The following is a 550,698-nucleotide window of genomic DNA, read 5'->3' on the forward strand; positions in this document are numbered from 1 at the left end:
AAGCTCAAAGGGCCCTAATCCAGCTTCTGATTCATATGTTCATTTTCCCACATTTCATCAATTTCAAAATGTTCAACGTCATTGTGAAATGAGGCTGACTGACATCATTATCCTGCTGTGTGTTTGTCATCACCAACAAGCTTTCTTCCTAGTTGTTACAATTGCTCTTGCTCCTTACAATTGTCTTTCTCTCCCAGATGATCTCTTCCTTATTTGCAACTGTCACTTCATATCTATTTTAAACAGCAACGCCCCCCCCAGTGCCACCTTTATTTATTTATTTTTTATTTTAGAGTCCCCAATTCAGTTTTTCCAATTAAGGAGCAATTTAGTGTGGCCAATCCACTAACCCTGTACATCTTTTGGGTTGTGGGGGCGAAACCCACGCAAACACGGGGAGAATGTGCAAACTACACACGGACAGTGACCCAAAGCCGGGGTCGAACCTGGGACCTCAGGGCCGTAAGGCAGCAGTGCTAACCACTGTGCCACCGTGCTGTCCTCACCTTTTATTTCTTATTCGGTTTCTCAAGCTGCACATGATCCACTCTTTTACTTTCAACTATAAAACATAAAGCTGCTTTACAAATTTCTTTCAGTTGTACCATAATATCGAACGGCAGTAGTTTCACCAAATACATGCATAGGGTTTCACTAAGAATTGGATGGAAGTCTTTGTCTTGCATATTTAAGTGTGGTACTCTGCCATTGGTAATTTAATTGCACATTGATCTTGGCTTTCAATTGTTTTTATCATTTTGTGCAACTTTATAAAGTACTTCATCGCCAAATGTCAGCCAAACTAGTTTACACTTTCCCAAAGTCAAATGATCCGACAATTGGCATCAACATCATGTAGGAGCCAGGAATGATATAGGGGGATACACCTGGAAATATTGCTATTTTTTTGTCAAAGTGTGATTAAGTTACAGAAAGAGGCCATTCTCATGCCCATGCTGATTCTCTATTAAGCAATCTAGTCAGCCCCATTCTCCCACAGTCCTTCAACTTTATTTCCCTCAAAGGCCTTCCAATTTATTTTTGAATTGCTCATTATTTCCACTTCCAAAACCTTCAGAAGTAGCATGTTCCAAGTCAGTACCACCCCCTACATTGAAAAAAAGTCTTTCCTCACATCCTCACAGTATCTCTTGCCCAAGACGTTGGGTAGAATTTTCCCATTTTATGTTCAGAGTATCAGGCTCTGAGTGAAATCCAGCGTGTAGCTCCCCAGCTGCACAGCCGAGCTTCTAGTCTAGATTTTGAGCGACTCTGGAAAATGATCCAGGGAGCGGTGCCTCATAGTGTCAGTGAGTCTACAGAGAGTGGGGGGGGGGGTGCACAGAAAATAACCCTCCAACACGGGCATGGTCCTCCCTCGCCCCCCCCCCCCAAGCATTGGGGGCTCTCCCACCCCCACGCGATCAATAGCATCAGAGGTTTCCCCCCACCCCCACCACCATCAGCATTGGTGACTTCCCTCTAACCAACTACAACAAGCATCAGGAATTCCTCCCAACCCCCCAAACAAACATAACACAAACCCTGACCACAATGGGATTTCCCAGAGGGTCTGCTCCTGGGAATGCCCCCAACAACAGGTTATCACTGCCAAGTTGGCACTACAAGGTGGCACTGCCAGTGATGTCACGTTGGCGAGGTTTGAATGTTGAGTGAGGGAGGAACATGTGGTGGAGGAACTTGCCATAATCTGTTCACAAATAGAAATCTCAAAATGCTGACTGACTGCATTGAAGTTTAACAGTACTTCTGATTTGGAACATTTTGATGCTGATGGGTTTGGAAGAAATGTAACTTTGTGTGGGGAGTTTTAGTGGGGGTGGGGGGGGCATTGAGTGCTGGAGGTGAGGAACAGGGCAAGTGACAACATCTCTGCTCACCCACCCAAGTTTGTCAATTTGAGGCTCAAATGATTTTACATGAACCTAACCAGTTGTCCGCCATAAATGGGGCAAAAGAGACTCCTGACCTGATGCTGAGTGGCGAACACTGCTGACCCAGAAGTCACCCACTTACATTCAGGTAAATTGTGCTGGTGGAGTCGATCTTGGGAAGCCCAGGGCAACAAAGGCCTGGGTTTTCCATATGGGGCCAGGAGGGGTTAGGGCAGCATGGTGGCACAGTGGTTAGCACTGCTGCATCACAGCATCAGAGACCCGGGTTCGATTCCAGCCTTTGACGTCTGTCTGGAGTTTGCATGCTCTTCTCCATGTGCTCCAGTTTCCTCCCACAGTCCAAAGATGTGCAGGTTAGGTGGATTGGCCACATCAAAGTACAGGGATAGGCAGGGTGCTCTTTCAAAGGACTGGTGTAGACTTGATGGGCCGAATGGCCCCCATCTGCACTGTAGGTATTCTATAGAGAGCCTCTTGTTCCTGCGGGTCAGATTTCATAGACTGGGCAGGCACATCATTCCCTCAGTGGTTAAAATGTGGTTCTGCGCCTAATGCCTTCTGTAGTAATCCACGGGAGGCAGGAGTTCCGTCACCACACCAATATTTATTTACAATAACAATATTACAGGAGCAGCTACAAACAGTGCTGCTAGCAGTCCAGTCAACTTAAGACTGGCTCACAAAGCCTACACAGGTGATTATATGGGCCCCCACAATGAGCTATCATTGAGGGAGCTCATACTCCAATTGGCCAACCAATAAAGCCAATTGGAGTTCATTACACCCCTCCCCCCCAAAGTCCGAGGAATTCCTGCCAGCTGGCATTCCTCTGAGCTTCTTCCTGCTCCTCATGTCTGGGTCTGTCACCTCTGTGTTGTCCGCCGGGTCATTCTCCGAAGTGGGCAGGGTGTACCTTATAGGTGCCCGTCTTTTCCTTGACGACCTCCTTGGAAGTTGTTCTTCCTCCTCCTCGGGGAGAGGTGTCGCGGCGGCCTCGTCGAGTGTGTCCATCTCCGACTCTGATGACTGGATGACGGGGTCTGGTGAAATTGCTCGGGGCTGGGGTGTGGGTATCCTTTCCGTCTGGGCTATGCCAGCTTGAGGCGGTCCTGCTTCGCCTGCCTCCAGGTGTGGTTCCGCTGCCCTTACTTGCTCTAGGTGTTTCTTCAGCACCTTACCTCCTATTGAAACCTCATAGGATATGGGCCCTGTTTGGGACTCTACCGTGCCTTTGACCCACGTTGGTCCATTCACATAATTCTTGACCTAAACCGGTGCCCCTACCTGGAAATGTCTCTGCTGCCGACTATTATCATGCCCCCTGCGTTGGGTCTCCTGTTGTTTCTCCACTTTCCCCATTAAATTTGGGAAAAGGAGACTCAACCTCGTTCGCAGCCGCCTTCCCATTAAGAGTTCAGCTGGCGGTATGCCCGTTGTGGAATGCGGTGTGGTCCTGTAATCAAACAGCCAGCGGGAGAGCTTTGTGTCCATTGACGCTGCCGGCTGCTTCTTGAGTCCCGATTTAAGTGTCTGGACCGCTGTCTCTGCCAGGCCGTTGGTCGCTGGATGGTAAGGGGCCGTTTTGATGTGACGGACTCTGTTTTCCTTCAGGAATTTTCCAAATTCCCCACTTGTGAATGCCGTTCCGTTGTCCGACACCAATACCTCCGGAAGTCCATGTGTTGCAAACGAGGCCCTGAGCTTTTCAATTGTCGATGCTGTGCTTGCCGTGTTTACCCAGTGGACGTCCACTATCACCAAAAACATTGAGCCCATGAAAGGGCCGGTGTGGTCAATATGCAGGCGGGTCCACGGTCTGCCTGGCCATTCCCACGGGTGCAATGGTGCTGCTGATGGCACTTTTTGCCCCTGTTGGCACTCCTGGCACCGATGTACCAAGGCTGCTATGTCTGTGTCCAAACCTGGCCACCAAACGTAGCTTCGAGCTAGCATCTTCGTTTTAGACACCCCTGGGTGTCCGTGATGTAACTCAGTTAAGATTGCCTGACGGCCCTGAGCTGGGACGATTACCCGGGCTCCCCATAATAGGATACCGTCTTCTAAGGTTATTTGGTCCCTTCTGCTCCAGTATGGGTGCATCTGGGGCTCCACTGGTCTTTCCAGTTCCCCTGTTAGCAGTAAATGCTTCATCTTAGCTAAAACTGGGTCTTTTTGCATCCACAACCGAATATGTTGTGCGTCTACTGGTAGGGTGTCCAAAAAATTTAGAGTCATTACTGTCTCCTCTACTTTTGGTATTTGCGGCGGAGTGTCCGGGAGGGGAAGTCTGCTCAAAGCATCTGCATGTGCTACTCGCGTTCCCGGTCTGTGCTCCAGAACGTATCTATATGCCGCCAGTAGCAACGCCCAGCGTTGGATTCTAGCTGATGCAATCGGGGGTATTGACTTGTCTTTTTCAGGGGCAGCACGGTGGCCTAGTGGTTAGCACAACCACCTCACGGCGCTGAGGTCCCAGGTTCGATCCCAGCTCTGGGTCACTGTCCGTGTGGAGTTTGCACATTCTCCCCGTGTCTGCGTGGGTTTCGCCCCCACAACCCAAAAATGTGCAGAGTAGGTGGATTGGCCACGCTAAATTGCCCCTTAATTGGAAAAAATAATTGGGTAATCTAAATTTATTTTTAAAAAATCTTTGATTTTTCTAAATGCTGCCACTCCCATTAGTGATACCGCCGCACCCGTGTCTATTTCATTATTGTCGGCCGCGCGTTCACCCGTGGGGTAATCCTAATGGGTTCTGCTTTCTTTGTTGTAATATTATATAATTGTTCCCCTTCGGAGGAGGATGGGGCATCTAGGTTGTGTACTTCCCTGCGTCCCCACCTGCTATTCCTCTTTTGCCACCTCCTTCTAGGGTTTCTGTCGTTGTTACCCTACTCTGTCTGGTGCCAGAAACGGTCCTTCTCTGTTGGGGTAGCCTCAGCCGGTACTTCCCCCTGTCTCCAGTTAGTCCTGGCAGACTTGGGGGCAGTTCTGGGGTTTTCCTTTTTCCCTCTATTCCTCAGGTTTTTCCTGAGAGCGGCTATCTGGTAGCAGGACCCGTTGTGGTAGTCCCTCTCACAGGTATCTACCTCCATTGGCGTGCCCTGTAGTTCCTGCGCCCCACTTGCTGCCTTTTCTAGGGACAGTGCGAGCTGTAACGCCTGCCTGCAGTCTAGCTCCGTTTCCGCCAACAGGCGTTTCTGTATTGTGAGGTCGTTTATACCACACACTAACCGGTCCCGAAGCATTTCATTTAGCGTCGGGCCGAACTCACATTTTTCCGCCAGCCTTCTCAGGCGGGTCAAGAAATTCGTGACTGACTCCCTGTCTTCCCGCTTCGCAGTGTAGAATCTGTACCTATGCAAAATGAGGGGTGGTTTTGGGTCGTAGTGCTCTTTCACCAATTCCGTTACTTCTTGGAAAGTTTTCGTGTCCGGCGCATCGGGATAAGTCAGACTACGTATAATGGTGAAAGCGGAGGGTCCGCACGCCAACAGCAGGATAAGCCATCTCCTTTCGTCCGTCAGTATATCATTTGCCTGGAAGAAGTAACACATTCTCTCCACATACTGGGACCAGTCCTCAATAGCCAGGTCGAATGCCTCTAACCTCCCAAAAAACGGCATTTTTAAAATGGCAAGGCTTACCCTCTGAGTGCGGCAGCTGGTCTCCGCAAAATTCGTAGTTTACCTCGTCACCACTGTAGTAATCCATGGGAGGCAGGAGATCCGTCACCGCACCAATATTTATTTACAATAACGATATTACAGGAGCAGCTACAAACAGTGCTGCTAGCAGTCCAGTCAACTTAAGACTGGCTCACAAAGCCTACACAGGTGATTATATGGGCCCCCTCAATGAGCTATCATTGAGGGAGCTCATACTCCAATTGGCCAACCAATAAAGCCAATTGAAATTCATTACACCTTCACAGAAACGTGATTTACATGAGCCACTCAGTTCCCACTTCGGACAGCTGATGAAGATTGCTCATTATTTGTGCATTATGGGAGGGATGTTATCAAATGTCTTGAAATGCCTGTCTTGGTTGAAGCTGCTGTTAAGTGGGATGTTATAACCGCCACTAGATCTATGGGGACGACCTGATTAGTCTTCTCGTGAGCCTCATGGAGTACTAGCCCCTAGTTAAGTCAAGACATTTAAAGCTGACCTAGGTAGGAGCCGGCTAGGACTGGGACAGTTACTTTACTTTTGGTAATAAGCCATTGACTCTCTTTTCCAGACTCCTCTGTGATCAGCCAGCAAACACACTGCCCTACCCGAGAGAGACACCAATCCAGAGGATGGACCTTCCACTTTGAACAACCTGATAACGAAGAATGTATGCAATTGAATTTCATTGCCATGCCACGACTACCCCCATCAGAATTATCATCCAGATGAATGTCCACCTGTTAGAGATGGAGTAGGACATGGGGGCAACAGTTTCAGTAATTGGGGGCGGACTTTTGAGAAAATCAGGACTGGAGGTCAACAGTTGAATTTGCGGGACCCTGAAGTGAGGCTAGTGACCTACACAGGGGAACCCCTAGCCATTCCTTTTCCAGGCTCAACATGAGCCACGCCTATCACCAGCTAGAACTGGATGCCGCTTCCAGGCATGACAATGACCCCAGTAACTTACGGTCAGCAGTCCGTTAGGCTGCCAACAGAAATAGTGAAGGGCCCCGGAACAAGGTTGCTGTGCTGTGACTGACTACAGCACCTCCGGCGGATTGGCAACAGATCTTCCAGATGGGCACCGGAGGACTTTACGAAGTATTAGGGAAATACCCTGAAGTCTTCCAGGATGGCCTGGCAAAATTAAGGGAGCATTGGCCAAAATATATGTGGACACCGAGGCCCAGCCTAAGTACTTCCTGGCTCGCCTGGTCCCCTATACACTGCTGGCGAAGGTCGAGGATAAACCCAGCTGACTGGAAAGCCTCGGGATAATCCGACTGGTAAGGTTTGCTGATTGGGCAACACCGGTAGTCCAGATACTAAACTGTAACAAAATCATACACCTGTGCGGTGATTATAAGTTGACCATCGACAAGGTCTCCCTGTTTGGACGGGTACCCAATGCTGCGCATAAAAGACCTATACGTGAAGTTAGCTGGGAGTCATTCCTTTTCTAGGCTTGACATGAGCCACGCCTATCAGCAGCTGGAGCTGGATGCCGATTCCAGGCGTTACATAACCATTAATACCCATAGAGGCCGCTACAAATACACTGTATTTGACTGCCATTTGGAGTGTCATCGGCTTGTGCAATTTGTCAGCACATAATGGAGAACAACCTGAGAGGGCTACCACATGTGCGGTCTACTTGGATGACGCCCTGGTCACTGGAGCCATGAAAAGGGAGCATCTGAGCAACCTAGATGAAGCCCTCCTCCAATTTTCCAAAATGGGCGTCCACCTCAAAAGAGGGATAAGCGCCAAGGAAGTTACATGCTGGGATAGGCCACACAACCAATGCACGAAATATGGTCACAACATTGTGAAACCAATCTAACAAAGGGTTGGTGCCATTAATTCAACACCAACTGTGTAGAATTGGAAGAAAACCCGTTAGAAGCATAAATCTGCAAACTTACCTAAGAACAAAGCAAAATGGAAAGCAGTGATGTCAGTACCATGTGACCATCACTGCCGTTTCCCTGCCCGTTCAAAAGTCTCAAGGGTCTTCACAGAGGCCAAAATGGGAGTTATGGAAGAAAACAGCCTCTGGTATTGACCAGCATTGGGCCTGCATGCTAAACAGCAGAAGCACCAGGTTTGTTTATTTGTTGATACTGTAAAGCTGGTCAAGACAGGGGACAGAAGATATACCGGTAGTCTTTGAGACTATCCTAAAAGTGTTGGACATGTATTTTCGTCTGAAATGGAATCTCATGACTGAGTAAGCACCATTACAGCAAAGATCAGGGCAATCAGTCGAAATATTTCTTCCCAACATTTATCATCTAGCCAGTTCTCAGGGCTATGATGCATTGAATGATGATCTTATTTGTGACCCCATTGTTGTCAGAGTCTGTGATGAAAGGCTGTACGGTATTTTACAGGCGAAAGACATCCTCATTCTAGATCAGCGATACAGTATTCTATTCAGTATTCCACAGTGTTGTGTGGCAAGAGCGGGCTGGTGAGAACCTTTGTTTTCCAGATATTTAGGCAGAGGTCCAATCTCTCATATGCCTCAGTGTATGCATCAAGAATGGTTTATAGTTCGGCCTCTGAGTGTGTGCACAAACACGGGCTTCATCTGCGTACTGCAACTCAATGGCAGAGGTTGGGTGATCTTGGTTCTGGCCTGGAGGGATCGGAGGTTGAACAGCTTCCTCCTTGTCTTGTAGGCTAGATCCACTCTGGCAGGGAGCTTCAGAGTGATGGGGTGGAATGTTACAGCGAGGAAGGTGGAGAAGAGCATTGGTGCGTTGACGCAGCTCTGCTTTACCCCAGTTTGCACTCATATTGGGTCTGTGGTGCATCTATTGATGAGGATCACAGCTTGTATATCATCATGGAGCAGGCGGAGAATTTCTGTGGGCAGCCAAATTTGAGGGGGATGTTCCGCAATCCCACAGGGTTCACAGAGTCGAAGGCATTTGCGAGTCGAAGAAGCCTTTCTGCAGGGATTGGTGCTGTTCCCTGCACTTTTCCTGGATTTGTTGTGCCCTGAAGATCATGTCCCTTGTGCCTCTTGACGGGCAGAAGCTACATTGAGACTCAGAGGGGAACTCTTCAGCTACTGGGAGGAGGTGGTTGAGGAGGATTCTCTCATAGCAGACAGTAGGGAAATCCCTCTGTAATTTCCACAGAGGGAAATCCTTTCTTGAAGCTGGTCACAATTATTGCGTCTCTGAGATCTCCCGGTATTTCTCTTCCTTCCAGGCAAGGATGCCTCCCCACCATATTTTAGTACTTGAGCCGTGATTCCATCTGCATCGGGGGCCTTGTTGCTTTTCAGCTGTCGGATGGCTTATTTAATCTCACAGCTGGCAGGGGTTGTTCTGAGATGATGGCTCGTCATGTGCTGTGGGATGGCATCAAGGGCACATGCGTCGAGGGCTGCATTTTGGTAGAGGAAGTCCTTAAAGTGCTCCCTTCAGTCGGCATTGACTACCTCACTGTCCTTGATAAGTGCCGCACTGTTTTGTGCTCTCAGTGGGCAGTTCTCTGCATACGTGTACCATAGATGGTTTTAATTTAAGCCGCACACGTCAAGCTTGTCAGCTGGTGCTGCCTGGGCTCTTTCCACCCACCATCTTCTTTAGGTCACGGGTTATTTGGTGCGCCTTGGACTTCAGTTGCTTATTGACTCTCGCTCAAGTTTTGGTGGCGCTGCCAGTTCAGGAATGCTTTGCATTTGTGGTCTGGAAGATCCTGTTTCTCTTGATCATTCTCGTTGTACCAGTCTTGGTTGTTTCCTGGTTGAGAGACCGAGCCTCTCCTCACAGGTGTTGACTATGGTGGATTTTAGGGTGGACCAGGCAATGGGGCACTTTGCGACCCTGGCAATATCAGCAATATCAGCAGGTTAGCTGTGAGGGGCCGTATGAGTAACTCTTTCTTCTCAGAGTCTTTGAGTCCAGCGACATTGAGTCTCCTGCGGCAGAGTTTTTTCTGCCTCTGCCGCGTTGGGGCCAGGTTGATGGAGATGGTAGAGCGGCTCAGTCAGTGGTCAATCCAGCAGCCATCGGCACCCATCAGGGCGTGGAAAATGGAGATATCTTTGTTGTTCCTCACTTGGATGATGACCTATTAGGTGCCATTTCTTGGAGCGGCGGTATTGCCATGAGGTCTTGTGCTTCACCCACTGGATTACAGGGTATTCCTTATGACCAGCCTGGCTCACTGTGATTCTGACTGCATGGGCACCGTTCCCAGCCTGGCTCACTGTGATACTGACTGCATGGACACCGTTCCCAGGCTGGCTCACTGTGATACTGACTGCATGGACACCGTTCCCAGCCTGGCTCCCTGTGATACTGACTGCATGGAAACCGTTCCCAGGCTGGCTCACTGTGATACTGACTGCATGGACGCCGTTCCCAGGCTGGCTCACTGTGATACTGACTGCATGGAAACCGTTCCCAGGCTGGCTCACTGTGTTACTGACTGCATGGACACCGTTCCCAGGCTGGCTCACTGTAATACTGACTGCATGGACACCGTTCCCAGGCTGGCTCACTGTGATTCTGACTGCATGGACACCGTTCCCAGCCTGGCTCACTGTGATACTGACTGCATGGACACCATCCCCAGGCTGGCTCACTGTGATGCTGACTGCATGGAAACCGTTCCCAGGCTGGCTCACTGTGATACTGACTGCATGGACACCGTTCCCAGGCTGGCTCACTGTGATACTGACTGCATGGACACCGTTCCCAGGCTGACTCAGTGTGATACTGACTGCATGGACACCGTTCCCAGCCTGGCTCACTTTGATACTGACTGCAGTGACACCGTTCCCAGGCTTGCTCACTGTGATACTGACTGCATGGACACTGTTCCCAGGCTGGCTCACTGTGATACTGACTGCATGGACACCGTTCCCAGGCTGGCTCAGTGTGATACTGACTGCATGGACACTGTTCCCAGGCTTGCTCACTGTGATACTGACTGCATGGACACTGTTCCCAGGCTGGCTCACTGTGATACTGACTGCATGGACACTGTTCCCAGGCTGGCTCACTGTGATACTGACTGCATGGACACCGTTCCCAGGCTGGCTCACTGTGATACTGACTGCATGGACACCGTTCCCAGGCTGGCTCACTGTGATACTGACTGCATGGACACCCTTCCCAGCCTGGCTCTCTGTGATACTGACTGCATGGACACCGTTCCCAGGCTGGCTCAATGTGATACTGACTGCATGGACACCGTTCCCAGGCTGGCTCACTGTGATACTGACTGCATGGACACCGTTCCCAGGCTGGTTCACTGTGATACTGACTGCATGGACACCGTTCCCAGCCTGGCTCTCTGTGATACTGACTGCATGGACACCGTTCCCAGGCTGGCTCAATGTGATAGTGACTGCATGGACACCGTTCCCAGGCTGGCTCACTGTGATTCTGACTGCATGGGCACCGTTCCCAGGCTGGCTCACTGTGATACTGACTGCATGGACAGTGTTCCCAGGCTGGCTCACTGTGATGCTGACTGCATGGACACCGTTCCCAGCCTGGCTCTCTGTGATACTGACTGCATGGACACCATTCCCAGGCTGGCTCACTGTGATACTGACTGCATGGACACCGTTCCCAGCCTGGCTCTTTGTGATACTGACTGCATGGACACCATTCCCAGGCTGGCTCACTGTGAAACTGACTGCATGGACACCGTTCCCAGGCTGGCTCACTGTGATACTGACTGCATGGACACCGTTCCCAGGCTGGCTCACTGTCATACTGACAGCAGGGATACCGTTCCCAGCCTGGTTCACTGTGATACTGACTGCATGGACACCGTTCCCAGGCTGGCTCACTGTCATACTGACTGCAGTGACACCGTTCCCAGCCTGGTTCACTGTGATTCTGACTGCATGGACACCGTTCCCAGTCTGGCTCACTGTGATACTGACTGCATGGACACCGTTCCCAGGCTGGCTCACTGTGATACTGACTGCATGGACACCGTTCCCAGGCTGGCTCACTGTGAATCTGACTGCATGGACACCATTCCCAGGCTGGCTCACTGTGATACTGACTGCATGGTCACCGTTCCCAGCCTGGCTCACTGTGATACTGACTGCATGGACACTGTTCCCAGGCTGGCTCACTGTGATGCTGACTGCATGGACAGTGTTCCCAGGCTGGCTCACTGTGACACTGACTGCATGGACACTGTTCCCAGGCTGGCTCACTGTGATACTGACTGCATGGACACCGTTCCCAACCTGGCTCACTGTGATACTGACTGCATGGACACTGTTCCCAGGCTGGCTCACTGTGATGCTGACTGCATGGACGCCATTCCCAGGCTGGCTCACTGTGACACTGACTGCATGGACACCGTTCCCAGGCTGGCTCACTGTGATACTGACTGCATGGACACCATTCCCAGGCTGGCTCACTGTGATACTGACTGCATGGACACAGTTCCCAGCCTGGCTCACTGTGATTCTGACTGCATGGACACCGTTCCCAGGCTGGCTCACTGTGATACTGACTGCATGGACACTGTTCTCAGGCTGGCTCACTGTGATACTGACTGCATGGACACTGTTCCCAGGCTGGCTCACTGTAATACTGACTGCATGGACACTGTTCCCAGGCTGGCTCACTGTGATACTGACTGCATGGACATTGTTCCCAGCCTGGCTCACTGTGAAACTGACTGCATGGACACCATTCCCAGGCTGGCTCACTGTGATACTGACTCCATGGACACCGTTCCCAGGCTGGCTCACTGTGATGCTGACTGCATGGACGCCGTTCCCAGGCTGGCTCACTGTGATACTGACTGCATGGACACCGTTCCCAGGCTGGTTCACTGTGATACTGACTGCATGGACACCGTTCCCAGGCTGGCTCACTGTGATACTGACTGCATGGACACCGTTCCCAGGCTGGCTCACTGTGATTCTGACTGCATGGACACCGTTCCCAGGCTGGCTCACTGTGATTCTGACTGCATGGACACAGTTCCCAGCCTGGCTCACTGTGATACTGACTGCATGGACACCGTTCCCAGGCTGGCTCACTGTGATACTGACTGCATGGACACCGTTCCCAGGCTGGTTCACTGTGATACTGACTGCATGGACACCGTTCCCAGGCTGGCTCACTGTGATACTGACTGCATGGACACCGTTCCCAGGCTGGCTCACTGTGATTCTGACTGCATGGACACAGTTCCCAGCCTGGCTCACTGTGATACTGACTGCATAGATACCGTTCCCAGGCTGGCTCACTGTGATACTGACTGCATGGACACTGTTCCCAGGCTGGCTCACTGTGATACTGACTGCATGGACACCGTTCCCAGGCTGGCTCACTGTGATACTGACTGCATGGACACCATTCCCAGGCTGGCTCTCTGTAACACTGACTGCATGGACACCGTTTCCAGGCTGGCTCACTGTGATACTGACTGCATGGACACCGTTCCCAGGCTGGCTCACTGTGATACTGACTGCATGGACACCGTTCCCAGGCTGGCTCACTGTGATACTGACTGCATGGACACTGTTCCCAGGCTGGCTCACTGTGATACTGACTGCATGGACACCGTTCCCAGCCTGGCTCACTGTGATACTGACTGCATAGACACCATTCCCAGGCTGGCTCACTGTGATACTGACTGCATGGACACTGTTCCCAGGCTGGCTCACTGTGATACTGACTGCATGGACACCGTTCCCAGGCTGGCTCACTGTGATACTGACTGCAGTGACACCGTTCCCAGCCTGGTTCACTGTGATTCTGACTGCATGGACACCGTTCCCAGTCTGGCTCACTGTGATACTGACTGCATGGACACTGTTCCCAGGCTGGCTCACTGTGATGCTGACTGCATGGACGCCGTTCCCAGGCTGGCTCACTGTGATACTGACTGCATGGACACCATTCCCAGGCTGGCTCTCTGTGATACTGACTGCATGGACACCATCCCCAGGCTGGCTCACTGTGATGCTGACTGCATGGACACCATTCCCAGGCTGGCTCACTGTGATTCTGACTGCATGGACACAGTTCCCAGCCTGGCTCACTGTGATACTGACTGCATGGACACCGTTTCCAGGATGGCTCACTGTGATACTGACTGCAGGGATACCGTTCCCAGGCTGGCTCACTGTGATACTGACTGCATGGACACCATTCCCAGGCTGGCTCTCTGTAACACTGACTGCATGGACACCGTTTCCAGGATGGCTCACTGTGATACTGACTGCATGGACACCATTCCCAGGCTGGCTCACTGTGATTCTGACTGCATGGACACCATTCCCAGGCTGGCTCACTTTGATACTGATTTCAGGGACACATTCCCACTATGACCCCAACCTTTTCAATTGCTTGTCAGTTTTACTCAAGAGCTTGTTCTCATGCCCACATATCCGTCTTCAGCATGGACACCATTCCCAGGCTGGCTCACTGTGATACTGACTGCATGGGCACCGTTCCCAGCCTGGCTCACTGTGATACTGACTGCATGGACACTGTTCCCAGGGTGGCTCACTGTGATACTGACTGCATGGACGCTGTTCCCAGGCTGGCTCACTGTGATACTGACTGCATGGACACCGTTCCCAGCCTGGCTCACTTTGATACTGATTTCAGGGACACATTCCCACTATGACCCCAACCTTTTCAATTGCTTGTCAGTTTTACTCAAGAGCTTGCTCTCATGCCCACATATCCGTCTTCAGCATGCTGCAATGTTCCAGTTTGCCTAACGCAAACTGGAAGAACAACACCTCATTGAGTTCAACAACTTTAGACAGAAACTTCCCCATCCATTGTCTCCCTGCATCCCTTTTTGGAGTTGCCTGTTGTTTTTCAGCTCCCTGGCCTGCCCCACTCCACCTTTCCCCACTTGGTCACCTGTCCCTGGTTGTCCAGTTGCTCCAGTAACACATTCTGCTATTTCACCTTTTGCCAATATTAGCATTATTCATACCTTAATGGCACATCAACACTGTTCATCACTCCATGCACTGATCCCCCGAATCTTCTCTTCTGTCCCACTTCCTCTGCCCTCTTTCCAACTATGTATTCTGTACATTTTTACCTTGTTTCATTTCTGTAGAAGGATCATTTAGATCTGAAGCGTCAATTCTGTTTCTCTCCACAGTTGCTGCCAGACCTGCTGAGTTTATCCAGCATTTTCTGTTTTCCTAGTTCGGCCGAATGCAGAGCGACAAATTGGGCTGTAATCCATCACAATACTGAGACTTCAGACTGCTCTGTTAGTTGGGTAGGCCTAAGGGCGGCAGCCCCATCCACTCAGACGGCCATCAAAATGGGCAAAAAGGCAGGAACCCCAACAGCAGCCATCATGTGGTGATTTCGCTGTGGCGAAAAGAAGCAGCCCAGATGCCAAGGTTGGCCTGCAGGGGGTGCAGAGTGTTTCCAGTGCAGGATGGTTTAAGTGCTTCTGTTAGTCGAACAACCTTAATAGAGGAAAAAGACAGATAAATATTTGTGAAATGCAAGCCATCCAAGATATTGGAAATAACAACAGACACAAAATGACAAAGTTCCTAGGAGGAGTAAATGGTATTTCCTTCAGTGCAGAAGTCAAGGCCAAACATTCAGAACTCCTATAGCTTCAGAATCCTGGACAAAAGTTTTGGCTGAATTTCATTCTGGAGATTCAATCCATTACTAAAAATGGTATTGTCTATCTTATTGTCCTCACAGTCCTCCCATTGACCATGGTGGAGCAGCCTCACGCAGAGGAAAGCATGGCAGTACTGCCCACAGAGAATAAAAATCGTTTCCGAGATGTTGTCGGGAAGTGGGCAATAATGCAGGGGACAATGTTTGACATTTTCCTAAAATGTATGCTTGCCAACTGTTGGTGTGAGCTGTAGCTTTGAACCACATTGGCCAGTGTGGAAAGCTGGAACAGCCTCCTGATATGGAAGCTGGCTGTGAAATAAACAGGGCTTTTCCTGATGAATAAGCAGTAATGGACTGTAGCGGCAGGGTGTTTGGGGTGGGGTGAGATAAAGTGTGATATCTCGACATGATTCAAACCCCCATTAACCTACCTTACACCCCCTTGTGATATTGTGAGCAAGGGCCAGTGCATAAGTCCAACCACAACAAAATCCTTCAATGGTGGATCGACTGACAACTGAAGGCAGATGAAAGGTTACAGCAGGGCCTTGTCCACAATTATGCAGACTTATCTAACCATTGAAACCAGACAATGGGCTGGATTCTCCATTTGGAAAACTATGGGTGGGATTCTCCATTGGCTGACGCTGAAATCGGGAAACACGATTGGGTGGGGAATCGGTTCCGACGGTGAAATCGCGGCGGGTGCCGATTTGACGCCAAATCGCAATTCTCCGTCACCTTTACAGCAGAGTCAATGCAGGGTTAAGGCAGGAGCCTGGTTAGGGTGCTCTTTTGGAGGGTCGGTTTTGTGAGGGCCACGAAGAATCCAGCACGAGTTTTCAGGATACAAAGAAATAACATTTATTTACAATAACATATATATACAACAGCAGCAGCAACTTCCCTTGCTGCTCACTCCTCTCTCTCTCTGGTTCCAAACTAGCCAGCTCTATTTATGCAGGGAGTCTGCTAATGATTTTTCTGCCCCCCTCATTGGGGAAGCTCATCCTCCCACAGGATTGTGGGATTGTCATTAGTCCCCAGCCAATGGTAAGCAGGCAGGTTATAACAGTCGGTGAATGTCAAACATCTGCATTATATATGATTCTCTCACTGCATATTTCTGACTGCAATCAAATTAGCTAAATGAAAACTTAAAAGCTTCTCAATATTGCAAGGCCCTAGTTGCTAAAAGGCATGCTTATGCCTTTTATTTATACTTCACAATATATATGAATGATTTGGATGAGGGAACACAGTGTAATATCTCCAAATCTGCAGATGCCACCAAGTTGGTTGGGATGATGAGCTGTGAGGAGGATGCAGAGAACCTTCAGTGTGATTTGGACAAGTCGAGTAAGTGGGCAACTGAATGGCAGATGCAGTATAATTTGGAGACATGCAAGGTTACCCACTTTGGTGGCGAAAACCGGGAGGCAGACCATTATCTCAATCTCCTAAATTAGGAGAGGGGAATGCCAATGAGAGCTGGATGTCCTCGTGCATCAGTCACCGAAAGTAAGCATGCTGGTGCAGCAGGCGGTAAAGCAGGCAAATGGTATGCTGACCTTTATTGTGAGAGGATTCGAGTACAGGAACAGGGATGTCTTGCTGCAATTTTGATAATAATCATAACCTTTATTGTCACAAGTAGGCTTACATTAACACTGCAATGAAGTTACTGTGAAAAGCCCCTAGTCGCCACATTCCGGTGCCTGTTCGGATACGCAGAGGGAGAATTCAGAATGTCCAAGTCACCTAACAGCATGTCTTTCGGGACTTGTGGGAGGAAACTGGAGCACCCGGAGGAAACTCACGCAGAGACAGGGAGAACGTGCAGACTCCACACAGACATGACCTAAGCCCGAATTGAACCCGAGACCCTGGAGGTGTGAAGCAACAGTGCTACCCACTATGCTACCATGCCACCCTGGTTTACAGGGCCTTGCTGAGGCCACACCTGGAATAGTGTGTGCAGTTTTGGTCTCCTTTTCTGAGGAAGGATGTTCTTGCTCTAAAGGGAGTGCAGTGAAGGTTTACCAGGCTGATTCCTGGGATGACGGGAAATTACGTATCAGGAGAAATTGAATCAATTTGGATTGTATTCAGTGGAGTTCAGAAGAACGAGGGGGTATCTCATAGAAACCTATAAAACTCTAAGAAGACTAGACAGCGTAGATGCAGGGAGGATGTTCCCAATGGTGGGTGCGTCCAGAAACAGGGGTCACAGTCTGAGAATACGGGTCGACCATTTGGGACAGGGATGAGGAGAAATTTCTTTGACTACAGAGTGGTTGGCCTGTGGAATTTGTTACCACAGGAAACAGTTGCGACCAAAACATTCTAAGAAGCGGTTAGATATAGCGGTTAGGGCAATGGGAATCAAAGGCGATGGGGGGAAAGCGGGATCAGGCTATTGAATTGGATGATCAGCCATGATCATAATGAATGGCAGAGGAGGTTCGAAGGGCCAAATGGCCTCCTCCTGCTCCTATTTTCTATATTTCTTTGTAGTCCTCTCTGAGCACAATAAAAATCAGCTGGAACGGGTGCAGAGGAGATTTACCAGGATGTTGCCTGGTATGGAGGGAAAATCTTATGAGGAAAGGCTGATGGACTTGAGGTTGTTTTCGTTAGAGAGAAGAAGGTTAAGAGGTGACTTAATAGAGGCATACAAAATGATCAGAGGGTTAGATAGGGTGGACAGCGAGAGGCTTCTCCCGCGGATGGAGGTGGCTAGCACGAGGGGACATAGCCTTAAATTGAGGGGTAATAGATATAGGACAGAGGTCAGAGGTGGGTTTTTTACGCAAAGAGTGGTGAGGCCGTGGAATGCCCTACCTGCAACAGTAGTGAACTCGCCAACATTGAGGGCATTTAAAAATTTATTGGATAAGCATATGGATGATAAGGGCATAGTGTAGGTTAGATGGCCTTTAGTTTTTTTTTTCTCCATGTCGGTGCAACATCGAGGGCCGAAGGGCCTGTACTGCGCTGTATCGTTCTATGTTCTATGTTCTATGTTCTATGTTCTATCTAACTTAACCAAACCCCACACATGCAAACACCTTCGTCCAGCATGAATCCAAATATTGTCATGTGAGAGTACCTTTAAGAAATGGGTGTTTATAAATGGGTGTGTATATAAATATCTGTAGTGAGAGTACCTTTAAGAAATAGGTGGAGCTGGGCTGTCCATCAGCTTTTTACTTTTGTTTTCGTCTGTTTGCTGCAGGGTGTGTTTTAGTTTAGTTTTCAGAGCTGGATAGCTGTAGCCACAGCCAGAAGGTGTATTAGAGTCTCCCTCTGTAATCTAAAGAATGTGAATCGATCCTTTGGTGATTTAAAACTAATAATTGCTCGCATTAGTGACTTTAATCTGATGTGCTTCTGTTTAAAGGTTTTTTAAAAAGTCTTCTGGATGTTAAAAGGACAGCTTACGGATTACTTAGTGTTGTATTCTTTGGGGGTTATATTTGAATTAATGGTGGCTAAGATTGTTTTTAAAAGATTAACTTGAGTTAATAGAATAAACATTGTTTTGCTTTAAGAAATACTTTTATAATTTCTGCTGTACCACACCTGTAGAGTGGGCCGTGTGCTCCCCATACCACAATCTATTAAAAGTTGTGGGTCAGGTGAACTCCATGATACACTTTGGGGTTCTCTAAACCCTGGCCCATAACACTATAGGTTTTACCCTTACAGGCACAGAAACATTAAATTAAACCCACTTAAAACTAAACCTTATTTCTAATGTTGGCTGATTTTGAGGGTATGTCCGTTGGAAGTGTCCAGTTTTACAATGAAAAAATCGGTGAGGCCCCAGCACCGACCCTCCAACCGGTGAGGTGCTAGCATCCACGCCACGTTAAACCCTGGAGAATTGCCGGGTCCATGGCCGTGCAAGTGCACAGCGACAACCTGCAGCGGTCGCGCCATACAACATGGCACTGGCCACCCGCGTACCCGACCTGCCAGATAGTGCCCCGTTGGAAACCCCCTCACCACCCCCGGGCCACCCCCACCAGTCCCCGCAGCGCTGGCTGAAACCCCCCCCCCCCCCCCCCCCCCCCACCCCCACCGGCCAATGGCACGGCTCCCCCCGCCATGACTGTGGGGGGAGCTGGACACATTCTGTAGCCGCCATCCTGGGTTCCCAAAAACTGAGAGCACACGCCAACGGAACTCAGTCTTTTGGGGGCGGGACTTCAGGTAAAGTCCTGAGGCAGTGCCAACAACGTGCGGCGTACTCCTCGATGATGCCGTTCTGGAGGGACGGAGCATCTAAAAATAGACGCTACCCCCGATTCAGTTGTTAAAAGGGATTCTCCGCCCAATCACCGATTACGAAATCGGCATCGGCATACGGAGAATCCCACAATAAGTGTTGACGCCAATGCAGAATTCGTAGACTTTCACGACAGAAAAACTGCACCAGATCTGGACCGATTCCGCTATTATTGAGGGGCTAGCACTGGTACCGCGTGGAACACAATCGATTCCAATGAAAAACAGTGCCGGATTCGCCAGGTCCATGATTGATACTCAAGAAGCTGACAAGCCGCAGCCGCACATACACGTTACACTCCTCACACACACTTATCCCAGCCACCAAGGTGGCACTGGTTGTGTTGGAGCATGCCCATGGGTCGGCTTGGGCCAGAGGGCACATTGGTGAGTGACCTGGGTGAAACGCCTATACGACCCATGGCACTAAGTTCAAAGTGGGCTGTTAGCACTGTACACAACTGCATGGCTGCCATGCCGGCTGGGGGAACAATGTTCCTTGTCCGTCCACCCCAACCCCACAGCCCACCTCCTGGCTAGCCCCGCTACTCCCCCCGGCCCTGGCAGAAACCGCCCAGCCAGCGGCAAAACTGTCAGCACACTTTGGCGATGTGGATACTTTCCATACCCCCTCTCTCTCCCTTAGCAGCTGCCATGCCAGTTTCACGAGTTTTAAAAGCACAAGTGAACTGCATCCTCGGGAACTTGGCCCATCAGGGGCGGAGAATCCCGGAAAACACCGGGTCGGGTCCAATAATGATATGCAAATGGTGTCTACTGTACGTGTGTTCCGGAATGCATTGATGCCACTGTCGAGGTGCTGGAGCATAGCAATTTGGTGTTAAATTGGCGCCTGCCACGATTTTGGCGTCAGAACCGATTCTCTGTCCAATCACATTTTGCCATTTTGCCGTCAGCCAATGGAGATCCCGCCCCCTTTGTTTTCTTAAAAGTAGACAAAACTATCCTGCATTTAATCCATTTTGCTTGAGGTGTAAGTGTCCAATTATTTCTTGTGTGGGGTATGTAGCATTACGATGTTCGGAGTTGTGAAAGGATTAATGTATCAGGCTGTAAAAACTGCACCACCTACATAATAATCTTATTGTCACAAGTAGGCTTACGTTAACACTGCAATGAAGTTACTGTGAAAATCCCCTTGTCGCCACACTCCAGCGCCTGTTCAAATACACAGAGGGAGAATTCAGAATGTCCAATTCAGCTAACAAGTACATCGTACATAGCCTGTGGGAGGGAACCGGAGCACCCAGAGGAAACCTACGCAGACGTAGGGAGAACTTGCAGACTCGGCACAGACAGTGAATCGAACCTGGGACCCTGGCGCGGTGAAGCAATAGTGCTAACCACCACTGTGGCTTTCGTGCTGCCTGTGCCACTGTGGTACATGATGATACAAGAGTAATGTGACCAAGAATTGAGAGGAAAATGCTCATGGCTTAGCCGGCGTAACACCTAGTCTTGTATATCTGTAAATAGTTATGTTCATCCAATAAACCAGTTATTTTTCAGAAATACTTATGTCTCAGCAATTGTTTCATAGCCAGTTACAACCAATATACAACAGAGTAGTCTTCAGAAAACTGTGTGCCTAAGCTCTGGCCTAAACGGTTTATGTGGGCTTTACTTGCAGCTTGCCATAACAGTCAAAGTGAACACTGTACATGTTGAGTTAAATTTTGTATTCTCTTTGAAGTGTTGAGAAGAACACAAATTCTAAATAATGATGGAATCCTGTTCCACGCAAATTTTAAACTGTATTTTATGGAAACCATTGAAACTAATTCATATGTTTCCAACTACTGTTATCTCGAATGCGGTTCTCATTCTGACTGGGATTAAGGCTTGGTTCAGCCCTGCTGCAGGTACAGATTAGGTATTGGGATAGGTATTGGAGTGGGCACACAAACATGGCAAGCCTTATCTAGTAATCATAGAATCCCTACGGTGCAGACGGAGGCTTATTGGCCCATCACGTTTGCACCGACCCTCCGAAAGAGCACCCTACCGAGACCCACTCCCCCGCCCTATCCACGTAACCCAACCTAACCTTTTGGAAATGATGAGGCACTTTAGCACGGCCAATCCACCTGCCCTGCACATCTTTGAAAACTTTGCACAGTCACACATGGTCAGAATAGAACTCAGGTCCCTGGCGCTATGAGGCAGCAATACTAACCACTGTACCACCGTGCCACCCTTATCTGCAATTAACAGTTGGTAATAAAGGGGTAATTTTCCTCACTACCCATAGCCCCAAGCTACACTTTCCCTTAATTTTTGCGAGCTGCCTGAGTGCACAAGGCAAATGTAAGACCCACAGTATCTTAACGCAACCATTCACATTAGATTTCCATCAAGGCAAACTTCAAAGAGAATTTAGAGTGGCACACGAGTTGTGTTGCACCTCAGAGAATACCATGTGAATTTTTTCAATAATTGGTTTCAGGAGAATAATAGAAAGAAGTTATTTTAATAACAAGCTTCCTTTTATCTGTGTAAAGGAAGGATTTTTCTTGGCAATATAAAGGAATATATTAATAAACCTATTGGCAAACTGTGTATTCAATTTTGAAAATGATCCCCCGATGGGATTATAGAGTAATAATGAGATTTAGGAAAGGATGTGACTAATAATGATTTTTTTCAAGACGTTAAGCCTCTACATCTGTGATTACCCATTGGTACTATATTTACAATTAATTATCAGTTTTAACTGGCTTTTTATTTCATGAGAATGAATTCTGAAGTGTTTTTCTTTTATCCAGCTTCATGTATCACTTACATTTCCCACAGATTCTTCTGCCTAAGTGTATTACCCTGCTAAGTTCTAAAAAGCTTTATTTCAAGGTTTGTTCTTTCAATGCTTAATCCGTATTTACACAGAAGTTGGTAATTCAGATACAATCAAAATAAACAGATCTAACTCTCATTAACCTACATTATTTTAAAGGTGCAGGTAAGTTCTGAAGTAAAGAAAGCGTCAATTTTCACTCATAGATCTGTATCCATCGGGAATTGTTTTTGATTTGATGTTTAAAGATATGCCATTGTGTTAAGGACTCCAAAGCTTGAATTAACACAAGCTTTTCTGCTTAGATTTCTAGGCTCTGCTGTGATAATAACTAGCTATTGCCAGCGAATTCTGTGTGGGGCGAATTGTACAACTTTTTTATTTTATTCTCCACTGAAGACCCTTGGCTCTTACTGGGAAATTGTGCTAAACATCCCAGCAGAATTATCATAACTTGCCAAAAACAAATTCTCTTCATGCAAGCTTACTCAGTGGTTGTCAGCAAGCCATTCAACTATACGGAGCATCACAGCTAAACTCTTTCCTCCACTAATGCTCATGCACATGTACTTTCCACCAGAGGGTACTAGGTAGTGGTGGGCACTTTGAACCGCAGTTGATTATTTACCTCTCTCCCTTCTCATGAGGTGCATCAGCTAGTTAGAATTCAGTTAACTCCGTGTAAACCAGAAATTGAGCTGACATTTTCTTAATCCGTTTATTGCAAGTAGAAGAGATAAACAAACTAAAGCAATGCAGTTAATATGAAGGCTTTGTGAAAAGATAAACAAAGTGCTGAGCAGAGCCTGATAGCACTTCGGAGCAAAACAAAATAAACCAAGACATTTCATTTGTGCACGACAAGGCAAACATTAGCAGCGAAAATCTGGAACTTTCTCCCCAGCCCCCAAAATGCCGTTAGTTCAATTGGAAATTTCAAAACAGAGATTGCCGGATTTTTCAAACACGGTTATTATGGGTTAAGGAATCAATGCTGGTAAATGGAGTTGAGATGTGACACAAGTTGGAGGGGCTGGGTGGCTTTCTTCTCTTCCTCTGTTCCTCGTGTAAAGCACATGTAGCTGAAGCATTTAGTTGAAACATTCGGAGAGCTACATTTGAACACTCTCTCTGTCCTTTCCAATTCAGAGTGGAGGATATCAAGCTTTATCCCGTGATAAGTGGTCCTTGTACATTAAATGCACTGCAGCCTGCCACTGCATGGGATACACATTGGCCTTGTGTGATAATGAATCGTCAACCTAATTGACATCCCTCCTGAATTTTATTTGCATGGAAATCAATGTCAATGAGTTCAAAAGCAGAAAGCATGTACCAGACTTTCATTCCTCATGTTAATGAGCACAGAAATCTCATTCCATCACTGGTGATACATGTCTGATGACCTTTAATATAGTTTGCTGTGTCTCCGTTTTGCAGATACCATTACAATCAAAGCCATTCCCTTGATGAATTGCTAAATCTGCAAATTCGAAGTGATCTCACCCATCCCGACATCAACACAATGTTGAAATTATGACATAGAGCTGGAATTTATTTAATTCTTTCAGGTGTTAAATACTATGGAGCTCCTCAATATCCTTTGGTCTTTCCTTCAATGCACTTCTGCACTACGGTTGTTTTGAAAAAAATCTGGATTTCTACATTTTAAAAACAATTGAACTCTCTTGAGTTTCACATCTCAGAATTGTACCAGTAGTCCCCATATCTCTGTATTCTTAACAGGAACAATATGTGCATTGCGGGGATATTTCCCATTTGGAGAACTGTTACCCTTGATTAGATTGTTCCGGACTCTTGAGTTTGGGCAGAACACGATTGTTAAATTTGGCAAGCATTGTTCAGCAACTGCTTTCATAGATCACACTCTCTGAAACCAGCTTTTCACACAAATGGCAATGTTTCTTGATGTTCAGTCCAGAATATAGAAGATGTGTAATAGGGCATATTTCCGTTCAGCTAAGAAGGATTTGTAGAGCAATTGTTCACATAAGCTGTTCCAAAGCAACAATTGAGTTGAAAACTACTAATATAATGATAGCCATGATGTGGAGATGCCGGCGTTGGACTGGGGTGAGCACAGTAAGAAGTCTTACAACACCAGGTTAAAGTCCAACAGGTTTGTTTCAAACACGAGCTTTCGGAGCACGGCTCCTTCTTCACCTGAAGAAGGAGCCGTGCTCCGAAAGCTCGTGTTTGAAACAAACCTGTTGGACTTTAACCTGGTGTTGTAAGACTTCTTACTGTAATATAATGAACTCAGAGCACTTTGAGTTATGAGCTCCACTTATTTCCACTATTCTATCAAAAATATTCTTGGGAGGTGAGCATTGCAGCAAAACCAGCATTTATTGCTCATCCCTAAGTTTCCTTGAAAGGGTGGTGGTGAGCCATTGCCTTGAGGCACTGCAGCCTATTTAGTGTAGGTACACCCTACACTATTAACTAGTGATCCTGGCACAGTGACAGTGAAGAGAGGATTGCATATTTCCAAGTGAGGATAGTGTGCGACTTGGAGGGAAATTTACAGGTGGTGGTTGTCCCGTGTGTCTATTACTCTTTTCTTTCTTGGTGTGTAGAAGTGGCAGATTTAAAGGAAGCTTGATGAGTTTCTGCATTGCATCTTGTCGATGGTACATACTGCTGCCACTTTGCACCGGTCATGGGATGAGTGAATGTTTAAAGTGGTAGATGGGATACTGATCGAGCAGGGTTTTGACCAACTTTAAAGCAGGGTTCATACAGGTACTGCTTGCAGCCGCAACTTATTAATTAGATAATTGGCTTCAACCAGTTTTCAGAGATTAGAGTCAGACAAAAGGGGCAATCTTACAGTGCTGACTTCATTTGCACTAGAGTGCTGACTTCAGCCTGAATTAGTGTTAAAGTGGGAGTTTTGTGTCTGAGGGAGTTCGGTGAGGAGGGAAGGAGGTGCTCCTTTAATTTTCTAACTATCCTCAATGAGTGAGAGGAGCGGGAGTTTACAAAGAGTGTAGCTGACTGGTGAGTAAGTCCTGGTGGGTATTTTTCAAACTAGATTGAATTGTAAGTCATTGTTTTAACAAGGATAGGGACTTAGTTGATTAATTTTTTAAAATGTAATTCTCCCATGTTTTAAATGTAAAGGGCTTAGTTACAGCAGGAGAGCTCAAAGCTGTGGTTTTCCCCTCTTGCTCTATGTGGGAGGCCAGGAATATTTCCAGTCCCCTGGACCAGCACGTGTGCTGGAATCGTGTCCAACTGCCACTCCTGGAAGCTGATGTTTCAGAGGTGGAACGACAGCTGGAGACTCTGTGGAGCATCCCCAAGTCTAAGAGCGTCATGGATAGCACATTCAGAGAATTGGTCACACTGCAGCTGAAGGGAGTTAAGGAAGGAAAGTAGGGAATGGGTCACCATCAGGCAGTCCAAGAGAAACAGGTAGTTCGGGAGTCCTCTGGGGTACCGCTTGCAAATCGGTGTTCCATTTTGGAGGCTGGTGCCTCCGGGGAGTGTGGACAGAGCCAAGCTTCTGGTACCACAGCAGCCTGTCTGCACAGGAGTGGAGAAAGAGAAGGAGAACAATAGTAATAGGGGATTCTATAGTCAGGGAAACAGATAGGGACTACTGTGGCCATCAACATGACTCCAAGATGGTGTGTTAACTCCCTGGCGCCAGGTTCTGGGATGTCACTCAATGGCTGCAGGGCCTCCTGAAGCTGGAAAGTGATAAGGCAGATGCCATGTTACATGTTGGTGCCAATGACATAGGTAAAAAGAGGGATGGGGTCTTGCATTAAGAATTCAGGGATTTAAACAGGAGACGAAAAAGCAGGACCTCTCGGGTTGTAATATCTGGATTACTGCCAGTACCACGCGCCAGCGAGTACAGAAATAGAATAGCGGAAATAGAATTGGTGCAACTCGGAAGGTTTTAGATTCCTGCACCACTGGGACAGTTTAAGGGGAAGGTGGGACGTGTACAAGTGGGGCGGTCTACTCTGGACCAGAGAGGGACTAACATCCTTGCTGGCGGGTTTGATAGTTCTGTTGGGACAAGAGGAGTAAATCAGCAGAGGCATCAGTGGAGTACAAAAATTGCAGGATGGAGCTTAAGAAAGCAATTAGGGGGGGATTTGGGAGTTGGCACAGGGCAGGCATCAGACAGTTTGGGGATCTCTTCCTGGATGGGAAGTTCGCGACTCTGGAGGAGCTGGTGGGGAAGTGGAACCTCCCCCCTGGGAACGCTTTTCGGTATATGCAGGTCAGGGCATTTGTTAAGAGGCAGGTGGTGGAGTTTCCGCGGCTGCCGCCAAGGGAGGTGCAAGATAGGGTGCTTTCGGGGACGTGGGTCGGTGAAGGAAAGATCTCGGCGATTTACCAGCTGATGCAGGAGGAGGAGGCCTCAGTAGAAGAGCTCAAAGCCAAGTGGGAGGAAGAGCTAGGGGAAGAGATTGAAGATGGAACGTGGTCGGACGCCCTGGAGAGGGTGAATTCCTCTTCCTCTCGCGCACGGCTCAGCCTAATTCAGCTGAAGGTGCTGCATAGGGCTCACATGACAGGGGCAAGGATGAGCCGGTTCTTCGGAGGGGAAGACAGGTGCGGGAGGTGTTCGGGAGGCCCGGCAAACCACACCCATATGTTCTGGGCTTGTCCGGCCTTGGAGAGGTTTTGGAAGGGGTTACGGGGACTTTGTCGGGTCTAGGGTCAAGCCGGGCTGGAGGCTCGTGATCTTTGGGGTAGCTTTGGAGCCGGGAGTGCAGGAGGCGAGAGAGCCCGGCATTCTGGCCTTTGCGTCTCTAGTAGCCCGGTGCAGGATTCTGTTACAGTGGAGGGATACGCGGCCCCCGAGTTCGGAGGCCTGGATCAACGACATGGCTGGGTTCATCAAGTTGGAGAGGATGAAGTTTGCCCTGAGTGGGTCATAGATCATAGAATTTACAGTGCAGAAGGAGGCCATTCAGCCCATCGCGTCTGTACCGGCTATTGGAAAGAGCACCCTACGCAAGGTCAACAACTCCACCCTATCCCCATAACGTAGTAACCCCACCCAACACTAAGGGCAATTTTGGACACTAAGGGCAATTTATCATGGCCAATCCACCTAACCTGCACATCTTTGGACTGTGGGAGGAAACCGGAGCACCCGGAGGAAACCCACGCCCACACGGGGAGAATGTGCAGACTCTGCACAGACAGTGACCCAAGTCGGAATCGAACCTGGGACCCTGGAGCTGTGAAGCGATTGTGCTATCCACAATGCTACCGTGCTGTACCAAAGTCGGTACAGGGGTTCTTTCGGCAGTGGCAGCCCTTTCTCGACTTCCTGGCGAAGGGGTAGAGAGTGGTCGGTCTCAGCAGCAACTTGTGGAGGGGGGACGGGGGGGGGGGGGGTTTGGGGATGGTTAGGGGGTTTGTTTTTGCGGCAGTGGGTTTGCTATGTTGTTATTTTATTCTTTCTTGTATTGCTGTTGGTTTTTTGGTATTATTTATTTTGGGGGGTGAGTTCTTTTCTTGTGTTGGTGTGGATACATGCCTTGTTTGTTTTACATTGTGGGGAGAACATTTGTTATTGAAAAACTTGAATAAAAATTATTTTTTTTAAAAAGAAAGCAATTAGGAGAGCAAAGAGGTGATCTGGCTGATAAAAGAATGGAAAATCCCAAAATATTCTATAAGTATATCAATGGGAATAAGATAACTATGGAAAGAGCAGGGCCCATTAGGGACCAAGGGGGCAATCTATGTTTGGAGCCAGAGGGTATTGGTTGGGTGTTGAAGGAATACTTCTCACCTGTCTTCACCCAAGAGAATGAGAAGGTAGATATGGAACTCGGGGAGAGAGATTGTGAGGTTCTTGATCAAATTGTCAAAAGGAGGGAATGACAAGGTATTGGAGGTATTGGCAGGTTTAAAAGTGGGTAAATATACAGGTCCAGATGAGTGGTGTCCCAGGATGCTGTGGGATGTGAGGGAGAAGATTGTAGGAGCTCTGACCCAAATTTTTAATTCCTCTCTGGTCATGAGGCAGGTGCCAGAGGACTGGAGAACAGCTAATATTGTTCCACTGTTTACGAAAGGTTGTAGAGATAAGCCACGGAACTACAGACCAGTGAGTCTCACGTCAGTGGTAGGGAAACTATTGGATAAAATTCTGAAGGAGAGAAGTTTTGATCAAGAATAATCAGCATGGCTTTGTCAGAGGGAGGTCACGACTAACAAATTTTATTGAATTTTTTGAGCATGTGACCAGGTATGTAGATGAGGGTAGTGCAGTTGATGTGGGTTACATGGATTTTAGCAATGCCTTTGAAAAGGTCTCGCATGGGAAAATTGTACAGAAGGCAAATGCACATGGGATACAGGATGACTTGATAAGGTGGATTCAAAATTGGCTTAGCGTAGGAGACAGAGGGTGATGACAGATGGCTACTTTAGTGACTGGAAGCTAGTGTCCAGATGCGTACACAGGGATCTGTGCTGGGTCCCCTGTTATGATAATGTGGGAGGTAGGATCAGTATGTTTGCAGATGACACAAAGCTTGGCTGAACAAAGAACAAAGAGAACAAAGAAAATTACAGCACAGGAACAGGCCCTTCGGCCCTCCCAGCCTGCACAATCCAGATCCTTTATCTAAACCTGTCTCCTATTTTCCAAGGTTTCCCTCTGTTCCCGCCCATTCATATACCTGTCTAGATGCTTGTTAAATGATGCTATCGTGCCCGCCTCTACCACCTCCGCTGGTAAAGCGTTCCAGGCACCCACCACTCTCTGCGTAAAAAACTTTCCACGCACATCTCCCTTAAACTTTCCCCCTCTCACCTTGAAATCGTGATCCCTTGTAACTGACACCCCCACTCTTGGGAAAAGCTTGTTGCTATCCACCCTGTCCATACCTCTCATAATTTTGTAGACCTCAATCAGGTCCCCCCTCAACCTCCGTCTTTCCAACGAAAACAATCCTAATCTACTCAACCTTTCTTAATAGCTAGCACCTTCCATACCAGGCAACATCCTGGTGAACCTCCTCTGCACCCTCTCTAAAGCATCCACATCCTTCTGGTAATGTGGCGACCAGAACTGCACGCAGTATTCCAAATGTGGCCGAACCAAAGTCCTATACAACTGTAACATGACCTGCCAACTCTTGTACTCAATACCCCGTCCGATGAAGGCGAGCATGCTGTATGCCTTCTTGACCACTCTATCAACCTGTGTTGCCACCTTCAGGGTACAATGGACCTGAACTCCCAGATCTCTCTGCACATCAATTTTCCCCAAGACCCTTCCATTGACCATATAGTCCGCTCTTGAATTTGATCCTCCAAAATGCATCACCTCGCATTTGCCTGGATTGAACTCCATCTGCCATTTCTCTGCCCAACTCTCCAATCTATCTATATTTTGCTGTATTCTCTGACAGCCCTCCTCGCTATCTGCAACTCCACCAATCTTAGTATCATCTGCAAACTTGCTAATCAGGCCACCTATACCTTCCTCCAGGTCATTTATGTAGATCACAAACATCAGTGGTCCGAGCACGGATACCTGTGGAACACCACTAGTCACCCTTCTCCATTTTGAGACACTCCCTTCCACCACTACTCTCTGTCTCCTGTTGCCCAGCCAGTTCTTTATCCATCTAGCTGGTACACCCTGAACCCCATACGACTTCACTTTTTCCATCAACCTGCCATGGGAAACCTTATCAAACGCCTTACTAAAGTCCATGTATACGACAGCTACAGCCCTTCCCTCATCAATTAACTTTGTCACTTCCTCTGGGTGGTTAACAGTGAGATTGAGTGTCTTGGGTTAGAGGAAGATATAGAGGGGAAAGTCAAATGGACAGAAAAGTGGCAGATGGAATTTAACCCTGAAAATTATGAGGTGATAGATAGAAGGAGTAATTTGACAAGGAAGTATTCAATGAATGGCCTGATACTGGGAAATTCCGAGGAACAAAGGGACCTTGGTGTGTTCGACAATAGATCTCTGAAGGCAGAAGGACAGGTTAATAGGGTGGTGAAAAAGACATATGGAACACTTGCCTTTATCAATCAAGGCATAAATTATAATAACAATATTGGTGTCACAGGGAGGCTTACGTTAACACTGCAATGAAGTTACAGTGAAAATCCCCTAGTCGCCACATTCCGGCGCATGTTCAGGTACACTGAGGGTGATTTTAGAATGTCCAAATCACCTGACAGACATCTTTCAGGACTTGTGGGAGAAAACCGCAGCACCCGGAGAAACCCACGCAGACACGGGAAGAACGTGTAGACTCCACACAGATGGTGACCTGGGTCCCTGGCGGCGTGAAGCAACAGTGCTAACCACTGTGCTACCACAGAGGGATCATATTAGAGTTGTATTGAACTTTGATGAGGTCACAGCTGGAGTACTTTGTACAATTCTGGTCTCCACATAATAGGAAGGATGTGCTTAAACTGAAGTGGATGCAGAGTGTAGACATCTGAGATGGCCACTTACGACACGAAACATGGACGTTCGCAAAGCCTGAAGGGAAATCTGGGCAATGTAAGATTCAGGCAGGCTCAGAGCCTGAATGTATACTTATGAGCAAAAAATCCAGACAGCATCGAAACCCCCAACCGATTAGCATTTTGATGGTCCATCTCCGTAAGACAAAGGACTGATACTCGAGCAACTGATACAATCCCAGACATTTTGGTGCCACTCCCTTTACTCAGGAAGCCTAAACAACAGGGTCAATGACCGCTTAGGTCACGCTGTAGCCATCTAAGATGGACACTGGGCTACAAAATGGAGAACCGCAAGGAACACAGGGAAAAACAGTCATAGTGAGGACACACAGCTTGCAAAAGACTGTTTTGCATTTTGCACGTACAGAAACAAGTTTCCAAAGAGTTGCAGAGTTTCAGCCAAAGGTGCAAATGGGAAACAGATCTGCATATTAATGAGGTGATCCCGCCTCAGGCTCAGGTACAATAGAAACATTTAAGTATCAATGGATACTTTTCCATAGACGCCCAGACAGAATGGCGCCAAAGCAACCAAAACAAAGAGCCGTAGGGACCGCCCCAAACATCGAGAAACGACCCCAGGATAGGAGAATTCGAATGATATCGATTGGGAAAGACCAAATCAATACCTAGAAGGTGAAAGAGCCCGCCCCAAGGGGCACGGACTTCTAGGACCTATAAAGAGAAGGTCAAGCACATGACTCGGTCTGTTGCTTCCATACTCCGGCCCAGATCTGTTGTCTCCGACCCAGATCTGTTGCTTCCAGACTCCGGCCCAGACCTGTTCCATTGCATCCTGACTCCAGTTTCATCACCGGCCGTTGAGCATCAGCCATCGAACTGTAAGTGCCAACACAACGATCGCTACGTGATCCAGACCTTGCTAGCCCTTGACAACTTTGCCGAATCAGAAAGTTACTGACCAAGAACGGGATGAAGGCCTTGCTCCCTGACCTTGCCTGTTACTGTCTAGATAAGTATTTAGTTGTTTAGTATTAGAAGTAAGTTAGTCTCTTTAGCGTATGCATGCGTATTTATTATATTTGTTATAACAAACACCAATCGTTTGGACTTAGTAATTGGTGTACGGATTTATTACTTTGAACCTGACATTGATATACTTGTGACGGTGTCTCAATACGACACCTGGCGACTCCGAGCATAATTACACATACAGAGCCATAGTAGTGTTAAGCACACGGCCTTTAAACGGAGGCGTGTTAATCACACTCCAGTAAAACGAGCAACAACGCCCAGCCATCAAGGCACCTGCCCCTTTATTGGCTCAAATCGATTACAGTGATCGAGAACTACCCAATTAATGGGGTTCAAACCTAAGGACCGCCCAAAAGAGCGCGAAACTGCCCAAGGATAAAGAGAGACACTGCCATGTGTTTGATCTCTCTTGGACCTGGCGTTCCGGCAACGTCCACCTCCAAGTGCAGCACCACCAGAAGCAAGTTTAAGTTCAACGCTCGCTACCAGACGGATGAGCTCAGCTGAGCAGCAGTTACTGCTACAGACCCGATAGATCCAGATCCGAAAAAAGGCCACTGTTCCTCTGACCTAAGCCGGGTGCCTGAAGTTAAGTACAAGTTGTCATAGTTGTTAGGTGTAGTTAAACTAGTAGTGTTTATGTTGCCTGTTAATCTTGTGTGTAAATAAAGTACCATTGATCTTGATCTAACCAACTGGTTGTTTGGCCTTTTGATCAATACCCGGTTGAACTTCTGGTGGTATCATTTGATACCTGGTGACTCTGAGCAATATAATATCGAGATCTAAAGAAAGAAGGGCAATCTTATTGATTGCCATATTTATAGCAGGTAAAAAAGGCAGCAAGAGGTTACTCACAAGGATGTTGCCTGGGATGGAACATTTAACTTATGAAGAGAGGTTGAATAGGCTTGAGTTCTTTTGACTGGAGCAGGGAAGACTGAGGGGCTACCTGATCACGGTTTACAAGATTATGAGAGGCATGGACATGGTGGATAAGGACTAGTTGTTCCCTTAGTTCAAAGGCCAGTTACGAGGGGACACAAGTTCAAGGTGAGGGGCAGGAAGTTTAGAGGGTTTTGAGGAAAAGCCTTTTTACCCAGAGGATGGTGACGGTCTGTAATGCACTGCCTGGCAGGATAGTAGAGGCAGGTTGCCTCACATCCTTTCAAAAGTATCTGGATGAGCACTTGGCACATCATAACATTCAAGACTAAGGGGCAAAGGGCTGGAAAATGGATTAGGTAGGCAGGTTAGGGACCTTTCATGCATCAGTGAAGACTCAATGAGCTGAAGGGCCTTTTCTGCACTATATTATTCTGTAATTCTGGCTGCTTTGTCACGGAATCTGTCAAGCTTCCTGAGTGTAGTGGGCGCTGCAATCATCCAGGCAAGTGAAGATGTTTCCATTCCACTCCTGAATTATGTCTTATAGGTTGTGAACAGGCTTTACGGAGTCAGGACGTGAGTTACACACTGCAAATTTCCTAGCCTCTGTCCTGCTCTTGTAGCCACAGTATTTATTTGGATGATCTAGTTAAGATTCTGCTCTATGGTAACACCCAGGATGTTGGTGGTGGGGATTTAGTGATGGTAATTCTTGTTAAAGAATGGTGGGGATTCTGCTATGGTAATGCCGTTGAATGTTGAGGGATGATTAGATTCACTCCTGGTGAAGGTGGTCACTTGAATGGTGCAAATTTTACTTTCCACCTTTCAGCCCAAGCTCAATATTATTAAATATATTGGGCTGGTTTCTCCCAAAATGGGGCGATGTCCCCACGTTTCACTCCAAAGATTCCTGAAGAAAGTTTGAGCTGATTCAATGCCCTGCAGGTGGCTAGCAGGGAACCAGGGTGATTCACACAGCTTTAGCTGCGGATACGGGCCCCCGCACTTCCGGTTTCAAGTCTGCGTATGCGCACGGCGGCAGCCTCCAGCGGCCGCGCCAAGTGCCATGGCGGATTCGGACTGCGGAGGCAGCTGCAAGATGTAGGCCCCCCCAATCGCCCGCTTGCCCGAAGATCCGACCGGCCCGATCTGTCCCCTGGCCGCCCATAAGGCCCCCCCCCCCCGGTGTCCGATTCCCCCGCCCCCCACCAGCGCGGCCACGGACCGAGTCCGCAGCCGCCACGTGAGCTTACCGAATGGCAATAGGTGGTTAGAACCACGCCGTCAGGAACTCGGCCAGTTGGGAACGGAGGATCGCTGGGCGAGCCTCTGGCAATGGTCTCCCAGCCATGCGGAGTACTCCGCGAAATCGCCGATTCTCGGGTCTCAGAGAATAGCTGGAATGGCACCGGGCCCGATTTCAGTGCGAAAGTTGATTCCCCGCGCCAAACGTTATTTCGGCGCGGGGCTGCGGAGAATCCAGCCCATTATGTGTGTTGACTTGGAATTTAAAAAGACACATGTGGTTGGCATGTCATCCAGGAAGAGATTTTTACCAGCAGGGGGAGCACTAATACCAAATGGAGAACATCGACAAAGGGGCAACTGGAAACACAAAAAGCATTTGAAAACAAGAATTCTATTTCCAGCACTCAAAGTCCCATTATAATATACTGCAGAGACCTTATACATACCCAAGTAAAATAATCCCCCCTGTAATGTACTATCTACATGAGAATAAAACATAATCTCATGATACTGTGCAGTATTCTCAACATAATATGTAATATGTAGACTATGTCCACACCCACCTAATGCAGCAACACTGTAATGTATAGTATACAAACCATATACACTGTATGAGTCACAGTCCTGTTGTAGTGTGTAGTACGGCTGAGGTTATTCATTAAGGACCCGCCTTCTCAACCTAGCCCTTTGCCTGAGGTGTGATGGTTCTCAGGTTAAATCACCACCGGTCAGCTCTCAGTAAAAAGCAAATTACTGCAGATGCTGGAATCTGAAACAAAAGAGAAAATGCTGGAAAATCTCAGCAGATCTGGCAGCATCTGTAGGGAGAGAAAAGAGCTAACGTTTCGAGTCCGATGACTCTTTGTCAAAGCTCGGACTCGAAACGTTAGCTCTTTTCTCTCTCTACAGATGACCTGCTGAGATTTTCCAGCATTTTCTCTTTCGTACCAGTCAACTCTCCCTCTCAAAGCAGTCTATGGTCATCTGAGACTATGGTGACTTTTCTTAAGTGTGCAATAAATTCATTTTTCATACAGTCATTTCTCACAGGAGCACAGCCCCTCAGTTCAAAAGACAAGACAATCAGCTTCAGCCAGGGCTGTTGAGTGGATGACCTTTTTCATAGAATTTACAGTACAGAAGGAGGCCATTTGGCCCATCGAGTCTGCACCGGTCCTTGGAAAGAGCACCTTACCATAGCCCCTACCTCCACCCTATCCCCGTAACCCCACCTAACCATTTTTTGGACACTAAGGGCCATTTAGCATAGCCAATACACCTAACTTGCACATCTTTGGACTGTGGGAGAAAACTGGAGCACCCAGAGTAAACCCACGCAGACACAGGGAGAACGTGCAGACTCGGCACAGACAGCGACCCAGCGGGGAACCGAACCTGGGACCCTGGCGCTGTGAAGCCACAGTGCTATCCACTTGTGCTACCGTGCTGCCCCTTTCTTGGAGGTAGCGACTGTGGGAGGAAACCGGAGCACCCAGAGTAAACCCACGCAGACACGGGGAGAACGTGCAGACTCCGCACAGGCAGTGAACTAAGATGGGAATCAAACCTGGGAACCTGGAGCTGTGAAACAACTGTGCTAACCACTGTGCTACCGGACATGGCTTCCCCCTGAGCTCCTCACTATCACAGACACTAGTACTCAGCCAATTCAAATCACTGCTCATGTTGAGCGCACTGGTTATAGCAAAGGCACAACAATATCTCAGGTGCAGTATTGAAGGTTTGTGTTATAGTACTAGCTATAACCATGGCCAAACTGTTCCCGTACAATTACAACTACAGCGACTGGTATCGACTCAACAATGTAGACAATTTCCCACAGAAATCAGGACAATCGAACCAATTACTCCTCGATCAGTTTTGTGTCTCAATGATGGGAGTCGTTGATTACAGTGCTATCAAGGAGCATCTATTCTGCAGTAACTTGCTCATTGATGCTCCATTTGCATTCTGCCAGGGCCACTTGGCTGCAGAACTCATTGTGGCCTTGGTACAAACATGGACAAAAGAGCTGAACACAAGAGGCGAGGCGAGCGTTACTGCCCTTGATATCAAGGCAGCATTTAACTGAATAAGGCATCGATCACTTCGAGAAAAAGTGGTCAATGGGAATCGAGAGAAAAGGTCTCCACTTGCTGAAATCATCCCAGCACAAAGGAACAAGGTTAGAAACATTAAAAATAAGTGGTTAGCATTGCTGCCTCACAGCGCCTCGGTCCCAGGTTCGATCCCAGCTCTGGGTCACTGTCTGTGTGGAGTTTGCACATTCTCCCTGTGTTTGCGTGGGTTTCGCCCCCACAACCCAAAGATGTGCAGGGTAGGTGGATTGGTCACGCTAAAATTCCCCCTTCATTGGAAAAAATGAATTGGGTAATATAAATTTAGAAAAAAAAGAAACGCAGGAAATAGAAGTAAGAGGAGGCCATTCGGCCCTTCGAGCCTACTCCGCCATTCATTATGATCATGCATGATCATCCAAGTCAATAGCCTAATCCCGCTTTTCCCCCATATCTTTTGATTCCCTTTGCCCTCAGTGCTATATCTAACTGCTTCCTGAAAACATACAGGGCTAGATTCTTCGGCCTCATTGCACTCTCGCTCGAACAAAACGAGGTCGGTGAATAGTGGTAGAGGCCAAAACAAGAACCGCGCCGGGCGCCAAACAATTTGCAAATGGCCTGCTCCCGGAGGCGAAATCGGGGTCCTGCCATAGCGTGCCGAAAAATGAATTATCACCACTTAAGCCCTATGTTCATACAATTAACGGGAGGGACCCCATATCCAACGGCCTCCCGAGATTCATTGGCCTACCCAGCAAGTGGTCACGCTGGCACTGATTAGTACTCCTTAAGCTGGACGAAAGGCTTCTGTGCGGAGCCGAGGAGGTGAATGTTGCTCCAAAAACACTCAAGAAACTAGACAACATCCAAGACAAAGCAGCCCATTTAACCCGAACCCCATGCACCATCTTAATCATAGAATTATCATAGAATTTACAGTACAGAAGGAGGCCATTCGGCCCATCGAGTCTGCACCGGCTCTTGGAAAGAGCACCTGACCCAAGGTCAACACCTCCACCCTATCCCCATAACCCAGTAACCCCACCCAACATAAAGGGCAATTTTGGACACTTACGGGCAATTTATCATGGCCAATCCACCTAACCTGCACATCTTTTGGACTGTCGGAGGAAACCGGAGCACCCGGAGGAAATCCACGCACACACGGGGAGGAAGTGCAGACTCCGCACAGACAGTGACCCAAGCCGGAATTGAACCTGGGACCCTGGAGCTGTGAAGCAATTGGGCTATCCACAATGCTACCATGCTGCCTCCACCCCCGGTACATAGTGGCAGCAGTGTGTACAAGATGAACTGGATCAACTGACCGAGACTCCGTTGACAGGAATTTCCGAATCCGTACTCTCAATCACCTAGTCGGAAGAATGCAGCAGACACATGATAACACCACAACTTGCAAGTTACCACCAAATCCTGACCTGAAACTATTTTGCTGCTTCTTCACTGTAATTGGGTCAAATTCCTGGAGTTTGTTTCTAATGGCACTGTGTGTACAACCCACATCAGAATGGACTGCAGCATTCAGGAAGGTAACACCCCTTCACCTCCTCAAGGGCAGTTAGTGATCAGGTGGTTAATGCTGGCCCAGCCACTGGCACTCACAATACATTTTAAAAATCAAACCCTACTGAGCCTGTGGAAAAGCAGGAATAGAACAAAGAATGTGTAAAAGTTATGGGAGGAGCCCATAGATGAGAAAATGTGGAAAATTGGAAAAACAGAGAAAAAGAGGAGAAGCACTGGAAATTCAGGATATCTGGGAGTAAACAAAACTTTTGATCAAACTACAATAGTTCAATCAATCCATAGGAGATAAAAGGCAGGCCAACACCATGGGTCAAAAATAATAACCTTTCGCCAGATGGCTTGAGTTGTTGCAGTACAGTAAGCTGTAATGCATAATAACATAGGAAGGTGAGCCTTTCTGAATGTACCTTGTCAAAATCAGGACACTATTCGTCCAAACGGTTGCTAATCAATTCATGATATTCTTATGTAGTATATAAACAGTTTTATGACCTTTTCTCTGTGGCTGTAAAACCATTTGCTACATATACTTCTAATATTTACTGTACATTTGCTAATGTAATTGTAAGTAAATAAGTTACCACAGATTGCAAAACCAGATCTATGTTTGATATCTAGCTCTCTAAAGTGACATAGCTAATGCTGTATTGAATCCGTTAAATTCAGTGATTTACCACATGGGCGGAACAATAATTATTAGCCATTTGGGTGGACTATGAATAAGTTACAGCTTTTGTTTCGCAGGAATAAAACTGATTAGAGAAACTGGTTCTTGAACCAACAGCATTTCAAAGTAATTTGGACAATGCTCTCTCCATTCGGTGTGATGACTGCTCATGTTATTGGTAATAGATCAAGTTGGCACCATTAGCAATACTCTCCTGATCAGTGTATCCAGTGACCACTGAAAATGTTCCAGTGACTAATGTTAGCTTGAGAATCAACAAGTAAGAAATAGCTTGTTTGGCTGTTACCATAATCTGAGATTATGGTTCTTGCAACTGAAATTTTGTCACACTAACAGCAGGAAACCCAAATTATCTTTCAACTCTATTTCAGAGTTTTCAAACTGGATTTACTGGATTGGCAGCAAGCAGCTGTATGACTGGTGGGTTACACCACCACAGCCATCTTGCATACCTCCTCTGAGGTGTGATGTAACATGTACCTTCTCCCTGACTGCTTTAGATATGGGGGGTGCGATCCATCAGCCTAGTCATGCTCGACTCGGGATGTGACAAGGCCGGTAAATCTTGCTAGAGGCCTCGCGCGAGATTTACGATGCTCATTACACCTCAGGAGACATCGTGATCTGAATCCTACCACAGTGGGCGGGATCCAGATTTGCATATTCAAGTGAGCAGTTAGGCTCACTTGAATATATCTGCGCTTGAGTTACCCATGACGAGGTATCTATTGTCTGCAACTCAGAGACTCCAAGTGTGCACCATTTAGCACTGGTTACCACAAATGTGAACCAGGTGCACTGGCACTTGGGGGTATTCCAGGTGATCGAGAGCCCCTGGCCGGTCAGGCTCTGGGCAAGGTGGTACTCGGGTGCCACCCTGACAATGCTGGGGAGCCCGGGTGATGCTGGCAGGGACATTTCCAGGGTGCCAGGCTGGCAGTGCCAAGGTGCCCAGATCACATTTTGCCCAGACCAGAGATCAGACCAGGGAGTTGCCTGCTCTTATGATGTGGGGTCCAGGGGGCTTGAGGACCCTCTAATTGGTGAGTTTGGGCATTGGGAGGATCTGTCACCACCATCTCCTCATGCACTGGCAAGCTCAGCTCATTGGTGGAGGAAATGAGCTAAGTGCAACCTCGGCAGGGCGTTCCTCGCTGAAGCCTGGAAAAGAAGCAGAGTTCCGTTTAATGGCGGGATCATTCTCGGCGCTGGTTCTTTGGTTCTTTTCCATTAAATCGTGCCCAGGATCGTTGTTTCAGATGCAGGTACTGCTCAGTGACCACCCTGTTTTCGGCATGATGAGATTCACTCAGTAAAGATCTGCCCAATTTGTCATCTCAGTGGGCAGCATGGTGGCACAGTGATCAGCACTACTTCCTCACAGTGCCAGGGCCCTGGGTTTGCTTCCGACCTCGGGTGACTGTCTGTGTCGAGTTTGCACATTCCCCTGCATGGGTTTTCTCCCACTGTCCAAAGATGTGCAGGTTAGATAGATTGGCTGGCCATGCTAAATGGTCCCTTCGTGTCCAAAGGTTAGGTGGGTTTACGGGAATAGGGTGAGGGATTGGGACTAGGTAGGATGCTCTTTCAGAGGGCCGATGCAGACTCAATGGGTTGAATGGCCTCCCTCTGCACTGTATAGATTTTATTCTATGAATATATTTGAATATTTGACTTACATGAGGTATGAGCCACACCAACTAGTTTTCCTGAATGCTGTTTGGTTTTGAAGTGGTAGATGTGTACCTATGAGTGTTTGATGGTGGCGGCTATTAGAACAGAACCTGATCTGCCTGCAACAATCTGACTTCTCAATCTATCCATAACTGAATAAAATCAAACATTGCAAACTTTTCATCCCCTAAACTCTTGCTATTTTAGGTGAGACAGACAGTAACTGGAGAGCAAATGTGTGGATGGCAGCTCCAGTGGACGTGATTGTGTAATAAATCACCTTTAACAAGTGTGCTGCTGCTCAGCAGACATATTGGAGATTTCAGCTCCAAGTTTAGAGCCATTGAACAAACTTGAGTGCTTGGCGGTAGCTTTTTTTAGAGATTCTTTTTGTTCCTTCCTACGTTTAGCACTGATGAATGTTGGAATTAGACCAGGATTGGAGCCGGACTTGTATCAAGAATTATTTTCAGTTTGGAAATAGTTCCATTCGGTTCAGAAATTAATTGCTTTATTAATAAAAAATGTTTACATCCAAAATCAAACCTTGCATGTTTGGTTCTACAAGTAAGTAGATTTTCTGCAACTATGTGATAATAAATATTTTTTATTGCTTTAATATGTTAATCATTATAAATAATATTAATTTACTTATTAATAAATCTATTATATAGTTTATAGCTACCTATTATTAGGTATAAAAATTATCATAGGTATATTATTAATACATAATAATAGTGGGTATTATTTACCTAATAAATATTTAGGTTTGCTGACAACACTGAGACTGATAGAATAGTAAATAGTGCAGATCGGGTTATGAAATTGCAAAGTGACATTGACATATAAGTAAGTGAACAACAATGACAGCTGGATTTTAATGCAGGTAAACGTGAGGTTAACAATTTTGGACCATAAAGGGATTGATGTGTGTACTTTCAAATGATGAACAGCTAGGAACAGTGGCAATCTAAAGAGATTTAGGGGTCCACTGTATTATATGTTCAAGTAACACTGTGGGTTGGTGAAATGTCACGTGATACGCAGTGACATTAGCGGAGTGACTCGCAGATTTTTGGGCAGTTCACCATCTTACGCTGTGGAAGCCACATCTCTTAATAAACCCTGCACTATGTTTTTACAAATTCAACTGATGACTTCTTTTTCTCTTTGCAGCAACAACAAAAATATAGCAGAAGGGAAAATTGCCGACGAGGATTCAGGCATGAAAAAGCTATCAACGAAAATTTGGAGATCTGAAGAAAACCATTGTCGACATTCGGCTGAAAATCGTAGAGAGTTTTTGGCAAGTTTAAAAAAAGGAACGTTCAGATCGTAGGCAAGCATCATCAGCAAGTCAATTGGTCGATCTCGACAGCCGCGAGCGCAAAATAGTTTCAAAAATTAATCAGGACACAACTGAGTTACTGGAAAATATCTTTCTTTTAGAAAAAAAAAATCAAAATTTCAGACGTACCTACTGCTTGTAGTTGGGAGAAGCTGCGGAAACCGTGGCACTGTAAATGGGCTGAGGGAATGAGAACTGAGAGGTTGCGACTCTGCAACGTACTGCTCAGGAACAGATAGTGGCAGGCAAGGGAAGAACTAGTTTGCGTGTCGGTTCGGAGATTGCTTGCTTTCTGGAAATTAACAGAAGGGAGAAAGGCTGAAGAAGCCCAGATCAGGGAACCAAGACCAAAAAATGGTAGGAAAAAGTAGCCGTTCGAGGAAGATTATGAGATATGGAATTGTTATTGTTTGTTTGTTTATTGTCACGTGCATTGAGGTGCTATGAAAAGTATTTTTCTGCGACCTGCTCAAACAGATCATTTAGATCATGAAAATAAAATAAAATAAAAAGAAAATACGTAATAGGGGGACACAAGGTACACAATGTAAATACATGGACACCGGCATCGGGCGGAGCATACAGGAGTGTAGTATTAATCATGTCAGTCCATAAGAGGGTCGTTTAAGAGTCTGGTAACAGCGGGGAAGAAGCTGTTTTTGAATCTGTTCGTGCGTGCTCTCAGACTTTTGAATCTCCTGCCCGATGGAAGAAGTTGGAAGACTGAGTAAGCCAGGTGGGAGGGGTGTTTGATTATGCTGCCTGCTTTCCCCAGGCAGCGGGAGGTGTAGATAGAGTCAATGGATGGGAGGCAGGAAGCAGCACGGTAGCACAGTGGTTAGAACTGTGGCTTCACAGCTCCAGGGCCCCTGGTGTGACAGATGTACCGTTGGAATTTTGACAGTATACTCTTGAGTTCTGCCTTGCTGAAGTCCCCGACCATGATGAACAAGGCCTCCGGGTCTTCTGTTTCGTTGTTGTTTATAACTGTGTACAGTTGGAACCTTTCCTCGTTCTTACGAGGAAATGTTCCAATTATATCTTGTAGCAAATCAGACATCGGTTAACTTGCATGCACAGCTCAGCTGGGTGAAAAGCATTAATGTTATTGCAAAATCTAGTCCACCCAGCTAAACCAGGAGAAAAGACCTACAAAGAATTTTTGACAATCTTGGAAGACCATTTCTCTCCCCAGCCGCCGCTGATAGCTGAACGATTCAATTTCCACTGTTGTACACAAGAGGAAGGGGAAAGCATTCCACAATTTGTAGCAATGCTGTGTAAATTATCTGAGTACTATGAATTCAACATCGAGGGCCGAACGGCCCATACTGCGCTGTAATGTTCTATGTTCTAATTCGGACAAACACTTGATGATACACTTCGAGACAGACTGGTTCGTGGTCTCAGAAATGAAGCCATCCAAAGAAAACTGTTGACTAGGGGTGCATTAACCCTGAAAACTGCTGCAGAAATTGTTACTTCCATGGAACTTGCAGCAAAAGAGGCTTCACTGATTGGAGTCCAAGCAAAAGTATATAAGGTGGAGACTGTTAAAAGCAGGTCTGCTAAAAATCTACCGTGTCATCGCTATACTTGGGTAAGCCATTCAGCAACAGAATGTTGGAGCAAGGAGATTAAATGCAAGAATTGTGGTAAAGTAGGCAACATATCCAAGGCATGTTGGTCATGCCAACCTTCAGCAGCACAAAAGAAGTGTACCAAAAAAACGCAGCCAAGCCTGCTGGTCGAGTTAACCAGTTAAATAGCTAAACTAAATACTCAATGTGTCAAATCTGTTTAAAGAATTCAAACTTGATGTCTTGTCAGTTAAAGGAGATCAGCAATGGTTTTGGGTTTGTCCAAAACCCAAAGGAAACACTATCAATATGGAAGTAGATATGGATGCTGCAGTATCACTTATACCTGAGACAATATCCAGTCAGGAGCTAAAGCATCTACCTTTACTACCATCAGATGATGTTCTGAGTATGGTGATATGTCTGTGCATAGCTCTGTATATAGTTAGCCATGCAACCTCTAACAAGCTGGTGGGGATAGTGATCTATCACGTGATTCAAGACACCCATCAGTTGGTAGTAGGACGTACAAGAAAATAGTTGCACTTAGAGCAGCTCCAGGAGGACTCACTGAATTCATTTAGTAGCCGTCGTCTGTATTATAGTTTGTTAGTTATTTTTCCACGTGTTTGTTAATAAATCTTTATAATTAAACAACTATATGCTCTGTGTACATCATTACAATGGTTATATCACACAACACAACACTGTGGACATACACTGAAGCGGCTGTGCCACTGAAGAGATGCGTAAAGGTAAATGTCGAAGTTATTGGAGAGTTGCCTCTCCACATTGTCCATGCATTGTTTGTTAGATCAGTGTTCTTCAAAGTCGGGGGCGCGACCCGTGGGTGGATCGTGGGCGGGTGTTGGGAGGGTTACGGAGCCGTTGTCCGCGGCGCTCCCGAACGCGCAAATCCCCGCGCAGCAGCTGGCTTTTCATAACGCCGGCTGCAAGCGGCCGCGAACATGTTTAAAAAAAATTTGGCCGCATTGCGCATGCACGCGATCATCATGCGTGCATGCACAATGCGGTCAAATTTTTAAAACATGTTCGCGGAATGCGCATGCACGCGCGATGATTGGCGCGCATGCACATTCCGCGAACATGTTAAAAAATTTGGCCGCATTGCGCATGCACGCACGATGATCAGCGTGTATGCGCAGTGCGGCCGCTATTTTTAAAAATGATTGCAGCATTTTGTTTTACAAGTTCTGCAGTGGTTTTTATTCATTTATTCATTTATTTTATTCATTTAATTTTAATTTTTTTCATTTTAATTTTTTTTACAAATGCGGGGGGGATTTATCCATTTTTTTCATTTATTTTACTCATTTTTTTTTAGAAGTTCGGGACGGGGGGGGGGGTGTTATTTGATAAAATTTTACAGGAAAAAATTCAGAACTTTGGACAGATGGAGACTATACTTTCCGACACCGGAAGGCTTCACCTTCATCCAACAGGTTCCATTGAAGGAGCGTGTACGAGGGCCAAAGAGACCCAAAACCATTTCCTCTATTTCTGTCAGCAGCAAACAAGGTAAGAGAAAATAGTGGGTCACGCAGGTTGGCCGGCGTGGGTCGCCAAGGACGGCCGGCGTGGGTCACGAAGGTCGGCTGGGTTGGGTCCCGAAGGTTGGCCGGTTGGTAAAAATGGGTCCCCGGAAAAAAAGTTTGAAGAACACTGTATTAGATCATGATTGAAGAAGGAAAGTTCTGCTGGGCCATTGTGAACTAATCCGTTGATTGTATGAACAATCTACAACTTCTGAATAAATAGGCTGAGGTATAGGGCAGTGGTTAGCATTGCAGCCTACGACCAGTGGCAGTGAGGACGCCTACAGCGCTGAGGACCTGGGTTCGAATCCCGGCCCTGGGTCACTGTCTGTGTGGAGTTTGTATATTCTCCCCGTGTCTGCGTGGGTTTCACCCCCACAATCCAAAAGATATGCCGGGTAGGTGGATTGGCCACGCTAAATTGCCCCTTAATTAGAAAAAATAATTGAATGGTCTAAATTTTAAAACAATATGCTAAGGTATTTGAAGAGTCACCTGGATCCATAACTGGAGTGGAAGTGAAACTCAAGTTCAAGGCAGACAGTGTGCCTCAGTGTCTTAAAGTGCGTACCAAATCCTATGTCATCTGGCCAAAACTGGAAGAAGAAGTTGAGAGGTACAGGAGTCATTAAGCCTGTCACAATTTAGCAAAATAGGAACTTCTCAAGCATATCTACAGATGAATGTGGCTGTAGAGTCATAACAGTTACTTACCACAGTGACACAAAGGGGTCATTTTCGGAGACTTCCATTTCGGATAACTTCAGCACCTGCTCTTTAGATCCATGATTAAATGGATCCATGATCAAATTCTGAGTGGGCTATGTGGTGCACAATGTTACCTAGATGATATTCTTATTACAGGTTCAAATAATAAATATGTAAGGAATTTGGAAACTACTCTTGCATGTTTGCAAAATCACAATCTTAGAGTCAAGAAAGAAAAGTGTGATTTTTAAAAAAGTCTTCTGTCAACAATCTGGGTCATATCATTGATAACGCCGGTTTACATAAAGAACCAAAGAAGGTGGCTGAGATGCTGGAAGCTCCACATTCACAAAATGTGCTGCAGTTAAGATCATTTTAGGGATTGATCAATTATTATGGCAAATTTGTTCCTAACTTAGCAATGAAGCTGAAGCCATTACACACTTTGCTTTGTGACAAACAAACTTGGCAATGTACCAAAGAATGTGAAAATGCTTATTAAAATGTCAAAGAAATTCTGAAGAAGTCAGAGTTATTGGCCCATTACAATCCAAAGCTGAGGTTATACATTGTTTGCGATGCTACACCCTATGGGGTTGGCGTGGTTGTCTCACACAAAATGCCCTCCGGAGAGGAACAACGAATAGCATTTGCCTCTAGAACATTACGTAGCGCTGAGTCAAACTATGCTCAACTAGTAAAAAAAAGCTTTGAGCATCATTTTCAGAGTAAGAAGATTCCACCATTACGGTTATGGATGTCACTTTACACTTTTGACTAACCATCGACCCTTAACTAGAATCTTCGGGGCATATAAGGGTATTCCTTCCTCAGCAGCTAGTCGATTGCAAAGATGGTCTTTGATCTTGTTGACACACGATTACAAAATCCAGTATCGTAAGTCAGAACAGCACCCAAACACGGATGCTTTATCTAGACTGTCGCTACAAGTCAAAGAAGATCAGGAAGTCAAACAAGAACCTGGTGAAAATTTTGTAAATATCTTTTATCGCTCTCATGTTGAAAATGTACCAGCAACTTTATCTCAAGTACAAAGGTAAACAAGAACCGATCTGGTGATGGGGAAGTGATCCAAAAAGGTACTTTAACAAATGTGCACTGAAAGAATCCATACCTCAGACCCTCCATTGCTAGATGTCCTGAGTTGATAGTTTAGAGTGGAGTTCTGCTGTCGGGTATTTGAGCGATCATTCCTCCGTGTATTTGAAACAGAATCCTTGAACAGCTTCAGGAAGGACATCCTGTTGTGGTAAGGATGAAGAGGTTGGCACGCAGCTACTTCTAGTGGCTGCAATTAGATATCCCAATTGAGGAGAAGATGGGGCTATCCTGCACCACATTAAGGAATACTCCACTCTTGCAACTTTTGCATCCATGGGAACGGCCTACACAGCCATGGCAGAGAATTCGTATTGATTATGCTGGCCAAATTGAAGGGCATATGTTCCTAGTCATGGTTGACACAAACTCAAAATATCCAGAAGTCACAATCATGAAGTCCACAACAACCAAACAGACAATTGAGAGACTAAATGAGGTATTTACACAGTTTGGTAGGCCAGTGAAACTTGCGAGTTATAATGGGACTCAATTGACATCAACAGATTTCAGAGGTTACTTGAAGGGGACAGGTATTCGCCATATCAAATCTGCTCCGTATCAACCAACAACCAATGGGTTGATCAAGTGCTTTGTTCAATCGCTCAAACATGCAGTAGGGCATTGAGAGGTCAAGGTTCTTTATGCATTAACAACATTCTAATGTCATATAGAAATTCAGTGCATTCAACAACGCAAAGATCACCAGTGATGCTTTTATTCAGGAGGAAATTGAGAATGCAATTCAATCTGTTGACTCCATCTACAACTTTGAAAATTGTCAAATAGAAATGGTTAGACGAAACCAAAACTCAAAGAGTAGAGTCTTTAACCGTGGGGAGCATGTTTTAGCTAGAAATTATACCATGGGTTGGAAATGTACTCCAGACAGCAATCCAACCAAGGCAGGTCCAATATCTTACACAAACAGACGATGAACAAGTTTGCAGTCGGCACACTGACCAGTTATTAACGACATAAAGTGAAAATACAGAGTCTTTACCAGAGATATTCACATCGGAGAGTATGGATACAACAGAACTGAGACCTACGACACAGAAATGACTGAATATGTCACTGCAGAACCATCAGTACCAACAGACACATTGAGTTAGTTTTACGAGGAGTATCACTAACAAGTGAACAGAAAGAAACCCCCATGATCTCCAGGAGCCAAATTCCTGATCGACAGATTTACCTAAACAAGACAGATGTCCTCCAAAAATATTGTCTTTGTTTTGTAAATATGCATAAATATCACATTGATAGGGCAGCACGGTGGTGCAGTGGCTAGCATTGCTGCCTCATGGCGCCAATGTCCCAGGTTCAACTCCGGCTCGGGGTCACTGTCCGTGTGGAGTTTGCACATTCTCCCCTTGTTTGCATGGGTTTCGCCCCCACAACCCAAAGATGTGCAGGGTAGGTGGATTGGCCACACTAAATTGCCCCTTATTTGGTAAAAATTGAATTGGGTACTCTTAAATTTATTTTTAAAAAGGAAAAATAGTAATAGTATCATAATGATGCATTATAAAGAATATCGTGTTGGGCCAGCTGTTTAAGTGTTTGAAAGAAAAATTGTTGACCCTAAAGGAGTAAAAGGGGAGGGGTGTTATGTATTGAAGTAACCCTATTTGCTGGTGAGATGTCACGTGATATGCAGTGATGTCAGCGGAGCATTTCGTGGGCTTTTGGTGAGCTCACCACTTACCCTGTGTGGTGAATGTATAACATATAAATCCACACTGTATATCACTGTGTCCCAGTGGGCTCCATCTGTGAGCCGTTGCGCGGCTCTGCCCACAGGGGGAGATTAGGAGCATGTACAGGGCTCCGCCCCCAGCTGGAAGTATAAAGTGCTGCGGTCTTGCGAGCCTGCCTTCGGTTCAGCTAGTCGCAGGCAGGCTCAGTTGTAAGTCGATTAAAGCCACAGTTTACTTCAACTCGTGTGTCTGAGTGAATTGATGGTCGCATCAATTTAATTGACTTAAAAAAAAATTACAATGGAATCAGCCCTCAAACCTGATCGACTGGAACTCGATCCACAGGCTGCAGAAGCGAAGGAAATATTTTTGCATTGGCTTCGGTGCTTCAAGGCCTACCTGGCTGCGTCGACTACCTCCTCTGTTACAGAAGAACAGAAACTCAGTCTTCTCCACGCACGGGTGAGCCATCGTATTTCAACTCAACTTGATGTTACTGACTCTTACACCGAGGCTCTCGCGATACTCGACTGCCTGTACGTGCGGCCCGAGAATGAAGTTTACGCGCGGCACATCTTTACAACCCGCCGCCAGCGCCCCGCGGAGTTGCTAGAAGACTACCTGTGCGACCTTAAAGCTCTAGCACGCGACTGTAACTTCCAGGCCGTGACAGCCTCCCAGCACATGGAGCTCGCCGTCCGAGATGTGTATGTTGCAGGGGTCCGATCCAATTATGTGTGCCAGCGTCTCCTCAAGAAAGGGGCCCAGCACCTGGAGGACACGGTGACACTAGCGACCTCGTCAGAGGTCACTTTCCAAAGTTTAAACTCGTTCCCGGCCAATCACGTGACCCCATCGTGGACCCCCGACCAGAGACTGCCTCAGGCCTGCGCCGCGCGGCCACCCGCCCACCACGGAGGGCTATCGTGCCACTTTTGCGGCCAGCCCCAACACTCCCAGCAGCACTGCCCGGCCCGCAACACGACCTGCAGCGGCTGCGGGCGGAAAGGGCACTTTGCGAAGGTCTGCCTGGCTGAAACTAAAACTCCAACTAGAATGCTAACCAGAAGACTCGCCCCTCCAACTCACAGGCCCACAGACCCCGCTTTGTGGCAGCGTGTCTGCCGACTCCGCCTCCGCACGACATGTGCAACTTATGGGGGCCGCCATCTTGGCAATCCTCCCCCACACGACCGGCCACGTCCGATTCATGGGGGCCGCCATCTTGGGTGCCATCTTCCTCGCCGCCCGCCACGTGCGATCAACCATCTTGGCCATCACCCGATATGCCACTCGAAGACTACGACCTCCACGGACAGTCATCACGGGGCCGCTCCAGCACCACTGACCACGCCGCCGACTACCCGCAGCTCAGTTCAGTCACTTTGGACCAGTCACGGCCAAAGCACCTCAAAAGCTCCATGATGTCCGTCCAAATTAATGGATACAAGACACCGTGCCTCTTCGACTCCAGGAGCACTGAGAGCTTCGTTCACCCAGACCTGGTAAGGGGCTGCTCGCTCCCGATATTTCCGACACAGCAAACTATCTCCCTCGCCTCGGGGTCGCACTCCGTTCAGATACAAGGGCGCACTATTGCAACACTAACGATACAGGGCGCCAACTACACCAACTTCCAACTGTATGTACTCCCAGACCTCTGCGCCCCCCTCCTCCTAGGACTGGATTTCCAGTGCAACCTCAGGAGCCTAGCTTCGGCGGACCCCTTCCCCCTCTCACTATATGCAGTTTAGCAACACTAAAAATCGACCCCCCTCCACTCTTCGCGAATCTCACCGCCAACTGCAAACTCGCAGCAGGGGGTATAGCCTGCAGGGCAGGGTATTTATTAGAGCCAAAGTCCAGCGGCTCTTACGTGAGGGAGTCATAGAGGCCAGTAATAGCCCCTGGAGAGCTTAGGTGGTAGTCGTCAAGACCAGGGAAAAGTTCTGGATGGTGGTTGATTACAGCCAGACCATTAACCGGTTCACGCATCTCGATGCTTACCCCCTTCCCCGGATTGCAGACATGGTAAATCAGATCCCCCAGTACCTCATCTTCTCCACGGTGGATCTGAAGTCTGCATAACCACCAGCTTCCAATCCGCCCGGAGGACCGCCTTGTAGATGGTGTACAGGCTTTGAGAGGGGGGTCAGGAGGTGAGTTACTCACCGTAGGATTTCTAGCCTTTGAGCTGCCCTGGTAGCCACAGTATTAATCTGGCTAGTCCAGGTCAGCATCTGATCAATGTTAACCCTCAGGATGTTGGTTGTGGGGGATTCAGCGATGGTAATGCCTTTGAATGTCAAGCGGCTGTGGTGGGATCCTCTCTTTTAGGAGATGGCTATTGCCTAGCACTTGAGTGGCGCGAATGTATCAAGAAGATGCACTGCAGCAACTCATCAAGACTCCTTTAACAGCACCATGCAAACCCACAATCTCTACCACCTAAAAGGAGAAGTGCAGCCGATGCATGGGAATACCACCACCTGCAAGTTCCCCTCCAAATCACACACTATCCTGACTTGGAACTATGCTGTTGTTCTTTCACGGAGGCTGGGTCAAAATCCTGGAACTCCCTCCCTCCCTCCCTAAAAGCACTATGGATGTTCCTGGAACTCATGAACTGCAACAGTTCAAGACAAAATCACCATCACCTTCTCAAGGGCAATGAATGATATGCAATATAAATGCTGGCTGAGCCAGCGAAGCCCACATCCCATGAACGAACAAATTAAAAATGCTAATAGAATGTTAGCCTAGAGGGTTGTAATATAAAGATCAAAACGTGTTGTTCCAACCAAACAAAGCTCTGGTTAAACCACGGGCAAGATCTTTCCACCACTTATGCCGATGGAATCTTCCATTCCCGCCGATGGCGTAGCCCCACAGAAGGTTTCCCAGCAGCATAGGTTGGATTCAATGGGAAATCCCATTGACAGTGGTGGGACCAAAAGATCCAGCCAATAGTGGGCCGCCTCCCACTGTCAAGAACCAGACCGCAGAGAGGCCAGGGAATCTCACAACATTACTATATTTCTGGGCAATGCACCTTATAAAGGACATATTGGCCTTGGAAGAAGTGCAGCTTTAATTCACCAAGGTGTTACCAGGGCTCAAGAGGTTAAAATACACAGTGTGATTACATAAACTAGGCTTGTTTTCCCTGGAACATGGAAGATTAAGGGATGATTTGATTGAGGTTCCTGGACTGTGGAAGGGAATTGGTAAGTTACATAGATAAACTTTTCTGCTGGTTGGGAAGAGTAGGATAAGGAGACAGGGATGATTTAATGGAACAAAAAACAGGGTCCTGTTTTGGGCATGTGTAGTGGGATGTTTCTCAGCGCCTGCAATGCTGAGAATGGCACTGCTATTTAACTGGACTTTGCCGGTTTTTTGGCCTTGGCAAGAAAAGCACCACCAAGGCCGTACCTACCTCACTTCCTCCATTGACAAGCTCAACTCGTCAGTGCAGGAAGACAACTTGTGGATCAGGGCACCATTTCTAAATGCTGCCCAATCTTTCAAACATCCTCAGCCACCCCACCACAGTCTCCGGATAACACCCCGCACCCCTTCCCGCCCCCCCCTGCCCCCATTGCACCAAACTTACCTAAGGGCAAGGCACCCCTGGGCCCAATCCCTGGCATGGCCAACTTGGCATCTGGACAGTGCCAAGGTGGCACTTCTAGAGTACACGAGTAGCAGTGCCAAGATGCCAGGGTACCAGGGGAGTGCCAGAGCTGACCAGCCAGGGGTCTCTAATGGCCTGGAGACCCCCTCCCCCAAGGTGCTATTATGTCTGGTCTATGTTTGTGGAAGCCAGTGCTAAATGGCGCCCTGGTGAGGTCTCCCAGGGGAGGCATCAGTTCCCGAGAATTGGATGATTACGGCGCAGACATATTTAAATGAGCCTATTGGCTCACTTAAATACATCAGAAGATCATAGAATCCCTACAGTGCAGAAGGAGGTCATTCGCCCATCGGGTCTGCACTGACCCTTCGAAATACCATCCTTCTTAAGCAATTAAGCCCAATCCCCCACCCTATCCCTGTAACCCCGGTCATCCTTGGGATATTTAAAGAATTTAACATGGTCAATCCACCTAACCCGCACATTTTTGGACTGTGGGGGGAAACTGGAGCATCCAAAGGAAACCCACAAAGATATAGTGAAAATGTGCAAACTCCACACAGTCACCCGAGTTCAGAATCAAACCCGGGTCCCTGGCGCTGTGAGACAACAGTGCTAAACGCTGTGCCACCGCCCTCCCCAGCGAAGGTGAGATCCAGATCGCACAGTATCACAAGATCTCATTAAATCTTGCGAGGTGTTGAGTGCAGGAGGCGAAAGAGGCCGGTGTCCTGGCCTTTGCGTCCCTAGTAGCCCGTCGAAGGATTCTGTTACAATGGAAGGATGCAAGGCCCCCAAGCGTGGAGACCTGGATCAGTGACATGGCGGGATTTATAAAATTGGAAAAGGTCAAATTTGCCCTGAAAGGATCAATACAAGGGTTCTATAAACGATGGCAGCCTTTTCTGGACTTCCTGGCTCAGAGATAGGTAACTTGGTCAATAGCAGCAGCAACCCGGGGGGACGGGGGGGGGGGGGGGGGGGGGGGGGGGGGTGCATTATTGTAGTGTTTATTCTGTAACTTTATAGTGTGTTAATTTGCGTTGTTGTTAAAATGCTGGGTTGTTCATGGGGATGGGGCGAATGTATATGATTGTTAATATTATTGTTATTTTCGGTATTTTACTAAGGTGCGTCAATGTTGTATAAAATTAAAAATTTTCATAAAAAATTATTTTTTAAAAAAAAAATCTTGCGAGGTGTTTCAAGCGTCGCAAATTTTGCAGGACAGCTCTTGCAAGATTTAACGGTCTTGGTGCGTCACCAAGCTGGGTGTGATGACGCCATTAATTCATGCCCACAATCTTAAATTCAGTTAGGTAATTCAGGAGAGAAGTTTGGAAATATTTCTTCATGCAAAGTATTGTAGAGCGTAACTTAACCATCGAAGAATAATATATCTAAGATCGAGAGGATTTTTTGGATGAGATAAGGGTATAAAAGAATATGGGGCGAAGTAAATGGACTTGGAATACAGATCGGCCATGATCTGGATAAAAGCAAATTACTGCGGATGCTGGAATCTGAAACGAAAGGGAAAATGCTGGAAAATCTCAGCAAGTCTGGCAGCATCTGTAGGGAGAGAAAAGAGCTAACATTTCGAGTCCAATGACTCTTTGTCAAAGCTCAACGTTTCGAGTCCGATGACTCTTTGTCAAAGCTTTAACAAAGAGTCATCGGACTCGAAACGTTAGCTCTTTTCTCTCCCTACAGATGCTGCCAGACTTGCTGAAATTTTCCAGCATTTTCCCTTGCGGCCATGATCTGATTGATTAATGGACAGAAACGAGGGCTTGTGTCTTCTCCGCCTGTCCTATGCACCAATTTCTGCAAGAGGGTTGATAAATTTAAGAGAAGAATTAGTAAGCATATTCGGCACAAAAGAAGAACATATTGGGCTCAGAGAGTGAACAAAAACAAAATTGAGAAGAAATTGTTAGAAAGAAGCCAAATTGAAATATTTCACCATAAAAGTGGTGAAAGATTAATGGAAGTTTCCATGAACAGAGAGAAAAAGAAGAAATGTAAAAAGTTAAGAGCAGGTGCAAAGAGCTATAAAGGATTGGAGACAGACAGTTATAGATTTCGAGAGAGAAAGAAACTAAACAATCAATGACGTGATCACAGCATTTCCTAAAAGTTTCCTAGGAGCCTGTTTAGGGCTCATATCTCCCTGGGCCTGAAGGAATTTCCAGCATAGTTTATAGGCCAATTGAAATCTGAAACTGACATAAACGCTGATAGGAAGATCTGCAGCATCAATCCACGAGGCAATAATGATAAGTTCTGAATGAGCCAAAAGCATCACGATGATGCTTTGCATATGTGCTGCATCAGAAATTAATGAGACAACAAATCTCCCCCCATTAAAGTGTAACCATTATAGAACACAAAGAACAGTTTCTTCATCTTTGATACCAATATTTTTGGAAACAAAATTAGTTGAGTATTCTCCTGTGTTAACTTACTGAAGCTTGCTTTACTCAAGGATGAATTCCATTAGATCAGGGGTGGGCAAACTTTTCCGTGCAAGGGCCACATTCAGAAATTCAGAATTCACAAAGGGCCGCATAGTATATTAAGTAAAATAATTACTTCACCCGGTTATGATTCTGGGCGTCTCATATAGAACATAGAACAGTACAGCACAGAACACGCCCTTTGGCCCTCGACGTTGTGCCGAGCAATGATCACCCTACTCAAGTCAACGTATCCACCCTATACCAGTAAGTAACCCAACAGCCCCCCTCCATTAACCTTAAAAAAAAAAAAAAATTTTTTTTAAATAAAAAATTTTTAAAAAAAAATTTTTTTTTTTTTTTTTTTTTTAATGACTTGGTGGGCCGCAGAAATACCTTTGGCGGGCCGCATGCGGCCCGCGGGCCGTAGTTTGCCCACCCCTACATTAGATTGTAACCTGACAGAGGTGTGTAACAGTGAGACTTCCTGGTATCTCAGTAGTGACGAAGGACTGACCTCAGTGATCATTGGTGTCAGCACACAGTGTACATTTCCAGAATAGAGATGACGTCTTAATATACTTCCCTAGATTCTCAGAATGCTAGTGACATTATCAGGTTTCTATCCACACATTCCTGAGGGTGAAATGGTTTCTAAAATGTAGTTTCAAGCTGATCTTGTAAAACTTATTCAGACCAAAGACAAGAGATGGCACAATTGGCAATAGAAGTGGCTACACAGTACATCTCAGTATAAATCATAAACTGAATTAAAGTCAGCTTCCTGTGTTGCGCAGTTACAAATTTTCACTGGTGTAAATGCTCCTTTTTCCTTTGCTGAAAGTGTTTATCAGTGAGTTTAATATTAAACATGAGCACAGCCCAGTCCCCTGGGGGCCATATTCACGGCGTTGAACTTGCCGGAGTTGCAGACGGGAGCGGGACAGATATTTTGGCTTTCGTCTCGCTGATCGCTCGCAGGCAGGTCCTGCTGGGTGGAGTTCAGTTGCTCCATCCTGGACTTAATGGAGTTCTTGTACTTGGAAAGTTTGTAGCCATCTGACATGGCTACTTCCAACTAAGCACAGAGCAACTCGCAAAGACTGATGGGGAAAATGGACAAGCCAAGAGTCAGGCACGTTCTGAGCCTGAAATGCATATCTGTCAGCAAAGTCCAGACGGTATCGAAACCCCGTCCCATTAGCATGTTAATCAGGCCGATTAGGTGATGGCCCATCTCCCCCAACACAAAGGACTGGTACTCCAGCAACTAGGACAGTCCCAGACATTTTGACGCCACTCCCTGTCCAAGGCAAACACAAACAACAGGGTCAATGGCCGCTTGAGACATGCCCAGTTAACCAGATCCCCGCCCACTTATTGGCTAAGGAATCGAATGGAGTGATCAGGGATCACCCAATTAGTAAAGCCCAAATCGAAGGACCGCCCAAAAGAGTGTGAAAGCCCCCAAGTATAAAGGTAGAGTTCGCCATATGCTCGCTCTCTTTTGGCCTTTGTACCCCGGTTACGGCCATTGCCAACGGCAGCAACACCAGAAGCAAGTTCAAGTTCAACGCCCACTACTAGACGGACGAGCCCAGCTGAGCAGCAGTTACCACTTCGAACCCAAGAGAACCAGAATTGAACAGCGGCCACTGTTTCCTGACCTAAACCGGGTGCCCAAAGTTAAGTACAGGTTGTCTTAGTAATAGGTGTAGTTAACTAGTAGTGTTCATGTTGCATGATTGATTGTGTGTAAATAAAGTACCCCTGACCTAACTAACTAACTGGTATTTGTCTCTTTGATCGATAGCCGGTTGAAACTTGTGGTGGTATCATTCGATACCTGGCGACTCTAAGCATTCGGACATAGACAATATAGAAAGAAGGCAAATTCACTGATTGCCCTAATTGGAACAGAGCCAGAGTAAAGAACATACTAAAGAGAAATCGGCAACAAGGTGAAATTTGCTCTGAGGGGACAAGTGAGGGGCTGCACAAGAGATGGGGTTTGTTTCTCTTACATTTGAAGGAGCTGGTTACCATCAATTGCTAGCGGGGGAGGGGACTGGGCGAGGTGGGTTAGGGTTTGGGGAGGAGGTTTGGGTTTTTTGTTGGTTGTACTTTGTAATGTTATGTGTCTTTAATGTTAAAGTTTTAAAAAATTGAAAAAGCATACTTGAAAAAAAAAACAGATCAGGGGCGCGATTCTCCGCTCCCATGCCGGGTGGGAGAATCGCGGGAGGGCCGCTCTGGCACCCCCTGCGATTCTCCCACCCCCCCAAAATGCGACACGCCACTCGGAGAATCGGGGGCTGCCGTTTTTCACGGCGACCCGCGATTCTCCGACCCGGATGGGCCGAGCGGCCTGCCGTTCCCGACCGGTTCACGCCGGCGGCAACTACACTTGGTTGCTGCCGGCGTGAACATGGCGCCAAAAGCTGTTTTGTGGCTTGTGGGGGGCGGAGAGAGGAGTGAGCACCACGACCGTGCTCGGGAGGGGACTGGCCCGCGATCGGTGCCCACCGATCGTCGAGCTGGCGTCTCAAAAGGATGCACTCTTTCCCCTCCGCCGCCCCGCAAGATCAAACCACCACGTATTGCGGGGCAGCGGAGGGGAAGATGGCAACCGCGTATGCGCGGGTTGGAGCCGGCCAACCTGCACATGCGCGGCTGACGTCATTAGGTGTGCCGGCCGCGTCATTCTCGGCGCGCCGGGCCTTGACGCCAGCGACAAGGCCCCATGGCCGAGATTTACAGCACGGCCCTCCTAGCCCCCCGCGGGGGGTGAATAGGGGGCTAGGAGGGTCGTTTCCGGGTTTCACGATGGCGTCGGGCCTTGCGGAGAATTCCGCCCCAGATTTCTGCTCCACCTGATTATGAACAGGGTTTTCTGATAGTACAGTGTTGTTTTTATTTTAGTATCTTATGTAAGTCACCTTTTGATTTTCTGACTGCATATATCTATCTGTACTAAAATTTAGCAATTGCTTTCACTGACGAATCAACCATGGTGATGGAGGTAATGGGCATGGCAGTGCCTGACCCTGTTCACACTTGGGGTCGTGGCAGGTTTTCTCTGTGTATCATATGACCCAAATGTGTAAACCTACTTTATAAACTAGTTTATGATTTGGCTGCACATGGTGCAAAGAAAGCCTTCCCTTCGTCCCACTCTCCCATCCCCCAGCTGTCCATTTTCCAGAAAGACTCACTGGAAATATCAAAAGTACGACCCGTCTCTATCTAACACAGTGCTGAGGCAATTGAATCATTTGGAATTCAAATTTTCTTGGCAACATGTTGTGGTACGAGCCATCAGACCAGAGAGATCTTTGGTCCAGTCCCCACACTCCAGAACAGCACTATGCTGGGTACAGGCACTCCATTAGACTGTTAGGGAAGTGATCGAATATGGTACCAATAGTGGTTGTATTAAATATGTAGACAGACAGGAAGTACAATAAACATGGTGAGGAAGAGCTACAATTATCAGGTGCTGCCTTCCATACTTTTTTAAAAATAAATGTTTGTTATTGGGTTTTTGAATTAGGGGCGTGATTCTCCCGTGCAGCGCCGTCCCGGAGCATCGATGTTTACGCCATTTTCCTGTGCGATGCCGTTCCGATGTCGTCCCACCATTCTCCAACCGGCGGGAAGGGCTTCATCAGGGTCTCCGTCACGCACGTCGGAGAATCCGCCGAGAGGGCAATCGAGGCGCTTCACACAGGCCCCCGCTATTCTCCGGCCCGGATGGGTCACGCCGTCGCCATTCACCCCTGCAAAATAAATTTGTCAGCCAGTTGTGCTGGCTGACGAAGCGGAAGAGGGAGGTAAGTAGGCGGGCCCATCCCGGCAACCAGGAAGTAGCGTCCTCAGCTGGTGATTGAGGGGGGAGGGAGTGGAGTGGGGATGGGGATCAAAGTACAGGTGGTGTGTGACCAGGGTATGAGGATTATGCACGTGTGCGCCCAGTATCCGGGAAGCGTGCATGACGCCTTTATATTGGCAGAGTCGTTCATCCCCGCAAATTTTGAGGGTGACCAAGGACGCCCATACGGAGGCCACAGAGCAACGCGGAGCGCCGGTACAATGAGGTGCACGCAGCAACCAGGGGTGTCGTGGAGAGGTGCTTCGGCCACCTCAAAATGAGGTTCAGGTGCCTGGACCGATCAGGGGCATCCTGCAATATGACCCCGATGGGGTTGGACGGATCGTCATCGCATTCTGCATGCTGCACAACATCGCCCAACAGAGGGGCGATGTGATGGAGGAGGAGGACGCACGTGAGGCCGAAGAGGCCGGCGACGCTAATCATGAGGAGGAGGAGGAGGAGGAGTTGGTGGTGGAAGAGGAGGGGTGGAGGAGGAGGGGGAGGGTGGGAGGGCGGCGGGGCACAGACACCATCGGGGCGCGGGATACGGCCAAGAGGCCGCACGATGGAACCGATTGGGGCAGCTGGCACACGATGCGCTTATCACCGCACGGTTCATTCACTAGGGGGAGGGCATCATTCTTCAGGACACTGGCACCGTTGACCGCACGCGCTGGCACCACCCAGCACCCCTCTCAGACATGTCCCGCACCAACGCCCAACCCTACCAGACGCGGCACCACCATCACGCCGCACTACACCTGTGGCACCTCGTCACTGTCGGTAGACTGCTACCTCCGTAAGCGGGTGTGAACACTGCCATGCTGGATGATGACAACCCGCTCTGCGATGAGCTGTGAGCTACAAATCGCTACTGACCGTCTGACTCATGCCCATATCTGAACACCACCACCTCGGTGTCCTCTCTATGCGTCAGGGACACTCCATCACATGTCCATGTGGGGCAACGGGTGTTGTCGCACTGAGGACAAGGCGTGTTTGGTGTTGGGGGTGGGGTACACTCCCGGCCTCACCCTTGTGATGATCCTCGGCCAGAACCGTCAGTGGGCACCCCCGCTTCCCCCCCGTCCCCCCCCACACCACCACCCTCACTTCCCACCCCTAGCCCCCCCACACCACCACCCCCGCTTCCCACCCCTAACCCTCCCACACCACCACCCCCGCTTCCCACCCCTAACCCCCCCCACACCACCACCCCCGCTTCCCACCCCTAACCCCCCCCCCGAACACCCCCCTCCAGGCACCGGAAATAGGACAGACGCATGGAGGTTTGGAGTAGCAACTTTTATAGTGAATCTTGCTGTGGCTACAGGGACAAGCACCGGGACCTCCTCCTCCCTCGGGGAGCCAATTGGCCCCAGGGCCTCTCTAAGGGATGGCGGTGCATGGGGAGGCACTCCCCGTTGCACCACCGACACCTGGTGCTGCCAGTCCCGGAGGCCCGCTGTGGAATTGACCAGTGTCTGTACGTTGCCGGCTATAGAGCTGAGGGAGTGCGACATCCCTGTCAGGGACAGCGCAACCTCCCGCTGGGTTTGGGTGAAGCCGTCCATCACATGGACAAGGCCGCCGATGCTCTCAGCGATGGCCTGATGAGACTGGGCCAGAGGCCGGAGCACGGCGGTAATGTCCATGTATCTCTGGAGCATGGCTACCTGTGAGACGGCAGTCCTGCCATGGGCCACGGATGACCCGTGCGCACCAAGTCCCACGCCCCGTAGAACCTGACCCATGGCCAAAGCCGTTTCCCCCATTGCCTCCATCGCGGACACCACCTGTGTGGTGTCAGCCTGGGTTGCAGCCATGACCAGCAACACTCCCTGCTCCTGGACGCGGATGGACTCCTCCAGCTGCGTCTGCAGTTGCCGGAAGACAGCTGTCATCCCGTCGTCTGGTCCTTGGGGTGCCAATTGCATTGGGTCTGTGGGTGGGCCTGGAATGGCCAGGAAAGCGGGAGCCATCTGGGCAGCAGCTGGGTGCTGGGCCTGGCCTTCCCTCCGACTGTCCAGGCCCTCGGCTTCTCCTACCTCCACCTGCTGTACCGGTTCAACTGTGTGGTGCGCACCAGCATGTGTACCAGGGCCTCGCCACTAACTTGCCCAACCGAGGTGAGTGTATCTGCGATGTTGGGGAGTGTGGGTGACAGCAGTGCCGCGTCCGCTAGGTCTTCATCTGTCCCCAGCTCTGTCTCCTGTGTGGAACCGTGGCCTGCTGGATTTCGACCACGGCCAATGCGAGGTTCCGTGCCCCCGTGCCTCGAATCCCGCGACGTCCCCTATGCGTCACTCTCAGGATTAGCTGTCCCCTCCCCCATCCTTCACACTTTCAAAGGAGTCATAATTGTCCATCCTGACGTCTCTGTCTGTCCTCTGTGCGTCAGGCCTCGGTGTGCCGGCCTCAGAGGATGGCCCTCCTGCCCATTGTCCTTCCCGTCTGGCCGGATTGACACTGCGGTCGGAAGAGGTTGGTGCTGCACGTCGGTGTGGTGAATGGGCAGTCCCACGGCGGTGCTCGTGTGGCCCTGGATAACACATTAAGGCAGGTCTCGTTAGTCTTGCGTCATCGTTTGTTAGGGGCTGAGTGGGTGGGTAGTTAGGGTGTGGACTGTGGGGTGGTGCAGTGTCAGGCGGTGGGGTAGTGAGGGTGTGGACTGTGGGGTGGTGCAGTGTCAGGCAGTGGGGTGGTCAGGGTGTGGACTGTGGGGTGGTGCAGTGTCAGGCGGTGGGGTGGGGACTGTGGGGTGGTGCAGTGTCAGGCGGTGGGGTGGTGAGGGTGTGGACTGTGTGGTGGTGCAGTGTCAGGCGGTGGGGTAGTGAGGGTGTGGACTGTGGGGTGGTGCCGTGTCAGGCGGTGGGGTAGTGAGGGTGTGGACTGTGGGGTGGTGCAGTGTCAGGCGGTGGGGTAGTGAGGGTGTGGACTGTGGTGTGGTGCAGTGTCAGGCGGTGGGGTAGTGAGGGTGTGGTCTGTGGGGTGGTGCAGTGTCAGGCGGTGGGGTGGTGAGGGTGTGGACTGTGGTGTGGTGCAGTGTCAGGCGGTGGGGTAGTGAGGGTGTGGTCTGTGGGGTGGTGCAGTGTCAGGCGGTGGGTGTGAGGGTGTGGACTGTGGGGTGGTACAGTGTCAGGCGGTGGGGTGTGAGGGCGTGGACTGTGGGGTGGTGCAGTGTCAGGCGGTGGGGTAGTGAGGGTGTGGAATGTGGGGTGGTGCAGTGTCAGGCGGTGGGGTAGTGAGGGTGTGGAATGTGGGGTGGTGCAGTGTCAGGCGGTGGGGTAGTGAGGGTGTGGAATGTGGGGTGGTGCAGTGTCAGGCGGTGGGGTGGTGAGGGTGTGGGCTGTGGGGTGGTGCAGTGTCAGGCGGTGGGGTGTGAGGGTATGGACTGTGGGGTGGTGCAGTGTCAGGTGGGGGGGTGTGGGGGCAGAGATGGGATGACAGACTGTGTGCATACAGTGGATTCTCACTTGGACCTTCGAGTTCGACCTGGCACGGCGCAACCTCCCGGCTGGTGGCTCCCCCGGCAAGATCCAGTGCCCTCTGCTCGTGGAGGATCAGGGTTGCAGCTGGGGAGATCCACCTCCGGTTCTTGCACGCTCCCGGAAATTGTGCACTATCTTTCCCTTGTGGGGGGGAGGGAAGGAGATGGAGCACAGGGTTAGACGCACATTGGCAGGATACACGTATGAACGCGACATTGTCACACGGAGGGGACACTCCGACCCATGCCATGGCACCTGCCCACTGGGGAGGGGGGGGGATCCACATGATACCCGGTGCAAAGTCAGTCAGACCCCACCCCCCCAGCCCCCTCCCCCGCAGCCCCCCTTGTCCCTCCCTGCCCCTCCCCCCCCCGGTCCCCTCAGCCCCCTGCTCCCCGCCTCCCCCTAGCGTGAGCAAGGGGGGGGGGGGAGCCTTGCCCGGGGCGGGTCTCAGGGAACTTACCCTCGCTGCCCTCGTGAGGTCGTGCAGTTTCTCCCTGCACTGTTCTCCTGCGGGGGATGTGCCCCACAGCGCTGACTGCGGCCCCCGCCTCTCGCCATCGACGCCTCACGGTGCTGCTTGGCTGCCGTTGTCCTCGTCGGGGGTAGAGGATGGCCCTGCGCTCCTCCACTGCATCCAACAGTGACTCCAGGTCACTGTCCCTGAAGCTGGGTGTGGTGCGACTGGGGTCCCCCATGTCGTCCCCGTGTTCCCCGCGCACTTCCTTATACGTGGCGCGGCGTCATCATGGCACCACCCGATGATGCCGCCGCTCCAGCGCTCTGCACACCACGTTCCTCACGCCGCTGCTGCTGGCCCCCTCTCAGCCAGTGAATTGGCCGCGGCGTAGAGATTCACAACGGCGTGGGCACTTGCTCAGCGTAGAATCGCCCCGAGGTATATTTACCGTTATGTACACAGAATAAGATGTCTATATATATATTGAAGAGAAGGGCACACACAAACATACAAATAAATAAATAATAAAAAAGAAATAAAAAATAAAATAAAGTAACTGGTAAGGTATTATGCACCCGCTCAACAGCAGAAACTCTGTCCAATTGTCAATATTATTTACAACACATAAGTAGGCATCTGTTTGTGGGGGGAGGGGGTGGAGATTGGGGAGGTAGATATACATTTGGGTGCTGGAGAAACAATTACAGAGGACAATATTCGAACGGGTCTGGTGTTGGTGTCGTCACTTGCTTCTTCCGGACAGATTTTGCTGCCATTGTCGTCTTGCGCTCATCTCCGCTTCAGCCGTTTGTCCCATCTTTCGCCTGTATTCTCCTTGCTCTCTGTTCCTGCAGACGCCAAGTTTATTATCATTTCCTGTGTCCTCCTTCTGGCTATAATTTCCCTGCCCCCCCCACCTCCCTGGTACTCCTCTATTGTTCCCTGTCTCTTCCCTCTTCCATCCCCCCCCCCCCCCCCCCCGGTCTGTCTCTCCCTCTCATGCCTTGGCTACTTGCCCCTGATTCTTGGCTACCTGGCTATTCTTCTGTTTGTTCATTGGCCACAAACTGGTCCCGGAACAATTGGGTGAATGGCTCCCACGTTCTGTGGAAGCCGTCGACTGACCCTCAGATGGCAAATTTTATTTTCTCCATTTGGAGAGATTCCGAGAGGTTGGACAGCCAGTCTGCAGCTTTGGGTGGTGCTGCTGACCGCCAGCCAAACAGGATTCTACAGTGGGCGATCAGGGAGGCAAAGGCAAGGGCGTCCGCCCTCCTCCCCAGGAATAGTTCTGGCTGGTCTGAAACCCCGAAGACCGCCACTTTCGGGCATGGCTCCAACCTCACCCCACCATTTTGCACATTGCCTCGAAGAAGGCTGTCCAGTACCCCTCAAGTCTGGGGCAAGACCAGAACACGTAGGCGTGGTTCACCGGGCCTCCTTGGCACCGTTCACATCTATCCTCCTCCTCCGGGAAGAACCTACTCATCCGGGTTCTTTTTATGTGGGATCTATGTACCACTTTTAGTTGCTTCAGGCTGAGCCTTGCACACATGGAGGTGGAGTTGACCGTATGCAGTGCTTTGCTCCAGAGTCCCCACCCTATTTCAGTCTGGCCCAGGGGGAAAATGCTCCTGTCTGTCGAGTTCTTTTTGTTGCGGCGAACCTTCCGTTCTGCCGCTTTGTGCGCCGATTAGCTCATCTGAACGGGCTCGCCCATTGCTCCATCTGTTTTTGGCACCCCTTCTCCCTCTGCTTTGGCTCCCTTCTGGCATTTTTTCCCCCTTTCTTTCCCCTTTTCCCTCCCTTTTTCTTTTCCCCTCCCTTATCTCTTCTAACACTTCTTTTTTTTAATGAAAACTCTTTTCAAGGAAGAGTTTTTTTTTTTAAAAAGTGAATAAATTTCTTTCTCTTTAAAAGTTTTCTTTTCAAAAGTTTTTTTAAAAAAAAGGGAGTTTCCTTTTTATTCCCTCACTCACCCATGGTCGAGCGAGAGAGAGAGGCTTCTGGTCAGGCCGGGAGTCTCTCTTTGTTACGCCACCTGCCTCGCGGTGTTCGTCGCCATTGGGGGAGTCGGTCCTTGCTGCTGGCTCGGTCGCCGCTTTGGTCCGGGCTGCCGCTTGTCTTACCCCGCGCTCTTCTGCCGTGCGTCGTGTGGGGGGGGGGGGGGGGGGGGGGGGGGGGGGGGGGGGGGGGGTCGCTGGCGGACCGGATCGCTCCGTGCTTGGATACAAGTTCTTGGCGAGGAGCGGGGCGTAACTTTGTTCCCCCCCCAGGAGCTCCTCCAGCCGCGACCGCTCTCTTCCCCCGCCAGAAGCCAAATCCTGCCTTCCATACCTTATAATCTTGCAATCATTTAAGTAGAACAGCAGGATAGTCAATTGTTCAAGTTGTTGGTTGTATTTGGTTTCTAACCTCATTTGTGTAGTCATTGTTGACTATTATGCACATACCATATATCAGGGCAACTAGTCGTATATCCAATCTCACTATGTAACGGAAATATGCTAAAGCAGGTTTCATCTCACCAACGGATGTGCTAAGTGCTTTAGAACTAGCTCTGCTCCTCACCAAGATATTCCACTGCAGTTACAACACTGCTATTGGCCAGGCAATGTGGAAAATTGTCCAGGTATGCCCTGTCCACAAAAAGGAGAACAAATCCAATCCATCCAATTATTGTCCCATCAGTCTCCTCTCAATCATCAGCAAATCGTTGGATGGTGTCAGCGACAGTGCTGTCAAGTGGTACTTACTTAGCAATAACCGCTAACCGATGCTGAGTTTGTGTTCTGCCATGGCCACCTGACTCCAGGCCTCATCACAGTCTTGGTCCAATCATGGATGAGAGAGCTAGATTCAGGAGGTAAGTTGAGAATGACTGCTCTTGACATCAAAGCAGCATTGGACCAAGTGTAGCATCAAGGAGCCCTAACCAAATTGAAGTCATTGAGAATCAAGAGGAAAACTCTCCACTGGTTGAATTTCTAATTGACACAAAGGAAGATGGTTGTTGTTGAAGGCCAATCACCTCAGCTCTGGGGCTTAGCTGCAGGAATTCCTAAGAGCAGTCGAGGCTGATACGAACATCACCATTTCAAAGTTCCTCTTCGAGTCCCATATCATCCTGACTTAGTATCATAATGCTGATATTTCACTGTCACTCGGTCGAAAATCTGAAAGGTCTTTCCTAACAGCACTGTGAACATATTTACACTAGATGGGCTGCAGCAGTTTAAGAAGGTGGCTCACTTTCACCATCTTCAGTACAATTACGGATAAACACTAAATACTGGCTTTTCTAGTGACAGTCACATTTAATGAACAAATGAAAACCTTTATCATATGGTCAACGAGACCACAGGTTCTTGCACTTCCTCGGAAACTGTTGCATGTACCTCCTAACCTCTGAAGTGACATTTTTCTGGGGCTAGGTCTTGAAGATTACTATCTACAGTTATATTGAACTGTGCTGACGTATGTGAATGTTGGTGAAAGCAATTCAGTGTATTGTGAGAGGCTGGCATATCTGAACTGCTAGAACCTATTCTAACAGTCTTACCATAATGGAAGGGGAGAATATATGTTAAAATGCTGAGTTTAAGGGACATCTTCAAAGAAAGAGCTTCCATCACGAGACACTGATGTTGTGTCTAATGTTGCTGTGATATATGTATACCTGTGTCACTACATGAGTACAGAGATGGGGCATAACTAGAGCAGCTTATACTAACCATAAGCTTAGACTTTGACTTACCAGCAATTCTTGGAAAGTGTGCACTTTTGTGTGTTTGAGTGAGTGAGTGTGTATGGGTGTGTATATGAGTGACTGAAATTCAGGAGCGAACAGGACATGCTCAGTTGTGTTGGCTGCCTGCCTTTGGTCAGTAGATTACCAGTAACAATGAACAGAATGAAATAAAGCACAAGTACGTGCGCATGAAGAATGATGCATGAAGTATGGACGGTAGCCAATCTCTGTGTAAAGAAAATGCAATGACAGGAAATTAATAAAAGACGTTTTTTAAAAGAAGGCTTTCTTAAGTGTAGAAAAATTAAACTAAATAAGTGATGACCCCATCAATATAATGATCATCTTGCAATTTGGAGCTTGTGACCGTAATGGAATAGAGAAACGCAGCCCCATGGGCTTGGATGGGGAGGAGGAGAGCCTCCATAAAGTCGAATATCATTCATTTTAATTTTAGAAAATCAGATCACAGGCCTTGAGAAAAAGAATATCATTGCTGCGACTGTGTAGATAATTCCTGATTTTATCATTTCAATCTCAAAAAGCAGAGATTTTTAGTCCTCATATAAACACAACTTTGAAAATTCATGACTGACTATATTAATAGATAACTTGATGGGGAAAAGAGAAAATAATTTGTTCTTTCAGGTTTGAACAAGCAACATGCTCCTTGACTTATGGCAAGTAACTTCAGAAGAAGCTGTTACAATTATAATAGGCCCAAATCATGTAAGGAGGGACTGAACTGAGCTTCATTTCACTTCACAGGCATCTACTCAGGTCCATGAATCTGCAGACAGTAACAACATTGTATTTAGTGTTAAGGCAGTTATAGCCTGAGCTGTCTGCAGTATTTAACTTCCATCAAGCCATTTTATACCAGCAGTTGCGAGAACGAGCTTGGGCCTCTGTTTCACTTGACTCGGCAGGCTTGTTGTCTTATCTGTTCATTTATTTGCAACCCAAGATATTTCATTTCAGAATGAGGCCCCCTAATCCCCAGGAATCTCTTGTCCATCCTATCTCCGAGGCAGCTACTGGCTGTAGCTGTAAGACAAGCATTTGCATTAGTTAAGCTCGTAGGGAGTTGACACTATTTTAGGGAACAGGGCCTGATACCAGAGAACTGAAGTCTCAAACTCAAATAGCTCAGCAACAGGAGAACTGCAGACTGGATGACAGAAATATGTTAATTAGTTTTCAACACGTAAATCACTGGCGACATAAGAGGACCTGGTGTGTTTGTCTGGAGAGGGTCCCTTGACCATTCGTTGACTAAACACAAAGATCATGAGCAGATTGCAATTAGAGGGCTAGATTTTGACTTTGTTGGTAGTGGAAAACGCTGGTAAATTAGCAGTGTTTTTACACCATTGCTGATTTTTATTTCCATTAACTTCAATAGAAGTGAACAGTGAAATGGGAACTTGAGTGTATTCTATAAATGCAATTATAAAAGGGGAAAATTAACGTACATCGAAGCCTACATTCAGCGAATTTATAAGTTTTCAAAAGGGCAATTATCCCACCAGGAAATATAATTTTGACACTTTGAAACATCTTCTAGCATTTTGAAGACCACTGGAATTTTTCCATTGAGATTTTGGATTAGACCAAAGCAACACTTCCTCAACCCCAAATTAGTTATTTTGAAACATTTGAATAGATCCTATTTTCATTTTCATTAGTTTACATGATTTCTAATTTTGTATCTAATATCTATTACTGCAGACCACTCCATGGTCCAAGCTTTTATCTATTTATGACAATTTTTCCAGGGCTGATGTTTATTTGTTGTTATTTGCTGCTGTGGTCGTCTGGTGTCAGGCAGGGACCACTTCAAGTTGCCTAGTGATTTGTTCCAACAAATAAATGTCAGGATTATCATGGGGCTATTATTAAGGCTGTCCCCACCCACCACCTGCCACACCCAACCCCAGAAGCCTGAAAATGACAGTGAGTCATTTGTTGCCTGTTCGTGCCGGTGTTCTGACCACCATTACCTCAAGATGGGCAGATGGAGTGTCCACCTGTTTCAGATAGGACTCTCTTTGTAAGATGTAAAGAGGAGTCCTTTAACATAGGTAGGACTCTGATTGCAGTCCTCAAGTACAAATGCTGTATCAATTTGCATCAGACATTAGACAGCCTAAATGATTCTCAAAGTGATTCGAAATGATTAAAGTTTCTTATGGATTTTTACTTTGGTGAGGTCAGGGGGGACAGAGTCTTAAGAAATCTATTGTCTCTGAATGTGTGCAGTTGGCATCTTTCATGCCAGTTCCCAGCTGTCTTTTAATCATCAGGTTAGCTTTAAAAAGAATTATCCATGGATGCAAGCTAGAGATTTAAATTGTTGTATCAATCCTTCCATTTAGAATAGCGAGGTAAATCAGTATATACTTCTCAGGTGATATGCTCTCTGCAAAAGATAAATAATGTGTGTTTTGTTTGCATTTCGAAGATGGGGTGTGCAGTCTGCCATCAAGCTCTCTTTTTCTTTGTGAGTTTATGGTCCAGCTTACACAGGCTGGTGAAACTTTAATGCAGCAATATTTCCGTGAAGGAGTTGTGGGAAGTTTCTGCAGGAGAGGGAAATCCAGATTTATACATTTTGGGGGGGAAGTTTTCCTTAGCTGAATTTTGCACTGAATTTTGGCTGCACTTTGAAAAAAGCCGATGGGAGTCTGGTACAGATTTTTTCCCCCTGGAGAAGTAGCTGTGCGAAGTATGAATAGACAGAAAGTAACCAGCCTCAAAACTACAAACTGTAAAATGGGTGAAAATTGTGCTCTGAAATAACATAAACTGTTGTCTTACACGACATGTAGTCCTTCAGGCATAACATGGAAATCTCTCAATCCCATCCCCAGCCTCTTTGGACTGGATATGAGAGTCTGGCCAACTTAACTTGACCTTTCTGGAATCTGAGCTGCTTAATGTGAAATACACTCGGCACACACAGGAACAAATCAGCTTCTAAGTATGACACAATAGCTGAAGTGGACCATATAGAGTTGAAGGTGAACAAGGACTCGTGCCTACAGAAATCTATAAAGTCCATTTATTCATGAACAATTTTGAGCCATTAGGCTTAAAAGAAAGACAATCTTGTACATTCAACTACACACGTTCACATGGCATTTATAGAATGTTATAGTGGTATAGTAATTCTATCTGCTTAATTATAAATAGTGGTGGAGAAGAGATCAGGGTTACATCAGATAATAGAGAAAGCAAATGGGATACACATTAGTTGTCCTATCTTATATATGGGTGCTATTGGATTGAACTGCTCGGAGCAGGTGGTGCTGTGCCCTATCATCCCTTGTATCTTTAATTTATCTTTCTCTGCAGGATTGTGTTGACTGCCACAAAAGAATGAATGATCTTGCATTTCCATAGCCCGGGATGTCCCAAGCTATTTTACAGCCAGTGACACACATTTTCTTTATTCTTTCACAGGATATAAGTCTGACTGCCCATCCCTATTTAATCTTGAGAAAGTGATGCTGAGCCAATTTTGTCATCGCCAAAGCCTTTCCATCATCTGGAAAGCATTGTTCAGGAGTGAGATGGAATACTTTCCACTTTCTTGGCTGACTGCAGCCCCAACGACATTTAGGAAGCTCAACATCATCTAGGATCAAGTAGCTTTGACTGGCACCCCCTTCAGTACCTTAAACATCCATTACCTCCTCCAGCGAAGCACAGTGACTGAAGAATGTGCCATCTACAAGATGCACTGCAGAAACTAGGACATCTTCAACTAAGACATCTTCAACTCCTTAACCTGTGCCATCCATCACTTGGAAAGACAAGGACATAGACACAAAGGATCATCTGCAGCTCAAGCTTTTAACCTAGCAACAATGAAAAAATGGTGATATATTTTCATGATGTGGAGATGCCGGCTTTGGACTGGGGTGAGCACAGTAAGAAGTCTTACAACACCTGGTGTTGTAAGACTTCTTACTGATATATTTTCAGCCAATGATGGTGTGTAACTTGCAGAGGTACAAGGAGGTGATGATTTTCCCATGTCTCTGCTCCCTGTGTATATCTAGGTGAATAGGGAAGTGAGTCACTGACCTGTTCTTGTAACCATAGTATTCATGTTGCCAGCCCAGTTAAGTTTATGGTCAATGATGACCCTTACAAGATGTTAATGTGAGAGATTCAGTGATGACAATGCCATTCGATGTCTTTCTTTTTTGTAAGAAGTCTTACAACACCAAGTTAAAGTCCAACAGGTTTGTTTCAGGTGACTGGAGAGATATGATCCAGAAACATTTATATAGACAGTCAGCGATGCCGGACAATGCTTGGAATGCGAGAATTTGCAGGTAATCAAACATTACAGATCCAGAGAGAGGGATAATTGCAGGTTAAAGAGGTGTGAATTGTCTCAAGCCAGAACAGTTGGTGGAATTTTGCAAGTCCAGGCCAGATGGTGGGGAGTGGATGTAATGCGACATGAATCCAAGATCCCGGTTGAGGCCGCACTCATGCGTGCGGAACTTAGCTATAAGTTTTTGCTTGGCAATTCTGCGTTAGATAGAGGCCATATTCTCAACTTGCACTCAGGACACAGCAGACCAGCTGCGTAACACCGCCAAACAGATGAGACAACGGTACTATGCCACCTATATGCACAGCAAGAACAGGAAGCTTGAGAAACTCGGCATCACCACCAGCAGCAACCAAGCCTCCCCCAGTACCACAGTCGAAAATAATACAGGGAAATCTATTGTCAACTTGTCAGACTACAATTTCTGCACCACCACCAAAATGGGCCCCATCAGTCTCGCGGCAGACACGGAGGAATTCATCAGGCGAATGAGGCACCGGGAATTCTTCCACAGACCCCAAGAGGCCGACAGCGAACCCAAGGAGACGACCAATGAACCGGAACAGCAGACCGCGAGATCTGCGGTGCAGCAAACGAAAAGGAAAGAGTCGAATTGGACCCCTCCGGAAGGCCACTGCCCTAGACTGGACATGTATACTCAAGCCGTCAGAAGTCGTGTCAATGCCAGATTCATCAGTCGCATTCACAAGGCAGCCCCGAACGTCACCCAACCACAACACAACGCCATCCGCGCTCTCAAGACCAACCGCAACATTGTCATCAAACCAGCAGACAAAGGAGGGGCCACCTTCATACTGAATAGAACGGACTACTGCAAAGAAGTATACCGACAACTCGACAACCAGGAACACTACAGACAGTTACCCGCAGATCCAACCAAGGAACAGATCCGCCAACTCAACAGACTGATCAAGACCTTGGATCCAGACCTTCAGAGCACCCTACGTGCTCTCATCCCACGTAATCCCCGCATTGGAGATCTCTATTGCCTCCCAAAAATACACAAGACCAACACACCAGGCCGTCCTATCGTTTCAGGCAATGGGACCCTGTGTGAGAACCTCTCTGGCCACATCGAGGGCATCCTGAAACCCATCGTACAAGGTACACCCAGCTTCTGTCGCGACACGACGGACTTCCTACAGAAACTCAGCACCCATGGACCAGTTGAACCAGGAACATTCCTCGTCACAATGGATGTCTCGGCACTCTACACCAGCATCCCCCATGACGACGGCATTGCTGCAACAGCCTCAGTCCTCAACACCGACAACTGCCAATCTCCAGACGCCGTTCTGCAACTCATCCGCAGTTCTTCAAGGCAGCCTTCAGGACATGCGACAACGCAGAATTGCCGAGCAAAAACTTATAGCTAAGTTCCGCACACATGAGTGCGGCCTCAACCGGGATCTTGGATTCATGTCGCATTACATCCACTCCCCACCATCTGGCCTGGACTTGCAAAATTCCACCAACTGTTCTGGCTTGAGACAATTCACACCTCTTTAACCTGTGATTATCCCTCTCTCTGGATCTGTAATGATTTGATTACCTGCAAACTCTCGCATTCCAAGCATTGTCCAGCATCTCTGACTTTGTCTATATAAATGTTTCTGGAACATATCTCTCCAGTCACCTGAAGAAGGAGCTGCGCTCTGAAAGCTCATGTTTGAAACAAACCTGTTGGACTTTAACCTGGTGTTGTAAGACTTCTTACTGTGCTCACCCCAGTCCAACGCCGGCATCTCCACATCATTTCTTTTTTGTGACCCCCTTGACTGTTACTTGTGTGATTCGAATGGTTATGCTCATTACCTTCCAATATGCACATAAAAACATACATGTTTTGTGCTGGTAAAGTCATAAAAATAGAGTACAAAATTAATGCTGACTCTTCAAAATTAGGCTGATAATAAAAGTGCATCGAGCAAAAGCTTGCATAAGCTATCTGATGTTAACAATTTTGCAACATCCGCTTTTACTCCACGTTCACAGTCATGAAAACATTTAAGATGCTGTCTGTTTATCAGCATTTGGTGATACACACGAGCCAAACTTTGAAAACTTATAAATGCCCCTCGCCTGATGGAACTGAACTGAGAAGATGAGAAATTTATGAACCATAAGCCTGGCATCTGTTCAAATTGCCATCTGGTTTTTTATTTTGATATCTTGCACCATGGCGATAATTTTAGCACAACCACCCCCCCCCCCCCCCCCCCCCCCCCCGCAATCCACAAGCTGAACGGGAAGTTAAAATGTTAATTTTAAATGTGAACTCAAGTCACCCTGAGCCAAACTCTTCCAGTTTTAATGGAGGAGAAACAAGACCAATTCATCACCCTCAGTGGGAGGCTACATTCACTTCTAGGCTGCACAATAATAACTCCTCCCCAAAACCAGAGAATGTACCTTCGTAAATATCATGGGCCAAATACTTCTGAGTAACAGAATAGCCATTGCATTGTAAAATATGATACTTACATCTTCCCAGCATTTTAAAACAGTGGACATCCTTATCCCATTTAGTGATGCCTTCTGCAGCTTTTACAAAGGAAGCTAGCTGTTGCTAAATACCATTTTCTGATTCATCTCATCGCTCTAATGGGGCGTGATTGTCTGGCCTCATTGCGCTCTCACTCGAGCGGATGGAGGCCAGTGAATAACGGGAAAGGCCAAAAATGAGAACAGCGCCAGGTGCTGAACAGTTTGCGATGCAACCGGCCCCGTCCTGTATGCGAAACCAGACCTCGCCATTGCGTGGCAAGAAATCAGTTATCACTGCTTAAGCCCAATTTTCTTACAATTAACGGGGGCCACCCATAACCAAAGGCCTCCCGTGATTCATCGGCCTCCCCAGCAGGTGGTCACGCTGGTACCTATTAGTACTCCTTTTTTAAAAACATGAATTTGGCGGAAGGCCTTCTGTGGGGAGCCGAGGAAGTGAGTATCCATGTTTGCTCATGGGGATGGTGGGGACCCTCCGCAGGGGTTGGCCACCATGGGAGAGTGGGAGGAAGGCAATGGGGGGCGCAACAAGGGAGTACCGCATGCGGCAACACCGTGCCAACCCCTGGACCATGTGTATCCGTTTGGGGGGCACCCCTTATACCTGCCCATCTGCCCTCTGACTACCCATGACTCCCACCGACTGCCGAGGCCTCTGACAGTGCGACTGAAGGCTATTGCTAATGGAGAATTGGCAATGGCGGCTACGTGAGCCCAACCCAAGTGGATTCCTCTGGGTAAGTGGGCCATGTAGCATGTGGGAATCATTGCCTAGCATCCCAATCACACCTTGATGCATGCACACTCCGGACACTCTGCCTGAGGGCAATAACACCTCACGTTTGACAGATCCTCCAGTTGGGGACCAGTGGTTCCTCACCCCTGCGGCTTTCACCAACCTCCGCGTTGGTGACCGCTCTGCCTTTGGCCATTCCACTCATCCCCAGGGCCCCCTCCTTGAAGGAGGTGAGGACTCTTAAGCCCTGCACACCTCTGTCAGTCTGGGCCCTCTCCCGACAGTTATGCAAGACCATATCCTGAGGAGACACAAAGAGGGCATCGTTAACCGCATGCGTGGTTCACAGTGGTAGGGGTGGTGTGAAGGAAGGGTTGGGGGGGTTGAAAGGAGAGGGGGTGAAGGGAGGGTTGGGGGCTGCACGGAGCGTTGGGGGTTTGGGTGCTCATATGTGGACAGAAAAGTGTCAGGAGGGGCTCTGGTGTCTACTTACTCATGTTTCTGGTGTAGACCATTGATCTTTGTTAGGCACTGGAGGCTAGTCCTCCTGTTCACACTCCCGGAGTTTACAGCCTCGCCACCTCATCCCAGACAGCACCGGCTGCCCTGTGGCTCACCCTCTGGGACCCTCAGGGGAACAGGACACCTCTCCTTTCCTCCACCACGCCTCGGAGCCTCCCCAGGTCTTCATCGCCGAATTGTGGGGCTGGTTTTCTCCGTGCCATTGCAGCAAGCTGAAGGAGTTGGCTGAGAAACTGCTGTTTAAATGCTGCTCGCCCTTGTTAGCGGAGGGGCCGGCGAGCGCGGTCCCGGCGAATTAGTTGGCGAGCACTCATTTCCAGCGAGAAGCCCGTGGGGCCTCGTCAAGTGGAACCATTAATGTTGAATAGCGTTACCGGCCTCACTGGCCGAGCACAGGGAAGCTCGCGACAGTTCCCATTTTGGCACCACACTTAGAAATCTTTCCGGAGAATCGCCCCCATGGTTTCCAATTTCAGGGGTGTCCTGGGCTTTCAGGATATTGTTCCTTAACCTTGGTTTCTCAAAAATAGATAAATCCAGGTCGTACACTCTTGCCAGCACAATGTAATGTAACGGTAATAACACGCAAATAAAAAAAGTCACTTGAATGCACTTATGCCACAATTTAAAAAAAATATGCCCTCAATGGATTTTAGGACCGTTTGTGCATCTGCTGTCCTTCAATGGCAGCTACCAGCTGAATAAACTCGGGCAGTTGTTTGAAATGGAGAAATTGATCGTACGTTTTGAACAGTTTTAATATGTTGGAATGTTGCAGAGCTGCTTTTATGATCTTTGATAAGATTATTTCAAGGTGGTCCGGTGCACAGTTCATTGGTGCACTCCAAGCTGACTAGTCGAGCTTTGGTCAGAAGTGGCCAGAACAAAGGCATTTTTGAATTGTCTGCTATCTTCAACATCAGAGATTCAAATATCTGAAGGACAGTTTGGCTTTGACTTCATAAACAGTTCAGAGCAGAGTCTCCTGGGACGTCCGGCGAGCGGACCTCTCCACTGTACAAAACGGGGCTATGTGCGGCCTTGACTAGAATTTCCTTTTCAGGCCCCTTATATGACGTGAATCGCGCTGAATAACCATGTGTTTCTCGGCACTGCAAGCGCCGGGTAACTCGCAGCTAAATGCGCCCCTTTTGGGCGAATCGCGCCCAGAGTTAATGATAATATTAATCTTTATTAGTATCACAAGTAGGCTTATATTGACACTGCAATTAAGTTACTGTGAAAATCCCCTCGTCGCCACAATCCGGCGCCTGTTCAGGTACACACAGGGAGAATTAAGAATGTCCAATTCGCCTAACAGCATGTCTTTCGGGACTTGTGGGAGGAAACCTGAGCACCCGGAGGAAACCCATCCAGACACAGGGAGAACGTGCAGACTCTGCACAGACAGTGACCCAAGCCAGGAATCGACTCCGGGTCCCTAGCACTGTGAAGCAACAGTGCTAACCATCGTGTTAACCGTGCCACCCTCATGCTAATGGCTTGAATTGACTTAAAGCTGATTAATTTAATGACTAATTGAAACTTGGGTTTGTCAGGGTTGATTTGCAAAGTACTTAAATTGTGCTAAAGGTGATTTCTTCCAAATAATACTTGGATTTATACAGTGCCTGAGTCTACCAAAATGTTTCAAGTGGCTTCACACCATCAATATCATCTGAAGTAGAATGACTGTTGTTATACAGACATGCACAGCAGGAATTATGAAACCTGCAATGTCCTATAATTACTAATGAGGTGCATAATCAGGTTTTATGGTGTATTTATTGAATTTGGGACTTGGATGCACATGAAACACCATTCCCTCACCTGAACGTCAGACAGTGGATGATATGGTCAAATCAAGTCAAGCCCAGAATATTGATGTATAATCTCAGAGTTTGGACAAACCACAAAAAGCAAAATACTGAAATAAAAATAGAAAAAGCTGAAACACACAAGGATCATCCATGGAGACAGGAAAGTATTTGCATCAATGGGCAAATTAGGGGAAGATAGGCAGGATATCAGATACATGGTTTGATGAGCATTGTAGAGAGAGAAGATTCTTCGGCAATTTGGCGTTGAGTATGGTTTTATTTCCTCACTGAGTGCCAGGAAACCTGACAATGGGCTGTGCCATGGCCGGGATTTTACTGCCAGCCACAGTCATGCCAACGAGGTCGAAAGCAGGTGATGGATGTGAAGAAGAGGATGCTCACCCAGTTAGTGGAAATGTCTAGGTATGTTTCATTTATAATGAAAGAGATTGACAAAATCTGTAGAAAGCAACTTGGTCACTGTGGTAGCATGGCTGCTTTAAGGAGCGTGTCCTTGTGGTCCATGTAGGTGGCTCAGGGAGCTACCTATCGTACGGGAGCACGCAAATCCCAACCAATGAGGAAAAAGCGTGAGGCCTGGGAATGGGGTTCTGGTCAGAGTGAACCCAGGAACCAGAGACTCTGTGCCTGTATGTAAGTTCCCCTTGTTAGTTGCCAATGAACACTTTATTCTTCCTTACTGGACTGGAATTCTCCGGCCGTTGGGATCTCCTTTTCCCGCTTGCAGATACCAGCTCCGTGAGGTAGCTTCAAAAGGAAATCGCGTTGACAAGTGGTGGGAAGAGAAAATCTGTCCACCAGCGAACAGCGCATCACCGAGAAACACACGGCTGGGGGTCCGGATAATCCGGTCCCTGATGTCTACCTGCTATTGCCTCGAGCCACCAAAGTCACCCTTTTACTTTAAATGGTCTTTGTTTTATATGGAAAGTATATTTATAATTGTTCATTTTAATCCAGCTTCATACTTTCAGAATTCTGTGGCCCAATCTTCATGTCATTCAACTGTTCAGCTAGCCTGGCACTGGAGCTACTTTCCTGGCCACTAGTCCTGTTGTGTAACACGTGTACAAGTTGTACATTTATTTGGCATGGCTGGTGCATACCAAAAATGGTTAATTGTAATGGATAATTGCCTTTCGGATTATTCCTAATATTATTCGGTTCATCATAACAATTTGAATTCCTTTCTTGTCTGAGGTTTTACTTCTCATTTATCATTGCACACCCTGTCAAAACAACAACAGTTGGGAGCAGAATTCTGGATGAAGGTGTCTCATGTTTCACGAATTAAATTGATGTCTTTTGAAATACCTTGGGAGCTGCACTTGAAATCATCTGATCTGCTGATAAAAGATAGGAATTCTGTCCTGTTTGGAATGCTTGTGGTATGCTCTCTTCTGGACTTCTGTAAAGTTAGCCTCAACAGACTCACATTCCAGCCATTTAACCAGTTGTACGGTCAATAATCGCTCCTGTGGGTGTTGCTTACTGGGTGAAATACCTGGCATACATCAGAACTGCGGGTCAGATTTAGGTAGACAGTAGAGTGATCCTGCTCGGTATGGACAATTTATTTCTAATTTAAAGGGATGATTTCAAAACTGGAAATGCCAGGGGAGCTGTGGTTGTCCTTTTTCAAACGGAGATGTGTCAGGATTTTGCTGGAGCGTGTGAGTGATTGTTTCCAATGGCAGAATTGTCGGTAATCGGAGGACAGAGAATTGAAGCAATTGACAATAGAACCGGAGGCAAAACAAAAATGTATTTTACACAGCAAGTTTTTATGATCTGGAATGCACTGCCTGAAAAGGTGTTGGAAGCAGAATCAGTAACAACTTTAAAAAGGGAATTGGCTCAGTACCTAAAGGTGATACAGTGGCAGGTTTATGAGGAAAGGGTAAGGAAGTAGGACTATTTCAAAAATTGGGTAGCTCTTTCAGAGAGATGGTATGTAGGCTTGATGAGCCAACTGCCCACTGTGGTATTATCATAAGTATCAGCATCACAAGGGTTAATGTAGTACCATGAATAACCATTAGAAGGAGCTGCAGATACTACTATATAAGTGATGCTAGACCTTATGGGAGGAGTAAGCAGGAGACATCTGATGAAGATCATAAGAGAAGTTAGTGTGAGAAGTTAGATTATAGTTTATACCAGTCAGTGAGATTAGCAGTAGATGAGTGTAGTTAGATGTTATTGATCAATTCTGTATTCTAAAAGGAATAAGTGTCGAAACCCAATTTAATAATGTAAATAAAATCACAACTTTAAGTAAAAACTATACTGTGGTCGTTGTGGAACACTACACCAACAAATCTAAATAAGCAACACAAAGAACACCACATGGTACCAGGGATTTATTCCTTGAAATAAACAGTAATTAGATTAGTGTAGAATAGCTTTGGAGATTGAAGAAAGCAATCGTGAAGCTACATCTCAGAAAAAATCTACAGTAAAGACTGATCAGAAGATGGAAATTCTCAAGACGCCTGACCACTTCAAGACACACGGTAAACTATGCTAGGTCTGGGCTTTCTTTAAGCGGCAGTTCAAAGTCTTTATTTCAGCTTCTGCACTAGAAAATGCATCAGACCAACGTAAGATAGCTCTCGTAGTAAATTTGGCTGGGCCGCAAGCATTGGAGTTATTAAATTCATTTGAATTCAGTGCAGATGAGGACAAAAGTAAATACAACATTGTGCTCCAAAAATTTGACACAGTGTAAGAAACATGAATGAGACCTATGAGTGCTACATGTTTTGGAAAAGGCTGCAGCTTAGGAGAGAGTCAATGGATTCCTTTGTCACAGCTCTCAAGCTTCAAGTGCAGTCCTTTAATTTTGCCTCAGCTTCCGAGTCTATGCTGCGGGACAAAGTTGTGTTCAGAATAAACCATGAACGGCTGTGTGAGAAAATGTTGCGAAAACCGCTGTTGATGATTGAAGACGCTATAAATATGAGTAAGGCCAGTGAGCAGACATCAAGCGAACATGCCGAATTTGTGGCGAACGAAAAGAGCGCGAAATTGATAAATGAGGCTGACGCCATTAATGCTGTGTCGCAGCAAAGAAATATGCATAAAACGGCCAGTGGCCATCTTGATTGTGACATCACAAGTGCGATGATGTGCACACGCTGTGGACACGGCCACAGTAAAAAAACATTGTCTGGCAAGAGTGAAACATTGTTCCAATTGTGGGAGACTGAATCACTTCGCAGCACAGTGTCATTTAGCACCAACTTTCCAGTAACGAAATTTAAACAGCATTATAGTAATGGCAGAAGGATCCAAAATGTGCAAATCGTTGAGAAAAAATCCCAAATCATAGAGGATAGGGAGGATTGATCACCATATTCAGGTTCAGATACCTTCATGATAGAAACCATTACCAAAATTGATTTATTGGATCAAGAACAAAGACCAGTAAACACACTCTCAAAGATAATAAAAGGAGTGGACTGTATCCCTTGAAAGAAATGGTGAATTGATCCCATTTAAAATTGACAGAGGAACACACGCAAATATTAACACGTTCCGATCTTTAAGGCAAGCAATCAGAAAGCTTCTGTTAAAAGCTCTGTTATGGGCAGCACGGTAGCACAGTAGTTAGCACTGATGCTTCACAGCGCCAGGGTCCCAGATTCGATTCCCCGCTTGGGTCACTGTCTGTGCGGAGTCTGCACGCTCTCCCTGTGCTTGCGTGGGCTTCCTCCGGGTGCTCTGGTTTCCTCCCACAAGTCCCGACAGACGTGCTGTTCGGTGAATTGGACATTCCGAATTCTCCCTCGGTGTACCCGAACTTGGGCCGGAATATGGCGACCAGGGGATTTTCACAGTTACTTTATTGCAATGTTAATGTAAGCCGACTTGTGACAATGATAAAGATTATAGATTAAAGTAAACTGCCTGTAGGATCATAGATTACAATGGTAACACAATACCTACAAAGGGGTGATGCTGTCTCGTCGTGAAGAATGGGAAAATAAAGTTACCCGTCGACTTTGTGGTGGTGGAGAGTCAGAATTCTTCATTGATTGGTGTTGCTGCTTGTGAAAGATTACAGCTAGTTGAAAGGATTCACTCAACCGTTACTTCAGGTGGCACAGACGAAGAGTCCAGTGAAGACCTAGGTGATGTGAATGACCAGTCCAAAGCTAATAATGATGATGGAACATCAGGAAACAAAGCTTCGACTGATGCTGAAACATCAGAACCCGAGTTAGTCCGAATAGTGGAATTGCAAGCCCGTTTAATTTCTGGGATACTACCAGAATATGATCGCAAACTACAGACCATAAAAGTCAAAACTGAAAAGGTCTTGATGCTCCAGGAGGAAAAAAAATACCTCAGAGTAGGATGGTCTGCTGGATGCAAATCACCCTTTCAAAACATAGGAGATGATCTGACTACAATTGATGGTGTCCTGCGAAGAGGAGACAGGATAGTGATACCTGCCAGTTTACGTCTAAGGATTCTGCAGCAGAGTCACGAGGGTCATCAAGGCATCGAAAGTGTCGTAGACGAGCCAGGCAATTGGTGTATTGGCCAGAAATAAACAGAGAGATTGATCAGTACTTGCAAGCATGCCCAGTTTGTCAGATGCATCAGCCTGCCCAGAGCAAAGAAGCCATGCAACAGATGGAGATTGTGACCAGTCCAGGGAACAAGGTGGGCATGGATCTACTTAATTTCCAGGGTCATGACTACTTGATAGTCATAGACTATTACTCCAACTTTCCAGAGGTGATGTTGTTAAAAGATTTGACTGCCAGATCAGTGATGAATGCAGCAAAATTGATTTTTGCACTCCATGGTATTCCGTTTAACGTTATCTCTGAAAATGGTCTGTGTTTCGCGAGTTGGGAGTGGACACAGTTTGCAGAGCATTATAATTCCCACCATGTGATGTCTTACCCACATTATCCACAGTCTAACGGGAAAACAGAGAGAGGATAGGGATAATGAAGAGATTATTCCGCAAGGCGAGTGAAGATGGTCAAGACGTGTCATTAGCGTTGTTAGCATACTGAGCATCACCATTATCCATGGGTCTCTCACCTGCACAATTGTTGATGGGGATAAGACTACGAACCGCTTTGCCACAAATCATCAGTCCAGAAACTGATAACAAGAAGATATATGAAAGAATCACGAAGATGATAAAGAAGCAACAAGAGGTCTACATTAGCCATCCAAGCCTCTAGCTGAGATTCACAAAGAGGACATTGTGAGGATTCAAAGTCCAGAAGGTTGTTGGCCAAATCTTGCCAAAGTTCTAAAACAGGGAGCACCTAGGTCCTACTTAGTATAAACAGAACATGATCGCTCTTCAGGAGAAAGAGATGAACATTACTTTGTGTCAAGCACAAGGTTCATGCTCAACGTGAAAATGTTATTCCATGTGACAACATATTCAAGGACATTGTCTTACCAGATCCAAGTTTAGCACTAACACAGTTACAGGGGACTGAGCAATCCAATGCCTTGAACATTCCAGTGAGCCATTCTAACAGAAGAAGGCGACCTCCAGAGAGACTGAACTTGTGATTGTAAATTTAGCCTATACTCATCTAATATAATAATAATAACCTTTTATTGTCAGTATAAAGTATGAAGTTACTGTGAAAAGCCCCTAGTCGCCACATTCCGGCGCCTGTTCGGGTAAGCCGGTGAATGGGAATTGAACCCGCGCTGCTGGCCTTGTTCTGTATTACAAACCAGCTGGCTAGCCCACTGAGCTAAACCAGCCCTTAAGTGATGTAACTGCCATTACAACAAATACTGTATTGTATGATAATAAGATAGTGATAGTTACTAGTTATTTAGACAGCAATAAAGCTACAAGGTCAGAGTTAAAATAAAATATCACAGCCACGGTAAATGTATTTCCTTTCACAAAGAAAGGGGATGTGGTATAATCATTACTATTGAGCATTACAAGGTTTAATGTAGTACCATAAATAGCCATTGGAGAGATCTTCAGATACTACTATATAAGCAGTGATGCTGGACCTTAGGGGAGGAGTGTATGCAGGAGACAGCTAGTGATGGTCATAAGAGCAGTTAATATGAGATGGTTAGATTATAGTTTATACCAGTTAGTGAGATTAGTAGTAGATGAGTATAGCTGGATGTTATTGATCAATTCTGTATTCGAAAATGACTAAGTGTCGAAACCCAGTTTAGTAGTGTAAATAAAATCATAGCTTTGTTTAAGAAAAAGCTATACTGTGGTCTTTCTGGAACACTACGTCAACCATCCTAAATATGCAACACAAAGAACACCGCACCCTCCTTCTGTGCTATATCATTATACGACTCTATAATTCCAAACATCTGTCATACAGTGGTTACTGGAAACCATTTCAATATTTCAGCTTGCTCTTACGATGCCCGTCAGAAGTGGTATGGAATCTCAAGATGGCGTATACTTCCAACGTAACATAACAGTGATGAGCAAATGAAGCAAAGGTATATTCTGCTCATCGTTGACTTACTCCTTTGCAAACCTATTGTTCTGATCACCAAATGCTGTGCTATCAACATCAGTTGAGGATAACACATCCATCCAATTGTGGATACATTGAATGGGATCTGGTATTGGAAGAAAATGCCACAGATGAAATTATTTATTTAGTTCATATCGACACTTGCATTTTTCTGTTGCAGGGCACCCTGCTGGCTATGTGATAGAAAATGCAGCTCCAAAGACTGGCATTAAAAGTACTCAATCTTTCATGAGAACAGGAAGCATAGAAGAAACAAATAATAAAGTAAAATGATAAGAGTTGACTAATAACAGCAAGAATCTAAATCACAGATTGAGATGGTGGATATAGAATAATGGATTTTTTTGGTGACATTATAGGCTGGAATCTAACTAAAATCTTCTGATGATTGTCAGCTGTGCTTCAGCTGATAGCATTCTCGCCTTTGAGTCGCAAAGCTTTGGGGCGCGATTCTCCGCATCCCAAGTTGGGTGGGAGAATCGCGGGAGGGCTGGGTGAATCAGGCCACGCCGCCCTGGCACCCCCCGCAATTCTCCCACCCCCCCAAAAATGGCGTGTGGCGTTTTTCAACAGGCCGCTCAGAGAATCGCCGCTCGCCGTTTCTCACGGCGACCACCGATTCTCCGGCCCGGATGGGCCGAGGGGTGGTGGTCCCACAAGTGGAGCTCCTCGGTGTAGAAAACGGGGCTATGTGCGGCCTCCGCCTCGTGTTCTCCGCTGAGGCCCTTTATTAAATGCGAGTGGCGTTGCACAGCCATGTGCTTCTTGGTGCCGCGAGCTCTGGGAAACACATAGCTAAACGCGCTCGCAATGGGACTTTGTTCCTACCTAGTTGAATCGCGCCCCGTGACTACATTCCAAAAGTAATTCTTTCTTTTCATGATTTAATTGCAGAATAACAAATAGTTGGGAGTAACAGGCTGGAATTTAACTCAGAAACTCAGAGGATACTATGAAGTATGTGAGCTTTCACCCAATTTTGCTCTTTTATTGTCATAACAGTAGCTATTGCTGCAATTTGAAAAGTATTGTGACTTTTTCATCGAAATATTGTCCATCCAGGATTGCAAGGCATGGGAAATCTACTCAGTTTAGAATTATATGAAATTCCTCAAGACGTCAACATTATAGATGAAACATTTATCATCATTGATTTATTCTTTATATTCTTTCATTTTGCTAAGATTTAACACATTCTTTGCAACTCTCGTTGACACCTGTTAGTCGTACTTTTGCTCTTTAAACAGCCGGCTCTACAGTAATCATCAAAGTTACTGGCACCATTAAATTAGCAGAAGATGTGTTTCTATGGAGCAGCTGAACTGGTTGCCACACTTTTTCTTTGCCCGCCAGATTCAGAATATACTGCACCTACATACCTTTCTATTATGTAACTCTGCGACTGTCATCGCCAAAGTGAGAACTGAATGCTGGCCAAGTCTGGGGCGCTAGCTTTACCTTTGGTTCTGGTGTGCCAGTGCTATCCTGCTAAAACTATGTGAATCACTTTGTGAAAAAGAATTTTTTGCTGAAAATTGTTTCCTTCGAGGATTTATTTGAAATGAATTTGAATGCAAAGGAATAAACCTCATCTAAAGTTGACAACTGATCGAGAAAATTTCACAGATTGAGAGGTCTTAAGCAGCGGAATCATCATGTGATGGAAAAACGGCAGCATGCAATCCTGCCTTAATCATTGCGCAATTTTCTTTTTAGCTGAAGCTTCAAAACAAACATCACCGAGCCAGAATATGCACCATGCATAAAGTATTTCACAGGGGTCATTGACAGTCAGCCTCGCACTGCACGCCTCACCTCCAGCTGTTATTTTTAACCAGTTGAAACCTCAGTAAGCAGTAATGTGCGTCGGCAGATCAATTAAAAAAAAAACTGTAAGTGTTAAATGAGCTCACTAAAATAGATCTGAAGATCAGAGGAACAGGGATCTGAGGAGCCTGTGGTTTAGAATATGCTGACGGGAATAATCAAGATGAAGTATTTTGGAGCTCAAATACTGTACTCTTTGCAATTGAACCTCACTGATCCGAAATTCATCAGTGTTGCACAATGGCTTTCATTTATGAATGTGCTTTACTTGTGAGATTTTTGTAATTCTGTGCAATTGAACCTCACTGATCCGAAATTCATCAGTGTTGCACAATGGCTTTCATTTGTGAATGTGCTTTACTTGTGAGATTTTTGTAATTCTGTGAGTATTGTTTGCTAGATTGAGTGTCCGCTATATATGATTGTGCTACCTTACATATCCTCCACAAGAAACAGAACAATAACATAAGCTGTAAGGAATGCTCTTGTTGCAGAGGACGTTGAGAGGTCTGTGGTATTCTTTGTGTTGCTTATTTCAGGATGGTTGGCATAGTGTTCACAAAGACCACAAAATAGTTTTAACTTAAACAAAGCTACAAATTTATTGACACTACTAACTTGGATTCAACAGGTACTTCCTAAAGAATACACAGTTGATCAATAACATCTAAACTACACTCATCTGCAGCTAAGCTCACTACAGATTTAAACTATGATCTGCACTCACTTACACTATCTGCTCTTCTGACCTTCACTACTAACTCCTGCATACATTCCTCCAGACTCCCCCATAAGGCTTAGCATCACTGCCTTATATAGTTATAACTGTAGCTCCCTCTAGTGGCTACTCTTGACACTTCATTAACCCTTGCAATTCTGACAGTTATGATTATACCACAAGGTCTTCCTTTAAGTGGCTGAAATATCCAATCAAATGTATTTTCTCAGCAAGAGGGAGGCCATCATCACACTACAAGTACCTGCTGGACCCATGCCAGCCAAAAATGACAGTGAGCAAAAAAACTGAGTAACTTTGCTGGTTCTGCATTGTAGTCTCACCAGGGAAACAGAGTTCTCTACATCTTTATAAATGCCTGTTGTTTTAGGATCATTGAGTTTGAAGGTTGCACATTAGAGTGGTGCTATAGATTTGAGCATTAAATCACACTCAACTGGCCTAATTTTACGGCCACGTCACACGTGAGCAAGAGCGCAATGCGGCTGTTAGATTGCAGGAGAGGCCAAAATCAGGAACTGCACCGGGCGCTGATCAATTTGTGATCTAACCGGCCGGCTCCTGTTGGTGAAATCAGGATCCTGGCCTGGGGCAGCGAGAAAACAATAATCACCACTTAAGGCCAATCCCATACAATTAATGGGGATGTATGTTTTTACTTTCAAAAAACTTCACCCAGAAGGGATTTCAGATTAGGGGCAGATTAAAATTTCAATGCATCATTTTGAGTACGATTGGCAGGGTGTTCTCGACGGCTGTGTTGGCAAGATTGCGGCCTATATTTAACCACACTTAATGCCTGAAATTAGCCCCCATGAGCATCTCACCATTAATGGCTGTCTCGCCGTCTCATTCAACAGATCCGCTCCTCAGCGTTTTGCTGCGAACAAGGAGGAGCTGCTTTCAAATGTTCCCTCTCCAGTCAACACACAAGCATGGCAGCCCGGAGAGCTGCTCCTCACTTTGGGGAATTCCGGGCTTCTCGACGCTGTGGATGTGAGACATGACATCCTGTTCCCTCGAGGGGTTGTCGGACCAGCAGCAGTGTCACCAATACCACCTGGGGGAAAGTGGCATCGGCTATCAGTGCAGGCAGTATGACCACGAGGACCGCCGTCCAATGCAGGAAGAAGACCAATGACCTTCACCAAGCTGCTATGGTAAGCTACCACCTCTCTCCTGGAATCAGTTCTGCCTGCCACCCCTCAAATTCCCAACCCTGCCCGCCACAAATCACTGGCTGACACACCGCACCCTTCCCACATCCGATATTCAGGCTTGCTCCTCAGAACCCCATGGCACCCACCAGCACAACCCATTCATGTCCAGTTGTGGTGCCCACACATACCACCTGCCATAGACCGCCCTGATCCATCAAAGCCCTCTCTTTGTGCCCACAGGAGAAACTATCCCATGATAAGCGGGCAGGGCCAAGATGGGGAGGGGGGGGGGGGGGCGACGACACGAGTATCAGAGATCTGAGTCATCACTCCCTATGAGGAACGGGCCCTGGAAATTGTGCGGTTGACCAAGGAGAGAGCAGTCACTGACAGCGAGGCTGGCCTACACGACAGAGGTGAGGATTTTGCTGCCCTTTAACCTAGATAATTTGTCTCAAGTGAGTAGTTCATGTCAGACCAAATGATCCTTCCCTCTCACTGACCACATATCCATTGTCCATCAGGATCTCGATTTGATGGGGCTGGGCCATTGAAGTCATCCCCACCCACCACCCAACAGGCCAGACTGGAGAAAAGCTCTGAGGAGACCACCATCAAGCTATAATCCCCATCTTCCACCAGAGCAGAGGCACACACCTCGGTGGGCGACATTAGGCTTTTGGGGCACTATCTGGTGAGCACACAGTTGCTGATGCACATTAGCTGGAGGCAGGGACATCCAAGGGAGTCAGCCATCAGAGGTCTGCTGGGTCCCATGACTCAGCTGTCAGATGCCGAGCCTCTGGACAAGGTTATCCCAGACTTGACACAGCAGTGAGATGTAGGAGGGGATGTTAGCGACATTCCAGCGAGTGTATAGCCATTTGGAGGGGTCCCAAAGGCTACGGGGTTCATGAGATGATGCTGACAATATTTGGCACTGAGGCCAACACTGCTAGGCTGGCGACTGCAGTAGAAGGCCTGGAGCACAAGGTCAGTGTCTTGAGTGGTGGTGTCCAAGGCTTGGCTCAGTCTGTCATGACCACAGCTGAGGACCTCGACATCATGTCTCAGTCGATGAGGGACATGATCCAGATGCAGGTGGACATTTCTGAGGCAATGCAGAGCATGTCCCAATCACTGAGTACCATCGCTGAGGGCATCGACACCATGGTGCAGATAATGGAGAGTCGCCACAGCTGGCAGAGCCAGGTGACACAGAGGCCTCTGGAGCTCACTTCAGCTGCCCCTCCATCCCATGGAGACCCCTAGGGCTCTACGAGCATCGTCAGGTAGGAGGATGTGCTGGAGGCCAACCCAGAGCCTGCACCAAGGAGATGATGGTGGTCTCCAGTTTTTCAAAATCCATGCTCCTGACACCCGAATATCGGATGTGGGGAGAGTATGGTGTGTCAGCCAGTGATTTGTGGCGGGCAGTATTGGGAATTTGAGGGGTGGCAGGCAGAACTGATTCCAGGAGAGAGGTGGTAGCTTACCCTAGCAGCTCGGTGAAGGTCATTGAGGGGCATCTCAAGGGCAGTGGACAGTACAGGGTGGCACGGCGATGCCAGTGACACAGGTAAGTCGGCCGGGACCCTCCAGCTCCAGGCCCTCCAGAGGATACCCGCCAAGGACATCAAAGACCACAGGGCGCAAAAAGCAGCAGGCTGCCTTCACCTCTGAAGTGCACCCTGGGGCACACCTAGATGTAGCAGTAGACCATGTAATATCAAGAAGATTGACGATCACTGAGTCAGCACTGTGAGGATGGGTCATAATCTGTAGCTAGGGGGAATGGAAATGTACACTGTTCACTATTAAAACATGGCATGCATGATACATGTGAAGTGTCTGTTACATTTTCACAGCGGGCCTGCCTGCATCCCCACCCCCTGTTGCCCACCACTCTCCCCACCCCCGAGCACAGTGGTCCAAGAACAAACATCACCGATGCAGACGCTGTTCAGGTGATGGGTGTGAGTGCGCTGTTAGCAGAAAGAGAGGACTTTGGCATTAACCGAGGAGCACCAGAGCTTATCTCATAGTGAGTTATCATCACTCTCCTGCCTTGTATATTGACCCACTGACAATGCCGACACAGGCCCATCACCCTGGGCTGATGTTATACGGACCCTTGGAGGATGGAACAGGATAGTCAGTGTGGGAGGGGCGGGATTGGGGTGTTGTGGAATGCACGAGGAAGAAGGAAGGAAATGGGAGGAAGGAGCAAATTGGGTTAAGGAGGCAAATGGCGGGAACGAGGGGAATGGGGAGGGGAGGGTATGAGCTGATAGACAAAGCCCTGTCCTATGAAAACCGGGCGAGGATGAAGACCTCCTTGGTCCTCCGGGCACGCCGGTCCCTTGCTGCCGCTGTGCTCCCTCCGGCTCCTCTTGAGGCTCCTCCCTGGACTCGTCTACTATCCCCTCCTGGGGATCCAGGATCCTGCACCTTTTTCTTATACAAGGCCGCATGCCCATCCTCCTCCTCCAGCCTGTCATCCCGCTGCTGTGCCAGGTTGTGAAGGGCACAGCAGACCACCACAAAGCGGGAGACCCTCTGGGGGGGGGGGGGGTGGGTACTGCAGTGCACCACCAGAGAGGGTCCAGACATCGGAACCACACTTTGAGCAGTCCAATGCATCGCTCAATGACAGCGCGGTTGGCAACACGGGTCTCGTTATATCAGGTCGTCGCCTCAATATCCGGCCTCCGCACTGGCATCATCAGCCAGGACTTCAGTGGGTACCCTTTATCCGCCAAGAGCCAACTTGTCACCTGGGGTGGCCCTCAAAGATGCCGGGGATCTCTGGGTGTCCCAGAATGTAGCTGTCATGCACGCTCCCTGAGAAATGTGCACACACGCGCATGATTTAGAGGTGGTGGTCGCACATGAGTTGAACATTCAGGGAGTGAAACATCTTCCTGTTAAGAAAAGGCACTCGCTGATGCCCCAGTGCATGCAGAGTGACTTGGGTGCCATCGGTTACCCCTGGACCTGGTGCATCCCAATGATGACGAAGAATCCTGCTGCCCGGGCACCTTGGCGGGCTTAGTCCAGCTCAAAGTTAATATAGTCAGCCGCCCAGCATACAGGGCATCTGTGACCCCATGGAAGCACTTCTTTGCTGCCACTTGAGAAAAGCTGCACAAGTATCTGCTTGAGCCCTGGAATGAACCTGTTGCATAAAAGTTCAGGGCTACGGTGATCTTCACAGCCATGGCCTCCTCCTCCACGGGGTGCAAAGACCGGGAGGACAAGGCACAAGTGCTGCACTGTCTCTTTGTTGAGACGGAGTTTCTCGTGGTACCTCCTGTCAGAATTTCATCAAAAGATGAAATACATCTTGGGTCATCGCTGACCTCCCTCTCTGGGTTCATCCTCGGCCTAATGGCAGGCCGGGTCTTCAAGGTGTACGGCGGTCCCCAATGCATGGGGTGCTGCCTCCAGCCTGTGTCTGGCCAACTGGACTGCCACCAGAACCTCAAGGGTATCCTCTACAGCACCAACACCACCATCCATCTTGTAAGAAATTTGAGAAGGAGATAGACTGACAATCAGTTAGGGCTTCTAACCTGGGACCCTCAAAGCCCCCAAGCCTCCCCCACCCTTATGGGTCGTGCCTTCTCTCAGAGCGCCAATTTAGCCGGAGAGCCACAGCAGGCGCCCCGAGATCCAGACTCCTGCCAGGAACATTAGGGAGGCCATGGTCAGCTACCCTCCCCTGATCCACAGACTCATCCTTTGGTTGTGACGATATCCCCAGTGCTGAAGCCCAGCTATTGTGTGTTTCATTGTTTGATTATGGTGCTGACGCTTCTAGAGTTCAGGCAAACTTCAAACTTTGGTTGAAATGCGATGCAATAATCATCATCTGAGACGTAGCCCTTGTACCCACGAGAAACCACTTGAGAATATTTTGTTTACTGTTATGGGCCAGGGTTTAGAGAACCCCAAAGTGTAACATGGAGTTCACCTGACCCACAACGTTTAATAGATGATGGTATTGAGAGCACACAGGCCACTCTACAGGTGTGGTACAGCAGAAATGGAAAAGTATTTTTTAAAACAAAACAATGTTTATTCTATGAACTCAAGTTAACCTTTTTAAAACGAACAGTGAACATCTTAGCAACCATTAATTCAAATACAATCCCCAAAGAGTACAACACTAAGTAATCTGTATGCTGGCCTTTTAACACCCAGAAGACTTAACAAACCGTTAAACAGAAGCACATCAGGGTTTACATTCAATACTGAAAACATTTATAATTCTGAATTCACCAAATGATTAAGAGATAGTCCTTCATGGAAGAGAGCTCGACAGTACTGCTGCTTTGTCTGGCTTCAGCTGCAACACACTGAAAAACGAAACCAAAAAGACACAGACACACCCAAGCTTTTCTCAAAATGAAACTAAAAAGCAGAACCAGAGCTCAGCTCCACCCACACTCTGACATCACTGCAGTAACATGAGCAGACAAACATTTCTTAAAGCGACATTCTCATGACATTACTCAGTGGTCAACTAACATCAACATATCACACGAACCATTAAACAACAAGAAAACATCACTGTTCCATTTGGTACCAGTACAAAGTTAGATCAGCTGATTTTTACCGAAAAACCAAACACACGGTATCACTCCTCGCAGGTTCTTCAACTGAAACGGAGATCAGCCTGTGAATGTGTTATCATGTCCAGACCTCTGTTGTAGAAATTAGCTGTCCATGAAGGTGTGGCTTGTTCTATGTATCAGTGCCATCCTGGAGGTGCAGCTGTTCAGGCCCTCCCACACGGCTCAATCACACCTGAACCAAATCCTGGTATCCACACATTCCACTGGTGCTCAAGGTGCAGTTGAACATCCTTGACTTCCATGGTGTTTAACCCGCGGTGACGTGCTCATTACATGCAGCACTCACCACACCAGCAACAAATACACCAGCAATCCGCAAAAGCATTTATTTGATGGCGTCACCTGGACATTGCAGCAGCGCTCCAGAGCCTGGCCCAGTCACAACGGGTCATGGCTGCGGATGACCTGAGCCAGCAAAGATGGAAGTGACACAGTCCCAGAGGGAGGTGGCCCAGTTCCTGTGCTCCATAGCCGTGAGCATTGAGGCCCCAGTCAAGACGAGAGATGGCCTGGGTATCGGGCACTGGCGCGCATGATGTGCATCTCATTGCCACAAACCTGCTGCACATTCATGGAGTGATACCCCTTTCGGTTTGTGAAGGCCACCCCCACATTTCCTGGTAATCATTGGGGACATGTGTCCCATCGATCACCTACTGGAGGTGAGGCATCCCGGCGATGGGGTATGGGGGGGGGACAACTGCTCCCGGTGGCAGTAAGGTGACGGTTTCCCTGAACTTTATCGCCACATGGTCTTTCTCAACGTCGAATGGGGACCTGTCTGGAACCTCGCTGAACTCAGTGCACAAGTGCATCCCTGCTGTCATGGAGCCACTATATGCCCGGTCTGCACAATGTATCAAATTCAACATGGACCTCTGTGCCTGGCACTGCAGGGGCCTCTGGCCCCGATACCTGTCCCTGCCCGCAGGGGTACCAGTGGCTGGCACTACCCATGTCAGCGTCACACTTTGCATCCCCCAACCAGCGCTCTCCGGCAGGAGCTAATGTGGACATCACCCTGGGGTGGGCTGTGTGATGTCCCACTGGCAGCATGGCGCCCAGTTGTGGGTGGGCTAGTGGACTGGTAGCAGGAGGTGGAGGGGAGAGTTGGGGACACCCATAAGCCGGTGTTGCTCTGCACAACCACGGGCCACGGTGAGCAGTCAGTGGGGTGCGTAGCAAGATAGCTGTTTGCAGGATGATGTCATGGCAGTCCGTGCCTGGACACCCTGTCCCAGGGGGGACTACTGCCCCAACCCCAGGGCCTATCCCCTAGTCATCTCCCACTACTGGCCCAACCCCAGGGCCCATCGCCTAGTCATCTCCCATTATTGCCCCTACCCCAGGGCCCATCCCCTAGTGATCTCCCACTACTGCCCCTACCCCAGGGCCCATTCCCTAGTCACCCCCCACTACTGCCTTGGCAGATGTGCCCCTGCAGTCAGCCCTGCCAGAGGCAAGACCAGCAGTCCACGGCTGCACCTTGGGAACATGTCCTACCTCCGCATTCTCCATCAGCAGCCACGGCGCCTGTTTCCTGATTTTCACTGAATACCACAAGTGAACCTCACCGATGGTAATTCCTCCTGGCTTGACGGAGTATCACAGGAGTAATGGAGAATATTGGGGAGGGCCCCTTTAATAATATGCCAATGGCGTTTAGTGTACATGCAGCATAGAAATCATTCATGTCGCTGTTGAAGCACTGGAGTGTGGTATTCCATTGGGTGCCCAATGGCGGCTGCGTTTTTGGCTGATGCGCGATTCTTTGCCCGATCGAGTTTGCGATTCTGGCATTTCTGGATGGAGAATCCCATCCAATATGTCCCAATCTTGGACACTGTGCCAGAAGCCATTTAATGATCTAACGGTTCAGGAAAAGTGACTGTGTATGCTTATTCAACTAATCCCTGTGATTTAAGGCCCCTCCATTTTCACTGTCTTGCCAATCATACTCCATTATATTGCTCCTCCCACCCACCCAACATTCAGTACACCCAGCCTTCACTTACAAGCACTTCATCATGTCTCAATTTATCTATCCACTTCACAGTGTATACCTCACCATTCACCTAAGGAAGGAGCTGTGCTCCGAAAGCTCGTGTTTGAAACAAACCTGTTGGACTTTAACCTGGTGTTGTAAGACTTCTTACAATTCTTTGGGTGGAAGAGCAGTATGGTGGCGTAGTGGGTTAGCCCTGCTGTCTCACAGCACCGAGGTCCCAGGTTCAATCCTGGCTCTGGGTAACTGTCCGAGTGGAGTTTGCACATTCTCCCTGTGTTTGCTTGGGTTTCATCCCCACAACCCAAAGATGTGCAGGGTAGGTGTATTGGCCATACTAAATTACCCCATAATTGGAAAAAAATAATTGCGCACTTTAAATTTTTAAAACAATTATTTGGGTGAAAATCTCAGCATGTTTGTTTATTGGCCAGTAGTAGGGGAAGAGAGCACAAAACTGAAAGGAGAGGGACAGGACTGGGGATGGCCGGCGGGGGGGGGGGGGGGGGGGGGAGCGGAGGGCTGCCACAAAATAGTCCAGGTCACAGATATAAAGGGAGAGACTGTGAAGATATATGACACATCAGTATCTCAGTAAGAGATGGCGAGACAAGTAACTTGCAGATAGCGGGTGATAGAATTACAAATATCGTTGTTGTATACAGTGAATTGCAGTGGATAAGTTGACCCAGTGAATAAGAAAATCCTATTTTCTGCCCCCAAAATCATGGGTGGGATTTTCTGACCCCGTCCACGCCCAGCTGGATCAGTGGACTGTTGAACCTTCTGTGGTGGCCCACATTTTGCATTTACCTGGTTTATGACTCAACCCCAATTTTTAGCCAGGCCATCTGATACTTTCATTAGTAGACTTATTTTCACCCCACTAATTCACTTACCGGGAATACTTAGAATTGGGTGTCAGGGAGCAAGCAGTTGATTCACACTGTGTTGCAAAGATGCACCGGAGTCTAAGGGGCTTTTCACAGTAACTTAATTGAAGCCTACTCGTGACAATAAGCGATTTTCATTTCATTTCATTTCAAGTAATGCTCAAACTTTGTGTTGGATGACAATGGTATTTCAAAATGGCGAGCACCCACACCCACGCTAGTGGTTCACTTTTATACTCAGTGGATACGTTGACCCTTTCTTTTGGAGGGAATTTCAAGGCTTCAAACGGCAACTTATGCATCAACACTTATAGTGTATGCTGACTTCATCTCAACAACGGCCAAACTATGAGAAGCATTGGTATGGTGATTGTCAAGATTATGGTTTTGCCAAGTTTAATTCATATCACTCTCTTTTGCCTTCCAGGGTGTTCCCACAGACAACAATTGTCACAGGTTATCCATATGGATGACTCCTCAGAGCACTTCATTCTTTCCAAGGCTGCATCTTCACAGGATGCACAGCCATTTATCAGTGCAGATACTCACACTTCAGCAGGCTGTGTTGGACAGTTGGATTTCCACCTGATGAGTCACAGCTCACAAAATAACAGAAGCAGATGCAAAGAATCCGCATCGAGCGTGAGGGGAGAGCGGCATTGAGGGGGTGGAGCAATCGTTTCCAAACAATGCTCAATTGGACACAGATTTCAAACCACGGGCCTATCACCTGATAACAGTGCATCAGTGAGTTGGCCAAGCACTGACAAGTGTGCCACTAACATCATCATCTACAGAGGAGAGGATAGAGGATGTTAACTCAATCACCAATGGGTCGATGGAGCATGATATTCTGAGAATATCTACCGTGAGTATAGTGGCCACCTCCATGGAACTTCAGGCAAGGCTCTCAAACGCCATGTAGGCTTTGGATGTCAATGTGTATCCCACCTTATCTGTGGCTTTACAGTGCTTCACTGAACTTTAACCAAGCTGGTCTACAGATTGACGTGATGTGCTGCTGACTTTGGAGATGGCTGATGACGAAAGGGAATATGGAAGTAGGAACTCCACTCAAATAGATCCTGCTTTTCACCCATTGCTCTCCTCCCCCAAATCCCAACCATTATCTGATACGGTGCCTTACACCACTATCATTCTGGACACAGCCACCAGTGAGTACTGAAGAGTGCCTCCTCTCCCATCTAGATGTGCTGTAACTGGGCATCGGGTGGCTCCTACACTGTGGGGGAGTTTCTCAAACATGTCATGAGTCAAATTTGAAGCGGGGTATCTCCTGTTTCCTATACAAACAGCCCTTAAGTATGCTTCCTGGAATGAAAAGATAATGTTGAAGTCCTGCAGTAAATATGAATCATGACAGATCCCAGGAAATCTGACTGCCACCCACAAGGCTATCGTGGGCAGCACGGTAGCATTGTGGTTAGCACAATTGCTTCACAGCTCCAGGGTCCCAGGTTCGATTCCGGCTTGAGTCACTGTCTGTGCGGAGTCTGCACATCCCCCCCGTGTGTGCGTGGGTTTCCTCCGGGTGTTCCGGTTTCCACCCACAGTCCAAAGATTTGCAGGTTAGGTGGATTGGCCATGATAAATTGCCCTTAGTGTCCAAAATTGCCCTTAGTGTTGGGTGGGGTTACTGGGTTATGGGGATAGGGTGGAGGTGTTGACCTTGGGTAGGGTGCTCTTTCCAAGAGCCGGTGCAGACTCGATGGGCCGAGTGGCCTCCTTCTGCACTGTAAATTCTATGAAAAAATAGAAGCTCTTCCAGGGGTCGCATACCAACTGCACATTGATGGAATAATATCCCTTGTGGTTTATAAAAAATGATTGCTTTGGTAACGTTCAATTTTCCATGGGTGTGCAATCAATTGTATCCTTCAACTGTGGAAGTCGGCTAGAGAGGCAAATATGAGTGCCTGTTAATTCTGGCTGTTGTCATCACAGGAGGAGGTTACATAGCTGCTAGCCCTGACCACTGATTTACCTGTCTTGCAGATTCTCTACTTTGGCAGCACCCTGGAAGAGACCGGGGGGAAACAATTGAGGGTCATGGTGGCCTTCACAGCAACTGGGAAGCATGGTCACCCGATTCAGCACCTCGCAGGTTTTCTAGATGTCTGACATCACCTGACATGACAACCTCAGCTTGTAGAATCACTGTTCTTTCAAGGGGTAAAGGAAACAGAACCTTTGATTGTACACACTATTCTGCTCCCCCCTATTGTGTACCTGCTGATCACACAGATTGTTCTTACCATGATGGGTGATCATCTTCCTTTCTAATGTATAATCAAAAACATCAAATATACTTCTCATTCTATCGATTTCTGTGTGAAAGCCTCCTCTATTGGTTATATAATGACAAAAACACTCCGGTAAACATTTGTAAGAAGGAACTGATAAAGCAGCTCTATGAACTGAGAATTTATTAAGTTCAGGTCACCTGCAGTTGATTGACCTCTGTGAAACTCACATGCAACTGGCCTCCTTTGGTCAGTTTCCCAAGCCCAAGGGAATATGCTGGAAGCGTTAAATCGGAAGGAAAGTTCAATTCTTGTGAAAAAGCATTAATTTTCACTCATGATAGCATTGCTCAAAGTGACAACTACACATTACTTGTGGAGACAATAGCCCAGAATGTCGCCACAACAGAGAAGCTTTCTATCATTGTGAAATCCCCAAAGTAGCTGAAAATTCAAAGTCTTTCCCCCAAGCACAGCATATTCCATTTTTGTGGGGACAGGACTGACTTTGGAATGGCGCGCGCACTTGCATGGTTTATGGAGGCAGCTGGCCATTTAAATCAGAATCTGTTTCCAGGGGATTTTGGTAGACCAAAGTGTGTAGATTGGACCAAGTGAGGGGAGGACTGAACTCCGAGGATCTGTTTGGATAGCCAGACCCTTTGGATCTGGTCCTGGGACACCTTTTGGGAGGTAAGGCACTCTATTGGGAGGGTAAGGCACTCTTTAAGATTATTAAAAGTGAACATGATTATGCACTTTTTACACATAAAATCATTGGTATTGTCAAGCTGTCAAGGAACTGTTAAATAACTGTCCAGTTCTCAAAGAGTTGTCAAACTCTCAAAGAACTGTCAAAGCAGTTAAGGAGCTGTCAAAGGATTCAAAGTGAGTTGGCATTGGGGGTGTAAGGGCAAGGGGTTGATGGAGGCATGGTTTGGCAGGACTTGGCACTAAGTTGACATAGGGGTTATAAAGGGTCATGGGGACGTGGGGAGCATGGAGAGTATGAGGGGAAATGTATGTTGGGTAGAGGGACATGGGTTGGCATGGGGGTATGAGGAGAAATTCGGTGTGTGGGTAGAGGGGCATCACTTGGTATGGGATGGGTCATATGGAGTGTTTGGGGGTATGGGGTGATTTTTTTGTTTTACTCATTATTTATTTATTTCAACTCGGAGCACAGGGGCAGACCTGCCTCAGCACCTGGCAGCCTCTGCACTCGTTCCAGCTGTGGCGGGCCTGACTTCCCATCCAGCCGCCCCAAATCTGACCTGCGAGCATCCATTTTTAAGGTCACGTTCGCAGAGTCAGGAATCAATCTGCCTTTGTGTACCTGACTGGGAAATGAAAATCTGGGTCAAAGTCCTTTATTTACACTGAGGACACAATACACTGTACTGAAAGAGATTAATTAAGAACAAACCTAGCAGCTCAGGACTATGCACCTATGAAATGCTGTGAGCCATCAGCAAGAGCAGAGTTTTATTTTGCCACAATCTGTCACCTCATGGCCTGGCAAACTCGACTGTCATTTCCATTGCCATTAGACCAGCACACCGGCTCTGATTCAATGAGAGATACAGAAGATCAGTTTGCAGAAGCAGCACCATACATAACTAAAAATAAGTTTTCAGCCTGTTGAGGCTGCAGCACAGGACACCACCAATGCTAAACAGAAGAAACAATACGCGACAGAGTTAAAACAGTACCACTACCAATGGATAAGATCAAAGTTATGCCAGATCTTGCCAGATGTAAATCCTGTTGTGAATGGTGAGGGCAATTAGGGATGGTCAATAAATCTTGGCCTTACCATAGTCACTCACATCCTGTGAAAGACTAAACAATAAAAGCGCTCATAAACCACACATTTACTGCAGAAACACCATCCAGCAACCCTGGAGTTTGTGTACCAATGTTTTCTTCTATGTTCCAGTGTGTGGGAAAGGGACTAGTTGCCTTGGTTTGAACAGATCGTTGTATCTGCTTCTTCCAAGGACAATATGGCAGCTACAGGGATATAAAGTTTTCCAAAATGTCTCAGGGCTACCCGCTGGTTGCTGCAGGATACCAACACATTGTGAGGAGATCTCAAGCTGCACTGTATAATACTGTAGCCATACCAAAAGAACAGAAGAGAAAAAAAGGACTGGAAACGATTTCTTAGCCTGTTGTTGCACCCAAGGATCATCAGACTCCTGATTCTGCACAGATGCAAAATAGATTATATCAATCCCCAAATCCAAGCTTCCACATGCCAGTTAAAAGAACCTGCGCAAATGGATTATTTTCAGTGCTCGGCTGACGCTGTGGATTTACAACACTGACAAGATAAGTCTCCTCTTTTGCTCAGCCAGTTATGATGTCTGAAACAATGGTTAGTCAGCAATGCCACTTTTGCTTTGAACAGTGCACACCATTCTGGTCCACTGTAAAAGCACTGGTTCTCAATGAAATTATTTTAGACTGGCTCAATTCAGGCTCTTATGCATGGGAGTGCATAGCTCAAAATTGCAGAGAATTTGGCACTTCCATCACCATCATTCAAGTTGGAAAAGTAGATACCTCTTTTAAAAAGAGATACTGGGGTAGATATTGAATGATATAATGAACAGCCAATTTACAATTTCATTGTTATGCCCAGGTGGGAAGTTACATACTTACCCCTTCATCTGCATGAAAATATTGGACAATTGTGTATGCCTTTAATCAAGCAATTTGACATTGCGTTAAAATTAATTTACAGTTCTTCAGTCTCTTCTGCATATATCTGTGGGAAAATATAGCAAGACATTGTATTTTTACAACAGAAGTGCAGCAGTTTCAGTTCCTTACCGTTTGTGTGAATTTCTCATTACTTCCGGATTTGTCATTATTAAGGCTTGACGAATGAAACATACAATTTGAGGTTTACCTAGATTGTGCGAGGGACCTGATCAGTGCCTGTTAAACTGTTGCCATCCTTTAGCTTACATCACATTTTTGTGGATAGAGGTCTTCTTCTGATCATTGGACCTTTATATAAACTCATCAATAAAGGAATCACTCAGTAGGCAAGGCAACATCTTTGAAGAGAGAAACAGTCCACATTTCATGGAAAGTCATGACCTAAAACACATACCTCTGTTTTTCTCTCCGCAAATGCTGCTGAGTTGCTGAGTGCTTTCAGCATTATTCAAGATTTTCAGAATGCACAGTATTTTCCTTTGTTTCATTTGTGAAATTATTTGGCTTCAGCTAGGGACTGAGGGTCTGATACATTGTTGGAGGTCCTCTCGCTTCTCGCTTGAATTACTTTGAAGTAGTCAACAATGAAAATAACAGAAAGCACTTAACTCTGTTTGATGTAGTCCAGGAGCTGTCAATGAAAGCTTGATGTTTGTAAATATTGTGGTTAGTTTCACAGCTGATCATTTCAAAGTCACTCAAGCATGAAGGGAGATGAATGGAACAATGCTAACAGCTGAGGGGTGTGGAAGCTGTCAAGGGGCTTTTCACAGTAACTTCATTGAAGTCTACTCGTGACAATAAGCGATTTTCATTTTCATTTCATTTTCAATTACAGCCTAGGGAAATCAATATCAAAGAGAAATTAATGAATGGTTTGCAGATCAAAGATCTGAGGGGGGGGGGGGGTTAAGCCCAGTTTTCTCTTTCCAGGAATTGATAGGTGCTGCTTCCTGTGCCTGAGCCAGCAGGTGCATTGCCCAGGTAAGTATTAAAGCAATGATTTTCTTTCAGTGCCTTTGCCAGGACTGCTTTCTGGCCTCCAGGCATGGGCCTCTCTTCTGGGGTTGTCTCTGGGGTGGTCTCTTTATTTAGAGGGTCTGTGGGGAGTCTCTTTATTTAGGGTTTTCCTGGGGGTCTCTTTATTTAGGGGGTCTCTGGGAGGTTTCTTTATTTAGGAAGTCTCTAGGAAGGTCTTGTTAATTTGGGGGTCTCAGGGGGGATGGGTAGGGGACGTCAGGTCACCCCCGCACTGAGGGGGGCAGGGGTGACCCAGGAAATCCCGGGGGGAGCTGAATTGCGTTGAAGGAATAAGCATACAAAGTGGCAAAGATTAGTGGGAGACTAGGGGACTGGGAAATCCTCAGGGGGCAACAGAAAGCTACTAAAAAAGCTATAAAGAAGAGTAAGATAGATTATGAGAGTAAACATGCTCAGAATATAAAAACTGACAGTAAAAGTTTCGACAAATATATAAAACAAAAAAGAGTGGCTAAGGTAAATATTGGTCCTTTAGAGGATGAGAAGGGAGTTTTAATAATGGGAGATGAGGAAATGGCTGAGGAACTGAACAGGTTTTTTGGGTCAGTCTTCACAGTGGAAGACACAAATAACATGCCAGTGACTGATAGAAATGAGGCTATGACAGGTGAGGACCTTGAGAGGATTGTTATCACTAAGGAGGTAGTGATGGGCAAGCTAATGGGGCTAAAGGTGGACAAGTCTCCTGGCCCTGATGGAATGCATCCCAGAGTTCTAAAAGAGATGGCTAGGGAAATTGCAAATGCACTAGTGAAAATTTACCAAATTTCACTAGACTCTGGGGTGGTTCCGGTGGATTGGAAATGAGCAAACGTGACACTACTGTTTAAAAAAGGAGGTAGGCAGAGAGCGGCCAGTGAGCTTAACTTCAGTAGTAGGGAAGATGCAGGAATCTATCATCAAGGAAGAAATAGCGAGGCATCTGGATAGAAATTGTCCCATTGGGCAGACACAGCATGGGTTCATAAAGGGCAGATCGTGCCTAACTAATTTAGTGGAATTTTTTGAGGACATTACCAGTGCAGTAGATAATGGGGAGCCAATGGACGTGGTATATCTGAATTTCCAGAAAGCCTTTGACAAGGTGCCACACAAAGGATTGCTGCATAAAATAAAGATGCATGGTATTAAGGGTAAAGTAGTAGCATGGATAGAGGATTGGTTAATTAATAGAAAGCAAAGAGTGGGGATTAATAGGTGTTTCTCTGGTTGGCAATCAGTAGCTAGTGGTGTCCCTCAGGGATCCATGTTGAGCCCACAATTGTTCACAATTTACATAGATGATTTGGAGTTGGGGACCAAGGGCAATGTGTCCAAGTTTGCAGATGACACTAAGATAAGTGGTAAAGCAAAAAAAGTGCAGAGGATACTGGAAGTCTGCAGAGGGATTTGGATAGGTTAAGTGGATGGGCTAGGGTCTGGCAGATGGAATACAATGTTGACAAATGTGAGGTTATCCATTTTGGTAGGAATAACAGCAAACGGGATTATTATTTAAATGATAAAATATTAAAGCATGCTGCTGTGCAGAGAGACCTGGGTGTGCTAGTGCATGAGTCGCAAAAAGTTGGTTTACAGATGCAACAGGTGATTAAGAAGGCAAATGAATTTTGTCCTTCATTGCTAGAGGGATGGGGTTTAAGACTAGGGAGGTTATGCTGCAATTGTATAAGGTGTTAGTGAGGCCACATCTGGAATATTGTGTTCAGTTTTGGTCTCCTTACTTGAGAAAGGACATACTGGCACTGGAGGGTGTGCAGAGGAGATTCACCAGGTTAATCCCAGAGCTGAAGGGGTTGGATTACGAGGAGCGGTTGAGTAGACTGGGACTGTACTCATTGGAATTTAGAAGGATGCGGGGGGGGGGGGGGGATCTTATAGAAACATATAAAATTATGAAGGGAATAGATAGGATAGATGCGGGCAGGTTGTTTCCACTGGCGGGTGAAAGCAGAACTAGGGGGCATAGCCTCAAAATAAGGGGAAGTAGATTTAGGACTGAGTTTAGGAGGAACTTCTTCACCCAAAGGGTTGTGAATCTATGGAATTCCTTGCCCAGTGAAGCAGTTGAGGCTCCTTCATTAACTGTTTTTAAGGTAAAGATAGATAGTTTTTTGAAGAATGAAGGGATTAAGGGTTATGGTGTTCAGGCCGGAAAGTGGAGCTGAGTCCACAAAAGATCAGCCATGATCTCATTGAATCATGGAGCAGGCTCGAGGGGCCAGATGGCCTACTCCTGCTCCTAGTTCTCATGTTCTTATGTTCTTATGAAGGATGAATTGTGGGCAGCACGGTGGCCTAGTGGTTAGCATAACCGCCTCACGGCGCTGAGGTCCCAGGTTCGATCCCGGCTCTGGGTCACTGTCCGTGTGGAGTTTGCACATTCTCCCCGTGTCTGCGTGGGTTTCGCCCCCACAACCCAAAAATGTGCAGAGTAGGTGGATTGGCCACGTTAAATTGTCCCTTAATTGGAAAAAATAATTGGGTAATCTAAATTTAAAAAAAAATAAAAAATAAATGAAGGATGAATTGTGTGGCGGGAGGGCGGACAACCCCAGGACCTTGCTATCATAGTGGCAGTCCGATTGTGGGATTCCCTGCAATCTTAAGGTTTGGGAATCACTTCCTGATTTGTGCTCCCAGAGTGAGCGCAAATCAGGTACCATTCAGCTCCAGTGGGAGAACTTAGTCTCCCAAACAGAGTATCCTGGCCCAATGTCTCTTCATTGAACATCTTCTGATTTGCTGCATATAAGATATTTGCTTTAAAAATAAGTCACTTATTTGAATAATAACAACATGAATTGCTGTCTTTGCTGTAGAACCATTGTCATATTCAATAAGATCCTTCCTCTGCAAAATGTGGAAAGTTGGCAAAAAAAGTTAGCAAAATAGCTTGTTTTGAAATGGCTCCCAAATGCATCATCTGAATGCCTAGCCAAAAACATGCTGATTTTGGTGCTTGTGGTTAGGTATTCAGTAGGAATCACTTTAGAAAGAAATGGATACAGCCTCCAGTTTTAAGTTTCGTCAGTTAAACCCACACGCCAATGAAGGAGATACGAATAGAACTGACAAAAGAGTAAAGCAAATGGGACCAATGAAACATGTTTGAGGTTGTGGTAAATAGCAGGTTGTGCACTGCTGTTTGACCTCTGGAATCTGGAATTGAATATAACCCAGACCGATGGAGTCAAAGTCTTTTCACTCTGACAGCTGTAAGGGTTTGCTTGAATTGAGTTTGTTCAACCTGAACCTAGTTTTGGCCAATATTAGTTTGTCATTATATGAATATGGATAGTGAAATTATGAGTTGACAGATAAAGAAGATTAAATTGAGATTCCAGAGTACACCATGTATTCCTTCACTCCCAGTATTGCCTGTCACCTTGGATAACACGTTTGTTTAATGAATTAACATTCAGCCATTGTTTAAAGGGTGTTAAATGTTCTCTGAAGACCCAATGTAGCAATAGTTTTCAGTTGATGCCTCAATCACGCTACCTTCGTGAATTCAAATTCTCTTGCCTTGACAAGATTGAACTGAGAATGTTTATTTCCTCTTCACAAAGGATGCTTTCTCTGAGATAACATTTTATTTCTGTAACAGCTTGAATCAGTTATCTTCCTTTAATCAAGCTCTGATTGTTTGCAAAGGCAGGGAGAGAGGCCAGAGTTGGTTAAAGATGGTAAAAAAAAATCTTGCTCTCCACCAGCTTTGAAAAAGTCTTTACAGTTTATCTTTTCCCTTAATTCTTTGCAGCTGTGCCGGGTTTTTAAACTGTATGGAGCCAACACTGGAAGTACTGTAAATGCAGATTCAGGGTAACACTGAATCATTTTTTCATTGCTTTACTTTCTGCAGTTAATCCTTTTCACTGGCAGGAATCCTATGAGTGGCCCATGACAACAGATGTTAGTAACTGATATAGCCAGTAATTGTGGCCAGTTAATGACTCGGGATAATAGCAGGATAAGGGCCTGGCCTAGCTGACTGGCTCATACCAGCTGCTGCATCACTTTTTTTTTATATGATGAATGAACAGAAGAATAAAAGTTTGTAAGGACCAAGAATAAAGCATTCACTGATCGACACCTATGGCATCAATTTTTGTTAAAAATATACACATAAAGGCACTCTTAGTTTCAGCATAAACTTTTCAATTTTCAAATTCAATCACAGTTATCACCTTTTATATATTTAGTTAAACAGGGTGAGGAAGAAAACATAGAAGGAAATGATGGTATTGGAAAGATCTGGGACACCGTTTCAAATCAAATTGACACAGTAAGACAAATATACAGACCTAGACTGGTGAAAGCCATATTTTTGGACTTTACCAGTAAAGATAAGTTGGAGAGCTACTTAATGGAAGGGACGCCTTGGACGCTGTGATGGAAGGTCTGTATTTTTCTTTTTTTTAAATTAATTGGTAGGCCATTTCAGAGTCAACCACATTGTATGGAACTGGAGTCACATGTAGGTCAGACCACATAAAGATGGCAGATTTCCTTCCCTAAAGGACATGAGCGAACCAAAACAGGTTATTAGACTTTTAATTCCAGATTTGTTTCCTGAATTAAAATTTCACCGTCTGCTGGGGTGGGATTTGAACTCAGGTCTCCAGAGCACTACCCTGGGTTTCTGGATTACTCGTACAAGTGACAATACCATTATGCCTTTTCTAGGAACAAGAGCTAGGGTCGATCAAATGAACTTCCTTAACAATTTGCAACTTCTGATTCCATTGTTTTTTTTCATGTTTTGCTCCCTTACCTAAGGTAGAAAGTTCTGAGGGATTCATTCATGACAGATACATAGTTAATTAGGGATTATTTCCAATTCAATTGATGAGCTTTCATGCCAGCCATTGTCAAAAGTTCTGGAAGTCTAACTGATCTATATCGTCCAGACTTTAGTCACTTGATTTATTTGTAATGTCCTCACATAAGTCAAACAGGTTTGCCAAGCAGGGCTTTGCACTCTGGTACCCATACTGAAGGTTATTTATTAAGCTGTTACTATGGAAGTACTGCTTCAACCTATTGCTTGTATAGTTTTCATTATTTACCTTGGATGATGGCATGTAGGAATTGGGAAGAGCTGGAAAAGCAGCCTAGGGCCTGGCAGTATGATCAGAAATGAGTTCCGAAAGGAACACGCCATATAAAAGGTTCCTTTACAAAAATAAAGTCAATTGGTTTCAAGGGAAAGGTATGGACATACATTAGTAATTGGCTGGAGAGAAAGAAACTAAGAGTAACGTGGTCATGATGGGGGAGATGTTGGGGGCGATTGTCAGCCCGTGATTGCTGTCAGACAGAAGACAGACACGGGCGGAAAATCCGGAGAAAAGTGGGAAACACAGATCGCGTTTCCTGATTTTCCCCTCCACGCGCCGACAACATCGCTAGGTTCACTCTCATTATAGATGGCATTTAAATGGATTTAAATAAATTGTAATATTATTAACCCCGCCACATGCTCTCCCATCACTAATCATTCAAACTTCGCTGGCGTGATGTCTCGCCGGCAAGGTTTAAAACAGCTTTTTAAACACAAGGTTCACTCGACTGGAACATTGTTGGCATTGCCAACCTGGCAATGCCAACCTTTGCCAAGGAGCAGTGCCGTGGTGGGCCTTCGTGGGAGCCCGGTGGGGAGTGGGTTTTCCATTAATGCATGGTGGGAAGGGAGAGCGGATTGTAAGGGGGTAACCTTCAGGTACTGAGGGGGGGAGCGACTGGCTCTGAGGGGTCGCAATGAATGCCACCGATACTTCCGGAGCCCCTGACGATTGTTGTGGAGGGTGCGCTACCTCCTGGTCGGGGCTTTGGACCATTCAGTTTCAGTTCTGATCAGAGCCCCCTTTAAAGATGCTACCCCAATCGCTGTGGGATTGGGTACCAGCTCTATCAGGCGTCGCCCCGCCAGAGTTATGGCGTAAACCTCACCCACTCATTTTTTTTCTTCAAAGATACTCAGGATCGGGATAGCAAAGTGCTTTGTGCGGCTGGAGATTTACGCACCGGTTTTTAGTCTGAGTTGTCACTTTGCCAAACTCTGGTAAGATTCCGCCTATTGAGTTAAGTAATCCAGGTGTTCATGCTGGGATCCTTTCTCATTTGTAAATGTAGTATCACAGTCTCCGTATAAGATAGTTATATTTGCAGATGATGAGGCAAGTGAGGCAGTAAAAATGTTATGAAGTAGATTGACAGGAGTAGCATATGAACTGATCAATGGAAGATGAAATTCAATTAAAAAAATTGCAAGATGCAACATGAATCCACTCCATCGAGAGAGAACATGCCCAAGGAAGAAGTTGAAAGACACCTGGGAGTGTGTCTAAACATTGTGGCAATTAAGCATGTGAATAGGATGTTGAGTTATTTTGTCAAATCAGTTAAAATTAGTGAAATCCAGGCTGAAATTATACACTGGCTTGGTCAGTTCGGGATGGCTCAACATGTATGGATCATCCAGATCTGAGAATCAATGCAGCAAGCATCTGCAGTGTTTGAAAGAAAATCAACATTGATAAGTCAAGGTTCTTCATCTTCGAAAGTATACAATTCAGGGACTGTTAGAAGCATATTTATCATATTATGTGAATAGAGTGAGACTAAAATTTTTCAGATATGCCAGGACAGCAAGATTCTGAACAGCAAAATGCAACTTCAGGATAATCATCTATAAGAGTAGTTAACAGCTGCTAGACATTATCAAAAAGGTAGTTGAGGCAAGAACACTAGGGGTGGGATTCTCCGTCGGCCAATGGCGAAATCAGGAAACAAAAATGGGCAGAAAATCGGCCAAGTCGCGGCTGGCACTGATTTGACACCAAATCACAATTTTCCGTTGTCTCGACAGCGGTGACGGAGGAATGGCTCGAGTGGCAGGGGTGAACCCCCATGGTGGCCGCGGTCTGCAAGGCCGCCATCCTGCTATGCACCCGACTGACACCCACCTCATCCCTTGTTTTACAGCATGACACTGGCCGGAAGGGTGCCCCCACCCTGCATCTGAGCTCCCACCCCGCACCTCACCCTCTGCCACACCCCCACCACCAAACCAGCTGCTACCCGCTGGTGGGGCATCACGCAGTCCACTCAATGGCAACGCCCACTGTGCTCCTATGGGGGCACCAGGTGGGGCCACGGAGCATACCGCTGGAAAGGACAATGTCAGCCAAAGGTACCCGTGGCATCAGTGACGGGTGCCAGGGCCAGAGGTCTCCACGGTGCTGGGCATCGATGGGGCCAGGGGTGCGGAGATGGGGGGGGGGGGAGGGGTGGCATTCCCCCGGGGGGGAAGAGCCCGCAATGCCAACCAGGACTCTATGCAACCCGTTTGTACCCCCTAGTTGGGCACGGGGGTACAAACCAAGTTAACATGTTGGCCTTTCACCCCCTGCAGACAATGGATATTGCAATTCAACCAGCAATGGTGGCCTTCCTGCTGGTCGCCGCAGCCTCAGAGGATGCTGTGTTGCTGTAGGAGCTGGCGCTGCTCAGTGAGGAGGAGGAAGCTGCAACAGCACAGCGTGCTGCAGCGGAGCGGGCAGCAGAGGAGCTTGCCCCAGAGGAACAGGAGGCAGACGCCCAGGATGGTGAGCCAGCTGCCCAACAGGCTGAGTTGGAGGAGCTGCAAAGGAGGTGCCGCATCAGGCCTCATTTGTACCGGCAGCGCCTGAGATTTGAGGACATGCCTGACTGGGCATGACGTTGAAGACTCCAGTTGAGCAGGGAGACAGTGCGACATATCTGTCAGATCATGGAACAGCTGCCACCGCGGCGAGCCCGCAAGATGCCCGGGCAGCGGGTTTCGCCGCCATCATCGACATGCTCCGGGTCCAGGGGGCGAGCGACAGGATGCATGTCCCCTTACGAGCACCTGCAGATGACAGGCAGCTCTACACAAACCGAGAGGGGCTCTACTCGATGGGCGTGCAGTTGATATGTGAACATCGGATGCTCATCATGCACATCTGCGCCCGATACCCGACGTCTTTATCCTGGCACACTCAATGATTCCTGACATGTTCGAGACGCTCCCCCCCCCCCGGCTGGGGGGTTGTCCCCTGTGTGCCATGGGCTAGCCACTCCGCTTGTGGCTGGTGATGCCTATCCGGAGGCCATAGACCAATGCGGACCCGTTACAACAATGTCTATGCAGCGACCGGGGTGTGATCGAGCGGTGCTTCGGCCTCCTGAAGGTGCGGTTCAGGTGCCTGGTCCACTCTGGAGGGGCCCTCCAGTATGATGCTGAGAGGATTGCCTGCATCGTGGTGGCCTGTTGCATCCTCCACAACATCACACAGCAGGTGGGTGATGTGCTGGAGGAGAAGGATAAAGGTCAGGCCTCTTCCGACGAGCAGGATGTGGGGGACGGCAAGATGGGCAGGACATGGGGGTCAAGGCAGGCACAGGAGGCTGTACGACGTGTGCGCCAGGGCCAATGTGCATGGGACACACTGATTGCCTCCAGGTTCACCGACTAGGTGGGGGGGAAACTGGCCAGTGGCTTGGACACTGCATCCCACCCTCACACCCCACCCACCCACCCACAATATCCGCCCATTCCGCCCCCACCCCCTCATCCCCTCTCTGGCCATCACAAATCAGCCCACCTCTCACGCCCATCCGAAAGAGCACCAGAGCAGGTTGTATCAGTGTTAACAGGTTAATGGGCAAAACTATTTACAGATTTGTGCCTTAGCTCCTATAACTAAACTGTGCCCTGCACCCATGCCAACTTAACTGGGTCCAACCTTCTACCCCCGAGAGGGAGTGCGGTGAGGCAATGGCCAGATGTTTTGGGTGGGCTGAACTCCCCACGCTCCCCCACAATTGTCCCCACCACCGTCAACCCAGGGATTCGATGGGACCGTTTGATGGAATGGCCAGCTCATATGTAGGAATCACCAGGTGGATCATGGGAAGTGCTATCGTGGGCAGGAGCCAAACGTTGTCACACTATGCGGAGCACCAGAGCTCATCGCAGAGCGGATTGTCATCATCCTCCATCCCATTGGCCAGACCCAGTGTTACTGCCAACCAAGGGCACGCACCCTATAGAGCACCGGGGTGGCCTGGGTGGGGGGGTGGGGGGAGGGGGGATGCAGTGTCCATGCCCCTGGCCAGTCTATCCCCCTCACCAGTTGGTGAATCCACGTTGTACGCCCTCCCGTGCCTGCCTGGGCCCCATGTCATGCCTATCCTCGCCACCCCCGCATCCCCCTTGTTGGAGGAGGCATGGCCTTCATCCTCTTCCTCCAGCGCGTCGCCCTCTGTTGGACGATGTTGTGAAGGATGCAGCAGGCTGCGATAATGCAGGTGAACCTCTCAGAATCGTATTGGAGATCCCCTCCAGAATGGTTCAGGCACCTGAACCGCAACTTCAGAATGCCGAAGCACCGCTCGATCACACCCCTGGTTGCGGCATGGGCGTCGTTGTAGCAGGACTCTGCATCGGTTAACCCCTGTCTCCCAAGGATCCAACCCCCCAACAAGGGGGGCATCTCGAACATGTTAGGATTCATCGAGAGTTCCAGGATGAAGGCGTCATGCACACTGCCTGGGTATGAAGGCGCAGATGTGCATGATTCACATCTGATGGTCACAAATCAGTTGCATGTTCTTAGAGTGGAATCACTTTCAGTTTGTGTTGAGCGAGAGGCCTGTCATCTGCGGGTGCTGATAGGGCACACTGAAATGGATGCATTGTGCCGACTGGGCATACAGGGTTCAATGACGGCACGGATGCACCTGTGCACCGCGCTCTGTGAGATCCCAGACAGGTCCCCACTCGGTGTCTGGAAGTACTACATGGCATAAAAGTTCAGGGTGTCTGTTACCTGACGGTCACCATGAGCGGGTATTCTCCCCTGTACCCCGACGGTGCAAGGTGCGCCATGATCTGGCAGAGAAGTCGCACTGTATCCCAGCTCAGCCGAAGTATGGAACATGCTCGATCCGGTAGGTCCTCGAATGACAGGCGCTGCCAGTACATGCTAGGCCTCATGTGGTGTCTCCTTGGCATCCCCTCGTCCTGTTGGACAGCCAAATCTCCATCCTGGGTGGCTGCCTCCTGTTCCCCCTGGGGCAGGCTCCGCTGCTGCACGTTCCGCTGCATGCTCTGCGACTGCAGCACCTCCTCCTCAAGTGGCACCAGCCCATACATAGAACATAGAACATTGCCGCGCAGTACATGCCCTTCGGCCCTCAATGTTGCGCCGACCTGTGAAACCACTCTAAAGCCCATCTACACTATTCCCTTATCATCCATATGTCTATCCAATGAGCATTTGAATGCCCTTTATGTTGGCGAGTCCACTACTGTTGCAGGCAGGGCATTCCATGCCCTTACTAATCTCTGAGTAAAGAATCTACCTGTGACATCCGTCCTGTATCTATCTCCTCTCAATTTAAAGCTATGTCCCCTCGTGCTAGACATTACCATCCGAGGAAAAAGGCTCTCACTGTCCACCCTATCTAATCCTCTGATCATCTTGTATGCCTCAATTAAGTCACCTCTTAACCTTCTTCTCTGTAACGAAAACAGCCTGAAGTCCCTCAGCCTTCCCTCATAAGATCTTCCCTCCATACCAGGCAACATCCTGGTAAATCTCCTCTGTACCCTTTCCAATGCTTCCACATCCTTCCTATAATGCGGCAACCAGAATTGCACGCAATACTCCAAATGCGGCTGCACCAGAGTTTTGTACAGCTGCAACATGACCTCATGGCTCCGAAACTCAATCCCTCTACCAATAAAAGCTAACACACCATATGCCTTCTTAACAACCCTCTCAACCTGGGTGGCAACTTTCAGGGATCTATGTACATGGACACCGAGATCTCTCTGCTCATCCACACTACCAAGAATCTTACCATTAGCCCAGTACTCTGTCTTCCTGTTATTCCTTCCAAAATGAATCACCTCACCCTTTTCTTCATTAAACTCCATTTGCCACCTCTCATCCCAGCTCTGCAGCTTATCTATGTCCCTCTGTAACTTGTAACATCCTTCCGCACTGTCCACAACTCCACCAACTTTAGTGTCATCTGCAAATTTACTCACCCATCCTTCTACGCCCTCCTCCAGGTCATTTATAAAAATGACAAACAGCAGTGGCCCCAAAACAGATCCTTGTGGTCCACCACTAGTAACTGGACTCCAGTCTGAACATTTTCCATCAACCACCACCCTTTGTCTTCTTCCAGCTAGCCAATTTCTGATCCAAACTGCTAAATCACCCTCAATCCCGTGCCTCCATATTTTCTGCAATAGCCTACCGTGGGGAACCTTATCAAACGCTTTACTGAAATCCATATACACCACATCAACTGCTTTACCCTCATCCACCTGTTTGGTCACCTTCTCAAAGAACTCAATAAGGTTTGTGAGGCACGACCTACCCTTCACAAAACCGTGTTGACTATCCCTAATCAAATTATTCCTTTCCAGATGATTATACATCCTATCTCTTATAAACCTTTCCAAGACTTTGCCCACAACAGAAGTAAGGCTCACTGGTCTATAGTTACCGGGGTTGTCTCTACTCCCCTTCTTGAACAACGGGACAACATTTGCTATCCTCCAGTCTTCTGGCACTATTCCTGAAGACATTGACGACATAAAGATCAAAGCCAAAGGCTCAGCAATCTCCTCAATAGCTTCCCAGCCGCAAGGAATCCCCAGGACTGTGGCTGGAAACAGAAGGCCACCATTGCTGGTTGAATTCCAATATTCATTACCTGCAGGAGGTGATAGGTCGACATATTAGCATGGTGCGTACCCCCATGTCCAACCAGGACCAACTTGCTACATGGTGCCCTCTGTTGGCGCACTGGACCATGCCCCCTTATGTTTCCCCCAACCCCATCCCCGCACCCCTGGCCTCAGGGTACCCGGCACCATAGTGGCCTTTGGCACTCGCATCCATCCCTAATGCCAGACATACCGTCAGCTGATGCTGTCCATGCCAGTGGTATGCTCTGCGGCCAATGCTTGGCGCTCCTGTAGTGGCTACTGTTGGCATTGTACTTGAGTGGGCTGCGTGATGCCCCACTGGTGGGTTCCGATCGGTTGGGTGGTGGGGCTTGTGGCGGAGGATGGAGTGCAGGTGTGGGATCTGGGGTGCGGAGGTCAGAGCTGTGGGCACCCATACAGCTGGTGTCACTCTGCAGAACCAGGGGTCAAGGTGGGTGAACAGTGGGGTGCGCAGCAGGATGGCTGCCTTTCAGGCCGCAGCAATGGCAGCCCATGCCTGTACACCACCCCAATTCTTTTGGGTGTCATCCCAGCCTCATAGCCTATTCCCCTGTCACCCCCACATCCTGGTCCCGGCAGGGCCCCCCCCACCCCAGCCAGTCAGGTGAGTGTCCGGCCCAGCAACCCACAGTCGCACCTCTCCATGCCCTCCCTCCTCTATCTCCCTCATCAGCCACAACACCATTTTTAAAAGCACAAGTAAACTGTGCCTTCGGGAACTCGGCCCATCGGAGGCAGAGAATCGCAAAGACCCCGGAGAATACTGGGTCAGGCCCGCTAATGATACACAAACGCTGTTTATGTACATGTGTTCAGGAATGCATTGACGCCACTGTCAAGGCGACGGAGAATTGCGATTCGACGTCAGAACCAATTCGCCACTCAATCGCGTTTCCCAATATCAGCATCGGCCGATGGAGAATCACGCCGTTGGCTCTTCATTATCATTTGGAAATACTGTAGAATAGGTCGGACTTTAGAGATTAAATAATGGTGAGGCTACCAGCACACACCATTATTCATGTGGAAATTGAAGGCAGCACTGTGGCTCAGTGGGTTAGCCCTGTTGCCTCACGGTGCCGAGGTCCCAGGTTCGATCCCGGCTCTGGGTCACTGTCCGTGTGGAGTTTGCACATTCTCCCCATGTTTGCGTGGGTTTTGCACCCACAACCCAAAGATGTGCAGAGTAGGTGAATTGGCCATGGTAAATTGCCCCTTAATTGGAAATAATTAATTGAGTATGCTAAATTTTTTTTTTTTTAATTAGAAATTCATGTGGAAATTGGACAGCAACTTCCAGAGACCACACGTGTGCAATTGGATTGGATTGGATTGGATTGGATTTGTTTATTGTCACGTATACCGAGGTACAGTGAAATGTATTTTTCTACAAGCAGCTCAAAATACTTTTCACAGTACCTCGGTACACGTGACAATAAACAAATCCAATCCAATCCAATTAAACACAAATTAAACACAAAAGTTCAGAAGTTTTAGATGGATGAATGACAGGGACTTTGGGCTGAATTTAATACTCTGCCCCAGGAGAGTTTGGTGGCAGGGAGTGTTCAATCAGGTGGGAAGATGACAGTTGGGAACCCCGCCGTCTTCCTGACTCCACCCCAGTTAATTCCATGGTGGAAGGCCCGTGTTGAGTCTTTGCACCTGATCACCAACTAAGTGGGCAAGTAATGATGGTGTGGCGTGTCATGCAGGGAGCATGACAAACTAAACCATGCTTACTTCCCCAGGGAAGTGGGGTTCCCTTGTTGAATGGCATTCAGTGCCTCATCAAGGGAACCTGCATCAAGAGGTGGTGGCGAAGTGGTTTTGTCACTGGACTAGTAATCCAGAGACCCAGGATAATGATCTGGGAACCAAGTTCAAATCCTACCACGGCAGATTGAGAAATTTGAATTCAATACAAAAATCTGCAAAAATGATGACTGTGAAACCATTGTCAATTGTTGCAAAACTCCACCTTGTTCACTAATGCCGTTTACGGAAGGGAATCTGCAGTCTGCAGTCACACTACCTGGTGTGGTCTACATGGACTCCAGATCCACAGCAATGTGGTTGACTCTTAAATGCCCTCTGAAATGGCCCAGCAAACCACTCAGTGCGAGGGCCATTAGGGATGGGCAATAAGTGTTGGCCCAGCTGGCGATGCGCAGATCCCCTGAACAAATTTTAAAAAAGGAAGAGGGAGGCCCATTGGCAGCCACTCTCCTTGCTGCTCAATTCCCTTACCCTGCCATCCCGCATCCTGCCATCACTCACCTGTGACGTGGGATTCAGCAATGGTGCAAGGCCTTTCGTGGATGTCTTACTGCCAGCAGCCACCGTCTCCCAGGTGGCACTGACATTTAATAGAGATGGCTTGAAGCTCTCAGAAGGTGGCACTTCCAACGGTCCGATTAAGTGTTTCAGTTAGGCCTTCCCTGAAAGAGGAACCCTGGTTTCTCAGCTGATGATTGAGACCCCCGTTGCCTCCATTAAATACCACTCTTCCAGGGAGAAAGCCCACAGAAAGTCTATGGGCAAGTGCAAATGTACTGAATGGCTGACACTATTTGTTTACCATTGATTGCAGATTCCAGCCTAGTAAATAGACTGTGGGAAAAATGTACTGAATTTATACTTTTCAAGTGTCTACCCAATTTCACTGCATCCTGCCACCACTAGCTCTAATTTGCGCAAATTCTATTATTGTTCTTTCTTCTCCAGCTTCTGCTGTTTCCCCTCGATTCCCCTCTATTGGTTGAGCGTGTGCTGACAATGCATCCCCGATAATTCCTTTTGATTCAATTGTCCTGTTATTGGTTCTCTAGCAGCCTATCTGCTTTGCTAATAATACCCCATGACATTGCCACCTGTTATAATTGAAAGTATTTTAGCAAACTGCTTCACTTACAGTGGTTTTGTTCCAGCTACCATAGACAGACCTTTATTTTTGACCTGTTGGTCATCTGTTTGTAAAATGAGCTTAGGTATCTATACCAATCGCCCACACTCTGGTCTGGCGTTTGCACCCCTGTGTGTCGCCCCTGCACATCCCAGATGTAATCGGACGCCATTTGAATACATTTTAATATCATTAGCGGGCTTATATCTGTATTGTCTCCCCACATTTGGATCACCCCCCTCGCCATTGCGACGTCAGAGTGGCAAGACTTACAACAGGTCTGGAGCAAAGTGAACCAGGCCAAGAGAATCCGCTAGAGGCGCACAGGTAAGTGTAGCCCCCATGGGGAGAGGGCCGTGGCTGGGCAGGACCCTGACACTGCCCCTGGGCAGTGCTGGAGAGGGTTTTCTCTGGGGGCAACCATGGGCGGAGGAGGGGATCCCTGCATCCATGGGGGAGGGGGGGTTCCATTGTGTATGGGGGGGGTCTCCATATCCATGAGGGGGATCTTTGATTGCACATTTGTTACGTTAGATCGGGGCGTCCTTTAAAAAAGGGTCAGATCTCTGGATGGTCAGTATTGCCAGTGGTGACAGCGTGGGACCTGTCCCCAGCAAATTTCTTCTCAAAGTGTTTGAAAGTATGGCGAGGAAAGCCAGCAGTGCAGCCGATTGACTGCACAGCACTTTTCTCCCTGAGCGAACTTTGGAGAATAAAATGGAAAATTCCCTGTTAAGAGATGTTTCAGTTCACAAATCAATGCTGTTTATCCCCATGGTACAGAAGGACTCTGTAATATTGCACTGAAACATTTACAACAGAAACTTTGTTCTCAACATTTGTACCAAGCCCACTTTTATATTGTACATATTTTTCTTCCAGAAATTTGCAGTATAAGCTATGTCAAACCCATTGCCCAATTGATTTTATGTATCTATGGCCAGGATTTTCCAGCCCCGTCATGGTGGAACCCGCCACCGGAGATTTGGCAGCCCCGCTAACATTCCATTCACTTTCGATGGGACTAAATGATCCCAGCAGCGGGAGAGGCTGGGAAATCCCACCCAATATGTTTCCACAAGTTCTATTTGAGGCTGATTGAGGTTTTATCAGCTATGTGGAGTCTTTTGAAGATTTTTAAAGCATTTTCTCCAATTTTGATAGGTTGGCATGTTTGTTTATAAAGACACACCTGGTATATCAGGGCATTTGACAAATATTTTCTTCCCTGTAGTTTCTCCCCTTCATTTCTGAAGGCATTGACTAATCTTAAGACGTGATATCACAGACACACATACACCATGCATCTAGTCATCCTTCTTTTCGCCCGTCAAAATATTGTTGATTGGGTTTCTGTCCTCCTACTAAGGGAAGGTCAGACTGCACCTACTACCTGGACCTCATTGTACAACCCATTTCCCTCAACAAGAATATAGAACATAAAAAAAAGGAGCAAGAGCAGACCCCCTTGAGCCTACTCTACCATTTGATAAGATCATAGCTGATCATCTATCATAACTCCACTTTTCTGCCCAATCCCCAGATCCGTTGATTGCCTTTGTGCCTAAACATTTCTGGATATCAATTGTGAACATACTCAATGTCTGTGCACCCAAACCCCTTCCACAGATTCACAATCATCTGAGTGAGAGATTTTTCCTCATCTTCGTTCAAAATGACTGACCCCTTACCTTGAGTGTATGGGCGGGATTCTCCAGGCTCTCAGCCACGTATTTCTCAGAGGTGGGAAGCAGCGTGCTGTTTTCTGGCAGTGACATTCTCTGATCCAACCCCTGTCATTGGGAATTCCCAATGGTGCAATGGCCTATTCTGGCCACTTCAGCATCTAACCTGTCAAGACCTCTTAAGAATTGTATATGTCTCAATTCTCTGCCGCAGCTGCCGGTAGCAGGAGGAAGCACTTAACTGCCTTTGATGTGGTGAGGAGCTATCAATTGCAGCAAAAGTGTTTATCAACATTGTGGTTCACATCAAAGCAGGGTAATGGAGATGCATTCAAGTGTGAAGGGAAAGATCAATGAGCAATCCACCAGGCAGCTGTCTCTGAAGTCATTAAACTGTCAATCACTGGCTAATGCAATATATGTGTGCAATTGAATGGAAGATTTGCATTTCAAAGGCTGTCAAGGGTTTTAAGCACTTTGAAGTGCACTGGGCTTTTGAGGAAGCCACTGACACTTGTAACAGCTGCTGCTTTAAACACTTGTTTCTGAGACGGCAGAAGTTCGGAAAGGGTAAGTGAAAATGCAATGATTTTTTACTCTATTGCCTGGACAGATCTTCAACTTTCAGGCAGGGGCCTCTGATGAGGGGGGAGTTTGATGGGGAGGGTCTGATGAGGGTGTCTCTGTTGAGGGTCTGATGGGGTGTCTGATGGGGGGTCTGATAGGGGGGGTTTGATGGGTGGTCTGATGGTGTGCTTTTGGGGGGGGGGGGGGCGGTAACCCATTAATCCCTTGCTGGTGGTGGTGGATGCCCCTACTTTTCAGAGGAGGGGCAGGGCAGGATTTGCATTGTGGGGGATGGAAAGAGGCCAATTGCCGGATCTCGGCATCGGCCCGATACAGGGATTTTGATTAGACAGAATCCGGCGAGCTCCCCTCGATGCATAAATTTGCATGAAAAAGCAGAAGGAATCGCTCCTGGCTGCTGCTCCTCGTGCCAGTGAAGATCAGGAGCGAATCTCTGGCAAGAGCATTTAGTCTCCAGAAAGGAGCATCCAGCTCCACGCTTCATTTTTCTAAACCCCAGAAAGTATAGAACCATCCAACTAAATCTCTCCTCCTAAAACAACTCTATCATCCTGTGAATAAAATCCAATGAATCTTCATTGCATTCCCTCTAAATCAAGTATATCGTTCCTTAGGTACAGAGACCAAAACTGTGCACAAAGCTCCAAGTGTAGTCTCATCAAAACCCTAATTACAGCAAGATTTTCTTACTCCTGCACCCCACATCCTTCCTCTGACAGTTAACATACCGTCTAACTGGGCAGCACGGTAGCATTGTGGATAGCACAATCGCTTCACAGCTCCAGGGTCCCAGGTTCGATTCCGGCTTGGGTCACTGTCTGTGCGGAGTCTGCACATCCTCCCCGTGTGTGCGTGGGTTTCCTCCGGGTGCTCCGGTTTCCTCCCACAGTCCAAAGATGTGCAGGTTAGGTGGATTGGCCAGGCTAAATTGCCCTTAATATTGGGTGGGGTTACTGGGTTATGGGGTTAGGGTGGAGGTGTTAACCTTGGGTAGGGTGCTCTTTCCAGGAGCCGGTACAGACTCGATGGGCTGAATGGCCTCCTTCTGCACTGTAAATTCTATGTCTACCTTTCCAATTGTTGTGCCAATTTAAAAGCAATATAGTTTTAAAATCTAACTGTGCGTGAAATGTAACTAAATCTATTTGGGATGGAGATGTCGAATGGCCAGGCTGGGCCACTTACAATTTACCTGGTTGCAAAAGGAAGGATTTGTAGATATATGTGTACATCAAAACCATTTTGTGATATGACTTGCTGTGCCTTTGTGTTAACTTTCTGTAATTAATGTACAAGGGCAGACAAATCTTTCAGCATATGAAAATTTAAGAGTCTCTCATTTTAAAAATAAGTGTCTCTTTATGCAGACAAGGCGAGCCTGTCACAGATGTAGGAAGAAAATGGTAGTCGTGGAACTGCAGAACAACTACTGCTGCACTAGAAGGTGACAGGGCTGAATATAAGAGGGCAAATGATGCTGAACTTTATTGTTAGGCCTTGGGGTTAAACCATTATTCATTCATGGGATGTGGGTATCGCTTTTATTGCCCATTGCCAAATACCCTTTCAGAAGTGATGGTGAGCTGGTGTTTCGCATGAAGTTTATTTTGGGGATTTCCACTTATATCCTATGGTGGAGTCAGAACAGATACAGGAGGGAGGGGAGATGGAAAGTACCCTCCTCCAGAGTCTAAACTCTCACAAAATCATCAAGAGAAACTTGCTTGAGGAAGCATGGAAGGAACTTGCAGATCCTCTGTAAACTGACCGAACAACCTTTCAAATATAAATGCCAAGCAAAGTACACCCATATCTTCTTACCCGGAAATTCATATCACAAAATGGTTTTGATGTACACATATATCTACAAATCCTTCCTTTTGCTACCAAGTAAATTGTAAGTGGCCCAGCCTGGCCATTCGACATCTCCATCCCAAATAGATTTAGTTATGTTTTATGCCCAGTTAGATTTTAAAACTACATTGCTTTTATATTGACACAATAGTTTTAAGATTGCTGACAACACCTCTCATGACTCTAGCACTATCAACTCCAGGCAGAACTGAAACTCAAGCAAATTCCTAATTAGAATATGTACAGCCCCAATCACTTGTGAAACTGACATGTCCTTTTGTTAAGGATGGACTGTAAATAAAACAAGACTACCAAATAGCAGCTAACGCTTCCTGGGCCATAGAGCCATCCAAGATCATTGTTCAAGTCATGAAAGGCATTCATAGGATAATTTGAATTTAATGGGTCACACTATTATGATGACCTTGAATGTCTCAAAACCTCTCAACATGTGAAAGACTAATAAACAGGATGTCTTCCACAGATGTGCCATAGAGAGCATCCTATCCGGCTGCATCACAGCTTGGTATGGCAACTACTCGGTCCAAGATCGCAAGAAACTGCAGTGTGGTGAACTCAGCCCAACGCATCACACAAACTTGCCACCCTCACATTGATTCTGTGTACACTTCCCACTGCCTCAGGAAGGCAGACTGCATTATCAGAGACCCCTCCCACTCAGGCATTGCCTTCTTCCAGGCCCTTCCATCAGGCAGAATATAGAGAAGTCTGAAGACCCGCACATTCAGACATAGGAATAGCTGCTTCCCCAGAGCTACAAGACTCCTCAATGACTCCCTCTTAGACTGATCTGTTACCTGTAAGAACACTATTCACGACGCCCTATGCTGCTCTTGCTCATGTATTTGCTTTGTTTGGCCTCATGTTCCGCACTGTAACCAATCACTGTTTGTCAATGTACCATTTGTCAATGTACTCTGTTGGTTATTCTTTTTGTCTATTATGTATGTACTGTATATTTTCCCTTGGCCACAGAAAAATACTTTTCACTGTACTTCGGTACATGTGACAATAAATCAAATCAAATCAATTAAAGAAAAACAGCCCTCGACCCTTTTTTGGAAGAAGGCCGCTGAGAAACATCCCGCTTCAGGGGTTTTAAAAGTTAGGGTCGCGATCCGCGATGGATTGTGGGTGGGTGTCGGGAGTGTCGCGGAATGATCAGGAGGGCTGTTCTTGTAGTGGTCCCAATCGCGGGAGGAGCACCTGTCTTTTACTTTGCGGTCGTTGGGTGGGCTGCTTCCCTCATGGCTGAAACTCTGACTGAGGTGATGTTGGTGGAGTTTGAAAAAATATTGGAAATAATTGGTTGTTTGCCAAATATTTGGAGGTGCTTCAGAAGGAGATGATGGCATCGCTCAAAGAGTGAGTGCAAGAGGCAATTGCCCTGATAAAGGGAGCAGTGACGAAGGCATCGACCGAGGGAGCAAGGAGAGAATTTAAAGGGGGTGGAGGAGGCTCTGTCACAGCGACCTGTTCACCTCGATGTGTGAGGAGCTGCAGAGGGTAGCAGAGGTTAACAAAGGGCTCAGAGCCAAGTTGGAGGACTTGGAGAACAGGTCAAGGAGGCAAAATTTGAGGATCATGGGTCTGCCTGAGGAGGTCCGAGGATGGCCAAGTACTTTGTGAAGACGTTTGTTGAGTTGTCAGGGGAGGCCGAAGCCTAAAATGAATAAGCTGCCAAGAGCAGTAGAGTCTGCTTCCACAGCTACCACGTGAAGGAGAAGGTTTTGAGCTGGGTGAAGCAGATTCAAGATGTGAATTGAGATGGCGTTGGTATATGCATATACCAAGATCTGATGTTCGAGTTGGCAAGAAGGCAGGCAGCCTTTGGACGGGCGAAGGCGGCACTGTATAGCAGCGGAGTGAGATTCAGAGTGAGTGATCTACCCAGTGAAGCTGAGAGTGATTCACAATTCGAAGGACTTTTATTTTGAGATGTTGGAGGTGGTGGAGACTCCCCATAAGGCTGAAGGACTGGGACTGAGATGAGAGTTGGGATTTGGACTTGTTTAATGGGGATGGGGAATGTTTTCTTATTAAGTGTTTCCTACTTGCATTGGGATTTTGTTTCTGTCTCTTAAATGGGGGGGGGGGGGGGGGGGAAGGATTATTTACATATGTTCTGGCTTTTCCTTTGGATGTGGTTCCTTTTTGTTTCTTGGTCTGAGGGCGATGGATTTGGACACATGGGCTGGGTTACTGAGGAGGGAGAGAGGAGGAGCAGGGGTCAATGTGCTAGCAAACAAAGATTGGCTAATGAACGGGCGTGTGGTGGGTGGAGGGGCCCCAGTTGTTGGAACCTGGTCAAACAAGCTTCGATGGGCCTGGGAGATGTGAATGGTCAGGGGAGGGGATCGATACTGGGTGAGGTGTATGCAAGAGGAAGTGGATGGGGAGATTCTGGGAGGGGGTCGTGGTAATAAAAAGATGGGGCGGGCCCAGCCGGGATTGCCGAAGCCTGGGGTGATGGTGATGGCGGATAAGAGGGACAGGGGGGAGTGAGGGAACTTCGGTCAGCATAGTGAGGTGGAACGTCAGGGGGTTAGGGGGACCGGTGAAGAGAGCGAGAGTTTTCGCGCATTTGAAGAGTTTAAAAGCCGATGTGGTGATGCTGCAAGAGACCCATCAGAGGGTGAAGGACCAGATGAGGCTTAGGAAGGATTGGGTCAACCAGGTGTTTCATTCACGGTTTGAGAGTAGGGCTCAGGGGGTGCCGATTTTAGTGGGTAAGTGGGAGAGGTTCCAGATGGAGACAGTGGTAGTGAACGAGGTATGTGATTGTAATGGGTGCATTGGAGGGGATGTTGGAGGCGTTGGTAAGTGTATATGCCCCCAATTGGGACAATGTGTGGTTTGTAAAGAGAACGTTGGCTACCATTCTGAATCTGGATACCCATGAGTTGATAGTGGGGGGCATTGGAACACAGTGCTGGAGCCGAGGGTGGTCAGGTCCCAGTTTACCCTGTCGGGGGGTGGGGGTAGGGGGACGCGTTGGCCTGGTTTGTGAGGGAGATGGAGGATTGGACCCATGGAACATTTTACACCCGAGGGACAGGAGTATTTGCTTTTCTCCACAGTGCACAAGATGTTCTCAAGGAAGACTGTTTTGTGGTGGGGAAGGCACTGTTGGCCAGATTTAAAAGGGTCAAGCTTTCGGGAATAATGATCTCGGGTCACGTTCCGCATTGGATGGATGCAGTAGTGGAGAAGGGGGCAGCCCAGAAACCTGGTGGAGGATGGATCCGGGGTTATTGGTGGATCAGAGCTTCTGTGACAAGATAGGAAAGGTGATTGAGGAGTGTGGGGGGTTCAATTTCACTGGGGATATCTCTCATCAGTGGCTTGGGAGGCTCTGAAGGTGGCGGTGAGGTGGAAGGTGATCTCATTTAAGGTCAAGGTCGATAGGGAGGAGAAGCAGGAACGCCAGTGGTTGCTGGAAGTAATTTTGGATGTGGATGGAAGGTTCATGGGAGACCCAGACTCGGGCTTCTGGCAAAGAGGAGGGAGTTGAGAAGGGCAAGGGGGTCTGTCTATGAGGTTGGGGGGAAAGCAAGGCTTATGTTGGCACGTCATCTCTGTAGGGAGGCCATGGCGTGGGAGATGGTTCGGGACAAGGCGGGGTAGTTGATGGTGGCTCCGGAACTAATTACCAGGGTGTCTGAGAAGTTTTAGAGGGACTTGTAGAAGTCAGAGTCACGAGAGGATAAGAGGGAGATGAGGGAGTTCTTGGGCGCGTAAAAGTGCCCGAGGTTGGATGATGTGGAGAGGGCGAGGCTGGAGGGGCCGATGGGGGTGGAGGAGGTGAAGGTTGCAATAAGGAGGATGCAGGCAGGGAAAGCAGCGAGGCCAGGTGGGTTCACCCAGACAAAGGACGAGATCAGCCTGCCCACCCCATAAAAAAGCCTTGGGCAAAAAGACCGGCAGTCATTGAAACAACAACAATAATCGGGGTAAAATGTTCATCTTTACTGCCTGTACCCGGCCTGCCAATGACAGAGGGAGATTATCCCACCTCAACAAGTCAGCCTTCACCCTCCCCACCAAGCTAGTGAAATTGAGCTTCCAGAGACCTGCGCAATCCCAGCCACCAGCATCCCCAGATACCCATCGTTTGCAGCAAGACCCCACTGCCATCGTGCCCATGAACATATCCACCATCAACGGGGGCAGCCTATCCTTAAATATTTTATAAAATTTGGCCGGGAACCCACCTGGCCTCGCTGCTTTCCCTGCCTGCATCCTCCTTATTGCAACCTTCACCTCCTCCACCCCCATCGGCCCCTCCAGCCTCGCCCTCTCCACATCATCCAACCTCGGGCACTTTTACGCGCCCAAGAACTCCCTCATCTCCCTCTTATCCTCTCGTGACTCTGACTTATACAAGTCCCTCTAAAACTTCTCAGACACCCTGGTAATTAGTTCCGGAACCACCGTCATGCAGACACAGGGAGAATGTGCAAACTCCACCCAGACAATCACCTGAGGCCAGAATCGAACTCCGGACAGAACTGAGACTCAAGCAAAGGTTGGCACGGCTGACCATTGTGCCACTGTGCCGCCCTTTGCTTGAGTTTCAGTTCTGCCTGGAGTCGATAGTGCTAGAGCCATGTGATGTGTTGTCCGTTATGGGAGCAAATAAAATGAACAAGAAATGATGGATGTTGTGGGTTTGGAAGTTGTGTTCATGCATGATATACTGCTAGAGGAAATGTAATTGGAGGCAGCAGCTGAAACAAGATAGAAGCAGGGATCAGAGTAAAGGCCTATAGTGTTGTGACAAAAACGGAAGAAGGAATTCTACATAAAACACAAGAAAGAAGGGTTAAGGGAGCAAGTACCTTGCATTGGTTGCCCTGGAAAAGTAAACATCTTGCAATTGAATCCCGGGTGTCAAGGAGATGGTACTCATAAACACATCCATCTCTGTCTGCAAGGTAGAACCACATTTTACGTGGATTCTGGCCCTCTAACCCCAACTACCCAACCTTCCTGCTCTCTATCTCCATGCGGAGACAGTTATACCCCTTGAAATTTTCCAATCATCCTTTGGTGAAGCTGCGATTCTTGGAAAATACCAACCAGTTTTATTTTCTTGCTTAAAATATCTCTAATCCTTCCAGGAGATTATATTTTCTGTTTTAAAAGGCAGAATTACAGTATCACATTGACAAAATGCTTGAACATTACCAATTTAAAATGTCAACGACCAACATTTTCTCAGTAACATACCTCCATATCTCCAAGAAAATACATTTAGCACATTCCATTGTTTATACATCTACTCCGAAAAATCAGGCTTTACCTGAAATGGACATATTGCTAAAATTTTGGTGTTCACCGCTTCTGCAAAGTGCAGTTTTATGTGTCAGTAATAAAAGTGATCACATCTTGGGGCCCCTTGCAGTTTAATTTGTAACCTCCATACGGATGACTTCACATTCAATATATTCTCTCATTAACAATGCAACAAAACCAAGATTCTCTTCTAAAATGTTTGCTTTTGTTAATTCTCTCGGTCAACATTTATGGTTATCATGCTTTTCTTTTGTCAAATCTCTGGGTTACTATAAACTGGCGATGATGCGATTTGTGATTACCTCACTCAAGTGTGAACAATCAGACGCAGAAACCATGTTGAACTCAAAGAGATGAATCAACCCACTGTGAGCCTATTTAACTCAGGAACATTCCTCCAACACCGCTGACATGATGCTTCCACTTGGTTCTAAGCCTCCATTCAAATAGTTTGATTTAGACAATGGACCCACTTCCAGTCTCACATGTCCCATATTGTGTGCGGCTGAAGGCTGTGGTTTTAACATCTTGTTTCTTCATTTGTTATGGACATTTGTTGGTACAGCTGACCCCCTGCAGGACAATTTGCCTGTGTTCCAGCAATAGACAGCTGCACCACAAATTACTCCCCAGCCTTGCTCCAGGGATTAACAAAGCCCCCTGCACAGCGTATGTGAGGACAGAGGCACACTCTCAGTGGAAAATGCTACAGTCAAACAACTTTACTGCTCTCTATTGTATCGCCTTTCAACAATGGCAATGGAAGCTCCATGACGACTACAATTCAGCACGCCTTAAACTTCCAACTCAAATCATTGCACGACAATGCTGATATTGACTGAATAACATTCTGAACAGGAAGAGGCTTAAGCACAAAGAAAAAATCATATTTGAAACGCAAAACTTCATCCAGGAACTGAGCACCGCTAAAATATAATTCTTATATTTCAAGAAGCTTCAAGACATTAGATTTCAAAGATGTTTTAGATATTAAAACGGACCTGCCCGTATGCTTTACAATTTATGTCTTTGTCTCCTGCATATCTATTCTGAAACGTTAGTCTGATATGGCACAGTGAATTAAAGCTCGAGAATGTTCTATAGTTCAAGTATCCAGTATCTGTTCATCTGAAAAATGGAACACAGCCAAAAACCGCACGTTCTAAAAATGTTATTGACCTTTAGCACGGGAGGTCTGTGACCCAAGCTGACACGATCAGAGCCGATCCAACCTTGCCGACCGCACCCGATCTTTAATGTGGGAAGCCTCTGACCTGAGCGGACATGACCTGAGGTGACACGCACCCGAGTTGACACGCACCTTGTCGACTAGACCCGACATTTAGCACAAGAAGCCTCTGGCCTGAGCAGACACAAACCTCACTGACCACACCCGGCTTTAGTGTGGGACGTTTAGTTGCTTATTTTTACTGTTTAACTCTCCTACAAGCAGAATCACATCAAACATAGAGCATACAGTGCAGAAGGAGGCCATTTGACCCATCGAGTCTGCACCGACCCACTTAAGCCCTCACTTCCACCCTATCCCTGTAAACCAATAACCCCTCCGAACCTTTTTTGGTCACTAAGGGCAGTTTATCATGGCCAATCCACCTAACCCGCACGTCTTTGTACTGTGGAGGAAACCGGAGCACCCGGAGGAAACCCATGCAGATGGGGAGAACGTGCAGACTCTGCACAGACAGTGGCCCAGCGGGAAATCAAACCTGGGATCCTGGCGCTGTGAATCCACAGTGCTAGCCACTTGTGCCAGCGTTCCGCCCTAGATGGATTCTCCCAAAATGGGACTATGTCTCCATGCTGCCAAATTTCCAATAAAAAATATCAGATTATTCACTCACCTTCAGGGGGCTAGCAGGGACTCGGAGTAATTCACACAGCTTGGGCTGCGATGCGGGGCGCCGCACTTCCGGTTTCGAGTCCGCTGTCCGCATCCATCACAGATGGCACCATGGGTGGGAACTACTTTACAGGTACCCTGGGCTGGATTCTCTACAGCCTTGCGCCGAAATCACAGTTGGCACGGGGGGGGGGGGGGAGAATCCATTTTCACACCGAAATCGGGCCCGGCGCCGGTTCAGCAATTCTCCGAGACCCGAGAATCGGAGTGTTCACGAGTACTCTGCGCGGCTGGGGGCCCATTGACAGAGGCCCGCCCAGTGATACTCCGCTCCCAAATGCTGAGTTCCCGTCAGCGTGGTTCTAACCACCTATCGCCATTCGGGAAGATCGGGTGCCGGCTGCGGACTCAGTCAGCGACTGCGCTGGTGAGGGGTAGGGGGATCGGGCACCGGGGGGGGGGGGGGGGCTTTTGGGCAGCCGGGAGACAGATCGGGCCGGCCGAATCTTTTGGTGCGCGACCGATCGGATGGGCCTACATTCTGCAGCTGCCTCCGCGGTCCGGGTCCGTCATGGTGTCTCGGCGCAGCCGTTGGAGGCTGCCGCTGTGAGCATGCGCGGACTCAAAACCTTAAGTGCAGGGGCCCGTATCGCAGCGAAATTACTCCGGGTCCCTGCTAGCCCCCTGAGGGTGAGTGACGTAGCCGATATTTTTTATTGGAAACTTGGGAATGAAACGCTAGCGTTTTTACGCCGGCATGGAGATATAGTCCCATTTTGGCAGAATCCAGCCCCCTATATTTATTATTCAGTTGTACAACTTACTATTCTGTCCATTTTATTTACTTTAGAGTACAGCTAGCCTAAGCTTCCGTCATTGTGATTAAATCAGCCTAGGTCTTTATGCGGTATCCAAAAACTGGAATAATCTGAAATCAAAAATGCGACGAGCCCCAACGGTTTCACATAATGGATACTCAACCTGTACTTCATTATTAACTCCTTAGTTGCCAAAGAATATTTACACTATATTACAAATTTGACGCTTATTGAGGTAGAACACTGGAATTTCCTTTTAGTATCGGGACCCCAACATCAGTATTTCAGAGCTCTGGTCCTGACACTGCTAAAGGAGGAAACAGTCAGGTGTTAGAATTTTCCCAGAGGTTGTCCCTAATTGGCTAGAGGGTGGGCTTGGCAACCAGTTAGAACCAACAGACATGGGAAGGAGGTGGGAGCCTGCAAGTGAAGACTCTAAGGAATGACAGCAGCCATTATTGTGGCTGCAGTGGCACAGTGGTTACCACTGCTGCCTCACAGCTCCAGGGACCTGGATTCAATTCCCACTTCGGGTGACTGTGTGGAGTCTGCACCCTCTTCCCGTGTTTTCTCCGGATGTTCCGGTTTCCTCCCACAGTCCAAAGATGTGCAGGTTGGGTGAATTAGCCATGCTAAATTGCCCCTTAGTGTCCAAAAGCTTAGGTAGGGTTACTGGGTTATGGGGATAGGGTGGAGGCATGGACTTAAGTAGGGAGCTGTTTCTAAGGGCTGGTGCAAACTTGATGAGCTGAATGGCCTCCTTCTGCACTGTAAATTTTATGATTCTATCATTCAGTATTGAAATGCTGTGAGAGGGTGGAACAAAGAGGAGGAAAGCTGGGGCCCAGACACCGATGCAAGGTAGCTCCAAGATTCAGTGATGCCATCCTTGAGGTGATGTTGGAGAAGATGTGCGAGGAGCAAGGTTTCTTGTTCCCAGAGAGCGGCAGGATGAGGTCACTCAGGCCTGGCTGGAATTGGCAGAGCAGGTGTGCAAGCATAGTGTTCTGAGGTGGACCTGGGTGCGGTGTCATAAGAGGTTCAATGACCTTCTTCATTCTGGCAAGGGCGAGTGCAACACAACACACAGATGTCAGGCCAGGTCAGCAGCCACCAGCGCACTCCAACTGAGCAACCTGAAAATGTGAGAAATGTGTACCCAGGATAATTACTCATCCATGAGCAAGGCTGGAGTAAATCACTTGTGCTCCCGTGGAGCTGGCTAGCACATTCAATTACAGCAGTGTATTTAAAAGAGCTTCTGGAATTAGTGAGAGATTCCAGCACTGTATTATCTTCCTCTCTCTTTTATCTTTGCAAGATAAGAGGGCACAGAATGCCAGGGAGAGGGCTCACACAGCGATCGGAGTGTCCACCTTTCCATCCTTACTAGAATGGAGGAGTTGGCCCTTAACATCACAAAGGTGTTGCTGCATGAGCAAGTGGGAAATAAAGAAATGGGTATCCTTGTTGGAGAGGTTAAAAATATATTGAAATCTGTAGCTGAAGGGATGGACTGCATTCCCCCCCCCCCCCCCCCCCCCCCAATATGACAGCATGCTAAAGCCTCAGCTGTGAGCCTCGGGTCTCCCACAGGGTCGTTGTGGAAGTGCTGAATTAACATCACTGAGGTCCTTAGAGGAGATACAAGTTATAGAGCCAGCACTGTCACATTATTAAAGCAAGCCAGTACTGACTAGCAGTGGGTCCTTGAGCACGATTAGAAAATGTGACACTGGATGAAGATTCATGATTAATAGGAGGATAAAAGAGAAACAGGCAGCTAAAACCTCTTCTTTAGATATGATTCAAATAAAATCAGTAACCACAAATGAATAACCTTGGATAGCGTGGCCACTATCATTCAGTGTTCAGAAGTCTCTCTCCAAAATAGCAGCATTCACAATCAGACACAAAGGTGGCATGGATACTCAGGGAACACATGCAATTCAGCAAATGGTAGAAGTTTGATGAAATCAAAACTTTTATATATATATATATATCGGTGTACAAGATGTTCATAAAATTAAAATAAGCTCCTCAACAGTTCCATTGATAAATGCACGGCCTGTTGAATTGCTTCTTACTGACAGGGAAACTCCAAGGTTATAACAGAGCTTGTGTAGAAAATAGAGCAGGAATGTTAGAATTGCATCATTAATTTCAGTGCAACAGCTGGGTTCATAACTCTAGTGAAACAATGACATTCCCTGATCCCTCTAAAATAACACTGTTATTGGCGTTTATGATAAATCATCAATATAAATCAATGGCCACTTTAATTTAAGAAAAATGTTTTCTTTAATGATATACAATCTACACTTTTACTTGTTAATCTGCAAAGCTCTAGGAACTAAACAACAAAAACACACAAAGGCAATATAAGTGGGATGTGCAACAAAGGCAGAGCCAAGTTTACTAAATTCATGTGTAAAGTTCATAACGGCAGTGTATCCTTAGCCTAGTGTTGGTGGAAGGCCCTTGGGGAAGAAGCTTGGTTGATCTTGCTTTGTAATCTATGAAATATTCAGCTTGAAAACCCCTCAGTAAATTTCTGAATGAGTCTTTGTGACTGGGATTTAACAGAAGATCCTCAGCATGTGTTCTGTGGTCTTGCACTGTATGTACCGCCAACAGGACATGCCTTGTACAATTATACTTGGAATATATTGTTAGCATTTTTTACGATTATTATAAAAACAGATGGAGAAAATGAAGGGGTGGGGAGGTGGGTGCAGCAGACCTGAGCGATAAGACTCAGCGCCATGAAACCTGACAGGCATCTGGACCTCAGCTTTGGCCATCACAAGGAAATTGTCGGTCAGTCACTATTGTCCAGCACAACACGGCAGATTCAAGAGTGATCCGGGCAGCAGTCAGGCTGGCAGGCCTCCAGGCTGTTCCCTCATTCAAGGAAATTATGAGCCACAGGAAGCTGACAGAAAGAAATGAGATTAGTGTCATTCCATGTTCTGTTGGATTGTGTACGGTGCTTATTTACATTTTAATTGATTACAGGTATGGGAATAGAGAACATAAAGGACAGATGATTGATGCACCATCAATCGGACACGAGGCGAGAGGTAGTTCCAAACAACAGGCTTTAATACACTAGATATGTGCCCGGCAGTAGACCTACAGAGAAAGGCCGACTGCCAGCCGGTACGGGTTCTTACACCCCGCCTCGTAGGCGGAGATACCTACCTCTCAGCCAATCGGTGGGGAGTCACATGACTAGCCTCAGCCAATTGGCAGAGAGGCACATGACTTGCCTGGGCCAATGGGCAGCGAGTCTTCTGCACCAATGGCAGCTTGGTTCTAGGGTACCGTAATCTCTCTAGTCATACTACCACATTCACCCCTTGTTGAGAATGAAGTGGGGGGGGGAAGGAGAGACGGAAGGGGGGGGGGTGCCCCGCGGGTGGGTAAGACTGGTAGTGTGACTAGAGATGTTTTAAGTTGTACCGAGGTATCAATGGCTGCCCACTGGCCCGCGACTAATGTGCAAGAAAACTACTATTTACAGTGTACAAGGGAACAAAAAAATGAAGAACAGGCAAGGAACATATGCAAGAACACAAGAGTCCATAAAGTCCATCAGTACATCAAATCGACTCGATCAGTCTGATGGGTGCCTTCGATGTCCTGCTGGACTGTCGCAGCGGTGCCGGTGACGTTGGAGCGGTGGTCGTCCGTGACTCCGGGAGCAGCGGTCGTGGTCCTGTGTCCGTACCCCTGGTCGGAGTTAGCGGTGGCCAGGCCGGGGGAGGGGGTTCCTGTGCGCCGGGTTGCGGGGGCGCCAGGGGCGGTTGGGACTGGAGGGGGGTGCTGGTGCTGGGGGGTGCGGCCGCACTCCGGCGGGTGCTAGGTCCCGAAGGGAGACCGTGTCCTGTCGTCCGTCAGGATACTCCACGTACGCATACTGCGGGTTCGCGTGGAGTAGCTGGACTCTTTCAACCAAAGGGTCGGAATTGTGCACCCGCACGGGCTTCTGGAGCAGGATGGGCAGGGGGTGGCCAGCCAGGTTGGGAGCAGGGTCCCTGAGGAAGACTTCCTGGGAAAAACAAGAAGACGTTCGTGAAGTGTTTGATTCGTGGCGGTACAGAAGAGTGACCGAATAGAGTGGAGGGCGTCTGGGAGGACCTCTTGCCAGGGGGAGACCGGGAGACACCTGGACCACAGGGCCAGCAGGACGGTCTTCCAGACCGTACCGTTCTCCCTCTCGACCTGCCCGTTACCCCGGGGGGTTGTAACTGGTCGTCCTGCTAGAGGTGATGCCCCTGCTGAGCAGGAATTGACGCAGCTCGTCACTCATAAAGAAGGACCCCCGATCGCTATGGATGTAAGCGGGGTAACCGAACAGGGAGAAGATGGTATGCAGGGCTTTAATAATGGTTGTCGTGGTCATGTCAGGGCAGGGGATGGCGAAGGGGAAGCGGGAGTACTCGTCAATCACGTTTAGGAAATACGTGTTGCGGTTGTTGGAGGGGAGAGGACCTTTGAAGTCCATGCTGAGACGTTCAAAGGAGCGGGAAGCCTTAATAAGGTGCGCTTGTTCGGGGCGGTAAAAGTGCGGCTTGCACTCCGCGCAGATGTGGCATTCCCTGGTCACAGTCCTGACCTCCTCGATGGAGTAGGGAAAGTTGCGGGTCTTTATGAAATGGAAAAAGCGGGTGACCCCCAGATGGCAGAGATCCGCGTGGAGGGAGCGGAGGTGGTCCACCTGTGCGTTGCCGCAGGTGCCGCGGGACAGGGCATCGGGAGGCTCGTTAAGCTTCCCAGGACGATACAATTATCGTTGTCGAGATATGGGAAGGTTGCCCATAATCCGTATTGGTCAACCATTCGGTCCATCTCCCTTTGGAAGACCGAGATCCCATTTGTGACACCGAATGGAACACTTAAAAAGTGGTAGAGTCGCCCATCCGCTTCGAACGCAGTGTACATTCAGTCACTCGCGCGGATGGGGAGCTGGTAGTAGGCGGACTTAAGGTCCACAGTGTAAAAGACTTTGTACTGGGCAATCCTGTTAACCAGGTCGGAGATACGTGGGAGAGGATACGCGTCCAGCTGAGTAAACCAGTTGATGGTCTGACTGTAGTCTATGACCATCCGATTTTTCTCCCCAGTCCTAACCACCAGCACTTGTGCTCGCCAGGGGCTGTTGCTAGCCTCTATGACCCCTTCCTTCAGAAGCCTTTGGACCTCGAACCTGATGAAGGTCCGGTCCTGGGCACTGTACCGTCTGCTCCTGGTGGCGACGGGTTTGCAATCCGGGGTGAGGTTTGCAAACAGGGAAGGGGGGTCGACCTTGAGGGACGCGAGGCTGCAGACAGTAAGGGGGGGAATAGGGCCGCCGAATTTGGCAGTTAAACTCTGGAGGTTGCACTGAAAGTCCAATCCCAGGAGTGCTGCTGCGCAGAGGCGGGGGAAGGACGAGGAACTTATAGTTTTTAAACACCCTCCCCTGGACCGTGAGGTCCGCCACGCAGCAACCGGTGATCTGGACCGAGTGCGAATCGTAGGCCAGAGCGACTTTGTGTTTCACTGGATGGACGGGGAGCGCGCAGCGTCTTACCGTGTCGGGGTGAATGAAACTCTCTGTGCTCCCGGAGTCCAGTAGGCAGCTTATCTCATGACTGTTGAGGAGGATCTTCGTGGTCGCCGTGGAAAGTGGGCGAGGCCGGGACTGATCCAACGTCACCGCGGCAAGTCGTGGCAGGAACTCGGAGCCGTCATCCAGCCGTCACTTGCGGGGTCCTCTGTGCCGATCCAAGATGGCGGCGCCCGTCGGCCGCACGTGGTGGGGGGTGAACAAGGTGGCGGCGCCCGGGGGTCGCATGTGGAGTCGGGGGCCCAAAATGGCGGCGTCCGGGGATCACTCGTGGCGGTGGGAGACGGGGGCAGCAAAGTCCGCGGCCCACACGGGGCCCTAGAGGAGTGCGGGGGGGGGGACCCTCGGTCGCTGTTCGGGACAGCAGCGACCGACTTTGATTGGCAGACGGCCGCAAAGTGGCCCTTCTTGCCGCAGCTTTTACAGGTTGCGGTGCGGGCCGGGCAGCGCGGGCGGGGGTGCTTGGCCTGGCCGCAAAAGTAGCAGCGGGGCCCCGTAGATCTATCGGGGCACCCCGCGGCGCAGGTCTGGGGGGTCCGAGTCTGCAGAGGTGAGGGGGGGTCGCGTTCAACACTGCCCAGGGGGCCGCCGCGCGGCCGGGGGCATACGCACGGGCGTTGAGGTCAGCGACCTCTAAGGAGGATGCGATGTTCATGCCTCAGCGAGGCTTAAAGTGTCTTTTTCCAGGAATCTCTGGCGTATCTGGGATGATTGCATACCCGCAACGAAAGCATCTCTGATCAAAAGTACGGTATGTTCAGCCGCAGAGACTTGCGGGCAGGCACAATTTCTCCCCAGGACAATGAGGGCCTGGTAGAATTCGTTGAGGGACTCACCGGGGTATTGCTGCCTCGTAGCCAGGAGGTGCCGCTCGTAGACCTGGTTCACTGGCCTGATGAAATTTCCCTTCAGCAGGTCCATGGCGGCATCATAGTCGAGTTCATCCTCTATAAGAGAGTTGACGGCGGTGCCCACGCACGAGTGGAGGATGTGGAGTTTCTGTTCCCTCGTCGGGCGGTTTTTTGCTGTGTTGAGGTAGCTGTTAAAACACGCCAGCCAGTGTTTAAACGTTGCTGACGCATTTGTGGCATGCGGGCTGATTCGGAGGCATTCTTGCTTGATCCGTAGCTCCATTTCAAAATTCTACTGTATTAAATTGATGCACCATCAATCGGACACAAGGCGAGAGGTAGTTCCAAACAACAGGCTTTAATACACTAGATGTGTGCCCGGCAGTAGATATACAGAGAAAGGTCGACCGCCAGCCGGTACGGGTTCTTACACCCCGCCTTGTAGGCGGAGCTACCTATCTCTCAGCCAATCAGTGGGGAGTCACATGACTAGCCTCAGCCAATTGACAGAGAGGCACATGACTTGCCTGGGCCAATGGGCAGCGAGTCTTCTACACCAATGGCAGCTTGGTTCTAGGGTACCGTAATCTCCCGAGTCATACTACCACAACGATAGTATTAAATGATTGCGGATCAAGGTTCCTGGCTGGTAACATTCAAGCATACCATGATTCCTTTTTTGGTGGAATAAGAGGTATAATTGTTCTTTTCAATTGCATGTGGACACACTTCAAGAATCAATTGTACTTATCCACACTTGCTTGGTGGCACAGACATAGAATGATGAATCCAACACCCTCTGGACCAAGGCCATGCTGGATTTTATGTCGGACTGTTCAGGCCAAAGGCAATTCGGATCCAGCTGGGTTGGGTGAGGTCAAGGGTCGCCTGCTGCCTAGGAGAGAGAAGTGCACAAAGTGGCTCAGCCAATAACTAGTCTGGTGCCACACTACGCCAAAGCAGCGCCTGGCCAAAATTGGACAGATAAGTTTTTAAAATTTTTATTCAATTAAAATTGATGCATAAAACTTTATAAAATTATCTGGGGTGGGATTCTATGTCCAGTGACGCCGGCAACGCGAAACGCGATTGGGCGGAGCATCACGCGAGAGCCGGAAGTTGTGGCCAGTGTCAGGTGCCCGATGGAAAGCCATGCTCCAGTGCTTCGACAGCAGCATCAATGCATTCTACTCCACATGTACAATAAACGCCGTAGGCATATCATTATCAGGCCCGTCTCGGTATTCTCCGGGGCCTCTGTGACGCTCCACCCTGCCAGGAGGAGTTACCGATGGCCAGGATCACTTGTGGATTTAAAAATCGGGAAACAGGTGATGTGGCTCCTGGGGGAAAGAGGAGGTGGCTCCTGGGGGAAAGAGGAGGTGGCTCCTGGGGGAAAGAGGAGGTGGCTCCTGGGGGAAAGAGGAGGTGGCTCCTGGGGGAAAGAGGAGGTGGCTCCTGGGGGAAAGAGGAGGTGGCTCCTGGGGGAAAGAGGAGGTGGCTCCTGGGGGAAAGAGGAGGTGGCTCCTGGGGGAAAGAGGAGGTGGCTCCTGGGGGAAAGAGGAGGTAGGACATGTTCCTAGAAGCATGACTGTGGGCTGCCGGACCTGCTGCTGGTAGGGCTGACTTGGGGGGGATGGAGGGGAGGGGACTTTAACCAGAGGATGGGCCATGGGTCGTGTGTCAGGGTGACTCCCCTCCACCCACACTGGGACCGCGCTGTCCAGGCACGGACCGCCATTTCCGCGGCCTGCAATAGAGGAATTTTGGTGCACACACCAGTTACTTTCCACTGAGGCACATGGTTGTGCAGAATGACACCGGTTGTATAGATACCCCCCACATCTCCCCACAACTGAGTGCCACCCTGCCGGTGGGGTGTCACGCGGCCCACAATGGCCCCAACAGGAGGGCTCTAGACGGGGGCCGCAGAGCATACCACTGGCATAGGTAGGGCCAGCCACTGGTATACCTGCCAGCAGAGACGGCTGCCGGGGCCAAAAGGCCCCACGATACCGGGCTCTAATGGGGCCAGGGGTGCTGTGCAGAGGGCAGAGTGCCAGGGGAACGATCGGTGTGGGCTTGGGGATAGGGGGAGGGAGGGGGAGAGGGGGGCATGTGGGGGCAAGGGCTGCAGTGCATGCCAGGCCACTACGTAGCCCATTGGATCCTATTGGGCACAGGGTATGCACCATGCTAACATGGCTGCCTTTCATCCCCTTCAGACAATGGGCTTCGGAATCCAAACAGGAATGGTGGCCTTCATCCTAGCGCCGCAGCCCTGTGGGATGCACTGAGGCTGAACAAGAAGGAGCTGCTTGGGGAGGACCCTACAGCAGCAGACCCTGCCCCAGAGGTGTCATGTTCTTGTGCATTGGGCGGTAGGAATGATGCACCACAGAACATCTAGTTCTTGACTAGTTAAAATTTATTATAAAACAAATGGGTGGTAAAGATAAATGGAATAAATATATTACAAACTACTAACAGTAGCTAATTATCCTAGAGCTACTGCAAACTACGTCTATCCACCAACACAACTTATTCCCAACTCCCCAAGGCACAGAGTCACATGGTAGGCTTACACTGCCACCTGCTGGTCGGAGGTCATGTACATTATTATTTCAAGATTGCATATGCATATCATCACGAGAGTACCAGGAGCCTGCCCGTAAGGATGGAAAACCGGTTTCCCAACAGGCTCAGAAGAGTGTGGGAAGAAGGCGCCGAGTCATTCGGGCTTGCGTGTAACAGAAGCGCCTGACATTCGGGGACCTATTGGACCGGGCATGTTGCCGAAGACTCTAGCTGAGCAAGAGGACAGTACGATGTATCTGCTGGATCATGGCACACCTGGAACCACAGAGGAAAGACAACCTCTCCCGGAGGATCAAGGTGACAATCGCCCTGAACATTGCAGCCATGGGGTACTTCCAGGCACCAAGCGGGACCTGTCTGGGATCTCGCAGGTGCCCAGGTGCATTTGGGCTGTCACAGAGGCCTTGGGTGGAATTCTCTGTTTCTGAGACTAAGTGTTGACGCTGAAGCAGGATTTCCACAACAACAAAACTGGTGCCGAACCTGGACCGAGTCAGCGACTGTGGAGGGGCTAGCACCGGCATCACTCGGAACACAATTGATTCTAATGAAGAACAGGGCGGGATTTGCCGGGTCCATGATTGACACTTGGAAGGCTGACAAGCTGTAGTTTCATATACACATTACAATCTCCACACACACTAATCCCAGACAACAAGATGGTACCGGCTGTGCTGGAGCACGCCCATAGAGCTGATGGATCAGCTGGGGCCAGAGGGCACCTGGGGAGGTAGCCTGGAGGACACCTGTATGACCAGAGGCCCAAAGTTCACAGTGAGCTGTTAGCGGCGTATGCAGCTGCTTGGCTGCCTTGCCAGCTGCGGCAATGATGTCACATGCCCGTGCAAACCGATCCCACAACCCACCTCCTGACCAACCCCTCTACTACCCCCAGCACTGACAGAACCCCCACAGGCCAGCAGCACAACTGTGAGCAAATATGACGATGTTGGACACCTCCCTCAGCAGCCGCCACGCCCGTTTGACAATTAAAAAAAACACAAGTGAAGCGCGCCTTCGGGAAGCCGGCCCATCGAAAGTGGTGAATCGCGGAGGCCCCAGAAAATTCCAGATCAGGCCCGCTAATAACACGCAAAGGGTGCTTCCTGTACGTGCGTTCTGGACCACATTGACGGCGCTGTCGAGGTGGCGGAGAATCGCGATTTGTTGTCAAATCGCCACTTCCCACGATTTTGGCGCTGGATCCTATTCTCCGCCCAATCGCGTTTCGTGATTTTGCCGTCAGCCAACGGCAAAATCCGCCCCCTTTATGTCTGGTTGGTAAATATATCAAATTCAATGTGGACCAAGCCCGCCGGGATGTCTGGGCAGCGGGGTTTGCCGTCATCACCAGGTTTCCCAGGTCCAGGGGGTTATCAACGGGATGAATGTCTCTCTGCGAGCTCCAGCTCATGACGGTCTGGCCTCACAAACTGAAAAGGGTTCCACTCGATTAATGTGCAGCTGGTGTCTGCACATCATGTACGTTTGCGCCCAATACCCAGGCAATGTGCACAATGCCTTCGTCCTGGCACACTCAATGGGTTCTGCACCTTTGAGGTGCACCCCAGATGAGGGGTTGGCTCCTGGGTGATGGGGGTTATCCGCTGCGATCATGGCTGATGACACCTATCCAGAGGCCACAGACCGGCATGGAGATCTGCTACAATTATGCCCATGCCGCGACCAGGAGCATGATCGAGCGGTGCACTGGCATCCTGAAGATGCAGTTCAGGTGCCTTGGCTGGTCTAGAGGGGCCCTCAAGTAAAGCGCTTGGAGAGTCTCCCACATCATGGTACGTGCCGTGTCCTCCGCGCAGCGGAGAAGGGGGGCGTGTTGGAGGAGGGGAATGAACGGCAGGCTTTGTCCGATGAGGAGGATGCAGAGCCAGGATGGGCACTGCATGGGGCCCGGGCAGGCACAAGAGGCCGCTCAACATGTGCGCCAGGACACGGGACACTCTAACCGCCTTCAGGTTCACTGACCATGGGGCCTGGCGGATGGCACAAAGGTCCCATTCCCCCCCCCCACCCACCCCCGGTGAACCACCCCCTCCCACCCCCTCCCACCCCCTCCCATGACCTTTCGCCCCACACCACCCTTGCCCCCGCAATCACCTCTGTGATTCCTACCTGCAGGTGTGGGTCATGGATTGGCAGCAACAACAGGCCTGGCACATGGGATGGAGGATGATACCGACCTCCTCTGTGATGTGCTCTGGTGCTCTGCATTGTTTGCAGATGTCTGACTCCTTCCCACGGTAGCTTATTCCACCATCTGTTTGTATGATGCCTGCATGCGAGCTGACCATTCCATCACACGGTCCCGCCAAACCCTTGGGGTGGCAGGGGTGGTGGCAAGGAATGTTTGGCGAGAGGGAGGGGGAGGGGCTGAATACCCAGCCCATGACCACCTCCACCATCCGCCCATATCCTCCCCCCCACACCCCTACTGCAACCAGCCCAATCCATGCTCACACTCTTCTGAAAGAGAACCGAGGCAGGTTGGAACTTTTGTGCACAGGTGTTAATTTTGTAAATAACATGTGAACATTGCTATAAAGGTTTGTGCCCTAGCTTCTAACACTATCCTAAGTGCTGCCAACTTGACTGGTGTCTTCCTATCTTGTCTTCGGGGTCCTAACGCTATGTCGAGCTGGATCCCGAGGTGGTACATCAGGAGTGGAGGCAGCCTGCTGCGAATCCCACACTGTGACATTGGTGCTCTGGAGTGACCGGACCTGGATGCACCCGACAGTTGCTCAGGTGTCCCAGGTGGTGGTGCCATCCTGTTCTGTCTACTGCCTATCGGGTGCACCTGGGACATAAGGGGGGAGGAAGAGGGGGGAGGAGTCTGAGGTGCTGCGGTGTTCCAGCACCTTCCCTGCGGGGTCACCAGTATGGGCCCCATCACCTCCTCGTCCCTCAGGATACCCTATAGCTCTTGGGCTACGCCGAGAGACTGGGTGCGACCAGTGTGAACTCGTGGGACTCCCCTGCCACCTGGCACTACCAGTCCTGGAGGCCCGCTCTCATCTCGACCAGGATCTCCATGCTTGCGGCCATGGAGCACAGAGCACTGGGCCATCTCCCTCTGAGACTGTGCCATGTCCCACTGTCACTGGCTCAGGTCAGCCAGTGCCTGGGCAATGCCGACAACACCCGCAGCCATTACCCATTGTGACTGGGCCAAGCTCTGGAGCACTGCTGCAATGTTCAGGTGGCTCTGGTACATAGCTGCCTGTGACAGGGCAGCCCTATTCAGCGCTTCGGCAAGCACAGAGTGCCCCAGGCCCTAACACCCTGACCCATGGCCAATGCCTTCACACCCACGGCCTCCACTGCAGATGCCAACCTGCGGTGTTGGCCTGGGTGACACACATGAACAGTACCGCCTCCTGCTCCTGCAGATAGTTGGACTGCTCCAGCTGCACCTGCAGGTGGTGGATGGTCACTGGCACCCACTCATGTAGTCCCTGGCGCTGTGTCTGCATCTCTAACATTGATGGGACCGCCCTTTCCATAACCATTAGATCTGCCTGGACAGCAGCTAGCCCCTGGGGCAGGACTGCCATCCGACCGTCCACCCCCTCGGGGGTTCCTACCTCCACCTAATGTACTGCTGCATTAGTGTGGTGCACACTAGGTAGTGCCCCAGGAGCCTAGTGCCCAGCCGATGTGAGTGTCTCTGGTATATTGGAGGGTGTCGGTGACGGCAATAACAGGAAGGCAGTGTCGTCCCTGGACATGTGCTCTGGGGTGTTGCTGGGTTGTAGTGTGGACGCAGGGCACCAGCAGGTCCTGCCTCGCACCAGGTGGCTGGGGGTGAGGGAACCCAGATGGGCCCACCTTGTTTCCAGGTGATCGTGCAAGACAAAAGAATGGATGCATGGTTAGATCGCAGATAGGCATGGTATGGGCTGGTGGGGTAATTCACGTGCCATCGTGACATTACAATTTGTTGGGGTGTTATGGGCCAGAGTTTAGAGAACCCTAAAGTGTATCATGGAGTTCACCTGACCCACAACTGTTAATAGATTGTGTTATGGGGAGCACACGGCCCACTCTACAGGTGTGGTACAGCAGAACAAAGCAAAAAAATGTTTATTCTATGAACTCAAGTTAACCTTTTTAAAACGTACAATGAACATCTTTGCAACCATTAATTCAAATACAACCCCCAAAGGATACAGCACTAAGTAATGCGTACGCTGTCCTTTTAACATCCAGAAAACTTACAAAAAACATAACCTGTAACAGAAGCACATCAGGTTAAAGTCACTACTAAGAGCAGTTATTAGTTTTAAATCACCAAAGGATTGATTTACATTCTTTAGATTACAGAGAGAGACTCTAATACACCTTCTGGCTGTGGCTGCAGCTATCCAGCTCGGAAAACGAAACTAAAACACACCCTGCAGCAAACAGCCCAAAACAAAAATAAAAAGCTGACAGACAGCCCAGCTCCACCCACTCTCTGACATCACTGCAGTAATACACACCCATTTCTGAAAGGTATTCTCACTACAGATATTTATAAACATGCCCATTTATAAACACCCATTTCTTAAAGGTACTCTCACATGACAGGGGGCTCATTTGGATCTCCAATGTTGACCACTGCCTCGGCGACTGCCAGTTCTCCCACCCCACTAACCAGGTTCATCGTCTCTACTCTGCGACGGTGAGGGATTGCTGGTATGGCAGGCCTCCTCCGGTCTTCTCCTGCTCCCTGTGGTTGTGGGCTGCCTTCTCCTGAGCTTACAGATAATGCACAGTGTGAGACACTCGCATGCGGGTAGCACAGGGAGCCCGCGGCCAGTGGCCTGTGTGTGCAGGGCACCTGGCAATGGTGAGCGGTATTGATGTTGGCATGTGGTGCAGGGTGGGGTTTGTGTGGACTGCCTGCGGATGGCGTTCAATCGCCCTCTGGGGGGGGTGCGGGGCTACTGGTGTGTGGGATGGGGGTTGGGCCAGGGACACGGTGATGGTGGTGACTCACCCAGGCCACCCTGAGGAGGTCGTGCAGCTTCTTCCTGCGCAGCTGTCCGGTCCAGGAGGTAGGGCCCACAACGCTCACAGACTCTGCAACCTGCGTCCAAGCCCAGCCAACATCACCGGCTGGCAGCCTCCTTCCCACCCTGGGGAAATGGGTGCCCCGCTTCACCCCCATGGTATCCAGCAGTGTCTTCATTTCTGCATCAGCGAACCTCGGTGCCACTCTTCAGGTGGCATCTTCTTGCCTGGAATGGGGGTGTGTGGGGAACAAAGTGCTTATATGCACTGCAACTTGTCAAGCTCTTGAATGCCAATCCCAACCCTGTGATTAATAGGCCAGCGAGCGTTGGAATTGAACAAGTTCCATGTGGTGGTAGAGCCAGACCATTAGCGTGTCCTGAATGACTCTGGGTCCGGCCCCGCCATCCGGATCATGGAACACCTGCAATTGAGTCCTGACATCAGCACTTAGTCTCTGAAATGGAGAATCACGCCCTATTTCTTTGCTAATACTAATTTCCTTCAGCTCCTCACCGAAACTTGCGATTCTCAGAACTTCCATTACATTATTCATGTCTTCCTTTGGGAAGCCAAAGAAAAAGTACAAATTTGTTACTCAGCCATTTGTTCACCATAAGGTATTCCCCCAATTCTGACTGTAAGGGGCCTACATTAGTTTTTATCAATCTTTTTCTCTTTGCCTATCTCTCGAAACATTTATGGTCGGTTTTTATGTTACCCGCTAGCTTTCTTTCAAATTGTATTTTCCCCTTCTTAATCAACCCCTTGGTCACCCTTGGCTGAATTTTAAACTGTTCCCAATCCTCAGGTCTACTGCTTTTTCATGCTAATTTGTATGCCTCTTCTTTGAATCTAATGCCACCTCTAATTTCCCTGTAAACCATGCTTTGACCACAGTTCCCTTTGTACTCTTGCACCAAATAGGAATAAACAACTTCTGGGGTTCACCTATTCGTTCATTGAATGCCTGCCTTTGTCTGTCCAGTGTCCGTCCTTTCAGTAATGTTTTTCAGTCCATCATAGGCAGCTCATGCCTCATGTGTGAGTGGCCTGGCATTTCCATGCGTCCAGAAAGCCACCAGGCAAACCTGACAGGTTTTGTTTGTGGCCTTGCAGGGGGAAGGCTTTCTCTTTCAAAGACGGTTAGTCCTTGATCGAGGGATCTGGCATCGGGCAATGGGGGTGACTGTTGAAAGCCACCTACCCTGCCCTTGCCACTGACCCACCTAGTACTGCCCCCCCAACCCCGATCCATCGACATGACCCCCATTTTGCCTTCACTCATCCGTGGCCTGGGTCTCATTGTAATCCTGAGCCTTTCCCTGGGTGCAGTCTCTGATTGGCTTGCAGCTCTCTGCAAATGGGATCGTTGCCCCAGAGTCCTGTGTGGAGTTTGCACATTCTCCCTGCTTCTGTGTGGGTTACTTCTGGGTGCTCCGGTTTGCTCCCACAGTCCAAAGATGTGCAGGTTAGGTGGATAGGCCATGCTAATCGTCCCTCAGTGTCCAAAGATGTGCAGGTTAGGTTACAGGGTTACGAGGTTAGGGCGGGGGAAGGCGAGTGGGAGAGTGGCCCTAGGTAGAGCGCTCTTCCAGAGAGTCGGTGCAGGTTCGATGGGCCAAATGGCCTCCTTCTGCATTGTAGGAATTCTATGGTCAGCCTTCCTCCTCAGAAGTAATATAGGCTACCCATGGCTTCTCCAACCAGTGGTTCGAACCCATGTCAAATACACCGCCCAGCCATGCCATTCCAAAACCCATCATTCTTTCTGTGATGCATTTCTTCCAGCAATGAATTTGAAATTGGTCTGTGACAAGTGTTAGCTAATCGTACCCTTTCCCCCCACTATCCACTCTACACCTCACTTTGGTTGTCATGGTTATCTCGTCACTATATTCACTGGTTTGTTTTTGAAAACAGTTCCTTTGTTGCATAAAAGCCAGTGTCAGATTAAGGAATGCTATACTCATCACAAGAGGGGACGGACAGCTTACTTTGGTCCTGTTTCGATAGTTTCACCTCAGGGTTTCAAGTTTCAAAGGCAATTAGAGACGAGCAGTGTTCAGAAGGTCCGCTCTAGAAAGTGGTGAAAAAACTCTATTGGCCAAGGGTTTTCAGGATGAGTAATTTATTTATATTTATCTATTTTAAAATATTTTATTCAGGCATTTTCATGAAAACAAACCGAAGCAGAAGCAAAATTGTACAACATTCTAAATAACCAATACCCACTCCCCCCCCCCCCCCCCACCCCTGCTCCCTATTTTCACTCCCATCCTGCTTTCCTTATTTTAACCATTTATCCTCTTTCCTTTTGCTGACCCATTAATCCTCCTTAAAGAAGTCAAGGAACTGCTTCTATCCCCGAGCGAACACATCAACTGACCCCGTCAAGATAAACTTGACCTTTTCCAGCCTCAGATATTCTGCCAGGTCACTCACCCACACCCCCGCTTTCAGCGGCTCCGGCTCCAAGTCCCAGCCAAGTAAGCTTTGTCTCCGGGCTATCAGGGAGGCAAAGGCCAAAATGTCAGCCTCTCTCGCCCCCTGGACTCTTCCAACATGCCAAATATCCAGCTACTTCTGGACTCAGGGTCACCTTTACCCTAACACCTCGGACATTACACCCGCCAACCCCTGCCAGAACCCCTTTCGCTTCAGACATGCCCAAAACATGTGGACGTGATTTGTGGGGAGGATGAGTAATTTATGACATGAAGGAATTGATCCAATGTTAACCAGTAAAATTGATGTTTCTGGGCTTTAAGGAAAATAGTAATATTTAGTTTTGTAAGTTTACACCAAAGTACTTTTCATGAAGTAATTAAGAATCTTTAATAATGAAGCTATTGATTTTAAATAGGTTCCCCCGCCTCATGTGCCAAACTTTGAGCAGCATTTCACACGACAGACAGAATAAATTTGCTACTGCACGAGGTGACTATACAGGTGATACAAGAGCATCCTCCCAATTGAAGGAGATGACAGCCAGGCTCAGCTGATTGCACAGTATATACCTGTCCCATCTATAACGTTCTGTACTCTTGGGAACTACATGTTCGTAAGGGTGTCGAGACTATAGAGAGGGTGCAGAGGAGGTTTACTGGAACAGCATCAAGCATGAGGAACTTCAGCTACATAGAGAAATTGTGATCATAGTGCAGAAAAGAATAAGATGAGAATATAAAGCTCTTCAAAATCATGAAGGGTTTTGCTAGAGTGATAAAGGAGAAACCGTTTCAACCGCAGTCGAGTTGGTAACGAGAAGCGACTAATTTAAGGTCATTGACAAAAAAGAATCAGAGGCAACATGAGGGATACCTTTTTTATACAGTGAGTTATGGGACGCAATTTACCAGCCTCGTCACTCACGACTTGGTGCCTCGCACAAGATTCATGATGCTTGACATGTCTCACGAGATTAATCTGAACCTCGTGAGGCGTCGTGATCTGGATTTTGCCCTTGCCAGTCTGGGCCCTCTCCCCATGATTATGGGAAAGCATTTCCTGAGGAGTCTCAGAGAGGGCATTGTTAGCCACAGACGTGGTTCACAGTAGTGGGAGTGTGAAGGGAAGGTTGGGGCGGGTTGAAGGGAGAGGGGGGGTGGAGGAAGCGTTGGGGTCACATGGAAAGTTGGGGGATGGATGCTCCCGTGGAGTCGGACAGGTCACGGGTGGTGGTGGTGGTGGGGAGCATTGGTGTCTAACCATTCGTGCTGCCCGGTGAAGGTCATTGACCTTATTTCTGCATGGGAGGCCAATCCTCCTGGTCACACTCTGGATGCTCACAGCTGCTACCACCTCATCCAAGGCAGAACTGGCTGCCCTATGACTGACCCTCCGGGACCCCCCCCCCCCCCCCCCCCCTGGCTGCCCTATGGCTGACCCTCCGGGACCCCCCCCCAGGGGAACAGAATATCCCTCCTGGCCTCCACAGAATCTAGCAGCCTCACTAGGTCAGTGTCCCCGAATCTTGGGGCTGGTCTCCTGGGCGCCATTGTTACGAGCTGGCTGGGGTTGGCTGAGCAAGTGCTGCTTAAGTGCTTCTTGACCTTGTTTGAAGGAGGCTGGGGAGCGTGGTGTCGGCAATTCGTCCGGTGTGCCTTCATTTATGACGAAAAGCCTGTGAGGCCTCATTAAGTTGATCAATTAACGTTGACTAGCGTTGCCAGCCTCGCTGGGTCGAATGCCGGGAAGCTTGCGGCAATTCCCGCTCGCTACGACACTTAGAAATCTTTCTGAAGAATCATGCCCTTCGATGGAAACAGGTCCAATAAGATCTCTCATTAGGGAACTGAATAAATATTTGAAGGGGATAAATTTGCAGTCCATAAGGAAAGGCAGGTCATTGGCATTATATGTATGTCACAGGAATGGTGGGCTGAATGGCCTGTATGTCACAGGAATGGTGGGCTGAATGGCCTGTATGTCACAGGAATGGTGGGCTGAATGGCCTGTATATCACAGGAATAGTGGGCTGAATGGCCTATAGGTCACAGGAATGGTGGGCTGAATGGCCTGCTTCTGTGTTGTATCATTCTGTGACTCTGTGAACCTTAGCCATGGAAAACATTCTATTGTGTGACAAACTTTAATAACAATAATAATTATCACATTTTCCAAATCTCTGTCACTCTTTGATACATCAATGGAGAGCCGATTGACCACATTGGCATATGTCATTGTTGGTGGCTTTACAACTTTAGATAGTATAATTGTAGTGTGGCCTTCACACCCACAACATCCCTGGCTCCAAGAGCTGGCAAATCTATGTGGCAGTTCCCTTTGTGAAGCAATTAAGTCCTTTTTTTTTGCACCAAGAGGATTGTTTGGTAATTAAATCTAGGTGCTAGTGTGGATATGCACATAATCCAAATGCACCTGTCCATCTTGCCCTCTTGTGAGTTGCTCTCTCAAAATCTAGGGCTGCCGCTGGGACCCATAGAGGAATTCTCACCTTTGATGGCCTCAAATGAAATAGCAGATAAAATCAAGAATGCTTACATGAAGTGAAATTGGAGTTAAAAGCCTAAACAATATCAAAAAGATGTATATGATGCAAGATAAGCAAAAAATCTTAGCCAGCAACTTTGCCAGCAAAACAAATTATTGACACCCGCTCCATACACCCAAATACTGCTGATGATAAAACTAGATCCACGATCCAATGTGGAATTGGATTTAAATAAATACAAAATGAAATTTGTGCTGGTTATAATCGCAGCTTTTAAAATATATATTTATTTTTTTGGCTTCAAGCTGCAATCACTGCAAACATAAAGGGGTAGAAGAACAAAGCTGGCTCGTGATGCACAGTGAAGGCCAGCAATGTGGGCTCAATTCACGCACAGGCTGACATTTTAGGAGGTAATAATAATAATAATCGCTTATTGTCACAAGTAGGCTTCAATTAAGTTACTGTGAAAAGCTCCTAGTCGCCACATTCCGGCGCCTGTTTGGGGAAGCTGGTACAGGAATTGAACCCGCGATGCTACTGTGTCTGCATTACAAGCCAGCTATTTAGCGCAGTGTGCTAAACCAGCCCCACTGGTCGAACATACAGGGGAAATATACCATAAATGGCAAAACTCTTAGGAATATAGAAAGTCAGAGAGATCTAGGCTGCGGGTCCACAGGTCTTTGAAGGCGGCAACACAAGTGGACAAGGTCGTCAAGAAAGCATACGGAATGCTTGCCTTCATTAGATGGGGCATCGAGTATAAAAATTGGCAAGTCATGCTACAGTTGTATAAAACCTTGGTAAGGCCGCAGTTGGAATGTTGTGCACAATTCTGGTCGCCACACTACCAGAAGGATTGGAGGCTTTGGAGAGGGTGCAGAGGAGGTTTACCAGGATTTTGCCTGGTCTGGAGGGTGTTAGCTATGTGGAGAGGCTGAATAGACTCGGACTATTTTCATTTGAAAGACGGAGGTTGAGGGGTGACCTGATAGAGGTCTACAAGATTATGAGGGGCATGGATAAAGTGGATGAGCAGGCACTCTTTCCCAGGGTGGAGGGGTCAGTCACCAGGGGACATAGGTTTAAGATCCGTGGGGAAAAGTTCAGAGGAGATGTGCGAGGCAGATTTTTCACGCAGAGGTTGGTGAGTGCCTGGAACGCATTGTCAAGGGAGGTTGTGGAAGCAGATATATTAATGGCATTCAAAAGGCATCTTGACAAACACATGGATAGGATGGATATAGAGTGATACGGCATAAGGAAGTGCTGAGGGTTATGGCAAAGGTTGGGATCATGACCGGTACAGGCTTGGAAGGCCGAAGGGCCTGTTCCTGTGCTGTATTGTTCTTTGTTCTTTGTTATTCATGAAGACCCACCTTCTGAACCTTGCCCCTCACCTGAGGTGTGGTGTTCATCAGGCTAAATCATCACCAGTCAGCTCTGCCCCTCAAAGGGGAAAGCAGCCTATGGTCATCTGGGACTATGGTGACTTTACTTTACCTAATAAAAGTAAACAAAGCACGGAATTTATTCCTAGCGGGATAGAATAGAAAACTAGAGAAGTTTTGCTGAACTTGCGTTGGCCACAACTGATTAATTTTTGTAACATCCCGCGAGGGCAAGATCCAGATCGTGCCGGGTTCGACGAGTTGGGTGAGTCGCAAATGGCCTGGCCCCCAGCGTGGACCTAAATTTGGGGTTCTCGTGTGATTCACTTGCCGCGCACAGATATTTGCCAGGTACAACAGGGCCGCTGAATCGCACCCTGCATAAGTATGGATATGTTTGGTGGGATGTTTCCCGTGGGCTTTTTGAATGAGATCTAGACTAGTATTCACCCATACTTCGGCATTTCTTTTGGGCCTTGGAGAGTTTCTCACCAGCCAAGCCCACACTTCGAAATGTTTTCTGCAGCAGAGAGCTGGACCTGCGGGCTAGGTGGGCATCTGAGAGAGCGGGGTGCCATTTGGAAAGGGTGTCCTGGTACCTCACACCCCTCACCCACAAGAAATGCCAGCCACCTGTAGACATGGGTGTTACCCCCTCCTTAACCTGCTATGAGGTCACTAAGTGCAACCCCCTTTTTAGGCCCCCCCCCCCCACCCTCCATCTCAGAGCCCCCTTTCAGGACCCAATTTCATCCCCCCAAGATTAATGAGGCACCTTCATACACCCCCTTCACCACCGCCCCCCCCCCCGCCTTTCATATACCCTCAACCCCCTTTCATGGGTATGGCCCCCCTCAGGCCTCAAACCTTGACAGTGCCAACCTGGTGCATAGAACCCAGGCAATGTCAGCCAGGCTTCAGGGAAGTGCCTGTGGCCAGTTTGGCACTGCCAGGGTGCCCAGTTGCCACTGTCAGTGTGCCCAAGTGTCAGGAGGGATGCCAGGGTACTACACTGCCCTGCTCCCGACCACGGGTGGCTCCAATGGCCTGAGACTCCCCAAGTGATCATCACGGCTGGTCTCCGCTTGTGGCCTTGCCAGTACAGCCGGTGATCCCTGGACTACCGGGTGGATGCAACATTAGCATATTTAAATTAGCCTAATGTGGGATTTAAATATCATTATCTGGATCACGCCCAGTGCTGGCATGATCCAAAACTCGCTGGGAGTAGTGAGTCGGGTGACTCGCGATCGATCTGGCACCTGATGCAAAGCCCAAGTTGGACCTCTCCCGGGATTCACCCATTGTGTCCATCTCTGCACCGGGCACAACACAGTGGCTGAATCACGTCTACAGTTTCCAATTCCAGTGAACGTGAAAGACCCATCCCCTGTTGGTTTCACACTGTCCTGAGACATTTCAAATCTTCCTGAGATGAAACATCAAGGTGCAATTACCTGTTCTAAAGCTGTGACTGAAGCTGACATGAACAAATAGAATCACTCTGGAATATATAGCTATATATTTATGAGATCTACAACAAACCAAGATTTTTTGGGAATAAAATATGGAAAATGGCTCCTTACATCTACACCCAGGAAGACAACTGAACAAAATGGCCGCAATATGGATTTGCCACACCAAGATCAGCTAAGGAACAGCTAACTATATGCACCTCTGTTTTATTTTCAGGAAATGTAAAAATCCAAGAAGTGTATTCACTTGCTCTGTCATCTGTTTGTACGTGTGTGTGTTCAGGTGGATATGTGTGACAAGTGAATGGTGGTTGCGATTTGCCTGATATTTTTTAGCTTAGGAAAATAGTTTCAAGATGTGGTGATATGCATCACTGTAAATACACAAGGGGCTAATGTAAATATACGTAAACTAGATAGACACCAGAGGGAGCAGCAGAGACATGACACACAGACACTCAACCAATAGGTCAGTAAGATAGGACACGACCAATGGATATTCACGATACACACAGACACTACCACAGGGGGGCATTACACCAACCTATATATAAAGGACACAGCACACGTGATCTTCATTTTTCCAATGTAGACACTCAGTGAGTACAGACACAGGGTTGATTGAACATCATACCCACCACGTAGATTGTAGCAGACTGGTTCGTCAGTCTGAGTAGCTATAGAAGGATTAACAGGAGAGTCGAATCCAAGGAGGAGAATTGTTTATAGTTCAATAAGCGTGTTGAAGATATCTCCACGTCTGAACCTTCCTTTGTCAGAGTGCACATCAAGGAAGCAGCTTATGCTAAGTCAAGAGCATAGCAAAACATGGTACATAGGAGTGACCTGTTTAAATCCATATAGGTACAACTCAGCAAACATTGACAACCAGCAACAACACCCAGGCAAGATGATCGAGATTCCGGTTCCACAGCAGCTCAGGTGCCACGGCAATCTCAGTGAAAACTGGCGGGCATTCAGGCAAAGGTTTGAGATCTTCCTGGTAGCAGCTGCCCTACAAGATGTGGCTGATGCTGAAAAGACAGAGTCTCTGCTCACCATCACGGTGCCACAGCAGAAGAAATCTTCAAAGCATTCAAGTTCTCCAAGGGGCAAAACAGGAGCGACTCCCAGGCAGTCCTGGAGAAATTCGAACAATACTGCGAGGAAAACACAAACAAACCAACAGAAAATGGTAAGAGAGGCTCCAATACTCACCACAAGGCCAAGGTCCCAGAGCACAGAACAACAATTTTAATCAACGACCATCTTGGTAAAGGTGTTGCAATGCGCAGTTGAGAAAAAGGCCCCAAGTACAGGAACAGTGATCTGAGCATGCCCAATCGCTTCCTATGACCTACGTCACACACTTCGTGACGTCAGGGACCCCAGACCACGCCCACTTAAAGGAGAAATGTCCCAGAACAAGAAAAAAACAATTTTAAGCCGTAAAATCAGATTCTTTCATCTGGAACGACAGCACAATGCCTGAAATTCGACCAGTAGCTGTAAGTAACCTCCGCAGAACCCTGCTACAAGCTGTTAGCACCACTCAAAGAGATGATACAGTCCTTAAAGACTACAACTCCGCCTTTGATTTCTTCTTTGGACATCACGAGCACAATGCCAACTCCGACACAAAAAGTGATGATATGGTCCCAGAAGACTACGACTCAGACAAAGGTTTCATAATTGGAGATGGTGACCCCAGTACCAAATCCGAACCGCAACGAGATGTGTTCTACAGTGAAGAATCTGACACAGACGTGGATGTGTTGTTCGGATTTGAGAATCTTCAGTCCAGCATATATGACATCCCGACTCGTGAGTGCAGGATTATGCTGCGGCCTGACACCAAGAGACAGAGAGCGGTACAAGCCCACAGATAAGCCAAAACTGATTCAGGTGATACAGACCAGACTCCAGACGGGAAGCATCGACAAACCAAAGCTGATTCAAGTAAGCCGGACATGACTGCAGACGGGGAGCTCCGCGAATTCAGTGACGGCACGCTCAAGAAAATAGCAGATGCCACAAAGCTCGCTGACACGAGTAACTGTGTGAAGGACTCATATAATCGACAGAGCGTGGTCCTTGAGCGCAGCAAACACGGCAACAAAACCAACTGACACAACAACACAACCTATGGAAACCATATCAAAGACAACAACACAACGCGTACCAAAGGCAACATCGTCGACAGCAAGCACAACAAAGACTACATCAATGGAACTATGACTGGTACGACATGGTACAACTCTGCCCATGAGGGACACTGTTACTGCTCAGTACAATCACATACCATGGCAGGACGATGCATCTTCCCAATTCACTTTTGCTTCATTACCAACAGGCAACCTGGCTTTCAGGACAGATGCCATCCAACATCGCTATCACAAGCATCAGAAGAAAAAGAGTCTCCAAATCAGACAACAAAGTGATTTGACCACTTCTTGGTTCCTCACGGACAGGGACAAGGACGGCGTTTACAATGCAATGCCACTATCAACATCACCTCCTCACCAACCCAACAAGAAAGACATTTAACCATAATAATTAATGAATTTTGGACTCATGAATATGATTTGGACTTATTGTTTAATGATCACTGTTATCATAGCTTGTGCAGAGCATCATTTATCTACCCGTTTTTGTTTAATTTTCTTTTAACAGTGTACAGAAAATATGTAACACGAAAAAGGGGGATGTGGTTATATGCATCACTGTAAATACACAAGGGGTTAATGTAAATACATGTAGACTAGATAGACACCAGAGGGAGCACCAGAGACATGACACACAGACATTCAACCAATAGGTCAGTAAGATAGGACACAACCAATGGGCATTCACGATACACACAGAGGTGACACTACCACAGGGGGGCATTATACCAACCCATATATAAAGGACACAGCACACATGATCTTCCTCTTTCCAGTGGAGACACTCAGTGAGTACAGACACAGGGTTGATTGAACATCACACCCATGTGGATTGTAGCAGACTGGTTTGTCAGTCTGAGTAGCTACAGAAGGATTAACAGTCGAGTCGAATCCAAGGAGGAGAATTGTTAATAGTTCAATAAACGTGTTGAAGCTATCTCCACGTCTGAACCTTCCTTTGTCAGAGTGCACATCAAGGAAGCAGCTCATGCTAAGTCAAGAGCATAACAAAACTCAAGAAATGAATCTCATTCTTTGTTTTACCTTTGAAAACCTGTCAGACCCTTGGGGCGGAATTCTCTGTTAATGGGGCTATGACCCCACGCCCGCGAGAAAATGGGCGTGAATCCCTCTGGACTTTCTCCAGGAAACTCCAGAGTGATTCTCCATTTTGAAGGGGGCTTGCAGGGTCCCGGAGTGCTCCACGCAGGTCCGGCTGCTGATACGGGGCTCTGCACTTCTGGCCGCGGGTCTGTGCATGCGTGCAGTGGCTCCACACAACATGGCGGACCTACACAGCAACTGGCACCAACATCATAAGCACCCCCCCCCCCCCAGATCGCGTGCACCCGCTGATCGGTGGCCCCCGATCGCGATCGTGGTCGTCCTGGAGGTCCTCCCAGGTGACGGATCCCTCCGCCCCCCACCAGAGTGGCCGCGTACTATGTCCGCAGCCGCCACTCCAAATGTCCGCCAGGTGGAACTTTGAGGGAACCACACAGGCAGGAACTCAGCCAGTTGCCGGCTGAGAATCACTGTGGTGGCCTCTTTCAATGCCCCCCCCAGCGCCGCGTTGACCGCATGCACACGACTGATTCTTCCGCATGAAGGCGACGGACTCGATCGCGGGTCTGAAGCCCCATTCTCCGCCCCCGCACTGAGCGCGATTTTGGCGCGGAGCCTCGGAGAATTACAGAATTGGCGAAGCGCATTCTCTCTAAAATCACCAAAACCCTATTATGGCCAAACCTGGAATGCAGGAATAGGGGTGTAATTTTACCCCTCATTACATGGCCATAAATATACCCTCCATCATGTTGGCCGCTGTGATAAATAGGATAGATTTTAAGCCCTTCTCATAACTCAAAACTGGGCATCCATGAGACACTGTGGGCCATCAGCGGCAACAGAACTGTACTCAACTACAATCTGTAGCCACATGGCCTGGCATATCCCCAACTTTACCATTACCACCAAGCGAGGGGATCAACCCTGGTTCAATGAAAAGTGCAGGAGACCATGCCAGACATACCTAAAACTGGTGAAGCCGCAACACAGGACTCCTTGCATGCCAAACAGTGAAAGCAGCATGTGATCAAACATTATCAGGAGGAGGAGGCTCCACAAATCTCCAAATCCTCCATGATTGGGGAGCCAAACACATCAGTGCAACCTGGGCCAGCCATATAAATCTGCGGCCACAAGAGCTTGTTTGAGGCTTGGAATTATGTGCAGAGTAACTCACCTCCTGACTAAAATACATCACCATTCCTTCAATATTTCTTGGTCAAAATTCTGGAACTCCCTCTCTAACAGCACCGTGGCTATACCTACTCCACATGGACTGCAGCAGTTCAAGAAGGCAGCCCACCAACACATTCCCAAGAGCAATTAGGGATGGGCAATCATATGGATAATGAATGCTCCATAGTAACAGCTTCTGTTACAATACAGCACAACTCCTGTGTACACGCTTGCAAGTGTGTTTGCTGTGTGTTTTTGTGTTTGTATATATCTACTGTACTTTATCTTGATGTGTTTATTTATCCTTGTGACAACTTAAACATTTTTTTCCTGAAGTATACAAGAGAGTGCTATCAAACATCTCAGATTAGGAAGAGTGTGGCAGTCAGTTGACTGGGCTCGGCCAGGCGTTCCACATCTTTTCACTTTCCATGTTCTTAGATTGTCTTCATTTCTTGTATGAGACATCAGATGAAAGAATCCACTAATGAGACCCTCTTGACTTCAAAATACTTTAAAGTTAAAGTGGTCACCAAGGACAAGTGCTCATTTCCCTCTAATTTAATTATTTTTCTCAAACAGGCAGCCAAAAGGCAATCCAGGGGCCTGAGCTGCTTTGAACTCGGAGGAGAAAGGATAGATCAGAAGATGACAGCAGGGATTTGTTTAAGATAAATGGATAAAGGTTGCTTCCGATGTCAACCTCTGGGCAGCCTGGGTCTTGTCCTTCACTATCATGAGTTAGATTTGTGCTCTCTTGACATTCTTTCTCCCTGCATAAACAAAGTCCAGGTCATCTCAATACAGATCTTGCAGATCCTCAGACGTCAACACATTAGAAATTTAAAACAAATGCACTTTAATAGCAAAGGTTTAAATCTTAGTGATGTGTATTTTTTCCCTTTACATTGAATTTAATCCTGAGTTTATGTGTTATCTGATGCGGCACTGGGCCCACAAACTAAAATGTCCTGGTTCATTCCTTGCCCCATGTAGTTATATAAATGGGGGCACTGAAATATTCCTTTTTACATTTTTTTTAGCTTCGCCATAAAGCCTTTAGTTCCTCTCCTCTGGAATTGTCTCTGTAAACCACTTCAGCACGTATTATCTATCTTCAGAACTGTACTCTCTCACATGTACCTTCAGTCTCCATTCTAATTTCTTCTCACCTTTTCCAATTTCTTAAATGTTCTGAGGTGTTACTTGTTACAAGAGGAGTACCACATATATGTAAGTTGTTAGAGTGCAAGAGTTAGGTACATTTTAATTAACTTCAATGTTCTCAGAAAGATGAGTCACAGATTCCATTCCTCATGTCGAGCGGATCTGCGATGCTCTTCATGTTAGCTAGCCTGCTAACACGCACTATATAGGGGAATAAGCAAATGTGCTTTTGTGCCCTTACCATTGCCTGAAGTAGCATGTGTTGCCTCCAAGGAAGGATAAGTAAAAATGTATTTAAAATTATAAATTAAGGACTGCTGAACTGCAAAGATAAATAATATTTACTGAATGATATAAGAATGGAAGTAAATTGCAACTGTGCGATTCCATCAAGCAGCTCTAATTCAGAATAACTAAAAGCCTTCTGTTTACTCCCAAACACTTTGGCATTCCTTGAAATATAAAGCTTTGCAGCATTTCTCGCCAATAAATAAGCCGAGTTCCAGTCTTCAGCAGACGATTTCAGCCACTAGTGTTTAAAATACATTCTGTGCCAGTGAGTGGTCTGCTTCAGAAGCTACATTTGTTAACAGTTTCAGGATCATTTCATAAAATATTATGATGGCATCAGAAATGAATAGATTTTCACATTTCTCCGGGATCGCTCAGTTGGTATTTTATAGTTGACAACATGGAAGACTTCATCACACCAACACTGTCATCATAGAAGTTTCAACCTCAGTAAAATCATAAAATTAAAAAATGTACGAGTGTTCAAAACCATTTAAATTCTTCTTTCCGGACTTTCTGTGACGGCCAAGATCTGATCGGTCCTTTCTACCGGATTAATAGGGAATTTTGATGGATAAAGTATGAGGAGAGTGGACGGTGATCAGTTTTCAGCAGATTACGATATCTACAGGGCATCAAACCCAGTTAAAGTCGGTGATAGCCCCGGCCCAAGTGTTGGAGGAGACCCGTGGTGCAGCACAAACTGGGAAGATGGCGGAGGGGGAAGGGCCGTTGTCAACGGTGAAACTGCCGATGGATCAACTGATGAGCTTCATTAAAGAGGAATTTCAGCAGCAATATAAGGAGATGCAGGGGGAACTGGTCAAATGTGATTAAGGAGGGAGTGGCACCTCTTCGTGAGACATTGGATAGGGTGGAGCAGTGCCTGGAAGCACAGGAAGTGATGATCCAAGAGGTGGAAAAGGTGGTGTGCGATTGGAGCGGCCGGATTGTGTTGCTGGAGGCGGAGATGCCAATCCTGGTGGATATCTGAAAGGTGCTGCGTGCGAGGATGGATGATGAAGCGAATCAGTCTCGGCGGCAGAATCTTGGCATTTTGGGCCTGCCAGAAGACGTGGCGGGAACAAGTGCCACGGGCTATGTCGCAAAGATGTTCATAAAGTTGGTGGAAGAGAAGGTGTTTGATAAGGCCCCGGAGGTGGACCAGGCCCACAGTCCTTGAAACAGTAGCTGAGGGTGGGGGAGCTGCTGTGGGTGGTGATTGTGCATATGCACAAGTTCTAAGACAAAGAAAAGATATTGAGATTGCCAGGACGAGTTGGGACTGCAGCTGGGAAGGAAATTGTGTTCAGATGTATGAGGACAATGGAATTGACCTGGCCAAGAGACAGGCAGGATTCAATAAGGCAAAGGCAGCGTTGTATCAGAGGTTTGGTTTGGAGTGCTGTACCCGGCCAAACATCGGGTAACCTTTGAGGGCTGCAAGTACTATTTTGTGACACCGGAGGAAGCAAATGATTTCGTCCATAAGCATAGGCTGAGGGAGGGCTGAGTGAGGGATTTTGTGTACCACTTGTATTTCTAATTGTTTGAGAAATGGTATTCTGCACGTTCACTGTGCACTTTTATATTTTGTGTACCTCATTGTGGCTTTGGGGCCTTTTTGCATGCTTTGTACTTGGCTGTACCTTTATACCATTTGTACCCTCTTTGGGCTTTCTGTGATTATGGTTGTGTTTATGCGGGTTCGTGGGGGTAATTGATTACTTATTGTATGGGGGTGGTTTGGGATGTGTGTTTTATTGTTGTTAATGGTGGGTGTGGGTTGTGGGGGAAGGGTCAGGGGGTGGGTTGGAGAGGCAGGGGTGTAGGTTGGATGGGGGCATGGGTAGGTTGGAAGGTATGGGGGGAACTTTTGTTTGGGCCTCCAGTTGGGAGTCTTCACACTAGCAGGGGATGCTAGTGAACAGAAGTAGTGTGGAGGTGGGGGCTGCGATAGTTAGCCATAAGGGGAGGGCAGGGGAGGGGGGCGGTGGGGAAGGAAAGGAGGGTTGGAGAGAGGGAGTTTGGAGGGGGGGTTAGCAACACGGTTGGTATGGTGGATGAGTGTGGGTGAGGATAGAGGAGGTCACCATCTTGGGGATCTGATTTGGGTCAGGAAGGCGGGTCCCAGTAGAGAGGAGAGGCAGAAATCCCCAGTTAGGAATGTCACATGGAATGTACGTGGGTTAAATGGGCCAGTCAAGCTGTCCCAGGTGTTTGCATGCTTAAAGAGTTTGAAGGTGGGGGTGGTTCTCTGCAAGACATGCAATTCTGGGTGAAAGATCTGCGGTTAAGGATAGCTGGGTGGGGCAAACAAAGTCGAGGAGGAGCGCGATTGTGTTTAATAGAAAATGGTATTTGTAGTGGCCAGGGAGCTGCGGGACCCGGGTGGGGGAGGTTTGTGATAGTGAGTGGGGTATTAGCGGGGACCTTGTGTGGGCCAAGGGGAAGGTGGTGTGGGAGCCGGAGAAAATTAATGAAGTGTTTGATACCTTTTATCGGGAGTGGTACGGGACTGAGTCTGGTGGGTAGGAAGTAGACATGGGTCAGTTCCAGAATGGGTTGGTGTTCCCGGAGCTGGAGGAGGGGAAACGCTCGCACTGGAGGAGTGTTGGGGTTGCATGAGGTAGTGGAGTGTATTGGGATGATTCAGTCAGGTAAGACGCTGGGGTTGGATGGCTGTCCCGTGCTCCTCACCTTCTGAGTATGTTTAATGAGGCAGTGGAGAAGGGGAAACGGCCGGCTATGTTGGCACAGGCGTCTATTTCACTGATCCCAAAAAAGAACAAAGATCTGATGGAGTGCAGTCTTACAGGCCCATCTCGTTGTTGAACATGGATGTTAAAGTTTTGGCCAAGAGGGCGGCACAATGGCTAGCACTGCTGACTCACGACGCCAAGAACTCGGGTTCAATCCCAGCCCTGGATCACTGTCCTTGTGGAGTTTGCACATTCTCCCCAATTCTGTGTGGATCTCACCCCCACAACCCAAAAAGATGTGCAGGGTAGGTGGATTGCCACACTAAATTACCCCTTAATTGGAAAAAAAACAATTAGGCACTTTAAATTTTAAAAAAGTGTCAGCCAAGTTGTTGGCAAGGAGGCTGGAGGACTGTGTGCCGGAGGTAGTGTCAGAGGATCAGACGGGATTCATGAAGAGGTGGCAGCTTTCAAGTAATATTAGGAGGCTACTGTTGAAGGGGTGAGTCCAGGCGATGATTATATTGATGGACGCAGAAAAGGCCTTTGACCTGTCGGACTGGGTCCAGTTAGAGAACGATTTGTGTAAGGGGGCAAGTTTGCGGGCCCTGGTAATGGCCCCATTGCAGTTTCCCCGGGGGAAGTATCCGGTGGTAGAATCTTCACTTAAGATTTGGAAGCAGATGAGGAGGCACTTAAAATTGGGGCATATGTCGATATCGACACCGCTATGTGGGAATCACGGGTTTGTACTGGGTCGGTTGGATGGTATGTATGGGAAGTTCTGAGAGGAAGGGATAGTGAAGATGAGGGACTTGTTTGGGGAGGAAGTGCGGCAGAAGTTTGAGTTGCCAAGGGGGAGCAAGTTTTGGTATTGGCAAGTGTGGGAATTTGCACGGAAGGAGCTGCCCTCATTCCCTCAGTTGCCGGAATATACATTGTTAGAGAGGTTGCTGCTCCCAGATGTGTGTGTGTGGGGGGGTGGGGGGGGGGGGGGGGGGGAGGATTGGGGATGTCTATAGAAGGTTTTGAGGAAAGTGGGCAGCTTTGGTAAAAGGGTTCAAGCGGAAGTGGGAGGAGGAGTTGGGGATGGAGGTGGGGTGAGGAATTTGGAGCGAAATAATGGGCCAAGTTAACCCAACCTCCTCCTGTGCAAGGTTAGCATCATACAATTTAAGATGGTGTACTGGGTTACAGGACTGGGACCGGGATGAGTGATTCTTCCTGGGGATTGAAGATGTGTGTGAGGTGTGGGAGGGGGACGGCTAATCATGTACAAAGCTCGCCTCTGGGGGATTGGAGAAGGGGTTCTACATGCAGCGGATGCTGTTTCTGTCCATGTTTGAGGAACTATTTGTCGCTGGGGGAGGGGTGGGAGTAAAAAGAAGAAAGATTTAACAAACTGAATGTATTATGCTTATTTTTGCACTACGAGTGTATTGGAATAAAATATATTTAATATATAATATATATTCTCCTTTCCCTTATTATTAAATCCTGTGTACAATTATCTGATACAGTCTTGCAACATAGGACCAAATAGGAGCAGGAGTAGGCCATTCAGCCCTTTGAGCCTTCTCTGCCAATCAGTAAGATCATGGGTGATTTGGTTGTGGTCTCAACTCCACTTTGCCACCTGCCCGCATAACACTTGACTCCCTTGTCCATCAAAAATCTGTCTATTTCTGCCTTGAATAAAATCAATGACCCAGCCTCTACTGCTTCCTGGGGAAGAGAATTCCACAAAATACTTTAAGGGAAAGAAATTGTCCGCATCTCCGTCTTTAACGATAGACCTTTTATTTTTACATTGCATCTCCCAGTTCTAGTCTCTCACACAAGTGGAAAAATGTTCACAATATCTGACCAATCAAATTCCCTCAGGTTATGTTTCAATAAGATCACCACTCACTCATCTAAATTTGGGTATAGGCTTAACCTGTTTAGCCTTTCTTCATTGGATAAGCCCCTTATCTCAGGAATGAGTCAAGTGAATCTTCTCTCAACAGCTTCAAATGCAATTATATATATTTTTTTCAAATCAGGAGACCAAAACTACACACAATATTTCAGATATGGGCCGGGATTGCCCCCTACCCGGCGGGGCGGGGGGTCCCAGCGTGATGGAGTGGCGTGAACCACTCCGGCGTCGGGCTGCCCCAAAGGTGGAAGTCTCCACACCTTTAGGGCCAAGCTCTAACACTGAGGGGCTAGGCCTGTGCCGGAGCGGTTGGCGCTCTGCCGGCTGGCGTGGAAGGCCTTTAGCGCCACGCCAACCGGTGCCGAAGGGACTCCGCCGGCCGGCGGAAGTCCGTGCATGCTCCGGAGCATCAGCGGCTGCTGACGTCATCCCCGTACATGCGCAGGGGAGGGGGTCACTTCCACCTCTGCCACGGTGAAAACTATGGCGAAGGCGGAAGGAAAAGAGTGTCCCCATGGCACAGGCCCGCCCGCCGATCGGTGGGCCTCGACCGCGGGCCAGGCCACTGTGGGAGCACCCCCCAGGGCCAGATCGTCCGGAGCCCGCCCATGCCGCCTGCTCACACCAGTAAGGTAGGTGGTTTGATCCACGCCAGCGGGAGAGGCCTGACAACGGCAGGCCGGAGAATCTCCGGGGCGGGCCTGCCGACAGGCGCGGCGCGATTCCCACCCCCGCCGAACCTCTGGTGGCGGAGACTTCGGGACACGGTGGGGGCAGGATTACCCATGATCTCACCGAGTTCTTGTACAGCTGCAGTTAAACATGCCCACTTTTATATTCCATTTCTCATGCAATAAATACCAATATTTCATTTGCCTTCCTAATAACTTGCTGTACCTGCAAATTAATCTTTTACCATTAACATACCAAGTGACCAAGATTCTTCTGTACCACTGAGTTCTACAATCTCTCTGCTTTTCTATTCATCCTGCTAAAGTGGACAAGTTCACATTTCCCACGCTATGCTCCATCTGCCAATTTTGTGCCCACTCCTTTAACCTGTTTAAATCCCTTTACAGGCTGCCTACTTCCTTTTGACAACTTACTTTCTGAATTAACTTGGTGTCATCAGCAAATTTAGCTACCACGCATTCAGTCCCCTCATCCAAATCATAGATGTAGATTGTAAATAGCTGATCACTGCGGTACTCCACTTCTTGTCAGCTCTAAAAAATCCCATTGATCTCTACTTTCTGCTTCCTGTTACCGAACCAATCATTTATCCATGCTAATATGTAACCCCTACACCATGCAATTTTATCTTGTGCAATAATCTTTGATGAGGCACCTTATCAAATGCCTTCGGGAAATCTAAGTGTATCACATCTACAGGTTCCCCTTCATCTCCTTGTCTGTTACATCTTCAAAAAATCCTAATAGATTTGTTGAACATGATTTCCCTTTCACAAACCCATGTTGACCCTGCCTGATCAAATTATAATTTCCTAAGAATCCTGCTATCACTTCCTTAATAATGTATTCTACCGATTTCCCTATGACAGATATTAAGCTCACTGGCCTGTAGTTTCTCACTTTCTGCCTCCCTCCTTTCTTGAATAAAGCTGTTACATGAGCTATTTTCCAATCACTGAGACCTTTCCAGCATATGTGATGATTATAATCAATGAATCCATTATCTTTAAGACTCCAGGATGCAGGCCAGCTGATCCTGGAGAATTGTCAGTCTTTAGCTCTAATAGTTTTTCCAGAACCCTTTCCCTGTTGATGGTGATTGTTTTAAGTTCCTCTGTCCCATTAATCTCTTGATTTCCAAGTATATTTGGGACGTTTTCGAAGACTTTGATAGTGAAAGCAGGGACAAAATACATGTTCAAAGTCTCTGCCATTTCCTTTTTTTCCATTATCAAATCACCAGACCCGTTCTCTATATGACCAACATGAGCTTTAGCTACTCTTTTCTCATTTAAATACTTGTGGAAACTCTTGCTATTTTGCTTTCATAGTACTCGTTAACTTTCTTGCATACTTTTCTTTCTCCCGCTCAATTTCTTTTACTCATTCTTTGCTGCTCTTAAATGTTGAGCAACCTTCTGACCTACCACTATTCTTTGCAGATTAGTGCAGTACTTCTTTTAATCAGCCTTGGATGATACATCCTTTTCAAAGAGTCTTTTTTACTGCGATAAATCTTTGCTCAGAGTTATTAAATATCTCCTTAAAAGTTTGGCACTGCACCTCTAATGTCCAACTTTTTAAATTAGTTTCCTAATTCACTTTAGCAAGATCTGCTTTCATCTCCACATAATTACCTATATTCCAATTTAAAACATTACTCACACTTCTCCCTTTCAAACTGAATGTGAAATTCTAACATCTTATGATGCTGTTAGCTGGAGGTTCCTTTACTATGAGTTTATTGATTAATTCAGTTACATTGCTCATCACCAGGTCCAGAATAGCCAGTTGGCTCCAGAACGTATATCTCAAGAAAATGTCCAATATACTCTCTATGAACTCATGTCTCAGGCTACCTTTGCCAATCTGATTTTCCAATCAAAGTGTAGATTAAAGTCACCCATGTTTATTGTGATATTTTTCTTACTTAGCCCATTTATTTTTTTCTGTATACCCTGTCCTACAGTGTAATTACTGTTAGGGGTTCTATATAATACTCCCAAAAGTGACTTCTTACATTTCCTATCACTACTCAAACTTATTCTTGCTGAGGGCAGCACGGTAGTGCAGTGGTTAGCACTGCTGCCTCCCGGCTCTGAGGGCCCGGGTTTGATCCCAGCTCTGGGTCACAATCCGTGTGGAATTTGCACATTCTCTCCATGTTTGCGTGGGTTTCACCCCCACAACCCAAAGATGTGCAGGGTAGGTGGATTGGCCATGCTAAATTTACCCTTAATTGGAAAAAAATCAATTGGGTACTCTAAATTTATTTTAAAAAAACTTATTCTTGCTCTTTTGAGCCAAGGTCATCTCTCACTACTGTACTAATGACATCCTTAATTAACAGAGATACCCACCACATTTTCCCAGTTTCCCATCATGTCGAGATGTCAAATACCCATCAATATTTAGGTCTCAGACATGATCATCCTGCAACCATGTCTGTAATGACTATTAGGTCAAGTGCTAATAATGTATCAGTTTTGTTACGAATACTACATGCATTCAGATACAGAGCCTTGAACACAATATTTTCTTTACCAATTTTACACTCACTGATCTTTTCTGTTGGTGCATTGTTTTTTATGTACTCTTTGGGAGGGATTCTCCATCCCGCCGCCCTCGTTTTCTGGCACAGCATGCCCCTGCCGGCAGCGGGATTCTCCGTTCCCACAGCCGGCTAATGGGGTTTCCCATTGTAGCCACCCTCACGCTGTTGTGAAACCCATAGGCGTAGGAGCGCTGCCGGTGAAGTGGAGGAACACGCCGACGGACAATCCCGCAGTGTGTCTTTCTACAACACTTTGGTTATCATTGCCAAAATGCTACCTTACTCTATTATTTTGTTGTTTCTCTTTTATTTATTACATCTCCTCTTGCATGATCCCCCCCCCCCCCCCCCCCCCCCCCCCCCCCCACCTAAATTGTTTAAAATCCTCTCTACCACCCTATTTATGTGCCTTGCCAGAACACTGGACCCAGCACAGTTCACCTAGGTGAATACCATTCCAACAGTACAGCTCCCACTTTCCCCAGTGCCTGCATCAGTTAAAAATTAGCATTGTACATTCATGGTTAAATGAATATAATAATAAACTGAAAGTTGAAATGACTCATACAAGAGGCACAAGAAAGGTTACAACATGAGTAAAACTGAATCCCCTGAAGAGGCTAAATTCGTTTTGAAAATTATGAACCACTTTCAGGGAGATCAAAGAATTTCTTTGCATTGGACATCAATTATATATTACAGAGCAAATTTTGCAAAACAGAGTCACACATGCAGCCAGTGCATATTGGAAAATCATGGACTTGCTGATCACGATTGTATCTCTACTCATTTTGCATCTTTATTAATATAAACAACATAGTCAGAAAAACCTGTATCTGTTAGAGGATAGCATACTCTGTATAAAACTGAAAAACAACACACCATCCAATCCCTCAAGTTTAACAGAATGATTTTGGCTAAATATCAGATACACACAAATGCAAAGAAAGATCATTTGGTTCATTTATTTTTATGTTTTTTTAAAACGTTTAAAAAAATTTAGAGTACCCAATTACTTTTTTCCAATTAAGGGGCAATTTAGCGCGGCCAATCCACCTAGCCTGCACATCTTTGGGTTGTGGGGGTGAAACCCACACAGACATGGGGAGAATGTGCAAACTCCACAAGGTCAGTGACCCAGGGCCGGGATTTGAACCCGGGTCCTCAGTGTCGCAGTCCCAGTGCTAACCACTGCGCCAGATGCCGCCCTTATTTTAATGTTTAAATAAAGTGAAAAGAAATATACAACTGATTGTTTGGGCTCTGTATATGAGCAGACTACTCTCTATTTAACTGGTAGCTTTACCAAAAACCTATTTTGATCATATTTCTGCTAAATTAATTTGTCTTAATCAAAGTTTTAATTTGTGTATAATTTTGAAAGAATCATGAACACTAAAGTTTGAGGCAAAGATCATTGTGACTGCCCTAATTTATCAGGAATAAAAATACAAAATTTGATATATTTTAATAAATCCATTGGTATGACTAGGCAACAGTTCTGTACAAAACATGTTTCTTACGTCATGGATGCCTGTATTTTCATTTAAAAAGAGTTTTCATTAAAAAAATTATGTGTTTTTTATAAAAAGGCTTTTTATAAAATATGTTTGTGGGAAGTTTGTGCTCATCTTGATGTTAGTGTCAGTGGATAGAATATTTTCCATTCGTACATTCCTGCCAACATCAAAAACCTCAGGCCAGGTAGAATATTTTTAGTTCACTTGCAAAGAACCAAGGCTATAAAGTCAGAGACAGTTTGAGAAATGGTAAGATGCTCAAGTTGGGCTGCAACTTGCTAGATTTATTTGGCGAGCTTAAGTGAGTAAAAGATACACATTTCTTTTATGTGTGCAGTCAATTAACCGTTCCGGGCAGCTATGAAGAGAATGGTGCAGGAGGTAAAAGAAAGAATCCTCAGGACATGCAGTGAGACTGAAACAAAATTAAAATGCCCAACTACAGACTGGGATTAATTGGAGTAGTTTGTACATAGTATCAAACTACAGATCATCACAAACATTTGTTCGAATTACAGGTATTCAGTTTCTTTCAGTCCCTAGGACCACTGGCAGGAACATTCTGTGGGTTCTTGGATGGAGTAATTGACCCAGGTAGAGTTGCTGCTACAGTAAAGCTGCACCGTGCGTTTTTGTAACCCAATTTCTCTGCAGCATTTACAGAATCTGGCATGTGTGTTAATGCTGTAATTGTAAATGCTGGCCGAGGGGCATTTTCCATCGCATGAGACTATATTTACCTGGAAAACAGAAGAAAACAAATTGCCTATTTTGTGCAGTACAGACAAATGATTTATGATAATTTCTCCCCTCTCTTCCAATTTTCTCCATTTTATGAAAATGCCTATTTGTACTGAAGTATGGATCTAAATGGATCACCATCCTGACACCTCATTAAGTGTACATTCTTCTTGTATGACTCTTCATGGTACATTTAGTGTAGTCAGACTATTCAGTGATGGATAGCTAGCAAGAGCTTACTCACCCCCCCCCCCCCCCAAACCCAAAACCTAACTTCCTCTAGCCCAGGAACATCAAAGTCAATTCCAGTCCCTCTTTAAATCCTAGTAGAGGCCTACTAATACAAACCCATAATTGATTCTAAAGTGTGATTTGCATGGTCTCAGTTCCATAATTAGGCACTACCGTTACCGACTGAGCCACGAGGATATTACAGTTAAAGAAGCACTGCCATCAGGGCAAAGCATCCTGCAAGATATTTGTTCAGGTTTGTAATCAGTAATATACACAGCAATATCATTGTAGCGTGGTCATTTCATTACACACCTTTGGATCAAATGAGAAATGTTAAAATCTGGCATTAGTTCCAATCATAATAAGCTGTTAAACATTTTGATTTGAGTTTCACTATGTTAACAAATGACAGCAATCTTCAATAAATTATAGAAAACTTTTTTGCAAACTAAAAACTCATCAAACAGGGAGAAATGTACCCCAGTGGGTGTTTATTTCTTTTTTAAAATTTTTAGAGTACCCAATTGATTTTTTCCAATTAAGGGGTAATTTAACGTGGCCAATCCACCTACCCTGCACATCTTTGGGTTGTGGGGGCGAAACCCATGCAAACACAGGGAGAAAGTGCAAACTCCACACGGACAGTGACCCAGAGCCGGGATCGATCCTGGGACCTCGGAGCCGTGAGGCAGCAGTGCTAACCACTACGCCACCATGCTGCCCCCGTAGATGTTTATTTCGAATTTAAGTTTTCATTGATAAGGTGGAATGCTCTGTGGCTTACAGGAAATGAGATTTGTATAACAGGCTAGGTTCAACAAAGTTCCAACTATAATTTTAGAAATCAACAGGCAAACATACAATTAAAAGTTTAATGAATCCAAACACATTGGGTCATTGATCACTGATTACTGGTTAGTGATATCTGTGCGATTACCCCTATTTTACTCTTTGCATTGGAATTTCTCTGAAGAATTTCATGTGATTTGAAAATATGTCTTTAAAGGTTTTGGAAGAGTTTAATGTCTTTGAATAGGCAATATAATGAATACGCTAAATTAAGTTGTCAAAAACAGATTGTGTGTTCTGTCATTTCTGCATTTGGGAAACATGGCTCTTCTGACTAGTTTCCACTATGGCATGAAGACAGTAGCCACATTCTCCCATTTAAAATTTCTCCATAATCCATTATTATTTGAAAAATAATGCTGTTTTGGACATCAGGGGAGAGTTTTCCCATATGTTTTCAAAGTGTCCGACTCAGACTGAAAATCGGCATGTAGCTCTCCAGCTGCTCAAGCCAGTTTTCATTCCAGAGCTTTGAGTAAAGGAATTGAATGGGCGGCGTTTACATGTCACTCTGGCGAGACATCGTCTGATGGAGCTGGTCTTGACAATGGGGTGCCATCTTTAAAGGGCACCCTATTCAGTGCACAAATTGCACAGCTTCCGCAGCGAAGTAAACGTCAGGACCCCACCCCAAACAAGCATCAGGGGCTCTGATCCCACTACAGCAGAAGCGACAGGGTTCACACATTCCCACCTCGTCACCACCCGCTTTGCAGATATTCCCCATACCCACCTCTCACCACTCCCCCCTCACCACCCCTTTGCAGGCACTGGGAGACAGGCTCATCCCCCTCCCCTCTTCTCCCCCCTTTACCCCGCACCACCACCACAGTCTCAGGGGCACTCTCCTCCTCACAGACATCAGCCCTCCCCAACACACATAAGGGGAACCTCTCCCATCGGATTGCCCAGAGGACCCCTCTTTGGCACTGGCAACCTGTGTCAGGGGGTATTGCCAGGATACCTCCTGGGCATGTCCCTCTACCCCTAGGCAATATTTACCTTTGTGTCCACAGGGGATGCTTGCGCCTGAATCCCACTTTTCAAAACCTGTTGTAAACCTCACGTTGGCGAGGTATGAATGAATATTCAATAAGGACGAGCATGTGGTGGGCGGTCTCACTAATTATATTAAAATGCATGCAAAACCATTAAAGTTAGGTTCTCACATTTGTGGGTGTGAAGGTCGCGACGTCACTGGCAAGGGGTGTGAAAAATCAGAAAACGCGATCTCTCCGGAGAGAATCTTGTTTCCTGATTCTGCCGAGTTTTCCGCCAGAATAGAATAGAATAGAACATTACAGCGCAGTACAAGCCCTTCGGCCCTCGATGTTGCGTCGACCTGTGAAACCAATCTAAAGCCATCTACACTATTCCATTATCATCCATATGTTTATCCAATGACCATTTAAATACCCTTAATGTTGGCAAGTCCACTACTGTTGCAGGCAGGGCATTCCACGCCCCTACTACTCTCTGAGTAAAGAACCTACCTCTGACATCTGTCCTATATCTATCTCCCTTCAATTTAAAGCTATGTCCCCTCATGCTAGCCATCAACATCAGAGGAAAAAGGCTCTCACTGTCCACCCTATCTAATCCTCTGATCATCTTGTATGCCTCTATTAAGTCATCTCTTAATCATCTTCTCTCCAACGAAAACAGCCTCAAGTCCCTCAGCCTTTCCTCATAAGATCTTCCCTCCATACCATGCAACATCCTGGTAAATCTCCTCTGCACCCTTTCCAAGGCTTCCACATCCTTCCTATAATTCGGCGACCAGAACTGCATGCAATACTCCAAATGCTGCCGGACCAGAGATTTGTACAGCTGCAACATGACCTCATGGCTCCGAAACTCAATCCCTCGACCAATAAAAGCGAACACACCTTCCATCTTCTTAACAACCCTATCGACCTGGGTGGCGACTTTCAGGGATCTAAGTACATGGACACCGAGATCTCTCCGCTCACCCACACTACCAAGAATATTACCATTAGCCCAGTACTCTGTATTCCTGTTACTCCTTCCAAAATGAATCACCACACACTTTTCTGCATTAAACTCCATTTGCCACTTCTCAGCCCAGCTCTGCAGCTTATCTATGTCCCTCTGTAACCTGCAACATCCTTCCGCACTGTCCACAGTTCCACCGACTTTAGTGTCATCTGCAAATTTACTCACCCATCTTTCTACGCCCTCCTCCAGGTCATTTATAAAAATAACAAACAGCAGTGGCCCCAAAACAGATCCTTATGGTACACCACTAGTAACTGAACTCCAGGCTGAACATTTCCCATCAACCACCACTCTCTGTCTTCTTACAGCTAGCCAATTTCTGATCCAAACTGCTAAATCACCCTCAATCCCATGCCTCCATATTTTCTGCAATAGCCTATCGTGGGGAACCTAATCAAACGCTTTACTGAAATCCATATACATCACATCAACTGCTTTAACCTCATCCACCTGTTTGGTCACCTTCTCAAAGAACTCATTAAGGTATGTGAGGCACAACCTACCCTTCACAAAACCATGTTGACTATCCCTAATCAAATTATTCCTTTCCAGATGATTATTAATCCTAGCTCTTATAATCCTTTCCAAGACTTTGCCCACAACAGAAGTAAGGCTTACTGGTCTATAGTTACCGGGGTTGTCTCTACTCCCCTTCTTGAGCAAGGGGACAACATTTGCTATCCTTCAGTCTCTGGCACTATTCCTGTCGACAATGATGACATAAGGATCAAAGCCAAAGGCTCTGCAAACTCCTCCCTAGCTTCCCAGAGAATCCTAGGATAAATCCCATCCAGTCCAGGGAACTTATCTATTTTCACACTTTCCAGAATTGCTAATACCTCCTCCTTATGAACCTCAAACCCGCCTGGTAGCCTGTATCTCAGTGTTGCCGATCATGCAGACCAATAACCTGGGCTCAAAATCGCCCCCTCAGGGGATACTATTAAATATTTTCTGTAATTTTAGGTACAGTAATCGGCATTATCGGTGGGCGACAGTTGGCCAGGCCATTACTTAGTGATCCGTTCTTGGGTTAGCACTTCAAGTTCAAAATGGAATTGTTTCATTCAATCAGAAATAGTTTAACACTTATATACACATAGGAATGCCTTCTAAAGATGTAACCTATGGCAATGTGTAATTTCTAGCTTTAGTACATCATTCAGCATCAACAAACTGAGTCAAATTGAAATTATTGGTTAGGAATTGTCTTTTCCATACTGTTACGAATGTGAGACTTTACATGACAGTAATGTTTTAAAATGTCTCCTTTAACTGAAGGAAATATGATTTTCTAAATGGGGGGTGGTGTTCATTCTAAACCTTTGTCCGGAGACAGGCCCATGTGATCGGATTATTATGGTTTGTCAATCGGATTTCCGATTTAAGCCACCCCACGCCGCCGGGAAATCCATGGGCAGGGATGCACTACCAGCTGGAAAGGAGAACCCCAACGGCCGGAGAATTATGGCCCTTAAACAGATAGAGGGATAGCTGATTTTTGAAAGCAGGGACACAGAAATATGGAGAAAGAGAGACGGGCACACACAGAAGGGCATCTGCTGCTGTGACATGCAGGAAATGACTGTTTTGCATTCGTAACCAAGCAGGATGCTGGTGAGAGATTATTCTCTGTTTAAAGAGAAGGTGATAGAACAGGTGGGACGTCTGGAGATTTATCAAATAAGAAGTCACTGAGGTGGGACTTGCTGGTGGAAGCTGATTGTGAAATGATCAGACTCAGTGGAATTATTTTTCTTAAATTCTGGAAGATCGAACATGGTGGGACAGGGAGAAGTGGGCCTCCTAAAAAAACTGGGGTTAACTTGGGACCTATTCTTGTTGCATATTTGTCAGAAGCGTGGTGTAAAGTAAAAATGTTTTATATGCATATTTTGGTTGCATTCATTAGTTTATGTGAAATTATATTTTCTTTAATTCGGTGTATTAATTGCCTGTTAAGTAGTGTTTAGTCCTTTTTGATTTTTGTTGGTGTGTTTGTAAATGTCTTAAAACGTGAAATCACATCAGTCTTTCATCAGTCATTGGAAAAATCATGGGCGAAATTCTCCGCCCCCCACGACGGGTGGGAGAATAGCGGGAGGGCCTTCCCAACATTTTTGCCGCCCTCCCGCTATTCTCCCACCCCCCCCCGCCGAAGTCCCGCCCCGAATCGCTGCCGCCGTTTTTTTACGGCCGGCAGCGATTCTCAGCTGTTAGATGGGCCGAAGTCCCAGCCCTTTCCGCCGTTTTTACGAACGGCAAACACACCTGGTCTTGCCGTTCGTAAAAACGGCGTCACAAACTCGCTATTAATAACCATGGCACCGATTGGCACGGCAGTACCACGGCCGTGCCAAGGGTGCCATGGGCCCGCGATCGGTGGGCACCGATCGCGGGCAGCGGGCCCGATGCCCGCGCACTACTTGTCCTTCCGCCGCCCCGCAGTATCCATTCGCGGGGCGGCTGAGGGGCAACCCGGCCCGCGCATGCGCGGGTTTTGCGCAAAAACGCGATGACGTCACCCGCGCATGCGCGGGTTGGAGTCTTCCAAACTGCGCATGCGCGGCTGACGTCATATGACGCGTCAGCCGGCGCTAACTCCAGCAAGCAGGCTTAACGATTTTCGTTAAGCCCGTCTTGCCGGAGCCTACGGCGTCGGGCTGCTAGCCCCGACCGGGGACCAGAATCGGTCCCCGGTCGGGAAGGGGCGCGCTGCCGTAAAACCCGCCCGGGTTTTACGGCAGCTTTACGATTTCTCCCGTTTTGGGAGAATCTCGCCCCATCTCTTTTTAAAAGATCTATGGGGATGGCAACATTTACACCATCTTATCTTTTTTTTGATGACAGAAAAAGTTCAGAACTTCATCTGCATTTTTAGGAAACTACTTTTAGCTGGGTTCAATGATTGCTTTGCATTTTCTTCCTCCTTAATTACTGAGGTAAAGAATGCAAGATTTTTTTTGTCAAGTGTTCTGCCCTTAGTAGTTTTTAAAATGTGTATTTGTAACATGATGTTCATTATGTAGCATAATGTAAATTGTTAGTTGAGAAGAAACATAGCTAACAATGCAAGACATGTAAAAAAAATCATAGTTCTGAAAAAATATCTCCTTGGAGAATTAATTGAAAAGTCCATTGGAAAAGTGGTATAACCATGGCAAACTAAAGAAATTATGGGTGGTATTCGATTCAATTAACACGCTTATGATATTGCTAAATAAAGACTAGGAAGTAATCCTTATGTTTGGGGAACTTTGGCAAAGACATGCTCCATAGTACCAACCAGCATTCACCTACCTGCTTGAACTGTTAGTTAATTTATTACCTTGCTCTGAATGGTAAACAATTGTTGAGCTGCTTGATTCAAGATTACAAAGTGTAATTTTCACAAAAAGAATTTTCCATGCTTCGTTTTTCAGAACATCTATGCATATATCTGGGACTTAATGCTTTGAAACTGTGCAGATCATCCACAACTTTAATGGAATCCTACAACACATCTTACATTTTAAATTGTACAGTGAGGTTAACAAAAAAACTGTATTGGGGAGAATTTTGCTCATGTACAGGAAGCATGTTTTCTTTCATTTAATTTGTTACTTACAGGCCTATTACTTCTGCAATCATTCTTTCGTATGGTCATTCTCACCACCACCTTCTGACATGACTTCACGTCTTCTTTACCTGCACAAAATCATTAATACAGAAATATTTCACAATGCATTTTAAAACCATCCACTTTGAGGTAAATAGATTTTACTTTTTACAATATTTTATACTTTAAAATTTTTTTCTTTCTGTTAAAGTTTAAAATTGAAAGGATTCTGGAAATTTCATATTTCTTTATTTCAAGCAATTTAGTGGAGCATTTTAGGTGACCATGCTATTTATTTACAAAATGAATTATGTAATTAGAGTTTGACAACACTAGAATGATTTTACATGGAGGAGGTGGCCTTGCTGCTGGTTTAAAAGTTAAGATGAATCTGCCTTCATTTTGCCAGGAAGCCCCAAGCCAATTTTACAACCTTTGGGCGATGAATTAGTTCAAAGGAGACTTCCACTTGAATGTCCAAGAGCTGCTGGCAGCTCTCTAGTCCCAGCGATGACATCCAAAGCAATGGCCGATACTGGGACCACATCCAACCCCCAACAACGATGGAGCCAGATTCAAAGGTGAGTGGGGAGATTCATGGGCTGGCCCCTAAAGTGGAGTGGGCTCAAAGTCTGGCTTTTGGAGTGCTTTGTGGGATCGTCCTCCACTGGAAAAGGATGAGGCTTGAGAAGTACTTTGGGTGGAGGTTAAGACGCCCTCCATTGTGCACAGAGTGCCTTAACAGGAAGGCTCCCTAAAGCTCGCAAAACAATCCAGGTACTAAGTGGCCTGTACAGCCCCCAATCTAGTCAAATACCAGCAGCAATAGGTGAAGGCCCTTCAGGACCTCAATTGGCCTTAGGTTTAGGTTTTGCAATGCTTCTGCCACTGCTGGTAAAATATTGAGGCACGATATTGCGCCTGGGGCAGTGTGGATATCGAGGTACAACGGGCGGGATTCTCTCAGCCCATGCCTGGTCGGAGAATTGGCGGGCCGGGCGCGAATCGCGCTCCGCCACTCTGCCGCCGGTCCGCCGATTCTCCGGTGAGTGTAATCGGCGCCATTGACGCTGGCGTGGTCGGCGTGGTCGCTCTATGGGCCCCACCGGCGATTCTCCACCCGGGATGGGCCGAGTGGCCGCCCAAAAAACCTGAGTCCCGCCGGCGGCGTTCACATCTGGTCTTACCCGGCGGGACCTTGGCATCCATCCTGCGGGGGTTGGCATGGGGTGTGGGGTGGTGGGGGGGGGTCCGATCCCGGGGGGAGCCTCCACCATGGCCTGGCCCAAGATCGGGGCCTACCGATCGGCGGGCCGGCCTCTCGGGCTGGGGGCCTCTTTTGGTCCGTGCCGACCCCTGTAGCCCTCCGCCATGTTGCGTCAGGGCCGGCGCGGAGTTGGGAGCTGCCGCGCATGCACACATTCGCACCGTTCGCAGTGCGCATGCGTAGAACTGTGGTGCCCATTTGACGTCGGGAGCGGCGTGGGTCGCTCCACTGCCGTGCTGGCCTCCTGTCGGGCTCAGGATCGCTGCTCCTGGGGGCCTGTCGACGCCGTCATAAAACGTGACGGCATTTACGACGGCGTCAACATCAGGATCGGAGAATCCTGCTAGAACATTTCTGTAGGAACTGATGTTAGAGCCCATTCTACACTTAATTATCCAGATTTGGGATTAAGAAGAAATATCTCTAATTTTGCAAATGACATTTAACCAAGAAGTATAGTGAATTATAAAAAAGACGAGATCATTGCAAAATAACATGGAATGACTGGGTGTGTGAATAGCTATACCAGCTCAATATAAAATAAGAGATAGTAAATGATGATGTAAGCATGATGGATAGACAAAGGGTCAAGGAGGTAGAAAAGAATTTAAGGACCGGGAATGTATATAATTAAAACCTAGCTCACAGGTGCAAGGAGGGACCTGAAAGGTTAATGGGATGCTAGACTTAGCCAAGGGAGGTATAGGCTGTATTGAAAGGAAGAAATACCATAGTTATACAGAGTACTATACAGACTTAATTAATAATATTGTATTTGGTTCAGGCATCTCAGTTTAGGAAAGATTTGTCAGTTTGTGAGTCAGTGTGATTATGCTTCACCAGGATGATATCCATTAGAAAGTATTTTGATAAAATTGTGAGTGGAAGTGTCCAGGCCCCCCCCATGGCACGTTCCCCCGCGGCGGAGATGGCTTGCCATGGGCCCCTGGCGGGACCTTCTGCCAAAGATCCCACTGGCGGGAAGGGTTGGAGAATTCTGCCCTGTATTTCCTAGAAGTTCGGAGTTTGTTTGATAAATTAATTAAATAATGAAGGAATTTGATAAGTATGAGGATCTAGAACACGGGCCCAAATCTTCTGGCCATTTGCTGGCTGAGGGAATCTCTGGTCCTGGCCGTGGGTTTCCCGTGGGATGGTTTCAATTGGAAATCTCATTGTCAAGCGACAGGAGTAGAGAATCCTGCCACGAGCGAACGGCATGGCCAAATTCTCTGTACTCGCAAGCACAGTAGCGGGGCGAAATCGCAACGAATAATCCAGGCCATGATCTTTAAAATAGAACTACACTGGGTAAAAGTAAACCTTGGAAATAATTTCATCACAGAAAGGTTATGAGGATGTAGAATGTGCTGTTTTAGAAGGTCATCATTGCAGAATCAATTTACATTTTTAAAAGGGGGCCATCTTCTTGGTATGTGAGGGTATTAAAGAACATGAAGAAAGATTTGGAATTAGTAGAGAGGAGGTGAAGAGCTACCATGTCTAACAATTGCGTGGCAAACAAAATAAAACGGTCAGTCTCTCCGGCTTCACAGCTTTGCAAATTAGGTTTTGTTTCTTTTCGTTTCTTGTCTTTTTACATTGTGATTCATATAATTCTGAACATATATTAACGTGTGATTCCCATGCTCTAATGTGATTCACATATTCAGTTGTGTATACCTGATTATTATTTTAGTTAGGTAGATTTCTAACATGCATAGAATTGTGTTTTCAGGTTCAAAGATGTCAAACTCAGAGTTTGCAACTATCTGATTTTCAAGATAGTGTGAAACCTCTTTTGTCGTATGGATATGTCCATTTATGTCAGTCTGGAAGAGCCTGTCTTGTTCAAATTAGGCAATCTGCCTCTGTCAGAGAGTTATATGTAAGTTAAAGAGGCACTCGGGAAGAATAACTGAACTACCGATTAGGGTTATATCCGGATTCATGAACCAGATCCAGTTCCTATTGAAGTTCAGCACGGCAGACAGAGCTTCTCTCTTCCAGTGTATGATCACTAACTACTGTAAATCTGCAGTCTACTATTGCTACTGTTCACTTATCCATTTACTGGTTCATTTGGCCATTTACAGCCATGACTAGTGGACTGTATATTCTATCACCTACTAAAATCTGAAAGATTACATGAGGGTACGGGATGCAAACTGTAAGTCAAAATACCATGAGAAGAATTTTCATTTCTCTCTCTTGGCTCTTTAAAAGTTACCTAATTACCTGGGTGGGTAAAGGCACACTCTGGTTCATGGGGAGTGGCAATTTAGGTGTGTGACCAATTTGAGATATTGAACTCCCTTCAAAAGAATGTGGAGTAAAAACGTCAAATGTAACAGAGTCAGTTTGATTATTGTCAAAAATGTGATAATGAGTGCTGTTACTGATGTAATATAGTGGACAAGTCCAAGTAAATGCATAGATAACAAGACCATGATGAGTGTCAGAATGAACACAGGTCAGTTTGTTTGGATATGATGGTGAATAATGGATTGGATTCGGGTTTAGATTATCAGAGGCAGCTGCAGCTGACTATCTGCCTCCAAATTAAGATGAGCTAACTAGAAAAATAGATGGATATTTATTTGCAAATCAATAATATGGTTAATAATTGAAAGTGTAGATAATGAGAGCAGAGACAAGCTGCAGTCAATTTTTAGTGTTACTCATTGGAATGTGTGCCCTATGATAGTTAATTGCACTTTGAAAAGGAATGCAATTATTGCTTGTAAGGATCTTGCCGTTGCTGTCCTCTGCTATTATCCGAACAACAATTACTTATTGGAACTTCATCAATGGCAAAAGAAATGGAACATTTTATTTTTGTCACCATTGAGCTTTGTTAAATTCTTACAATAAGTTTCAGAATATTTAGAGACAACATGCTGTAGATATTGAGATAATTATCAAACTGAGATAGAAAGCTGCATGCAGAAAGATACTTAATATTTTCACTTGTACATGCAAGTGCCTGAAAAACATGGGCGCGATTCTCCGCAAATGCGGAGAGTCGTAAAGGCTGCCGTGAAACTGGCCGTGTATCACGGCAGCCTCCGCGCCCCCTCGCGGGACCCGATTCTCCCCCCCGGGCGGAGCTAGCAGCGCGGCCCCGTGAAGCACGGCATCGCAGGCTTAGCGACCATCGCTAAGCCCGTGCGCCAAGCGTCACGGCGGCTGACGCGCACGATGACGTCATCACGCATATGCGTCAAACCCGCGCATGCGCACCCCGCAGACTGATCCTGCACGGCGGCGGAGGAACAAAGAGTGCGCGGGTATCGGAACTGCTGCCCGCGATCGGTGCCCACTGATCGCAGGCCCATGCCACCCTTGGCATGGCCGTGGTGCGGCCGTGCCAATCGGTGCCATGGTTGTCTGGGACGGCACTTTGCGGCCGTTTTCACGAACGGTGAGAGCAGGTGTGTTTGCGTTCGTGAAAACGGCCGTAAAGGCCTGGGAACTCGGCCCATCGGCCTGGGGAGAATCGCTGTTCGCCGTAAAAAATGGCGAGCAGCGATTCGTGTCGTGGGGCGGCCGTGGGGGGGGGGGGGGGGGGGGGGGTGGGGGGGGAGAATAGCGGGAGGCCGGGAAAAATGTCGGGAAGGCCCTCCTGCTATTCTCTGACCCGTCGTGGGCAGCGGAGAATCGCGCCCATAGTGACTGTCAAAACTGCAAATGATTTCAGAATGGTGGCATTACATGTCAATCATGAGGTTTGTTGCCATGCAATGTACCTTTAAATGAATGGATAAAAGGTTGCTGTAAAAATGGTTACCTCTCAAGTTTCCTCTTCTCTAAATATTTGCATTCCAAAACTTACTTGGAAAAAATATTCCTCAAAAGATATGAGTGCAACTTATAGAAAGAAGAATGATTTGATTTACATCTAAAGTTAGATTGAAGTTTTGATTGAGAACGCAAAGGCATATAATTTTACGTGTCTGTATCTTTTTTGGGTTTGTAAGACTGGGCTGTCATTCACAAATTAAGTAGCTTTTCATCTTGCCAACTGGTTGTAAGGCCAGCATTGAGGATCAGTCACCAGTTTGAAATGAAAATTGGCTCTCCAATGAGTGGGCTTCCCCCAAATACCATTATACACCACAGGTGGAATTCTCCGGTCTGGCAGCCGCGTTGTCCTGCGTGGCGCAACTCCGCCGGCAGCGGGATTCCCCGTTCCCACAGCCAGCCAATAGGGTTTCCCACTGTGGCCGCCCCACTATGTCGGGAAACTCGTGGGTGTGGGTGCACTGCCAGTGGACTGGAGGTTTCCGCTGAAGGAGAATTCTGCTGCACATGTGGCATGTTGAAACTCTTCCTTATAGTATGCTGCTGTCAATGGGCCGTCACCTATGTCTATTTAAATGATGGTGTAACCTTGTTGTGCCCTATCATAATAAAATAAACTGTTATTGAATTCACTGGCAACAGATTGTAAGCATTTGGTTACAAACACTGATACTGAAACAATTGTGCATTAAAATGGGAACACTGAGACTTATAACTTACTTATTTCTAGAATGCCAACACTTTGTGTGTGCTGTTGATTTTTCTACAGTAAAAATCACCAAGCAATTTTAACTTGTCGCTGACCAGTGTTTGATTCAGATCTGAAGTCCCAGTTAAATTTGTACTCACAGCTTTTACAGCAACCATCCATGTATGCAATAACTGATCCTCCAGTCTGAAGAAGAAAAGCTTCAGTTACTACCAGTATTAACAAAAGCTGAACTGTGCATTTCAAAATTAAATCCAAGATTATGTGCTGGGAGATAGAATTTAATCAAAACTGAAACATCTTTTTAAACAATTCATTCATAGGATGTCGGTATCGCTGGCTGAGCCAGCATTTGGTAACCATCCCTCGTTGCCCTTGAGAAGGTGCTGGGTGAACTACCTCCTTGATCCACCACAGTCCATGAGGTGTAGGTACACCCACAGTATGTGAGGAAAGGATTTTGACTCAGCGACAGTAAAGGAATGGTGTTATATTTCCAATTCAGGATGGCAAGCAGCTTGGAGCATAACTTCCAGGTGGCGTTGCTCCCATGCGTCTGCTTCCTTTTTCCTTTGAGCATTTGTGGGTTGTGAAGATGCTGTCGAAGCAGGCTTGGTGAGTTCTTGCAGTGCACTGTTGCCACTGTGTATCAGTGGTGGACAGAGTACTTGTTTGTGGAAGGGGTGCTAACCAAGCAGGTTGGATGGTGTCCAGCTTTTTGAGTGTTGTTAGAGCTGCACTTATCCAGGCAAGTGAAAGGTATTCCATCACACTCCTGACTTGTGCCTTATAGATGGTGGACAGGCTTTGGGGAGCCACGAGGTGAGTTACTCACTGCAGAATTCCCAGCCTCTGACCTGCTCTTGTAGCCACCATATATATCTGCTTGGTTCAGCTACATTTTTGCTCAATGATAGTGGGGGATTCAGTGATGGTGATGCCGTTAAATTTCAAGGAGAGATGGGTGGATTATCTCTTCTTGGAGACAGTCATTGCCTGACACTTGTGTGCCACAAATGTTACTTGCCACTTGTCAGTCTAAGACTGGATAATGTCCACTTCTTGTTGCAATTGGACAAGGACTTCTCCAGTATGAGGAGTCATGAATGGTGCTGAACATTGTGCAGTCATCAGCGAGCATCTCTACTTCTGTCCTTAAGATCGAAGGAAGGTCATTGATGAAGAGCTGAAAATGATAGGACCAAGGACACTACCCTGAAGAACTCCTGCAGTGATGTCCTGCAACTGAGATGATTGACCTCAAACAACCACAACCATCTTCCTTTGTGCTAGGTATTATACGGTATGAGAAGTTTGAATAAGTGCATTAAAAATCTACTTAAAGTGGTTTGATGACAATAATGGCAGCATTATTATAATTATACAAGAACAATTCAAAGTTCTTGACATTAGTTACTAAACTGAATGTCCAAGCTTTTATCTTTGTGCGCCACATAGATGTCAGGTTGACACAGTGGTTAGCACTGCTGCCCCACAGCGCCAGGGACCCGAGTTCAATTCCGGCCTTGGGTGATTGGGTGTCTGCGTGGGTTTCCTCCAGGTGTCCTGGTTTCAATCCAAATATGTGCAGGTTAAGTGGATTGGCCACGATCAATGTGCAGGGCTACAGGGATAGGGCGGAAGACTGGGCCTAGGTCGAGTGCTGAACGGCCTCCTTCTGCACCGCACTGCTCCCAGCGTGGATCTGGGCATGTCAGGTAAATTGCGCAAAAATCGAGCTTTGCACTGGGCGTGAACCAGTTAGCAATTGACCGAGCCCATTCCAGGTGACGAGTTCCAGATCTCATCCAAAACTGGCGAGCATATTTGCATTCATTTGAATCTCATTAGCGAGATTGAAGTCGAATGCAGCAGCCTCCTGGGAATTACCTGACTCCCCAGCAGCAGTCATGCGGGCATCATTTAGTTCTCCTTTATAAAAACGTGAAGCTGGCTGTGGTAGTCACCACTGTTGTATATATCACATATGAGATATAATACGGTAAGGCTTCAGGGATAGATCCCTGCCTGCTGGCTCTGCCCAGCAGGCGGTGTATAAATGTATGTGCTCACCGAGCTGCAGCCATCTCTGCTTAATAAAGCCTCGATTACACTCTACTCTCGTCTCATCGTAATTCATAGTGCATCAATTTATTAAGCAGAGATTTTACAACGATGGACCTCCGCATCAAGCCTGCAGCTGCACCCTCAAGCAGACAATGCCAAGTCGGCCTTTGCACATTGGCCAGCTTGTTTTGAAGCCTACATCGGATCTACGACAGAACCACCCTCAGAGACACAGAAGCTCCAGATCCTGTATACGCAGCTGAGCTCCGATATCTTTCCCCTCATCCGGGACGCACGTACCTATGCTGAGGCCATGGCACTACTGAAAGAGAACTACACCCAGCAGACCAACAAACTCTATGCCAGGCACCTCCTGTCCACGCGGCATCAACTCCCCCATGAGTCTGTGGACGATTTATGGTGTGCCCTGCATGCCCTGGCGAGGGACTGCGATTGCCAGGCCGTTTCGGCCGTTGAACATTCCGAACTCCTAATTAGGGACGCTTTCGTTACGGGCATAGGGTCGGCATATATCCTCCAGCGCCTCGACCTCGCGGCGACCAAGAAACTCGCAATTTCACTAACGGTCGCCTCCCGTAATGTACAAGCGTACACCCCCGACCGCACGGTGCCCCCCTCCTGGACATCGTGGACCCCACCAGCGACCGCCCCCAGCCAACTCCAAGCCTGCGCCGTGTGGCAGCCAGCCAACCCCGGGGGACCCAAGAGCTACTTCTGCGGACAGACAAAGCACCCCTGGCAGCGCTGCCCGGCACGGAGCGCACTCTGCAAGGCCTACAGGAAGAAAAGACATTTCGTTGCTATGTGCCAGGCCCGCTCTATCGCCGCTGTAACCAGGCCCATTGGCACCGTCATTTTCGCCCCCGCAACCCAAGTGCAGCCCGTGGGTGCTGCCATCTTCCTCGCCTCAGACCATGTGCGGCCCATGGGCGCCGCCATCTTGCTTGCCTCAGGACACGTGTGGCCCGTGGGAGCCACCATCTTTCCCCCATCAGGCCTCGAGCGGCCCGTGGGCGCCGCCATCTTTAACACCGCCCGCCACGTGTGTCCCGTGGGCTCTGGCATCTTCCCCGCCTCAGTACCCCTGCTCATCAGGCACCTCATCGGGCTGCTCATCGCCTGCATCCGCCGCCGACCAACCAGGTACAGCTCACCTCCATCACGATCACGATCGACCAGTCCCGGCTGCACAACCTCACAACCGCGTCGACGACGATAAAGGTCGATGGGCACAAGACATCATGCCTTCTTGACTCCGGGAGCACAGAGAGCTTCATCCACCCCAATACGGTGGATCGGGGGGGTACTGCACCGCCACCCTCCCCATCCAGGGCATAGAGTTCAGCGACTTCCGGCTCTACGTCCTCCCCAACCTCTGCGCTGCCTTGCTACTCGGCCTGGACTTCCAGTGCAACCTCTAAAGCCTAACCCTGAAATTCGGTGGGCCCCAACCACCCCTTACTTTATGCGGTCTCACGACTCTTAAGATCGACCCAGCTTCTCTGTTTGCAAACCTCACCCCGGATTGCAAACCTGCTGCCACCAGGAGCAGACAGTACAGTGCACAGGACAGGGCCTTCATCAGGTCTGAGGTCCAGCGGCTGCTGCGGGAAGGCATCACCGAGGCCAGCAACAGCCCCTGGAGAGCCCAAGTGAAGTGGTAGTTGTGAAAACTGGGGAGAAAAACAGGATGGTCGTTGACTACAGTCAGACCATCAATCGGTACACGCAGCTCGACACGTACCCCCTCCCATGCATTTCTGATATGGCTAATCATATTGCACAGTACCGGGTCTTCTCGACAGTAGACCTGAAATCTGCCTACCACCAGCTCCCCATTCGCAAGGCGGACCACCCGTACATCGCGTTTGAAGCGGACGGTCGCCTTTACCGCTTCATTTGGGTTCTCGGTCTTGCAACGGGAGATGGACTGAATGGTTGACCGGTACGGACTGGGGGCCACCTTCCCGTACCTGGTTAACGTCACCATCTGCGGCCACGACCAGCAGGACCACAACACTAACATTTCCAGATTCCTCCACATCGCCAAACGCCTCAACCAGACATACAACAACGTGAAGTGCACGTTCAGCACCAACCGCTTAGCCATCCTCGGCTATATGGTGCAAAATGGAGTTCTAGGGCCCGACCCCGATCGCATGCGCCCCCTCATGGAACTCCCCCTCCCCCACTGCCCCAAGGCCCTGAAGTGATGCCTGGGGTTCTTCTCATACTACGCCCAGTGGGTACTAAACTATGTGGACAAGGCCCGCCCACTCATTCACTCCACCGTTTTCCCCGGCGGCCGAGGCTCACCAGGCCTTCAACCGTATCAAGGCCGACATCGCCAAGGACGTGATGCATGCGGTCGACAAGTCGCTCCCCTTCCAAGTCGAGAGTGATGCATCAGACGTCGCTCTGGTCACCACCCTCAACCAGGCAGGCAGGCCCGTGGCATTCTTTTCCCGCACCCTTCATGCCTCCAAAATTCGGCACTCCTCCGTCAAGAAGGAGGCCCAAGCTATCGTAGAAGCTGTGCGACATTGGAGGCATTACCTGGCCGGCAGGAGATTCACTCTCCTCACTGACCAATGGTCGGTTGCCTTCATGTTCAATAACACACAGCGGGGCAAGATCAAAAATGATAAAATCTTGAGGTGGAGAATTGAGCTCTCCACCTACAATTACGAGATTTTGTATCGCCCCGGAAAGCTCAACGAGCCCCCCGATGCCCTATCCCGAGGTACATGTGCCAGCGCACAAGTGAACCGACTCTGGACCCTACATGACTCTCTCTGTCACCCAGGGGTCACGCGGTTCTTTCACTTCATAAAGGCCCGTAATCTGCCCTACTCCATTGAGGAGGTCAGGGCTATCACCAGAGATTGCCAGGTCTGTGTGGAGTGTAAACCGCACTTCTACCGGCCAGACCGCGTGCATCTAGTGAAGGCCTCCTGCCCCTTTGAATGCCTCAGCATAGAGTTCAAAGGGCCCCTGCCCTCCACCGACCGAAACACGTACTTCCTTAACGTGGTTGACGAATACTCCAGATTCCCCTTCGCCATCCCATATCCCGATATGACGTCTGCCACCGTCATCAAAGCAGTCAACACCATCTTCGCCCTGTTCGGTTTCCCCGCCTACATCCACGGCGACTGGGGATCCTCATTTATGAGCGATAAGCTGCGTCAGTACCTTCTCAGCAAGGGCATTGCCTCGAGCAGGACGACCAGCTACAACCCCTGGGGAAACGGAAAGGTGGGGCGGGAGAATGGGACGGTCTGGAAGGCTGTCCAGCTGGCCCTACGGTCCAAGAATCTCCCAGTCTCCCACTGGCAGGAGGTCCTCCCCGACGCTCTCCACTCCATCCGATCGCTACTTTTCACTGCGACTAATGCAACCCCCGCCCCATGAACGTCTCCTTGCCTTCCCCAGGCAGTCCACCTCCGGGGTTTCGCTCCCAATGTGGCTGGCAGCTCCAGGTCCCGTTCTTCTCCACAAGCATGTGCGGCTCCACAAGGCAGACCCATTGGTCGAGAGGGTACTGCTACTCCATGCAAACCCGCAGTACGCCTACGTGGCGTACCCCGACGGCCACCAAGACACAGTCTCCCTCAGGGACCTGGCACCAGCTGGGTCCCCACCCCCCTCCTGCCCCAGCACCACCCTTCCTCCCCCCAGCGCACCTCACCACAGCTCCCACTCCAAGACGATCCGTCCTCCCCTTGGTCCCACCCGGGGATGAAGATGAGTTCTACACGCTCCCGGAGTCACTGGCGACCGAGCCGACGCCTACATCGCCACCGGGACTGCGGTGCTCACAACGGAGGATCAAGGTACCCGATCGGCTGAATTTGCGAACTTTCCCCAAAATGTTAACCTATGTATGTAAATAGTCTTCCACCACCCCCGCTGGACTCGTTTTTAACAGGGAGTGAATGTGGTAGTCACCACTGTTGTATATATCACATATGAGGTGTATTATGGTAAGGCTCCTGCACTACAGGTACGGGGGTAGATCCCTGCCTGCTGGCTCCGCCCAGAAGGCGGAGTATAAATGTGTGTGCTCACCGAGCTGCAGCCATTTCGGCAGCAGCTGCGGGAGGCTACACATCTCTGCTTAATAAAGCCTCGATTACACTCTACTCTCGTCTCGTCATAATTGATAGTGCATCACCGGCGCAATGGTTGCTGAGGGGAAGTGAGGAGGTGAGGAGCCATTTCCATTTTCCGGCATGTAGCTCAAGAGCCCTCAGCTGGGTTGGTCTTGGTCAGATGGCTGAAGTTTTCCAGGTCAGGGGTCTCCCCGAGCCAGGGTTTGAGGGGCTTTGCGTCTGTGTTATCTTTAAATATTCTGGTGATCCATAACAGATGCAACCACCGCTTCAGCCTGTCTGTCCTATTAAACACTTTTGGGACAGAGCCTTGCTGTGGCTTTAATATGTAAGTCAATCTCACTCCCTTTGTCTCTGACCAGCCTCTAGTTTCACAGTTGAAGGCTATTGCAAATGACAAATTAGCCTTGTCAGTTGTGACAGTACTTGTTAATGTGATATATGGATTGTTAAGTAGTTTGTTTTTATCTATTTTGTATGAACGCATTGTTGACCGTTTGATAAACAAAAATATTCTCAACTCTCAAGGGCCGGTACATGTGCCATGTCTCAGAGGATGATTAGTGCATAGCATTTCAAGGAAACCTTGAAGCCCGAATATTGTGCCTGAACTCTCGGAGCATCAGTTCCATCAGGGCAGCTGCGAGCAATCAAACTCTAAAGAGCTGGACTTCAGCATTGGGGATATCCTCACTACGAAAGGGTAAGTGTGTGGACCAGGGGAGGGGACCTGAGAACGGTCTACCTAATGTTCCCAAGCAGAGATTTGGGGAATGGGGTCTAGGGGCTCCTGATGTGGCCGAGGGTGGAAGGGCAGGGCAAGGTTTGCCAGTACAAGTGGCTCACTGGATGGGACTCTGAGAGAAGATGGGATAGTCATTGTAAGGGTGGTGGAAGATAATGCTGGGGGCTCTGTTGTTTGTAGTAGACATAAACGATTTGGAGGAAAATGTAGCTGGTCTGATTAGTAAGTTCACGGATGACACCAAAGATGGTGGAGTGACAGATAGTGTTGAGGATTCTCAGAGAATTCGGAAAAACATAGATAGGTTGGAGATTTGTGTAGAGAAATGGCAAATGGAGTTTAATCTGGGCAAGTATGAGGTAATGCATTTTGGTAGGTCTAACATTGAGGGGAAATATATAATAAATGGCTAAATTCTTCGGAATCTAGAAAGTCAGATAGATCTGGGTCTACAGGTCCACAGATCTTTGAAAGTGGCAACACAAGTGGACAAGGTAGTCAAGAAAGCATATGGAATGCTTGCCTTCATTGGACGGGGCATCGAGTATAAAAATGGGCAAGTCATGCTACAGTTGTATAGAACCTTGGTAAGGCCGCACTTGGAATATTGCGCACAATTCTGGTCACCACACTATCAGAAGGATGTGGAAGCTTTGGAAAGGGTGCAGAGATTTACCAGGATGTAGTCTGGTTTGGAGGGTGTAGCTATGAGGAGGGGCTGAATAGACTCGGACTGTTTTCATTAGAATGAAGGAGGTTGAGGGGTGACCTGGTAGAGGTCTACAAGATTATAAGAGGAATGGATAGAGTAGTTGGGCAGGCACTCTTCCCCATGGTGGAGGTGTCAGTCACCTAGGGGCATAGGTTTAAGGTCCTTGCGGACAAAGTTTAGAGGAGATGTGCAAGGCAGGTTTTTTTACACAAAGGATGGTGAGTCCCTAGAATGCGTTGCCAGGGGAAGTTGTGGAAGCAGATACATTAACGGCATTCAAAAGGCATCTCGACAAGTACATGTATAGGATGGGTATGAAGGGATACCGGCACTACGAAATGCTGAGGGTTGTCGCCAAGAGTGGTATCATGACCAGTACAGGCTTGGAGGGCTGAAAGGCCTGTTCCTGTGCTCTATTGTTCTTTTTTTTTTCGATTTGAGGGTCCTGGGATTGTCAGCCTCGCTCCTTCTCCAATTCCTTACGGGTCAAAAGATTGATGGTGATGTTGGTCCCGCAGTGGCTTCCCTCGCAGACTGAGGAGGAACCCAGAGGGTGAGGCCAGTGACGGCGCCATTGGTCTTTCAATGAGATGACAGGCAGCATGTGCCACAGAAGACTCCATCTTAGAAGTGAAACAGTGCGGCACCTGTGCCACATCCTTGCAGACTTGGCACCTCGTGAAGGAGAATGACATCCGCTCCTGGTGGCTGTGAAGGTTACCGCAGCCCTCAGCTTTTATGCTACAAGTTCATTCCAGGGCTCGAGAGGGCACCTGTGCGGCATTTCACAAACTAAAGCCCACAGGTGCATCCAAGAGGTAATGTTTGCCCTGTATGCCTGGGCATCAGACTTTATCACTTTCAATCAGGACCAGGCCCACCAAATTGCCAAGGCAGCAAGATTCTCTGCCATTGCCAGGATGCTGCAGATCCAGGGGCAATAGATAGCATGCATGTCGCCCTGCATGGACTGAGGCATTCGGGAGTGCAATTTATTTATCGGAAGAAGTTCCACTCCCTGAATGTTCACATTGCCTCTGTATCATACATGTGTGTGCCTGCTACCCAGGAAGCATGCATGGCAACTACAGCCTGGGACACTTGGAGATCCCCAGCGTTTTCAAGGACCACCCCAGGATGATGGGTTGGCTCTTGGGGGACAAGGGGTACCCGCTGACGTCCTGACTGATGATGCTGATGTAGAGGCCTGAGACCGAGGCAGACAACCGTTATAATGAGGCCCATGCTGCCACTCGTGCCGTCATTGAGCAATGAATCGGACTGCTGAAAATGCAGTTTTGATGCTTTGACCACTCTGGTGGTGACCCCTCAGAGGGTCTCCAGCTCTGTGGTGGTCTGCTGTGCCCTTCACAACCAGGCACAGCAGCAGGGTGACATGCTGGAGGAGGAGAAGGGTCATGCGGCCTTGTCTAAGGAGGCGGCAGACCAGAAGGGGTTGGAGGAAAACCCAGGCAGGGGCCAGAGCAGGGCCCCAAGGATGAAAGACAGTGGCGGCAAGGGTCCAATATGCCCAGAGGATGAGGGAAGCCCTCATACTCACCAGATTCCAATAGGATGAGGCTGTGCCCGTCAGCTCAAACCACCCCCCATTTCCCTCCTTCCCCCCAATCGCCCCCCCCAATTCCCCCCTTCCACCCAATCCCCTCTCCTCCCCCACTTCCATCCTTCCCCCACAATCTCCCCTCAAATCCCCCAATATCCCCCCATTCCCGCCCCCATCATACTGCCCCCTCCCAGACCACTCTGTTCCACCCTCCAAGGGTCTATGTAACATCACTCCAGGGTGATGGACGTGGGTCAGCACTGTCAGCAGGTCAATATACAGGACAGGCGAGTGACGATAACTCGCTTTGAGGAAAGCTCTGGTGCTTCTCAGTTTCTGTAAAGTATTTCTGCTGACAGCGTGCTCACACCAATCCTCTGAATGGGGTCTGCATCGCGTTGTTTGATCTTGGGCCACTGTTTCCAGGGGGCGAGGGTTGTGAGGAGCAGTGGGCAATAGGGGCTGGGGGTGCAGGCAAGCCCGCTGTGTAGATTAAAGTGACATAAGGTGTAATAGTGAATATTGGACATTTCCATTCCCTCTAGCGACAGTTACTGACGCCCTAGTGCCAACTCAGTCCTCCTCAATCTTCTTGATCTTTCGTGTCCCCAAGATGCACATCAGAGTTGGAGTCAACGCGATGACTTCCATGTCCTGTGGCCCTTGATGCCCTTGGTGGACGTCCTCTGGAGAGCCTGGAGCCGGAGGACTCCGGCCAACTTCTTGGTGTCACAGGTGTCACCATGCCACCCGCTGTCCTTGAGATGCACTGGTGTCAGGAAGGGGGGTTCAGAAGAATTGGAATCTGAGTCATCTGGTACTGCCAGACCTGGTGGCTCCCCATTCTCTGAACAATGATTTTGATGCCCTCAGTGATGATCCTCAGTGACTGGGGCATGTTCTGGAGTACCTCAGTAATGTCCACCTGTTCACAGGAACTGGGGCATGATGTCATCACAGACTGAGCCACGCCTTGGACACCACCACCAGGCTTTCCAGGAAGTTTAGAGCAGACGTAATAGAGATATTCAAAATTCTGAGACATTTTCATAGAGCAATTCGGGATAAACTATTTCCTTGGGCAAGTGACTCAGTAACCAAAGGCCATACATTTAAGATCATTGTCAAAATAACTCATGGGGAAATGAGAAAACTTCACAAAGAGGGCCATTATGATCTGGGAACTCACCACTTAAAAGTGTTGCGGAATTAGATTCCATAAGAGCTTTTAAAATTAATTCAACAGTAATTAACAAGTAATTTTGAGGAGTATGGGGAAAATTTTGGCGTGTGGGACAAAAATTGGGCAACTCCTTCAAAGAGCCAGCACAAGTGTAATGGCCCAAATGGTCTCCTTCTATGTTGCAAAATTTTATGGTTCTATTCTATGGTTTTGGATTTATTCACGAATGAAACCACAATGCTAGAAATAGCACACCCCAAATCTTGGGTCCATTAAATTGGGCCCTGGTTTTTCTTGGTTTCTGTAAGTGATGCATTATTTTATGGCCACTGCTATATGAAGCCCACCATTGTCAGCTTGGCTAATATCCAGCTGTGTAGGAATTATAGATAGCAAACTCACTTGTGAATGTGTCTATTGGTCATCTAACAAGTAGTGTCAACAGGCCATTTCAACAAAATAATTCTTCAAAATAACATGCAGTCATGATGGTGCTTTAGTGGCATCCTGTGCCTTGAAGTAGGAAGTAGCAGGCTCAGACCCATAATTCCATCACATTATTATCAGCAAATCTCTGTTAGGTCATACTAAATCAAACAAAAATATACAAGTATCTACCTTTAACCGTCATTTCACCCTGAGTGATGTCCAGAAATTCTGATATGACATGAACAAATGATGAGCAGATGCACAATAATGTATCTTCACTTGCAATGTAGCAACTTTATGTAAAGGCATAAATTCTTCCAATTTGAAATTATCCTAAAATGATTTTATTTGGATATGTAATTAATTGTGATCTCATCTCAATGGTGTGTTGATTAGTGTAAAATGACCTGCCGTATTAAATCCCTATTAGAGCATGTTGATATGAGGCAAACCTACCTTTAAGCATTCAGTTTCATTGAAAGGAGGACAGCTAATATTCAAGGTGATCAAGACAGGTCCTGAGACTGTGTCTGTGCAATCATGCCTGACACAATTGGACAACCAAGATGTTCCTGGCTATTAGAAGAAGAAAAAAAACTTAAATGAGATAAAATACTGGCTAGAATGCTCCGGCCATTGAATTCGCTTTTCCTACTGGCAGCGCAACCCTGCCCACGGGTTTCCTGGTGGTGTGGGTTACCTTCAATGGCAAATCTCATTGACAAGCGGTGGGAAGAGAGAATCCCGCCACCAGCAAATGGAATGCTGCCGAAAAACAAATGGCTGGGGGACCGGAGAATCCTGCCCATTTATTTTATAAAGGTTGTATATAACATCATAAATTTTCTCGTCACTGCTAAAATTCATTTCCTGAAGTTAAAAGAAAGGAAGAGAAAATATCAGGTTGTAAATTAGGACAAGAACATAAGAACATAAGAACTAGGAGCAGGAGTAGGCCATCTGGCCCCTCGAGCCTGCTCTGCCATTCAACGAGATCATGGCTGATCTTTTTTGATCAGCCATGATCTCATTGATCATGGGCAGCACGGTAGCACAAGTGGATAGCACTGTGGCTTCACAGCGCCAGGGTCCCAGGTTTGATTCCCCACTAGGTCACTGGATTACAGGTGCAACAGGTGATTAAGAAGGCAAATGGAGTTTTGTCCTTCATTGCTAGAGGGATGGAGTTTAAGACGAGGGCCACTGTCTGTGCGGAGTCTGCACGTTCTCCCCTTGTCTGCGTGGGTTTCCTCCGGGTGCTCAGGTTTCTTCCCACAGTCCAAAGACGTGCAGGCTAGGTGGATTGGCCATGATAAATTGCCCTTAGTGACCAAAAAGGTTAGATGGGGTTATTGTGTTATGGGGTAGGATGGAAGTGAGGGCTTAAATGGGTCGGTGCAGACTCGATGGGCTGAATGGCCTCCTTCTGCACTGTATGTTCTATGTTCTATGTTTTTTTTTACTCAGCTCCACTTTTCGGCCCGAACACCATAACCCTTAATCCCTTTATTCTTCAAAAAACTATCTATCTTTATCTTAAAAACATTTAATGAAGGAGCCTCAACTGCTTCATTGGGCAAGGAATTCCATAGATTCACAACCCTTTGGGTGAAGAAGTTCCTCCTAAACTCAGTCCTAAATCTACTTCCCCTTATTTTGAGGCTGTGCCTTTCACCCGCCAGTGGAAACAACATGCCCGCATCTATCCTATCTATTCCCTTCATAATTGTATACATTTCTATAAGATCCCCCCCGCATCCTTCTAAATTCCAACGAGTACAGTCCCAGTCCACTCAACCTCTCATCGTAATCCAACTCCTTTTGTTCTGGGATTAACCGAGTGAATCTCCTCTGCACACCTTCCAGGGCCAGTCCGTCCTTTCTCAGGTAAGGACCTGTAAACCAACTTTTTGCAACTCATGCACTAGCACACCCAGGTCTCTCTGCACAGCGGCATGTTTTAATATTTTATCATTTAAATAATAATCCCTTTTGCTATTATTCCTACCAAAATGGATAACCTCACATTTGTCAAAATTGTATTCCATCTGCCAGACCCTTGCCCATACACTTAACCTATCCAAATCCCTCTGCAGACTTCCAGTATCCTCTGCACTTTTTGCTTTGCCACTAAAGTGGTAAGTATCTTAGTATTGTCTGCAAACTTGGACACATTGCACTTGGTCCCCAACTCCAAATCATCGATGTAAATTGTGAACAATTGTGGGCCTAACACTGAACCCTGAGGGACACCACTAGCTACTGATTGCCAACCAGAGAAACACCCATTAATCCCCACTCTTTGCTTTCTATTAATTAATCAATCCTCTATCCATGTTACTACTTTATCCTTAATGCCATGCATCTTTATCTTATGCAGCAATCTTTTGTGTGGCACCTTGTCAAAAGCTTTCTGGAAATCCGGATATACCATATCCATTGGCTCCCCGTTATCTACCACACTGGTAATGCCCTCAAACTATTCCACTAAATTAGTTAAGCACGACCTGCCCTTTATGAACCCATGCTGCTTCTGCCCAATGGGACAATTTCCATCCAGATGCCTCGCTATTTCTTCCTTGATGATTGATTACAGCATCTTCTCTACTACCGAAGTTAAGATAACTGGCCTATAATTTCCTGCTCTCTGCCTACCTGATAAATATGAGAAATGTAGCTTCCCAAATACATATCTGGATTTGTCTGATTAAATTTTCTCATAAAGTATATTTTTTGTAATGGCACATCTTCATATGGAGAATACCTTCTCAAGACCTACTGCACTCTCGAACTGTAAGGCATTAGTTCTGCTGCATGAGAAAGGTTGAGGCAAAGGCTGGTATTATTCTGGCCTGGCTCACTGCCAGGACCGTCTGGTCCCCCCGCAAATCAATAGACCTTTGACTTGGACGCCAAATCTCCCGTGGCGGTCCCCACTACAACAGGGCTGGAAAATCCCAGCCAAAGTATTGTCAATGTAAAAGATAGTTCTTCCAATTGCCATCATAAAATTTCTATGAACTGTCCCATACTACAATGACAGGTGCCACAAGAATTGAACAATCTCTGGACATTGCACATATTCCATGGATTCTAGAAAGTGTATTTTAAGCTCAGAAATTTATCAAGTTTACACATAACATGTCAGTTGAGGAACAGTACTAATATGAAATTAAAACATTTAAAGTTTTTTGCCAGAACAGAGTCTTCTCGCAGCTCAGTAGGTAAATGTTTGGCAGCACGGTAGCATGGTGGTTAGCATAAATGCTTCACAGCTCCAGGGTCCCAGGTTCGGTTCCTGGCTGGGTCACTGTCTGTGCGGAGTCTGCACGTCCTCCCCATGTGTGCGTGGGTTTCCTCCGGGTGCTCCGGTTTCCTCCCACAATCCAAAGATGTGCGGGTTAGGTGGATTGGCCATGCTAAATTGCCCGTAGTGTCCTAAAAAAAGTAAGGTTAAGGGGGGGGTGGGGTTGTTGGGTTACGGGTATAGGGTGGATACGTGGGTTTGAGTAGGGTGATCATTGCTCGGCACAACATCGAGGGCCGAAGGGCCTGTTCTGTGCTGTATTGTTCTATGTTCTATGTTCTATGTTTACTGAGCAAAAGGTCTCACATTCAGTCCCTTGTCTAATGAGCTATTTGGCCTTAGTTTGTCAGAAGTTGGAGTACTGGAATTAACTTCAGCATTACGAGATAAGCGGGAGAATCAACTTCTCTAGAAGGTATTAATTCTTAGTACAGTTCCATGACCACTCTCTGGCACCTAAATGGGTATGAGCACTATTGATTTTGGGCCTTATCCGTTGAATTGGTGTCTGATAGTACAAGCTCAATTCTGTCCTCACCTGATCGTCACACAGATGCACTTCCCGCAGGGGTTGCAGGGTAATAATCAGGAGTGGAAATGCAAGCAGATTTTTTCTTTCCTTACCTGGAGATATTGAGGAAAATTGCAATGATCCTACCATCAGTCCTCTTTAAATTAGCTATAGTAGTATGGACTGGGACAGAACTTGAGAACTTCTAAGAAAATTACCAAGTTGTTCCTAAGCTGCAAATGTGTTATTTCTTATTCAAGAATCAAATTGCAAGTTGTGTAACAGTGTGGAATAGCAATGCATGAGAAAATGCAATGTGTCCAATGTGTATCATGATGTCTAAATTAACATTTAACTGCACACATGATGTATTTTCCAATCCCAGACTTGGTTTTGCTAGTAGACACTTCACATTTTACAGATGTACATGCATCGAACAGTTTAGTTATATAGTAAGAAATCCGGTTCCTGGCCCACATATCAGACTGGCATCAATGTAAACACCTAAAGTAATAGAACTTCAGACCTAATCTCTTCCATAAACATAAAGAGAAATGGAACGGGTGCTGGAAACCTGGTAACAAAAACAGAAAGATGTGAAAATACTCAGCAATCCAGCCAACAGCTGTGGGGGCACAAAAGTTGGATGTTTCCTCAGTCTTTCCTCAGTATTGACAGTCTTGGGGAAAGATCTTGGGTGGGATTCTACATTCCTGCGGCTAAGTGCCAGCTCAAACGGAGAATCCGCGGGAGGTTTACATGAAAAGAATCGGCTCAAACCCCTCACCAATTCCAGTACCGGTGAGGGGCTAGCACCGGCGCTGACCAAAACTCCCACCTCCCGCGCCGTAAACGACCGAAGTATGGGCAGGTCCCAGGCCGCACATGCGCACGGCTGACAACCTGCAACGGTCGCGCCATACAATATGGCACCGGCCGTGCGCAGACCCGACCCGCCATCCGCGAGCCCACAGCCCACCCCCTGGCCACTGTCATGATATGCAAACATGCAACCAATGAACACTCAGAATAGGACACAACCAATGGGCAGTCAGGACACTCAAAGGTGGGATCACCTCAAGGGGACATGACATAAACACTATAAAAGGGATGAGGCACTCACACCCTATCTCTTTCCACAGCCAGACATCTAGAGAGTTAGATAGGGTTGATCAGCAGCATTGCACCCCAGCTCGTGGCTTAAAGCAAGCTGGTACAGTTAAACTGAGTTACTACAGTTAGATTAGCAAAGAGTCAAACTCATTTGTGAACTGTGTTAATAGTTCAATAAATACGGTGAACTCAGTTCAGAGTCTGGAGCATCCTTTAGTTAAGACTGCATCAAGTAGCAGCCTGTGTTATCCTAAACAGCATAACACAACAGCCACCCACCACCAGTCTCACCAACCATTGCAAAAGCCCCACCAGCCACCGGCACAGATCCTGGCCGGGTTTGGTGGCGCTGGACACCATCCACAGCCACCACGCCGGGTTCGCGTTTTGTGTGAGGACACGTGTCCCGCGCCGTCGGGAACATGGCCCATCGGGGACGGAGCATTGCAAGTGGACCGTCCGATGAGGTGGCAATGGCACTGCAACTGCACACGGTGCCGTCTTGACGACGCCATTTCAGAGAGGGCAGAGAATCGCAAACCACCGTCAAACCCCGATTCTGGCATCGGAATCGATTCTCCGCCCAATTGCCGGTTAAGATATCGGCCTCGGGCAATGGAGAATCCCGCCCCAGATATCTGAAATTTTGACTTCTGTGTTCACTTAAATCTTATTTTATCTTTCTTATTTACCTTGTGCATGGTTGCAGTTTCATTCTTCAAGTTAGCCAGACAGGATACATTCTTGCAATGTCCACAACACGTTGTCAGGTCAGGAGGAGGGATATAAACCTGGTTCTGTTGAATAAGTTGATGGCAAATGTTAGTATGTTTCTTATGCACTGTGCTGATAAGTCACATTAATTAAATTTACTTATCTTTAAGCTGTATAAATGTTGAGAAATTATATCATTTTACTGAACTATCTTCATTTTTGTTTTTCCTTGTAGATTTACAAAGATAGCAACACTATAACTGGTTTACAGAAGTGGCAGTATAAAATATTTATTTTCCTCCTTTCTCTGCCAAGGGTTCTTTCTTTACTTTTGTTTTCTTAAAGACATTGGGATGAATTTTCCACCTCCCCAGCCGCGTGTTCCTCGACTGCCCGCCGTTGGCGGCAGCGGGATTGTCCATTCCCATCGCCAGCCAATGGGATTTCCAATTATGGCCACCCCATGCCGCTGGAAACCCAGTGGATTTGAGCTGCCAGCAGAACGAAGAATCCCACCAGCGGCAAATTCACCTCATTGTTTCCAGGCTTAACGTAGTTCAACAAATAGCTGGGAAGCTCTACTACCTTGCCAACCGGGAGCAAGAGTCTGAATATATACTATTGAGCATATCATTTCACATATGATGCTTGATTCGAACTTAATATAACACACACAGAGCTATAGTTTCAGCAGGATTCCTAGAAATCAGGGGCGTATTCTCCCGCACCCGGCGGGGCGGGGGTCCAGGCGGGACAGAGTGGCGTGAAGCACTCTGGCATCGGCCAGCCCCAAAGGTGTGGAATCCTCCACACCTTCAGGGGCTAGGCCGGCCCTGGAGTGGTTTGCCAGCGTGGAAGGCCTTTGGCGCTGTGCCGAAGGACTCCGCCGGCCGGCGCGGGTTCGCGCATGCGCGGGAGCATCAGCGGCTGCCCCCACAGCACAGGCCCGCCCGCAGATCGGTGGGCCCCAATCACAGGCCAGGCAAGCCCCCCCTAGGACCCCGGAGCCCGCCAGGTCCCGCCGGTAAGTGACCTAGTCTAATTTACAGAGGTGGGACTGGCAAAGAAACAAGAAACAAGGCAAAATTCATTCTTTTTGTCATGGCAACTTTTTTTGTCTGAATTCAGATAAGCAGCTCCCAAATATGCGGAAGACGGTTTAGGTTTCAAACACTGATGCACATCCATCAGTTGATAACTTCGAAGAATAATTCACCAAAATGTTACCATCATTTATTTATAGCACTGAGTGAAATTTATCACTCCTATTGAAAATTGCTGAATCAGATGTTGGAATGAATACCTATTTATGTTAAATTTTTATGAAAACCTGGGGCGAGATTCTCCGACCCACTGCTGGGTCGGAGAACTGCCGGGGGCCGGCGTCAATCCCGCCCCCGCCGTGTCCCGAAGTCTCCGGCACCAGAGATTTGACGGTGGTGGGAATCGTGCCGCGCCTCTCGGCGCCCCCCCTCCCGCCCAGCGATACTCCGGCCCGCGAAGGGCCAAAGTCCTGCCGCTGTCATGCCTCTCCCGCCAGCGTGGATCAAACCACCTACCTTACCGGCGGGACCAGGCGGCGCGGGCAGGCTCCAGGGTCCTGGGTGGGGCACAGGGCGATCTGGCCCCGGCGGATGCCCTCACAGTGGCCTGGCCCGCGATCGGGGCCCACCAATCGGCGGGCGGGCCTGTGCCGTGGGGGCACTCTTTTCCTTCCGCCTTCGCCATAGTCTTCACCATGGCAGAGGCGGAAGTGACCCCCTCCCCTGCGCATGCACGGGGATGACGTCAGCAGCCACTGACGCTCCGGCGCATGCGCGGACTGCCGCCGGCCGGCGAAGTCCCTTCGGCCCCGGCTGGCGTGGCGCCAAAGGCCTTCCACGTCAGCCGGTGGGACGGGAACCACTTTGGCTCGGGCCTAGCCCCTCAATGTTAGGGCTTGGCCCCTAAAGGTGCGGAGACTTCTGCACCTTTGGGGCGTCCCGACGCCGGAGTGGTTCACGTCACTCCATCACGCTGGGACCCCCCGCCCCGCCGGGTAGGGGAGAATCCCGGCCCTTGTCACTGATTTTATTTTCTTACTAGATTTTCTGGTTACCCCTGTAACCACATCATCAAGAAATGAAGCAAAGATAAATAGTGTTGTAACATTGCTACTTCATGAATTTTCACCATTTCACACTGGGCTGAGCAGTTGACCACTCTGACAAGTAGTAGATAGAAGCCAGTTTTGTTGTCCAGATTGTATGTACATTGTCTAGTGTAGCACATCCCATCTGTTTTATGCTCCACAATGGTCTGTCCAGGGTGCAATATACCTCTTTCCCCATCGATGCAGACTTGGTCAATTTCTGTGATAAACAAAACAAAAATAATGCCATATTTTCACCTGGCTGCCTTCTAGTTGGAGAACATGCACCAAATAACAATAGTCAAAACATAAAGTGATGGTTTTTCTTGTGGTCGAACACGTAAATGCAATTAATAAAGAAATCATTGTCTGATTTCATTTTCAGATGAAATGTACAAATGGCAGTTATTTGAAACCTTCAACTAAGAGTTCCTTTTTCAAATTTACATGGTTCATTCTTTGGACTTGCATAGGTTGGAAGTAGCAAAGGATGGAAGAATGTACAAAATGCCGTCCAATCTGTTCATTTTCTCCTGCTTACAATATAAATGCATCCAATCACGGAAGTAACGATGTTCCTGAGAAATCATAGCGTTATAATAATGCACTTCATTCTTTAATAGCCAATTCAAAGCTATGGAAGGGGGAGGACGTTCTGGCTGTTCTCACCAGTGGAATCACCCAATCCCACCAACAGAGAACCCCTGGGTTTCCCAGCAGCTGGGTAGGGGGGTGGATTCAATGGGAAATCCCATTATCAGCAGTGGGACCAGAAGACCCCACTGCAGATGAACGGCGTGTGTGGGGGGGCAGAAAATCACCCCCCAAAATGTGGACTCCAAAAACCTCTATTGTGTGTATTCTAAAACCCTCTATCGTGCCCACTCTGAAACCCTCTACCGCAAAAATGAGCTGATCTATTTGGTACTTCTAGCAATACTCAGAAGCTGCTATTCATGGAAAGAAGTTTAGTTAACCTCATTTGCTGTTATACATTTTGGTGATAAGATCAAGAATAGAAAGGATAAATGATGGGAACATAACTAATAGACTAAATTGAAAAATAATTGCTTTTTTCCATGTGTATCTTTTATGTGCTTTTCATAACCATTTCAGAACAACCTCGAGACAGTTGGCAGCAATGGAATATATATTTATTGAGAATTTTGCAATATCTCCTTAATGTCTGCCATTTCTTGGGGTGGATTCTCCCGCAACACAGAGGCTCTTGATCTGGAGGAGAATCGAGTGTCAGGCTCGGATTCCCCGCCAGTGACGGCAGTGAGCTACACGCCCCATTTTGGCACAAGGATGCAAATGGTTCATTTGCACCCATTTGCATCCAATTAATGGTCTGGAAGCCCAATTCTCCATGCCCCAGTGATGCTCCAGGCCTCTAAGCAGGGATTCACGCTGGCAATTATTGCAGCTGGTATTTACAAGCCTGACCCTGATGCTGTAGACCCCACTGTGGGTCAAGGGGATAAGTGTGTAATGTAGGTGCCCGGCAAAGTCCATGGAAGGGCCAGATCTCCCTTACAATGAAAATCCACCCTCCCAATTACCCCCCAAGTCAGACCTCCCCCATCAGACTGCAGCACCACCCCCCCCCCTCCCCCAGCCCCCATCAGGTCCCCCCTGTTGTGTTCTCTGTTTAAAGTTGTCCACTTCTGGTAGCATGTTGTGCTATCTATTTTGCTTTACCCGAATGGTTTGGATCTGCAGTGTTGAATAAAGAACACAAAGCTTTCTTCACAAATAAAACTATAAATGTATTACACTATTAACTAAGATTCGTTCAAATTTCTAAAATAGAAGGTTTCTATATTAAACTATGCTATTTCTAACTAATGTAACTATCAAGTACACAACTGCTCCCTATCATGCCCCACTATCTTCTCCCAGAAGTCATATGATACATATTTATCTGTTCTATGGTTCCCTCTCCTGCTAAGAAGCATTATCATTAACTTGTTAACTCTTTACATCCAAGTCAATATACATATCATTACACCTCCATCAGAGATTCCTGATCAAGCCCGCCATCGGTGACCCCTGACAGAAAGCTGAAGAGCAGTCCAGGCAGTAGACTGAACAATCACTGCATTCTCATTTACCCTTTTCTAACAATTGATGCCTCAGACAGAAGTGTTCAAAGCTGCAGTCATTACGAGTGTCAGAGGCTTCTTCAAAAGCCCAGTACTCTTCAATGGGCTTCAAATCCCTTGACAGCCTTTGAAATGTAGATCTTCCATTCAATTTTGCACAACAATACCTTTCATTAGCCAGTGATTGAGAGTTTAATTACTTCACAGACAGCTGCTTGGTGGATAGTTCATTGATCTTCCCCTTCATGCTTGAATGCATCTCCATTACCCTCCAATACTCTTGCTACACTTGACAGCCCCTCACCACATCAACGGCAGCTAAGTGCTTCCTGCAGAGAAAAAGAAGTCAAAGCACTTTGCTGCTTTTGATATTATCATTTCTTCTGTCTCAGCCTGTAAGTGACCCGCTACTCTCTTCCTTTTTATATACTAACGGAAGTACAAGTAAATTGTTGTTTCAATGAATACTGTGCTGGTGTAGAGTTCTAAAGTAAGGTTACCATAGTCTTTGTGATAGTTATGGTCACAGGTACATTTATATTTTGCTATTCAACTGCAAAAGTGTGTTAGTGCTTTCCAACAGGACAAAGACATCTGGGGTGAGATTCTCCGACCCCCCGCCGGGTCAGAGAATCGCCGGGGGGGGGGGGGGGGGGGGTGCAGCATGAATCCTGCCCCCACCGGCTGCCGAATTCTCCGGCTCCAGAGATTTTGCGGGGGCTGGAAACACCTGCAGCGCCCCCCCCCCCCCCCCCCCCCCCCCCCCCCCCCCACCCAGTGATTCTCCGACCCGTGATGGGCCGAAGTCCCGCTTGTTCTATGCAGGTACCGCTGGCGTAAATTGGACTAGGTCCCTTATCGGCGGGACCTGGCGGCACGGGTGGGCTCCGAGGGGGGCGCGGGGCGATCTGGCCCTGGGGGTGGCCCCACGTAGGCCTGGCCCGCAATCGGGGCCCACCGGCGGGCCTGTGCCGTGGGCGCACCCTTTTCCTACATGCCGGCCGTGTAGGCCTCCGCAATGGCCGGCGCAAAGGTGAACCCCCCCTGCGTATGTGCCGGGTTGACGTCAGCAGCCGCTGATGCTCCTGCGCATACGCGGGCCTGCGCCGGCCGGCGGAGTCCCTTCGGCCCCGGCTGGCACAGCACCAAAAGCCTTCCACGCCGGCCGGCGGGGGGCAAACCACTCCGGCGCCGGCCTAGCCCCTGAAGGTGCGGAGGATTCCGCCCTTTTAGGGCGGCCCGAGGCCGGAGTGGTTCACATCACTCCGTCCCGCCGGGATCCCCCACCCCGTCGGGTACGAGAGAATCCCGCCCCTGAACGCAAAGATAATTATGTGAACAGATGATTTTGGAAAGAAATCTAAAAGTCTGTGACTTAGAAACTATCCTGTGATGATTGAACTGGAAGAGCTTTACCATCATCGAATCCCCCCATCCAGGAGATCGCTGCTGACCAGGCACTTAAAACGGGCCAGCCTCATAAAACATGAGGATGGCAACTGGTGAATATCAGAGTCTGGGTATTCTTCAGCAACTAAAGTCCTGATTTTACAAAGCCTTTCCACCAGCCACAAGATACTGTCAAAATTGTGATGTAATAATCTCTTCTTGTCTGGTTGAATGCAGCTCCAACAACACTGAAGCAACTCAAGACCAGCCATTCAACCCATCCTGTTTAACTGGCACCCCAGCATGCTTTTTTGGCATCTCATCCAACACAAGAAATATTCACCACTTCAGTACTCTGCTATAATCTTTGTCAAGACCAGTAACCTTTTTAAAAAAAAAAATCTGAAATCCCAATTATTTACTGAAAGGACGAAGCCAACGATTCCACAGTTTAAAACAAAATAATATTTACAAGAGTCAGAATCATGTACATGTAATGTATTTTCCCTCCCATAGCCCATAATCAGTAATTTTTGTATGGAAAGAGGTGTGCCTCACCTACCCTTGGAGTGCGTATTTCAATTAAACAATTCAGTAACGTGCTTCCATGAGTTTCAAATAAAGAAGGTCATTCATTCTTACACAATTACCCCGAATCAACACAATGTCACACACTTGGTCTTGTACATGCAGACACAAAAGTTGAATACAGGTTAAGATGGTGCACTTTTACAGTTAAATCAGTCTCAGACTTCAAATTGCAGTCTCCCATGTGGCAGGCTTATAGTTTCTTAAGAGCATTTGATGATTTAAAATTGAAGGAAGGGGCTTGTAAAATGAAGTGTATACAGAAGATTGTAAGGTTTCTTCTGGTGGGTTGAGTGACAGATAAACTTTGAAATTGGAAGAGTGTGGTGGCTCAAGGCAATACCAGGAAGACTTCCAGCCTAACTGAACAAGGGTTTATTGGTAACAAGTAAAGGTAAACTGTACACAGGCGCAGAGCCACTTAAACATGTCTTCACTCTCTGGCGCCAGCGGCCACTCTGCTTGGGACCCATTGTTTTTCTCCATTGGTTAGGGTCATGCGCTCCCACGCAATAGGCCCCGAGCCGGTCACATGGACTGCGAGGGCTTGCGCCTTGAAGGGGCCAGGGTACCACAAAGATGTTAGGTACTTTGGTTGTCGATGAATTGCAGCTAGTTTCAAAGTGTTGCTCTCAGGCAGGCTAATGACTGATGGTTTTTAAAATAATTTTTTTAAATAATTTTTATTGTCACAAGTTGGCATACATTAGCACTGCAATGAAGTTACTATGAAAAGCCCCTAGTTGCCACATTCCAGCGCCTGTTCGGTACATGAAGGGAGAATTCAGAATGTCCAAATTACCTAACAGCACGTCTTTTGGGACTTATGGGAGGAAACCAGAGCAACCGGAGGAAACCCACGCAGACACAGGGAGAATCGAACTTGGGACCCTGGCGCTGTGAAGCCACAATGCTAGCCACTGTGCTACCCTGCCGCCCACACAGCAAAGACAAAAACTGCACAGCCTTATCAGTAGTTATTGTCTGGCTACAGTCTACCCAGGTCTCTTCTATATCTTGGGGTAATAAAGGATGTTAGTATTGGAAGCCAGTTTTGATCACATGGTCAACAACCATTGTCCACGCAGAATGGATTGAAGCTAAAAGGCTACAATACAATAGGTGATCAATGGTGATCTTTCATATTTAACTGGTGGATAATTGGTCTAGTCAGCTTTCTTTTGTTGAGCTACAAATCTAAAAACATAGTCCATGAGTCCATTGACTCTGTGTTTTGAGTAAACATGGAACAATAACAGGAGTGAAATTCCACAGATACCATTTCAGGTGGAGCCAACAACACACCCCCCACTCACACAATGGTTATTTAATTTGAAACTTTCCAGAAGCTTGATTGTTTGTGTTGAATGGACAAAACCATCTTGACAGCCATCTTAACAGTGCATCAGTGTCCATTTTAAATAAATAAAATATAGTTTCAGAATATTTTATACAAGTAGTCTCCATATTTAAAGTTATGATTATGACATGCCTTTACTGGACATGACAAAAGCAAACACTAAATACTATCTTGGGTAACGACCCAGATTCAAAATGAGCTAAACATGAATTAAAAGACAAATAATTGCGGTCAATTATAAACTATAAATTACACAGTAACTGGCAGATTCCACTTACTCAGCAGTCTACTCAGCATATATATCATCAATCCCAGATACAAAGTCCTTCAATACTCAAATAATTTCAGCTCATCAACTTCTAGGATCTAGCTTAATACCCAGCTGACAGCAGCACACAATTGAGCCATGTGTCACAGGCACAGTCTTTAGCATACGTCTGCAGAATTTCCCCAACTCCATGCATACAGCAATCTGGATGGCCTAGCTCCTTCAATGTTGCCTTAAGGTAACAGGAACAGCTGCAGCAACTGTGCATTTTTCTATTCTCAGCTTCTGGCTCTTGCCTCTGTCTTCCTTAGTTTGCCTAATTGCACTAGAATCTTCATCTACTGAGCTCTGATGGCTCTGTGTCTTTTATATGGTTCCAGTCTCCCTATAAACTGAGATTGGAAACCAAAACTTAATTAGGAACTGGTACGGTTGGTCTTCTTTCTTGATTTCCCATTTTCAGTTTCCCTTGTCAAACAGGAGTGGTCTCAAATAATAGCAGCTTTGAAACCATGGATTCTATCACAACTTACGCACTGAATATGCAGTGTGTACCATTTGCAATTTGCACTGCCACATCACGCCAAGTCTTTTTTGACAGCACTTCCGCAAACCCGCAATTTCTACCACTTAGAGGGACAAGGGCAATAATGCATGGGAACACCATCACCTGCAAGTCTCCCTCCTAGTTGCATACTATCCTGACTTATAACGTTGTTCCTTTATCATCACTGGGTTAAAGTCCTGTAACTCTCTATGCACAGTGGGATGGGTGTTGGGGGCAGGGTTTTGGGACAATGGTTCAAGTAGGTGGCTCGCCACTACCTTCATAATGCAATAAAGAACAAACAATAAATGCTAGCCTTGCCAGCAAGGCCAACATCTCACGAATTAATAGATAAAGAAAAAAAAAGTAACAAGTACTTTGAGCGTTGAGTATGGCTGTAGTAGATATTCAAGATAGAATGATGGAGACCACAAGAATTTTTCTTAGAAGAACAATGATCTTGGAATCAACTGATTATGCTATATGAAGTTAATGGAATATGACAGATATAGAGGCAAAAGAGGGCAGTAATTTCTACAGTTGAGAACTCGAAGGGCAGGTGTAACGGTATTGACACATAATTGCTGTTAATTCAAGTTTTTGTCTCAAATGTTTTGGTCTTCAGCAGAATTAAAAGCTAAATGGTACTTCAACCAAAGTCATTCTGAGACTCTGCTATTGAAAGAACTTTAGCTCAACCAATTGAATTGTTTCAAATGATATAAGATGATGTACAAGGTAAATTAGGCATAATAACAAAACACTAAATACTATAAATCTACTTTTCCCATATTTATCTATTCTGTCCCATGGTCCAGTATAATGTTGTTTTGAACACTCACAAACCTTATGATTGTTAGTTACTGGCAATATTGTGCCCACTATTAATGGATTCTCAGGGATATCCCAAACTGCTTTACAGCTAGTTAAGTATTGAAATTTGTTGTAATGCCGGACTCTGATTTACACACAGCAAGCCCCCACAAACTGCAAAGTGATAATGACCAAATAATTTATTTTTGTGATATTGATTGAAGGAAAACATTGGTCAGGACACCAGGAAATTGCCCAATCTTGTTCAAAATAGTGCTGTGAGATCTTTTATGCCCACCTTAAAAAGCAGCCAGGGCGTTGGTTTGACACCTCATTGGAAATTCAGCTTCTCCAGTAAGGCAGAACTCACTCAGCACCATTCTGGAATATCCACCTACATTTTGTGCTTAAGTGGCTGGAATGGGGCTTGAACCTGCAACCTTGTGACTCAGAGGCAAGACTAGGTGTGCGCTATCCAGTTCTACTTTTGTCTGTTATAGAAAGTTTCTTCATTTGTAAAAGTATCATAACAAGAAAGATCTTCCACTGGCTTAACCCACTTTTGAATGCTTCATAGTACAAAGAATAAAGAACAAAGAAAAGTACAGCACAGGAACAGGCTCGTCGGCCCTCCAAGCCCATGCCGACCATGCTGCCTGACTAAGCTACAATCTTCTACACTTCCTGGGTCCGAATCCCTCTATTCCCATCCTATTCATGTATTTATCAAGATGCCCCTTAAATGTCACTATCGTCCCTGCTTTCACCACCTCCTCCGGCAGCGAGTTCCAGGCACCCACTACCCTCTGTAAAAAACTTGCCTCGTACATCTACTCTAGACCTTGCCCCTCGCACCTTAAACCTATGCCCCCTAGTAATTGACCCCTCTACCCTGGGGAAAAGCCTCTGACGATCCACCCTGCCTATGCCCCTCATAATTTTGTAGACCTCTATCAGGTCGCCCCTCAACCTCTGCCGTTCCAGTGAGAACAAACCGAGTTTATTCAACCGCTCCTCATAGCTAATTCCCTCCATACCAGGCAACATCCTGGTAAATCTCTTCTGCACCCTCTCTAAATCCTCCACATCCTTCTGGTAGTGTGGTGACCAGAATTGAACACTATATTCCAAGTGTGGCCTAACTAAAGTTCTATACAGTTCTGACTTGCCAATTCTTATACTCAGTGCCCTGGCCAATGAAGGCAAGCATGCTGTATGCCTTCTTGACTAACTTCTCCACCTGTGTTGCCCCTTTCAGTGACCTGTGGACCTGTACACCTAGATCTCTCTGACCTTCAATACTCTTTAGAGTTCTACCATTCACTGTATATTCCCTACCTGAATTAGACCTGCCAAAATGCAACACCTCACATTTGCCCGGATTAATAGTACATAATACAGTTGGCATAAAATGACATTTTTTAAACTCACAAATAATTCTCAACAGTTCAGTACACATTATTCTCTTGCAATTTGACCACAAAGAAATTTGCAAAATGATAGATGTGCACTTACCACATTTATAGTCTGGGCATCCACATGGATTGGTCGTGATATTTCCAGGCTGCTGTTCTATAACTAAAAGCTCTTCCTAAAAGTGTCAAATTATTGAATAGTTATAAGTCTGAAGATAAAAAAAAGTACATAACATCAAAAGATAGGCAGTACGTTACTCACCAGTTTACACTGAGGTTTAGGGATTGTGTCACAAGCACATTCTAAAACAAAAGCAATTAAAATTTGGTTATTTCAGTCATGGAATATGGAAATTTGTTGGAATGTTTCCAAATCTAAACATTTATCATCGTACCACAAGAATGAAATGGGCAACACATATCTGGACTCCATGCCTCAACTACTATCATTTCAGAAGGGCACTGAAACCTTGGACACCGATTGATTTCACAAACTAAAAGAAACAGAACAGAGATTTTTAGAAACAAAAAAAGAGCCTTGATGATTATGAATTGAACTTTAACTATAGATCTTACAATATAGCTATTCAAACTATAATCTTGGAGATGTGGCTTATATAGTTCAAGACTGATACCTGTGAAATGTGAAACACAACCAGGAAGTTCAAACTTCCCCATCTTGAGTGAGGTCTGCTAACTAGGTTTGTAAGGTATTTGAAATTCAACAGATCACTTAATCCATTTTAACATCTGCTTCATCTCTATAGTTGAGCTTGAGGGGGAGATTGTTTGGAATATCGTAGGCAGCACCAACACCAAATTTAGAATATATCAGAAGATGAAGCTCCCCTCTAGCAGCATGGATTTGTCACAGCCAACATTCCTCTGATTTGCTGAGAGTCCAATATCATATCTTGTTCAGCACAGCAATTGTCTCACTCCATTTGTGTGACTACTCCCCTCCACTACCATCTCACCACTGAATCCTTCATTTATGCCTTTGTCACCTCCAGATTTATCTATTCCAATGCTCCTCTTAATCAGCCCCTAAATCTCCAGCCCCTGTAATTTCAGATCATTCAACATTTTGCTGCTGACTAATTATGCCACTCCAAATCCTTCTCACCCACAACACTGTGTTGGCTCACAGTTTCACAATGTTCCCAATTTAAAATTCTCATCCATGTGCCTAAATCCTCATACGCCCTTCTCCTTTGAGTGCCACAGTAGCACAGTGGTTAGCACAGTTGCTTCACAACTCCAGGGTCCCAGGTTTGATTCCCAGCTCGGATCACTGTCTGTGTAGAGCCTGCACATTCTCCCTGTGTCTGCTGGGTTTCCTCCGGGTGCTCCGGTTTCCTCCCACAAGTCCCGAAAGACATGGGGCGCGATTCTCCCAGAGAGGGAGAAATCGTAAGGCTGGCGTCAAATCCGGGCGGGTTTGACGCCAGCCTCCCCCTCCCCGACCGGGAACCGATTCTGGTCCCCAGTCGGGGCTAGCATGCCGCCGCCGTAAACTCCGGCATCGCGGGCTTAACGAATTTCGTTAAGCCCGCTTGCCAGAGTTTGCGCCGGCTGACGCATCGCATGACGTCAGCCGCGCATGCGCGGATTGGAAGACTCCAACCCGCGCATGCGCGGATGACGTCATCGCGCATTTGCGCGAAACCCGCGCATGCGCGGGCCGGGATGCCCCTCAGCCGCCCCGCGAAGTGATACAGCGGGGCGGCGGAAGGACAAAGAGTGCGCGGGTATCGGACCCACTGCCCGCGATCGGTGCCCACCGATCGCGGGCCCATGGCCGTGCCAATCGGTGCCATGGTTTTAAAAATCGGCACTTTATGGCCGTTTTTACGAACGGCCAGACCAGGTGTGTTTGCCGTTCGTAAAAACAGCCGTAAAGGGCTTGGAACTCGGCCCATCGGCCAGCTGAGAATCGCTGCTGGCCGTAAAAAAACGGCGGCAGCAATTCGTATCGGGAGTCGGGCGTGGGGGGGGGGGGGGAGAATAGCGGGAGGGCGTCAGACTAGCGTGGCCGTAAAATTTTACGAACCCCACTATTCTCCGCACCGTCGTGAGTGCGGAGAATTGCGCCCATGCTGTTCGGTAATTTGGACATTCTGAATTCTCCCTCTGTGTACCTGAACATGCGCCGAATGTGGTGACTAGGGCTTTTTACAGTAATTTAATTGCAATAATAATGTAAGCCTACTTGTGACTATAAAGATTATTAAATACCTTTGTTAACCCTGTAACTTCTGCAGCCTTCAGGCCAACTTGATTGCTCTATTCCTTTGATTATCACCTTGTGACCACCTTGCTTCCCCTAACAATTGCTTCCTTTGAACCTTTTCTTCAACCCCATCACTTCGGCCAAACTTTTTTGTAAGATGGTGCAAACAACGTGAAATAGGCAGATCTTGTAATTAAACATAAGTGAGATGAGAGTGACCTCATCAGAGTTAGTGGGCCATACTGTTTGTACCCAGCCCTTTTAATCTGAAAAGGAGAATCAACAAGTATATGAGGGGCCTAAAATATTGGTACCTTTTATCACAGTCCAGTACCAGCTTTATTTGAAAAAAAACAAAGACAATTACCTAGTGCCCAATCTATGGTGGGGGACACTGAAGTCATTTGACTTGCAAGTGTAAGAAGCCTCTGACCACCCTAAAGTCTAATGTGAAAAGAGTTACTAATCAGGATTTTGTGATATTTTAGCTGCTATTTTGAAGAGCATTTGCAAGGCTCTGAAACCAGCTGATATTATCACTGCCGTGTGGCTCTCGTGTCTGCAGCAGAACTATCTTTTCTTCAAGGATTCTGGATTCTGGGTCCATGCAGATGACTGTATCCCAAAGTACATGTGGGGTCACATGGGGCACACCTCAGGTCAGTCCATCTGTCCAGAAAGAGGAGGTTTAATCTCTAAAATTATCCCAATGCTCCTGCTGAGCTAATATCCTAACAATATAAAAATATGCTTTCTCACACTGCTTTCATTCCAAAGGAACTTGATTTTGTTCTAGTTTTTAAAAATTGTATTCATATGATGTGTGTGATGATATGCATAAGCAATCATGTGTATAATGATTGTAAACGACCTCTGCCCAGCACGTAGCAGTTTAAAACTACCACGTGACTGTACCTCGAGAAGTTGGGCAATAGTAGTGTTCGTGGATAGTCATACCTGCAGTCGCTCTAGGATAATTTATCAGCATTAGTAGTTAGTAATATATTTCTCATAGTTATCTTTACCACGCAATAATTTTATAATAAAATACTTTAACTAATCAAGAACTAGATATTCTACTCTTCATCATTCCTACCGGCCAAGCACCAGAACGTAACAATGTGGTCGCTGGGACAGCATTTATTACCCTAATTGCCCTTGAACTGAGTGACTTGCTCGGCCATTTCTGAGGACAGTTAAGAGTCAACCACATTGCTGTGGGTCTGGAATCACAGGTAAAGATGATAGATTTCCTTCCCTAAAGGACATTAGTGAACCAGATGGGTTTGCACGACAATCGTGAATGGTTTCATGGTCATCTACATGGTCATCTTGGATTTTTAGTTCCAGATTTCTATTGAAATCAAAGTTCACCACCTGCCGTGATGGGATTTGAACCCGGTTCCCCAGATAATTACCCTGGGTCTCTGGAATACTAGTCCAGTGACAATATCACCATGCCGCTATCTTCCCCTACCTCTCTCTCTTTCTTTGTAAACTATAACTGTTGCATGCTTTTTGAATGGTAAAATATTATTCTCACCGCATTGGTAGGCTGGACAACACATCTCAGTGGTATTGTTGTCTATAGTAAGGAGTTCACCTTTTTGGCAGTTGGGAATTTTGTCAGCGCAAGCACCACACACTAAGTGTAGGAAAATATAAAGTGTTAACATCATATTGAATATGAAGCTTCAACATTACTTCTAAGAATCAGTTAAAAGTTTCAGTTTGGACAATGGAGAATAAAATATAGGTTTGAAATCAACTTAAGTATTCGGATTTTTGAGGGAAGACTTCCAGGGCCCTAGAATAATTCCTTGAATGTCAATGCCATGCTGTGGCTTAGGTGCCTTGTACCTCAAAGACCCTGCTGCTGTCAGATCACCATGGGAAATAAGTTGTATCTTTCTATTTCATGCCACAGCATGAAGACAAACCTCGGCCGGGATTCTCCCCTACCCGGTGGGGTGGGGGGTCCCGGCGTGATGGAGTGGCGTGAACCATTCCGGCGTCGGGCCGCCCCAAAGGTGCGGACGTTTCTGTACCTTTAGGGGCCAAGCCCTAACATTGAGGGGCTAGGCCTGCGTCGAGTGGTTGGCGCTCCACTGGCTGGCGTGGAAGGCCTTTGGTGCCACGCCAGCCGGGGCCGAAGGGACTTCATCGGCCGGTGGAAATCCGCGCATGCGCCGGACGTCAGCAGCTGCTGATGTCATCCCCGCGCATGCGCTGGGGAGGTAGTCACTTCCGCCTCCGCCATGGTGAAGACCATGGCGAAGGCGGAAGGAAAAGAGTGCCCCCACGGCACAGGCCCGCCCGCCGTTCGGTGGGCACCGATCGTGGGCCAGGCCACCGTGGGGGCACCCCCGGGGCCAGATCGCCCCGCGCCCCCCCCCCCCAGGACCCCGGAGCCCGCCCGCTCCGCCTGCTCCCATCGGTAAGGTAGGTGGTTTGATCCACGCCGGCAGGAGAGGGATGACAGCGGCGGGACTTCGGCACATCGCGGGCCGGAGAATCGCCGGGGGGGGGGGCGGGCACGCCGACCGGCGCGGAGCGATTCCTGCCCCCGTCGAATCTCCGGTGCCAGAGAATGCGGGACACGGCGGGGGCGGGATTGACGCCGGCCCCGGCAATTCTCCGACCCGGCGGGGGGTTGGAGAATCCCGCCCCCTCGTAACCAGACACTGGCAATTAATTTAGCATTTTTGGAAATACCTTCATAGCGACAAGCATTATTTTTACCAGGCAGTTTTACCAGTATTTTAATGGCCCAGATTTAATGGTGGTAATGATTGTAATGGTAGAAAAACTTCAAACATTTGTCTTCTTTACAAAAACTGACAGCAAACTCTGCAGTCCACATATTCTGCAGAATAACATAGAAATCCAGAATTTGCTGACAGTGATTCTACGCTTCTCTGGAGGGTGTGTATTGGAAACTGGAAACAATAGGAAATCTTCAACCTGACAAGGATTCCCACTCATATGCTATTAGTCTTGCTGGAAAAACCTTTGAAAAGTTTTTTTCTTAAATAGCACACTAAGTTCATATTTACTGCTAAGCACCCTAACTAGTCCGATAAAAACTAATTTTGATAAACTGTACATCTGGGGATCCTTTTGATTAAATTGCTTCACTGTTGACTGCAAAAACATTATTTTCTCCCTCTTTGCATAAGCTCCAACAAAATTTCAAATAGCACAAAAATGTCAACATTGGTTGGAATTCTCTGGCCGCTACGAATTTCTGTTCCCGCAGGCAGCCGCCCCACCCATGGGTTTCCCGGCGGCATGGGATGGCTGCAATGGGAAATCCCATTGACAAGCGGCGAGGGTAAAGAATCTCGCTGCCAGTGAACGGCACACTGCCAAAAAACACATGGCTGGGGAACCAAAGAATCCAGCCCATTATCTGGACAGCTCTGGGTACATCTATGAAAGAAAATCAATTAAAAGTTAACTAGCAACAGAAATAAGCAGGTAAAAGTAAATATTTTACTCATCACAATATAGATTTATTCTGTCGGCTGTCTTCAAATATGTTAAAATCCGAGTTTGGTTTCTGACAAAATGAAACTTATTTAAGGTAATTGTGAATCAGAACCCGAAAAGACTTGAAACGGTTTGGGAAAATTATTGTTAAATTGTTTAATTTTGAATCAAATCTGAACATTGTGCAACTTACTACAGATGTATGCCAAGCAGCAACTGCCATCTGCATGGGTAGCAATCAAAGTTTGGTCCTCTTGACAAGTTGGAATATCAGACTCACACTTTTTTGGATCACATTCTGCAGAATATGAAGTTTGTCAGACAAAGCACTTAATAAATTGCATGGATTACGTTTTATTATACATGCACACATTTAAAAATTCAAACATATTTTTTCTTTTATTTATAGCATCTCATGCATCGCCCTAACCCAAACACTTCATCTTGGGGTTGCAGGCCTTTCTCGACAATGCACTTCCATATGCTGCGTGGAGATGCTCTGGTGTGACTTGTCTACTTGGTCGTTCTCATCATCCTTGTGTGCAGCCACCTGGCAGTCTATTCTGCAACCCCGATGATGGCAGAGTTGAATTCGTGGAACTGTATGTGCATCATTGCCACAGAGAATTTTATGATATGAATTGCGAACGATAAAAAGTAATTTGGAATATTTGTTTGTCATTTTTCATTTTTACCTTACGAGATGGGTTTTCTGATCATTAATATTTGACAGTAATAGGGTAGATATTCTTATGTTGCTGCATAATGACATTGGAAATTAGTTTTAAAATTTGTTTAAAATGTAACAACAAGATTGTGGTTGTTGGTGGCTACTTAGTTCAGTCCCAGAACATCACTGTGGTATTGCCTCAGGGTCGTATCCTAGGCCCAACCACCTTCAGCTGCGACACGAATGACTTACAATCCATCATAAGGTTAGAAATGAAGGGCCATAACCTCCGAGCTCTACAGCATCGGATTTGGGGGTGTAGAAGCCAGGTATTTTAAATACACTTAATATAGGTAAAAAGCTGCTTAAAGCATAAATATTAATTCTCAGATTTAAAATGAAAGAAACATATAATTTCCAAACTCAGTCATGAGTTTGCAAAACACAGAAGTCTGATAAGAACATTACATTTTTCCAAGGACAAGGGTTGAATCCATGGCAACGAGGAATAAGAATGAAGCATTGCATGATTCTCACGCCATTTGAGATTAGGGTAAATTACATTCCATGATTATGCGAGCTGAAACATTTTAGACTGTGTTGCCTTGTTATTAATAGATGGACAGCTTGCTATCAAATCAAATGTGTTTGAGCCTAACCCAAACCAATTAGGATTATATTGGGGTGTGATCGGATCGCTTAAGACAGATATGAAATAGTATATCCATGGACGATTTGGCCACCATTTTGTAGAGAGATAGAGAGACAGAGAGACAAAGGAGTAGAGAAAAGTAGAGTAGAGGAAGAGTAGAGAAAGAGTAGAGAAAAGCGGGAGACAGAAAGAGAAAGCCAGAAAGTAAAGGAAGAGAATTAGAAAAGAGTTCTGTATTCATATTTCATTTTCAGACTTTGAGTTTAGACTTTGACTTTTAAAGTTGTGTTCGGGCTATTGTCTCAGAAGATAAATCCTGTGATTCTTTGAAGAAAATCAAATTGTCTACAAACTACCTTTTAAATGATTTTCAAGTTGTAACCAATGAACTCCAAATAAAACAATTCTTATTTGCACCTGACAAGTTTTTAACTTGAATTTCTACTGAGTTTATGCAATGTACAAGAACAACCGGTAACCCTGAATTGAAGCTCTACTTCACAATCCTAAATTCCTTCGGGGTACCCAAAGGTGTGCTGGGGATCCTTCTCGGATGTTTCCAATCAAGCATTTCTGTGGCAATTGTCCTGTCGCGGTAACTTCCCTTGGACAATTGTGTTGCATTGGGAACCATAGGGGCTGGTTTAGCTCACAAGGCTAAATCGCTGGCTTTTAAAGCAGACCAAGCAGGCCAGCAGCACGGTTCGATTCCCGTACCAGCCTCCCCGGACAGGCGCCGGAATGTGGCGACTAGGGGCATTTCACAGTAACTTCATTGAAGCCTACTCGTGACAATAAGCGATTTTCATTTCATTTCATTTCATCTGACAAAGTATTTAAATGGGTTACTTCTGCATCATCACCCTTGGCTAGGGCATGGTCAATTCCAGCTCTCACCGCCCCCGCCTCCCCCCCCCCCTCCCCCACCCGTCCCCCCCAAATTGACCTGGAATCACAACGCATTTGAATTAACCAATAATTCTTAGAAAAATACCCAAAGTCTTTGGCACCTTGCCTGCCCAATGATTACAGTTACCAGATTCGTAAATTTAAACACAATGAGCAAAATTCTCCGTTTGCGAGTCTTAGGGCACGATTCTCCGGAAAGATTTCTCAGTGTTGTAGCGAGCGGGAATTGCCGTGAGCTTCCCGGCGCTCAGCCCAGCAAGGCCGGCAACGCTATTCAACATCAATTGCTCCACTTAACGAGGCCTCACGGGGTTCTCACCACAAATTAAGGCTCGGCAGTTGATTCGCTGGCACAGTGTTCACCAACCTCCCGCTAACAAGGTCGAGCAGCACTTAACCAGCACTTGCTCAGCCAACCCCAGCTACCTTGCAACAATGGTGCCAAGGAGGCCAGCCCCAAGATTCTGGGATGCTGACCTGGGGAGGCTGCTAGATACTTGGAGGCCAGGAGTGATGGCATGTTTCCCCGAGGGTAAAGTGATTCTCTTCTTTAAACTACAACCATTCTACTCAAGATAGTACTTCAAGCAGTATTTTTGTATTAACTTATGTACTTACCACAGACGTAATCAGGACAGCAGAAGTCTGATTTGTAATAGGTAATAAGCCTTTCTCCATATGCACACTGAGGAGCAAAACTCTCACAGACTGTTTGATTGCAAGCTGAAAGCAGATTGGAATGATAGTTAATGTTAATGTTAATTTAATCCCTGGGAACTACAATTCAGTCAGTCTTACGTCTGTGGTGAGCAAAATACTAGAAAGGATTCTGAGAGATAGGGGCCGGGATTCTCCAACAATGCGGCTAAGTGTTGACGCCGGCGTATACACCGGACTGTTTCAAGCTGGCTTCAACGGGCCACTTGGCCCAGCGATTCCCGTGGGCCACATGGGGCTAGCTTGGGGCCGGAGTGCTCCGCGCTGCTCCAGCTGCCACATGCGGACCTGCCCTGCTGACCACGGGTCCATGCATGCGCGTGACGGCCAGCCGTGGGTCCGCGCGTGCGCGCGGCAGTCACTTCTGCACCGGCAACATGGCCGAGGCTCACAGTGGGCCAGTACGCACGCCCACCGATCGATGGCCCCCGATCGCGGGCCTGGCCATCGTGGTGGCCCCCCTGGAGACTGACCCCCCCGCCCTCCCCAACTCCTCACCACGACGGCCACTGCAGCTGCAACACCATTTGAACCATACGTGAACTACGCCAGCGGGAACTCGGCCGGTCAACTGCGGCGAATTGGCGTGGGGGCCTCTTTCAACGGCCCCCGACCGGAGCTGCATTGAACGCGCGCGCATGGCTGGTGCCGATTCTCCGGTCGGTGGTGAATCACGTCCCGCCGTCAGACCCGATCGCGGGTCTGAGGCCCCATTCTCCGCCTTTATGATTTATGATTATTCAGAAAAACATAGTCAGCATTGATTTGTGAGGGGCAGGTCATGCCTCACAAGCCTCATTGAATTCTTTGAGGATTGTGGTAGTCACCACTGATGTATATATTGTATATATACGAAGTTGATATAGCTGCTTTAAGGTAAGGCCCCTGTACTACAGGTACGGGGGTAGATCCCTGCCTGCTGGCTCCACCCAGTAGGTGGAGTAAAAATATGTGTGCTCCCCGTACAGCAGCCATTTCGTCAGCTGCTGTAGGAGGCCAAACATCTCTGTGTAATAAAGCCTCGATTACACCCTACTCTCGTCTTTGCGTAATTGATAGTGCATCAATTTATTACACTGAGTTTTTCAGAGATGGACCTCCTCTGTGGAGGAGCAGAGAGATCTTGGGGTCTTTGTTCATAGTTCTTTGAAAGTTGCCACTCAAGTGGATAGAGCTGTGAAGAAGGCCTATGGTGTGCTAGCGTTCATTAGCAGAGGGATTGAATTTAAGAGCCGTGAGGTGATGATGCAGCTGTACAAAACCTTGGTCAGGCCACATTTGGAGTACTGTGTGCAGTTCTGGTCACCTCATTTTAGGAAGGATGTGGAAGCTTTGGAAAAGGTGCAAAGGAGATTTACCAGGATGTTGCCTGGAATGGAGAGTAGGTCATACGAGGAAAGGTTGAGGGTGCTAGGCCTTTTCTCATTAGAACGGAGAAGGATGAGGGGCGACTTGATAGAGGTTTATAAGATGATCAGGGGAATAGATAGAGTAGACAGTCAGAGACTTTTTCCCCGGGTGGAACACACCATTACAAGGGGACATAAATTTAAGATAAATGGTGGAAGATATAGAGGGGATGTCAGAGGTAGGTTCTTTACCCAGAGAGTAGTGGGGGCATGGAATGCACTGCCTGTGGTAGTAGTTGAGTCGGAAAATTTATGGACCTTTAAGCGGCTATTGGATAGGTACTTGGATTAGGGTAGAATAAGGGAGTGTAGGTTAACTTCTTAAGGGCAGCACGGTAGCATTGTGGATAGCACAATTGCTTCACAGCTCCAGGGTCCCAAGTTCGATTTCGACTTGGGTCACTGTCTGTGTGGAGTCTGCACATCCTCCCCGTGACTGCGTGGGTTTCCTCCGGGTACTCCGGTTTCCTCCCACAGTCCAAAGATGTGCAGGTTGGGTGGATTGGCCATGAAAAATTGTCCAAAATTCTATGATTAACCTAGGACAAAAGTTCGGCGCAACATCGTGGGCCGAAGGGCCTGTTCTGTGCTGTATTTCTCTATATCTATATCAAGCCGGATCGCCTGCAGCTGCATCCTCAAGCAGACAACGCCAAAAAGGACTTTGAACATTGGCTAGCCTGTTTAGAAGCGTACATCGGGTCTGTGCCAGACACAATTCCAGAAGCACAGAAGCTCCAGATCCTTTACACGCGGCTGAGCTCCAATGTCTTTCCACTCGTCCAGGACACACCGACCTACGCAGAGGCCGTGGTGCGATTGAAGGAAAACTACGTTCAGCGGACTAACAAAATCTACGGCAGGCACCTCCTCTCCACGCAGCACCAACTTCCCGGTGAGTCAGTGGAAGATTTCTGGCGCACCCTGCTCGCCCTAGTTAGAGATTGTGACTGTCAGGCCGTTCCGGCCACAGAACACTCAAATTTGCTAATGAGAGACGCATTTGTTACGGGCATAGGGTCTGACTACATCCGCCAACGCCTCTTAGAGGGGGCCACGCTCGACCTCGCAGCAACCAAAAAACTAGCGCTCTCATTTACGGTCGCATCACGCAACATTCAGACCTATTCCCCCGACCGCGCGGCCGACCCCCCTGTGCATCGTGGACTCCGCAGACGGCTGCCCCATCGTGGACCCCATCAGCGACCGCTCTCAGCCAACCCCATGCCTGTGCCGCGCAGCAGCCAACCCTGGTGGGTGCAAATACTACTTCTGTGGGCAGTCAAAACACCCCTGACAGCGCTGCCCAGCGTGGAGTGCCCTCTGCAAGGCCTGTGACAAGAAGGGACATTTCGCTGCAGTGTGCCAGGCCTGCTCAATCACGGCTATTGACCCGGCACCCCCCATGTGCGGCCAGTGGGTGCCGCCACTTTCCCCTCCTCAGACCACATGCGGCCAGTGGACGCCGCCATTTTGCTCGACTCGCAACACATGCGGCCTGTGGGTGCCGCCATCTTGTTCCCCCCACGACCAGCGGGCACCGCCATCTTGCCTTCCTCATGACACGTGCAGCCCCAGGGCACCGCCATGTTGCCTCCCCCTCGTCACGTGCGGCTCGTGGGCGCAGCCATCTTACCCGACTCAGGATCCCTGCCTGTCGGGCACCTCATCCGGCCGCTCATCGCCTGCAACCGCCGCCGACCAGCCGTGTCTCGCCTCGGTCACGATTGACCAGTCTCGACCACGCAACCTCACGACTGCTTCAACTAAAGTGAAGGTTAACGGACACGAGATCGCCTGCTTGCTGGACTCCGAGAGCACTGGGAGTTTCATTCACCACGATATGGTAAGGCGCTGCTCCCTCGCGGTACACCCCGCTAACCAGAAAACCTCCCTCGGCCTCCGGATCCCACTCCATGGCGGGCCGAGGGTACTGCATCACCACTCTCTCTGTCCAGGGTGTGGAGTTCAGCGGCTTCCGCCTCTACGTCCTCCCCAACCTCTGCACTGCCTTGCTACTCGGCCTGGACTTCCAGTGGAACCTCCAGAGCCTAACCCCGAAATTTGGTGGGCCCCTACCACCCCTTACTGTGTGCGGCCTCGCGACCCTTAAGGTCGACCCACCTTCCCTTTTTGCAAACCTAACCCCGGATTGCAAACCCGTCGCCACCCGGAGCAGATGGTACAGCGCGCAGGACAGGACCTTCATCAGGTCTGAAATCCAGTGGCTGCTCCAGGAAGGCATCATCAAAGCCAGCAACAGCCCCTGGAGAGCCCAAGTGGTAGTGGTCAAAACTGGGGAGAAAAACAGGATGGTTGTTGACTACAGTCAGGCCATCAATCGGTACAAGCAGCTCGACACGTACCCCCTCCCACGCATATCTGATATGGTCAATCAGATTGCACAGTACCGGGTCTTCTCGACAGTAGGCCTGAAATCTGCCTACCACCAGCGCCCCATCCGCAAGGCGGACCGCCCATACACTGTGTTCGAAGCAGACGGCCGCCTTTACCACTTTCTTAGGGTTCCCTTTGGCGTCACCAACGGGGTCTCGGTCTTCCAATGGGAGATGGACCAAATGGTTGACTGGTACGGACTGCGGGCCACTTTCCCGTACCTGGACAATGTCACCATCTGCAGCCACAATCAGCAGGACCATGAAGCCAACTTTGCCAAATTTCTCCACACCGCCACTCTCCTCAACCTCACGTATAACAAGGAGAAGTGCGTGTTCAATACAAACTGCTTAGCCATCCTCGGCTTTGTGGTTCAGAACGGAGTTCTGGGGCCCGACCCCGATCGCATGGGCCCCCTCATGGAACTCCCCCTCCCCCATTGCCCCAAGGCCCTCAAACAATGCCTGGGGATCTTTTTGTATTACGCCCAGTGGGTCCCAAACTATGTGGACAAGCCCACTCTTTCAATCCACTGTTTTTCCTCTGACAGCCGAGGCTCATCCGGCCTTTAACCGTATCAAGGCCGACATCGCCAAGGCCGCGATGCATGCGGTCGACGAGACGTTACCATTCCAAGCCTGGACTTCCAGTGGAACCTCCAAGTGGAGAGCGATGCATCAGATGTCGCTCTGGCCACCACCCTCAACCAGGCAGGCAGGCCCGTGGCATTCTTTTCCCGCACCCTCCATGCCTCTGAAATTCGGCACTCCTCCGTCGAAAAAGGGGCCCAAGCCATCGTTGAAGCTGTGCGGCATCGGAGGCAATACCTGGCCGGCAGGAGATTTACTCTCCTCTCTGACCAACGGTCGGTTGCCTTCATATTTAATAACACACAGCGGGGAAAGATCAAAAACGATAAAATCTTGAAGTGGAGGATCGCGCTCTCCACCTACAACTATGAGATTTTGCATCGCCCCGGTAAGCTCAACAAGCCCCCCCGATGCCCTACCCCGAGGTACATGTGCCAGCGCACAAGTGGACCGACTCCGGACCCTGCACGACAACCTCTGTCACCCAGGGGGTCACACGTTTTTACCATTTCATCAAGGCCCGCAACCTGCCCTACACCATTGAGGAAGTCAGGGCGATCACCAGAGACTGCCAGGTCTGCTCGGAGTGTAAACCGCACTTTTACCGGCCAGACCGTGCGCGCCTCCCACCCCTTTGAACACCTCAGCGTGGACTTCAAAAGGCCCCTCCTCTCCATCGACTGCAACACGTACTTTCTCAGTGTGGTTGATGAATATTCCCGATTCCCCTTTGCCGTCCCATGCCCTGACATGACGCCTGCCACCGTCATCAAAGCCCTCAGCACCATCTTCGATCTGTTCGGTTTCCCACCTATGTCCACAGCGACCGGGGATCCTCATTCATGAGCGATGAGCTGTGCCAGTTCCTGCTCAACAGGGGCATTGCCTTGAGCAGGACAACCAGCTGCAACCCCAGGGGAAACGGGCAGGTGGAGAGGGAGAATGAGATGGTCTGGAGGGCAGTCCAGCTGGCCCTACGGTCAGAAATCTCACGACCTCCCGCTGGCAGGAGGTCCTCTTCGACGCACTTCACTCTATTCGGTCGCTTCTGTGCACTGCGACTAATTAAACCCCCCATGAACATCTCTTTGCCTTCTTTAGGAAGTCCACCTCCGGGGTTTCGCTCCCGACATGGCTGGCAGCTCCAGGACCCATTCTCCTCCGTAGACATGTTCGACTCCACAAGGCGGACCCATTGGCTGAGAGGGTACAGCTACTTCACGCCAACCCGCAGTACACTTACATAGCATATTCTGACAGCCGCCAAGACACTCCCTTAGGGGCCTGGCACCAGCTGGTTCCCCACACAACCCCCCCCCCCCCTCCGACCTGGCGTCACCCTCCCTTCCCTCGGCTCACCCCACCACAGCCCCCGCTCCGGGACAATCCGTCCTCCCCTTGCCCAGTTGTAGATTGTGTCGAGGGCTGTTGCAGATTACAAGGGCAGCACAGTAGCACAGTGGTTAGATGAAGAGGATTTCGACACGCTCCCGGAGTCACCGAAGACCAAGCCGCCGCTGGAGTTGCCACCAGCACTACGGCGCTCTCGATGACATATCAAGGCACCGGACTGCCTGAATTTGTAATATTATCTGTACTTTTAAAACACAACTTTCTGTATATAGTTCTCCACACCCCTGCCGGACTCATCTTTTAACAGGAGGTGAATGTGGTAGTCACCACTGATGTATATATTGTATATATAGGATGTTGATATAGATGCTTTATGGTAAGGCCCCCGTACTACACATACGGGGGTAGATCCCTGCCTGCTGGCTCCGCCCAGTAGGGGGAGTATAAATATGTGTGCTCCCCGTACAGCAGCCATTTCGTCAGCTGCTGTAGGAGGCCACACATCACAGTGTAATAAAGCCTCGATTACATCCTACTTTCGTCTTTGCATAATTGATAGTGCATCAAGGATGTAACGAGACACATTCATGAAGGTTGGGCAGTGGATGTGGTGTATATGGATTTCAGTAAGGCATTTGATAAGGTTCCCCATGGTACGCTCATTCAGAAAGTTAGGAGGCACGGGATACAGGAAAATTTGTTTGTCTGGATACAGAGTTGGCTGGCCGAAAGAAGACAGCGAGTGGCAGTGGATGGAAAGTATTCCACCTGGAGGTCGTGACCAGTGGTGTCCAGCAGGGATCTGCTCTGGGACCTCTGCACTTCGTGGTTTTTATAAATGATTTGGATGAGGAAGTGGAAGGGTGTGGTAGCATATTTGCTGATGACACGGAGGCTGGTAGGAGTTGTAGATAGTGCCGAGGGCTGTTGCAGATTACAAGGGCAGCACGGTAGCACAGTGATTAGCACAGTTTCTTCACAGCTTCAGACTCCCAGGTTTGATTCCCAGCTTGGGTCTGTGCAGAGTCTGCACGTTCTCTTTGTGTCTGCGTGGGTTTCCTCTGGGTACTCCGGTTTCCTCCCACAGTCCAAAGATTTGCAGGTTAGGTGAATTGACCATGCTAAATTGTCCCTAGTGTCCAGAAACGTTAGGTGGGGTTACGGGGATAAAGTGGTGGCATGGTTTTGAAAAGGTGCTCTTTCCAAGGACCGATGCAGACTCGACGGGCCAAATGGCCTTCTGCACTGTAAATTCTATGATTCGATGACACTGACAGGATGCAGAGCTGGGCTGAGAAGTGGCAGATGGAGTTCAACCTAGATAAATGTGAAGTGATTCATTTTGGAAGGTCGAATTTGAATGCTGAATACAGGGTTAAAGGCAGGATTCTTGGAAGTGTGGAGGAACAGAGGGATCTTGGGGTCCACATACATAGATCCCTCAAAGTTGCAACCAAGGTTGATAGGGTTGTTAAGAAGGTTTATGGTGTGTTGGCTTTCATTAACAGAGGTATTGAGTTTAAGAGCCACAAGGTTTTTCTACAGCTTTACAAAACCCTGGTTAGACCACACTTGGAATGTTGTGTCCAGTTCTGGTCACCTCAGTATAGGAAGGATGTGGATGCTTTGGAGAGGGTGCAGAGGGAATTTACCAGGATGCTGCCTGGACTGGAGGGCATGTTTTATGAAAAAAGGTGGAGGGAGCTAGAGCTTTTCTCACTGGAGCGAAGAAGGAAGAAAGGTGACTTGATAGAGGTGTACAAGGTGATGAGAGGCATGGATAGAGTGGATAGCCAGAGGCTTTTCCCCAGGATGGAAATGGCTATCATAAGGAGACTTAATTTTAAGATGATTGGAGAAAGGTGTAGGGGAGATGTCAGAGGTCGGTTCTTTACACAGAGAGTGGTGGGTGCATGGAATGCACTGCCAGTGGAGGTGGTGGAGTCAGAGTCATTAGGGACATTTAAGCAACTCTTAGACAGGCACATGGACAGCAGTAAATTGAAGGGGTGCAGGTTAAGTTAATCTCAGATTAGGATAAAAGGTCGGCATGTCATGTGCCGAAGGGCCTGTACTGTGCTGTACTGTTCTATGTTCTATGTTCTATAGAGATGGAGGGTCAGATGATGCATGATGTGGGAGTTGTTGGACCCCATTGTAGTTTCTAGTGAGCACATCTGAAGTAAGTGTTGGTTGCTTGAGGAACTCTGGCTGAGAGTTGATGAGCTGGATTCTGAGCTTCAGACGCTGCGACACATCAGGGAGGGGGAGATTTACCTGGATTCTGTGTCCCAGAAGGCAGTCACAGACCTTAGACTAACTAACTTGAATTCGACAAGTGGTCAGGGACAAGAGGCTGTGGCTGCGAGTGAGGCAGGTAGTTGGATTCAGGAGATAAGGTTGCAGGAGCCTCAGCTCTTGTCCCTGTCCAATAGGTTTGAGATTCTTGCTCCCTGTGTGGACAGGAATGGGGACTGCAGGGAGGATGAGCAAACTGACCAGCACTGTGATGCAGGGAGCCATTCAAGTGGGGCGAGAGATATAGATTTAGTCGTAATGGGGGATGTATAGTTAGGTGCTTTGACACTGTTCTCTGTCACCAGGATCAAGTTAACAAATTGTATATTATTCCAAATCAGGAGTTCCCAGTGTTCCCCAATACCAGATGGACTAAGCTTTTGACCAGGGAACCGATCATTACAATTTCAGATTTGTTTTCATTGGGTGGATCAGGCAGAAAATGGTGTGACTGGAGCAGCCTCTGAAACAAAAAGGGGATCAAGCCGTAGAGTGAAACAAAAAGGAAGGGACAAGTGGTTAGTAAGTTTGCAGATGACACCAAGATTGGTGGCATAATGGATAGTGAAGAAGATTATATAAGATTGCAACAGGATCTTGATCAATTGGGCTGATGAATGGCAGATGGAGTTTAATTTGGATAAATGTGAAGTGATGCATTTTGGTAGATCAAATCAGGGCAGGACCTACTCAGTTAATGGTAGGGAGTTGGAGAGAGTTAAATAACAAAGAGATCTAGGAATACAGATTCATAGCTCCTTGAAGGTGGAGTCGCAGGTGGACAGGGTGGTGAAGAAGGCATTCAGCATGCTAGGTTTTATTGGTCAGAATATTGAATAAAGGAGTTGGGACGTCTTGTTGAAGTTGTACAAGACATTACTAAGACCACACATGGAATACTGTGTTCAGTTCTGGACACCCTATAATAGGAAGGATATTGTTAAACTAGAAAGAGTGCAGAAGAGTTTATGAGGATGCTACCAGGACTTGATGGTCTGAGCTATAAGGAGAGTCTGGATAGGCTGGGACTTTTTCCCCTGGAGCATAGGAGGCTTTGGGGTGATTTTATAGAGGTCTTTAAAATAATAAAGGGCATAGATAAGTCAACATCTTTTCCCAAAGATAGAGGAGTCTCCAAAGGGGCCATAGGTTTAAGGTGAGAGGGCAGAGATACATAAGAGACCAGAGGGGAAATTTCTTCACACAGAGGGTGGTGAGAATCTGGAATGAGTTGCCAGAGGCAGTGGTAGAGACAATTTTGTCCTTTAAAAATGTTAGACAGTTACATGGGCAGGGTAGGTATAGAGGGATATGGGCCAAATGCAGGCAAGTAGGACTAGCTTAGTGATAGAACTGGGCGACGTGGACAAGCTGGGCCAAAGGGCCTGTTTCCATGCTGTAAACATCTATGACTCTATGACCAGGAGGGGCTGGTGGATGAGCCCAAGGAGGAGCCAGTAAATGGAAGACAGCAGCGGAAAGGGTCTGACATTCCAGGAGGACCAGGGACGCCTTCATCTTCTCCAGATTCTCCTAGGACAACGCTGTGTCCATCAGCTCAACACCCCCTACCTACCCACCTCCCCTTCCCACCTTCAACCCCACCCCACCCTTCCCCCTCCTCCAGTCTGAGTGCTCCCTCTCTGACCACCCTGTTACTCTTTCCAAGGGTCTATGTAACATCACTCAAAGGTGATGGGCGTGTGTTAGCACTGTCAGCAGGTCACTGTACAAGGCAGGACAAGATAACCACTCGCTGAGAGGAAAGTTCGGGTGCTCCTCATGATCTTATTAAGCCTGACCCCAGTCTTCCTGCTGACAGTAGAATCTATTTGGCTGAATCACGCCCATCATTCTTGTGACATGGATGCGTATTCATCTGTAGACAGAATTAAAACTTACCACATATTTTGGTGGGGCAGCAGTTCTTATCACTAGCTAGACGAACTACTATTTCTCCAGAACGATGACAGATTGGTTCAGGGACAGCAGAGCAGTTGTGGTCCACAGTAATAATGGTGCCATTCTCCAGACACTTGTTCATACAGCATCCATCCAGTGAGGCATTCCATGTCTCACCAGCAGCATGGGGTAATCCCCAAGTATCAGTGCAAGCTGAAAAATACAAAACATATGGAATTATCTTACTTTAGCAACAAGTCCATGCAATAAAATATGTTGAGGGTTAGCGAACAAAACAACAACTGTTAATGTCTGAGCCCATGCTTGGCGCTGCAAATATATATTTTATGTGTATATCTGTGTGTATTCATGTACATAATATATTTTAATAAAAAATTAATAGAAACATTCAGTGTCTTGTTCTTCATGACTAGAAATAGAGTAGATAATTTGATATACCACATTTCTCCTCAGGTACACACAAAGTGGAATCGAAACGATGAAGGATGGTTCCTTCTGGACAAACACATCCCTCACTCAGAATGGAGCATGATGCATCCTCAGATGGAAAAAAAGCCCTGTTCTGACACGTCTTTGCTTCACAGGTCAGTACACAAGCTTGGTATATTGTGTTAGCAGGACATGTAAAGGCTGAAAAAGCAGAGAAAAACACTCATTGTTTAATTCATTTAGGTTAAGGAGGATCTACATATTTTAAAAATTGAATGACGTACAGGTCAAATAAATAACAAGTTACTATGAAGATTGAGATTAACCATAAATGTCAAAATGTGATTTTTAATTTTGATTGATCTCTAATTTTCTTGAGTATTGCTGAAAAAAATACATCTGTTTCTGAGACAAAATGTTGATGCCAATGGAGAATTTGTGGACTTTTACGACAGAAAAACCGGTGCCACACCTGGACTGATTCCACTACCGCTGAGGGGCTAGCACAAATCGATTCCAAAGAAAAACGGTGTGTGATTCACTGGGTCCATGATCGACACTCAGGAGACTGACAAGCTGCAGCTGCACACATTGCACTCCCTACACACACTTATCCCAGCCAAAAAGATGGCACTGATAGCGCTGGAGCCGCCCATACAGCTGATGGGTCGGCTGGGGCCAGAAGGGACCCAGGGGGGTGCGCTGGGGAGACAGCTATAGGTTCAAAGTGGGCTGTTAGCAGTGTACGCAGCTGCATAGCTGACCTGCTGGCTGCAGCAATCGTGCTCCATGCTCGTCCACCCCGACCCCACAGCCCACCTCCTGGCCAACCCCACCACTCCACCCAGCCCTGGCAGAAGCCCCCTGGCCAGCGGCACAACTGTCAGCAAACTACGGCGATGTTGAACACCTTCCATACCTCCTCTCTCTCCCTCAGCAGCCGCCACGCCGATTTCACAATTTGTTAAAGCATAAGTGAAACATGCCGTCGGGAACTCGGCCCATCAGGGGCGGAGAATCACCGAGGCCCTGGAGAGTACTGGGCCTGGCTCGTTAATGATATGCAAATGGTGTTTACTGTACATGCGGAGTGAAATACATTGATTCTGTTTTCGAGGTGATGGAGAATTGCAATTTGGTGTCAAATCGGCGCCTGCTGCGATTTTGGCACCAGAAGCTATTCTCTGCCCAATCGTATTTCCCGATTTCGCCGTCAGCAAACGGAGAATCCCAGCGGCTGTCTTTTACTCTTTTAAAAGATTTTAATCTAGCACTCATCAAGACCAGAGCAAGAATGCCAAATTTCAATAAGAACAGCACTTTATATTCCATGAGAAAGGTGGACAAGTCGGTTCTGATTGGTCAAGGTGTTGCCATGACAAATTCACCCGAAAGCCTGTTCCCCCATGCTTTTGTTTCTTCAAAAATGTGCAATGTCTGGACATATTCATTTTGCCTGGAGGGGACAGGTCCCTGCATATGAATATATGCAGCTTCTTGCAAGGGAAAGTGAGCCACATTGCAAACCTGACTGATAATCTTCAGCACACCTGGGATTGTTATTCTGCCTGGACTGCTTAACTCCAGAATTCACGATAACCTTGGTCCAAATATGGAGATAAGAGCTGAATTCCAAAAGTGAAGCTCATTAAGGCAGCATTTGATAGACTGTGGCATCAAGGAGCCCAAGCAAATTTGAGTCAAAGTGAATCAGGACTCATACCAGCATAAAAGAAGATCATTATGTTGTTGGAGACCAATCATGTCAGCAGCTGGACATTACTGCAAGCATTCCTCAATTTAGAGTCTTAAGCCGAACCACCTCCAGCTGCTTCATCAATGACCTTTGCTCCATCATAAAGTCAGAAGTGTGCATATTCATTGAATATTGGAACAGAACACTGAACATTTGCGACTCCTCAGATACTGAGACAGTCTGTGCCTTCATGAAGCAGGCAATATTCAGATTTGGGCTAATAACTGGCATACCATTTAAGTGCCAGGCAATGACCATCTCCTACAATAGGGAATCTAATTACCTTGTCTTGACATTCAACTGCATTACCATCACTGAATCTACCACCACCAATGTCTTGGAGTCACCACTGACAAGAAAGTTATTGACTTATAAAGATATGCAGGTTAGGTGGATTGGCCAAGCTAAATTACCCATTCATGTCCAAAGATGTGTCGGTTAGGTTACGGGGAAAGGGTGTGAGAGTGAGCCTGGGTAGAGTGCTCTTTAGGGTGGGTCAGTGCAGATGCAATGCGCAAATGGCCTCCTTCTGCATTGTGGGAATACTATGATTCTATGATCTACAAGGCATAAGTCAGGAATGTGCTGATATACTGTCCACTTGCCTGGATGAGTGCACTCAACACTCAAAAAGTCAGACGCCATCTGGGACAAAGTAGCCTGCTTCATCTACACCCCATCCACAAACTTAAACATTCACTTCCTCCATTGCTGGTGCACTGTGATTGCCTTGTGTAGCATGTACATGATAAGTTCTGGTAACTTGCCAGGCTTCTACAACAGCACTTTCCAAATCTTCAAGCTCTCCCTCCCAGAAGGACAAGGGCATGGAAACATCATCACTTGTAATTCCTCCTTCAAGTCACATTTTATCCTTCATCGTTACTGGGTAAAGATCCTGGAACTCCCTAGCTAACAGCATTGTGGATGTATGTATCTATTAAATCTGCAGCAGTTCAAGAAGGAAGCTTATCACCACCTGCTCAAGGGAATTGAGGATGGGTTAGAAATTCAAGACTTGCCAGTAAATTCCACATCGCAAATAAAATAATACCCTATCTCCCTGTCCATAATTTTCTTTATTTCTTTCTCTACCCTTTACTTTGATTGGTCAGGGAGATAGACAATTGATTAAGTCACAAGGTTCCAAGTGAGACATTGACACCACGGACAGGTTATCAATTACTTTTTGCATTGACTTGAGGAGTAAATAAAATGTTTCTAAAGTGTGGAAATAAATAATTCAAGTAATGTCAAGCACCATGTGAAGGAAGCAAAATTGCAACAATTTAGAACCCGTTGTTTAAGCTTTAATCTGCATCGATGTATGTGGCCGTGATCATGCAGGAAACGTATATTAGTTTATCTAAAATGTGCAACTTACAACAGTAGTCTGGTTTCCTCCACTCGAGACAAATGTTAAACTTGTTACAGAGAGCCACATATGCAGCCAGAGCAGAACAATGGTTGTTCACAAATAATGAGTCACGGATCCAGAGCTCACAAAACATTTCTGGAGAAACCTATCAGAGAATAAAAATCCTTCACAATGATTATCTGTAAGGTAAATAATGATCAGCAGTGAAGGTCAAGACAACAGATTACATTGAGATATCCTTAATCAGGATCACAAGACCAAGTTTCTTACATGAATTCACTGTCGATATTTTGCTATTCTCATAACATGTAACTTATTTTTTTTAAGCCAAGTACTAACAATTAAAAATGCAAAATTGTCAGCGGAAGAAATTGGTATATGTATCAGGATTGGTATAATAAAGATGTCTCAAAGTATTGTAATAGCACAGGTCAAGGGCAAACCAGTAGGCAAGAGGTTAAACATATACCAAGGGAAAACCAGCAAGCAATGGGTTAAAGTTACCCACTTTGGAAATGATTTAATCACCTCATAGAGCATTTGAATATGAAAAGGGAAACACAGGAGGCCCCAGTAAGTTGAAGGGATCCATTGTCCAACACATTTGCACCTCTTCTAGAAGCTAAATATGTTAAGCACAAATCCATGAGATTGTAAGGAAACATTGTATTCTTTAATCGTTTTCCCATTACGGGGACCAGAAAATATGCATGCTGATCACTTTGTATTGTTCCGAATGATTCAGTGACGTCAATACCTGCTTGCGATTCTGAAGAACTTTAAATATATATGCATGTAATTCTGAGGACAGGCAGAGCTGACTTTGCGAGCTATAGGCTAGCAGCAGAACTTGCCTCCCCTGTGTATACACAGTTTTTTCCGAATTAAACAAAGTTTTACCAACACCACGCGGTCGAGAACAGACTTTGAGGTTTTTCTTCCCTCCAACAAAAATGTTAAATGCGTGAATGTGAATTATTAATAAAGATAGTAGTGACACAGGATCAAGAGGTGTGTAACATCATGAGGGGGATAATTATAGATTTCAAGTGGGCATAGAGATTCAACAGACAAATATGTCACATGAAAGTTAAGGCAGAGAAGTGGGAAGTGATGCATTTTGGGAGGAAGAATGGGGAATGTTATGTTATTACAATGATATAATCCTGGGGGGTTTATTTACTGTATGAGACACAATGCACTAATTGTTCATCGGGGATTTGGTAAATACATTGTGGATTAATTTATTAAGAGAGAATAAATGAGAATAGTTATACATAGGTATAAAGCTTGAGGACATCAGAACTGTATGTGTGATTTTCTCAAAGCAAAGCTGAAACGAAGACTGGATCACATGATACATTTCCCTTCCAGTGATGTCACAGTGCTAGCGCTTTAAGGCATATTACAACAACCCCCTTGTTTTGAAACATACTTTTATCCTTCCAAAGAAGTACAACCATTTATGATACATGCTATGATATAAAGTTAGATAGCATGACATAAGTGTATAGAACTGATGAATCCATGAGTCTCCTAAGTGCAAAGGTAATCTGCTGGAACACCCAGATCTTGTGATGATAACCTTGTCTGGGTGTTTCTTTAATAGCTCACAGTAATCTGAGGCATTATCATTCTTGGATGTTGTTCTGGTTGCATTTGGGATCTTGCCCTCAATGCAATAGGACTGTACGGTGGCTGCAGAGCTGGAATAAATCAGATTTGCCCTCAGTCCCGCCTCACCATTATGCCTTTCTGTGTAATCACTTCACAAGGCCTTGGTTCTGAACAAATCCTCGTCACCGCGGCTGATTGCCATGTACATCTGTGGGATGCTGGATGTGAACTTGTTCCAACTGTAAACCTGGCATGTTTGTAGCTGCATTTTTAGAATGCACATTGGTCATCTTCTATTCTAGTTTTTAGAATATCTCTCTACTTTCTGAGACTGTAGGATGGGTAAGAGTTGGTAAATCAGTATGCACTGGTCTACCAAACATGAGTGCTGCCAGTGATAGAATAGTTATACTTGAAGTCATCACTCTCAGATGTAACACTGTAATGTATAGGCATTTCCTGGTCTGTCTACATTTGAGAATTAAAGATTTCACCATGCAAATCATTCATTCAGTTAGGCTGTTAGATTCAGGGTGGAGAATAAGCAGTGTAATCAGTATTCCACATCTGGCACATATCCTAAAATGGTTTACTAATAAATTGCAGACCGTTATGCAGAATGATTTCTCTACATAGACCAAATAGCTGAAGATACCACCTAGAGTGTGTGTGACAGCTGTGCTTGATGGATTGTGCAATTGTTGAATAATGGAGTACTTGTTAAAGTAGTCAACGATGTCAATGAAGTCAGTGACATGGACATGAGAGATGTCAGATGTGATTTTGGGCAAAGGAAGTTGAGTACTAGTTGTGTCTCCAAAGCTTTTCTCTGCATTCAGCATGGTGTGCTTTCAATACTTTGTTGCAGTCTGACCAAACGTTAAGAGTCTTCGCAAGCCATGCACAATCTAATGCTGTTCACCATGTCATACCTATACTTAATCATGCAGCCACCTGTCTTGCCATCTCTGATCATTATTATTATTATTATGGTATTAGAGACAGAGGGTACCAATTGCCCATAAAGAATTTAGTAAACATTCTGTGTGTTAATTTATTACAGGTTTGTCCAAGGCTGGCCTACAGGCTGGATGTGGCCCTGAGGGATTTTGATGCGGGCCACTAGGTTGTTCTAGTGTAGGTAACCGTTGAACTCCAAAATTTCTGTGACAGAATTTTTAAAAATTCTCATAGTCTGATGACCAGTGGCTGCCTATCAGCACAGGGTGAAACCAATCTGTGATCAGATGAGCGTCGTATCATCATTTGCTGGGTAAATTTTTAATTTCTCGGTTTCTGGCTGGGGAGCTCAGAGCAGAAAGGTAAGATCAGCGAGGAGTGGGTGGATTGGAGCTGGTGGTTTGAAAGCTGGGTGCAGGTTGAAGGTGCTGGCAGGCTGTGGGGGGGACGCAAACTGGAAGTCTGGAGGGAAGAACTGGAGCTGGCAGGTTAGGGAAGGACCTTGGCTCAGACATCAGACTTGGAACTGGATATGGCCCTGGCCTTGGACATGGCAGGCTCGGGGACATGGGGAGTGGGGGAGTGCCTGGTGCGTGTTGGAGCTGGAGGGTATGGGTAGATTATGGGAACTCGCAGGCCTGGGTGGTGCCTTGTGGGAGCCTGGTGCTGGTGGTTCGGAGGTGCTGTTGGGTGCTTGGAGCTGGAGAGTGGCTAGTAGGTGCTAAGAGCTGAAGGGTGATCTTGGGTGCTTGGAGTTAATGGGGAGCTTTGAATGCTCAGAGTTTAGGTGGGAGCTAATGGGTGTTCAGGGCTGAGGGGGGGCTGATGGGGGCGGCTAGTTGGTGCTCAGAGATGGCGGGTTGGGGTAATCGGTTGGTTTGGTGCTCGGAGTTGGGGCTGCTGGGTATGTGGGGGTGGGCACGAGAGACTAAGTGAATGGGTGGTGGGAAGTGAGGAGGCTGAGTAAGTGGATGGATGGGAGTTAAGGAGGCTGAGTGAGGGTGTGGGAGTGAGTGCAAGAAACAAATTAAGTATATGGAGGTGAGTCTGAGTCTGCCTTATAGCCATTCTTAGGTTTCTCACTCTCTCTCAAGACCACATACCAATGCATACACATGCAATTATCCATGTTTACCCACCCAGATACTTTGGCCCATTCACAGTTATGTAATTTCTGTGAATTACTCTTTTTTATTGCTCTGCTTTTGCTCAGCAATTCTTTCTTTCCTTAAAACCTCAACTGTTTTTGAAATTCAGTTTATTGTTATGCCAGACAAAATTTGCTCATCAGCCCCCTGAGTGACAAAAATATGGAAGTGTGCCCTCTTCAGCAAAAAAGTTGGACAAGCCTGGTGTATTAAGACTAGCACATGAGATCAGTTATATGTTGGTACAACGCTTAAAGTAATCAGAGCTGTGTTGTGTGGGCTCTGGATGGCATAGCACCTTTCCTTTCTAGTGATGTCATGCCATAATCCTTTCGAGGCGTATTACAACACGGAGGTACACTATAACTGAATTGGAAAACTTTAAAAGAGGTGCAGAGACCTAAGGGATCCCATACCCACATTTTTGGAGGTGGAAGGATTAGTTTTCAAGGCCATTTTTTAAAATATGGGAATCCTGGCTTTACAATTAGAGACATATTGCAGAATCGTACCATATTTTTTCAAAGTGTCAGGTTTAGTAGCTCTCCGGCTGCACAGCCCAACTTTTACTCAATTTCTTGAGCCTCTATGGGTAAAATAAATCAGTGGGTGGGATTCATGCCATCAATATGGTGGAACGGGACCTGGTAGAGCCGGCAAAGCCGGTTCCACAGAGATCGGGGTACCCTCTTTAAAGGGTGCCCTGATCAGAATTGAAGTTCAACTCTCCACCCCCCACCCCACCACACCATAGAGATATCACTTGCATTCCCCTTACACACAATTATTGGGGCCTCCTCCCATTGTGAAAGTATTGCTGGCATTACCCTCCCACACCGTGTGCTCCCCCACCGTGCCTGCGAGTTCCCCCCTCACTGCCCACTACCCCGTGCCTGCATGTCCCCCTCAATAGCCCCTTCCCACCACACATAATGGAAACACCACCCCCCCCACCCCACACACACACACAAACACATACACAATTTGGCTCCCCAGAGAGTCCGTCTCTGGTAAAAGCCCCCAGTACTTCCCCTTGGGGCATTAGTAAGATTAATGTTGAATGCAGCAGCCTCTCGTCCTCCCCCCCCCCCCCCCCCCCCGCCTAGCGGGAAGTCGCCCAGGCAGGATTCACTACTGGCCCTTAAAAAGGGGGGACAAGGCTCCATGGACACTGATGAGGAGTAAAGAGGTGAGTACACCTCTCCCTTTAACTGCGGGGAGCACAATTGCACAGCAGCTGCTATACAGATGCCATTTGTGTGGGGGTCCTCAAGGAATCTGAAGGTTGGGGGGCTAGGCTGGAGGGGACCAGGTCGTGGGGGGTCTCCCATGGGATTGGGTAAACAAAGTGCAGCTGCAGCCTGTCTGTCCTAAAATCCTCTCAAAACCAAAACCATTTGGCAGGTTGTTTCTTGGAGAAGAATTTCACTCCCCTTGCAGTTTCGATATGATCTTTGGTTTCACTGTTGCAGTACTCCTGCTTTTATCCCCTTGTACTTGGTTGTTTACATTGAATTTCACACCCCTTGACTTTTACAACGCTCTTGATTGACAGCTGAAGGCTATCTCAAAGGAGGGTTTGGCTTTGAAGAAAAATTATCCATACTTGAAACATTAGCTCCATTCTCTCTCCACAGATGCTGTCAGACCTGCTGAGATTTTGGGGTGGCACAGTGGCGCAGTGGTTAGCACTGCCTCACAGTGCCGAGGTCCTGGGTTCAATCTTGGCCCTAGGTAACTGTCCATGTGGAGTTTGCACATTCATCCCGTTTCTGCATACGTCTCACCTCCACAATCTAAAGATGTCCAGGTTTGGTGGATTGGCCATGCTAAATTGCCCTTAATTGGAAAAATAAATAAATAGAGTGCTTAAAAGACCTGCTGAGATTTTCCAGCATTTTCATTTTTTTTGTGTGAGGGATTAGCTTTGTTTGTTTTTACTGCACTTCATGGTCCATTAATTCTGAAGTGCTTCCCCTTTTGAGTAGGTGCCCTGTCTGACTGCATTTTGTCTGCAATAGATTTATTCTACTCTGAAGTGCTTCCTACAAAGCGCAAGTGCTCTGTCTGAGTGTTTTTTCATTGTCGTTTTTTTCTACACTGAATTGCTTCCTAGAAGGAGTAGGTTTGCTGCCTGAGTGCTTTTTGTTTTCACGGTGTGTTTGTTTAAAGTCTGAAGTGCTACTGAAAAAGAGCAGGTGCTTTGATGACAGCACTTTTTTTAGATGGGAAATTTTTCAACTTTTGAAAGCCGAAGAGCATGCCCGCACAGAGGTACTTTTCCAGCATAGAAACGGCAGACACCACTCAGACATTAAAGTGCAAAGATTCCTCAATGAGTACCTTCTTGCAGCCTCTGTTAAATTCTCTGGATAGAATGATAACCACGCTAGGGGTCTCGGAGGCGCTCGTAGCCCCCAAGTGGTGAGGGACATGGCTGTATAGTGCCAGGTTGGCACTTCCAAAGATCAGGGCCTGAAATGGGGGACTAGAGGGGGACCTGGTGGGGGCTAAGGGATGAATGGGTGGGCCCAAAAGGTCGGGCCCTTTGATGAACTGATATTGAGGTTTCAGACACTTGGGGGGTGGGCTAATTGCAGCTGTTTGCAGGCAGTCTTTGCTGATGAGAATGGGGGCTCTTATGACAAGGGGGGATGGTATATTTGCCACCAAGAAACTGGGAGACGGCTGTAGTAACCCTTCTGAGATCAGGGCGCCCTGAAGATTCGACCTGGCCAGTGCCTTTGGGTCCCACACATCATAGTTTTGGCACAAATCACTCCTAGCTCCAAAGAAATTTCAATGGACTGCGATCTGGATCGTGATGACCCACCTGACAGGAACTGCATCCCATTTCCGAATGGAAATTTAGAAATCGTTTGGGAGAACTGCGCCCAAAGTTTCTAATTGGTAATAAAACTGTTAATCAAATAAAACTCCTAGTTATGCAAACAACCCCTACCCAGCTGAGTTAATGAATCATTCTTGTAGCTCAGCCAAGAATTTCTAATGAAGGCTATCCGTATCTGTTAAAGAAGAAGAGCAGTGAATAATGTAGACTAGATTGAAGGAAATTAATGCAGATTTCTGAATCAGAAGGAAGGGCCCATTTGTCGTGATTTCTTCAGAGGAAAATGAACAAGTATTTCATTTTCTGCAGATGTACAGGAAGCTGCCTGGGGAAATCTAATTGCAGATGGGAATATTGTAAAAGTGAACAAGTGCTGAGAAGAAAAAGAGCCTTGAGAAAGCAGAGATATGGGGCAGAATTCTCCGACCCCCCGCAGGGTCAGGGAGTCGCCCGGGGCTGATGTAAATCCCACCCCCGCCGTGGCCGGAATTCTCCACCACCCGGGAATCGGCGGGGGCGGGAATTGCGCCCTGCATATCGCCGGGCCCCCCGCGCCGGTCGGCGATTCTCCGGCCCGCGATGGGCCGAAGTCCCGCCGCTCTCAGGCCTCACCCGCCGACGTGGTTTAAACCATCTCTGGTGCCAGTGGGCGCAGGTGGCGCGAGCGGGTCCTGGGGGGGGCACGGGGCTATCTGACCCCGGGGGGTGCCCCCACGGTGGCCTGGCCCGCGATCGGGGCCAACCGATCGGTGGCCGGGCCTGTGCCGTAAGGGCACTCTTTTTCTTCCGCCGCCACCACGGCCTCTACCATGGCGGAGGCGGAAGATACCCCCTCCCCCGCGCATGCGCCGGCATGACGTCAGCGGCCGCTGACGCTCCCGCGCATGCGCGGCCTCACGCCGACCGGCAAAGGCCTTTCGGTCAGCCCCAACGCCGGTCGGCGTGTCGCCAAAGGCCGTTCGCGCCGGCCAGCGGAGCGGGAGCCACTCCGGCGCAGGCCTAGCCCCCAAAGGTGCTGAGAATTCCGCACCTTTCGGGAGGCCCGATGCCGGAGTGGTTCTCGCCACTCCGGTACGCCGGGACCCCTCGCCCCGCCGGGTAGGGGAGAATCCCGGCCATGGAACGGGAACAAATGCTTTGTGGTGGGATGACAATGTGGATGGTGGAAATAATAGAGAATGATCTGCCAGATGTAAATGTGTGAACAGGACGGAAGGACAAGAGGAATCCTATCATTCTTAAAAGGTGGTGGAGAAGAATTGAGGATTGACACTCTGGAAATTATGTAGTGTTTGGGCTGTGCGACAGCTGTAAGTTTAGACTACATACTTGTGCATGACAGAGGGCAAAGGTTTCACTCTGGAGCATTCTGAAGCATTCGGAGCAGTTGCTTGTCGAACAGTTGACCTCTAGACGACGGCTCATCTTTATACCAGTCTCCGTGCTGGCCAATGCCCAGTCTTGAATGAAGGTCACTGGGTCATCATCTTTTTTAAGAACTGTGCCATTTTTCAAAGTTAGGTCATTTATTCGATTTCCATCACAATAGCCTGCAAATATAAGTATAATGTACACAGAAACTCAACAAGGTAATGAATAATACTTTGTGTTATCAAGCAGCAATTAGGGTATATTATACCCAGGGTATAGTGGGAGCCTTTGGGCGCGTTTCTCCACAAATGCGGCGAATCGTAAAGGCTGCTGTGAAACTGGCCGTGTTTCACGGCAGCCTCCACGCCCCCTCCCGGGACCCGATTCTCCCCCCGGGCGGGGCTAGCAGCGGGGCCCCGTGAAGCACGGCATCGCGGACTTAGCGACCGTCGCTAAGTCAGCGCGCCAAGCGTCACGCTGGCTGATGCACACGATGACGTCAGCCGCGCATGCGCGGGTTGGACAGCTCCAACCCACGCATGCGCGGGGCCGTCATCTCCCTCGGCTGCCCCGTGGACAGATCCTGCGGGGCGGCGGAGGGAGAAAGAGTGCGTCCGTTACAGACGCACTGCCCGCGATCGGTGGGCACCGATCGCGGGCCCATGCCCCCTTGGCACGGCCGTGGTACTGCCGTGCCAATCAAGGCCCTGGATGCCCATAACGGGCATGTTGCGGCCGTTTTTACGACGGCAGCAAGCAGGTGTGTTTGCTGCCGTGTAAACGGTCGTAAAGGCCTGGGCACTCGGCCCATCGGCCTGGGGAGAATCGCTGTTCGCCGTAAAAAACGACGAGCAGCGATTCATGTCATGGGGTGGCCGTGGGGGTGGGGGGGGGGGGGGGAAGAATAGCGGGAGGGCGTGAAAAATGTCGGGGACGCCCTCCCGCTATTCTCCGACCCGGCGTGGGCAGCGGAGAATCACGCCCAAATTCCTCATATCTAAAGAAAAATATCGATGTTAAGTTGCAATTAAATTTAATAAACCTGCTGAAATTTCATGTGATACCAAAAGCAGATATAAACTATTTATTTCAAGATATTACTTTTAATTTAATACCTACCATCTGTATGTCTACATAATTTGAACGTTTACATTTAGAGCACCCATTACATGATGATTCATGGATATGTTACATTTCATGGAATTATATCTTGTATATACATATAGGGGCAGAAATCGTGCCGGGGTGAAATGGGAAATGATCATGTGAAATCACTGATTCACTGAACACAAACACATCAAAAAAGTATTCAATTCAATAGGCACCATGCTTGACGCAGTAAGCAAAAAGAAAATTGAACAAACTAATTACTTAATTTGAATTTAGAATCTACTCACTCTGAATTGGCAAAAAAACAGCAAATTCCAATCTCAACATTTGTGATGGTCATTTGAGCTGCCATCTTGAATTTTCACCAATTGACAATTTACTGCCAAGGGTTATATTTATCACTTAAGACATGGAAAATGCACCATGCAGAAGCACCAGCAAAAAAAGCTATCCAATGACCATTTCATGTACCCTTTCTCATATGCCACTTTATTTATTTTAAAAAACTTACTTCTGAGTAGTGTGTAATTCAACACAAGCCTTTTAAAGTTAGGACCCACACTGGGCAGAATTTAATACTCTAGGAGGATGATGGATGACAGAGGGTCATTGAATAGGTGGGACAGCCTTCCTAAATCTCCCAATTAAGTCCATGATGGGAACGATCGGGGGGCTGTTTGGAGAAGCCATTAGGTATAACCTGGTGGGCCTGGCTGCAGTCTGAGGTTGAGGTGCCTTCTGCCTGATAGCAGCAAAGGTGGCTCCCACAAGAAGAACAACACTGCCCTGCTCTTTAAACTGACCTTCCTCTCCTCCCTTCGCTGGGGCCTACCAATTAACTCTGGCGATGCTGCACATTTAGAAACATAGAAAATAGGAGCAAGAAGAGGCCATTCAGCCTTTCGAGCCTGCTCCACCATTCATTATGATCATGGCTTATCATCCAATCCAATAGCCTGATCCTGTCTTCACCCCATATCCTTTGATTCCCTTTGCCCCAAGTGCTATATCTAACTGCTTCTTGAAAACAATAATGTTTTGGGCTCAATTGCTTTCTGGGTAGCAAGTTCCAGAGGTTGAGCACTCTCTGGGTGAAGAAATTTCTCCTCATCTCTGTGCTAAACGGTTTACCCAGTAACCCCTGGTCTGGACACCCCCACAATCGGGAACATCCTTCCTGCATCTACCCTGTCCAGTCCTGTTAAAATCTTACAGGTTTCTATGAGATTCTTCTGAACTCCAGTAAATACAATCCTAACCGACTCAATCTCTCCTCATACGTCAGTCCTGCCATCCCAAGAATCAGTCTGGTAAACCTGCGCTACACTCGCTTTAAAGCAAGAACATCCTTCCTCAGATAAGGAGACCAAAACTGCACACAATATTCCTGCTGTGGCCTTACCAAAGCCCTGTATAATTGCAGCAAGATATTCCTGCTCCTGTACTCGAATCCTCTCGTATGAATGCCAGCATACCATTTGGCTTCTTTACTGCCTGTTGTACCTGCATGCTTATCTTCAGCGACTGGTGTACAAGGCCACCCAGGTCTTGTTGTACATTCCCCTCCCCTATTTATGGCCTGTCAGATAATAATCTGCCTTCCTGTTTTTGCTACCAAAGTGAATAACCTCACATTTATCCAACTCATACTGCATCTGCCATTCATTTGCCCACTCGCTCAACTTCTCCAAAATATACTGAAGGATGTCTGCATCCGCTTCACACCCTCACACCCAACTTTGTGTCATCTGCAAATTTGGAGAAATTACATTTAGTTCCCTCATCTAAATCATAAATATATGTTGTAAATACCGATCCCTGCAATACCCAAAAGTCACTGCCTGCCATTTTGAAAAAGACCCATTTATTCCGACCTTTTGCATCCTGTCTGACAACCAGTTTTCTGTCCATCTCAATACACGACCTCTAATCCCATGTGCTTTAATTTGAAATGCTAATCTCTTATGTGGAACTTTGTCAAAAGCCTTTTGAATGTCCAAATGGACCACATCTCCTGGCTACCCCTCATCAACTCTACTAGGTATATCCTCAAGGAATTCCAGTAGATTTGTAAAGCATGATTTCCCTTTCATAAATCCATGCTGACTCTGTCTGGTCCTTCCACTATTTTCCATGTGCACTGCTATAAAATCTTTACAACTTTCCCTATTACAGACGTCAGGCTTACTGGTTTATAATTCCCTGTTTTCTCTCTACCTCCCTTTAAATAGTGGGGTTACATTAGCTACCCTCCAATCTGCAGAAACCGCCAGAGTCTATAGAATCTTAGAAGGTGACCACCACTGCATCCACTATTTCTGGAGCCACTTCCTTAAGTACTCTGGGATGTAGATTAATAGGCCCTTGGAATTTATCGGCCTTTAATTCCATCAGTTTCCCCAATACCATTTTTTTACTAATATTGATCTCCTTCAGTTTCTCCCTCTCACTAAACTCTGTGATCCCCAATATATCTGGTATGTTATTTCTGTCTTTGTGAAGACAGAACCAAAGTATATATTTAATTGGTCAGCCATTTCTTTGTTCCACATCATAAATTCCTCTCTTTCTGGCTGTAAGGGACCAACATTTGCCTTCACCAATCTTTTTATTACCTGGTTCCAGGGCCTCTAGCAATATTCCTCCTCCTGGACCTTCTGCAGTATCCCAATGGTCACCCCTCCTGCAGGTAGGAGCCTGATTGGCTTTAAAGTACATTGGAATTCCAGGGAATGGGCACAACGGCTCACCAGCTGGTGGATGGGACCACCATGGTCACCATTAAATCCAATCTGCTATTCCCAGAGCTTTCTAGCCACAGCCACCTGTCGCTAACTACTGCTCCCATCAGCTGGCCAAGACCTGACTGGGTTCAGCTATCAATCCAGGATAACTCATTCAAATAAAAGCCCTGACTATTAAGATCAACCAGGTCTTCAGGTCCCAACGTCCCAGGATGCGCCATTTTTCTCAGGGCTCACACATCACATCTAAACACCGCGTTAAATTGGGCCCATTATATGACTGCTTGGAACATAATTCCTTTACTCTTTTCTTGTTTTTATGTGAAACATCTTTCAACTGAATTTAAGCACAGCACAAGGAAACCAATGTTTACATACCACACAGCCCCGTAGTAGCTAGTTTTTTATTTGGCGTGCCTGTGTCGATGACCATAATTCCTGTGCTGTGAAACCATTGTATGTTTATACCAGCTGGAGTCAGGATTGTGTACATGCTCCCAGTATCTATGATTTCAAAATCAAATCTTCGGAATGGAGTGTAGCCAAACCTTGAATTAATGTTCAGCTAAAGGAATATAAATAGAAATATTTCTTATGTACAATTCTATGACAACTAAAAATAATAATTGTGTAATTAAACATCTGTAATATGAAAGTTTGCTTTAAAATGTATTTGAAAAGATTGGAAATCACACATATTGTACTGTGGGACTGATCTCGCATCTATTACAAAAGACGTGATCATGTGCCCTCCCCTGTGACGGGTTCAGTGGTGGTGTCATTTAATCAAGAGGAAGGCTGATGGATAGGGTTCAGAAAACCTTCCCACCTCCACCCCACTGAGGATCCGTTTTCAGAACCTGCCTGCATTTTCCCACGGCAGACTGGCACTCCGCTGAGTCTGAAGGCTCGCACCGGCAGTTTGGAGCTGCATTTGTGCCTCTTCTTTCTGGCCCAATGAATGAACAACAAATATCAAAAGGCCACATCTTCGGCCATATGCCTTTGGAGGAATTTCTCCTCCACACTGATGTCTTCCATAATTTTAACTTTTCAGCATTGCTTCCAACATTGCCTCCATTTCGATGCATCCTCATGCCTCAGCAGTGCCCACTTCTTCCAGTGGAGTTGCCGCTGTGGGCCCTCTTGTTGTGCTTCCCACCTTGGGAATCCACCTACTGTCCTAACTGGATGGCATACGGTGAGCTGGACAATTAGGAGCCCACCTCACTTCAAGTTGCACCAGTTGGCACATTGGCATCGGAAGCATGGGCTCGAGGCCCACATATGGTCCTGATGTAGGGTCCAGGATGCCCACAAGAACATTCAAGCCATTGTCTTTCCTTTCAAAGCCAAACATTGCTGGCTGAGAAAACATGTCACCGAGCCATACCCCTCTTATTTTGGTGCTATGTGGGCAGCTGTTTGGAAGTGTGCAGAGGTTTTGAGGAATCAGGAGCTTGGCATGACTTTTCTATCCTCTATATAGAAAAATGTCTGACGTCCACTCAGCACCTCATTCATATAGAGCCTCTGGTGTCTGATATTTAAATGTGGTGCAGGAACAGAGAAATCTGGGCATTAAAAGTCTGACAGAACAATTTGCTAAAACTGTTTTTCTGAAAACATTTGAGATCCTTGGTTTTATAAACAGAAGCCGAGGAAACCAAAGCAAGGGATTTGTGCTGAAACCTCAGATTTAGATTTAGACATTGGTTAAGCCTCAGCTAGAGTAGTCCAAATCTCAGCTTCAAACTTAAGGAATAATGGGCAGAATTCTCCATTTCAGAAACTAAGGGCCATATTCTTCGATTCTGAGGCTAAGTGCGGAGGCTCCGTGGTGTTTTACCTGGAAATAATCGGCGGCATCCCCTCACTGGGGCTGCGACTAGTGAGAGGCCAGCGAATCTAATCTGTGCAGGGGGTAAAGGCAGGCATGTTAGCATGGCAGTTACCCTCGTGCCTAACCAGATCCAGAGGGCTACACGGTGGCATCGGCCTGAATTGCAGCCCCTGCCCCGACATGCTGCCGCCCCCCCCCCCCAAATTCCCACCGCCACCCCTGTCCGTTCACCCTGACGCTTTGCCCTCCGTGCCACACCCCTGGCCTCCTTGGTGTCTGGCACCGGGTGGAGGGGGCCTTTAACTCAGACTCCTGTCCCTGCTGGCAGGGTTACCGGTGGCTGGAGCAACCCATGCCAGTAGTGCCCCTTGCGGCCCCTGTCCTGTGGTTTCCTGTGGGGTCTACTGTAGGCATTTTCCTTGGGTTAGCTAGGTGATGCCCTGCCGGCAGGTGGCACCCAGCTGAATGCAGGAGGAGTCAGTCGGTGCCGCACTGCGCAACCACGTACCATGGTGGGCGGTCATTGAGGTGCAGTGCTGGATGCTGCCTTGCCGGCTGCGGCAATGGTGGTTTGTGCCTGGACACTCCATTCTCAGGGGGAAACCCCTACTCCATGGCCCATCTCTGTGTTGATACACCCATCTGTCATTGGTATACGCCCCAAAGCCAGCGACAGGACCAGCAGCACGTGGCTACGCCTTTGGAAACACGTCCTACCTCCTCTCTCACCCTCATCAGCCATGCCGCCTGTTTTCCAATTTTAAATACCACAAGTGAACCACACCCTTGGCGGAACATCGTGGGAAGCCCAGAGAATGCCGGGTTGGGCACGATAATGATATGCCAACGACCTTTACTGTACAATCTGCATGCCCACACCGGTGTGCGTTGTAGAACGCATTCACACCAGAGCATGAGGCGCGATTCTCCGCTCCCCAGGCCGGGTGGGAGAATGGCGGGAGGGCCGCTCTGGCTATCCCACCCCCCCCATGACTCGCGATTCTCCGGCCCGGATGGGCCGAGCGGCCTGCCGTTCCTTACCTGTTCACGCCGGCGTCAACCACACCTGGTCGCTGCCGGCATGAACATAGTGCGACAGGTAAGTTTGGGGGGCGGAGAGGGGATCGAGCACCACGGCCGTGCTCGGGAGGGGACTGGCCCGCGATCGGTGCCCACCGATCGTCGGGCCGGCATCTCCAAGAGATGCACTCTTTCCCCTCCGACGCCCTGCAAGATCAAGCCGCCATGTCTTGCGGGGCAGCGGAGGGGAAGATGGCAACTGCGCATGCGCGGGCTGGCGCCGGCCAACCAGCGCATGTGCGGCTGACATCATTTGGCGCCGTCGGCCGCGTCATTATCGGCGCGCCGCCTTGACGCCAGTGTCACGGCCCGGCGGCCGAGTTTCACAAAACGCCGCTCCTAGCCCTGGGGGGGAATTGGGGGCGATGAGCGGCCTCCGACGCCGTCGTGAAACACTCTGGGTTTCACGACAGCGTCATCCGTTGTGGAGAATTCTGCGCATGGTGTTCCGTTCGGCACCTGGCACTGGCTGCGGTTTTCAGCTTACACAATTTTCATCCGATTGCGATTTGCGATTCCGGCGTCGCTGGACGGAGAATCCCGCTCAATGTCTTTGCAGAGGAGATTTTCCAGAAAATTTATATCCGATTAGGTAAACTGGGACTGTTCTCCTTAAAGCAGAGAAGGCTGAGCGGAGATTTAATTGAGTACAAAATTGTGAGGTTTTAATTGAATAGATAGGGAGAAACTATTTCTACTGGCAAGAAGGTCAGTAACCAGAGGTCACAGATAATTGGCCAAAAGAAATCCCTGGGGAATTGGGGACATTTTATGTAGTTAGCTATGATCTGGAATGCACTGCCTGGAAGGGTGTTGGAAGCAGTTTTAATAATAATTTTCAGAAGGAAATTGGATTATGTACTTGAAATGGAGACATTTGGAGGGCAATGGGGAAAGAGCACGGGCACAGAACTACTTGGATAGTTCTATCAAAGTGCCGGCAGAGGCACAATTAGTAAATTGGCCTCTTACAGTGGCGAAAAGTCATCCAGACTTGAAACAGTAGCTCTGTTCTCTCTCCACAGATGCTGTCAGATCCGCTGAGATAGCACAACATTTTTTGTTTTTGTTTTCCTTCTGTGCTGTATGTTTCTAACATCCCAACAGTCCATGGCACAGTATTTTGAGACTCCAAGTGACCAGGCCACATTCAGCAATAGCAGTTTCCTGACCATTTTCTTCTCAAAATAAAAGTGCACTTTATGAGTGAGGAAGCTCCAGGAAAGAGGTTGACTTGTGCACTTTCAACAAAAACAAAACATTTTCAAATAAATTAATATGAGTTTCCCCCTTAAAATAAGCCAAACCTCCAATCTGCAAAACAGAAAATAATACTCTTAGTTTTATTCTATTTACAGTTGCATCAATTTCATTTTGTTCATATCCAAGGCTTAATTAACAAAGTATTATGAAATAGTACACGGCAATTTGAATGTTTCACAATGAATGACAATACACCCTTCATTGTAAGGTGATATGCACGTTTATATTTTACTTTTGACCATCTGTTTGATCACAAAAATCTCATACACATGTAATTAATGTTGAATTTGTCAAAACGTTTGTCATTCAATTGAGTATTACTGTTTTGGGTCATGTAAAATTCATAAATAATACCTGGATGTTTATTGCGCTCATTCCTTCACAGAGAAGCATTTCTACTGCTTCAGTTAAGTTCCACCATATTTAGATCGATATTTTTATATACTGGAACTAAGATATCCTCTGATCAGGAGGGCCCACTGAACTGCAGTATTGCATGTGATTAGGAGCTTGATTATTTGTATTACCTAGAAGCATTATGCAGTAATTCTGAGAGTCATTAAAAACACGTAGCTAATTATAAATGACAGAATCAACCTACCCTTCTTAGCCGTTGGTCGATAATGACATTGTTTGATCCATGAGTTATGTTAAGCTTTGTCAGACATAGAAAGCTGGAGTTCACTTGCGACTGGATCATTGTGGTCTGATTAGAAAGAAACATGTTGATTAAACTCTGTTTCAAAAACTAAATACTCCCGCCAGCGGAGATTCGTGGCTGTGTTCCGCTGGTGCTATGAATGTCGCCGAGGTGATATTCTCATATCTGTACTGTGCAAAATTATGCTTAACGGCAAACATGCCCATTTCCCTGCATTTACTGGTCTGGGGCCACCATTTTTAATGAACACCCCTGTGGTGTTCTTTGTGGTTCAGATCCTGGTTGGCGTAGTATTCACAAAGATCACAACTAGCTTTTATATTAAGCAAAGCTAAAGATTTATTGACACTACTTAATTGAATTCAACCTCTTACTTCTATATAATAAACAATTTACATGAAATATATAATCTACACTCATCTACCACTAATCTATACACTAATACAATAACTATGATCTGCTCTCACTCGCACTAGCTCTCCTACAGTCTTTCTCCTAGCCTTCTCCTCAACACACTCCCAGAAGGTTGAGCATTGATGCTTTATGTAGTTCTGCATCTATCTCCCTCTAGTGGTCGATTCGGACATAACATTAACACTTACAGTTCTGTACATTTCTCGTAATGCCACAAGCCCGACTCCAGCAACCAGAGACAGCACCCCCCTCGCTCCACCCCAACCCCACAATGCAATTGTTGACCCTCCCTGCTGACAAGGGGAGCACCCCCAACCCTCATCAAGGAAGGGCATCCTTCCCTCACCACTAGAATAACGGACCACAATCTCCCACATACATACCATGCATACATGAGGGTGACATGACCCGTGGGTCATGAATCTCAGAAAATAATAGGTATCCCAGATTTTTGTCCAACGATTCATAAAACTTTGTAAAAACAATCAATTTTTCAAATGCTAAGGTTTGGACGAAGCTCTAAATATAAAGTAAAGTACCTGTGTATCAGCCCATATTGTATGCTTAAATTCCACAGGGACAGCTTCAAACCATGAACTTCTGACTCAGAGGCAAGATTGCCACCGTTAATAAATGGACATGAAGACTGGCCCTGTTGATTTTCTGGTAATGATGAAGTCATTGATCTTGCTCAGTAGCCTGCCCCAGAGTGCCGAAAGCATGGCAATGCTGCTTTGCTGGTTTAGCACAGGGCTAAAGAGCTGGCTTTTAAAGCAGACCAAGGCAGGCCAACAGCACGGTTCAATTCCAGTACCAGCCTCCCCGAACAGGCGTTCGAATGTGGCGACTGGGGGCTTTTCAAAGTAACTTCATTTGAAGCCTTCTTGTGACAATAAGCGATTTTCATTTAATTTCACTTCATTAAAGCAACAATGAACAAGCTCTCATTAGTTCTCAGTGGAGCTCAAGCAATGAGCAAATATCAGGAAACTGACACTCTCAAAGATTAAAAGCTAATGTAAACCTGTTTCAAAATGCAAACTTAACATAAATGTTCCTTCCATATAGAGCAACTAAGTAGCATTGCCTAAGGTTTCTGATTTGTATCATGCTTGTTAGCATTTATTTTGCAACCCTCTGAAGCTGAATTGCTACATGTACTACATCGGCAGGCCACTAAATGGAGCAGCACCCAGCACTGAACTGAGCAATCATAAACAGTACTGCAGCAGACCGAAGGAACCCATGTACGCTGTTTGCAGCAGTTTTCTCCAGTTAATTAAGCATTTCAGATGGAGGAAGTTATTGAACAGACTATAGAACCATTATTAGGAGTGTGGCACAGAAGGGGGTTAGTGTTGAATGATTCGGGAATAAAAACTTGAAGAAATCTACTGAGATGAACTAGTCATACTTTTGAACATACTGAGAACCTGTGACAAGTAGACCTGTAATAAAGTCAATCCTTCCAACATTTTTATTCATAGAAAGTGCTAAAAAAAATAAGTTTCCCAGTGCAGTAAGAGGCAGGGTAGAAGAGGAATATTTTGCTTTTTTTGTCAGCTGAGTAACTGATACATATATAAATTAATGGGCACAATTCTCCCAAAAAGTTCCAAGTCTGCGGCTGGATTCTACTCCTTGTGTTGTAGTCACATGACTACAGCTGTTTACAAACGGGGACTGGGCGCCATGGCTACTGAGGGGAGAGAGAGGACTAAGCAAAGTTTTACAAAGTCTTCAAAATTGTAGCGCTTACTGGGGGCTGGCTACCAGGTCTGGGGAGCGGAGCGGGGAGCAACCTGGTGACAGATCCATGGATTTGGGGTGTCCCCCTCGGGATATGGATGACCTGACCCAGGCCACTATTGCAGCAGCATTTGTTTTAAACACACCGATTTGGTACAAGTTACATGCCCCTATTGTTCACTCTCCTGACTGCTCACTCAGTCCTGTAAATGTTTAAAGAGCCTCTGGTCATCTGGGAACCCACCCAGATCACCCCTCTGGAAACCCTCAGAATCCCAGCCATCGACTTTTTGGCAGCTGGGAAGTAAAAAAGGAAGCATGGCTTCTTTGCATCCAACTCTGAAGCCGTCAACAGAAGACCCTGGGAGTGCGCTGCCCTGATCTGCTCTCAACTGGCCTGAGTTGGAAGATTGGGAAAGACAGGATCGAGAAGATTTGAAGGTAAAAAAGTAGGGGAAGAGTGGTGATCCGACTCTGAGTGCCACTGGATGTCCAAGAAATTTTGGCAGAGACCAAAGGGGTGTGCACAGGGGTTCAGGTTGAATTTTACGATCAAAACCAGATCTGAAACTAGTGTGGGTGCAGCGGGATTGCTACCATTAAGGCACCAGTTTGCATGGTTAACTAGAGCTGAGCAGGAAGAATTCAGCTCTTAGTCACAGTTCGGCTGCATAATGTATGCACAGCCTCTGATTTATATAAAGGTGGAAAATTCACAGAACTGTAGACATGGAATGCTCGTCTATGAGAAGTTTAAAAGGTAAGGTGCCATATTGATCTTGACAGCCAAAGGGTGGCTGATTTTGGACCTTCATAAAAGAGATAACATAGCTCTGTCACAAATTCCTAGAGACAGCGGCCTAAAGCACATTTATTTATTCATCTGAAGTACCTTTACTTATTGCTGAGAAAAGGGACATGCTGTCGAAGCTTTTCGTTGTGCACTCATTAAGTCATGTTTTGCAAGAATACCAAATCTCATAGGGAACAACAATTTCTACTGAATGAGATAAGGGTGCAAGTGCATTCTGATTTGGAGATGCGTTGTCATGGACAATGCACTGGGGAACTGTTAACTGCCAAGCTTTTGTTTGAAGTCAAATCAGGTAGGTTGACTCTGATTGGTCAAGACATTGCCCTGTGGCCGCGCCTTCCACCAAGGGGGGTCCAGGACAGGGTAATTTCCAGGGCTGAGGTAGGAGCGGGGAGAGTCTCAGATATTTGTAAGGAGCTTATGGGAGCGGAGGACACAGGGACCGAGGAACTGAAACTTAAGTGGGAGGAGGAGCTTGGTGGGGAGTTGGAGGGAGGCGTATGGGCAGAAGCTCTGAGGAGGGTAAATGGAAGCGCAACATGTACCAGACTCGGTCTGATTCAGTTCAAGGTGGTTCACCGGGCCCACATGACGGTGGCCCGGATGAGCAAATTCTTTGGGCTGGAGGACAAGTGTGCTAGATGTGGGGGAGGACCAGCGAACCATGTCCACATGTTCTGGGCGTGTCCAAAACTCAGGGGATACTGGCAGGGATTTGCGGACGTCATATCCTGGGTACTGAAAACAAGGGTGGCGATGAGTACAGAGGTGGCGATTTTTGGGGTGTCGGAAGACCCGGGAGTACAGGAGGGGATAGAGGCCGACGTTGTGGCCTTTGCTTCCCTGATATCCCAGCAACGAATACTGTTGGCCTGGAGGGACTCAAAGCCCCCAAAGACCGAGGTATGGCTGTCGGACATGGCAAGCTTTCTCGGCTTGGAAAAAATCAAGTTCGCCTTACGAGGATCACTATCGGGGTTCGCCCGGAGGTGGCAACCATTCGACTCCTTCGCGGGGAACTAATTGTCAGCGGGGGGGGGGGGGGGGGTAGATTAGTGTAGAGTAGGGGGGAAGAATAGGCTGGTCTATCTGCGAGAGTGGTACTGTTATTTGCACTATGTTTTTTGTAATTGGTATCTGCACACTAATGTATTGTTACTGTTTATAATGCCAAAAATACCTCAATAAAATTGTCTGTTAAAAAAAAAAGACATTGCCCTGTGGAATAAACCAGGGAATATCTGTCCTCCCGCAATGAGTGAGTGGACATGCTCATTTTATTCTCAAAGGACAGGGCCCTCTGTGTGAATATATGTAGCTCCTAGCACACCACCACCTGGAAATTCCCCTCCAAGCCACTCACCATCCTAACTTGGAAATAAGTCGCCGTTCCTTCACTATCGCTGGGACAAAATCTTGGAACTCCCCCATTAACAGCATTGTGGGTGCACCCACACCACAGGATTTGCAACAGTTCATAACGACAGCTGAGCAGCACTTTCACAAGGGCAGTTAGGGGTGGACAATAAATGCTAGTCTCGCAAATAATGCACACACCCATAAATAATTAAACAAGTGATTTTAAGCTTTTTCGAAGCTCTAGAATATAAATATGTTGTCCATAGGCAGGATTGATATTATTGTAAGCATCCTTCCTGTTTATTCCCTGTTTATTCCCTTCTTTCCCCTTTATTTTATTTTGCCATTACATTTTTGATCCACGGATGATTATTGGAAATGTCCCTTTAAGGCAAGAAGCCTATAACTTTAATACAAACTGAAGAATTCAACAGGGTGTGCTGGTTTAGATTGATGATTGCAGACTGGCTGGTATCAGTATGGACTCAGTTTGATTAATTTGATTGGTGGCCAGTAAATGTGCCCAGATGGCTGTACTCTGCTAGGTATCAGGTGATGTTGGATATTGTTCCACTGGAAGGTTTTTCAGAGTCTCGAGGTCCAAGTTTGGTTTCAGTTTTGATTCTGGCAGCCTGGTGAAGAGATCTAACTAACTCTCTCCAAAAGGATCCAGCTAATTTTCTCCAGAAGGCAACTGAGGGGGCTGACTCTTTCTCCAACAAGTCTGGGTGCCGCTCTCTTGTGACTGCAGAGGCCTTAAGTCAAACCATGAGTTAGAAGCAAGTTGTGATGTGAAATAAAGTGTCTCTACAGAAAGATATGTGAACCTCAAGCTGAAAGCCCAGTCTGGTGAGAAATAAAATGTCTTTACAGAAAGCCTGCTGCCTGTGAGTACTGCATTTTCTAAAGATGTGGAGATTCTAAATTTTCTAAATTACAGGGACCCTGAATGAATGACTCTACCGGCCGAAAACCAGAGAGTTAAAAAAAAATAATTTAGAGTATCGAATTATTATTTTTTTCCAATTAAGGGGCAATTTAATGTGGCCAATCCACCTAACCTGCATATCTTTGGGTTGTGGGGGTGAAACCCATGCAGACTTGGAGAGAATGTGAAAACTCCACATGGACAGTGACCTAGGGCTGGGATCAAACCAGGGTCCTTTGCGCTGTAGGCAGCAGTGCTAATCACTGCTCCACCATGCCGCACAAAATCAGTAAGCTTTCTGTGAAGAAAGTGTGCAAACGAGCCACCATCTGAAGCAAAGAGTCTTATCTTTTGGCCTTCATCTTTATTATGTTTTGTATCCCTTTAACATAGACATAGAACAGTACAGCACAGAACAGGCCCTTCGGCCCTCAATGTTGTGCCGAGCCATGATCACCCTACTCAAACCCACATATCCACCCTATACCCGTAACCCAACAACCCCCCCCTTAACCTTACTTTTATTAGGAAACTACGGGCAATTTAGCATGGCCAATCCACCTAACCCGCACATCTTTGGACTGTGGGAGGAAACCGGAGCACACAGGGGGAGGACGTGCAGACTCCACACAGACAGCGACCCAGCCGGGAATCGAACCTGGGACCCTGGAGCTGTGAAGCATTTATGCTAACCACCATGCTACCCTGCTGCCTTTCTACCCCTCTGTGTTTGTCTGCCTTATGTGTATGGATAGAGGGTTAAAGTGGGTAGTAGGTATTAGTGTTTTGCTATCCAGTTTATTTACTGCCTATTTCCTGATAGTCTTCGTAATAAATAAACAGTAATAGTTTTTATATTTACAAACCTGATGACTGTAATTATTGGGCAGCCAAGGGCCAATGACTTTTGATATTTTTGTAAGAATTATTGGTTAATTCAACTTGTGTTGTGACTCCAGAGCATGTGGGGCTGGAATTGATCATGCACATGTCCAAGATGCTGTAACATGATATCTTGCATGTGTGGTGAAAATGTCTAGTTTTTTTTTTGAAAAATATTTTTATTCTCCATTTCCCATTTACCCCCCACCAACAAACAGTAAACGGTAACAAATACAATGTCAATCCCCCTACCAACAACAACAATTCCATCCTCCCACCACCACCCAAATAACGACCCACCTGACAATATAAGCATCAAATAAAACTAAACCTCCCAAGGAGGAAAAAAGAAAAAGGAATCAGGAATCGCCCCTGGTCACTGTTGACACATATAGCCCACCCACCCCCCTAATATTCAATGCCATCCAATCCCCGAAAGAGTACCGTGAATGGCACCCATGAATTATAGACACCAACCCCCCACCCCTCTCCCAGACTCCTCCCCTCCACCTCCTCTTGTAAACTCCTCCCTTCAACCTTGGTTCCTTCCATCAACTTTTCACCGGCTAGACTAACTGAAACCTGTTCTACCAGGCTCCGATGGTCGCAGCCCCTCCCCCACCTCACTCCCATTCACTGGCCAGCTTAAACCGGCCAGCATGGAGGCCCCCACCCGGTCCCTTTCCCCCTTGCCCAATCCCAGGAAAACCAAGAAATTCCCTGTAGCACACAACCCCAGCATACACACCCAAGCCCCAAAGAATCATCATTGCAAATGAAAGTCCCAACTCTTCCCTCGTCCAAATATACAGCGTCGACTCATTTAGTACATACACCAACACACAGTTAAAAAATAAAGTTACATGAGGCTACATCGGTACACGACCCGCTCTCAGTCCCAATTCTCAATTCTGCCACAGTCCTTCTGCCTTCCCAAACTCCTCCGCCGCTTCCGCCGCCCCAAATTAAAAGTCCTTGGATTTGTAGGTCACCCTCAACTTAGCTGGATATACTATGCCGCACCGCACCTTGGTGATGTACAGTGCCTTCTTCCCCCGGCTGAAGGCAGCCCGCCTCCTCGCCAGCTCCACCGTAAAGTCCTGGTATATGCGTATCCCAGCTCCAGCCCACTGCACCACCCGCTTCTGTTTTGCCCAGCACAGAACCTTCTTCTTCACGCTGTACCTACGGAAACACACATTTACTACATTTGCCGGCTCACTCGCCTTTGGTATCGGCCTCCACGACCGATGAGCCCAATCCAGTTCGTATCGAGAGGGATCGTCCCCCTCCCTCAATAGCTCCACCAACATCGTGGCGAAATACTCCGTCGGCCTCGGGCCTTCCACCCCTTTGGGCAGACCCACGATCCTCAGATTCTGATGCCTGGATCTGTTTTCCAGGTCTTCCATTTTGGCTCACAGACCCTTGTTGGTCTCTGTCACCTTCCGCAACTCCTCCATCGAGGTGAGTTGATCACTGTGCTGTTATAATACCTCTTCCACTTCCTTCAGTGTCTCACCTTGCTCCCGCACCTCCGCCGCTGTGCTTGATACCGCTGACTTCACCGGGGTAATCGCCTCCTCCACCAGCACTTTCAATACCGCCCCCATCTCCTTCTTCATCGCTTCCATGTGCTTTGTGAACTATTTTTCAAGTTCCACAACCATCACTTTGGTCATTTCTTCTGCTGTGAGTGATGCGGCCTCCCTTGGTGCTCTAGCTTCCGCTTTCCTTACAGTTCCTGCGCTGACTTTTCCACTCACCGGCGGACTTTCATTAACCCCCTTTTCCACGGCTGTTTTTTTCCCAAGCTTCGACCCATTTCTCCTCCCTGTGCCTTCTTTCAGCTTTTTCAGCCTCCGTTGCCCCTGGGAACGGGCGTTAAAACCCCAAAATTTCTATTCCTGAGCGGGAGCCCTGCAGTGTGCGGCTGACTGTTGAAAATGTCTAGTTGCATGATGAAATTTTGAACATATAACTTTTAATTTGGGGATTGACATTTTTGAAAGTTAAGATGAATGGAACCCCCTGATGATTAGCACAAACAGGACTAAAGTGATTGCAATCAAAGGGTGGCCTCTCTTTATTCAGTAAGTGTGTGGAAGTAAGGAAGCACTGAAGACTGGGTGAGCCCTTTCTGAGTTTCTTGGTTGAGACAAATTGTCTACATTTGGCTTCATAAGGGGTTAAATTTTGCAGGTAGTTTACCAGAACAAAGGGAATGTTTGGAAATGGGAGATATGAGTTTTAATCTCTAGCTAGGGCATCCCAGGTGCACCATGTTACCATGGGGATAGACTGCAGGAAGATTTTGTTTTTTGGTGGTGTATTACCTATGCGTTTTTCACAGAAACAGGCAATCGGAGCCTGGAAGCATCTTTTAGAAGCATACATAAAAGTCTGCCAGAAACTTGACGGCTAGACTGGGGTAATAAAATCTTTTTTTCACCCATTAAAAGTCTTAAAGCCGCAACGTCTGGTGCTTCGACATCTTAAGAAAGGACCTTTTTAAGAAAGTGTTATTCAATCGGGTGCAGGCCCTACAACTAAATAAAATGCAACTGAATAGTTGTGGTCGTGCAATCTTCAAATTACACAAACTGTTTGTGACCAAACAATTGGTTTTTAAGGCAGAATTTATGGCGGACAAAAGTCCTAAAATAGACCTCGTTCCTTCAAAAGGTAGAGAACAACTTCCCCCAACTTCAAGGGGAGGTCGCGCTGTACCAGATGTCTCTGTTGATGATATATTGGGAGACCTTAGATCTTCTATTTATAGACATTTTGGATTGTCTAAAGTAGCTACAAAAATTGAATCAAAATATAACATCCCTGAAGGACAGTTGTCTCTTGATGACATCAAAAAAGTTTTGGGAAAAACCACATGATTGGCCAAAACGAAACGTATGAAATGATTTTTTGCAGTAATGGCACAGCTCCATAAGCAGCAAGAAACAATCACAAACACAAAACACAATTGCGAACTTAAAATTGCCAAAGAAAAGCTAGTGGCAGTCATTGACCAATTGCAAGCTGCAAAATCTAAGCTCGAGAAATCTGATCAAACTGAAACACTATTGGCAGACTCACAATGCAGAACTCAGCTATTACTATTACAAATTGATGAACTCCAAAAGAGAAATACTGACGCAGAATCCAAACTTTAACAGTTAATATCAGAAAATGATGGTCTTAAAAGTCAAAATTGCCAGTTACTTGAGGAAAAATGTATTTTGGAAAGTGACATGGACACCATGAAATGGCATAAAAATTACTGATAGACAAATTCACGGCTCAAAATCTGTCTTTAAAACTTCAGCTCAACTCTCCAAAGCGGACTTCCAGTTGCGGCTATGACCAGCTAAGTCGCACATTTGGCAGCTCCTGCGACAAAGGTGTTTAAGGGCCGATTGGAGGGCCCCGACGGTACTGTAAAGACGAATCCCGGTGGGGGAAGGCTCCCTGAGGAGAGTGAGACCAACTTTATGGTCGGTACTCGGAGTGGGGCGACAAAAAAAGCAGCAGCAGCTCCCCGAAAAAAGCGGGGGAAGAGGACCAAAATGGCGGCCGGTGGCGCGCTAGAAGATTGGAGAAAATGGGCGGAGGAGCAGCAGGCCGCTCTCCTCCGGTGTTTTACGGAGCTGAAAGTGGAACTCTTAGAGTCCATGAACGCGACGACCACAAGGCTGATGGGGGCCCAGGCGACCCAAGAGGCGTCGATAAGAGAGCTGCAGCAGGAGATGGCGGTGAGGGAGGAGGAAGCCACGGTCCTCGTGGGAAAGGTGGAGGTGCACGAGGCACTCCACCTGAAATGGCAGAGCCGCTTTGAGGAGCTGGACACTCGAATGAGGCGGAAGAACTTGAGGATCCTGGGCCTAGCAGAAGGCCTGGAGAGGCCTGATCTCCCGAAATATGTAGCGGAGATGCTGAGCTCCCTGATGGGAGAGGGGGCCGGTCCATCGCCCCTGGAGCTGGAAGAAGCATATCGGGTCATGGCTAGGCGGCCTAGGGCGAACGAGCCCCCGAGGGCGGTGCTGGTGCGATTCCAGCGTTTCTGTGATCGGGAGAAAGTGCTGAGGTGGGCCAAGAGGGAGAAAAGCAGCAAATGGGAGAATTCGACGGTGCGGATATATCAGGACTGGAGTGCGGAGGTGGCAAAGCGGCGGGCCCGGTTTAACCGGACGAAGGCGGTGCTGCACGCAAAGAGGATCAAGTTCGGAATGCTGCAGCCAGCGCGTTTGTGGGTCACCTACAAGGACCAGCACCATTACTTTGAGACCCCAGAGGAGGCATGGACTTTTGTTCGGGAGGAAAAGCTGGACCTGAACTAGAACTTGGGAACGCCGGCGGTCGAGGCCGCCCGAGTACCCTTGACTGATCAAGTGGCCCATGTGTTTCTTAGGCCAGGTCGGAACTTGGTTAAAGTTGATGGATCGTTTGGTTTCTTTGAAACTTGTGTTATGGGGGGTTTCTTTTTTCCTTTTTGTGTGTCACTTCCCGTTGCCAACTTCCCTTAAGTATTGTTGTTGTAGGGGGGGCTTTTTTTTTTTACTGCTTTTTGATCTGTTCTTTAAGGGTTATGGTTACTGTTCTGTTCGATGGAGGGTGATGGTTAAATACGTTATTATTGGGTAGTTATTTAGTTATGCAGGCATAGTTATGTATTTATGTATTTATTTGAGATTTGTTATTTATATTGTTATATTGTTAAGTTGGGGAGGCGGGACGGGGGGGGTGCAAGTTGGTTATGCGTGTTTTCTTTTTCTCTTTTTTCTTCCTCTCGTTTTAAGGGGGCTTTTTTATGGGCTTGGATGGGGACGGGGGTGGAATTGAAGGTGGCGGGGTAGGGTGTGGCCGGGCGAAAGCGCGGGCTTTCCCCTGTTTCCCGCGCGCGGGACGGAGGAAGGGGGAGGAGAGAAGAGTGGGGTGTGGCCAGCAATGGCGGCTTTTCCCGCGCTGAAGCAGGGTCAGAGAGGGATGGCAAGGGGGGGGGAGGCCCCTCCCCCCCCACATCGGGAGGAGTCGGAGTGTGGCAGGGGCAGCCGGGTCAGCGAAAACCAGCTGACTCTCGGGAGTACGATGGTGGATACACCGCGGCTAGGAGGGGTCCTAGCCAGGGGGGGGGGGGGGGGGAGGGGAAGGGGGGTTAGGGGGGGATACCGGGTTGCTGCTGGAAAGGCCGAGGACGGGAAGGGAAGAACGGGAGGAGAGAGGGGGAGGGGCCATCGCCATGGGGAACGGGTCAGAAGGGGAGGGTCGACCCGGGGCGAACAGGGGACAGGACATGGCTAACAGACAGGGGAAAGGGACGGGTCGCTCCGCGACCCGGTTGATTACTTGGAACGTGAGGGGGCTGAATGGGCCGGTCAAGAGATCAAGGGTTTTTTCACACCTAAAGGGACTGCAGGCGGATGTGGCAATGTTGCAGGAGACTCACTTGAGAGTAGTAGACCAGGTACGCCTGAGAAGGGGGTGGGTGGGACAGGTGTTCCACTCAGGCTTGGACGCAAAGAACCGGGGGGTGGCGATTTTGGTGGGAAAGAGGGTGTCGTTCGTGGCGACGCAGGTGGTAGCAGATAAGGAGGGTAGGTACGTGATGGTGAAGGGTAGGCTGCAGGGAGAGAATGTGGTGCTGGTGAATGTGTATGCCCCGAATTGGGATGACGCGGGTTTTATGAGGCGCCTGTTCGGCCTCATTCCGGGTCTGGAGGCAGGGGGCCTGATCATGGGGGGGGACTTCAATACAGTGCTCGACCCTGGGCTGGACAGATCGAGTTCCAGGACGAATAGGAGGCCGGCAGCGGCAGAGGTGCTAAGGGGGTTCATGGAGCAGATGGGGGGGGTAGACCCTTGGAGATTTGGCAGGCCAAGGGCGAGGGAGTATTCTTTTTTCTCCCACGTCCACAGGGTGTACTCCAGAATAGACTTTTTTGTACTGAGCAGGGGGCTGATTTCGAGAGTGCAGGACACGGAGTACTCGGCCATTGCGATTTCGGACCATGCACCACACTGGGTAGAGGTAGAACTGGGGGAAGCACGGGACCAGCGCCCGTTGTGGCGCCTGGATGTGGGGCTGCTGGCGGACGATGAGGTGTGCGGAAGGGTCCGGAAGGGCATTGAGAGATATCTGGGCACGAACGACACGGGCGAGGTGAAGGTGGGGGTAGTCTGGGAGGCCCTGAAAGCAGTGATCAGAGGAGAGCTGATCTCCATAAGGGCACACAGAGAAAGGAAGGAGAGGCAGGAGAGGGAGAGACTGGTGGGGGAACTTATAGAAGTGGACAGGAGATATGCGGAGACACCAGAGGAGGGGCTGTTGAGGGAGCGGCGCAGTTTACAGGCCCAGTTTGACCTACTGACCACTAGGAAGGCGGAGACGCAATGGAGAAGGGCGCAGGGCGCGGTCTATGAGTACGGGGAAAAGGCGAGCAGGATGCTGGCACACCAGCTGCGCAAGCGAGATGCAGCCAGAGAGATTGGGGGAGTGAGAGAGAAGGGAGGGAACGTAGTGCAGAATGGGCAAGAGGTGAACGGGGTCTTCAGGGATTTCTACAGGGAATTGTACCGGTCTGAACCGCCCAGGAGGAGGGGGGGAATGGAGAACTTCCTCGATAGATTGAGGTTCCCAAAGGTCCAGGAGGAACGGGTGGAGGGGCTGGGGGCGCCGATAGAGCTGCAGGAGCTAGTTAAAGGGATAGGCCAGATGCAGGTGGGGAAGGCGCCGGGGCCGGATGGGTTCCCGGTGGAATTTTATAAGAAGTATGTGGACTTGGTGGGTCCAGTGCTGGTGCGAGCCTTCAATGAGGCGCGAGAGGGGGGGGTTCTGCCCCCGACAATGTCACAGGCCCTGATCTCCTTGATCCTGAAGCGGGACAAAGACCCTGTACAGTGCGGGTCCTACAGGCCTATCTCCCTCTTGAATGTAGATGCCAAACTGTTGGCAAAGGTCCTGGCAACCAGAATAGAGGATTGTGTGCCAGGGGTAATCCATGAGGACCAGACGGGGTTCGTAAAGGGACGACAACTTAACACAAATGTCCGGAGACTGTTGAATGTGATTATGATGCCAGCAGTGGAGGGGGAGGCTGAGATAGTGGTAGCACTGGATGCGGAGAAGGCATTCGATAGGGTGGAGTGGGAATACCTGTGGGAGACGCTGGAACGGTTTGGGTTTGGGGAGGGATTTATCAAGTGGGTGAAGCTGCTGTATTCGGCCCCGATGGCGAGTGTGGTTACCAACGGGAGGAGGTCAGAGTATTTTGGGCTCCATCGAGGTACCAGGCAGGGATGCCCCCTATCCCCCTTACTATTTGCATTAGCGATCGAACCGTTGGCGATGGCACTGAGGGGTTCAGGGGGGTGGAGAGGACTGACAAGGGGAGGGGAGGAACATCGGGTATCACTCTATGCGGATGATTTGTTGTTGTATGTGGCAGACCCGGAAGGGGGAATGCCGGAGGTAATGGAAATACTAGCGGAGTTTGGGGACTTTTCGGGATATAAATTAAATGTGGGTAAAAGTGAGCTCTTTGTGATACACCCGGGAGATCAGGGGGAGGGAATTGGGCGGCTCCCCTTTAAGAGAGCAGTAAAGAGCTTCAGGTACTTGGGGGTGCAGGTGGCAAGGAACTGGGGGACCCTCCACAAGCTGAACTTTTCAAGGCTGGTGGAGCAGATGGAGGAGGAGTTCAAGAGGTGGGACATGGTACCGCTGTCGCTAGCAGGGAGGGTGCAGTCAGTCAAAATGACGGTCCTCCCGAGGTTCTTGTTTCTGTTCCAGTGCTTGCCCATCTTTCTCCCCAGGGCCTTCTTCAAGAAGGTAACTAGCAGCATTATGGGCTATGTGTGGGCACATGGCACCCCTAGAGTGAGAAGGATTTTCTTGGAACGGAGTAGGGACAGTGGAGGATTAGCGCTACCCAATCTTTCCGGATACTACTGGGCGGCGAACGCATCGATGGTGCGCAAGTGGGTGATGGAGGGGGAGGGGGCAGCTTGGAAACGTATGGAAAGGGCGTCCTGCGGCAATACAAGCCTGGGGGCGCTAGTAACGGCACCATGGCCGCTCCCCCCCACAAGGTATACCACGAGTCCGGTAGTGGCGGCCACCCTTAAAATCTGGGGGCAGTGGAGGCGACACAGGGGGGAAGTGGGGGGTCTGATGGCGGCGCCACTGAGAGGGAACCACAGATTTGTCCCGGGGAACACTGGCGGGGGATTCCAGAGCTGGTACAGGGCGGGCATCAGGCAACTGAGGGACATGTTCATAGAGGGGAGGTTTGCGAGCCTGGGAGAGCTGGAGGAGAAATTTGAGCTCCCCCCGGGGAACACGTTTAGATACCTGCAGGTGAAGGCATTTGCCAGACGACAGGTGGAAGGATTTCCCTTGCTTCCCGATAGAGGGGTGAGTGATAGGGTGCTGTCAGGAGTCTGGGTCGGAGAAGGGAAGGTCTCGGACATCTACAAAATAATGCAGGAGGTGGAGGAGGTATCGATAGAGGAGCTGAAAGACAAGTGGGAAGCGGAGCTGGGAGAGCAGATAGAAGATGGGACATGGGCGGATGCCTTAGAGAGGGTCAATTCGTCGTCGTCGTGCGCAAGGTTGGGCCTCATCCAATTTAAGGTGCTGCACAGAGCCCATATGACGGGGACTAGGATGAGTCGGTTCTTCGGGGGTGAGGACAGGTGTGTTAGGTGTTCGGGAAGCCCTGCGAACCATGTACATATGTTCTGGATGTGCCCAGCACTGGAAGAGTTCTGGGAGGGGGGTGGCGGGGACGGTATCGAGAGTGGTGGGAACCAGGGTCAAACCAGGGTGGGGGCTAGCGATTTTTGGGGTTGGGGTGGAGCCAGGAGTACAGGAGGCAGGGGAGGCCGGAATATTGGCCTTTGCGTCCTTGGTAGCTCGGAGAAGGATCTTGATTCAGTGGAGGGACACAAGGCCACCAAGTGTTAACACCTGGTTAAACGACATGGCAAGCTTCATCCAATTGGAAAGAATCAAATTCGCCCTGAGAGGGTCGGTACAGGGGTTCTTCCGGCGGGTGGCAGCCCTTCCTTGACTTTCTGGATCAGAGATAGGAACTGGAGGCCGAAACAGCAGCAACCCGGGGAGAAAGGGGGGGGGGGGGGGGAAGGGAGGGGGGGGGGGATAGCAACGAAGGGAGCACGTCAGCGGGGGGTCGCGGGCAATGACTGCCCGAGGCCATCAGTAGAAAGGGAAAAACGGTTTGGTTGCTAGACTGGTAGCGCGGGGGGGGGGGGGGGGGGGAGGGTGGGGGGGTGCGCGCGGGGGAGGGCGTGGGGAGGATTTTCCAGGGGGGATTTGTTGTGTTATAATTTAAAATGTAGTAGGGGTAAATGTTTGTATCGAAAAATTTCAATAAAAATTATTTAAAAAAAAAAAAACTCTCCAAAGCAAACAATTCTACCAACGGCAAGAGTTGAAATGATTTTAACTAAGGTCCGAGCAGCACCAGTGGTATCTAAATCAGATCCTGATTTATTGCAAGCTGCTACTGACATGAAAACAATGAACACTCTGATCGGAATTCCACAAGGGGAGTCTGGCCAAATTGACTATCTGTCTGTTCCGGGTTCAAGGGCCCTTTCCCCAAGAACAAACCGTTCTCTCACTCTGAGACCGACCAAGACATGCTGCTGTACCCGATCCAAAAGCCTCTCATGGCAGCTTTAATAAACTCTGAGATTGTTAAACAAGAAAAGCCTCTTCAGTTGAACAACGAGTCTAGTGGCAAACAAAGCGTAATACAACTTAACCCATTAAGCATCCAACAGCTTGGAGTTGAAGTGATAAAGACAACAGCATGGGTTTTAAACCATTTAAAAGACCTCAAAAACTATGGTGAAATGTTTGAAACAGTTTGGAAGGAATTTTCTGGAATGGAACTCCAGCCAAAAGAGGAAACTGTGAGATGAGTGAATTAGGATCATTTAAAACCCATTTTGTCACGAGTTTAAGGACAGAACTGTCTGCAGCTTTAAACCTGATCCTACCTAGACCTCAGTCCCAGTCCGAAACAGCAACTGCTAAAACTAGCACATCAATCGTTGCTTCTCCTCCTCCGGTAACAGAAATCCAACCCCTGTACTCACTCCGAAAAGGAATTCCGGAAAATATATGGAATTCCTTTATTGTGTTGAAGACGGCCATTTTGCGAATTTCAGATGTCATGATTAAAAAATGGACTCCTGCGGTGAAGACCCGACTCCTGGCTACAGGTATACACCTCAAGTCACGTATCACCAAAAAGGCAAAAGCTATGCAACACAATAGTTTGTTGCCAAGAACTGTTAACTTGAGAAAGAAGAACTGTCATTATTTTGAATGATGCTTATTAATTATTGAAAAAAAATTTACAAATCTTGTTAGGTTTTTTTTAACAAATTAACAGCCGGCGAAACCATCTACAGAAAACCAAGTTCATTCAGCACAAGATTGATTCAGTCAAATATTCAGTAACTTATTGTGTTTGATATTTTAAAATAAATGTTTAAAATTAGCTTGGAAGTTAAAACTTCAGACAATGTGGAAGCTGTTTTTTAATAACTCTGATTCTTTTCAAAAGAAATTGAAACCTCTCAAAGACAGAGGCTTGGAAAGCAAATCCATGTTTCAGAACACAATGTTCCCAAGTCAGTTGATAAGGGTGAATTTGGCATCAATCCAGTCCATTTGGGTGATAGAAAATGTTGATAGAGATGCAAATGGCATCATTCCAAGTTATCCACCCGCTAAACGCCCCTTCCATTTCTGCAGGGAAATTAACCATTCCAACAGGCTTTTGTGTATAATCCAGAAGATGTCAAAGACTTGGCAATACACATCCAATACAAAGATTTAAAAAACTTGACCAACCCTTTGATTACACTCTTTGGGATTGGCTTTCCAGATGGTTGGGTGGCACAGGAATTAACATCATTCAGGGACTTTTCCTATTTTGCATATTTGGACTTATCATTTACGTACTGATGTTGCTGATCAGATACGTTGGCTAATGCATGCCTACCTATAGTGCCCCACCAATCCACATGGTTCTTTTGCTGGCAAGGGCTTTATTGAGAACATTTGATTTGTAATCACAAGAAGATTTCAGTCTCTCAATTATAGTTAATAGACACGATAAAAAAATTTTATTTCGCATCCGAGAAGTGTAACTTAAATTTCTACTGAGTTTTGAAGTGTATACGAGACTTAAACTGCACAGTAGATTCCTACAAAATTGTAGACCATAAGCAAATGGCTTTCAGAAACAAGGATGTTTTGTGATTTTAGAGTCACTGAGCATGAGAGAAGTGGGGACCCAGCCTAAGCTGAGTCCAGCACCGCCACAGTCGGGGAAGAAACAATCTGCAAGGAGCGGGGGGGGGGGGGGGGGGGGGGGGGGGGGGGCTTTGGCAGGACCTGGTGATTCGGGGATGGCGAGCCTGGCCAAAGGGGGGAAACTATTTGGCAGGCTGAGTCCACGGATGGCCAGTGCCATGTTGCACGGTGCGGGCTCTGCAGCCGCCACTTCTTTTGAATTAACACTTCTTTTTCTGGCAGCTGTTTACTGATGTTTGGCTCTGCTGCAATGTAACACTGACTCATTCCCAAATGTATGCAGGAACTTCGGTCTTACAGTCAGCACAAAGAAAACTGAAATGCTATCTTGGGTCCAAGGTTTCAGTCCATGACCAGAACCTGTCAGTAGGGGACTAGTTCACTTTGGGATCAGGGGCAGAGGTGAGTGTAGGGCCATCATTAAGCAGAAGGTTCTGGGGAAACTAAAAGGTCTGAAGGTGGATAAATCACCTGGACCAAATATACTACACCCCAGTGTTCTAAAGGAGATTGCTGAGGAGATTGTGGAGGCATTGGTGGTGATCTTTCAGGAATCACTGGAGGCAGGGAGGGTGCCAGAGGACTGGAAAATGCTAATGTGCCACCCTGTTTAAAAAGGGAGGGAGGCAGAAGATGGGAAATTATAGGCCGGTTAGCCTGACTTTGGTCATTAGTAAGATTTCAGAGTTCAATATCAAAGATGAGATTGTGGAGTACTTGGAAGTGCATGATAAAATAGGACTGAGTCAGCATGGTTTCGTCAAGGGGAGGTCATGTCTGACAAATCTGTTAAAGTTCTTTGAGGAGGTAACAATTAAGTTAGGTAAAGGAGAACCAGTGGAGGTGATTTATATAGATTTCCACAAGGCATTGACAAGGTGTCACACAGGAGGCAGTTCAATAAATTAAGAGGCCATGGTGTTAAGGGTAAGATACTGGCATGAGTTGAGGATTGACTGAGAGTGGGAATAAAAAGGTGTTTTTCAGGATGGCAGCCGATGACTGGAGGTGTGCCTCAAGGGTCGGTACTGGGACCACAACCTTTTACAATATACATTAACAATCTGGAAGAAGGAGCTGAGGGCACTGTTGCTAAGTTTGCAGATGTTACAAATATGTGCAGAGGGACAGGTAGTATTGAGGAAGCAGGGGGGCTGCAGCAGGACTTGGACAGGCTAGGAGAGTGGGCAAAGAGGTGACAGATTGAATACAATGTGGAAAATTGTGAGGTTATGCACTTTGGAAGGAGGAATGGAGGCATAGACTATTTTCTAAATGGGGAAATGCTAAGGAAATCAGAAGCACAAAGGGACTGAGGAGTCCTTGTTCAAGATTCTCTTAAGGTTAACGTGCAGGTTCAGTCAACAGTTAGGAAGGCAAATGCAATGTTAGGATTCATGTCAAGAAGGCTAGAATAAAAGAGCAGAGATATACTTTGAGGCTGTATAAGGCTCTGGTCAGACCCCATGTGGAGTATTGTGAGCAGTTATGCGCCTCGTATCTAAGGGAGGATGTGATGGCCTTGAAAAAGGGTCCAGAGGAGGTTCACAAGAATGATCCCTGGGATGAAGAGCTGTCATATGAGGAGCGGTTGAGGACTCTGGATCTGTACTCGTTGGAGTTTAGAAGGATATGGGATGATCTTATTGAAACTAACAATAAGGCCTGGGTAGAGTGGACATGGAGAGGATGTTTTTACTTGTTGGAAAGACAAGAACCAGAGGGCACAATCTCAGAGTAAAGGGACGATCCTTTAAAATAGAGATGAGGAGGAATTTCTTCAGTCAGAGGGTGGTAAAACTGTGGAACACTTTGCCGCAGAAGGCTGTGGAGCCCAAATCACGGAGTGTCTTTATGACAGATATAGATAGGTTCTTAATTAATAAGGGGATCAGGGTTATGGGCGAAGGCAGGAGAATAGGAATGAGAAAAAAATTAGCTATGATTCAATGGCCGGACAGACCCGATGGAGCGAGTGGCCTAATTCTGCTCCTATGTCTTATTATCTTAAAACCCATTTAAATATGCTCAGCCATTGAAGGCTGGAGTCTCCTGGCCTCCAGCATTCACCGCCCCGCAGGCATAGCGTGACGTTAGCAGGAATCAGTACTGGTTTCCAAAAATGGAAACCAGAAGTGGTGGCCACGCCGGGGGAACTTGTAGCCCAGTGGAGCTGCCCTGCATGGTCGGGGACAGGGCAGAGCAGTCCCAGCACCCTGGCAGTGCCAACCTGGTACTGACAGGTTGGCACTGCTGTGGCATTGGGGGAATATCAGGGTACCAAGGGGCGGAACCTTCATCTTTTTAACAACAGAATGCAATTGGCTGCTTTTGATGTGATGAGGAGTTGTCAATCATAGCAAATGTGTTATAAAGATTATGGTTAGCACCAAAGTAGGGTAATAGAGATGCATTCAAGCATGAAGGGAAAGATCAATAAACAGTCCACCAACAGGTTGTCTCTGGAGCTATAAAACTGTCATCATTGGCGAATGCAATGTATTGCTGTGTGAAATTGAATGGAGGATCTGCATGTCAAAGGCTTTCTAGGGACTTTAAACTCTTTGAAGTGTACTTGGCCTTCGAGGAAGCCTCTGACACTTGTAGCAGACAGCAGATATTCGGATAGAGTAAGGGAAAATGCAATGAGTTTTCACTCTACCGCCTGCACTGCTCTTCAGCTCTCAGGCAAGGATCTCTGAAGGGGAGGCCTGTTGGGGGTCTTTTGTGGGGGTCTCTGCTGGGGGTGGGGTGTTGGGGATCTGATGGAGAGTTTGATGGGTGGGTGTGATGGTATATCCGATGGGGGGGCTTGTGGGGGTTCTGATGGGCGGATTAATGGGGTGGTTCGGTGGGGGCAGTGAGGCGGGGGGAGCCAGATTTGTGCTGTGGGGAGGAGGAAACCTTCTGATGAACTTTGTAGGGTACCTCCCTCATGCACTGACCCCCTTGACCCAATACAGGATCCACCGCATCAGGGCCATGCTTGAAAATGCTTGAACCAATTCACACTGCATGAAACCCAGCTGAGAGAGCTGGTGCATCATGGGAGGCTGGAGAATCAGGCTTACAGCCCGTTAATCAGATGCAAATGAGTGCAAATGACCCATTTGCATGGTGCCGCCAATGTGGGGCATGTCGCTCGCTGCTGCTATCACCAGGAGACCAGAGCACTGCAATGGGATTGGTGCCCAGTGCCAATCCTGTTTTTCGGCTGATGCTCCATTTACTGCCAGATCAGGAAACCCACTACAGGCGCAGGCAATGAAGAATCCACCCCTTTGTCATTTTTTGGGAGAATAGTCCCTTTATCTCAGCAGCAGACTCTCTCGGGATGTGACACATGCAACAATTGCCAGAGCAATGGAACCTTGCAGCCTTGAACCTTAGTCTGGGGATGATGAGGAGTACGGCTGCCTACCAAACAAAAAGTTGAATAGCATCAGTCCTGCCCACTCTGCTCTACACATGTCAGTATTGGACTGTGTACCAGCATCATGACACAAAGCTCATACATTTCCACTTGAGTTGCCTTCAGAAGCTTGAGATGGTCAGATGACAGGACCAAATACCAGACTCGGCGGTGCTCACTCAAACTGGGATGCAAGTATCTATATCATACTGAGCCAGTCACAACTGAGTTGGGCTGGTCATGTAGCCAGAATGTCTGACACTCTCTTACTCAAGCAAATCTTCTCTGGGTAGCTTGAGTCAGGGGTGCACTCTGCTGGTGGTTAAGGATGCTCTGAAGGCTTCACTGAGGACTTTTGTATTTTGATATTGGTTTTGAGTCATAGAATCACAGTGCAGAAGGAGGCGATTCGGCCCATCAAGTCTGCACCAGTCCTTGCTCTGATAGAGCACCCTACCTCGGCCCAATCCCCCGCACCCTATCCCCATAATCCCATCTAACCTTTGGGAAATATTAGCATGGGCAATTCACCTAGCCTGGAAATATTTAGACTGTGGGAGGAAACCCACGCAGACATGGGGAAAAAAAGCAAACTCCTCACAGTTACCCGATGTCGGAATTGAACCCATGTCCCTGGCGCTGTGAGGCAGCAGTGCTAACCACTGTGCCACCATGCCACCCACAGTCCTGGGAGAAGCTCACCCAGAATTGTTGCATCTTGTGCAGCCAAATAAGAAATGGTGTGGCCTCCTTCGAAGTATTAACTTGTCTTTGTGGGGGAAGCAGTCACTCAGCACATTTTTCAGTTTCTTTAATCTCTCTTCCTCAGGCCCCCCAAAGTGAGGAGGATTCTTTTCAGAGTACAGCCCGAACAAGGCAGGGAGTCTTTTAAAATGGGGAGTCTATTGCATGCATTTATAGCTGACCAGAAAGCTCTTCCACTTTTATCACCTGCCACAGGTGCATTGGGAGAATTTCAGATTGATCATCAGCCTGTTGGGCCATTTCTTCCAAGGTGATCAAGTAATGGGACGGGACTTTAACCCTGCGCTTCTGACTCAAAGAACAAAGAACATTTGAGCACAGGAAACAGGCCCTTCGACCCACCATGCCTGCACCGATCCAGATTTCTTATTTAGATCATTACTTATTGCCCAAACAATCTGTATCACGCCATTCCCCACTCGTTCACGTGTCCATCAAGATAAATCTTCAAAATTGCTATCATGCCTGCCTCCACCACCTCCTCTGGCAATGCGTTTCAGCCACCCACCACCCTCTACGTGAAAAACTTTATCCGCACATCTCCCCTAAACTTTCCTCCTCTCACCTTGAACCTGTGTCTCCTTGTAATTAAGTCTTCCACTCTGGGAAACAGCTTCTGACTATTCACCCTGTCTATACCTCTCCTATTGATGTAGACCTCAATCAGGTCTCCCTTCAGCTTCCGTCTTTCCAATGAAAACAATCCTAGTTTATTCAACCTCTCCTCATAGCTGTCACACTCCAGACCAGGCAACATGCTGGTAAACCTGCTTTGTTTGCACTCTCTCCTTCTGGTAGTGTGATGACCAGAACTGCAAGCAATGTTCCAAATGTAGCCTAATTAAAGTTTTATATAGGTTTAACATGACCTGCCAACTCTTGTGCTCAATGCCCCGGCCGATGAAGTCAAGCATGCCGTATTCCTTTTTGACCACCTTATCCGCCCACATTGTCACTTTCATTGAACTATGGACCTGAATGCCCAGATTCCTCTGTTTGTCAATGCCCCTGAAGGTTCTGCCATTTACTGTATAATTCACATCTGAATTTGATCTTCCAGTATGCATCACCTTGCATTTGTTTGGATTGAACTCCATCTGCCATTTCTCTGCCCAACTCTCCAATCAATCTGTATTCTGCTGTATTCTCTGACAGTCCCCTTCACAATCTGCTACTCCACCTGTCTTAGTGTCATCTGCAAACTTGCTAATCTGACCATCTACATTTTCCTCCAGATCATTTATATACTGTATATACTCGTGTATCATGCGATCACGCGTATCATGCGACCCCTACATTTTAGACCCCAAAACATGATTTTATGCTATACCTCATGTATCATGTGAGTCACTTTTTTGAGATACCAAATGAGGTACCAAATTACGCCGTTAACACCCGCCGTAAACAACCAGCTGTTTTGCGGTTTCTAATCACGATAATAAGCAGTTAACTAACGCGTAACACATAACGGTCGAATACATTCTACCATTAGCCACTATGGAGAAAAGATCTGCCAAGAAATATACTGCCAAATTGAAGCAGCAAGTCATTGCCGAAGCGGAACACAGCAACAACGTCAAAGCTGCAAAGCTGTTTGGTGTCGGAGAAAGCTGTGTCCGCAACTGGAGAAAACAGAAAGAGAAATTGATGGAAAGTCCTTCCTATAAATGCGCTAATCGCGGGCCGAAATGTTATTGGCCGCAATTAGAAGATAACGTCTCAAAGTGGGTGTCCGAAAATCGGGAAAATGGTTATATTCTAACTCGATCTAAAATTAGACTTTATGCTTTACGAGAAGCAAGAAACATGGGCATTCGTGAGTTTACTGCAAGTCCTGGATGGTGTACGCGGTTCATGAAAAGACATGACTTTGTGTTAAGAAGAAAAACAAAAATTGCACAGAGACTCCCAAAAGAATTAGAAGAAAAAGTGACTAGTTTTCAAACATTTGTAATCAAACATCGCAAAGCTAACAGCTATCAGTTATCGTGCATTGGAAACATGGATGAAACATCCGTGAATTTTGATATGCCATCAAACTCAACCGTTAATAAAGTCAGTGAGAAAAGTATTTTTATCAAAACTACAGGGCATGAAAAGACACATTTTACGGTTGTACTAACGTGTATGGCAGATGGGACGAAACTTCCTCCAATGGTTATCTTTAAACGGAAATTAATGCCCAAAGTAAAATTTCCAAATGGATTTGCGTCAAATTTTACTTTGGGCATTAATAGAGGCTACTGTGTTTGTGTGTAAAAGAAGCATGGGCTGAGATAGATGCAGATTTGATTGTTAAAGCATTTTAAAAATGTGGAATAGCAAATGCTTTGGATGGAAGTGAAGATGATGCTATATTCGAAGATGCAGGAGAAGAGGATGAAAATATTGAAGACGTGGAAGATGATCAGTATGACGACTGCCTCGATGAAGAAGAATTCCAAGCTTTATTTGATGATGACACTGATAGCAATGAAAGCAATTTGACGGATTTTAGTTAACCTGCAAAAGTTTGTTTTAATAGTTTTTTTATTAAAGTTTTATTAAAGTTTGTTAATTAACCTACATATGTATTCCTGTTTTATATTTCATTATGTCCATAATAATGTCCATTTGACTTTCCGTTAATGGATACGGTCTGCTTAACAGCCTAACAGCCTAATCTTGACCAGTAGTTCACACCCAAAATTTTGTATCTCGCGTATCATGCGACCCCCCCAAATTCAGGTCAAAATTTAGGTCTTCAAAGGTTGCATGTTACGCGAGTATATACGGTATATTACAAACAACAGTGGTCCCAGCACTGATCCCTGTGGAACACCACTAGTTATCGATCTCCATTCTGAAAAACTCCCTTTTACTGTTACTCCCTGTCTCCTGTTGCCTAGCCAGTTCTTTATCTATCTAGCTAGCACACCCTGAATCCCAGGCGACTTTATTTTTTGTACCAGTCTGCCATGAGGGACCTTGTCAAACGCCTTACTAAAGTCCATGTAGATGACATCCACAGCCTTTCCCTCCTCTATTAATGTTGTCACCTCTTCAAAAACCTTTCTTAAGTTGGTGAAACATGACCTTCCCCGCACAAAATCATGTTACCTAGCGCGAACAAGTTAATTCACTTCCAAATGTGAATAAATCCTGTCCCTCAGTATCTTCTCCAATAGCTTCCCCACCACTGACATCCAGCTCAACGGCCTATAATAACCTGGATTATCCCTGCAGGCTCAGATGTAGGGAGGCTACTCAATGTGCCACAAGACATCCACCAGCACAATTTTCATAGATACCCCTTTCCTTAGCTTGGAGATCGGCTCACTGTGCAATTGAGTATAATAAGCAGAATCTTGAAGCTGGAGGCCCAATCAAAGGCCTGAAAGAAAGGAGCAGCAGGCTGCAATGGAAGGTAAGTGAGGGAAAGGGCACTTCAAGATGGAGGCACCATCTTTCCCTCCAATGTATTTAAATCTGAAATTAAGAAATGGATCTTACAGCCAGGCCACCTAGGGCTCGAGTGGGGGAGGGAGAACAGAGCGGGTGCACACCTATCTGGACAGCATGTTGCTTCTCTTGTACCTAGGCAGGCAGGCAGGCAGAAAGTCACACTCAAGCACTTATACAGCCTGCTGCTGCCTGCAGGAAAGTTCCATCGGTCCCCTATAATTGGTCCCAATGGATACTTAACAAACTGTGTGGGCAGGTAGCTTTGCTATAACTTTCCCCCAATTCTGCTTCTAGAAAAGTGGTCCAAAAGCAGGGGTGGAGTCGGTGACAGGTAGAGCTATTCACCTTCCCTCCGAAACCCGGTTGGGGCTCAAAGTTCAACCCACTGTAGCCATCTGGGATGGCCACTTATAAAGGAAACATGGATACTTGCAAAGACTCGAGGGAAATATGGCCAATACAGGATTCAGGCAAACTCAGAACCTGAATGTATATTTGCTGACAGAGAACCAGACAGTATCGAAACCCCTAGCCGATTCACATTCTAATGACCCATTTCCCCAGGACAAAGGACTGGTACTCGGGTATCAGATACAATTCCAGACACATCGGCACCATTCCCTTCACCCAGGAAGCCCAAACAGCCAAGGTCAATGACTGCTCGGGACACACCCAGCCATCAAGGCACCCGCCCCTTTATTGGCTCAAATCGAAGGCAGTAATCGAAGCCTGCCGAATTATTGGGACCAAAGCTAAGGACCACCCAAAAGAGCGCGAAACCCCAAAGGATAAAGAGAGACACTCCCATATGTTCGATCACTTTGGGCCCTGGCACACCGGCACTCTTTGGCCCGGCCTATACCTGAAGCCAACTGCAGCACCACGACCAGAAGCAAGTTCAAGATCAACGATCGCTACCAGACGGATGAGCCCAGCAGAAGCGAAGTTACTTCTCCAGACCCATCCACTCCATATCCAAACAAAAGCCTTGTTGCTCTGCCAAAGCCGGGTGCCTGAAAGTTAAGTACAGGTTGATGTTGTGTTAGGTATAATTTAGCTTGTCGCGTTTATGTTGCATGTGTGAGTTAATCTTGTGTGTAAATAAACTATTATTGAACTTGAACTAACTGACTGGTTGTTGGGTCTTTGATCAATGTCCAGTTGAACCTTGTGCTGGTATCATCTGATACTTGGCGACTCTGAAAAGCAACACCACTCAATATTAAAAAGGGCAACATTATTGGCGTCTCCGGTGCAGAATTGCCAACAGTTATTAGTGACACTAGTGGGATAGTATTCCACTCACCAAAATCGGCAACACCACAATTTACCAGCAGGAGCAACGGGCGGAATTCTCCGCTCCCGCGAAAAATCAGGAAGGCCATCGTGAACTCGGCGGAGTTTCACGACGGCCTCAGAGACCGCTCCTCTCACTTTATTCACCCCCACCCAGGGGGCTAGGAGTGGCGCTCCGTAACTCTCGGCCGCCGGGCCTTGACGCTTGCGTCAAGGCAGCGCGCCGAGAATGACGCGACGGCGGTGCCTAAGTGACGTCAGCCGCGCATGCGCAGGTTGGCCGGCTCCAACCCGCGCATGCGCGGCTGACGTCACGACGGCTGATGGCTCAAACCCGTGCATGCGCGGTTGCCGTCTTCCCCTCCGCTGCCCGCAAGACGTGGCGGCTTGATCTTGCGGGGTGGCGGAGGGGAAAGAGTGCGTCGCTTTGAGACGCCGGCCCGACGATCGGTGGGCACCGATCGCGGGCCAGTCCCCTCCCGAGCACGGTGGTGGTGCTCACTCCCCTCTCCGCCCCCCACAATCTTCAAACGAGCATTTGGCGCCCATGTTCATGACGGCAGCGACCAGGTGTGGTTGCCGCCGTCGTGAACTGGTCGTGAACGGCAGGCCACTCGGACCATCCGGCCGTAGAATCGCCGGTCGCCGTGATAAACGGCGAGCGACGATTCTTCCGAGCGGGGGGGTGGGAGAATCGCGGGGGGCGTGTCGTGAGTCGCCCGGCCCTCTCACGATTCTCCCACCCGGCGTGGGGAGCGGAGAATCGCGCCCAACATTTATAGAATGACTCTCAATTGACACACAACGATAAGGGCTTGGGATTTTATAAAGCATTTCATTTCCCTTCTCTTTTAAGTCTTTGGTGAAAATTGAGAATTGAAGTGAAACTGTAGTAATTCACTGTTTATAAAATGATCCTATTTAACTTGAATTATAAAACGTATCATATACCCAGCCGAATTCAAGGAGGGAGGAAATAGTGGCAAAAGGTTTAGACAAAATATGAACCATATACAATAAAGTAGGAAAAAGTGTGGATGTATATAACTTAATTAAAAACTTCACATATTTTTCTCACAACAAAGTATCAAACATCCTGTCTTTTTCCACAAATATTATTAATAAATGCACTATAATAATCAGGACCTCCTTCCAACGGCTTTGTTATATTATAGCTATGTAGCAAAGACATTTAATAACATGCAATTAAGGCCTAATTTGTGCAGTATACCAGGTGTTCCTGATAAGTAAACACATAATTAATGAAACGATGAGTGGATTAGTTTGGTTTGGGTCTGGTTAGGTACATGTGAGGACATGATGAAGCTTGACCCTAATTTTAAAAAAAACACCTGCTCAAGTCCAGTTAAGAAAAAAGTTTGAGCACCCTAAATTAAAGATTTTGGCTGTAATTTGTTCCCCTTCTTTAGCGATGCTCGCCTGTTCAGGGATTTGTAGGCCACCGTGCAAGAATTTGTGTTGAATATGAAGTCACTTTGACTTCACCCAGCAAACTGAGTAAAGTAATATAATTGCAAATGCACCCCAAATCCATTTCTGCTCATCTTGTTTCCAAGAGGTTGGCTCATGTATCCTCAGCAATCTCTCCAGTGAAACTAGTGATGTGAAGTCAAATTTAAAATGTTCTTTATTTTGTATCTCTTTCATGCAACTTTTTTATATGCTGTATGTTCACAATGAATCTATTCATAGGTGCCGGGTGGAGGGAGCCAGCCCCCCGTCTGGTTGATGATCAGAGTGGGTATCCGGGGTACAGGTTCTGGGGCTCGGTGAGGAGGGCCCGCTGTGCCGGGAGTATTGGGCACGGTGTTCCGGGGGGGGGATATCAGTGGGGGAATGGAGGGTCCAATGTGGGAGCCACCGTTGTTTGTCAGTCTAACACCCTCTCCCAATTCTTTGCAGCTATTGAATGCTGTGGCAGGGATGTTGGATGTAGAGCTTGCCTAGTTGTGCTAGTGCTATGCGATGCGGCCCGACGCAGGAGAAGGCGCCAGCAGCATCGTCTGCAGATGCTCGAGGCAGCGACCCGTAGACCGGACCCCACCCTACACCCTGAGGATCCGGCCGCCCATCAGGCCAGGGAGGGACCCAGAGGGGGACTCCCTCGATGGTCCAAGGTGTACAGGCGTCACTGGTCCTTTGAACAAATAGCGCACAGCACATGTCGCAAGAGGCTCCAACTCAACAAGGAGACTGTGCAGCACCTGTGCTATATCCTCACTGACTTGGCACCACGTGGAGGAGGATGCCAACTGCTCCAGGTGGCTGCCATGGTCACTGCAGCCTTGAACATTAACGCCACAGGATAATTCCAGGGCTCGAACGGGGACCTGTGTGGTATCTCACAGGCCACAGCCCACTGATGCATCCGGCAGGTTACAAATGCCCTGTATGCCCGGCGGACGTCTACATCACCTTTGACATGGACTAAGCCCAGCAAGGTGCCTAGGCTAGCAGGATTCTCCACTTCGCCAGGATGCCGCAGGTCCAAAGGATCATAGATGCCACACATGTTGCCCTGCACTCACCGGGCCATCTGGGGTGCCCTGTGTTAACAGAAAGGGGTTCCATTCCCTCAACATATAACTCATCTGTGACCACCAGATAAAGATCATGCATGTGTGTACATGCTTCCCGGGGAGTGTGCACAATAGCTACATCCTGGGGCAGTCGGTCATTGCCGCTCTCTTCGACAAGCACCCCAGGATGGGCGGCTGGCTCTTGGAGGATAAGGGGTACCTGCTGCAGACCTGGCTCATGACGCCAGTACGGAGGCTGGTAACTGAAGCGGAGACCCGCTACAACGAGGCCCATGCAGCCACATGCTGTTTACCCACCTACCACTCCAATTTCCCACCCTCCCAGGGTATGTGCCACATTCTCCAGGGTGCTGGGACTGTGTCGGCACAGTCAACAAGTCGATGTCGAGGGAAGTAGGGTGATGATAATCCACAGAGAGCTGGGTGCTGGGGCTCCTCAATCTATGTCATTGTCTGACCCCTGCCTGTCTGTACACAGTCATGCATTGCGGAAGAAAGTGACAGAGGCTTCCGACTGGTTGTGCACAAGGATGTTTATTGTTCAATACAGATCCCTACTCTCGTGTGGGTGTCGCCCACCACCACCCCACCACGCACACACCACACACACATCCCTGTCCCCCTGTGGCCTCAGTGATCCTCGATGTACTTGGCCCTCTTAGCTCTACCACTACATCCAGGTGTCTCTCCAGGATGCATCTGAGGTGGAGGCAGCCAGCTGCTTAGCTCGTACCGTGTCCTTCGATGCGCCTGGCAGGCATCCTCTGGGAGCGCTGAGTCTGGAGGGTCTCGGCTCACCTGTCGGTGGCACATGCGCAGCCGTCCCCCCCTGTCCCATGTGCTGCCCCAAGACGCAACCTCATCAGAGGGGTGGAACTCGGGGAAGCTGGTGGCTACTATCGCTGTCCCATGGGACAGGTCCAGGTTGGCAGTCAGCGCCTCTTCCTCCCGCCCGGTGCCCACAACGACCTACACCGGGCAGCAAGAGTGAGTAGACACCAACGTCGCCCCCCCCCCACCCCATCAAAGGTGCATCCACCCCCAATCCCTCAGGTGACCCCCAACCCTCCCTCCACAACCTTCCCCCTTCAGCCCTCCCTCCACCCCAACCCTCGCCCCATATCCCACTCCCCACAGCTGTAAACCACGCGTGTGGCTAACGATGCCCTCTCTGTGTCTCCTCAGAATAAGCTCTCTCATAATCGGCAGGAGATGGCCCAGACTGGTGGTGGGGTGTCGAACTTGTCAATCCGCACCTCCTTTGAGGAGAAGACCCTGGAGGTGACGGGTGTGGTCGAGGACAGATAGGTCACCTACGCGGAAGCTGGCGGATGCCGCAGAAGTGAAGAACCACCGGGCTCCATCCGGAGGACCTGTCAAATATGAGTACTGATTGCCTTACTGACTGACCCATCCCTCCCACTGACCGCATGTCCATTCTCCTGCAGGTCCTCCAGCGGACGGTGCCGGCCCATGTTGGGCCACACCCTCTCCTGACTCCAAGAAGAACACCTCGGAGAGCTCCAAGGATGCAATCGTTATAGTTGCGGCACAGCTATCATCCCCATCCTCCACCAGCATAGATACACACACCTTGGTGGGAAATGTTAGTGGTCAGGCGTCTGGGGCACAATCTGGTCAACACCACACTGCTGATGATGCACATCTGGTGGATGCAGGAACACCCAGGTGAGACAGCAGTCATAGGTCTGCTGGATCCCTGGACCCAGCTTGGTCCCAGCTTGATGTTGAACCTCTGGAACAGGATTACCCGGAGCTGATGGAGACAATCGGGAGCAGCCTGGACATTCAGAGGGAGATATCAGCATCACGCCAACAGATCTATAACAGCTTGGATCCTACAGGCGCAGGTGATGCACTGCAATGAGTGGCACCGAGGCAACACTGCGAGGGTGATGACTGCAGTGGAGAGCCTTGTGCACGACATCGGCACCATCAGTGAAGGTGTCCAAGGCATTGCGCAGTTGATGACAACCATGGCTGAGGGTCTTGGCAGCATGTCTGCCTTGCTGGGGGATGTCACCCACTACCAGGCCAAACTTGATGAGGTTCTGCGGGACATGTCCCGCTCTCAGATGGGCATGGCCGAGACACTGCAGAGCATGTCCCAGTCACTGAGGAGCATCGCTGAGGGCGTCGACGCAATGGTGCAGACCATGGGAAGCCACCAGGGCTGGCAGAGCCAGATGATGCAGGGGCAGCTTGGGCTCGAACCAATGGGTGAAATACAAAGAGATGGAAAAATGAAGACCTCTACCCCCCTTGCAGCTCTTGTTATGTCCTTTCTCTGCATTTTATCCAGGTCCTGACATAACTATCTTAGAGGTAACAATTTCTGACACCATTTCTAGACCTTATGAATGTTGTGTTTTGGCATTGTTGTTCCATCAATCCTTGAGCATGAGTCTTCAGGAAAATGTCAAAAAACCCAGGGACTTGCTTCCAGCTCTTCATCATAAACAAATCCCTGTGAATGCACTCTCCTTTTAATAATGCACTCATGCTTTATGTTTTGCTGTGAAAATCTATTAGAAATCACACCCTGCCCATACTGTCCACCAGATCTCATGCTGATGAAGGCAGGTGGGAAGCTGGTTGCATTCTTGTGGAGATCTTCAACCTCCACATGAAATGGGTACAAATTCAGTGGAACGTGGTTGAAGCTGCTGTACAGAGGCTGGAACAGATTTCTGGTCTGGTTCCCATGTAAAAGCCAACCGCAAGCTGCAGACACCAATCGGGCAATCTGTTACAGCTCCTGGAGAAGGACAGGAAATCAGTTCCCGTACCAGCCTCCTGGACAGGCGCCGGAATGTGGCAACTAGGGGCTTTTCACAGTAACTTCATTGAAGCCTATTCGTGACAATAAGCGATTTTCATTTTTCATGTTGAACTTGTGGGGCTTGTCGAAGTAGGGGTGGAAATCACAGGGTTAGCTTGCAAGGGCTTGCTGTACCGCCCTGCATTTCCTTGGTCCCATAAAATTAAACATTTCTTTGGCAATTTCTTCAGTGGCCTCTACTAGACGCTTTAATGGCCTCTATTTAGACTACCTTACTCATGCTACAGTTCACCCATTTGTCTATGAAAATTGCAACTGGGTTCCTGCAACTCAAGCAAAACCAGAATTTGTATATGTAAACAGTTTCTAACCAGAAATTCGCAGAGTCATCATGACCATCTGAATATTAGATCAGGCAGGCTTTTGGCTTCAATGGGTGGTAGAGGTGCCAATTTTTTTGACCCAAAATCTACAGCTGGAACTTGAAAATTGCTCTCTTGTCTACAGATTGAAAACTATCAATTTCTGATTTGATTCCTGTATTCATATTTTTGCCTACAGATGTTATACAGCTTGCACTACATCATAGAGGTAAAACTATATAAGATTTGAAATGGTACTTCCATCAATCCAAACCCAATGCTAGAAGGGAAGAGGTTAACATTTTTTAAAAAATCTACAGGTTTGTTTCTCTCAAAATTTTGAGAAGAAATCTCTTCAGGAGACATCACCATTAATCACAAATCGACTATCTATATTGACATATCTGAATTATTTGTTCCTTTAATCATCCCTGTTCATTTGCCATACATTAGGGCAGCATGGTAGCATTGTGGTTAGCACAATTGCTTCACAGCTCCAGGGTCCCAGGTTCGATTCCGGCTTGGGTCACTGTCTGTGCGGAGTCTGCACATCCTCCCCGTGTGTGCGTGGGTTTCCTCCAGGTGCTCCGGTTTCCTCCCACAGTCCAAAGATGTGCAGGTCAGGTGGATTGGCCATGCTAAATTGCCCTTCGTGTCCAAAATTGCCCTTAGTGTTGGGTTGGGTTATGAGGATAGGGTGGAGGTGTTGACCTTGGGTAGGGTGCGCTTTCCAGGAGCCGGTGCACACTCGATGGGCCGAATGGCCTCCTTCTGCACTGTAAATTCTATGATTACCGATAGTGTAATATGTACTTCTAAAGAGGAAACTAATTTTATGTAAATAAAATTAGATGATAAATACATGGAAGAAAATTAATCCTAAAAATATTTCCTTGCAGAAAATAGCTATGCACAAAATGACACTTTTACCCTTGGTCTGTTTTGATTTTTGTTCTAAACTGATAGAGGAGTAGGATTCCTCCAGGCTGGTGAGAGGGAAAATCAACTTTCCCATTTCAGATTATGCCCTAGAAGCTCCTTGATAAAAAATGGAGAAATTAGCTGAGTGGAGGATCAGGCTTGGCTATTATGCCTTTCGTAATCAAATAAGCTGGCATATCAGTCTGGGTGTGGACAGACAAAAAATGACCACTTGAGCTCAGCATTTCATGGCTTCCAGTGCTTTTGGGCAGAACAGCAGCAAGTCAGCACAAGCAGAAGATTGGAGCAACTTGCCAAAGAGTATTTGAATTGCAGCGTCTCCAATGGTTATGGAGATATATACAACCTTAAAACACGAAGCAGAGCCCAACTGAATCGGCTGCAAACTCCTTCCTACAAAGGCAAATGGGTTGCATTCATGTTATTTATCTTCTAAGAAATACCAGTGTTGCAACACTGCACTAAACTATTAAAATTAGATGCCAAGAAATTCCATTCATTGAAGTTGGCTCCCAAAGCACACTTGATTAAAAGTAAGGTAATTGTGTTGAAAGATGAGGGTTATTTAAGAATTAGAAAGCTGTAGAAATTCAGGCAACCTTGTATTTTATTCAAGTAACACGGATTCTCAGGGGTTTACATTATCTTGAACACTTACCATCTGGCTGCTGAGACATTCGCTGATCCCAATAATAATGGTTTCATTTGCCAGTGAAGCCATAACGTATGAAGCAGCTCCAGAAATGCCAAAGTCACTTCCATCAAAAGTAATTATGTGTAGATTAGCGAGAATGGAACACCTACCTATAAAAATTAAATAGCTTATACTGTTATTAAAAACTAGTTCTCAACTTCAGTAAATGGAGTTTCAAAGCAGGATGGTTACTGTTAAGGGAAGGAACAAGTCTGAGGAATCCCTTTCACATCATACTCAAATCATACAATGATGTTTTCACAATGGTTAAATCAGTACAAGTGTACTTCGGGGCTGGTTTAGCACAGGGCTAAATCGCTGGCTTTTAAAGCAGACCAAGGCAGGCCAGCAGCACGGTTCAATTCTCGTACCAGCCTCCCCGAACAGGTGCTGGAATGTGGCGACTAGGGGCTTTTCACAGTAACTTCATTTGAAGCCTACTTGTGACAATAAGCGATTTTCATTTCATTTCATTTTCATTTCATTTCACTTATAGAACATTAGCCAAACCTTTTCAAAGTTCCATTTTAGTAGCATATATTGATTAGGAAAGATTCTGCAGTTAATATTTTATAAAATGTAAAATCATGCAACACAAATGCAAACATTTTCCAACTTAGACAACAGCATATTCACACACAAGCCTTTTCTTCATTATGTGATGTGTGGTTAACTGCTCTCTTACACAGAATTATATAAAAGGTCTTTAAGTAGTCTCTGCTCTTCTTCACATGTAAGACAGATTTATACTCTATTTTTAGGTGGCAACGAGATGCTAGTGCAATAACAATAGGGTTGCCAGCATTGCTATTCCTTTCCTATTGCAGATCTACCTGCCACCATTTTGCACGGACATTGGTCCTTTGACTGAGGATTTGTACAGAGCCTTAAAATTGCTGAGTTTTGGGAGCCAGTCCTGTATGAAGGATGGGAGTAAACTAGTGTTTGATTTTTGAAAAGGGTTGTGAGATTTGTGAGCCAACTTCATACAGATGGCTCTGTGGATGGAGCACAGAGAGAAGCAGTAAATTGTGGATGAGATGGTCATGTGCAAGAAAATTACTCTTAGTGTGAAAACAGAAAAGTGAATGCCTTTCCAGTTGTTACCAGGGTAAAATAAGAATGCTGCCTGTGCCTCTTTAGAAATAGTGTTGCTGCACTGTACCACTGTGATTGTAGTGGAAGGTGTGTGGAATGGAGGAGGGGGGAAATTTAGAACGCAAAAGAGGCAGGAGCAGGTGAGCAAAATTGTTCTGTGGTAATATATCATTCCAAGAAGTGAACAGGACACATCATTCTCACCTTTGCAGTTTGAGTAAGATTGCTGAACTTCACTGCAGAATTTCTAACGCAGACATCCAAAATTGAAAAATTGACAGAAATAACCAATGAGTTAGAAGACACCTGTGTGCCGAAAGATGGACTTCACTTTAATTGGGCATAAGACTCACTCGTCACCCTGTCCTCCAATCAGCCAGCTGTCAATCAGTGATGTAGAATTGTGGGATGCCAACCTATGAATATTGGGTCAGACCATCAAAACAGTTTGGGTGCACGGGATTACCTGGTGGTTAGAATCATCCCTACAGCGGGCAGCATAGTGGCACAAGGGTTAGTACTGGGACTACGGCGCTGAGGACCCGGGTTTGAATCCCGGCTCTGGGTCACTGTCCACGTGGAGTTTGCACATTCTCCCGTGTCTGCGTGGGTTTCACCCCCACAACTCAAAGATGTGCTGGCTAGGTGGATTGGCCACACTAAATTGCCCCAACTGGGTACTCTAAATTTATTTTAAAAAAGGAATCATCCCGACAATGCAGAAGGAGGCCATTCTGTCCATTGAGTCTGCACCAACCCTCTGAAAGGGCACCCTACCCAGGCCCAATCACCCACCCTACCTCTATAATCCCACCTAGGGGGAATTTAGCACAGCCAATCCACCTAACCTGCACATCTTTGGACTGTGGGAGAAAACAAGAGCACCCAAAGGAAACCCAAGCAGACATGGGATGAATGTGAAAACTCCACCCAGTCACCCAAGGTCGGAATTGAACCTAGGTCTCTGGTGCTGTGAGGCAGCAGTGCTAACCATTGTGCCACTGAAACGCCTTATCCCGATCGATCCACCCACTTTATGTACACGACACAAAGAGATTTTCCCTAGTGGCTTACAGGTAGGCCTCAATGCTCTGAGTCCCTTGCCAATGACCAGATATGCCAGCAGTAAGAAACTATGACATGAAATTGGAAAAGTTAAGCTTTAGTGTCAGCCTACAATGTTCAATTTCATAATTTCATTACAATTCTGGATTTTTTGAGGGTATGATGCAGAAAATTAGAAGGAAAATATAGTTATTCAATTGGCTTCTCCTCGGAGTTCATAACACAACGTTAAAAAAAGGCAGTGATTTTTCCATACTGAATGCTTTTTTGCCCTAATGTGCACAGTTTAATTGTTTCTACATTATACGGCATGATCGAACGGCCTCAGTGACGCGACAAGGGCGTTAAATCTCAGGAGAAGCCTCTCGTGGGATTTGCGATGCTCGGAACGCCTCGAGAGACCTAATGAAATTTTGCGAGATGTCGCAATCTGAATCTCACCCTCACTGACAGGAGGGGGTGTCCCGGACCTCTGGGTATTCACCCCCGCTGAGCAGAGGGTGATGGCATTATCCGGGGAGGTACAGGAGAGGGCTATCTCCGAGGCAGAGTTTGGCATGTGATAACCAAGTGAGCATCGAATGCAAAATGATGTCCCTGTATCAAGTAAGTAACTCCTCTCCCCAGACCACTCCTTTCCAAGATCTCACCATGTGTCTTGCCTTTTGACTGGCAGGATCACCAGCACACCATGTGGGCCAGTCTGGGGTACCTCATACCCAGCCATAACCCAGCATACCCTGGAGGACCATTCCAGGGATGACACCAATTTCTCAGCACTGCATTCATCTGCACCCTCCACCATCACAGAGGCTATCACTTCAGCGGAGTATTTTAGTATTGAGGTTCCTGGGTGACCTGCTGGTGCATACACACTTGTTGCAGCATATCAGGTGGAGGTAGGGACTCCTGATGGAGTGGGCACTCAGAGGGTATCCCTATCCCAGGAACCAGCTGTATTCTTGCACTTCTGAAAATGATGATCCCATCACTGGTGGAGATGCAGGCGCAGAGCCAGCATTTACAGAAGGGGTGTCAGCAACTCTCCAGCGTTGCAGGTGCAGTTGGAGGAGTCCAACTGCCTTCAGGTGCAGGGGCTTGTGCTGACAATGCATGATACCCAGGCCAAAACTGAACGGGTGGCGTCTGCGGTGGAAGCATTGGGTCAAAACGTCGTAGCCATGGATCAAGATATCCAAGGTTTGGGGCACACTATGCAGTCAACGGTTGAGGCTCAGGACAGGGGAGCCTTATCACAGACAGTCCTATCACAGGCAACCATGCCAGAAAGGGCCATGTCTAAGGGTGTCAAGAGCATTGGCTAGGTACTGACTGACCCAGGCCTGTCACAGAAGGACATGACCAAGGCGTAGAGGGACATGACTCACTCGCTGAGGGACGTTGCCCAGTCTCTGCTCCATGGTTGAGGGCATCGAGACCGTGGTTGAGATGGGTGCCGGCTTCCAGGACTGACAATGCCAGATGACAGTGGAGCCTCCCAAGCACACTCCGGCTTCACCGCCATCCCATGGATAGCCCAGGGTCCATACAGCATACCAAGGGAGGAGGAAGTAATGAGGCCTGTGTCAGTGCCTCCTGCAGGGAGGTGCTGGAACACCTCAGTGCTTTTGAATCCCCCCGACCTGAGACTGGCGCATCAGATGGGCAGTGGGCAGAACAGGGTGGCACCTTGCCACCTGTGCCATCTGAATGTTAGTCAGGCCCATCCAGGTTCAGGCCCTCCAGAGGGCAGCCGCCAAAGGCATCTCTGGTCAGAGGGCGGGATACACAACAGGCCACCTTCACATCTGACATGCTGTATGGGATCATACCTAGAAGGAGCCGTATTCTATGTAAAATAAAGAAGTTAGACACCAGTTAAGTTGACACAGGTGCAGCACATAGGTTAGAGGTAGGGGTCAGAGCACAATATGTATATAGTCACTATTAAATGACTTTCTGCTAAATTTTCTATTTGCCTCAATCCTTTGTCTGAAGTGTGTGATGGATGGGCTTGGCTGGGTGTAGAAGGTGTGCCTGGTGGGGTGGTGTGGGAGATTGGTGGTGTGGGCGTTGGAGGATGGCACGGGGCAGGGCCCCCAGGACAATTGAACATTCCAACTGGGGTCATCCACAGAGGCATCAGACCAGGGCCAGAAGTGTGATGCCACCTTGTAGGACAGCTTACCCATAATTACTCACTTCTCCATAATGGCCCCCCACTACCCCCACAGACCACAATATATGGGCCCATGAGATGGAATGATGAGCACACATGCAGGTATCACCTGGGCGGACACTGGAAGGTGATCCTGAAGGCAGGAGTCAGATTTTGTCAAACGATGAGGAGCCGGCACCAGATCTCATCTCCCAGCGAATTATCAACATCCTCCATCCTGTGGACAAGATCTGCCTGTCCAGGGCCAACACCCTGTAGTGATGCCGGTAGAGCACTTGGAGTGGGGATCGGGAGTTGGGGTGGTGGGATAGAGTTAAGGGAGGAGGGACAGGGGTGGATGTGAGCAGCTATGGGGAAGGGGGCACTACTTAAAGGTGATGGGGAGGGGGTAAGAGTATGGAGAGGTGGGACAGGGTGGTGAAGCTGCCAGTGGCCAGGCCTATTATTTGGCAAATCTGGAGGTGATAAGGTTTGCCGCCCTGGAGCACACATGGGGTTGCCTGCCGTGCCAGCCCCTGCTCCATGAGCAGTTCTTCCTGGCCATCCTCCTCGTCAGATGAGGCCAGGTGTCCTCCTCCTCCAGGATCTCTCCCCTCTGCTGCGTGATGTTCTGCAGGACTCAGCAGGCCAGCACAATGTTACACACCGTCCTGGGGCTATATTGGAGTGCCCCATTGGATCGGTCCAGGCATCTGAAGCGCATGTCAAAAGATGCTTGTGGGAATGGTTTATATACCGCCGAACTGTAACCACACTGTAGGGAGGGGTATATAAGAAGAAATAATGGGACCTTGTAAGAAAAGTATGGTGATAATAAAAGGTGAGTTCAACATATATATAGATTGGACAAATCTGATTGGAAAAGGGAACCTGGATGATGAGTTCATAGTATTTTTGAATCAGATTCTTAGAGCAACACATTCTGGAGCCAACCAAATGCAGGCTATACTAGATTTGCTAATGTGCATTCAGACAGCATTCATTAATAACCTCATGATGAAGGCATCCCTAGGTAGAATTGATCATAAATTTCACAATCAGTTTGAGGGAGAGAAGAGTGGATCTATGTCAAGTATTTTGAAACTTAAATAAGGGAAATTATGACAGCATGAAGACAGAGCTAGCTAAAGTGAACTTGGAAATTAGATTAAGGTAAGATGCAATGAGAAACATCAAAAGGAGATATTTCAGAATGCTCAAAAAAAGAAACGTTCCAGTGAGAAAGAAAGACTCTAAAGAAAGGATACACCACCCCTTGCTAACTAAGAAAGTTAATCGCGTCTCGTTCTTTTGGCTAAGATGAGCGTGGGATCAGGTGTAATGCTTGGATCTGGTAAGTCTCTCTTATGGGGACCATGAATTGGATTCAATTTGAATAGTTTTTTGGAGCAGGCAAAGAGCTGGATTAGGGGTTTGCCCCTGCCCACAGTCTAAACTTTGGCTTTGTAACTCTGATAAAGTAATAAGGTTGGATCAAACTGCAAGAAAATGCCTATAATTCTGCAACAGTGAGTGGCAGGTCAGAAGATTGTATAGAATATAAAGAAAAGGGTATGATTAGGGTTAGGGTTAGTAAAATAGCAATAACAAGGAAAAAAATTAGTGTATGAGTTAAAGCTATCCAGAAATATAAAATCAAATAGTAAGAGCTTCTGCAGGTATTTAAAAAGGAAAAGAGTATGTAAAGTGAGGGCTGGTCCTTTGGGGAGAGAGTCTGGGGAATTATTTTTTTATATATGTATAAATTTAGAGTACCCAATTCATTTTTTCCAATTAAGAGGCAATTTAGTATGGTCAGAAAAATTGGAATATAGTGAATGTGACTCCTCTGTTCAAGAAAGCAGAAAAATACAGGCCAGTTAGTTTAACATCTGTCACAGGGAAAATGCTGGAATCTATTAAGGTCACTTCAAAAATCAAGTCACCATGGTTTTGTGAAAGAGGAATCATGTTTGACTAATTTACTGCAGTGCTTTAATGAAGTAATAATCAATATGGTTAAAAACCAGTGGATGTGCTGTGCTTTTAGACTTCCAGAAGGCATTTGATAAGGTGTTCCATCAAAGGTTACTGAACAAAATAAGAAGCTATGATGATGCATAAAATACTGGCATGGATTGAGAATTGGTTTGCTAACAAGAAACAGAGAATAGGCATAAATGGGTCATTCGTGGATTGGCAAGCTATGACGTGTGGAGTGCCACAGGGATCAGCGCTGGGGCCTCAACAATTTACAATTTGTTTCAACGACTTGGATGAAGGGACTGAATGTATGGATGCTAAATTTGCTAATGACACAAAGATTAGTAGAAAGTTAAGTTGAGAAGAGGAGGTAAGGAACCTGCCATGGGATATAGATATTTGTCTGTAGATTACTGAGTGTACCACCAAAATAAGTTTGAATACTTTTATATAAAACATTAACCATTTTAAGATTAAAGCATTTGAACAAAGCCAGATGTATGTCTTACATGGGCATTCCCACTGTGGACAGCATTTGTCACCATTCACCTGTACAGCAAATCCGAGGAGCTCACAGCTAGGTGGAGTCACAATATAGGGACAGTGATGTGATCTATTGATTTGGGTAATTTGCCCTTCCACACATATTTGTTTGATGCATTCATCTAGGTCCTGAGGAAATGGAATCTGTGAAACATTTCAAGAAAAGCAAGATAAATTTACATTAGTAGTAAAACTGAATCTATATATTTTATCATCTATAATGCTAGTGTAAAACCAATGATTTATAGCAACATAAAAGTTCCATTAGAAAAAACAATGGCATTTACTTACAACTAAGCAACAAATATAACTAATGATCAACAGTAACATAACATCAACATGGATTTATATAATGCTTTTAACATGGAACAACATCCTAAGGCACTTTTCTGTTAATATTCATTTACCAGGATGTGGGTGTCCTCAGTTAGGCCAGCATTTATTGCCCATCCCTAATTGCCCTTGAGAAGATGCCTTTTTGGACCGCTGCAGACCCTGTAGTCTAGGTAAACACATGGTGCTGTTCAGATTTTGACCCAGCAACAGTGAAGGGATGATGACATATTTCCAAGTTGAGATAGTGAATGACTTGGAGGTGAGCTTCCAGGTGGTGGTATTCCTATGTCTTCTGCCCTTGTCCTTCTAGATGGCAGTAGTTGCGGCTTTGGAAGGTACTGCCTAAGAAGCCTTAGTGAGTTGCTGCAGTGCATCTTGTAAATGGTACACACTGATGCTACTGTTCATTTGTGGTGGAATTAATGTTTGTGGAAGAGGTGCCAATCAAATAGGCTGCTTTGTCCTGGATGATGTCGAGCTTCTTGAGTGTTTTTGGAGCCGCACTGATCCAAGCAAGTGGGGAATATTCCATCACACTCCTGACTTCGCATGAGAGTTAGCACACAAAACTTTACATTGAGACATTGAGGCTAAAAGGCAGATGACTAAATACTTCATCAAAAAGGTAGGTTTCAGGAAGCATCCTAAGGAGGAGGAGCAGAAAGAGCACGCGTGAGTGAGAGAAAGAGAGATGAAGCCACGGAGGAATTCAAACAGAAGGATGGGTATTTTCCATTTTTGCACATTTAGTAGATCAGGAGCCAGTTTGGGTTGAGAAGCACAGGAATGATGGGTAAATGTGTGAGAGTTAGTATAGAGACAGTAGAGTTTTGGATCAGCTGAAGTTTACATATGGTGGAGAATGGGAAGTCAGCCAGACAGCACAGGTATATTTGAGATGGGAGGTAACAATAACCTTCATGCATGTTTTAGCAACAGTTAGGCTGAGACAGTCCATACTATGAGGCTCGAAGTATTGGTAACAAAGAGGATATAAAGGTGGATGCTCAGATCAGGTAGCCAGGATTACAAATAGTCTGGTATGAGCCTCATACTGGTGGGGAATGGGATGGGATTGATGTCCACGGAATCCACTTTTTGCTGGGGGTATATTGCTGGGGGTATGATGGCAATATTTTAGTGGAAAAAAAATCTGCACATCCAGAACTGGATTTCAAACAAGCAACATAACAAATCAGAGGAAGTTATAAGTTCAGGGCAACAGCAGGGGGAGCTTTGGGGGAAGTTCAGTTTGTCAAGTTATGGGAAGGAAGGGCTCATACAGAGGCAACGGAATTTGATGGTCTCAATCTTGGTGACAAAGACATACATGATTTCAACAGCAACTTTCATTTTTATAACATTAAAATATTGTAAAAGTTCCCAAAGTGCTTCACAGAGGTGATGCCAGACAAAACTTGACACAAAAACACATAGGGGGGGGAATCTAACCAAAAAGAAATTCCATTCTGGGTGGCTATTGAGAGGTCATTCCTGAAGGAAATAGCATCGGGTTAAACCCTGTTATCTAACAGCACTCTGGTTTGGGGTTTATTTGTAGCCCTCAGCAGGGAACGCCCCGCAAAGATCGCACTCAGCCACATTTCCTGCACTGAGGAACTCTGCCGAACGGAGCTCCTCAGTGCAGGAAGTGCTCGGGGTGCCGTTTCCGATCTCTTGATCCCCTGACACGGCACCCAGACCACCCCCCTGCCCTCCTCAATGCCCCAACTCATCTGTTGGGAGGTCCCCGAGTCGCCCTCACCTCATCTCATCCAACAAGCGCAACCCCGGGCCTGATCGCTGGCATAGGCAAAATGCCACCTGGCCACCTTGGCACTGCCAACCTGGCATCCTGAAATGCCAGCTGGGTACATTGGTGGCGTCAGCAGTGCCTGGGTGGCACCCTGCCCCGATACCAACCACTCAGGCTCCTCCGATTGCATGGGAAACCCCCCTCCCCCCCAAGTGTCGTTCCACCTGGTCTCCATTTGTGAGCACCAATGTTGAACAGTGCCCAGCTGAGGTCTCCTCTGTGAGGCCCGTAGATCTCGGGAGCCAGTTCAATTTGGTGAAGAGATAGTTAAGTGAGTTTTTAAACCTGATTCTGGTGGGACGCGGTCAGTATATCATGCCCTATATACAAGGACAGAACGTCAAACGCTTGGTTAAGGAGGTAAGTTTTAGGACGTAAAAGAGGAAAGCGAATGAAAGGAAGAAAGACATTTTCTAAGGTTGGAATTGGAAAAAGACCCATAGTTCATAGAGATAGGGAGGGATGAGACCATGGAAGGATTTGAACATAATATTAACATTTTTAAAACGAGGTATTGTCAAAGTGGGAACAAATATAGATTACAGGGCTAATGAGAGAAGAGGAGTTCGTATGAATTGGGATGTGATCTGTAAAGGTTTGAATGACGTCAAGTTTACAGAGATTAGATGAGCTCAGTTTTTTTGAGTATGGGAAGGAGAATGAAAAGGAAATGCATTAGAATAGTCAAATCTGGAGGTAATAAAGGCATAGAAATAGATTTCAGCAGTAGGTGGCAAGGTGGGAGTCAAAACTAGCAATATTATGAAAGTGGACATAGGTAATCTTTAGTAATGGAGAGGATATGTTGGAGATCAAAATGGAGGGGCAGATAGGAAGACCGTTGGTAGCAGAGAAGTGAAACCAGGGATTATATTTGCATTGCAGGATGATCTTGAAACTACCCTCAAACTAAGTGCAATAAGACAAGGGTTTTCTTTGTGTTGCCGATACAGCATACGTATTGGAAGTATCTTACAGTTAATTAGTTATTTGGTGAATATTAACTATTTTCTGATCTTATACTTACCACACATTGACTGGTTGGTGGGATGGTCAAAGCTGTTGTATAAGCAGTTGCTGAGAATACTGTTGGGCCTTCTACAGATTCTGAAGTATGAAGAGGAATAATTGTAGATGAGGTGACATTGAACAAAGTATGTAAGGTGTATGGAAATGATTCCAAAGTCGTGGTAACTGATGGTTGTCTTGTTGGAGGCACTATTTTGACTGGGACTTCTTTCCTTTCAGTGGAAACAGTTTCATTCAAACTCACAGATACTTGTTTTGTGGTGCTTGTGAACTGCTGAGGTGGCACTATTTTTCCCGTAACACTTTCAGTTCCAATAGAAGTTGTTGTAGGAATAACAGGAGGCGTTGTAGTTAGCCTGGTAACTCCTTCTGATGTTGTGGTAAATAATCCTATAACAGATGTTTCATTCACTGGAGCTGTTGGTGTTTCTGTTGTTAGTGGTGTTGTAGACAGAATAACTGTAGGTCCAGTTGCACCTAATTCAACCAATGTTGGTGTTACCTTTTGAGTGGTGCTGTGTATGGAAGTAGTTGTGGTTGATGTTGCTGAGCGTGATGTAATAGATGTGGTTGCATTTCTTGCATATGGAATGGTTGTCATTTTGGATGTGAGCTCTGAAACAATTGTTGTTTGGGGTGTTACTGAGGTAATATTTGTTACAAGCAATGCAGGTAAAACTGTAGTTGTCCCAAGTTGAGTTATTTTAGATGCAGTGGTTGTTTTGGGTGCTGAAACAGAAATGGGGGACACTTTTATGGAAGTTGGAATTGATGTGGTCGGTGATCTACTTGTTTCAACAGATGGCGTTTCCAATGATGTTGTGCTCTGAGCAGCTGTGGAAGTACTGTATGTAGATTTGTGAGCAGTAGTTGGTGGCAAAGAAGTTGATTTACTTGTTACATATGGTTCTGTTGTTGAACTGGAGGTCATTACTGTACTGCGTGGACTTGGAACAGTTTTGAATATTTTTACAGTTGAACTTGTTTCTGATGCTTTTGTAGATAATGATGGATAAGAGTGGACAGAAAATGATGTTATTGTTTTAGTTGGAAATGGATATATTGCAGATGTTGATGTTTTGACAGGTGTTCCTGCGTACATTGTAGCAGATGATGTTAAAGAAACTTCAGCAGCTGATGTCAAGATAGCTTCTTTTGAGGCTGTATATAATGTAGTTAAAGCTGGATAGGTCATAGATGGAATTGTTGTTGATGGTGTTCTTGAGCTCAGCGGGTAAGTTGTAGTCCTTACCGTTGAAATGGGTTGAGTGGTAGTTGCTGTGGTTGTTTCAATTCTTTCTGTTCTTGGAACTAATATTGCAGAAGAGGTTGTTGCAAGTTTTACAGTTGATGGATGTAGTGTTGCCTCTGTTGGCGCTGATGTTCTAAAGACCTCTGTTGAAAGTGCTGGCATTGGTGATTTGGTCTTTTCAGTTGCCAAGGATACTGTTCCAGCAGAGAAGGCAGACACTGTAGAGACTGGATAACTAGAACTTGTTGTTTTTGTGGTTGTCCTGGTGAAGGTAGGAAGTTTAGTTGATTCTATTTCTTTTGAAGTAGGATATGCCGCGGTTACTTTTGAAATTGGAATTACCGATGTTCTTTGTGTCGTTGACTTGGTTTCTACTGATGGATGTGCTACAGTTGTGGAAGTGGAAGTCTTCCCTGGTAGTGGTTCTGTTTTAGACGAAATTGTCTTACTTGTAGTTGGCCATTTTGACACCCGTTCGGGTCCCGTTGACAATGCTATTCCTGTAGTAGTTGTTGAAGGCATTGTTGTGGTGGTGGTAGGCTTTGTTCCAACTGAAGTGGACAGGAATCTAGATTCTGTTGGTAATTTAATTGTACTTGTGGTTTCTGCTAATGTTAGCCATTCAGGCAAACTTGTTGCTGAGGTGGTTACTCCTCTTGCTGAAGAGACTACTAACACAGAAGCAGGTGATGTACTGCTTTTTGTGAAATATGATACCAAAGCTTGTTCTGTGGTAGGTTTTGTTGCTGATGTTATCTTTTGTACAAAAGTTGTTGTTCTTGTCAATGATGGAAGTGGAGATGTGCTTGTCGTCACCACGATTGGAATTGTTGACAGATGAGTCACTAAAGGGGTTTCTATTGTTGGAATAGAACCTGTAGTATTTGCACTTGCTGTTGCTATCGGAGAACTTCTGTACTGGCTTAAGGTAGGTGTTGTGCTAGAAGTCAGTGATTTGGCTGAAGCATTAAAGGCTGTGGAGGCGGATATCCCAGATGATGCCAGTGAGCTTGTGGGCTGAGGCACTGCTTGCCGAGTGCCTAAAAAAAATAAACATGGATTACTTCCTGACTACTACTACTTCAACAATATGGAAACAATGAAACTTGGATACATTTAGTATATCTTAGTTTGGGTTTTGCAGTAAATCCTCTAACAACCAACAGGGTGGCACGGTGGCACAGTGGTTAGTCCTGTTGCCTTAGAGCTCCAGGGACCCGGGTTCAATTCCAGCCTGTGGTGACTGTGTGGAGTTTGCACTTTCTCCCCGCGTGCGTGGGTTTTCTTCGGGGTGCTCTGGTTTCCTCCCACAGTCCAAAGATGTACGGGTGAGGTGGTTTGGCCATGCTAAATTGCCCCTTAGTGTATAAAAGGTTAGGTGGGGTAAATGGGTTACAGGGATAGCGTGGAGCGTGGGCTTGGGTAGGGTTCTCTTTCCAAGGGCCAGTGCAGACTCAATGAGCCACCTTCTGTACTGTAAATTCTATGATTCTATGAAATTGGTCCTTGCTATCAAATTGGTTCTTGTTCTGATTACAGATTGACCACCCTTTTTCCTCCTGGTTTAGATGAAGTTTCATTTTGATGTAACATGATCGTTTTTTATGAGATGGGATTAAATTTCAAAAGCACAATTATAGAACAGAATAATCTCTTGCTAACACAATTGTGACAATAGCAATTAATCAAATTTGGAGATCCGAGAGTGAGCAGGAAATTTCCATCCCATTGGATTTGGCCAGATTCTAACCCAAGACTCAGGGAGGATGGAAAGCATTATGTAAGCCACTGGAGACCCTAATCCACATTCAACTTCACCTTATTGTATTGTATCGTTTGGTGGAATGCTTGAACTTGCAATGAAATTTTACAATATTTTTTTCTCTTGGAAAGAAGTTTTTGCATATATTACATTCAATACGTAAATAGGTAAATGACCAGAAATACAAAAAACATTTTTGTTTTCATCTAAAGGTGAACTAAGCCAGAAACCTAATAAAACATTGCTTCCCTAATATAACTCTGTTATTCAAAAATAGCTATACGGAGCTTTATTGATAAATGAGTAAACCTTTGTATTTATTTTTTTTGGCTAAATTACACTTTTAAAATTTCTTCTGCATACCTGAAATTTGCTAGATGAAAAATTGGATATTGCTTCTAATGTGCAAATAAAATATTACATCAATGCATCTCTTTGCATGGATTTACACTACAACTTTAGCATCCACTTAAAACCATTGGACTTTGCACTGAGAATAAATTTGTGCAGACTACTCTTTCGGTTCTGATTCCTGTTTCAGGATCCACGTATGCTAACAAATTCACTCTAAAATGCAAATTCATTGTATTAATAGTTCAATATGTTTCCAACCAACAAATTGGACAGATATTTTAAGTTGCGATTCACATAAGATAAACAATAAGATAAACCAAGTTCACAAGTGATAGATATTTTGTTCTCTGTATTCTATTTTGGTGTCAAACATTGACAAACCAAAATCTTTAGGTATAGATGTTTGTCATTCTATAATACACTAATGTGCAGCCAATTTTCTATCCTTTTCTCCCTCCTCCAATTCTTCTGCAGAAATGCATGTATTTTGGGAGCCAGGAGTCCTTCTGTACCTCACCCACATGACTATTCTCCACCTGTACTGCACTCTAATGTTCTAGATAGTATGTGCCTGCAAGCTACTTGTTATGCAGGAATACCAAGCCATATTTATTATTGTCCTTGCCTGAAATGCACACTTCCTAGTAGCTGTTGCTAGATATTGATTAGGTGGGAGTGCTAGCTAGCTGAATTTCTCGATGGTTCCCACAAAGTCCCATGGCTAACTGTAGCACATCTTGCTGCAGCCTACTAGCATCAGCTGTTTCACTGGAAATCAGGAGTTGAACCTCATACTTTCAGCCTGCATAACCATATATTTTGATAAAGGTAATTACCGTATTAGATTTTTTTTCTTCAGTATGTAAATAAGGTATTAATATAGTATCTACTTTTACAGTTATTTTTACCGCTTTTATGAACAGTGCTGTTCATTTAATAGTATTGTCTGAAACATTAATGAATATGCTAATAACTATACGTAGCACTCAAATATATTTAGCTTTGTATCCGTATGCTGGTACCTTTATAACATTTTGTAAATTTTGTGCTCATGAAGAGTTGATCATTTGAACAGTTCTTGCTGGGGAATGTGGTGCTCCGCCATTTCATGCCCGGAATGTCAGCATCAATTACTTGAATCTCAAGAGCAGCTTGGTTGACAATGAAATAAACCGTTGTTGCTACTAAACCCAAACGAACATGCCTCAGCTCCACAACATCAGTGTCATATGTTTACATTTTCTGTGTAAGCTTTCTGATTTTGAGAAAAAGTAAGAGACTTTTGTGCAAAGAGCCTATCTTTTGGGAAGCTGTTTTAGGTTGGCCAAACTCACTTCACATAGGACGATTACACCTGCAGGCAGGTGATTTCCATTTGATCTGTCAAGGCTTGATTTTCACTCCAAGTTGCAACCTAACTTATAAACCGATATAAAATCTGAGAATGCATAATGGAAAGTAAGGATTTGTTGGGAGAACATGCAATTCAGATGAAGATCTTCAGGATTGTGCCTGAAAATGTACACTTGTCTGTTTTCACTGACTGACCATCTTGTTTTATTTCAGCATACTCTTTTACTTTGTTTCAGCTTTCCAACAGCTACATTACTTTGCATTTTGTCAGATTTTGTTTTGGCACATTTCGACTCTTGTTTCCTATAGGAAAACATGAAAATAAAATAGCCACTTACAGTCCTCTGGATAAACACATCTTTGTGTATCTTCATCAAACACCATATTGAGTGGACAACGAGGTACACAGCCTTCCACACTTAATGAAAATAGAGTATTTGATTATTTTAGAACCAGTTAAGCAACACATTTGCATTATCCATATATACCCAAATCCAAATGATTTAGAAATATTGAGCAGAACAATGATACTCAAAGGACACCATTTTTCTATTCTTCCAACCAAAAACATTTGTTAATCAATATTCTGTGTTCTCTCCTTTAACCAACTTCTTAACAAAAACTGTACACTTTATAATGTGGCAGGCTCACATTTTGAAATTTAGGCCTGGATTTTCAAAATACTGGAGAGCCTCTCCATGGTTGCTGAAATGGCGGAAGAGACCAAAATCTGGATACCTTGCTCCTTACCATGCAACCTCCTAACCATGGAACGTATCATTTTTGTAGGTGCGGGAAAGGAGCGGGTTGCATTTCATGCAAGTGCGTTTTGCGGAGGCAACTGGCCACGCTTCCACTCTTGTCTGATTTTGGTGACCTAGTGTTGGCCTGATAAGAACAGGTCTAAACTTTGTGGAGTTCTTCAGAGATGTAGGGTACCCGTTTGGATATGGTTCAGGACACCTTTGAGGGCAATCACATACCCTTTGAGGGAAGTCAGGTGTCCTCTGGGAGGGATCTGGTGCACTTTGTGAGCAGTCAGGTGCTCTTTGGGATTGGTAAATATGGGCTTGAATATGCAGACAAAAATAGATATACTCATTGGAACTGTCAAGAGGAGTTATAAAAAGTTGGGTCAAAATCAACTGGCAAGAGGAATTGTCAAGAGTGACAAAAGTCACTGTCAAAAGCAACTGGGAGGAGGAACTGCCAAATGTAAAAGCATCTGTCCAGCTGTCAAGGAATGTAAAGCTCCTGCCCCTTAAATCTTTTTAAAACTCTTTGCAGTATTTTTAAAAAATCACTTGCTATCACTCTGTCTTTTGATATAAATCTGAGGGTTATTATTACTGGATTTGTGCTACAATACTGATTTTCACAACCTTTCATTATCATAGTGGAGTACCTTACATTTCACAGTGAGATTGACAGCTTCAATTGGTTTTAAACTCTTTGTAGTGGGACTATGAATTCTAATACTTTTTTATTTAAGGAGTTACACACCTGTATGAATGAAATGTTTATTCTGTAATTGAAAGACTGTAAATGAAGTGAATATATTTTATGAATGAATGCCTTCTTTAAAAAGAATAAAGTCTGCAACAGATACAGAAATTCATATTATTTGATATAAGCATGGTGTCTGAGGTCTGCCCCTGATGTATATCATGGCAGCATGGTAGGTATAATGGCAAAGGGTGGTGGAAGGGATGGGTTAGCATGAGTTGGAACTAATTGGCATATAGGTTAGAAAGGGCCTTCATAGAATCCCTACAGTGACAAAGGAGGCCATTTGGCCCATCAAGTCTGCACCGACCCTCCGGAAGAGCAATCTACCCAGGTCCACACTCCCGTCCACCCCACCTGATACCCGTATCCTAATCTGCACATCCCTGGATACTAAGGGAAATTTGGCATGGCCTAGCCACCTAACCTGCAAATCTTTGGACTGTGGGAGGAAACCGGAGCGCCTGGTGGAAACTTATGCAGACACGGGGAGAGCAAGTGAACTCCACACTTGTCACCCAAGGCTGGAATCGAACATGGGACCCAGGTGATGTGAGGCAGCAGTGCTCAAGACTGTGACACTGTGCCGGAGGTGAATGGAGGGCATAGGTTAGCATGGAGTGTGTGAGGGATAATAGGAGTGGGCGAAGGGGCACAGATTAGCATGGGAAGATAGCATACAGGGTATGAGCAGCTATGTGGTGGGTAGATGGCATGGACAGCATTGGTTGGCATGGAGGCGGTATGGGGAGTTGAGGCGGTATGGGGAGTTTGCAGGGGGTAAGGGGATGTGAGGGACTAAGGTTGGAGGGCTGTTTGTTTTGCTTGAATACTTTTTAAAAAATCCTTAATGAAGTTCTAATACATCAAGGCAGGCCCACCTCCGCACCTGACAGCCCCTGAATCAGTTCTCGGGGTCACCTGGCCTGACTCACAGAGTTCCTCGACACCAGAATAGATCTAACAACTCAAATGTGGACTTCCATGCAGCTCTCTCGGCTAGCAGCAGCATGTATATGGTATTCAACCACAATGTGCTAAATCTAACTCTGCAGTTACCATCAAACCAGAGGACCAACACAAAAGCAAAATGTTTCAGTTGCGAGAAATCCAAAAGAAAAATGAAAATACTCGAAATTCTCAGCAGGTTTCACAGGTTTTGTGGAGTTCTGATGAAAGGTCATGACTTGAAATATTAATTCTGTTTCTCTTTCCACAGATGCTGCCACACCTGTTGAGTATTTCCAGCATTTTCTGTTTTTATTTAAGCCGGGGGATCAACCCTGGTTCAATGAGGAATGTTGGAGGGCATGCATGCCAGGAGCAGCATAAGGTATACTTAAAAATGAGGAACCAACCTGGTGAAACCACGACACAGGACTACATGTACACTAAACAGCAGAAGCAGCCATGCTATAGACAGCGCTAAACAATTCTATAAAGATTAGATCAAAGCTCTGCTTTGCAGCCTCGTCCAGTCCTGAATTGATGCACAATTAAACAATTAATAGGAGAAGAAGCCCCACAAATATTATCATTTTACATGAAATAAAACCAAAGTTTAAAAAAAAATTTAGAGTACCCAATTCATTTTTTCCAATTAAGGGGCAATTTAGCATGGTCAATCCTTGGCATATCTTTTGGGTTGTGGGGACAAAATCCACGCAAACATGGGGAGAATGTGCAAACTCCACACAGACAGTGACCCAGAGCTGGGGTCGAACCTGCGACCTCGGCGCCGTGAGGCAGCAATGCTAACCACTGCACCATGGTGTTGCCCCAAATAAAAACAAAGTTGCTGGAAATATTCAGCAGCTGTGGCAGCAATTGTGAAGAAAAAAAAAGCTACCGTTTCGAGTCCAATATGACACTTCTTCAGTTTTTTCTGTTTTTATTTCCGATATCCAGCATCCACAGTATTTTGCTTTAATTCCATCCAACATGCTGTGCGAGCCCAAAACACCAGTGCAAAGGACAGGGTTGAAGCATTTGCAGCCATCCTCAGCCAGAAGTGCCAATCAATGATCCATATCAGCTTCCTCCTGAGGTCCTCAGCATCACAACTTCAGCCTATTCAATTCATTTATGGGATACTGAGAAATAGCTAAACAAACTGGTTATGGCTCCTGACGACATCACAGCTGTAGTCTCATGGTATAAAGTCTCATAACATTTGGTCAAACATGGGCAAGGAGACCTCCTGCTACCACATATCACCACCATCACGTCACCACCCCATCCCCCACACCCATTCCTCATCCCAGCTAATGGATCAGTACTCCTCCATGTTGAACACCACTTGGAGGGAACACTGAAGGTGGAAAGGGCACAATATGTACTCTGGATGGGACTTCAATGTCCTTCACCAAGAGTGGCTCAGTAGCACCACTATTGACCAAACTGGCCCAGTCCTGAAGGACATAGGGAAAATCAAGAGGGAAAAACATACTTGACTCATCCTCACTAATCTGCCTGCCACAGATTCATCAGTCCATGATAGAATTGGAGGAGGGACCACTGCACAGTCCTTGTGGTACAAAGTCCCATCTTCGCATTGAGGATACCCTCCATCATGCTGAATGACACTACCATTGTGCTAAATGGGATAGATTTCAAACAAATCCAACAACTCAAGATTGGGCATTCATGAGGCTCTTTGGGCTATTAGCAGCAGCAGACTTATACCCAGCCACAATATGTAACTTCATGGCCTGGCATATCCCCCACTCTACCATTAACATCAAGCCAAGGGATCAACCCTGGTTCAATGAAGAGTGCAGCTGGGCATGCTAGAAGCAGCATCAGGCACACCGAAAAAAAGAGTTGTCAATCTGGTGAAGCCACAAGCAGCGTACGTGGCATGAGAAAGACAGAATTACGCTGTCCTGTAACAACAGATGAGATTGAAACTCTGCAGTCCTGTCGCATCTGGTCATAAATGTGGTGGACAATTAAAACAACTTACTGGAGGAGGATGCTCCACTAATATCCCCATGCTCAATAATGGGAGAAGCCATCATACTAGTGCAAAAGATAAGGCTGAAGCATTTGCAAGAATATTCAGGCAGCAAATGGTATGTTGGCTTTCATTTTGTGAGAGGTTTTGAACATAAGAGTGGAGATGGTTGTTGCAATTATACAGGGCCTTGGTGAGGCCACACCTGTCGTTTAAGGTACACTGGTCTAACACGGGCTACAACTGGATGCAGCTTAGAACAGAAAGATACTCCAGCCCTTGAAGTTAGTTCAATCAGGTATATTGAACTAATAGCACAGTTAGCACAGTTCTCTGTGAGTTCGACTCTCTGCTAACTTAAGTTTAGTTACTCTGTCTGACTGAACGAGACTAGCTCTTAGCCATGTGGTGGAGGTTTGAGATTGTAACAACACCCTTGACTGACTCTCTAGATGTTCATCAGTGGAAAGAGGCAGAGTGTCTCATGTATTTTATGGTCAGATCCCACCCCTGAGTGTCCTGCCTGCTTATTGGCCATGTCCTGTTCTCTGTGTCCATTAGCTGCTTGTCTGTATATCATTATGTGTGTGTCTGCATATTATGACAACACCTACAATATTGTGCGCAGTTTTGGTGTCCTTTACTGAGGAAGGATGTTCTTGCTCACGAGGATGTGCAGCCAATTCAACAGTGAAAGCGGCATGAAGGCACAGTGGTTATCAGTGCTGCCTCGCAACACCGAGGACCAGAGTTCGATTCTGACCTTTGGTGACTGTGTGGAGTTTGTATGTTCTCCATGGGTCTATATGGGTTTCCTCCAGGTGCTCTGGATTCCTCCTGCAATCCAAAGATGTAGATGTTGGGTGGGTTGGCCATGCTAACTGGCCAATCCACCTAATCCAAATGGTCCCTTAGTGTCCAAAGGTTATATGGGGTTACAGGGATGGGACGGAGGTGTGGGCCTAGGTAAAATGTTCTTTCAGAGGGTCGATGCATGCTTGATGGGCCGAATGGCCTTCTTCTACACTGTAAGGATTTTATGACAGCGGTGTAATTTACCAAGCAACTTTGAGCTAAAAGGAAAGAAAATTCACTAAATTTCATGCTCCTGATCAGCATCCAGTAACACCTGACGGAAAGTGCACATGTGAATATCGGGTGAAGACAGAAAGAGTCCAGCAGTGCTTCTCTTTGTGATCGACCAACCAACCAACACTGGCTATATAGGCTCACATATGAGAAATGCAAACATATCAGCAACCATTGAATTGTCCTGGGTGCTGCTGACACTTGGGGAACTGAATGCCTACACAAGTCAACACTCTCAGGGGAGGAGAGGAGAAAACTAGACGGTGATTTATATTAAGACTATAATCCCCAGTTTGAAAATTCTGCTTGTTGAAAAATATTTATCTATTAATTCCAACTTACTTTATTTGGAATAAAAATTGGGAATAAGTTTTGCAGATGTGTAACAAGAAGCGCACATTGGGATACTAAAAGCTGAAATAGTCACTCAGTTGTCAAAAGCTTACATTACTCAGTGAGAGCCCAAAATAGCCAAAGAAATAGTGATATGAGGATGACATGTTGTGAATGTGCACAGATGTACTGGACCATGGGTCTGACTCTCCAAAAAAGAACTGATACTTAAATTCTTAGACATAGCACATGCATACATGGCATGCCAAAGGATTTGTGTATCAATTTTTGATACTTTAAAGAATAGACCTCACATGGAGATTAATGTTGATGGATATTTTTGAAAGAAAAGGGGAAAAAAATGTGAATTTGATTTTGTGTTTACTGAGCAATATGATGGTGGTATAAAGAATGTTGTGAATTCCAGTGAATTCATAGAGTTGTATAATTGCTCAGACATTTTTCCAAACAATTAGACTGAAAATACACGATTTGAGACTGAAATAGTTTTAAATCTGCAGAGATATTGATGGGTAATGGCATAGAACATAATTCTGTAGCATTTCAGATTAGTGAAATCATAATTAGGTACAAAAAATATTTTTCACCTGTGAGCTGAAAGTTTAATCGTTTTACTGAATGTTTACAACCAAGATTTGAACACTTACCTACACAGTAAATGTTTGCATGTTCCACAGTTAACATGCAATTTGCATTCCTCATTTGTAGCTATATGCTGAATCTGTTCAAAGTTTCAAAACTACAAAAGCAAATTTTTACTCTTTTGACATTATCATCTTTTTGTAAAAGTCTGTCCATTAATAAGCCATATTTTGAGGATAACCAGCAGCCTCGAAGCTGCCACCAGGAGCCGTACCTGCATTAAGCTCAACAGAATGAGGTATATAGTTAAATTATTCTCAGTTGTAAATGAATATTCTCAAAACTGCCATATGAATTGGGTGTGCCTCAATGTGGAGTGGTGGGGTTGGGGGTGGAATTGAAGGATGAAAATCCAGAGTGTAAATCTCCCAGTGGCTGGTCATAAAGCAGCAGCATTGACACGTCCACCAGCTTTGCAGGCTGAAAATAGTACATGACAGATGAAAATTCAAAAAGGGAAGGAAGGTAAATCTCCTAGCCAGTAACTCTGATGTATTATCAGCTGTTTCAGTTTGACAATCTACTTTACATTGTATATATTGTACATTATATATGCATTCTGCCTGCAAGGTTTTGCTTTATGCATCAGGAATTTCAGTCACATTTTTTATAATCAATGTTAGTATTAAAAATGGAGAAGATATAAACACTTGACCGTCATATAGTTGATAAACCAACATGGTCATACCAAATATATTCTTGAAAGAAAATTAGTCTATCATTGTTTTCTCAGGAAGTAATATTTCTAATTTCCATCATAAAATTAAGGAAAAAAAGCACAAAAACATTTTATGATGATTAAAATGAACTAATAATTGTTTGTTTTACACCTTCATGACCATTCATGATTTAAAATTTGCAGGTTTGTCCCAAAAGAATGAACATTTGTGGATATTTTCTAAAACAGCCAGTGGAATTTTATCCATGCGTGTGTAATATCACATGGTGCAACGTCACCCCATTTTAAAAACAAAATTAAATACTTTGTGCATTAATGCTCCAATGACATTGCATGTGAATATAAATTATTTAGCGGCCCATGCGCCACGCACTCCTGGTTGTACTGCTGTTTTACTGCATTTCCACATAATATGGTTTTGCATTCTAAAGATGAAAAAATGCTGATCAATAATAACAGAATTAATTTACTCAGTGAAGCTAGAAAACATGAATGCGACAGGAATTTTATTTCACATGTGTTTTTGTGTGGATTGCAAATCTGTTGTGACCAAGAGGTGAGCATTTCAAACTAATCTTGCATCTGTAAAGCAGGGTTTTGTTCAATATGAAAAGGCCTGCACTGTTGGATATTTGATCTCTCTGGTTCTACATTCTCATTCTTGTGTGAATAATCGTTTTTCTTTTAAATCTGCAACATGCAGTTGCGACAAACGGATATGTCTTTTCAGGCCGAGAATATGTTTGCAATTGACTCCATTTTCAGATCTGAGTAGTCAGGTCCATGCTATTGTGCTAAACTCACATGACTAACATTTTTCAAATTTATTTTCATTTTCTATGCACTAATCTTCAGGCTAATCCTTGGACAATGCTCTCGTGGTGCATCAAACCAGATACAAGATGGTGTGAATTGCCCCTTGATAGTTCCTCTCTCACCAGTGGGAAATTTCTCGCTTCGATTTGCCGTGATGGAAGTGATTTTCTCAGGGTACTACTGCGCAGTGGCTATTGAGCACACTATAAGTCCATGGCACAACACACTATTAGAGCCTTTGCCAAAGTACACTTCGTTCTGTATCATAAGATACATATTTTTTCAGGGAAATAAAAAAATCTTCTTCCACTCTCTAAAGAGCTTTATTATTCTTGCTGAAATATTTCAAATCCACTCATCGGCAGCCTAGAGGGTTGCAGAGGTTTATATTCCTTTAACATACTTTATTTGTGCGTGTGTACCTTGGTAGAGTTTGACAAATCTTGCCTGTGGGATCTCTGCAGGTCCTGGTGCAAGGGCTGGTGCAAGTCTCATATTGCCACTCACAGGTAGAATGAGCTGGAGACAATATCTTTGCATCTGTGTGATACACAAGTAAATTTGTTATTTATTCAGGAGCCATAATGATGTACAAATTTTATATGTGAAATACCCCAGAAGTACAATCTGAAATAACATCCGGTCTGCTTTTGTTACTCAGCACACATGAAGGTTAATTCTCAAAATCCCTGCACATGTTTATTTTTAAAAAGTACAAAGAAACAAAGACAGTGATTTGTAATGTACAGGACTCTTCCCAGCAGCAGAAAAGACTTCAGTCAGACTGTCTGGAGCCTTTCAAATGACCTTTACATTCATAAAATAGACATTTTGACACCTTTCTATTTTACCCCTCGCCTCACATTCTTAAATTAATTTGTTGCATTATGCTTCATATTGCTCCATTCTACCTGTTGCCTCGTGTTTATGTTAATTTTGTTAGCTCTATTTCTGGCTCAACCTGTGCCCACCCTTGTTTCAATGTTAGCCTCCTCTCTCATTGGTGACAAAGCCGTGAACCATTTTGGTTCTTCCCTTCCCTTCAACTCAAAAAACTCCTTTCACTATGAAGAAGTTGGCCGGGATTCTCCCCTACCCGGCGGGGCGGGGGGTCCCGGCGTTGTGGAGTGTCGAGAACCACTCCGGCATCGGGCCTCCCCAAAGGTGCAGTAGGGGCTAGGCCCGCACCGGAGTGGTTTCCGCTGCGACGGCCGGCGCGAACGGCCTTTGGCGCCCCGCCAACCGGGGCCAAAAGGCCTTCGCCGGCCGGCGGAAGTCCGCGCATGCGCCGGTGCGTCAGCGGCCGCTGACGCCATCCCAGACGCCATCCCTGCACGGGGGTGGGGGCACCCCTGGGGCCAGATCGCCCCAGGACCCCGGCGCCTGTTCGTGGCGCCAGTCCCGCCGGCACCAGACGTGCTTTGATTTCCCGCCGGCGGGAAAGGGTTGTCAGCGGCGGGATTTCGGCCCATTGCGGGCCGGAGAATCGCCGCGGGGGGCCTGCCGACCCCCAGGGGGTTGGAGAATTCCGCCTGTTAGATGGAAGGGACAGATAGTTGTTTCTACTTGTGATGTCCAAAAATAGGGATCCTAAGTATATGACAGCCACTAATAAATCTTACAAAAGAAAATTAGGGGAAACTCCTTTGCCCAGAGTAGCTTGAATGTGGAGCTTGCTACAAGATGGAATAGTGGAGGTGAAGAGGATAGATGTAATTAAGGGGAAGGAAGATAAGTATGTGAGTTAAAAAGGGCTGGAAATATATACCGATAAGGTTAGATGAAGTAGAGTGGGAGTTTGCTCTTGTGGATCATAAACAACGGCATGGACCCATTGAACCAAGTGTTTCTGTGTTGTAAATTCTATATACGCAGTCTGAACATCTTGTATTGAAGAGTTCATAAGATATAGGAACAGAATTAGACCATTCGGCCCATTGAGTCTGCTCCACCATCCAATAACTAACGATATGATAATATGATCTGGTGTAAAACTGATTAGAATCTTGTGAACTCAACTGCATATCACGTCTTTGGCATGTGTCCTTGCGTGCGCTTCCCTAATCCTTTCAAGGACAGACTTGGGAATATCTAAGACAAGTCTACATATAGTCGTTATTTTGCTTTATTTCAAAACAGAATTGCAAATAGAAAGCAACAATCAAAGGAAATTCCAGTTAGTTAGTTCTATTGCTTCCCTCTTTAGAAAGATGGGTGGGGATAATAAACCATGTGACCTTCCCTGTCCTGGCTTAATGACTTGCTTTTGGAATTGCCTTTCTTTTAGACTGCTTTCAACTGCAGAAAGTGATCTCTTGGATTTTTAGAATGTGACTGTTCTGTTCTGCCAGTACTCTGTTTGAAGCCTCCATTGTCCACCTGTACAAGTGAGAAGGAACTTGTCAAACTTGGGACAATGCCTTTGGAATGTAACAGAGAAATTTGGCTGCCATGAGAAATTCACCGCAATGGCAGCAGGGTAGCATGGTGGTTAGCATAAATGCTTCACAGCTCCAGGGTCCCAGGTTCGATTCCCGGCTGGGTCACTGTCTGTGTGGAGTCTGCACGTCCTCCCCCTGTGTGCGTGGGTTTCCTCCGGGTGCTCCGGTTTCCTCCCACAGTCCAAAGATGTGCGGGTTAGGTGGATTGGCCATGCTAAATTGCCCGTAGTGTCCTAATAAAAAAAAGTAAGGTTAAGGGGGGGGTTGTTGGGTTACGGGTATAGGGTGGATACGTGGGTTTGAGTAGGGCGATCATGGCTCGGCACAACATTGAGGGCCGAAGGGCCTGTTCTGTGCTGTACTGTTCTATGTTCTATGTTCTAATGGTTCGACAGTTCTGTGACAGCATGGTCGTGTGTGAATCCTGGATGAGGCGAGTCACCTGACCTATTCCAAGCCAGTAATGGAGTTAGGTGGAGCACCAACCCCCTTCTGCCATATTCTTTGTTGCCTTCCATAATGGTGTTCCTTGCATCAAATCAGATATCACATGGATGGGAGTCTGCCCCATCTGCGATGACTTCAGGCAAAGACCAAAGTCTCCAAGCATATATTTCATGATTTCCTGTCTGTGCCAATGACTGTGCACTAGCTGTTGGTTGATAGCTGGACATGCAATATAGTATGGACTTGCTCTCCAATGCATGTGACAATTTCAACCTTATGATCAGCACGAATATGCATAAGGAAAGCCTTATCTTGAGCACAGTGACCAGACCAGTTAACATTCTCTCGAGCTATCTATATTGATAGTGAGACACATGTAAGAACTGCCAAAGCAACTTCAGCAGACTTTGAACATCAATCTGGGAATGAAAAGAAGTGAGTCTTTCCACCAAACTGAAAGTCCACAGAGCCTGCCCTCTCCCCTCTATGAATGTGAGACTTGGACTTCAGCATCATGCCGAGAAGCTGAACTACAAACCCTTGACCTGCTTTCAAAAGCTTCAGAAGATCCAATGGCAGGACAAAATACCAGACGTTGAGGTGTTCACCTGAGCTGGTATGTCAAGCATCCACACCATACTGAGTTGGGCTGGAATGTCTGACACTCGCTTACCTAAGCAAATCTTCCTTGGAAAGTTTGAGTCTGGTCTGTGCTGTCATGGAAGTCATAGGAAATGCAACAAGGACCAAGGAAATAAATTAGAGAGAAAGTTCTGGTGTATATCTAATAATAATAATCTTTTTATTGTCCCAAGTAGGTTTACATCAACACTGCAATGAAGTTATTGTGAAAAACCCCTAGTCGCCACATTCTGGCGCCTGTTCGGTTACACAGATCATGCATGGTTAAACCTGGAATCTGGAACTTTCTGACTGATTTTCTCTGATTTTTTCTGCTCTTCCTGAAGCTTTGTTACACTGAAACCTTGCTAATAAACTTGACCTTTCAATACATAAAGGGTATGAAGTTGTGGTACTTTCTTATTTGTTACCCATTAAATACATAAAAAAAGATTGCATTTTAAGTCTTGCTGAAAAACCTCTGCAGGTCTTAAAATGTTACTTTTATTAGTGTAAAAACTCATTCCTTCATTATTGTTGATGGTTTTATTTATTTTCTTTCCTTTTTTATCTTTCTTTCTCAATCCCAACTTTCTTTCCCTCTCTTTGGGTTGGACTCTCCATTTGGGAGACTATGAGCGGGATTCTCCATTGCCCATTCGGTGATCGGGCGGAGAATCCCCGTTTTTGACATAATCAGGGTCGGCGCTGTTTTTCAGATGCTCTGCCCACTCCAAATCGGCATCATTGATGCGCGCACCGCATGCCGTTGCTACGGCGTCTGCGTGTCGTTTTGAGGCCCTCCCCCAATACTCCACCCCCAATGGGCCGAGTTCCCGACCGTGCGGCTCACATGTGGTCTGAGTTTTCGTACACCTGGCGAGGCGGCTGCGGACTGTGTCTAGTGCCGCCACAGTTGAGAGGCTGCCATGCTGCTGGCAGGAGGGGCTTCAGAGAGGGCTGGCAGGACTGGTGGAGGGTGTCCAGTGGATGGCGAGGGGGTCCAGGGTGACACTATTTGGCAGATCGGGTCCACACGCGGCCAGCACCATGTTGTACAGCGCGACCGCTGCAGGTCATCGCCGTGCGCATGCGCAGCCACGGACCCGCAATTCTCCGACCATTTATGTCGGGAATGCCAGGGGTTTTATGTGGCGTGGCTGCTAGCCCCCCACCGGGTGGAGCATTGGTGCGGGGGCAGCGCCGACTTTTTCATTTAAAACTAGACACTTCCTCATAATCAGAGAATCCAGCCCTTTGTTCTCCAGTCGGAGCTAAATTGCTTCTGATTTGCGCTGGTGCTGGGAGTGGTATTCAGAAGCAGCGATTTCCTCCTCCTTGCCAGTCAAATTTATGTATGGCGGAGAGCACAAGGGATTCTGTTCTGAATCCTACTGTCAGGCATTTTGAGCAGGCAGCCGGGTGACTCATCCCCCCACATCGCAAATCCTGCCCTCCCAGCAGACATCTCGAGCATCCTTACCCCCCTCCCCCACCCTCGCACTGACAAGGCTTTAATCCTCCTCAGTATCTTTGATCTGCAAGACTTTTATTCACTTTCAAAGAAAAATAGCTTTTAGTAGGCTGTAATTGACAGGCTAACAGCTTCCAGAGAGCCAGATATCTGGATTGTTTATTATCATTTCCCATCATGCTTCAATGCATCTCAGGTGCCCTGCTGTGAACTTAATCACAATGTTTAAAACAGCTAGCTATGACTGACAGCTCCTGGTCAAATCAAAATCAGTTAAGTGCTTTCTGCTGAGAAATAGAAGAAGTTACAGCAGTTAACTCCTCGATGTTTGTAAGCCTTGATGCTGCCACCAGTGGGGGACCAGACCATCGGAATGGGATCGACGCCTAGCACCAATTCCATTTTTTGCCCCACATGAGGTTCTTTACCACATTGGGAACTCAGCTACTGGCGGAAGGCGCAGAGAATTCTCCCCCTTTGTTTCACTTCCTGTGCAAGATTTAACTTTGAATTATATATTCTAATTTACACTCCCTATTTTAGACTTTAAAAACTCTCATTGAGACAGCAATCTGGTTGCAGAGATATGTTGTTGCTTGCCCTGCTCACAGATGCCATGAATCCTGTAGAAAGGGCGCCGCACTGTACAACATCTCCCATTACCATAAGTTGCCACTAAAATGCTCACAAACGTTCTGTGAGCAGCTGTACACTTAATGAACAGCAAGATGCGCTGACCAGAAAATTCGGGTCATAGAATGATACAGCGCAAAGCCCCTGCTTGTTTTTGATAGCTCTGTAAATTTTCCCCCTTCAAGTATACAAGTATTCATCCATTTCTCTTTTGAATATCTCTCTTGAATCTGCTACCACCATTCTTTCAGGTAGTGAATTCCAGATCACATCAACTTGCTGTATTTAAAAAAAAATTATGTTACTTTGGGTTCTTTTTTGAATCACCTTAAATCTATGTCTTGGTTACAGACCCTTTGCCACTGGAAACGCTTCAAGGTTTTGAACAATCCTAACAAACCTCTTCTCAGCTCGAAAGAGAACAATCTCTAACATTTCCAGTCTCCCCACATAGCTGAAGTTTGTCATACTGTTCCAGTAAATCTCTTCTGCACCTTCTCCAAGGTCTTAACATGCTACCTAAAGTGTGATGCCCAGATTTGAACACGTACTCTATCTGAGGCCTAACCTGCATGCTTCAAAACAATAAATGATTAGGGGAATTATTTATAGTTATGTGTTATCTTTTTGGATTCTTGTGTATGTATAGCCCAAAATCAACTCTGGATCAAATTATTCTGTTTTTATTCAATAAACTATGCTCAGATTTAAACTTGTTTTTTATTCAGTGACTCAGGATTAATTATCAGCATGGGATTTCACAGCTCGGGTGTGGAGATATTTGTTTAAAATCACATAATGGTGAAAATGAGCAGCAGCTGTCAAAAAACAGCTCTTATTCCCTATTCTTCATGAATATAATTAAGCCTATTTCATGCACCACCTTCCTTTATTTAGAATAGGCATTGAACTATATATACCACTGAATAGTTTGTGGATAACAACCACATTCAGATAAAAAGTGAAATAATGAATGCTGGAATTCTGAAATAAAAAAGAACTAATACTACAAATATACAGGTCAATCATTACATGAATGAAAAAGAAGGATTATAATTTTGGAGTGACAAATCCATGTGACCCTTCTACAGGACTGTGGAACGGTCATATGGACTTGAAACATTAACGTTTGTTTCTCTTTCCACAGATGCTGCCAGACCTGCTGAGTTTATCAAGCATTTTCTGTTTTTATTTTAGATTTCCAGTATCCGCAGTATTTGCTTTTATTAGAATATTGTGTGTGACTTTTCATTTGAATTCTTAGCTATGTTGTTTAGCTATGTTATTCTTTTTTTTTAAATTTTAGTGTACCCAATCATTTTTCCAATTAAGGGGCAATTTAGAGTGGCCAATCCACCTAGCTGGCACGTTTTTGGGTTGTGGGGGCGAAACCCACGCAAACACGGGGAGAATGTGCAAACCCCACACAGACAGTTACCCAGAGCCGGGATCGAACCTGGGACCTCAGCGCCGTGAGGCCGCAGTGCTAACCCACTGCGCCACCGTGCTACCCCAGCTATGTTATTCTTAAGAAGGACAGAGTATAGGTTTGTGTGTGACATTCTCAGAATCTGATGCTCACTAGACATGTGCACCATGCCTAAGTAAGGAGCAATTGTTCACTACTTTGCACATTTACTTTGGCCAGACTCCTGTGTTACTTTCTTAAAGTAATGGTGCAAACAAGAAAAGTGCAAAAAACCATCAAATCAAATATTATTGGCCTTAACTTTGACAATGGGACTAGTTTTCAGCCAGTCTTTGAACATGGGAACAGACATCTGTGAACTTCTTTTGTCACACATTGGATACTGGAAGATCACCCATCTCAATCTGCGATATGTTTGAAGGACGGAGTTCAGGACAAGAGCTTGGTTTTCAGTAGCGCTGTGAAATTAGCTAAGTTCATTCGTTGACAAGGGAACAACAGCTACAACAATCTGGAAAAATTGCTGACACCAACTATACAAAATAAGTTGTATCGTAATACATGCTGAAGCAAGAGACTGAATATACACATTCTCATAAGAGAACTGGAAGTGGATTTTACCAACTATACAATTGTTTAAGTTTTCAATTAAAAATATATGGAGAAAGGGTGACTTTTTAATTTTAGCACAGGATGTGGGCTTTGCTGCTAAACCTGCATTTATTGCCCATCCCTAGATTGCCCTTGAGAAGGTGGTGGTGAGTTGCCTTCTTGAACTGCTGCAATCCATTTGGTGCGTAGGTACACCCATGGTGCTGTTTGGGAGGGAAATCCAGAATTTGATTCAGCAACAGGGAAGGAACGGCAAGATATTTCCAAGTCAGGATGGTTTATGGCTTGGAGGGAAACTTGCAGGTGGTCTTGTTCCCTTTCATTTGCTTCCCTTGTTCTTCTAGGTGGTAGAGACTGTGAGTTTAGAAGGTGCTGTTGAAGGAGCCTTGGTGATTTGCTGCAGTGCATCTTGTAGATGGTGTACACTACTGCCACTATGAGTCGGTGGTGAAGAGCGTGATTATTTAAGTGGTGGATTGGGTGCCAATCGAGTGCGCTGGTTTATCCTCGGTGGTGTCAAGCTTTTTGAATGTTGTTGGAGCTGCATTCATTCAGACAAGTGGCGAGTACTTCATCACACTCCTGACTTGTGGCTTGCAGATGGTGGTCAGGCTTTGGGGAGTCAGACAGTGAATTACTCGCCATAGGATTTCTACCCTCTGACCTGCTCTTGTAGCCACAGTATTTATATAGCTTGTCCAGTTTACTTTCTGGTCAATGGTAATCCCCCAAGATGTTGATAGTGGGGATTTAGCATTGTTAATTGCATTTAATGTCAAGGGGAGATGGTTGCATTCTCTCTTTTGGAGATGGTCATTGCTTGGCATTGTGTGGCACAAGTGTTATTTGTCACTTAGCAGCTCAAGCCTAACATGTTCTTATGTTTCATATGTTCTTTCATATATGTCCATTCTGCCCTACGATAGTCCCTAACTCAAATATCACATGAGGTTCTTCAGCTATGTGAAGACTATCTGAGGTGTTATACTGCTCCCTTCCTCATGGTTTTCATCCTTTGAAGTATCTTCCCTTGGAGTACATTCTCCTAGGTGAGTTGGAACAATGGCCAAGGAGTCCGAACTTTCCTTCACAACAGATGTGGCTTCCCACACCCATTGAATCCTATACTGGAGGTCTGGGAGTTTCATTTCCAAACACTGAAATCAACTGGATGGGGCCCGAATAAAAACCTTTTGATTCTGCTGGGAATACTACCACTGAGTTATTATTTGTTCAGATGGATGTCAGTCCAGTATGTAGAGTTTTTTAGAATTAGAGAATTAGAGAAATACAGCACAGAACAGGCCCTTCGGCCCATGATGTTGCGCCGAACTTTTGTCCTAGGTTAATCATAGAATTTTGGACAATTTTTCATGGCCAATCCACCCAACCTGCACATCTTTGGACTGTGGGAGGAAACCGGAGTACCCGGAGGAAACCCACGCAGTCACGGGGAGGATGTGCAGACTCCACACAGACAGTGACCCAAGTCGAAATCGAACTTGGGACCCTGGAGCTGTGAAGCAATTGTGCTATCCACAATGCTACCGTGCTGCCCTTAAGAAGTTAACCTACACTCCATTATTCTACCCAAATCCAAGTACCTATCCAATAGCCGCTTGAAGGTCCCTAACTTTTCCGACTCAACTACTACCACAGGCAGTGCATTCCATGCCCCCACTACTCTCTGGGTAAAGAATCTACCTCTGACATCCCCTCTATATCTTCCACCATTTATCTTAAATTTATGTCCCCTTGTAATGGTGTGTTCCACCCGGGGAAAAAGTCTCTGACTGTCTACTCTATCTATTCCCCTGATCATCTTATAAACCTCTATCAAGTCGCTCCTCATCCTTCTCCGTTCTAATGAGAAAAGGCCTAGCTCCCTCAACCTTTGCTCGTATGACCTACTCTCCATTCCAGGCAACATCCTGGTAAATCTCCTTTGCACCTTTTCCAAAGCTTCCACATCCTTCCTAAAATGAGGTGACCAGAACTGCACACAGTACTCCAAATGTGGCCTGACCAAGGTTTTGTACAGCTGCATCATCACCTCACGGCTCTTAAATTCAATCCCTCTGCTAATGAACGCTAGCACACCATAGGCCTTCTTCACAGCTCTATCCACTTGAGTGGCAACTTTCAAAGAACTATGAACATAGACCCCAAGATCTCTCTGCTCCTCCACATTGCCAAGAACCCTACCATTAACCCTGTATTCCGCATTCAGATTTGTCCTTCCAAAATGGACAACCTCACACTTGTCAGGGTTAAACTCCATCTGCCACTTCTCAGCCCAGCTCTGCATTCTATCTATGTCTCTTTGAAGCCGACAACAGCCCTCCTCACTATCCACAACTCCACCAATCTTCGTATCATCTGCAAATTTACTGACCCACCCTTCAACTCCCTCATCCAAGTCGTTAATGAAAATCACAAACAGCAGAGGACCCAGAACTGATCCCTGCGGTACGCCACTGATAACTGGGCTCCAGGCTGAATATTTGCCATCCTCCACCACTCTCTGTCTTCTATCGGTTAGCCAGTTTGTTATCCAACTGGCCAAATTTCCCACTATCCCATGCCTCCTTACTTTCTGCATAAGCCTACCATGGGGAACCTTATCAAATGCCTTACTAAAATCCATGTACACTACATCCACTGCTTTACCTTCATCCACATGCTTGGTCACCTCCTCAAAGAATTCAATAAGACTTGTAAGGCAAGACCTACCCCTCACAAATCCGTGATGACTATCCCTAATCAAGCAATGCCTTTCCAGATGCTCAGAAATCCTATCCCTCAGTACCCTTTCCATTACTTTGCCTACCACCAAAGTAAGACTAACTGGCCTGTAATTCCCAGGGTTATCCCTATTCCCTTTTTTGAACAGGGGCACGACATTCGCCACTCTCCAATCCTCTGGTACCACCCCTGTTGACAGCGAGGATGAAAAGATCATTGCCAACGGCTCTGCAATTTCATTTCTTGCTTCCCATAGAATCCTTGGATATATCCCGTCAGGCCCGGGGGACTTGTCTATCCTCAAGTTTTTCAAAACGCGCAACACATCTTCCTTCCTGACAAGTATCTCCTCAAGCTTATCAGTCTGCTTCACGCTGTCCTCTCCAACAATATGGCCCCTCTCGTTTGTAAATACTGAAGAAAAATACTTGTTCAAGACCTCTCCTATCTCTTCAGACTCAATACACAATCTCCCGCTACTGTCCTTAATCGGACCTACCCTCGCTCTAGTCAATCTCATATTTCTCACATATGTGTAAAAGGCCTTGGGGTTTTCCTTGATCCTACCCGCCAAAGATTTTTCATGCCCTCTCTTAGCTCTCCTAATCCCTTTCTTCAGTTCCCTCCTGGCTATCTTGTATCCCTCCAGCGCCCTGTCTGAACCTTGTTTCTTCAGCCTTACATAAGTCTCCTTCTTCCTCTTAACAAGACATTCAACCTCTCTTGTCAACCATGGTTCCCTCACTCGACCATCTCTTCCCTGCCTGACAGGGACATACATATCAAAGACACGCAGTACCTGTTCCTTGAACAAGTTCCACATTTCACTTGTGTCCTTCCCTGACAGCCTATGTTCCCAACTTCTGCACTTCAATTCTTGTCTGACAGCATTGTATTTACCCTTCCCCCAATTATAAACCTTGCCCTGTTGCTCGCACCTATCCCTCTCCATTACTAAAGTGAAAGTCACAGAATTGTGGTCACTACCTCCAAAATGCTCCCCCACTAACAAATCTATCACCTGCCCTGGTTCATTACCAAGTACTAAATCCAATATGGCCTCCCCTCTGGTCGGACAATCTACATACTGTGTTAGAAAAGCTTCCTGGACACACTGCACAAACACTACCCCATCCAAACTATTTGGTCTAAAGAGTTTCCACTCAATGTTTGGGAAGTTGAAGTCGCCCATGACTACTACACTGTGACTTCTGCACCTTTCCAAAATCTGTTTCCCAATCTGTTCCTCCACATCTCTGCTGCTATTGGGGGGCCTATAGAAAACTCCCAACAAGGTGACTGTTCCTTTCCTATTTCTAACTTCAACCCATATTACCTCAGTAGGCAGATCCCCCTCGAACTGCCTTTCTGCAGCTGTTATACTATCTCTAATTAACAATGCCACCCCCCCCCACCTCTTTTACCATCCTCCCTAATCTTGTTGAAACATCTATACCCAGGGACCTCCAACAACCATTTCTGCCCCTCTTCTATCCAAGTTTCCGTGATGGCCACCACATCGTAGTCCCAAGTACAGATCCATGCCTTAAGTTCACCCACCTTATTCCTGATGCTATCTCACCTAGAGTTGTGCTGACTTGGATGGAAATGCTGCCACTAAGCGCAAGGCCCAGTTCCTTCTTTCATAAATGGTAGCTCAATAAATGTGCTATTTAGATTTATTTAATTTATTTTTTCATTTGACCATATTTTCAAGATTGTTTGGGATATGAAAAATGTATAAATAGACATTCAGCTTTGCAGTCTCTACTCTCCCCGTCAGTTAGCCTAGCTGCCTGCTGATCAACTGAGTCCTGGGTAAGTTCATCTGAGAAAGAGCAGCACGGTGGCGATGTGGTTAGCACTGTTGCCCCCAGAAGGCCCCCAGGTGCATTCCCTTTGGGCAGAATGGTACCCTGGCACTACTGATGCCACCTGGGCACTCTGGCACTTCCAGTCTGGCATCCTGGCAGTGCAACCTAAGTGCCACCCTGGCACTGATAGTGCCCAGGTGGCACTGCCACAGTGCCCAGGTGGGCAGCCAGGGTGCCAGATTAGCCCTGACAAGGTGCCAAGCTGACATTTTCTGTGTGTTGGAGATTGGGTCGGCAGTGCCCTGCATGGGTATTTGTGGGTGGGGGGCGCAGGGACCCTCCCAAAGTATGTTGGGGCTTCAGGGGTCACATTGTGGGCCTCTGAGATTGGGATGCCATTTTAAATAGCAAGCGGAGGTCCTCAATGTAGCGTGAACCGATTTCTAAGTGGGCTTACTCTCCCCCCCCCCCCCCGCAAGTGATGACACCTCGCTATGGGGTCGCTGAAGGGCCCCACCTTTTTGCCACCCCCCCTTCCAGGAACCCCCATCCTTCACCCCCCCCCCAATCTTCTGGAGGCCACATCATACCTGACCTGCACCCCACCCACGCTTTATAACCCCCTCCACCCTCCTTTCATGGGCATGGCCCCCATCAGGTTCTGGCCCTTAGTAGTGCCACCCTGGCACTGGCACTCTGGCAGTGCTCTTGCCAGCATTGCAGTGCCAAGATGAAAGTGCCGAGGTGTCAGCCTGGCATTGCCAAGGTGCCCGCATTCAAGGGGAACGGCCAAGGGGCCACTCTGTCCTGTCCTTGACTACCCAGGGGCCTCCAATGGCCCAGGAGATCCCTCGGGTACCGTTTCACCTTGTCCACATTTGTGTGGTCCAGTATTGAATGGCGCCCGGCTGGGGTCTCACTGGGGAAGCCGGTAGATGCCAGGTGCCCAATAGTTCCCGGATCAGCATGCCTAAACAGGTTTTAAACAATCTTAGGCGTATGAGGCTTGGTTCTGCCCATTGTGGGCGGAATCATGATTGCACCGCCTTGCGATCTGGCTAGATCTCGCAAGGCATACTGGCTGTTGGGAAACCCACGGGAGGCCTTTCCTGGCATCTACCAGCTGCATCGCGCTCCCATTTGGGCGCAATGTGACCGGTAGATCACACCCATTACATCCAAGTTTTTTGAAATTGTGAACTGCAAACCCAAGTCCAGTTTTTGACGTATATCTATAAAAGCAGTGATCCTAGTTGTGACCCATGGGGAAATCCCACTGTATACTTTTCTCCAGTTCACAAAGCAACTGTTCAGCAGGACTTGGTATTTACTTTCACTCGGCCAGATTCGTATCCATGTTGCCACCGTCTCTTTTGTTCTGTTGGTTTTTGCTTTTCTGGCAAGCCTGTTATGTGACACTTTATTATATTACTTTATCAGTCTACGTTAGCATAATTAAAGATCTGCATCATTACTACTCTGAGGTTTTTGCACCTCTCTGTAACTTCCCTACAAATTTGATCCTCTATATCTTTCCCACTGGTTGGTGGCCTCTAAAATGCATCCTATAATATAACAGGACCTCTATTGTTCCTTAACTCTAACCAAAGTCTGTCTTTCATCCCTCCAAGATATCCTCTCCCTCTCCAGCACATAATATTCCTGTTCTTTTGCTATATTGCTGCCATTCCTCTCTTTCCTGAAATCCTTATATTCAGGAATATTTAGTACTCAATTCCACTCGTCTTTTGTGCCAAGTCTCCCTTTTTGGCATGTGGGTGTTTGCACCTGCAGCGAATTAACCTTACTCATCATGCTTTGTGCATTTACCTCGGGGCACTGTAGATGTATTAGGTACATCAGGTAAAATGAGGGAACTGCTGATGAGCTTTTGAGCCTTGTATCCAGGTAGAGGTGATGATTAAATATCCCTGAGATCCCAATTCTAATTTTTCTGGTGAGATCAGCATTCGTTGCCCATCCCAAACTGCCTTTGAACTGAATGTCTTATGAGGCCATTTCAGAGTTAATTAGCAGTGAGTTAATTTATGATTTTGACTCGCCAACATTGAACGAATGGTGCCAGATTTTCAGGCCATACCAGGTAAGCATGACAGATTTAATTTAATAATCTTTATTGCCACTGTAGGTTTACATTAACACTACAATGAAGTTACTGTGAAAAGCCCCTAGTTACCACATTCCGGCGCCTGTCTGGATACACAGAGGAAGAATTCAGAATGTCCAAATTACCTAACAGCATGTCTTTCGAGACTTGTGGGAGGAAACTGGAGCACGCGGAGGAACCCATGCAGACATGGGGAGAATGTGCAGACTCCACACAGACAGTGACCCAAGCCAGAAATCGAACCTGGGACCCTGGAGCTGTGAAGCAACAGTACTACCTACTGTGCTACTGTGCCGGAATTTCTTTCCCTAACGAGCATTAGTGACACAGATGGGCTTTTACAACTATCAATGATAGTAATCATGGTCATATTATTTTTTTATTTTTTTTATTTTAAAAAAAATTTAGATTACCCAATTATTTTTTCCAATTAAGGGACAATTTAGTGTGGCCAATCCACCTACTCTGCACATTTTTGGGTTGGGGGGGGCGAAACCCACGCAGACACAGGGAGAATGTGCAAACTCCACACGGATAGTGACCCAGAGCCGGGATTGAACCTGGGACCTCAGCGCCGTGAGGCAGCTGTGCTAACCACTAGGCCACTATGGTCATATTATTGACACTGTCTTTATATTTCAGACTTATTAATTGAATTTAAATTCCACCAACTGCTGTGATGGGTGTTGAACTCATTTCCCCACAGCATTAGCCAGGGCTTCTAAATTACTAGTCTAGTGACATAACCATCACGCTGCCACCTCCCATTTCCCTGCCAAAGTTTCACCCAAAATATCAATCTACTTTTCTTCTTCAGATGCAAATGGCCCATTGTGTGCTTCAAGCAATGGTTGTTCTTACTTGAAGCGTTTGTCGTATCTGCTCAGGTGCTGCATCTAGATTGGTGTATCTACCGACAGACATGTGAGTACTGATTTATTGCAGACTTCTGCAAGCTCTGATTTTATTTTCAATAAAATATGGGATTTATCGGTTTTCAAGAAATCAGACGCATGTTAGTAACTGGTGTGTATGTTCTCAGCCATCATTCCCATGGAACAAAAGGTGTCTTGCAAGTTTCACGCCTGGAAACAGCACCAAAAGCATTACAGATGTCTTATTCAATGGAACATGGCAGAATACAGACCTGCCATTGCGGATGGTTGTGCCAAAACATACGATTTGAAGGCTTTTACTCATTCATACTTCTGTTAATTATAACCTCGAGCCCCAGACACCAGGGTGGGATTCTTTGCTCTACCAGCCGCTTGTTCTCTGCAGCACGCCATTCGCTGGCGGCGGGATTCTCACTTCTCACCGCTTGTCAATGAGGGGTGAAATTCTCCAACCCCCCGCAGGGTCGGAGAATCGCCCGGGGCCAGCGTAAATCCTGCCCCTGCCGTGGCCGGAATTCTCCGCGGTGATTCTCCGGCCCGCGATGGGCCGAAGTCCCGCCGCTGAGAGGCAAATCCTGCCAACGTGGTTTCAACCACCTCTGGCGGCGGCGGGATTGGTGGCGCGAGCGGGCCCCCGGGGTCCTGGGGGGGCGCGGGGCGATCGGACCCCGGGGCCCACCGATCGGCGGGCGGGCCAGTGCCGTGGGGGCACTCTTTTTCTTCCGCCGCCGCCAGGGCTTCCGCCATGGCAGAGGTGGAAGAGAACCCCCTACCGCGCATGCACCGGTGGTGACGTCAGCAGCCGCTGACGCACCGGCGCAGGCGCGAACCGGCGAAGGCCTTTCGGCCAGCCCTGACGCTGGGCGGGAGGGCATCAGAGGCCGTTGCCGCCGGTTTTGGCACCAGTCGGCGTGGCGCCAACCACTCCGGCGCGGGCCTAGCCCCCAAAGGTGTGGAGAATTCCGCACCTTTGGGAAGGCCCGACGCCGGAGTGGTTGGCGCCACTCCGCTACGCCGGGACCCCCCGCCCCACCGGGTAGGGGAGAATCCTGGCCGAGATTTCCCATTGAAGCCACCCCACGCTGCTGTGAAATCCACAGGTGGGGTGCGCTGCCAGCGGGAAAAAAGAGAATCCCACGGCCGGAGAATTCGGCCCAGAACTTTTATGAATGGAAAATATATGCAAGTCAGTTAGTGTATGAAAGATGAGCTAATGTTTTGTGTGGGATAACCACACCTCATCTTGTTGCTTTACCTTTTACATGTTGTTTCCCTTCCCAATTGCATTATGGATCCCATTCAAAATGTTAACTCTTTTTCTTTCAGATATTGACCAGTTACCAATTTTCAGCATTTCTGAATTTTCTTTTCTATCTATAAATTTTTATGAGCAACTTTTGTCAATACTTGTTCTAGCCACTAGGTGTAGCACTCTGCAAGGCTGGTAATTTCCATCTTGGGTAGTGAATAAATTAAGAAAAACTGACAGAGCCAGCTGTGTAAGGGTCTTTTCTCATTTCTCTCCCCCCACCCCTACCCCTTTCCCAACCCAACTCCACTATTTCACTCATGAAGTAGCAATGATGTGGAGCTGTGGAGGATTGAAATGAGCATTCATTTCAGGGGGAGAGAGAGAGTGAAAGCAAAAGGTTGACAGTGAAAAATAAATAGATAATTCATAGTTGAAAATCACAAATTCAATATAATATAGGGAATAATGAAGGGGTTTTTGCTTCTTGAAACCGTTCTATTATCCAGTTTGTTTCACTCATCCTTCCATTACACTTAGAATCTTCATTCCCCAGTTGGATATGATCTCTGATCTAATATGTCAGGCATTTACAATAGTCAGCATGAAACTTAATCTCGCTTTGCCTCTGCACTCTGTAGCTGGTATAACTTTTCCATTAATTTAAACAAATGGTGCCATATTTTTAGAATGTGTGATTACCCTGCATCAGCATGCTAGGTCCAGACTGTGCCGAAGAAAGTGTGCTGGGAATGAATCAAGTGCAACAGAGCTTTGCTTATAAAAATGTTGAAACTTGAATCCTTGGATGTGGTGATTAATGAAATGCCTCTTGATCATTTGATCTGATCCCATTTGCTGAGGTAAATTGTTTTAGTTTTCCATTGGCATAGATTGGATTTTTAGCATAACCGGCTTTAAGAGCAAGATCCCTACACTTTAAAAGATAAATCAGTGGCATTCCTCAGTACGTTACCACTGAGGATCGTAATGTACTTTTTGCCTTATTTACAAGGAAGAAAGAGGTACTGTTTGAAGGCAAGCTGGTTTCTAGAAGAATTCTTTTTTTAAACATACCCGTGTTGGGCAAGACTCTTGTCAGACCACCTATTAAAATCTGAACGAATCTGTGATTAAAGACATTTGTTAGTGGACAACAGGCACTTAACATTGACAAAATCTGTCAATTTTCTAAGTTGGAGCGTGCCGACCACAGCTGTGTCAGCTTGCCATTATTATGCATTGAAAACACAGTGAGGTCCACAATGCGATCATTAACACATCAATTGAGTGTTTTGAGAATGGAGTCAACTGCAACAGGAGAAATCTCTCCTTGTGAAGGCAATATTTGCTTGAGATGATTTAACTTAATGCTAAAAGTTTTTTGTAGCTATGTACTGTTATATTGAACTTATCTAAATTTCAAAAATATTTAATAAGCGTCTATTTCCTATAATCAAAATCAAGCTGTGGATTTGTGTCCCATGCCAAACTTTGAACACAAATAATTTACGTTGGTATTCAAGTACAATTGAAAACAAATTCTGCTATGTTGGACCATTTACGTCTGACCATTTGGGCAGTTGAGATGGACATTACATTTATCACAACATTATTCAAGCAGCAAGGAGTTTATTGGCCAACATTTCTACCTTAACCAATAATATTGAAAGAATAATTAATTGTTATTCATATTGCTGCTTCCGTAGTGTTGCCAAGCTACTTAAAAACCAGGTGCTATATCCAAAAATGTATTGTGTGAAGTATCTGAACTACTCTGGATCACTGCATACAATACTTGGAATTCCTCCACCCTACTCCCCATCCATTGCAGATTGTCTCTTCCCCTTTTTACCAAGCTCTAATTGTTCACTATCTGAGCGTGAACGTTAGACAGTTTTCCAGGTCCTTATTGCTCGCTGTCAGCTTGTAAATGAACCCCAAGCCTCACACAATACAGAAAACATGGACGGTACTTCAAAGTTTGCACTTTCTCCCCGTGTCTGCGTGGATTTCCTCCAGCTGCTCTGGTTTCCTCCCAAAGTCCAAAGGTGTGCAGGTTAAGTGGATTGGTCATGCAAATAATTCCCCTCAGTGTCCAAAGATGTGCGGGTTAGGTGGGGTTACAGAGATAGGATGGGGAGTGGCCTAAGTAGGGTGCTTTCATAGGGTCGGTGGGACTCGATGGGCCAAATGGCCTCCTTCTGCACTAAAGGGATTCTATGGTACATTCAATGCCCTGCAACATTATTCTCCCTGTAATTAAAATGGACTCATATCTTCCTATCAAATGCTAGCTGTATAATTCTGTCAAAATCATTCTGTATCTTGTTAAACCAAGGGTACCACAAAGAGCTCAATCTTCTCTCTCAATGACATGTGATACCATGCTACCACCAAACACTTTCCTTGAAATCATAACTTTCACTGTTCATACAGTCAATCGTTTAACAGTACGTTGGCTAAATTACATCACCTTTCTCTTTGACCATTATTAGGCCAATTTATTTTGTTTAATTCTTCAATATACATTTTCTTCATCTTTTTCATTACTTTAACCAAGAGCAATCACATATAACATTGGATGTTTTCACGTTTCGTCCTTCGCTATCTCTTTAAAGCTCCAATAGAACTATTGGGGGATTTTGCATACCGCCATGGCCTGTTTCTCAGCAGCAGGAGGCAGCTTGCCTTTGGCCAGCAGCGGGATCTTCTGGTCCAGCCCCTGTCAATGGGATTTCCCATTGAATCCATCCTCCGCTGCCGGAAAATGCAGGGAACTGGTGGTGGGGTTCCCCAATCAGCGGGACTGGAAGATCCACTGGTAAGAATGGCTGAAAATTCCCCCCCTTATATATCTTCATTGTCATAGCTGTGTCAGAGAAACTACAGGCTGCGTTGTATGCTGAGGGTGAGGTCCCTGTTCCCCCAGTGTAAAGGTCAAGGGCAATTTCCACATTCTCCCTCCCCCAACCCCCCACACACCCCATGACCAGGTCACCAAATGACCAATGAAATGGCTGGCAGCTCTCTTGACCCAGCAATGGGGGTGGGGGACCGAGGGGACGGGGGGGGGGGGGGGGCCTCTAAATGGAGCAGGGTGTCTGAAAAAGAGGCATTCAACTCCTCTTTCCCAGCCACCAGGTTTACCTGATGGGATAGACTTTGGGAACTGGCCCTCTCCCCCAGCACTGGTGAAATCACTGGGTTGTGGTACTTAGGCAGTAGGAACAGCACGAATGCCAGTCCACCACCAGGAGTGGTCACCACTGCTGGGACTACAACAGTCTCCAAGGAAGAGATGTCAAGGGAACCTAGATGAAGGTAAACCCTGGAGTTCCCCGCAAAGGGAATGGCAGGGCTGGGATGGTCAGGGCATGGGGGAAGGGAAATGCAGTGAGAGAATATCAAGGATGCAACAAAATTCCGACCTGTTTGCATTTTCCTGCCAAATACCTTTCCCCTCTTCACATAGTAGGAGAGTGCAATGAAGAACAACAGTAATTTCATACTTGTGACAATAAAGGTTATTATAAAGTATAAGAAAGATAGAATAAGTTTAAGTATTGGAGAAAAGGAAGATTAAAGGGTTGATTTATCAAGAATTATTAAATGATATAGGTGAATTGAACCTCTAATATTGTTTCAAAATCAGGCTGGTAGAGGCAGGAAACACATTTAGGATGTTCAAAATACAGTTCAATGTTGGGCTGGCAGAGTGCGTACTAGAAACATGCATTTCAGTAGACCTTTTTTTATTGTCCTTGGCCTTTTTTACTTTGCACACTTCAAGTCCATCCAACATTTGAAAGCTAACTTCAAGTTCCATACAACTTAAGAGTGGGTGTAGGCGATTCAGCCCTTTGAGCCTGCACTGCCATTTAATAATAATATAATCTTTATTATTGTCATAGGTAAGCTTACATTAACACGGCAATGAAGTTACTGTGAAAATCCCCTAGTTGCCACACTCCGGCGCCTGTTCAATACATTGAGGAAGAACTCATAATGTCCAATTCATCTAACAAGCACGTCTTTCGGGACTTGTGGGAGGAAACCGGAGCACCCAGAGGAAATTCATGCACGGGGAGAACATGCAGACAAGTGTCCCTAGCGGGAATCGAACCTGAGCCCCTGGCACTATGAAGCAACAGTGCAAACCACTGTGCTACCGTGTCGCCCATGGCTGATCTGATTGTAACTTCACAGCCACATTCCCACATTCCTGCTTACCCTCAATAATTCTTCACTCCCTTGCCTTTCAATAATCTTTTTGACTTTGCCTTAAAAATATTCAAAGAACTTTGTTTTCACCAACCATTGTGGAAGAGAATTCCAAGACTCATGACTCTGAGAGAAAAGATTTCTACTCATCTCAGTCTTAAATGAGCAACATTTTATTTTTAAATAGTGACCTCTCGTTGTAGATTCTCCCACAAGAGGAAATATTCTTTCCACATCCATCCTGTCAAGATTCCTCAGGATCTTATATGTTGCAATCAAAGATGCCTCTTACTCTTTTAAGCTCCAACAGATGCAAGCGTAACTTGCCATTCCACATATACAACCCGCCCATTTCACGTATTAGTCTAGCAAACCTTCTCTAAACTGTTTCCAATGCATTTATGTCTTATCGTAAATAAGGAGCACAATGCTTTACACAGTACTCCAGTAGTGGTCTCATCAGTACTTTGTATAACTGAAGCATAACCTCCCTACTTTTGTATTCAATTCCCATTTGCAATAAACAATAACAATCTATTTGCTTTCCTAAACTGCATAACCTTTTGTGATTCATGCACTGAGATACTCTGATCTCTCAGCATCTCAGAGCTTTGCAGTCTCTTGCCATTTAGAGAATATGCTTCTTTTTTTATTATTTCTACCAAAATAGACAATTTCATATTTGCCCACATTATACTCCATTTGCCAGATCTTTGCCCACTCACTTAATCTATCTGTATCCTTTTCTAGCCTCCTTATGTCCTCTTCACAATTTACTTTCCTGCCTTTCTTTGTGTCGTCAGCAAGGTCCTTTCATCCAAGTCATTTACATAAATTTTAAAAACTAGCACACCTCTCGTCACATCCTGCCAACCAGAAAATCACTTGTGTCTACCCTCTGTTTCCTGTTAGCCAGTCAATATTCTATCCATGTCAATAGGTCACCCCCTGCAACATGTGCCCTATTTTCCATAAGGTGATAGGAGAGAGATACAAAAGGAGCATTTTTTTCACACAGAGGGTGGTGAGTGTCTGGAACGAGCTGCCAAAGGCAGTAGTAGCAGCGGGTACAATTTTGTCTTTTAAAAAGCATTTAGACAGTTATATGGGGAAGATGGGTGTCAAGGGTTATCGGCCAAACGCGGGCAATTGGGACTAATTTAGTGGTAAAAACTAGGCGGCATGGATAAGTTGGGCTGAAGGGCCTATTTCCATGCTGTAAACGTCTATGACTCTATAATAACTTTTAATATGGCACCTTAGCAAATGCCTTCTGAAAAACTTTTGCTTTCACAAAACCATTTTGACTCTATCTGGTTACCTTGATTTTTTTCTTTAATAATAGCTTCTAGCATTTTCCCTCAAACAGATGTTAAGCTAACTGGCCTGCAGTTCCCTGCTTTCTGTCTTTCTCACTTTTTGAATAAAAAAGTTATTTTCCAATTGATGGAACCTTCCACAAATCAGGTGAACTGTGTAAAATTAAAAGCCATGCATTCATTTTCTCCCTATCCACTTATTTTAAGACCCCAGAATTAAGTCAATCAGGATCCAGGGACTTGACAGCAGTTCCAACAATCTGCTCAGTACCACTTCCCTGGTGATTGCCCCGAGGCCCTCACTCTGAGTTCCTGATTTACAGCTATTTCTGGGACATTACTTGAATCCTTTATAATGGAGACCAATGCAAAATACCCGTTCACCTGCCATCTCCTTATTTCCCATGATTGATTCACTTTCTATGAGACCAGAATAAACCATAGCAATGTAAATAATTAAGGTTACCCAAATGCGAAAGTCAATCAGAAAGTGAAGTTTTGTCCATCAGAAGCTTCATGTCAAAATGCATTTTAATAAATTACAACAAATATTAGGGGCTGAATTTTCTGGCCCTTCATACAAAGGGGATCTTCCAGCCCCGTCAGAGGGACCTTCTGGTCTCACCAATGGCAGGTCCATGGCAGCAGAAGGTGTGAGCCAGGCAAAACTCTGTACACGTCAGTGGGACTGGAGGATCCCACCAGCGACCAAAACAACCACCTACAATGCCGGAAAACATGCTGTGTGATGGCTGGAAAATCCAGACCTTGGTTCCTACTTTAAAATGGCACATTTTAAAAAATATGTTCATTAACAATTAGCCTGGTCACATTACTTACCTGCAAGTTGGAAGAGAGTAGCATGTCTGAAACCCTCTGAATGATTATATTTCATCAGGTGGACCAAGGAACCCATTTGGTGAACAAATAATCCTGGCCTTCTGTAAGACTCAAAGGCATTGTATCCTAAAATCCATGCATCTTTGTGGAATATAAATGTTGCTTCTTTCTGAAAAGTTTTGTTATATTCCCATTTATCAAGGTGCAGGGCTCCATCAGATCTCGTCCGGAGGAAATAATTTGGTTTGTCGGCCACTTCCAATGAAACTAATGATGCATCTGTTGTAAACAAAAAAAAGACTTACTCTTTTCATGTGTGGCACTTTTCATGAGCACCGAAAGTCACAAAGCACTTTACAGCCAAAATATAAGGGTGCTTCCTGTTTATTCCTCTAATTCCCCGTTCTTTTATGTTATCGTTAGTATTTATGATCCATGAATAATTAATGGACATGTTTCTTTACGGCAAGCAGCAAAATTTAGAAGTTACAGGAGAGAACACTTTGCTAGTCCCTGTTGGTTTAAACAGAGCTTCAGACTTGTCTGAACCAAAGAGAGACTTGGACTGGAACTCGGTTTGATTAATTAACTGGTGGCCAATGAATTGGCCCAAGAGGCCATACTCTACGCTGTAACAGGTAGTGCTTAGATCCCATCCCAGTGGAATGGTTTACAGAGTCCCAAGGAGTTTCTGTTTGACTCCTGACAGAAAGGCCTGTGAGTGCTGTATTTCTGAAACCAAGGGACCTGAATGAACCTAGAATAACATCACGAACTGAAAGTAAAGTTTAAAGAGGAGTAAGGTGCTGGAAACCACCATCTGAAACAAAGACTCTTTTTTTTTCCTTTTACTTATGATTTTATACACCTTTCTTCCCCTCTGTCTTTATCTCTCTTATGGGTGTGTGTATAGAGGGTGGGGGGGGCAAGTTATAGTGGGAATTAGGAATTAGATAATAGTTCAACAGTTGTATTTGCTGCATATTTTATTATAATTCTTGTTATAAATAAACAGTATTGGGTTTACATTTACAAACCTAAGGCTGGATTCTCCGAAAACTGGCGTGATGGCCGGGAACCGGCACCAATAACGGCGTGGATCACTCCGGCGTCGGGCCCCCCCAAATGGTGCGAAGTCTCCGGGCCCGAATGGGCTAGCAGTGGCGTAACGCTATTCGCGACGGTGTCACCCGGCGTGGACGCGCCACGTCACTGACACCGCACGGCGTAATCAACGCCACACGGCATCACAACACAAAAGACGCGCCCCCCCCCCCCCCCCCCCGGAAGACCCGCTAAGATGGCCGCCTGCCGTGCAGCCCCGAGGTTCCAGGAGCGCGACATCGAGGCACTCCTGGACGCAGTACAGGAGAGGTGGGAGGCCCTGTACCCCGCACGTGGCTGCAGGGCCGCCCCACTCCTCAGCCGGAGGGAGGTGGCAGAGGCCGTCAGCGCTGTGGCTGTGACATTGAGGACAGGCACCCAGTGCCACAAGAAGGTGAACGACCTCGTCAAGGCACCCAGGGTGAGTTCTCCCCCCCCCCCCCCCCCACCAATGTGCGGCACACCCCCAGGTGCAACCAACCCTAACCCTAATGTGCTGCGCACCTCTGCCAACATACACGCAATTGCTGGCGTGCATTTATATACCTTTCTAACACTTGCCCTTTATCCCTGCCACCCACCCACCCCCCCACAGGAGAAGCATGCACACAACAACAGGGAGCATCAGAGGACTGGAGGGGGCCCAGCTTATGAGAGATCACTCACTGTCCATGAGGAAAGGGCCCTGGAACTGGCAGGCGGACCTGAGGACCAGGAGGTTGCCGATGCAGAGGTCGGGGGCCCACCAGCAAGTGAGCCACACACAGCCGTTCCCCCATATCCCCCTTCCCCCATATCTCCCCATCCCCAATCCCCCATATCCCCCTCCCCTATATCCCCCCTCCCACATATCCCCCGATCACCGCCCGCGTGTCTAACCATGCATTCTGTATTGTGTATTGCAGGACCAAACATCGAGGCACCCATCCCCGCTGATGCCGACCGCCCGCAGGACACCCCAGGGCGGCCACGAGAGAGGGAGAGACCCAGAGCAACAGGGAGACGATGCCCCCGTCTCATGCGGGTGCGGCGATGCAAGCGTGTGACACCCAGCGACGAGGGGAGCAACCACAGGCCTCCGTCGCAGCCGAACCAGGACAGCACTACCCAGGACAGCCCTACCCAGGACACTCCTTACCCAGGACAGCCCTACCCAGGACAGCCCTACCCAGGACAGCCCTCCCCAGGACACTCCTACCCAGGACACCACTACCCAGGACACTCCTACCCAGGATAGCCCTACCCAGGACAGCCCTACCCAGGACACTCCTACCGAGGACAGCCCTACCCAGGACAGCCCTACCCAGGACACCACTACCCAGGACACTCTTACCCAGGACAGCCCTACCCAGGACAGCCCTACCCAGGACACCACTACCCAGGACACTCCTACCCAGGATAGCCCTACCAGGACAGCCCTACCCAGGACACTCCTACCGAGGACAGCCCTACCCAGGACAGCCCTACCCAGGACACCACTACCCAGGACACTCTTACCCAGGACACTCCTACCCAGGATAGCCCTACCCAGGACAGCCCTACCCAGGACACTCCTACCGAGGACAGCCCTACCCAGGACAGCCCTACCCAGGACACCACTACCCAGGACACTCCTACCCAGGATAGCCCTACCCAGGACAGCCCTACCCAGGACACTCCTACACTGGACAGCCCGACCCAGGACAGCCCTACCCAGGACACTCCTACCCAGGACAGCCCTACCCAGGACAGCCCTACCCAGGACACTCCTACCCAGGACACCCCTACCCAGGACACCCCTACCCAGGACAGCCCTACCCAGGACACCCCTACCCAGGACACCCCTACCCAGGACAGCCCTACCCAGGACACTGACACACATGACACCGAAATACAGGACAGTGACACACAGTGGACAGGTGGAGACGAGGCGCCACCCCAGGGGACCATGGACTCTAAGTCGGACAAGGCGCATGACACAACGCCACTGCTTTCTCCAACACCCTCCACCATTGCAGAGACACTCACGTCGGTTGGGCACTTTAGTGATGAGGCGCCTGGTACACTCACTGGTGCGCACAACACAGCCGTACCGGTAAAGCAGGTGGAGGTAGGAGCAGCAGAGGGGCAAGGACGTCGGAGGGCATTCTGGCGCAAGCAAACATCTGCCGCCCAGACTGGTCCCAGGTTCCTGGAGTTACCACACCCACCCACAGACCCGATGCAGCCACCAAACCTGGGACGAAGGAAGAGGATGACGGCCGGCTTGCAGCAGCTGCAGACGCAGGTGGAGGAGTTCACCCGCGTCCAGGAGCTGATAGTGGTGCCGGTCATGCGTGCCACCCAGGCCGAAACCGCACGGGTGGCATCCTCGGTGGAGGCAATGGGTGCGATGGTGTTAGGCATGGGGATCAGGATGCAAGGCCTGGGGCGTTCTGTGTGTGGCCCAGGACTTGGCTTCCCTCTCACAGGAAGCCATGAGCCAGAGCCAGCGGCAGATGGCAGAGGCGCTCAACACCGTGGCCCAGTCTCAGCAGGCCATGGCGCAGTCCCAGCAGGCAATGGCCCAGTCTCTGCAGGCCATGGCCCAGTCTCAGCAGGCCATCGCTGAGGGTATCGGCGCCATTGCCCATGTGCTAGCCGGCGTGGCACAGTCACAGGCAGGGATGGGCAACTCCCTGAGCTCCATGGCTGCAAACCAGCAGACCGTTGTCGATACTAGCACGGGCCTCCAAGACTGGCAGTGTTGGGGGGGCGTCGGATGGCCGGTCCGTACGCACCCCCGACCCATGTACAGGCCCGGGGGCCATCGGGCACCCCGAGGGAGGAAGAGGTGCTGGTGCCCGTCCCGGGTCCCCCTGTAGGGGAGGTCCCGGAACACCGTGGCACCTCAGACTCCCCCCCCCCCCGGCCACTTCCGTTCCAGGTGCATCTGGTGGGCAACAGGCAGGACAGGCTGGCAGCTCGCCATTCCCGGTCGCCCGAGCCGCAGTCAGAGGGCAGGAATCGCAGGAGTCCACCTCCAGTTCTGCTGTGCCGTCTGGGGAACCACCTAGGTGTAGTCAAAGGGCCTGTAAGGCCAAACAATTAGACACTGAGTAAGTTGGCATGGGTGCAGGGCACAGACGAGTTTTAGGGGCTAGGGCACGTGTATGGACAGTTTGTTAAAATCACTTTCACACCTACAGAAGCTGCCTTTGTGCTCTGTCCGAAGCGTGAGGGGGTGTCATGTACATTGAGCGCCACTGTGTGTGTGTGAGGGGTGGTCTTACGTCGGCCCCAGGTGAGTGTGCCCCCCCTCCACCTGGGCCTCCCTCTCCATCCCCCCGGTCAGAGGACAGGACCGTGCGCTGTAGTGTCACGGCCGCATGCAGGGATGGTCCGAGTGGATGATGGTACTGTGGCCATGGGTCAGACATTGTCCAACGATGTGGAGCCAGGAGCTCATCGCAGAGCGGGTCGTCATCATCCTCCATGGCCTGCAATGGACACGCTTCCCGGCCCGTCGTGCCGCAGGTGGATGTGCAATAGTGGGGTGGTGTGCATGCGGGTGGGGTGGGTGTGGTTTGTGGGTGGGTGGGGGGGGGGGGGGGGTGAGGGTGTTGGTGCTGGGTGGGTAAGAGGGGTGAGGGTGTTGGTGCTGGGTGGGTGAGCGGGGGTGAGGGTGGTCGGATGTTGCCATGGTGTGCGGTATGTGGCCATACTCGCCGATTCCCATGCCCCCGAGTCAGTGAACCGGCCGGCTATCGGCCTGCCCCATGCCCGCTGGCCCAGCCAGTAACAGTGGGCAGCCACCCGCCCATGTCCAGCCCGTCTGCCCTGACCATTGCCCCCATCTCTCTCATCTGGGGAGGTCTGCGCCTCTTCCTGCTGCTCTTCCACTCCCCCCTCCTCTGCCTGCGGCACATCGCCCCTCTGCTGGGCTATGTTGTGCAGGACACAGCAGACCACAGTGATGTGGCCAACCCTATTTCGCAGGTACTGGAGGGCCCCCCCGAGAGGACCAGGCACCTGAAACGCATTTTGAGCATGCCAAAGCACCTCTCTATCACACCCCTAGTCGCTGCATGGGCAACATTGTAGCTGTTCTCCGCGTCACTCTGCAGCCTCCGTATAGGCGTCATCAGCCACGACCACAACGGGTAACTCCTGTCGGCCAGCAACGAGCCCCTCAGCCGGGGGTGGCGTCCCTCGAATATGCCGGGGATGTAAGACCGCGACAACACGTATGAGTCATGAACACTTCCCGGGTACCAGGCACAGACGTGCAGGATAATCATGCGGTGGTCGCAGACCACCTGGATGTTCATGGAATAGGTCCCCTTTCCTATTGGTGAACATGGCCCTGTTATCTGCAGGTGGCCGCACGGCAACGTGCATCCCATCGATCGCACCCTGTACCATGGGGAAACCGGCCACGGCAGCGAAGCCCACGGCCCGGGCAGCCTGGCTCACCCGGTCCACAGGGAACTGGATGTAGCGGTTTGCAATGGCATAAAGGGCGTCTGTCACTGCCCAGATGCACCGGTGCACCAATGTCTGTGAGATGCCGGACAGGTCCCCACTCGGCACCTGGAATGACCCCGTGGCATAAACGTTCAGGGCCACGGTAACCTTGACCGACACGGGGAGAGGGTGTCCTCCCCCAGTGCCATGCGGATGCAGGTGTGCCAGCAGGTTGCAGATGTGTGCCATGGTTTCCCGGCTTACCCGGAGTCTCCTCCTGCATTTCCGGTCCGTGAGGGCCTGGTACGACGAACAGGGCCGGTACACACGGGGCCTCCTCGGGCGTCTCCGTTGCTGTGACGCCACAACGTCCTCCACCCTCTCCTCGTGCTCCTCCTCTTCGTGCTCCCCCTGCTCCTCGACCTCCTCCTCCTCGTCCTGACGGGCGGGTGGCCCTCGAGCCTGGGTGCCGGGATCTTTGGAAGGTAAGACGGCGATGTTTGGATTGCAGTATAAATTAAAGAGACACCGGAGCGAAATTCTCCGACCCCACGCAGGGTCAGAGAATCGCCTGGGGCCGCCGAAAATCCCGCCCCCACCGTGGCAGAAATTCTCCGCCACCCGGGAATTGGCGGGTGCGGGAATCACGCCACGTCGAGCGGCGAGCCCCCTGCGGCGATTCTCAGGCCCGCGGTGGGCCGAATTCCCGCTGCTGGGAGGCCTCTCCCACCGCCGAGGTTTGAACCACCTCTGGTGGCGGCGGGATCGGCGGCGCGAGTGGGCCCCCGGGGTCCTGGGGGGGGCGTGGAGCGATCGGACCCCGGGGGCTGCCCCCACGGTGGCCAGGCCCGCGATCGGGGCCCACCGATCGGTGGGCGGGCCAGTGCCGTGGGGGCACTCTTTCACTTCCGCCGCTGCCACGGGGTCCGCCATGGCGGAGGCAGAAGAGAATCCCCCAGCGCGCATACGCCGGTGGTGACGTCAGGCTGGCGCGAACCTGCGAAGGTCTTTCGGCCAGCCTGAAAGGCCGCTGGTGGTTTTCGCGCCAGTCGACGTGGTGCCAACCGCTCCGGCGCAGGCCTAGCCCCCAAAGGTGCGGAGAATTCCGCACCTTTGGGGAGGCCCGACTCCAGAGTGGTTGGCGCCACTCCCCTACACTGGGATCCCCCGCCCCGCCGGGTAGGGGAGAATGTCGCCCCAGGTTTGTAGCGATATAACAGGATGGGTCTGGAAGCCGCTAAGGGTTTTCTTCAGGTGGACAACTTGTCTCTAGTTTACTTAAAAGAGCTTTGGACAGACAAGCTTGTCAAATTGGTAGGAGAATTAGAAATAGAGGTACCAGCTAAAGCTGGGAAGATAACTGATGCCATTGCACAACATTTAAATTTGGAAGAGATGCTAGAAACACAGGAGAGCCCACGAAGTACTGTAGCATCAAGGACATATTCTGGTGACGAAATTGAGCTGGAGAGAATGCGGTTGCCGTTCGAGCGTGAAAGGTAGATGCAAAAAAGCTGAAGCATAAAGAAAAGGAAAAAGAAAAAGAAATGGAGAAGGAAATGAGGAGATTGGAACTAGAGCGAGGAAAACGCAAGAGAGAGAGTTCCAGCTCAAGGCACTAGAAATTAGAGGGGAGCTGCCAGAAATTTGAGGAGAGCTTAATCTTAGAACAGAACCCAGTGGTGATATGTTTTAATTTATTCAGGCCCTTCCAAAATTCAAAGAGAAGGAGGTAGAAACATTTTTAGGACCTTTGAGAAAATAGCAACTCAAATAGTGTGGCAAAGAGAAAAGTGGACATTACCCATGCAGGATAAATTGATGGGGTGGATACCAAAAGTTTATACTTCTCTGTCAGAGGGATGTCTGAGAATTATGACAAAGTAAGAAGTCTGTTCTGGGTGCCTATGAATTGGTTCCCAAAGCATTTTGACACGAGTTTCTGAATTTTAGGAGACAGCTGGGACAAACGTATGCCGAACTCGAAAGGGTTGAGCCGAACATTTTCGATAGATTAATACAAGCATTGGAGTTGCAACTTCCTATGAGGCTCTGAGAAATGCCGTTCTCTTAGAGGAAATTAAGAATTCCCTACCTTTTATGATAAGAACCCATGTTGAAGACCAGAGGACGAAGTTGCTTGCCACACAGCAATTATAGCTGTCGATTATGAGTTAATCCATAAATTGTTCCATCAACCCCATAATTTTGAAAAAGATAGGAATTGGGAGAGTGAAAGGAAGGCGGTACCCAAGATAAATAATAGATAGCTGGAAATGCTCTGAAATCTTCTCCTCAGACCAGGAAGGAAGGTACTGAGCGTGGAGGTGAGACTCAGAAGCTTAGGTGTTACCATTGTAACAAGGTGGAACACATCCAGTCAGCATGTTGGAAGTTGCATGGAAAGCCCATGGAACTGGTGGAAGTTCATAAGGAGGATTCCGAAAAGGGAACAAAGTGGAGAATCCTAAGGACAGGCTGCTGTGGGAGCAGGTGTGATGATGGAGGTAAAGGAGAGAAATGCAGGTCTTTGTCTAAGGGGAAGATCACCTATTTTCCTCAATATTAACCAGGAATAGTCCCTGCTCTTCTTCAAAATAATGGGATATTTTACATCCACTTAAACATAGGATCTCGGTTTAATCTCTCATTTGGCAACACCTCTAACAGTGCTGCTGAGCTTTCAGGCCAGATCTTGAGCCACTCTGTTAAAATAAAATTGGTGGTGGTGGTGGTGGGGGGTTTAGTTTATGCCATCAATCTGGCAGGGTGAGGACTGATGGAGCCGACAAGGCCGGCTACACCAGTGCCCCAATCAGAACTGTGGTGAAACTTCCTCCACCGGTCCTCTGCATCCCCAGCCCTCACCACAAAGGCTCTTCCCCAGGCACAATTATTAGGCCCTTTCCCCACAACCGACAACCACTGCGCAGTATCCACCGGCACTCTTCCCCCACCTCAGTGCTCGCTCCCCACTTCACTGACAAAGTCCACCATCAACAATGAGAAACAATGGGTCGAATCTTACCAGAATTTTTCAGCGTGTCAGGTTCATACAGAAAACTGGTGTGTAACTCTCCAGTTGCACAGACAGGTTTCTTTTTAAATTAATTCATGGGACGTGAGTATCTCGAGCTGTGCCAGCAGTTATTGCCCAACTCTAATTGGGGCAGTTAAGAGTCAACTACATCTGGATCACTCTGGTCTCTGGATTATTAGTCAGTGGCAATACCACTACGTCATTGCCTCCCCCATCTCTTGGGAAATCTTGAGCCTCTTGATCAAAAAAAATGAATGGCCATACTTTATGATGTCAGCCTGGCAGGGTGGGACCTCATAGAGCTTGCAACCAGCTCCAAAACAGACCCGTGCCCCATCTTTGAAGGGCATCCTGATTCAGTGCTGCTGCCGGCCCCCAGCCCCCTATTCTCCGTTCCCGCAGCCGGCCAATGGGGTTCCCCATTGTGGCCACCCCACGCCGTGGCAAACCCGCAGGTATGGGTGCGCTGCCGGCAGACAGGAGGATCCCGCCGAAGGAGAATTCCGCTGTATTGCTGTGGCAAGAATCGCGTTTTCCGATTCCGGAGGATATTCCACCCACATCGCTGATCATGTGATGGCAGTGCAGGGTCAGGGTTGCACCCAGTAACAAGAAAAAGGTAATGAAAGACCACGGGCGAAATTCTCCCCCCCCCACGACGGGTGGGAGAATAGCGGGAGGGCCTTCCCGACTTTTTTGACGCCCTCCCGCTATTCTCCCCCCCCCCCGCCGAAATCCCGACACGAATCGCTGCCGTTTTTTTACGGCCGGCAGCGATTCACAGCTGTTAGAAGGGCCGAAGTCCCAGCCCTTTACGACCTTTTACGAACGGCAAACACACCTGGTCCTGCCATTCGTAAAAACGTCGTGACCACCTGGAAAAAAATAACCATGGCACCGATTGGCACGGCAGTACCACGGCCGTGCCAAGGGTGCCATGGGCCCGCGATCGGTGCCCACCGATCGCGGGCAGCGGGCCCGATGACGCGCACTATTTGTCCTTCCGCCGCCCCGCAGTATCAATACGCGGGGCGGCTGAGGGGCAACCCGGACCGCGCATGCGCGGGTTTCGCGCAAAAACGCGATGACGTCACCCGCGCATGCGCGGGTGGAGTCTTCCCACCTGCGCATGCGCGGCTGACGTCATATGACGCGTCAGCCGGCGCTAAGTCCGACAAGCGGGCTTAACGATTTTCGTTAAGCCCGACTTGTCGGGGCCTCCGACGTCGGGCTGCTAGCCCCGACGGGGGACCAGAATCGGTCCCCCGTCGGGAAGGGCGCGATGCCGTAAAACCCCCCGGGTTTTACGGCAGTTTGACGATTTCTCCCGTTTTGGGAGAATTTCGCCCCACCTTTGGCCTTAGTTTTTGACATTTATTATAGTGCTGTGCTATTATATCTTTATATCTTTACCTTTGGGTGGCATGTGGCACAGTGGTTAGCACTGGGACTACGGTGCAGAGGATCCGGATTCAAATCCCAGCCCTGGGTCACTATCCGTATGGAGTTTGCACATTCTCGCCGGGTCTGCGTGGGTTTCACCCCCACAGCCCAAAGATGTGCAGGGTAAGTGGATTGGCCACACTAAATTGCCCCTTAATTGGAAAAAAAATAATTGGGTACTCTAAATTTAAAAAAAAGTTCCTTATCTTTCAGCTTTTTACTTTCAGCGAATACAGCAGGAAACTTTCAAAAGCAGAAGAGGGACAGAAAATGAGGGATAAGTTTAATGACCAGTTGCTACTCTGAGATACATTTAATACTACATGTTTGTCACAAGAGATAGAATTTGATAGAATGATGGTGGGGAGCAAAGCATCGCTAGTTAGAATATTGCTTCCTGGCAAGTCAGACTCCTATTTACTGACTTCAGCTCAGCTTTCAACACCATTATTCCTACAAAACTCATCTCCAAACTCCATGGCCGGGCCTCGGCTCCTCCACCTGCGACTGGATCCTGAACAATCAGTCAGGATAGGCAACACCTCCACCACCAACCTCAACACCGGTGCCGCACAAAACTGTGTCCTCAGCCCCTTACTATACTCCTTGTACACCTATGACTGTGTGGCCAAATTCCCCTCCAACTCGATTTTCAAAATTTGCTGATGACACCATGGTAGTGGATCGGATCTCAAACAATTATGAGACAGAGTACAGGAATGAGATAGAGAATCTGGTGAACTGGTGCAACGCCAATAATCTCTCCCTCAATGTCAACAAAAGGAGATTGTCATTGACTTCAGGAAACCGAGTGGAGAACATGCCCCTGTCTACATCAATGGGAATGAAGTAGAAAGGGTCGAGAGCTTCAAGCTTTTAGGTGTCCAGATCACTAACAACCTGTCCTGGTCCTCCCATGGCGACACTATAATTAAGAAAGCCCACCATCAACTTTACTTTCTCAGAAGACTAAGAAAATTTGGCATGTCAGCCCCTTCCTAGGGTGCTCGGTTGGCGCCGGAGTGGTCCCTGCAGCTCCAGCCAGCGCGGAACGGCCGGCGCGAGTTTGCGCATGCATGCTATGGCCGGCATGATTTTGCGCATGCGCAGAAGGGCCGGTGTGATTCTGTGCATGCGCGTGGGTTCCCGTCTCTGCGCCTGCCCCCGGGCAATATGGCGGAGCCCTACAGGGGCCCTGTGCGGAAGAACATAGGCCCCCACGGAACCAGCCCACCCTCTGGTCGGTCGGCCCCAATCGTGAGCCATGGCCACCGTGGAGGCCTCACCCAGGGTCAGATCCTCCCGTGGCCCCTCCAGGATGGCCCCCGCAGACACACCTTCCAGGTCCCGCGGTGTGGGACCTGGGTAACCCACGTCGGCGGGACTCAGCCGAACTCGACGGCCACTCAGCCCTCGGGGCCCGGAGAATCGTCCGTTGGAGGGGGACGGGGTGGGGGGGGGTGGGGGACCGCAGATTCCGCGGACGCCCGAGAATCGGCACCGGAGAATCGGTAACTGGTGTCGGGGCGGCCCTGGGATTCCCCGACCAGCACAGGGTCGGAGAATCCAGCCCACTAGCTATGATTGAAACATTATGGGCGAGATTCTCCGCAAATGCGAAGAATCGTAAAGGCTGCCGTGGGACAGGCCGTGACCCACGGCAGCCTTCACGGCCACTTCCAGGGCCGATTCTCCCCCCGGGCGGGGCTAGAAGTGCGGCCCCGTGCGTCACGGCGGCGCGGCCTTGACGACGGTTGTCAAGGCCGCACATCCAGCGTCACGGCGGCTGACGCGGCCGATGACATCAGCCGCGTATGCGCAGGTGACGTCTTTCTCCTCTGCCGCCCGGCAAGACGTGGCGGCTTGATCTTGCCGGCCGGCAGAGGGGAAGAGTGCGTCTGTTTTGGATGCTGGCCCGACGATCGGTGGGCTCCGATCGCGGGCCTGTCCCTACCGAGCACAGTCGTGGTGCTCCCGTGCCAATCGGGCCTCTAGATGCCCCAAACGGGCAACTGGTGCCCGTTTCACGACGGCAGAGAGCAGGTGTGTTTGCTGCCGTGGTGAAACGGGCGTGAAGGGCCAGCCGCTCGGCCCATCGGCCTCGGAGAATCGCCACTAGCCGTAAAAACGGCAAGTGGCGAGTCGTGGCGTGGGTCGGGGGAGAATAGCGGGCGTGAAAAATGTCGGGAGGCCCTCCCGCTATTCTCCCACCTGGCGTGGGGGGGGCGGAGAATCGCGCCCTATATTCTGCAGTCTCTCCTTCCTTCCCTATGTACGGTATGCATTGTCTGTATAGTATGCAAGAAACAATACTTTTCACTGTATACTAATACGTATGACAATAATAAATCAAATCAAATCAAACCAAATCAAAAGTATACAATATTTACTGCTGAACACCCACCCAAATTGTTGGACTTAGTAGACTTACTTACCATTTGGCTGGGGTGAGTACAGCCCTGGAGTCAGCATAAAAAGTGTCAATATTCCTGGTGTAGAAATTTCTCCTGCAGCTGGAAAAACAGCCCCACTTGACAAATTGGCTGCCACCACTATATTGCCATCCAAGTAACTGACCAATGAGTAAGGACCCTTACCCAGCCCTGCGGGTATAAAAAAGAGATTCAGTTTCGTTTAGAAAATTAATCAATTTCAAATATGAATTTCAACTGTACCTGCATAGTTTTTTCACTGCTGACTTGGCACCATTCAATTTACTTTTGTAAGTTTACAAAAGATTTGTTTAATCATTTTTTTTTCTGACCTCTGGTTATTATTCCTCTTTAAACACTTCTTGCCTTCATTAAAGAATGATTAAGATCTAATTGAATTTGGATTCCTGACATTTTTCTGTCTCTATTTTCTTTGTAAATAATAGAATTATTTATTTGCAAGCCTTTTCATGTATTACTTTGATGGTTTGTTAATAAAGCTGCCTATGTTGGCTGCATCCAAACTAGATAAAAGAGGAATGTCTATCATTTGAGTAAAATGGGCATTGCGAATTCCTTTAGCATAGCCATGAGGAGGAGCATCTCATGTAATTTAATGTACTTTTAAAATGGGCTAGAGATGGATCTGGAACAAGGTGCAAAATTGGTTCTCTATAATTGCAAGAACTAAAGTTTGAAAAGACTGTCCTTTTTAAAAATTAATTTACAGGATGTGGGTTCCATTGGCTAGGCCAGCATTCATTGCCAATCCACTAATTGCCCTTGAGAAGGTGGGGGTGAGCTGCTTTCTTGAACTGCTGCAGTCTCTGAGGTGTAGGTTTTCCACAATGCTGTTGGAGAGGGAATTCCAGGTTTTAGACCTAGCGACAGTGAAGGAACAGCGATATATTTCCAATTCAGGATGGTGAGTGACTTGGAATGGAACCTCCAGGTGGTGATGTTGCCAGGTATGTGCTGCCCTTGTCCTTTAGAGGGTAGTGTGTGTGGGTTTGGAAGGTGCTGCCTAAAGAACCTTGGTGAGTTCCTGCAGTGCATCATGTTGAAGGTACACACCTGTAACCAAATCATTTACTTGAAAATCTGAAGTGCAACTCTACATCAGGTCCGATAAGATAGAAACCAAAGCTATCAGGGCAGCATGGTGGCACAATGGTTAGCACTTCCGCCTCACGGTGCCGAGGACCTGGGTTCAATCCTAGCCCTGGGTCACTGTCCATGTGGAGTTTGCACATTCTCCCTATGCCTGCGTGGCTCTCACCCCCACAACCCAAAGATGTGCAGGATAGGTGGATTGAACATGCTAAATTGCCCCTTAATTGGAAAAAAGAATTGGGTATTCTAAATTTATTTAAAAAAGAAATCAAAGTTATCTGCATTTTCAGAACAATTTATGAAGAGCTCAATCTTCCTTGTATGTTGTATTTTTGTTATATTATAATGTATGCAAAATACAATGTTCAGACACCAGTTTATTTCAAAATAAATTATCTGCATAATGAGATTATATATTGCTTTACTAATGTCCTATGCAGAAAACACTTAGCCCCCTCTAGGGGCTCACTCTTGTTGTCAATTTAGTGACTTCTCTGTATCCAGGCATCAGGGATGTGACGAACAGGCACGTTCTGTAAATTAGTTTATCTCTTGATTAATTCAGCAGTCTTAAAACTCTGTACAAGTGGTGGGCTGCACATTGACAGTTTGTGGTAAAACATTGGGTATGTTTTTCTCCATGCGTAATGAGCAATCCTTTAACTGGACTGACCACCCTGTTAAATAATTTTTCTTCAACTTTTCAGCTGGAGGAATGCAAAACTGCAAAGCGAGCTCTAAAATTTTAGACGGAGGATGCCTAGTTGTGAATTTGTCCATTTCATGTCGAGAATGCTTCACAAATAAGTTAATGTCATATATCTTTCCATTGGCACTGTAAAATAAAAATACATGATGGATTGAGAAGACTTAACAAATGTCTCACATCAAATTCTGGCAGGGATCAGTTGTTTAAGCAGCTTGCAGATGTCACAGCTAAATTTTAACCAAATTACAGCATCCTTGGGAATCCCTCCTGGAGGGCGCTACCACTTCTCTGTATTTAAATCAGACTCAGGGAATTCTGGGAGTAGCATAAGGAGAAAGCATGGTGAAAGTAGAAGAAAGTATAAGAAGATTAGAGTAGATAGAGTTTACATGCGGTTAGATCATGAAATGAAAAATGAAAATTGCTTTATTGTCACGAGTAGGCTTCAATGAAGTTACTGTGAAAAGCCCCTAGTCGCCACATTCCGGCGCCTGTCCGGGGAGGCTGGTATGGGAATCGAACCGTGCTGCTGGCCTGCTTGGTCTGCTTTAAAAGCCAGTGATTTAGCCCAGTGAGCTAAACCAGCCACAGATCATATTGTAGTTAGTGACTATTTAGATTATTGAGTACTGTAGGACAGATTCAATATTACTTAATTATTATCTGTAGCTCAGTAGAGTGTGCAAACTTCATTTAATTATTAGTGTAATAATAAGTTCGTTTTGTTTCAATCTTTTGACTGGTGTATTCTTTGTCAACACCACATTGGATCATTCTGGAAGAAAGGACAAAGAAAACAACATATTACCAAGCATGGTAATATAACATACCCGGTTCGCCACGCCTCACGAGATGTAACGGGATCTATGAGACGTCGCAATCTGGATCCCCCCGTGTGAGCGGAATCAGTATTTGGCAATTCTGCATATTGAGCAAGTGGCTGGTCTAACTCTAATATGCAGCTCGCCTGAACTACCCGAGGCTTTGGGATCTAACCCCTTCGCCTCAGAGACCTTAGGTGAGCGCCGTTCAGTACTGATCCCACAAATGGTGACCAAGCGGGATGGCACTTGGGATGGTCTCCCATGGCATCAGAGACCTCTGGTTGATTGGTCTTTGGGCAGGGTGGCACCCTGGCACTGGCAATCCAGGCTGGCATTTTGCCCATGCTTGGGATCAAGCCCAGGGGTGCGCTGCATGTGTGAGGCGGGGTTGGGCATTGGGATGGTCTGGCGGTCGCTTCGGGCGGTCGAGAGATCAGGGCCATTTTAAAATGGAGTCCAGATCCCCTCCTGCACTGAGGACTTCCGGCAAGTGGAACTCTTCAGTGCAGGACTGAGTGCGGCCTCGGAGTTATTCCCCGCTGGGCCATCAAAAAAGAACAGGGTACCATTAGGTAGCAGGGTCGTTCCTACTGCTACAAGCACCAGAAATGATCCCTTGATTCCTGCCCAGAAGGACCTTGTTTTGTTGGTTAGCCCGCGCTGAACATTTCAGGCGGTTGACCTTTCAGAACTGGGAAAAGTTAGAGATGTAATTGGATTTGAGCACGTGAACATTAGGGGATAGGGGAGGTGGGAAGAACAAAACTGAAGGTCACTGATAGAGTGGAGGCCAGGAGGGATTAATTGTGCAATGCCAAAGAGGACAGGAGGAGGTGTAAATGACAGGATCTTGAATAACTGCCACCCAAAAGCAATGTTAAGAAAAGAAGAGAGATATAAACCAAACCAGCACGGTAGCATGGTGGTTAGCATAAATGCTTCACAGCTCCAGGGTCCCAGGTTCGATTCCCGGCTGGGTCACTGTCTGTGCGGAGTCTGCACGTCCTCCCCGTGTGTGCGTGGGTTTCCTCCGGGTGCTCCAGTTTCCTCCCACAGTCCAAAGATGTGCGGGTTAGGTGGATTGGCCATGCTAAATTGCCCGTAGTGTCCTAAAAGTTAAGGGGGGGGTTGTTGGGTGGATATGTGGGTTTGAGTAGGGTGGTCATTGCTCGGCACAACATCGAGGGCCGAAGGGCCTGTTCTGTGCTGTACTGTTCTATGTTCTATGTTCTAAAATGGGGTGATGTTCTACAGTTGTTGGACACAATGTTCAGTCCAGAGGACTATAAAGTGTCCTGTCGAAAGATGTGGTGCTGTATTTTAAGCTTATTTGGAACACTGCAGACTGCTAAAGTAATATTAAGGTGGGAATTAAAATGGCATGTAACTGGAAGCTAGGAATCATGGTTACTGATTGAATGAGGGTGTTTCACAAAATGGTCACCTGGCTGCATTTGGGTTCCCCCAAATGTAGAGGAAATCACATCGAGAAGTGAATACAACTGGAGATACTCCCCACTGTAGTTGAAAAGGCTCTTGTACCTGTTACAATTCATGCACTCACTCCTTGCCCTCACTCCCAGAAAAATGATGAGATTCTCCTTGTACTCACCTTTCATCCCACCAGCCTCTGTATTGAAAAGATCATCCTCCACCATTTCCATCACCTCCTTCGTGATGCCATCATCAAACATATCTTCCCCTCTCCTTTCAGCATTTGAAAGGGACAATTTCCTTTGTAATAGTCTGATTCCCTTCTCTGTCAACTCTAAGACCCCTCCCTCCTACAACACTTCTTCATGCAAGTGCAGGAGATGCAACACCTGCCCTTTGACCTCCTCCCTTCTTACCATCCAAAGCCCCAAACACTCCTTCTGGGTGAAACAGTAATTTATATGTACTTCTTTCATTTAGTATGAAATGAAAAATGAAATGAAAATCGCTTATTGTCACAAGTAGGCTTCAAATGAAGTTACTGTGAAAAGCCCCTAGTCGCCACATTCCGGCACCTGTTCAGGGAAGCTGGTACGGGAATTGAACCGTGCTGCTGGCCTGCCTTGGTCTGCTTTCAAAGTCAGCGATTTAGCACTGTGCCAAACCACCACTGCTCACAGTGTGCTCTCCTCCACATTCAGGAGATCAAACATAATTATTTTACAAGAGAAAGGAAAATTCCATCCTGTTTCTGGGAGGGCTGGGAAGGAGTGAGTGCAGGAAGTGGAACAGGCGTAAGTGCCCTTTCAACCACAGTGGGGAGTATCCCCAGTTGTATTGCGCTTCTCAATGTGATTTCCTCTACTTTTGTGGTAACCCAAATGCAGCTGAGTGACCATTTTGTGAAACACCACCATTCATTGTCTATCGGTATATTCCATCCTCTAACTTGAAAAGTAATTCTTGTAAATGCAGGAAGCATGTTTAATCAAAATATTGAATAAACCTTGCACATAACTGTTCTCATCGCAAAATTGAATCTTACCTTTGTTGTAATATTCACAATCATAAGCTGAAAGGAAGGAAAATAACAAATTACTAATATTGAGCTGTTTTCATATGGTGCAGCCAAATTTCTAAAAAGTGAATGCAAGATTTCTAAATTCATTAAAAATTTTCTCTCCATACCGTGCATCAACTGAAGCAGACAGGTTGAGTAATCTCTCGTGAGCTAGCAACTGAAGTGTTGGCTAGTGTAGACTTGAGAGATAAACAGACACTTCCAACACTGATGAAGGTTCAACTCAATTTTATTAACTAACTTCTAACTAACTAACACACGATGACTGTGGGTCTGAACTTAAACTAGAGACCTAAGCCTTGTCTGAACCAGTTGATTCTCTCAGCACGTGGTGTCAGTCTTTGCTGGGCTGGATGAGTTCTTGTTACACTGCGAGCAGCACCCAGAATGAGCGGGCGACCGTGGTGCCTCTGCCTCTATTGTGTGTGTATTCTAATGGTGATTGGCCTGCGGTACTGTTTGTACATGTTGATTGGTCCCTGGTGTGTGTCCATCAGTGTGTGTCTGCACCATGATATACTGGTGGTTTTATGACATCCTCCCTTTTCTAAAAGACTGTTTCGAGTATCGGCATTGATAATAAATAGTGTGGATGTGTGGAGACTGTACCTAGCAGTGTGAGGTGCGAAGACAGTGTACAAAGCTATATACAGGAAAACAGGACTATGTACACAGGAAGGTTCCCTGGTACAGATGACGACCATGAACTGGAAAAACCAAACAAATCTATTTATAAATCACTGGAGAACGAATGCACAAGGAAGGATATATAAAAAACAACATTTCAGCACAGTCCACAGTGTACAGAGTCATAAGTCAGTCTCTGAGGTGGGCGACGAACTCTGTTGATGTAAGGGTGGCACACCACTCATCATCCTGGTCGACGCTGTGGACGGTGGACAGGTTGGTGCCATGCTTGGGGGACATCCTGTTCGTGGTAACGACGCCAATTTGGAACGGGACCTATGGGTCATCGCAGGCACAGTCAGAAGCAAGGTCTAGAGTAGGTTCATTGATGGCAGGCTGGATAGCCTTGACGTCTCTGTGGGGCTGGGTGGACCTCCTAAAAACAGCAGGCAGGGAAGATCTGCACATTATAGCGTAGTGTGCCCTCGTTTGCCACATTGCAGGCAGCGTCGGGACTTCACGAGACATGTCGCTTTAAGTGGGCGGAGCCGTAGTTGCTGCATTGCCGGAGCATCGGGACGTTCGTCGTGCCACCGCGCATGCGTGGGGCGATCCAGCGTGGTGCGCACCTGCGCAAGCGGTCCGTGACATCAGCACGCTCACTGCGTGTAAGCGCAGGAACTCCGCGAAAGCGCGCGAAATGGCCGCCATAGTTCAGATCCAGAGCCTGGAAATATTTCATCATTTGGACCCCGTTCTGCCTGTAAGGGGCTTTGCCGCGCGTTTTCAGCAGCCGGATGCAGAAGTAGCGCATGGAGGCATGTTCATGAAGTACAACGGTCTCAATGGCCGTGGAGGAGTGAGCTGCTTTACTTTAGTAGCTGCTGGCGCAGGGGCTCAGATTGAACACCAAAAACAATCTGGTCACGGAGCATGGAGTCAGAGGTGGACCCGTAGTTGCAGGACCTGCGCAAGGACGCGGAGCTGGGTTATAAAGGACTGGAAAGGCTCGTCATCTCCTGAATTCGCTGCTGAAACATGTATCTCTCAAAGCTCTCGTGACCTCGACTGCGTAGCGGCTGCTCGAACTTTAGAATGACGGTCTTGAACTTCGATTTGGTCCTCCCCCTCAACGAAGGTGAGCGAGTTGAAAATGTGCAGAGCGTGTCCCGGCTGTGAGAGGAAGAGAGAGCAATCCAGCATCCGAGGCAGCTTCCAGGTCCCTGCTCGAGGTTACAGCTGGAGCGCTGTTTGAAAAGTTTCCAGTTTGAGCCCAGATTCCCGGCAATGTGGAGAGGTGGCAGCGTGGGCGAACGGGTTCCATTCTGTAGGATGGCGCAAGACTGGTGGAAGGCAGATCACTGAAAGGTAGGTCTCAGAAGTGCTAGCATCCCTCAAAGTCTGGTACCATGAAGTGTTGGCTAGTGTAGACTTGAGAGATGAACACACTTCGCAACCACTGATGAAGGTTCAACTCAATTTTATTAACTAACTTCTAACTAACTAAACACACGATGACTGTGGGTCTGAATGATGCTAACTTAAACTAGAGACCTAAGCCTTGTCTGAACCAGTTGATTCTCTCAGCACGTGGTGTCAGTCTGTGCTGGGCTGGATGGGTTCTTGTTACACTGAGAGGCAGCACCCAGAATGAGCAGGAACCCATGGTGCCTCTGCCTTATAGTGTGTGTATTCTAATTGTGATTGCTGCAGTGTTTGTACATTTGATTGGTCCTGTGTGTGTCCATCAGTGTGTGTCTGCACCATGATATACTGGTGTATATTATGACAGCAACAAGAAGTAATATTTTTTATTAATGTCACCACAGTCCCAGAGGACCATAGGCTGCTCTCCTCTTTGAGAGCTGACTGGTGGTGATCTAACCTGAGGGTCCACCGCACCTCTTGCTCTTAGTTTTCCATTTTTTAAGTGAAAGTGTCTGCTCTCCATTCGGAGTTTCAGAAAGAGGATAAACTCCAGATTAGAAGTTTACCGTGCAAGTGAATTCTATAAATTTAAAGACATTGAAAGTTTAAAATAATACACCACCAAATAGTGCTTCTTACAGTAATTTCAGATAGCAATGTTTTAAAGTCATGGGAATTGCAGGAAATATTTATGTTCAATATGAAGTGGATCCTAATATTGGCTGTAAAATTACTTTACCAAATTAAACTTATGTTAAAATAGTAATATTGCTCCAATGAAGGCTCCATTAATCTGACTTGGGATGGAACCAAAATTAAATCTGTTCATTTATAATGTGGTTATAGGCAGGAGCACAACATTCCTCCTGCTGAAAACATGTATCAATATAAAGGATATGAACTCCGTGGCTGTAATTTTACTGACACAACGTGAATCCTTGCTGCTGGGATCAAATGCAGTCACGCAGGCGAACGGAGGGACCACAGTGGTGATTCAGGATTGCCATCCAATTAATGACGATGGCCTACCTCTACAAGCTGCTGGCCCAGTCAAAGGGCAGATACTTCTGCAACCTTGGAAATGCCACCATTAGAGGTAGCCATTGTTGAGGCTGCAAGGAGAAGGAGAGGGCTGCCAGGGCCAAGCAGATAGACTCTCCAGTGGCAGAATAAGGGATGCAGGGATGACTATTGCTGCTGATCAAACTCTGTTTGGGCCATGAGGCCTCAGGAATGGAGGATACCCTCCACCACTTTCCACCCTCCGGGAAGCTGCGTGAAATTCATCCTTGGTGTAGCTGGTGGACTCACCATGCAGCAATGGGAATTCTGATGCTGATTAAAATGCAACGGTGTTATAAAATGGCAAGTCAATAGGTTAATTTGTTACCTTAATTGGCCACCCTCTTCCAATGGGCGGGTGACTGAGCTGCTGGCATTCCTGCCTTTAGTAAGGTCCCATGGTGGCAGGGACACATCAGGCCACCTTCATGACACCTTACATTTCCATTTCACCATGCCTCCCACCTCCCAGCTTGTCTCCAAAGGGCTGGCAAAATTCAGACTCATATGTCCTAAAGAATCTCTGCGGAAGATGTAGAAACTAAAGAGCCCCACACCAAAAACAACATGCTGCAAAAGCAAAAAGAAAAATGGGCATCACAAGATGCAGGGCTCTACCTCACGCTTCTCTAACCCAAGGAACAATGAACTTGAAGGTGTAGGTCCCTGCTTGAGCACCGTTCTCATGGTAACTGGTTGATGAGGGGGACGACAATCAAAATTGTCCTTCGGTAGTTGCTATACTTACGGCAGATTGTGGGGGTTCTCCAATCAATTGCAATTCCATGTTGGCAGCACGCATGAGCATATGCTAATACGCTGGTGCAGAAACACTCCAGTCTCCACCACGATTACAGGCACACGTATCTGTCAAGCAGTTGGAATAAAACCAGGTGACATCAACCTGAATAATTGAACATAAATAAATATTAAAGCACAAGGATTGGGTTGATTATAAAATACGTTATTAAATAAGACTGGAAGAAAGCATGTTAATACAACGATATTACAAAATTACTTCTCTGACAGCCTAGGTGGAATTTAGTGCCAGCCCACCCTCACAATCTTGAGGTTGTTTTTTGAGGGGGGGAGTGCCATTTAATTGGGCAAGAGGGTACGGGATGGGAACTCAGCCGTCTCCTGATTAAAGCCCAGGGGAGAAAAATTTGTGGATGGTCACTCTACCTGGGCACCAATTGAGGAGCTTAAATGGGCAATTAATGCCCCACTTAAGGGTCTCCTTCCACCACACCTGTTATTCAACCAGGGCCTGCAGGGGAGTCACCATGTGGAGTGCCATGAAAAGAAAATGCTGCCGGATTTGCTTGCGGGCTCCCAGGAGGTCCCTTGAACAAAGGCACTCAGTGCCATGACCCCCACTCTATGACCCTCAGCCCAACCTCACTGACCCTTGGTCTGGGGTCCTTGGTTAATCTTGGGCCTCTGGTGGGTGCACTGCTGGCAGCTGCAGATGCTCTTGGCGGCGCTGATGGTGCATGGAAAGCACTTGGCCTCTGATTGTCCAACAGCTCTCAGGGCCGGGATTTCTGCCCAACAGGTGTCTTTATTCCAAGGAAAGTTTTGACACTGGCAACTTAAGTGCCTAATAGGCATTTATACCAATGGGCTTTCCCCAACGAAGGTGGCATGGGGAAAGCCCATCAGTTTTCCAGCCCTGAGTCACAAACATTAAATTTTGTCCATCATTTCCAGACTGAAAATCCCAATACTTGGGATTTTTTTTTTGATGCCTACTTCTGACGTTGGGCTGAGATTCTCCCTGTGGCAGGTGCGCAGATTTGAGAAATTTTCCAGCCTGCAGCACCTGTCTCAGGAAAAAGTGCCCGGTTTGACAGAATCTCCACTCGGGGGAAGTGCCCTGGATGTTGGAATCCTTATCCTGGAGTCGGGGAGGGGAAAGTGCCGCGGATTCATGCCGGCCAAGCACTCCATCCTGGACACAACAGGGGCTGCCAAGTGCCGAGATGGCTGGTTAAAAGGCCTGCTTTGGTTCTCTGGCATTTCATCGCAGCAGTCATGTCAAACAAAGCCCTCACCTCACACCCCTCAACCCCACCCACTCCTCATATCCACCTATACCAACGCATGCTAATCCAAGCCCCCTCCCACCCATCCCAATGGCCTCACATGTCTCACATATCACACATGCCTCCATTCACTCCCCATGATCACTTATAGTCCAATCCATGCTACCCCCACCCACCATGGGATGACCTCCAATAGGATGATCTGAATGAGACAAGTCTGATTAGAACATTGTAAAGTTTAATCACAATTTCCTCTATTTCGGTTGTGTTGTTCAATCTTTATTGCTATGCACTGGAAGGAAAGTCCCCTCGAGTGTATGTTTAATTCTAGGAAGAGCTGGAAGGGAGTAAGCAGCCCATAATTACAGAATGAATCAATTAACCATAATCTGAATATTTGACCAATTTCACTGAGTTTCAGATCGCAGGCACAATACTACAGGAAAGGAGATGAAATTAACCTGACCTTTCCTTATTCCCAAGAGGCAGCTTGAAACATGGGAGCCCTTTATACTGATCCCTGAGTCTCCATATCAACCTAGAAATGCATTTTCCAGGTATCACTGAATTGCACAAAATAACTAATGAAATGTGACATTCCTATTCTGTCAGTGTTGTCATGTCAATTATTGAGGATTTCTTATAAATTTTCCCTACTTTCTTGGAGTAAAGGGATTTGAAAGAAGCAGGAAAGTATAATGTGGCAACAGTAGAATTGGGAGAATTACATCAATGGAGCAAAAAATGTATTCGTCCTATGCACATTTCCATTGCAATTGGTAATGTGGATAACATTGAGTAGAAAGGCCGTTGTTGTTTCGATCAGCACTCACCACTGGGTGGCAGGGCTCAAAAACCTTGGACAATAATATTCCACATTCCTTCTTAGCAAACGGCTCCCGGAGTGGGTTCATATCGCATGGATTACTGATATCAGGGCTGTTCGTACACTGGAAAAAATTAAGTAACTGTTATGAGAGTTACCAAAAAGGCAACAGGAATGTATTTACAATGCTTTTTTCAACTGTAATCAAGCACAATTTTGGGAATATTACATTGCTAAACTCTAAGAAACTAAATTTCAAAGGGTATGAAAGAAACTCAGGTTACAGATATGCTGCAGCCAATTCTAACTCACTCTACATAGCAGAAAGAAGGTGGCAGTGACCTAAAAATTGCACTGCTTATATCATTTACCGTTATATATATATACTCTCAATTCAACTGTGACTATCCTGTCTAGGGAGATATGTTCCCCCACCCTGTTCCACCATTCACAACTGTTTCCATCAGACACAAATTGCAAATTGCGATCCTACGCCAAAGAAGGACTTCAATGTGATTTTCAGGCAAAATTACTGGCTATCAGGAGGGAGGAAATGGGCCATTTAAAAATACATGTGCCTCTCAATCTTTTGATCATCGAAGAATAAGTAGCTAGTGGCAAGAGCTATTTGAAGCACTTCAAAGCTTAGTACATCACTTGGATTCTACTCCCACCTCACCAGCATTTCTCATATAGAATCCATACAGAATCATAGAAGCCGTACAGTGAAGAAGGAGGCCATTCGGCCCATCGAGTCTGCACCGACCCTGTGAAAGAGCACCCTACCGAGGCCCACACCTCTGACCTATCCCTGTAACCCCACCTAATGTCTGTACAATAAGGGGCAATTTATTGTGGTCAATCCCACTTAACCTGCACATCTTTGGACTGTGGGAGGAAACCGGAGCACCCGGAGGAAATCATGCAGACAGAGGGAGAAAGTGCAAACTCCACACAGTCAGTCAACGTCAGAATTGAACCCAGGTTCCTATCGCTGTGAGGAAGCAGTGGGTTAGCCCTATTGCCTCACGGCGCCGAAGTCCCAGGTTCGATCCCGGCTCTGGGTCACTGTCCGTGTGGAGTTTGCACATTCTCCACGTGTTTGTGTGGGTTTCGCCCCCACAACCAAAGATGTGTAAGGTAGGTGGATTGAACACACTAAATTGCCCCTTAATTGGAAAAAATTAATTGGGTACACTAAATTTAAAAAAAAGATTCTTCACCTGTCACTCCACCCTCTAATGATGAGCTTCCAATGCAGGCTCAGCAGCTACGATAGAATTACTCGGCATACAAAGCCAGATTTTCAAAAGATGTCTTATTTTCTTCTGGATTAAAGAACTGTTGAATGTTCAACCAGAGCTGTGAGTTAATGTCAATCAAGCATTCTGAAAGTGTAAAGGTACCATAGGGACAAAGGAACCGTGGGGAGATAAATCTGAATGTCAAAAGCATAAATAAAAAGTAGGGGGCTGAGATTATATGCTTAGGTGCATATATGCTTTTAAGTGGTGGCTAGATATGTACATAAGGGTGAAAAGAATAAAAAAATATGTTGACGGGTGAGAAAAAGTTAGGTTTGTGTGCAGCATAAAAACCGGCATAGACCTGCAATGCCAAATGGCCTGTTTCTGTGCTGTAAAATGCTACACAATTCCAAAAATGAATATGCACATATATATAATATAAATCAGTAGGAAACCCAAGGAAGGACCCATGAGTTGCAGGTATTGTAAAAGTGAGTATAGTCCTTTGCTACCGCATTTCTATTATTTTTAACACGGCTTTTCTGTAATTTATTGTCTAAATAATGATGTATGTGTGATTATTCATTGATTAGGTCACCTGCTGGTGAAATTGGATAGCGACATCACAAATTATTCGATGGTCTGGAGGCATCAAAATCAACCAAACTCAATCCGGACCTCATCCAGCATCCAGATACTTTCCCACAATCAGTTGAGACATTGGTGATCCGGGAGCTTCAGTTTCTCTGATACTTTTTGTAATGATACATATATAGTCAGATTAGTGAAGGGTTAATTATTACATCTCTGAGTAATTCAAACACTAGAGGGCACCACCTCTTCTCTGTATCTAAAACAGACCCTCAGGGAATGCTGGGTAGTTAGTGAAGGAGAAAGCATGAGAACAGCACTAGGGAGAAGATTAGATTAGATAGAGTAAATGCGAGGTTAGATCATAGTATAATTAGTGACTATTTAGATTATTGAGTACTGCGAGACAGATTCAATATTACTTGATTATTAACTATAGCTCAGTAGAGTGTGTGAACTTCATTTAATTAATAGTTATTCAATAAATCAGTTTTGCTTCAAACTGATGATTGGTGGAGTCTTTGTCATCAACACAATGGACCATTTTGGAAGAAAAGACAAAGAACACAGCGTATTACCACCAAGGAACATGTAACACTTATTTACCTCCACAGCTGTCCAGCTATTCCCAAATTCTTGTGGGTTTGGTGATTCTATATGATCTGGTGTCCTCATTTCATTGGCAGTTTTCATGTCAAAATTTCCGCAAAGCCCAGAGAGTTTTCCCTGCGGAAAAGTAAAAAGGTAGCATAGATGTTACTTGTTAGAAATGTATGAAATCAGTAAATCTTGCTGATTATTGACCCTTTTTTCTTTGGAATGATACAGTGGCACAAGCAGAGTATATCATGAAGAAAATATCTCCTATACAAGAATAGATTTTTTGCAAATTTATTTTGTTGTCTTTGTGGAAAGAGTTTGGAACTAATTCCATGTCCTTAAGGTACTGTTCTCCTTCAGGAATCTAGAATCAGTTCTCTTAATCACTTATTTTTTTACCAGTGACTGATTATGATGGCCAGCTTTTTGCAATCCTAAGGTTTACTCAGTCATGTCTTAAGTGTAAAAGAACATACCTAGGAAATAACATACTTAGGTTATAAGTGTCTGGTCTCCCAGGAGCTTAAGAAGTGTTGTGGAGAGGCGCAGCAAAAAAGTGAAACTAATGGAATAAATGTTATCCTCAGCCATAGATGTGCTAAAGGCCTAAATAAAGCAAACTGTCAATGGTTGAAGTACACAGCAGGTCAATGCTACCAGGAAGAAAAAAAAATTCCCAGTATTATTTGTTTTAATTCCTGAGATAGACACACTGGAGTGTTTTTAAAAATTCTGTATAGCTTGTCCCAAACTTACTGAAATGAGATTATATTTTTAGTTTTGCTGAGAGTACGGTGATGGGTAATCTCACTGAGGGCATAAGGGTGAATGGCAATTGGCTTGTACGAATGAGATTTAGTAGGAGGATCACTGCACAGCATAAAAGGTGGATTTGGAATACTGCATTGTGATATCCTAACTGTACAGGATTTTACACCGAGTATGAATATACAATTTCACGAGACGTTTAAGATGTAAAATTTCATGTATAATGCTCCTTACCTGCCATTTAGGTCCAATCTGCACATGTGTTGTCGTCCTTCGGTCCCATAGTATGGTAATCTCTTCGGTGGGGAAATGTATCACGGTAAAAATACCTGCTTTCCATATGTGTATAATCTGCTGCAAGTCTGTGACACTGGTGGGACTCTGAGAAAATTAGAATGAGTAATTTAATGAAAAACACATAAGAAATCATAAAATGTACACTGGATATGATTGGCTACCAATGGAGAAATGGTCAAATAGGCAATATGCATTTGGTACCACTGGTGAATAATTTATTTTTATTTCATATGAATGCACATTCATTCCAATAAACATTGACTCAATTTTAAAATCTTCAACAATTGAGTTAATTAAAAATCAATTCTAGTGACTGAGGCATTGTCTATGATCCATTACAAAGATAGAAGAAATGCAAAAAAACTATTTTAAGTAGATAAATCTTTGGCAAGCCTTTAGTGAAATGGATACAAATAGATTCATCTTGTTTTTCTGCTGTTCTGCTTACCATGTTCCCACTGTCATCATCAAACACCAAGGAAGTATGGCCAACTGAGACAGACAGAGCTTTCCGACAAATGGCTCCACTCCCATAGCAGTCAATATTTTCAGCAATGATAGACAACCTTAAAGTCCCAAGACTCTGCCATGTATATAGAGATGAGTGTCATTTACTGTGAATTAGCTTACATATCAACACAAGAGTTCAATACGGTTTCAGACTTGGCACAAGAAAGAAAATATTTTAAAGAATGGTGGCAGCTTGCTCTGATATTCTACTGTAGTGTGTCACAGCTTGATGTAAACAAAATAATCACAGCAGGCTATTCATTCCAACAAGTTTGCTCCCTCATCCACTTCCTTTCCTTATTAAAAAAATAAGCGTTTTCCATTGCTTAGTAATGGAACGCAATATGTATACAATTTGATCATAGGAACATATGACTAGAAGTAGGCCATTCAATTACTCGAGGTGGGTAATGCAATTAAATTATGATGGCTCTGGATGGGAAATGTGTGGGAGGTGGGAGTTGAGGTGGGGGGAAAATAAGGGAGTTGTGGATAAAGAAAGCAATAACTGGTTTACATTTGGACAAGGGCATATTGACAGTCCTATTATACTCAAAGGAGAAAAAATACAAGTTTGTTTGATTTGCAGTTTTTCACATTATTTTCTCCTTTGGAGAATGGTGTAGATCATTGGAGGATTTTCAGGCTGATTAACAACCTGCTTTGAACTGCCTGAGCACCCCTTCAATGGCCAACAAGCCCTGGAATGGCACTTGAGCCCAGGAACTTCCACCTCAGAGGTAGGAGCTTTATTAACTGAGCCATTCAGTCTCCATGCAGTACAGTTCATTTGATCATGAAAACCATGTCTGTGTTATTCAAGAACATTTTGTTCACCATTATGTGTCTGATGAAAATGATTTGAGATGGTGTGTCCACTTGCATTTCACCTATTCCTATCTTGTAGTAAAAATAGTTTTAAAGATTATACAGTTGATATCGTTTGTAAAGAAATGAATCTTTATTAAAATTAACCTTTACCTTAACCAGGTAAACCTTGCAAGCGCTAATAAATCATAAAGAACTCCATCAAAAGTCTTGTAATGGCGGTCGCCATAGGCTGTGCACATTGAAGGACAGGGTTGGAATGTGCACTGGAAGGTGCCCTGCTGGCAAACACTAAAAGGTATGTTAACAAAAGGATAAACTTATATAAATACTTATACAATTACATTCAGCTTTTTGAATTTAAACAAAGGGCGGATTTAATTTTTAAAAACCAGAGTCCTTTCTGGGCTGCATTAGTGGGGTCGTTCCCAGCGCTACCAGCATGTTGTTGCTGTTTCGGCCTCCAGCGGGGAATGCCGTAGGGCATAGCTCCTCAATGAAGGAAGAGATCAGGCCGCCATTTTTAAAAGGCCCCAATCTCTCGACCCTCTGATGCGACCCCCGGAACCCCCTCCCCCCAACAGCCCAAATCACCAATAAGGGGCTGCTCTGGGCCCTCCGGACCCCCATCTCACACAGGCAGGGTACCCCCACCCACCCCGGCCCGATCCCCAGTGTGGGCAAAATGCTAGTCTGGCAAGCTGTAGTGCCCCTGCCAGCCTGGCAGTGCAACCTGAGCACACTGGCAGTGCCAGGGTGACACCTAGGCAGCACTGCCAGGGTGCCAGGTTGGCTGTGCCAAGGTGCCTGAGTGGAACCAGCAGTGCCAGGGTGCCATCCTGCCCAGAGGCCAACCTCCTGGGGGCCTCCAATTGTCTGGGAGACCTCCCCCCAAGGCTGTTCCGCCTGGTCCCCATTTGGCGACCAGTGCTACACTGCACCCAGCTGAGGTCTTCTTGGCGAGGTCGGTAGATGTCAGGTGGCTGTTCGGTCGGGTTCAGACATAGTTAATTGGGCTTTTAAGCTCACTTAACAATGCCAGTCTGGGTCCCGTCCATTGCGGGCGGGATCCAGATCGCGACATTCCATGAGGTCTGGTTTGATCTCATGAGGCATAATGGCCTTTGTGAACCCAAGGAGAGGCCTGGCTGCATCCTGCCAGAATCAGGACAGGATGGGAACTGGCTGGTAAATTGCACCCGAAAGTTTTCTTTTATATCTACATTAGAGCACTGTTTAGTTTTAATGTCATTACATCTGTTTTATTAGAACATTTGTTCTCAATATGTATGAGGCTGCCAAGAGCTATACCTCTAATTCCTATAGCATAAAAACATACAAATTAGGAGCAGAAGTAGGCCATTCAGCTATTCAAGCCTGATTTGTCATTCAATAAGGTCATGGTTAATTTGTTTGTGTTTCGAGTTCCATATTCCCATCTAACCCCAATAACCTTTGATTCTCTTGCTGAACAAAAATCCATCTCACTTCGCCTTAAAAATATTCAATGACTCTTTCTTCATTGTCTTCTGAGGTAGATTCTCAAAGTCGCACAACCCTCAGAGAAAAACACTCTCCTCATCTCCATCCTAAAAGGGCGACATCTAATTTTAAAAGAGTGATCCCTAGTTATGGACTCACCACAAGAGGAAACATTCTTTCCATGTTCAACTTATCAAGACTGTTCAGGATCTTGTATATTTTAATAAAGTTGCCTTTCGCTCTTTGAAACTCCTGTGGAAACATGCCCAGTCTGCCCAACCTTCCCTAATCAGACAACTCACTAGTTCTAGGTATGAATTAATGAACCTTCTCTGAACCACCTACAATGCATTTACATCCTCCCTTAAATAAGGACATCAAAACTGCACCTAGTGGTCTCACCAACTCCCTGAAGCATAATACCCTTACTTTAATGTTCAATTCCTCTTCTTGCTGATATCCAAGTTTTGCATCAAAGATTTTGCTCACTGAGGCACACGTTATCATTAATTTACATTTCTGAAATCCAGTTGAAGTACAAATAATGGGCACAATTCTCCGCCTCATGCCACCAGTAGAAGAGTTCCCAGTGAAGCGGATAATCCAGCGTTGGTGAGAAAACAGGATCAGCGTCAGGCGCTGCTCTGTTTCCATTGCTCCGGACCGTTGCTGGTGCGGGATCAAGGTTCACCGTGAGGATGAGGATGCAAGTGGGTCATTAATACCAATTTTCATCCACTTTCATCCACTTGGGCACCTTTTTCTCTGGGCCCAAGTGATTCTTTGGTCGTCTGGAGGACCTCCTTAAGGAAGTTGCCCCCAAAGCCCATCCAAGGTCACCCTCCTCACCACAATGCAAGACCTCCCTTCTTGCTCAAAGACCATTGCATCCCTTCACGCTCAAGTGATTTTGAAGTAATCAGCTGGAAATTGACAGCACTTAGTTCTCTTTGAAATGGGCCAGGACCTGTCAATCAAAAATTTATGTTTGTAAACATTACAGTTGCAGCACTTCAGGGTTCCTCAACTGTTGAGGAAGATAATTGGAGCAATGCTGCCAGTGTGTGTGGAAGCTGTCAATCACAGTCTAATAAGGGAAATGAATGAATGGCTTGCAGTCAAGGATCTGAGGGGGTTTAAGCACAGCTGACTGGTTTCTCTTTCCAGAAATTGATACACGGGGCTTCCTGTGTCTGAGCCAGCAGGTGTATTGCCCAGGTGAGTGTCACAACAGTCGTTTTTTTCACTGCCTCTGCCTGGACTGCCCTCTAGCTTCCAGACAGGGGTCTCTTTTCTGGGGGGGGGCTTCCTGACAGGGGTCTCTTTTCTGGGGTGGGGGACTTTCTGACAGGGGTCTCTTTTCTGGGTGGGCTTCCTGACATGAGTCCCTTTTCGGGGGGGGGGTCTGTAGGGAGGTCTCTTTATTTAGGGGGACTGTGGGAGGGGGTCTCTTTATTTAGCAGGTCTCTGGAGGGGCTCCTTATTTGCGAGATCTCTGCGATGAGGGAGTCAGGTTGGGTCACCCCCCTACTTGGGGAAAAGTGGCGGGAGACCCAGAAAATCCAGAGGTGGGAGGTTGAATTGCGATGCAGTGGGGGTGCAATGGGGGGCTGAAATGGAATGCGGGGGGAGGATGGCCAGCTGCGGGACCTCACTATCGAGCTGCTCTTTCACAATGGTGGCCTGATAGCTGGATTGACTCAGGAATCCCTTGTGATCCTTGCCATGCATATATTTGCATGGTAAAGGATTGGGAAACGCTGGGAGCACAAATCAGGTGCAATTCAGCTCCAGCAGGAGAACATAGGGCGGGATTCTTTTCTTGTCGATGCCGCAATCACGAAACGTGATTGGGCGGAGAGTAGCCTCCAACGCCAAAATCGCGATTGGCGCCGGTTTGACTCCAAATCGGGATGCTCCGGCACCTCAGAAATGCTGTAAATCCGTCGCTCGCTGCGCGGCATTTAAGTACAATTGGCATATCATTAGCGGGCCTGACACCCTATTCTCTGGGGCCTCCAGGATTCATTATCTCCGATGGGCCGAGTTCCCAAACGGCATGGTTGACTTGTGGTCTCAAAACTGTGAACCTGGCGTTGTGGTTGCTGAACGAGAGAGAGAGGATGTAGGACAAGGAGTGGGGTGACGCTGGCTCATAAGTAGCCAAGGTGCTGGAGAAGCTGATGGGGGAGGAGGCCTTTGACTGGCCCCTGGAGGTGGACTGGGCGCATAGGGCGCTGATGAGAAAGCCGCAGGTGAATGAGCCAGCGAGGGCGATGGTGGTGCGGCTCCACCGATTCCCCGACAAGGAGAAGATTTTGCGGTGGGCCAAGCAGACGAGGAGGTGCACCTGGGAATGTAATGAGCTCCAGGAGTACCAGGACCTCGGAGCGGAACTGCCGAAGGGGACAGCCGGAGTTAATCGAGGGAAGGCTGCCCTCTCTAAGAAGGGGGTGAAGTTTGGGATGCTGTACCCGGCCCACCTCTGGGTGACTTACAATGCTCGAGAGCATTATTTTTGGACACCAGAGGATGGAATGGAGTTTCTAAGAGACAAAAGACTGGCAGGAGAGGGAGGACATTGAACTGTGGAGGAATTGTGAGAAGATGTTGGTTCTCTCTGACTTTTTGTTTTATTGCTTTTTTTGTTGGTGAGGGAGAACCTCTCTTCTGTGAGGTGTTTTGTTTGGTTCTGTGGCGGGATGTTTGGGGAACGTGGAGAGTGAGTTTTTCTTATTTCATTGTTGTTGGTGCTCCGGAGGTGTGCGAGCGGAGGAAATCAGTGGGGGGTATCAGTGGGGGGTAGGAGGTTTGGCACCATGGCTGGGGGCTGCCAGGCTAGCTGGGCAGGCTAGTTAACAGGAGCGCAGTGGGGGGCAAGCAGGTGGTTAGTGTAACAGAGGGGTGGGAGTGTTGTCTTGTTTAGGGGAGGGGGGCTGCTGACAAAGGTGTGGCTGTTGTGGAGTAGCAAGAAGGGAGGTGGTGGCGGTGGATATCCAAGGTCGGCCGGGAAGGTCACGTGACAAGGGCCGGGGCAGACCCAAGAAGGAGTATGGTTGATCGGCTGGGGAGGGGCAGATTGCCCCCTGACCAGGTTGGTCACATGGAATATGAGAAGACTGAATGGGCCAGTCAAATGGTCGCAAATGTTTGCGTATCTGAGGAGAATGAAGATGAGCGTGGTCTTTTTGCAAGAAACATACTTTAAGGTTGGGGATCAGACTAGGCTAAGGAAAGGGTGGGTACGGCAAGTCTTTCATTCAGGATTAGATATGAAGACACGGGGGTTGGCGGCACTGATAAACAAGCGGGTGGTGTTTGAGGTGGGGAATTTAGTGGCAGATTCGGGAGTTAGGTTCAAGATAGTGAATATCTATGCTCCGAATTGGGACAATGTTGAGTTCATGAGGTGGGTGCCATGCCAACCTGAAAAGGAAGTTTGCCAAACTTGCCATGGCATGGCACAGGTCTTTCCTACCCTCAATGCAAAGGCTGGAGACTGGCAAGTGAAACTGGATGAAAACAGCAGCTTTCTAACGACATTCTGGATACCATTTGGGAGATACAGATGGCTGCACGTAAAGTTTGGCATTTCCAGAGCTCCAGAGGAGTATTGATATAGACAGCATGAGATAGTCAGTGATCTTCCTGGAGCGGAAGCCATAGTGGATGATCTACTTTTCTGTGGATATGGAGACACAATGGATGATCCTGGACCTAGACTTGCACCAGTTGATCATTGGGGGGGGGTGGAATTTAACACGATCATCAAACCAAGTTTGGACGGGTTGAGCCCGCGGTCAGGGAGGGTGCCAGCGGTGGCGAAGGAACTGAGGGGTCCATGGAGCGCATGGGGGGGGCGGGGGGTGGTGATGGACCTGTGGAGGTTTGGGACGCTGAGGGCAAAGGAATTTTCATACTTCACCCATGTGCATAGGGTATATTCACGGATCGATTATTTTGTGGTGGACAAGACACTGCTGGCGGGGGTGGCCGATTCGGGGTATTCGGCGATTGTGGTTTCTGACCATGTGCCACACTGGGTGGACTTGCAGGTGGACCGAGGGGGGCCCAGCACCCTCAGTGGAGGTTGGATGTGGGGTTGTTGGCGGATGAGGAGGCGTGTGACTGGGTGAGGGCCGCCATCCGGGGGTATGTGGAACTGAACGATACGAGTGGGGTTTCGGCCACCACGCTAAGGGAGGCACTTAAGGCAGTGGTCAGGGAGGCATTTATATCGATCCAGGCGCATAGAGCCAAGGTGATGGCAAGACTGGTGGAAGAAATTCTGCGGGTGGATAGGAGGTAAGCAGAGGCCCCGGAGGCAGGGCAGTTGAAGAAGCGGCAGAAGCTCCAGATGGAGTTTGGGTTGGTGTCCACAGGGAAGGCAGTGGAGCAGTTGCAGAGGGCCAGAGGGGCAGTATACGAGTATGGGGAGAAGGCAATCTGGATGCTGGTTCACCAACTTAGGACTTAGGACACAGGAGGTGGTGAGAAGATCAGAAGGGTGAAGGACAGGACGGGAAGAGTGGTAATGGACCCGGTGAGGTGAATGGGGTTTTTAAAGCATTTTATAAGAGGCTCTATGAATCGGAGCCCCCGACCGGGGTGGGTGGGGAGGGGGGTGCGGCGATTCTTACACTTGTTGGAGTTTTCCAGGGTGGAGGAGGACCTGGTGGAGGGGCTGGGGCCCCCATTGGACTGGTGGAGGTGATGGAGGGTATGGAGACGATGCAGGCAGGAAAGATCCTGGGCAAAGATGGGTTTCCTGCAGAATTTTATACATCTTCTGGGGATCTGGGTCTCCTGCTGGGAAGGGCATGTAACAAGGCAAGGGCCAGGGGGCCCTTGATTACTACCTTCATTACTACAGGCTTCCGTATCCTTAATATTAAAGAAGGATAAAGTCCAGGAGCAGTGTGGATCCTATCGCCCGATATCATTCCTAAATGCGGATGCCAAACTACTGGCAAAGATCTTGGCCTCACGGATTGAGGTCTGTGTGCCGGGAGTTATAGGAGAAGACCAGACAGGGTTTGTAAAGGGGAGGCAACTGTTGGCGAATGTCAGGAGATTACTGAATGTAATAATGATGCTCCTGGAGGGACAGGATGTGGAAGTGGCGGTTGCAGTGGATGCGGAGAAGGTGTTTGATCGGGTGGAATGGGAGCATATAAAGTGGCAAAGATTGCTGGGACATTAGAGGACTGGGAAATCTTTAGGGGGCAACAGAAAGCTACTAAAAAAGCTATAAAGAAGAGTAAGATAGAGTATGAGAGTAAACTTGCTCAGAATATAAAAACAGACAGTAAAAGTTTTTACAAATATATAAGACAAAAAAGAGTGGCTAAGGTAAATATTGGTCCTTTAGAGTATGAGAAGGGAGTTTTAATAATGGGAAATGAGGAAATGGCTGAGGAACTGAACAGGTTTTTTGGGTCGGTCTTCACAGTGGAAGACACAAATAACATGCCAGCGACTGATAGAAATGAGGCTATGACAGGTGAGGACCTTGAGAGGATTGTTATCACTAAGGAGGTAGTGATGGGCAAGCTAATGGGGCTAAAGGTAGACAAGTCTCCTGGCCCTGATGGAATGCATCCCAGAGTGCTAAAAGAAATGGCTAGAGAAATTGCAGATGCACTAGTGATAATTTACCGAAATTTACTAGACTCTGGGGTGGTCCCGGTGGATTGGAAATTAGCAAACGTGACGCCACTGTGTAAAAAAGGAGGTAGGCAGAATGCAGGAAATTATAGGCCAGTGAGCTTAACTTCGGTAGTAGGGAAGATGCTGGAATCTATCATCAAGGAAGAAATTGCGAGGCATCTGGATAGAAATTGTCCCATTGGGCAGACGCAGCATAGGTTCGTAAAGGGCAGGTCATGCCTAACTAATTTAGTGGAATTTTTTGAGGACATTACCAGTGCAGTAGATAACGGGGAGCCGATGGATGTGGTATATCTGGATTTCCAGAAAGCCTTTGACAAGGTGCCACACAAAAGGTTGCTGCATAAGATAAAGATGTATGGCATTAAGGGTAAAGTAGTAGCATGGATAGAGGATTGGTTAATTAATAGAAAGCAAAGAGTTGGGATAAATGGGTGTTTCTCTGGTTGGCAATCAGTAGCTAGTGGTGTCCCTCAGGGATCCGTGTTGGGCCCACAATTGTTCACAATTTACATAGATGATTTGGAGTTGGGGACCAAGGACAATGTGTCCAAGTTTGCAGATGACACTAAGATGAGTGGTAAAGCGAAAAGTACAGAGGATACTGAAGTCTGCAGAGGGATTTGGATAGGTTAAGTGAATGGGCTAGGGTCTGGCAGATGGAATACAATGTTGACAAATGTGAGGTTATCCATTTTGGTAGGAATAACAGCAAACGGGATTATTATTTAAACGATAAAATATTAAAGCATGCCGCTGTTCAGAGAGACTTGGGTGTGCTAGTGCATGAGTCACAGAAGGTTGGTTTACAAGTGCAACAGGTGATTAAGAAGGCAAATGGAATTTTGTCCTTCATTGCTAGAGGGATGGAGTTTAAGACTAGGGAGGTTATGTTGCAATTGTGTAAGGTGTTAGTGCGGCCACACCTGGAGTATTGTGTTCAGTTTTGGTCTCCTTACTTGAGAAAGGACGTACTGGCGCTGGAGGGTGTGCAGAGGAGATTCACTAGGTTAATCCAAGAGCTGAAGGGGTTGGATTATGAGGAGAGGTTGAGTAGGCTGGGACTGTACTCGTTGGAATTTAGAAAGATGAGGGGGGATCTTATAGAAACATTTAAAATTATGAAGGGAATAGATAGGATAGATGCGGGCAGGTTGTTTCCACTGGCGGGTGACAGCAGAACTAGGGGACATAGCCTCAAAATAAGGGGAAGTAGATTTAGGACTGAGTTTAGGAGGAACTTCTTCACCCAAAGGGTTGTGAATCTATGGAATTCCTTGCTCAGTGAAGCAGTTGAGGCTCCTTCATTACATGTTTTTAAGGTAAAGATAGATAGTTTTTTGAAGAATAAAGGGATTAAGGGTTATGGTGTTCGGGCCGGAAAGTGGAGCTGAATCCACAAAAGATCAGCCATGATCTAATTGAATGGCGGAGCAGGCTCGAGGGGCCAGATGGCCTACTCCTGCTCCTAGTTCTTATGTTCTTATGTTTGTGGGAAGTGATGGGACGGTTCGGGTTCGGACAGAGGTTTGTGGACGTTTTTGTATAGGGCACTGGTAGCAAATGTATGGATAAACCAGGCGAGCACGGGGTACTTTGGGCTGCATCGTGGTACAAGGCAACGGTACCCACTCTCCCTGTTGCTCTTTGCCTTGGCAATAGAGCCACTGGAAATGGAACTTAGAGCGTCAAGGAGTTGGAAAGGGATAGTACGGGGTGGGGTGGTGGAGCACAGGGTCTTGCTATATGTGGAAGAATTATTGCTTTATATCTCGGACCCACTGGGAGGCATCGGGGGAATTATGAATATTCTAGACGAGTTTGGTCAGGGTTTTCCAGACATAAGTTAAACATGGGGAAGAGTGAGATCTTCCCAATCGAGGCCAGGGGGCAGGAGAGGAGGTTGCGCAAACTGCCGTTTACGGTGGTGGGGGTGAACTTCAGATATTTTGGACGTCCAGGTGGCGTGGTGATGGAAACAACTGCATAAATTAAACTTGGCGCAGTTGGTGGAACTGATGAAGGGGGATTTCAAGAGGTAGAGTCTGCTCTCACTATTACTAACGGGCGGGTGCAGACAGTGAAAGTGACGGTACTCTTATGGCTCTTTGTTTATCAGAACCTCACGATTTTCATCCCCAAATCATTCTTCAAGAAGGTTAATGTTTTGATCTCGGGGTTTGTGTGGGAGGGACATTCCCCACGGGTAAATAAAGTGCTGCTGGAACGGAGGCACGGGGAGGGGGTGTGGGCTGGTCTTGCCAAAACTTTTATTCTCCTTTTCACATTTTTATCCAAATTTACACCCACCAAGAAACAATCAACAGTAACAAATACAATGTCACTCCCCTGGCCAACAATTCCTCCCTCCCAGCAACCCCCAAATAACCCTCAACATTTTCATAGAATTTACAGTGCAGAAGGAGGCCACTCGGCCCATCGAGTCTGCACCGGCTCCTGGAAAGAGCACCCCACCCAAGGTCAACACCTCCACCCTATCCCCATAACCCCACCCAACACTAAGGGCAATTTTGGACACTATGGGCAATTTATCATGGCCAATCCACCTAACCTGCACATCTTTGGACTGTGGGAGGAAACCGGAGCACCCGGAGGAAACCCACGCACACACGGGGAGGATGTGCAGACTCCGCACAGACAGTGACCCAAGCTGGAATCGAACCTGGGACCCTGGAGCTGTGAAGCAATTATGCTATCCACAATGCTACCGTGCTGCCCACTTTAAGTACAAACATTAAAGAAAATGATTCAGGAATCCACCATCCATCCATACATAGTCACCAACAACATACACAGTCCAATACCAACCCCACCCCAACATGCCCCATGACCCAACCAACCCCCACCCCAACCCCCCCCCCCCCACCACCACCACCCCAACCCCCCCCAGTGTTCAATGTCATCCAATTCTTGAAAGTGTATAATGAACAAAGCCCATGAATTGTAGAACCCTCCATCCTTCCCCTCAACTCAAACTTCACCCTCTCGAGTGTTAGAAACTCCAACAGATCCCCCCGCCACGCCAGGACATAAGGTGAAGAAGCTGACCACCACCCCAACAGGATCCACCTTCGGGCGATCAGCGAGGCAAAGGCTAAAACATCTGCCTCTGCATCCGCTTCCAACCCCGGCCAATCCAATACCCGGAATATGGCCTCCAGAGGACCAGGCTCAAGCCCCATGTACCATCTTCGAAATTACCCTGAACACCTTCCTCCAATACCCATCCAGCTTTGGACAGGACCAAAACATATGAACATGGTTTGCAGGGCCCCCCTGCAATGTTCGCAAACAACCTCTACCCTCTTAAAGAGCCGGCTCATCCTCGCCTTTGTGAGGTGCGTCCTATACATCACCTTCAGCTGTATCAGCCCCAACCTCATGCACAAAGTTGAGGCATTTACTCTCCGGAGCACCTCCCACCACAACCCCTCCACCATGCTCTCTCCCAGCTCTTCCTCTAACTTTGCCTTAATCCTCTCCAGCGGTGCCGTCTCTTCTCCCAGAATTGCCCCATATTTTGCCGACACCACCCCCTTCTCCATTCCCCCTGCCGTCAGCACCTCCTCCAACAGTGTGGAGGTCGACCTCACCAGAAAGCTCTGTATCTCCTTCTTGGCGTTATCTCGGACCTGCACATACCTCAACATTTCCCCCGCCCCAACCCATATTTCGCCCCCAGCTCCTTAAATCGTGCAAACCGGCCCCCTAGAAATAAATCCTTTCATGCCCTGACTCCCTTCTCCTCCCATCTCCAAAAACTCCCATCCCACTTCCCTGGCTCAAATCTGTGATTCCCCGAATTGGCATTTCCCTTGACCCCGCCCGCAGCCTAATTTGTTGGCGCAACTGCCTCCAGATTTTCAACGTCGCTACTACCACCGGACTCCCTGAGTATTTCCCCGGGGCCATCAGGAGTGCCGCTGTTGCTAACACGCTCAGCCCCAACGCCCTACGCAGACTTTCCTCCATTCTAACCCACTGGGAGTCCCCCCTCTAACTCAGCTCCTCACCTTTTCCGCATTCGCCACCCAGCAATAAAATAGCAAATTCAGAAGACCCAACCCCCCTGACTACCTTCCTCTCTGCAACAGCACCTTCCTAATCCTAGCCCCCCCCCCCCCCCCCCCCCCCCCCATTAAACGAGGTAATCATCTTTTCGACCTCATTGAAAAAAGCCTTTGGCAGGAAAATCGGCAGACACTGAAAAATAAACAAGATTTGCGGCAACATGTTCATTTTAAATGTCTGTGCCCGACCTGCCAGCGACAGAGGGAGACCATCCCACCTTGCCAGATCCGCTTTCACCCTCCCCACCAGACCACTAATGTTATACCTACAGAGCCCCCCTCAATCCCATGCCACCTGCACCCCCAGATATCTAAAGTGATTGCCTGCCCTACAGAATGGCCCACCACCCCCACCCCTGCCATAACCCCTGACCGAGACACCACAAAATATTCACTTTTATCTAAATTTAGCTTATACCCTGAAAAAGACGCAAACACTCGAAGCAGCTCCAATATGCCCCCCCTCGACACACTCAATTCCGATACATACAACAACAAGTCTTCAGCATACAAAGATACCCTATGCTCCCCCTGACTGCGTAAGCAATCGCGGTCGTGACCTGTCCAATTTTGGCTCCTGCACCATATTCCAGTCTCCACCCACCATCAATTCATGTGAATCCAAGTTGAGAATGGCCCCACAGACCTTCTTTACAAACCCGGCATCATCCCAGTTGGCATACACGCTTACCAATGCCACCAACCTACCTTCCAATGCCCCTGTCACTGTTACAACTCCCTGATCTGCCACAACCTTCTCCATTTGGAACCTCACTCTTTTATTCACCAAAACCGCAGCCCCCCCCCCCCCCCATGCCCTACTATTGAAGCCCAAGTGAAACACTTGGTTAACCCAGCTCTTTCTAAGCCTCCCCTGATACTTCACCCTCAAGTGAGTCTCCTGCAGCATCGCCACATCTGCTTTCAAACTTTTCAAATGCGCAAGCACCCTCGGCCTCTTCACTGGGCCTCCCAACCCCCTCACGTTCCACGTAACTACCCTAACAAGGGGTCTCTCCTCCCCCATTCCGTGCTTATCCACCATCATCATAATTCCGGGCCCTACTCACTGATCCTGACCCGTCCCTATACATTGTTGACATCGAACCCCATTCCCCCCCTCTCAGAATTCCCCCTACACTCCCTCACGAAGAAACCCTACCCCATGTTGATCCCCTCGCCTCTCATTTCTCACCTCCTAGACCCATTGAAAGCTGCTCAACAGGCTCCAATGTCCTCAGCCCCTCCCCCCAAAACTCTGCTCACTAGTCAACCTACGTTAGCTAGTGCGGGGGCTCCTGCTCAGGCCTTTCCTCCCCTCCCGCCCAGTCCCAGGAAAAAAAAACTATCAAATATATACTTTTCATAAAAAACCATCACTACAAAGAACAGCAACAAAAAATAAACTTTAACCTCTATAACAGCATGATGTAAGAATATTATTCAAAGTTATAAAGAACAACAAATAACTTTTAACCTCCATAACAGTATGAAGTAGGAACATTATTCAAAGTTACACATATACATTCTCCCACTCTTTACTTCGTCCCAAGCCTTCTGCCTTCATAAATACCTCCGCCGCCTCCACCGTCTCAAAATAAAACTTTCCGGAGTTGTAGGTCACCCTTAGCTTTGCTGGATACACCACTCCAAACCGCACTCCACTGTCGTACAACATTCTGCCAGTTCCACCGTCAAGTCCTGATAGATACAAACCTTGACACCAGCCCTTGCACCTCCTGCTCCTTCTTTGCCCAGTTCAATACCTTCTCCTGCATGTGATATCTGTGAAAACAGATAATCACTGCCCTTGGCAGCTCGTTTAACTTTGGTTTAGGCCTCAACGACCAATGAGCTCAGTCCAATCTATACCGGGTACTTCTCCCTCCCCATCAGTCTGCCAACACCGTGGCAAAGTACTCTGTTGGCCTCAGGCCCTCCGCCCCCTCGGGCAGGCGCACAATCCTTAAATTCTGTCGTGAGCGGTTCTCCATATCCTCCAGCTTTGCTCGCAGTCCCTTTTTGACATTAACCACCCTCTGCAGCTCATCCCCCATCGAGGTGAGCTGATCGCTGTGCCGCAACATGGCCTCCTCCACTCCCTTCATATTCTCACTCTTGTTCCCTCTCCTCAGCCTACACCTTTGCAACAGCTACCTTCACTGGGGAATTGCCTCCTCTACAAATGCCTTCAGCGCCACTGCCATCTCCTTTCTCCACCTCCATATGTTTTGTGAACTGCTTTTCGAGCTCTAGAGGCACCACCTCAGCCACCTTCTCTGCTGTAAGCAGTGCGCTCCCCCCAGCAGCCCGGCCTCCGCCCTCTTGTCAGCCTCCGGGCAGGTCCTCACGCTCAATAGCGAGCTCTCAGTCTCAGAAAAGGAAAACCCCCCGAAAACACCGAGAATAGTGTACGCTGGCGGGAGCCTCTTCTTAATGCGACCACTCAGCTCGCGAGCGCCACCGGAGGTTCCTGGCCTTGCTAAATATAATGAACTATTATTGGCCAGCGAATATGGCCATGGCTAGGAAGTGGGTAGTGGGGGACGCGTCAGGATGGGAGCAGATGGAGGCGGCCTCTTGCATGAGTTTGGGGGCATTGTTGACAGTGCCTCTGCCACTCCCGCCGGCCAAGTACTCCACGAGCCCGGCGGTCATGGCTGCCCTGTGGTTGAGGTTAGAAGGTGCCTTTGTGTGGGCTCCGATTTGCAGTAATCATAGATTTCCACCGGGGCGGTGCTAGATGAGGGGTTTTGGGAGTGGAGACGGGCAGGGATCGAGCGTTTTGCGGACTTGTTTGTGGGTGGTCGCTTTTCAAATTTAGAGAACTGGAGGAGGAGTATGAGCTTCCCAGTGGGAACAGGTTCCGGTACTTACAAGTACGGGATTATGCGAGCAAGCAGGTGCCGTCCTTTCCCAAGTTGCCGCCCCCGTTGCTACAGGATAAGGTGATATCGAAAGCAGGACTAGACAAGGCTAAGGTGTCTGAAATTTACCAGGAACTAATGGACTGGGAGGGAGCCCCGATAGGGAAAGTCAAACGGAAGGGGTTGGAGGGACTTGGGGGGGGGGGGGGGGAATGGAGGCTGGGTTGTGGGAGGAGACTTTAAGGAGAATGAACGCATCCTCTTTGTGTGCCAGGCTTAGCCTTATTCAGTTTAGGGTAGTCCACAGGGTGCATATGATGGTGGCCAGGATGAGTAGGTTCTTTGAGGGGGTTGAGGACAGGTGTGGGTGGTGAGTGGGGAGCATGCGAACCATATCCATATGTTCTGGGCATGTCCAAAGTTGAAGGTGTTCTGGCAGGGGTTTGCAGATGTAATGCTGACTGTGAAGGTTACTCCGAGTTCTGAAGTGGCGATTTTTGGTGTGTCGGAAGACCAGGGAGTCCTGGGGGCGAGAAAGGCCGACATTTTGGGCTTTTGCTCCCTGGTATACAGGAGACGAATTCTCTTGGAGTGGAGGTACTCAGTTCTGCCGAAGCTGGGGGTGTGGGTGAGCGACCTGGTGGAGTTGCTGAGACTGGAGAAGATTAAGATCGCCTTAAGAGTGTCAGTGATAGGTTTGCCTAGAGATGGAAGCCGTTGATTGAATTAAAATTGAGGTTTCAGCGGGGTGGATGGGGGGGGCGGAGGGGGGATAAAGGGGTTAAAATGGGGAAGGCAGGTTGGGTGAAGGGGAACGGCAGGGAGTTTGGGTCTTTATTTATTTGATATGAGGTTTCAGTTTGTTCTTACTCTTGTGTTGGTTTGTATTTAATGTATGTACAAATGTCGATATAAAAATATTTTTCAAAAAAGAATGTGGAATACACTGCTGGTGAGTGTGGTGGAGCCAGAGTTGTTCGTGGCTTTCAAATGAGAATTGGATCATTATACGAAAAACAAAATTTTGCAGGGTTTCTGGGAAATGGTCTTAGGTGAAATGCTCTTGCAGAGCTGGTGCAGACAGCCTGATGAATTGCCTCTTTCTGTGCTGTGACCATTCTATGATTCTAGGATTTTATGAGTCTAACCCATTTAACCCGGTGGTCGTGTCACACAACATGATGGAGGATGTCTTCAGTGTAATGATACAGATTTGGCTTTACAGGGATTGTGGAGTCACTCCAACCAATAGTATCATGGGCAGATGCATCTGTGGTAGGTAGATTGGGTCAGATGATGGCAAGTAGGATTTTCTCTTGAGTTGGTTCTTTCACCACCTGCTAATAGTCCAGTCGAGAAGCTTTGGCCGCCAGGATTTGGAGTCAATGCGGTCAGTAGTGGTGCTACCAAGCTACTCTTGATGATGGATATTGAAATTCCCCACCCAGAGTATATTCTTCCCTGATTCATCAGCGGAGGGAAAGCAGCATGTGGTAAGCAGCAGGAGGGGATGCAATGGTAGAGGGAGTGAATGTTTAAGATGTTCAATGGGGTGCTGAGTAAACGGCTGCTTTGTTCTGTACGGTGTCGAGCTCCCTTTGTGTAGATGGAGCCGCATGTTGGCCAGGCTTGATTCACGCAGGCAGGGAGCACTTATTATCTGAGAGGTTGTGAATTGAACTGAACACTATGCAGTCCTTCCCACTTCTGACCTTAGGATTGAAGATCATTGATGAAGCAACTGAAGATGATTGAACCTGGGACACGTGCCTGAGGAACTCCTGCAACAATGTCCTGGAGCTGAGATGATTGACCTCCAACAACTACAACCTTCTTCTTTTGTGTCGTACTAGGACTCCTTGAAGTCCACACACTCAGGCAAATTATGCATATGCAATCACTGTAAACTCAGTTCTGGAATTCAACTCTTTGATCTATGTTTGGATGATGGCAGTAATTAGATCTGGTGCTGAGTGGTCCTGGCAGAACCCAAAGTGAGCATCAGTGAACAAGTTATTGATGAATAACTGCTGCATGATAGCGCTGTTGATGACACACTTGCAGTGATTGAGAGTGGACTGATGGGGTGGTAATTAACTGGATCAGATTTATCCTGCTTTTGTGGACAGGGCATTCTTGTCAATTTTCTGCATTGTTGGTTAGAGGCCAATTTTGTAGCTTTGATGGATGAGTCTGGGACGGTGGCCGAAATGTATGACTCTGTGAATGTTACTATACCAGACTGTTACTTGACTGGACTATGAGACAGCTCTGTCAATTTTGGAACAAATGCCCAGATATTAGTGAGAAAGACATCGCATGGTTGACTGGGCAGAATGTGTCTTTGTCAGTTTTGGTGCCTGTTCTACCAACACAGAATTCTAACAAGGCACATATCTGACCTCAGAATATAAGTAGTTGACACATGATTTAAAAAAAAATTTAGAGTACCAATTAATTTTTTCCAATTAAGGGGCAATTTAGTGTGATCAATCCATCTACCCTGCATGTATTTGTGTTGTGGGGGTAAAACCCACACAAACACGGGGAGAATGTGCAAACTCCACATGGACAGTGACCCAGGGCCGGGATTGAACCTGGGACCTCGGCGCCGTGAGACAGCAATGCTAACCACTATGCCACCGTGCTGCTGTAATTTACACATAATTTAACCACTTTCTTGATTCCCCTGGAAAGAACAGCCTTGAGGATTCGAAAGAAGGAAAAGATAAAAAAAAAGACAATAACAACAAAGGGCAACTGGAGTTTAATCGCAGGAAAAAATAATTAATACACATTGAATTGTTTTAATATTTTGTGGTTTAGAGTATTTTTAGATTAATCGGCCAGGATCTTCCAGTCCCATCTGCAGTGGAAAGATTGGCGGACAGGATAACTTAATTTGGAATGAGTTCAAAAATCATTTACCCGACGGTGGGAAGAACTTCTGCAACTATGTTCTCGGGATTTTAAGGGGGGGTGTGGAGCTTCCTGATGAACAATATTGGGAAGCCCACTTGTATTAGCATTAGCATCTGATACATGCTCATTAAAAGGTTAATTGGCTGGATGGCTGGTTCTTGATCCGGAGAGACGTCAACAGTGCAGGTTCAATTCCCGTACCGCTGAGGTTATTCATGACTGCTACGCCTTCTCAACCTTGACCCTCGGCTGAGGTGTGATGACCCTCAGGTTAAAGCACCACTAGTCAACTCTTAAAGGACTCTGGGACTGTGGCAACATTTACATTTCCAATGCATAGTGAAATACATTACAGCTTTTTTTCCCGAAAGATCTTATTGAATTTAAAACATATTCAAATTTGCAATGCAAAATTAAGATAGGTAATTGCAACACAAATTATATTTAAATCAATTAATTTTGTTCAATTTACATGCCTAATTTAGGTTGTAACTCTTCTGTGGAAATAAATGATCTGAAGAACCCTTTGATAAAATTGATTTCTGATGAGCAGGTCAAGGAATATAAAGTTTAAGCTCAAGATCCTCCATGACCATACTGGTTGGAGGTATAGTCTCAACATACATTCTTCTCCTGCTCTTATTTCCTATGTTGAAACCTAACCAGAGATTTATAAAGGCTCAATATTACTTCCCTACTTTAGTACTCAATACCTCTCTTTATGATCACATGTGCTTTGTTAATTACTCTCTCAATATATCTTGCCAGCTTCCAAAGATCTATGGACACATACTGCAGCTCCCCCGCCACTGCACACACTTTAGAACTATGCCACTTAGCCTATATTGCCTTTCCTTAATACTGCGGCCAAAATGCATCATGTCACTTTTCACCATATTAAATCCCATATTTTTTCTAACTATCTATCTCCTGTTGCCTCTTCTTAATGCTTTGGCCAAAATGCATCATTTTGCGCTTCCCTGTATTACATTCCATCTTTTTGCTAACTATCTATGTCCTGTTGCAGTTGATTCATTCTTACTGTTTGTCATGCCTCCACATTTAGTACCATTGTTTCTGTTTTCCATTTAATTTATTTGAAAACTGCCGCTGTAAGTGGGCACCCATGATACTAGATGACGACCGTGTCAGCTATGATCAAGTAATCTGTCACTGACAAAGCAATGACTTGAAGAATTGATGTTTGGGCAAAGTACCAGAGAGTCCTTAGCATCTAGATGGTCATGGATTATCAAGTCACTCAGGAAAGGATATAAAGGTGAAAAATAAGAATAAACACAAAGAACCGCCATAACTTAAAGAAAGGAGTTTGTGCAAACCGACACTAGATGATTTACTTACCAGGTATAGCAGGGTGATCTTACTATGTCACCAGGAAAATATTCCTTCCCCTTCCACAGACAGGGACATTCATTTGGCTTAAAGCACTCATCTTCATGCTTCACAAGGCTAGTATAAGTACATACAGATAAAATAAAACAGTGATATTTACGGATTGATGCCCCTTTTCTAAAATAAAAAGGTGGAGTTAACCTAATTGTGTTTTAAGGTATTTTTCCACTCTGTTGAATACACTTGATTACCTTTTACTTCTAAATACACTGCCACAAATGTCAATAACTCTGAAGCATATTCTAGAACATGGTAAAACAATTAGCAATCTGTACTAAGAATTGAAATTAACAATGTATTATTTGCAGTTCAATCCAGGCTAAAGATTAATACTTAGATCCACAATCCAATATTTTTAAAGTAACATTAACTCTGTAATTCTAGCTGATTCAATGCCTGATTTAAGGGGAACTATGACCTAATTTATTTTTTGACACATTTAGTTAATTTACCATGATATAATTTTGACTCAAATATTCATAGACATCATGCTCTGGAGAAATTCAGCCTGATGTACTGCAATTTGTTTCACCATGAGGAACACAGCATTCTTGTCACTTATTTGTCCTGAATGGAATTTCCAGGAATAATATTTAAATCAAGATGGATACAATTGATTTTGTTCCATTTAATTTAGGTTGCAACTTTTCTGTAGAAATAAACAATCTTGAAGAACCCTTTGATAAAATTGATTTCTGGTGAGCACGTCAAGGAAAGTGGAGTTTGAAGCTCAAGATACCCCATGACCATACTGATTGGAGGAATAGTCTCAACATACATTCTTCTCCTGCTTCTATTTCCCGCGTTGAGACCTAACCAGGCCTTTAGAAAGGTTCAATATAACTTCCTTACTTTAGTACTCAATACCTCTCTTTATGATTGCATGTGCTTTGTTAATTACTCTCTCAATACATCTTGCCACCTCTCTCATGTGCAGCAATTTCTAGGAAATACTACTCCAGCAGATCTACTGCAAGATCACACTCTAAGCAAATCTCACACACACATTTAGGACACCACTTTATTGCAAACATGTGCTAGATTCTCAATGTAATTCCGCAAGATGAGTCAGGAATATTAATTCCTAAGCAAGTTTGTAATTCTGTAAATCAAATTTATTCATAACATTGCAGCACATGTTTAGAACATTTTGAAGAGAGTTTTACATCTCATAGAGTCATATAGTTCAGAGAGGCCCTACGGTCCATCGAGTCTACACTGACCAAACTACACTAAATTTACACTAATCCCACTTTCCAGCACTTGGCCCATAACCTAGAATGTTATGACATTTCAAGTGCATGTACTTTTTGTAATGACTTGGGCCAGGCCTTTGAGATTGGCCAATTAGAATACGAGTTCCCTGATTAGTGGCCCAATCAGGGAACCCCTTTCTGTGTATATAACAGGGAGTGCCAGATCATCTGCACTCCCGGTGTAGACAGCAGACTGAATGGACATGGTTGTTCAGCTGTTGGGTTTGTAAATAAAAGGAATTCTGGTGACGGGATTTCTGCCTCTGTGGACTTATTACACTTTTTAAAGGTTGTGAGGTTTCTGGCCTCTACTTCCCTCTCAGGGATGGTATTCCAGATTCTTACCATCCTCTGGGTGAAATTATTTTTTCTCACATCCACCCTAAATCTTCTGCCCCTCAACTTAAAATTATGCCGCCTCGTTGAGGACCCTTCAATTAAAGAGAACAGCTACTTCCTATCCACCCTGTCCATACCCCTCATAATCATATATACCTCAATCAGGTCCCCCCTCAGTCTTCTCTGCTCTAAAGAAAGCAACCTGAGCCTATCCAGCCTCTCCTCACAGCTCAAATGCTTCAACTCAGACAACATCCTGGTGAATCGCCTCTGCACTCTCTCCAGTGCAATCACATCCTTTCTATAGTGAGGCGACCAGAATTGCGCACAGTAGTCCAGCTATGGCCTAACACTAATCTAGTTCAACATAACCTCCCTAATCTTATGCATGACTGATAAATGCAAGTGTCCTGTATACCTTTTTAACTACCCTATTAACGTGTCCTGCCATCTTCAAGGATCTGTGGACAAACACCCGAAGAATCATCTATTCCTCTGAGCGCTCTAGTATCCTGACATTCATTGAGTACTTTCATGTCTTGTTACCCTTCCGAAGTGCATCACTTCACACTTTTCAGAGTTAAATTCTATCTGCCACTGACCTACCCATGTGACCAACCTGTCTATATCTTCCTGCAACCCAAGACCTTGTTCCTCATTATTAACCATCCGGAAAATCTTCGTGTTATCCACAATCTTAATTATCATCCTCCCCACATTCTCATCTATATCGTTTAAATAACAATATGGAACCTAGCACTGATCCTTGTGGTACGCCACTGGACACTGGTCCCCAGTCACAACAACTACCACCACCTTCTGTCTCCTGCCACTAAGCCTGTTTTGGATCCACTTGCCAAGTTATCCTGGATCCCATGTACTTTTACCTTCTTTATCAGTCTCCCATGTGGCATATTGTCAATGGCTTTGCTGAAATCCATACAAAATACATGAATTACAGATTACCTCCTCTAAAAATGTAATCAAATTTGTTCAGCATGACCTCCCTCTGACAAAGCTATGCTGATTATCCTTGATCAGACCGTACCTCTCCAAGAGAAGTTTAATTCTCTCCTTCACAATTTTCTCCAATAATTTCCCTCAATAAACTGATACAAATTTAAAAAAAAACAAAATTATATATATTTTTTTAACATATTAAAGCCGAGTCTGAAATTATTCTTTCTGGATTCAGACTTACATCTAGGATTTTGTTAAATAGCTTGGCTTCAAAATTGTAAGGCAAAGTCATTTACATGGTGAACATAAGTAACCCATGCCTGTAAAGTTATAATAGAGATACTGCCCCAGAGAAGTGGGAGAACTCGGGACAGAACCATACTACTCAAAGGTAAAGTCCAAATTTATTTTTTGTTATAAATTTAGAGTACCCAATTTTTTTTCTTCCAAGTAAGGGGCAATTTAGCGTGGCCAATCCACCTAACCTGCACATCTTTGGATTGTGGGGGCGAAACCCGTGCAGACACGGGGAGAATGTGCAAACTCCACATGGACAGTGACCCAGGGCCGGGATTCGAACCCCGATCCTCAGTGCTGTAATCCCAGTGCCACTGTGCTGCCCTGGTAAAGTCCAATTTAACCCAAAGAAGGAATTACTCAATCTTTCATTCTCCTTTCAGGGGTAAAACTGAATTAATTCTATCTGGGATCAATTTCCTCTGAATGTTTCTTCTTGAGGCTTTCACAGCAGGTTTAGATCCCACTGGGCAGCCAGAGGGTGATGAATCTGTGGAACTCTTTGCCGCAGAACGCTGTGGGGACCAATTCACTGAGTGTCTTTAAGTCAGAGATGGATAGGTTCTTGATTAATAAGGGGACCAGGGGTTATGGGGAGAAGGCAGGAGAAAGGGGTTGAGAAAATATCAGCCATGATTGAATGGCGGAGCAGACTTGATGGACCAAGTGGCCTAATTCTGCTCCTATGTCTTATGTTATTATAATTCCTCAGATTGTGTTCTTCCTCTCTGCAGGAATTTCAGGCCTTCTGCATTTTTTTCCATTCTCTTAGCCTTGGGTAACAAAAATAGGTTGATGTCTTTAAATGTGTTATTTTGGTAGCTGACAGAATTGATCTAAAAATCCAAAATGGTAAAGCATTGCACACTGAAGTAAATAAAGAAACTTGAGAACATCAAATATAAAACAATCAAGAAATCTTTTTCAATGGTAACAATTTCTATTCAATAAAATCATCTTACTTCATTTGCATTAAGTTTGGTAAATTGATTTCTAACCCTCAAATACTTGTAACAGACTTAAAATAACTCCATGGCCATTTTCTGTTGGAGGAATTAATAATCTGACATTGAGGAATAAGCAAGTTGTTGAAGACCAAGAAGTTATCACCTTTTAAATTCTGTTGGCTGAAATGACTAAGCTTTGGTTAAGCATTTGAGTCAGTGGATACGAGTTTGGATGAACTAAGGCAAATAATGGCTCAGATTTTGTAAAAGAAGTAATAATGAGGCTATAAAAGATAAATCAGAGAGCAACTTCCAGAATCCACACATGTGCAGTTAAAGACAGGAATCCTGAGGTTGCTGTCTGCTGTACTTGGTGTCTCCATAAGCTTGGCAACATCAGTAGCTTGCCAATAGAATTGACAACAATTCATAAAGATTGTGAAGTTGCAGTATCTACCCGCTAGTTGCATACTAAATCCTCTAGAAAAGGTTAGAGTTGATACATTCAGGTGTAAGGGAATTTTTAGTGATGTGATAAGTACCAAACAACCATTTCAGCCCTGAACATGTAATTTTACAACTGTGAAATCTTATTCCAATTATTGTTGGAGGTTTAAAAAAGATAAGAATTATTATTTTTTTCTTTCTGACGTTATCTCTTGCTTTCTCAATACCATCCCTTTCCCTCTTTTTATTTTGCTTTCTCTACTTTATTTTACACTGAAAGAAATATACAAATTTTGGTTAACCAGTTTAGATTCTGTCAGCTCAGAATTCAGATTGCTGGTGCTGTTTTTCGGGCACCAAAGGTCTCATTTAGTGTCTAAATTTTGGGTGCATTGTGCCGGATGTCATAGTGGTGTGGGTGTTGGCAAGGGTGCTAAAAGAATGCCGATCAGGTACGTAACATTGTCAATCAGCGTTCCAATTTAGAATCAAAAATCGAAATCCTGTCCATTCTACAGATGTTTCCACATTTTACAGACAGCTGAACTTCAATTTTCATTTTTGAAGCTTAACATGGAAAGGCAGCTTTGAACTTAACTCCAGCTATTATCAAAACACTTTAACTTGTGCATCCATGGCATACATTTTTTGTTACTTAGTATAGCATGGAGCCCTGATTCCATCAAAGCACAATATGGCCGGTGCATTGATAGCCATGGAATTCTCATTTTCAAAGTAGGGTTAAAAATTAATGAACGTGATCAGGCCACAATCACCTAAGAAATGTTATTGCGAAGTATTTCTAGGCACCATCTGTTTCATTTCTGATATATTTTTTGTTCAAACAATTTTTTGATAACCTTGGAACATCTCGTGTCACTTTGTTCCCACTGGGGTATAACACCAAGACTGGGAACTGTGTTCAAAGGCAATACAGTGTATTCACTGAGCTGCAGAAGCTGAGACTTATTTCTGTGTTATATTTCACTACAGATAGCATAGATGCAAACAGAATCTTTCACTGACAAGCCAAGAAGCGATTAATTTCTGTGATCAAAGGATTTTAAACAATCCACTATTCAGCCTCTCATTGATTAATCACGTTCCAGAAAGTGGTGAACATTAAAACTCAGGTTCATATCAAACAAAAGTGATTTGTCAATCAAAGCGCAAAATATGATTTCCTAAACTGTAGAGGTTTATGTTGCAAAGTAAAGTATGGATTGCAGTTATGGTCAAAGACTTGGCGAGCTTCATAATTTGCTGGGTAATGGATGGCTGAAGAGATGATTCAGGAGGGAGGCTTTTGATTCTTGGGTCAGTGGGACCGACCTGTACAAGAGCAGTTTTTTTAGTGGTGTTGGGAAGGATTTAAAATAATCTGCCACCGGGGGTGTTAATTAAAAGTTAACATTAGAGGGGGCATTTTCGGTGGCGACATGTAGAAGGAGGTCGGAGTCGTTGGTTTTTGGTTCCTTTTACCCGGTTACCGGGCATAATTGGTGGACAGACTCAACTCATTCGAGAGTTTTTGGTGCAAGGATGTCAAAATGCGCAAGAAATAATATAATTACGAAAGGTGGAAGCAGTAGCCCGTCAGAGGAGCCGGGCAAGGTGCGGAGCCCAGGGGATCAAAGATGGCGGAGCTGAGTTCATCAGCTAGAGCCACATCTATCGCAGTAGGCAAGCTGGTGGAGGCAATGGCTGTTGAATTTGATAAACTGCTCGAGAGGCATGGGAGAGAAATGACACAGACCCTCAGGAAGTCGGTGGATGAGGCTCTGGTACCGATATTGGAGAGTGCAGCAGCATGGCAAGGTGTTGAAAGAGGTGGAGGAGGTACTGTCATGGCACAGCGATCAGTTGACCTCATTAGATGCTGAGCTGCAGAAAGTGGAGGAATGAAATAAGGACCTGAGAGCGGAGGTTGACGATCTGGAAAGTAGGTCGAGGCGGCAGAAACTTAGGATCGTGGGGATGCCTGAGGAAGTGGAGATTCCGTGGCCAACTGAAAACTTTGAGTCGATATTTAGGAAGTTGGTGGGGGAAGTGGATCAGAGTCCCCCCATCGAGCTTGATCGGGCTCACCAGTCACTTCGGGCGAAGCCCCAGGGGAATGAACCACCGTGAACGGTGATGCCGTGTTTTCACAGCTATCGGTGAAGGAGCGGGTTCTAAAGTGGGCCAAGGAGAGTTGGGAGCTGCGATGGGAAAGCAGCAGTATCCATATCTATCAAGACATTACAGTGGAACTGTCAAGGCGGGGGGCAGCCTTTAACAGGGCGAAGTGGGCACTCTACAAGAGTGGTGTGTGGTTCGGCGTTGTGTACCCGGCGAGGCTGAGGGTTATGCACAAGGCTAAAGATCATTTATTCGAGACGGCAGAGGAAGCGGAGGCATTTATGAAGGCTGAAGAACCTGGACTAGACTGAAGGGGCTTGCATGGAACTTGGGTTCATGATAGGATGGGCCTGTATGGAGACGTTATACTAGCAACTGTGTATGTATTATTTTTGTTTCCCTTGATCCCTCTCCTCTTCTCTTTGCTTTTGCTTGTGCTTTTGTTTGTACAGAGTTGGTGATAATTGAAATAGTTGCAGCTTTGTTTGGGAGGTTCTTTCCCTTTGTTTTCTTTGTATTAAGGGGTGCTTGATGTTTGGAGGAGTGTTTGGATGGGGGGGGATGGTGGAGGGCGGGGTGGGGGAGTTTTGGTTTTGATTAGGGGTCTGGCTTTTGTCTTGGATGGTTTATTTGGGTATGGTGGGCTCTGGCGGGGGTGTCTGCCTTGCAAGTTGAGTGAGATTGGCTAGTGAACAGGAACGAGGTGGGGGAAGGGGCTGCAGCTTGCTGGCAGGTTTTGTTGAACCTAGAAGGTATGAATGGTGGGGGCAGGGTGGTGGGGGGATGAAAGAGGTAGGGGATTTCTGGGTTGGAGAAGGGTGGATAGAGTGCTGACGGTGACTGAGGGTAGGAAGTTGTCCCATTTGTGGGCGGGGCAGGCAGCCATCTTGGATGGGCTCTGGTTTCAGCGATATGGTGGATGGCGGGTTTTGAGGCCTCATGATGGAAATGGATAACTTGAAGGGGAGGTGGGGATGAGAGGCCACCAATTTGATTCGTTACATGGAATGTGTGGGGTTTGGGAGGCCCAGTGAAAAGTGCAGAAGTTTACTCTCATTTGAAAAGTTTGAAGGCCGATGGGAGACCCACATGTGGGTAAGGGACCATGTCAGGTCCATAAGAGTTGGGTTAGCCAGATGTTCTACTCAGGCTTTAATAGCAGGAATCAGGAGGTGGCAAAAATTATTAATAAAAGAGTTTGGTTCCAGATGGAGAAGGTGGTAGCGAATCACAGCTGCAGGTATGTCACAGATATAGAAATTGGAATGATGTGGTGTTCAGTAATAGCTGCGATACCTGATATGGGTACGCACCTGTTCAGATTAGGGGGAGGTTTGAACTGCATTTTGTGCCCCAAGTTGGATCGGTCTAAGCTGAAATTCCTGGCGCCTTCAGGGGTAGCAAATGTACTGGCAGCGTTCATGAAGGAGATGGGTGGAGCATATACATGGTGGGTTTTGTACCCTGGAGGCAGGGAATTCTCCTTTTTCTCTCCAGTGCCTAATGTGTATTTGCACATAAACCTCTTTGTGATCGGGAGAGCCCTGCTGCCAGGGGTGAGGAATGCGGAATATTCTGTGATAGAGAAATCAGATCATTCACCTGGTGGATGTGGTTTTGGAGAAGGGCTGGTCCAGCAGCCAGTGTGGACTTTGGATGTGGGGCTGTGAGCGGATTTGGGATTTTGTGTGTAGTTGACTCGGGTGATTGTCGAATATGTGGGGTTCAACAAGAATGGGAAAGTGTTGCTCTCGGTACTGTGGGAGGCCATGAAGGTGGTGATGCGAGGGGAGATAATTTTGCACAAGTCAAGAAAGGATAAGGAGATGAGAAAGGAGAGCCAGTGGTTCGTGGATGAGATTCTGGAGGTGGATGGCAGGTATTCAAGTGACCCAACTCCAGAGCTTCTGGCTAGTCGAAGGAAGTTGCAGATGCAATTGGATCTGCTATCTACTGAGAAGGTGGTGCGACAATTGCACCGCTTGGGGGGGGGGGTAGTGTACGAGTATGAGGAGAAGTATGAGTATGCTGATCAGCTGACGCAGCAGGCAGCCTCCTGGGAGTTTGTGCAGATTCAGGATTCGGGTGGCAGATTAGTGTCAGCGCTGGATAAAGTTAATGAGGTGTTTGAGGTGCTCTGTAAGACTCTTTATAGATTGGGGTTGCCAGAGCAGGAGTCAGACATGTTGAGGTTTTTGGAGTGTTTGGTGTGTCCCAAGGTTGAGGAGGAGGATTGGGTAGGGGTGGGGGGGGAGTTGATAACAGCAATTGGGCGAATGCAGACAGGTAAAGCGCAGGGGCCAGATGGGTTACAGGTGGAATTTCATAAAAAGTTTGCTGATCGACTGCTACCGCTGCTGGTGGAGATGTTTGAGGACTCGGTGGCTCCGGGTCTCTTCCGGAGACAATAATGCAGGCGTCCATTTCACTTCTGCTAACGAAGGATAGGACCCGGTGGAGTGTGGGTTGTAGCGCCCAATTTCGCTATTAAATGCAGATGCTAAGATTTTGGTTAAGGTGTTAACACTGAGGTTGAAGGGGTGTCTCCCGCAGGTTACTGGAGAAGACCAGTAGGGTCTTGAAGGGTCAGCGCTTGTCATCCAATGTGAGGTGACGGCAGAAGGGAAGTAGCAGGATGCTGAGAAGGCCTTTGATAAGATAGAATGGGGATATTTGTTTGCAGTGCTGGAATGGCTTGGAGTAGGGTTTAAGTTTGTGGCATGGGTTCAGCTATTATATAAGGCACCTAAGGCTAGCATTCGTACAAACAACGTGAGATTGTGATATTTTCAGTTGCACAGGGGAATGAGGCAGTGGTATGTTGGCAATTGAGCTATTGGCCATTGCCCTGAGGGCTTCGGATCAGTGGAGAGAGATAGTAAGGGCGGGGTGGGGTGTTGAACACAGGATGTCGCTGTACGCTGATGGTCTGCTTTTATGTGTAACGGATCCAATCCCCACAGCGTGTAATATTATAGCACCGCTGAAACAATTTGGGCTTTTTCAGGATATAAATTTAATTGTGAGAAAAGTGAGTGTTTCCCCATAAATCAGCCATGGAGGAGGGCAAATTTGGGGGGGTGTTGCCATTTCAACTTACGGATTCCCATTTTAGATATTTCGGGGTGCAGGTGGCCCAGGATTCGGCCGAGCTTCGGAAATTGAATTTCACGAGCCTGGTGAACAGAGTGAGAGCAGACTTGTAAAGGTGCAACAGCCTCACTCTGTCCTTGGCTGGAGGAATTCAGTTGGTGAAATTGAATGTCCTGCTGCGTTTTCTGTTTTTATTCAAATGTTTGCAGTTTATTTTCACCAAAGTCCTATTTTGGCAGGGTGGGGAAATTGATTGTGACATTTATTTGGATGGAAAAAGTAGCCAGGATTAGGAAGACGGTGCTTCAAGGGATCAGCAATCGGGGGCTTGGCACTGCCAAGTCTGATACATTATTGTTAGACGGCGAACATTGGGAAGGTGCTGGGTTGGAGTGGGGATCTGGAGGCTTTATGGATGCAGATGGAGACAGGTTCCTGTAGCGGGTCAGGGCTAAGGGCGTTGGTGGTGGCTTCTCTACCGTTTTCTCCTGGAACATACTCAGGGAATCCGGTGGTGACTTTCACATTGAAAATATGGAGACAATTTCGGCAACACTTCAACTTGGGGTTGGTATTGAAGTTGGTGCCAGTTTATGCGAACTACATGTTTGAGCAGGCGAGGTTGGATGCTAGGTTTAGGGGATGGGAGGAGAAGGCTGTGATGAAGGATTTGTTTTTGAAGGGCCGATTTGCAAGCTTTGAGGAGTTGATAGAGAAATTTGGATTTTCACAGGCGGATATATGGCGATAGTTACAGTTGCATGACTTCGCAAAGAAGATCTTTCCAATGTTCCCGGTGGCGCCCCTTCCTCGCTGTTGGAGTGGGTTTATCACTGGTGGGGATGTAGGAGCGGAGTACCTTGGGTGTTTATGGGAGGCTCACAGCAGAGGAGGTGGTTTCTTTGGAGGGGGTTAAAGCCAAGTAGGAGGAGAAGTTAGAGTCTGAGCTGGAGAAGGGTGTGTGGTATGAGATTCTGCGTAAGGTGAACGTACGTCACCAGATTCAAGGTTAGGGCTGATACAGTTGAAGGTGGTGCATAGGGCCTATTTGACTAAATCTAGGATGAGCAGGCTATTTGCAGGGGTGGAGGATGAGTATGAGCATTGTGGGAGGAATCTGCCTAACATATGTTCTGGTCATGTCCTAAGCTTTTGGGGTTCTGGGTCTCCTTCTTCGGCACCATGTCAGTGATCCTACAAGTTGAACTGAAGCCTTGTCCTCTCTGGGCCATATCGGGTTATTGGATTTGCCAGAGCTCAGAGTGGGTGGGGGCTAATGTTCTGGCCTTTGCCTTGCTGATTGCTCTAAGGCAGATTGGAGGTCAGCTTCCTCACCCAGTGCCTTGGTATGGCTGGGGGTCTTATGGAATTTCTGTATCTCGAGAAAGTTAAGTACACCTTGAGGAGCACAAGTTAAGTACACCTTGAGGAGAAGGGTTCTACCAAAGATGGCAACGGAAAATGTGGTATTTTAAGGAGCTGGTCACCGTCAGTTGTTGGAAAGAAGGGCGGGAGGGGGGAACTGGTGGTATTTTTTTTTTGAGGGGTGTGGGGGTTTTGCAGGGGGGGGGGGTGTGTTATCACCTGTTATTGTTTTTGTTATGTACAAAATTGAAAAAGTTGAATAAATATATTTTAAATAAAGCATGAGAGAGAAACGGCAAGGTACACAAAGAATTGGAAGAGACGGTTAACATTACAGTAAGAAATAGTAAGGCGTTAAGTGGGTCAGAGTAAGATGGAATGCAATAAGATTTAAATCAGGTTTACTGTATATCTATATGAATGCACAGAGAATGATAAACAATGTTGGTGAGCTGCAGGCACAGATAACCAAGTGGAAATATGATGTGGCAATAACAAAGGCTTGGCTCCAAAAAGGGCAGGACTGGGCACTAAATATTCTTGGATGTAAGATGTTCAGGAAAAATAAGAAGGAAAAAAGGTAGAATAAATAGAAAAGCATAAGCAATTTTGAGCATCAAAAAAAAATGCAGGGTGTTTGTGCTGGATTAGGCCACAACTTTATTGTGTTAAGTACTAGTGATCACACTTTAGGAAAAATGTGAAGGTCCTTGAGAGGGCGTAGAGGGACTTTAGCAGAATGATTCCAAGGGAGGAGGGATCTTAGCTATAAGACTGAATTGTAGAAGTTGGGGTTGTTCTCCTTGGAGCAAAGGCAATTAAGGGGAGAGTATATAGACATGTATAAGATAATGAAAGGTTTCGATAAGATCGTACAAGGATGAGGGAACTCAGATTTAAGGTTTTGGGCAAGCGATGTCAGGGATGGGGGAATGAAATGAAGAACGACTTTACGCAGCAAGTGGTAATGAGCAGGAACTCGTTGCCCCCCGAGGGCAGTGGAAGAGGAGACGATCAACAAGTTCCATAGGAAATTGGATGTTTAAAGTTTTCATTGGAAATTCCCCTGCTCCCTGGGACCCCCCCCCCCCCCCCCCCGGTGAATGTCTCCAAATCTGAGCTGGAGTCAGAGACTTGGACAGATCATGTGACTTACCTTGAAGTTTCCCAGCAAATGTTAGATAGTTTAAAATCTGGTTCTAACACCTGGGTAACTCCATAACTGACACCACCACCTCCCCCCCCCCCCCCACCTCACTCCACACAACTCAGCCACCCTGACCTCCCAACATCCCCTATGAACACCCACCTGCTCCCACCACACAACTATACTTGACCACCCAACTAATCCCTCAACCTGACGTGACTAACTCTCCCAAACCCCCGACTAACCCCGTGACCCAACCAAACCACATCCTGACCATCTGATCCCAAAAACCCTCTGACCAGATCCTACTACCCCTCAGGCAGATCCCACTACTTTCCCACCTCAATACCTTCCAACCCAACTGGCCTCCAACCTGACCCTAATGACTCCTAACCCAACTAGCATCCTGACCCAACCGGACTACCTCTGCAACAGGCAACCCCCCCAGCCTGACTATCGCCTGACACCCCGAATTACCCCCAACATAATCTGACTACCCCCTGACTCTCCGCTATCCAACCCAACCTGGCCACCCCCACCAACCAGACCCTACTACCCCTTCCAACCCAAATATCCCTAACCCAACTCAACCACCGTCACTCCAAGCAGACCTGATAACCCCTGACCACCCAACTACCCCCACAACCTGACCAAACTTGACTACCTCCTGACCCAACCCAACTTCACCACTCGACCAGACCTAATTGCCACCCTAACTGCCCAACCAGACCACGGTCTAGCTCTCTAACCCAACAAGCTCCGAAGTAGCCGACTGCTACCCTGACCTGGCTACTTCTTACCAACTGACTACGAATCCCCTCCTCACCTATCCAACTACCCCACAGAATGGACCTGACTATCTCCTTGACCGAGAACCCCCCCCAATCATCTGAAGACTATCCCCTGACCCAACTACCCACTGACCAACTTACCCACTCACACATGCACCTCGCACTCATCTACTTTACCCATGCACCCACACACCCACCTTCCCACCTCACTCACCTACCCATTACCCACCTATAGAACATAGAACAGCACAGAACAGGCCCTTCGGCCCTCGATGTTGTGCCGAGCAATGATCACCCTACTCAGACCCACGTATCCACCCTATACCTGTAACCCAACAACCCCCCTTAACCTTACTTTTTAGGACACTACGGGCAATTTAGCATGGCCAATCCACCTAACCCGCACATCTTTGGACTGTGGGAGGAAACCGGAGCACCCAGAGGAAACCCACGCACACACGGGGAGGACGTGCAGACTCCGCACAGACAGTGACCCAGCCGGGAATCGAACCTGGGACCCTGGAGCTGTGAAGCATTTATGCTAACCACCATGCTACCGTGCTGGTATCTATTCATCCATGAACTCACTCCCCCACCCACCCACTCACACATCTACCCACCACCCCATTGACCCACCTACCCACCTCACTCACCCTCCTAGCCACTACCGTTCACTTGCACACCCACTCATCCGTTCACTTTTCCATTCACGAACACATGCCAATACGGCCGCAAACGTTGTTTCTCCAACTCTATTCAATTCTGATGGAGTTCACAGGGGAATGCTATTCTGCACATTTCTCTTACAGCTGGGATGAAAATGAAAATAGCTTATTGTCAAGAGTAGGCTTCAAATAAAGTTACTGTGAAAAGCCCCTAGTCGCCACATTCCGGCGCCTATTCGGGGAGGCTGTTACGGGAATCGAACTGTGCTGCTGGCCTGCTTGGTCTGCTTTCAAAGCCAGCGATTTAGCCCTGTGCTAAACAGCCCCTCAAGACCACAAGACCCCTGAAGATATGTGCACTGGCATCAGGTCAGGACACTCTTCATGGGCAGTGACAATGGTGTGCTGACTGGAAAATTCAAGCCACAGTGAGAAAGAAAAAATAACCTTTCTGCCGATGAGTTGAAAGATGTTTGAATGTAAATGTTGATTGCAGTTTACCACAAATGCATCACTGCATTGTGCTGGTGGCCAAAGACAAAATAAACCACTGTTTGAAAAAATGCAACTTGAATTATAATGCAAGGGCTTTGATTTGGTTTAATTAAATAGTGTTGAGGTCCTATGTATTCGGCTATGATTCTGTTAAGCTTCTTAGAGGCCATCTGATCCTCTTGGCAAATACTTTTGTGCTTAAATAATATATAAAACAACTTATTCATGGAAAAGTTAAGCCAATAAACGAGAATGAGTTGCATTTTAATTTCTGCTGAAATGGCACAGCTGACAACTGACAACCAAAATGTATTCCCTTTTCGTATTCCCTTTTAAACAAAGACTCAGTTGGAAAAAAACAGGTGTAATACATTCTCTCATGCTTGTCTTCCAATATTAAACAGATAGAAATCAAGCAGCACCATTCTTATCGCTGAGTGAGCAGATTGTGCATTCAAATTCCACTTCAAAGCTTGAGCACATAATCTGGGTTGGCATTCCAACTCAGTATGGAAGGAGTGCTCATTGCTGAAGTATTTGTCATCAAATTGAGACTGGCTCAGGTTGTTCCAATGGGATTTATAAATTCCAAGGCGCTATTCAAATGAGAGCAGTGCGTTCTTCGACTTTCCTGGGCAATATTTTATAGATAAATTCATTTGATTTAGTATTCAGTAATTAATTTAATTTCTGTTTATGGGATCTGGGGCGGGATTCTTCGACCCCCCCCGCCGGTTCGGAGAATGGCCGGGGGTCGGCGTGAATCCCGCCACCGCCGGCCCTCCGAAAGTCGGTGAGGTGTGAGTTGCCCGCCCCGGTGAATGTCGGGGACCCGGTGCTACTCAATGGGCCCCGGGGCTGCCCGAAGTCTCCGGCTCGCGATGGGCCGAAGTCCCGCTGATTTTTTCCCAGTCCCGCCAGCGTGGATCAGGCTAGGTCCCTTACCGGCGGGACCTGGTGGCGCGGACGGGCTCTGGGCTCAGACTGACACGGAGCACCGCTACAACGTCACCCATTCAGCGACCAGGAACATCATTGAGTGGTGCATCAGTGTGCTGAAGATGCAGTTGGACCGCTCTGGAGGGTCTCTACAATACAGCCTAGGAGGGTCTCCCACCAAACATCACACAGCAGAGCGGTGACATGCTGGAAGAAGAGGATGAATGCCAGGCCTTGTTAAACGTAGAAGATGTGGAGAAGGGTTCAGATGGGCAGAGGATGAGGCCCGAACAGCCATAGGGGACCACACACAATGTTCACCATTGTCGCCATGTACGGGACAATCTGAGCACTTCCAGGTTCACCAACTAAGCGGCCTGGCCACCAACAGGCCAAACGACCCTTGTGCCCCCTCCCGCCATCTATCTGGTTCCCCAGGCAGTACTTTGGATGTGGAGGCAGTCTGCTGCTTATCTCACTGTGACCTGGGTCCCATTTACGGCCGCCCTCTGGAGTGACTGGGTCCATGAGGGGATTCAGAGGCATTGCGGTGTTCCAGCAGCTCCCCTGCGAGAGTCACCGGCATTGATCCCATCACCTCCTCCTCCTCCTTCTGGGTGCCCGATGGCCCCCGGGGCAACTCCTTGTGATGGGGGTGAGGCCAGAGCAGGCTTCGGGGGCTCCCTCGTCACCTGCAGGCTGCTCTTGCCTCGACTAGGATCTCAATGCTCACAACCATGGAACACAGGAACGGTGCCAAGTTCCTTTGGGACTGTGCCATGTCACTCAGTGAGGTCATCTACTTAGGGTACCGCATAGACCGGGATGGTCTGCACCCAGTAGAAGAGAAGGTGCGAGCAATTTGCCAAGCCCCCACTTCGGAAACACAATGGAACTGTGTTCCATTCTGGGGCTCATGAATTATTATGGGAAGTTCAACCCAGGCCTCTCAACCATGCTCTCTCCCCTGCACAACCTGCTGAAAAAAATCATCAAAAGTGGGCGTGAAAAGCACCTCAAGAGGAAGCATTTGCCTGAATAAAAGGGAAATTAACATCGCCCGACCTGTTGACGCACGACGATCCTGCTAAACCGCTTGTAGTCATGTGTGACGCTTCATGGTACAGTATTGGCACCGTGTTGTCACATCGCATGGATGGTGGTAAGGAAAAAAACAATCGTATTTGCACCCAGGACACTGGCTGCGGAGGAGCAAAACCACACGCAGATTGTAAAGGAAGGTTTGGCTGTAATATTCGTGGTCAAAAGCTTTAACGTGTACTTGTACGAATGTTGTTTTACTATCCTTTTTTTTAAATTTAGAGTACCCAATTAGTTTTTCTCCAATTAAGGGGCAATTTAGCATGGCCAATCCATCTAACCTGCACATCTTTGGGTTGTGGGGGTGAAACTAACGCAGACACAGGGGGAATGTGCAAACTCCACATGGACAGTGACCCAGGGCTGGGATTCGAACCTGGGTCCTCAGTGCCGTAGGCTGCAGTGCTAACCACTGTGCCGCGTGCCACCCTTGTTTCACTATCCTAATAGACTACAAGCCATTACTGGGTGTCTTTAAAGAAGACAGGATTATCCTGCCAATAGCATCTGCCAGGATCCAGAGGTGTGCCCTATTCCTCGTGACATACGAATATACATTTGATCATCAGTCAGGCACACAAATTGCAAAAGCCAAGGCATTGTGCAAACCATCTCCTCCTAAAGCCGACAAAGTCATCACCATGCTGAATTTCATGGATACTTTGTTGGTCACCGCGGCCTGAATCCGTGAGTGGACGCAAAAAGACCCCTTATTGTCAAATGTCCATCACATCATGTTCTATGGAGGTGAATACCGGAGAGTTCTAGAGGAATTGAGGGCCTTTTCAACCAAGATGTCAGAGTTCAGCGTCAAGGAGGCATCCTTCTCTGGGAAACCCGTGTCCTGATCCCTCGCCAGGGTCAGAACTCCATACTATGCGATCCAGTCCAGGTGTTTCAAAGATGAAAATGCTCAACCCGTAATTACATCTGGTAGCCAAACCTAGTTAGGAAATAGAGCGACTGGCTCAACAGTGCGGTGTCTGCCAAGAGCAGCAGAAGCTCTTGCCCGCTGCACCTCTTCACCGTGGGAGTAGCCAGGCCGGTCTTGGGTGTGGCTTCATGCCAAACTTGCTGGCCCTTTCCTGGGATCCATGTTTCTGATCATTATAGATGCTCATTCAAAGTGGTCTGAGATCCACAAAATGTCATCCCCTACACTGAGGACGACGTTCCGCTCTCATTGAGTACACATGGCATTCCAAAGGTGCTGGCCACGGCAAACGGCAGACCCTTTACCAGTGAGGGGTTTGGGGGTTTTATGAAGGCCAAAGGGGTGTGACAGATCTCCATGGGCCCCTACCACCCAGTCCCGTACAGACTGGCTGAAAAGGGGACACAGACTTTATAAAGGGGCTTGAAAAGGCAGACCCCAGGGACCACGGAAACATGCCTGGCTAGATTTTTATTTTGCTACCACACCAGCCCACATGCCACAGCCAGCTTGGCACCGGCAGAATTTTAATGGACAGGTTGCTCTGGACCCGCCTCAGCCTCATGTTCCCAGATATTGGCGGGAAAGTGAGATGCAGTCAGGAGATACAGGGGCATAGCCCAGATAGGCATATGTGGACCAGACAGTTCGGACCAGGTGACACTGTTTATATTCGAAACTTTGGTGACGGCGCCAGGTGGGTTCCTGGAACGGTAATACGACAGACCGGAACTGTCTCATAACATGTTTGGGCACAAGAGTGAACAATGAAGAAACATGACCACCAGCTTAAGAATAGGAGACAAGCATTGCTCCAAACTCCTCCAGAAAGCTGGTTGCTGAACAGATCTCCCCGACACTGGCAGTTACTGGGGTGTCGCCCCCTGGGGAGACAAAACCAAGATGCAAGAAGTCATCGGCTCTGACTCAGATATGGAAACAAAGACATCGGAAGTTTCTGATGGTGAACAAACCAGTGAGCAGTCGGCAGTAGTGGTAACCATCCAATGCCCCCCCCCCCCCGGTGGTTAGCAAGGAAACGTCGTTCACCGATGCAATACACGCCCTTGATTCAGCCCTGCAGGTGGAAGGAGCGTAACCAGGGGTGAAGAGCAGTCATGCGCCTACTCCACCTTCCTCAGAAGCGTCTTTGGTCTACTCTCTCTGAAACTGGAGAGCTACTTTTAAAACTACAGAAGAAGCCGACCAACGTGCATGATAAAATGCAGGTACACAATTGTCAGGTTTGCAGTTCGGATAACATGGTTGCATCCAGGATCCCACAGAAGGCTAGTGGCAATTAGCCTAGGTGACAAGGTTTGTTCTGAGCCAAAGTCCTGTGAAGTGATTACACAGAAAGACACAATGGTGAGGCGTAACTGAGGACAAATCAGATCTATTCCAGCTTCTCAGCCATCGTGCAGTCATATTGCATCTAGGTTAAGATCCCAAAAGCAACCAGGGACAACATCCAGCATCCAAGAATGACAATCGCACAATCATTGTGAGCAATTGAAGATACCCCTAGATAAGGTTACCATTAAAAGATCTGGGCATACCAGCAGATTATCTTTGCACTTTGGAAACTCATAGATTGATCAGTTCTATGTACATATGTAATAACTAAACATGAATATTAATGTAATAGTTATATCTCTTCGAAAGCGGGAGGGAAGTATCTTTGAAAGTGGGTTCACCCTCCTACAGCCTTATTATAATATTTAATATATCAACCCCCTTTTGTCGCATGTTGGCCTACCATCCTACCTCTGTTAATACTGGAAGTAGGGAATTGTTAGGGGTTTGGACCAGGATCTAGGTTTTTAATACTTGAATCTTCCACCCAAAACAAATTCATTAATTTTGAGGAAGCCAATGTAGGCCAGCAAGAACAGAGTGGTTGGTGAGCAGGACTTTGTTAGGGATAAGAGAAGCGTATGAAGACTAAAGGATGGAAGGCTGCCCAGGAAAACATTGGAATGTCTGAACCTGAAGATAAGAAAAAAATTAATGAGGGCTTCAATTGGAAGAGGTAGAATTATATAATCTCAATGGGTTAAAAGAGCAAACATTTGGCACCGAAAGCCTCCAACAGAGGGTACCTGTGTTGACAAGTCAGGAAATCTTGCACAAAAGTTAAACTTTAAGGTTTAACCTTAAAAACAAGGGGCGAGATTCTCCGCACTCCCGACGGTGCGGAGAATAGCGTGGCTCATAAAATTTTACGGCCACGCTGTTCCGACGCCCTCCCGCTATTCTCCCCCCCCCCCCCCCCCCCCCACGCCCAACTCCTGACACGAATCGCTGCCGCCGTTTTTTTACGGCCGGCAGCGATTCACAGCTGATAGATGGGCCGAGTTCCCAGCCCTTTACGGCTGTTTTTACGAACGGCAAACACACCTGGTCTGGCCGTTCGTAAAAACGGCCGTAAACACTCGCATTTTATAACCATGGCACCGATTGGCACGGCAGTACCACGGCCGTGCCAAGGGTGCCATGGGCCCGCGATCGGTGGGCACCGATCGCGGGCAGCGGGCCCGATGCCCGCGCACTATTTCTCCTTCCGCCGCCCCGCAGTATCCATTCGCGGGGCGGCTGAGGGGCAACCCGGCCCGCGCATGCGCGGGTTTCGCGCAAAGATGACGTCATCCGTGCATGCGCGGGTTGGAGTCTTCCAATCCGCGCATGCGCGGCTGACGTCATATGACGCGTCAGCCGGCGCTAACTCCGGCAAGCGGGCTTAACGAAATTCGTTAAGCCCATGATGCCGGAGCTTACGGCGTCGGGCTGCTAGCCCCGACCGGGGACCAGAATCGGTTCCCGGTCGGGAAGGGGGGGGCTGACGTCAAACCCGCCCGGGTTTGACGCCAGCCTTACGATTTCTCCCCATATGGGAGAATCTCGCCCAAGGAGCGGGATTCTCCCATCAGGTTGACACCGGCGTAAAAACAAGTGTTTTACTCGGGCGTCAACAGGCCTTTTGGCGGCTGATTCTCTGGGCCACATGGGGCCAGCACGCCGCTCCATCTGCTGACCCCAGTGTCAACTATGCTCCGTGGGGTCCACGCATCCACAGTGGCTCCATTATCCACGCGGCCCCCAGCCCGAGAGACCGGCCCGCCATTCGATGGGCCCCGATCGTGGGCCAAGCCACAATGGAGGCCCCCCCGCCGGGGTCGGACCCCCCCTCCCCCCTCCACAGGCCGTCCCCAGACCCTTCAATGCCGCGTCCCACCGGCGAAGAGCATGGTAGAACGGCGGCGATGGGACTCGGGTTTTTTGTCACGGTCACTCGGCCCATGCGGGACGGAGAATCGCGGCACGGCCCCCGACCGGTGCCGCGCCAACCACGCCGGCCCCAATGGCGCCGATTCTCTGGTCTGTGGGGAATCGAGTCCTGGCGTCGGGGCTCCATGGAGCAATTCGCGTGGCCCCCTGGCGATTCTCCGACCTGGCACGGGGTCAGAGAATCCCGCCCTTTTCTTACTCTGAACCACTGGGGCACTGGGAACTAGTTCTGCTCTTCCCATCTCTTCTCATTCTTCCTGGGCAGGATTCTCTGTTCCAAACACTAAGTACTCGAGCCAGTCAATAATCGTGTCTCTGTCCCGTGAGCACGAGGAGCGTCACTGAGCTGTTATTCTCATATATTTTCTCGGAAACATTATAAATAGTGGCGAACATGTTGGTTTTCCAGCACTTACTGTTGTTGGGCTACAATTTTGAATGGGCCCGATCCCAGCATTCAGAAACAGACACCCCTCCCCATCCACAATGCAAATATTGAACACACCCCCATCACCACCACCACCCCACTGACAATGCTAAGTGCTTTCTGCAGTTAGAAAAAGGAAGTGAAAGCACTTCACTGCTTTGAAATGGCCAGCATCTGTCAATCGGAACAACAATGTTTATAAACATTACAGTTAGGGTCAATTGAAAATACTTCAGATGCATTCAAGTGTGATGGGAAAGATAAATAACCAAATCTCCAGCCTGCTATATTTAAACCATTGGGCTGTCAATAAAAAGCTGGTTGAAGATATTGGGCTGGATTCTCCAAAACTGGGACTATGTCCCCACACCAACGTAAAAACAGTGGCATTTTACTCCAGAAATTCAGAGAAACAGGTTGTGCTAATTCAATGCCCTGCAGGGGGTTAGCAGGGTTCCGGAGTAAATCTTGCAGCTTTAGCTGTGGATACGGGCTCTTCCGGTCTGGAGTCTGTGCATGCGCCTCCAGTGGCCGCACCGAGCTCCATGGCGGACTCGGACCGTGGAGCCAACCACAGAAAGGAGACCCCCCCCCCCCCCCCCCCGATCAGCCGCGCACCCGAGCATCAAACCACACGGATCTAACCCCAGCCGCCTATAAGCCCTCCCCCGGGGTCCGATCCCCCGCGCCCCCGACCAGGGCGGCCACGGACTGAGTCCGCAGCCGCCACAGCAGCATCCCGACAGGCTGTCGATAATTGTGGTTAGTTCCACGCCGTCGGGAGCTCAGCCGGTGGAGAGCGGAGGATTGCTGGGCGGCCATATGTCAATGGGCCCCCAGTCACATGGCGTTCTCTGCGGTCACGCCGATTTTTGGTTCCCGGAGAATCGCCAAACTAGCGCCGGGCCCGATTACAGCGTGAAACTGGGTACTCTGCCCCAGCGTCGGCCGCGATTTTGGCATGGGGCTGCAGAGAATAAAGCCCACTTACTGTGAAATTGAATGAATGCTAGGCATTACAAAGGATCCTAGGGGATTTCAAGCCTTTCCAAATTTTGTGGGCTTTTTAGGAAGGCTCTGACTTCAAAAAGCAGTTGTTTTAAAAGCATTAGGCTGTGGGAGAAAATGTGAGGAATGGGAAAGTCTTTCTGACTCGAATTTAACTGAACTCTCTGGTCTGCTCATCAGCTGCCAGGCAGAGCAGTTCAGAATAAGAAGGTCACTTCAGAGGTTTAACAGGTCAGACCAGGATTATGTTGTTGAACAGAGGGCTACCTGAGATTACCACACCAAGAGTAATCTTCAGGTTTCCCAGGGTTGGAAGGGGCAGTCTAGATATGGTACTCCCATTGTGGGGAAGGGCCCCGGGCTCAACCCCTTACCCACAGGCTGAGCCAACCCAACCCTCAAGACCCTTGGGGGACACTCCCTCTGCAGCCTGGGAGCAGAGAGGCACATGAGCAATTGGCCCCCGAGGGATCCACCGTACCAGAATAGCACTCGGCAATACTTGTGCCAAAGCCCGCCCGGTAGGCTTCCCACTGTAGGGGTCAGAGGTTAAGGGGGGGAGGGTGTTTCAGGTGGTAATTCAGGCTTCCAGCCCATGAATCACATTCTAATAGATGCATATCAGCTTTTTGCATGTTCCTGCCAGCGCAGGGCGGGTAACCTTCAATGGCCAGCGAAGCAGGAGCAGAGACTGGAGACAGTCTGCTGCCCGGCGCCGATCCTGTTTTTCGACCAACGCAGGATTTCCCACCCGATTGAGATTCCAGATCATAGTGGCGGCTGCAGAGAATTGCACCCCCAATACCACTGCTGCATTTCATTCCATTTCGAGAGTATAACCATCTTTTACCTCACAATCCAACCTTTAAATTCACTTTATCCCAATTTCAATGTGTAAGTGTACTACATACAAAATAAAACATAGGACAATGTAATAACCACTTTCTCTTTTTTAGATGGGAGCATATATAAGATATGCGTATAGAGGATATAAAACCTCAAGTATATTTTATGGCATTTGCATCTTTAGAAGACTGGATACTTGGACCATCTGTTAAATTGATGCATTCAGCATTCGCTTTAAAAAAAATAAATTTAGAGTACCCAATTATTAATTTTTTTCCAATTAAGGGACAATTTAGCGTGGCCAATCCACCTAACCTACACATCTTTGGGTTGTGGGGGTGAGACCCACGGAGACACAGGGAGAATGAGCACGGCATTCAGCATTCTCAAAGAGGTGGAGGAGTAAGGAGTTTTTTTTCCAGGCAAGGATCCATGTACTCATTTATAGTAAGCTGGCTATGCTGTACCTGTGCACAAAGTCTGGAAAATAATGCTTCAGAGCTATGAAGGACTCTAGACACAACTCATGTTGTAAAGCAGAAAATGCTATCCCATTGTGACAAAACGAAATTATCTAAGAAACAGCACCAATAGTTGCCAGTAACAGTACAGGTGTGCAAATACCATAAACTAGAGACAAAAATATTGTGAAGAAAGCTATTCCACACACACCCAACTATTCAGTAATTGTAAAAACAACAATCATAATCTTGCATTGAATAGTTATTGCAGTCATAATGGGAAAGCCAAAGTACACATAATAGCTCTGCTTTGTGCCAATGGGAGTGGTGGGGGGAAGGGGGACAGTGATTGGTTTTGGAGGAGTGCTCATCTCCTGGCTGATTTAGAACTGTGTTGGGTCTTAGATCCAAGAAATGTGCATATGGAAGCTGTGGAAGATCTGTTGGAAAATTAGCTGCTGCAGTTCCAATTCTTATTATCAGGTTAAGAAGATGTTTGTTAACATGCAGAGGGGTGAGCAGTAATAGTTAGCACAATTTAGGAAGTTTTGATTATCTGACAAATTATAGTCATTTTTGTGAAAAATTAAATCTATTTTTACTGGAGATGATACTGAGATACTATTGAATATTCCTTAAATTACTGGGACACTAATAACTTTTATTACCCCATTGCGAAGACTTATAATAAGAAAACTCAAAGTCAATTTACAAGGATCTATCCATTCCAGCCTGGAGCATTCTGAGAGTAGAATCTTAAACAACATTGTTCCACTTTCAATAGAACAGTGGAATGCATAATATAATTAACAAAATCTCTGAAGAAAAATGAAATATTGAGATTTTGGGAAACAGTTGTACAAGCAATGGAAATAATTTGGGTGTAAAGGTTCTTAAGTTTAACTTACTTAATCTAAAATGATATTAAAGTGGAACGCCAAAATATCCGGATGTTTAAATACACAATCAATATTAGACCTCTGTAACACTGTCACTAAGGTAAAAATCTCAATAAGGATGAATCATTGGTACCATTTTGTAATGTGTTTCAGGCAAAAAAACCAAAATAATTTAACACAGTCACAAATTTAAAGGAAGGAACAATCCAAAATTAAAGTTAGATTTGTCAAGTTAGATTCACTATATTGATTCTGTATTTTTGTTAGGCAGCAGTTTGAAGCAAGTTAATTCCCGATTTGTTGGAGGAGGGCAGAGGAAAAAAGAACTAAATTTGGTCACTGTTCTGCATTGCTTTCATAAAACAAAAGTTAGTCTGTCTCTAATGTCTCCAACTGTGGAGCACAAACTATCTTCAATAATAAGCAAAACCTATCGGAGGCCTCTCTTACTGTATCATATTGAATAACCATGTGCCAAACACATCTGAGAATAGGTACTTATTCCAAGAAGTTCTTGAATTTGTCCAATACTTTTCTTCACTTTCCTATCGAATGGGAGAGATCTTCCAGGCTGTTCACGCAGTGGGATCTTCCGGTCCCACCGACGGCACACCCTCGCCGTGGGTTTCCCAGTGGCATGGGATGGATTCAATGCGAAATCCCATTGACAATTGCGGGATCTCCGGCCAAGGCGGGCGGGCCACATCCCGCCACTGAGAAACACGAGGCTAGAGAACCCTGCCCACAGAATAGGTCAGCAAAATGTTTTTACCAGTGCCTAATGCCGTGGGAGTTGAACTACATTATAATACATTGACCTAATGGCAACAGAATTGTCCATCTGCTGACTGACAATGAGAACCACCACAACAGATCTGTTAATATCTATTATTCCATGTCATTTTTTTTTTGTTTCGGCTTGCATGCATCTCCTATCTACAAAACTTTACACCCTGTTGTTAATCCATTTGCCACGCTTTTAAATCAACTTTTTGTCATTATAAATTCCTATGACCAGAATTAGATTAAAACCAGGGATGCAAACACAACGTCCTCAGAGTGGCAATCTCCGGTGGATTTCTACTCTCGACGGACTTAGCCATACTGGGATTCCAAAGCCCCTCATTCAGGTCGGATGAGACAGGGCATTAAATGGTGCCCCCGGCTGTATCAGTATGGAGTAAATGGGGTGCAGACAGGAAAAAGATACCCATTTTTATCACACTAGCATCCTTCCTAGAGGAATTGTTTAAGGGGACAATTAAAAGGTTGGTAGTTCAGAGAACTGGAAGAAGGCGGTGTCGGACCAGATGAGAGGGTCAATCCCGGAGGGCGGCTCAGTCCGCAGGAGGGGAGAGGGGAGTGGGGAGGAGAGTCACACCAGGAAGAGGGGGGTTGGGCAGAGTATGGTGGGGAGGGACCGGGGTGTCAGGTAGGTGAGGTGGTGGGGTGTCTCTTGGTGGGGTTGTGTGTGTGGGGTGTCTTGTCCGAGGCTGGAACTGGGTTTTTAAAACAGTTACTCTGGAGTTGGAAGTGATTTTTTTTCCTCTAACCCTTTCAGAGTATCTATCAGAGGTAAAACTGACAAAACCATCCAAAGATAATAATCTAAATCGCTTCTGTCAGATGGTTCCCATTCAGCACAATTTTCCAGAGGAAGTTAGCGCTTCTGAGCAATTGCCAGGTAAACTATTAAGTGGGAACCTCCTAGTGGGATTCCCCAGTAAATTACTGGGGTACCCTCTAAATCAATGCTGAGGAACTAGCAAGTTATGGGCCATAACCTATAATTGCCATTAGAAAAACATTGCTCCCCAAATGGCTGAAAATACTTTCCAAATATTTTATACCCAGAATGAAAATCAGTTAGTTTCTGTAAAAGGGTAAGTTGTTAGCCCTGCTGTATTATTGACCAAATAACGAAGATGCAAATCTACCTCATGCTTTTTCAAGGTTTATAAGCTTCATGAAAAATATAACTTACAACGTTACATAAACTATTAGCTAAATTGAAAATAGAGAATTTTGAAGCCAACTAATTATTCACCTCTATTTTACTGACTTTAGAAAATATAAATATCCTGTTTATAAAAACCAGTGAGATAAAGAAAGAGAGGGAGAAGACAGGGGACAGGGCGGAGGTGCACATTTTACAGGAAGGGGTGGACAACTTGCCCCCAAGAAGGAATGTCAGCTGAGGCCGAACTGCTCCATGCAAGTCCGCCTAACAGCCACATATGTTGCAAAGGATCTAATACCAGGACTTCTGCCCCTCACTGCGGAGGATGTCCTGCCCTCGGACCGACTGGCTGCTGGCTCCAGCAGTGCTGGCAGTGCCAAGAGCTTAATACTGGGCACTACCAGGACTGCAGCTAGTCACAATAACAAGACCCAATGAAGGCTAGTCCAGGCATTGGGAAGGGAGGGTGTCTGGCCAACTTTGGGAGGGGGAGGGGGAAGAATGCAGTGGGTTTGGGAGAACAGTTGGATTGGACGTTGGGGGAGGGTACCATCTTAGGTAGGTTGCTCGCAATTTGTAAAGGGCAGCTGAAAATAGTACCCCACTATGTTCCTATTTTTTAAAAAATGGGCTGACCACTCACGCCTGCCTGCCCACACCAAGCATGTTAACTTTTATCTTTTTTGGCGGGTGGGCTGCTGATTTTGGCACCCACCCAACTACTGTGTTATGGGGGTGAACTTGGGATTGGGTGGGAAGATGGTGAGCTAGGCATCCATTGTATTTTATTTGCTAACCCTCATTGGAAACATGTTTGCCGGGAGCATATAAAATCCTGCCCAGAGCCTTTCCTAATTAAAATTTGATTGATTTTGTTAAAAGAGGTTAAACATTGGAACAAAGCCTCTAGTGGAAATATATGGAGGGAGGACAGCAAAGCATTGATTGAGGGTGAGAAGGCCTTGTCTTGCCTCTTCCACATGAATTGCAGGAGAGAGAGTGGAGGGAACATTATAGTAGGTTACAGGTGAGGTGCATGAGAGCAGCACATAGATATCATAGATATCATAGAATTTACAGTGCAGAAGGAGGCCATTCGGCCCATCGGGTCTGCACCGGCTCTTGGAAAGAGCACCCTACCCAAGGTCAACATACCCACCCTATCCCCATAACCCAGTAACCCCACCCAACACTAAGGGCAATTTTGGACACTAAGGGCAATTTATCATGGCCAATCCACCTAACCTGCACATCTTTGGACTATGGGAGGAAACCGGAGCACCCAGAGGAAACCCACGCACACACGGGGAGGATGTGCAGACTCCGCACAGACAGTGACCCAAGCCAGAATTGAACCTGAAATTGAAATTGTGCTATCCACAGTGCAACGGTGCTACCGTGCTGCCCAGGGGGAAAACATGCTTTGTCCCGACTTTCTCCGCCTGGCACGTTCTGGATCTCACCCTCGCTGGATGAGATCCAGATCTGAATATTTAAATACTAGAGGCTGGATTCACCCGGCGCCCAGGACTCAACGGCCAATCCTGGGAAATCTCGCAGGGTGCTGTTCAGTACTGGTCCACAATAGTGTGAACCAGGTCGAACGACACCTGGTGGGGTCTCCCAGGCCACCGGGGATGCCCAGATGCCCAGATGGCGGGGGGGGCGGAGGGGCGGGGCGGGGGGGGCGGGAGGGGCGGGGCCGGGGGGGGCGGGCCGGGCGGAGGCGGAGGCGGGGGGGGGGGGAGCCCGAGGCGGAGGCGGGGGGGGGGCGGGCCCGAGAGCGGCGGACGGAGGGGGGAGGGCGGCCACCGCGCATGCGCTGGTTGGTACCGGCCCAACTGGGCATGCGCGGGACCCGAGTCTCTGGCGCCCCCTAGCACATGGCGCCCCGGGCGACTGCTCGAGTTGCCGGTGCCTTGGGCCGGCCCTGCTGCCAGCCTGGCAGTCTGGGGTCGGGCCGGGGTACCTTGCCACATGGGAGGGATGGGGGATTTCCTGGGGCCTCCCCAAGGATAAGGGGTGGGGGGGGGGGGGGGTTGTTAAAGCAAGGAGGGGGAGATCAGTGCTTCCGGACAAAATGGCACCCTGATGTGCGAGGAGCCTTTCCTGCTGGCGAGCTGCGGCCTCGGTGGAGAGAAACTCCTCAAGGCCAAAAATAACAGCAAAGTGCCATTGCATAGCAGGATGTTTCTCAGGGCTGCAGCTATCAAGAAACAACCGGTTTCACGTACCCGACAGCGGACTTAGTTTGAAGTCTGCTGAATCACGACCCCGTTTGGAATTTACATCGACTTTACAATGCCACACCAGCAAACAAGTTCAAGCATTCACGCATGCGCATTGACGTTCTGCACTACCCATCACCCTGACTTAAAGAGCGCAGTTGCTGTTCTGACATGTTTTGACCTGGTGGATCATTAGGTTTCCAAACCTTTTCTTAAAATTTATGTTTTACAATAATTCATTGCTACATTACTTTTTTACAATTGATTGAGTACAAAATTCTGGGTTATTTTGGTGAAAATAGAGTATCAGGCCTTTTGGTTCAGAAACCAATCCCCGATTTATAACTTTGTTCCAATGGAAAAATCGGGTCCGGCTTGTGTCGTTCCAACTTAAGACGCATTTTCCAGGAACCAATGGTGTCTTCAGCCTGTGGACTGCCTGTATTCAAGCAAATAGACGTCTCTCTCTTTTACCTGATTCATTCAAATATAATTACTTGATCATATGATTATATCATATCTCACAATCAAATGATTAAACATAACCATAAAATTATCTTTTTGTCTTTAAGTATCTCGATTAACACATTTTACTTTGCAGTCTCTCTCACTAACTGGGCTTGCAGTTCTTTTTTTTCTCTAAATGTTAACATTGTTTGCTAACGAGCAGTGCCAAGTGCAATTCTCAAGATGCTGAAGTCTGATTTGGTTCTCATGAAACTTAAACATGAAATATTTGTTTTTCCCTTCTGTTACCGAACACTTTCCTAAAATGAATAGAGATTTTTGAGAGATGAGTTGGCAGTTACCTGTGATACCTTCTCACAACCAAGTACTGTTTTGCACAATGAACTGATTGTGCACTGCAACTATATTAAATACTGAAGTTCTTTAATAAAATTCTGAAAAATTACAATTTCCAGTTGTCTATGGTATTTTAATTAACTGGTGCTTCAGTTTGATGAAACGATTCTGACTGGAATCTTTGCATTTAATCATCACATATTTTCCTTTATCACTTGTTTGCCATGTAAAGGTTATTGCACAGAAATCATTCATTGACAGGTTGATTGTATCAAAGAAAAGCATTCCTTTCTGCTACCAAAAAGTATTGCCCAAATCTTTCGGTATTCATATCGTCAAAATTGGAACTATTGGAAAATTGCTGGCTCCTCACCGGTAGCGGAATCGGTGCGGATGCGGCACCGATTTTTCCATCATGGAACACCACGGATCCTCCGTTGGCGTCAGCACTTCGACGCAGGAACAGAGAATCCAGCCCACAGTTTCCTGAATGGAGAATCCAGCCCACTAGATTTCCCAAACATGTGTGCCTATTTCAGTATCTTACTCTAACCCTATATATAAATCTATTGACCATCACAGAATTTGTTCATGGATCACTGGTGTCAATTCCAGAAACGGCATCTAGTCTCAGTGGAACAGTACCCGTATTACATGTCCATTCTGCTCCTTGCGACCGTAAAAGGAGCACATTTTGATCCACAGCTACGTCACGCTAAATTCCTGGCCCTCTCCAAATGCCTTGATTCAATATTTGATAATGCGTGTTCTGTTACTCTAATTAAAATGGAGCAACAGACAACCTAGCGATTCTTAAGCAATTATTGGTGCATACCTTGTACTACAACTGCCAACACAACACCCATCAGCAGTGCTCCCTTTGAAATAAGTTCATGAATGACTGTAAATGCTAACAGGTGCCTAATATTCTAACACAAATGTCACATATGTGAATTTATGATGCATTACACAATCAATATTCTTTCAAGATCGTTTTGATTAGTCCAGCATTGAATACAAATTCCATTAATTTCTCAAAGAATTCTCTCAATTACCTGCCATAAGTTTGGTAGAAACGTAAGAGAAATGACAACACCAGCCATGCTGCGTGATTGCCATTTCCAGCAGTTTCATCAATAAACTGTAAGGAGAATAAATGGCACTCACCTCTTACAGGACAAGTGATGGCCAAGGCACAGAGCCAGTGGTAAAAACTCCAAAAAATAATTTTGAGTCATGTTGCCAGTTTCCCAAATGTATTGTTTAACCTACTGAACAGGTAGGGCGCGTTTCTCCGCACCCCCACGCTGGGTGGGAGAATAGCGGGAGGGCCTCCCGACATTTTTCACGTCCTCACGCTATTCTCCCCACCTCCCCCCACGCCCAACCCACGCCACGCGATTCTCCGAGGCCGATGGGCCGAGCGGCCAGGCCTTCACGCCCGTTTCAACACGGCAGCAAACACACCTGCTTGCTGCCGTCGTGAAACGGGCACCAGATGCCCATTTGGGGCATCTGGGGGCCTGATTGGCACGGCAGTAACACGGCCGTGCGAAGGGGGGGATAGGCCCGCGATCGGTGCCCACCGATCACGGGCCGTGCGTCCATAACGGACGCACTCTTTTCCCTCCGCCGTCCCGCAAGATCAAGCCGCCACGTCTTGCGGGGCGGCTGAGGGAAAAGACGCCAACTGCGCATGCGCGGGTTGGCGTTGTCCAACCTGCGCATGTGCGGCTGACGTCATCAGCCGCGTCAGCCGGCGTGACGCTTGACGTGCGGCCTTGACAACCATCGACAAGGCCCCGCCGCCGTGACGCACGGGGCCGCGCTCCTAGCCCCGCCCGGGGGGGAGAATCGGCCCCGGAAGTGGGCGTGAAGACTGCCGTGGGTCACAGCCTGTCCCACGGCAGCCTTTACAATTCTCCGCATTTGCGAAGAATCTCGCCCGTATTTTTTAAAAATAAATTTAGAGTACCCAATTCTTTTTTTCCCAATTATGGGGCAATTTAGTGTGGCCAATCCACCTGCCTTGCATATCTTTTGGGTTGTAAGGCTGAGACTCATGCAGACTGGGGGAGAATGTGAAAACTCCACATGGAGGATCGAACCCGGATCCTTGGCAGCGTGAGGCAGCAGTGCTAACCACTGTGACACTGTGCTGCCCACCAGTGAACAATTATTATCATACCTTTTAATAAGGCATTAAAATGCAGGGTTGTAATGATATTCTCCTTCATTGGAAGGACCTGAAATGAAGGTTTGTGCAATGCTGTCACTGCCTCCCTGAATTAACGTAGCCTGCTTCCTGAGATGTTTTGTGCACATAGCTGTGTGGGTGAGGTTGGTCTGCAGTTCCTGTAAATGAGCTTACCTTACATAATTCTTTTCATTATTTTGCCTCTTTTTTTAAAGACAGTATTGATGAATACCTACTGGATATCCATATGCAGAATTTTAATTGCAAAAAGGAATGATTTTTCTACCAAAACTCTTGGATAGAAACATTCAAGGAGTAAAAGTGAAAAAAAGCTAGAATATTGAAAAATTAACCTCTAATAATCTTGAAAATAAAGTTAAATTTAATTCATGTTAAAGTCAAGCCACTTATTTCAGGCAGACCACCTCATCATGTGCAAGGTAAGTAAATATCACAGATTGGCATTCTGACAGTGACTACCACTCCTCAGAAGATTTGGCCGAAGATCATGAAACTAAAGCAGAATCATAGTCCAATAATAAAGAGACACGACATGTTATAAGGGTGCCCTTCAGATCCTCATCATTTCAGATACAACACACAGCATTGGTTTAAAAAGTGCTAAACCTCTACATTGAATTTGGTATATTTGAAATTTAATATTGAACCTTTGCAATTTTAAGAGAGAATTCCAACAAATATTCCGAATATTAACATATAGCTATCTGGTAAACTGAGCCCTGTGAATGCAGGTGAAACTCTTTCTTGGCAGGCTGACTGTGTTATAACTTCAGGTTTATTGGGTGTCACACACTATACCATCAGCCTTAGACAAAATTATTGTAACATAATTAGCATAGTCTTTAGCCTTACAGTTTAAGATACATTCTTGGCATGCATCGCTTATTTAGATTTGCTGAAATAACGGTCACTTACCCAGATGGGCAAACACATCCTGACAGACATGGCATGGATTCCGGGCACGAAATGTTTAAGAGTAGATTTTCACAGGTATCTCTACACCCTGCTCCTACACTTGCCTCAAAGCCACTCACAGGAACACTGCAGTTAAAGTATATTTGGTCAGGACCACATTGAGAACCTGTAGATTAGGAAAAGAGTTAATAATATAGTGAATAACTATGTTTACTTCGATTGAAATAGTATTACCTAGCTTTGGATAAACGGAAGCCAGCAGGTGCAATGCTACTTGATGGTTTTGAACACACGGGGCGCAATCTGTCCAAATTGGAACCCAGCCCCGTGAAGTTTGCGATTTAGCCGGGTGTTTCCGGGCGCTCGTAGCGCCGAGAAACACCACACTATCTATCAGGACTCTGTTTGAATTCAGGGCCTCACCGGAGAATGCTCCACCGAGGCCGCACTTAGTCCTGTTTCCTGCACTGAGGAGCTCTACTCGCCAGAACTCCCCATGTGCAGGATGAGAGCCAAACTCCCTTTTAAATGGCATCCCAATCTCCCGAACCCCCTCGCCGACTTGACTGCAAACCCACCCCCCCAAAGCCCCAACACACCTATAAGGGAAGCCTTGAGCCCCGTGCACCCTACCTCACACACACAGAACACCCTGGGCCTGATCCCCGCCACGGGAAAAATGGCAGCTTAGCAACTTGGCACTTCCAGCCACGGACCTCGCCATTCTCCGGCATTTTGGCATGGGAATCGGGAGTTTTACCCGGCGCCGCTGCTACCCCCTCACCAGTTTGGTGCCGATTTTGGCGTTTCCATCGGAGAATCCAGCCCCACTTTTTTGCTGAAGAAAGCACTTTATCATTTACGTTTGGGATGTTCGGTAGCCCTGTTAGTCCATTATGAAATTAGCATTACAGGTCGAGTGTTTCAAAACTGACTTGCTCAGGACAAGACCAAGCCAAAATATAGATTGATGCACAAGCAGCAAAGCAGCACCACACTGCATCAATGACAATGCAATGCCTAGTTGAATTGTCCAGCGATGTTACTTTCTTTACGTTATTTGATTAAAACGCAAGGCACATTCTAAAATTGTTAGATTTTTGGGAAATCACAGGTTTTTGAACAGCCGGATTTCAGACACTTGCTGAAATTTTCCAGCCCTTCGTGCTGGGGGCGGCATGGCAGCATATGGTTAGCACTGTTGTCTCACAGCTCCAGGGTCCAATTCCGGCTTCGGGTGACACTCTGTGTGGAGTTTGCACTTTCTCCCCGTGTCTGCGTGGGTTTCCGCCGGGTACCGGTTTCTTCCCACTGTCCAAAGAAGTGTAGGTTAGGTGGATTGGCCATGTTAAATTGCCCTTCGTCTGCAGAAGATTAGTTGGGGTTACTGGGTTATGGGGATAGGATATATGCATGGGCTTAAGTAGGGTGCTCTTTCCAAGGGCTGGTGCAGACTTGATGGTCCGAATGGCCTCCTTCTGCACTGTAAATTCTATGTTTCCATGATATGGCCGAAGGTGGTAGTCCTCTGTTGTGAATTCTGTCCAGTGGTGGAGGTTGTGGGGCATGCAAAACCGCGTAGACATTGGCAAGGTCAGAAGATCCCACCGCCGGCCAACGGCTGACTGCCTCCACAGCCGGAGAATACGCGGATGCCTATATTGATTTTTCACGCTGTTAGGATTTTCACAATCAGTTCCAAAACTTTTTGCAACATTTTTTGGTGGTAGTCTGTCACAATCTGACCTCATCTGGATCAAAGGCATACCTTGTGCAGAATTGCAAAAATTGTCACAAATTGTTGAAAGTATGAGAATAGCAAAAGATTTGTAAGAAAACTACAAACCTTTACCAATTGGTCAATTAAAGTTCAGATTAGTATGTTAGCAACACTGGTTTCAAGATTTTAAACAACTGTGCGGAATAATTGGGCCTTCCGAAATAATGGAACTAAATACATCCTCTACATATATTCTGGTCAGTTCCTGAAATGAACTAGAAAACATTCCAGCAATAAAAAGCTAGCTGTCGATTTCATTGGTACACTGCAGTACCATTCCGTGCTCATTTCCCAGAAGAATACTAGATGTGATTTTATTTCATTTTCACTGGTATAGTTGTGAGATATGTTTCATTCCAAGTCACAAGCAGTGGGCTGGATTCTCCGCCCTGCCGCATCACATTTCTGTTTCACCCCGCCGGTGGGATGCTCCGTTATGTCGGCTGTTCAATGGCATTTGACATTGTGGGGCTACCCCATGGGGTCGGGAAACCCCCGGGCTGCCGGCAAAACGGAGCATCCCGCTGGCAGAGAATCCAGCCCAGTATATTACCTCTTTGCATGAGCAATATGAGGACCGCAATTCTCCGGCTGTTGGGATTCTCTTACCGGCAGCACACCGAGTTTCATCCCCCAACTCCCTGCACATTTCCCGGCGGCGTGGTGTGACTTCAATGGGAATGCCCATTGATAAGCGGCGTGAGTACAGAATCCCACTGCCAGCGCACAGGGTGCTGTCGGGAAACATGCAGCTGGGAAAATGGAGTATTCCACCTGAGATATATTGATATTACACTTATATTTTCAAACAGTAAGGACTGAGGGCAGCAGTAGGCACAAGCGGAAAATCTCTCAAGAATCAGGAAATGAGGTTCCCACCCATTACTGGCAACGCCACAAGATTCATGCCCACAAAGTCATGAACATCATTTGGATACATTTAAATGAATTTCATTATTATTAGCCCCCCCACCCCTCCCCCCGGCCAAATGGTCCCCCTCATTAAATATTCAAGCCTTGCCAATGTAACAGCATGTGCCCTAGCACTTCCCTGGTTGGCACTACCAAGTTGACACTGTGCCAATCTGGCAGTGCCAACCTGTGCCAAGGGGCAGTGCCAGGGACAGGCTCTAGTGGGAGACCTATGGAGAGGTGCATTGAGGTGTGGTGGGTTGGAGGATTGCGGACACGGGGTTAGGGGGTGGGGGGGGGGCTGCTTGTTATACTTTTGCAGTGTTAGTGGGTGATTGCAATGCTGACAAGGAATTTTGTGGGGTGGGAGGGTGCCAGCGAGGTTTGTCAGCAGCGGGCTGGCGGTACGCAATGAAAGGTGGAATGAGGTGTTTCCAATAAGAATTGTCGGGGAGGGGGGCGAGGTTGGGGAGAGAGAGCCCCCAATACCTGCATGATGGGGGCTTACGCCTATTAAGCCCTGGAAGTGATTTTATTTCATTTATATCTACAATATTATTGTGATTCCCAGCTCTATGAGGCCCTGCCCCACCGGTGTGACGTCAATGTCCACTCATATTTGTGTGTGTAAGAGGCTCAAGACTGCGAGAAAACTAGGGCTGTATTCTCCAATTTCCATGACTTTTTACGACAAAAGAAACCGGCAGCGCCCCAGCACCGATCCACCGACCGGTGAGGGGCTAGCTGCCGTGCCACGTAAAACATACGGCCTCCACAACAAAAACGGGTGGGGAATTGCCGGGTCCGTGGCTGCACATGCGCCTGGCGACGACCTGCAGCAGTCGCGCCATGCAACATGGCCTGGCAGCATGCAGACCCAACCTGCCAGATAGTGCCCCCCTGGACACCCCCTCGCCACCTCCTGGCCACCCCCCCAACAGTCCCACAGTCACTCCAACCGTCGCCACAGCTCTCCCAGCCAGCAGCACGGTTCTTGCCCGACTGTGGCGGTGCTGGACACAGTCCGCAGCCGCCACACCTGATTCCCGACCAGGGAACTCAGCTCATGGGGGGCTGAGCATCAGAGGAGGTCCTTAGGTGATGTCCTGAGGCTGTCCCAATGGCATGCACCATGCTCCTGGATGAAGTAGTTTAGGAGGGGGTGAAGCATGCAAAAACAGGCACCACCCCCCGGTTCCATAGTAAAAAGGGATTCGCCGCCCGATTGCCGATTCCGAAATCAGCGTCGGAGAACAGAGAATCCCGCTCCTGGTCTATGCAACTGGAAAGTTACACGTCTGTTTTCTGTATGAACCTGACACTTCACCAAATCTTGGTAAGATTCCACCCACAGTTTAAAGCTGCAACGTACTTTGCTTTTGGATGTCTATAGAAATTGGTTAAGCTTAGTCCTCTTGAATTGTGGTTTAATCTGAACTCCAACCTTGTAGTTTGAGCCATCTGGTATTCTTTCTAAAATGTTCATGATCCTATTCAGTACACAGAGAATAATTTCGGAGCATTAGTGCTGCTCATATCAAATGGTACAATTCTACATCTGTATAGATAAAGATATTTAGAATAAAGTTGAAAAATATTAAAGGGCAGAAGAAAAAGCAGGGAAACGGCAATAGAAATATCTCTGTTTTGAGTAAAAGCAAAATACTGCACATGCCAGAAAACTGAAATAAAAACAAAATGCTGAAAAAATGCAGCAAGTCAATCAGCATTTCTGAAGAAAACAGATAAATTAACGTAAAAACAAATTACTGCAGATATCGAAAACTGAAGCAAAAGCAGAAAATGCTGGAAAATCTCAACAGGTCTGTTAGCATCTGTGGAGAGAGGACAGCTGACGTTTCAAGTCTGGATGACTCTTCATCAAGGCTGGTAAATTAAGACTTTGCATGTGGTCATTTCTTCTAAACTTCAAAAAATATTTTCCAATCGACATTACAAATTCATTATTTTGTTATTTGTAACAGCAAATGTCAAATCTGAGATGAATTTGCTGACTACGCTAAGCTTCTTTCATGGTTTTTACGGTGGAATCTGAAACACAATGGGCGAGATCTTCCGGCACATCCCTGCCACAAGTTTGCTGGTGGTGTGGGGCTGAATCAATAGGAAATCTGACTGATAGTGGCAGGATCAGAAGATTCCACCACTGGCAAGTGGCAGGCTGCCTCCCACCACCAAGAACCACATCCGGGCAGGCCAGAAAATCCCACCAAATATGTATTAATATCCAAAATTTCATATTGTCATCTGCTATCATATATATGGCTGAGGCTGATGATAATGGGCTGGATTTAATGCTACCCGTCATAGCGAGAATTGTGGGAGAAGCCACAGGTCAGTCACCCACCAGTGGCAATACCACTCATGATAAATTGGAAGTGGGAACCGTCCCATGGGGGGAACTCACCTGCTCACAGTAGATTGTCAAGTAGAGTCATTATCAATTCCATTGCCATCAATGATCCTTGAGCGCTCTGGAATTTAATGGTGACTCAGGGATTACCTGTGAGTGGCATAGCTTCCGTGTTTCCAGAAGGTCGCCAGGCAAAAAGGCGCGTAATGCCTGATCGAGAAACCCAGCACCAGGCTTGGGGGTGGATGCTGAAAGCCATCATCCGCCCTTGCTTCCAATCCCTGTGTAGCCATCTGGGATGGCCACTTACAACCAGGAACAGAGAAGTTTGCAAAGCATATTGGGTAAAATGGACAGAGCGAGATTCAGGCAGGCTCAAAGCCTGAAAATGTATATTTGCGGAGTAAGGAATCCAGATGGTATTGAAACTCCAACCAATTAACATTTTGATGGGCCGATTAACATTTGATGGCCCATTTCCACCAAGACAAAGGACTGGTACTTGAACCACCGGTACAGTCCCAGACATTTCAGCGCCACTCCCTGTACTAGGGAAGCGTAAACAACAAGGTCAGTGACCGCTTGGGACATGCCCAGCCATCCAGGCACCTGCCCATTTATTGGTTTGAAATCGAACATAGTGATCAGGCATCACCCAATTAGTGGGGTCCAAACTGAAGGACCGCCCAAAAGAGCGCGAAAACCCCCCAACCATAAGATGTGTTTGTCGTCTTTTGGACCTGGCACCCCGGCAACGACTATCTCCAATCGCAGCACCACCAGAAGCAAGTCCAATCTCAACGCCCGCTACCAGATGGATGAGCCTAGCTGAGCAGCAGATACTTCTCCAGTCTCGATAGATCCAGAATCGAACAACGGCCTCTGTTCCTCTGACCTAAGCTGGGTGTCTGAAGTTACGTACAGGTTGTCTTAGTCGATAGGTGTAGTTAACTAGTAGTGTTTATGTTTCATGACTGATTGTGTGTGTAAATAAAGTACCCTTGACCTTGAACTAACTAAACTGGTGTTTGGCTCTTTGATCGATAGCCGGTTGAACCTTGTGGTGGTATCATTTGATACCCTGCGGCTCTGAGCATTAGAATATAGATATCAAAAGAAAGGAGGGCAACCGCACTGATTGCCGTAGTTACAGCAGAGCCACTGAAAAGGCAACACCTGTCCCCCATCTCTCAAGACCTCCTCTCCGCAATCCTCATCTTGCCCATACTCAAATGCAGCCTGGTCCCTCGGTGATCCTATGCCTCTTCCTAGGTTCATTACCAGCAGCAGCCATTGCTCCTGGCGGCGCTTCCTGTAATGGAGAGCTGTCAACCTCTGATTAGCTCTTGCAGCTCTTAGCGGGAGGAAGGTTTGGCTCTAGGGTCCTGAATTCCGAGAAAGACTCGACGCCAACCAATCAAGTGGCGGATCTAGTTGGGGCTGTCCATCAGAAGTGTTACAGATTTTCCACTGGTTCTCCAACTGGTGGGGGGGGGGGGGGGGGGGGGGGGGGGGGGGGGGGGGGGAGGACCTGCATTAATTATATTACATTTCACCAATGTTTCTTTTCATGAAACAAATGCCTGGAAGCAGAATAGAAAATTATTTTTGAAAAACAGGTGTGTTTTTCACATTAATCTTTGTAAGACAATGTCAAATACCAAATATATTATTGGCTCCTTGATCGTTATTGGTAATTATCTAATCTTTCAACACAGAATAAACATTATTTGCCTCAGGTCTGGAACTTACCAGGGTTTTGATTCTGGAACTGCATGATACCTTCAGAACAAATCCTGAAAATGTTAACAAAGATGTCACTTTCAAGCATGCAGTTCTTTGATAAATCTATCCTGGTTCTGAACTTCTCTTCAAGAAACATATTAAGATATTTAACAGAAAATGTTTCTTGTCCAATTTAATTAGCTAAGGCTGAATAAACAATATCCTTTGCATTATGTTCCGTCAACCTGCATTGGAAAAGTTTACATGGTGCATCAAAATGATCAGCTACATTATTCAATCCATCAGTAAAATCCTTGAGATGAACAAAATATATTTATTTCTTACGTATACACAAAAACCTTACACAGTTTTAACATATAACAGCCATCTTTAATTCACCCATATGGTAAACAAAGTCATGCACCTTTCATTGAGCATCACAATTCTCACCAATTAATACAAGATCTGAATTAGCCAGTTGAAATGGTCCCTTGCAATCACAACCATGATAAAACTGGACTAAGGATTTTTAGTTTAAGAAGGTATCTTGACGGTGATATATTTCTCCCTCCAGAGCACACATCAGGCAGTTGGTAGGGACATTTTATACAGCCATCTGTGTTTAATAAGGACAAGCATGTAAATGGGATCGAGGGAAGAAGAATCTGGAGACGGCTCTGTTGGGCCAAGTCTGAATTCAATCCTGGAGGACGTGTGACAAGGATGGGGTGGATTGGGGAGGGGAGGAACATTCATAGAAATCACTCCTGAAAAGGAAATTCTTTGAGACTCTTACCCAGTGGTCATTTTAATGAACCTTTGCAAATTAAATATTGCTTGGATTTTGCAGTCAGTGGTGAAGCTACGGCCTTGCATTGACTTGAAATAAAGCTACCCACATAGGTCTGGGCCTGGATTTATTTTGCACCCTGGAAGCGGGTGCAAAATGAGCTTCCGCCCACAGTTAGCCCCAAATTGTGATTTCATCCTGGCTGACCGATTACCGGGCAGCCAGCATTAAACACGTGCTGAGAAAGACTCACTGCTTATGGGGAGGGTGGGGAGAGGGCCGTTGCTGAAAAAAGGAAAGGGTAAGGCTGGCATTTCTAATGTACTTCCTCAGGGGGATAACCACTTTGGAGCTGTCTCAGGGGGGTGCAGACCTGTAAATTTGATATTTCACAAAACTAAAATTAGCTTTTCAAGGTCAGTAAGGCTCAGCAAGGTCAGCTAAGTACAACTTCCTGGAAGGTTTTTACAGTGAGCCTGATAGTGTTAAGAGTGGAAGTCCCCTTCAATTCAAAGATTTCCTATTGAATACAGGTCCGTGGTGACCTCAACACTGCACCCTCTGGAGAAACGTATAAGAACTGACAGTAACTTTCAGATTTCTGCAATATTCTATGGATATGCGGACCCCTGACATCCCTATCAGTTCAGTGGAGTGATGGAGAATGCTGACAATATGCTTCTGATAAAAGTAAGCAGTAATTTCACGAGATGAAGATCTTCCTTTAGTTTATTGGACAAGAGCAAGTGAAGGTGAGTATGTTTTGGTTGTCAAAAGTGTTTAGTTACAATATAAATAAATGCTGCATGATGAATTGGAAATTGAAGTTACTGCTCACCAGATTCCTGAGGAACTAATTGCCACTTCTCCAGGTGAATATTCAGCACCCATAAAATAACAAGGACAATCATTCCTGCAAAAGTCAATTACATCATTTCAAATTTAGTTTCGACAATACACTCACTAATTTGATGTAATTTTTGCTTCGTGGAAATTGTATGAACTAAACATTGCATTTCATCAGTTTTGAAACATGAATAGGGAAATAATGGTCCCGGATAAGATGACAGTCTTGCTTAAACCACACTGAAAGTGAGCACCTTTTGAACCAGATACATTTTATATCATAGCATGTGGCTCGTATTATGTGGAGGAGTGCTGTTTGCCAAGGTCTATGATAAAGTAAATAAAAGATTCTAAATTATCTCTAAAAAATGGCCCATAAAAGAGACTAATACCCATAGTTCAGGTATGAGTATAGCGGCATGGTAGCACAGTGGTTAGCACTGTTGCTTCACAGCTCCAGGGTCCCAGGTTTGATTCCTGCTTGGGTCACTGTGCGGAGTTTGCACATTCTCCCCGTGTCTGCGTGAGTTTCCTCCGGGTGCTCTGGTTTCCTCCCACAGTCCAAATATGCAGGTTAGGTGATATGGCCATGATAAATTGTCCTTAGTGTCCAAAGAGGTTAGGTTGGGTTATGGGGATATAGTGAAGGTGCGGGCTTAAGTTGGGTGCTCTTTCCAAGGGCTGGTGCAGACTTGATGGGCCTAATCACCTCCTTCTGCACTGTAAATTCTATGATTCTATGATCAATATGTTTACAGACAACTTTGTTAATTATGTGGATTATTACTGGAGGAGGAAGGAGATCATTGCCCTATTGTGACAAAGCTGACAAATTTCTAAATCAGTCATAAAAATTGTTGTGCCAGCTCATGCCTCATTTTGATCATGGAAACCTCAGAGGTGGTGACTAAGCTGGTTCTTGAGCAAATTTGAATGACAAAAGCCTTGGTGCAGTGTTACCGATCCCAAAATTGTAACGTGCTTCTGTATTCTATGCTGTTTTTCTCAAGGCTCCCATAACCATTAATTGAAATGAACAGCCGATATAATAATTAAACTATTGTGAAAAGTAAGTTTGCATACTCACAAATAAAACTGCTAGGATATATTTTACAGTGAGAGACTTTTTAGTAGTCAATAAAAATGCAGGGAGAGATTTTTCTGAGGCAGCAGAGTCCCCATTCGGCAGGAGGTGGGATTTTAAAAATTATTTCAGGGGATGCGGTCATCACTGGCGAGGTCATCATTTTTATTTCCCATCCCAAATTGCCCTTGAGAAGGTGGTGGTAAGTTGCACCTCTGCAGTGCACATGATGTAGTATACCCAGAGTTCTGTTAGGGAGGGAGTTCCAGGATTTTGACCCATTTGCCCACGGCATTGTCAGGAGGAAGCAATCCAGACACAGCAGGAGGGAGAGTTAGTCAATTGAGGTCGGTGGGAATGTCTTATTTGTTGCTGGCCCAATCTGAAGACCAGCAGCTTTGGAGTTTTGTTGATGCAGCTGAGAAAGTTGAGGCCAAAAGGAGAATACAAATATATACTTCTATTTTGAGGTACCCCAGACGAGTGAGCACTAAATAAATTCATAGCTGGGTCTAGCAGGCTAAGGCCCAGAGAATGGAACAGAAACCAAACCCCTCTGTTGGAAGAGTTGGGGCAATCACAGCATCATTTATTGTTGGCAACCCACTTCCTGCAACATGGAATTTCCAGGTCTTATACCCACCCCCTGGAAGTCACTGTGACGATATGGGGTGGCTGCCCTGACAATGGTAAAATGCCAGTAGTTTAGGAAAATTGAATTGTCTTTAATTGGGCTATTAACCACTAAAATGTGCTCCCTGTTGAAGAGAAATGGACAGCTGAGCCATTGCATTTCCACTGTTGAGAAGTTTCCGCAAAGATGGGACTGCTTCAGGTAGCCATCCTTTTTTTAAAAAAATTTAAAATAAATTTAGAGTACCCAATTATTTTTTCCAATTAAGGGGCAATTTAGCGTGGCCAATCCACCTAGCCTGCACATCTTTTGGGTTGTGGGGATGAAACCCACGCAGACACGGGGAGAATGTGCAAAGTCCACACAGACAGTGACCCAGAGCCGGGATTCAAACCCGGGTCCTCAGCGCCGTAGGCAGCAATGCTAACCACTAGGTAGCCATCCTGATGTGTCTCCATGGCATTCTACCACCTGTGTAGTAGGTACAATTCTGTCCACAATCTTAACAAAATGTTTGGCAACAATCACATTCCATGTGTCACGTAATTAAAGAATATAATTTCTAGCTGGTAAAACTGAAGTAAATTTGTTTGAAAAAGAATGTGCTCGGAATTACTGGCTGTTTTGCTGCATAGTATTGGAATATAAAACGGTTACATTCCACAAATAGAATAATATAAAATTACAACTGGGAGTCCTTCCAAAAATGAGGAACTTATTAACCCCATTAACTACACCAAACAATCTGAAAGAATATGGTGCTGTGTAGGAGTATGAATACCATAAATTGATTAATCAGCAGAGAAGTATCAATATTACTGCAACATAACACTCTTACAGAAGAACATAAGAACATAAGAACTAGGAGCAGGAGTAGGCCATCTGGCCCCTCGAGCCTGCTCCACCATTCAATGAGATCATGGCTGATCTTTTGTAGACTCAGCTCCACTTTCAGGCCCGAACACCATAACCCTTTATTCTTCAAAAATCTATCTATCTTTATCTTAAAAACATTCAATGAAGGAGCCTCTACTGCTTCACTGGGCAAGGAATTCCATAGATTCACAACCCTTTGGGTGAGGAAGTTCCTCCTCAACTCAGTCCTAAATCTTCTCCCCCTTATTTTGAGGCTATGCCCCCTAGTTCTGCTTTCACCCGCCAGTGGAAACAACCTGCCTGCATCTATCCTATCTATTCCCTTCATAATTTTAAATGTTTCTATAAGATCCCCCCTCATCCTTCTAAATTCCAAAGAGTACAGTCCCAGTCTACTCAACCTCTCCTCGTAATCCAACCCCTTCAGCTCTGGGATTAACCTAGTAAATCTCCTCTGCACACCCTCCAGTGCCAGTACGTCCTTTCTCAAGTAAGGAGACCAAAACTGAACACAATACTCCAGGTGTGGCCTCACTAACACCTTATACAATTGCAGCATAACCTCCCTCGTCTAAAACTCCATCACTCTAGCAATGAAGGACAAAATTCATTTGCCTTCTTAATCACCTGTTGCATCTGTAAACCAACTTTTTGCGACTCATGCACTAGCACACCCAGGTCTCTCTGCACAGCAGCATGCTTTAATATTTTATCATTTAAATAATAATCCCGTTTGCTGTTATTCCTGCCAAAATGGATAACCTCACATTTGTCAACATTGTATTCCATCTGCCAGACCTTAGCCCATTCACTTAACCTATCCAAATCCCTCTGCATACTTCCAGTATCCTCAGTACTTTTCGCTTTACCATTTATCTTAGTGTCATCTGCAAACTTGGACACATTGCCCGTGATCCCCAACTCCAAATCATCTGTGTAAATTGTGAATAATTGTGGGCCCAACATTGATCCCTGAGGGACACCACTAGCTACTGATTGCCAACCAGAGAAACACCCATTAATCCCCACTCTTTGCTTTCTATTAATTAACCAATCCTCTATCCATGCTACTACTTTACCCTTAATGCCATGCATCTTTATCTTATGCAGCAACCTTTTGTGTGGCACCTTGTCAAAGGCTTTCTGGAAATCCAGATATACCACATCCATTGGCTCCCCGTTATCTACCGCACTAGTAATGTCCTCAAAACATTCCACCAAATTAGTTAGGCACGACCTGCCCTTTATGAACCCATGCTGCGTCTGCCCAATGGGACAATTTCTAACCAGATGCCTCGCTATTTCTTCCTTGATGATAGATTACAGCATCTTCCCTACTACTGAAGTTAAGCTCACTGGCCTATAATTACCCGCTCTCTGCCTACCTCCTTTTTTAAACAGTGATGTCACATTTGCTAATTTCCAATCCACCGGGACCACCCCAGAGTCCAGTGAATTTTGGTAAATTATCACTAGTGCATTTGCAATTTCCCTAGCCATCTCTTTTAGCACTCTGGGATGCATTCCATCAGGGCCAGGAGACTTGTCTACCTTTAGCCCCATTAGCTTGCCCATCACTACCTCCTTAGTGATAACAATCCTCTCAAGGTCCTCACCTGTCATAGCCTCATTTCTATCAGTCACTGGCATGTTATTTGTGTCTTCCACTGTGAAGACCAACCCAAAAACCTGTTCAGTTCCTCAGCCATTTCCTCATCTCCCATTATTAAAACTCCCTTCTCATCCTCTAAAGGACCAATATTTATCTTAGCCACTCTTTTTTGTTTTATATATTTGTAGAAACTTTTACTGTCTGTTTTTATATTCTGAGCAAGTTTACTCTCATAATCTATCTTACTCTTCTTTATAGCTTTTTTAGTAGTTTTCTGTTGCCCCTTAAAGATTTCCCAGTCCTCTAGTCTCCCACCAATCTTTGCCACTTTGTATGCTTTTTCCTTCAATTTGATACTGTCCCTTATTTCCTTAGATATCCACGGTCGATTTTCCCTCTTTCTACGGTCCTTCCTTTTTGTTGGTATAAACCTTTGCTGAGCACTGTGAAAAATCGCTTGGAAGGTTCTCCACTGTTCCTCAACTGTTCCACCATAAAGTCTTTGCTCCCAGTCTACCTTAGCTAGTTCTTCTCTCATCCCATTATAATCTCCTCAGTTTAAGCACAAAACACTCGTATTTGATTTTACCTTCTCACCCTATTGACAACTAATTGACCCACTGTTTGAAATAATGGCCTTGGCATCTAACAGAGGAAATTTTAAGTATCTTTTCTGTTTCAATAATCCGGGCAAAACACTTATTCTAAACATAGCACAAAGGTTTACAGCCATTACTGTATACAATCTAAGCATGAGTTGGTAGTTTAAAGGGGGTGATCCAATTGCCACGCTGCACCTGAAAGTCAGCTCGCCGCGGGGCAGCATAACCAATATAAGCCAGGTGGTGCCGGGATATCCCGGGATATACCTGACTCGCAATGTCTCCCAAGATCTGACACTATCTCACGAGATGTTGCGATGTAAATCCTGCCCACAATGGGTGGGATCGCTTTTTGTCTAATCTGCATATTAGAGCAAGACAACTATGACTTTAATCTGCAGATTCTCGAGATACCCAAGGCGTAGAGATCTCTCCTTTGTCTTGGAGACTTTGGGTGAGTGCTGTTTGTTACTGGTCTCCACAAATGGGGACCAGACAGAATGGCACTTGTGGGGGTCTCCTCAGGGATCAGAGGCTTCCTCCAGCTGCATGCCCTTTGAGCATGATGGCACCCGAGCAGTGCTAGCGTGACACTGCCAGCTTGTCATCCTAACAGTGCCACCTGAATGCCCAGGTAGAACTGTCAGTTGGCATGGGCACTGTCAGGTTGGCACTGCCAGCTGGCATTTTTTGTGTGTGTTTGATTGGGCTGGGGGTGCCCTGTGTGGCTGTTGGGTGAGGTGGGCTGGGCTGAGCTGGGCTGGGGGGAAACATGATCATTTACCCATTTGAAATTGCTGAATCAGTTTGCATAGAAGGATACAGTCCAGAAGATGGCCATTCAGCCCACTATGTTACTGTCGGCCAGCTAAATGCAGCCTTAAACAGCTCAAATATTAATGAGATTGAGACAAATATTTCATTGCCCTCTCTAAAATACCGATGACTTTCATTTGAGCTTTGTTGCCCTTCAAACACCCATCAACAAATGTTATAAATGCATCTCATGGTTGCAACTGGTCTTTCTGCTATTTTGCAGCACACTAAGAAAAAAGGAAAACAACTTTGAATTTTATTGCTTAAATTATATGATGACATGCAACAGTTAAATTATCCAAAAGGGCTTTTCAACAATCTGATTTTCTAATTCATAATGTTGTCACTTACCTCTGCACACATGCATGTGTTCTCGTGTTGTAAAATGTACCATCAGGGCAGCTGCATCCTTCAGCACATTCACCAGAACATTCTTCTGGCGTAGATATTGACTGGCAGTTTTGATTACAGAATGATACACAGGTGCCATATTCCATTGTGGCTGGGCACTGAATGGCTGTAGAGATTAAAGGTGTGCATTAAGGGTATTATTTAACAGGCAAAATTCAGGATATTTTAGGCTGGTTTAGCTCAGTGGCCGAGACAGCTGGGGCGAAATTCTCCGACACCACGCAGGGTCGGAGAATCGGCCGGCGGCGGCGTTATTCCCGCTCCCACCATGTTAGGAATTATCCGACCCGCCATAAAACGGCGTTGTTCAAATCCCGCCAGCCGCTTCGGAGAACAGCTGGCGCCGGCGGGATGTCATTTTAGGGTGAATAATTCTCCGGCCCAGATGGGCCGAAGTCCCGCCGACGTGGCCACGGGTTACGTTGGCGAAAATCAAAGTAGGTTTTGACGCCGTTCAGTAACCTACATCGAGTGCGCGGGGTGGTGGGTAGCGGCATTGGAGACGGGTTGAGAGGGGTGGGGAGGGGGGGTAGCGGCGTTGGAGAGGGGTTGGGAGGGGTGGGGAGGGGGGGTCGCGGTGTTGGAGAGGGGTAGGTGGTTAGCGGCATTGGAGAGGGGTGGGGGGGTAGCGGCGTTGGAGGGGGTAGGGGGGTAGTGGCGTTGGAGGGGGTAGGGGTGGGGAGGGGGGGTAGTGGCGTTGGAGAGGGGTGGGGAGGGGGGTAGCGGCGTTGGAGAGGGGTTGGGAGGGGTGGGGAGGGGGGGGTCGCGGCGTTATAGAGGGGTGGGAGGGGGGGTCGCGGCATTGGAGAAGGGTAGGGGTGGGGGAGGAGGGTGGGGGGGTAGGGGGGGTGGGGGGTAGGGGGTGGGGGAGGGGGGGTCGGGGTGGGGGGGAGGGGGTGGGGGGGTCGCGGCATTTGAGAGGGGTGGGGAGGGGGGGTCGCGGCATTGGAGAGTGGTAGGGGTGGGGGGGGGTGGGGGGGTAGAGGTGGCGGAGGGGGTCAGGGTGGGGGGGTCATGGCGTTGGAGAGGAGTGGGGAGGGGGGGTCGCGGCGTTGGAGAGGGGTAGGGATGGGGAGGGGGTGGGGGAGGTGGGGGGGTAGGTGTGGGGGGTAGGGGTAGAGGTAGGGGGGTAGGGGTAGGGGGTTGGGGTAGGGGGCAGCGGCATGCAGAGGGGGGGGGGCGACGGTGCATTGGCCCCAGGCATCCATTGGATGGGGGCATCAGCAGATCTTCCTCAAGGCTCCCCTTCCTCCCAGCTGCCTTGTCTTTGTCTGAGAGAGAGAGAGAGAGAGAAGGAGATTGTAGGGACAGACAGAGAGAGAGAGACAGAGAGAGGGAGTCCGTCCGTCCGTCCGTCCTCTGGCTGAGAGCAGGGCTTTGGTGAGTATATTGCAATCTGCCTAAACCCAGGAATATTGCCTGGTTAGAATGCAGAGGGAAATGCTGGGATCCCGGGGTGGGAGATGTGTCTGGATTTGTCTATTTCAGCTTCAGCATCTGTGATTTCAGGTCAGTTTCACAACAACAGGAAAAACGCGCGGAGAGAGAGGGAAAAACTTTTGGCAAATTTTCTGGGTTCTGCCTTTATAATTCACAGCGCAGAAAGGGTTCTGCGCTGTGAATTATCAAGGCACCTTTTCTAATCCTGGGGAGAAACAACCTTTTGAAGAGTCTGAGGAAATAAGCAGGAATTTGGATTAAATCTGCCTCCCCACCCCCTGGGCCTCTTTCTCCTCCTTTCTCCTCCCTCCCCCTTTCTCCTCCCTCCCCCTTTCTCCTTCCTCCCCCTTTCTCCTCTCTCTCTCTCTCACATTCTCTTCATCCTGCCCTTTGTTCCAGAGCTATTTGATCCCCCTGTGCACTGGCACAGATTTACAGTGCGGTTTAGGTTCTGTGTTCACCCCCCCACCCCACCCCCACCCCTACCCCCCCCACCCCCGACCCCCCACACCGACCCACCTCCCCCACCCTACCCCCCCCACCCACCCCACCCCTACCCCAGACAACACACCCCCACCCCTACCCACCCACACCTGCTAACCTCCCCCACCCAACCCCCCCCCTACGCCCCCCTTCCCCCCTCCAACGCCGTCTACCGGGAGGGAGAGCCCCCCTTCAACACCCTTCCCCCTCCAATGCCGTCGACCCTCCCTCCCCCCTCCAGCGCCGCTACCCACCCCCCTCAGCGCCGCTACCCCCCCCCTCCAGCGCCGCTACCCCCCCCTAACCCCCCCCCTACAGCGCCGCTACCCCCCCCGTTCCCTTCCCTTCCCTTCCCTTCCCCCCTCCAACACGCCACTTCCGCAGCGGCTGAAACTGACGCGTACAGCATCACTCCGCTGCTGGCCCTTTCGGGACGGCAGATTTAGGCCTTAAAAGCAGGCCCCGACACCGGATTCACCAGCGCCGCTTTTGCCCGCCGGTAATGGGCGTCACGTAAGTCTTCGGTGAATTTCGCCCCAGGTTTGTGATGCAGAACAAGGCCAGCAGCGCGGGTTCAATTCCGGTAGCAGCTTACCGGAATGTGGCGACTAGGGGCTTTTCACAGTAACTTCATACTTATGATAATAAAAGGTTATTATTATTATTATTTTCAGCCAGCCATTAGAGACTAATTGTTTCAGGAAGCCTGGGTGATTCCAGCACTGCACCATATCATTTTAGGTTCAATCTTACACAACTGATTGAGTGATAAGAAGTAGAAACATGGAAGCTGAATTTTTAAATCAGGTTTGGGAACCTGACTCTTGGACAATTTTTGGGGCCTGACCCCAGACCACAATTGTGTCACTCACACAATCGGCGGAATTCTCCGCTCCCCACGTGGCCTGGGAGAATCGCGGGAGGGCCTCCCGCCATTTTTCACGCCCCCCCGGCGCCTCCCGCGATTCTCCGCCCCCCCCCCCCCCCCCACTCGCCAAATCGCCGCCCGCCATTTTTTACGGCGAACGGCAATTCTCCGAGCCCGATGGGCTGAGTGGCCGGCCATTTCCGACTGTTTCACGATGGCAGCAACCACACCTGGTCGCTGCCATCGTGAAACGGGCGCCAGAAGCCCGTTTGTGGCTTCTAGGCGCCCGATTGGGGAATGAGCACCACGGCCGTGCTCGGGAAGGGACATGCCCGCGATCGGTGCCCACCGATCGTCGGGCCAGCGTCCGAAACGGACGCACTGTTTTCCCTCCGCCGCCCCGCAAGATCAAGCCGCCACGTTTTGCTGAGGGAAAAGACGGCACCGCGCATGCACGGATGCGTGCCGTCTGCATCATGATGTCAGCCGCGCATGTGCGTGTTGGAGCCGGCCAACCCGTGCATGCGCGGCTGATGTCATACAGGCGCCAGCCGCGCGTCATTCTTGGCGCGTCAAAGGCCGCGCCGCCGAGATCCCCGGGGCCCCGCTCCTAGCCCCGCTGGGCGGGGGGCAGAATCGGGTCCCGGGACCGGGCGCCGAGTCCGCCGTGAGAGATGGCCTCTTTCACGGCGGCTTTCCCGATTCTCCGCCGTTGCGGAGAATTCCGCCCAATGTTTCCTTTAAATGTAAATGCCATAATTGGGCTGGAAGGGAGCTTAGAACCAGGAGGTGAATGCAGAGCATGAGTGGAAGACATGATGGTGCCTGACATGGCCTTACAAAAGAGGGCAGACTGCATCACGGCAAACCAACAGCCTCATCGAGTACAAAAGTGGCCAAATGTAAGTTAAAGCGCATGATCCAGCGTGAAATCCCCAGCTCCTGAAATGTTTCAGCATTCATTAAAACTGCAACTTCTGCCATTCTCTGGTCTCACTGCAGTGAATGGAGATTTGGCTAAGTGCCAAATATCGAAGTCATATGCATGTGATGCAGCATGGCAGAAAAGTGAATTGCTACATGGCTGAGACACAACTAGCACTATGACTGGAGCTTTCTGGCCATTCATGTCGGCAGGATCTTCAAGTCCCGCCAACAACCCACCTCCGCCACGAGTTTCAGGGTGGCAAATCAGTTGACCAGAGGCTTTTACAGATAGACAACAAATTCTGGTCTTGCCAGGTATTCTTGGATCATGTCCAGTGTTAGATGCACTTCCAGCATACCGATCAGCAACAAAGATCAGAGCAAACCAATATCTATCCCATTGGCAGCATGTATATTATCATTCACACTTTACCCTATATGAACTGCAAATAATTATATTCCATTAATTCTCATTCTGGGACTTTGGAACATTATGTGCTTTGATATAAATATATAATATGAAATAACCACCTTAACAAACCTTACACTTTTTCAATAGTTTACAAGCCTCTCTTACTCTTCCTACACAACTCCCCTCTGTTATGTATCAAATCTGTTGGAATGAGAATCATTACACCACACCCTATTCTTTCATTCTCTCCCAAGACATCCAAATTGTGGGATTTATTTTGTTGCACCTCTTAAATTTGGATTTATAATTATTGCTTCCTAATTCACTAGAAGTTTCTTTATTTCACTTTTAAATCTCATTGTTCTTACTTAATTTAGAAAGAGTTGTAATTTCAGTCCAGCGAGAGATTAATTCCACTCAGTTACAAGAAAAAGTAACTAAAACAATGGAACTTCATCACTTGTAAATGTGACCCAACCAAATACACCAGAAACTGTGGGCGAAATTCTCCCAAAACGGGAGAAATCGTCAAACTGCCGTAAAACCCGGGCGGGTTTTACGGCATCGCGCCCCTTCCCGACGGGGGACCGATTCTGGTCCCCCGTCGGGGCTAGCAGCCCGACGTCGGAGGCTCCGACAAGTCGGGCTTAACGAAAATCGTTAAGCCCGCTTGTCGGACTTAGCGCCGGCTGACGCGTCATATGACGTCAGCCGCGCATGCGCAGGTGGGAAGACTCCACCCGCGCATGCGCGGGTGACGTCATCGCGTTTTTGCGCGAAACCCGCGCATGCGCGGTCCGGGTTGCCCCTCAGCCGCCCCGCGTATTGATACTGCGGGGCGGCGGAAGGACAAATAGTGCGCGGGCATCGGGCCCGCTTCCCGCGATCGGTGGGCACCGATCGTGGGCCCATGGCACCCTTGGCACGGCCGTGGTACTGCCGTGCCAATCGGTGCCATGGTTATTTTTTTCCAGGTGGTCACGACGTTTTTACGAACGGCAGGACCAGGTGTGTTTGCCGTTCGTAAAAAGGTCGTAAAGGGCTGGGACTTCGGCCCTTCTAACAGCTGTGAATCGCTGCCGGCCGTAAAAAAACGGCGGCAGCGATTCGTGTCGGGATTTCGGCGGGGGGGGGGGAGAATAGCGGGAGGGCGTCAAAAAAGTCGGGAAGGCCCTCCCGCTATTCTCCCACCCGTCGTGGGGGGGGGGAGAATTTCGCCCTGTGTCTGCTAGATACTGGAATTGAAGAAAATGTCCTATTTGTTAAGAAAACATTCAAAGTAGTAACAAAGTATGACTTACCACACTCTGCGACATTGAATCTGAAGTCTATGAAAATGCCATAGCTTCTACATTGTCGAGCATAGTGGGCCACAGCAGCGCACATACAAGTTTCTCCACATTTGCAGGTGTCTGTTTTGCATTGTTGTTGATACAGGTCAGGACTCAAATATTGATGGCATGATGCAAACAGATATCCACTGATAATGCTGCATTTCTCTGTAGCATATGAGGCTGCAAGCGAAACATTAAAAATGGAAATGATGAAAAACCTTTCTTCAACAAAATGGCAATATTCCTGTTAAAGTGTCGAGCTTAAACTTAATTAAATCTTTTCACCATTAGCCAATTGTTCGAGGTCAAACCTCATTCAAACTTGCTCTCATTCATCTCTCCTTTGAATCATGAGGAAAAGGAATCTGAGCAGGCTGGGGTGACACACAACGTTGAACTCTTTATTGCTTTCATGTATGGAAAAACATATTAGCCGGAATATTAGCTGACGCCGCTATTTGCGCCATGATGAACACCAGCTGAAAATCGCGCAAGACTGCTGAAACGAGAATCTTGGCGCCAAGATCTCATTGCCTGATTTTCCCCACCCCTCGCTGGTGGTCTAACAAGGTTCCTGCTCTGAAAGGTCGGGAACCTCATTTCCATAAATTATCATCAAATTAAAGGGCTTCCGTGCTGTATGATCCCGCATGTTAAGAATTCCCTCCTGGCAGTCATGGCATCTTGCTGGCAAAGTTTACAACTGCTTTTGCAAAATGTGAACTAGGTGAAGGAAAGCCGCCAGTGGCACACCGGTAATTCTAGCCCCTGGAGGGAGCGGGCCATGCCCGAGCATGCCCTGGGACCTGGCACTTCTCACTGGCACAGCCCCCGGAAGTGCCGGGTTGGCATTAGCAGGCTTCCAGGGAACCCTATTGGGGGAAGTTCCCACTAAGCCCCAATGCCAGGGATGGTGGATGGGGATGGGGGGGTGGGGTGTTCCCACCAAGCCCCAATGGTGGTGTGAGGAGGGGCACTGGAGTCCCAATGATGGGGATGATGGTGCTACGGGATGGGGGCACTGAAGCTTCTTTGCCGGTGATAGTGGTGGGAGTGGGGGCACTCAAACCTCAACACTGATGGCGTGGGTGGGGTGGAACCTTTACTTTCACATTGTGATTGGGGCACTCTTTTAAAATGGCGCCCTACTCTCAGTGTAGCTGGGCTTGCCAACTCTTTGAGGCTCTACCCATCAGAGTGACGGTGACAAACACTCCGCCCTGCTTTTTTTGACGAAGTGTCAGAAGATCTGGAGAAAAAACCTAGCACACGTCGGTTTTCGGTCAGTACGTGACACTGCCATTTTTGGGGGAAATTCCACTCAATATTGCTCTAATTTCATGGAAAATAAAATTAAAATGGTGTGGCCTGATGCGGTGATGGAAGTTGGGCAAGAGGAGAGATGCTATAGGTCAGTCGGGATGCCAGGAGGCCCTCACAGGCTACTCTCGGAGTGGGAGCCGGTGACCAAGGTGGTCAGTGAACAGTATTTAGACCTGAGAATCTGACAGCATGGCACAATATATTAACGATCTTGCACAGGTATTCAAGGACAATAAATGCATCTTCATATGACATTTCCTCCCCACCACAACACCAGCGTCTCATGTTGCTCAATGCACCACATAATCATCATTCATTCAGCAGTATTCCCTGGTACTCAGAACTTGCGTCTAACATCCATATACTGAATTATACCTTCACACACTTAACAATTGTCACTCCCACCTCATATTGTCGCCACATACCTCCAGCTTTTCAGCTATGGCATGCACATAACCCAAACACAGTACGACACAACCAATGACTTCAATCGTCTCTATTGTAGGATAAGATGGTCCGTAACAGGAGGGTACAGAGCAGAACCAGTGGGCAACAAAAACCCTTTACATATCCTGAGCATCACTGAAATAATTGAGGATGACAGTATGTTCCTGTCTTTTGTCCATTCTCAAATTGCAGCTGACTCTCATCTTGCTATCTGATATGATATGCAAACTGCTGATTGCCCTCCCGCCCCATCCTTCTTTGCTCATAACAATCTTCTTCTTGTGACCCAAAATATTGTTGGTGTTGGAAACCTGAAATAGAGATGGAAAAATGCTGTAAATACTCGGCAGGCGTACAAACATCTGTTACGAGAGAGACAGAGTTCCATTTTAGGTTGATGACCTTTCATCAGAACTGGGAAATGTTACAAATGTAATAAAGTTTAAGTGGGTCAAATGGGGAATAATAGAAAAAGAACAAAAAGGAGGAAAGTCTGTCATATGGTGGAAGACTGAAATCTCTGTCCTCGATTTGTTTCCTTTTCTTTGCATCGTTCATTCTTCAACTTGTGTGTCTCTTTTTTTGTTTTCTAGTGACAGCTGTTCATTATTCTGCCACTCATCCCTCCTCCACGCACATCACTTGTTTCTTTACTTGCCCTGTTACTACTCCCTTTGGCTGTGCCCTACCAACAGTTCCACCCTATCACAGGTCTTCCCTTTTACCCACCTCCACAATTTGAGCTATTTAAAAGCTAACAGATTTCTAATTCTCCCAGTTCTGATGAAGGGTCATCAACCTGAAATGTAACTCTGCTTCTCTCTCAGTAGATGCTGCCAGACCTGCTGTGTTCTTCAGTGTTTTCTGTTTTTATTTGACTTCTGATTTCCTGTTTTCAGATCACAAGAACTGACACCTTTGTTCATTTATATTTTCTGTCACTTCTTTCCAGCTCCTTCCCTATCTATGAGCGGGAGTTTCCGTGCAAACCGCCGCAAAAGGCGGCTGGCCATTCGCTGGCAGCAAGATCTTCTGGTTGACCCATTGTCAACCAAGTTTCCCATTGAATGCACCCTTCACCGCTGGAGAATCCGCGGTGGTGGTGTGCCATTAGAGGGACCGGAAGATCTCACTGGCGTGAACGACCAGAAGTTCTGGCCTATCTTTTTCTTTCTGTACCTTACTTGACTTTAATTTACCCTATTTTGTTCTCCACCATTTACTCTGTTTCTTTCTCTATTGTTACATTTCATTGGGTAATAAAATAGCTCATAGGAATAATGTTCATTAACTACAGCATTAGCAATTTTAATTTCCAGCAATTGTGTGGTTTGAAGGGTGGGGCAAAAACACCCAATAATGGCACTGACCATGATGCAACACTCATACCTCCTCTTCAACTATTCTGGGCACTATGCACATTCTGAAACTAAATGATCCTTAAGTAGGTCCCAGCTTCGATTCCCAGCTGGGTCACTGTCTGTGCGGAGTCTGCACGTCCTCCCCGTGTGTGCGTGGATTTCCTCCGGGTGCTCCGGTTTCCTCCCACAGTCCAAAGATGTGTGGGTTAGGTGGATTGGCCATGCTAAATTGCCCGTAGCATCCTAAAAAGTAAGGTTAAGGGGGGGTTGTTGGGTTACGGTGGATACGTGGGTTTGTGAAGGGTGATCATTGCTCAGCACAACATCGAGGGCCGAAGGGCCTGTTCTGTGCTGTACTGTTCTATGTTCTATGTTCTATGACAGGAATTGTACCACGCTGCCCCATCTCTTGATACAGCTTTGAATTTTTTTTCAAATCAGTACAATAGAAATTAATTTCAGGTAAATGGCGTGGCCTGGAATCTTTCTGCTCAAATCACTTGTTTGAATAATCTGACGCTGTATAATACTCCTGCTGCCCATTGAAGAAAGTACGGTTAGATGCAAATTTTTAGATGAAGTATTTTTAGGTGAATTTGTGTACCATTCCAAATAGGCTGTTTGAGGGAAAAGAACCTCAGATTCTTTCATTACAATGTGTGCTGATCTGATTTGAGAATTATTACTTATTATAAGACTTTTTTTTAAAAAGAGATTTGTGAAGTGTTTAAATTTAATTGAGCCATAGAGCTGAAAATCTACCTGCATTTTCAGTACTGCTCTTGTTCTTTAGAGCTTCTCATTTTGATTTCTCTGTGAACACTTTTGAAAAAGCTTGCTGGCTGCACCTTAATACATTGTCTTAGCTGCATATAAGATCCACATGATATTGGTATCCCAAATATTCCTCGATCACCAAAGCTAGAATTTTCTAGTCCCTCCCACCAGAGGGATTGTCGGGTCCTGCCGCTGTGAATGGAGGTTTCAATGGTTCGCCAGCCCTGCCCCGGGGCAGGGGGCTGGAAAATTTATGTCTAACTGTTGAATTGGTCTTCCATAAAGACACCCAAATCATCTTTGTAATAAAGCCAAACAGACGGTCAAGACTATTAACAACTGAACATATTTCATCCAAGACTCACCAGACTGCTGATGCATATCACATGGATCTACCTCAGGAATGTTGGTACCTGGGTTACAAGCTGTGGAGATTCTCCAAGAATTGGCAAACAGCTGTGGTGTACTTTCAATCATTCCTCCAGAGGACCTTCACAAATAGTAAAGAAGGTTATACTTGAAAACAATGGAAGGAAATATTGGGTGGAATACAAAGCAGGCTGTTGATTTGTTTCCACGATTGCCAGAAACAAATAAATATCCCACTGATTTTAATGGATAAAGAATCACTGTGCTTTGCATAATTCTGCAAATAACTTTAAATGCTAAAAAACACATGCTGTGAGAAAATACTAAATATGATTTAATATTGACTGTCCATTCCACACCTACTGTCTCATTGTGGGGAAATGCTAAGAGTTTAATATAAGGAAAGAAAATTGAAAAGCCAAGAAACCATGGGGTAGATTTTCTCATCCACCACCAAGGGTGGATTATAAAGCAACAGTGGCAGAGGCCTTACAGTGAATCTCTATCTTCTCTTGATTAAAGATGTTGTGTGGTGAGAATAAAAATAATTTAAGTAAGTAAATTGCCAAGAAAATAAAGTAATGATGACCCTTAGCGTAACCGTAGTATCTAATCACAGCTAATTACTAATGGCTATAGAAGCAGCTGTGGACAACACTGTCTGTTCCAGGTAATGTTTGTAAGCTGAGCCCAATGATTTTCCTTAATCACTATCCCTTCAACTATGAACCTCTGCCCTCATTGCAACAGATAATTAGCCACTTTTTATTTCCTGCTGAGTTCACTGACTGAAAATCACTTCTCCGTTGGTTTGAAATGAGAAATAATAAATATTTTCTAACCTGTCAGGTCTTTAACAAATGCACTGGACATTTCAATACAACAATATCTATCTGTATCTTTTTGTAATTCTTACATCTTCATAAACTTCCACAAAATCTTGTATGATAAGTTTAAATGCGAGTGAACGGATGAGCAAATGGGTGAGCGGATGAGGTGGGTAAGTTTGATAGGTGAGTAAGTGTGTAGGATCAGTGAACAGGATGTGGGTATGTGGGTGGGTGGATATATGGATGAGTTGGGTAATTGGGTGAGTGGACAGTCGGGTCAAGGGGGTAGTCAAGTTGGGTCAGGTTGGGAGGGATAGTGAGGTCGGGCCGAGAAGGTAGTCCGGTTTGGCCAATGGGTATTCAGGTTGTTTGGTTAGTTGGGTCAGGTCAGGGAGGTAATCCAGGGGTAGTCTGGTGGTCGGGTGGCAGTCAGGAAGTCGGGAGGGGGTGTCAGGAGGAAGTCAGAAGTGGTGCATGTACCTTGAGCTCCTGAGTCAGGGTGGGGATGTTTTAGCTTATCAGCATGGGGACCATTGTGTTTTAATTGCCTACCCTCCACCCACTAAGGAGCTAAAATACCTCCCCCGCTATCCTTGCACTGCCTGTCCCTCCGTCACACAAAGGGTGAGGCAGTAAAATGGGGCCTCACCAGGAAAGATTTGGGAAGCAATAGGCAATAACAATATTGTTTACCGTGCAGAATTAGGATAGGAGCTTGCACTCAAATTGAAGAGACCAAGTTGGACCAAAGGATTCAACTGTCTTTTTGAAGTTATCAGTCTCTATGGGTAACATTATTATTGTTAATATTATTAGTAACACTAACAAGTCAACACAGTGAAACAGGGACAAAAACATATCTCATAATTATTTTAAATTGTATATATTTTCCGCCAAAGCAGAACTGTTGAATTTATAAAGCACTAACTCACACCTATGTTTTATTGACAGCTAATAGTTGGAATAGCTATATTTTCTGATAGCATTAAAACAATAGGAAAATTTAAGATGCTAATTGGGTCATATGATATGCATAGAACCTCAATTGCCCTTGAGTGCCGTAATTCTATGTAATTTTTGACAAACATCAAATGGTGTTCCAGCCTCAGGGGATTCCACATAGCAGTTCCTCTTAAATTTTGTGCAACTGGGGGAGCAGGTGTGCTCCTTTAGAGTGCACAGACTCAGCCTGAAACAGTAACGTGTGAGTTTCTATATACCACTCCACAGAGTAGGGCTCCCCCACCAGGAACCCATCTTCCTCCAGGCCAGCTGGCTGGACTGACTTATATTCTGGTAGCTCAAAGTCTAATGCTACTCTTGGGTCTTTGGCTTTGTGACTGCAACCCACTGGCCCGAAGCAACAGCAACCGAGGCCCACTTATCCTGCTGAGAGCCAGGCCTCTCAGCAGGATAATTATGTAATTTGTCAGAAAGATAGGACTCCATGGAAATTGACCTCACTGTGAATAACTATGCTAGTATGAGGCAATCTTCTAATTTAAAAAAAAGATATCACACAGTGGATGTAAAATAAAACTTATTACTGTAAGAAGAAACTTAAGCTAAGAATTTCTGCATATTATTGAAAACAAGCAAAGTTCTTTGGAAAGTATTAGAAAGTCCTACAATTCATTTATTTAATATTAGCTCAGGATAGTTTAATTTAGATTTTCAGTCTCTAGCTGTGATAAGTTACTATTACTTTGAAAAAGATAACTTATAATCTGCTTTATGGGCTCGAGTAATAAAATAAAATGTCAACTTATCCTATACGGGCAGCACGGTGGCACAGTGGTTAGCACTATTGTTTCACAGTGAGGACCCGGGTTCGATTCCAGCCTTGGGTGACTGTCAGAGTCGAGTTTATACTTTCTCCCCATGTCTGCGTGGGTTTCCTCTGGGTGTTCCAGTTTCCCCCCACCGTTCAAAGAAGTGCAGGTTAGGTGAGCTGGCCGTGCTAAATTTCCCATAGTGTCCAGGTATGTGCAGGTTAGGTTATGGGGTTAAGAGGCCAGGGCAGAGTGGGCGGGGGAGTGCACCTGGATGGAGTGCTTTTTCGGAGGGCCAATTGGCCTCGTTCTGCACTGTAGGAATTCTATGATTCGATACTTCAGGCATCATTTAAGCACCTAGTACAAATGAAGAATAGGCATATGTTTGGCACAAAAGGGTCGAAGTTCCTGCCAAGTTTCAGGCATTGATATGAAATAAAACCCTACTACTCAACAGCAGTAGTGTTAGAAATTAATCCTTGTTGAGAACTAACACAAAGGTTTAGGTACAGAAATTTTCTAATTATGACCAATATTCTTTGTAGCCAAATTGTAGTCAGTCATTAAGTTCTAATCAAAGTCAATTAGTATGACGAATACTCACAAGAAATCATCCTGAATATTGTCATTGAATGTTCCACAGAGTCCAATGGTATCCTCTTTCCATCTCGCATCCACCTGGATGTAGAGCCGCCTCCCCTCTCTATCATACTGCAAACACAGTCCAAAGTCTGTCTTAAGTTGCACAAACATAGAGCTAAGCTCAGTGACTTCAAACAAATCTGTTAAAAGACAAGGAAATGTATTATTGAGGACATTGTGTGAAATTTCTGTTTGAGCAGGTTGATGTCAAACTGATTGTACTAATTGGCTGAAGTTTTACCAAGTCTGTTAGGTGCAATGCCAACAGCAATTAGGTTAGATATGTTTCTCAAGTTCACACATGCACAATGGACCTCATTATGAATATTCAAATGTAACCTATGTTAGGATACCAGAGCAGTTCCCAACTTTTTTTAGGATATCGGACGAGAACCCTGAACAATTTCTCAAATTGTAAAACCGTGAGGAAAGGATACTTCACCCCAGGAGTGATGACTCTGACCAGTAGTCATTTTTTATGTTAAAACAAACATTAGTTTAAACACAGTATTAACATCAAAGAAATAGCTTTACAATTAACAGTTAAACAGTTCTTGAATAAAAGGAAAAACTTTAACTTACTATGTACACCTGCCACTAATTTTAATTAAGCAACCCAATACAACCTAATGCCATACATAAAGTTGACAAAACAGGTTTACTTGTGTACCTTGGTGGAGAGACATTTTGGAGAGCCCCTTGCAAGAGCAGATCCAGTACACTTCTATCTTGTTAGGCCCATCTACTCAACATAACAGCATTTAGCAAAACTGCAAACTACAGACAGACCTGGCTCCTCCCATTAATTACATCATCTGTATCCCACTAAGATGTCCCATGACCTGCTTAGCTAGGACTAAATACAATCCCTCAAATGATCTCATCCTCAGGGAACCATCGAAAATATAAACACTATTCCATTAACTCCTTATCTTTAACCAAGTAAGTAGTTGGAATTAATGATTACCTCATTATTTTACAACTCCTTAATTACAGCTTTAGCAGACACACATTCTGGGTACTATTTCTTTAATACTTTTATTGAGGCATTTAATAAAATACCAACACAAGAGTAAGAGCTAACAGGAACCTGATAATAAATAAATAACTACCGAAATGCCCCAACCTCCCTGTCATTCCCCTCCTCCAGTCCTGCCTTCCCCATTTTAACCCTTTTATTCCCCCCCACCCGGTCCATGCCGACACCTCAATTTCCCTAGAAGAGGTTGTTAAACGGCTTCGGACAAACCTATCAACTGACCTTCTTAAAGTGAACTTGATTTTCTCCAGCCTTAGGAACTCCGTGAGGTTGCTCACCCATACCCCAGTTTGGGTGGCTCCGAGTCCCTCCACTCCAGCAAAATCCATCTCCAGTCTAGCAGGGAAGAAAAGGCCAGAAAACCGGCCTCTTTCGCCCCCTGGACTCCTGGCTCTTCTGACTCACCAAATATCGCCACTTCTGGACTCGGGGCCATCTTCACCCTCAGCACCTCAGACATAACATCCGCGAACCCCTGCCTGAACCGCTTCAGTTTCGGACATGCGCAAAACATGTGGACATGGTTTGCAGACCACCCCGCGCACCACCCACATCTGTTCTCAAACATTTTGGGTACATTAACCGAGGGGGCAATTCTCCGTCCTCATTATGCTGTCGCTCAAGTGTAACGATCCGGTGAATACCGGGAGAGGCCAAAAACGAGATCCGTGCATGCGTCAAACAGTTTGTGATACAACTGGCCCATTCCCGTACACAAAATCGGGATCTCGCTAGCATGGCGAGAAACCAATTATCGCCACTTATTGATTTGATTTTTATTGTCACATGTACGGAAGTACTGTGAAAAGTATTTTTCTGAGGCCAAGCGAACATACACAGTACGTATATAGTAGACAAAAAGAATAATCAACAGAGTACATTGACAAATGGTGCATCGACAAACAGTGATTGGTTACAGTAGGGAACAAGGGGCCGAACAAAGCAAATACATGAGCAAGAGCAGCATAGGACGTCATGAATAGTGATCTTACAGGTAACAGATCAGTCCAAGGGTGAGTAATTGAGGAGTCTTATAGCTGTGGGGAAGAAGCTATTCCTATGTCTGGATGTGCGGGCCTTCAGACTTCTGTACCTTCTGCCTGATGGAAGGGTCTGGAAGAAGGCAATGCCTGGCTGGGATTGGTCTCTGATAAGGCTATCTGCCTTCCTGAGGCAGCGGGAGGTGTATACAGAATCAATGTGGGGGTGGCAGACATGTGTGATGCGCTGGGCTGAGTTCACCACACACTGTAGTTTCTTGCGATCTTGGACCGAGCAGTTGCCATACCAAGCTGTGATGCAACCAGATAGGATGCTCTCTATGGCACATCTGTAGAAGTTCATGAGAGTCGATGCAGACATGTCGAATTTCTTTAGTTTCCGTAGGAAGTAGAGACATTGTTGGGCTTCCTTGACTGTTGCATCAACGTGAGTGGACCAGAACAGACTGTTGGTGATGGTGACCCCCAGGAACTTAAAGCAATCGACAATCTCCACTTCGGAGCCATTGTTGAAGGTGGGAATGTGAGCCGTGCTTTGCTTCCTGAGGCCGATGATCAGTTCCTTGGTCTTTCCAACATTTAGAGAGAGGTTGTTTTCGGTACACCATGCAACCAAGTGATTTATCTCCCTTTTGTAGTCTGATTCGTCGTTGTTTGAGATACAGCCCATCACAGTCGTGTCATCCACAAATTTACAGATTGAGTTGGAGTTAAATCATGCTGCACATTCATGTGGGTATAGGAAGTACAGTAGAGAACTGAGCACACATCCTTGTGGGGCCCCGGTGTTGAGGTGCTGTTCCCTATCCTGACAGATTGTGGTCTGTTGGTGAGGAAGTCAAGTATTCAACTGCACAGGGAGGGGTCAGGTCCAAGATTGCAGAGTTTGGTTATTAGTCTTGTGGGGATAATGGTGTTGAAAGCGGAGCTGTAGTCCAGGAACAGCAGCCTTACGTAGGTATCCTTGTTGTCGAAGTGTTCGAGTGTTGATTATAGAGCCAGGGAGATAGCATCTGCAGTGGACCTCTTGCGGTGATCGGCAAACTGCAGTGAATTGAGACCATCTGGTAGGCTGGCGTTGATCTGTCTCATGACTAGCCGCTCGAAGCATTTCATGATAACAGTCGTCAGGGCCACTGGTCGGTAGTCATTGAGACAGGCTACCTTGTTCTTCTTTGGTACTAGTGTTATGGTGGTCTTCATGAAGGATGTGGGGACCTCAGAGCGGAGGAGTGAGGTGTTGAAGATATCTATGAAGACACTCGCCAGCTAGTCTGCGCAGGCTCTGAGTGCTCGCCCAGGGACTCCGTCGGAGACTGTTGCTTTCCGTGGATTCACTTTCAAGAAGGCAGCTCCTCTGAGGCTGTAATAGTGGGTATGGATGTGTCCAAGGCTGTTGGTGCAGGTGGCACTGATGCATTGGTTGACTGCTCAACGCGGGCATACAATTTGTTCAGATCATCGGGTAGGGATGCTCCAGTCCCAGAAATTCCGCCTGGCCTTGCTTTGTAGCTTGTGATCTTGTGTAGGCCCTGCCATAGTCGTCGTGGGTTAGTGTCATTGGCCTGGGACACAAGTTTGATGCGGTATTGTCTTTTTGCATCCCTGATGGATTTCCGTACGTCGTATCTGGATTTCTTATATAGGGCAGGGTAGGTTTCCGATTGGGGAATACCCATATTGTCTTCTTTGGTACACAGTCCTCGACTCATTTACTGCTGAAGTCTGTCACGGTGGTTTCGTACTCGTCCAGGTTAGCTGCTGCGGCCTTGAATAAGGACCAGTCAAAGCAGTCATGGAGGATGACCTCAGATGCCTTGGGCCAGCACTGCACGGTTTTCTTGACTGGCTCAGCACGATTGAGTTGGTGTTTGTAAGTAGGAACACCGACTTGGGGTCGGACTTGCCAAAGTGTATTTGGGGAATGGAACGGTAGGTACCTTCGATGCTCATGTGGCAGTGGTCCAGGGTGTTTGCACCTCTAGTGGGGCAGGAGATATGTTGATGGAGTTTGGGTAGAACTTTCCAGGGGTTTGCATAGTTGAAATCCCCGGCCACGATTGTCAGGGCTTTGGGGTGATTTGTTACTTGGTTAAGCCCTACTTCCATACAATTAACGAGAGGCACCCCATAACCAATAGCCTCCTGTCATTCATCGGGCTCCCCAGCAAGTGCTCATGCTGGCTCGGGTTAGTACTCCTTTTAAAAACCAGGAAACTGGCGGAAAGGTTTCTGTGGGGAGCTGAGGAGGTGAGGAGCCATCTTTGCTCACAGACAAAGAGCCCGTGGGTGCTGGGCTTGCCACCCCAGTGCTCGGTGGGTGTTTGAGGATCCTCGGCTGGAGGTGGGGGATCCTCCGCAGCGGTGGACCTTCATAGGGGGGATTGGTGGTGGCATGCGCTGGGGGGGGGGGGGCAACCGCTCACAGCACCACCCTGCTAACTCCTGGATTGTGTGTACCCATTCTGGGGCAACTCCTGTCCCTGCTGGTCGGCCCCAATGACCACCTATAACCTCCACTGACTGCTGAGGCCTTTGGCCGCACGGCTGAAGGCTATTGCTGATAGGGAATTGGCAATCATGGTTAAGTAAGCACTTAACACATGCCAAGCGGATTCCCGTGGGTGGGCCATGTAGCATGTGCAGGTCATTGCCTGGCATCACAATCAACCCTGATGCCGAAACACTGTGCTTGAACACTGCGGGAGGCAACACCACACACACAACATCCGAACACCCAAGGGATGGTACACAGCTCCAAGGACATGCCCATGGCCAGAGGGTGGGGTGAGCACCATAAGGATGCCATGGGGGGATGCCTGGAGAGATAGGCAAAAGGTCTGGGGGGTCAGCCCGCATTGTGAAAGTGAAAGAGGCATCATAATGGTTGTGTGAAAAGGTGTTTAATGTGTTGTACAAACCCCACTCCCAATGGTACCATCCTCCCCACCCCTACCTAACCCCCTCCAGCAATCTCCCCCACCCCGCCCTCAGTGATCCTCAACATGCTTGGCCCGCTTAGCTCTACCACTACATCCCAGCAAATCGGCTGGCGAGTCATCATTTTGTGCCGAGAAACCTGTGTTGCCTCGCTAAGTGGAGCAAATAACGTTGAATAGTGTTGCCGGCCTCGCTGGGCCAAGCATCGGGAAGCTTACGGCAATTCCCAGTCGCTATCACACTTGGAATTGCACCCCTAGACTCTTTAAAATTTTACTGAAACAAATATATACCTTAATCCAGGTACTGCAACAGAAATAAAATTCAATGGGTGGGATTCTCCGTTGGTCAACACCAAAACCGGGAAAGGCGATTGGGCGGAGAATCGGTTCCGATGCCAAAATACGGCAGGTGCCGATTTGATGCCAAACCTTGATTCTCCGTCACCTCGACAGCGCTGTTAATGTGTACTGGAACACACGTACAGTGAACAGTGTTTACATGTCATTAGTGGTATTCTCCGGGGCCTCCACGATTCTGCACCTCCGATGGGCAGAGTTCCTAACAGCACGGTTCACTTGTACCTTTAAAATTCATGAAACCGGCGCCGTGGCTGCTGAGGGAGAGAGTGAGGAGGTAGGATCCGGAGAGGAGCAACTGTGGGCTGCTGGCCCGGACATTGGCCATTGGCCCAGCTGGCTGAGGTGTGGGGGGCCCTGTCAGAGCCGGAGGAGGTGGGAGGGAACGGGCAGAACAGGCCGAGTGGCGGGGGTGAACCCCCCAACGGGACTGGGGAGTGTGCAGGCAAGGACCACCGTTACAGCGGCCATCTTGCTGCATGCCCATTGACAACGGCCACACGGATGCCCCCACCCCCAAATCCTGCACGCCACCCCCCCCCCCCCCCCCCCCCCGCCATACAACCCCCGCCCCACCTGGCAACCACCCACTGCCGGCCCACCCAGGGCAACACCCACAGTGCCAGCCAATGGTACCCTGGCTTCAGGGCCAGGTGCCAGGGCAAGGCCCCCACGGTGCCAGGCACTGATGGGGCTAGGGGTGCGGGGTTGGGGGTGGAAGGGACATGCGGGGGAAGATCACACAGTGTCAACAGGGGGCACCATGTAGCCCAGTGGACCCGGTTGGACACAGGGGGTATGCACCATGCTAAAATGTCGACATTTCGCCCCCTGCAGACAATAAATATTGGAATACAAGCAGCAATGGTGACCCTCCTGCTGATTGCCGCAGCCCGGGGGGATGAACTGAGGCTGTACGAGCTGGAGCTGCTCGAGGAGGAGGAGGAAGCTGCAGCAGCAGAGCCTGCTGCAGCAGAGCGGGCAGCTGCGGTGCGTGCAGCAGAGGGGCAGGTGGCAGCTGCCCAGGATGGAGAGCCAGGCACCCAACAGGCCAAGAAGGAGGGGGTGCCAAGGAGGTGCCACATGAGGCCTCGTGTGTACTGGCACCTCCTGTTATTTGAGGCCCTGTCGGACCAGGCATGCCGTCAAAGACTGCGGCTGAGCAGAGAGACAGTGCAACATATCTGCCAGATGATAGCACACCTGACCCAGGGGGTATTGGGGAGGACACCCGCTCCCAGTGGCCGTCAAGGTGACGGTCACCCTGGACCTTTAAGTGACGGGGTCCTTCCAGACGCCAAGTGGGACATGTCCAGGATCTCACAGACATTGGTGCACAGATGCATTCGCGCCATCACAGAGGCCCTAAATGCCCAGACAGATCAATACCTCTATTTCAATGTGGATCGGGCCCACCAGTATGCACGGGCAGTGGGATTCGCCGGCATCGATGGGATGCCCTGGGTCCAGGGGGTGATCGACAGGATGCATGTCCCCCTACGAGTACCTCCAGATGACCGATCGCTTTACACCAACCGAAAGGGGTTCCACTCGATGGACATGCAGCTGATATGTGACCATCAGCTGTGCATCATTCACTTCTGCACACGATACCCAGGCAGTGTGCATGACACCTTCATCCTGTCACACTTGATGATTCCTGACATGTTCGAGACACCTACCCCAGCTTAGGGGTTGAGTCCTGGGCAACAGGGGTTATTTGGTGCGGTAATGGCTACTGACGCCTATCCGGAGGCCACAGACTGATGCGGAGATCCGCTACAACGGCGCCCATATAGCGACCAGGGGTGTAATCGAGTGGTACTTCGGCCTCCTGAAGATGCGGTTCAGTGCCTGGACCACTCTGCAGGGGCCCTCCAGTATGACGCTGAGAGGGTCACCCGCATCGTGGCGGCCTGTTGCGTCCTACACATCGCACAGCAGAGTGCCGATGTGCTGGAGGAGGAGTAGGAACGGCAGGTCTCGTCTGACAGGAAGGTACGAAGGAGGATGGGGATGGGCAGAACATGGAGCTCAGACAGGCACGGGAGACCGCACAATGTGTGCACCAGCGCCAACGCACACGGGACGCTCTGATAGCCTCCAGGTTCACCAACTAGGAGGGTGGGGACTGGCCACACCCCCTCACGCCCTCCCGGCCACGTCCCACCTGCAACCCCCTCCGTGATTCCTACCTTCCGCACTACAGTGTGGGGGTCCTAGGTTGGCAGTACAGGGACTGCCCATTCCCCCCTCAACATCCGCCCATTTCCCCTCCCCCGCCAAGCCACGTCAGACCAGCCATCATACAGTGCACAGAGACAGGTTGTAACAGTGTAACAGGTGTTTATTGTGAACAAATATATACAGATTTGTGCCCTAACCCAAAAAACTAAACTGCACCCTGCACCCGAGCCAACTTAACTGGTGTCCACTTTTCTGGCCTTAAGGGCCCGAACGCTATGTCCAGATGGATCCCTAGATGGTACAGCAGGGGTGGGGATGGCCTGCTGTGATTCCCGCCCTGTGACCTGGGTCTCCGTTACCGGGCCACTTCTGGGGCGACCGGGCCTAGATGGGCCCGGCTGCTGCTCGGGTATCCCAGGTGGCGTGATGCCGCCCTGTTCTGCCTGCTCTCCACCAGATGCGCCAGGGACAAGAGGGTGTGGGGAGTCTGAGGTGCTACGGTGTTCCGTCACCTCCCCTGTGGGAGACACCGGCACAGGCCCCATCACTTCCTCCTCCCTCGGGGTGCCCAATGGCCCGCAGGCTACTACATGGGATGGGGGTGCAGGGGAAGCTACCCCCTGAGGCTCTTGCATCACCTGGCACTTCCAGTCCTAGAGGCCCACTCTGGCCTTGACATAGGTCTGCATGCTCGCAGCCATGGAGCACAGGGAGTGGACCATCTCCATCTGGGACATTGCCACATCATGCTGCATCTGTGCCACCACCTCCTGGATTTGTGTCACATCAGCCAGTGACTGGGCCATCTCCCTCTGGGGCTGGGCCCTCTCCCTCTGTGTCTGCACCACGTCGGCCAGCGCCGCCGATGTTCCCAACTATGGCCTGTTGTGACTGGGCCACACTCAGGAGCGCCGCTGCGATTTCCAGGTGGCACTGTGACATGGTTGCCTGTGAGGTAGTAACCCTGTCCTAGGCCTCGGCCTGTACCTGCACAGAAAGCCCCAGGTCTTGGACATGCTGATCCATAGCCAAACTTGTTGCCCGCAATGCATCCACTGCGGACGCCACCCGTGTGGTGTTGGCCTGGGTGGCAAGCATGGTCGGCACCATCCCCTGCTCCTGCACACGGTTGGACTCCTCCAACTGCACCTGCAGGTGCTGGATGCTCGCCGACAACCACTCATGTAGTCCCTGGCTCTGTGACTGCATCTCTACAATCAATGGGACTGTCTGCTCCAGGAGCCCGAGATCCGTCTGGAAGGTAGCTAGTTCCTCGGGTCGGACTGCCCTCCGACTGTCCGCCCCTGCTGTACCAGGTCAACTGTGTGGTGCGCATCAGAGAGTGTCCCAGGAGCCTCTTCACTAAAATGGCCAACCGAGGTGAGTGTCTCTGGGATGGTGGAGGGTGTTGGCGATAGCTGCGATGGAAAGTCAGTGTTATCCTTTGACCTATGCTCTGGGGTGTCCTGAGTCTCGGGTGGGCGGCTGGTGTCAGAGCTGCTCCCATCACGGCTCGGCTCGGAACTCGAGCTGTGCACTGACTGGGGGCGAGGGACGGCAGATGGAGATGGATCATCCTATCTCTAGCAGGTCCGGCAAGACACAAGACAAGACATATGATTGGACTGCGGGCCGGGGGTAGTGGGGGTGGGCTGAGGGGTAGGGGTGGGGGGGTGGTGATGTGGGGGTGGTGTAGGGAGGAGTGTGGGTGGCGGTGAGAGTGGTGTTGGTGGTATGGGGATGAGGATAGTATGGTGGTGTTCGGGGGAGGTGTTGACACACATGTCACAGGGAACCGCCACTAAGCGGGGTCTCACTTCCTCACCCGCGGGTGAGCTCCACCTCGGCAACCTCCCTTTCCTCCGGGCTGCAAATCATGTCCAGGACCCTCTGCCCTGCCATGGTGAGGGGCCGCAGGTCCGGCGGTCCCCTTCTGTCTTTTCCCGCACCCGGCAGTTGTGCGCGACCTTCTCCTGGGGGTTGGGGTGAACATAAAATGACCAGCCCATGGGGTGGCTAGGCGATGGCCTCAATGGCCAGGTCATCCAACCATGGTAGCTGGTATGGGTACCCGCATTTGGTGCTGGGTGGGGGTATGGCCATCCTCTGGGAGGGGGTGGGGGGTAGGGTTGCTGGTGTGTGGGATGGAGTTAGTGCCAGGAGCACACTGCTGCCTACTCACCCTGGCCGCCCTGAGGAGGTTGTACAGTTTTTTCCGGCACTGCTGGCCCGTCCAGATGGTGTTGCCCACGGCGCTCACGGCCTCTGCCACCTGCGCCCAGGCACTACGAACAGCGGAAGCTGGCAGCCTCCTTCCCGGGTCGGGGTACAGGGTCATCCGCATCTCCTGCATCGCATCCAAGAGGGCCTCCAGCTCAGCATCTGTAAACCTCAGGACTGCTCTCCTCGCTGCCACCTTGTTGGCTGGGCTGGTGTGTGTGTGGAGGGAGATTTGTTTATATGCGGCTGCAGCTTGTCAACCTTTGGGTCTCAATCGCAAAATCGGTGATTCCGGCACCATTTCTCATTGGAATCGATCGTGTTCCACGTGGCACCAGTGCTAGCCCCTTTGCAATAGCGGAATCGGTCCAGGTGTGGCGCCAGTTTTTCTGTTGTGAAAGTCCACGAATTCTGCATTGGCGTCAACGCTTCAGGCTGGATTATCCGTTTAGTCGGCACTTATTCCCGGGTGTTTTACTACGTCAAATCCGCACCGAACCCTCACCGATTCCAGGACTGGTGAGGGGCTAGCAACGGCGCTGGGTAAAACCCCCAGCTCCCGCGCCAAAAACGGCTGCGGTATGGCCGTACAACATTGCGTCGGCCATGCATAGACCCGACCCGCCAAATACGGCCCCACAGGCCACCCCCTACCAGTTTCCCCAGCCCTTGTGATCCCTCGGAGGGGGGAGCATTACAGGAGGGCCTTTCCATGACATGCCAATGGCATTTCAATGGCGTGCGGCGTGCGACGCAATGACGTATTTTGGAGGGGGTGGAGACTTGAAAACCGGCATCAAACTGGGATTCTCTGATCGACTTTTACAATATCGGCGTTGGGCAACGGAGAATCCCATCCTTAGTCTCAGAAACAGAGAACCCCACCCATTATATATACCAATTTCTTACATTCATCACACACTTGAAATGTGGAATTGTGATGGTGAGCAGGAAGTAAAGAAACTTCAAGGTGATTTGGACAGATTGATTGATAGGGCAAAATCATGGCAGATTCAGTACAATGTAAATAATTGTGAAGTTATCCACTTCAATACGAGAAACAGAACGGCAGAGTATTATTTAACTGGTGATAGATTAGAAATTGTTAAAGTACAAAGAGATCTGGGTGTCCTTGTAAATCAGTCATTGAAAGCAAGCATGCAGTACACAAACAGTTAGGAAGGCGAATGGTGTATTGGCCTTCATTGCAAGAGGATGTGAGTACAGGAGCAAGGATGTCTGACTGCAGCTATTCAGGACCTTGATGAGACCAGATCACACCTGGAGTACTGTATGCAGTTTTGGTGTCCTTACCTTTGACAGAGTGCAGCAAAGATTCACCAGACTGATTCCTGGGATGGCAAGTTTGTAATTTGAGGAAAGATTGGGTCGACTCGGCCTGTATTCACGGGAGTTTAAAAGAATGAAAGAGTATCTCATTGAAAAGTATAACATTCTGTCAGGGCTGGGCAGACTGGATGCAGGGATGATGTTTCCCCTGGCTGGATGGTCTAGGACAAGGGGTCACAGTCTCAGGGAGAAGCAGGAAGAATCTGGAGGTTAGCGTGCCAAGAGTTAAAGGCTGAACGGCAATCATTGGCACTCACACACAAAAGTGGTGCTTAAGTGGGTATAATTGCATCATTGTTGGACTTCAGGCATGTCAATTGAGTTACAACTGAACCATCTCAGCAGCAATGTGATAATTATTACTGCCATGTTTTTCCATTAGATTTTCTCATGTCAATAATCCGCATTCAGAGGCCACTCTGCACAGATTTGAGTGGATTGGACAGTCTGTGATGACTGCCCAACCCACTGCAACCCAAGCAGCCCATGGCCCAGCATCAAAAGACGGCCTCAGGAATTATGCTTTTCACCTATATGTCCCCCAATCCTTCACCCCGGTACATTGGAGTCTTCCCCTGGTAACCTGGAGCCTTCCCCCTGGGACCCTTCCAGTGTTCTTCCCCGACCAGGCCCCTGATGCCCTAAAGTCCCCCCCCCCCCCCCGTACACTACATTTTTCCATTGTTGTCTCCTAACCCTTCTCCCTGGAGCCTTCCATCCGGTACCTGACAGATTTCCCCCTTGTACTCTATAGTTTCCAATCTGGTCCCCCCAGGGTCTTCCACCTAGTACCCTGGAGTCTTACCCTCCTCCCGGTACCCTGGAGCCTCCTCTAATGGGTACCCTGGTACCCTGTAAATGTACCGAAAATCAAAATAGAAATTGGGCTGGATTCTCCGCCCCGCCTTGCCACATTTCCGTTTCACCCCGCCAGCGGGATGCTCCGTTACGCCGGCCGGTCAATGTGGGGCAGCCCCGTGCCATTGGGAAACCCCCGGGCTGCCGGCGGAGAATCCAGCCCAATGTCTCTGAAATAAATGCAGTTCTCACTCCATCTCAATGATATAAAAATGTCAAATCATTAGCACCAGCTGTTGTATTAAAAGATGAAAAAGAATCTATTTCCACCAAGCAAAGCTGATAGAAACTACAGGCTAAAAATTGCCAACATTGGTTAATATTTCGAGATCACTGCATGGTAATAACAAGTAGCTAATGAAAATACAAGTACTACATTTGACTGTTCTTATTATATGAACATGGCTCTACATAATTATTGCAAATTGTCAGGTGGGCAGGCGAACAAATTGATAGACTGCCGAATATAATTCCTGAAAATGCTATGGGGCAGCAATGTGCACTTTTTGAAAGAGAAAGGGAAAGACATGTTTGAAGCTTTGCAAAGATTGTAATAGCAATAAGTCACTATTTCATACCATCTTTATAAGGCAAGCTGATCCTGTACTGATTAGAATGGTACACCTCTCCTGAATGAGTCAATGTCACTTGTTTCTTCACATCTTCATCAACAACCAGACTCACTGACTGAATACAGGCACCGTTTAGATTCTGAGAAAAGAAGCAACAGAGACAATTTAGAATTTCATAATAGGAACGATTTACCGGCTTTGTTGCGCCCGACTTGGTGTTGGGATGAGGCCATCTTGCCCGCGCTGGGTGAGTTCCAGATCAGCATATTTAAATGAGTCTCATCTAAATATGTATGCGCTGGATTCTCCTGGCTCCCAGGAACTAATGGGTAGGGGCTGATTTAGCACAGGGCTAAATCGCTGGCTTTGAAAGCAGACCAAGGCAGGCCAGCAGCACGGTTCAATTCCTGTACCAGCCTCCCCGAACAGGCGCCAGAATGTGACGACTAGGGGCTTTTCACAGTAACTTCATTTGAAGCCTACTCGTGACAATAAGCGATTTCTTCTTTTTTGTTCCCCAGCGAGGACTCAACCTGCGCCGCTTTGCACTGGATAATAAACATGGGCCAGGCATAATGGCACTTGGGGGATTCCCAGGTCATTGGATATGCCTGGGTTATTTGGAAAGGGCAGAGTGGCACTCTGGCTCTTCCTCTGGCACTCGGCACCTTGGCACTGCCAGCCTGGCACTTTGGCACTGCCACCCTGCCACATCCAAGATGCCCAAATGGCACTGCCAGGCTGGCAGGGGCACTTCCAGGGCAGCACTGCCATGGGTTGTGACCTGAGGGGAGCCATGCCCATAAAACGAGGGGATGAGGGGGTATGAAGGCTGGGGAGAGGTGATGGGCGGGGTATTAAAGGACCTCATAAAGGTTGGGGACTGAAGTGTGGGGTCCTGAAAGTGGGGGGGGGGGGGGGTAGGGGGGGGTCTGAAAAGAGGGGTCACACAGCCACCCCATAGTGGAGGTGTCCTCAAAATGGCCTGATCTCTGAGGAGCCGGTCTCACCGCCGTGTTCAACTGGAAAAAGGTCTAAGGGTGGGTGGGACCTGAGAGAAACTCCCCAAGGCCCAAACAAATGATGGGTGCGAACTACCGGTCATGTTACGCCTGATTTTGCCAAGTCTGCACATTAGAGCAAGACAGCTAGTCTCACTCTAATATGCAGTTCCCAGAGGTAACCAAGGCATTGGTATCTATCCCCTTCATGTTGAAGGCCTCGGGCAAGCACCGTTCAATACTGGTCCCTTCAAACGGGGACCACACGGAACGGCACTGATGGGGGGGTCTCCCAGAGGATTGGAGGCCCCCAGGCCCTTGCCTACTGGGCAAGGTGGCACCCTAACACTGCTGGTGCCAGCCTGGCATCCTGGCAGTGCCACATGGGTGCCAGCCTGCATTGCCAGTTGGTGGGGTACTGCTAGGTTGGCATTTCCCGCAAGGAGTGATTGGGCCAGGGGTGCTCTGCGCGAGGGTGGGGGAGTGCGAAAAAGGAAGTAAGTTGGGGCTTGGGGTGGTGGTTCAAGAGTCGCCTCTGGGGTTCGAAAGTCGAGACAACGTGCACCGAAGAGTTCTGGTGAGTGGAACTCCTCAGTGCAGAAAATGGATCTAAATACAGCCTTGGCTGCACGTTCTCCCCTGAGGCCCCCGAGCTACCCAGGTGGGCTTTAGATAGTAAGGTGTTTCCTGGCGCTCCGAGCAGCAGGAAACACGCAGCTAATCTCACGCTATGGGTCTCTGTGCCCATTTGGGTAGATCGCGCCCGATAAGTGTGGGTGAATACTGGTGTGGGTATCACCAAAAACACCAATGGGAAACACCCTGCCAAGCCCACCCAAAATGACACTTAGAAATGTTTTGGTTAAATTCCACCCAATATCTGTGCTTGGTCCAATTGCTTTTAGGACATTATTTTGTGATTTCAGTCTGTCTGACAGATCCGTTAATTGGGAAAGCTAAACCAAAGGAAAGTAGACTGGAATTGTTTCAGTGTTCTCCCAATCATCTGTCACAATACTGTAGGTAATGGAAACTTCATTAATGCAGAGTGTCCAGAGTTTCTGCATGGGATGGCGAAAGAAACGTTTTGGTGCAAGTCTTAGAATTCAACCAGTTAAAGTTGAATCAAATTGAAACTTCTTCACACAATGCATCATAAGAATGTGAAACACTCTGCCATGAAATAACATGGTGTGGAGATGCCGGCGTTGGACTGGGGTGAGCACAGTAAGAAGTCTTACAACACCAGGTTTGCTTCAAATCACTAGCTTTCGGAGCACTGCTCCTTCCTCAGGTGAATGAAAAGGTAGGTTCCAGAAACATATATATAGGCAAAGTCAAGGATGCAAGACGATGCTGGCAGGTCATTAAGTCTTTACAGATCCAGAGAGAGGGGTAATCCCAGGTTAAAGAGGTGTGAATTGTCTCAAGCCAGGACAGTTGGTAGGATTTTGCAAGCCCAGGCCAGATGGTGGGGGGGTGAATGTAATGCGACATGAATCCAAGGTCCCGGTTGAGGCTGTACTCATGTGTGCGGAACTTGGCTATAAATTTCTGTTTGGCGATTCAGCGTTGTCGCGTTGTCGCGCGTCCTGAAGGTCGCCATGGAGAAGCTTCGTCAAGGGGAGGTCAAGGGGCTGGTTTAGCACACTGGGATAAATCACTGGCTTTTAAAGCGGACCAAGGCAGGCCAGCAGCACGGTTCAATTCCCGTACCAGCCTCCCCGAACAGGCGCCGGAATGTGGCGACTAGGGGCTTTTCACAATAACTTCATTGAAGCCTACTCGTGACAATAAGCGATTTTCATTTCATGTCTGACAAATCTGTTAGTTCTTTGAGGAAGTATTTATTTAGATTTCCAGAAGGCCTTCGACAACTTGCAGCATAGGAGACTGTTAAATAAGTTAAGAGCCCAAGATGTTAAGGGTAAGATCTTGGCATGGATAGAGGATTGGCTGACTGGCAGAAGGCAGAGAGTGGGGATAAATGGGATGGCAGCCAGAGACTAGTGGTGTGCCTCTGGGATTTGTGCTGGGACTACAATTTTTCACAATATACATTAATGATCTGGAAGAAGGAACTGAAGACACTGTTGCTAAGTTTGCAGATGATACAAAGATCTGCAGAGGGACAGGTAGTTTTGAGGATGGGGGGGGGGGGGTGCAGAAGGACTTGGACAGGCTAGGAGAGTGGGCAAAGAAGTGGCAGATGGAATACAATGTGGAAAAGTGTGAGGTTGTGCACTTTGGAAAGAGGAATGGAGGCATAGACTATTTTCGGAATGGGAAAACGCTTAGGAAATCAGAGGCGCAAAGGGACTTGGGAGTCCTTGTTCACAATTCTCTTAAGGTTAACATGCAGGTTCAGTCGGCAATTAGGAAGGAAAATGCAATGTTGGCATTCATGTCGAAAGGGATGTACTTCTGAGGATGTATAAGGCTCTGCTCGGACCCCATTTGGAGTATTGTGAGCAGTTCTGGGCCCCGTATCTAAGGAAGGATGTGCTGCTCTTGGAAAGGGTCCAGAGGAGGTTCACAAGAATGATCCCTGGAATGAAGAGCTTGTTGTATGAGGGACGGTTGAGGACTCATGGCCATGTCAGAGACTTGTGTCCTGTACTCCAATGAAGAAAATACCGAAGCTGTACCATGCCCCACTGACTTTTCTATAAGCTGATGAATTCCTGCCTGCTTCAGATTGGAGCGGGAAATTCCCCTGCAGGCAAGGCAGGGCAATTGGCCCCTTATTCTCTCTTTATTTAACTCTCTGAGCAATAAATTAACAGTGGCTTTGGGTACAGAACTTAAATATAGCTGAAAAGAGATATAGGCTACCGAAGCCTTTCATTTTGCATTCATCAGGAAAATGCAAGAAAGCAAAATTTAATCGATCGCAACAAATGAATACAACAAGAGGAAAGTGGTGCTGATTGTTTGGCATGGTGACTCTGATTGGCTGAGGCATTGCCTTGGAAAAAGCAATGGGAAACTACAGGCTTCCCATACTCCTGGGTAATTCAAAAATAGATGCAAATCTTGAACATATTCCTTTTGTTAAGATAATGGTTCCCCGTGAATGAATGTCTGTTTCTTCTAACAAGCATAAATGAGCAATATTAAGAGCTCAATTGATTATATTAACTTAGTTTGTTAATGTAGCTGTAACGCACTCAGAATTGTTCTGCAAGTACTGCTCAATTGAGGCATCACATTTAACAGTAGTTATGTTTTGGACTTGTAAATGCGGGCTGGTTGAGTATGGTCTACACTCTGCCTAATACGAGTAACTGAAGGAACGTTTGAGTCAATCAGCCAATCATTGCAGATGCATGGCCTATGTGTCTCACGTAGTTGAGTTCAGTTTTAATGACACTGTATGCCCAAGTATAGAGGCTGGTTTAGCACAGGGCTAAATCGCTGTCTTTGAAAGCAGACCAAGACAGGCCAGCAGCATGGTTCAATTCCCGTACCAGCCTCCCCAAACAGGTGCCGGAATGTGGCGACTAGGGGCTTCATTTGAAGCCTACTTGTGACAATAAGCAATTTTCATTTCATTTCAAGTAGACAGTGTAGCCAAGAGGTTCTCTCTAGTCTAACGCTCGCTAACATTTTCATCAATTTCTACCGAGGCAAGAGATTAACCCTGTAGCGCATATGCATTTATGATACATAGATGATATGTTTGTAATCTTTGAATCTACAACCGCATGACAGGATTTCCTTGCACACCTTACCCTGCTCCATCCTGCATTCAAACTCACTTTTTAGACAAAACAATCCTTTCCTCAACTTGCTAGTTAAGAAATTTGTTAATAATTTCATCACAACTGGTTACCACAAACCTACTTCACCAGTCAATATATGCATCCTGGTTTGTGTAGCTTCATACGCTATAAGATCAGTATTCAGGCCAAGAGGTGGTGTGCTCTTTCATAGGGCTGGTGCAGACTCGATGGGCCGAATGTCCTCCTTCTACACTAAAGGGATTCTATGATAACAGGTCATTTTGACCTTCATGAAGTGCTTCTCGCTATTGTTCAACAGTTTTTCACTGTATAAAGAGGGCTAAATGTAAAATATGACGGAAACCTACTTCTTTCTCACTACTTCTGAAAATATTTGCTGCCTAGAGTGGATATTAAATATTCACCAGAGGCAGCAATAAAAACACAAATGTGTTTGAAATGTATTGAGAAAAACCAGAAGAGGAGCGAAATTCAAGCCAACAATAATTCCTTGTTCTAGTGAATTGTCTCTTTGATGACATTACATCAATCCATGTTCAGCAGGTGTTTTCATATCGACTGCTGTCTCTTTCACCAACCACTTTGCAAACGTTTTTATCTGAGCCTGCTCTCATCGTCCACACCATCAAAGACATTGACATTTCAACAGACACAGATAAGGTTCCATCGACTCAACTTCTTGTACAAATTATTGTCCTAGATGTGTCTGCAAATTTCACATTCTTAAATCTATATAGCCTTGGTGAATATCACTTTCATCGGCTTCCTGGCAGCAGAAGATTGCTGGCTTTGTGGTTAAAGAGTTAGAAACCTTGTAGTTTTTCTTTCAGGTGAAATGTGATGGCCTCAATTGCACTATTTAGTAATGATAAGCTGAAAGGTTTTTATCTAAGAAGAAGTGTGGAGCAAAGTTCAGTCATTGGATTTCCAATTCACCAATCATTGCTTATCTTACTTTTCCCATACCAGCCTCCCCGGACAGGCGCCGGAATGTGGCGACTAGGGGCTTTTCACAGTAACTTCATTGAAGCCTACTCGTGACAATAAGCGATTTTCATTTCATTTCATTCATTTTCATTTCATTTTTCCAACCACCATCTTTGCATATTTATTTTCCTTTTATCCTATTTTATTATGCAAAATCAAATTTTGTTCAATCCCCTCTTCTTTCAGGCCTTCTGCTTTATCTGCAAAAGCAAAATGTGTTTCTTACTGAGCCACACTGAGAATTTTGGAGGCTGATGGTAAATTTTCCAGAGTTGTGGCTCTTTGCCAGGATATATTGGCATGTAGCATGGAAGGTGTACACGCGCTCATCAAACGTCTTGAAGTAAATATCTCCAGTTACTGAGCACTCCGCTAGAATCAATGAGAAAAACACCAAGCAGAATCAGATCAGTATGACAGTATTTTAATTTCCACATATTGAAACCCAAATCAGAACTCTACCTATTTTTTCAGATTCTACAGTGGCCTAACCAACAGTCGTTAAAGTGAAACCTCCAGGTAAGTTTTCTTCTGAAACTCATTTCAATGTGGAAGCAGGAGGAGCAGGGGGTACTCGAAACATTATTACCTACAAGGTGACTACTCCAGTGGGGCACCAATTTGCCATCTCCAGTTTGCAGAAAATGTCAGTGAAAACCAAATCTAAAAGCAATTGAGGCCTCCCAAATGCCACATTGAGTGTGCACTGCGGGTGTATCCCCGATATTGTGTCCATTTGTTGCCCAAGCCCTAAGCTCCCCTCATATAATTAATTGCAAATGCACAGTTTATGTGGAACACAATAAAAAAAATTACCTGGACAGTTACTCTTGGTACAGTTCCAGATCCCACCTATGCAAATACTGTAACCAAATAAAAATATTTAAAGTGAAATGTTTTGAAATAACATTTCAGTTCCTTATTAGGACATCCGTATTTTTAAAATCAATCAACAATTATTTCAGAAATATAATGCAGAACACTTTGACAGCAGAATATTTAGCACCATTAGAAAGGAAGGAAAATAGATGGCAACAGTGAGGGAAAATTGATTATAACAAAGGAAAGTGGTGTGAGTGTATTTGTTTGACGGAGGGAGTGGAGTGAATGAGAGCATGGAAGTTGTGTATTTGAAGAGCAAGTGTCATCATCAGCTGAGAGGAAGTGGGGAGAAGAGTATCAGCTTGAAGTAGGTGGACAGATGTATTGTGCCAGTGTACCTTGATGGAAGAGTGCCGGTTTGAATTCAGGGAGAGCAAGAAGAGTGTTAAGATGAACTAGAAGGTGAAAGGTATATCTCTATTGCAAGGTGAAAGCTGGATGGATGCCCGCATACACTGTTTGCATTCAGGGGAGAATTTAATCAGGCTACTTCCACCTGAACGATTATGTCTGATTCAGGAAGACCAACTTAACGGGTTCATCCTGCCACCATTGGTATTTAATGCACTCAGTGTCTGATTGAGGGACCACCACTCCACGTCATGCCCTTTCTTCTCACACCTTTCCGCTCTCCAGTCAGAGACTCCTCCCTGAAGCCCCAATCCTGTTCTCACCCACCTATGGTCTGGGTCCCTTGGTGATCCCAAGTGTGCATTGCTGGCAACTTCCACCGTTTCTTGGTGGCACTGCCTGTATAGGAGAGTTTCCAGCATCTGATTGGCTGGCAGCTCTTAGGGGCAGTGGGAGGTGGAGACAGGATTGCCATATAAGGGTCCTAAAACCTGGGGAAAGCCTCCTGCTGCCCAGTTCAGTGCCTGCTAGAATCATCATAGATCATAGAATTTACCGTGCAGAAGGAGGCCATTCAGCCCATCGCGTCTACACCGGCCCCTGAAAGAGCACCCTACCCAAACCCACACATCCACCCTATCCCTGTAACGCAGCAACCCCACCTAAGCTTTTGGAGTCTAAGGGGCAATTTAGGTAGTTAATAGGGCTGGCCTTCTCCAACCACTGTCGTCTGGATTAAATTTATCCAGTGTTTCGAAACTAGATCTGGAAGGGATAGAGTGTCTCTCAGAAACTTAGTCCTTTTCGATCTTCATGTATTTATGTCTGTCTTCCACATGGTCAGCAAGTTACATTAACGGATTAGAATCCATAACCTTCTGATATAGAGGAGACAGTGCTGGCACTAAGCCACAGTTGACACGAGTTGAAAACTGTTAATTTGTCACATTTCTGCTCAAAGTATAACCTTTATTTCACTGCCTTATCTTCCCCATTGTTGCTTGCCTGCATGCCATGGACGTCTGCCTTGTGAAAAAATGTAAGGAGGGAGTTACAGACAAGAAATGGCTGTCTGTGAGAAGGATGGATTATTGATGGTGGGACCATCTTTTTGCTTTTTTTGTGGTTGGAGGGTGGAATTGAGGATGTACAGTGGGCTCAGAGTTAAGTGCTGTCAATTTCCAGCTTACCACTTCAAAATCACTTAAGTGTGAAAGGAGATGATTGGAAAGCACTTAATTCTGTTTGAAGGGTCAAGGACCTGTCAATCAAAACTTGATGTTTATAAACATTGCCTAGAGCACTTTAGAGTTACCCAACCGTGAAGGGAGACCAATGGAGCAATGCTGACAGCTGGTTATGTGGAAGCTGTCAATCACAGCCTAGTAAAATAAATATCAAAGAGACACAATTAATGGCTTGTAGCTCAATTATCTAACGGGTTTTAAATACTGCTGACCCGTTTTCTGGTTCCAGTAATTGGCAGGTGGTTTTTCTTGTGTCTGAGCCAGTGTATTGCCTGTGAGTGTTAAAGCAGTAATTATTTTCACTGCCTCTGTCTAGCACCCAGGCAGTGGTCTCTCCTCTGGAGGGGCTTCCTGACAGGGGTCTCTTTTCTGGCAGGTTTCCTGACAGGGATCTCTCTTCTGGGTGGGGGGGGGGGTGGGGGGCTTCCAAACAGGGATTTCTCTTTTGGTGTTCTGTGGGGGAGGTTTCCTTATTTAGGCACATCTGTGGGAGGTCTCTTTATTTAGCGGGTCCCTGTGGGTGTCTTCTTATTTGGGGAGTTTCTTTGCGGGGGTCTCTTTATTTGGGGCATCTCTTTATTGAGGGGATCTCTGGGGGGGAGTGGGGATGCTTGGTGAGAATGGGGTGGGAAGGACTTGCATTGGGGAGGGGGGCCGTGGATGGACCTTTGGGGAAGCTCCCTGAAAGAGTTGCTCCCTTGGCCCACCACGAGATCCATCGCGTAAGGGCCACACTTGTCAAGACCTGTAGCGATTCTCGCCCATGTGATTCCTGGCCCAGAGGACAGGAGAATCACGCAGGCTGGGAGAATATGGTGCCCAGCCTGCTAAGTGGATGAAAGTGGGTCATCCCCGCCGGCGTGGGGTGCGAATCCCGATCCCAGCACCAGCAGAGGAACCAGAGCACCGGAAGCGGGTTAGTGCCGTTTTCTTCACAACCACTGAATTCCCTGCCTCATGGGAACTCCACTACCGGCGGATAAGAGGTGGAGAACTTTGCCCATTGTTTCAAGGTTTGAACATCTGTGGGAGAATTGACTGACACAGAATGAAGGCATCATGGCAACTCGCTGGGAATCTTGATGATGATCTTTTGGTAATCAGAAAGTAGCTGAATTAATGAAGTGGAATTCCTTTCATTTGATGAATACTGATCCATAATCTCAGTTGCCTTAAGAGCCACATGTGTCTAATATATCACTCCCAGTTCCTCTGGGAATCCTCTCAAAGAGCAAATCAGAGGGTCCTCTCATTCCTGGCTGTCATAATGAAAAATTGTGCTCCAAAACTAGCTGCACCCCAGGCCAAGCTGTTCCAGTACAGTTACAACACGGAAAAATAATCAACAATGTGGAAATTACAGCCTTGGTCCAAGTATGGACAAAAACTCTAAATTCAACAGGTGAGTTAAAACAGACTGTCCTTAACATCAAGGCAGCACGTGACCATGTGTGGCATCAAGGGCTCCTGACAATGTTGAAGCGGGAAACAATCATCTCCAGCTAATGTCCCATGCAGGTTATTACAAATGCATAATTGCTTTCCTTTTTTAATCTCAAGAAAATTTCAAAACTTCCCAGGAGGACACATGAGTTCTGTTCAGAGTATGTATGGAGAGGACAAAGTGGAGGCATGAGAACATGGAGGGGGCAGGGGAGATATAAGTCGGCATGGATGTGACATGAGAGATATGAAGGAGCATGGATGAGACATGGATCATGCAGGGGGCATGGGAGTTTTGATTGGGCATGGGAGATATAAGCGGACATGGAGGGAGAATGGGGTTGTTGTAGCACATTTACCAAACCCTAAATATATGAATAATTCGTCTCTGCATAGAACAGTCCAGCATCTGTCACTTTAAGTTTCAGAATTGTCTTATCTATTACACAATGGGCTTCCACTTTTAGAATGCTAAAGGATGTATGCAGGATAACGAGCTACATAATATCAACTTCCAAGCTCTATACATAGAAATCCCATTTTATATACCAAAACTTTTCATCCCAAACTATTTAATCCAGATCCTCAAGTCTATTTAATCCAGATCCAGACCAAGTCTGTGGTCTTGGCAGTCATGAGACTAATCCCTCCTGCAGGGTTCTCAAGAATAGGCTGATGGAGGCTGGAGTCTTCTTTCTTGGCAAGTACATTCTCCACCGTCTCCAATTTGATCCTGAATTTAGTATTTGGGGCCAAGGTCTTCTAAACCATGAAGGATAATTCATCATACTAACCTAAATGGTCAAAAACTACAGAATTCTGGGGCAGTCCCTTCATGAGTATGAAGGGTACTGTTCTGACTTTGATCTTCTGGAAGGGAGACTTCCAGGCTGGAAATGTATTTTTTGCTGTTGGATAGACAATGGCAAATATTCAAGGAACGCATGGGGGAACTACAGCAACTGTTCATTCCTGTCTGGCACAAAAGCAAAGTGGGTAAAAGGGCCAATCCATGGCTCACAAAGGAAATTAGAAATGGTATCCGATCCAAGGAAGAAACACAGATTGGCCATGAAAAATAATAGGTCTGAGGATTAGGAACACTTTAGAATTCAGCAAAGAAGGACAAAGGCATTGATTAAGAAGGGGAATGTACAGTACGAAAGGAAGCTTACAGGGAACATAAAGGCCGACACTAAAAGTTTCTATAGATATGTGAAGAGAAAGAGATCGGTAAAGAGAAATGTAGCCCCCTGACAGAGAGAAACAGGGGAATGCATAATAAGAGACAAAGAAATGCCTGAACAATTGAATACAAACTTTGGTTCTGTCTTCACGAAAGAGGGCACAAATCAGATACCAGAAATGTTGGAGAATGAAAGGTTTAGTGAGAGGGAAGAACTGAGGGAGATCAATATTAGTAGAGAAATGGTGCTGGGAAGATTGATGTGATTGAAGATGGATAAATCCCCAGGGCCTGAGAATCTGCATCCCAGAGTGTTAAAGGAGGTGGCTCTGGAAATAGTGGATGCATGGTGGTCATCTTCCGGGATTCTATAGACTCTGGAACTGTCCCTGCAAATTGGAGGGTAGCTCACCTCATTCCAATATTCAAAAAAGGAGGTAGAGAGAAAACAGGGAATTATAGACCAGTAAGCCTAACATCGGTAGTGGGGAAAATGCTTGAATCCACTATAAAGGACTTTATAGCGGAACATTTAGAAAACAATGGCAGGATCAGTCAGAGTCAGCATGGATTTATGAAGGGAAAATCATGCTTGACAAATTTGTTGGAATTATTTGAAGATGTAACCAGTACAGTTGACAAGGGGGAGCCAGTCAATGTGGTATATTTGGACTTTCAGAAGACGTTTGACAAAGTCCCGCATAAGAGATTATTGTGCAAAATTAAAGCGCATAGGATTGGGGGAAATGTATTGAGGTGGATAGAAAGCTGTTTGGCAGAGAGGCAATAAAGAGTAGGGATTAATGGGTCCTTTTCATATTGGCAGGCAGTAACTAGTGGGGTACCACAGGGGAACAGTGCTGGGATCCCAGCTATTCACAATGTATATTAATGATTTGGATGAGGGAACAAAATGTAACATCTCAAAATTTGCAGATGATACCAAGTTAGGTGGGAGGGTGAATTGTGACGAGGATGCAGGGATCCTACAGCATGATCTTGATAGGTTGGGCGAGTGGGAAAATCAATGGAAGATGCAGCATAATTTGGATAAGTGTGAGGTTATTCACTTTGGAAGCAAAAACAGGAAGGCAGATTACTACCTGAATGGTTGTAAATTGGGAGAGGGGAGTGTGCAGCCGGACCTGGGTGTCCTTGTGCACCAGTCGCTGAAAGTAAGCATGCAGGTGCAGCAGGCAGTAAAGAAGGCTCATGGTACGTTGGCCTTCATTGCGAGAAGTTTTGAGTATAGAAGCAGGGATGTGTGGCTGCAATTATACAGGGCCTTAGTGAGGCCACACCTGGAGCACTGTGTACAGTTTTGGTCTCGTTCTCTGAGGAAGGATGTTTTTTCTCTCGAGGTAGTGTAGCGAAGGTTTTCGAGACTGATTCCAGGGATGGCGGGACTGTCATGTGAGGAGAGATTGACTAGGTTGGGATTATTCTCGCTGGAGTTCAGAAGAATGAGGGGAGATCTCATAGAGACTTATAACATTTTAACGGGACTAGACAGGGCCAATGCAGGGAAGATGTTACCAATGATGGGTGTGTCCAAAACCAGGGGTCGTAGTCTGAGGATTCAGGGTAAACCATTTCGGACAGAGATAGGAGACATTTCTTCATGCAAAGTGTGGTGAGCCTGTGGAATTCATTACCACAGGAAGTAGTTGATGCTAAAACACTGAATATGTTCAAGAGGCGGCTAGATAACACTTGGGGAGAATGAGATTAAATGGGGAGAAAGCAGGATTAAGCTATTGAGTTGGATGATCAGCCATGATCGTGATGAATGGCGGAGCAGGCTCGAAGGGCCAAAAGGCTTCCTCCTGCTCCTATCTTCTATATATCTATGTAAATCCAGACATGCCCTTCATTCAAGGTTTCAACCACTTAAATTAATGGTTGGAAAATAGCACTCAGAGTGCAACTGAATTTCTGATTACTCCATGCTGGTAGAGTAAAGCCAAAACATTAGCTCAAAAACATCTGTCCAGTCACTGTTTACGTTCACTTGTTGATGTTCATTGCCCTGTTGTTCTGCAACTTATCACTGCTGTTGCAATTGGAGGTCCAATTCTATTTAAAACCCTCCCTGTCAAGTACATATTTGATAAGGCATGTAAAAACTTACATTTACCGTTATGGCACATCTTCCAATACATAAATAAATATAAAGGAATTTACAGTATTTTAATGTAAAATAAATTCTACAGAAAATAGCAATAATTCCTTGAGTAATAAGTCACTAACCAGTGGGTGCAGTGTTCCTGAATTACAGAGCCTGATGTATAGGGAATACCTTGAAACATACAAGGACATTCAATGCGGTTCAGACAGGTTCCATTTTCGTGAATTAACCCTGTGAGAAGCAATTGCATCAATTTATATTTAATTTCCAAAAGCATCTTATGTTTGTCAGAAATTCCTGTAGGTCATGGTATTAGAAGTTATATTCAAGCCTTAAGTTATAAGCAGGTGCAGGAGATGACTATCTTATGGGTAGTCAGCTGATGAAACGAACTAATCTCAACATTTCAGTTTTAATTACATTTGCGCATCAGGAAAAAATTACGTGCCCTAGAAGAACACTTTTTCATCAACTACAACAACATATGTACAATAGGATTTTTAATCCCAAGATGCTTCACATCGACATTATAAAACAAAGCATGACACGGAGCCACATATGGAGATATTAGGCCACATGACCAAAATCTTGGTCACAAAGTTAAGTTTTAAGGTGTGTGTTAAAGGAAGAAAGCATGGTAGAGAAGGGGAGAGGTTTAGGACGAGTAAACCAGAGTTTAGGGCCCTGGCATCTGAAGGCGTGGCCACCAACAGTCAGTTTCAAAGATAATTGAATAATTAGGAGGAAAGATATATGTACTCTCATTGTCATACAAACAGGTCAATTTTTGAATACATTGAAACAGGATAGGCTGACAATGGACAAGGAAAGAAAATGATTATTGGTTTTAGCTTAAATGTTCTAAGTTATAAATTCACCTTGAGGGCAATAGCATCCATCAAGGCACTGAAAATCACTGCCAACGCACTCCTGCTCCAGGCCACATGACATGGGACAACAGTCTATACATTCCTGGTGGACAAATTCTTCTTCACAAATTGCCACTGTGGGGAGAAAAAAAAGCAGCAAAAAAAATGAGCAAATAAGACAATTGAGATTTTCATTCATGAATCACTATTATATTCAAAAGAGATAGGTTTTGGAATTCTTATATTTGTTGAGTGACAACAACTCTTGAGCAATTAAATACTTCACCACTTTTGGCTCCCAATTCCAACACCAAATATTTCTCGCCCTTGTTTAGTATAGGCTAGATGTAGAATAAAATTCCCTCTCCTATTCTGCCAAAAATGTGCCTTCAGGTCAATCTAAGGAAGTACCTCAAATTATATCCACATGAATTATACATTTATGGTATCTTAATGACCTAGCTAAGTGAGATCTTATGAGATCCCTGTGGTGAATTATATACCTCGTAATTCACACTGTATTGCCTTACATGTATGGTGTCCTTGTTGGCTCTGTATACGAGCCGTTGCGTGGCTCTGCCCATAGGGGGAGATGAGGAGTTTGTACTGGGCTCCACCCTTGGCTCCGCCCATGGCTCCGCCCATGGCTCCTCCCACTAACCGGAAGTATAAAGCACTGCAGTCGTAAGCCTGCTCTCAGTTCCTCTCGTCGCAGGCAGGCTCAGTTGTAAGACTATTAAAACCACTGTTTACTTCCAATCACGTGTCTTTTGAATTGATGGTCTCATCAATCCCACAATACTGGCAGCAACTTTCACACAGTCAATCCATAACAGAAAAGTTTGGACACAAGCCAGAATGTTCCAGTCCCACTCATGGCGGGGATCGGCACGGGTGGGACTGAGACATTTGGAAAACAGCCAAAAGTCTGTTGAGTCTGGGTGGGATTGGAAATCCCAGTTTCACAGTTTCAGATGTTAACTATAAATCATGAGTTACAGAAAAATAATCAGAGCCTTGTACTGATTGTGTTGCAAAAAACTTTCCATCAATTGTTCCATTTAAACAAATTAATTTGATTTAATTTGTTCCCGTTTAGATATCCAAAGTGTTACCATTTAGAAATAAGCTACATGCCTAGGATATATGAAATATAATCAGCCTGATAGATAAAGGAATAGGTTAGTGCTGGAAGTTTTGTGTTACTGAAAGTTACTTTTGGTTTAATTCCCATTGAAATAAGGCTAGTGGGATAATTCATCCTAGGTAACAATAGCTAGCCTGAAAAAGGTTCCATGGGCAGACAAGTCTTTTGCAATAGTGTGGGAGCAACTGGTAGATAGTTAGAACAAATAACCATAGTAGAAAGCTGTGCTACGCTTTTTATTTCATCTTGCTTAATCAAAAAGAAAACGGCACTTAGAAGAGAGGTGGAAGAAGAATAAAGAAAGAGCTGTTCATGCATGCCAGTCATCCTGCCCAAAATGGACTGTACTCGTTATATGGTCATAGAGTCTGTTGGATAACTAGTGTGTCCTATTTCACCTTAACGTCAGATTAAACTCAACATACATTCCACAAATGCGTTGCACTCAATTTTGATTATTTAAACACTGATAATAATCAACTGTCTTTCAAAGTTTTGAAAATATTACATTGCTCTGTTATAAAATCATTTTTCTCTCTATGTGCATTGTTTTAGCATGGATACCTGTCTCAGATCAATAACTGCATAGTAGAAAGTGGGGCCATAGATCCAAGGAACACTGCCAGTTCCTAAATCATTCACTTCCAGTGTTGATGAAGATGGTTTCACAGTTTTTGCCTAGATATACTTGGTATCATGACACAAATTAATTTTAAATTCCCAGTTTGTGACCCACTTGTGAACCACTTTGTGTCATTGTCGATGGTGTATAGAACTGTCTGCTGTATTGTATCATACCACACTGGTTGAATAGTTGTCTCCAGTCATGTAGTGGTCGATCCGCTTGTGCACAAGCTCTTGCATACTCAGTTAGCACGCCACATAATGTCGTATTATCAGGTCCATACCTGATAGAATGAGGGAAAGTAACAATATCGATCAGTAATTGCACAGTCAGATTAATCTTGCATTCTTCATTCAATCAAATGTCTTTTATTTGGCTCCTAGGCCCGGAATTCTCCAGCTGTTGGATTTCTAGGTTCCCACCAGCAGCACACCACTGCCTGTGGGTTTCCCAGCTGGGCGAGGTGGCTTCAATCATAAATCTCAATGACAAGTGGCGGGAAGAGAAAATCCCGCCAGCAGCGTGCCGCCGAGAACCATGCGACAGGGATCAGAGAATCCTGCCCCTAAACATTTGAAATCCAGCCAACTAACCAAACTTTTCAGAATGCTACAAATTATTATTTTTAACACTTGCATAATCATTTATTGTGACAAAAATATTTCTGGGATTTTATATTGTAAGAAACTATTAATAAATATAACAAATAGACATTTTTGAAAGACTTTTAGTTCTTTAAACATACTCACATGCAGAGATCATTCACACAGCTGGCCATATATGGATATGGTTGAACATAATAATGGCAGAGAATAAATGGATAACCGAGAAGCACTGTGCATGTATCTCTTATTTTCTGGAGATTATCATAAGAATATTAGAACATTAGAATATTATTATATGAGAACTCTCATCCAGTTAAAGTATACATTAAAGATACACCATATTGCAAACCAGAAATGGGAATTGGCATTATATTTTCAATATTAAAACTTAAATAGTGTCTGTCCATAGGCAAATTAATTTCACAGAGGCAGAAACATAGAGTCATAGATGTTTACGGCATGGAAACAAGCCCTTCGGCCCAGCTTCTCCATGCCGCCCAGTTTCTATCACTAAGTTGGTCCCACTTACCCGCATTTGGCCCATATCCCCCAATGTCCACCCAGTAACTGTCTATCTGTTTTTTAAAGGAAAACATTGTGCCCGCCTCTACCACTGCCTCTTGAAGCTCATTCCAGATGCTCACCACTAATAAGAGTTGTAGTTACAGGATCTATAAACTGTTGCAAAATATCTTTAAACTGAGCTTCGTTGAAACATGTAACTGAAAATGACTCTGTGCAACCACTTTTGCGATCTTAAATTAAATATGTTGTTTGAAGTAGGAAAACAAGATCACTAGAGTAAGTACTCTATTAGTTTTTTACATTACAACAGTGACCACTTCAATAGTACTCCATTGGCTCTAAAGCATTTTAGGACATATTGAGATTGTGGAGGATACTATCCAGATGCATGTATTTCTTTTTATTATATTTCTGTTATTTACTTTAAAGCTAAAGGTTCATTTCACAATTGTATGGAATCTTCAAGAGCCAGATAATTTCCTAAACTAATTAGGTACGGTGTAAACGATAGATTTTTGACCAATTGGTGTTTCTCTTTGTTTCAGCATGTGACAAGGAAAGGATTTTCCAGCCCATTCCGCCGGCCGGTTTTCCGGGCAGGTTTCTCCAGTCCCCCAGCCGCATGTTTCTTGGCGTCACACAATTTGCTGGCAGCAGGATTCTCTACTCCTGCGACTTGTCAATGGGATTTCCCATTGAAGCCACCCCACGCTGCCAGCCGGTGGGGGGGGGGGGGGGGGGGGGGGGGGGGAGACTGCCGGCGCGAAAACAGAATCCCAACAGCCAGAGAATTCCAGCCTTCATCTTCTCCTTCTGTTCTATGGCCAGAGCATATGACAATCCATTTCTTCCATCGCTTCGACTTCAAATAGATAATACAGTGGGTTGTTTCCATAACACAGACTGCTGTTTATGTGGTCAAACCATTAATCTTACCAGAGCTTTGGGGTGGAGGTGTAGGTGGACTAGGTGCAATGGTGGAGGAGATTGGAGTTGACACTCTCACCCATCAGACACATGTACCCCACTTGATGCAGAGATAGAAATTCATTCCACCACTCAACAGGTTTTTTTTGGAGTGAAGCTTGAACCATAAGCCATCTCAGTCAACGTTCAGCTAAGGTTACTCACAAAGCATATTTTAATTTAACTTAAATCTGTCTATCTGAAGCAATGTATAAAAAATATTAATGTTACCCATTTGAAATAATGAAACTTTGCTTCCATCACAAAGCCAATTTTATGGTGCCTAGAAACTTGATTGGACAACAATCATAGCAATGTCACAATATTAGAGAAGGAGGAGATGCCAAACTAAGGGTTTATTTTCTGAGTAGTTCTCTAATTTATATCTATAAAAAAGTGTATTTTTACTATCTTGTCCTGACAAAAGCCTACAATCTGGAGTTTGCTTTTCTTCTGTGACTCCAGTTATATCTGCTATGAAATTACAATCAACTCAGAGTTGACCCGCTAAAGAAAATTACAAATTTAAAATATGTTAAAATGTTCAGTTTATTGATTATATCATAAAGAAAATTATCATATTATTGACATCCTTTTCTGTTATACTATTCATGTATTAGAGTGTGATAAACTTTAGTAAAGATATAAAATTTAATCTGACCAAATCTGTCCTGTTTATGAATGTAGATTTATCTTATCGATTTATTATTTATGTATTATTAACCATATATTTATTAAGGACCAGTGTCTGTGATTCTGTTCCTTAACTCAAATTCTTACTCTATAGCAAACCTCTCCACTGCTGACTTCTTCTTCAACATTTTTAATCAGCCTCTTATTTGAATCTCAGGCTATGCAGATCTGATACTGGCCTATATTCTCCGCCTCGCAACACCGGCAGCAGGGTTCGTGCTGTGGTGGAGAACTGGGTGTCCGGAGGAAATCGATATGGGCGCCGGTAGATGCTGATCCATTTGCTCCAGCACCCCCTCCCTGCTGATGGCAGGGTCAAGGTTTGCATCTGCATGTCCGCATGCCAGCGGGAGGAAGGATGCAAATTAGCCAGCCAGGCACCAGAGTCTGTGGGCCCGTGTCAATATCCGGTCCTCTGGGCTGAGAACCACGTGGGCAAGGCTCGCTACTCGTATTTACCAACGTGACCCTGACGTGGTGACCTTCGCGATGTGCCAAGGGGGTAATTCCTTAAGGGAGTTTCTCCCACAGTCCAGGCGAGGGTCACCTTCCCCCACACATTGCATGACCTGCCCACTCTTCTTCTGCCAGACCACCCACCCACCGCGCCCCCAGAGACCCACTAAAACTGGAGACCTCCCAGCAACTCCCTAGATAGTGATTCACCCCAGAAACCCCAAAGATAGGAAAGCCACCCCCCACAGAGACCCCCTAAATCGGGAGACCCCCCACAGAGACACGGCTAATAGGGAGACACTCTCCCCCAGGGACCCTCTAAACAGCTAAACACCCCAAGCTAGAGAGCAGTCCAGACAGGGGAAGTGAAATAAATTACTGTTCTAAGACTCATCTGGGTATATACCAGTGGCTGAGATAGTGGAGGCACCACATGTCCATTCCTGGAAAGAGAAAAGCAGTGACCTATGTTTTAGCCCCTCAGATCTCTTGATAGGCTGTGATTGACAGCTTCTAGAAGCTGCTTCGCTCATCTCCCTTCATGGAAGAGTACCTCTGAAGTCCTGGAACTACAATGTTTACAAACATCAACCACTTCAAAGAGAGTTAAGTTCATTCCAATCACCACCACCCCATCTTCACACTTGAGTGATTTTGAAGTGCTGAGCTGGAAATTGACAACACGTAACTGACTTTGAAGTGGTTGATGATGGTAAACATTGTGGTTACGGAACTTGGAGTTACTCAAGGAAGATGAATGAAGCACAACTCACAGTTGTGTTTGCGGAAGCTGTCAATCGCAGTTGATGAAGGGAAATGAATGAATGGCTTGCAGCTAAAGGATTTGAGGGGTTTAAACACAGGTCAATGCTTTTCTCTTTCCAGGAATGGACACGCGGTGCCTCCTCTGTCTGAGTCAGTAGGTGTATGGCCAGTTGAGTGTTACAACAGTATGTTTTTTCTCAGCCCCTGACTGAAATGTTCTCTAGCTTCCAGACAGGGTTCTCTTTTCTAGGGGCACTGTAGGGTGGGGGGTTCCTTTAGTTTGAGGGTCTTTGTGGGGGGTTCTTTTTGCTATGGCGTCTCTGTGGGGGTCTCCCTATTTATTCCAGCAGGTGAACATAGTCTCCCAAGCAGAGAATCACAGCCACTGTCTTCCCTTCTAATATCATTGTTGGCCATTACCTTTTCTCTAGTCATTTTTGCCTCTCTGCTCTTGTTATCTTCCTTTCTGCTCCTAACTTCAGCCTCTCTGCTCGGAAAACATTCTTATAAAACATTCCCCCCAACCTCCTCCATAATGGAGCCCAACAAATTGTTACCATGGCTTTATGTTCAGCACTCAAACAACATTACAGGACATGTACTGCTTATGAAAATTATTGGGTGGAAATTTCCCACAATTTGTCAAGAGTATCAGGCTTGGACTGAAAACCGGCCTGTTTTTCTTCAAAACTTAGTGAAAATGAAATGAAAATCGCCTATTGTCACAAGTGGCTTCAAATGAAGTTACTGTGAAAAGACACTAGTCGCCACATTCCGGCGCCTGTTCGGGGAGGCTGGTACGAGAATTGAACCATGCTGCTGGCCTAGATTGTTCTGCTTTAAAAGCCAGCTATTTAGTCTAGTGTGCTAAACCAGCTAAACTAGTGCACAGAAAATCTGGGGGCATGGTTTACGCCATCACTCTGAGGGAGCTGTGCCTGGTAGAACCGGCAAGGCCGGCTCACCAGAGATAAAGGCATAATCTTTAAAGAGAACACTGATCTTTGTTTAAAATAAGTTCACCAGCCCCCCACGGACACTGAGGACCACCCCAGCAAGCTTGCGGAAACCCTGCCCCCACCCAAGAATATCGGGGAGGCCCTCTCCTACCCCACCCCCCACTTCCCCCACCCCGCACTGTAATCAGGGCTCTGTCATTTCCCCCCATCCACACATAAGAGGATCCCCCCAATGGAGAAGGGGTATGCCCTGGCAGTGCCCACTTGGCACTGTCCATGTCAGCGTCCACTTGGCACCACCCCAGGCTGCCCAGGAGCCATGGGGATATACCCAGCTTTGGCCCTCAACATCCGAGGCCTCCAGGCACACCCACACCCCCACATCGTAATCACGACTGTCTTTTAGTTTTGAAAACTAGTAGCGATTCACACCCGTGTGCCGCCACGCCACTGGGGGGGAGGATCCATCATGGGTGGATGCGATGGTATAAAGTCATTTAAGTACATTTACGTTTATTGAAATGTATGGAAACGTGGCTCACGGTCTTTTTGGCGTGAACCTGATTATGTCACTGGTAGGTGGTGGAGAAGATCTTAAATCGAGATCTCGGCAGTGCAAATCCCGTTTTAAACTTCCCGTGAGATTTAGCGGCCATAACAGGATTTGCACCCACAGCAAACGGGCCCGCAAGATCTCACCCATTATTTAATTAAGCAGTTACAGATTCTGGAAGATAAAATTGTTGCTCAGGAGAAAAAGCACTGTGTTATTAAAATCAGTTATGTCTTAAAGAACACAAATTGCAGCAATTTGTCATTTTCTAATTCGACTGATCTCTGCAACAAATTAAATATTAAGGCTATTGTTATAATCTCTGATATCCATAAACAATATCAAAACAGTTTAATGTCCTGCAAATAAAACTTGGTTTAAAATAAAATTGGTTTATAACTAACTTCAATTACTCTTTGGCTTTGTCCAGAACATGGTGCTGGGTAGTTGACAGGAATAACGTGACAAGGTTTCTTATCTGGCATGTCTTCTCTCCAGCTGTTACCAAAAATAGCTATGTCTTCTGTTAACAAACCTAAACAAAATAAAAAATAATTTAACTTCATTCGATAAAGATAAATTGTCCTTGAAGCCTAGCATTTCTTCTTGAATGAAAATCAAATGGAAAAGTAGCAGGTCACAATTAACGGCCAATCATTGAAAAATTAACCAATTCTATTAGGCTTTCTACATTCCAGCAAAATGTGCATAATAACAACAAGATACTCGTGTCAGGAACACCAGTCACTGAGAGCTTGTCATTATGGAAGTGGTAAGTTGCATGCTATCGCACGGCACCAGGTTAGTTTTAGAAGTTGTACATTGGCACCAGTGAGAAGCATGACACCAAAAAATATTACATATTGTGGGCTGGAAATTTAAGTTACAGCTGCACTGAAATTTTTGTGGATACATATATTGGCCGGGATTCTCCCCTACCCGGCGGGGCGGGGGTCCCGGCGTGTCGGAGTGGCGGAAACCACTCCAGCGTCGGGCCGCCCCAAAGGTGCGGATCCACACTTTTAGGGGCCAAGCCCTCACATTGAGGGGCTAGGACCGCGCCAGAGTGGTTCCGTCCCGCCGGCTGGTGTGGAAGGTCTTTGGCACCACGCCAGCTGGGGCCGAAAGGACTTCGCCGGCCAGCGTAAGTCCGCGCATGCGCCAGAGAATCAGCGGCTGCTGACGTCATACTGGCGCATGCGCAGGGGAGGGAGTCTCTTCTGCCTCCGCCATGGTGAAGGCCATGGCGGAGGCGGAAGAAAAAGAGTGCTCCCATGGCACAGGCCCGCCCGCCGATCGGTGGGTCCTGATCGCAGGCCAGGCCACCGTGGGGGCACCCCCTGGGCTCAGATCGCCCCGCGCCCCCCCAGGACCCTGGAACCCTCCCGCTCCGCCAATCCCGCAGGTCAGGTAGGTGGTTTAAACCACGCCAGCAGGAGAGGCCTGTCAGCGGTGGGACTTCGGCCCATTGCAGGCCGGAGAATCGCCGCGGGGGGCCCGCCGACCGGCGCGGGGGGCCCGCCGACCGGCGTGCACGCTTCCCGCCCCCGCCGACTCTCGGAGGCGGAGAATTCGGGACACGGCGGGGCTGGGATTGACGCCGACTCCGGCCGATTCCGCCCATTATCCTGGTTAAGGTTGGCTTTGATTAGGAGTGTGAATGAGAGTGTGAAAGTTGAGTGTGAACCTAGTTGGTGGATTCTTTGTAATGGGAATGGAAAAGATATAGTCAGGATTGGATCATGAGATGTCAAGCACCAGATATGACGGCAAGGGAAACCCATACAGATTGAATCAAATGTGTCCAAAGCTGGTAATTGACTATCCTCTGCATCTCTTCATGCTGCTCATTTTTCATTGGCTGATTTTGCTGCTCAAGAACACAACAATTAGGAGCAGAAGAAGTCCATTCAGCCCTCAAGCCGGTCTTCCCACTTGCCAAGAATCTGGCTGATCTGATATTGGCCTCAGTTCCATTTTCCTGTCTGCCCCCCGTAACCTTTGACACAATCAAAAATCTATCTAACTCAACCTAGAAAAAAGGCGAGGCTAGATTGGTTCTGGTGGTTCCTGTTCCAAAAGCAAACAAATTAAACCAAGGTCCTATTACATTATTCCTAGAATTCAGATGACCGGCCTGCTTTGAGCATTCTAATTTTGTTTTAAGTAAATGCTTCTAACCACCAGGATTCTCAGCCAAGAGCAGCAGGTAGCACCAAGAGGCAGGAGCTCGCCTCATCCTTGTTGCCCTTGGCTGCCTGCTTCCTCCACAATCTCCATGGTGAGGCCCCTTTGCAAGGCAAATTTGTGCAGCAGGCATTACACAATCATGATTTTGAGTCTCTAATTGAGCCATGTTCCGCAGGACTCCCGTAATAATCCAGGCATCAGAAATGCATCTTCCAAATTTCAGCTGTGTGCTCCACAAGGTAGAATTATATTATACTGCATCTCAGTTACTATTCTGGAAAAATGCACAAGTAACAGCATCCTTAGTTATGGATGGTGGCTTTTCCCATAAGCCACCAAAAGTCCTACTTTTCTAGGTAAAGAACTGCTGGCAAAGGAGAGTTGCCTTAAAATGAGAAATAAAGTTTGTAGTGCACTCCTAAGAAGGCATTGTTACAAATATGAGGTTCATAAGGTTATTATGTTTTGGGACTATGGGGGCGATTTAACTCAAACAAAACAGAGTCCGTTCTGGGTGGGAATTGAGGGATCGTTCCCTGTGCAGGAAGAGATTGGGGCACAATCTCCCCCACCGATGCCCCAACTCACCTGTTGAGGACCATGTGCCACTCCCCCCCCCCCCCCCCACCCCACCACATACTGGTGGGGCACCTCCGGGCCCAATGCCTGGCATGGAATAATGCCAGCCTGGCACCTTGGCACTGCTAGCCGGGAACCCTGGCAGTGCCCTGGCAGCCTGACACTACCACAATGCCACATGGGCACCTTGGCAGTGTCCCTGCCAGCCTGGCAGTGCCACATGGGCATCCTGGCACCCAGGTGACACTGCCAGGCTGACCAGCTGGCACTGCCATGGTGCCAGGCTAGCAGTGTCAATGAGCACATCTGGCACCTGCAATGCCAGGGTGTCAACCTGCCCAGAGGTTGACTACCCGTGTGCCTTTGACTGTCTGGGAGACCCCCCTGCCCTGAATGACATTTCACCTGTTTCCCATTCGCGGGGGCCAGTGCTAAACGGTCTCCGGCTGAGGTCTCTTCGTCGAGGCTGATCGATGCCAGGTGGCCATTCGATCCAGCAGCAGCACGGTTAAAGGAGTTTTTAAACTCACTTAACAGTGCGAGACTGGGTCCCACCCACATCTCGCCAGATCTGGTCAGGTCTCACGAGGTGTAATGACCATCAGGAATCCCGGGAGAGGCCATGTGACCTGTTCTGAAGTTCACTTGCCAAAATGCGGGCACATTTTGTTTGGCGGAAAGAAGGTGAATGGTGTTCAAAATTAGAGACAATGGCAGCTAGTAGCATTCATGTTTATAATGGTTAAGATACTCATTTCAACGTTTCAGGAAGGCGTTGAGAATGTCAGGTTGTAAACAGCTACTGTTAATTTAATTCCAAGATAGAATAGAATGAGTTTTTTAAAATAATTAATTGCATATGTACCTGGATAGATGTCCCATTTGATTCTTTTGCCACAGGGATGGGCTTTTAAAGAGGGAAAAGTCCTTAAAGTGAGATCAAGTTTGAGAATTTCCTAAAATATATTCCTGAAACTCACCAACAAATTTATACGGCAGGATCCAGGAGAGAGAGAGAGAGCAGCTAGGGTTCAAAAGTCTCTGGGCGTAATTCTCCGCTCCCCACGCGGCGTGGGAGAAACGCGGGAGGGCCCCCCGACAAAATTCACACCCCCCTCGCCCCCCCCCCCCCCCCCAGAAGAATCTCCGACCCGGATGGGCCGAGCGGCCTGCCATTTGCGGCTGTTTCACGAAAGCGGCAATCACACCTGGTCGCTGCCATCGTGAAACGGGAGTGAGAAGCCCGTTTGGGGCTTGTAGGTGGCCTAGAAAGGAAAGAGCACCACGACTGTGCTCAGGAGGGGACAGGCCCGCGATCGGTGCTCACCGAGATTGTCGGGCCGGCGTCCAAATCGGATGCGCTATTTCCCCTCCGCCGCCCCGCAAGATCAAGTCGCCACGTCTTGCGGGGCGGCTGAGGGGAAAGACGTCAGCCACGCATGCGCGGGTTCGTGCCGGCCAACCTGCGCATGCGCAGCTGACGTCATTAGGCGGCCGGCCGCGTCATTCTCGGCGCGACGCCCCCGTGGCTGAGATTTACGGAGCGCCGCTCCTAGCCCCACCAGGAGGGGAGAATAGGGGGCGAGGAGCGGCCTCCGAGGCCGTCGTGAAACTCGGTTGAGTTCACGACGGCCCTCCCGATTTTTCCCAGGAGCGGAGAATTCCGCCCATGCCTATTCAACACGAGTCACTTTGAATAAGGGGCCTGAACGGGGAACACAGGACCAAGGCTACACATAGTCCCGTTTTTTACAATGGGGGCTCTGCTCGCTGGAACTCCCCCTTGTAGCGACAGATCGGGGCGCCATTTAAAAATGGTGTCCCGATATCCGCAGCCCCAGAAAGAATCCCCGACCTCACCCCCAGCCTGAATGCAACACGGGAGGGTTCCCCGCCCCCCGCCCCCTCCACATCCCCAACATCCACATCGGGCATTTGAGATTGAAGCCCAAAGCCTCAAGTATCTTGGGAATCTGCACATTAGAGTAAGGCTCGCTCTAACATGCAGATTTGCTAAAAAATTATCCTGGCCATTGTGGGCGGGATTTACATTGCAACGTCTCGTGAGATTGCACTGAATCTCACGAGGAGTTGTGAGCCGGGTAGATCTTGGGTTCAATTCCGGCCTCGGGTGACTGTGTGGAGCTTTCACTTTCTCCCCGTGTCTGGGTGGGTTTCCTCCGGGTGCTCCTGGTTTCTTCCCACAGTCCAAAGATGTGCAGGTTAGGTGGATTGGCCATGATAAATTGCCCCTTTGTAACCAAAAGGTGAGGTGAGGTTACTGTTTTACGAGTTTAAGGTGGAGGCATGGGCTTAAGTAGGGTGCTCTTTCCAAGGGCAGGTGCAGACTCGATGGGCCAAATGGCCTCCTTCTGCACTGTAAATTCCATGATTCATTGGTGGCACAGGTATTGCCTGGAGTGCTTCCTGCTCCCTGGACGTGAAAAGGACCTTCTTTCTGATTTCCACTACCTTTTTTGGGGGCTGTCAGTGCTTCTCCTGGCCATTTCTTGCTTTAGCACAAATTCCTTCCTGTCAAAAGTGTTGATCACTTTTAATTGTTGTCAGTCAAGCTGTATTTCCATTCGTCATCATCCCCCTCAACCCAAAATCCAGCCCATAATGTGGATGGACTTTATGCTTTTCAGTGGGCTAAGGGAGGCGGAATATAAAGTAGGTGGTCTACTTGCTCACACTCCTACTGTCTCAGCATCGCTGAATCAAGCATCGCTGGATGGCCAGTTAGTGGCAGCCCAATAGAATTGTGAAGGGGGGGGGGGGGGGGGCTCGACTCCCAATTGGGAGTCTAGGCAGAGATATCATGCAACGGGGGTGGGAGAGGTGCGGGAGGCCTTATACCATTTACAGAAAGTTGGTCATGGCTACAAAACTAAAGGTCCCCGTTTTCTCAAACTTTCTTTATTTCTTTTGGCCGGCTCCAAAAAATACTGTCGCTGTCAGCTTTCCGAACAGAATTTGGTGTTGCATTATGGTTCTGGTGACAGGCCTTTTCTCCAACCTTGAGCCACCATGTCATAACTGCTGTAAAATACTCACAAAATATATCACAAACGCAGTGGGCAATGAAAATTTGCAGACGATTGGGTCATCAATAAACTCATTGTTTAGACATTTCAGAATGGCAGGCTTCTGAATTACCCCCTATTGACCTTGCGTAATTTTCGAGACTGGCACGAATGTATCATATTGCCAGCCTGATGTCATTATGTGCCAGTGTACATTTGCTCAAAGGAACAACCCTCCTGATTTGACACCATAAAATCCAACCCTATTACGACCAATTTCACAAGCAGACATCAGGGGCTGGATTCTCCAACCCCCCGCCGGGTTGGAGAATCACGGGGGGGGCGGCGTGAATCCCGCCCCCGCGGCCGCCAAATTCTCCGGCACCGGAGATTCGGCGGGTGCGGGAATCGCGCCACGCCAGTCGACGGGCCCCCCCCCCGGCGATTCTCCGGCCCGCGATGGGCCAAAGTCCCGCAGCTTTAATGCCTGTGCCGCCGGCGTAAATCAAACCACCTCCCTTACCGGCGGGACTGGTGGCGCGGGCGGGCTCCGGGGTCCTGGGGGGGGGCGATCTGTCCCCGGGGGGGTGCCCCCACGGTGGCCTTGCCTGCAATCAGGCCCACGGATCCGCGGGCGGCCCTGTGCCGTGGGGGTACTCTTTTCCTTCCGCGTCGGTCATAGCCTCTGCGATGGCTGACACGGAAGTGACCCCCTCCCCAGCGCATGCGCGGGGATGACGTCAGCGGCTGCTGACGCTCCCGTGCATGCACGGATTTCCGCCGGCCGGCTAAGTCCCTTCGGCCCCGGCTGCCGTGGTGCCAAAGGCCTTCCATGCCAGCTGGCGGGACGGCAACCACTCCGGCGCGGGCCAAGCCCTCACCTTGAGGGGCTAGGCCCGCGCCGGAGTGAAGGCTTGGTGAGGTGAAGGCTTGGTCAAGGTGAGGGCTTGGCCCCTAAAGGTGCGGTGGATTCCGCCACTCCATCCCGCCGGGACCCCCCGCCCCACCAGGTAGGGGAGAATCCAGCCCCAGGATTGGGATTCTTCGGAAACCGGCGGTACGGGCAACTCTGGCTCGATGGAGTGGCGTGAACCACTCTGGAGTCGGGCCGCCCAAAAGGCATGGACTCCTCCGCACCTTCAGGGGCGAGGCCGGTGCCAGAGTGGTTTGCATGTGCCGGCCAGCACAGAAGGGGCTTGGCGCCATGCCAACTGGCGCCGAAGGGCCTCCGCTGGCCGGCACGAGTTGGCGCATGCGTGGGAGTGCCAGTTCCCAGTGCATGCACAGGCGGCTTCATCTCCGCGCCGGTCATCATGGACCGGGACACCCGCCGGCACGGAGGAATAGAGTGCCCCCCATGGCACAGGCCCTCCCGCGGATCAGTGGGCTCCGATCGTGGGCCAGGCCACCATGGGGGCACCCCCGGGGCCAGATCCCCCCGCGCCCCCCCCGAGGACCCCAGAGGCCGCCCGCGGAGCCAGGTCCCGCCGGCAAGTACCTGTCGTAACATACGCTGGCAGGACCCGCCGAAAACAGGTGGCCACTCGGCCCATGACGAGCCGGAGAATCGCCGGGGGGGGGACTGCCAGCGGCCACCGGCCGACGCGGCACGATACCCGCTCCTGCCAAATCCATGGCGCAGGAGAATTCAGCAGCCGGCGGGGGCGGGATTCACGCCCCCCCCCCCCCCCCCGGCAATTCTCCAACCGGGCGGGGGTGTCAGAGAATCCCACCCATGTTGTGGTCTATGGTACCAGGGGGTTGGATTGTTAAAAATTGAGCTATGAGTACTATTTAAATGGTGAAAAGCTAGGAACAGTGGCATACAAAAGGATTTAGGGGTTTAAGCACAGATCACTAAAGTACAACAGTCGGTAGGAAAGATTCTTATCAATGCTAATAGATATCAGCCTTTGTAACTAGAGAACTGGAATAAAAAGGGGAGAAAGTTTTGCTGGAGCTACACAATGGACAGTTTAATGTACAGTTCTGGGAATCACACCTTAGAAAGGATATCCTAATCTTGGAAGGTGTGAAGCATCAATTCACAAAGCTGTTACCAAGGTTCCAAAGATAGATTAGAAGGAGAGATTACATAAACTAAAATTATGTTACTTGAATAGAAGGTTAGGGGTGGTTTGTCTGAGATTTTTAGGATTTTATAAAGAATTGATAGGACAGATCAAGAGAAACCTTTTCCACCTGTGCAAGTGTCTAGGACAAGGAGAGATATAGCTTGCATTTACATAATGCCTTTAATGTAGTAAAATATTCCAAGGCACTTCACAGGGAGCCATTATCAAACAAGATTTGGCACCAGTCACACAAGATTTTACAGCAGATGACCTAAAGCTTAGTCAAAGAGATACATTAAAGGAGGAGTGAGAGGGAGAGACAGGTAAAGGTTTAGCAAAGGATTTCCAGAGTTTAGGGCCTTGAGCACTGTAAGCATGGCTGCCATTGGCAAAACAATTAAAATTGGGGATGCTCAGGAAGTCGGTATTGTAGAAGTGCACAGATAACTTGAAGGTTTATTGAGCTGGAGGAGATTAGAGCAATAGGGAGGGAGTGAGGCCATGGAGGGATTTAAAGTCAAGCAAAAGAATTTTAAAATTGAGGCTTTGCTTGAGCAAGCACAGGGCTGACAGACGAGCAGGGCTTTGTGTAAATTAGGACAAGGACAGTAGAGTTTTGGATGACCACAGGTTTAGCAATTTTGGGTGTGGGAGAACTGTCACGCAAACTAGGTCTTCTCTGCAGCCCTTCCAAGGCCAACACATCACTTCTAAAGGTGCAGTGTACATAACTGTACATTAGTTTAACCAGGTCTTAGTATAATAACAGCAAAACTTTGTCACCTTTATATCACTATTATTTATTATTGACATTATCATTCACAATAGGAGAAAAATAACTGAAGAAGCAAAATATGGGAAAAGTCCATCAGATGTTGCATATCAATAGTAGGCGGATGTCAGTGTAGGTATCTCCCAGCTTTTTCAGATGGTGAGTGAGACACCAACTGAAAATACCCAGTGTATTTTTTAAAAACTAAACTTTCAGATTATATTCTGCTTAATTTCACCTGAGGAAAAAGCTGCCTCCATGCTATACATTGCCATGACACAATTAAAATGATCTGTTGAGCCTCCACCACTTGCAGCACTGCTTTTATCTTACTCTGTGAGGGAGGGTTGTGGAGAAAAAGTGGAAAGAGACTACTGCGCGATCAGATGCTCCCATTGGGAAGCTGCAGTAAAAAGGAGCCGAGGTCAGACACAGGGCCATGATAAATTGGCTCACTGTTCCACATTTTTAAAAATAAGGATCTTTGGTACATCCAGTAGGAATGAATTTAGCATTTGTTAGATGCAAGCAGACATGATTTGACTAACAGAGTACAAAAATAATAATTCTTTGTACATTGAGGATAGAAGATATCACTTCCTAATTTGAGATACTTCACATTTGCCCAAGATTATATTGTAGACAGCAAAATCAAATTACCACCTTAGTGTTTCCTTCATTTAACATTTTCTCTTACTTACCATAGCTAGTGTACATGTCATCATGCATATTTCCATTAAAGTTGCCACATAGTCCACATACTTTTCCAACATAATCCATATTCATCTTTATGTAGATTCCTGAGCCACCATCCCACGCCATGGAAAATCCATGGTGATGTCTAACCAGTATATATCCAGCTATTTGTTCAAACTTTAGGTTTCCAATAATGTATGGCAGCTGAACACTGGAGAACAGAAGTAGGAATATTCAATTTTTTAAAAAAAAGATAGCTAACTCAGTGTTTTATGGTTAAAAAAGAACTAATGTTATGTTGTTATGATAGCATCATATCAACTTAATAGGGCACATAAAGCTTATTTCTCCAGACGAATAGCAGTGTTTATTTGTATCCTGTATAATTTTAACAACAGCTATGAATGAAGGGAAGAAATAGTTTGGACAGGAGTTCACATGGAAAATTTACAATTTGGGGAGTCTCAGATTTCATCCTGCCCATCCGATTAAGGGATAACTAATGGACAAGTGGTTCCCACAGGGATGCTAAGAAAACTGCAGACCGTCTTAACCCTGGGGTAATTTTTTCCACTTGTTTCAGGGCAGCATTTTCAGCCAGTTAGGAAATTCTAGACTTGGTTTGGGGTTGATACTTAAGCACCAGGAAGGATTTGTAAAAACTTTTTATGGGGATGATAACATCATCTTTTCAAATATAAACAAGAAGCAAAGCCTACAATTAGGTCAAAACAATATAAGAGATTAGATAATTTTAGAAGCAGTAACTAAGTTATTCAAAATTCAAAAAGGGGAGAATGTACAAACTCCACATTCAGTGACCCAAGGCTGGAATTGAACCCGAGTCCCTGGCACTGTGATGCAGCAGTGCTAACCACTGTGCCACTGTGCCATCTTGGGATCCACCTCCATATTTGCCTGTATCATGAATCCCTACTAATACTGTACAGTTTTAAATACCTAATTTATGTAGAAATGAGATACAGAAAGACCTGTGTTTAAAATAAACTTTAGATAGTGTTGAGATAGTCGCTTTAACGTGAGTTGCAATCTGAATGATCTAGTGTTTAGTGAGCTTGATATTCAGTTGTAATTAGAAGAAATAAATCTCCAACACAAGATTTTTTGGGCACAAGCTTGATTAGCCAGAAGGATTTGGCATATATTATAAAAATACATAATTACATTTGTCTATGGTGGATGACTTCAAAGTTTTGTAGAATAATTTCCCCTTCATACGGAAAGAATAAACTGACCGATCGCTGACAAGAATATGGCGAAGATTGACATGCTGGGTTATTGTGCACCTGCAGATTAGGAAATATGATAAACACAGATCAAAGACGTAGATTTAGAAATAATCTTAATTTAACAGTATTGTAGCAAAATGACATGTATGGTGGTCACTCTTCACTACTTCTGGAAACCTAAGTATGATTCCAACCAGGAGATGAGGTTTTTTTCTCTCCCTTACAGACTATGGATTAAATATCTCAAATAAATGAAGTTCCAGCAGTCTCACTCGAGTAACTCCACAATGAAGATCATTCCAGACAACAAAAATACCTTCTTTTCAATCACCTGGTCTTCCCTCTAAAGCACATGATCATAGAGGTGTATTAAATTCACCTGTCACACTGGTGGATAATTTTCTTCATGAACAAGGACGTATTTGTCAGGTAGTCAAAAGTTGATAACTATAAGATTGTCCATGAACATGACTTATATGCAACAACAATCTTCTGCCGGTCAGTATAATAGTGGGAAGTGTTCATATCTATTCATCCAAATTATTTCAGTTAACTGTTTTAAATGTTCTGTGTGTTATAATGAATGACACCGATATACAGGAGTATGTTTCAAAACCACTCACTGTTGTAGACATTGATAAATCTCTCTCGTTTTCATTAATCCAATGACACTGTTTTGACATACATTTCCTGGCTAATTAAGATAGTGTGTGAATTATTGTTTTAATGTTTGATGACAATGACTTATGTAATAGTTCCTATTGAAAATAAGAAAGGAAGCTTCAAGCAATTTGCAATTTAGTTTAATTCAATTTTATTGTTTTTTTGTTCAACCAATAAATAAAAGACTTCACTAAGCAGCATTGATTTGCATTTGCCTTGTTTAACTATTCTATCCAAGGATTCCAGGGGCAAAAATTTGTTTGTGCAGATATTGTAGACATATCATTGAAGCATGCCGTGCGATGGCATCCCATGAGTGAATCAAGGTAAGTCTGTGCAGCCACGAGTAGAACGGTTCGGAACAATTTTATAATTTGTGAGTTTTTTAAATCTGCTGGCAATTATAAACTCAGAGGAATTATATTTGATGTCTATACTATACTTTTATACTATATTCAAAGAAAAATAAATATTGTAAGTGATTTTTTGAAACCCTATGTATCAATTCCACTTTTTGAGCAGCAAATTTCCTGTTTACTAAAGTTGCCCTTCGAGAACATAGAAACATAGAAAATACAGTGCAAAAGGAGACCATTCAGCCCATCGAGTCTGCACCGGCCCTCACTTCCACCCTTCCCCGTAACCCAATAACCCCTCCTCACCTTTTTGGTCACTAAGGGCAATTTATCATAACCACTCCACCTAATCTGCACGTCTTTGGACTGTGGGAGGAAACCGGAGCACCGGGAGGAAACCCACGCAGACACAGGGAGAACATGCAGACTCCGCACAGACAGTGACCCAGCAGGGAATCGAACCTGGGACCCTGGCGCTGTGAATCCACAGTGCTATCCACTTGTGCTACCGTGCTGCCAACACATGTCCTAGCCAATCTGCTATCTCAGAATGTAAGCAAAAGTTGACATTTGATCAAAATATGGCACAGTGAGATCTCTCCTGTTATATTACACTTCAATTCAGCAAATTGCTTTTCTAGGCGGAATAATACACTTTTTCTCTGCAACCCTCCCTCACAGAGTAAGGGGGCAGCAGGCGTGGGGTGCCAGGCAGTAATAATTTATATAATAATCTTCATTGTAACAAGTAAGCTTACATTAACACTGCAATGAAGTTACTGTGAAAAGTAGCCGGCACTCTTCAGAATGGAGCCGACATACATTACGCCAACCCACCCTGCAGTACTAACGAGTGTGGTGCCCTTTGTGATTCTTATTATCAGCATGTATGTCATAGTGTTCACAATGATCACAGAAACCAAGTTCAATAACAAAGCTAACATTTATTACCCTACTTATTAAAGCTCGGCCACTTACTCCTATGGCAAGCAATAATCTAGTAATCTGCAAGTTACACTCTATTAACATTAGTCTCTATCTATAACTGTACTCTGCACTCTCTGGACCTCTCCTCAGCACTCTCTCCAGCTCTCTCCCAGGAGCCTGAGAGTCAGTGCTTAATAGAGTTCTGCATCTAGCTTCATCTAGTGGTCAATTATGATATTACATTAACCCTTTATATTCCAGACATTCTACATAATTGTAGGTGATTGAGGGTGATTTAGAGATGTGGATCATAAATTGGCTAGTTGAAAGAAGTCAGAGGGTGGTGGTGGTTGATGGCAAATGTTCAGAATGGAGTTCAGTTACGAGTGGCGTACCACAAGGATCTGTTCTGGGGCCGTTGCTGTTTGTCATTTTTATAAATGACCTAGAGGAGGGCACAGAAGGTTGGGTGAGTAAATTTGCAGATGACACTAAAGTCGGTGGAGTTGTAGACAGTGTGGAAGGATGTTGCAGGTTACAGAGGGACATAGATAAGCTGCAGAGCTGGGCTGAGAGGTGGCAAATGGAGTTTAATGTAGAGAAGTGTGAGGTGATTCACTTTGGAAAGAATAACAGGAATAAGGAATATTTGGCTAATGATAAAATTCTTAGCAGTGTGGATGAGCAGAGGGATCTCGGTGTCCATGTACATAGATCCCTGAAAGTTGCCACCCAGGTTGATAGGGTTGTGAAGAAGGCCTATGGTGTGTTGGCCTTTATTGGTAGAGGGATTGAGTTCCGGAGCCATGAGGTCATGTTGTAGCTGTACAAAACTCTGGTACGGCCGCATTTGGAGTATTGCGTACAGTTCTGGTCGCCTCATTATAGGAAGGACGTGGAAGCTTTGGAACGGGTGCAGAGGAGATTTACCAGGATGTTGCCTGGTATGGAGGGAAAATCTTATGAGGAAAGGCTGATGGACTTGAGGTTGCTTTCGTTAGAGAGAAGAAGGTTAAGAGGTGACTTAATAGAGGCATACAAAATGATCAGAGGGTTAGATAGGGTGGACAGTGAGAGCCTTCTCCCGAGGATGGAGGTGGCTAGCACAAGGGGACATAGCCTTAAATTGAGGGGTAATAGATATAGGACAGACGTCAGAGGTAGGTTTTTTACGCAAAGAGTGGTGAGGCCGTGGAATGCCCTACCTGCAACAGTAGTGAACTCGCCAAAATTGAGGGCATTTAAAAGTTTATTGGATAAGCATATGGATGATAATGGCATAGTGTAGGTTAGAGGGCCTTTAGTTTTTGACTTCCCATGTCGGTGCAACATCGTGGGCCGAAGGGCCTGTACTGCGCTGTATCGTTCTATGTTCTATGTTCTATAATGTCACAACGAGGAATAAGTGGGACTTACACAACTCACATGGAGGATGTCCTACTCTCTGGAGCAGCTGGTCAATCGGATTGGCCAACAGCTTCATCGGTTCTGGCAGCATGAGGGACATATTAGTGACCACTACCAAGACTGCAGAAGAAGAAGGCCAAGACCCAGGGATCCCTGGAGCCGAATAGCCATGATCTTGGTCTGGGAGGGCTTGGGGATGTTCGGGAGAGAGAAGGGAGTGGGTTTAAAGGAGGAAATGAGTAGGAAGGAAGGGGGGTTTAATATTTGGGGCAAAGAGCCCAGCAATTAGCAAAAGGCAGCCCTGAAGTGTGACATGCCCCTTTTCGCCTCTCAGCATTTCAGTTATAAAATTGGGATTTCCACTCACACCTGGCTGCCCATGCTAAATGTTTTATGGCATGGACATTGTGTTATCAGGGTCAACTGGCTTGGTAACAAGCTCAAATGACCGTTGGTTATTCATTTAAATATGGAAGGCAGAATGCAGGTTTTAGTACTCGCCCGCCCCTGTATTATGGGGCAGAGGTCAGAGGTGGGTGGGAAGGTGGTTGGGTGGGTGCCTCCCTTATATTATGTGCTGCCCCTGCCCCCCATAGGAAACAGGCCCTCTGGGAACACATAAAATTGAGCCCTACATAATCAACAATTATGTAACCCAAAATTCAGAATAATTATGGATAAATATCTCAGAATTGTCTCTACCTCATTTAAACTGATTTACATCGATAAATTTCTCTAACTGTAGAAATTCTGTTGGCTGTTTAATAAGGCTCAGGGAGTCCAAAGTAAGCAAAATTAAACAAGATTTATTTTAGAACAATTATATACATGAGTACCGGTAGAACATCACCAGATACTCTCTCTTGTCAGTCAGTTCCAGACTGTCCGACCTATTACCACAAGGGTTAGCTACCCAGCCCCTAGCGGGAAGCCTGTACTCCTCAAGGAACATGGGCAGAACAATCATGCCCATGCCTTCTGTCCCGTGCAGGTTATTACTGGCTGCATCAAAATTAGATTGACTACTATAATATAAGACACAAAAGGGCCACATAAGGGATCAATGAGACCCCAAAATCATGGGCGGGATTCTCTGACCCCCTGCCGGGCCGGAGAATCGCTGGGGGGCGGCGTGAATCCCGCCCCACCGCCCTGATGCCAGCTGGCAGATTCTCCATCACCGGTTTTCTGGTGGTGGCAGGAATCGCGCCGCACCAGTTGGGGGATGTTGGCAGCACCCCCCCCCCACCCCCCCCTGCGCGTTTGTCCGGCCCGCGATGGGCCGAGAGGTCACCCATTTTCAGCGGGTCCTGCTGCCGTAAAATACACCAGGTCCGTACCGGCGGAACCTGGCTCTGCGGCCGGCCTGCGGAGTCCTCGGGGGTGCAGGGGGATCTGGTCCGGGGGGGTGGGGCGCCCCCACGGTGGCCTGGCCCGCGATTGGGGCCCACCGATCCGCGGGCGGGCCTGTGCCGTGGGGACACTCTTTCCCTCCGCGCCGGCCGGTGTAATGATCCGCCATGGCTGGCACGGAGAAGAACCCCCCCTGCGCATGCATTGGGATGACGCCAGCACATGCTGGTGCTCCCACACATGCGCTACCTCGCGCCGGCCAGCGGAGGCCCTTCGGCGCCAGTTGGCGTGGCGCTAAGCCCTTCGGCACTGGCTGCCGTGGCGCCAACCCTGCCGGCGCCGGCCTAGCCCCTAAAGGTGCGGAGGATTCCCCACCTTCCGAGCGGCCCGACGCCAGAGTGGTTCACGCCACTCCTCGACGCCGGTACGGCCCGCCCGCCAGTTAGGGGAGAATCCCGCCCCATGTGTCAAATGAAGTACAATCATAAACAATAGTTTGCATCCATATAATAAACTGACTACCAGGGAATGGGAACAGAAGTAGACAATAAAACTGTCTTATTATAATAATGATAATAGCTTATCGTCACAAGTAGGCTTCAATGAAGTTACTGTGAAAGTTACCCGAGTCGCCACATTCCGGCGAGACCGGTAAGGGAATTGAACCTGCACTGCTGGCATTGTTCTGCATTGCAAGCCAGCTATTTAGCCCAATGTGCTAAACCAGCCAGTGTATTTAAAACAATTAAAACTAGTTCCCTGCTCATTCAATGAGCAGCAGTATCATAAAGATATAAAAATGAAGTTCAATCTCATTCTGTGCTCAACGAGTCGATTAGAACTCAGATGGCAAGCGAAAGGAAAAATATAAATTGTCATGGTATTTAAAGATAAAGGGCGCGATCTTCCGGCCCCGTCGCGCTCTCACTCAAGCAAAACAAGGACATTGACGTGAGTGGCACAGTAGCACGGTGAATAGCACTGAGAAAGAGAGAAACAGCTTACGGCATGGGATAATGAGAGAGAGAGAGAGAAAAACAATATGGCAGATAGAAAGACTCTAAGACAGCAAACGATTGACCAGGGCCAACTATTTCAATGACTTGGTTACAAAAACAAGGCAGAGTTTAGGGTACTCTGATGATTGTCGCACCTCCTCATTGCTCGAAGACCCTCCTGGATCTAATAGGCTCAAGTCAGAAGTGTGATAGAATACTCATTACCCAGTAGTATACTGCAGAGCTACAAAAGGTTTTTCACCATCGTGGACATGACGTTATGTACATCTTTCCCAAATTGTCCATAGTAGCTTCAAGACGATCTATTGAGTGGACTGTACCAACACACTAAGCTTAGTTTGATAGTACCTCCAACTGTGCAACCTCAAGACGTTTAAGTGCAGCCCCATAATGGGAGTGCAATAACTCACAAGTTCCCTCAAAGTCGCTTTATCTGACTCAGACATAGTCTTTCATCATTGCTAGGTTAAAACCCTCTCATTATTTGTGATTCTGGAGCACAATCAGCACACAACTTCAATTGTTCAAGGAGAAGACCCATCACCTTCTCACAGGAATTAGGGATGGGAAATAAAAGTATGTCCATGTCAATGTCACCACATCCAGAGAATGAATGAAAAACTACTGCAATGTTATTAATTTAATGTATGTTACCTTTAATCTCTACTCTTACCTGAATTGAGAAGCTCTGTTGACTTTGCTTGCATTCCCTCACTAGTGTATATGTACAGTTTCCAGGGTAATAATAATAAAGCCCATCAAATGTTTCATAGTTGTGCTGGCCCCAGGTTCGACAGATCAGATCACGACCACTACCTCTATTGGGAACTGAAAAAAAGATAAAAGTTACCTGTTTCTTTAACTTTTTATGAAATGCTTTAACTCATTTATGGACCAACTTTTATACCAAACAGATTAAATTCTGTTGATGACCAAGTATAGAAAACAAAGTGCAGCCACTAATCCATTAAGTTCTAAATTTTTAAGTATTTGTTCCCAATTTGCATAGAATTTAACCGGACCAAAATAGTTTCCAATCGCTTGCACGTCAAGCAAGTGCATTATCATTTAATCCCATCAGAAATGAGCATTTTACCTCCTCTGGAACATTTTATGTAAATTGAAATACTTGGACAACAATTTGCATTGCATGTTGATATAAACAGGAAAAGTAAACATGAACTTGGAGAAGGACTGAGGCGTTGCTCAGCAACCAGGAGCACTTTTCGGATAGAAATACTTTTTGAGTGTGTTTTAAACTGAATTGACAGGCAATTAGAGATAGGAAATTAGAGAGGGATCAGGTATCAGCTCTGCTCTCAGCAGGAAAGCTATAGAATGGGGTAATGGGCATGAAATCAAGCTCCAGGGAAGCTCAAAGATTGTTAGTTCTAGAAACTACAAGTTTCCAGGACATTTTAGGTTAAAGGGACAAGGAAGAACTGCCATTGGAAAGGGAACTGGTCACTGAAGCTGAAGACAGAGCTAGAAATGCAGACCTAGGAGACGTTGGCTAGGGAAAAACCAGGCATCTGAAGTAATGAAATGTTTGGTGTCCTTATTTTGGAAACAAAGGCATTCTGCTGGAGACTGAGTAACTGAGTTTGGTGCAGAAATTTGGATGCTGTGGCAATTCAAGATAAAGGAATACTGAAAGGAGAGTTAGAAAATCTGGATGAGGATCCTTGCTGTTAGGAAAACAAGGGTAGTTTTAAGGGAATTAGATTTCTATTGGTAAACATTAGAAATAACGTTCATTTTAAGTGGGTTTAATTTAATGTTTCTGTGCCTGGAAGGGTGAAACCTATAATTAGATTCATGTTGGACAATAGTTTTATGTATGTGAGGGCTGGTTAAGTTCCAGCTGTGTTTTTATTGTGCTTAGAGAGGGCTATGTTGTGAAGGATAAATAAACCAGAAGTGGTTGCTTTGCAACTTGGGATCTGTAAGATAGAGAAGCTTTTAAGTTTTAGTTTAGCTAAGTTGATTGCAGTTGACCATAGGCAATTAGAGAGAAGGCAGCACTCATAACTCTGCTAAAAAAAGTTGGTTTCAAAATATAGAGAGGAAACATCGCTCACAGCTTTGCTAAAAGAAAAACCTTACCATAGAGTAATGGTTAACAAGCACAGAGTTTGTGCAGGGGGTCTGGATTGAAAGCACTAGCAACAGCGCCGCTTCCGATAGCCCCACGGAAGTACTCAGGGAGTCTGGTAAAAATAGCTTCATTGAGAATTTGGAGGCAGTTTCGGCAACACTTCGGGTTGGGGGCAGGGTCAAGGGAAATGCCGATTCGGGGGAACCACAGATTTGAGCCAGGGTGGTGGGATGGAAATTTTCGGAAATTAGAGGAGAAGGGGATTAAGACACTAAAAGATTTGTTTCTTAGGGGTCGGTTGCAGGGCTGAAGGAGCTGGAAGCGAAGCATGGGCTGGAGCAGGGGGAAATGTTTAGATACATGCAGGTTCGAGATTTTGCAAGAAAGGAGATACAGAGCTTCCCGGTGGAGCCAGCTTCCACATTGCTGGAGGAGATGCTGATGACAGGGGACTGGAGAAGGGGGTAGTGTCAGCGGTTTACAGAGCTATTTTGGAAGAGGAGAAGGCACGACTGGAAGGGATCAAAGCAAAGTGGAAGGAAGAATTGGGAGAGGATATGGAGGAGGGGTTCTGGTGTGAGGTGCTCCGGATAGTGAATGCTCCACCTCGTGCGTGAGGTTGAGGCTGATACAACTGAAGGTGGTATATAGAGCACACCTCACGAGGGTGAGGATGAGCTGATTCTTTGAAGGAGTAGAAGATGTGTGTGAACATTGCGGGAGTGCCCCCGCTAATCACGTTCATATGTTTTGATCCCGTCCAAAGTTAGAGGATTACTGGAAGGAGGTTTTTAGGGTAATTTCTAAAGTGGTGCACGTGAAACTGGACCCGGGCCCCCGGGTGGCCATATTCGGGGTGTCAGACCAGCCAGAGTTGGAAACGGGTGCAGAGGCAGATATTGTAGCCTTCGCCTCGTTGATCGCCTGAAGGTGGATTCTGATGGGATGGAGAGCAACCTCTCCACCCAGTGCCCTGGCATGGCAGGGGGACTTGTTTGAATTCTTGACTCTTGAGAAGGTTAAGTTTGAACTGAGGGGAAGGATGGAAGGGTTCTACAATTCATGGGCATTATTCATCACGCACTTTCAAGAATTGGATAACATTGAACATTAGTTGGGGGGGTGGGTGGGAGGGTTTTGGGGAGGGGGGCTGTGTGTGTTAATGGTGACTATGGGTGATTCCTGATTCCTTTTTGTCATTTGTTCAGGTGAACATGCGGGCAAATATTTGGGGTTTGGTGGGAGGTGGGGTTTGGTGGGAGGATGGGATTGTTGTTATTGAAATGGGGATTGACATATGTGTTACTGATTATTGTTTGTTGTTGGTGGGTGTAAATTTGGGCGAAAAATGTGAAAAAGGAGAATAAAAAATGTTTAAAAAAAGAAAACAAGCACAGAGTTCTGATGGACAGCTAGTTAAAGAAACTACAGAAATGAAGAGAAGTTTCCAAGAAGTCTGAGGTTAGACTGGCAGGGCTGAGAAGAAGACTGCGATGTCAGAAAGATATCTAAGTGATTTTCAGGTTTGTGAGATTTTACTCAGCCTGTGGAACATGAGTTGAAATAATTATGGAATTCGATGGCTGGATCTCAGAGTTTATGCAAAAGCAGTTAAGACAAAAGAAACCGAAAAAGGGGTTGGGTAAAATCCTCAACATGATTCTCTGTTAAATGTGAGCAGAAGCTTTGTCTAAAAGTGTAATTTGGAAAACCTGATCTGGATTTCAGAATGCAAACCGTTAAGGGAAAGGTTATGAGAGAAGATTTTAAAGTGTGTTTTGGGGAGTGGAGTTGGAAACTATCACTCACCATCTGGGGGGGATTCTGAGGAGAAATCCATCGACAATAGCTTGAGTTCAGAGCGTAGTGTGTGTACTTGACCACAGTGATCTTATGTGCTTAAAAGGGACTTGCTGTGCACTAAGACTATTGTATCTTAAGGTGTACTTTTTAATCCATGCTAATCTTTAAATCTATGTGTATTTGTTAAACTAAGAGGATGTAAAGGAGCATTATATTACAATCCAATTTTTCCATGTTTGCCAAATGTTTTTTTTCTTGTTGGTGAAACTGGTTGGCAGATCTGCGACTCTGTTCCTCTATGTTTTATTTTTAAAATAAGTTAAATTTACAGTCTTTTGAACCAGGGTTCCATTCTGGGATTTTTCTATCCAGTTACAACATCAACTGAAATCGTAACGCTATCTAAAACAGTTGAGAGACTTGTTTGAAAGGATCGATGGAAAATCTGAAAGTACATCCTCGATTAAAACAGTTGAGGGGAAACCAGATGGGTGGCATGATAGCACAGTGGTCAGCACTGTTGCCACACAGCTCCAGGGACCCAGGTTCAATTCTGGCCTCGGGTGACTGTCTGAGTGGAGTTTGCATTTCTGTCCCGTGTCTGCATGGGTTTCGTTTGGGTGTTCCGGTTTCCTCCTCCAGTTCAAAGATATGCAAGTTTGGTGGATTGGCCAGGCTAAATTGCCCCTTAGTGTCCAAAAGGTTAGGTGGGGTTACTGGGTTAGGGAGATAGGGTGGAGGCATGGGCTTAAGTAGGATGCTCTTTCCAAGGGCTGGTGCAGAATTAATGGGCCGAATGGCCTCCTTCTGCACTGTAAATTCTATGATTCTATAATTGGCTCAACAACGATTTTACAACGTGACTTTTTGCGAGTGGAGTTTGGAAGCATTCGTATGACAATCACCTGGGGGGATTTTGAGGAGAAATCCATAGAAAATCGATTGAGTGCCATCTGCCACTGGTTTCAGAGTGGGTTGTTGTCTGGCCACAGACAGTCTGTTGGGTTACAGGGACTGCGTGCTTACTGAGAACATTATAGCATAAGATATATTGTTTAACGTGTGCTATCCTTGAAATCTGTGTACATTTGTGTAGATAAGTGGGAATGAAGGAGTAGTGTTTTATAGTCAAATATTTCATATTCAATAAATGTTATTTTCCTGCTGCTAAAAGCTAGTTGGCAGTTTTGTGACTCTGGGAGGAATTTTCCGTTGTGAGTCTGCCTCACTACCATTGCCAGCGAGGACAGAGAATTAGGCACTCAGCCAAGTCTACATTCACTGCAGCAGGAACAATAGAATCCCACTGCCGTGAAGGAATGGAGAATCAAAGTCACTGTTCTTCCTTTTTTTTGAAAAAAAGGAAAGGTTTGAGCCAGGGTTCAATTCTGAAATATTTCTGCCCAGTTACAACATCAACTGGGACTGTAGCAGGTGCAAGGAGTCAACAGCAAGGGTAGTGCGGGTGGTTATCAGCAGGCCTCCCTTTCACATGTCCAGTCCCTTGATCAGGCACTGAGTGTCTTTGATTGAGGTACTTCCCATAGGAAGTGACAAGCTAGCCAAACGGTTTTTGCTGCAGTGCATACAACATGGCGATATTCCACCTGCAGCTAGGTTAATATCAGCAGTGTGGGATGGGCCCTTAAGTGGTTAATAACTGGCAGGGTTGACCTTCACATCAGAATTTAATTCCCCCATCAGAACCAGAGATCCCACCAAAGACCTTCCATAACAGGGACTCCCCCCCCCCATAACAAACCCCCCCAAAACAGAGACACACCCCCATAACAGGGACACCCATATCAGAGGATCTCAATATCAGAGGATTCCCCCCTAACAGTGAACCCATCATAATTGGGAATGTCCTCTTTATGCTTGACTGGGTCTCAAGTACCATGCTTTCAACCTGACGGCAATATTTATAAACATCTCAGAGTGCTTTCAATTCCTCTTGTTCTCAGCAGACAGCATGTAATTTTGTTTGATGTGGTCATGAGCTGTCAATCATAGCTAGATATTGATAAATATTGCAGTTAGCAGGGTACTTTAGATGCATTCAAGGATGAAGGGAAATGAAATTAAACAATCCAGACATCTGGCTGTGTGGAAACTGTCAATAACAGCCGAGTAAAAGCTATTTCTCTTTGAAGTGAATAGAAGCCTTGCAGACCAAAGGATCTGAAGGGGTTTAAACCCTGGTGACGTGGTTTTTGATTTCCAGAATATAGAATTCCTACAATGCAGAAGGAAGCTATTTGGCCCATTGAGTCTGCACTGACTCTCTGAAAGAGCACCCGACCTAGACTCACTCCCCTGCCCTATGCCCATAACCCCACCTAACCTGATGATCTTTGGACAGTAAGGGGCAATTTAGCATGGCCAATCCACATAACCTGCACATTCTTCGACTGTGGGAGGAAACCGGAGCACTCAGAGAAAACTGACGCAGACACGAGGCGGAAGTGCAAAATCCACATGGACAGTCACCGAAGGCTAGAATTGAACCCAGGTTCCTTGCGCTGTATGGCAGCAGTGCTAACAACTGTGCTACCTTGGTGCCTCCTACGAACCTCTATGAAGTTACAGCTGCTGCTTCCTCTGCCTGAGGCACTAGCTGTAAGGGTCAGGTGAGGTTTAAAGCAGTGTTTTTATTCACTGTTTCTGTCTGAACTTCTCTTTAGCTTCGAGGCAGGGGTGACTGGTGTGTGTGGGGCAAGGGGGGAGAGGGTGTTATCTCTGCTTTGGGTACTCTGTTATGGGAGTCTGTGGTATGGGAGGTCTCTGATATGGGGGGGGGGGATCTCTGATATGGGGAGTCTCTGATATGGGGAGGTGTCTCTGATATGGCGTGCTCCTTGATCTGTGGGTCTATTGTGGGGGTCTCCGGTGGGAAAGCCTGGTTGGAGTTCCTAGTAGGGGGGCCTGATGGGCATCTCTGGTGTGTGAGTCTGGTGGGAGTCTCTGATGGGGGATCATTATAGGGGGATGGGGGGTCAGGTCCCTCCTATGCATGTGTACTGTGGGGGGTGGATGACTCAGCAATTCCCATGGTGGGGAGTGGGAATTGCATTGCGGGGTGGAGGGGGCCCAGCAGCCGGACCTCGCTTTCGTGCTGCAGACTCAAAATGGCTTCCTGATAACGTGATTTGCAATGGAATGCCTTGCTACCCCGCCATGCATAAATTTACACGGCAAGGGACACTGAATCACCTCTTGGTGCCGCTCCCAGCTTGAGCGCGAGCATAAACAAAAGGTGATTCATCTCTGGCGGGTGAACATGTCTCCCAAAATGGAGAATCCTGCTGACTGTTTCTCTCTTTCAGTGTTACTTACAATCTACACTCAGCAAGTTTCATAAACACACATATAACAATTTATATTTAGTTAACTGAAGTCACCAGTTAACTTAGTTTTCTTCTTTGCACTTTTAAAATAATTTTGAAATCAGGCAAAACTTCAGAGCTAAATTCAGTGAAAAGGCAACTCAGAAGAGATGTACAAATGGCAACTAATTTGATAATGATTGTTTTGTGCTACTGCCAAAAGTCAAAGTTACATATTTTGGGCTGGATTCTGTTTCATCTCACATGGGGCAGCACGGTAGCACAATGGTTAGCACTATTGTTTCATAGCACCCGGGACCTGGGTTCGATTCCCGGCTTGGGTCACTGTCTATGCGAAGTCTGCACATTCTTCCTGTGCCTACGTGGGTTTCCTTCGGGGGCTCCGGTTTCCTCCCATAGTCTCAAAGGACATGCTTGTTAAGTGAATTGGATTCAGAATTCTCTCTCAGTGTACCCGAACAGGCGCCGTAGTGCGGCAACTAGGGGATTTTCACAGTAACTTCATTGCAGTGGAACTGTTAGCCTACATGTGACACTAATAAAGATTATTATTATTACTTGATGTATGGATGTTTAAGTCAGAAATATATCATGTATATTAAAGTGTCCTGATTTTATTTGGACAAATGAAATTCTCTGAAACAAATTGCTTTTCAAATGTGATTTTTTTTTTGTAATTATCTTCCTGTAAAAAAGAATGGGCTGGACTTTCCGCAGCCCCGCGCCGAAATCGAGTTCAGCGCGATGATGGAGAATCCACTTTCACGCCGAAATCGGGCTCCGACCTTGCCGGCGATTCTCCGGGACCCAGAGATCGACGTGATCACGGTGCACAGTGCAGCTGGGGGTCGATTGACAGAGGCCCGCCCTGTGATCCTCCGCTCCCAAGCGGCCAAGTTCCCGACAGCGTGGAACTAACCACCTCTTGCCGGTCGGGATGCTCGCGTGGCGGCTGCGGACTCAGCCCACGGCCGCCCTGATGGGGGGGCGGGGGAATCGGACACCGGGGGTTGGGGGGGGGGGTGGGGTAGGGGGCCTTATAGGCGGCCGGAGGTTAAATCCGTGGGGTTAGATGATGGAGTGTGCGGCCGATCAGGGATGTCTCATTTTTGCGTCAAGCTCGGCGGTCCGCGTCCGCCATGGAGCTCGGCGCGGCCACTGGGGGCCGCCACTGTGCGTATGCGCGGACTCCAAGTCAGAAGTGCGGGGGCCCGTATCCGCAGCTAAAGCTGCGAGATTTACTCCAGGTCCCTGCTGGGCATTAAATTAGTTTATCTTTTTTACAGGAATCTCTGGAGTAAAATTCCAGCTTTTTTATGCCGGCGTGGGGACATATTCCCATTTTGGGAGAATCCAGCCCAACATCTATACATCTCAAATTTTAATTATGAGACATTGTAGATTTAAAAATAACGATTGTAATTTTGCCTTGATCAAATATATATATACCTGTTTGGCACCGTGTTCCATTTGCCTCAAACTCAGTGCAGTCACACTGGTCCACATTTATACATATTCCTGCATTTAGACATGGGAGCGAACATCGAGCTGAAAGGAACAAATTAACCAGATTTATTCAATGACGTAAAAATGATAATGACATACTTTACTAAAATGACACAAAGCACGGATGTGTGTAATACTGAACACTAAGGCCTAGAAGTGCAAGAGCTGCTTTAAATACCTGAGTTTATTTCCTTTAGGTCTTTGGAGTGTAAAATTTAAGTTACAGTTTTAATAAACTCCTCTATAATATTCAACACATATTAAATGTTTAATTTCATGAGAGCCCTGTCGCAGACATGTTTATTGGTATGTATGTTACTTTACATGTGTTTGTAACCTTGGTCATGTTTGGCCTTGAGGGAAGTTTCCTATTTCATCTCTATAATTAACACAGCCTTCCACCTCTGTAACATCATTTAATGCTGCCATTTAATGCAACCCGTCTTCTGCTGAAGCCCTTATTCATTCCTTTTATTGCTGTAATTTGAGTCACCCCTGACTTGACTATTCTAATGCTCTGCTGGCCAGGCTCTCATCCTCTACCCATCATAAACCCTTCTGTCTATGTTCTATCCTCCACATATTCCATTTATCCATTACCCCATTCTCACAGATCTAGATTCACTCACTGTCTCCCCAACATTTCAAATGTAAGATTTTCATTCTCATGCTTAAATATTTTTATTATTTTGCCCCACCCTTTTGTGAAACACTCTTCATTACCACTATGCCAGAACAGCCAGCCCTCGCCCCCTAATAAAAGAGATTGCACTGTGTCTAGTCACTTGTGTGTCCACCTTCCTTACCCAACCATTAGTGGCCATCCATTTTGGCCCTTATGCCTCACTCTGGATATTTTTGTCTAAATTGCTGCACTTTCTCTTTTCATTCTCTTACTTTAAGATTGCCCTTTCAACCCTTCAATCTATTTATTCAATTCAGTGTTTAGTTGCCCCTCCTAACATCTTTTGAAGTAAGCTGGGACAATTTTTGGACGGATGTAAGCTATTGTTATGTGGATACACTGTTATTCTAATGAAGTCAAGTAAGATCATCATACAGGAGTCACTAAAATATTAAATAAATGAAAGATAGACAGAATACACTCTGGTCAAACTCTTCTGTCCTCGTTCACAGCTGAGATTTTCTGGAGCTGCTGAAAGTGAATGGAGTCATTTCTGGAGCGCCAAATTTCCCGTTTTAGCTCGTAACGGGCCCTGCCACAGATAAAACCGGAGAATCCCACCCGATATCTTTAATACCATGAATGTAGCTCATATGATTCAAAAGTGGTTTTAGACTTGCTGCTACTTTAAGTGGTGAAAACTATCCGAGAAATCTAAAGTGTTAATAATTGGTGTTATAATAACAAAGATTGCAGGTTTGAACATTAAAATAAATCAGATGAAGGTTTACATTAAATGGTTATTAGTCAAGAGTAGAATTTAAACAAGATGTTAACATTTATTTTTGTTTCAAACAGGGGTTTCAGCTGATGGATTGTTCTTTTGTACAATGTGAATAATTGTGCTGTCGCAAAATGGCTGAAGTTCAGTCCCCGAGCAGCTGTGTCGTACTCAGAGTCACTGAGCCATTGAATTGCTTCCTATGTTGGGGTAATTCAATTCCCACAGATGGTGCATTGAAATTATGACTAACCACTAAACTACATCCTGAAAAGCAGTATAGAGGAAGGTAATGCAATTTGTAATATAGAAAATACTGTGCTGTTTAAATTGCACTTGGCAAGACTTTCAGACCTCTGACATACCAACAAAAATTATCCTCTATTTTAATATTTGCCTATAATCAGAAGTGAATACAGAAGCAGGTCTGATCTTTCCCTAACACAGGAGTACCGAGGCCTCAGGAGTATTATCGTCCTGTCTGTAATCAGTTAGTTTGGCACAGACCTAGGACCTTAAGGACAAAATTTTATCCATTAGGATATTGAGAAGCTTTGTAGTTTATAGAATCTTAAAATGAGGCGCAAAGAAGAAGATAATTTGGCCCTTCACGCCTGGGCTGAATCTTCGAAAGAGCTATTCAATTAGTTCCACTCCCCTGCCCTCTCCCCACAACCCTGCAAATTTCTTTCTTTCAAGTACTTAATTTCCTTTTGAAAGTCATTATTGAGTCTACAACCACCAGCCTTTCAGGCAGTACATGCCAGATCATAATGACGGCAAACAAATTTCCTCCTAGCCCCATGGTTCTTTAGCCATTTGCAGTGAATCTATGTACTCTGGTTACCAGCCTTGTTCCCTACTTAATCTGTCCAAAGCCTTCATGATTTAGAACACTTGCATTAGATCTCCTCTTCTCTAGGCAGATAAAGCTCAGCTTCTCTACTCTAATAACTGAAATCCCAGATCCCTGGTACCATTCTAGTATATTTCTTCTGCATCTCTCAAAGCCCTTGACATTCTGCTTTAAGTGTGGTGCCCAAAACTGGGCACATTGTTCCACCTGTAATCTAGCCAGTGATTTATAAAGTCATAGAATTTTACAGCACAGATAGAGGCCCTTTGGCCCATTCTGTCCATGCCAGGCATCAAGAACCTATCTGCTCTAATTCCATTTTCCAGCATATGGTCCGTAGCCTTATATGCTATGGCATTTCAAGTGCTCATGTAAATTCTTCTTAAATGTTTTGAAGGTTCCCGTCTCGACCACCCTTTCAGGCACTGAGTTCCAATTCCCACCATCCTCTAGATGAAAAAAGCTTTCCTCAAATCCCCTCTAAATTTCCTGCCCATTACCTTAAATCTATGCCCATGAGTTACTGTCCCCTCAGCTAAGAGGAAAGGTTTCTTCATATCTACCCTATCTATGTCCTTCATAATTTTGGACACATCAACCAGGTCCCCCCTCAGCCTTCTGTGTTCTAAGGAGACCCACCCCAGCCTAACCAGCCTCTCTTTGTAGCTGAAAAGTTCCAACCCAGGCAACATCATGGCAAATCTCCTCTGCGCCCTTTCTAGCTCAATCGCATCTTTCCTATAGTGTGGTAGCCTGAACTGCACACAGTACTCTAGCTACGGCCTAACCAACATTTTATACAGCACCATCATAACCTTCCTGCTCTTATATTCTATGCCTCAGCTAATAAAGGCAAGTATCCCATAAGCCTTCTTAATCACCTTATCCACCTGTCCTGCTGCCTTCAGAGACTTATGGACATGCACTGTGTATTCCTTTGCCCTGTTAGTCCTCCCAAAATGCATCAACTAAAACTTTTCAGGGTTAAATTCCACTTCATAGAATCATAGAATTTACAGTGCAGAAGGAGGCCATTCTGCCAATGGAGTCTGCATTGGCCCTTGGAAAGAGTACATGCAGTTAAGCCCACATCTCCACCCCATCCCCATAACTCAGCAACCCCACCTCACCTTTGGACACTAAGGGGCAATTTAGTATAGCCAATCCACCTAACTTGCACATCTTTGGGCTGTGGAAGGAAACCGAAGCACCAGGAGGAAACCCACACAGACACGGGGAGAAAGTGCGAACCCACACAGACAGTCACACAAGGCTAGAATTGAATCTGGGATCCTGGAGCTGTGAGGCAGCAATGCTAACCACTGTACCACCATGCCGCCATTGTGCCACCATTTGACACTGTTCTGCCCATCTGACAAGCCCTGCAATCTAAGACTTTCCTCCTTGCAATTTGCCACGCCAACAATTTTTGTGTCATCTGCGAACTTACTGATCATGCCACCTACATTCAGGTTCAGATCATTAATGTACTCTACAAACAGCAAGGGACTCAGCACCAATCCCTGTGGTACACCACAGGACACAGATATCCAGACACAAAACAACTTTCAATCAACATTGTCTGCTTCCTGCCACGAAGCAAACTTGGGATCTAATTTGTCAAATTTCTCTGAATATCATTGGTCTTACCTTCTTGATCAATCTCCTTTGCGGAACCTTGTCAAAGGCCTTCCAGTTGTCCATGGAGACACATCAACTGCACTGCCCTCATCTACACACCTAGTCACCTCTTCGCAAAAAAATCAGTCAAATTTGTTGGACATTGGGTGTAATGTACCCGAATGGGAACAGAGTCCCCCGCACAGGCGATTAGCAGGGTGTTTCCTGGCGCTCAGAGCAATGAGAAACACCACACTATCAAACGGCCATTTGGGTACATACATGGCCTCAGTGGGGAACATGCGGCCGAGGCTGCATTTAATCTTGTTTTCTGCACTGGAGTTTCCAATTTCTCGACCATCCGACGAGACCCCTGAACCCCCCCACAAAGCCCCAACTCACCAATAAGGGTTCCTCAGGACAACTCCCCCCCCCCCCCCCCCCCCCTCCACACACACACACACACACGCCCTGTACCTGCACAAAGCACTGCCAGGGCCCAATCTTGCAGCATGTGAAAGATGCCAGCCTTGCATCCTGGCAGTGCCACCTTGTCACCTTGGCGGTGTCAGGCTGGTGCCCAGGTGGCACCAACAGTGCCAGATTGCCACCCTGCCCAGAGGACAAGTACCTGGGGGCCTCCACTCCCTGGGGATATCCCACAAGTGTTGTTTCGTCTGGTCCCCTTTTGTGGGGACCAGCACTGAATGGCCCTCGCCCGAGATCTCCACGGCAAGGGAGTGCATGGATTATTCATAGAATTTACAGTGCAGAAGGAGGCCATTAGGCCCATCAATACTGCACCAGCCCTTGAAAAGCGTACCCTACTTAAATCCATGCCTCCAACCTATCCCCATAACCCAGTAACCCTACCTAATCTTTTGGACACTAAGAGGCAATTTAGCATGGCCAATCCACCTAATCTGCACATCTATGGATTGTGGGAGGAAACGGAGCACCAGGAGGAAACCACGCAGACACAGGGAGAAAGTGCAAGCTCCACACAGTTACCTGAGGCAGGAAATGAATTTGGGACTCTGGAACTGTGAGGCAGCAGTGCTAACCACTGTGCCACCAAGCCGCCCTTCACTGTGCCATTGTACTGTTAGATCCCACGCCTTGAGTGGGTCATGGGAATGCATTTTGAAGTGAGGTTGACAGTCTCATTCTTAAATGCAGATTTGCCAAAAGGTGACCCCACCCACAATGGCAAGATTCACATTGCAACCTGCCGTGAGATTGTGTTAGATCTTGTGAGGTGTGGCGAGCTGGTTTGATCCAGGAAGAAGGATCATCCGACATCTATTGATCACATTATGCCGCACCACTGTTCCAGGTGCAATGCATGATCTCCCTTTGACAAAGCCATGCTCACTATCCTTGATTAATCCTTGATTAATCCTTGCCTCTCCAAGTGGAGATTAATTATGTCCCTCAGAATTTTTTCCAATAATTTCCCTACCACTGATGTTGATAGACTTACTGGCCTGTAAGTACCTGATACTTCCCTACTTTCCTTGATTCTTTAGGCTCATGGCTTTCAATGTTGCTAATTGCTATTATGTAAAGTGTCAGATAACCAATTAAAATTCAACTTTGAAAGTAAAATCCCCAAACAAAAATAAAGGCAGGAATCCAGAATATCCAGATTCCCAGGTTTGCAACTGATCTATCAGATTGTTCTTGTCTCTTCTTCAGGTTGTAAAATGTTAAAGTGAAATCGGCTGTGAACAAGTATTCAATTTGCCACATCCATACTCAAACATTTTAATCTTCACCTGCATCTTTTGCCCTCAGCTTATGTTTTAGATGAGTTTAGAACTGAATGCGCAGCTGACCATCTAATGCAAAGAAAAAGCTCAGGACAATTGAAATGATCATCAGCTTTTCATGTTATGGATTTTTCTAGCATAAGTGGCTTTTACAGGCCAGAGTTCCCGTTGCTATTACATTTGATCTATTGTTCATTGAGGATGTCTCTAAAAAGAGCTCAAGCTCTTGTTCTATGAACTTCAGTGGAAAGAAGATAGGAGACAGTGAAAAATCAGTTGCTGATTTGCTACAAGCTAGTTTCAAACTGTTGGGTTTTTTGAAAGCAGCTTTTATTTCACTGTCTTTATTAAGTTTTATGGTACTTTTCTGCTATTCAGCACAAGTTTACAAATGCATGGAAATTACAATATGGCTGCAGGTCATTCAGCTTAACGTTCAATCTCTGTTGGAGTTTAATCTCAAGGCAGACAAATAGTTCAAATCACATTTATATATTCATTCTGCCTTAAATTCCTTTGATCACCAACCTATCTTGTCTTGAATAAGTGGCAAATCATTTCCCATGGTTCTATTATACCTGGTGTGTATCCCGAGTTTGTGAATACTTCCTTGCACTGCCTTCGCGCCTCTTGGAATGTACATGCATCGAGTCAGATCACTTTAGCCAAAACTCCAGTGTTCAGATGAACAGGTAAATAAACAACTTTATCTCGTCTGATGTGAACATTGAAATTTAAGCAATTAATTTTACAATCCTTACTTACTTGTTGATGCCCCTAACAAAGGTGCTGATCTCCATGCACTAGCTGTGGTTCCGAAGAGAAAGGAAGGAACAGCAGGTGATTGTAGTGTCTAAATAAAGTGCAAAAGTTCAAAAGGAAGTTAAAGCTAATTTCCCAAAAATCTAAACACTTCTAAATCTATGACAGTTAATGTCATCCTATGATCACTGAATACATAAAACTTAAAACGGTACATTTGAATCTTGTTACAAGACCTCACAATCAATAGGCTGGCTTTTTTGTCCCCCCTGTACCAGAATTGAAGTTGCAGGGGGGAAGGATATGCTGGAGTAAAAGCAAATAAAAGCAAATTACTGCGGATGCTGGACAATCTCAGCAGGTTGTCAGCATAGAACAGTACAGCACAGAACAGGCCCTTCGGCCCTCTATGTTGTGCCGAGCAATGATCACCCTACTCAAACCCACATATCCACCCGATACCCGTAACCCAAACCCTCCCCCCCTAACTTTACATTTTAGGACACTACGGGCAATTTAGCATGGCCAATCCACCTAACCCGCACATCTTTGGACTGTGGGAGGAAACCGGAGCACCCGGAGGAAACCCACGCACACACGGGGAGGACGTGCAGACTCCGCACAGACAGTGACCTAGCCGGGAATCGAACCTGGCACCCTGGAGCTGTGAAGCATTTATGCTAACCACCATGCTACCGTGCTGCCCCTTCATTATCTTCACTATCTGTCTACCATGTGGGACCTTATCAAAAGTCTTGCTAAAGTCTAAGTAGACTATGTCAAATGCATTGCCCTCATCTACACATCTGGTCACCTCTTCGAAAAATCCAATCAAGTTGGTTAGACATGATCTCCCCTTGCTGACTGTTCTTGATTAATCCCTGCCTCTCCAACCTGACAGCATCTGTGGAGAGAACAGGGAGCTAACGTTCGAGTCTGGATGAATCTTTGTCAAAGGATATGCTGGGTGATTGTTAAATCCAACAAGTGGCCTGTTGCCTTCTACCCACCTGCGCCTTTCACCACTGCAATTAAAGCAGTGGTGGGGTGAGGAGAGGTGTCAACAGCCTACCAAGCAGTAGACCAATTGAAGCTCTTAACTGGGCAATTAATTTTCACTAAAGGATCTCATCTTGCTGCTGCACCAGCACCAGGATAGGCCAATGCCAGGCAACCAGCCCACAGGTTTCCCCGTGTGGATCTCCACCACCCCCCTGCAGGCTGTCTGGCCCATCAGAGGGCCACTCTCTAGGTTGTCGTTCCCACATTAATCTCTCAAATTCCAACCCCCCCACTTCCCTACCATCCTCGTCCCCCTCACAGGTGCCTGCCAGCTTGAAACCTGGCAAGACGCCAAGCGCATATCCAAATTCCAATTCAAATATAAAAACAAATTACTGCGGACGCTGGAATCTGAAACAAAAACAGAAAATGCTGGACAATCTCAGAAGGTCTGACATCATCTGTGGAGAGAGAACGGAGCTAACGTTTTGAGTCTGGATGACTTTGACAGAGTCATCTAGACTCAAAACGTTAGCTCCATTGTCTCTCCACAGATGCTGTCAGATCTGCTGAGATTGTCCAGCATTTTCTGTTTTTGTTCTCGTTTCAAGTATGTCTCAGTCCTTAAGTGCTCGAGAGTTGCCGGCCTCTTATTGGCTGGCAGATCTCTGCGGTTGAACTTCTTGTTCATCAGAGGTGCCAAGTTAAATGGCTTCAGGCAGCCAGTGATCTCCATGGGTCAAGGGAATCCAGCACCTTATATAATTCAACCCAATATTATAGTCACTGTTATAAGAAACACATGCTTCATCTTTATTTTTATAATTTCACAACAGCATTCATATCATAAAATAAAATCTCCACATATACCTATCAAAGTAACAATCTACCTAACCATAGATATAGATATAGATATAGAACAGTACAGCACAGAACAGGCCCTTCGGCCCTCGATGTTGTGCCGAGCAATGATCACCCTACTTAAACCCACGTAACCCGTATACCCGTAACCCAACAATCCCCCCATTAACCTTACACTACGGGCAATTTAGCATGGCCAATCCACCTAACCCGCACATCTTTGGACTGTGGGAGGAAACCGGAGCACCCGGAGGAAACCCACGCACACACGGGGAGGACGTGCAGACTCCACACAGACAGTGACCCAGCCGGGAATCGAACCTGGGACCCTGGAGCTGTGAAGCATTGATGCTAACCGCATTTACTATATTCAAAAGTCAAAATGTAAAAAATTGCTCCTAAATTCAGCACTGTGAAAAATTTACCTCATATTAAAAATTGGGTTTGAAATACAATTTCAATCTGCTACATAGTGGCACAGTGGTTAGCTCTGCTGCCTCATGGCACCAGGGACCTGGGTTCAATTCCGGCCTTAGGTAGCTGTGTGCAGTTTGCATATTCTTCCTCTGGCTGCATGGGATTCCTCTGGGTGCTCTGGTTTCCTCCAACAGTTCAAAGATGGGCAGCTTAGGTGGATTCGCCATGCTAAATTGCCCCTTCATGTTCAAAGATGTGCAGTTTAGGTGGGGTTTTGGGGATAGGGTGGGGGAGTGGACCTAGGTAGGGTACTCTTTCAGGGGGCTAGTGTAGATTTAATGGACGGAATAGCCTCTTCTGCACTTCAGGGATTCTATGCTTACATAATGTAAAAGGATCTGATATAATTCAAACGTACAACTAAAAGCATTTAATATTTTCAACACTTTTACAAAATCCCTTTTGCAGTAATTGGAAGTATAAAAAACACTGTAATAATCATGATCAATAAAACCAGATTTTGTATAATTTCAGCACTGAGATAAAGAAAGTGAAATCTTAAAAACAAAAAAGGAATATGTAGACAGTTGAAACTAAAAATTACTGTCAATGTTATTATATCTTATTCATGTGACATTTACCTATCTACATTTTAACTGAGTTATGGACCTATTTATTTTAACGTGCTGAATACTGATTTTGCTGAGTTGGTTTCTAGCTGAGGCTAATGCCAAACTTCCAGTTTATATCAGCTGATAATACATCATTAACTTTCTTCCAAGCGTACTTAGAGCAAAGCTTCAGAACATTATTGATTTGTGGCTGCTGCAAGAAAGTACTATGGTAGTTCACTGCATTGGCATATAATCACACAGTTCACAGTGTCATAATATACACCAGTATATCATGGTGCAGACACACACTGATGGACACACGCAGGGACCAATCAACATGTACAAACACCGCAGCCAATCACCAGTTAGAATACACACACTATAAAGGCAGAGGGCACCATGGTTCCCGCTCATTCTGGGTGCTGCCTCTGCGTGTAACAAGAACTCATCCAGCCAAGCACAGACTCACAACACGTGCTGAGAGAATCAATTGGTTCGGACAAGGCTTAGGTCTCTAATTTAAGTTAGCATCATTTAGACCCACAGTCATCATGTGTTAGTTAGTTAGAAGTAGTTAATAAAATTCAGTTGAACCTTCATCAGTGTTGGAAGTCTGTTCATCTCTCAAGCCTACACTAGCCAATATTTCATGGTACCAGGAGTTGAGGGATGCTCACACTTCTGAGACCTACCTTTCAGTGATCTGCCTTCCACCAGTCTCACGCCATCCGACAGAATGGACTCCGTTCGCCCGCTGCCACCTCTCCACATTGCCGGGCATCTGGGCTCCAACTGGAAACTTTTCAAACAGCGCTTCCAGCTGTACCTCGAAGCCAGGGACCTGGAAGCTGTCTCGGACGCACGGAAGATTGCTCCCTTCCTCTTCACAGCCGGTGACCACACTCTGCACATTTAGAACTCGCTCACCTTCGATGAGGGGAAGGATAAATCGAAGTTCAAGACCATAATTCTGAAGTTCGACAGCCACTGCGCGGTCGAGGTCAACGAGAGCTTCGAGAGATAAATGTTTCAGCAGTGAATTTAGGGTAAGGACGAGCCTTTCCAGTACTTCATTACCCACCTCCGCCTCCTAGCGCAGTCCTGCAACTACGGGTCCACCTCTGACTCCATGCTCCGTGACCAGATTGTTTTTGGTGTTCAATCTGAGCCCCTGCGCCAGCAACTACTAAAAGTAAAGCAGCTCACTCTCTCCACGGCCATTGAGACCTGTGTACTTCATGAGCATGCCTCCACGTGCTACTCCTGCATCCAGCTGATGAAACGGTGCGGCAAGTCCCTTACGAGGCAGAACAGGTCCAAATGATTAAATCTTTTCAGGCTCTGGATCTGAACGATGGCGACCATTTTGCCCGCTTTTCGCAGAGTCCCGCGCTTACACACAGTGAGCGTGCTGACGTCACGGACCGCTTCATGCAGGTGCGCGCTACGCTGGATCACCCCGTGCATGCGCGGTGGCGCGACAAACGTCCCGACGCTCCGGCGTGCGGCAACTGCGGCTCCACCCACTTAAAGCGGCAATGTCCCGCGAAGTCCCAACGCTGCCTGCAGTGTGGCAAACGAGGCCACTACGCTATAATGTGCAGATCTTCCATGCCTGCTGTTTTTTGAAGGTCCACCCAGCCCCACAGAGACGTCAGGACTATCCAGCCTGCCATCAATTAACCTACTCTAGACCTTGATTCCGACTGTGCCTGCAATACCCACAGGTCCCGTTCCAAATCGGCATTGTGACTTCGAACAGGGTGTCTCCCAAGCCTGGCACTGAACCTGTCCACGTCCACAGCGTCAGCCAGGATGATGAGTGGTGTGCCACCCTTACGGTCAACCGGTCCCCCGTCAGGTTCCGCCTGGACACTGGCGCTTCTGCCAATCTCATCGCGTTATCTGATTTTCGCAAGCTCTGCGTACAGCCTGCTGTCCTGCCATCTGCGTGTAAATTGCTGGACTACAATTGCAATGCCATCGCCGCCAGCGGCTCCTGCCGCCTTGAGGTGACACATCGTGCTAACACAGTAATTCTCCCGTTCGTGATTGTTGCTGCCTCAAAAGCCTCCTTGCTTGGTGCACAGGCATGCAAGCTGCTCCACTTAGTGCAGAGAGTACACTCTCTCTCTTCAAGCGATGTGTCTGCATCCTCTGACACAGACTTCAGGACACAACTCGACTCCATCATCCAGCAATACCATGATGTTTTCGGAGGCATGGGCACGCTCCCCTACACGTACAAAATCTTACTCAAGCCCAACGCCATGCCTGTCGTTCACACACCTCGCAGAGTCCCAGCGCCCCTCAGGGAACTCCTCAAGCAACAGCTCCAGGACCTCCAGGACCAAGGAGTCATTTCTAGGGTCACGGAACCCACAGACTGGGTAAGCTCCATGGTCTGCGTCAAGAAACCGTCCGGCGAGCTGCGGATCTGTATTAATCCTAAAGATCTGAATCAGAATATCATGCGGGAGCACTACACAATTCCGAAACGTGAGGAGCTGACGTCCGAGATGACCCACGCAAAACTATTCTCATAACTGGATGCCTCCAAGGGCTTCTGGCAGATCCAACTAGATGAGTCAAGCAGGAAGCTGTGTACGTTCAACACACCCTTTGGCAGGTTCTGCTACAACCGGATGCCATTCGGCATCATCTCTGCGTCCGAGGTTTTCCTCCGGATCATGGAGCAGATGATGGAGGGGATCGACGGCGTCCGGGTATATGTTATTATCTGGTCAACCACCCCACAGGAACACATTGCCCGCCTTCAGCGTGTTTTCAGGCGCATCCACGAATATGGCCTCCGCCTCAATAGGACCAAATGCTCCTTCGGCCAGTCAAGTATCAAGTTTCTGGGGGATCACATCTCCCACCAGGGGGGGGGCATCCGGACGAGGACATGATTGCAGCAATCACGTCCATGAAGACGCCCGAGGACAAGAAAGCGGTCCTCCGGTTCCTGGGTATGGTGAATTTCCTTGGGAAGTTCATCCCGAATCTCGCCTCACACACTACGGCCCTCAGAGACCTGATTCGCAAAACCACAGATTTTTGAATGCTCCCTGCTCATGAGCGTGAATGGCAGGAGCTGAAGGCCAAGCTTTCCATGGCCCCAGTGTTGGCCTTTCTCGACCCGACCAAAGAGACCAAAATCTCTACTGGTGCCAGTCAGTCGGGGATTGGCGCCGTGCTCCTACAACGAGATGAGGCCTTGTCATGGGCCCCCGTTGCGTATGCGTCACGGGCGATGACTCCCACAGAGCAGCGCTATGCGCAAATTGAGAAAGAGTGTCTCGGCCTTCTCACTGGAGTCGTGAAGTTCCACGACTACGTCTATGGACTTCCGCAGTTCACAGTTGAAACTGACCACCGCCCCCTTGTAAATATTATCAAAAAGGACTTTAATGACATGACGCCTCGCCTCCAGCGTATCCTACTCAAGCTGTGCAGGTACGATTTTCAACTGATCTATACCCCTGGCAAGCACCTTGCCGTTGCCGATACCCTCTCAAGGTCGATCACAACTCCGTGTGATCATGACGGCTTCATTTACCAAATAGATGCCCACATTCAGTTTGCAGCCTCCCATTTGCCAGCTACGGATGCACGACTGATGCAAATTCACCGCGAGACAGTGGCTGATCCACTTCTGCAGCAGGTGATGCGCCTAATGTCAGACGGGTGGCTCAAGGGCCAATGCCCGCAATTTACAACATCCACGGTGACCTGGTGGTTGTCGACGGGGTGCTCCTGAAATTGGAGTGCATCATCGTCCCACAAAGCATGCGCCAGCTAGTGTTGGAGCAACTCCATGAAGGCCACTTAGGAATCGAGAAGTGCCACCACAGGGCCAGAGAAGCCGTCTACTGGCCGGGCATCAATGATGACATCGCCAATGTGGTGCTCAACTGCTCTACCTGCCAGCGTTTTCAGCCCGCCCAACCACGGGAGACCCTGATGCCCCATGAGCTCGTCACATCGCCTTGGACCAAAGTGGGCATCGACTTGTTCCATGCATTGTGCAGGGACTATGCCATCATCATCGACTACTTCTCCAGTTACCCGAAGGTCATCAGGCTGCATGATCTCACATCCTCGGCTGTGATCAGGGCTTGTAAGGAGACATTTGCCTGACATGGCATTCCGCTGACGGTCATGTCAGACAATGGCCCCGTTTCGCAAGCCAGGAATCGGCCGGCTTCGCCCGACACTACAACTTCGAGCACGTTACATCCAGTCCCCTATATCCCCAATCCAATGGGAAGGCGGAAAAGGGGGTCACATTGTTAACCGACTCCTCAGCAAGGCCGCCAACGCCGGCTCAGATTTCCATCTTGCTCTGCATGCATATCGCTCCGCCCCGCTCTCCACTGGCCTGTCGCCTGCTCAGAAGCTAATGAACCGCACCCTCAGACCGACGGTGCCATCAATTCTCACTCCCAACCTCGATTATGTCCCCGTGCTCCACCTCATGCACATGTCTCAACTGCAGCAGAAAACTTCCTACGACACACGGGCCGCTGACCTTCCCGACATCCATCCACGCGACCATGTCCGCATCCACCTCCCGGATGGTGGCTGGTCTGCGCCTGCTGTTGTTCTAAGGCAGGTGCGCCCCCGCTCCTTCCTGGTCCGCTTACCAGATGGATCCATTCCAGACCCCAACCTACTCTGTCTAGACCCCACGTGATTTTGTATACCTCCATCAAATCTCCTCTTAGCTTTCTGTTCTCCGAAGAAAACTTCTCAAATCTATCTTTGTAACTGAAGTTCCACATCTCTGGAACCATTCTAATTAATCTTTTCTGCATAAAGGACCTTGGGATCCTTGTTCATGAAAGCTAGAAAGCTAGGGGTACAGGTTCATAGTTCCTTGAAGGTGGAGTCACAGGTGGACAGGGTGATGAAAAAGGCATTCAGCGTGCTAGTTTTTATTGGTCAGAATATTGAATATAGGAGTTGGTATGTCTTGTTGAAGTTGCACAACACATTGGTAATGTAGTGATCTGTACATCTGTACATACATCTGCACATACACCAGGGACTGCAGCACAGATGTAACAGCCACAGCACCACTAGAGGTGCAGCATCAGAGACGGGTATAAAGGGTCGAGCCCAAGGCAGGATCCACCTCTTTGAGAAGCACAGAGCTAGTGAGCAGCAGCAGACAGAGACAGCTCAGCACAGGCAGTTTACTTTAGTTTCACTGGTTATACCTCTTGACTGTTTTACATCTAGTTGAGCTCTGGAAGCAGAACGAACCCTTTGAATAAAGTGTTTGTGTTAACTGTAAGTCTACAGTCTTCATTCAGACTGACAGAATAACATAGGTAAGACCACACATGGAATACTGTGTTCAGTTCTGGTCACCCTATTATAGGGAGAATATTGTTAAACTAGAAAGAGTGCAGAAGGGATTTATGAGGATGCTACCAGGACTTATGGTCTGAGTTATAAGGAGAGGCTGGATAGGCTGGATAGGACTTTTTTCTCTGGAGCGTAGCAGGGTGATCTTACAGAGGACTATAATATAATGAGGAGTATAGATAAGGTAAATAGTCGACATCTTTTCCCAAAGGTAGAGCAGTCTAGAACTAGATTTAAAGTGAGAGGGGAGAGATACAAAAGAGACCAGAGGCGAAATTCTTTCACACAGAGGGTGTTGAGCATCTGGAACGGGCTGCCAGAAGCAGGTACAATTTTTTCCTTTAAAAAGCAATTAGACAGTTACATGGGCAGGATGGATATAGACCAAATGCGGGCAAGTGAGACTAGCTCAGTGACAGAAACTGGGCGGTATGGACAAACTAGGCCAAAGGGCCTGTTTCCATGCTGTAAACATCTATGACTGTGACTCGAGCATACAGCACAGAAGGTAATAAGGAAGGCTGGTTTAGCTCACTCGGCTAAATCGCTGGCTTTTAAAGCAGACCAAGCAGGCCAGCAGCACGGTTCGATTCCCGTACCAGCCTCCCCAGACAGGCGCCGGAATGTGGCGACTAGGGGCTTTTCACAGTAACTTCATTGAAACCTACTCGTGACAATAAGCGATTTTCATTTTATTTTTCATTTTCATTTTCAAATGGAATGCTGGCTTTTATTTCTCGGGGGCTGAAGTATAAAAGTAAAGATGTGTTGCTGCAACTGTACGATACACTATGAATCCACATTTAGAATATTATGTACAGTTTTGGTCCCCCTATTTAAGAAAATATAGATTATCATTGGAGGCAATACAGAGAGGTTTACTCAGATGATCCCAGGTAGGGAGGGACTGCCACATGAGGAAAGATTAAACAGGTTGGGTATGTGCTCCTCAGAGTTCAGAAGAATGAGAGGTAATATGATTGAAACATATAAGATTTTTTGAGGGCTAGAAAGGGTAAATGTTGGGAAGATGTTTCCACTCATGGAAGAGCGTAAGACCAGAGGCATAATCGCAGAACAAGGCAGTTCTCATTTAAGATGGATTTGAGGAAGAATTTCTTCTCCCAATGAGTGGCGAATCTTTGGAATTCTTGACCCCAGGAAGCTGTGAAGGCTGGGTCCCTGAGCATTTTCAAGTCTGAGATGGATAGATCTTAGGGGGACTAAGGGTTACGAAGATAATGCAAAAAATTGGACTTAGTCAGTGTGAGATCAGCCATCATCTTATTAAATGGCGGAGCAGGCTCAAAGGGCTGAATGGCCTACTCTTGTTACTATTTCTTATGGTATGATGGTCTCTGTCTAATGTCTTCACATCTTCCCTGGATTCACATCTGCAGCCGTAGAAACACTTGTGTATTGCCTGGACTATTGAATCAGCAATCACAATTGCTCTTCCAGTCCCCTTGTATCCTTAATGTACAGCTGAGCCACTGGAGGTGCCATGTACTTCGTGTTGTGTTGGGAACACTGGTCTAACACTGGTTGCAACTGGATGCAGCTTAGATCAGAAAGATACTCCAGGCCTTGAAGTTAGTTCAATCAGGTTTATTGAACTAATAGCACAGTTCTCTGTGAGTTCGACTCTCTGCTAACTTAAGTGTGGTTACTCTGTCTGACTGAACCAGGCTAGCTCTTAGCCACGTGGTGGAGGTGTGAGATGGTAACAACACCCTTGACTGACTCTCGAGATGTTCATCAGTGGAAAAAGGCAGAGTGTGAGTGCCTTGTGTCTTTTATAGTCAGATCTCACCCCGAGTGTCCTGCCTGCTTATTGGTCAAGTCCTGTTCTCTGTGTCCATTAGCTGCTTGTCTATATATCATTATGTGTGTGTCTGCATATCATGACACTTGACGCTGGCTGAACTTTCCAGATGAACCATCATTCTCATCAGTATTCCAGAAAATGCCAGTATTCAGAGCTGAGTACTGTTGGAGTGTGCGACCCACTCAGGGGACTCCTGCACTACACTACCTGCCTGTTTCTACTTAACTGTTTGGTGGTCACCCATCACCTCTCTTTGTGCATATTCTTAAGCTTCAGGGTGTCTACATCTATAAATGTGCTATCAAAAAGTTCCCAACCTCACGGATGCACCACAGTTATGCCAGCAGCTGCTCACCTTCCAAACCCCAGAGCTGAAGCTGCTTCAAGAGTCAATGCTTACTGCACAAATGTTTATCCAGGACTTGGGAAGTGTCCTGGACTTCCCACATTGCAAAAGATATAGACTCTAGTGGTTGGAGCAGTGCTGGCATTCCTTTATCTGTTAGTTAATAACCTTGCTGCAGTTAAATGCCAATAAACCTTTACCAATACTAATATATCTTACTAATACCGATAAATGCTGATTAAATTTAACACACCTTACTAGCAGTAGTAAATCTTACTTTAAAAAGTGATAAGACTCACCAGTTACTTCGCTCATTTAAAAATGATATAAACAGAAAATACTCTCCTCCCAGCCACCGACCTGCTCCCTGTGATGTCACACACTAATTCAATTATACAGTAATTATAGCACAGAAACAGATTACTCACCCAACTGGTCGATGATTCTGTAATGCTCCCTACAAGCCTTCTCCACCCTAGGTCATGTAACCCTATCAGCATAACCTTCCCTCTGTACCTCTCTGTCTTGACCTTAAAAACATCTATGCTATTTGCCTCAGCTACTTCATGTGGTATCAAGCTCCACGACCTAAACACACTCTGCATGAAGAACTTTCTCCTGAATATTTTCTTGAACTTTTTAATGACTACCCTAATTTTGAACTCCCCACAAGTGAGATAATGTGCAGACCAAAACAGTACACAGTACCCTGAATGTGGTTTAACTAAGGTTCCAGACAAGTTTGCATACCTTCGCCGCTTTTCAATTCTATCCCTGCAGACATGAGTCCCAGTATTTTTGTTGCAATTTTAAGACCGTGTTAACTTGCATTGCTACATTAAACGATTATTGAATGTGCATCCCTAGATCCCTTTGCTCTCCTACGCCATTTAAACCTCTGGATGGGGACTTTAGCCTGGAGGCAAGTTCAATGCAGGGAGACTGTTAGAATGGGTTTTCCTGAATGTCCAGAAGAATATAACCACAAGCTTCCTTTAAGAAAAACAAAATTAACTATTAGTTGGAGTTCACACACTTCCGTGCAATAGGCTCCTTGTGGGTCACATGGCCCGAGAAAGGTAGGCCCTTAAAGGGGCCACACTACCGCATCACTACCCCAACCCTCCCCCTACCCCTTGGTCTCTCAACAATATATACATCACAGGTTAATAACAGTTAACTCTTTAATGAGGGCAGAACCACAAAAGAAAGTAGTACAATACAGTCCTTCAAAAGGTCAGTCAATCAGGTGACTGCCTGAGTTTGGTGGAATGCCTCAGTTCCCTGACAGGTTCCTCCACCATGAGGTAGTGGGTGCGATTTAAATAAATGGGTACAAAGTCCCATAGTGAGCACGTTTAGCCATGTGTTTTTCTGCGCTGCAAATGGCATTCTGGTTAGATGGAGACCTCAGCAGGGAACTCACGGCTGAGGTCACACATTGCTCTGTTTTCTGTACTGAGGACCTCCACTCGCCGGAACTCCTCAGTGTAGCGAGAGATTTGTTCCAATTTCTGGAGCCCCTGATGCGATACCCAACCCAAAACCAGCCCCAACTCATTATGAGGGGATCCCCAACTCACTATGAGGGGTTGCCAGGCCACCCCCCCCCCCCCCACACTCCCCCAACCCCCGTGCAGGGCATCTCTGGCCCGATCGCCGCCGCATGAAAAATGCCAGTATGGCACCTTGGCAGTACCATGTGTATTTGGTTCAACCTGGTGTTCACCAATTTGGCAAGGGGGGTGAAGGTGAGGCAAGCTGTGCAAATCAGTAGCACGAGTCAAAAAAAGGCAACAGATCATTTAAGACTGGCCCCCAGGTGATACTACCAAGGTTCTAGGATGGCAGTGCCAGGGTGTTCAGGTGGAACCAGTTGTGCCAGAGTACCACCCTACCCAAAGCGCATTCACCTCGGGGCCTCCGAATCCCTGGGAGACCCCATTAGTTCCATTCCGTCTGGCCTCTGTGTGTGGAGACTAGCACTGAACGGCGCTCGCCTGAGGTCTCCGAGGCGAAGGAAATAGATCCCAACACCTTTGTTACCTCAGGGAACTGCATGTTAAAATGAGATTAGCTGTCTCGCTCTAATATACAGATTTACCAAGGGTGGGATTTACATCACAACATCTCATGAGGTTATGTCAGATCTCGTGGCACGTTGCTTGCTGTTCGATCGCGTCCAGTGTCTTCGTCAGCAGCAGGAGGTTGCCTTGAAATTTGTCATGTGCGTTGGGGGGTCCCCCTCTCCAATTCCCTCAGGAGTAGTAGTAAGAGTGGTCTCTTCTGAGCAGCCCACCCCCCCCCCAAACCCGGCCCCCCATTCCCTAACTTCAGGCTCTGCCGAAGAGATGTTAGTAATGTTTAATGGGTGCGCCTGTTCAGCCTTTGGGACTGAAGCCTCTCTGCTCCTTATGTGGTCTACGTGATTTCAAATTCGTCTCCCTTATACATACACCAGGTATGAGACAGGAGCAGATTTTTCCTACAATTTTCTCAGATATCCATGATAGATCAGGTGCAAAGTTCCTTACAAAAACTAGGTCACCAGTTTTAAATGATCTGTTGCCTTTTTCTGACTCGTGGTTCTTATTTGCATAGCTTGCCTCACCTCCACCCTCCTTGCAAAATTGAAGAACACCAGGTTGAACCGAGTACAAAGGCGGAGGCCCATTAACAGTTCTGCTGGTGTGACTCCAGTAGTGATGTGAGGGGTGGTGTTGTACGAGAGAAGGAAATTAGCTAACATGAGGTGCAACGGCCTATCTGGTTGTTTTTTCATTGCAGATTTTAAAGTCTGTCACTTTCTTTCTGCCAGGCTATTTGAGGTTGGTTGATAAGGGGCCATTCAGATGTGGTGGATGCCATTAGTCTTCACGAATCGCTGGAATTCCTCCCCTGTAAAAACTGCCATCATCAGAAACAAATCTCTCTGGAAGGCCATGAATGGCGAAAATGGATCCCAAGGTTTCCATGGTGACCATTGAGGTTGGCGTTCCCATTTTCAGCACGTTCTCCTACGTCTGTTGAAAGATTGTGCATGCAGCGATATACCAAAAGACAACCTGGTATATTGGAAGAATCCCTTGTCTGTGTTGATGGTTGCATATTTCCTGGAGCCCTTGTCCAGTTCAAATTGTAAATAAGCGTGATTTAAATCAAGCTTTGTGTATCTGAGGCCACCTGTCAACTCTGCATTAAGGTCTTCTATCCGAGGGATTAGATACTTATTGAGTTGGGCCTCTTGGTTTATGGTAAGTTTGTAATCACCGCAGATTCTCACACAGTGGTCAGGTTTTAAGACAGGGACGATCGGGAACGCCCATTCAGAGGACTGTACCAGTTTTATGATGTCTAGTATTTCAAGCACGTCAACTCGGCCTAGACTTTCTGCTGTAGAGCACATGGGACAGACCTAGCTCTGAAGAATTTCAGTGTGGATTCAGGGTTCACGTAAATTTTGGCCTTTAATTATCATATTCAGCCAAGCTTGTTTTGAAAGAAACCTTTGTACTTGCAAAGGAATTCTTGGATAAATGCCATCTGATATCCTGAAAATTTCTCATCAGATTAGCTTTATCTGACATAGTCAATCTCACCCCATGAGGCTTGGCGCTTGTCCTTTCACAATGATCATGGGTAACTGAGCAGACTGTTGTCGATATAACAACACCATTGTCATTGTGGTACATAAAATCTTTAAGGTTTCCCCTGTACAGGTTGCCAATTAAGCAGCCATGCAGCTTAGGCTCAGGGGTCGGACTCCTTGAAGGTATTTGTAATTTTGCTCACCCACCACCATGGCTGATGCGCCTGAGGCGACCCCCATGTTCAATGGTTGCCTGTTGACCTTAACGACTATTTCTATGGGAGCCATCTTACTTTAAGCATGTTTAACCTGTAAATCTCGGATTCCTCTTTGGGATTTTTCGCGACCTTATGCACTTGAGTCGCAGTGTGTTTTTTAAAAACTGGGTGTGCCCTGTCTGGTGTGGCAACATGCTTGAACGTGTCTCTTCCTGTTACACTTGAAGAAAACAGAATCTCTGCAATGGCACATCACTTGGGGGTGGTCTCCCCTGCATCTGTAACACTCAACAAAATGCCTGGACTGATGATCCGCTTTTCGTCCTTGCTCCTGTTTACAACCCTGCTCCTGGGATCTGGCCTCCTCTCTGTCACTCAGAGTGCTTGCCAAAAAGCCATATCACTCCAAATTTGACTTACCTCGCTTTTCTGCATGCACTGTAGCTCAAAAGCATCCTTCGGTGCATTCAGTAGCTTGAGCTATCTCGATCACTTTATCCAAGGATATTTTCACAGTAATGGTAAGCCTTCTTGTGCCACTAATAAAGATTATTATTGTTATTATTTTCGTTTCAACTAAAAAAAAATTTGTACTCTGATTTTGTACAAACCAGACGGCCATGCAGCATATCGCTTAATGATCAGCCGAGTTCACAGTGTTCCACCATTTGCTGAAGCCGGGCTGCAAAAGGTGAAATTGTCTCTCCGGATCCCTGATGGCTGAATTAGATTTATACTGCTGCAGAAAAATGGAGGGTGTGGTGTTGGAAGTGCTCTTTTACAAGCGTCACCAATTGGTCAAACGATTTTGTCTCAGGGACTTCCGGGGATGTTAAATTCCTAATGGGGTTATAAATCTGGGGTCCACATACTGTGAGCAAAATTACCTTTTGATTGTCTTCCCCAGTGGTCTCATTGGCTGTAAAGAAGTATCGAAGCCTCTCAATATAGTAGCTCCAGTCTTCAGCCCCCTGGTTGAACGGATCCAGTTTCTCACTCACCGTTTTTTCTGGCGACCTTGATTTTTCTGTTTCTTGGTGATTTCCGACGCAACCTCTTCCCCAACGAATTTTGAAACTTACGATCGTTGTCCGATTTACTCTAGTCACCAAAGTAATAGCATGAGGTATCACTGAGGAGGCTTCTTACATAATGAAGAGGTTTATTAGAAATAACAATGAGGTTTAACTATATACAGGCACAGAGGTGTATCATACAGTTCTTTACTCCTTGATTCCTGGATCCGCACTGCCCGACCCTCTGCTCCCCGTGCTTTTCCCCCATTGGTTGGGGTTCATGTGCTCCCGCATGATAGGTCCCGAGCTGGTTACATGGCCCATGGATGATCATCCCTTAAAGCGCCATGCTACTACAGCAGCCTACATCACAGAATTGAAGCCAACAAGATCAGGTAGATATATTGGGAGAGTGAGAGAGATCAATGGGGAGAGGCTGGCACATGGACTGAGTAGGTATTCCTCTGGTAGTTCAGGAGCCCTGGTCATGGAAGATGGATTGGACTGTGGTCCAAGGGGGACATCACGATTAAAAGTAAGGGTTGCATGGTGGTCAATGGTGGTGGTTTGAACATCCCAAATTGTTGGGGATGGGCGTGGGGGGAGAATTTATATGCTTTTTCTCGCTGCATCACCTCCAAACTGAATCTTCCACAGAGATATTTAACATGACTAAGCCAAACGCAGATATGTTGCAGAGTCTTTCTTGGCTTAAGTGGCATAAATGCATCTAGTTTTTATTCAGTTATCAAATAGTAGAAGCCAGTAATGTAACAATATCATTCCCTTATTATTAAACTGTCTATTCTTTATGTGGAACACTCATATTTCTTCAAAGTCTTTGAAAACAGACTATGTGAACATTTGATGAAATGAAACTTGATGAAATGAAATGAACAAATCAATAAGTGCTTACTTTCCATCATATTAATTTATGAACCATGTAGAACCAATCAATACAGCTTATATTTCGGTAATGACATAAAATATTGAACTTGCATTGTTTCCCACAAAGTACGTATCTTTCTCAGTTTAAACAGATTAAATCCTCTGCATCCTGTTTTGGGCAAAACCATCTTGCCTCGCAGTTCACTCCTTTTTCTGTACCTGCCATTTTTGTAATTTCTTTCTCCGGACATTTATTAAATGATTTTGTAACACAAATTAGCGTGTTTTTGTTTAATTACTCAGATGAAACAACAGATCATTTATTGTTCAGTTCAGTATTGTGAAAATACTTTCTAATTATTATTTTAGTATTTTTCATCTTAGGAACATTTTGCTTCAAAACCTAAGTATTACTCACTTTCTGTGTGAAAATAACTAGAATATCTTTAAATGTGAATGGAAATCTGATTCTTTCATGGTTCTTTTCTGGATGACGGCACATGAGCAATTAAGGAAATTGTGCATTAAAAAGTAAGGAACTTCCATAACACTTCTTTAAGGAAACATTACAGTTAGATTGATGTAAGTGTCTTCCTTCATAGCTTTTCAGGGTTTTAGCAGACATGCCAGTCTCACACCAATAAAGTGCAAGGTACAGCCAGCAGACCGGTAATGTGTTGCCAGCTGCAGGTCACTATCTGGCCAGTGACGATTGATCTCTTCACACACACACAGAAGCAAAGAATGCATTTCCAGAAGCCCAATTGCAGCCAGTTACATGTCACTATTGGAGACTGAGCAGGAATACTATTTCACAAATTCAATTCCTTATTTATGCTCAACTAGTTCCCAGGCAGTAACTTTTCAGCCATCGGACTTCACACTGGCGATGAATGCATTACCCAAACTCAATCGGACATTTCTGCTGCTATATACTGCTGTCTTGTACAAAACTGCAGTATTAATATGTCAATGTGACGTGTTTTCACGATGTGTGGCAGAAAATGTTGGGCATTTGCAAAGCTATTTTTGCCAATCAGTTTTTTAAACTTGGTTACTGAAAATGGGTTATATTTCTATTAGAAAGGTTGATTGTGAATATTTGAAGAGCGTGTTAAGCATTTGTCTGCTAATTTTGGCATACTATATTACTTCTGGAGTTACTAGTTTGCAAAATATTAATTTATCCGGTACATTATTGTACATCTTCTTGGTTTCAAATTGCTACTATTGTTCGCATAAATTAAGAGAAAGCATAAGCCGCTTCTAAGAATCACTTCACTCGTTTCTCAGTGCGCATCCCATCAAAATACAACCTTCGTGATTACACTCGAATTCTGTGGACTAGCATATTTTCAAGAGTAAAGATAACAATCTACCTTACTCGTTCAGTGATTAATCAAGTTTTAATGTTCATATAATAGCACTTCAAAGGCTTTGTATCCAGGTAAATAGCAAAATATGGGCAAATCAAAATAAAGTTACCTGAGCTGATTTTGTAGTGGGAGGGGTGGTGTTATCAACAGGGGAAGTTTTACTCTTCGATTATAGATTGACAAATGCAAATAGTTTGCCAATATATTCTTAGTAAAAGTCTTACAACACCAGGTTAAAGTCCGACAGGTCTTGATTCACTTGAGGAGGGAGCTGCGCTCCGAAAGCTAGTGATTCGAAACAAACCTGTTGGACGTTAACCTGGTGTTGTAAGACATCTTACTGTGCTCACCCCAGTCCAACGCCGGCATCTCTACATCATGGCAATATATTGTTACATTCCGATGGTCAAAACAGTAGCTAGAAATTCTGTCATCTAAATGTTCCGACTTCAGAAGGAAATAATCAATCATGTTATATTGAAGGGTGCAATAGAATAAGGTGCTGGTCATTCGAAAAGGACGAAGGAACACAAACGCTTTGTTGACACTCTTAACCGTGACACCGCGCACATTTTGAGGAAGCTCAAACCGTCTAGTTTCAGATGACGAGTCCTGCGTTTCACCTTAAATCCCGAATCCCTCAATATTCTACTTTAACAAACACTGTCGTTTCCGTTACTCGCTAGAAGTCGCTCATGCAAACATCCTAAACTCCCAAGTTGGTTGATGTTGCGCGAAGCAGGAGCATGATTTATTTATTTATCGCAAAGTGCGGCTGGAATTTAGTTAAAGGGAGCGCGGCGCTCCAGAAATGTTGAGCTCCCCCCTCAGTTTGCACTGTTAGGCTGCCATGCTGTCAATCTTTGGTCGGTCAAGTGAGTTTTTATTACTATTTCAAGTAACACGTCTCTTCTCGGGGTTATGATAAAGCCTATGTGATACGTTTCAACATACCTTTGTCCTTTCTCTATTCTTGTGAAAAGTGAGGCGTCATATAACATCTACAAGTGCTATCGCACTACAACGTGCGCTGGAACGTATATCGCTGTTTTCCCTTAAATCCGAGTGTCCAAAGTTATCTTCAGACTTTACCACATTGTCACTGACTTTTAAAATAATAAGATTCGGACTTTTATGTGAACGAAAACGTGCATTGATACACCTGACAACCTTACAGTGGCGTAAAATTCCAACCCGGTCTGTTACACTGGCAATTTCCATCAACAACCGTCACCGTGTGCATCCCATTTTAACCAACATTTCAGACAATTGTAATAGTTGCACGATAGAGAGAGAGAGAGCGATCCTACCTGTTCTCCCTGGGAAATGATATCTCGTTTCTGTCGTATTATACGGTTGCTTTTCCTAGTGAAAGGGAACAAGGAAAGGTTTGTTCTACACAGGTAAACTGCACCTTCACTGCACATTGCTGCAATGGAATGCGAATAAAAGCCTAGCTTCTCAACACTAAACAGCGAACGGCTGACACTTAAAGAAATCACCATCATTTATATCCGTGATCTGAAATGTATTTTTCTAAAAACCGTCGCTTCACTCAATCGGATAAATATAATCAAGCTCTCTTTTCGACGAACGTTTTCTGTACTTCTTGCATGAACTCAAACCGTCTAGTTTCAGATGAGGAGTTCCCCCCACGGTACAGTTATCAGGCATTTCGGATGTTAACGGGGACTTACCTCTCTGATGTTTCCTCAACGGACGTTTGCACCTTGTTCCCACTGCAGCAAATGAACACTGAGGAGGAAAATAAAATGCGTGCACATGTTATAGTTTTGGACGGAATTCGCCTTATTTTTAACAATTCCGAATGAAAGTCTCTATGCACTACGAATGTTAATACCACATTTAACTTGTTAAAGTCATATACATTGAAAATGTATTAACGGCCACAGAATGTGCTACTTTAACTCGGGTTAACGTTTCGCTACTTCCCCTGAACTAGGCACATTAGAATCACTATTATGTTATTTTAACTCACCTTGCGATGCTAACATTACCAAACAGTACAAAGCTGAATAAAAGTTGCTCTTTATTCTGGACTGAGGTCTGAACTCCATGTGTGCCACCTGCAGTGCAAGTTGGTTTCAATCTTCAGGTATGTCTCCTACAGGGAGATACTTTACTTCTCTCAATCTGTATTGATGTTTTCCAATGTTAGCTTCCTCTGATATTCCGCTCTGGTTCTGAGTTCTGCGCATTCCGGTTAAATGGTTAAGAGGAGGCGCGTATGCAAATCAAAAACACCAATCATTTCGTAATACAGAGTTAAGAACGTGAAATCAGGGCACTTATTGCAGGTCCAATCTTAAAATGAGAAGATCCATCGTGTCTTGTTTCATAATTTTTTTTTAGGAATCTGAACTTTTTAACCCTACGAGTATTTATTTCCAATGCCCAAGAGTGTTCATCTTGAATTCACGCTGCAAAACGCAATCCACATTTTATTTGTAATACTTGAATAATGTCTGAATATCTGTCTAACGTTGTACACGAGTGAACGATTAATCAAATATTAATCAAATATTGTGTAGCTCATGAAAATTTCCTTCAACCCCCATTTCAACGTAACGTCCCATCATAGGTATAAATTGTGTGTGTGTGGGGTGGGCTACATTAAACTTATTTCCGCACTACAACTGCAGAATTATGTTTTTATTTCGTTCACTCGTTATGTGAAAAAAGTTGTTGTGGCGAGTGTTCTGATGCGGCCATTAGGTCGTGTTTCCCCTCCTCGAGGTTGGCTTTCTTGGGAGGTGAGCGCGAGGGCATCCTCTCACCTGGCTCGCACCTGGCGCGCGCTTCCTCCACATCAGAGTGTGTGCCTGGGGAGGGGAGGGGGAGGCGCGAGCGGCGGGAGTTTACCGCAGCCCTTCCTCAGCCGCAGGTGAGACACCTGGCGCCGCACACCAGCGCGCGCGAGAGGGAGACTCGGCAGCTACAGCACGCTGCAAACATTTTCTTTTCTGCATTTTCTCCCCACATGATTGCCTGTGATTGCCTGAAATGGCTGTGATTGTGAACATGCCTCCACTTCACCTGATGAAGGAGCAGTGCTCAGAAAGCTTGCGATTTCAAACAAAGGTGTGGACTTTAACCTGGTGCTGTGAGACTTCTTACAGTTTGAAAATGACAGAGTGGCTCCAGATGTAAATCAGTACAGTGGGGCGAGAACTTTTTCACTCGGAATCAATTGAGACAAGTGAAAATCCAGTGGGGTCTTCTTTCTCCCTGCGGGGGAAAAAGCCATTGTGGAAACGTTGCTGGCGATCAAAAAGAGTGCCGATATGAGCAGCGCCGGCCCTAGGGTTGCTGGCGCCCCGGGCAAGCTGAACTTCGGCGCCCTTGGGGGGGGGGGGGCCGAGGCGGGGCGGGCGGACAAGAGGGGGGGGCAGACCTGCAGGGGGAGGCGGGGGACCCGAGGGGGGGGGCGGGGGGGCGGACCCGCGGGGGGGACCGAGGGGGGGGACGGGGGGAGCGGACCGCGGGGGGGGGCGGGGGGGGTGGGGGTGGGGGGGGGGGGGCGGGGGGAGCAGACCGCAGGGGGGGGGCGGACACCGCGGGGGAGGGCGGCCACCGCGCATGCGCTGGTTGGCACCGGTCCAACTGCGCATGCGCGGGACCCGAGTCTCTGGCGCCCCCTAGCACATGGCGCCCCGGGCGACTGCCCGAGTTGCCGGTGCCTTGAGCCGGCCCTGGATATGAGGCTTCCAGGGACAGACTAAGTGGATTGAGGAACGTGTTAACAGAAATGAGAGTATTAAGAGGAGACCAGATGGGTGGCATGGTAGCACAGTGGTTGGCACAATGGCTTCACAGTGCCAGGGTCCCAGGGTCGATTCCCGGTTTGGGTCACTGTACGGAGTCTGCACATTTTCCCGTGTCTGTGTGGGTTTCCTCCGGGTGCTCCGATTTCCGCCCACAGGTCCCAAAAGACGTGCTGTTAGGTAATTTGGACATTCTGAATTCACCCTCAGTGTACCCAGACAGGCGCCGGAATGTGGCGACTCAGGGCTTTTCACAGTAACTTCATTGCAGTGTTAATGTAAGCCTACTTGTGACAATAAAGATTATTATAAAGGTTATTATAAAATGATTGACCTCTCTGGGTAAGAGAATTCCACAGATTAATGACACTCTGAGACAAAACCTCTTGGGCTGGATTCTCCATCGGCGGATCCTCCATTTTGTCGGCAATGCACTCATGCCCGTGGATTTCCCAACACTGTGGGGGTGCCCACAATGGGAGACCAGATTGACCTGCTGCCAAGACGGGGAATCCTGGTTGAGGCCGTCCTCATGTGTGCGTGTGTGCGGAACTTGGCTGCCAGTTTCTACTGGCTTAAAATGGAGAGGATCTCAAGGGGCTCAAAGAGCATCTAGGGCATCTATTGAGATTTAAGGATTGAGAAATAGTTGTAGGAAGACTAAGATTAGAGTAGGTGAACTCAAAGTTAAATCAGGTATGGGAAGAAGGAGGATTGGGGGGGGGGGAAATAGAACATAGAACAGTACAGCACAGAACAGGCCCTTCGGCCCTCGATGTTGTGCTGAGCAATGATCACCCTACTCAAACCCATGTATCCACCCTATACCCGTAACCCAACAACCCCCCCCCCCCCCTAACCTTACTTTTTAGGGCAATTTAGCATGGCCAATCCACCTAACCCGCACATCTTTGGACTGTGGGAGGAAACCGGAGCACCCGGAGGAAACCCATGCACACACGGGGAGAACGTGCAGACTCCGCACAGACAGTGACCCAGCCGGGAATCGAACCTGGGACCCTGGAGCTGTGAAGCATTTATGCTAACCACCATGCTACCGTGCTGCGATTAAGGGAAAAAAAAGAAGGAACAGTAAGGAAAAATGATAAACTTCAAAAATTGATCCTTTTAAAATCACCCAAAACAAATCATAACCTGAGGATGAAAAATTCACACTTACAATTTGTTCTTTTCTGGGCAGCAGAGGGTGACTGGCATAAATAATTGTCATATTAAAAGAATACGTATATGTTGCTAATTACGAGCATTAATATTCTGTGGTGAGTTTAATTGGAATTTAATGTGCAAATGTAACAACTTCATTAAAATCATTGGAAGGATGAGTATGACATGCCATTTTCAGAAAGCGGAATGGCATAAATTGCGAAGCTACATGTGGCCATTTGAAATTCACAGGGTGTTTCTTCCTCATTAATAGTAGTGAGGGTCACTGAAGTGCCTTTTTCAGCAAAATCAGACCCCTCTAAGTAATTTTATGTGGCATAAAGCCTTAGTGATTAGGAAAGGGCAGGTTTGGAAATAATAATTAGAAATGATGGGAGAGAACCAAGTATAAGATTGTTAAAAACTATGAGTGGAACAACTAAAAGAACAAATTACATTTTCTGATAAACTATGTGCACACTTTCAAAAACTAAATGGGGGAAACTGGAAGAAATGCTATGTAACGTGGAACCAGCTGTCGTGGGATAACTGAAATCTGGTTCAATAAAGAATAATAATAAATATTGCAAGGTGTAGCATATTTACAAAGGATTGGAAATGAAGAATGGGATGAGGTAGCTATCTACTTAAAGATAACACTGTAGCAGTAGGAAAAATGGCCATAACTAACATCAAAATAGATGTAAAATCCATATGGGTTGAGACAAAAGGTTGAAGACATGAAAGGGTCAATCATGTTAATCAAGGCATTCTATAGAACATCTAATAGTGGAAAGGAAATGGAAGAAGAAATATGGAGGAATATCGGTGAAATTAATAACAAACATAGCATAATAATCATGGGAAATTTCTACTCCTTCCAAAAAAATTTGCAAGAATAGGTGGAGAAATTAGAAAAAGGAATTGAATGTTTACAGTGTGTTAATAATTCCTTTCCTACCCAGGACTTTCCTAAAAAGAACAACAGATAATTTATGATTAGAGCTAGGATGGAAAATGAACCAGATTGGTTGAGAAAAGTAAGCATAGGGGAGGGTCTAGGCAATAGTGATCATAACATAATAGGTTTAAATTAAGGATTGCGAAAGATATAAATAAGGAAAAGCCAAAACAATAAATTGAGTAAAATAAGTTGGAGGGCATGAGAGTGTAAACAGTGAAGGTAAACCCACCAAAAAAACAAAGACAAAGAAAAAGAAGAACAGTATGTAGCAGGAAAATTTAACATTGTCTTCAATACGGGATCAGAAGAAATAAGTTGGTCTAAAAACGAACAAACGGGCCAATAACGAAAGAGCATGAGAGAATATAGAGGTAAGTATAAAACTGAAATTAAACTTAAAAAGCCTGCACAAAGTTCGCGGATAAAAAAGGAGACGATGACAAAGATTGCACTCTGCCCGCCAGCGATAGCGGCACCATGTCCCACCTTTTAAATTCCTCCTCCGTCTGTTCCACTAGTCTGGTGAAGTTAAGCTTATGAAGAGCCCCCCAACTCCTGGCCACCTGCACCCCCAGGTACCTGAAACTCTTCACTGCCCTCCTGAAGGGGAGCCTCCCAATTCCCTCCTCCTGATCTCCTGGGTGCACTACAAACACCTCGCTCTTTCCTAAGTTTAGCTTATAGCCTGAGAAGCCCCCAAATTCCGCTAACAGCTCCATCACCCCCGGCATTCCCCCCTCTGGGTCCGCCACATATAACAGCAGGTCGTCCGCATACAGCGATACCCGGTGCTCCTCCCCACCCTGCACCAGACACCTCCATTTCCCTGACTCCCTCAACGCCATGGCCAGCGGTTCAATCGCCAGTGCAAAGAGCAGGGGATCAGGGGACAACCCTGCCTGGTCCCACGATAGAGCCTAAAATACTCAGATCTCCTTCCATTTGTGACTACACTCGCCATCGGTGCCATCGGCGCCGCGTAAAGCAGCCTCACCCATTTGATGAATCCCTCCCCAAATCCAAACCTCTCCAGCACCTCCCACAGGTACCCCCACTCAACTCTATCAAACGCTTTCTCTGCGTCCAGCGCCACCACTATCTCCGCCTCCCCCTCCACTGCCAGCATCATGATAACATTGAGCAGTCTCCGCACATTCGTGTTGAGCTGCCGCCCCTTGACAAATCCTGTCTGATCTTCATGAATTACCTCTGGCACACAATCCTCTATCCTGGTAGCCAGGATCTTCGCCAGCAACTTAGCGTCTACGTTAAGGAGCGAGATAGGCCTATATGATCCGCACTGCAAGGGGTCCTTATCCCGTTTTGGGATCAAAGAGATCAGTGCCCGCGACATCGTTGGGGGCAAAGCCCCCCCCCCCCCCCCCCCCACGCCTCATTGAAAGTTCGCACCAGCAGGGGACCCACCAGGTCCGCATATATTTTGTAAAATTCTGCCGGGAACCCGTCCGGCCCCGGGGCCTTAGCTGACTGCATTTGCCCGATCCCCTTGACTAGCTCCTCCAACTCTATCGGTGCCCCCAACCCCTCTACCAGCCTCTCTTGAACCCTTGGGAAACATAGCCTGTTCATGAAGCTCTCCATCCCCTCTCTCCCCCTCGGAGGTTCCGACCGGTACAATCCCTCGTAAAAGTCCCAAAAGACCCCGTTTACTTCTGTCCCCTTCTGCACTACATTTCCACCCCCATCCTTCACTCCCCCAATTTCATTAGCCGCATCTCGCCTACGGAGCTGATGCGCCAACATCCTGCTCGCCTTCTCTCCATACTCATATACCGCGCCTTGTGCCCTCCTCCACTGTGTCTCCGCCTTTCTGGTGGTCAACAAGTCAAAATTGGCCTGCAACCTGTGCCGTTCTCCCAGCAACCCTTCCTCCGGTGCCTCTGCATATCTCCTGTCCACCTCCAGAAGCTCTCCCACCAGTCTCTCCCTCTCCTTCCTCTCCCTCCTTTCCCTGTGGGCCCGGATGGAGATCAGCTCCCCCGGATCACTGCTTTCAGAGCCTCCCAGACCATCCCCACCTGGACCTCCCCTGTATCATTGGTATCCAGATACCCCTCAATGCTTCTCCGAACCCTCTTACACACCTCCTCCTCCGCCAGCATCCCCACATCCAGGCGCCAAAGCGGGCGCTGGTCCCGCGCCGCTCCCATTTCCAGATAAACCCAGTGCGGGACATGGTCCAAAATCGCTATGGCCGAGTACTCGGCATCCTGCACCCTCGGAATCAATCCCCTGCTCAGGACAAAAAAGTCTATCCGGGAATAAACTCTATGGACGTGAGAGAAAAAGGAATACTCCCGCGCTCTCGGTCTCCCAAACCTCCAGGGATCCACCCCTCCCATCTGGTCCATTTATCCCCTCAGCACTTTGGCCGCCGCCGGTCTCCTACCCGTCCTTGAACTGGACCGGTCCAGTGTGGGATCCAGCACTGTGTTAAAATCTCCCCCCATGATCAGGCCCCCTGCCTCCAGGTCCGGGATGCGGCCTAACAATCGCCTCATGAAGCCAGCATCATCCCAATTCGGGGCATATACGTTCACCAGCACCACCTTCTCTCCCTGCAGCCTACCCCTCACCATGATATATCTGCCCTCCTTGTCCGACACCACCTCAGCCGCCTCAAACGCCACCCTCTTCCCCACTAGAATCACCACCCTCCGGTTCTTCGCGTCCAATCCTGAATGATAAACCTGCCCCACCCACCCCTTCCTCAGATGGACCTGGTCCGCCACCTTCAGATGGGTCTCCTGGAGCATAGCCACATCCGCCTTCAACCCCCTTAGATGGGAGAACACCCTGGTTCTCTTAACCGGGCTGTTCAGCCCCCTCACGTTCCAGGTAATCAGCCGATCAGAGGGCAACCCGCCCCCCTCCCCCGCCGACTAGCCATAACTTGGCAGGTGTTCGCCCCAGGCCAGCACACCCCGCTCAACCCGTTCCCCATGGCGATAGCGCCTCTCCTCTTCCCCCCCGGCCCCCATCGGCTCCTTCCTAGTCGTTCCAGCAGCAACCCGGTATCCCCCCACCCCCCCCCCCCCTCCAGGCTAGGACCCCTCCTAGCCGCGACGCACCCTCCATGGTACTTCCGTGAGTCAGCTGACTTCTGCTGACCCCGGCAGCTCCCGCCAAAACCTATCCCCTCCCGGCATGGGGTCATCCCCCTCTTGCCACACCTCCTTGGTTGCATTGACATTTACATATACCCAATTAATTCTGTTTGCATCACAAATTCATAACATGCATCTTCAATGCCATAAATGGCTACAAGTTAGCTCCTATAGCCTCTAATTGGTAGTTTGCATTAACTGATGGATTCATTACATAGATAACGGTTACATATAGCCACGTTGAACAAATGCTTCCTCATTCCTTGCTAGTTCCTTAATTTGAGGCCCTCTGCCAGTTAGCTAATTGGCTAACAATACCGACATTGGGCAAGTTTGCTAACGGCTAATTGTCTCTCCGGATGCAGCTTGTGTGTCACTTGTTTTGCACAAAGCTTTACTTCAGCAGCAGACACTTATAACAACATAGGGTGAAGAACATTGACAGAGTCCATTTTATATCAGGTGGCATCCATGTTGCATCTTCTGTAGTCCATTCGGAATTCTACCTCTTCAGCAAGCTGCCAAAATATCTTGCTGGTGGAATGTCACATGGTCTGTAGTGACATCAGCAGAGTGATTGCATAGGCTTTAGTTCTCCAGCTTAGTATTGTATGAACAACATCACCTGAATAAACCTTACATCGTGTTTGTAAGAAAACCCAAGTTTCATATCAAATCTCCAAAACCTAGGTCATGGCTCCTTGCCCTGAAACTGGATCCTCAACTTCCTGACCTAGAGACAACTATCAGTAAGGATAAACAACATCTCCTCTATGAGAGTTCTCAATACAGGGGCCCCACAAGGCTCCATACTTATCCCCCTACTATGCTCCCTATACACACATGACTGTGTGGCAAAATGTGGCTGCAGCTCCATCTACAAGCTTGCTGATAACATGACCATAGTGGGATGGATCTCGAACAACGATGAGTCAGAGTACAGGAAGGAGATAGAGAACCTAGTGGCATGGTGTAACAATGACAATATCTCCCTCAAAGTCAGCAAAACTAAAGAGCTGGTCATTGACTTCAGGAAGCAAAGTATCGTACACACTCCTGACTGCATCAATGGTGCTGAGGTGGAGATTGGTGACAGCTTCAAATTCCTAGGTGTGCACATCACAACTATCTGTCCAGGTCCACCCATGTCAATGCGATGACCAAGAAAGCACTACAGCGCCTCCACTTCCTCAGGAAACTAAGGAAATTCGGCATATCCAGATTGACTCTTACAAATTTTACAGGTGCACCACGTAAAGTATTCTATCTGGTTGCATCACAGCCTGGTATGGCAACTGCTCAGCCCAAGACTGTATGAAACTACAAAGAGTCATGAACACAGCGCATCACGCAAGCTTGCCTCCCATCCATTGACCATGTCTAAACCTCCCGCTGCCTTGAGAAAGCAGGCAGCATAATCTAAGATCCCTCCCACCCAGGTTATTCTCTCTTCCAACTTCTTCTATTGGGCAGGAAGTACAAAAGTCTGTCCATACCTTTTCTCTTTGCGACACATTGAGAATATAACAAAATAGGAAACTGCTGATGACGATTGAGGCAAGGGGAAACTGTTGAGGAACGAACTTTGTCGACGGGAAAAGTGAAAATGGCGATGAGAGTGGAGGAGAAGATTCTTGGGACAGGACTCATAAGTCAATTGAAGGAAAAGCCACTGGTTTAGAAAAAATGAAGCATAACTGTGAGTAAGCAGAACAAAAGTTTCAAAAACCTGCTTGCTATTCGAAATGGGTTGACTTGAGGCTTCAGGGGTAATGCATATGGCGAAGTGAAGCTGGCTGTGCGAATGGGGATTCACAATTCTTTTCGATTCTGCGCAAGCTATTATTCGAATTAGACAAAGCTGAGTCCAGGCAAAAGGATATATTTTGCTTTGTGGATTTTGAGACCTCTTGTTTCATACATAAAAAAGAAATGGGTGTGTGGTAGTCACCACTGTTGTATAGGTCACTATGAGATGTTATACAGTAAGGCTCCTGTACTACTGGAATGGGGGTAGATCCCTGCCTGCTGGCTCCACCCAGTAGGCGGAGTATAAATGTGTGGGCTCACCGAGCTGCAGCCATTTCGGCAGCAGCTGCAGGAAGCTACACATCTCTGCTTGATAAAGCCTCGATTACACTCTACTCTTGTCTCGTCGTAATTGATAGTACATCAATTTATTAAGCAGAGATTTTACAACGATGGACCTCCGCATCAAGCCTGATTGCCTGCAGCTGAACCCTCAAGCAGACAACGCCAAGTCGGCCTTCACCCATTGGCTAGCTTGCTTTGAAGCCTACATTGGATCTGCGACAGAACCACCCACAGAGGCACAGAAACTCCAGATCCTGTATACGCGGCTGAGCTCCGATATCTTTCCCTCATCCGGGGCGCACCTACCTATGCTGAGGCCATGGTGCTTCTGAAAGAGAACTAAACCCAGCAGACCAACAAACTCTGGAAGCACCACTAGCACTGGGAGAGATCATGGACAGCATTAGCTCCATGCAGGCGGGGAAGGCGCCGGGACCGGACGGATTCCCGGCGGACTTCTACAAAAAATTTGCGACAGCGCTGGCCCCGCACCTGCGGGAGATGTTCACAGACTCGCTAGCTAGGGGCACATTGCCACCCACGTTAGCACAGGCCTCAATCTCGCTGATACCTAAGAAAGACAAAGACCCAACGGAATGTGGGTCATACAGACCCATATCTCTGCTGAATGCAGACGCCAAAATACTGGCCAAAATCCTAGCCAAGAGGCTAGAAGACTGTGTACCTGAGGTGGTCACAGAGGACCAGACGGGCTTTGTCAAAGGTAGACAGCTTACCGCGAACATCAGGCGCCTGCTGAACGTGATAATGACCCCCTCCGGGGAGAGAACACAAGAGGTGATCGTCTCCCTGGACGCAGAAAAGGCCTTCGACAGAGTCGAGTGGAAATACCTCATAGAGGTACTGGAGCGGTTCGGGCTTGGAACAGGGTTCACCGCTTGGGTAAAGCTCCTGTACAACGCTCCCATGGCGAGTGTACAGACCAACAATACCAACTCCCAATACTTCCAGCTGCACAGGGGCACCAGACAAGGATGCCCACTGTCCCCGCTGCTGTTCGCACTAGCAATTGAACCGCTAGCAATCGCGCTCAGGGCAGCAAAAAATTGGAGGGGGATCCGAAGGGGAGGTAGAGAGCACAGAGTCTCACTCTATGCGGATGATCTGCTCCTCTATATCTCGGACCCACAAAGCAGCATGGACGGAATCATCGCGCTCCTGAAAGAGTTTGGAGCCTTCTCGGGCTACAAACTCAACATGAGCAAAAGTGAGATCTTCCCAGTACACCCGCAAGGGGGGGGGGGGGGGGGGGGGGGGCAGCACTAAAGGGGCTGCCGTTCAATCAAGCCCGACATAAATTCCGCTACCTGGGGATCCAAATAGCCCATGACTGGAAAGGGATCCACAAATGGAACCTCACCAGCCTGACGGAGGAAGTTAAAAAGGACCTGCAAAGATGGAACACACTCCCGCTCTCCCTCGCGGGGAGAGTTCAGACGATCAAAATGAACGTACTGCCCAGGTTCCTCTTCCTGTTTAGATCCATTCCGATCTACATCCCCAAGGCCTTTTTCAAAGCGCTGGACAAACTCATCATGGCGTTCGTATGGGGGGGTAAAAATGCTAGGATCCCAAAGAAGGTCTTACAAAAAACAAAAACCAGGGGAGGGCTAGCCCTCCCGAATCTACAATTCTACCACTGGGCAGCAACAGCCGAGCGAGTAAGGGGATGGATCCAGGAGCCAGAGGCTGAGTGGGTGCGTGCGGAGGAGGCCTCCTGCATGGGAACCTCCCTCCGGGCCCTCGCCACGGCAGCACTCCCATCCCCACCCAAAAAACACTCCAGCAGCCCAGTGGTGACAGCCACCCTCCAATCCTGGAACCAACTGCGGCAGCAACTTGGCCTGACCAAAATGTCGAACAGGGCTCCCATCTGCAACAACCATAGGTTCACACCAGCACTGACTGACGCCACCTTCAAAAGGTGGAGGCAGGACGGGGGGACACTGACAGTCAGGGACCTATACACGGACGACAGGATCGCAACACTGGACGAACTGACAGAGAAATTTCAGCTAGCTGGGGGGAACGAGCTACGGTACCTGCAGCTCAAAAACTTCCTACGAAAGGAGACAAGGACGTACCCACAACCGCCACGACAGACACTACTGGAAGACCTACTGGACGCAAGTATCCTAGAGAAAGGGAACTGTAGTGACATGTATGACCGACTGGTAGATAGTGACGACACCGTACTGGACGCAACAAGGAGGAAATGGGAGGACGACCTGGGGATGGAGATAGGGTGGGGACTCTGGAGCGAAGCACTGCATAGGGTCAACTCCACCTCCACGTGCGCAAGGCTCAGCCTGATGCAACTAAAAGTGGTACATAGAGCCCACTTAACAAGAACCCGTATGAGTAGGTTCTTCCCGGAGGTGGAAGACAGATGTGAACGGTGCCAAAGAGGCCCGGCCAACCACGCCCACATGTTCTGGTCTTGCCCCAGACTCGTGGAGTACTGGACAGCCTTCTTCGAGGTTATGTCCAAAGTGGTGGGAGTGAGGGTGGAGCCATGCCCGATAGTGGCGGTCTTCGGGGTTTCAGAACAGCCAGATCTATTCCTGGGGAGGAGGGCGGACGCCCTTGCCTTTGCCTCCCTGATCGCCCGCCGTAGAATCCTGTTTGGCTGGCGGTCAGCAGCACCGCCCAGAGCTGCGGACTGGCTGTCCGACCTCTCGGAATCTCTCCAAATGGAGAAAATCAAATTTGCCATCCGAGGGTCGGACGACGGCTTCCACAGAACGTGGGAGCCATTCATGCAACTGTTCCGGGACCTATTTGTGGCCAATGTACAAGAGGAAGAATAGTCGGGGGAAGGTAGCGGGAGGGGGGCTACAGGTTCGGTACGGGGGTTCGATGGCTAGCTAAGGCCCAAAACCAAACTAAATAAACATGTTGAGGGGGGGGGGGGGGGGGCGGGCGCAGTTACCACTACGAAGATGCTTACCTGTAAATATGTATGTTAATTTTTGCGTGTTTGTTTGTTTTTTTTTGTTCTTTTTCTCTCCTAACAATTTGTAATTTGTTCAATATAAAATATGAAAACTGAATAAAAACATTTATAAAAAAAAAAGACCAACAAACTCTATGCCAGGCACCTCCTGCCCACGCGGCATCAACTCCCCGGTGAGTCTGTGGAAGATTTCTGGCATGCCCTGCACGCCCTGGGGAGGGACTGCGATTGCCAGGTCGTTTTGGTTGTTGAACATTCCGAACTCCTAATCAGGGACGCTTTTGTTACGGGCATAGGGTTGGCATACATCCACTAGCGCCTCTTTGAAGGGGCTACCCTCGACCTTGCGGCGACCAAGAAACTCACGATCTCACTAACGGTCGCCTCCCGTAATGTACAGGCGACGCAGCTGACCGCACGGCGCCCCACTCCTGGACATCGTGGATCCCACCAGCGAACACCCCATCGTGGACCCCACCAGCGACTGCCCCCAGCCAACCCCAAGCCTGCGCCACATGGCAGCCAGCCAACCCCAGGGCACCCAAGTGCTACTTCTTCGGACAGACAAAGCATCCCCGGCAGCGCTGCCCAGCGTGAAGCGCACTCTGCAAGGCCTGCAGGAAGAAAGGATATTTCGCTGCTGTGTGTCAGGCCCGCTCGATCGCCGCTGTAAGCAGGCCCATTGTTCCTGCACCCACCACGTGCGACCCGTGGGCGCCGCCATTTTCGCCCCTGCAACCCACGTACGGCCCGTTGGCGCCGCCATCTTCCTCGCCTCAGAAAACATGTGGCCTGTGGGTGCTGCCACCTTGCTTGCCTCAGGACAGGTGCGGCTCGTGGGCACCGCCATATTCCCCCCATCAGGCCTCGTGCAGCCCATGGGTGCCGCCATCTTTAATGCCGCCCGCACGTGCGCCCCGTGGGCGCCATCTTCACCGCCTCAGGACCCCTGCTCATCGGGCACCTCACCAGGCCACTCATCGCCTGCAACCACCGCCGACCAGCCAGGGGCCTTCCAACATCAGCTACAGCTCGCCTCCATCATGATCGACCAGTCCCGGCCGCATACCCTCGCAACTGAGTCAACGATGGTAAAGGTCGATGGTCATAAGACATCATGCCTTCTTGACTCCGGGAGGACAGAGAGCTTCTCCACCCCGATACGGTAATGCGCTGCTCCTTCGCGGTACACCCCATCACACAACGAATCTCCCTGGCCTCTGGATCCCACTCTGTGGAGATTCGGGGATACTGCACCACCCACCCTCACCATCCAGGGCATAGAGTTCAGCGACTTCCGGCTCTATGTCCTTCCCAACCTCTGCGCTGCCTTGATACTCAGCCAAGACCTCCAGTGCAACCTCCAAAGTCTCACTCTGAAATTCGGCGGGCCCCTACCACTCCTTACTGTATGCGGTCTCACGACCCTTAAGGTCGACACGCCTTCTCTGTTTGTAAAACTCATCCCGGATTGCAAACCGTCACCACCAGGAGCAGATGGTACAGTTCCCAGGACAGGACCTTCATCAGGTCTGAGGTGCAGCGGCTGCTGCGGGAAGGGATCACTGAGGCCAGCAACAGCCCCTGGAGAGCCTAAGTGGTAGTTGTGAAAACTGGGGAGAAAAACAGGATGGTCGTTGACTGCAGTCAGACCATCAATTGGTACACGCAGTTACACGCGTACCCCCTCCCATGCATATCTGATATGGTCAATCAGATTGCACAGTACCAGGTCTTCTCGACAGTGGACCTGAAATCTGCCTACCACCAGCGCCCCATCCGCAAGACGGACCACCCGTACACTGCGTTTGAAGTGGGCGGCCGCCTTTACCACTTCCTTAGGGTTCCCTTCAGCGTCACTAATGGGGTCTCGGTCTTCCAACGGGAGATGGACCAAATGGTTGACTGGTACGGACTGCGGGCCACCTTCCCGCACCTGGATAACGTCACCATCTGCGGCCACGACCAGCAGGACCACGATTCTAACCTTTCCAAATTACCCAACACCGCCGAACTCCTCAACCTAACCTACAACAGGGAGAAGTGCGTGTTCAGCACCAACCGCTTAGCCATCCTCGGTTATGTGGTGCAAAATGGAGTTCTAGGGCCCGACCCCGATCACATGCGCCCCCTCATGGAATTCCCCCACTGCCCCAAGGCCATGAAACAATGCCTGGGGTTCTTCTCATACTACGCGCAGTGGGTTCCTAACTATGCGGACACGGTCCGCCCACTCATTCACTCCACCGTTTTCCCCCTGACGGCCAAGGCTCACCAGGCCTTCAACCGCATAAAGGCCGACATCGCCAAGGCCGCAATGCACGCGGTCGACGAGATGCTCTCCTTCCAAATCGAGAGCGATGCAACAGACGTCGCTCTGGCCGCCACCCTCAACCAGGCAGGCAGGCCCGTGGCATTCTTTTCCCGCACCCTCCATGCCTCTGAAATTCGCCACTCCTCCGTCGAGGAGGAGGCCCAAGCCATCGTAGAAGCCGTGCGGCATTACCTGGCCGGCAGGAGATTCACTCTCCTCACTGACCAACGGTTGGTTGCCTTCATGTTCAATAACACACAGCGGGGCAAGATCAAAAATGATAAAATCTTGAGGTGGAGGATCGAGCTCTCCACCTACAATTACGAGATTTTGTATCGCCCCGGTAAGCTCAACAAGCCCCCCGATGCCCTATCCCGAGGTACATGTGCCAGCGCACAAGTGGACCGACTCCAGACCCTACGCAACGTTCTCTGTCACCCAGGCGTCACCCGGTTCTTTCACTTCATAAAGGCCTGCAATCTGTCCTATTCCATTGAAGAGGTCAGGGCTATCACCAGAGACTGCCAGGTCTGCGAGGAGTGCAAACCACACTTCTACCGGCAAGACCGTGCGCATCTAGTGAAGGCCTCCCGCCTCTTTGAACGCCTCAGAGTGGATTTCAAAGGGCCCCTCCCCTCCACCGACCGAAACACGTACTTCCTTAAATTGGTCGACGAATACTCCAGATTCCCCTTCGCCGTCCCCAGCCCCGATATAACGTCTGTCACTGTCATCAAAGCACTCAACACCATCTTCGCCCTGTTTGGTTTCCCTGCCTACATCCACAGTGACCGGGGATCCTCAGTTATGAGCAATGAGTTGCATCATCACCTGCTCAGCAAGGGCATCGCCTCGAGCAGGACGACCAGCTACAACCCCCGGGGAAACGGGCAGGTGGAGCGGGAGAATGGGACGGTCTGTAAGGCCGTCCGGTTGGCCCTACGGTCCAAATATCTCCTGGTCTCCCGCTGGCAGGAAGTCCTCCCCGACGCCCTTCACTCCATCCGATCACTACCCCACCCCCCCCCCCCCCCCCCGTCCCGGCACCGCCCTTCCTCCCCCCAGCGCACCTCACCACAGTCCCCGCTCCAGGACGATCTGTCCTCCCCTTGGTCCCATCCGGGGATGAAGATGAGGTCTACATGCTCCCGGAGTCACCGGCGACCGAGCCGACGCCTGCATCGCCACTGGGACTGCGGCACTCACAACGGAGGATCAAGGCACCCGATCGGCTGAATTTGTGAACTTTCGCCAAAATATTTACATTAAAATACATATAAATAGTTTTCCACCACCCCGCTGGACTCTTTTTTAACAGGTGGTGAATGTGGTAGTCACCACTGTTGTATATATCACATATGAGATGTAATACGGTAAAGCTCCTGCACTACAGGTACGGGGGTAGATCCCTGCCTGCTGGCTCCACCCAGTAGGCAGAGTATAAATGTGTGGGCTCTCCGAGCTGCAGCCATTTCGGCAGCAGCTGAAGGAGGCTACACATCTCTGCTTAATAAAACCTCGATTACACTCTACTCTCGTCTCGTCGTAATTGATGGTGCATCAGGGTGCGAGGAAGGTTGAGAGAACTTGGGAGCTGGTATTCAAAATGGTGAGCAAATGTGGCACCATGGATGCATTGGGTGAACACAGTGAGAATTGGAACTCATATGAAGAGAGATTTCAACTTTATCTCATAGCTAATCAAATACTGGAGGACCTAAAGGTTGCAATATTTCTCAGTTCAATAGGGCTTAAAACTTTTATGCTCCTGCAAAACCTAGCCCATCCAGAAAAGCCAGAAGATACGACATACAATTAATTGCTGAAGATTCCAGAAGGGAATTTCTCACCAAGACCACTTTTAATTGCCTCAAGTGGGGCCTCACGGTAGCATGGTGGTTAGCATCAATGCTTCACAGCTCCAGGGTCCCAGGTTCGATTCCCGGCTGGGTCACTGTCTGTGTGGAGTCTGCACGTCCTCCCTGTGTGTGCGTGGGTTTCCTCCGGGTGCTCCGGTTTCCTCCCACAGTCCAAAGATGTGTGGGTTAGGTGGATTGGCCATGCTAAAATTGCCCGTAGTGTAAGGTTAATGGGGGGATTGTTGGGTTACGGGTATACGGGTTACGTGGGTTTAAGTAGGGTGATCATTGCTCGGCACAACATTGAGGGCTGAAGGGCCTGTTCTGTGCTGTACTGTTCTATAAATGGTGGGGCCTCACGGTAGCATGGTGGTTAGCATCAATGCTTCACAGCTCCAGGGTCCCAGGTTCGATTCCCGGCTGGGTCACTGTCTGTGTGGAGTCTGCACGTCCTCCCCGTGTGTGCGTGGGTTTCCTCCGGGTGCTCCGGTTTCCTCCCACAGTCCAAAGATGTGCGGGTTAGGTGGATTGGCCATGCTAAATTGCCCGTAGTGTAAGGTTAATGGGGGGATTGTTGGGTTACGGGTATACGGGTTACGTGGGTTTAAGTAGGGTGATCATTGCTCGGCACAACATCGAGGGCCGAAGGGCCTGTTCTGTGCTGTACTGTTCTATGTTCTATGTTCTATAATTGCAGAAAGGCTTCCGCTCCACCGCTGTCGACAGAAGGGGAAAGAATCTTACAATTTATGGTAGCCTTAAGAAGATTAGCAAAATTCTGTGAGTTTGGTGCAACACTGGATGATACTCTTCATGATAGACTATTACATGGAATCCGAAACAAAACTACTCAGAGGAAGCTGCTTACTGTAAGCGACTTAACTCTTAAATCAAGTGTAGAAATTGCCATGTCAATGGAGCTTGCTGCAAAAGAGACTTCACAGATAAGAGCTGGACCGAGAATCCACAAGATGTAGACTGCCAAAACCACCAGGGTACAACAATGTGCACAAGTTGGACGCTCAGCAGGGGAATGCTATAGTGGAGAAAATAAGTGCAAGAACTGTGGTAAAAAGGACCATATTGCCAAATCATGCTGGACACTGCAACCTTCACCAAAACCTAAGAAGTGTAAGAGGATGAAAACATCTAAGCCTACAAGTTGAGTTTGCAAGATGATAGACCAAGTTCAGGACCCCTAAGGAGACGATGTACTTGAGCAACTTCAAGAGCTGAAACTAGGCATCTTGTCGATTTGGGGCAATCAACGATATTTCTGGGCATCCACAAAACTTGATGGTAACCAATGTCAAAATGAAAGTGGATATGGATGTGGCTGCATCATTAATACTGGAGACACAGCAGGATATGTAGTGATTTTAAGACAACTATAAACCCGTATTGTGCGCAGATTGTTATCCACTGCCACTGATTGAAGACTTGTTGTTGGACTTTCTGGAGGTCAGAAATTTGGTAACATAGATCCATCACAGGAGTGTTTACAAGTGAATGTAGCTGCAAAGTCACAGCTGCTGCTCATTATTGTGATGCACAAAGGTCTGTTCCGTTACTGGAGACTTTCACCTGGGGTAAGATCTGCTTCTATTCCTTTTTGGAGATTCATGGAGCAAATTCTGAGTGGGCTAAATTGGGTGCAATGTTAGCTAGATGGCATCCTCATCATCAGCTCAAGTGAACAAGAGCATTTGAAGGACTTGGAGCTACACTGGAACATTTACACAACCATAATCTTAGAGTTAAAAAGGAAAAGTGTCACTTTGTCAAGACATCCATGAACTACCTGGGTCATATCATTGATAAAGATGGCTTGCATAAAGAGCCGAAAAAGATGATAGAAATCTTGAAGTACCAAATTCTCAAAATGTTCTGGGATTAATAAATTATTACAGTAGCAACACAATTGAAGCCTTTACACATTTTGTTATGTGCCAAACATGTATGCTACTGAATGGAAGAATGTGAAAGTATAAAAAAGAAAAAGAAACCTGAAAGAAATCAGAGTTATTGGTTCACTATAATCCCAAGCTGAAGCTACGAATTGCTTGCGATACTTTACCCTATAGGGTTGGCGCACTTGCCTCGCGCATAATGCCTTCAGAATAGGAACGACCGATAGCATTTGCTTAACAAACTCCTACTTGTGCAGAAATTAATTACACTCAGCTAGAAAAAGAAGCTTTCAGCTCATATTCAGAGTGAGAAGGTTTCACCACTATCTTTATGGACATCATTTTATTCTTTTGACAGATCACTGACCCTTGATGACAATCTTCAAGCTGTATAATAGTGCTTCTTCTTTAACAGCTAACAGGTTACAGAGATGGTCTTTTCTATTATTGACACACATATCGTAAATCAGAGAAGCATGCAAATGCAGATGCTTTGTCAAGATTGCCTTTACAAATCAAGCAAGAACATTTGGTCACTGCCTGTGCGGAGTCTGCATGTTCTCCCCGTGTCTGTATTGGTTTCCTCCGGGTGGTCCAGTTTCCTCCCACAAGACCAAAAAGACATCCTGTTAGGGGAATTGGATAATCTGAATTCTCCCTCAGTGCACCCGAACAGACGCCATAGTGTGGCGACTAGGGGATTTTCACAGTAACGTCATTGTAGAGTTAATGTAAGCCTACTTGTGGCACTAATAAAGATTATTATTATTATATTTCTCACACATGGATAATGTACCTGTGACTTCATAAAAGTACAGAGATAAACAAGAACCGATCAATTATGGGGAAGGTGATGGAACGATGACAGATATACATCATGAAAATCCAGACCTCAAAATCTACATTATAAGAAGAGTTGAATTGACAGTCCAGAGTAGAATTTTATTTTGGGGAACCTGCGTGATTATTCCTCTGTGCTTGCGGATTAAAATCCTTGACCAACGATATGAGGGGCATCCTGCTGTTATGAGCATAAAAGAACTGGCTTGCAGTTATCTTTAATGACTTGGATTAGATGCTCAAATTGAAGAGAAAGTCGGGCAATGTGAGTCTTGTGCAAAATTAGAAACACTATACCACTGCACCCGTTACATCCATGCAAATGGCCGATACAGCCATGGCAGAGATACACACAGATTATGCTGGTCCAGTTGAAGGCCACATGTTCCCAGTGATTGCAGATGCACATTCTAAATGGCTGGAAGTAGTGATTACAAAACCACGAGTCATAAGTGACAATGGAACTCAGCTCATTTCCAAAGAGTTCGAAGACTACTTAAAAAGAAATGGCACAGCACATAAATTTGGCTCTGTATCATCCTTCAACAAATATATTTGCTGAGAGATTCATACAGTCACTTAATCACTCAACCAAGGCATTATAGGATCAAGGTATATTGTCAAGACAAGAATAACTTCTGAAACACCACACATGCCATGACACAGAGTTCACCAACAATGCTACTGTTCAAAAAAGTGCGAGGAAAAAAGTTTGACCTTTGATACCACCTGATAATTCAGAGATTGTGAAACGACAACAACACGCACAGATTATAAAGTGAAATGATTGAAACTTCCCAATAAGTATATCCATCAGAAAATCTAAGCAGTGATACTTCTGAACAGAGACCAAACGCAGAGACAAATTCAGATTGAGTTTCGGAGGAATTTTCAACCAATGGAAACGGACACTTCACAGGAAGTACTACCAACAGGGGAAAAAAGACACTTCAAAGATCTCAGGTAGCCAGATTCCAGAATGTTGAGTATAAACCGAAAGAAATAGACGTCCACCCGAGAGACTGTCTTATATATGTAAAAAGATAATGGTACAAAGTAATGTATTTAATGTATAATTGGGTCTGTTGTTTAAACATTAAGAAAAGTTGTAATTTTTACTGAAAGAAGTAAAGGGGAAGAGGTGTTATATACATCCCTGTTGGTGGAAAGACAAATGATCTGTTGTGATATCAACAGAGTGTTTGCATGGGCTTTAGTTCTCCATCTTAGTATTGTATGAGCAACATCTGAATAAACCTTGCATCGTATTTGGAAGAAACCCAAGTGTGTGGCACCTCCAACATGATTGAAGAATATTACATTAAAGAAATCATAAGGCTGAATTTTCTCTCCAGGTGTGAGAAACTTCTGGTTGCCCAATGCATCCGAGATTGAGGGGAGGATGAAACAGTCATTCATTGTTATTTATACAGAGACACCCTCTTAGTTGGCCTGGAGGAAGGTTCACAGTCCAATTGATGAATGACAGCAATGCTCTTAAAACTGTAGGGCCAATCAGAGACTGCGGTGGAGGATAAGTAAGAGAGAAGATACTTGAAAGTGGAGTCACCCTCTCTTCAATCTTTCCAAATTTAATTTTAAATTATGCCTTTTTATGCAGCCACGCCACCCATGTTGAGACTCCTCTGATTATTTTGTGCAAAAGAGAAAAACTACAATAATTGGCTCTGCAAGCAGGAGAAGGAATTGTTGTGGTTTTTCTCTTCTCTACAAAATAATCAGACGAGCATCAGGAACAGAATGATTGTTTATTGACCAACACATTGGGAGAGCATAACTTAAGAGGAGGTCTCTGGAGCTGACTCTGCCCAGCACATGAAATCAAGTAACATTCATACAGTGCAGGTCATGTAGGCACAGATATTGTTTACATCTGAGAATTATCGGGTTCAAACTTTACTTTAAACAAGTTGCATGTGTGCACCCAGGCAGAATATCCTTCAACTTTCTATGGATTACTCCCCAAACCTCCTTTTTTGTGTTAAACCCAATAAATGGGGCAGCACGGTAGCATGGTAGTTAGCATAAATGCTTCACAGCTCCAGGGTCCCAGGTTCAATTCCCGGCTGGGTCACTGTCTGTGCGGAGTCTGCACGTCCTCCCCGTGTGTGCGTGGGTTTCCTCCGGGTGCTCCGGTTTCCTCCCACAGTCCAAAGATGTGCGGGTTAGGTGGATTGGCCATGCTAAATTGCCCTTAGTGTCCTAAAAAGTAAGGTTAATGGGGGGGGGGGGGTTACTGGTTAATGGGGGGGGGGGGGGGGGGGGGGGTTACTGGTATAGGAAGGATACGTTAGGCTTGAGTAGGGTGATCATTGCTCGGCACAACATCGAGGGCCGAAGGGCCTGTTCTGTGCTGTACTGTTCTATGTTCTATGTTCTATAAATGTGTCTGGTCCTCAGGTCAACTTAAGAAAACATGTTGTTAATCTTTATCCTGACTCCTTACAGATAGTGTCTTAAGAACAAGTTTTTAAGGTCACCACAAACCAGTTAGATTGGTTGTTGACCCTTGCAGGTGGTGCCACCTCAGTATTCCATTAGCATTGTTTGTGTCCATTTTGTCACATCGGCATATTAAAACTTGACATCTTGTGGGCAGCACGGTGACGCAGTGGTAGCATAGCAGCCGCACGGCGCCGAGGTCCCAGGTTCAATTCCAGCTCTGGGTCACTGGCCGTGTGGAGTTTGCACATTTTTCCCGTGTTTGCGTGGGCTTCGCCCCCACAATCCAAAAAGATCTGCAGGCTAGCTGGATTGGCCAGGCTAAATTGCCCCTTAATTGGAAAAAATGAATTGGGTACTCTAAATTTTAAAAAATACTTGACATCTTGTGAAATTATGTTCTTTTAGTTTACTATATGGTACTGAATTATATAAATCCAAAGGTCCCGAAGAATAATTGTTCAATCCGTCAAAGTGAGCTCCATATCTCTTGCCTTTTTGCGGTTTGCATGTGGCAACATCAGAGCTTGTGCTTGATGGAGATGGAGTGACCACCCAATCAGTGGAAAAGAGGTCAGGTAGCAGCATATTTTCTCCGAGTTATGCCTTTATCTCAGTGAGATGCAACATCAGTCTGATCTCCATAAGGCCCTTTCCAGAATGCTCTCATGCAAGAGGCATTAATGTGTTGCAATCATATTTTTTGAAGACATTAGGCGGGATTCGCCAATCCCCCGCCAGGTCGGAGAATCCCGGGGGGGGGCAGCGCAAATCCTGCCCCGCTGCTCCAACGCCGACTGCCGTATTCTCCAGCCCGCGAAAAAGCCCTCTGACGGGAATCGCGCCACGCGCATCGCAGAATGGCGATAATTGGCCCGACGCAATGGTCCCCGGGGCTGCTGCAAATCTCCGGCCCAGATAGGCTGAAGTCCCGCCGATGCCGGTTTAAATCAAAGTAGGTTTTAAATGGCGTCAACCGGTTGTGCTGGCTGACGCCGGCGAGCGAGGAGGTAGGGGTCGGCGGGGGCGGCCGCCGGAGTGGAGACGGCACGGCAATGGCTGGGGGTGCGTGCCAGTGATCGGAGTCGGTGCGGGGGGGGGGGGGGGGGGGGGGGGGGTGGGGGTGCGGAGGGGCCCGGGAGTGCAGGGCAGGGGATCGGGAGTGCCAGGCCTGGGATCGTGGGTGCCGAGGAGGGGACCGAGAGTGCCGGAGAGGGGAGTAATGATGAGGGGATCGGGGTGCCGAGGAGGGGAGTGCCGGGGAGGGGAGAGCCGGGGAGGGGATCGCGGGTGTCGGGGAGGGGAACAAGCAGCGGATTGGGGTGCCGGGGAGGGGAGTGCTGGGGAGGGGATCGGGGCTGCCGGGGAGGGGAGTGCCAGGGAGGGGTTCAGGGGTGCCGGGGAGGGGAGTGCCGGGTAGGGGTTCAGGGGTGCCGGATCGGGGGTGGTGGTACCGGAGTGCCGGGGCTGGGGGTTTACCTGGCCAGGTGCCAGCTGGCAACAGTGGCGACCATGCAGCCCACGGCACCTGGTTGCGGAGGGAGGTATGTGCAATGATGATATGTCGTCTACCTCCACCCCCTGCGGACCGTTATGCTTGGCCATCACCCAGCGATGTTGGCTGCCGTAGCGAGGGCCGCTCTTCTACATATTGCCCTATGGGAGCTGGAGCGTGCCAGGGAGGCGGCGGAGGCTGCCACAGAAGAGTGTGCCGCAGAGGTGGCAGCCGCCCAGGCTGGAGGGCTGCCCGCCCGACAGGATGATGAGAAGGAGGAGGTTGTGGTGACGGAGGTGCCCGATCAGGCCCCGTGTGTGCCGGCACCACTCGTCGTACCAGGACCTCACGGACCGGGCATGCCAGAGGAGACTCCGGATGAGCCAGGAAGCCCATACCTGCCACCTGATGGCACACCTGGCACCACGTGGAACTGGGGGAAGACACCCTCTCCCTGTGGACATCAAGGTGACGATGGCCCTGAACGGGGTCGTTCCAGTCGGCGAGTGGGGACCTGTCCGGCATCCCCCAGGCATCGGTGCACAGGTGCATCCGTGGAGGGACGGACGTCCTGTACGACATTGTGGACTGCTGTATTCAGTTCCCTGTGGACCATGCCCACCAGAATGCCCGGGTAGTGGGCTTTGCTGCCGTGGCCAGGATCCCCGTGGTACAGGGGGCAATCGATGGCGTGCAAGTCACCATGCGGCCACCAGCGGATAACAGGGCCATGTGCATGAACAGAAAGGGGTACTACTCCATGAACATTCAGGTGGTCTGTGACCACCGTATGAAGATCCTGCACGTCTGCGCCTGGTACCCGGGCAGTGGGCATGACTGGTTCATATTGGCACAATCTTTCATCCCCGCCATGTTCGAAGGAACCCCCCCCCCCCCCCCCCTCCCCCCCCCCCCCCCCGGCTGAGGGGCTGGTTGCTGGGCGACAAGGGCTACCCGTTGCGGTTGTGGCTGATGACGCCTATACGGAGGCCACAGACTGACGTGGAGATCCGCTACAATGATGCCCATTGTGCGACCAGGGGTGTTGGTTGAGAGGTGCTTTGGGCTGCTAAGGATGTGCTTTCGGTGCCTGGACCGCTCTGGAGGGGCCCTCCAGTACCCGTCGGATAGGGTCGGCCACATCATTGGGGTCTGCTGCAACCTGCACAGTACCTGTATAGCCCAGCAGAGGGGCGATGTACTGGAGGCAGAGGAGGGGGAGGGGGAGAATCAACACTACGAAGGGCAGGCCTCCCCAGATGAGGAAGGTGGGGGCAATGTATGGGACAGACGGGCTGGACAGGGACGGGAGTCTGCCCACTGTCACGGGCTGGGTAGCGGGCACGGGATGGGTTGATAACCACATGGTTCACAGACTGGTTGGGGGGGAATCGCCGAGTATGGGCAAGGACAGCACAGTATGGCACCAGCCCACCACCTGCACCCCGCCCACCACCAACCACACTCACCCCGCCCACCACCCACACCCCGCCCACCACCAACCACACTCGCCCCTCCCACCACCCACACCCCACCCACCACCGCATCACCTGCATGCGCACCACCCCTCCATTGCACATCTACCTGCAGCACAATGGGCAGGGCTCACACGCTCGCCAGTCGAAGCGGGTCTATTGCATGGCATGGAGGATGATGACAACCCACTCTGCGATGAGCTCCGGGCTCAACATCGTGAGACAATGTCTGACTCATGGCCACAGTAACACCTTCCACCTGGGCTGTCCCTGCATGCGGCCTGGACGCTGCAGCGAACGGTCCCATCATCTGCCCAGGGTCGGGATGGCGAGGGCGACCCGGGGAGGGGAGGGAGGGGGAATGCTCACCTGAGTTCGACGTCCTAACACCCCTCACACACATACTGCCGCTCACCTCACACCACACCCCCGCATGCATCGGACAGAGCACAGAGGCAGCTTCTGTAGATGTGAGAGTGAGTTTTATTACTAACAGTTCACACACATGCTCTAGCCCCTTTAACTAATCTGCGCCCTGCAACCGTGCCAACTTACTCAGTGTCTAAATTTCTGGCCTTATGGGCCATATGACTACGTCTTGGTAGTTTCCCAGATAGTACAGCAGAACTGGAGGTAGTCTCCTGTGATTCCTGCCCTGTGACTAGGGTCCCCTTTGGCGGCCGTTTCCTGGGGCGGCCCGGCCTGAATGGGCCAGGCTGCGCCTCGGGCGAGCGGGATGGCGTTCTGCCAGCCTGCTCTGCCCGTTGCCCACCAGATGCACCTGGGACGGAAGGGGAGGGGGAGTCCGAGGTATCGGGGTGTTCCGGGACCTCCCTTGCAGGCGGCACTGGCACGGGCCCCAACACCTCCTCCTCCCTCGGGGTGCCCAATGGCCACCAGGCCTCTCCATGGGTCAGAGATGCAAACGGATCCAGCACCTGACGCACCCCCGGCTGCCAGTCCTGGAGTCCCGTCCTGGTATCAACAAGGGTCTGCAAGTTTGCAGCCATGGAGCTCAGGAAGTTGGCCATCCCTGCCTGTGTCTGGGCAACGCCGGCCAGCACGTGGGCAATGGTGCAGATGCCCTCAGTAATGGCCTGCTGGGACTACGCCATGGCCTGCTGAGATGATCTGCAGCTGGCTCTGGCTCATGGCTGCCTGTGAGAGGGCAGCCATGCCCTGGGTCACGGACGCTGCCTGCACGGAACGCCCCAGGCCTTGCATACTGCTCCCCATGTCTGACACCGTCACACCCATTGCTTCCACTGCGGCGCCACCCCGCCACAGGACGCCAGGACCGCAAGAAACTTCAGAGAGTCGTGAACACAGCCCAGTCCATCATGCAAACCAGCCTCCCATCCACTGACTCCATCTCTTCCTCCTGCTGCCTTACTCACTCTTCCAACTTCTTCCATCGGGCAGGAGATACAGAAATCTGAGAACACGCACAAACAGACTCAAGAATAGCTTCTTCCACGCTGTTACCAGACTCCTAAACAACACTCTTATGGACTGACCTCATTAACACTACACCCAATGCCGATGTTTAGGTAGTTACATTGTGTACCTTGTGTTGCCCTATTATGTATTTTCTTTTATTTCCTTTTCTTTTCATGTACTTGATGATCTGTCGAGCTGCTCGCAGAAAAATACTTTTCATTGTACCTCAGTGCACATGACAATAAACAAATCCATACCAATCCAATCCAAATCCGTGCGGTTTCGGCCTGGATGGCACACATGACCGGCACCACTCCCTGCTCCCTGCATGTGGGTGGACTCCTCCACCTGCGTCTACAAGCGCTGCAAGCCGGCCGTCACCCCCTTCGATTGTCCCTGGGTCCGTGACTGCATCGGGCCTATGGGTTGGTGTGGCAACTCCAGGTACACGGCACCCGTCTGGGCGGCAGCTGGTTGCTGGGGCTGGGCTGCCTTCCGACCGTCCAGCCCCTCGGCTACTCCTACCTCCACCTGTTATACCGGGACAGCTGTGTGGTGCGCACCAGTGAATGTCCCAGAAGCCTCATCGCTAAAGTGACCAACCAAGGTGAGTGTCTCTGCAATGGTGGAGGGTGTAGGAGATAGCAGTGGCGTCATGTCGAGGTCCCCTGGGGTGGTGTTTCCGATCTGCCCGTCCCCTGTCTTTGGGTGTCCTGGGTGGGTGTGTCCTGTGTGTCAGTGTCCTGGGTGGGTGTGTCCTGTGTGGCAGTGTTCTCGGTGGGTGTGTGCTGTTTGTCAGTGTCCTGGGTGGGTGTGTCCTGTGTGTGGGTGACCTGGGTGGGTGTGTCCTGTGTGTGGGTGACCTGGGTGGGTGTGTCCTGTGTGTGGGTGACCTGGGTGGGTGTGTCCTGTGTGTGGGTGACCTGGGTGGGTGTGTCCTGTGTGTGGGTGTTCTGGGTGGTTGTGTGCTGTGTGTCAGTGTCCTGGGTGGGTGTGTCCTTACGGGCATACACGGTAGCATTGTGGATAGCACAATTGCTTCACAGCTCCAGGGTCCCAGGTTCGATTCCGACTTGGGTCACTGTCTGTGCGGAGTCTGCACATCCTCCCCGTGTGTGCGTGGGTTTCCTCCGGGTGCTCCGGTTTCCTCCCACAGTCCAAAGATGTGCAGATTAGGTGGATTGGTCATGATTAAATTGCCCTTAGTGTTCAAAATTGCCCTTAGTGTTGGGTGGGGTTACTGGGTTATAGGGATAGGGTGGAGGTGTTAACCTTGTGTAGGGTGCTCTTTCCAAGAGCCGGTGCAGACTCGATGGGCCGAATGGCCTCCTTCTGCACTGTAAATTCTATAATTCTATAATTCCGGTGCGTGGGTATCCTGGGTGGTTGTGTCCTGTGTGTCAGTGTCCTGGGTGGGTGTGTCCTGTGTGTCAGTGTCCTGGGTGGGTGTGTCCTGTGTGTCAGTGTCCTGGGTGGGTGTGTCCTGTGTGTCAGTGTCCTGGGTGGGTGTGTCCTGTGTGTCAGTGTCCTGGGTTGACTGGGACAGGGGCCTGTTGGTGTGGCTGCCCTCCCTGTTGCTGGATGTGGCCTCACGGCATCGCCGCACTGTCACTAGATGGGGGTGGCGTACGCCTGATGGTCCAGTTCTATCCCTGGCTCGTGAGTGCCCCGGCAATGGGTGGGGGCGTCGTATGCCTGATGGCCTGGGTCAGTCCCTACCTTGTGGGCGCCCTGGCACTGGGTGGGGGCATCGTATGCCTGATGGCCCACGTCGGTCCCTGTGTTGTGGGCATCCTGGCACGTCCCTGGGGGTGGTCGGCATCCACAGGGATGTGTGGGTCGACGTTTGGTCCTGCAATACACAAGACAGTATGCATGGTTAAACACACAGACGGGGTTGGGGGGGGATGGGGGAAGGAGGGATGGGGGAAGGGAGGGATGGGGGAAGGGGGGGAATGGGGAGGGGTGGGGAGGGGGGCATGCAGTGGGGGGTCTCACTTGGTGCTGCGCCCCCTACCTCTGCTTCCGCAACCTCCCAGTCCTCGGGACCGCCTACAAGGTCCAGGGCCCTCTCTTCATGAAGACTAGGTCATTGACCTTCTTGTTGCACTAGCTGCCTGTCCTGGCTGTTATGGCCATAATGCTGACGGCCTCTGCCACCTCCCTCCACAGGTGCCGGCTGATGTTTGGTGCATCCTGCGGCCATGTCCGGGTACAGGGCATGCCTCCTCTGCTCCACTGCGTCCAGGAGCGCCTCAATGTCGCACTCCTGGAACCTCGGTGCTGCGTGGTGGGCGGCCATTTTGCCATCTCTCCGGCGGTGGCATCTTTTGTGCAGCGACGCTGCGCGGCATCAATTAGGCGCGCGCGTCTGTGATCCCGTTCCCGGGTCACGCCGTCGCGATTGGCGTCACGCCGGTGCTATCCCTTCCGGGGCGGAGGATTCCGCAACTTCCGGTCGGCCCGACGCCGGAGTGGTTCGTGCCGTTTTTGACACCGGCGTCGGGCCATCGCGCCGATTTTGGAGAATCCCGCCCATTTTATTCCAAACATACACAATATCAACAAAGTACACAAAGTCCAACAAAGCATAGTTAATACTTGGACAATTTTTCGTCTTTTAATCCCTCCCCCTGCCCCCGCGATGACCAGCTCCTCAAATAAAATTATGAACAGCCTCCACCTTCAAAGCTTCTTCTGACCCACTCTGAGCGAACTTAATCTTCTCCAGCTGGAGAAAGTCATACAGATCCCCCAGCCAGCTCACCACCACCGGTCGGTCTTGTAACCGACCTCCAATTCAAAAGGATCCTTCATCGGTCAAACAGAGAAGCGAAGACTATGACATTGGCCCCATCCCCTCCAGCAGCCCCGGTTCCTCGAAAACCCCCAAATCTGCTACCATAGGGTCCAGTCTGTCCTCGGCCCTCACTTCACTGGATAACGTCCCGATCGCCTCTCGAAAACTCTCCAACTTCTTACAGTCCGAAAACATGTGAGCATGATTCGTGGGACCCTGCCTACACGTCTCACACCCATCTGTTACCCCCTGGCAGAATCCACTCATCCTTTTCCGAGACATGTGTACCCTGTGCACCACCTTGAATGAATCAAGCTCATCCTTGCACAGGAGGAGGCTGAGTTCACCCACCGCATCGCCTCAATCCTATCTCCCTCCCCAACTCCTGCTCCCAATTACGATTTATCCTCACCACCAGTACCTTGCCCTGCTCTCCCAATCCAATCATCCCCCAAGTCGTCAGGAAGCAGCAATTGCTCTAATAATGTTTACACAAACATTAACATGTTGTCTGCATACAGCGACACCAAGTGCTCCCTACCTCCCCTCATAATACCTTGCCACTCGGCTGACCACCGAAGGGCCATTTCCAAGGTCTCAATCCCCTACGCAAATAATAACGGTGACAACAGGCACCGCAGCCTCATTCCCCTAGGTAACCAAAAATTCCTGGACCCGTCACATTCAAACACACACTAGCCACAGAGGACGCATACAAAAGACGAATCCACGCCACAAACCTCTGTCCAAACCCATACCTACCCGGAAATTCAAACAGATATATCCACTTTACCCAGTCAAAGGCCTTCTCCGCATCTAAGGATACAACAACCTCTGGTGCCTGCCCCCCTGATGGAGTCATAACTATATTCAGCAGCCTCCTAATGTTACTGGAGAGCTGCCTACCCTTTACAAACCCCATTTTATGCTCAGGGACCACCTCTGGCACATACCCCTCCTACCTACGCGGCAACACCTTCGCCAATACTTTCTCATTTGTGTTCAACAAAGAAATGGGCCTGTAGACAGCACAGTGGCTCAAGTGGTTATCATAGTTGCCTCATGGCGCCCAGGTCCCAGGTTCGATCCTGGCTCTGGATCACTGACACACAGGCCGTTTACGTGGTTTCGCCCCCACAACCCAAAACTTGTGCAGGATAGGTGGATTGGCCACGCTAAATTGCCCCTTAATTGGAAAAAATGAATTGGATACTCTAAATTTATTTAAAAAAAGAAATGGGCCTGTAGTGTCCACACTCAGTGGGTCCTTCCATTTTTGGGATCAACAAGATCGATATCTGTGATTCCGCTGCTGGCAACCCGTTCCTCTCCACCATCTCACTAAACACCTTCAACAAGTGGGGGTGCCATCTCTGTCGCACACCGCTTATAAAACTCAGCTGGAAAAGGCGTCCAGCCGTGGGGCCTTCCCTGACTGCATTCCACTGATACAATCCATCATTTCCCTCAGCCCCAACAGCTGCTCCAGTGCCTGCCTCTTCCCCTCCTCCAGCTCTGGGAACTCCAACCCATCCAGAAATCCCCCCACATTTGCCGCCTCTCCAACTGGCTCAGCCTTATACAAGTTTTCGGAGAACCTCCTGAACACTTCATTTATATTTTCTGGACACAACACCAGTTCCCCTTCTCCACCCTTACCCTTACGCAAGAAGCTGACTGACGCTGCAACTGATAGGCCAGGGGTGGGCAAACTACGGCCCGCGGGCCGCATGCGGCCCGCCAAAGGTCTTTATGCGGCCCACCAAAATCAAGCTGTTGGGTTACTGGTATAGGGTGGATACGTTGACCTGAGTAGGGTGATCATTGCTCGGCACAACATGTGTTTCATGTGAAGTTTCTACTTTAAAATATTAATTAATAAAAATTAATTGCTTTTTTTTCTTTAAACTGAGTTACTTTGTTTTTCAAATAAATGTGTTTCATGTAAAGTTTCTACTTTAAAATATTAATTAATAAAAATTAATTGCTTTTTTTTCTTTAAAAACCTTTTATTTTGGCTATTTTAAATATTAATTATTTTACTTAATATACTATGCGGCCCTTTAAAATTGCGAATTTCTGAATGTGGCCCCTGCACGGAAAAGTTTGCCCACCCCTGTGATAGGCCAACATACGACTGGCCTTCTCCCCATACAAATACGGCAGCCCCTCGACCTCCGTAGCTGCCCCACTGCTTTGCCTGTTGTCAACCAATCAAACTGCCACTGCAACCTCTTCCATTCTGTCAACAACTCCTTTATAGGGGCAGCCGAGTATCTTCTATGTATCTTATAGCCGTCAGTGGTCTTCCCTCCTCCTCTTATCCCTGTGACAAAATGATCTCACATCGGACCACCACCTCAAAGCTTCCCAAAACGTGGCCGTTGACACCTCCCCATTCTGATTAAGCTCCACATAATTCCTAATCGCCACTCCCACCTTCTCACAAAACGCCTTGTCTACCAGAAGTCCTGAATCCAACCACCACCCTGGCGTTTGCATCTATCCTGAACTAGATCTCACATCCAGCCAGTGCAGCGCGTAATCCGAGATTACAATTCCTGCATATTCTGCCCCTACCATTCCCATCAGCACCGCCCGACTTATCATGAAAAAAAATCAATCCACGAGTGGACCCTATACACATGCGAGAAGAAGTATTCCCTCTCTCCCAGGTTCCTGAACCTCCACAGATCCATCATCTGATGCAACGATCAATTGCACAAAGACTTGAGTTGGGTACAACTGAGGCTTTATTGCTCTAAGATGTGTGGCCTCCCACAGCAGCTGGCGAAATGGCTGCAGCAAGGGGGTTGCACATAGTTATACTCCGACTACTGGGCAGAGCCAGCAGGCAGGGACTACCAATGTACCTGTGGTATAGGTCCTACCATACATCACCTAACAGAGGTGCAAAAGTAGTTGGACGGCCCTCCATACCATCCTGTTCTCCCTCTCTACTTGGCCGTTTCCCTGGGGATTGTAGCTTGCCATTCTGCTGGAGGCGATACCCCTGCTGAGCAGGAACTGACGCAGCCCATCGCTCATGAGTGAGGATCCCCTGTCACCGTGTATGTAAGCGGGGATACCGAACAGAGCGAAGATTGTGTTGAGGGCTTTGATGACGGTGGCAGACGTCATATCAGGGCATGGGATGGCGAAGAGGAATCTAGAGTACTCATCGACCACACTGAGAAAAGAATGTCACGGGTCTGCCTGTCTGATTGAGGGTGGCGGCTAGGGTGACTTCTGATGCGTCACTCTCTACTTGAAAGTGCAGTGTCTCGTCTGCTGCGTGCATCCCGGCCTTGGCGATATCGGCTCTGATACGGGCGAAGGCCTGTTGTGCCTCGGCCGTCAGGGGACAATGGGTTGACTGTATGAGTGGGCGGGCCTTGTCCGCATAGTTTGGGACCCACTGAGCATAGTATGAAAAGAACTCCAGGCAGCGTTTGAGGGCCTTGGGACAGTGGGGGAGGGGGAGCTCCGTGAGGGGGCGCATGCAGTCGGGATCGGGCCCCAGAACTTCATTCTGGACCACGTAGCCGAGGATGGCTAAGCGGGTCGTGCTAAACATGCATTTCTCCTTGTTGTAGGTGAAGTTTAGGAGAGTGGCGATGTGGAGAAATTTGGCAAGGTTGGCGTCGTGGTCCTGCTAATCATGGCCGCAGATGGTGACATTGTCTAGGTATGGAAAGGTGACCCGCAAACCGTACAGGTCGACCATTCAGTCCATCTCCCTTTGGAAGACCGAGACCCCATTGGTGACACCGAAGGGAACCCTGACAAAGTGATAGAGGCCGCCGTCTGCCTCGAAGGCAGTGTATGGACTGTCCGATTTACGAATGGGGAGCTGATGGTAGGCGGATTTGAGGTCTACCTTTGAGAAGACCCGGTACTGTGCAATCTGATTGACCATATCAGATATTCGTGGGAGGGGTACGCGTCGAGCTACGTGTACCGATTGATGGTCTGGCTGTAGTCCACGACCATTCTGTGTTTCTCCCCAGTTTTAACTACTACCACTTGGGCTCTCCAGGGGCTGTTGCTGGCCTCGATCATGCGTTACCAAAGCAGCCGCTGGACCTCGGACCTGATGAAGGTCCTATCCTGGGTGCTGTACCGTCTGCTCCTGGTGGCGACGGGTTTGCAATCTGAGGTTAGATTTGCGAAAAGAGAAGGCGGATCGACCTTTAGGGTCGCGGGGCCCCACACAGTGAGGGGTGGTAGGGGCCCGCCGAATTTCAGGGTTAGGCTCTGGAGGTTGCACTGGAAGTCCAGGCCGAATGGTAGGGCAGCGCAGAGTTTAGGAGGATGTAGAGGCGGAAGCCGCTGAATTCTACGCCCTGGACCGTGAGTGTGACCGTACAGTACCCCCGGATCAAAACGGAGCGGAATCCGGAGGCCAGGGAGATTTGTTTTTGGCGAGGTGTACCATGAGGGAGCAGCGCCTTACCGTATCCGGGTGGATGAATCGTTCGGTGCTCCCAGAGTCCAGCAGGCAAGAGGTCACGTGTCCGTTGATTTTAACGCTGGTCGATGCGGTGGCCAGGTTGTGTGGACGAGACTAGTTGATGGTCACTGAGACGAGTCGTGGTCGGTCGTAGCTGGTGTCGGATGATGGAGAGCCCAGGGGGCATAGGTCCTGGAACACTGGTGGTGCCCATGTGCCATGGGGGAGACAAGATGGCGGCGCCTGAAGATCTTGTGGAGGACAAAATGGCAGCATGCATGGACCGCACGTGACGGGGGTTGAACAAGATGGCGGAATCCATGGGCCGCACGTGTTGCTCGGAGGGGAAGATGGCAGTGCCCACTGGCCGTGCTTGGTCTGAGGGGGAGAACATGGCAGCGCCCACTGCCCGCGCGTGGTCTGAGGGGGAGAAGATGGCGGTGCCCACTGGCCGCGCGTGGTCCAGGGAGATGAAGATGGCGGTGCCCGTTGTCTGTAAACGAGGGGGATGGGGGCGATAGTGGAGACTGCGCGGGCCTGGCACACCGTGGCGAAATGCCCCTTTTGCCGCAAGCCTTACAAAGGGCAGCGCGGGCCGGGCAGCGTTGGCGAGGGTGTTTCTGCTGGCCGCAAAAGTAACATCAGGGGCCCCTGGGGATCACTGGCTGGCGCGTGGCACAGGCGAATTGGTTGGGTAAGGCCCCCGCTGGGGCGGCCATCTGTGGGGTCCACGATGCGTAGGAGGGGTGGGCCACTCGGCTGGGGTGTAGGCCTTAACATTGCGCGAGGCGACCGTCATAGGGAGCGCTAGTTTCTTTGTCTCTGCGAGATCGAGTGTGGCCCCTTCTAATAGTCACTGGCGTATGAGGTCCGACCCAATCCCCGTAATAAATGCGTCCCGCATGTGGAGGTTTGAATGTTCAGTGGTCGTAACGGCCTGACAGTCACAGTCCCGGACGAGTGGGATTAGGGCCCGCCAGAAGTGTTCTATGGACTCACCAGGGAGTTGAGAGCGAGTGGCGAGTGCGTGCCTGGCGAAGAGCGTGTCCATCTTCTGAGCGTAATTCTCTTTGAGAAGCGTCATGGTTTCGGCGTAGATTGGCGCATCCTGGATTAGCTGAAAGACGCTGGAGCTCAACCTTGAGTACAGGATCTGTATCTTCTGAGCCTCCGAGACAGGGCTGGGCGCCGAGTTGATGTACGCCTCGAAAAATGCTAGCCACTGTTGAAAGTCCTTTTTGGCGTCGCTTGAATGCGGATCCAGCTGCAGGCGCCGATACGGAGGTCCATCTTTTGAAAATCTTAGAGCAATGAATTGATGCACGATTAATTGCACAAAGACTTGAGTTGGGTACAACTGAGGCTTTATTGCTCTAAGATGTGTGGCCTCCCACAGCAGCTGGAGAAATGGCTGCAGCATGGGGGACGCACATATTTATACGCCGCCTACTGGGCGGAGTCAGCAGGCAGGGACTACCAATGTACCTGTGGTATAGGTCCTACCATACATCACCTAACAGAGGTGCAAAAGTAGTTTACCACACCATCCGTATCCTGGGCCGCGGAGGCCTCGTGCACAGATAGCCCCAGGTCTTGCCAATTCAGTCCAGTGGCCAACACCGTCACCACCACTGTCTCCACCACGGACGCCACCCGTGCGGAGTTGGCTTGTGTGGCACTCATGACCGGCACCATTTCCTGCTCCTGGACGCAGATGCACTCCTGCATTTGCGTCTGCAGGTGCTGGAAACCAGCCGTCACATTTGCGCGAAGATGGCTGCCAATCAAAATTGCAGATTTTTTCAATGGAAAGCCTAGCTTCGCCTCGTGGTGAGTTTTAGCGCCTCTTTTACTGTTTTTTCTTATATGTTCCTCGCAGAATTCTTGGAATTTGTCCAGGACTGCCTGGAAGTCGCTCTTATTTTGCCCCTTTGAGTATTTGATGGTCTGGAAGATTTCAGCTGCTTCTGGACCCGCGCTGGTAAGTAGAAGCTTTATTTTCTCTGCATCCGCCCCGCCATCTAGGTCGGACGCAACCAGGTAGATCTCGAATCTCTGCCTGAACCAACGCAAGTTTTCACTGAGATTGTCGTGGTAGCTGAGCTGCTGTGGAACCGGAATCTCAAACATCATCTTGCCTGGCTGTTGTTGCTGGTTGTCACTTTTTGCTGAGTTGTAACTATATTGATTTAAACAGGTCACTCCTGGGTACCATGTTTTGTTATGCTCTTAACGTAGCATAAGTTGCTTCCTTGATGTGCACTCTGACAAAGGAAAGTTCAGACTTGGAGATAGCTTTAACACATTTATGAAACTGTTAACAATTCTCCTACTTGGATTCGACTCTCCTGTTAATCCTGCTATAGCTACTCAGACTGACGAACCAGTCTGCTACAATCCAGGTGGTGGGTATGATGGGTTTCAAATCAACCCTATGTACTCACTGAGTGTCTCCACTGGAAAGAGGAAGATCATGTGTGCTGTGTCCTTTTATATGGGTTGGTGTAATGCCCTCCTCTGGTAGTGTCACCTCTGTGTGTGTCGTGAATGCCCATTGGTTGTGTCCTATCTTACTGACCTATTGGTTGAATTTCTGTGTGTCATGTCTCTGGTGCTCCCTCTAGTGTCTAGCTAGTCTACGTGTTTTCACATTAACCCCTTGTGTATATACAGTGATACATATCACCACAACATTCTCATGCCCCTAGGTCCCTGACTGCATTGGGTCTATGGCTGGGCAGGGGAACTCCAGGAACCCAGGACCCGTCTGGGCAGCAGGTGTTTGCCAGGGCTGGACTGCCCTCTGACCGTCGGGCCCCTCGGCTCCTCCGACCTCCACCTGCTGTACCGGAGCGGCTGTATGGTGCGCACCAGTTAGTGTCCCAGAAATCTCACAACCGAGGTGAGAGTATCTGCGGTGACGGAGGGTGCAGGGGACAGCTGTGACGCAACCTCAGTGTCTTCATCGGACCTGCGGTCAGGACCCTGGAGTGCCATGTCCCGTATGCCCGTCCCCTCCATGGTGGTGTTGTGTTGTGTTCTTTCATGTCTGTCCTGTGTGCCCTATTTGCTAGTGTCTTGTGTCGTCGTGTCATGTCTGTCTGTCCCCAGTGTGCTGGTGTCCTGGGTCATCGTGTCGTCACTGGACTGGGCCATGGGCTGTTGTTGGAGCTGCCCTCCCCATCGCTGTTAGAGTCCCTGTGGGCTGGCCGCCCAAGCGCTGGCCAGGGTCAGTGTAAGCCTGATGCGCTCGGTTGATCTGTATCGGCTGGCCGTCCAGGCGCTGGATGCGGGCGGTGTCTGCCAGGTTTGCCCGGTTGATTTGCGTTGGCTGGCCGTCCAGGCGCTGGATGCGGGCGGTGTCTGCCAGGTTTGCCCGGTTGATTTGCGTTGGCTGGCCGGCCAGGCGCTGGATGCAGGTGGTGTCTGCCAGGTGCTCCTGGTCGGTCACCGCGTGGCCCTGCGACACACAATACACCATCATGGTTAGGCAGGTGGAGGGGGGTATGGGTCGTGTTACGGAGTGAGAGGGGAGTGCTGAAGGGAGAGTGTTGAGGGGAAAGGGCTGAGGTGAGAGTGCTGAGGGGAAAGGGCTGAGGGGAGAGCACTGAGGGGAAAGGGCTGAGGGGAGAGTGCTGAGGGGAGAGTGCTGAGGGGAAAGGGCTGAGGGGAGAGCGCTGAGTGGAAAGGGGCCAAGTAGGAGGAGGATCTCACTTGGTGGCGCACCCTCGATCTCGGCATGGGCAATCTCCCGGTCCTCGGGTGCACCAGCTGTGTCCAGTGCCCTCTGCTCGTGCAGGGTGAGGGGTCGCAAGTCAGGTTCACCCCCTCCGGTTCGGGAATGCTCTCGTTGGTTATGGCTGCTCTTCTCCTGGGGGCGGGGGCAATGACAGCATTGTTAGGCAGTCCGATGCATGCGCTTAGATCTACATTGGCATGGGTGCACAGGGCACACGGCCAATGCGGCTTGCATGGGTGGCTACAACTATGCGGATCACGGCTGTGGTTGTGCTATCACCCTGGGGACAGGGTGGGTGTCACACATGTGGGGATTGGTGCCATCGGCACATTGCTGGGTACTCACCCTGGCTGCCCTCAGTAGATCGTTGAGCTTTTTGCGACACTGCTCACCAGTCCTGGGTGTCTAAGCGATAGCACTTATGGCTGCGCCCACCTCCCTCCACAAACGCCAGGCCACATTGGGTGGGACCTTCTGGGTACAGACGCCCCATCCTCTCCTCGAGGGCATCCAGGAGCATCTCCAGGTCATGAGCCGGGGCGCTGCTCGGTGTGGCGCCATTTTGCTTCGTCGGCGGCCCGTGCACTCGCGTCGCCTTATGTGCGACGTGGCACCGTGTCGATTCCGTGGTCCTGCGTCTCTGACGCGCCCCTGCTAGCCCCCTGAACACCTGGAACGGGCACCAACTGCGGAGTGAAACACATCGGTTTTGATGCGGCGCCAACACTCTGCCGTCGGAGCATAGAATTGCGCCCTAAGTGTGCCATGTAATGACCATCTCCAACAAGAGAGAATCTAACCATCGATCCCTGACAGTCAATG

The 550,698-nt window shown here is 47.4% G+C and overlaps 1 protein-coding gene across 1 annotated transcript; it reads right to left on the reverse strand.

Annotated features, from left to right (window-relative positions):
• Positions 1 to 163,620: 163,620 nt before the first annotated feature.
• On the reverse strand, positions 163,621 to 487,375 carry LOC119970940 (otogelin-like). Its single transcript, XM_038806051.1, is given in 55 exon segments — positions 163,621 to 164,149; positions 170,860 to 170,939; positions 176,771 to 176,816; positions 187,923 to 188,042; positions 193,090 to 193,194; positions 195,284 to 195,462; positions 203,831 to 203,906; positions 203,993 to 204,033; positions 204,126 to 204,224; positions 207,507 to 207,608; positions 209,649 to 209,753; positions 212,305 to 212,409; positions 222,353 to 222,565; positions 222,812 to 223,003; positions 225,943 to 226,081; positions 233,842 to 234,062; positions 238,116 to 238,302; positions 242,525 to 242,629; positions 276,321 to 276,466; positions 283,170 to 283,347; positions 286,383 to 288,676; positions 291,444 to 291,523; positions 299,570 to 299,687; positions 322,020 to 322,298; positions 334,467 to 334,634; positions 339,589 to 339,615; positions 343,490 to 343,579; positions 343,582 to 343,645; positions 345,623 to 345,739; positions 348,060 to 348,179; positions 349,056 to 349,202; positions 349,567 to 349,701; positions 350,610 to 350,644; positions 350,647 to 350,747; positions 368,851 to 368,958; positions 400,853 to 401,018; positions 407,671 to 407,714; positions 409,272 to 409,346; positions 415,255 to 415,420; positions 420,746 to 420,958; positions 425,052 to 425,176; positions 428,265 to 428,442; positions 440,835 to 440,967; positions 446,789 to 446,934; positions 447,379 to 447,425; positions 453,922 to 454,030; positions 454,678 to 454,803; positions 456,614 to 456,723; positions 457,190 to 457,296; positions 462,367 to 462,497; positions 471,306 to 471,511; positions 472,486 to 472,607; positions 478,949 to 479,103; positions 486,973 to 487,071; positions 487,354 to 487,375. Coding segments are annotated over 55 exon segments (9,003 nt in total). The 3' UTR covers positions 163,621 to 163,948.
• Between the last annotated feature and the right edge of the window lie 63,323 nt (positions 487,376 to 550,698).

Source organism: Scyliorhinus canicula, chromosome 9 (assembly GCF_902713615.1).
Source record: "Scyliorhinus canicula chromosome 9, sScyCan1.1, whole genome shotgun sequence".
Lineage (NCBI taxonomy): Eukaryota > Metazoa > Chordata > Chondrichthyes > Carcharhiniformes > Scyliorhinidae > Scyliorhinus > Scyliorhinus canicula.